Raw genomic sequence first — 561,033 nt, 5'->3', positions numbered from 1 at the left:
TCAATACGTACCTATAATGCACTGCATAGTTCTTAAATTATTAAGGAATAAATTTAAAAAAAGATAGTATGATTTAAATTTTATTTTTTGCAAAAAAAACTTATCTAACTTCAATTGAACAGTGGTAGCTTTCTTCCTTTCCTCCATGATTTTGCGATAACAATCAATTTGCTTATCTAACCCTGAACAAACGTTCATGCTTCTCTCTGCATCTGGATCAATCTCTAGTATGAGTTCTTTTGCTTTTTAAAGTGTATTAAATAGTTCAAGTTTTTTGAATGAAATTTCTTTGGGAGCAAATTGCTTTTCTTCTGCTTCATTTTCGTCTTCTTCCTCGTATGCATGTTGATGCTCAATTTCAAGAAGATCGTCGTTACTTAAGTCTTTTGAATGCGATTCCAATAATTCTCTAACATTTTCTGAATCTACTTCCTCAAAGCCGAGGTCTTTTCCAATTGTAGTAATTTCATCAATAACTTTGTTGACAGGATTAATGAAACCGCAAAAATCATTTGCGCATTCAGGCAAAAGATTCTGCCAGACAGCTCTCATGCAGCTGTTCGTCATTTCTTCCCACGATTTGTGTATGTTCTCAACTGCTTCTTTAATATCATAATATTAAAGAAGTTTAATATTAATAATAAAAGAATAAAAGAATATGAGTTACCAGAGCAAATTTCAATTTCAGAGTGGTATGGGGTGCTGCTGTCGAGCATTTTGGAGTCGATTCCCATTCATTTAAGTTAGAAGACCCTGGTGAGTGCGTATCACGTATTTGCCGCTTTAGGCGCCATTGTGAGTTGCCAAGCATCGCAAGAAAAAAACAGCGCACTAATCAAATTTGATAACGCATATATTAAGGGGATAGTATCAAAAAAATTTTGCGCACTAATTAAAACCGCATTGTTCAAAACCGCATTAATCAAGGGTTTCCTGTATATACAGAGAGAGAGAATTGGATCTAACAGGCAGAAAATTGAGTAGGGGTGCCACAAAATAAAATAAATTACTTAGGAGTGCCGTTATTAAAAAAAGGTCAAAAACCACTGATCTAATAAATGCCAAGAACAATAGGGAAAAAAGCACCAGGCCCTGTAGTACTTCACTCTGGAAATTTATGTAAAATAGCATGTTCCATTAGTTACAAAGACTAAGTCAAATGTTCATTGAAGTCCAAAAACAGTAAATTATATCAGATTTATTTTTTGAATCCAGTTCTTTCATAGCAATCTCATGATAACTTATTAACCCTTCATTACTCATTCTCCTACACAGAACAAATACACTGTCATGGTGTGTAGTGTTATTTGTAATGCGGCTCTGGGGGTTTCCCCCATCTCTGTGCTGGGGAAAACCCCCAGGCAATGTGAAGAATACAAAACTCTGTAAAGGCCAGATTTAAGTAGGTTAGTGAGTGTTTGTGTAGTATAAGTGTAGGGTTGTGTTGTTCATCCATCCTCTTAGCCAAGGGTCCTGTGTTTTCACACAAAATCCTCTAGTTTGCCATCCAGTGCCATGAGGATGCTGGCCAAACAGTAGGGAGTATCATAGCACTGGTGGGACAAACTCTGTGGTAGGAAGAGGCCAATAAAAAAAAAAAAAAAAAAAGTAGCATGTGTACCCTTTATGCATGAAAAATGTTTTATTTTACGTGAAAACATCTATGGCAGCACTAGCGTAAAACCATTTAAATTTTTGAACAGTTTGATCAAAACTTACTTACTTATGCTACCTAGAAAGTTGATGTTGATCAAAATCTTGAGAAGCAGATTTTATTAAAGTCTGCAATTTATTCTTGCATAATATTACTACCCGCTGCTTACTCTACCGAATCAGTGTTAGTGACTGAGTTGCCATCATTTAGGAAGTGACGTCATTTCCATATCTTAGTATGAACTTACTCTACCGAATCAACGTTAGTGACTGAGTTAGCAGCATTAGCGCCATTTAGGAAGTGATGTCATTCGCATCATTTAAAATCAAACAGCCACCTAATAGGAAGTGACGTCAATTGCATCATTTCCTTAAAAAAAATTTCGTTAACAATCAATTGTCATTTCCGTAACAGTAAGAAAATTTTGTTACCGATCGATTTTACTCTAGTGCCGCCATAGATGTTTTCACATAAAAAAAATGTGAAAGCTGAAGATAGTAGTGGGGAGACAGGAAGTAGGGGAGTTAAAGTGGTAGAGAGAAAGAGGGGGGCAGTAGTATGTGTATTTGTGTATCGGGGTAGCTCCTAGGTATTCACCTATCTCCACTTTGATTTCCTGTGATGGTACAGAACATCTGTAAAGCAGGCCTGTAAAAGTGTGTGTAAATATTTTTTGTGTCAGGCCACTTTGCCACCAGGGAGCAGCTAACACTTGGGCAATTACTGCATGGCAAGTCCATTCCTGCAAGACAGAAGACAACATTTTGTGCATTAAGGGCACCGTTCTTGAAAATAGGCAAGTGAAACTGTGAAATTGCACAAATAGTGAACGTGAGTAAGTCGACTGTTCACAATGTCCTTGGCTTTCGAAAGGTGTGCTCAGGTGCCCTGACAATTGTCAGAGGAGGACAAAGCAAAACGCATGAGGATGTGTCTAGAAAACCTGTTGTGATACAGCAACGGAGACGATTTTCTCGCTTGCATAGTCACAGCAGACGAAACGTGGGTTCACCACTTTACCCCGGAGAGCAAAAAAGACTCCATAACTTGGAAACATCCACAGTCTCCTGTGCACAAAAATTTCAAAACTGTTCCCAGTGTCTGAAACATCATGCCACAGTGTTCTGTGATTGCCAAGGCTTTTGTGTTGGTGGATTTCTTGCCGAAGGAAGGAACAATCAATGCACAGCTTTACTGTGCAACATTGAAAGAACTAAAAGCCAACAATTGAAGCAAACGACCAGGACTCCTGACGTGATTTTTACCTTTTTTAGAAATGGCACAGCTGTAATCGTTGGGAAACTCTGTCACCCCCCCCCCTACAGCCCAGACTTAGCACCTTCAGACTTCCATTTTTTTAGACCATCAGAAAAAATACCCTTCAGAAAAGCTTTTCACCATGGATGAGAAAGTTTATCAGTCAATGTTGGTTACTGCGTGTGGGCACGGACTTCTTCAGTACTGGTATTGATAAACTGATCCATCGTTGGGACAAGTGCATCAATAAAACTGGAGACTTTGTGGAGAAGTAGTGCACGTTCACTTATTTCTTGGTGTGTAATTTGAACTTCGTATTATTAAAGATCATCGAGAGAAAAAATGTGTTACCTTACTTTTTGGAAACCCCTCGTACATGGACTGTGTTAAGGTAGCTAAGAAGAGGAACAGGTGCATGTATACTTGTATATACACCAATGCTAGGAGTTTGGTAAATAAATTTGATGAATTTGAGGTGTTGCTGAGATATTGTTGGGATATCAGAGATGTGGTCACACGCATATAAGGAATGCAGAAATGGAATTTGGGGAGTATAGTATGTACAAGAAGGGAGGAGGGGTTATGCTATCAGTTAAGAAACACATAAAATCCAAGGAAGTGCAGCCAGTCGACATGACTGGACAGTGCAGTGTCGAGTCAGTTTGGTGAGCACCGGAAAAGAAAAATTGAGAGTAGGAGTATGTTATAAGCCTAATGACTGATTAGCATAATAAAAAACTGTACAGAGAAATAGAGTGGGCCAGTAAATCAGTGTCTTATAATTTGGGATTTTTCCCAGATATTGACTGGAATTTGTGGGTTCGTCACTCACACACTAGCAAGGCTTTTGTGGATTTATTGGATGATTGTTTTCTACAACAGCATGTTCAGGAGGCAACTAGAGAGTGTAATACTCTTGATCTGATTATCAGTAGTGATTCTTCATGCATTAAGAATCTGCAGATAAAGGAACCACTAGGTGGTAGTGATCAGTGTGCTGAAGTGGGATTTATTCAAAGAGGTAACTACCATCAGGGGTAAAGGGAAGTGATTTTGCTTTCGTAAAAATGACTACAGTGGTCTGAGACCGTATTTAAATTCTATACAGTCGGACCAACTGATGATGTTACCAACAGCAAATTCAAAATGGGAAGCATTCAAAGAATTAATCTTGGAAGCTGCTATGCTTTTCATACCAACTAAGAAATATTGTTCAAGGTTTAGGCCTAAATGGATGACAGATGAACTAATGAGACATGTGGCAGAGAAGAAAAATCACTGGGACCAGAAGCTTACAGCAGATATAAGCTAGTATGTAACCAAGTCACAAAGGAGGTTATGCAGGTAAAGGCAGATTATGAGAAGTCTTTGGCAAAGGATGCAAAGAAAAACAGTAAAGAGTTCTTTTCTAATATAAACTCTAGAAGGAAAGGGATGAATCAGATTGGTCCACTTGATATCGATGGTTAAATGTTGATGATCCTACTCAAGTAGCTAACAAACTAAATGCGTATTTTGCATCTGCATTCACACATGAGGAGTTATTCAGGAAGTAGAATGCCAGAGGCGAATTAAACTCTGGCAGTGAGCTAGATGATTTTGTAATAACTGAGAGCAAAGTGGAGGAGAAATTATTGAAGATAAACATAAGAAAGGCACCTGGAGTGGATGGAATCTATTCAGTTATATTAAAGGAGGCAGCAAAGGAAATAAGCAAACCCTTTAGCCATAATTATGAGAGCTTCCTTGGACTCAGTGAAGGTACTCATGGATTCGAGATGTGCAAATGTGACCCCCAGTTCACAAAGGAGGATCAAAGGGCAGCATAAGTAATTACAGACTTGTTAGTTTAACTTCTGTTCTAGGGAAATTAATGGAGGCACTGGTTAAAGAAGCACTGCAGGATCATCTAGACAAGACTTCAGTTATAACTCATACAGCATAGGTTTGTTAAGGGGAAGTCTTGTCTGATAGTAAATACATAGGATACTATGTATTTATTGATACTGTATTTATTAATGATATTGATGATGGTATATCATGCTTAATGTCCAAGTTTGCAGTTGATACGAAGGTCGGTAGTGTTGCTAATGACACTAATGATAGTGCGCTGCTGCAAAAGGACCTAGAAAAGTTGAGCAGATGGGCTGAGAGGTGGCAACTGAAGTTTAACATTGACAAATGTAAAGTACTGCAAAAGGGAAGCAGTAAACCCAGAGCAATGTATCAACTGTGTGGTACTACACTGGAAGTTATAGAGAATGAAAAGGACCTGGGGGTAATTGTGCAGGCAGATATGAAGTTTTCTGAGTAGTACAGACGATCTGCAGGAGTAGCTCATGGTGTCTTGTCAATGATATACAGGAATTTTTCTAGCAGGGATAAGGAGGTGATTATCCCCTTGTATAAGGCAATGGTCAGGCCACACCTTGAGTACTTATACAGGTCTGGAGGCCTTATTTTAAGAAGGATATAGAGCTGCTGGAGCAAGTACAGAGAAGGGCAACAAGATTAGTGAATGGAACAAAGGGTTGCTCTTATGAAGAAAGGCTTAAGTTTTGCAAATTACGGTGTCTGGAGACTAGGCACCTGCAAGGTGATCTGATAGAGGTGTATAAAGACTTGAATGGTTCGAGCATGCTCAGTGCTGATGGGACTCTTCCTCTTGCTCAGAATAATTGCCTGAGAGGGCATAAATTCAAATTGAGGAAGGAGAGTTATAGGATAGATGTGCCAAAGTTTGCCTTTAGCTAGCGGGTGGTTGATCCTAGAACAAACTTCTATCTATTGTTGTAGAAGTTTATAGCTTAAATAGATTCAAGGCAGAACTAGACAAACATTTGGAGCGTATGGATGGGTGAAACGAGAAGGGTTTTTTCTTTTTTTTTTCTTTGTTTTTTTTTTTTTTTTTTGGCTGATGCTATATATGCTTTCTTGCATCATGTGCCTATGGTAATCCTAATGTTAGTTCATACCCTTACCTAGAAAGGTAAAACTTCACAGGAACTTTAATCCTTTTCTTTGTACTCTCCATGTATAGTAACACATTTCTCCTATCTATGGATCAGTTGTTTAATGCCTTGATCATAGAAGTCATGAAAGGGACCTGGGGGTAATTGTGTAGTTAGATATGAAATTTTCTGAGCAGTGCAGACAGTCTGCATGAGCAGCTCATGGTGGTTTGCCAATGATATAGAGGAATTTCTCTAGCAGTGATAAGGAAGTGATTATCCCCTTGTATAAGGCAATGGTCAGGCCATACCTTGAGTACTATATACAGTGTCTGGAGGTGTCATTTTAGAAATGATATAGAGGTGCTGGAACGAGTACAGAGAAGAGCAACAAGGTTAGTGAATGGAACAGAGGATTGCTCTTACGAAGAAAGACTTAAGATTTGCAAATTTGTGTATGGAGAGTAGGGACCTGCAAGGTGATCTGATTGCGGTGTATAAGGTTTTGAATGGTTTGAGCAAGCTCAGTGCTGGTGGGAGTCGTCCTCTTTCTGAGATTCAAATTCAAATTGTGGTAACACAGTTGTAGAATAGATGTGTGGAAATTTGCCTTTATCCAGCAGGTGGTTGATTGTTGGAACAAACTCCCATTCGTCATTATAGGAGTTCACGGCTTAAATAAATTCAAGGCAGAACACTAGACAAACATTTGGAGCGAATGGATGGGTGATATGGGAAGGGTTTTTTTTTTTTTGGCTGATGCTGTATAAGCTTGCTTTCTTGTACGATACACCGCTGCTAATGCTACTCTGCACATTTTGCCTGAAACCATAATTCCACTTCATTGGTGGCTTCCTGAGACGAATCGAAGCTGCTTCCACGTAGTGGTTTCTTCACTATTACACTAGCATTTGTCATTTGTCACCAACCGATCATAAAAGTTCTCAACATCCGCATTACGCAAATCCAACAGTTGGCGAGAGCATTGCATTCAACTTTGCTTCTGGAAAGGTATCAGCAATCTTGGAACCCATCATGCAGAGACCTTAGACATGTGCAGACAGTCATGTAAAATGCTGTGTCTTGACCTATAACTAATTCCCACTGTATTTGTGATGAAATGAATTTTCATACGTCTGTCACTCAGCACTAGCTGCTCAACCTTTGCAACTGTCTCACTGTCTCTGGATGTTGATGGCCTTCCTTCTCATGGCTCGTTAAAGACACTTGTATGACTACACTGGAACTCCCGTTTCCACTTTTTTACAGTGTCATAGGATGGACATTTCTGCCCATATTCAGCTTTCCTTTCTTCGTCAATTTCCCGAGCTTTCTTTCCCTGTAAATGGAGGAACATGGTCGCTGCTCCACTTTGTCAACAATAGCGTCCTTCCTCAAATTCTGGGCTCCACCTCTAGTGTGTGATCATGTACAGGAATGAAATTTCACATTAGTTATTGTATAGCATTAACATTAGTAGAGGCATATAATGCAAGAAAGCAAGCTTATACAACATCTGCCAAAAAAAAAAAAAAAACTCCCCATTTCACCTATCCATTTGTTGCAAAAGTTTACCCACTTCTTCCTTGAATTTATTTATGCTATCAACTTCCACGACAGATGGAAATTTGTTCCAGCAATCAACTACCCACTGGCTAAAGGCACATCTATTCAACAACTGTCTTTTCTCAATTTCAGTTTATGCCCCCTCAGGTTTGTAATTTGAGCAAGAGGTAGAATCCCATCAGCATTGAGCCTGCTCAATCCATTCAAGGCCTTATACACCTCAATCAGATCACCTCGCAGGTGCCCAGTCTCCAGATGCTTCAATTTGCAGAACTTAAGCCTTTCTTGGTACGAGGACCCCTTCGTTCCCCTCACCAGTCTTGTTGCCCTTCTCTGTGCTTGTTCTAGCAACTCTACATCCTTCCTAAAATGAGGTTTCCAGACCTGTACACAGTACTCAAGACGTGGCCTGACCGTTGCCTTATACAAGGGGATAATCACCTCCTTATCCCTGCTAGCGAGATTCCTATATATCTTTGACAATACCCCATCACCTATTCTGGCAGCCTGTCTGCACTGCTCAGAAAACTTCATATTTGACTGCACAATTACCCTCAGGTCTCTCTCATTCTCTACTACCCTGAGTGTAACACCACCCAGCTGGTACATTTCTCTGGGGTTACTGCTACCAATTGAAGCTTAACATTGACAAATGCAAAATACTTTGCATTTGTCAATGTTAAGCTTCAGTTGCCACTTCTCAGCCCATCTGCCCAATTTTCCAGATTCTGTTGCAGCAGCATACTGGTATTAACAACCCTGCCAACCTTTTCATCATCTGCTAACTTTGCCATTAAGCTTGATATACCTTCATCAAATCATTGATAAACATACAAAACAACAATGGGCCCAACACCGAACGCTGGGGGACACCACTAATAGCATTAGTCCTTGAAGAGCAGTGTCCATTGATTACCACTCTCTGTCTTCCCCCACTCAGCCATCCTTATATCCATTGTAGCAATTTGCCCTTAATGCCGTACTGCCCGAATTTTTTTTTTTTTTTTTTATGAAAACCCCAAACACGAAAGGTATCAAAACCTATAGTACTTAGTACCGTGCATGGGTTGAAGGAGAAGTATGGGAGGAGATGCCGGAAACTTTGCTCTAGAGACTAAACATGGGTTTCACCACTTCAAGCCTCCAATAAGCAAAGCGGTGGTATTTCACCGGTTGATGAAAGTCATCTACCACCTAAAATTTGTACAGTAGTCTTCCATGTGCAACAGTATCAAAAGTTTTCCTGAAATCCAAGTATATGATTTGAAAATTATTTTTTAGTTAGAATTAAATATGTAGACAACTTGTATTAAAAACGGCATCTTCCTACTGATGTTTTATCTAGGTCAGGGTATGAACTTTTTGATACCCCCTCTTACATAAAGGAATATATAGAGGACTTAAGAAAGGATTGTCTATGAAAATGTTAGGTATTACAACTGATATAGCCAATGACATTAAGTATGAGAAGAAGAGAATTTGGAGAGATCTTGTAGCGGTTTGGCAGAATCGTTGGAACGAGAGCAAGTGTGGACTAGTGACTAAACATTTTATGGCAAAGGTAAAGAAAGTCAACATGAGAACAACGAGAAATGTCAGATAACTTACGTGGAAAATTAGTTTCCCGATACGGCACTCTAGCGCTGCTCGCTCAGTAAACAGACAGTAGGTGTTATCAGTCTGGAGCAAAGTCGAGAACAATATATTGATTGACAGGTAGGCATAGCAAATGATGTGCTGATTGGTGCGCGAACACAACACATGATAACATCGGTTTAGTATCATTCAGAAGCATTAATGTTAACCCTAATGAGCGCTTTCCATAATGGTGAAAAAAAATCAGGTTACCTCCACTTAAATCCCATGGGAGCTTTAACACCTCCCGAAGTGGAAAGGATAACCTAACCTTTTTTCTTCAGAATCACATTCATATTTAGAAATACATTCATAAAAAAAATAATTTTTTTATGAATGTATATATAGTATATATATACAGTCATAAATAAATTTATTTTTTTGACTGTATTTTTATTTTCTTGTTCAATAATATTCTGTAATGGTGAAAAAAGGTCAGGTTACCTCCACTTGAATCTCATGGGAGCTTGAACCCCTCCGGAAATGGAGGGGGTAACCTAACCTTTTTTCTTTAGAATCATGGGTGGACTAGCGCATAAGTTTATTAACAAAATATTAATTTTTTATTACTTTTTAAAGACACTCATGCGGATACACACGTATCATAACATCAATCAACACCTCAATAGCTCTTCACTATATATATATAAAATTTTCTTTCTTTTTCTATTATTTCCTAACCTAATGTTTAAGGTTAGGTCATGAAATATAAGGAAACCTTTTCCATTATTTCCTAACCTACCATTTAAGGTCAGGTTACGAAAAATAAAGAAACCTTTTCCTTTTTTCGTAACCAAACCTAAATCAACAATATAGTAAAAATACTCATGAACTCCAAAAATCTGCTTTTAATAATGAGAAAAAACATAATGAAGAACATAAAAATGAATGGAACAAAACTTTTATTAATTTAGTTTTCATCAAAAAATCAACCGACGTTTTATTTTCCTTACAAATTTCTTCCATCTAAAAGATTCATCGCTGCTACTACCTGTTTATTGTTCATCGCAAAACTATTATGCACCATTCTTTACTCATAAATAAACATTATAATGCCAGCCAATAACTACACAGTAGCTTGCCATCTGTCGCCCACCACCATTTCATTGTTAGCCATGCCTACCTGTCAATCAATATATCCTTCTTGATTTTGGCTCCAGACCGATCACACCTACCGCTGTTTACCGAGCAAGCAGCGCTAGAGTCTGGTGTCGGGAAACAGATTTTCCGCGTAAGTTATCTGCGTTTCTCATTGTTCTTGTGTTGGCTTTCTTTACCTTAGCCCATTTTATTCCTAAAGTGAACTTTCTTGGAATTAACAGAGCATGTTCCTGGTTGGTACCTTCTATGACTTCATATCTTCTTATGGAACATGAATCACTTAGAGTCAAGTTATTTGAGTGCCGACTTGAACCAGACCCATACCGTATCTTTGGAGGTTTTGAGACATGGTCTCATGTGCTGCTTGATTATAATCAATCTGATGGAGCTAGTGCAGAGCTGTTGTAAACAGTACCTGTTGACTTATTGAAGGAAAATGTGAATATTTTAGTTGAAAATCCCAGAAATTTTTGGCAGCAGCCTTTACTAAAAGAACTGAGTTAAGGAGTTTATCTTCAAATTAAGGAAGATCACAGGACTGTAGTTCTTTGTGGTTTTAGTATGATGGTTCATCTGTACTTTAATCAGCTGTACCCAGCTTGATGTGTTGGGACCAGTTCTCCAGAGCAACAACCACTATTTATTTTTTTTTTGCGGCTGCACAGGTCAGAGCAGCTTGGGTACAGGATTTTATGATGGAATCTGTCAGTATAGCACTACCTCCAATGGATGTGGGATTTTTTAGCACTAATATGTGTTACAACAGAGATAGTAAACTCAGGTCCAGTTCCACATGCCAGGAATGGACACAATAGGCTGCAGCTGTCCAGGTGTTGGCTGGTCACTGGTGGCAAAGTGGGCCTGACACAAACAATACAACAGAACATATATTAATATTTACACACATACACTTTTACACTTTTTTCAGGCCTGCTTTACAGATGTTCTGTACCATTACAGGAATTCAGAAAATGGGGGGGGGGGGTCAGAATTAGAATAACATTTCAAGACTTAAAATTATTTTAATATTATTTCTCTAATTCTTTTTGAGAAACATTCTAATAATCTTTGTAATAAAAGCAAATAAAAAATCATACAAAATTAAAATTGTAGTGGGTAATTTTATTTGTTTTCCAATATGATTTCAGATTCATTGTATTTTAGATTTATCTTTTATTTGTGGTTTATGTTGCAAAAACTGTATACCTTTACAGTTTCTGCAACATAAATTGTAATAATGTACTGTTCTACTGTAGTATTTTGCTAGCTTGTTATTATATTAATATTATCTGAAGCAGATTTTCTGCCAATAAAATTTAAAAAGTAAGTTTGTTTAAAATTTTAAATATATAGCCAAGTTATAGATTTACTAGAGTAAAACTATAGCTTAACTGTGTGTTTATTTATTGGAGTATTTATTTGTTCTCTTAGAGGTTTTACTCATGCTTGGTTTCATTATTAGTATAGAAAAATAGATTCATAACATATATTAAATTTAGAACAATATGTATAACTGAATTTTCTATAATTTTCATATAATTTTATCAATAACTATTGTAGCTTAATTTAAAACCCTTTTTAAGTAATTTTAACAAACAGATTTTTCTTTTTTCCTCCAGCATTTCTTAAAATAATAACAAAAGTGAAAGAATGGATTTAAACCTCTTCCAGGACAGCATTGAAATAGAAAACATGCAGCTCATCATGTGTGCCATAAATCTTAAAACTATTGCCCTTGAGGGTTTTTTTTTTGTCATGTAGAAATATTTTTCTGTTTGTTTAGATGGAAGATTAGAACTTTAAATATGTAGCTATTGAAAAAATAAAGAACTGTTTCTTAAATCCATTTGTTTTCATAAATTCTGCATTTACTACAGTTGATAAAATGGAGATGTTAGGTGAACGCACAAACATTATAAACCTTTCACATGAATTATTGTGTCATATTATTAGCTATCTTCCTTTGAGGTCAATGTTGTCAATAGCAATGCTATGCAAAAAATTGAGAGATGCAGTAGCCATGCATTTGCATCTTTGCAAACATCTTGACTTTTCAGAAAGAGTTGTATTTGGCTATATGCCTGCTGCAATAACTGATGAGCATATGCATTCCTTATTAAAAAAGTGCCCACATCTTGAAATAGTATATGGCTTACATCCACAAAAAATGGAACGGCGAAGATTACGCAAGCGAGCGGCCTTAACAGTTCCGGGGATTCTTGAAGCCCTCTGTCTCTGTCCTCATCTAAAAGGTGTTGAGACGTGTGATCTACGGCTAATGGAAGCAGTTTTACAACACCTGCCTGAGATAGAAATTATTGGTAATTTTCGTAACAGGGATGGCACTTTTCCCCTTCAGTCTGCCCAAAGACTAAAATTGCAACCATATCCTCGCATTACTTCACTTCATTTGACAGGTAAGTAAAAAAAAATAAATTCATTTCTTTTATTTAAAAAAGAAAAATGAAATATATATATATCAGGGATATAAAACTCAGAACTGTCAAGCCCTCAAGAACCATCAAACTGATGGTTCTTGAGGACTTGTAGGTTATACTGGTGCAAACATAGTGCATATTACTCTGACATTATTAAAAGAAAGGTACTAAATATTTTAATTTGTTAACCCAAGCACAGGATTAGACAATGTATAAAATAGCAACATATATAAAGATTCATATCAGTTATGAAATTTTTATGAAAATTAGCACATTTCTAATTGCCACCATGTACCATTATTTTTGTATAGGTATAAATATGACACCATGAACTTCTAAAAGTTGAAAGATTTGAGTTGCAAAATAAACATATGAAGGTAGTCCACACAGACATTTTGACACTCTCTGATGTATATTGTAATCTGAAAACACAGCACTGAAAATTTCAACATCAACTTATATTTGACTATTTTCTTCAGGTTCTAGGCAGAAATAATCATGTTATAATACACCGACTTTAAAAATAAAACAAGCACTGATTCACTTTCAAAACTGTTCAAACAAATTTCTAAGATAAAATGAGAAATACTAGAATTAAAGGCATATAATTGAAGTTGGAAAAGTAAGTAAACAGAAAATATGTGCATTTCTGCATTGTTTCTTTGGGACACTTTGATTTCTCTAGTGACAGAGATTGACTTTTAGCTGTAGGTCACAATGCCATCATATGCTTATGCTCAAAATGAAATTGTCCTTCGTGACAGTATAGTGGTTTTTGCTACTTGTCATTTATTTGGAGAGGTCTGGATTCAAATCCTTTTGGAGGTGGGAATAATCTTAAGGAGTGACTTGTTCAGTTGGAGCCATGGTTAGCGGCGCCTCCGTAGCCAGGTGGGAAGGAGCAGCAGTGCGTAGCACACGCTTCTTGATGTAAACCGGGGTTCGAGCCCGTCACCACCAAATACGGAGGATGCGGAAAGGTCAGGGAATGACCACCGCATAACCCGGAGCAATATGGCCTTAGTTGCTAATGCTCCTTAAAAAAAAAACCAAACCAAACCATGGTTAGCTTATACCAGGTAGAGGGTATAAAGTTACACCCTTTAAGTTACTCTCAAAATGAGATTTTTTCAGCTTGCACAATATGCAAATCTGCCTTTGAACACATACTTGTATAGATATAAATACGTGGCGCCTCCGTAGCCAGGTGGGCAGGAGCAGCAGTGCGTAGCATACGCTTCTTGATTAGACCGGGCTTCGAGCCCGTGCCCACCAAATACGGAGGATGCGGAAAGGTCAGGGAATGACCACCGCATATCCCCGGAGCAATATGGCCTTAGTTGCTAATGCTCCTAAAAACCAAAATAACAACAACATAAATACGTAGGAATGCAGTATGGCCTAGGATGCTAATGTGCTGTATCAATCATAACAGTCAAAACAAAATTACTGAATTACCCCCTCCCCTCCAAAACAAAAGCACTTTAGCTAAATTGCTTTCGCATACAGTATTACAGTGTTACTCAGCAGAGAGAACATGTTATTATATATGTAGTAGTGCCAGAAAGGCACATTTTGGAAAATTTTGAAACAGCACTTGCAAGTATAGCGTCTATATCTGCAGCAGCTGAATTGATTCAGACATATACACTCAGTGGTCCTTGAAGCTGTCACAGACATTCTCTCAGGTACAGCAGACTGGACTTGCTACTTGGGAGTCTGAAACACTGATGGAGCTAATATTCAGGTGACACTTGTCAAAGTGGAATGAATTTCAGTGAAATTCAGTCATTCTGCGACAACCAAATCCTCTGCTTGCACCTTCACGATGGTGGAACTATTAATAACCCTGAGTATAACTCCCATGTGCAAATCCTGAAATATGGCACCTAGTATACCAGGTGACCACCAAAGTATGAACTATGTAAGAAGGGGATTAAGGTGTGATGTCAGCACTACATGGAAGAATGTTGCCCCCTCTCTGTTACCAGACAATACTAGGCAGTAGATGAAGCTCATCAATCGGTACAATACCACCACTTTGCTTATCAGAAGCCTGAAGTGGTGAAAGCCATGTTTAGCCTCCAGAGCAAAGCTCCAGCAAACCCCCTCCCATCTCTTCCATTATGCAGTATGATTGGTGTCTTTTGAGGTTATGATGGGCATCGTGGTGAGATCCAAACTTCCTTACATTCCGAGGGTAGAGCTCTAAAACGGTGATCTCAGGCTGGCCACTGGATAGTCTCACTGCCTCTGCTCTGCCAGATAATGACAGGAGGGAGTCTGAGTAATGTGTATGCGGAAAGTATTGCCAAGGTCACATTATGTCAAGAAGCTGGGTATATTCTTGCCATGTGTTCACCATATTCAAAAATTTCATTACTTCATACAACATTAACATCCTCACCACCTTTCCTTTTCTTACTACTGAATATATCACTAATAGTCAAACAAATAGAACAAACTCGTTTCGGAAAAGATCCCGAACCTACCAACTGCTTCCTCCTTCATTTCACAAATATTCATGGTCTCAATAAAGTCCATTCCCACAGTCTGCCAAGCCTCACTTACTTTTTTTGACAGAATCCCAGTTATCAGCTGATTCAACCACTACTCATCTTGGTTGTCATGATTATTCGCTATATGACATGTGGGTTCAAGGAATGAACCCACATGAGGAGGGAAGTGCATAATTTGTATTTTATCTATTTCTTATTTTATTTTATTATTATTTTTTTTTTGGCCAGTGTTGCAAAAGCCTGTGGCTCCTTGCACTATGTGACAATACTAATATTAATCTCCTTTGGAGTAGTCTCGTAGACATTGTGTTACACCAATACCAATTCTTCTGGAAGTAGGCTTCTTTTAGAAATGCCATTCTGTTACTCTGGAAATATTTAGAACACGATGCAGGAGTGAGTCATTTTAAATCTGTGTAACAAAAAAAAAATCACAGGGAGCTAAATTTAGTGAGGATAGGGGTTGTTATTTCCAGTTCTCTTAAGCTCACTTTTCCAGCTGTTCACTCTGAACAGCATTGTCTAATTGACATAGAATGGTTTTGTAGTATTCCTGTTTCACTGTCAAAAAATAATTTAAGCGTGATCTCATATTTGATTGAGATTTGCTTTTTTTTTTGGGTCCTTGGAGGAAACAGTCTTCCACGAAGAGGACTGGGCCTTTGTTTCTGGGTCACAGTCATATGCCCACAATTTATTACCAGTAACAGTGGAAGAAGTGTTGGTCAGCAGCAGCAGCATGTTGACAAAGATCCTGACATACAAGAACCAACTGCTTCCTGTGATCAGCAATGTAAGGCACAATTGAAATGAATCACAATTCTAAAATATTTTGTTAAAATTTATTGACTTGTCCCATAAGAAATACCACTTTCACTAACAACTTTGCAGTTTGTTATATGTCGATTGCTTCTGATCAGAACACGAATGAAAGAAATATTGGATTTTGAAGTTGAAGGACAACCTGATTGAGGATTAATTTTGATAGATGAACAGCCCTCTTTAAACTTTGAAAACCACTGACAAATCTTTGAATGACACAGTAGCAGCTCCAAAAGTCGTATTTTAACATTTAATGGGATTCTGTTGTGCTTTTGCCTAATTTAATGCAAACTTTTTGCTCAGTAAAATTTCTCATTTTAAAATGCAGTGAAACACATAAAACACCTTTTCACTGCACACTAATTCAGATTGACTGCAAATAAATGGGTGATTCATGTGTTACTGTATATAGATGAGTCGCCAAACGTGTTGGTTGTACTGTGGTTGCTCACTGTGACTGAAATTTCAAAATAAGAAGTCTAGCTTAGAATTTTTTGTTCACACCTCATAATATCAGCCTGATTATTTAAGAAGATATGCGAACAAGATAATAGCCATTGGCCTCATCGATTTGACAAATTAAATAATTTCCATAATTACTTAAATACCATGATTAATAATACAAAGTAATTTCCATAACAAGTAAACCAAGTAATTTCCATAATTACTTAATTACACTCTCAATCAAAGTGTGAAATTGAAAAGTAAAAAAAAATGACAGTCTACCATATCTTGATTTCTATATCACCAGATACAATTCTGTCCTTATTTAAGGAGGGAATTGTTTCTTTTATGCTAGCAGAACTTTCTGGCCAGTGTAATTAACAATGGAAAACCCAGAGTTTCTCAGTACTAAGGTCTCATATGAAGCAGTATAACATACTCATTATACACTCAGAAACAATTTGAAATAATCAAGCAATCACTAGAAAAGCTGATTGTCAAATTAGGACATGGTGTTGACAATTACTTATTATTTTTTTAGATAGTTAATCATTTGTTATATTTAGTTAGGTAATTATCTGTTAAAAATTAATCAATTAAAATTAATCACTTCCCATTAATTTATGTAAGTTTAATTAATGATGGTTAAATTAAGTTCAAAATGAATTAAAGTAGAATGCATAGTATAAATTACCAACCCATCAGTGTTTACAATCACTGAAGGAGTGTTACAGGAGGTATCACAAAATGTTTGAGAATTAGCATTAGCAAGGGCACATGATGCAAGAAAGCAAGCTTATATAGCATCAGCAAAAAAAAAAAAACACAGACCTTTCTCATTTCACCCATTCACTCGTTTCAATTGTTTGTCTAGTTCTGCCTTGAATATGTTTAAACTATCAACTTCTACAACGAAAGATGGAAGTTTGTTCCATCTAGCAATCAACTACCTGCTGGCTAAAGGCAAACTTCCGCACATCTATCCTACAACTGTCTTTCCTCAATTTGAATTTATGCCCTCTCAGGTGATTATTCTGAGCAAGAGGAAGAATCCCACCAGCATTGAGCATGCTCAAACCATTCAAGGCCTTATACACCTCAATCAGATCACCACACAGGCGCTGCCTAGTCTCCAGACACTGTAATTTGCAAAACTTAAGCCTTTCTTCGTAAGAGCAACCCTTTGTTCCATTCACTAATCTTGTTGCCTTTCTCTGCACTCGTTCCAACAGCTCTACATCCTTCCTAAAATGAGGCCTCCAGACCTGTATACAGTACTCAAGGTGTGGCCTGACCATTGCCTTATACAAGGGGATAATCACCTCCTTATCCCTGCTAGAAAAATTCCTGTATATCATTGACAAGACACCACGAACTACTCTTGCAGACCATCTGCACAATTACCCCCAGGTCCTTTTCACTCTCTACCACTGTCAGTGTAGTACCACACAGTTGATATGTTATTCTGGGGTTGCTGCTTCCCATATGCAGTACTTTACATTTGTCAATGGTAAACATCAGTTGCCACCTCTCAGCCCATCTGCTCAACTTTTCTAGATCCTTTTGCAGCAGCGTACTGTCATTAGTGTCATTAACAAATGAATTATCCATAATTCCCTACGGAAATTAAAGACAAATTTTACTGTATAGGTTGCAGTGTTTAATTTTTCACTTTCCAGCAGATTTGCATCCTTCTTAAAAATAGGCCTCCAGACCTATATGCAGTACTCAAGATGTGCCCTAGCTATTGCTTTGTACAATGGGATAATCACCTCATTATGTCTACTAGCAAAATTCCTGTATATTCCTGAATTCCTGAATTCCTGAATTGTCAAAATAATAGAGCAAGCTTATCTGCGAAAAGATCTAAACCTCCCAAGGACTTCCTAATTCATTTCACAAATATACGTGGTCTCAATTCTAATCTCAACGATGTCCATTTCCACTTGCAGTCTTCCAAACCCCATGTACTTTTTCTGACTGAATCTCAGTTATCAGTTGATTCAACTACTGCTCATCTCAGATGTCCAAATTATTTGCTGTATGATTCCTTTCACCTCAAAGGTGGTACTTGTGCATATGTCCGTTCTGATATTCCCTGTCAGAGACTTGGCAATTTGGAATCTCCTCTCTTTGATCTTCTCTGGCTTAAAATCTCTCTACCTCATTGTGTAAAATTCATCTGTTGTCTCTACCGTTCTCCCAACTCCACTAATCACTTGGAGCTCTTTGACTTCCTCTCTTTGCAAATTGACTTTCTCCAGTCAAACTTTCCTAACAGTGAGGTAATTTTCCTTGGTGATTTTAACGTTCACAACTCCAGCTGGCTTCCGTTTTCTAGTCACACCGACCCAGCAGGTCGAGATGCTGAGGCTTTTGCAATTACCAATGACCTAGCACAGATTGTTCTTTACCTACAAGAATACCGGACAACCCTAATCATACAGCCAATACGCTTGATCTTTTTCTCACAAACAACCCTTCTAAGTACAAGGTTGAAGTGAGAGGTCCTTTAGGCACTTCAGATCACAACTTGGTGATTGCCTCTTCTCCAATGGAACCTTTATCTCATGGCTATTCCCAACCTCGTATTGTTTGGCATTACAAGAATGCAAAATGGGATGACCTGCGAGACTTCTTTTCTTCTTTTCCTTGGTCTGATTACTGTTTCAAAACTTCTGATGTCAATGTTTGCTCAGATCGTGTCAGTGAAATTATTCTTGCAGGAATGGAATCCTTTATCCCACACTCCACTTTAAAATCTCGTCCTTTATCTAAACCTTGGTTTTCCAATAAATGTGCTAAGGCTGTCCAAGAGAAGAACGTTGCATATCGTAATTGGCTTGTTTCTAATTCTTCAGTTTCATTTTCTGCCTACACCAAAGCTCGCAACAATTGTAAAGCAGTTATTAATCAGTCCAAACTAGAGTTTGAACAGGCTAAGAGTAGAAAACTTGCTTCTTGCCCTAATGGTAGCCGAGCATTCTGGTCTCTTGCCAAAGCTATTGGCCGCAACTTTTGCCCATTTCTGCCCCCACCTCTGTCCAAACCAGATGGTTCTGTTGTCACTTCAGCCAAGGATAAAGCTGACCTGCTAGCATCCCATTTTTCTTTGAGCTCATGTATTAATGATCTTGGTAAAACACCTCCCACCATTCCTAACACGCTCCATTCAATGCCTCCTGTGGTCTTCCGTCAAAAGGATATCAGAAGGATTTTGATGAATCTTGATGCTAAGAAAGCTCCAGGTCCTGATGGTATTTCTCCACTTGTTCTCAAAACCTGTGCTCCTGAACTTACTCCTATTCTTTGCCGCCTTTTTTCACTTTCTTATTCCAAAGGTGTTTTTCCTTCTGCTTGGAAATTTGCTCATATCCAGCCAGTTCCTAAAAAGGGTGACAAATCCCTCCCATCCAATTATCGTCCCATTGCAATTACTTCTACTCTTTCTAAAGTAATGGAGAAATCAATTAACCGCCAACTCTTAAACTACCTAGAAACTTTCCGTCTGATCAACGATCGCCAGTATGGATTCCGTCAGTGTCGATCCACTGGTGATATTCTGGCTTATGTTACCCATTTATGGTCTAATTCAATGGAAAGGTTCGGTGAAACACAAGTAGTTGCTCTTGACATCTCAAAGGCTTTTGATCGTGTTTGGCATAAAGGTCTTCTAAACAAGCTTCCATCTTATGGTTTGCCAACTGTTTTTAGTAATTGGTTATCCAGTTTTCTCTCTGATCGCTCACTGAGGGTGATGGTAGATGGCTCTCTGTCTTCTAACTTCTCCACTAATGCCGGTGTCCCCCAAGGTTCAGTTCTTTCCCCCACTCTTTTCCTCTTGTATATCAATGACCTTCTTCCATTGACTGGAAATCCTATCCATAGTTTTGCCGATGATAGCACATTGCATTCAACTTTCCATTTTGAGAAACCTTGTCCAGCTCAATCAGCTTTAAGTTCTCGAAAATCTGCTGCCAATTCCTTAAATGCCGATCTTCAGGTAATTCTCCAGTGGGGCAAAGACAACTTAGTTGATTTCAACCCTTCTAAAACTCAATCTTGTCTTATATCTCGCAAAAAGGATTCTTCTGCTCCTATGCTTATCTTTAGTGATACTCCGATTTCTAGGCAAAATGATATATCTCTTTTGGGGATTACCCTGACTTCTAATCTCTCTTGGCACAAGCACATTACAAATATTGCTTCCTCTGCATCTAAAAAACTTGGTTTTCTCTTTCGCTCTCGGCGTTACTTTTCTCCCAAACAGCTGCTCACTCTGTATAAATCGCAAATCCGCCCTGCCATGGAATATTGTTCCCACATCTGGGGTGGTGCCCCCAAAACCTCTCTCAGGCTTCTTGATTCCATTCAGAAGAGGGCAGTTCGGTTAATTAATGATTCATCTCTAACAGAGTCTCTCCACTCGCTGTCTCATAGACGCACTGTTTCTGCTGCATGCCTCTTCTACAGATACTTCCATGGGCACTGTTCTTCTGAATTGGCTTCTATAATTCCCGCTCTCTCTTTCAAAACAGTCCGAACACGTGCCGCCACCAGCCAACATCCATTTACTGTCCAACTTCAAACCCACAGAACCAACTTTTCATCTTCCTCATTTATTCATTCAACTGCCGTTTTCTGGAACAACCTTCCTTCATACGTATTTCCTGAAAATTACAATCTACAGAAGTTCAAGTCCAATATCAACAAATATCTTCTTTCGTCTTCTCAACCTCCAACCCAAGCACGGTACTAAGTACTATAGGTTTAATACCTCTCGTGTTTGGGGTTCTCATAAAAAAAAAAAAAAAAAATATATTTATCGTGAACAAAACCCCATGAGCTGACCTGCCAGCCTATCTGCACTGCTCAGAGGACTACATATCTGATTTCCTCCATGTCTTTTTTCATTTTTTGCTACTCTGAGTGTAATACCACATGGTACATTAATCTAGGATTGCTGCTACCCAAATGCAGTAACTGAAATTTAGCATTGTTAAACTTCAATTGGCATTTTTTAAGCCCATCTGCCTCATTTTCCAGAATTTGATTACTGTCTGTTAAGCACGGTGCCAAGCTTTGTATTGTCTACAAACTTAGAAATTTTCTCTGATATACCTTCATCAATATCAGAAATACTGTTCAAGGTTTAGGCCTAAATGGTTATCAAATGAACTAATGAGACTCGTAACAGAGAAGAAAAATGCATGGGCGCATATAAATTATCAAGGGACTCAGAAGCCTATGACAGATATAAGCTAGTCTGTATCAGGTCACAAAGGAGGTTAGGCAGGCAAAGGCAGATTACGAGAAATCCTTGGCAAAAGATGCTAAGAAAAACAGCAAGGATTTCTTTACTTATATAAACTCTAAAAGGAAGGGGATGAATCTGATTGGTCCACTTGATATCGACGGATCGACTGTTGATGATCCTGCCCAGATAGCAAACAAACTGAATGAGTATTTTGCATCTACATTCACACACGAGGAGTTATTAAGGTTTGGAAATGGCAGAAAGTTATCAAATTGTAGCAGGATACTTAATGATTTTGTAATAACTGAGAGCAAAGTGGAGGAGAAATTGTTGAAGTTAAACATAAGAAAAGCACCTGGGGTGGATGGGATCTATCCAGTTATATTAAAGGAGGCGGCAAAGCAACTAAGCAAACCCTTGGCCATAATTATGAGAGCATCCTTGGACTCAGGGGAGGTTCCCACGGACTGGAAATGTGCAAATGTATCCCCAATTCACAAAGGGAGATCGAAGGGTGACACGAGTAATTACAGACCAGTTAGTTTAACTTCTGTTCCGGGTAAAATAATGGAGTCACTGGTTAAAGATGCATTTCAGGATCATCTAGACAAGACTGCTGCAATAATTCAGACACAGCATGGGTTTGTTAAGGGAAAGTCTTGTCTGACAAATTTGATAGGATATTATGATGTGGTTACAAAGGAACTGGATGCAAAAAATAATTTTGATATCATCTATTTGGATTTCAGGAAAGCTTTTGACACTGTTGCGCATGAAAGACTATTGTACAAATTGGAGCAGAATGGTATTAAGGGTAAGTTGTTGCTACAATGGATAAAAGGATGGTTGAGTGGGAGAAGACAGAGGGTGGTAATCAATGGGTGCTGCTCTTCATGGACTAATGTTATTAGTGGAGTCCCACAGGGTTCAGTGTTGGGTCCACTGCTGTTTTGTATATTTATCAATGATATTGATGAAGGTATATCAGGCTTAATGTCGAAGTTTGCAGATGATACAAAAGTTGGCAGGGTTGTTAATGACAGTAATGGCAGTGTGCTACTGCAACAGGATCTAGGTAATTTGGGCAGATGGGCTAAGAAATGGCAACTGAAGTTTAACCTTGACAAATGCAAAGTACTGCATATGGGTAGAAGTAACCCCAGAGAAACGTACCAACTGTGTGGTACTACACTTAAGGTGGTAGAAAATGAAAAAGACCTGGGAGTAATTGTGCAGGCAGATATGAAGTTTTCTGAGCAATGCAGACAGGCTGCCAGTGCAGGTCATGGGGTTTTGTCAATGATATATAGGAATTTTGCTAGCAGGGAAAAGGAGGTGATTGTCCCTCTGTATAAGGCAATGGTCAGGCAACGCCTTGAGTACTGCGTACAGGTCTGGAGGCCTCATTTTAAGAAGGATGTAGATTTGCTTGAGCGTGTACAGAGAAGGGCAACAAGATTGGTGAGGGGAATGAAGGGATCCTCTTACCAAGAGAGGCTTAAGTTCTGCAAATTGCAGTGGCTGGAGACTAGGCACCTGCGCGGTGATCTGATTGAGGTATATAAGGCCTTGAATGGGTTGAGCACGCTGAATTCTGATGGGATCCTTTCACTTGTTCAGATTACGAACCTAAGGGGGCATAAATTCAAATTAAGAAAAGACAGATGTAGAATAGATGTGCGGAAATTTTCCTTTAGCCAGCGGGTGGTTAATTGCTGGAACAAACTTCCATCTGTCGTTGTGGAAGTTGATAGGTTGAATAAATTTAAGTAGGAACTGGACAGGCATTTGAAGGGAATGGCGTGATTTTTTTTTTTTTTTGGCTGATGCTGTTAAGCTCATACACATGCTTTCTTGCATCACATGCCACTACTACTACTCTTAAAGATATGAAGCCTTGTTGCATTTAGTTTTACTTTACTAATCTTTATTGTACACAAAAGTGAAATACAATAAACCCTTCACGGTAGCAATGCCAGGAGTTTTACTTCTTTAATCAAAGTTAAAGAAGTAATTCAAGCAGAACAATATTCTGTTCCATTATTTTCTCTGGTCACCCTTTGATCCCCATTTGTGAATTGGGGATACATTTACACATCTCCAGTCCACAGGGATCTCCTCAGAATTCAAAGATGCTCATAATTATGGTATAGGTTTGTGAAGTAGAACAATAGGATTCATTCCCTTCTAGTGTTTATATAATAAAGAAGTCTTTGCTGTTTTCTTTTTCATCCTTTGCCAAATGCTTCTTATAAATCTGCCTTAGTTTGCCTAGACTTGACTGCAGACTAAAACATCTCCTACAGGCTTCTGTCAGTGCCTCCGTAGCCAGGTGGGAAGGAGCAGCAGTGCGTAGCACACGCTTCTTGATTAAACCGGGGTTCGAGCCCGTCACCACCAAATGCGGAGGATGCGGAAAGGTCAGGGAATGACCACCGCATATCCCGGAGCAATATGGCCTTAGTTGCTAATGCTCCTTAAAAAACCAAACAACAAACAAACAGGCTTCTGTATCAACTGATAATTTATATGCATCCCGCATATTTTTCTTCTCTGCGAAGAGTTTCATTAGGTTATTTGGTCTAACCCTTCAGCATTATTTTTTAGTTGGTATGAAAAGTCTAGTAGCTTCTACAATTACTTCTCCGAATACTTTCAATTTAGAATTTGTTGTTGGTAACATCAGTTGGTTCCACTGTATAGAATTTAAGAACTATCTGAGACCACCGTAGTCACTATTATGAAAGCAAACACTTTTCTCTTTACTCTTTCAATGATCTCACTTCATACACTGTGATAACTGAAACTTGCAGGTAAAAGACCCATCTAGTGAGTGTTTTACCTACAGATGATTAATGCCTGAAGAATCACTGCTGGTAATCAGATTAAGAATGTTTCTTCCCCTTGTTGCCTTTCTAACATGTTGCTGTAGAAAAGGGTCATCCAATAAATCCATAAAGTCTTGCTAGTGTGTGAATGAACAATTCCAGATATTGACAAATTCCATTCATTATATGGAAATTTAAAATCACCCATTATAAGACATTCAGATTTACTGGTCCATTCTGTTTCTGTATAATTGTTCATTATACTCATCTACACATCTCCAGTCCACAGGGATCTCCTCAGAATTCAAAGATGCTCATAATTATGGTATAGGTTTGTGAAGTAGAACAATAGGATTCATTCCCTTCTAGTGTTTATATAATAAAGAAGTCTTTGCTGTTTTCTTTTTCATCCTTTGCCAAATGCTTCTTATAAATCTGCCTTAGTTTGCCTAGACTTGACTGCAGACTAAAACATCTCCTACAGGCTTCTGTCAGTGCCTCCGTAGCCAGGTGGGAAGGAGCAGCAGTGCGTAGCACACGCTTCTTGATTAAACCGGGGTTCGAGCCCGTCACCACCAAATGCGGAGGATGCGGAAAGGTCAGGGAATGACCACCGCATATCCCGGAGCAATATGGCCTTAGTTGCTAATGCTCCTTAAAAAACCAAACAACAAACAAACAGGCTTCTGTATCAACTGATAATTTATATGCATCCCGCATATTTTTCTTCTCTGCGAAGAGTTTCATTAGGTTATTTGGTCTAACCCTTCAGCATTATTTTTTAGTTGGTATGAAAAGTCTAGTAGCTTCTACAATTACTTCTCCGAATACTTTCAATTTAGAATTTGTTGTTGGTAACATCAGTTGGTTCCACTGTATAGAATTTAAGAACTATCTGAGACCACCGTAGTCACTATTATGAAAGCAAACACTTTTCTCTTTACTCTTTCAATGATCTCACTTCATACACTGTGATAACTGAAACTTGCAGGTAAAAGACCCATCTAGTGAGTGTTTTACCTACAGATGATTAATGCCTGAAGAATCACTGCTGGTAATCAGATTAAGAATGTTTCTTCCCCTTGTTGCCTTTCTAACATGTTGCTGTAGAAAAGGGTCATCCAATAAATCCATAAAGTCTTGCTAGTGTGTGAATGAACAATTCCAGATATTGACAAATTCCATTCATTATATGGAAATTTAAAATCACCCATTATAAGACATTCAGATTTACTGGTCCATTCTGTTTCTGTATAATTGTTCATTATACTCATCACAGTTGTTAGGCCTATAACATGCCCGTACTACTCTCATTTTTGTTTTCCCAGTGCTTATGTCACTCTGACTGAACATTGTACTGGCCACCTAGTTAACTGGTTGCATTGCCTTAGTTTTAATGAGTTCTTAATTGAGAGCATAACCCCTCCTTCCCCCTCCTGTCTTCTGTCCTTTCTATATACACTGTACTCCCCATATTCAAATTCTGCATTGCTTATATCTGAGTGACACCATGTCTGTGATATCCCTACAATGTCCACATTTGATGACTTAACCCAGTGGTGCATTATACCTTCATGAGACGCAAAGCAAAATGGAATTTGGTGGCCCCCCTCTATACCTTCATGGGGTCCAAGGCAAAATGGAATTTGGGGACCCCATCTAAAGAAAAAACTAATTAATAAAGAACATTTTCAATTTCATTTTATTTGTGACAACAAAACAAACAAATTATATGACATAAGAACTAAATATAAAATTTCATCAAAATCGGTAAAACCATTTTTGAAAAAAACAATTTTCAAATTAACCTTCAAGTAAAGTTCATTGACCTTGGCAGGTAGAAAGTTCAGTTTTCGATAAAAAATCACTTAAAAAATATTAGTAAAAAACAGCAATGAGTTTTTGAAACAGTGATTTTGTGGTCCTCCCCCTCTTATAGTGCCCCTAGGCAGATTTTTTTTTGCCTATGGGATAATGCACCACTGACTTAAACAGTACTTCAAATTCATTTACTATGCTCCTAGCATTAAAGTTCATGCAGGTATACATACATCTGTGCCGACCGGGCTAGCCGGGTGGGTAAAGTACCTACCTAGTAACCCAAAGGTCGCGGGTTCGATTCCCGCCTCGGGCTTGGATCAAAGTACTGCAAAAACCTTTGGAGGTGCATTATGGCCACAGAAGCCTATGCGCCAACAACTACCAAAAAAAAAAAAAAAAAAAAAAACATACATTTGTTCTTACTCTTAGTCACCCTAACACAGCTCATGTATTTGCTTGTTCCTTGAGGACCCTCAGCAGTCCTGAATAGAATAGAATTGTGAAATATGAATAGAATTCACATTTCAGTTATGTAGCATTATTCCATCAATTCTGATTTGCAATTAATAATCAAAGAATAGTCACTTGTTTGCAGAGTTGATTGTTGGTGGCCTTGATTTTATTTTCATATTGTTCTAGTCTCTTGAAATTGATTCTGAGGTCTGAAAATGACACTTTGTGGTGCTCCATGCACTTGAGCCACACCTTGGTATGTTCTGCCAGCCTCCTATGTCTCAAGGGCTCTTCAAACTGGTTTAAGGTGCATCATTCAGTCATATATTTAATGTATTAATTGCTTTGCGGTTAATGAAAAAATGCAGAAAATGAGCCGTGTCTATCTCATACTTCACATGTTAATGTTAATTATTTCAAAGGTGATTTGCATGTTCATGTGCAGATTTTTCACATTCTAATAATTTTTTGCTGTAAACATTTATATAAACATATGAGAATTGTTAAAGTTTTATTTATTATAATAAAGTCAGGATATCCCCTATTGCAATACCTCTTAATTATATTGTGTTACTAGTAACAGTAATTCAGATATTAAGTTGTTAAAACAGTTATTTTATTTCAAATAACAAATCATTTAAATATTTTTAGGAGTAGAAGTTCCTGATTTAACTATTATGCCTGATTTGAAACATTTGTATTTGCAATGGGTACGATTCACAAGGCCACACCCTTTTCGTGTGTTTATGGCACCAAATTTGAAGACATTTGTCATGAGACATTGCATGGGTCCACCAGTAGCGCTCAGGTAGGAAGAATTTGTATTATAATTCCCATAATGTCAGTATGTTGACTTTCAGTTTCCAGTATTTCCTTTGTGAAGGACTGAAAGACTTTTAGTCAGTGTTTGTGAGGTGGGGGTGATGTACAATGTCTATAAATTACTCACCTGATTATGAAACTCAATTAAAATTTTATTGTAATAGATATTGTAAAATGGTTTGTTGCACTTAATAAAGCAAATCAAAGAATTTCTTATCACACAACCAAAATAGGAACTTTTGGTAGCATGCAGGTTGTTAAGATGGTAACCAATTGTAAGGGTTTTAGCATTAGCAGAGGAATACGATGCAAGAAAGTAAGCTTATTCAGCATCAGCCAAAAAAAAAAAAAACAAAAAAAACCCCCTCCCATTTCAACCCTCCATTCGTTCCAAATGCCTATACAGCTCAGACTTAAATTTATTTAGGCTAACGTCTTCCACAACAAAAGATGGAAGTCTGTTCCACCAATCAACCACCCTTTGGCTAAAGGCAAATTTCCGCACATCTATTCTACAACTGTCTTTCCTCAATTTGAATCTATGCCCCATCAGGTTCTTAATCTGAGCAAGAGGAAGAATCCCATCATCATTTAGCTTGCTCAACCCATTCCAGGCCTTATACACCTCAATCAGATCACCTCACAGGTTCCTACTTTCCAGGCGCTGCAATTTGCAGAACTTAAGCCTTTCTTGGTAAGAGCACCCCTTTGTTCCCCTCACCAATCTTGTTGTCCTTCTTTGTACTCATTCTAGCAACTCTACATCCTTTCCTAAAATGAGACCTCCAGACCTGTACGCAGTACTCTAGGTTTGTACCTGATCATTGCCTTGTATAACAGGATAACCACTTCCCTGTCCCTGCTAGCAAAATTCCTATATATCATTGACAAGACTCCATGACCTGCCCTCGCAGCCCATCTGCACTGCTCAGCGAACTTCATATTTGACTGCACAATTACCCTCAGGTCTTTTTCACTTTCCACTTCCTTCAGTGTAGTACCACACAGTTAGTATGTTTCTTTTAAGTTATTGCTACCCATATGCAGTACTTTGCATTTGTCAATGTTAAACTTCAGTTGCTGGCCGACCAGGCTAGCCAGGTAGGTAAAGTGCATGCCTGGCAACCCAAAGGTCGCGGGTTCGATTCCCGCCTCGGGCTTGGATCACAGTAAAATGCAAAAACTTTGGGAGTGCATTATGGCCATAGAAGTTGATGCGCCAACAACTAACAAGAAAAAAAAAAGAAAAAAAAAACTTCAGTTGCCACTTCTCGGCCCATTTGCCCAACTTATCTAGATCCAGTTGGAGTAGCATACTGTTGTTAACAACACTGCCAACCTTTGTATCATCTGCAAACTTGGACATTAATCCTGATATACCTTCATCAATATCATTGATGAATACACAAAACAACAATGGGCCCAGCACCGAACCCTGGGGAACTCCACTAATAACATTTGTCCATGAAGAGCAGTGTCCATTGATTACCACTGTCTGTCATCTCCCACTCAACCATCCCTTTATCCATTGTAGCAACTTACCCTTAATGCCATACCTCTCCAATTTGTACAGCAGTCTTCCATGTGTAACAGTATCAAAAGCTTTCCTGAAATCCAAGTATATGATATCAAAATTATTTTTGACATTAAGTTCCTTTGTGAGTACATCATAGTATCCAATCAAATTGGTCAGATGAGACCTCCCTTTAACAAACACATGCTGGGTCTTAACTGTTACTGCAGTCTTGTGTAGATGATGCTGCAATGCTTCTTTAACCAGTGACTCCATTATTTTCCCCGGAACACAAGTTAAACTAACAGGTCTATAGTTACTTGTGTCACCTTTTGAACCATCTTTGTGAATTGGTGATACATTTGCACACCTCCAGTCCATGGGGACCTCCCCTGAGTCCAAGGAAGCTCTCATAATTATGGCTAAGGGTTTGCTTGCTTATTTTGCTGCCCTCTTTAATATAACTGGATATCTCCCATCCACCCTAGGTGCCTTCCTTATGTTTAACTTCAACAATTTCTCCTCCACTTTGCTCTGTTATTACAAAATCACTTAGCTCTCTTTTAGAGTTTGATAAACCTCTGGCATTCCCCTCATTTAATAACTCCTCATGTGTGAATGTAGATGCAAAATACTTATTCAGTTTATCAGCTACCTGAGCAGGATCATCAACAGTCGAACCATTGATATCAAGTGGACCAATCAGATTCATCCCCTTCCTTTTAGAGTTTATATAAGTAAAGAAATCCTTGCTGTTTTTCTTAGCATCCTTTGCCAAAAGATTTGTCTTAATCTGCCTTTGCCTGCCTAAACTCCTTTGTGACCTGATTACAGACAAGCTTATATCTGCCATAGGCTTCTGAGTCGCTTGATAATTTATATGCATCCCATGCATTTTTCTTCTCTGTCACGAGTCTCATTAGGTCATTTGATAACCATTTAGGCCTAAACCTTGAACAATATTTCTTAATAGGTATGAAAACTTTTAGTAGCTTCCACGATTAATTCCTTGAATGCTTCCCATTTAGAATTTACTGTTGGTAACATCGCCAGTTGATCCCACTGTACAGAATTTAAAAAACTATTAGCATTAGCATTAGTAGAGGCATTTGATGCAAGAAAGCAAGCTTATGCAGCATCAGCCAAAAAAAAAAAAAAAAAAAAAAAAACACCCACTTCCACTTCACCCCTCTGTTCGTTCAAAATACCTGTCCAGCTGAGCCTTAAACTTATTTAGGCTATCAACCTCCACCACAAGGGATGGAAGTCTGTTCCACAAACCAACCAACCGCTGGCTAAAGGCAAATTTCCGCACGTCTATCCTACATCTGTCTTTCCTCAATTTGAATTTATGCCCTCTCAGGTGATTTCTCTGAGCTAGAGGAAGAATCCCATCAGCATTGAGCATGCTTAAACCATTCAAGGCTTTATACACCTCTATCAGATCACCTCGCTGGTGCCTAGTCTCCAGACACTGTAATTTGCAAAACTTAAGCCTTTCTTCGTAAGAGCACCCCTTTGTTCCATTCACTAATCTTGTTGCCCTTCTCTGTACTCGTTCCAGCAGCTCTACATCCTTCTTGAAATGAGGTCTCCAGACCTGTATACAGTACTCTAGGTGTGGCCTGACCATCGCCTTATACAATGAAATAATCACCTCCTTATCCCTGCTGGAAAAATTCCTGTATATCATTGACAATACTCCATGAGCTACTCTTGCAGCCCGTCTGCACTGCTCAGAGAACTTCATATCTGCCTGCACAACCACCCCCAAGTCCCTTTCATTCTCTACCACTGTCAGTGTAGTACCACAGAGTTGATACGTTGCTCTGGGGTTGCTGTTTCCCATGTGTAGTACTTTACATTTATCAATGTTAAACTTCATTTTCCACCTCTCAGCCCATCTGCTCAACCTTTCCAGATCCTGTTGCAGCAGCATAGTGTCAGTAGTGTCCTTGACAACCCTGCCAACCTTTGTATCGTCTGCAAACTTGGACATTAAGCCCGATATACCATCATCAATATCATTTATAAATACAGAAAACAATAATGGACCCAACACTGAGCCCTGAGGGACTCCACTAATAACATCAGTCCACGATGAGCAGTGTCCATTGATTACCACTCTCTGTCTTCTCCCCCTCAACCACCCCTTTATCCATAGCAGCAATTTGCCTCCAATGTCACACTGCTCCAATTTGTGTAGCAGTCTTCCATGTGCAACAGTATCAAAAGCCTTTCTAAGATCCAAGTATATAATATCAAAGTTATTCCCTGCATCCAGTTCTTTTGTGACTGCATCATAGTATCCAATCAAGTTGGTCAGGCAAGACTTCCCCTTAACAAAACCATGCTGTGTCTGAGCTATAACTGAAGTCTTGTCTAAATGATCCTGCAGTGCTTCTTTAACCAGTGCCTCCATTAATTTTCCTGGAACAGAAGTTAAGCTCACAGGTCTATAATTACTTGTGTCAGCCTTTGATCCTCCTTTGTGAATTGGGGTCACATTTGCACATTTCCAGTCTATGGGTACCTCCCCTGAGTCCAAGGAAGCTCTCATAATTATGGCTAAAGGTTTGCTTACTTCCTTTGCTGCCTCCTTTAATATAACTGGATAGATCCCATCCACCCCGGGTGCCTTTCTTGTGTTTATCTTCAACAGTTTCTCCTCAATAACTCCTCATGTGTGAATGTCGATGCAAAATATTCATTTAGTTTGTTAGCTACCTGAGCAGGATCATCAACACTTGACCCATCAATATCAAGTGGACCAATCTGATTCATCCCCTTCCTTCTAGAGTTTACATAAGTAAAGAACTCTTTGCTGTTTTTCTTTGCATCCCTTGCCAAGGATTTCTCGTAATCTGCCTTCGCCTGCCTAACCTCCTTTGTAACTTGGTTGCATATCAACTTGTATCTATCGTAGGCTTCTGTGTCATGTGTTAATTTGTATGTATCCCATCCATTTTTCTTCTCTGCCATATGCCTCATTAGTTCATCTGACATCCATTTTGGCCTAAACCTTGAACAATATTTCTTAGTTGGTATGTAAAGCCTAGTAGCTTCCAAGATAAGTTCTTTGAATGCTTCTCATTTTGAATTTGCTGTTGGTGACATCATCAGTTGGTCCCACTGTATAGAATTTAAATACTGTCTCAGTCCATCGTAGTCGCCTTTACGGAAGCAATAACCCTTCCCTTTACCCCTAATGGTAGTTACCTCTTTGAGTAAATCCCACTTCAGCACACTGTGATCACTGCCACCTAGTGGTTCATTTATCTGCAGATTCTTAATGCATGAAGAATCACTGCTAATAATCAAATCAAGAGTATTACTCCCTCTAGTTGCCTCCCGAACATGCTGATGTAGAAAACAATCATCCAATAAATCCACAAAAGTCCTGCTAGTGTGTGAGTAACCAGCCCCCAAATTCCAGTCAATATCTGGGAAATTAAAATCTCCCATTATAAGACACTCTGATTTACTGGCCCACTCTATTTCCCTGTACAGTTCCTTATTATACTCATCAGAATCATTAGGCCTATAGCACACTCCTACTCTCAATTTTGATCTCCCAATATTTATGTCACACCAAACTGACTCCACACTGCACTGTCCAGCGATGTCGACTGGCTTCACTTCCTTGGTTTTTATGTGTTTCTTAACTAATAACATAACCCCTCCTCCCTTCCTATCCTGTCTATCCTTTCTGTAGACGTTGTACTCCCCAAATTGCAGTTCTGCATCCCTTATATCTGTGTGACACCACGTCTCTGATATCCCAACAATATCTGCCCTCGATGTTTTGAGCAATACCTCAAATTCATCAAATTTATTTACTAAACTCCTAGCATTGGTGTACACGCAAGTATACCTGCACCTGTTTCTATTCTTAGCTACTCTAACACAACCCATGTGTTTACTTGTACCACAATGGCTCCCAGCAGTCTCTGAAATACCATGCATCTTGTTTTTGAGGCTTCTGCTCATTCTAATAGAAGCAGTGCAAGAATCTCTTTCACCTCTGCCAGTGGCTACTGTCAATCTATTGGTCTTTGTCTCCCCCCCAAGCTAGTAGTTTTCCGACCCACCTAACACTGCCTTGATAGCATCAGCAAATATTCTTGCACCCTTTATTTAAGTGTATCCCATCCCTGTAGAAGCAATCTCTCCTGTTAACAAGTACAGTCCAGGCTGAAAAAAATTCTACCCCTTGAGCCTTGCACAATCTTTCCAGGGCCGAATTGATCGACATTTAGAATTTACTGTTGGTAACATCGCCAGTTGATCCCACTGTACAGAATTTAAAAAAACTATCTGAGACCCCTGTAGTTATCTTTACAAAAGCAAAAACCCTTCCCTTTATCCTTGATGGTAGTTATATCTTTAAGCAATTCCCATATCAGTACATTGTGATCATTGTCACTCAGTGGTTCCTTTATCTGCAAATTCTTAATGCATGAATAATCACTGCTAATAATCAGATCAATGGTATTACTCCTACTGGTTGTCTCTCGAACATGCTGCTGTAGAAAACAGGCATCCAGTAAATCCAAAAAAGTTGCTAGTATGCGAGTGACCAATCCACAAGTTCCAGTCAATATCTGGAAAGTTAAAATCCCCCATTATAAGACATTCTGATTTATTGGTCCACTCTATTTCTCTGCACAATTGCTCATTATACTCATCAGATTCATTAGGCCTATAACACACACCTACTCTCATTTTTCCTTTCCCGGTGCTTATGTCACACCAAACACACTCAATCTTGCATTGTCCACCAACATCAATTGGATGCACTTCCTTAGATTTTGCGTTTCTTAACTAACAGCATAACCCCTCCTCCCTTCCTGTCCTGTATGTCCTTTCTGTACACATTGTACTCCCCAAATTGCAATTCTGCACTGCTTATAAAGTTTACTGTTATACTGTGTTGAAGCATCTCTTTAGACATGGAAGCCACTGTCTGTTCAACCCAGTGTTTTAACCACGATGTTGTTAACTTTTTTTTGCATACACCTTGTCCTCTATGTAGCCCCATACAAAGAAATCCATAAGTATGATATCTGAGAAATGAGGAAGTTATGAAATAGAACCATCTCAGCCAATCCATTGGTTAAGAAATTTTATTTTTTGAAGAAATTGCACACATGCAAGCTTCAGTGTGGCCATGCCCCATCTTGCTGATAGAAAACACGTAGCTGCATATCATCTAGCTGAGGTGCTACATATAATAATTCAAGTATATAAAAGTAATTTGTGAAGTTCTAAGTGTTTTTATGGAAGAAAAATGGTCTAATTACCTGCCTGAAGGACAGTGCACTCCAAACATTTACCTTGGGACTGTAATGTCCTTGAACTGAACTGAGTGGGGAATTTCAGATCCCCATATGTGACAATTGTGCCTTTATCAGACAGGTAGAATGGCGCTTTATAACTGAAAATTACATTTTCCACATTCTCATTTTTATCTGTATGATTGAGAACGTGAATTCCTCTTGTTGTGCTTTGTCATGGGGTTTAATTTCCTGGATGATTTGCTCTTTGTAAGAATAATGTTTCAGTCTCGTATGAACCACCCTTTGCAATTTGCTCATGGTATTTGCAACTGCAGGTTTGCTCAAGTGGATAGATTTTACTACACTTCCTGAATTTTCAAACTCTTATCTGCAGATATATTAGACCTTCCTGCTCTTTTCTGGTATGGCACACTGCTAGTTTCTTGAAACTGTTTCAACATTTTAGATGACAAGTAAGAACATTCTTAAATGATTGTTACTGGAATCACTGGATTGGTCCTGGAGGTCCTATTTCTTGGCTTCCATGCTCTCCTGACCTTAACCTGTTGGGTTTTTATGTGTGGGGTAACATGAAACAAATTACGCCACAGAAGTTAACAGTCCAGATGTTGTTAACTTGAAGCTATTGCTGCTATTAAAAACAGCACAGTTGCTGCTTGTACTTGTACTTGTATGGGATTCCTTTTCATACTGTGTTGAAGCCACATGGCACTCATTTCAATCATCTTTTGTGATATTTCTCAGGATCATGTTTCAGTTTGATTGCATTACCAATAAAATTCATTTATTCTGGCTGTAGGACGTTATTGAATTTCTGAGTGCTCTTCAATTCATAGTTAAATTTTAATCAATGAAAATAACTTTATTCAGATACTTAGTAATAATTAAAAAAAAAAAACGTTTTTACATAAATGTTCTAATCAAAATAAGCCTTTTCATAATAATTGCTTTTCATAAATTTACTCTTATACGCAAAATGCCAGAAGTGGAAATGACGTCACTAATGTGTTTAATGCTCTAACTCAAAACCCATTGTCCCTACTTCAAATAAATGGAGTGTGGACTTTTCTTCTTGTATTTTAATGAACCATTCCCTCAATAAATATTGACATTGATTTCAAGACACTCTATATATACCTGTTTTAATAATCAGCTTAAGTTGTTAGAAGCATTCCCTCCATAGTTTCTTGCCATAATTTCCTTAGGTTTTAGGGTGCATCTCTTTATAAAAGTTCACATTATATTATAATAATCTGTTACGAGTCTTAAAGGATACTTGTGGCATCTTGAAAGCAAATTGAATTGTCATAGAAAATCTACAATCTGAGTTTAACCCAGTAGTGGTCATGCAAACCTTATAACAGTTTTAAATTTAAAAAAATAAATTTCTCTAATTGCTTGTTATTTTCAAAAAATCAAAAAAAATATTTATTCTTTGGATAAATTTAAAAACCGTATCATTAAAAAAATATAGACTTGAATCTATTATTTTGATCTACTTTCCAGTTGAAAACATTATTAAATGCATGAAATTTTAAATATGCATATGTATATTTCAGCTTATTTGGTCCATGAGGGTGCTGCAGACATTCTCTCAGATATTCTCAGATAAGCCAAGCTGTGCTTGCTACCTGGGAGTCTGAAATGCTGATAGAACTGATATTCAGGTGACACTCAAGTCAAGTGGACCTAATTTTGGTGAAGTCCGGTTGGTTGTGACAGCCAAATCCCCTGCTTTCACCTTCAGTATGGTGGGACTGTTATTAACCCTGGGTATAATCCCCATGTGCAAGTCCTGAAATACAGCACCTAGCACACTGTGGATGACCACCCAGGTGCGAACCAACGTAAGCAGGGGTCAAGGTGTGATGCCCACACCACACAAGAATGCAACTTCTCTGTGTTACTAGGCAATACTAGGTGGTAGATGACTCTCATCAACTAATGCAATGCCACCACTTTGCTTATTGGAGGCTTGAAGTGGTGGAACCCATGTTTAGTTTCCAGAGCAAAGCCCCAGTAAACCCTCACCTGTCTCTTCCATTATGCAGTATGATCGATGTCTTTTAAAGTTATGATGGGCATTATGGCAAGATCCAATCTTCCTTACATTTCAAGGATACAGCTCTAAAATGGTGTTCGCAGGCCAGCCGCTAGTTAGTACACCAGACCGAACCTATTGGTAACTCTCTGGGAGGCTTCCAGATCAGCTAGTGTATAATCTCACTACCTCTACTCTGCCAGATAATGACTGGAGGGAGTCCAGGTAGTGTATATGTGGGGGGTATTGTCAAATCCATGTTATCAAGGATCTGGGTATAGGGGCTCACATCTGGTGAGTATGGGCTTGGTACACCCAGGGTCCTGAGCTGCATATCATCATTCTTCTCTTTCTTGGAGATTCCTTTCTACTTCTCTTTCTTGGAGATTCCTTTCTACTTCTCTCTCTCTCTCAAAAAAAACTGTTGGTTTGCCAACAGTTTTTTTTGGTCGGTGCAGCGTAAGCTTCAGGCTTCCTTGTACCATATGGATTATAATAATAATAATATTCTTACCATGCGTATGTCATATCCAATAATTTGATTACTTCATACAGCATGTTGTCCCCTCCCCACTTTTTCTTACTACCGAATACACAATGAATTTTCACACTAATAGAGCAAACTTATCTGCACTAATGATCAAAACCTTCCAAACACTTTCTCATTCATTTCAAAAATATACGTGGTCTCAGTTCTGATCTCATTGATGTCCATTTACACTTACAGTCTGCCAGACCCCATGTACTTTTTCTGACAGAATCTCAGTTATTGGTTGATTCAACTACAGCTCATCTCAGATGCCCAAATTTTTCGCTGTATGATTCCTTTTGCCTCAAAGGTGGTACTTGTGCATATGTCTGTTCTGATATTCTCTGTCAGAGACTTAATAATTTGGAATCTCCTTTTCGATGTTCTCTGGCCTAAAATCTTTCTGCCACTTTCTGTCAAATTCGTCTGTTACTTCTATCGTTCTCCCAACTCCACTAATCACTTGGAACTCCTTGACTTTCTCCAGTCCAACTTTCCTAAAAGTGAGGTAATTTTCCTTGGATTTTAATGTTCACAACTCAAGCTGGCATACATTTTCTAGTCACATGGACCCGGCTGATCAAGATGCTGAGGCTTTTGCAATTACTAATGACCTCGCATAGATTGTTCATTTAAATACCAGAATACCAGACAATCCTAACCGCACATCCAGCATGCTTGCTCTTTTTGTCACAAACAACCCTTCTAAGTATTTTCAGCTGTGGTGAGTGTTCCTCTAGGTATCTCTGATCACAACATGGTGATAGTCTCTTCTCCAATGCAGACTTTCTCTCTTGGCCATTCCCAACCTTGTGTTGTTTGGCATTACAAGAATACAAAATTTTCTGCCTACACCAAAGATTGCAACAATTGTAAAGCAGTTATTAATCAGTCCAAACTTGGTTTTTATCAGGCTAAAAGTAGAAAACTTGCTTCTTGTCCAAATGATAGCCGAGCATTCTGGTCTCTTGCCAAAGCTGTTGGCTGCAACTTTTGCCCATCTTTGTTGCTACCACTGTCAAACCAGATGATTCTATTGCCACTTCAGCCAAGGAGAAAGCTGACCATCTTATTTTTGTTTCAACTCATGTATTAAAGATCTTGGTAAACCACCTCCCATAATGCCCAGTATGCTCCATTCAGTGCCTCCTGTGGTCTTCTGTCAAAAGGATGTCAGAAGGATTTTGACGAATCTTGATGCTAAGAAAGCTCCAGGTCTTGATGGTATTTCTCCACTTGTTCTCAAAATCTGTGCTCCTGAACTTACTTCTGTTCAGTGCTGCCTTTTTTCTCTTTCTTATTCCAAAGGTGTTTTTCCTTCTGCTTGGAAATTTCCCTATATCCAACCAGTTCCTAAAAATGGTGACATATCCCTCCCTTCCAATTATCGTCCCATTGCAATTACTTCTACTCTTTCTAAAGTAATGGAGAAATCAATTAACACCAACTGTTATCTATAAACGCCGCTTCCGTAGCCAGGTTGGTAGGAGCAGCAGTGTGTAGCACATGCTTCTTGATTAGACCGGGGTTCGAGCCCATGACCACTAAATACGGAGGATGCGGAAAGGTCAGGGAATGACCACTGCATATCCCCGGAGCAATATGGCCTTACTTGCTAATGCTTCTAAAAACCAAATAACAAACAAACAAAACTTATCTAGAAACCTTCCATCTGATCAACAGTTGCCAACATGGATTCCATCAATATTGATTCACTGGTGATATTCAGGCTTTGTTACCCATATATGGCAATTATTTTGCATGAAGTAATGGGACTATGCTGAAGTTTCACTATTGAATGGGTCAGTACCTTGCACCGTGTTTTGTTCGTAGTGAACTGTCCAAGTCAATAATTGTCATCGTTTTAATTATTCAAAGCAGTGCAATATCTTGGCCACTCATGAAAGTTGATTCAAAGGTTGATTTCACAATATGAGATACAAATAAAATTATGCTAATTATCGACTTTAACAGTTCACTATGAATAAAACATGGTGCAAAGGCACAACCCATTCAATAGTTACTCATCTATGTACAAATTCAATGGAAAAGTTTAGAGAAACACAAACATTTGCTCCTGACATTTCAAAGGCCTTCGATCGTGTTTGACATAAACGTCTAAATAAGCTTCTATCTTATGGTTTGCCAACAGTTTTTTGTAATTGGGTATCCAGTTTTCTCTCTGACCACTCACTGCAGGTGATGGTAGTTGGCTCTCTGTCTTCTAACTTCTCCACTAATACTCGTGTTCCCCAAGGGTCAGTTGTTTCTACCCACTCTTTTCCTCTTGTATATTAATGACCTTCTTCCATTGACTGGAAATCCTATCCATATTTTTGCTGATGATAGCACATTACATTCTACTTTCCATTTTGAGAAACCTTGTCCTGCTCAAACAGCTTCAACTTCTCGAATATCTGCTACTAATTCCTTAAATGCTGATCTACAGGTAATTCTCCAGTGGGGCAGTGATGACTTAGTTCATTTAAATCAATATAAAACTCAGTCCTGTCTTATATCTCACAAAAAGGATTCTTCTGCTCCTATACTTATCTTCTATGACACTCTGATTTATAGGCAAGATCAAAAATCTCCAGAGAAGATCTCTCTTGGCATAAGCACATTACAAATATTGCTTCCTCTGCATCTAAAAAACTTGGTTTCCTCTTTCGCTCTCGGCGTTACTTTTCTTCCAAACAGCTGCTCACTCTGTATAAATCGCAAATCCGCCCTGCCAATGGAATATTGTTCCCACATCTGGGGTGATGCCCCCAAAACCTCTCTCAGGCTTCTTGATTCCATTCAGAAGAGGGAAATTAGGTTAATTAATGATTCATCTCTAACAGAGTCTCTCCACTTGTTGTCTCATAGACGTACTGTTTCTGCTGCATGTCTTTTCTATAGATACTTCCATGGACATTGTTCTTCTGAATTGGCTTCTATAATTCCCGCTCTCTCTTTCAACGTAGTCTGAACACATGCCACCACCAGTCAAGATCCTTTTACTGTCCAGCTTCAAACTCATAGAACCAACTTTTCTTCTTCCTCATTTATTCATTCAACTTCCGTTTTCTGGAACAATCTTTCTTCATATATATTTCCTGAAAATTACAATCTACAAGAGTTTGTCTAATGTTAACAAATATCTTCTTTCATCTTCTCAACCTCCAATCCATTCACTGTATTGAGTACTATAGATTCTAATACCTCTCATGTTTGTGGTTTTCATTAAAAAAAAAATACTTCTAAAAAATTTAAAAATATGTGTTCATATTAGCTACGATTCTAAACTTAAAATTTCATATTTTTCCAAAATTTTATTTCAAATGTGGTACATTTCTTCATAATGCATGATGTGATACCTACTTATCTTGCTTCCTGTAGAGTAGTGCCATTTTGATTGAGTATTGTGTTGGATTTCTGCATCTTTACTATGTGGCAACAATGACAAACTCTCAGAAAAATATTTAAGGACAAAGGCCTCATGCTGCAAGGTAGAATGACTATAGGTTAGTGCAAAAGCATCATTTTAGTTATATCTCATATTGTGAATGCCTTCACAGCGAGTTTCCATGGTATTGTACTACCTTGAATAAGTAACACTTCACCAGTGGAGAAGACTACTGTTATTTATTCTCAGTGGATACCACCACCTAGATGGCACCGTTTCAAAGCTTGTTGGCTTCTCCTCGGTGGGTGGGCAGGTACCCTGATGTTGCAATAGTTATACTTCATAGCTGGTTTGTCACTATTGCAACACCGGGGTACCTGCCCACCCACCAAGGAGAAGCCAACAAGCTTTGTAATGGTGCCATCTGGATGGTGGTATCTACTGAGAATAAATAACAGTAATCTTCTCCACTGGTGAGGTGTTACTTATTCAAGGGAGTACAATACCATGGCAACTCGTTGTGAAGGCATTCACAATATGAGATATAACTAAAACGATGCCAATTTAATTAATTAATTTAACTGCTTTGGTAGATGGCTACGTTAAGATGCTTTTGCACTAAACCTATATGTTAGTCAAACTCTCAGAAATAACTGTGTAACCTTAGATGTTAACTAGTGGGAGTGGACCCGTGGTACATTTTGTACAAATGGAAATGGGGCGCCTCCGTAGCCAGGTGGGAAGGAGCAGAAGTGCGTAGCACATGCTTCTTGATTAGACCGGGGTTCGAGCCCGTCACCACCAAATACGGAGGATGCGGAAAGGTCAGGGAATGACCACCGCATATTCCCGGAGCAATATGGCCTTAGTTGCTAATGCTCCTAAAAACCAAAACAACAACAAATGGAAATTCGTGTTACACTGATGGTAGTGTGACACCTGACAGGTGCTTGCATTAATTACTTTGCAGAAACCATATGAAAAAAATTCAGGAACTAATGATTATATTTAGGAAGCTAGAAATAATTTCCAATCTTTAATCATTAATTAAAGGGTAAAGCAGGAACTTTATTTTTGAAAGGCATCTGTTAGATTCTTCACCCCTACCAGGTTAAGCATGAGGGACAAACTCCAGATTTTTTATAGAACTCCTTTCCTGCTTTACCTGTGGTTTGAATTAGCATTTTAAACAGTTTCAGGGTCACCATATTTAACATTGTAATATATATGAGTCAGGATGATGTGTTTTTACACTTTGTTTCAAAATTCTTATAAATTATTATTATTATTTTCATTATGCTTTTTTCAATTATGCTTTTTTTATTTTCAGAAAAATAATTGAGGTAATTTTTAGTTCCATGCTTTTGTTATTTTGTATCAGTGGAGTGTGATTCTTTCTTGATAACTCTTATCATTCATATAAAGTACCTTTTTTAAACAAAAAAAGCAGTTTGTATAAATGACTTCTGTAACAAAATTCATAGACATTAATTCTGTTATGAGTTCTTTAATGTTAAATACATTCACAAGTTATGTTATGTATATTAATTTTAAACAAATTATATTAAACTTATTTTTTAAATATGATATGCTCATTATTCATATACAATTTTTTAGGTATTTGTCACTTATTGTGGCCCTGAGTGCTGCTCCTTCTTTAGAACGATTAGAATTAGTGCGGGTTCCTATCCTAGGCGGATTGATTCAAAGGGCTGTTGAAGACAGTTGGAAAAATGGTGGTTTTCGAAAACTGCATACCGTTGTTATTACAGGCTGTAAAGTATGTATAAGAAACAGTGATTTATTTAGCTTTTATGAAAATTCAGAAATAAAGTTTATTAATATTCACTGCAAAAAAATCAAAGATTACAATTTAGCATTTTTTTTTACTTAACACTTTCACTGCTTCCTCATGCAAATATACAGCATTGGATTTTTAGTCCACTTGGTGGGGGGAGGGGAAAGAACTTTTTCTTCCAATTTGACAGAAGTCTGGCAACTACATGGCCCACTGGACTGAATCTATTGGCAATTCTCTAGGAGGCATCCAGATCAGATATTGTATAATACCACTACCTCTCTGCCAGATAGTAACCAGAGGGAGTCTGAGTAGTGTGTGTGGGGGGGCATTATTATGTCAAGGAGCTGGATATATTCTTGCTGTGTGTACATAATATAAAAAAATTTATTACTTCATACAGCATATCCCCCACCTTTTGTTTAGTACTGAATACATTGTGAATAGTCAAACAAATAGAACAAACTTATCTGCGAAAAGATCTAAACCTCCCAAATGCTTCCTCATTCATTTCACAAATATACTTGTTCTCAATTCCAATCTCAGTGATGCCCATTCCACTTACAATCTGTCAAGCTCACACTTACTTTTTCATACACAATCCTAATTATCGGTTTATGCAACCACTGTTCTCTCAGTTGTTCTAATTATTCACTGTACAAATCCTTTTTCTTCAAAGGTGGTACTTGTGCATATTTCCATTCTGATATTCCCAGTCAGAACCTTAGTAATTTGGAATCTTCTCTGGCTCAAAATCTCTCTACCTCATTTTGTCAAATTTATATGTTACTTCTATTGATCACCCAATTCCACTAATCATTTGGAACTCTTTGGCTTCCTCTCTTTTTGGCTCGACTTTCTCCAGCCCAACTTTCCTAACAGTGAGGTAATATCGCTTGGTAATTTTAATGTTCACTGCTCCAGTTGGCCTAAATATTTTAGTCATACAGATCCAGCTTGTTGAGATAATGAGGCTTTTGCAATTACTAATTACCTCACACACACTGTCATTTACCCATCAGAATACCAGACAATCCTAATCACATACAACCAACACTCTTGATCTTTTTCTCACAAACAATTCTTCCAAGTACGTGGTTGAGGTGAGTGGTCCTGTAGGCACGCCAGATCATAACTTAGTGATGGTCTCTTCTTTAATGCAGCTTTTCTCTTGTGACCATTTTCAACCTTATGTTGTTTGGCATTACACTGATGAGCCAAAACATTATGACCAGCGAGTCGTTATGCAAACCGGGACACAGTATAAAAAACACCTGATACTGAGTTCCGTTAATCAATGTTACTCTTGTTCTTCAGATGGGAAAGGCAGTGGACTTAAGTGAATTTGACAAAGGCCAAATTGTAATGACCAGATGACTGGGTCTGAGCATATCCGAAACGGCACAGCTGGTGAGGTGCTCACGATCAGCCATGGTTAGTACCTACCGAAATTGGTCCTAGGAGGGAAAACCCACGAATACCGGCGAGGTGTTGAACGACCATGGCTTATTGATGCTCGAGGTGAGCGAAGACTATCCCAGATGGTACGTGGCAACAGAAGGGCGACTGTGGCACAGCTCGCTGGTAATTGGAATGCTGGTGACAGGAGTAATGTGTCACAACACAGTACATCGAACCCTACTGAAAATGGGGCTGCATAGCCGTGGGCCACTCCAAGTGCCCATGCTCAGTTGTTCTAATTAGATATATCATTTTGCAAGCATCGAAACTGGACCTTGAGTGATTGGAAGAGGGTCGTCTGGTCCGATGAATCATGTTTCCTGTTGCACCATGCGAACAGCCGAGTATGTGTGCATCGTTTACCTGGGGAAGTGATGATGCCTGGATGCACTGTGGGACAAAAACAAGTCGGCGACGGCAGTGCCATGCTTTGGGCGATGTTCTGCTGGGATACCCTGGGTCCAGTCATCCTTGTGCTGGGCACTCTGATGTCTACCACCTACCTAAACATCATTGCTGACCAGGTACACCCTTTCATGGCAGTGGTCTTCCCCTCTGGCAGTGCCGTCTTTCAGCAGGATAATGTATTGTGCCACACCACCTGGATTGTTCGAGACTGGTTCGTGGAACATGAGGAAGACTTCCAAGTATTGCCCTGGCCTCCAAATTCCCTAGACATCACTCCCATCGTGCATCTGTGTTTTGTTTTGGAACAGCAACTCCGATCTGCGGTGTCTCAACCACGGACCTTACAGGAGTTAAAGGATCTGCTTGTTATGTGTTGGTTCCAGATATCACAAGATACATTTAGAAATATTATAGCGTCCATGCCTCGCCACGTATAAGCTATTTTGACTGCACATGGAGGACCAACATCGTATTAGGTAGGTGGTCATAATGTTTTGGCTCATCGGTGTATAAGAATGCAAAATGAGATGATCTGCGAGATTTCTGTTCTTCTTTTCCTTTGTTGAATGTTTTAAATCTTCTGATGTCAACATTGCTCATATCATGTCAGCAAAATTCTTGTAGGGATGAAATCCTTAATTCCACACTCCACCTTAAAATTTCGTCCTTTATCCAAACCTTGGTTTTCTAATAAATGCGTTAAGGCTATTCAAGATAAGAATGTTGCATATTTCAATTGGCTTGTATCCAAATCTCCAGGTTCATTTCCTGCTTTGCAACAACTGAAAAGCAGTTATTAATCTGTCCAAACTAGATTTTGAACTAGGAGTAGAAAAGCTAAGCAGAAAACTTGCTTCTTGTCCAAATGGTAGTTGAGCTTTCTGTTTTCGTTGCAAAGCTATTGGCCACAACTTTTGCCCATGTCTACTGGCACCACTGCTAAAACCTGATGATTCTATTGCCGCCTTAGCTAACCTGCTAGCATCCTGCTTTTATTCTAACTCTTGTATTGATGATCTTCGTAAACCATCTCCTATCATTCCCTTTCAGTGCCTCCTGTCGTCTTCTGCCAAAAGGGTATCAGAAGAATTTTGAACAATCTTGATGCCAAGAAAGCTCAAGGTCCTGTTGTATTTCTCAACTTGTCCTTAAAACCTGTACTCCTGAGCTTATCCTATTCTTCATTGCTTGTTTACACTTCCTTATTCTACTGTTGTTTGTCTTTCTGCTTGGAAATTTGCTCATATCCAACCAATTCTTAAAAATTGTGATAAATCCTTCCCATTATACTTTTATTCTTTATAAAGTAATGGAAAAATCCATTAACTGCCAACTCCTAAACTATCTTGAACCTTTCATTTGATCCACTGGAAATATACTGGCTTTTGTTATCCATCTGTGGACAAATTGAATGGAATGGTTCAGTGAAACTCAAGCAGTTGCTCTTGACATTTCAAAGGCTTTTTTTTTTTTTTTATGTAAACTCCAAACACGAGAGTTATTAGAACCTATAGTACTTAGTACCGTGCTTGGGTTGGAGGTTGAGAAGACGAAAGAAGATATTTGTTGACATTGGACTTGAACTTCTGTAGACTATAATTTTCAGGAAATACGTATGAAGGAAGTTTGTTCCAGAAAACGGCAGTTGAATGAATAAACGAGGAAGATGAAAAGTTGGTTCTGTGAGTTTGAAGTTGGACAGTAAATGGCTGGTGGCGGCACGTGTTCGGACTGTTTTGAAAGAGAGAGCGGAAATTATATAAGCCAATTCAGAAGAACAGTGCCCATGGAAGTATCTGTAGAAGAGGCATGCAGCAGAAACAGTACATCTATGAGACAGTGAGTGGAGAGACTCTTAGAGATGATTAATTATTAATTAACCAAACTGCCCTCTTCTGAATGGAATCAAGAAGCCTGAGAGAGGTTTTGGGGGCACCACCCCAGATGTGGGAACAATATTCCATGGCAGGGCGGATTTGCGATTTATACAGAGTGAGCAGCTGTTTGGGAGAAAAGTAACGCCGAGAGCGAAAGAGAAAACCAAGTTTTTTAGATGCAGAGGAAGCAATATTTGTAATGTGCTTGTGCCAAGAGAGATTAGAAGTCAGGGTAATCCCCAAAAGAGATATATCATTTTGCCTAGAAATCGGAGTGTCACCAAAGATAAGCATAGGAGCAGAAGAATCCTTTTTGTGAGATATAAGACAAGACTGAGTTTTAGAAGGGTTGAAATCAACTAAGTTGTCTTTGCCCCACTGGAGAATTACCTGAAGATCGGCATTTAAGGAATTGGTAGCAGATTTTCGAGAAGTTGAAGCTGATTGAACAGGGCAAGGTTTCTTAAAATGGAAAGTGGAATGCAATGTGCTATCATCGGCAAAACTATGGATACGATTTCCAGTCAATGGAAGAAGGTCATTAATATACAAGAGGAAAAGAGTGGGGGAAAGAACTGAACCTTGGGGGACACCAGCATTAGTGGAGAAGTTAGAAGACAGAGAGCCATCTACCATCACCCTCAGTGAGCGATCAGAGAGAAAACTGGATAACGAATTACAAAAAACAGTTGGAAAACCATAAGATGGAAGCTTATTTATAAGACCTTTATGCCACACATGATCGAAAGCCTTTGAGATGTCAAGAGCAACTACTTGTGTTTCACTGAATTTTTCCATTGAATTAGTCCATAAATGGGTAACATAAGCCATATCATCACCAGCGGATCGACGCTGACGGAATCTGTACTGGCGATCATTGATCAGATGGAAGGTTTCTAGGTAGTTGGTGGTTAATTGATTTCTCCATTACTTTAGAAAGAGTAGAAGTAATTGCAATGGAACGATAATTGGATGGGAGGGATTTGTCACCCTTTTTAGGAACTGGCTGGATATGAGCAAATTTCCAAGCAGAAGGAAAAACACCTTTGGAAAAAGAAAGTCAAAAAAGGCGGCAAAGAATAGGAGTAAGTTCAGGAGCACAGGTTTTGAGAACAAGTGGAGATATACCATAGGGACCTGGAGCTTTTTTAGCATCAAGATTCGTCAAAATCCTTCTGACATCCTCTTGATGAAAGACCACAGGAGGCATTGAATGGAGCGTGTTGGGAATGGTGGGAGGTGTTTTACCAAGATCATTAATATATGAGTTGGAAGAAAAATGGGATTCTAGCAGGTCAGCTTTATCCTTGGCTGAAGTGACAACAGAACCATCTGGTTTGGACAGAGGTGGGAGCAGAGATGGGCAAAAGTTGTGGCCAATAGCTTTGGCAAGGGACCAGAATGCTTGGCTACCATTAGGGAAAGAAGCAAGTTTTCTACTCTTAGCCTGTTCAAACTCTAGTTTGGACTGATTAATAACTGCTTTACAATTGTTGCGAGCTTTCGTGTAGGCAGAAAATAAAACTAAAGAATTAGAAACAAGCCAATTACAATATGCAACATTCTTCTCTTGAACAGCCTTAGCACATTTATTGGAAAACCAAGGTTTAGATAAAGGATGAGTTTTTAAATTGGAATGTGGGATAAAGGATTCCATTCCTGCAAGAATAATTTCACTGACACGATCGGAGCAAACATTGACATCAGAAGTTTTGAAACAGTAATCTGACCAAGGAAAAGAAGAAAAGAAGTCTCACAGGTCATCCCATTTTGCATTCTTGTAATGCCAAACAACACGAGTTTGGGAATAGCCATGAGATAAAGGCTCTATTGGAGAAGAGACAATCACCAAGTTGTGATCTGAAGTGCCTAAAGGATCTCTCACTTCGACCGTGTATTTAGAAGGGTTGTTTGTGAGAAAAAGATCAAGCATGTTGGCTGTATGATTAGGATTGTCCGGTATTCTTTATGTAAATGAACAAACTGTGCAAGGTCATTAATAATTGCAAAAGCCTCAGCATCTCGACCAGCTGGGTAGGTGTGACTAGAAAACGGAAGCCAGCTGGAGTTGTGAACATTAAAATCACCAAGGAAAATTATCTCTCTATTTGGAAAGTTGGATTGGAGAAAGTCAAGTTGCAAAGACAGGAAGTCAAAGAGCTCCAAGTGATTAGTGGAGTTGGGAGAATGGTAGAGACAACAGATGAATTTTACACAATGAGGTAGAAAGATTTTAAGCCAGAGAAGATCAAAGAGAGTAGATTCAAATTGCCAAATCTCTGACAGGAAATATTAGAACGGACATATGCACAAGTACCACCTTTGAGGCAAAAGGAATCATACAGCGTATAATTTGGGCAACTGAGATGAGCAGTAGTTGAATCAACCGATAACTGAGATTCTGTCAGAAAAAGTACATGGGGTTTTGGCAGACTGCAAGTGGAAATGGATGTCATTGAGATCAGAATTGAGACCACATATATTTGTGAAATGAATTAGGAAGTGCTTGGGAGGTTTAGATCTTTTCGCAGATAAGCTTGCTCTATTAGTTTGACAATTCATGGTGTATTCAATATTAAGTAAAAGTGGGTGGGACATGCTGTATGAAGTAATGAAATTTTTGGATATGGCGTACACGTGGTGAGAATATACCCAGATCCTTGACATAACGTGACCTCGACAATGCTCCCCGCATACATACTACTCGGACTCCCTCCAGTCACTATCTGGAAAAGTAGAGGTTGGAAGATTATACACTAGCTGATCTGGAAGCCTCCTAGAGAGTTACCAATAGGTTCGGTCCGGTGTACTAACTAGTGGTCGGCCTTGTGAACACCGTTTTAGAGCTGTACCTTCGAAATGTAAGGAATATTGGATCTCGCCACGATGTTCATCATAACCTCAAAAGTCATCAATCATACTGCATGATGGAAGAGATAGGGAAGGGTTGACCGGGACTTAGCTCTAGAGACTAAAGATGGATTCCACCACTTCAATCCTCCAATAAGCAAAGTGGTGGTATTGCACCGGTTGATGAGAGTCATCTACCACCTAGTACTGCCTAGTAACATAGAGGGGCATCATTCCTCACCTCGACCCCTGCTTACATTGGTTCACACCTGGGTGGTCACCCACCTTGTACTTGTGCATGGAGGTTATACCCACAATTACTAACAGTCCCACCATCGTGAAGGTGCAAGCAGAGGATTTGGCTGTCACAGACCGTCCGGACTTCGCCGAAATTGGGTCTTGAGTGTCTCTCTCTCTCTCTCTCTCTCTCTCTCTCTCTCTTCTAAACCAGTTTGAACACATGCTGCAATCACTCAACATCCTTTTACTGTACAGCTTCAAACTCACAGAACCAACTTTTATTCTTCCTCATTTATTCATTCGACTTCCATTTTCTGGAACAACCTTTCTTCATATGTATTTCTTGAAAATTACAATTTACAGTTATTCAAGTCTAATGTCAACCAACAAGTATCTTCTTTCAACTTCTCAACTGTCAACCCACACATGGATTCTAAATACTATAGGTTGTAATACCTTTCATTTCATGTTTGGAGTTTTCATTAAAAAAAAAAAAAAAATCAGTTTGTATAAATATTGATCCCCAGTATCCCATTACTTTAAAGGGAATTTGTCGCTTATTAATGTATATTTAATTTTTTAACTCGTTTGGTAGAATAAATGAATTATAATAATGAATTTTCTTTCAAAGTTGAAACACAGAATGTATTCTATATATTGTATATTATATTATCTAGGTAAATTGCATAACAAAATCCTAGCTGCAGATTTACTTTATTCATAAATCAAAGAGGTTTTTTAGTATCCTATGCCACTGACTGATTATTGACCTCAGATTTACGAAGTATTTTTCAGCTTCCATTGTTTTAAAATATGGAAGGTTGAAATACAGCATAAGGAGTTGTTTTCAACATTTGAGAAGTGGCCAGTATTGATTCAATCCCCCCCCCCATCATATATCTTAATCCAAAAAATCATGTTTTGAAATGCATTTTCTTTTTTTAATTATCCTTAATGATGGCATATTACGTATTATTTTCCTTCCAGCTTATCAACTTCTAATATTTTTGAAGTATGACAAGACACATCAAGTGGATAATGGCATTGAACTATTGTCTGTCAAATCTCACAAACCCAGAAAATTTGATTTTAGTCAAAGTAATCATGTGTTGGAACAAATTTCTTCCTAGCCTTGTGAAGTTAAATCCTATGTATATTAAGGAGGGATTAGATAAAATATAAATCTAATTCCTTGCATCATTGATATTTTAATCCTAATACTATTAAAGTAACTATCAACTCTCCATATTTACAACAGAGACTGTTTTTTTTTTCTTCTTTACCTATTCTATGCTCACTGTCCTAACTAGGTTTTCTCTTTATTTTTCACAAAAAATCTTAAACCTGCAGCTTCAGTTATTAAATTCAGAATAAAAATATATTTATATTGTACGTGGAATTTAAATTCATTGGTCATAAAATATGTGGAATTCACAGAACAAAATATTAGATATACTGTGATGATAAATTATATTTTTTTCATATGTATGGTGTGAAGCTAAATTTGATTTAACAATGCATTAGCATTTTTTAGCATTAGCATTAGCATTAGTAGAGCCATTTGATGCAAGAAAGCAAGCTTATGCAGCATCAGCCAAAAAAAAAAAAAAAAAAAAAAACCCACTTCCACTTCACTCCTCTGTTCGTTCAAAATACCTGTCCAGCTGAGCCTTAAACTTATTTAGGCTATCAACCTCCACCACAAGGGATGGCAGTCTGTTCCACCAACCAACCACCCGCTGGCTAAAGGCAAATTTCCGCACGTCTATCCTACATCTGTCTTTCCTCAATTTGAATTTATGCCCTCTCAGGTGATTTTTCTGAGCTAGAGGAAGAATCCCATCAGCATTGAGAATGCTTAAACCATTCAAGGCTTTATACACCTCTATCAGATCACCTCGCTGGTGCCTAGTCTCCAGACACTGTAATTTGCAAAACTTAAGCCTTTCTTCGTAAGAGCACCCCTTTGTTCCATTCACTAATCTTGTTGCCCTTCTCTGTACTCGTTCCAGCAGCTCTACATCCTTCTTGAAATGAGGCCTCCAGACCTGTATACAGTACTCTAGGTGTGGCCTGACCATTGCCTTATACAATGGAATAATCACCTCCTTATCCCTGCTGGAAAAATTCCTGTATATCATTGACAATACTCCATGAGCTACTCTTGCAGCCCGTCTGCACTGCTAAGAGAACTTCATATCTGCCTGCACAATCACCCCCAAGTCCCTTTCATTCTCTACCACTGTCAGTGTAGTACCACAGAGTTGATACGTTGCTCTGGGGTTGCTGTTTCCCATGTGTAGTACTTTACATTTGTCAATGTTAAACTTCATTTGCCACCTCTCAGCCCATCTGCTCAACCTTTCCAGATCCTGTTGCAGCAGCATAGTGTCAGTAGTGTCCTTGACAACCCTGCCAACCTTTGTGTCATCTGCAAACTTGGACATTAAGCTTGATATACCATCATCAATATCATTTATAAATACAGAAAACAATAATGGACCCAACACTGAGCCCTGAGGGACTCCACTAATAACATTAGTCCATGATGAGCAGTGTCCATTGATTACCACTCTCTGTCTTCTCCCCCTCAACCACCCCTTTATCCATAGCAGCAATTTGCCTCCAGTGTCACACATCTCCAATTTGTGTAGCAGTCTTCCATGTGCAACAGTATCAAAAGCCTTTCTAAGATCCAAGTATATAATATCAAAGTTATTCCCTGCATCCAGTTCTTTTGTGACTGCATCATAGTATCCAATCAAGTTGGTCAGGCAAGACTTCCCCTTAACAAAACCATGCTGTGTCTGAGCTATAACTGAAATGCTCTTTAGTACAATGACAAAGTAATATGATGTGGTGTTTAAGAAGGCATAAACTCAAGATTTTACATGTATTATGAAGTCTGGAAAAGGTAACAAATTTGCTTTGTGTGTTTTTTGTTGATGTGATTTTTCAGTTTCAGGTGACAGGAAATGTGAGATTAGACATTTGCAAACAAAAAACTAAAGATTGGTGAAAACTGCTTGATTAAAAATATATTATACAATAAAATAGCCATTGATGATTAAAAGACTATTTACAAATAAGATAAGATATATATTTAAAATATGTTAAAATAATTATTTTTTTCATTTTTATTTTATATTTTATTCTTCTATTCCTTAATACTATATATAGTAGTAGTAGTAGTGGCATGTGATGCAAGAAAGCAAGTGTATGAGCTTATGCAGCATCAGCCAAAAAAAAACAAAAAAAAAACACACCATTCCCTCCAAATGCCTGTCCAGTTCCTCCTTAAATTTATTTAACCTGTCAACTTCCACAACGACAAATGGAAGTTTGTTCCAGCAATTAACCACCCGCTGGCTAAAGGCAAATTTCCGCACATCTATTCTACATCTGTCTTTTCTTAATTTGAATTTATGCCTAATAGGTTCGTAATCTGAATATGTGGAAGGATCCCATCAGAATTCAGCGTGCTGAACCCATTCAAGGCCTTATACACCTTAATCAGATCACTACGCAGGTGCCTAGTCTCCAGCCACTGCAATTTGCAGAATTTAAGCCTCTTGGTAAGAGGATCCCTTCATTCCCCTCACCAATCTTGTTGCCCTTCTCTGTACACGCTCAAGTAAATCTACATCCTTCCTAAAATGAGGCCTCCAGACCTGTATGCAGTACTCAAGGCGTGGCCTGACCATTGCCTTATACAGAGGGACAATCACCTCCTTTTCCCTGCTAGCAAAATTCCTATATATCATTGACAAAACCCCATGACCTGCCCTTGCAGCCTGTCTGCATTGCTCAGAAAACTTCATATCTGACTGCACAATTACTCCCAGGTCTTTTTCATTTTCCACCACCTTAAGTGTAGTACCACATAGTTGGTACATTTCTCTGGGGTTACTTCTACCCATATGCAGTACTTTGCATTTGTCAAGGTTAAACTTCAGTTGCCACTTCTTAGCCCATCTGCACAAATTATCTAGATCCTGTTCCAGTAGCACACTGCCATTAGTCATTAACAACCCTGCCAACCTTTGTATCATCTGCAAACTTCGACATTAAGACTGATATACCTTCATCAATATCATTGATAAATATACAAAACAGCAGTGGACCCAACACCGAACCCTGTGGATCTCCACTAATAACATTAGTCCACGAAGAGCAGCACCCATTGATTACCACCCTCTGTCTTCTCCCACTTAACCATCCTTTTATCCATTGTAGCAACTTACCCTTAATACCATTCTGCTCCAATTTGTACAATAGTCTTTCATGCAAAACAGTGTCAAAACCTTTCCTGAAATCCAAATATATGATATCAAAATTATTTTTTGCATCCAGTTCCTTTGTAACCACATCATAATATCCTATCAAATTTGTCAAACAAGGCTTTCCCTTAACAAACCCATGCTGTGTCTGAATTATTGCAGCAGTCTTGTCTAGATGATCCTGCAATGCATCTTTAACCGGTGACTCCATTATTTTACCCGGAACAGAAGTTAAACTAACTGGTCTGTAATTACTCTAGTCACCCTTCGATCTCCCTTTGTGAATTGGGGATACATTTGCACATCTCCAGTCCGTGGGAACTTCCCCTGAGTCCAAGGATGCTCTCATAATTATGGCCAAGGGTTTGCTTAGTTGCTTTGCCGCCTCCTTTAATATAACTGGATAGATCCCATCCACCCCAGATGCTTTTCTTATGTTTAACTTCAGCAATTTCTCCTCCACTTTGCTCTCAGTTATTACAAAATCATTAAGCACCCTGCTACAATTTGATAGCCTTCTGCCATTTTAAAACCTTAATAATTCCTCATGTGTGAATGTAGATGCAAAATATTCATTCAGTTTGTTTGCTATCTGAGCAGGATTATCAACAGTCGAACCATCGATGTCAAGTGGACCAATCAGATTCATCCCCTTCCTTTTAGAGTTTATATAAGTAAAGAAATCCTTGCTGTTTTTCTTAGTATCTTTTGCCAAGCATTTCTCGTAATCTGCCTTCGCCTGCCTAACCTCCTTTGTGACCTGATTACAGACTAGCTTATATCTGTCATAGGCTTCTGAGTCGCTTGATAATTTATATGCATCCCATGCATTTTTCTTCTCTGTTAAGAGTCTCATTAGTTCATTAGATAACCATTTAGGCCTAAACCTTGAACAATATTTCTTAATAGGTATGAAACTTTTAGTAGCATCCATGATTAATTCCTTGAATGCTTCCCACTTAGAATATACTGTTTGTAACATCGTCAGTTGATCCCACTGTACAGAATTTAAAAACTGTCGGAGACCACTGTACTACCCCTTACGGAAGCAAAAACCTTTTCCTTTACCCCTGATGGTAATTAAATCTTTAAGTAAATCCCACATCAGTAGACTGTGATCACTGCCACCTAGTGGTTCGTTTATCTGCAAATTCTTAATACACGAATGATCACTGCTGATAACCAGATCAAGAGTATTACTTTCTCTGGTATGTCTGCAGCAGCATGTCTCAAACATGCTGCTGCAGAAAAGAATCATCCAATAAATCCACAAAAGTCTGACTAGTGTGTGAGTGACCGACCCACAAGTTCCAGTCAATATCTGGGAAGTTAAAATCCCCCATTATAAGACATTCCGATTTACTAGCCCACTCTATTTCTCTGTACAATTGTTCATTGTACTCATTCGAGTCATTAGGCCTATAACACACTCCTACTCTTATTTTTGCTTTCGCAGTGCTTATGTCACACCAAACTGACTCAACAGTGCACTGTTCATCTATATCAACTAGATGCACTTCTTTTGATTTTGTTTTTCTTAATTAACAGCATAACACCTCCTCCCTTTCTATCCTGTCTAACCTTTCTGTACACATTGTACTCCCCAAATTCCATTTCAGCATTCCTTATGTCTGTGTGACACCAAGTCTCTGCTATCCCAACAATATCCGCCTTTGATGTCTTGACCAACACTTCAAATTCATCAAATTTATTTACTATACTTCTAGCATTGGTATACATGCAAGCATACATGCTCCTACTCCTATTCCTAGTTACCCTATATTTAAACAATATTAATATATTGTTTATATATTAATATAAATTCTATGTCAATATATAAACAATTTATTAACATAAAATTTTATAATCTTAGTTTAGTGGTAAATGCATACATACTTTTACCAACAAATTAGAAATATATTTTAATTGCTGTTTTAATTAAATTATTAATATTTTAATCTTTATTTTTTTAAAGAACATATTAGAATCAGATGTTGGCCATTTAATGATAGTTGCTAGCAAGACTTTGGAAACAATATCACTTCAGCCTTCATTAACAAAAGATAGCCTCTTTGTCTCTCTCTCTTTTGCACAGTGTGATTTTTGTACCCTGAAGACATTAAACTTGGGTTATGTAGATGATTTTCCTCCCAAAGGTAATTTAAAACTTATAATTCATAGAGAGCATTTTGGTAATTCATCACATGCTTAAATATATATCACGTTGTATGATTTGTCAGTGTAATATAATATATGGGATGTCACTGCTATGAAATATGCATGAAGCTTTCATTAGTCTTATTCAAGGATCGGAACTGATCATTGACACAATCATAAAGGAGGTTAATGTGATAAATGTTTTAGTCAGAGGAACCAGAGGATTCTTTAAAATTGCGAACAGGTTTTGAAGGAATGGTATTACTTTAAAAGCATTTAAGTTAATCCATGTAGCAGTTGTGTCAATCTTCTGTTCCAAAAATAAGGGTAGCAAAGAACATTTTTCCTTCCTTGAACATTAGCAAGAACTTTAACTTAACAGAAAAGTTTGAGCATTCAGCAAAAGAAGCACTCTAGCTTCTTTTGCTGAAAAGCATGAGGCCCAGGATACTTTACATGGTATTCTTTCTTCAGAGAAAGCAATTTTGCAGAGATAAGAAGTTCATCAAAAAAAATACAAAATTTGATTATGATAAAGTGGAAATGGCATATTAATCTGGTTGAAACAAGTGCAAATAATAAATGTTCTGTTACTGATTTTCTTGTTAAAGGCAGTCTTCAGTGGACTGCAGATCATTTTAAAAGCAAATATGAAGTCACGTTTGAAAGGTTTGTAGGGAACAAGCTTCAAGGTTTTGCATTATAATATGTATGTTATATATATATATATATAACATTTTAATAAAGTCTGATTGTTAAATAATTTCTGGGATATGAGGCAATTATCTCTCAAAGTAGTAAAGAGTTAAATTTTTGAACGTTCTTATATTAGTTATGTGCTTAAGATAGCATTAGTAAAGGCACATGATGCAAGAAAGCGAGCTTATATAGCATCAGCCAAAATAAAAAAATAAAAAACACACACACACACCCTTCTCATTTCATCCATCCACTCGCTCCAAATGTTTGTCTAGTTCTGCCTTGAATCTATTTAAGCTATCAACTTCTACGACAGATGGACGTTTGTTCCAGCAATCAACCACCCGCTAGCTAAAATGCAAACTTCCGCACATCTATCCTACAACTGTCTTTCCTCAATTTGAATTTATGCCCTCTCAGGCAATTATTCTGACCAAAAGGAAGAATCCCAACAGCATTGAGCATGCTCAAACCGTTAAACGCTTTATACACCTCAATCAGATCACCTTGCAGGTGCCTAGTCTCCAGACACTGTAATTTCCGTCATTAGACTTATATTCCGTTAGATATCCGTCAATAGACTTACATCATTGCATAGCCTTACCCATCAAGTAGGATGACTGTTTATTAACAATTTCAACAATCAAACCAATCATTTATCCACAATGACACACTGACAGTGGTGTAATGTGGTGAGATAGTGAAGCATGCAGGGATAACACATGAAGTCACATTAAAACATGCAGGGATACACTGCTGAAACAGCACAATGGAATATTAAGTGCATAACCTCTATTATGTCCCATTTACCAGTAAAACTGTGAACAATTTGATAAATAAATTGAAAAATTTTGAGATCACAGGTTGCAAATAAAATAGGCCATGTAAAGGATAACCTTGTTCCAGTGTATAAACGTTTGCAGAAACCTTTGCTGTAGCAGAGGATCAGATATCCACTAGTTGATATGCTGTTTCTCATTAAATGGAGTTGGGTGAGGCTCTTTGTAAAACACAGCATATATCCATACAAGAGTCCATACATAGGTCCTTGTGGTTGTAACAGACATTCTCTCAGATATGCCAGACAAGCTGTACTTGCTACCTGGGAGTCTAAAATGCTGATGGAACTGATATTCGGGTGAGATTCAAGTCAAGTGGACTCAATTTCGATGAAGTCCGGACGGTCTGTGACAGCCAAATCCTCTGCTTGCCCCTTCACGATTGTGCGACTGTTAGTAATCCTGGGTATAACCTCCATGCACAAGCACACTGTGGGTGACCACTCAGGTGTGAACCAACATAAGCAGGGGTCAAGGTGTGGTACATACACCACATGGAGGAATGTCGCCCCTCTGTGTTACCAGGCAATACTAGGTGGTAGATGACTCTCATCAACCGGTGCAATATCACAACTTTGCTTATTGGAGGCTTGAAGTGGTGGAGCCCATGTTTAGTCTCCAGAGCTAAGTTCTGGTCAACCCTTCCCCACCTCTTCCATCATGCAATATGAGTGATGACTTTTGAGGTTATGATGAACATCATGGCCAGATCCAATCTTCCTTACATTTCGAGGGTACAGCTCTAAAACGGTGTTTATAGTTAGTACACCGGACCGAACCTATTGGTAACTCTTTAGGAGGCTTCCTGATCAGCTAGTATATAATCTTGCTACCTCTACTCTGTCAGATAGTGACTGGAGGGAGTCCGAGTAGTGTGTACACGGGGGGGGGGGCATTGTTGAGGCCACGTTATGTCAAAGATCTGGGTATATTCTTACCATGTGTACGCCATATCCAAAAATTTCATTACTTCATACAGCATGTTCCCCCCCACATTTTCTTATTATTGAATACACCATGAATTGTCAAACTAATAGAGTAAGCTTATTTGCGAAAAGATCTAAACCTCCCAAACACTTCCTAGTTCATTTCACAAATATACATGGTCTCAATTTTGATCTCAATGACGTCCAGTTCCACTTGCAGTCTGCCAAACCCCATGTACTTTTTCTGACAGAATCTCGGTTATCGGTTGATTCAACTACTGCTCATCTCAGTTGCCCAAATTATTCGCTGTATGATTCCTTTCGCCTCAAAGGTGGTACTTGTGCATATGTCCATTCCGATTTTCCGTGTCAGAGACTTGGTAATTTGGAATCTCCTCTTTTCGATCTCCTTTGGCTTAAAATCTCTCTACCTCATTGCGTCAAATTCGTCTGTTGTCTCTACCATTTTCCCAACTCCACTAATCACTTGGGGATCTTTGACTTCCTGTCTTTGCAACTTGACTTTCTCCAATCCAACTTTCCAAATAGAGAGATAATTTTCCTTGGTGATTTTAATGTTCACAACTCCAGCTGGCTTCTGTTTTCTAGTCGACTGACCCAGCTGGTCGATATGCTGACGCTTTTGCAATTACTAATGACCTTGTACAGATTGTTCATTTACCTACAAGGATACTGGACAGTCCTAATCATACAGCCAACACGCTTGATCTTTTTCTCACAAACAACCCTTCTAAGTACACGGTAGAAGTGAGTGGTCCTTTAGGCACCTCAGACCACAACTTGGTGATTGTGTCTTCTCCAATTTAGCCATTATCTTGTGGCTATTCTCAACCTCATAATGTTTGGCATTACATGAATGCAAAATGGGATGACCTTCGAGATTTCTTTTCTTCTTTTCCTTGGTCGGATTACTGTTTCGAAACTTCTGATGTCAATGTTTGCTCAGATCGTGTCAGTGAAATTATTCTTGTAGGAATGGAATCCTTTTTTCCACACTCCACTTTAAAATCTCGTCCTTTATCTAAACCTTGGTTTTCCAATAAATATGCTAAGGCTGTTCAAGAGAAGCACGTTGCTTATCGTAATTGGCTTGTTTCCAATTCTTCAGTTTCATTTTCTGCCTACACCAAAGCTCACAACAATTGTAAAGCAGTTATTAATCAGTCCAAACTAGAGTTTGAACAGACGAAGAGTAGAAAACTTGCTTCTTGCCCTAATGGTAGCCTAGCATTCTGGTCCCTTGCCAAAGCTATTGGCCACAACCTTTGCCCATCTCTGCTCCCACCTCTGTCCAAACCAGATGGTTCTGTTGTCACTTCAGCCAAGGATAAAGCTGACCTGCTAGCATCCCATTTTTCTTCCAACTCATGTATTAATGATCTTGGTAAAACACCTCCCACCATTCCCAATACGCTCCATTTAATGCCTCCTGTGGTCTTCCGTCAGAAGGATTTTGATGAATCTTGATGCAAAGAAAGCTCCAAGTCCTGATGGTATTTCTCCACTTGTTCTGAAAACCTGTGCTCCCGAACTTACTCCTGTTTTTGCCGCCTTTTTTCACTTTCTTATTTCAAAGGTGTTTTTCCTTCTGCTTGGAAATTTGCTCATATCCAGCCAGTTCCTAAAAAGGGTGACAAATCCCTCCCATCCAGTTATCGTCCTGTTGCAATTACTTCTACTCTTTCTAAAGTAATGGAGAAATCAATTAACTGCCAACTCTTAAACTATCTAGAAACCTTCCATCTGATCAACGATTGCCAGTATGGATTCTGTCAGTGTCAATCCACTAGTGATATTTTGCCGTATGTTACTCATTTATGGACAAATTCAATGGAAAAGTTTGGTGAAACATAAGCAGTTGCTCTTGACATCTCAAAGCCTCGTGTTTGTCATAAAGGTCTTCTAAACAAGCTTCCACCTTATGGTTTGCCAACTGCTTTTTGTAATTGGTTATCCAGTTTTCTCTCTGATCTCTCACTGAGGGTGATGGTAGATGGCTTTCTGTCTTCTAACCTCTCACTAATGCTGGTGTCCCCCAAGGTTCAGTTCTTTCTTCCACTCTTTTACTCTTGTATATTAATGACCTTCTTCCATTGACTGGAAATCCTATACATAGTTTTGCTGATGATAGCTCATTGCATTCCACTTTCCATTTTGAGAAACCTTGCCCTGTTCAATCAGCTTCAACTTCTCGAATATCCACTAAAAAATTCCTTAAATACTGATCTCCAGGTAATTCTCCAGTGGGGCAAAGACAACTTAGTTGATTTCAGTCCTTCCGAAATTCAGTCTTGTCTTAAATCTCGCAAAAAGGATTTTTCTGCTCCTATGCTTATCTTTGCTGACACTCCGATTTCTAGGCAAAATGATATTTCCCTTTTGGGGATTACTCTGACTTGTAATCTCTCTTGGCACAAGTACATTACAAATACAAAGGGTACTAGGAGAGTTTTGCAATATGACGCAACAATGAATCACAGGAAGCTGCTTGTTGCTGCATGTTGAGACATGTTCATACGTGCATAGTAACCGCCACGCCAAGTCGATGGGCTCAGTTATTCATTAGTAGTGAGAGTGTAAAGTGCTTGCGATGGCATCGTGGTCACGAAATGAGATAAGGACAGTTTTGCGGTATAATTTCGTGCGTGGTTTAACCATAGACCAGTGCTTAGAAGAAATGACTCTTGCACTAGATGATGATTGTCCACATCGTACAACGATATTCAGGTGGTATAGAGAATTCCAAAGGGGAAATTTCACTCTGGAGGATTCTGAGAGGCCGGGAAGGCCACGAACGTCAGTTACGGAGGAAAACGTTACTGCTGTGAGGAAAATGCTTGACGAAAACAGGCAAGTGACCTACCAACAGATAGAGGATACTTTGGGCCTAAATTCACCAGCAATTCGTTCGATTCTGCAAGATCATTTGCACGTGAAGAAACTTTGTTCTCTCTGGGTGCCGCATCAACTGACTGAAGAGCAGATGACACGACGTGTGACTTGGTGCCGGGAGATGTTAAAAAAGTTTGATAAGGGACAATCTCGGTATGTGAACAACGTCGTGACAGGTGACGAGACTTGGCTGTACTATTACGATCTGCCGACCAAGGCTCAAAACAAAGTTTGGGTCTTTGATGATGACGACACACCCGTAATTGTCAGAAAATCCCGATCTGTAAAGAAGAAAATGATAGCTGTATTTTTCAAATCGAGTGGAATTGTGGAACGTGTCGTTTTGGACACGCAGAAGACAGTCACAGCTAAGTGGTATACTGAACAATGCCTGCCTAAAGTCATTGGATCTATGAAGAACCTGCGGCCAAAGTCAAGAATGGACACCTGGTACCTCCATCACGATAATGCTGCAGCTCACCGCGCCAAAGCCTGCACCGAATATTTGACCACAACAGGACTGAAACTTCTCGAGCACCCTCCCTACATCCAGACCTTGCTCCCTGCGACTTTGCACTGTTCCCGCGTGTGAAAATGAAGCTAAAAGGGAGGCAGTTTTCCAGTGATGAGGACCTTCTACGGGCTTGGGACAACGAGTGTGCTTTACTCCCTAGTGAAACTTGGCAGAACTGGTTTAAAGATTGGTTTCGGAGGATGGAGGGGTGTATTGAATGTAGAGGAAATTACTTTGAAAAAATTAAATAAACAAAGCTGTATTGCTTCCTCTGCGTCTAAAAAACTTGGTTTTCCCTTTCGTTCTCGGCATTACTTTTCTTCCAAACAGCTGTTCACTCTGTACAAATTGCAAATCCGCCCTACCATGGAATATTGTTCCCACATCTGGGGCAGTGCCCCCAAAACCTCTCTCAGGCTTCTAGATTCCATTTAAAAGAGGCCAGTTAAGTTAATTAATGACTCCTCTCTAACAGAGTCTCTCTACTCACTGTCTCATAGACTTACTGTTTCTGCTGCATGCCTTTTCTACAGATACTTCCATGGGCACTGTTCTTCTGAATTGGCTTCTATAATTCTCGCTCTCTCTTTCAAAACAGTCCGAACATGTGCCACCACCAGCCAACATCCATTTACTGTCCAACTTCAAACTCACAGAATGAACTTTTCTTCTTCCTCGTTTATTCATTCAACTGCTGTTTTCTGGAACAACCTTCCTTCATACATATTTCCTGAAAATTACAGTCTACAGAAGTTCAAGTCTAATGTCAATTAATATCTTCTTTCGTCTTCTCAACCTCCAACCCAAGCACGGTACTAAGTACTATATGTTCTAATACCTCTCGTGTTTGGGGTTTTCATTTAAAAAAAAAAAGATCTAGGTTCAAGCTCTTCGAAAAGTGGCGTGCATCTTGACTTTGCACTACAGTTTCTTGCCAAGTTGGAAAAAGATGATTAACATCTCATTTACATCCTGTGGACAGATGAAGCACACTTTTTTCTGCTGAGTGTTGTGTGCATACATGTGAAATTGCATCAGCTTATAGAATAAACTCACATTTCACATCAAATTCTACTTCATGACATGAAAGCAGCCCTTCAGACGAATTCAGCTTATCTCATTCTTGTCCAGACTTTTTTTTTTTGAAGAACTAACAGCACAAGGAGAAAAAAGGTGTGAGAAACAATCATTTATGCCATCACAAAAGCATAGTTCTACAAGTTGTCTAACCAATAATACCCGTTCTGCAAGAGCTACAGGCAATAGGAAAGATTGTCTTCATGCAAGATCCTACACATTTGCAGAAAATTGAGACTCATTTTCCTAGTAGAGTAATTTCAATCACTTTCCATGAATGTGGCCTCTGAAAATGAAAATAGGTTAACAACAGTGGATATTGAAGTCCAGAACTTATACATGAGGTTCCCAAACAGCTTTAATTAATGAGATAACTATCATTTTGAGCAAAATGAGAACAGATCATGGGATTTTGTCAATGATATACAGGAACTTTGCTAGCAGGGATAAGGAGGTGATTATCCTATTGTACAAGGCAATGGTTAGGTCACATCTTGAGTACTGCATACAGGTTTGGAGCCTCATTTTAGGAAGAATGTAGATCTATTGGAATGGATGCAGAGAAGAGCACTAAGATTAATGAAGGGAACAAAAGGATGGTCTTACTAAGAAAGGCTTTATTTCTGCAAATTGCAGCGTCTGGAGACTAGGCATCTGTGATATGATCTGATTAAGGTGTTTTATGGCTTTGAATGGATTGAGCAAGCTCAATACTGATAGTATTCTTCCTCTTGGTGAGACTACACACCCACACATGAGGTGGCATACATTCAAATTGAGGAAGGATGGTTGCAGGATAGATGTGTATAAGTTTGCCTTCAGCCAGCAGGTGGTCAGTTGTTGGAAAATTCCATCTGTTGTTGTGGAGATTGGTAGCTTGAATAAATAATAAATTCAAGGAAGAACAATACTAATTATTGGAGGAGGAGATGGACAGGTGATGTGGGAAGGATGGTTCTTTTTTTTTTTTTTTTCCTCCCCTTTTGGCTGATGCTTTATAAGCTTGCTTTCTTGCATTATTTGCCACTGCTGATACTAATACCAAAATTCTTTCACCAGCTGTGTGGTGATCAGTCATATACAGGATGTTGTAGATTAGTCGTGGTCATATCAAAGGAATGTTGTAAAGTTTATAACAGTAATAAAGTATTCTTACAATAGTGCCAGTCTACATTGAATATCTCTTTAAGTTGTGTATTTATATTTAAAAATTCCAGATATTTTGAAAACATTAAATCCACTCGAAAATAGGATGCTACTTTGAAAGCATGAATGATATCAGGGCACTGATTGGAGGTGCTGTACAACAATAGAACAGATTTTTTTCATTAGAAAAGAATGGATGTAATAAGCTATAAAGTCGTCAGCGATTTTATGGCTTATTACATTCTACCTATCTTGAAATCTAATTGAATTATTAATTTTCTAGTAAATATTGCATCTTAAAGTGTGTACATATATACAGTTCTTTACTTCTTTTTGTTACTACTTTTAACTTTACTTCTTTTTGCTTAATTGAACACCAATATAAGGATACCATTTGTGAAAAATTAGCAGTTATCTACTGTATTTAAAAATAAAAAAAAAATTAACCCTATCATCAGAGATTACTGGGGATACCAGAGAGTTTCTTTTATCAGCACCAGGAGATCCCAAAGAAACCTAGACAACTAGTAGCCAGCCGACTGAACCACGCTCCATCCATCAAAATTAAATTCCCTACCATCTTGTGAATATCACAGCATATTCTACACAGACAAGCTAGAGGCAAATAACAAATTTCAGCTTTCTCTTAAGGTTAGAATAGAATTGATGTTAATTGAAATTGCTGAGAGTCTGTGGCTCCTGCAGTCATCTGCACAAGTATAAACTAGTCAGAATCTTTTTTTATTACTTCATTTGGTAATATACATATGTGCAGTGTTTCCTTGCTTCAAAATCTTGGAATCTTGTGTTGAAGGCCATAATGTATGGTATTACCCCCCCACTTGCTTCCTTGTTTACTTTATTTTGTTTTACTTCATCTCAGTTTTGTCTATCTGTATTTAGTTTGTGCTATTATTGTCTTGTTTTTCTTCAAAGAACATCAACTGCTATGCAATAAATTTTGATTTAAATTTACACGGAGTATGGTTCTTTCTGTTACCCTTCCTAAACATGGCAGATTGCCCTTCAACTTCAATATTGTTGTTAGTGGGTAATGTTAATGAATGTTAATATATGTTAATGAATCAAACTATGCTAATAGCTAAGTTACATAAACTATGATGTGACATGTGTGAGATGGAATGAATACTACTTGGAACTTCAAGTAAAGAAATTCGAGCCTTTCACTTGTTCCAATATAACTGCCAGCAAACAACAGCTTTACTACCTCTAGAAGGCTTCATTAAGTTCAATTTCACAAGTAACTCCAAGGCATCATCTTAGAGCCAGTATTTTTTTGTTTTTAAGGTATAACAGGAGCTGAATTTGAATCGGGAGGCTATTAATGGCTATGTAGTCTGGAGAATGAAGTGAAGTTCTAGAGGCAAAATGAAGTAACTATTAACATCAAAGTGAGCAGATTACTGCTTGGATGGTGAAAATAATAGATATCACACACTTCTGCAGTTGAAAATTGACAGTAGCTAAGTAATGATATGTAATATAAACTTAGCACCTGCAGAAAGCAATTAGGCTTAGAAATTAATAAGTGGTCCCTCGATTAATGATTATAATTGGTTCCATGAACACAATCTTAAAATTTAAAGGCTTAAATCTGTTTAGAAATTGCCAGAAGTTGAACTTTTTCAGAGAAAAAAAGTTAAACTTTCAACCAAATACAATACTGGACAATATTTGGGCATTTCATATTAATAAGTAAATATTTATGCCAACATTATTAAATGTGCTTGTTATTTGCATTTTAGGAGCATTAGCAACTAAGGCCATATTGCTCCATGATATGGGGTGGTCATTCCCTGACCTTCCCGCATCCTCCGTATTTGGTGGTGACGGGCTCGAACCCCGGTCTAATCAAGAAGCGTGTGCTACGCACTGCTGCTCCTTCCCACCTGGCTACGGAGGCGCCTACATTATTAAATACACTGAGTGATCACTGAATTATGACCACCTACCTAATACTTCGTAGGTCTTCCTTTTGCCCTCAGTACAGCAGCTGTCCGATGTGGCATTGATTCAACAAGATGTCAGAAGCATTCAGGAGGTATGGCCAACCAAGCTCTATGTAATGCGGTCAGCAATGCAGGTATGGAGGTGATTGGTGTATCCAGATGCCTGATATGCTTTTCCATAGTGTCCCACAAGTGCCCTATGGGATTGATATCAGGGGAATTCGGAGACCAATTGATATGCTGGAAGTCAGAACTGTGTTCCTCAAACCATTCCTGCACAACAAGTGCCTGATTGCTCAGCGCATTGTCATCTTGGAAGACACTTGCCATTCGGGAAAAAGTGTATCATAGCACGGTGTACACAGTCAGCAAGCAGTTGACGATAGCGGAGACCACTGATACATTGTTCCACATGCACCAGGGGTCCAAGTTCCTGCCAGTGAAACATACCCCACACCATACAACCGCCTTCACTGGCCTGCACTTTTGATACCATGCATGATGGATCAAGAGCCTCATGTTGTTGATGCCAAATCTGTACACGATCATCTGTGGTGTGCAGTAAATAACGTGACTCATTCGACCAGCACACCCTCTTCCAGTCTTCTGATGTCCAACTTGCATGTTCTTTGCATCAGGCGAGTCTTTTACGCCTTGGTAGGAGAGGATGCCATACGGGTCATCTGCTGGTTATAGCCCATACATGTGTGCGTGAAATGCATGGTCATGTCAGATATTGTTCCGGATTGGCCCATGTTGTAATGGGTAGTCAACTCTTCAACAGTGCTGCGCCTGTACGAGTCGTCAGATCCAGCGCTCACCTCTAACATCATCCTTTCAATGACCTTTGCAGTTTTGCTGTTGGGTCATTGTTTGACCATTTTGACGCCACTCCTGGTACGCTTTAACTACAGCAGCTCTCAAACACCCCACCAGTTCAGTCGTTTGGGAAATCAAGGCACCAACTTGTTCAAGCACACACAAAATTGTCCTTTATCAAAGTCCAATAAATCCTTCCTTTTATACATCACACTCGGAATTTTACTACCTACTGCACCACTGACACCTTATTTATGCTATGTAGGTTGACTAACTCTGCATTCTTGTACCTCACATGGTCATGAGTCGCATTCAGTTTTTATAGGAGTGGTCATAATTCAGTGATCACTCAATGTATATACATATCATCATCAGCCATTTTCAATCCACTGCAGGATGAAGGCCTCTCCAGCAACTTTCCATTTCCTTCTGTTTTGTGCAATGGCCATCCATTTACTACCCACAAACTCATGAATTTCATCTATCCATCTCTGCCATTGTCTTCCTGGTTTTCTTCTAGCTTCTCTTGGGTACCATTCTTTTATTTTCTTAGTCCATCTGTCATCATGTCTTCGAGCTGTGTGTCCTGCCCAAGACCATTTTAGTTCTTTAGTTTTGATAAGAATGTCCTTTACTTGAGTTTGCTGCCTAATCCATGTGTTTCTCTTCTTATCTAACAGTCTGATTCCCAATGTAATTCGTTGCATTCTTTGCTGTGTAGTTCTCAGCTTCTCTTCCATTCTTTTGGTGAGTGCCCAAGTTTCACTTCCATAAGTCATGGTGGGGAGTATACATTGGTTCATTATTTTACGTTTCAGACAAACTGGGATATTGCTTCTCAGTATGTGACTATATTTCCCGAATGCTATCCATCCAAAATTTATTCTTCTCTTGACTTCCAGCCATTTATCATTATTACAGCTAATAACAGGTGCATGTATACCTGCGTGTACACCAATGCTAGGAGTTTGGTAAATAAATTTGATGAATTTGAGGTATTGCTCAAAACATCAAAGGCAGATATTGTTGGGATATCAGAGACGTGGTGTCACACAGATATAAGTAATGCGGAACTGGAATTTGGGGAATACAATGTGTATAGAAAGGATAGACAGGACAGGAGGGGAGGAGGGGTCATGCTATTAATTAAGAAACACATAAAGTCCAAGGAAGTGAAGCCAGTCGACATCGATGGACAGGGCAGCGTCGAGTCAGTTTGGTGTGACATAAGCATAGGGAAATCAAAATTGAGAGTAGGAGTGTGCTATAGGCCTAATGACTCTGATGAGTATAATAAGATATTGTACAGGGACATAGAGTGGGCCAGTAAATCAGAGAGTCTTATAATGGGGGACTTTAATTTCCCAGATATTGACTGGAATTTGTGGGTTGGTCACTCGCACACTAGCAAGGCTTTTGTGGATTTATTGGATGATTGTTTTCTACATCAGCATGTTCGTGAGGCAACAAGAGGGAGCAATACTCTTGATCTGATTATCAGTAGTGATTCTTCATGCATTAAGAACCTGCAGATAAATGAACCACTAGGTGGCAGTGATCACAGTGTGTTGAAGTGGGATTTACTCAAGGAGGTAACTACCATCAGAGGTAAAGGGAAGGGTTTTTGTTTTCGTAAAGGCGACTATGATGGTCTGAGACAGTATTTAAATTCTATACAGTGGGACCAACTGATGATGTTACCAACAGCAAACTCAAAATGGGAAGCATTCAAGGAACTAATCTTGGAGGCTACCAGGCTTTACATACCAACTAAGAAATATTGTTCAAGGTTTAGGCCTAAATGGTTGTCAGATGAACTAATGAGACATGTGGCAGAGAAGAAAAATGCATGGGATACATACAAATTAATGAGTGACATGGAAGCCTATGATAGATATAAGTTGGTCTGTAACCAAGTCACAAAGGAGATTAGGCAGGCAAAGGCAGACTATGAAAAATCCTTGGCAAAGGATGCAAAGAAAAACAGAAAAGAGTTCTTTACATACTTGAACTCGAAAAGGAAAGGGATGAATCAGATTGGTCCACTGGATATTGATGGTTCAACAGTTGAGGATCCTGCTGAGGTGGCTAACAATCTAAACGAGTATTTTGCATCTACATTCACGCATGAGGAGTTATTCAGGAAGGAGAATGATGTAGGTAAAGTAAACATTGGCAGTGAGCTGGATGATTTTGTAATAACTGAGAGGAAAGTGGAGGAGAGATTGTTGAGGATAAACATAAAAAAGGCACCTGGGGTGGATGGGATCTATCCAGTTATATTAAAGGAGGCAGAAAAGGAAGTAAGCAAACCCTTAGCCATAATTATGAGAGCTTCCTTGGACTCAGGGGAGGTACCTATGGACTGGAGATGTGCAAATGTGACCCCAATTCACAAAGGAGGTTCAAAGGCTGACACAAGTAATTATAGACCTGTTAGTTTAACTTCTGTTCCAGGTAAATTAATGGAGGCACTGGTTAAAGAAGCACTGCAGGATCATCTAGACAAGAATTCAGTTATAGCTCAGACGCAGCATGGTTTTGTTAAGGGCAGGTCTTGCCTGACCAATTTGATTGGATACTATGATGTAGTCACAAAAGAACTGGATGCAGGGAATAACTTTGATATTATATATTTGGATCTTAGAAAGGCTTTTGATACTGTTGCACATGGAAGACTGCTGCACAAATTGGAGCAGTGTGGCATTGGAGGCAAATTGCTGCTATGGGTAAGGGGATGGTTGAGTGGCAGAAGACAGAGAGTGGTAATCAATGGACACTGCTCAACGTGGACTAATGTTATTAGTGGAGTTCCTCAAGGTTCAGTGTTGGGTCCGTTGTTGTTTTCGGTGTTTATGAATGATATTGATGATGGGATATCAAGTTTAATGTCCAAGTTTGCAGATGATACAAAGGTTGGCAGGGTCGTTAAGGACAATACTGACACTATGCTGCTGCAACAGGATCTGGACAGGTTGAACAGATGGGCTGAGAGGTGGCGAATGAGGTTTAACATCGACAAATGTAAAGTGCTGCATATGGGAAACAGTAACCCCAGAGCAACGTATCAACTCTGCGGTACTACACTGACAGTGGTGGAGAATGAAAAGGACCTGGGGGTAATTGTGCAGGCAGATATGAAGTTCTCTGAGCAGTGCAGACGAGCTGCAAGAGTAGCTCATGGTGTCTTGTCAATGATATACAGGAATTTTTCTAGCAGGGATAAGGAGGTGATTATTCCCTTGTATAAGGCAATGGTAAGGCCACATCTTGAGTACTGTATACAGGTCTGGAGGCCTCATTTCAAGAAGGATGTAGAGCTGCTGGAACGGGTACAGAGAAGGGCAACAAGATTAGTAAATGGAACAAAGGGTTGCTCTTACGAAGAAAGGCTTAAGTTTTGCAAATTACAGAGTCTGGAGACTAGGCACCGGCGAGGTGATCTGATAGAGGTGTATAAGGCTTTGAATGGTTTGAGCATGCTCAATGCCAATGGGATTCTTCATCTTTCTCAGAATAATCACCTCAGAGGGCATAAATTCAAATTGAGGAAGGACGAATGTCGGATAGATGTGCGGAAATTTGCCTTTGGCCAGCGGGTGGTTGGTTGGTGGAACCGACTTCCATCACTGCTTGTTGAAGTTGATAGCCTAAACAAATTTAAAGCTCAACTGGACAGGTATTTCGAACGAACGGAGGGGTGAAATGGGAGTGGGTTTTTTTTTTTTTTTTTTTGTTTTTTTTGGCTGATGCTGAATAAGCTTGCTTTCTTGCATCATATGCCTCTGCTAATGCTAATGCTAACTTGTCCCAGATAAGTATATGACTCCACCTTTTCAATTATTGCTCCTTCAATCATTATGTCCCTTTCTGTGGCATACTTGTTCATCATTACTTTTGTTTTAGCCATATTCATCTTTAGTCCAAAATCCTTACTAACTGTGCATAACTGATTAAGATTTTCCTCTAATTCTTTGGGATCGTGGCTTATGACCACAATATCATCTGCAAATCGTAAATGGTTTAGGTACTCTCCATTCACATTGACTCCTTTCTGCGACCAGTCTAATCTTCTGAAAGCTTCCTCAAGGGCAGTAGTAAACAACTTCGGAGATATATTGTGTCTCCTTGTCGAACTCCTTTCTCAATTTTAAATTTAAAAATAATTCTTGTTTTTAGCTAAAAAGATTGTTGCCTAAGGAAGTTGATGGATAAATTTAGTTTTTGGGAGGAGATTCTCCTTCCATAATAATTTGTGAGGTTCAGATGTAGTTGAAGCTGAAGTTACATCTTTTTTCTACAGCCTCCAGGATGTGAACTTTGCCTTCTAAAATTATGAAAATCATGCATTCCATCACCACTTGATGTTGCTTAATGGCATTTCCTAAACACCTATCATGTAGAGTTTCTTGAAGTCGGCTATCACTTGTTGATCCATAGGCTGAATCAAAGAAGTAGTGTTGCCTGGCAAGAACAATACTTTGATTAAATCAAACTTTCATTCCAATGAGGCAGCAAGTGCAGAGACATGACCAGGTGCATTATCCAAAAGCGATAGAGCCTTCAATATCAGCAGGACCAAAGTTTTCAAATTGGGCTTCCACTACAACTCCAATTCACCTCTGATAACCTTCAGCTGCATGAATAGCCTGGGATTTTCCAAGTGATACATAGTTATGAGCTTTAATTTAGTCACCAGAAGCATTCAGCAACAACTTTCCTCAATTTAAGTTTATGCCCCCTTAGGTTCATAATCTGAGCAAAAGGAAGAATCCCATCAGCATTGAGCCTTCTCAAACCATTCAAGTCCTTATACACTTCAATCAGATCATTTCACAGGTGCCTAGTCTCCAAACCATTGATATCAAGTGGACCAATCTAATTCATCCCCTTCCTTCTAGACTTTGCATAAGTAAAGAAGTCTTTGCTGTTTTTCTTTGCATCCCTTGCCAAAGATTTTTTGTAATCTGCCTTTGCCTGCCTTACCTCCTGTGTGACTTGATTACAGACTAGTTTATGTCTACCATAGGCTTCTGTGTCACCTGATAATTTATATGCATCCTATGCATTTTTCTTCCCTACCACTACTTCAACTGCCGACCGGGCTAGCCGTGTGAGTAAAGTACCTGCCTAGCAACCCAAAGGTATGAGGTATATTGAGGGTCTAGCGGCTCCTGGGATTTCTCCCATCTCCACGAATGATCTATGTATTGGTGACAGTACCCTGTCAAAGCCAGAGATTTAGAAGTGTGTGGGTCATGAGTAGTGTTATATGTTGTGCCCATTGTTTATCCGGCCTATTGGCCGCCAGGCCCCTAATGGGACCCGACGTTGCCCATACCTCGCCACGTGGAGGCTAGCCGGGTGTTACCACTGAGTCAATTGTACTCTGGCAGGTCCTGCCACTTACTTTCCTGGGATTTTAGTGGCTAGGACCTAAAATAAAATTGGAACGACCGCGGTTGATTTTAGTTCACTTACATTAAAGCGCTAATATGGGGTTTGACGCTGAAGGCCTGTTTCTGAAGTGCCTAAAAGGTTGGGCGAAATTTTTTTGGTGTATTTTAAATTTGGACGTGTAGGGCTATACACTGTGCAAGAGAAAGTTCTTGGAGGGGAGAGTGAAGGCTGGGGGATGAAATAGGAAGAAGAGGGTCGATAGGGTAGGTGACCCCCAATTATTCAGTGAGGCATGCCCATGCCCCACCAGAGGGAAGGAATGGTGTGGCAGGAAAGAGAGGAGACAGCAAGCCGCCACCTCCCTCCCCTGCCGGGTGTGGGAGTAAAAGAATTGCACTGCACAAGAGAGTGCAGAGCCTTGAGCCAATATGGCTCCGTCAAGGCAGCAACTTGGAGTTTCTATATCTTCGTCGGTCTTCTCTGTCATTGGTAGCCTTTGGTATCCAGATTTGTCCTCAGCTATGAACACTGGTTAGGTCCGTTGTTAGTCTGTTATCAATGGCTGTGGTTCTCTTCATCATGGGAAGATCCGCATCTCCATGGGGTTATTCTTGCAATCGCTGGTTTTAGATGATTAGTAGTGAGCAGGTTCCTGAGGGGGGTTCTCCTTGAGTCCTCTCCACGTGTGTTCTGTGTCTCTTTTTATTTATTTATTTATTTTATTTTATTATTTTTTTTAATTTTTATCTTCTTCTTTAGATGGCTATCAGTGTTTTACGCCTACCAAATAGTTTTTGTGCATATTCCTTTAGCTCCCTGTATTCCTCTAGTGAGTCCAATAGATGTGATTCCAAGTTCTTGGGGAGGTAGTGTATTGCAGTGATCAGTCTGCACCTGAGGTCCTCATAATGGGTGCAATCGTACATAATGTGCTCCCAGCACTCAAGCTCCCCACAGGCACAGCTCGGATCCACCTCAATCCCCAGCACTGTCAGCTTGGCTTTAAAGGCCCCTTGACCAGTCAGTAAATAGGTGGTGTATAAGCCAGGTTGAAACCAAGTTGGGGGACTGGGGTACATCCTGTTGATGTTCGGAATGAATTTCCTGGTGATATTTCCCTTATTTGAGTTGGCCCAGCGCTCCTGCCAAACTTGCATCAGGTGTTTTTGCAGTCTTATCTTTTCATTTTTTTGTGGTGCATTAACGTCCACAGTATAGCCATGGTATGTACAAGGTATTCCTTTCTCTATGTGGTAATTCATTCCCCTGTGCGTGATCTCTAAGTCAAGGGGGAGAGCTCCGGCCAAGACCTGCAGTGCGTGTGTACTGGTTGTCCTACAAGCACGTGTAACTGTCAATAGGATGGTTCTTTGCTTTGCATCAAGGCTGCGTCGATTTACTACAGTTGCTGTTTTGGGAAACCATATTACTGAGGCGTAAGTGATGATCGGTAAAAAGGTTGTTTTATAAAACAGTGACAGGGTGTGTTGGTTTAACCCCCAGTCCCGCCTGGCGATCCTAGCCACCAATCCAGAGTATCTTTTAATTTTGGCTCTGATATAAGTTAGATGGTGTTTAAAGGTAAGATTACCATCCTGTATAACCCCTAAATATTTTCACTGGGTCACTAATTTTATTGTGGTAGGTCCCACCTTTATTTGTGGCGGTCTCCGTATATCAAGCTTGCCTTTTAGCAGGATGGAGGACGTCTTTGTTGTTGATATCGTCAGGCAGTGGGTTCTGGTCCAGTTTTGCAATATCAGCATTGCCTGATTGGCCTTTTCCTCTAGCTGGGTCCTGCTATCTTTAGCATTAGCATTAGTAGAGGCATATGATGCAAGAAAGCAAGCTTATTCAGCATCAGCCAAAAAAAAAAAAAAAAAAAAAAAAAAAACACACACCACTCCCATTTCACCCCTCCGTTCGTTCGAAATACCTGTCCAGTTGAGCTTTAAATTTGTTTAGGCTATCAACTTCAACAACAAGTGATGGAAGTCGGTTCCACCAACCAACCACCCGCTGGCCAAAGGCAAATTTCCGCACATCTATCCGACATCCGTCCTTCCTCAATTTGAATTTATGCCCTCTGAGGTGATTATTCTGAGCAAGATGAAGAATCCCATTGGCATTGAGCATGCTCAAACCATTCAAAGCCTTATACACCTCTATCAGATCACCTCTCTGGTGCCTAGTCTCCAGACTCTGTAATTTGCAAAACTTAAGCCTTTCTTCGTAAGAGCAACCCTTTGTTCCATTCACTAATTTTGTTGCCCTTCTCTGTACCCGTTCCAGCAGCTCCACATCCTTCCTGAAATGAGGCCTCCAGACCTGTATACAGTACTCAAGATGTGGCCTAACCATTGCCTTATACAAGGGAATAATCACCTCCTTATCCCTGCTAGAAAAATTCCTCTTTATCATTGACAAGACACCATGAGCTACTCTTGCAGCTCGTCTGCACTGCTCAGAGAACTTCATATCTGCAGCAATGGTGAGGACCAAATCATCAGCAAAGGCCTGGGAGCGCACATCACCGAGGTGCAAAGCCAAGAACCCGTCCAGAACCATATTCCACAGGAGCGGCCCCAGAACAGAACCCTGGGGACAGCCCCTGCGGACATCACGATTCACTCTACCATAAGGTGCTTCCACGATGATGTGTCTCTCTGAGAGATATGACCTAATTATGGAGTATAAGTTGATCGGCACTTGTGCCTGCCTTAGTCTTGCCAGTACGCTCGGCCACCAAATGGTGTCAAACGCGCTAGCGAAGTCAACGGCGATGACTAGTAGATATTTATTATTGCAGTTTGCTGCTGATTCCAATAGGCTACGCAAGGCTTCCACAGTAGACGAACCCCGCTTGAATCCGTATTGCGATGTCTCTGTGAGTTCCGCTGCCTGGTAATGCTGATTTATCCTTGTTCAGAGTAGTCTTTCTAGCAGTTTGCTTGCAACCGGCAGTAGAGCTATTGGCCGATAGGAGTTTGGCAGGTGGGGTGGTTTGTTCGAATTTTTGGCAATTAATTTTACCTTTGCTGTCTTCCATTTTTTGGGGAAGATGCCCTTAGCCAAGCAGCTGTTATATAGGTATAAGAAGAGGTCTGGAACGATCTCCACGGTCTTCTTAATAATTTCGGGTTCTAAGTAGTCCAGGCCTGGACATTTATTGTTTCTTATCTGGGTTGCCATTTGTTGTAGTTCATCCCATGTGAAGGGTGTCTCCTGAGTGTCTGTTGAGTAAGCTTCATTATCTTGATAGATGATAAGTTGCTCTGGCAGTGTTGGCTCAAATGGTTCCGGGAAGATGGCATCCAATATATTGCTTATAGATTGTTGCCACGTGGTGGTATAATCACCTTGTGGTGTCTGAGTGGTTGAAATGACTTCCCCCCTGGGAAGTTTATTCGTCACTATCTTGTATACCACTCCCCAGGGTTCGGTGTTCCCTGTTGTGCTAACAAAAGTCTCCCAGGCCTTGCGTTTGCTCTTAACGATCGCATTTGTTTAGCTGTTTCTGGCTTCTCTATATCTTTCCCTTAAAGCTTCAACCTCATGGGCCGCCCATGTGTGCCTTGCCCGTTGGAATTGTTTTCTTCTTTTAATTGTTTCCCGTCTGAGCTGTTGAATTTCCAGGGTCCACCAGGGGACAGCCCCCTGGATCGGGCTTCTTCTTTTTATTGCTGCATTGCTGGCTTCTGTTATTATCTTGGTTACTTTAGTTTGGGTTTTATTGGGTTCCTCGAGCTGATTTGTCTCAGTTAGATGTTGGGCCGTTGCTGGTATTAGGATTTCCTTAAAACGTTCCCAATTTGCTTTGCGAATGGCATAGCGGCTTTGTATTTGCTTGGATATTGGGGCTCTGTCAAGTGACCTTGCTGTCTGATAGGTAATCACTCTGTGATCGGACATTGTCCACAAATCCCGAACAAGCCAATCCTTTATATAGCCTGCGACGTTCCTAGTGGACAGCGTGACGTCGGTCGTGGCCTCCCGCGGTGTGTTACAGAACGTGGGCAGTTGGTGCGGCCTATTTAGTACCACGATCGGGGAGTTGGAAAGGTATTCGTCTAGTATTTGCCCATTCCGAGTTCTGCTTCTGTCCGGAGTCGGGCTGTGCCAGGTGGGGGATCGGCAATTGGCATCTCCCCCTATGATTATTTTCTGGTCCGGGAGCATGTCTACTAAAGCTTGAAGGTATTGTGTAGCTGGGGTAATGTCCTCCCCCGGTCTACAGTACAGTGTTACTAAGTAGAACTGGCCTAGCGGCGTCAATACATGGGCACAAGCTGCCCATGACGAGCATAGTTGTTTAACTTCGTGACTGTGTAGTCTGGGTTGCGTACCACTACCGCCGCCCAAGGGGTATCTTCCTCTTCGTGTACTATCTTATATGTGATTGGGTATCCACACACCCGTTGGCGCCTCCGTAGCCAGGTGGGAAGGAGCAGCAGTGCGTAGCACACGCTTCTTGATTAGACCGGGGTTCGAGCCCGTCACCACCAAATACGGAGGATGCGGAAAGGTCAGGGAATGACCACCGCATATCCCGGAGCAATATGGCCTTAGTTGCTAATGCTCCAAATAACAAAAACAATGAAGCAATGAAACACACCCGTTTAGAGTGGGTGTACAGCTTCTGGAGTATGAGAATGTCTGCATTGATTTCGTCAGCTTTTATCCTTAACTGTTCTGCTACTGCTCTGGCTCTTTGTGCATTTTATTGGATAATCTCTGTTTTGGATGTATTATATTTCTTATTGTTTGTTTCCATAGTCGGTTCTCTTTTGGTATTGACCCTTTGCTTTGATATAGACCGGGCAGTTTGGATCTCTGATCGAATGTGTGTATTCCATTTTGGCTGCTTTACAATTGGCACAGGTTGGATCCTGTTCCCTGTTGGGGCAAGTTTTGTACTCATGGCCCTTGCCAGAGCAGTGGCCGCAGGTAGGCGTTGTCTGAGTACAGGTGTGGGTTGTGTGTCCGAACTTGCAGCACCGAAAGCATTTCGGCACTGCTGCATGCTCCCGGAACCGGTGGGATCCCCATTCTATATATATTCTGTTGCAGTTTTTCAGCTGTTGCCATGCAGATGGGTCTAGTTCAACTACCCAATTCCTATTGGTTCCCAATCTGGTACTGTTTGAATACCTTGGTGTTACCGTGCATTTTTTTTGTGCTTTCTGGGCTAAATTCCTTAGATTTCTGGTGACAATTTCAGTTGCTAGTTGTTCAGGCATTACGTCTTTGTCTATATTAAATATTATAATTGAAGGCCCACGCTTTTTTGGCGGCTCCGTTGTTAGCCCTAACTTGACAAGTTTTGTGTTTTCCATTATTGCCTGTATATCGTCCTTATTTTCTGTTTCTATTATTAGTCCTGTGCTTCTTGTGTTTCTTATTGCTTTAATTCTAGTAGTCCTCAAGTCATCTTTCATCTCTTTCATAAATTTAACCTTTAGTTCTTCGCTGGATTGGACATTTTCAGTGTTTTCCAGGGTTGTCGGTCTGAGAACCACCAAGTTTGGTGTTTTCAAGAGTGGTGGCCTTTTTTCTTATTGCCCTTCTTCGTTTGGTTGTAACTGGTTTGAGCCATTCCTTAGCACCTGGGCATATGTGGGGGCACGCTGTTGCATTTGATTTGCCCCACATTGTTCGTAGATTTGTATCTTCACGTTTGCCTTTTCATTTTCTAGAAAGGTTTCTATCAGCATGGCTTCCATCTTACTGAAAATGTTTGCAATCTGCGATCTAATACCTGTTGTAATTCTGTTTGATGGTTCTTTGAAAATATTCTCTAATGCCGTCTTCAAGGCTAGAGATTTTTCATACACTGTGCCTTCAGGCAAGGTAGGATCCAAGGGAACTTCTGGTGGCTTCTCTTCTCCGGTGTCCTTTGTAGATGGCATACTCTCTGGTTGGTCCCTTGCTTCAGTTTGGGAATGTGTTCCCCGCTCTATTTTTGTACCAGTGCAACCCAATGGTCGCGGGTTCGAATCTCGCCTCGGGCTTGGATCAAAATACTGCAAAAACCTTGGAAGGTGCATTATGGCCACAGAAGCCGATGCGCCAACAACTACCAAAAAAAAAAAAAAAACTACTTCAACTGACATCCATTTAGGTCTAAACCCTGAACAGTATTTCTTAGATGGTATGAAAAACCTTGTAGCTTCCAAGATTACTTCCTTGAATGCTTCCCATTTAGAATTTGCTTTTGGTAACATCATCAGTTGCTGACCGGGCCAGCCAGGTGGGTAAAGTGCCTGCCTGGCAACCCAAAGGTCGAGGGTTTGAATCCTGCCTCGGGCTTGGATCAGAGTAAAAAGCAAAAAAAAAAAAAGCTTTGGGAGGTGCATTATGGCCACAGAAGCCGATGCGCCAACTAACAAAAAAAAAAAAAAAAACATCATCAGTTGGTCCCACAGTATAGAATTTAAAAACTGTCTGAGCCTACCATAATCACATTTACGAAAGAAAAACCCCTTCCCTTTACCCCCTGATCATAGTTACATCTTTAAGTAAACCCCACATTAGTACACTGTGATCACTACCACTTAGTGGTTTCTTTATCTGCAGATTCTTAATGCATGAATAATCACTGCTTATAATCGGATTAAGAGTATTATTCCACAAAAGGCTTGCTAGTGTACAAGTGACCAACCCACAAGTTTCAGTCAATATCTGGAAAGTTAAAATCCCCCCATTATAAGATATTCTGATTTACTGGCCCACTCTATTTCTCTGTACAGTTGTTCATTATAATCATCACAGTCATTAGGTATATAACACACTCCTACTCTCATTTTTGCTTTCCTGGTGCATACCAAACAGACTCCATGTTGCACTGGCCACCCATGTCAACTGGATGCACTGCCTTAGATTTTATGTTTCCTAACTGACAGCATAACCTCTCCTCCCTTTCTATACTGTCTGTCATTTCTGTACACATTGTACTCCCCAAATCAAACTTTGCCTTCCTTATATCTGTGTGGCATGTTTAAAGTCATCATGAATGGCTTTAGTCCTAACACAAATAAATTGAGCACGCACAACATTCACCTTTCATTTGTTTTTACATTTTTACAATGAATTTGCTCCTTTAAAACTCTAGTAGAAGCATCCTTCACTTTCACTGTTCTAAATGTATCCTTTTATTTTATAATATTTAAAACTATGGATTGCTTGAGGCCATATTCTCTTACAAGTGCACTTAGTTTAACACTGTTTTTGTGTTTGAATAATTTGTTGTTTAATTTGCGCAGAAATTTATTTCCTACTTTTCTTTTCTTTCACACTCACTTTTGGGGGATTGTTACTTTAGTCTAGTAAAATTCCACAAATGTATGAAAATCAGAGAGAGAAAGATGATTGCACAATCACAAAAAATTATGAAAATCACAAAAGTGTTTACTCTGCAAAGGCAGAATACAAAAAGAGAGATGAACTCCACATACAGATAAATGTGACTGCATGACTTTAGAGCAGGGGTTCTTAACCTTCTTAGTTCCACGGACCCCTTTGCCAGTCAGGTGAATGCCATGGACCCCCTTCTCAGAATAATGTTTTTAAATGCATACAATAAAATTACAAAAAAACCAGTTTAATGAAATAGTTACCAAAATTTAAAAAAAAAACATTATACAGTAATATATGTTTCTTTCTTAACACATTTAATAATAATACAATACATTTAAAATATAGGAAAGTTGAAGTTAAATTTTATTTTTTAAGGACATATCAGTGTGAAGACTTGTTGTTTATCTTGAATAAGAACATTAAACTGTGGTGTGGTATTTGACAAGGCAACACGCATGTCATGTTGGACATCTAATCGATTTCGATTTTTTGTTTTCATTGTTACAAGTGCTGAAAATCCCGATTCGCACAGATATATTGTTGCAAATGGTATCAAAGCTTCCATAGCTCACTTTACAAGATGAGGATAGGCTTCTCTCAGGGAACGCCAGAATTCTCCAAGGCTTTTTGAGGTAAACTCCAATTGTAGTAAATTTTTTGACCTAAGATCAATGAGTTCATCTTTGGTTAAGTCAACATCTTCGATACAGTTTATATCAGAAAGAAAAGGATTTCGGATCCATGGTTCAATTTTCATGCCATCAAGATAGAAATAACTTTTAAAAGAGTTCTGTAATGTTTCCAAGTGTTCGCAGATATCTCTTTTCAAAAAAATTGAGAGAGAAGTTTGCATTTCAACTACATCTTGGTAAAGCACTTCCTGCAACAGTGGAAAGTTTGCAAGAATGTCGGTCTCTACTCTCTTCTTCCATATTGGTAACTTAGTCAAGAAAGCTTGTAATATTTCAGTTGCATCCATAATGGTGACTTCATGACCTTGAATGGAAAGATTTATCTCATTCATATGGTGAAAAATATCTGCCAGGTAAGCCAACCCATGGATAAAATCCTTCCTTGCAAAATGTTCCAAGAGTGGGTTTTCTCTTTCTTCCAGAAAAAGTGAAACTTCTGCCCTTAGTTCGAACAAGCGCTTCAAGACTTGTCCTCTTGAAAGCCAGCGCACTTCTGTGTGGTAGAGGAGCACTTCATTTTCTGCTCCCATTTCTTGACAAAATCTTTTAAAAATACGATGATTCAGAGAACTTCTTTTGATAAAGTTAATAACTTTTATGGCTTTTGACAATACTTCTTTCAGGGTTGTTGGAAGAGTCTTTGTTGCCAGTGCATGTCTGTGTAAAAAGCAATGAGTGACGACGACTTGAGGAGCTTCTTTTTTCACTAAAGTAGCAAAACCAGATGTATTACCAAGTATCGCAGGAGCTCCATCAGTGCAAAGAGAATGAAATTTTCCTTTCCATTCAAAGTTTCGTTTGTAAAAAAAACTTTTTACCATTTCGAAAACGTCGATGGCCTTTGTAGTTTCCGAAAGAGACTCGCAAAATAAGAATTCTTCTTTGATGGTGTCAGCATGCACATAGCGAACAAAAACAAGGAGCTGGCTACATTGAGAAATGTCTGTAGTTTCATCCAATTACATATACTGAAGGGGAATGGCGAGGCTACCATTTCCTCGATGACCTGCTTCAAAATATTAAAAGACATATCAACTATTCTAGAATGTATTACATCATTTGATAAGGGAACAGCTTCCAGTTTTTTTCTGTTCCAGTCCACAGACCAGTTCGACCATTTCCAGTGCACATGGCTTTATTAAAGTCTCTCCAATAGTGTGGGGCTTCTTTTGCTTGGCAATCCGGTAAGCAACTTTATAGGATGCTTCAAGAAAAAGTTTTCGTGAAATGGCAAATCCAAGTTTTGGAAGTGTCCCTGCTTTTTCGAATTGAGATTTTTTTCGCACGAAAAAAACCAGCATCTTTAGATACATTTTCAGCGTGGACAGACTTGAGATGGTCTTTCAGTTTTGCTGGCTTCATACTTCCGTTCGCAAGAATTTTTCCGCACAAAAAACACTGCGGTATTTGAGTCCCGTCAAGTTCATTAATGCAAGCGAAACCAAATAATACATAGTTTTCATCATACTTCCTTTTATTTGACATTTCAACTTAAATTTGGTCTGTAACAAATGTTAAATAATTAATGTAAAAATAATTAATGCAATATTAGCAACTAAGAAAGACATATACGAATACTGTATCCATCAACAGACACACGGTGGGCGTGCATACATGCCTGTAGCACTGCAGGGGCCTCCACTGTTGGACCGGTATACACGCACATAGCAGCGAAAAGGTTAAATTACACACTTCAACTGTTATCTAAACCGTAGGACGTGTTTGAACATACCTGGTTTACACTCATAGCCAGCATGTCTATTCGTGTTAAAAGTGGCCAACTAGGCTGATTTGCTGGATAGTTTGCCAACTACGTCGTACGATAGTGTGTCCACAGCAGGACTGCAATCAAGTGCGATCTAGCAGCAGGTCTAATAACTGCCGTAATTTTAAAGTAACGATGAGTGTAAGCGATTTTTCGAGATATGCAATAACTATAATATGATATGAAAATATCTGTTATTTCTATTGATGACTATAGATACAGCTAATACAATTGTAATTTATTACATACATTCATAAGTGAAGGAAATTAATGAGTTGATTTTTTTCCCATCCAAGCTCATAGACCCCCTGAAATCCTTCCACGGACCCCTTGGTTAAGAAACCCTGCTTTAGAGGTATGTGAATGGCTGAAAATGAATGCAGGACTTTAGAGTGCATTGAGTGCCCAAAAATGCTGCCTGAATGTTATTGAACTGGCATTATTAATCAAATGCATGGGTTCCTGTGTATCATAAACCAAATTATTGTTAATTGAGGTACTGCTGTATTATGAGTGCAAGACCTGGCAGTAAAATGCATGAGCAGTACTAGAATCCCTCCTATTGCTGTTTATTTATTTTTTTTTTTTGTGTAATTTATACATTCTGTGTTTTGGAAGGTGAAGTTTCGCAGAATTTTTAGTTGCATTTCTAATTACATAGTATCATGAAGGTTGCTTCCAGTAAGATGGTGTAAATATGCTATTCCTCATACGATGTAGTATGAAATTTCCATAGTGTTTGAATTTCATGTTATTTCAAAAGACTTCTCCTCTTCTCTTTTGTGGTCTCCTTGATCTCATGATATGGTTTTCTGTTTTCCACTCAATTTATCTGATGTAAACAATTGGACTTTCCTCCTCTCTATTTTGTCACCCTTTTTATAAAAATATGTCCTCCCTTAAAAAAAGTTACATCTGAGGTATTGTCTCATTTATTGCCACACCCTTGACTTTGTATGGTGTTTCTGGCAGTGCAAGGTGTTTTCAGAATGCATTTAAGGCAAAGATTAATTTAACTTGCCAAATTTTTCATCATGCCCTCTTCAAAGTATCCCTTGGAAATTAATACACTGATCCCAGTTATTCTACCATCATTGGGATTGTGTCTGAAATTCATTATTTCATATTACTGTCACGTATCTGCTGCAGGCTTTGTTGAATCTTGAAGGCATCGTTTTTGAAGCTGTTTTTGCTAAGCTTGAAATAAAACTTGCAACTCTTTGTCCTTTTAAAGCACTCACTTCAAAAAAAATACCTTAGCACATTTGCACAAAACATCTTTACATGTGTGACACAAAAATATATTATAAGGTAACCAACTGCAAAACTATACTCACTCACCACCTAGATGATAAATTCATTGTTATCAGTATTGTTGTTATGCAGCCATTCTCCTAACTTTTGGTAGCACCTTGCCTGCATTGTAACATGACTATGCTTGTGACAGATGCTGAAGATGCTGCTGGCCACAGCTGTTTTTAACAGAAGTTGTGACTAATCTTTCTTGCATGAGTTATATTTCTTTCATGAACTATGTTTCTCATTTTGAAATGCAAGCTGCCATATCCTAGTTTGGGCTTTCTTTACTACATTTGCAAAGGCAGTCAGGAACACTGCATTGATTATATGACCATTGATTTTTATGTGAAAGAACATTTACTAAAAAAAATTAATCATTAACTGAGCACCATAAATTTGCATATTATTAAATTTTGTAAGTTTCAGAACAGTCTAAATTTATATAGCCTTTGGAATTGAAGACTATTTCTCAGGTTGTCAGTATAATATTTATTAATGTTTCTACAGGAGAATGGTCTAATGATTTCTTGCTGACTATGGGATTAGCAGATGTGCCAGATATTCCATCACCTATTACAGACAGTGGGATGAAAGTTGTGAGCCGACTTTTTCCAAACTTGAAAAGCATATCTGTCAGTAACTGTCCACATTTAATGACACCAAATCTTTGGGCAGTAGAAGGTAAGAAATAATTTTGTAGTGCATTAAATTATCTGTATAATATTGTTTCTACATTTCCTCTCCCCAAGGATAAATATAAGCTACAGCCATATAAAGTAATTATATACACTGTCTGGCTACCTTGAAGTATACAGTGCTGTGTGACCAACTAGTGCACAAATCAGTTCATGGGCAGTGAACAGCAGACTTCCAAAGAGGTATAAGTGTTGGTGTGTATTTAGGTGGTACTAGCTGTGCTTGTCAAGTGTTCAAAGACTAGCATCATATGACTCTTTTAAGCATATGCCAGGTGCATTATAGCCATAGTAGCTTATGTGCCATTAAACTCCCATAACAACATAAGCATATACCTCTTCATGGTGTAGGCCTAAATGGATGTCAGATGAACTTATGAAACTCGTGGCAGAGAAGAAAAGTGTACAGGATGCATATAAATTATTGGATTATACAGAAGCCTATGGTAGATATAAACTAGTCTGTAATCAAGTCCAAAGGAGGTCAGGCAAGCAAAAGCAGATTACAAAGAAATCTTTGGCAAAGGATGCAAAGAAAAACAGCAAAGGTGTGATTACATATGTAAACACCAGAAGGAAGTAATTCAATCAAACTGGTCTACTCAATATCAATGGTTTGACTGTTGATGATCCTGCTCAAGTTGCTGACAAACTGAATGGGTATTTTATATCTAAATTCATGACTTATGGAAGTTTCACTTCCAGTCATGGTGGAGAGTATACATTGGTTCATTATTTTACGTTTCAGACAAACTGGGATATTGCTCTTCAGTATGTGACTATATTTCCTGAATGCTATCCATCCAAAATTTATTCTTCTCTTGACTTCCAGCCATTTATCATTATTACAGCTAATAACTTGTCCCAGATAAGTATATGACTCCACCTTTTCAATTACTGCTCCTTCAATCATTATTTCCCTTTCTGTGGCATACTTGTTCATCATTACTTTTGTTATAGCCATATTCATCTTTAGTCCAAAATCCTTACTAGCTGTGCATAACTGATTAAGATTTTCCTCTAATTCTTTGGGATCGTGGCTTATGACCACAATGTCATCTGCAAATCGTAAATGGTTTAGGTACTCTCTGTTCACATTGACTCCTTTCTGCGACCAGTCTAATCTTCTGAAAGCTTCCTCAAGGGCAGCAGTAAAGAGCTTCGGAGATATTGTGTCTCCTTGTTGAACTCCTTTCTCAATTTTAAATTTGCTACTGTCTTTGTCTAGTCTAATAAAGGAGGTAGCACTCTCATATATTTTCTTCAAAATCATAATATATGGGGTATCAATGCCTTTTCTTTGCAGTGCCCGAAATATTGCCTTATGCTGTATGGAGTCAAATGCCTTTTCATAATCCACAAATGCCAGGCATAATGGTGTTTTATATTCATTTGCTTTCTCCATTAGCTGTGATATTACATGAAGATGATCCATAGTTGAGAATCCTGTCCTAAAGCCAGCCTGCTCTTTCGGTTGATTTTCATCAAGTATTCTTTCTAATCTGTTAGTAATGACCCTTGTGAACAACTTGTAGATATGGGATAACAAGCTAATTGGTCTATAATTTCCAATTTCTGATTCATCTCCTTTTTTATGCAGCAAAAACTATATTGCATTATTCCACTGCTTAGGTGTCACACCTTTTCTAATGCACTTTGTGAAGAGCCTTGCCAGTTTTTGTGTTATGTCTCTTCCTCCCAATTTTACCAACTCTACAGTAACTTCATCTTCCCCCGGGGCTTTCTGATTCTTCATTTTCTCCAATGCATGTTCTACCTCATCAGGAAGAATATCAGGTATGTCGTTGTGTTGCTAATTTGCAATCCATCTTCCCCACTGCTGGCATCATTCCCTCGCTCCTTGTATAATTGTCTATAGTAGTCTTCTGCTATTTGAATTATGCCTTCTCTGTTGTTTATAAGTACACCATCGCTATTCTTCAGTATCATTTGTCTTTCTGTATTACTGCTCGTGGCTGCTGATTTAAATCCTTATGTCCTCTCTGAGTCTCTTTCTAATGGCTTTGCATAACTTAGTATACTCAATATTCTCCTTGTCAGTGTTTATCTTGCTCTTCATTTTTCGCCTTTGGTTCATCATAACAAGTGTTTCTTGACTAATTTTTTCTTCTTTGGATTTCTTTTTCCTTATAGGTTTCTTGGGCTTTATCACTTTCAGAAAGTTGTAATATTCCTTGTTGATATCTTGTCCTGAGCAGTCTGAAGAAGCTCAAACTTGTTCTTAAGTTCCAGTACATACTGCTTTTTCTCCTCTTCTGTTATCTCAAAGACCTTTGTATTATTTACTCGAGTCAGTTTTTTCCTTTCCTTTCCTACATCTATATCAAGTGTACATCTTACCATTCTGTGATCACTTCCAACATTTACCTTATTCAGGACGGTAACATCATTCACAATATATCTTCTGTTAGTGAGGATGAAGTCGATTTCATTAGTTGTTAATCCATTTGGACTCTTCCATGTCCGCATTCTGTTCACCCTTTTCTTGAAAAAAGTGTTCATTACTGACAATCCTTGAGATTCTGCAAATTCCACAAGTCTTTCACCTCTTTCATTTCTTTCACCAATTCCAAAATTTCCTATAGTTCCCCTTTCTGCGCTGTTTGTCTTTTTCCAACCTTAGCATTGAAGTCACCCATAATAATAGTGTAGTGGGTTTTCTGCTCATCTAGAAGACTCTTGTACATTTCTTCAATCTCTTCATCATCATGGCTCGATGTTGATGCATAAATCATTATAACCTTTAGTTTGTACCTCTTAGAAATCCTAAGTATTAGTCTTGACACTCTTGGTGATGTACTTTTGAATTCCAAAATGTTGTTTTTTAAATCTTTATGGCCAGAAACCCAACTCCACCTTCACTCCTTTCACTGTTTCCATTGGTGTACAGCAGATTTCCACTTGATAAACTTAAGTGATTCATTTCCTCTTCTTGTTTCAGCCAAACCGATGATATTCCAATTCATATTTTCTAATTCCTTTTCCAGCTCTAATATCCTATCTTCACCGATGAGTGATCTTACGTTGTAAAAGGCCAAGTTTAGTTTCTGTGCATGGCAGCCTGGTAGTACCCAGAGATTCTTAGCACCTTCTGCTTCCACTCTGATCCTCTCGTTGCCGTAAGAGTGAGAGTGAAAGCCACTGGGGACTGAGGGCCATTTGTTTTGTTGTGCTGTAATATGCTGGAGGGTTTGGTCTTTTCCTCTTCACGCTGACCAGGCATCTTGAAGAGAACCACTCTACACGTTTGTTGCCACCTAAGTGACGTAACAGGGCTTACCATTGAGAAGGTGTGCATGAGTGGATTTTAGGGAGGCAGGCCAACCGGACTTCTCTTAAATCTTCTGTAATAGAAAGATATTGGATCCATCAGTGTTTTAGACTGAATGTCTGATAACACACAGGATACCTTGTTCCCCTCTAAGCCCCTAGATGCTTAGATTAAAAGATATTAAATGATTGAAAAGTTTTGAGATGTGGTTATGGAGGAGGATGGAAAAGATAAGATTGGTGGATGAAGTAAAAAATGAAAGGTTTCGAGAAGGGTGAGTAAAAAGAAATGTTTGACTGAAATAATCAGAAGGCAGAAAAGAAATTGGATTGGATCTGTATTGCAAAGTAAAGATGAAAGATGAAGGGGAAAAGTTTAGGGGAGGAGTCTCAGAGAGAGAGAGACTGAGAAAACTATGATAGACAAATCGGTGATGGTGGACACTGAAGGTAGATGGAAAGGAGGACTATGGATAGGGAAGTATGGAGAATTGGTTGTTAAGTGTATGCTTGGATCAGTTCATTTCTGTAAAAAAAAAATAAAATAATAATGATAATTGGCATTAAGATTTAGAGAGGGAAATTCCACTCATTACAGTAGCACTAAAGAAAAGGTTTAGGCCTGCAATGGCTGGATATGAGAGCAATGGCTAATAGAGCAATGAACAGGGACATGGAATTTTCATGGTTGTGAATACAAAGAAGAAGAAAATGAATCAGATCTGATCTCTATGTAATGGGTGGGGAAAAGGAGAGGCTTTGTGAATGAAGCTTAACAGTTCGAAATTGGCAATATGGAAATTGCAGATTTGTATTAAAAAAGCTTTCAAGCCTAAAGGCAAGTAAGACTCCTGGAATTGATGGTACATGCCCTATAATTTTGAGGGATATGGCAAGAGAGTACATTGAACCATTGGGGTTAATTATGAGGGGCATCATTGGACCCGGCAGAGATTCTTTTGGATTGGAGAAGTGCCAGTGTATCACCATTACATAAAGGCAGTTTTAAGAGTGAAGTGGGTAACTACAGAGTGGTCAGTCTGACTTCAGTGTTATTGAATTATAGAGGAAATGATAAAGAGTACATTTAGATAGAAATGGAATTATGAATGCTAACAACACAGTTTTGTTAAAGAAAAATCATGTTTAGCTAACTTGGTTACCAATTTTTAGACAGTTACTCATGAGGTGGATGTCAGAAATAATTTTGACATATTTATTTAGATTTTAGCAAAGCACTTGAATCACTCCATCATGAGAGATTGCTGTATACGCTGGAATATGTTGGGATCACAGGGCAGGTTGGCAGATGGTTGTCTTTAATAGTTATTCTTCAGATTTGCCTAACATTAGGAGTGGCGTCCTCCCAGGAATGGTTCTACAACCACTGTTGCTGTTGTTTCTGATTTTCATAAATGAAATAAATGAAGAAATGATATCAAAATTTGCAGATGATGTGAAGGTTAGGAAAGTGGTTAATGAACAGTGCCAAGCACTGCATCTTCAGGATGACTTGGATAGGCTTCAAGGATGGTCAGGAAAGTGGCAGCTGTTTTTATGCAGCAAAATATAAGGTCTTATGCTTAGGGAATAGCAGCCCCAAAATAGCTTATACACTTGGTGAAGTTGAATTAAGAAAATAGAGGAAGAAAATGATTTAGGAATTAGGATATGGGTGAACATGATGTACTCTGAGCAGTGTAGATGGGTGGCAAAGAAGATTTGTGGTCTTTTATTGTTGAGTAATTGAACATTTGCTGTAGAGATAGAGAGGCCATTATCTCTGACAATTGCAGGAGTGCTTTAGGAATTTTGTGTCCAAATATGGAGACTGCACATAAAAAAAGACATTGAGCTTCTTGAAAGGGTCCAAAGTTGGGAAACTCACTTGGAGAGATCTCCAAACAGTGCCCATATGAGGCAAGTCTTCAAATATGTGGGCTGCAGAGCTTGGCAACCAAGCATCTTAGAGTTGAACTAATTGAAACCTAAAGTCGCTTAGAAAGGATAAATTAGAATAGTAAAATGAAATGAAGATGAAATTTTCACTTTTATAAATGATTTCACAACTAGAGGCTTTAAATTCAATTTGTGGAGAAAAAGGATTTATACTGGACTGTAGGAAGTTTTCTTTTAGCCAGTGAGTCTTTAATTACTAGAATAAGTTATCTCTGTGAATGGTTGAGGCTGACAGCTTGGGTAAATTGGGCCAGCCAGATAGTCACCTATGCAAGGAGGGAAACACATAGGTAATTTATTTCAATGTTTTATTTTTCATTTTATATATTTTATTGTCATAATTATTTTTATTGTTTACTTTTTATTTTTTTAATTATTATTTATTTATTTTTTGGCTGCTGTAGCAAAAGACTGTGGCTTTCTTGTACCTTATGGCTAACACATAACCAGCCATCTACAGAGCATTTTTGATTGATATCTGCAAAATATGAGACTGAGGCATGTAAGATGTCCTGCCACTAACAGGTTCTATCAGTTTTGCAAACAAGACAAAATCAAAGGGACTTATGTCCTGGAGTATGATGGATGCCCCAGTATTTCCTAGTGCCTTCAGTTGAAAAGTCTCGTGATAGGCACAACCCTATGAAATCATGCATCATAAAATGAGACAGTGGGCAAAGTATCTCAACAAACGTTTTTTGCTTGCAATGCAATTTATATCACAGATATTACTACAAGCAAGCAGTGGTACTATGTGTTCTCCATAAAAGTTTAAAATCACAGATAGTACCGAAGGAACAAGCAGTGGTACTATGCATCTGCCACAATGACATATGTAAATAAATTGCATAAGATTAATAGTATTAGCAAAAGCCTCACTATCTCTGCCAGCTGGAGTTGGCAAACATCACTAAGTTTAAATCATCTAAGAAAATTACTTCACTGTTACGAAAGTGAAATCTCTGCCTTCTGGAATTGGCAAACATCATCTAAGTTTAAATCTATGAAAATTTCCTTCACTGTTAGGAAAGTGAAATTGGAGAAAGTTGAGTTTCAAAGAAAGAAATACAAAATTAGAGAGATTGAGGCAACAAAGTTCCTCTTTAGCCCAAAATCTCATTACCTAATGCTGTCAAATGAGAGAACAAGCTAAAGAGATTTTGTGCCAAAAGGGATCATAAAGAGTATATTTCAGATTAGAAATCTCTGATGTGTGCAAAAGTACTACCTTTAAAATGGAATTGTGGAGCAAATAATTGGAACAAAAAGATGATGGGAGTCAATCGAGACAACTGTTTCAAAACAGTCCGAACATGTGCCGCCACCAGCCAACATCCATTTACTGTCCAACTTCAAACTCACAGAACCAACTTTTCATCTTCCTTGTTTATTCATTCAACTGACGTTTTCTGGAACAACCTTCCTTCATACGTATTTCCTGAAAATTACAGTCTACAGAAGTTCAAGTCCAATGTCAACAAATATCTTCTTTCGTCTTCTCAACCTCCAACCCAAGCACGGTACTAAGTACTATAGGTTCTAATACCTCTTGTGCTTGGGGTTTACATTAAAAAAAAAAAAAAAAACTGATTATTGAGATTCTGTCAGAAAAAGTGGAGCTCAGAAGGTATAAATAGACATTATTGAGATTAGAACTGAGACCATTTACATTTTGGAAATGAATAAGGGCATTTTTGGGAGGCTTAGATCTTTTTTGCAATTAAGTTTATCCCATTAGTTTGACTATTCATGATACATTGATGTAGATGAGCTAAAATTTGGAGGTTCTTATAGATCAGTTCCAGATGGCTGCAAAATAAAAAGATTTTATTTTGTATTATGCAGATCAGTACCATTTGCATGGTCTGGAGATTTTTTTTTAACCACTTCACCCTGCTGATCTAGGTACTAGTCATTTCCATTTAAGAGGGCACTATCTGGAGGTAAATAGAGTATGAAACTATACTCTATTTTCATGTTCAGATTCAAATTCAAATTAGGTGTGGCATGTACTGCAAAATTAGCCACTGATCAGTTGTTTGTCCTAACTGGAAAAAAGACAGTTGTCTTAACATATTCACAGAAAATTCTTTTTGGTGTTCAAATTTTAATTTATGCATTAATATCCCCTACAGTTGTATCTTATTGAGGTGTTTGCAATAACTTCTTTATGCATTTTTAAATTATATGCCAGCAGAAGAGTTAAAATTGTCTTGGTAAACATGTTATCTTGGTGCATCATTGCTTTTCAGAATAACAAAGACATTTGTAACATATACATGAAACTAAAAAAGATAAGACGTTTCTTCATTTGCTGTCTTAAAGTGAAATACTTTAAAGAAGTTGCAATAGCCTTTTCACAATTTTTTAGGAAAGCCACACTAAACGTTTGTTCATATCATGCAATATGACATAAATAGATGTTTAGTCTTTTGAGGTTATGATGGGTGGATCCAATATTCATGATGACATATGATGGGTGGATCCAATATTGGCAGGATCCAATATTCCTTTAAATTTCAAGGGTATAGCTTTAAAATCAGAAAAACACAGAAAGACCCTAAATAATCTACTGGACCAAACCTGTTTGGTACTGCTTTTGGAGGGATCTAGATAGTGAGTATTTAATCTTGCTACCTCCACTCTACCAGCTGTGACTGTGGGGAGTCTGAGAGTAGTGTGCATAGGGAAAAAGTGCTGACAAGCCACATTATATTAAGGAACTTAACATACCTTGCTCAGTTGCCTTAGCAAGTATAAGTGACACTTCACAGAATGCTTTACAAATTTTTTCATAATAAGAAAGAGTGACCAATGACAATAATAAGAAAAGTGTGACTAATGACAATCCTGGTATTTGTTGACACTTCAGCTCTGTATTATGTTGAATTTGTTTTAATAAAAATTTTGTTAATCATTTTGGCCTTTTTACAAGCTTTAAATAGTTGAAGGGTTTTTATATATATATATATATATATATATATATATTTTTTTTTTTTTTTTTTTTTTTTTCATAATGGAAAAAGGTCTCGGAATGCAAGCATTTTCAAAGTCAATACGATGTTGAACAAAATGAAAAAATAATAAATAAAATATTACTGAAGCAAATAACTTTAAAATATTGCATTTTATAACATGCATAATTTCTCATTGTGTTATGTGGTATTTAATGTATTTAGTTATATTGTCATGAATTAATGCATTGAAGTTATAAGGTATGCAGTTATTATTATTAATTTGTAATACAGATTCATCTTTCAGAGAGGGATGAACGATAGACCCTACTTCTAGTAGAATTTGTGTTTAATTTTTATACTTTTGCATTGGAGAGATGGAAATTATGAGGATGGCAACAGTTGTAGTGTGAAGAATACAAATTGCTGTTTAGTGCTTATACAATTATAGATCAGAATATTATTTTCCATTTCAGTAATTTTATTTTATTGTTTTTGTCAAAAAATAGGAATGCAACTAGGACAGCAAGCTTGGAAAAGCTTGACAGATTTAACTTTACGTCGTTGCCATTGCTTACTTCTCCCATCATTTGCACTGTTTCTTGCCTTGTTACCATCTGTAGAAATTGTGATTTTGGAAGACATGTTTCGAGAACCTCCTAAAGGCTGCAGTCACGTTGGTCTTAGTGCAGGAACTGGCCTGGGAATGTCATCAGCTGTTGTGAGTAATCAAGAAGAGCAGGTTGCTGTTCAAGGACAGCCACAACAACATGAAGAAGCTGCAGAACATTTACAAGATCAACAAAATGATAACGTTGAAAATGATAATTTTGATCCAGAATTGATGGATGCACATCAAGAACATCATGCTCTTGGAGATGAGCAGCCACAGCAGCATAATGAGGAGTTCTTAGGTGAGATGCCAGATCGCGATCCACAGCTTCAGCAGGTTAATGAGCAGCTGGGAAGAAATGCTTTTGAGGAAGAAAATCACGTAGAACATCCAAAAAATGAAGAAAGTAATGAAAGAGATGCAAATGAGAATTGTCAACACTTTTCTTTAAAGGGTCCAGAGCAAAATGAAAGTGCAAGACATTTGATGAATGAAAACAATGCTATGCTAGATGAGGAAGATTTATTGAGAAATCAAGTATGTATCCACTGCAGTAGGGGCTCCCAGCTATTATTAGTGAAGAATGGGCATAATAAAGGGACAAATCCTGCAAGTATTTGTGAATACAGGCACTTAAAACACAACAAAGAAGTGAGTGAAAATGAAGATTTTAATTTATCACAACCTTCTACCTCATATTCAAATAACCAAAATAGGTGCAAAAACACTGGATTATCATCAAAAAATGAAAGTTGTAATATAGAACAGCCTAGCTGTAGTTGGATGCAAGGACAAATTCCAAGGTTACCCAAACGAGATAATTGTAATGATTGTGCATTAAATAAAGATATGCAGAAACATGGCTTACCCAGTTTCAGTGAAGAGGAAGAAGATGACGATGATGAAGAAGTTAGCTGCGTACACTTAAACAAGTTAGAAAAAAAGAAAAGAGTTGGAGAAAGTCTTTCAAGTAAAAAGTTATGTACTTCTAGAAAATGCTGGAGTAGATTACAAGAAGATTCAGATATATCCGATATATGTCAGTGTAGCTGTGGAAAAGCAAATATCAGAAAAGGTTTGCAGACACCATTATATTGTAACAGTTATGTAAGTAATCATCAAAATCCTCAACCTTCGACTTCCTCAGGCTTATCTTCTTCAACTTCATCTCCAACTATAAACCCTGGTAATTCAACCGAACTCATAAATAGCTCCTTAAGTGAATCTCAAGAATCTTCTCCATCAGATGTAATATATAAAGGACCACTGACTAGGCAGAGGAAACGTATGCTTTCTTCACAACATACACATGCACCAAAATTTGTTAGTCATGGAACCCAAGCGACTAGTGAAGATATTCGAAGGTCACTTGGTCGACAACGATCAGCACAAGTATCAGATGGTAGGTCATCCCAGAATCTTCTACAGCCATCTTCTCACAATGCTGTAAATAGCAGAGAATTCCGAAGTAGGTAAGTTTTAAATTTTTTAATCAGTCTGTAAAAGAGGAAAACCTAAACTAAACTGTAATTAAGTTGTGTTCATATTTATTTTTCATAAAAATAAAATAATTCAGTACTATTGGTTTTTAAGAAATGGGGAATAAGTGAATTCTGGAACTGTGTCATTCATAAGCACTATTTTATTGTATCATTGGCATATTATTGAACTATATACTGAGATGGTTCAATAACTGTACACTTTGCATTAGCTATATTCCAAACTGTGACTCTATATATTGTGCTTGCAACTACCACTACTAGCACACTGCCTCTATATAAGAGCAGAACCTAGCACTACAGCATTTGTTAAGCCAGTATTCCACACAAAGAATGAGCTGGTACTGAGTTGGATTCCTTATATCACACAGATATAAGGAATTCAGAACTGGAATTTGGGGAGTACAATGTGTACAGAAGGGATAGACAGGATAGGAAGGGAGGAGGGGTTATGCTATTAGTTAAGAACCACACAAAATCCAAGGAAGTGAAGCCAGTCGACATCGCTGGACAGTGCAGTGTCGAGTCAGTTTGGTGTGACATAAGCATTGGGAGATCAAAATTGAGAGTAGGAGTGTACTATAGGCCTAATGACTCTGATGAGTATAATAAGAAACTGTACAGAGTGGGCCAGTAAATCAGAGAGTCTTATAATGGGGAATTTTAATTTCCCAGATATTGACTGGAATTTGTGGGTTGGTCACTCACACACTAGCAAGGCTTTTGTGGATTTATTGGATGATTGTTGTTTTCTACATCAACATGTTTGGGATGCAACTAGAGGGAGTAATACTCTTGATTTGATTATCAGTAGTGATTCTTCATTCATTAAGAATCTGCAGATAAAGGAACCACTAGGTGGCAGTGATTACAGTGTGCTGAAGTGGGATTTACTCAAAGAGGTGACTACCATCAGGGGTAAAGGGAAGGGTTTTTGCTTTCGTAAAGGCGACTACGATGGTCTGATACAGTATTTAAATTCTATACAGTGGGATCAACTGATGATGTTACCAACAGAAAATTCAAAATGGGAAGCATTCAAAAAACTTATCTTGGAAGCTACTAGGCTTTACATACCAACTAAGAAATATTGTTCAAGGTTTAGGCCTAAATGGATGTCAGATGAACTAATGAGATATATGGCAGAGAAGAAAAATGCATGGGATACATATAAATTAACATGTGACACAGAAGCCTATGACAGATATAAGTTGATCTGTAACCAAGTTACAAAGGAGGTTAGGCAGGCGAAGGCAGATTACGAGAAATCTTTGGCAAAGGATGCAAAGAAAAACAGCAAAGAGTTCTTTACTTAAGTAAACTCTAGAAGGAAGGGGATGAATCAGATAGGTCCACTTGATATCGATGGTTCAACTGTTGATGATCCTGCTCAGGTAGCTAACAAACTAAATGAATATTTTGCATCGACATTCACACATGGGGAGTTATTCAGCGAGGGGAATGCAAGGGGTGTATTCAACTCTGGCAGTAAGCTAGATAATCTGGTAATAACTGAGAGTAAAGTGGAGGAGAAATTGTTGAAGATAAACACAACAACAGCACCTGGGCTGGATGGAATTTATCCAGTTATATTAAAGGAGGGAGCAAAGGAAGTAAGCAAACCCTTAGCCATAATTATGAGAGCTTCCTTGGACTCAGGGGAGGTACCCGTAGACTGGAGATGTGCAAATGTAACCCCAATTCACAAAGGAGGATCAAAGGCTGACACAAGTAATTATAGACCTGTGAGTTTAACTTCTGTTCCAGGAAAATTAATGGAGGCACTGGTTAAAGAAGCACTGCAGGATCATCTAGACAAGACTTCAGTTATAGCTCAGACACAGCATGGTTTTGTTAAGGGAAAGTCTTGCCTAACCAATTTGATTGGATACTGTGATGCAGTCACAAAAGAACTGGATGCAGGGCATAACTTTGATATTATATACTTGGATCTTAGAAAGGGTTTTGATACTGTTGCACATGGAAGACTGCTGCACAAATTGGAGCAGTGTGGCATTGGAGGCAAATTGCTGCTATGGATAAAGGGATGGTTGAGTGGGAGAAGACAGAGAGTGGTAATCAATGGACACTGCTCATCGTGGACTAATGTTATTAGTGGAGTCCCTCAGGGTTCAGTGTTGGGTCCATTGTTGTTTTCTGTATTTATAAATGATATTGATGATGGTATATCAAGCTTAATGTCCAAGTTTGCAAAAATTACGAAAGTCAGCAGGGTTGTTAATGATGGCATGCTGCTGCAACAGGATCTTGAAAAGTTGAGCAGATGGGCTTAGAGGTGGCAAATGAAGTTTAACATTGACAAATGTAAAGTACTACATATAGGAAGCAGTAACCCCAGAGTGACTTATCAACTCTGTGGTACTACACTGACAGTGGTAGAGAATGAAAAGGACCCGGGAGTAATTGTGCAGGCAGATATGAATTTTTCTGAGCAGTGCAGACGGTCTGCAAGAGTAACTCATAGTGTCTTGTCAATGATATACAGCAATTTTTCTAGCAGGGATAAGGAGGTGATTATCCCCTTGTTTAAGGCAATGGTCAGGCCACACCTTGAGTACTGTATACAGGTCTGGAGGCCTCATTTTAAGAAGGATGTAGAGCTTTTGGAACGAGTACAGAGAAGGGCAACATGATTAGTGAATGGAACAAAGGGTTGCTCTTACGAAGAAAGGCTTAAGTTTTGCAAATTACGGTGTCTGGAGACTAGGCACCTGCGAGGTGATCTGATTGAGGTGTATAAAGCCTTGAATGGTTTGCGCATGCTCAATGCTGATGTGATCCTTCCTCTTGCTCAGAATAATTACCTGAAAGGGCATAAATTCAAATTGAAGAAAGATAGATGTAGGATAGATGTGCAGAAGTTTGCCTTTAGCCAGCGGGTAGTTGGCTGGTGGAACAGACTTCCATCCTTTGTTGTGGAAGTTGATAGCCTAAATAAATTTAAGGCTGAGCTGGAGAGGTATTTGGAATGAATGGAGGGGTGAAATGGGAGCGTTGTTTTTGGCTGATGCTACATAAGCTTACTTTCTTGCATCATATGCCACTACTAATGCTAATCCTAAATGCTAATAATAGTTGTGCAAAGTACGGTGCCATCTGCATAGCAAAGGTTGTTAATCACTCTACTATTGACAGATATTCCTGACACCTTTTTATAGTCATCCACAAATATACAGTTTCTGTTTTTTGGTTACCACAACATATGGATGGGTTATGGATATGACAATGTAAATACACTTGCTCAAGTAACCGATACTTTAATGATCATGCAGCTGGGCGAACAAGGGCAGACTTCAGTACCCCTGATGTCACTTTTGATGTAATGTGAACAGTAAATACAGCATTTTCCAACTTTCTAAAAAAAAATTTGCCAATCAAATTAATATTTTGTGTAAACTGTTGCTTTGTTAAACATTACTATATTTATTTAATGCATTTTTGTAATGTTTGATTATTTAATTTACAGTCTCTTTCACTAGGTAGGTGGGCTGATTAACTGTGCTTTCTTTAATACAGTATATAGTTTTGTAAATGTACAAGTTGCGTGATCTTTCCATGGATGGATGCTGGATTCTTACTTACTCTTCTAGTAGTAGTGATATTTGCTTGAAAGCACAACACTTTATAGGTTCTTCCAATCTATTTTTACTTCTGTATAATCTGCAAACAACTGTTATTAAAAATGAAGCAGTGCAAATTAAAAATCAAGTGCTGACCTTAACTGACAAATATTTTTAGAGTAAATTAAGAATCTGTGACACTAATGTCAAGCTAGAAATTTTTAATGAAAAGAGATAGTATTACTAAGTATTCCATTAGCGAAAAGTATGTTTTAAATTTTCAAAACATACTTTTAAATTTTCAGTACTGTACAGCCACTCCCTGGCTTACGTAATACTCTACTTATGGAAATTCGACTTTACGTCGTACGTGTTTGCCAGCTGGTGCAAACTTAAAAAAATCATGGAAATGTATTTTGCATCCCATAGGAATAAATGGAGGTATCGTGAAAATATCGTAATTTGAACCCAGTAACACATTGTTTTTTTTAGTAATTCGTTCCAACACCTTGGAAGTTGAAATTTTTGCTATATAACTAAGCTATTTATCTCCCTAAAAGGTCATTTTTATAATGGAAATTGCACTACACTTTCATCATTATCATATGTTCCGTTATAAGGATCAATTTTGAATACCTTTGTGATATTTTTCTAAAACACATTTTTGGAGGTCGCTACCATAAAACAATAAAAACAATTTGCACTTTCCTGTTTATTTTCTGTTAGCACAATCTATTATAAACCCCCAGGGGCTCACATCTGGTGAGTATGGGCTTGACACACCCAGGGTCCTGAGCTGGATATCATCATCCTTCTCTTTCTTGATGATTCCTCTCTACTTCTGTCTCTCTCTCTCTCTCTCTCTCTCTTTCTCTTTTTCAGGGTAACTGGGGAATTTTTTTTGGCTGGTGCAGCATAACCCTCAGGCTTCCTTGCACCATATGGCTAATAATAATAATAATAAACGGGGAAACTCAATCTTATTGCATTTGCAATAATACTGATAACTGGAATTGTGTGGGTTTTTACGTTACAGTATTACGGTGAAATGAGTTTCCCTTCACTGAAATCTTCAATCATATAAAAAACATAAATTTTCAGAATCTTCTCTTCATTCCTATTTACTTATTACAATAGTCAAGGGAAAGGGACCAACGGAAAGTACAAGTGCTTGCAGTGCTAGCAAACGAAACAAAATTGTTTTAAAAAATGAAGATGATTAATTAAGAAGTATGAAGTAGGACAAAATTTGTCATCTATTGCACAGAATTAGGTCTTGCTGCTTCAACAGTGAATACTATTTTAAGGGACAGTGCGCATATAAAAGAACATGTTAAAGGATCAATGCAATAAATCCACAAAAGCAAGACTTTTGTGGATTTATTGGATGATTGTTTTCTGCAGCAGCATGTTCGAGAGGCAACCAGAGAGGGTAATACTCTTGATCTTGTTATCAGCAGTGATCATTTGTGTATTACGAATTTGCAGATAAACGAACCACTAGGTGGCAGTGATCACAGTGTACTGATGTGGGATTTACTTAAAGATATAATTACTATCAGGGGTAAAGGAAAGGGTTTTTGCTTCCGTAAAGGTGAGTACAGTGGTCTCGGACAGTTTTTAAATTCTGTACAGTGGGATCAACTGACTATGTTACCAACAGTAAATTCTAAGTGGGAAGCATTCCAGGAAATAATCGTGGATGCTACTAAAAGTTTCATACCTATTAAGAAATATAGTTCAAGGTTTAGGCCTAAATGGTTATCAAATGAGCTAATGAGATTCGTGACAGAGAAGAAAAATGCATGGGATGCATATAAATTATCAAGCGACTCAGAAGCCTATGGCATATATAAGCTAGTCTGTAATCAGGTCACAAAGGAGGTTAGGCAGGCAAAGGCAGATTACGAGAAATCTTTGGTAAAAGATGCTAAGAAAAACAGCAAGGATTTCTTTACTTCTATAAACTCTAAAAGGAAGGGGATGAATCTGATTGGTCCACTTGATATAGATGGTTCAACTGTTGATGATCCTGCTCAGATAGCAAACAAACTGAATGAGTATTTTGCACCTACATTCACACATGAGGAGTTATTAAAGTTTGAAAATGGCAGAAGGTTATCAAATTGTAACAGAGTGCTTAATGATTTTGTAATAACTGAGAGCAAAGTGGAGGAGAAATTGTTGAAGTTAAACATAAGAAAGGCACCTGGGGTGGATGGGATCTATCCAGTTATATTAAAGGAGGCGGCAAAGCAACTAAGCAAACCCTTAGCCATAATTATCAGAGCATCCTTGGACTCAGGGGAGGTCCCCACAGACTGGAGATGTGCAAATGTATCCCCAATTCACAAAGGGGGGATCGAAGGGTGACACGAGTAATTACCGACAAGTTAGTTTAACTTCTGTTCCGGGTAAAATAATGGAGTCACTGAAGATGCATTGAAGATTAAAGATGCATTGCAGGATCATCTAGACAAGACTGCAGCAATAATTCAGTCACAGCATGGGTTAGGCCCCTCCGTAGCCAGGTGGGAAGGAGCAGCAGTGCGTAGCACACGCTTCTTGATTAGACCGGGGTTCGAGCCCGTCACCACCAAATACGGAGGATGCGGAAAGGTCAGGGAATGACCACCGCATATTACCTGAGCAATATGGCCTTAGTTGCTAATGCTCCTAAAAACCAAAACAACAACAACAACAGCATGGATTTGTTAAGGGAAAGTCTTGTTTGACAAATTTGATAGGATATTATGATGTGGTTACAAAGGAACTGGATGCAAAAAATAATTTTGATATCATATATTTGGATTTCAGGAAAGCTTTTGACACTGTTGCGAATGAAAGACTATTTTATAAATTGGAGCAGAATGGTATTAAGGGTAAGTTGCTACAATGGATAAAAGGATGGTTGAGCGGGAGAAGACAGAGGGTTATAATTAATGGGTGCTGTTTTTCGTGGACTAATGTTATTAGTGGAGTCCCACAGGGTTCGGTGTTGGGTCCTCTGTTGTTTTCTATATTTATCAATGATATTGATGAAGGTATATCAGGCTTAATGTCGAAGTTTGCAGATGATACAAAGGTTGGCAGGGTTGTTAATGACAGTAATGGCAATGTGCTACTGAAACAGGATCTAGATAATTTGGGCAGATGGGCTAAGAAGTGGCAACTGAAGTTTAACCTTGATAAATGCAAAGTACTGCATATGTGTAAAAATAACCCCAGAGAAACGTACCAACTGTGTGGTACTACACTTAAGGTGGTAGAAAATGAAAAAGACCTGGAGTAATTGTGCAGTCAGATATGAAGTTTTCTGAGCAATGCAGACAGGCTGCCAGGGCAGGTCATGGGGTTTTGTCAATGATATATAGGAATTTTGCTAGCAGGGAAAAGGAGGTGATTGTCCCTCTGTATAAGGCAATGGTCAGGCCACGCCTTGAGTACTGCGTGCAGGTCTGGAGGCCTCATTTTAGGAAGGATGTAGATTTGCTTGAGCGTGTACAGAGAAGGGCAACAAGATTGGTGAAGGAAATGAAGGGATCTTCTTACCAAGAGAGGCTTAAGTTCTGCAAATTGCAGTGGCTGGAGACTAGGCACCTGCGCAGTGATGTGATTGAGGTGTATAAGGCCTTGAATGGGTTGAGCACGCTGAATTCTGATGGGATCCTTTCACTTGTTCAGATTACGAACCTAAGTGGACATAAATTCAAATTTAGAAAAGGCAGATGTAGAATAGATGTGCAGAAATTTGCCTTTAGCCAGCGGGTGATTAATTGCTGGAACTAACTTCCATCTGTCGTTGTGGAAGTTGATAGGTTAAATAAATTTAAGGAGCAACTGGACAGGCATTTGGAGGGAATGGTGTGATTTTTTTTTTTTTTTGGCTGATTCTGCATAAGCTCATACACTTGCTTTCTTGCATAACATGCCACTACTACTACTACTTAAGATCAACAGGGATCACAAAACAGTGTTCAGGTGCTATATCGAAGATGGAAAAGCTATTAATAATATGGATGGAAAATCAGATTCGGAAGCAAGTGCCCCTGAGTCCAGTGGCCATTCAAAAAAAGCAAGAAGTATTTATGAAGATATTAAGGATAAGTACTGCAAACCCCAAGCCAAGTTCGTGGCAAGCAATGGGTGGTTTAATAGGTTCAAACATTGCACCGGTTTCCAAAACATTAAAGTATGCAGTGAAGTCACCAGTGCCCATTCTGCAGCTGCAGAGTAATTTTGTGGTGTTAGAAAAAACCCCTTATAAATCTCCACAACTGGAGAGTTAATTCTGACAATGGTGCTCGAAAGGTAAAACTTGCTGACGTTATGCCTGTCTCCTCTCTCTTTTTGTAATTTTATAATTTTAAAATTTTTGTAATTTTATACACTTTTGTAATTTTTCCTTCACATGAGATAAAAAAAATTGAATAAATAATTCTATTTACATGTTCGTCGAACATTTCTTTTTTGCTTCAATCAAATTTACGAGCACTGCATAAACATTTAGGGAAATTCCGACTTACACGAGTTCCGCAGAACACAACCCTTACATAAGTCGGGGAGTGGCTGTACCTGAAATAAATTTTTCCAGATAATCTGCAGAATGAATTAAAAATGCATAAATGTCTCAAAAGCATAAATTTATTTACAAATATAATCATATTTATAAAAGTATACTACATCATATATTATTGGAAACTCTAACAGTCAATTTATCTCTTAAGTTTTAACTAACATAGATGTGGTTTGTTTATCTCATTGTACAATATCATTAAGTTGGAATTTTATCATCCTTTCATATTTATTGATGAGTAAACCCATGTTTTTTTTTTATTTTTTATCCCCATTAGAAAGAATAACACATTTCCATTTTAATGGAATTTATTTGTATCCATCCATTTTATTCATTTTTTTTTATCCATCTTAGTCTTCTGCAGGCTGTGGAGACCACCAGTTGATATCTGTTAGAAGAATTAAGAAGAGATAAAAGGAGGATAAATAACTCTAGAAAAATTGAACAAAATAAGAGGAACATTCCACTATGCATAATTACCATACAAATTTATTAAAATTTTTGAAACTTAAACAATTACAGTAAGAAACAAAACCATATGTTTTGAAGTCTTTCTCAAGATATTCAAACTGTGGTAAGAAAATGAAGAATTAGAAACAATTAACTCACATGACTATAGTCCTTTTTAAGTGTATTAGCATATATGCATAATGTGCCCATTCCTGTTGTCTTCGCCATTTCTATCTGTCTGCATGTAATAACGTAACTCTTAGTTGAATGGATTTTCATGAAATTTTATATTTGGGCTTTTAAAATGATTTGTCAAGCCTTCCCAAATTTCATTAAAATCAGACCAATAGAAATTTGTCAATTATTATTTCTTTGTCTGTTCACGTATAATAACTCTACTCCTAATGGATGGATTTTCATAAAATTTTATATTTCACTCTTTTAGAAAAATTTGTCAGGGCATCCCAAATTTCATTAAAATCAAACCTATAGAAATCACTATTGCTATTGGTTGGATTTTATTTTTTTAAAATTTATTTCTTTATCTTTCCATCCACATGTAATAGTTTGACTCCCAGTGGATGGATTTTCATGAAATTTTATATATTTTGCTGTGTTAGAACAATTTGTTGAGCCTTCCCAAATATCATTAAAATCAGACCAGTAATCAGGCAATTATTTTATTTTTTTATTTACACACACACACACACAATTCATATACCATAGATTGTAACTGAAACACTGAATATTGTTTGTTGCCATGCCTTATGTGAAACAGAAATATTCAGACCTTATTTCCCCTTAAATGTTCCATTGTCATACTTTACAGTTCACACCTTCCAAGTCATTCTTCATATGTGCATTAATCTGGTTGTCCTTTTTTGAACCCTCTTCAAAAGTTCTGTCTTGTTAAGGGGCTGTCTCTACACTTGAATATGGAGTTGGAAGATATTAATATGTAACCATGAATTGAATAAAATAAATTTTTGCAACATTGGCCGAACTTTTTGATCTAACCTTGTATTAAAGTCTTTGCTGATTTGATATTTCATTTTTCGTCTTGTTTCTTAAATGTCTGCAAAATTTTATACATATTCTTTGTAATAATTTCACATACTCAATGTTCATTTTAAGTAAATCTTGTGTACTGTATTAATTTCTGTGGTGAATTTATTTTTATTTTGATTAAGTATTATTAATCAACTAATTGGACTGGTGTTAACTGAATGATGTCAGAATTCAAATTTTCCCCCTCTCCTCCCTCATTAAGAAGAGATACAAGAAGAAAAAAGAACTCTGGAAAAAGTGGATGTAAGAATCCTAATGTTAGTGATAAGACAACAAGTACAAGTGATCCATTATTGGAGGATGATCCTGTTCAGGTTGGTTCACCCTTCTCTTTCTCTCTCTTTGAATGACTAGTGCACCAATTATTTATTTATTTTTTGTTAAGCAATACACATAAATAAAAAAAAAAATTGGAAGGAAACAGAAATATTCAGTTTATCAAAATTAACAATCATTCTCTACATAACCATTTTATAAGATCATAATGATTAGGCTGTAGTATTCTACTTCTGTTATTACTGATATAATATAGAGAAATATATATTTTGTTTTGTTAACAAGATTTAATTTTATTACGAATGTAAATGGAATTAATAAAATTGTAATTGTTATAATACAAGGTAGAATAAGGAAGTTCCAGGACTGAATTTGTTAAAAATATCTAAATATCATATGAGAAAATCTTTTTATTTTATTTTGTAATCAGAATGTCAGAAATTTTTCAGTATCTAGGGTTTTGTTTCCCACATACAATGGCTTATTTTTATCAGTCACTGACAGTAAATAATTTTATACTTTTTGAACAAAGGTCTGCAAAATTTTATCTTTTACAGGAAAGATTGACTTCAAATATTATAGATGTGACATACAATGAAAAAGCTTTTTTAAGAGATGAAATATTTAAATAATAGTAAAAGCAATTCATTGATGGATATGATATCATTGAGAATGACGCTAGATGTGGGAGGCCTAGCACATTCACAAATGGCAGACTTGTGTTTGTGTTAGAAGCACTATTTTTGGCCAATTGTCAAATAAGAATTTGAAGACAGTCTCTTAAGTTGGAATATCATATAATAGTTGCCAAACCATCATAACTGATATTTTAAACATGAAAAGATTATGCAACTTCTTCACCACAGGTTTGTAGCAGCAGATCAGTCCATCTTATCTGCTGTTACAAAGTTCATGAAATTCACAAGCCAAGCTTTCAGAAGAACTCATTGCAATTTGGATTGTGATCAAGAAATTTTGAAAAGCAACAGGAGATGAAACATTGTGTTGTTGTTTCAGCCTGCAGACAAAATACGTCCTTTGATTAGAAATCTCCCATGTCTTCCAAGAATAAAAAAATTTGGATTGATAGGTCTATGATAAAGTTATATTAGAATTATATTTTGACTATAAAGTCATAATTATTTACGAATTTGTACCAGGAGGTCATACTGTTAATAAGACTGCAGTTGAAAATCACTAGGTACTTGAGAGGTGTAGTTACATGATGAAAAAAATGCTCTTTATTATGCAACTGTATTTCTGAATACCTTCCCAAACATTCTATAACTGTCTTATAACATCTTCCTTATTCACCCGAACTTGTGCTTTGTATTTTTATTTTGTTTATAAACTAAAGAACTTGTTAAAGGAAAGGGAACTTTCTGGCAAAGTAGAAGTTATTAGTAGCTAAGACAAACACAATCAATTCAATAAAATGATTCAAAGGTTTTTTCCAGTTATATGTATAATCCAGTGTTTCTCAAACTTACAATAATCGCATACCCCTTTTGAGAGTTTAGTCTTACCAGCATACCCCTTCTTGGGCAGAGATAATTTGGGAGTAGTTTTAAAAATAATATTTTATCTAAACTAGAGCAAATACAGTACAATGTATGGTATTCATTTATTAATATATAATAAAAGTTATTATTAAATTAACTCAATTACTGTTTATAGATACAACTCAGTAAAATTCATTTGCAGAAAGTGGAGACAACAAGCAGTAAACCAACAGAATATTTATCAAACAATTACTTCTCACAGATGTGTTGTAAAATGTTGCTTGAGTCACTACATGTAAATAACACACATTGAGCTAATATGCATATACAGGAGCACTTAAGAGTGTAGTTCAATAAAATTATATGAAAGGAGGGGGGAAAAAGAAAAAACAAAAAATCACAGATTATATAGCTCTATCATCTTTTATGATTCAATAAAGTGGCTGATTCAATTAACCAGTGATTCCTATAAACAGAACCCACTGTATTAAATTTTAATGAATTATTTTCTGCAGCTAAAAAAAACTATGATAGTGTAAAATAAAAAAAATTCTGCCATGTATCCTTTAAAACCCTTTCACGTACTCCTGGAGGTATGCGTTCCACACTTTAGGAAACAATGATATAATCTATGATATAGCCAAAGATATAGCCAAAGTCATTATTTTGAAATGTTCAATATATAATTAATTATCTGTAAATATTATATTTGTTTAAATAAAAAAAGTGATTTGAACCTTGAGTTAGCTTCATATTATATAGTTACAATATATTATGAAATTGTAATTACAATTTATAATTATTGGAATAAAAATATGAGAAATGATAAGAATTAGCATTACTTGAAATATATAGTTTTTTGTTGGAGCAGTGCTTTTTATTGAAAGTGCATAGTACAAACCGAAGTAGCTCATGGTCAAGGGCCTCTGTAATATGAAATCAATACACTTAGTAGAAAATTTAGTTTGTTCAATGCTGTGTACAGACTGAGGCTAATGCCATCTTGTACTATTATGTTTTACAGCTTTCTTAGCATGAGGCCTTTTCCCAAAATTTGTTAGGCTGAAATAATTAATTAAATTATTATTATTATGTAAGGGCTGAAATGAGCAACGCTGAATATTTTCATCAAAGAAAAACAGTGGTGCTGTGTCCTGAGAAACCTTCCAAGAAATTGTAACACAAAATTATGTGCAATTATCAAAGGGCCAAAATAATTATTCTGTTGTTTATTAATACATTCAGATCTAGTAGGCAGTGGATACAAATGTAGAAGATAACCTCAGCCGACTGGGCTAGCCGGGTGGGTAAAGTGCCTGCCTGGCAACCCAAAGGTCGCGGGTTCGATTCCCGCCTCGGGCTTGGATCAAAGTACTGCAAAAATCTTGGGAGGTGCATTATGGCCACAGAAGCCTATGCACCAACAACTACCAAAAAAAAAAAAAGATAACCTCTTTTCTCTTTTATATTTGATTTCTATGTAATTATATTAATAACATAACTGAAGATACAGACTTTAGGAATTTCTGGGACTGCAGATAGAAATCTCTTATTTTTTGATTGTTCACATAACTGGAGTATGTAAATAAGTGACTAACTGTCTTATAACATAACATATATATATATATATGTTTTTTTTTTTTTTTAATATTTACCACTGATTAGTAAGCCTTTAAGATATTTGACATTTATACAGGGTGTCTCAAAAATATCGGTACAAACGTTTTGTTTGTTGTTTTGTTTGTTATTTGGTTTTTAGGAGCATTAGCAACTAAGGCCATATTGCTCCGGGATATGCGGTGGTCATTCCCTGACCTTTCCGCATTCTCCGTATTTGGTGGTGACGGGCTCGAACCCCGGTCTAATCAAGAAGCGTGTGCTATGCACTGCTGCTCCTTCCCACCTGGCTACGGAGGCGCCACAAACGTTTTGGGGAGGTAGGTAACATCTAAAGGAATGTGAATCGCATAGGAACCCATAACCGGAAACGTCACGGGAAAGTAGTAGCAGAGGTACAAGAAGCAGAAATGACACAAGACAGTAATTAGTGGCAAACATTTATTTGACATAATATTAACAATAGAGTACGAGATGGATGCATTTCATGATGTTACAACAGATGCTCGAAGGTTCCACCATGAGACACGATGCATGCCTGACACCGATGCAGCATGGATTGGCGGACACGATCTTTGACAGTAGCAGCAGCGCAGATGAGTCTCGCCACAAGATCCATTTCCGTCTCCACAGCCAATTCATACACGATAGATTTGAGGGGCCCCCCCCCACAGAAAGAAATAAAGGCTCGATAAATCAGGTGAGCATGGGGGCCAGGCAACGGGTCCACCCTGGCCAATCCATCAACGCCCAAAACGCCTGTTCAAATGGTCACAAACACACCTTCCATAATGGGCAGGTGCCCCGTCATGTTGAAACCAAATGTTGCGTCTCACATTTTCTGGAACATCGTCAAGTAACCCTGGTAGAACTTGTTCAAGAAAGATCCAATATTTAGTGGAGTTCATGCGGGATGGTAACAGGTATGGACCGACTAAGCAGTCACCGACCATACCTGCCCACACATTTATTGCGAAGCGATTTGTGCTGCATGGGGGCACACACTGTGTGGGCCCTCTGCTAATCCATACACTAGGTGCATGTCTGCCACCTCACAGTTCGTATATCGATGCGTGCTCTTTGTGTGGCGACTACTGCTTGAATGAGTAAACCAGAAATTTTCCCTCTCGCGAACTGATGAACAGCACCATGTACCGACTTCCAGTGACGTTTCCAGTTATGGGTTCCTATGCGATTCACATTCCTTTAGATGTTACCTACCTCCCCTAAACGTTTGTACCAATATTTTTGAGACACCCTGTATAACTATTTTAAATTTAATGAAAATTTTAAATAATTTCATTAATAATATTTATTTTCAGTTAGGTATAAAATAAACTTAACATTGTAGACTAATATTCAGTAATTAATAAAAATCTTGGAGAATGAGAATGTTGGCCAACAAAAAAAAAAAGGTTATCCATACATCTGGAGCTAAAGTTGTAGATTCTAATGGAAATTGAATCTCTGATTCCAAAAATACTAAAATTGTGTCCGTATCACAACTCCACTGAAAGATATACTGAAATTTTAGTAACTTCATGAATGACCAATTTCAAATGTTATACAGTATGCCACCTTAAAAATGAATCTTATTCAATTTAAAATACTTTAAGCAAACATGTAATGTACTACATATATCTAGTTTCCCTGAAATGTTTGTCACCAAAAGAGTTTTGCTTAAAATCCATTTTTCTTTCCATCTTAAGCAACCAGCAGTAATATCCCATCATGGCGGTATTTTGGTACCATTTTTCCATCATGGATATGTTCTGATGAAAGCATTCCCCTGACTCATAACTTACATCTTCCAAATTTTGAGGAAAAGAACTGAGATGGAATAAAGAAAATGAATTTTCAAAGACATTTAGTGGCAGCCCACATCTTTATAATATTGTATTAAAGTTGACACCAGAGGTTCATAATTATCTTCTTTGCTTCCAAAAAATTCTTGCAGAACTGCTCTAAATAACCACTAAGCTGCTAGTTTGGTATCATCCTGTAGCTTTGTTTCAGGTACACCATCTTTGAGGCCTAGTGAAAATTCTTTCTTTCCATTTTTCAACTGTTAAATTGAGAAATACTTCCCTTAGGTAGCAGGATCCACTTCCTTCTTTATTCAGGGACTGAACAAAATTCTTCATTGATCCAAGCTTTATTTCCAAAGATAGATGGCAGAAGAACCTTTTTTTTTTTGGTTCAATCAGTAAAACCATTATCTTACTTCTCCCTGGTAAAAGTAAAAATTCTCCCTGGTGTTGTGAAACTTTCCTACTGACCAGTGAGTAATCCAATTACCCTAAGATCACCACAGATAGCCTAAGCAAAGTCATGGTACTTTATCACACTTAGGATCTTGGACTTTCTTTCATATGTTTCTTTCAAACCAACAGCATGAAGTAGAGGAATTGATGGCGTCTCCGTAGCCGGGTGGGCAGGAGCAGCAGTGCATAGCATACACTTCTTGATTAGACCGGGGTTTGAGCCCGTGACCACCAAATACGGAGGATACGGAAAGGTTATGCGGTGGTCAGGGAACGACCACCGCATATCCCAGAACAATATGGCCTTAGTTGCTAATGCTCCTAAAAAAAAGAGGAATTGATGGGAATGCATTTCCACTCTGCAGCAAAACTGCTTTTAAACTTAATTTTCAGGCATCAGTAAATTTACACTCTTCATTAGGATTGTGTTCAGTGCATTCAGTCAGAAGACCACTAATATCTTTGCAGAAACATATACCATCTTCCATAAAGAAATATTTTGAAAACACTTAGTTTTTTGATATCTGTAATTTTAGTTTCTTCTTCAAGTAATTTCCACTGTTGTTGTTGTAGCCTAGAACCAAGGAATTCCACTTGCTCTAAATGTAGCTAAGTTTAAATCATGAGTTAAGTCATTCTGAGCTAATCATCCTCATCTCCAGCAAAGTTTAGTTATAAAGAATTTGTGAAAGGATAAAGGATGCCACTGATAAATTGTAATTGCTCTGACCTAATCCTTTATGCTTATTGTATTTATTCGCCAGATAAAATCAGTTAAATAAATATAATGAGCAGTTAGACACAGAATGAAAAAATGGATTTATACGTGAAATATCTGTGTTATCCTGATATTGTTGATATGTGAAATATCTTAGGGATTCGTTCATTCCTTCTGGATACCGAAGAGATGCCATCTTTTTGCTCCATACCTAAGGAGGTATGGAATGAAAGACAGCATTAAGAATCTCTATTGGCCTGTATAATAATGATAATATATACTAGGCAATAGCAAATTGATCATTCCTGCTGGGTTTTTTTTGAAAATTTTGAACTAATATAAATAAAAGCACTAATAATCTATGATAATTATAAATTGATTAATATTAATTTCCTTCTATATTAATGTTCTCAATGGCCATAAAATATTTTTCAGGTCTTTCGTGTTGTGTCAGAAACATTAATTACCCTCTCTGTTATTTCCTGTGGTGTGTCAGATATTATTATTGACCATTGTCATAGCCTAGTTCATGTGGAAGGTATGTATATATGATGTAGAAATCATCTGTTTCTACATGTATTTTTGATATTATTATTAAGTAATTTAATAAAGATGAATTCCCATTCTGTTCTTGTGCGTGTTTGTTACATTAGTATTTATTTATTTATTATTTTTTTTTTAACTTGAAGTAGGAAAGAGATTACATATAGTTACATCTATTATAGCAATTATATATTTAAGGAAAAAGATTACATATAGTTGCATCTATTATAGCAATTATATATTTAAGCTGTAAACAGATTTAAATGTCATTAGTCTAATCATTTCAGAAGACATCAAGTGGAAGTGATACAGTAAGATGAAGAAATGCAGTTATCTGGTAACTTTTGATAAGTTATCTAAAACCAGATAACTTATCAAAAGTTATCTGGTTTTATTGCTGTCTATTAATTATTCAGCCCTCAAAGTAAATCACTGTCAAAGGCATGACATAAACTCTTTCATTAGGGATAAAGTTTGAGTGATTACGAAATACATGCTATTGTTCCTGTTCTAGTAGTTTAGTTTCTGACTTCCTTGTATTCTACCTAACAATAATAGTAGTAGTAGCAGTAGTAGTAGCAGTGGCATGTGATGCAAGAAAGCAAGTGTATGAGCTTATGCAGCATCAGCCTAAAAAAAAAAAAAATCACACCATTCCCCCCCCCAAGTGCCTGTCCAGTTCCTCCTTAAATTTATTCAACCTATCAACTTCCACAACGACAGATGGAAGTTTGTTCCAGCAATTAACCACCCACTGGCTAAAGGCAAATTTCCGCACATCTATTCTACATCTGTCTTTTCTTAATTTGAATTTATGCCCCCTTAGGTTCGTAATCTGAACAAGTGGAAGGATCCCATCAGAATTCAGCGTGCTCAACCCATTCAAGGCCTTATATACCTCAATCAGATCACCGCGCAGGTGCCTAGTCTCCAGCCACTGCAATTTGCAGAATTTAAGCCTCTCTTGGTAAGAAGATCCCTTCATTCCCCTCACCAATCTTGTTGCCCTTCTCTGTACACGCTCAAGTAAATCTACATCCTTCCTAAAATGAGGCCTCCAGACCTGTACGCAGTACTCAAGGCGTGGCCTGACCATTGCCTTATACAGAGGGATAATCACCTCCTTTTCCCTGCTAGCAAAATTCCTATATATCATTGACAAAACCCCATGACCTGCCCTGGCAGCCTGTCTGCATTGCTCAGAAAACTTCATATCTGACTGCACAATTACTCCCAGGTCTTTTTCATTTTCTACCACCTTAAGTGTAGTACCACACAGTTGGTAAGTTTCTCTGGGGTTACTTCTACCCATATGCAGTACTTTGCATTTGTCAAGGTTAAACTTCAGTTGCCACTTCTTAGCCCATCTGTCCAAATTATCTAGATCCTGTTGCAGTAGCACACTGCCATTACTGTCATTAACAACCCTGCCAACTTTTGTATCATCTGCAAACTTCGACATTAAGCCTGATATACCTTCATCAATATCATTGATAAATATACAAAACAACAGTGGTCCCAACACCGAACCCTATGGGACTCCACTAATAACATTAGTCCAAGAAGAGCAGCACCCATTGATTACCACCCTCTGTCTTCTCCCACTTAACTATCCTTTTATCCATTGTAGCAACTTACCCTTAATACCATTCTGCTCCAATTTGCACAATAGTCTTCCATGCGCAACAGTGTCAAAACCTTTCCTGAAATCCAAATATATGATATCAAAATTATTTTTTGCATCCAGTTCCTTTGTAACCACATCATAATATCCTATCAAATTTGTCAGACAAGACTTTCCCTTAACAAACCCGTGCTGTGTCTGAATTATTGCTGCAGTCTTGTCTAGATGATCCTGCAATGCATTTTTAACCAGTGACTCCATTATTTTACCCGGAACAGAAGTTATACTAACTGGTCTGTAATTACTCGTGTCACCCTTCGATCCCCCCTTTGTGAATTGGGGATACATTTGCACATCTCCAGTCCGTGGGAACCTCCCCTGAGTCCAAGGACGCTCTCATAATTATGGCTAAGGGTTTGCTTAGTTGCTTTGCAGCCTCCTTTAATATAACTGGATAGATCCCATCCACCCCAGGTGCTTTTCTTATGTTTAACTTCAACAATTTCTCCTCCACTTTGCTTTCAGTTATTCCAAAATCATTAATGATTTTGGAATAACTGAAATAATGATTGGAACTGAGTGTTACAATTAGATATCGTTGATATACTCCACTGATTAATTATAATTCTTCATATTCATTATTTTTATTTGATTAATTTAATTAGCCATTTGATACATTTTGTCTTTTGTCATTTGAATGAGTCTTTATTCTAGTTGACACTCAGACTTCCACCCATATGCAACTAGTTCTTGGCTGTGAGTTATATCTCAAACCTTTTTCTAAGGTTTGTAAGTTATTAAGAAAATAACGATACAGCAAAATATTCAACACAAGTCAATAGGTTGCTCTATCTAGCAAACAGGTCTGCATGAATACACACTTTTAACATACTTGACAAATCTGTCAAATAAAGTAAAGTCATTACAGAGCTTCACTACCATGAGCTGTGTGAGAGCGTGCATTCCTCCCTCCAGCCTTTTTCTTTTTCTGGCTGATGCTGTATAAACTTGCTTTCTTGCATTATATGCCTCTATTAATGCTAATGTTAACAGAAATATGTTTCTAACGAAAATGTACTCCGACTAACAGAAATGTGTTTCTAAGTTGTCGTGTAAGGCAAAAATCTATTGTGGAAATAATTTTTCCAAAGAAAATATTTCAGTAAAGGTAGACTTTATTCAGGAGCAGTAAGTTATTATACAAAAATGGATGTCATTATTCTTGACCTGGATATAGACACACTTTTAGCCTATAACATAAATATTCACAATTAAAAACAACAGCTAGATTAAGTAAAAGCACTAATTAAGCACTTTTACTTAATCTAGATGTTCAGTTTTTAAATATGAATATTTCTTCTGTAAGCATTTCTTGCATATAGAGGGAGGAATGACATCCTGTATGAAAATAGTTGGTTTTCTTCTGCAATGTAGGAAAGACTTCTGTCTTTTCTTTTGCAAGCTTTAGTGTTCTAGTAGCTTATTTTTGTGAAAAATGGGCTTGCATCTATTTTTTAAAGGATGCAATTGATCTAGATTTAATGAATTTCACAAAATGATAACTCTTCTAAGCTGATTCTAAGTTAGAATAGATGTGTAGAAGTTTGCCTTTAGCCAGTGTTTGGTTGATTGCTGGAACAAGCTTCCATCTGTTGTTGTAGAAGTTGACAGCTTAAATAAATTCAAGGCAAACATTTGGATTGAATGGATGGGTGAAATGGGAAGGGATTTTTTTTTTTTTTTTGGCTGATGCTGTATAAGCTTGCTTTCTTGCATCATATGCCTCTACTAATGCTAATGATTCTTTTAAATTATGATATCTCATCCCATCAGTCTCAAACATTTCATCAGTGAAACACCTGTTTATATCAACATACTGGGACAATTCATTGAAATTGCCTTACAACATGAGCAAGCAGTGTCATTTGAAGAAACTTTCATCTTTTCTCTAAAAAACTAAAGTTTTTTAGTGTGCTAGTAATCCATTTTGTACAAAATGGATACAAATTGTGTTGCCTAGCTTCCATGAGTGAGCCGACCATGCTGCAAAGACTGCAGTAAAATTTCTCCATTGCCTATTCAGGATTTCATACACAGACCACAACAAGTTTATGGTAAAAAACCATAAACAAATTTGTCTGTTAGATCCATGCATTTTACAGGAAACCAGAGTTTACTTTGAGGTATTGTAACTGTCAGATACTTTTAAATAAAGCTTGGTTTTTTTTTTTTTTTTTTTTTTTGTCTATAACAATCTTGTTTCCGCTATATTTGAGCAACCCTCATATTATGTTGAAACCTGGGGGCAAAATTTGTTATCTTCACAGGCAAATAATGGAGTATCTCTCCATTATTTGCCTGTGATTCTCCATTATTATCACTAATATCATTTATTGATTTTAATGTTAATATCACTAGAAATTACATTTTCATTGTTGGCTATGCTGCCTTTTTTTGCATGCCTAAGATTTTGTATTGTATCTGCAGCCAACGTGAATGTGAAAACTAAACTTTATGTTTAGGCTTCAGTTTGATATGTCCAAGGGTTATCATTCGTTTAAATACAATTAAAATAAAATCAATTTATCAATTAAAAGAGCAAAAAAAAAAAAAAAAAAGAAAAGAAAAGCAGTTTACCAAATTGCTTTTTTGTTATCATTCATTTAATTGCTTTTTGGTTATCATATCAAATTTGAAGTTTTACTTTTCTAAATCTAAAATAATCCAAAATAAAACTGATGTAAAATATTCTGCAACTAAGGTAAAGTGAATTTTTTAATGAAAATATGAAATTTTAATTTTATTATGTTTCAGTTCAAGCTTGTCGTATACTCAAGAAAATCCTCTTGCACCATTGTCCATATTTAGTCAGATTAAGCATTACTCAGTGCCCAAAGTTGGACTTTACTTCTTTAGTATCTGAGGTTTTATCTTTGCCAAGTAGACGTGGGCGACTTGTTTTTTTAGAGCCCTGTAGTGGGGTAAGTTTTAAAAACTTCTGTTGATATCTAAAATTTATAATATTAGACAATGAATAGGACAGGTAAACTAGAGAACTTGAAATGAGAAATGGAATGAAATAAAATGAATATTGTAAGGTTGTGTGAAAAAAGATGGAAAGAGAAAGGGGACTTTAGAAGTGATGGGATAAAGGTTTTATATTCTGGTAGTAATGAGTGTAAGAGTGAAATAAGAGTGGTTTGAGTAAGTGGATATCTGAAAGTGTGGAAGAGGTGAAATACATTAGTGATAATCTTTTTTTAATGGGTTCAGAGATGCACAACAAGATAAATCAGGGACGCAAAAAGGCACTCATACCAAGAAAGACTTCAGTTCTGTAAATTGCCATGCCCTGAAAATAGCACTCGCAAGGAGACGTGACTGAAGTGTTTAATGCTTTAAATGGATTGAGTAAGCTAAATGCTGATGGCATCTTTACCCTTTCTTAGAGGTGCCTCCATAGCCAGGTGGGCAGGAGCAGCAGTGCGTATCACACGCTTCTTGATTAGACCAGGGTTCGAGCCCGTGACCATCACATATCCCCGGAGCAATATGGCCTTAGTTGCTAATGCTCCTAAAAAAAAACTAAATAACAAAATAACCTTTCTTAGACAATGCACATAAGGGGACATAAATTTAAACTGAAAAAGTACGGTTGTCAAATATATCTGCAAACACTTCTTTCCGCTAGAAAGCAAATTTTTGTACATCAGATTTATTGACCCTCAAAACAAACTTCTGTCCATTATGTAAACATGTAGTTCAAGTAAATTTAAAGAAGGAATAGATAAATTATTAGAGGGGATGGACAGATGGTATGGTGGTGTTTTTTTTTTTTTTGCCAATGCTGTATAAGTTTGCTTTCTTGCATCATTTGTCAATACTAATACTAATACAGGAACTCCACGACTTACATAATACTCGACTTTATGTAAGTTTTTGCTGGCAGATGCAAACTGAAAGACATATGGAAATGTATTTTGCATCTGTAGGGATAAATGGAAGTATTGTGAAAAAGCATAATGTGAACCCAAAAACAATTTTTTTTTTTTTTTTTTTGTAATTCGTTCCAAGTCTTTGGAAATTTAAAATTTCACTATACAATATTACTAAGCTATTTATCTCTGTAAAAGGTCATTTTTATAATGGAAATTGTACTACACTTTCATTGTTATTGTATGTTCCATTATAAGAATCAATTTTGAATGCCTTTGTGATGTTTTTCTAAAACACATTTCTGGAAGTCACTGCCATAAAATAATAAAAACAATTTGCACTCTCCGGTTTATTGGGCTTTTCTGTTAGCACAATCTATTATAAGCGGGTAGTAAACTCGATCTTATTGTATTTGCGATAATACTGATAACTGCAATTGTGTGGGTTTTTACATTATGGTGAAATGAGTTCCCCTTCACTGAAATCTTCAATCATATAAAAAACAAATTTTCAGAAACTTCTCTTCATTCCTATTTACTTATTACAATGGTGAAGGGAAAGGGACCAATGGAAAGTGCAAGTTGCTGGCAGTATAGCAAACAAAACAAAATTGTTTTAAAAAATGAAGATGATTAATTAAGTACGAAACAGGACAAAGTTTGTCATCTATTGCATGGAATTAGGTCTCGCTGCTTCAATAGTGAATACTATTTTAAGGGACAGTGTGCGTATAAAAGAACATGTTAAGGATCAACGCATTTTAGATCAACAGTGATCACAAAATAGCATTCAGGTGCTATATCGAAGATGGAAAAGCTGTTAATAATATAGATGGAAAATCAGATTCAGAAGCGAGTGCCCCTGAGTCTAATGATCATTCAAGCAAAAGCAGCAAGTATTTATGAAGATATTAAGGATAAGTACGGCAAACCCCAAGCCAAGTTCATGGCAAGCAGCATTTAGTTTAATAGGTTCCAGCATCGCTCTGGTTTGCACAACATTAAAATATGCGATGAAGTCGCCAGTGCCGATTCTGCAGCTGCAGGGAAATTTTGTGATGTACTGGAAAAAATTATTGATGAAGGTAGCTATTCAATGCAGCAAATTTTTAACGTTGATGAGACTGCTCTGTATTGTAAAAAAATGCCGGATCAAACATACATTGCCAAAGAGAGAAAGACAATGCCAGGTTTCAAAGTTTCAAAAGATAGGGCCATGCTCTTGCTTGGGGCTAATGCAGCAGGAGATTACAGATTAAAACCACTGCTTGTGTACCATTCTGGAAATCCTTGTGCATTTCCAGTCGAACCAGAGAGCATGGAAAACAATATTTCTCTTTGAGGATTGATTTAAATTCTGCTTCATTCCTGAGATTGAAAAATATTGTAAAGACAATGACATTCCTTTCAAGATTTTGCTTCTATTATATAATGCTCCTGACATCCTATACATCTAGATGATTTCATTTTGAACGTGAGATTCATATTTCTACCACCAAACATGACTTCACTCATCTAACCTATGGATCAGGGTGTTATTTCGAATTTAAAAGCATACTATTTACGCACAGCATTTGATCAGGCATTGTCTGCAGTAGATGGTGAGAAACATTTTACGTTAAGAGACTTTTGGAATCTTACAATATTTGCATGCCATCTTAAACGTTAATAAGGCCTGGGCAGAAATTACTAAAAGTTGTTTGAATGGCACATGGAAGAAAATATGCCCATGGCACGTAAAAGACTTTGAAGAATTTGGAAAAGATGAATCATATGAAGAGGTTACAGATAAGATTGTAAAGGTTGCAGAGCTACTTCAGTTTGAAGGAATTAATAGAGGAAGAAGAGAAGGAATTATCTAACAAAGAACTTATTGACTTGCAGGCAGTGATAGTAAAAGAAGAAAATGCCGACGAAGCTCAAGATGAACCAAATGAGGAGCTGAGACACTTCATCACAAGAGAGATGGCAATGGCATTTCGTGAAATTGCATCGGCAATGGCGAGGATTGAGAAGATGGATCCTGACAGCAAACGATTCTTGAAAGTTAACAGAAGAGTGAATGATATGCTTGCTTGCTACAAAGAAATCTACAATGAAAAGAAAAAAGCTACCATCCAGTCATCCATTAATATGTTCTTTCGTAAGGTTGAGTGGCCGACCTCTTCTAAATCTTCACAGCCCTCAACCTCCGCAGCAGCGTACTTATCAGCTGAAGACATCGATTCTGGCAAAGTTGCTCAAGAGGTAAAACTTACTGACGTTATGCCTGTCTCCTCTCTTTTTTTAAAATTTTATAATTTTTAAATTTTTTAAATTGCACGCTTTTGTAATTTTTCCTGCGCATGAGATATTGAATAAATACAATAAATAATTCTATTTACATGTTCGTCGAACATTTCTTTTTTGATTCAATCAATTCAGTGAGCATAGTTGCGAGTGCTGCACAAGCATGAGAGAAATTCCAACTTAGAATTCCACGGAACGCAACCCTTACATAATTCAGGGAGTGGCTGTATACTATAGCAATATTATGGAAGCAGGCCTTGTCAGTATCATCACAACAACAACACTCCATCTCATGTAGCAAGGATTATACAGGACTAGTTTATGAGCAGCTGTAAACCTTGACTAGTAAGCCGGTCTCAGGTGAAACTGCAGAATTCTTAACATTCTTAATATTCCTGGTGTTTTTTTTTTTTTTTTTGTAATCACACTTTCATCTGCATTATACCTTTTACAGAGATGTTGATACACACAGACTTTCTTGCTGCTGTAACTGTTTTATGGTGCATTTGACTACTTCAATCATAGTGCACCAATTTGTATGGTATGTTATGTTATTTCTTGTGATCTTTATTTTATATTGTATTATGTCTGAACTTTTGTATGTCTGTACTTTTGGAGCCCCACTTCCTTTATCTGACAACTGCAGCCCCAGTTGAAGAGGCTTTTAAGAATTCCTCCAGTCACCAACACAATTTGAACCGAAACATTTCAAATGAGTGACAAGTGGTGAATCTTATAATGTTAGAGAGGAGACACAGGCATACTTTTTACTCCTGTGTCAGGGCATACAAGTATAAATCTTGTAACTCTGCCTATGCCTCTGCAATACATTAGAATAAGTAAGGTCAGAATTTATAGACTTTCAGTGCGGGATTATGGTTAGATGCTACATCAGTAACTTTTCTGTGGTATTTGATGTTATTTTATTCAAAGATGGTAAGACTATGGTACAGTGCTTCTACAATCATATTTTCCCTTCAATTTTCTATATATAATATAATTTCCTATAATTTTCAAATATAAATTTTAATCTTAATTAAAATATATAATAAATATACACTGAGTGATCACTGAATTATGACCACCCCCTATGAAAACTGAATGCGGCCCGTTGACCACGTGAGGTATGAGAGTGCAGAGTTAGTTGACCTATGTAGCATAGATAAGGTGTCAGTGGTTCAGTAGGTAGTAAAATTCCGAGCATGATGGGTAAAAGGTAGGATTTATCAGACTTTGATAAAGGACAGATTGTCGGTGCTCAACGAGCTGGTGCCTTGATTTCCCAAACGGCTGAATTGGTGGGGCGTTCGAGAGCCGCTGTAGTTAAAGTGTACCAGGACTGGCATCAAAATGGTTAAGCCACAACCCGACGGCAAAACTTCAAAGGTCAGTAAAAGATTGATGTTAGAAGTGAGTGCCGGATCCAACAACTTGTACAAGCAAACAGGTGCAGCACTGTTGAAGAGTTGACTACCCAATACAACACGGGCCAATCAGGAACAATATCTGGCATGACCATGCGTCACAAGCTTGCACATATGGGCTATACCAGCAGACAACCCCTACGGCATCCTCTCCTAACCAAGGTTCATTGGCATAAAAGACTCGCCTGGTGCAAAGAGCATGCAAGTTGGACATTAGAAGACTGGAAGGTGTGCTGGTCGGATGAGTCATGTTATTTACTCCACACCATGGATGGTCATGTACTGATTTGGCATCTGCATTACACACAGCTTGGTTGGCCATACTTCCCAAATGCTTCCAACATCTTGTTGAATCAGTGCCACATTGGATAGCTGCTGTACTGAAGGCAAAAGGAGGACCCACGAAGTATTAGGTAGGTGGTCATACTTCAGTGATCACTCAGTGTATATACATTTTAATCTTAATTAATTGGCACAGTATAATTGTAATTAATACAGTAGCATATTTGCCTATTGCATGATTTTTTAAAAAGTATTTGCTTATTAGATGACATTTGTTTGGCCTCTGTTTCAATCAAATATATTTGTTTGACACAGAGGCCAAATATATGTATTTTTTTCTATATATTTGTATACTGAGTAATTGTGCACTCTTATATGAAGTTCTCTGAGCAGTGCAGACAGGCTGCCAGGAGAACTCATGGGGTTTCATCAATGATATAAAGGAATTTTGCTAACCGGGATGAGGAGAGGTGATTATCCCATTATATAAGGCAATGGTCAGGCCAAATCTTGAGTAGTGCATACAGGTCTGGAGGATTCATTTTGGGAAGGACGTAGATCTGCTGGAACTGGTGCAGAGAAGTGCAATGAGATTGGTGAGGGGAACAAAAGGATGGTCTTCCAAGAAAGGCTTAACCTCTGTGAATTGCAGCATTTTGACACTAGGCACTGTAAAGTGATCTCACTGAGGTGTTTAAGGCTTCAAATGGCTTGAGCAAACTCAATGCTGATGGGATTCTTCCTCTTGGTCAGACTATGCACATGAGGGTGCATAAATTCAAATTGAGGAAGGATGGTGGCATGGCAAAATAGATGTGTGGAAGTGTGCTTTTAACCAAGGTAGTTGATTGTTGGAATAAGCTTCAATCTGTTGTTGGAAGTGGACAAATTCAAGGAAGAACTAGACAGTGTTGGAAGGGTCGAATAGATGAAATGGAAATTCTTTTTTTGACTGATGCTGTGTAAGCTTGCTTTCTTGCATCATTTGTCAATATTAATATTAATACTGCTTTTGTACAATGGTTTGCCTTGTTTTTATTTGTAATGCTGGTAAATACACTGGCAATGCTTCAACAAAAAAAGGTCTGCATGGCCTTACAAACTTGTTTAGTGGATTATAAAGAGGATAGTTCTTGTCTTACTCATGAGCTGCAGACAACATCATCATGGAGCAGGTACAAGATACCATCAGAACATCTGTCAGTATGTCAACCATCCCTAAAGTGCTGCATTGTAAAACAGCACTTGGAGTGGTGTCATTCCTAATGTACATGAGCTCCAGAATGACAGATTTTATGTGGCAACAGATAAAATTTTGGCAGAAGGCTAATTTTGCAGTGTGACATTTCATTCTGATGGATACGTTTGGGCATGGAGATTGCCTGGCAGAGAACTTTCTATTGGATTGTGTAGTCTTGACCATGAAATTTGAAGGAGGCAGTCTGGTCTGATGGTATAGATTGTTTCAGCTGGTTTGCACTTGATTCATTGGTAGTAGTACTACTGCAATAGTGAAGTTTGTAACTTTCTTGGACATTTTGAATAGTTATGTGCTACCTGCACTGTGGAATCAGTATTAGACAATACTCCATATCATACAGTGAGGGTCATACAGGGCCAGTTTGTGGGTAATGGCATCAAAATGTTGGACTGCCTGGCCTGCAGTCTGGACCTCAACTCCATTAGACTTCAGTGTAATGGGGATTGAGGTTCAGTATTTGATAAATTGGGGTGCTAAATTAAACCAAATGGCTTTCTTCCAAATGGGTTCCGATGGCTGCTTTTCAAGAAGAATGAGGTGAGTTACAGGAAACCTTCTGAAAGTGTGTAGAAAGTATACCCAGGAAGGTTGAAGCAGTCATTCAGGCAAAAGATGGCCTTACTGTATATTAGTTTTTTGGATTAGAATCCTTTTTACAACTACCTGTGTTTGTCTGACTACTTTTGATCATATAATGTATAGCACTGTGGTGGCAAAATAAATAAAATAAATTCAGAATGTGTAATGAATTTATTTTACATTTGCTGAGGTGGAGTTTTGTAAACAAGGAAATCCTCTAAATGTTAATGTTTTTAATAAGTGCACTTAATTTAATTTTAACATTTGAGCTAATTAAATTTAATTAAACTTAACTTTTTAAAGTAAATAAATTAAATTTTAAACTATACTTTTAGCATTTGCCAAATATTTAAGCACTCGGTTTCCTTTTGCAGAGGTATGATTCTCTAGAAATGGAAAAGGTTGTGTTAAGAAATGCTGAACCCAACCATGATGTGTTCTTGTTACATGACCACAGTTCTGATCGGGATGACAGAGGAATTTATAGAGAAAAAGTACTTAGTTGGCTTCGGTTTTTCAGCCGAAAGTGTAGAATTCCCATGTAAGTAATTGAAATATAACGTTAGAAAGCTTTTCATTTTATGCTTGTAATTAAGAGAATTCCAGATTTCAAGAAAGAAATTCACTCATTCATTGCCAATTTTTTTAAAGCTTGTGTGTTTGCATGCATGAACACACGTGCGTGCACACACACACCCACATCCATACACAGGGCCTAAATTACATGTACAGGGCGCCTCATAATTCTTGGGGACCATTGGGACCCGAACACCATATGTTCAATATGTGCACTGTTTGCATGAAGACAATGCAAACCTTTTTACCACTCCAAGAGAACAGCATTATTTGTTTGAGGTGTGATCTCACTGCATGCAGTGGCAATTTGTTCTTTAATATGCTCACATTAAGTATTTTCACAGCATACACCTTGGCATTGAAACCACCTCCACAGGTAAAAGTCAGGGAACACTGGCAAGTCTCAGTGTTCCCTGACCTCACTTTTCAATCCAGCTTTGAGGGAACCATTTGTAGACAGCTGTAACGAGCAAAGATGAGATGTAACGAGCAAGCACATCAGCTTGCTGGAACCATTCCAGATATTTGCCTGTTAATTGAGAATGCTGAGAAAAGCTTTGCTTGGCTACATACAAGATGCACCTCTCCTGTCATTGTTTTAGAAGAACGGGCCAATTATTTGGTCCTTCCAGTGACCATACCATATAACACAGCAACCACTTTCCCCTTAGATGGGCTAATCCTATTAGGATTACTTTTGGATCATTAATGTGTTTTACTGACTAACCTCATCCAACACATAAAAATTAGCCTCATCAATATAACCAGATTTTTTTGCTCTGATGCAATGTTCATTCACAGAACTATACGCATTGATCAGGATTATAATCTGATAATTATTGTCATGCAGTGCCTAAAGAATTTAAAGTTTGTAAAGATGCCACTCATTTCTCTTCATGATGCAACAAATAGTGAATTTTGACATCCCAAGTTTCCATGGACACATAGTACATTTGTTCAGGCTGAATGGAGACCTTCTGAGCACTACTATCATTGTTACTCCACCAGAAACTCTCCACAAAGGTCCACTACTTTTTTTTTCCAACACTGACCCCATTTCTTGAATTTTTCCAGTAACTTATATGCATAGGAATGGGTAATTGGGAGCTGTTCTGGGTTAAATGTATTGTATGTACTTACAACTTCTCACTGATTGTGCCCACCACATAACAGAATTACTTTCTAGGAGGCTTCCGGATCAGCTAGTGTATAATCTTGCAACCTCTACTCTGCCAGATAGTGACTGGAGGGAGTCCGAGTAGTGTGTATGCGGAGAGCATTGTCGAGGCCACGTTATGTCTAGGATCTGGGTATATTCTTACCTTGTGTACGCCATATCCAAAAATTTCATTACTTCATACAGCATGTCCCACCCACTTTTTCTTACTATTGAATACACCATGAATTGTCAAACTAATAGAGCAAGCTTATCTGCGAAAAGATCTAAACCTCCCAAGGACTTCCTAATTCATTTCACAAATATACGTGGTCTCAATTCTAATCTCAACGATGTCCATTTCCACTTGCAGTCTGCCAAACCCCATGTACTTTTTCTGACAGAATCTCAGTTATCGGTTGATTCAACTACTGCTCATCTCAGATGCCGAAATTATTCGCTGTATGATTCCTTTCACCTCAAAGGTGGTACTTGTGCATATGTCCGTTCTGATATTCCCTGTCAGAGACTTGGCAATTTGGAATCTCCTCTCTTTGATCTTCTCTGGCTTAAAATCTCTCTACCTCATTGTGTCAAATTCATCTGTTGTCTCTACCGTTCTCCCAACTCCACTAATCACTTGGAGCTCTTTGACTTCCTCTCTTTGCAACTTGACTTTCTCCAGTCCAACTTTCCTAACAGTGAGGTAATTTTCCTTGGTGATTTTAATGTTCACAACGCCAGCTGGCTTCCGTTTTCTAGTCACACCGACCCAGCAGGTCGAGATGCCGAGGCTTTTGCAATTACTAAAGACCTAGCACAGATTGTTCATTTACCTACAAGAATACCGGACAATCCTAATCATACAGTCAATACGCTTGATCTTTTTCTCACAAACAACCCTTCTAAGTACACGGTTGAAGTGAGAGATCCTCTAGGCACTTCAGATCACAGCTTGGTGATTGTCTCTTCTCCAATGGAACCTTTATCTCATGGCTATTCCCAATCTCGTGTTGTTTGGCATTACAAGAATGCAAAATGGGATGACCTGCGAGACTTCTTTTCTTCTTTTCCTTGGTTGGATTACTGTTTCAAAACTTCTGATGTCAATGTTTGCTCAGATCGTGTCAGTGAAATTATTCTTGCAGGAATGGAATCCTTTATCCCACACTCCACTTTAAAATCTCGTCCTTTATCTAAACCTTGGTTTTCCAATAAATGTGCTAAGGCTGTCCAAGAGAAGAATGTTGCATATCGTAATTGGCTTGTTTCTAATTCTTCAGTTTCTTTTTCTGCCTACACCAAAGCTCGCAACAATTGTAAAGCAGTTATTAATCAGTCCAAACTAGAGTTTGAACAGGCTAAGAGTAGAAAACTTGCTTCTTGCCCTAATGGTAGCCGAGCATTCTGGTCTCTTGCCAAAGCTATTGGCTGCAACTTTTGCCCATCTCTGCTCCCGCCTCTGTCCAAACCAGATGGTTCTGTTGCCACTTCAGCCAAGGATAAAGCTGACCTGCTAGCATCCCATTTTTCTTCCAGCTCATGTATTAATGATCTTGGTAAAACGCCTCCCACCATTCCCAACACGCTCCATTCAATGCCTCCTGTGGTCTTCCGTCAAAAGGATATCAGAAGGATTTTGATGAATCTTGATGCTAAGAAAGCTCCAGGTCCTGATGGTATTTCTCCACTTGTTCTCAAAACCTGTGCTACTGAACTTACCGCCTTTTTTCACTTTTTCCGCTTTTTTGCCGCCTTTTTTCACTTTCTTATTCCAAAGGTGTTTTTCCTTCTGCTTGGAAATTTGCTCATATCCAGCCAGTTCCTAAAAAGGGTGACAAATCCCTCCCATCCAATTATTGTCCCATTGCAATTACTTCTACTCTTTCTAAAGTAATGGAGAAATCTAACCACCAACTCTTAAACTACCTAGAAACCTTCCGTCTGATCAATGATCGCCAGTATGGATTCCGTCAGTGTCGATCCACTGGTGATATTCTGGCTTAGTTACCCATTTATGGACTAATTCAATGGAAAGGTTCGGTGAAACACAAGTAGTTGCTCTTGACATCTCAAAGGCTTTTGATTGTGTTTGGCATAAAGGTCTTCTCAACAAGCTTCCATCTTATGGTTTGCCATCTGTTTTTAGTAATTGGTTATCCAGTTTTCTCTCTGATCGCTTACTGAGGGTAATGGTAGATGGCTCTCTGTCTTCTAACTTCTCCACTAATGCCGGTGTCCCCCAAGGTTCAGTTCTTTCCCCCACTCTTTTCCTCTTGTATATTAATGACCTTGTTCCATTGACTGGAAATCCTATCCATAGTTTTGCCGATGATAGCACATTGCATTCAACTTTCCATTTTGAGAAACCTTGTCCTGCTCAATCAGCTTCAACTTCTCGAAAATCTGCTACCAATTCCTTAAATGCCGATCTTGAGGTAATTCTCCAGTGGGGTCAAAGACAACTTAGTTGATTTTAACCCTTCTAAAACTCAGTCTTGTGTTATATCTCGCAAAAAGGATTCTTCTGCTCCTATGCTTATCTTTAGTGACACTCCGATTTCTAGGCAAAATGATATATCTCTTTTGGGGATTACCCTGACTTCTAATCTCTCTTGGCACAAGCACATTACAAATATTGCTTCCTCTGCATCTAAAAAACTTGGTTTTCTCTTTCGCTCTCGGCGTTACTTTTCTTCCAAACAGCTGCTCACTCTGTATAAATCGCAAATCCGCCCTGCCATGGAATATTGTTCCCACAACTGGGGTGGTGCCCCCAAAACTTCTCTCAGGCTTCTTGATTCCATTCAGAAGAGGGCAGTTAGGTTAATTAATGATTCATCTCTAACAGAGTCTCTCCACTCGCTTTCTCATAGACGCACTGTTTCTGCTGCATGCCTCTTCTACAGATACTTCCAATGGCACTGTTCTTCTGAATTGGCTTCTATAATTCCCGCTCTCTCTTTCAAAACAGTCCGAACACGTGCCGCCACCAACCAGCATCCATTTACTGTCTGACTTCAAACCCACAGAACCAACTTTTCATCTTCCTCATTTATTCATTCAACTGGCGTTTTCTGGAACAACCTTCCTTCATACGTATTTCCTGAAAATTACAGTCTACAGAAGTTCAAGTGCAATGTCAACAAATATCTTCTTTCGTCTTCTCAACCTCCAACCCAAGCATGGTACTAAGTACTATAGGTTCTAATACCTCTCGTGTTTGGGGTTCACATAAAAAAAAACTTTTGTTTGCTTATTCAGTGCTATCAGTCACAACTGAAACAAAAAGAAAAATTTCTAAGCAAACCTATGGGTCCAGACTTAAAGGTCACTCTGTAGATCCTTGAACAATAGTTGATGGTGGAGGTGCTATATTAAATACCCTTCAGGGCATGAAGATTGTCCAGTTCTTCCACCACCTGAATACTTTGTACCAGTCATAAGTTTTCAATATGCATGATGCAGATTTAGCTATTGTTTGTGGTAATGAGAGAAGTTGTAAACAGTATTGGCCTTTCCACTTGAAAGGGCAGAATAATTTAATTTCCTGTAACATTGCCAAAGTTATCAGTGATGTTACATGTAAATAAATTATTCAATGATGTTTCAGTGTCAGTGATGTTATAGGAATGAGGTTTGAGGTTTTTGCTTTTGTACTCATGACAGTTGTAGTTTTCATCATTGCAAAGCTGCATGTTTTTTTCTCCCCTTAACTGCTTCTAGATACTCACTGACTAAAAGATTACTCTGGTGCAGAGTGACTAAAACAGTGACATGCCACTTTTTTAAATAAATAAATAACTTGAACCTGCAATTCAAGTTATTTATTTATTTCACCAATCCTTTCGGAAATGTTATCATTCTGGGATGGATTAAAAAAATATATACATCATAATTTAGATCAGGGGTTGGCAACCTTTTCCCTTGTGAGTGCTATTTTTGTTTATTACAATTTAAAACCTTTGTGTAAGCTACTTGGACAGGTGTATGAACACAGAAATAAGCAATTCAAATAAGTATCAATTTATGGCAGAAAATCTTTCCACCTGCCAGCACGTGTACTGAGAGTTGCTGATGCTTGCTGTAGAGTATGATAAATTTTTATTTATTTTATGTATATATATTTTTAATGGTAATTCCAAACACAAAAGGTTATTTGAACCTATATTACTTTAGTACTGGTTTTGGGTTTTGAAGATAGAAGATACTTGCTGACATTGAATGTGAATTTCTGTAGAGTTCAGTTTTTAGGAAATACATATGAAGGAATGTTATTCCAAAGAACTAAAGTAGAAGGGATAAATGCAGAAGAGAAATGTTGGTGAGTTTGGAGCTGAATTGTGAATAGATGTTGATTAGATGATATGCATGCTAAGTGGTCACTTTATTAGGTATACTCACTAGTAGCATAGTTCCCCCCTTCAGTCCTGAGAACAGCCAGGATTCATCCATGGCATAGACTGATCCTTACGGCAAACCTTTGATTCAACATCAAAAGTGTACCATAAGGATGTTAGTCCACATTGACTCAATTGCTTCCCACAGTTGTTACAAATTAGATGGTGCAGATCACTGCTAGAGATCTGCAACCATTGACAAGAGTTCATTCCTCCTCATCCCACAAGTGCCGAATTGTGAATTAAGATCTGGTAACTGAAAAGACCAATACAGTGGACTGAATTCAGTCACATGTTCCTGGAACACGTTCTGTACAATTTTTGATCTTGTAACATGTTACATGTTGGAAGAACCCATTCACAGATAAATAACTGCATCCAATGGAAGTGCATGTTGTTAGAAAAAATTTTCAAATAACATGTGTCACCTGGATGTTGCTACACTAGTATTAAGGAGTACTACAATACTAGTACTACAATATGCACTGCCACCAGCCTGCAATGTTGGCACCTACCAGGGTAGATACATGGATGCATACAGTTTTTGCCATATTTTGGTCCTCCCATTAGCATGAAAAAAAAGAGCACGAACCTAGGATTTGTCACACCAGGCATTGTTTTGCCATTCCTCCAGTCTTGGTGTTCCTGAGACCAGTGTAGCCACAGCTTGCTGTTAATTTTCATTTTGAAATGGTAGTACACAGATGCAATATGACAAACTTAAATAAAACCAACATATGATACTCGGTATTCAATGTCTGGCTTTCAAGTTACACACTGCCCATAAGGATTGCATCATTATACTTCATTGCACCTACATGTGATGCACTACATTCTTCTTTCCATGCAGTAGTCACAGTATAGAGAGTATTTCTAGTAAAAAATTAAGGACATAATAATCGTGCACAGAATTGTATGCTGTACATACACTTTTCTGTTTACTCTGTCCAAAATAAGCAGACTACCAGTTTAGTGATGTCTTGCATCTACATTTTAAACTTTATTTCAAACTGCATTTTGATATTGAATTATATATATATATCCATACCTTTTGCTTTATTTTTTTATTTTTATTCTCTTCACTATCATAATAGAGAGAGAGAGAGATAATCTTTAATGCCCTTCACCGCCAAAAAGCCAGGGGTTTACATTTGTACAACTTCCCGAAACTTCCGGGAAAATAGAACAATTAATTTACAAAAACAGGTAATTTTACAAAAGAAAACATATTTTATACAAAGGAGAGAACTCCTTACTAGAGTTAGGTCTGATTGAGCTGACTTAACATCGAGATAAGAGCACCAGCTCAATCAGACAGGAACAGATGCAAGGTACACATGTCAATGCAGATTAGTCCTACTAGACATAATTTTTTTCCTGTAAGTCCGGTCAATAGCGAATTTGTTCAGGTCGGCGTCAAGTGCCTGGGTTTGCTTGAACATCTGCTGAGGGAGGAACCTGTCCGAGAGATGGAGTCGCGCTGAATGCGAGTAGAGCTCGGGATTGGCCCTAAGGGCAGCAGGGGGGATCCTCCAGCCACAGGTATCCCAGAATGAAGGTGTTGCGATTATGCCTGTTATCATCTTGACTGTTGCTAGGAGGCGTTGGTCTTCGACTAAGGTGGGAAGCCGTGGAATCCCGAGAGACTGTGTGTGAATGCAAATCTTAGCTAAATAAACTTAGGATGAAGGACGCTGATCTCTAATTTGCAATAGTATTTCATATTAATAGGATTCTAAACATCTTCAAAATTTTAATATTATCCTTTTCAGTGTCTTATTTATAGAAAAAAAATATTTATAAGGGAAAATAGTTACTGCCCAATCAATAACTTTGATTTTTGGTAAAATAACCAAATTTTAATGAAAATGAGTACTGTTTAGTAATAATGTCCACATAGTGATAGACAGACTTATTACATACATAATTTGCAGTTTTTTAATTATTCTTAAAATTTTCTTTTTTAAATAGGGTTCTATCAGTAAAACAAGGTCATACATCACAAATAAAGAAATGCCACTGTAGTGTAGAAACTTATCCATGGGGTAATCATCTCACCAAAATTAAAGGTAATATCTTATTTTTATGAATATCGATTATTATTTTATTTTATTTTATTATTTTTTTTTCCTAATGGGTTTTTTTCTCATCCCATGATGGTTACTGGTACCAAGTGTGTGCGGTGGTTGTTATGTCTGATTACTATTATTGCTCGAGGAACTCTCTGACTATCCTATAGGTGTTCAGGATCACGGCTTTCTGGAGTTTCATATAAATGTTCTCTATGAGGCCTATTGCTCTGCTAGGTTCTTATGAAGGCTCTTTGTCACTTGCTGGTAGTTGACACGATGATTGGGATGGTCATTACTTGTTCCTTATGCCACATTTCTTTGACTTCCTGTCTTAGGTCTGTGTACTTCCTGATCTTCTCTGCACAGATTTTCTGGATGTTGCCGGTGTTGGGCACCACTTTGTCAAACAGGTAAGTATCCATTTCCTTCTTGTCAATGAGGGGTTATGCCTGGTCTGTTGTGCAGGATCATCTTGTCAGTATGCCACGGTCCCAGTATAGTTTGAGTAGGGGTCTCAAGTATGGCCTATGGATCGTACCTGTAATACAGATACTTTCTTTGATAAACTGGTATTTTGTGCTAGCTTCTGATGTGTGTCCTGGCAACCTGATCATCTACAAATGTACAGGTGATCACCCTGCATCCCATGGTGATGTGTTGGATTGTTTCTGGGTCAGGTGGTGTCATTGAGAGGTGTCATCTGTCACTTCATGGTCCTTGGTGATGTACTTCCTGTAGTTCTTGGTATTGATTACTTGGTTTTGGATGGCAAGCAAGAATCCTTCTGTCTTGAGGAAGAGCCTTCTGCTCATGAGCCGTGCATTGGAAGCCATCTTATCTATGTAGTCTTGATGGATGCCATTGTGGTGTCTGCCATGGAATGCCTTCTTCGCCCATCTTTCTGTCTTTGTTTCTCCTCTCTGTGTGAATGGGGTTTTCTTGTTAAGGTTGAGTGTTGTGTGCCATTTGTCTGTTTTCCTTATGGTTGATAGATTGGTGCTGTATTTTACTGTAAGTAATCCTCAGGTTCTTAATTGCCTTCTTTTGTTGTTCAGTGAGGTCTATCAAACCCCTCATCTCATCCTTTCTAGGATATGATAAGTCTCTCAACAGCCAACTTCAGGTGGTGAGATTCTGATCGATCTCATAATCTCCTTCAGTTCAGTGTTAATCCAATCTGTGATCCTTAAGGAGTATGTTAGTACTGGGACTGTGTAGGTGTTTCTGGATGTAAACATGTTCCCACCACTCAGCTTTGATTTTAGTGGACTTCTCAGTCTCTGATGGTATTTCTCAGTCAGGCAGACTTTGATTTTGTGTTCTAGCTGTTGAGCCTGCATCTTGATATTTGTAGGTCTCCCTCTCTGTTATTACTTCAACTTCTTTGCTGGTCTTCAGCTGGTAGATTTGGCTGACTGGTCTTCCCTGGTATAATCCATGGGTCTTGCATTTGTCTAGGCCAAATTGCATTCTGATGACAGTGCTAAACACGGATGCTTGATGTCATCCATGTGCAGGTGAAAGAGGATGTACAGGTTCTTCCTCCCTTCTTTTAGAGTATATCCTTGCTGGCTGTTGTTGAGCATGGTGGATAGTGGGTTAATTGTTAGGCAGAACAACATTTAGCTCAGGGCATCTCCCTGGAAGACTCCTCTTCTGGTGGCGATCGGTCTGGTCTTGATGTTCTCGACCTTGATGGTGGTCCTCCATTTCATCATGGTTGCTTCTAGGAAGTGTGTCTGTGTCAGGTTGACTTTGTAGATCTTGTGTCTCTATCAGCCAGCTATGGGGCACAGAGTCGAAGGCCTTGTGGTAGTCAATGCAGGCCATGTACAGGTTTCAGTGCTTCTTGTAGGCTTGCTCCACAAGTGCCTCATCAGTCAGTCGCTACTTGCATCCTTTGCTCATCAGCTTACTTCCCTTCTGCTGCTTGGCTATGATGTTCTGGCTCTCCAAGAGGTCTGATATCTTCTTTGTTGTGCAGTTGGTCATTTTCTTGTACATTGTTGGGAGACAAGTGATGAGTCTGTACTTTGCTGGGTTTGTGGTGTCTTATTATTTTTATTTATGACTATTATTATTGTTGTTCTTATATTATTTCTCCCTGATGGGGTTTCCACTCTGTGACTGGTACTAGTACGAAGTGCACAGGGTGGTTATGTTTTGTGTTACTGTTGGTTGAGGAACTCTCTGACTATCCTATAGGTGTTCAGGATTGTGACTTTCTGGAGTTCCTTGTATGTGTTCTCTGAGAAACCTATTGCTGCTAGTTTGTTATGTGGGATCTTTGGCACCATGCTGGTGTTTGACACAGTGATCGGGTTGGTCATTAATTGTTGCATATGCCACATCTCCATGATCTCCTCTCTTCTCCCATCCCCATGCTCTCCTGTCTTAGATCCGTATATATGTCCTGATCTGTTCCTCGTGGGTTTTCTGGAGGTTGCAATTGTTGGGCACTGCTATTTCAATCAGATAGGTAGTCTTTTCCTTCTTGTCGACGAGGATTATGTCCAGTCTGGTGTGTGGAACTGCTTTGTCTATTATTATGGCAGTCTCCCAGTACAGCTTGTAGTCTCTAGTATGACTTGGGGTTTGTATTTATAATACGGTACACTTTCTTTGATCAATTGGTATTTCCTCACTAGCTTCTGATGTATTATCCTGGCCACATGGTCGTGTCTACGAATATACTCTGGGTGATCACCTTGCATCCTGCAGTGATGTGTTGGATTGTTCCTGAGGCCAAGTGGCATCGTTGATACAAATCATCTGACACTCAGGGCTCCTTTGTAATGTATTTGTTGTAATTGCTGGTGCTGATTACCTGGTCTTGGATGGCAAGCATGAATCCTTCAGTCTTGGAGGAAGAGCATCCCGCTCATGGGCCATGCATTGGAAGCCATTTTATCTATGTGGTCTTGATGGATATGCTACATTAGTCTACCTTGGGGTAACTTTGCCCATCTTTCTAGCTTTGTTTGCTCCATCTGGGTGGGAGGGGACTCCTCCTTGGGTTGAGTGGGGTATGTCGCTTGCCTGTCATCCTTATAGCCTGGTAGAGTGTTGCTCTACGAGATCTATCAGGCCCCTTCCTCCTCCTTTACAAGCTATTGTCAGTCTCTCCACAGCTGAGGCGCCTCCGTAGCCAGGTGGGAAGGAGCAGCAGTGCGTAGCACACGCTTCTTGATTAGACCGGGGTTCGAGCCCGTCACCACCAAATATGGAGGATGCGGAAAGGTCAGGGAATGACCACCGCATATCCCGGAGCAATATGGCCTTAGTTGCTAATGCTCCTAAAAAAAAAACCAAACCAAACCAACCAATCCACAGCTGACTTTGGGTGGTGTTGGCAGCTCTTGGTCATCATTGTTCTTGCCTTTCTCATGATATCCTCCAGCTCGGTGTTAGTCCAATCTATGATTCTGATTGTAGAGTAAATGCATTGTAGATTGTAGAGTTGATTTAGAGTAAATGCAGGCTCAGCATTTACTCTAAATGCTGAGCCTGCATCATACCCAGGTATTTGTATGTCTCTCCCCTGTCATGGCTTCGATTTCTTTACCAGTCTGTAGCTGGTAGTTTTGGTCAACTAATTTCCCCTGATACAATCTGCTGGTCCTGCATTTGTCTAGACCAAATTCCATCCCGATATCATTGCTGAATTCTTCTGTGATCCAAAGTAGTTGTTGTAGTTGCTCCTCGATTGCCGCGTAGATTGCCATGTACATTAGATGTAAGAGGGTGTACAGATTTTTCCTTCCTTCCATGAGATTATCCATAGCTGAGTGGTCAAGCGCATGGGTGCATAAGTACACGTGCCTTGAGTGACCGGAGTTCAAACCCATGACCGCTGAATATGGTGCTGTTTCTTGTATTCTGTCCATCTTGTGAACTCCTCTGACCGTTTGGTCATCCTGGAGTATAAACAGAAGATTTATTTTATTTTACTTGCTGTTTTTGAGCATGGTGGATAGCAGGTTGAGTGCTAGACAGACCACATGGGCTTAGGGCATATCATTGAAAGATTACTCTCATGATGGGGATCAGCCTGATTGTGATATTCTCAACCTTGATGGTGTACTCCATTTCACCATGGATGCTTCTAGGAAGTTTGTCACTGTCAGATTGACTTTGTACATCTTCAGCCTGTTAGCCAGCTATGAGGTTGAGTTGAAGGCCTTACGGTTATCAATGAGGGCACGTATGTGTTGTACTGCTTCATGTAGAATTCTTTACAATCTTGCCCTATAACTGTGGCACAATGGTTAATTGCTCCTTGCATCCTTTATGCTGTTCAGCCATGATGTTCTGGTCTCCAAGTGGTCTGCTATATTCTTGGTTATTCAGCTAGTCAGAATATTGTACATCATTGGAAGACAGGTAATCGGCTGTATTTTGCCAGGTTTCTTGTATCGTGAACTTTAGCCTTCAGGTATGTGATTCCTTGAGTAAGATACTCTGAGATTGCGTCTGGATGATTTATCATTTGAGTGAACTGCTCTGCTAGTTGCTTTTGTGTTCAAGTGAGCTTCTTGTACCAGTAATTGTGGACATTATGTATTCCTGGGGTTCACCAGTTGTGAGACTTCTTGATCAATTGTTTTACTTCTTCCTCCTGAATCTCCGATTCTCTCTCTCTCTGTCATCTCTTGTACATCCTTGGTTTTCTTTCATTCTAGTTGTCTAGGGGGCTTGGCTGTTACATCTCACTTCACTGCTCTATACGTTGTCCCAGAACTCCTCGATCATCTTCTGCTTGGGTGGTACACTTCTATCTTGTCCACTACTCCTGTAGAAGGCTCTTTGGTTTTCATCAACGATTCGGTTGTTTATTTTCCTCTGGGCTCTCTTTGTATTGGCATAGTCTCTTGCTGAGTGCAAGGAAGTTCTGCTTCAGTGTGTCTAACTATTCTCCTGTTCTCTGATTTCTGGTTTTGTGTTTGCTGTATACATTGTTTCTCTTGAGGATACTCTTCACTTTTCCAATCAATTTCTTACTCCTATTACCCCATGGTACTGGGTAAATTGGCCTATCTTGACTCATAATTCTTCTATCTTCTGCTGAAGTCTTCTTTCTCAAGCCGGCAGTTCCTCTTTTTTTTTTTTTTTTTTTCCAGTTCTTCTGTTGCTGGTCTTTCGTTTCTCTTCTATTAATCATAGTGGCTGCTGTGGCAGCACAGTACACAACTGTGTGGATGGCCTCCAGTGTTTCACTGTTGTTGTCAAAGAAATGTGGTATTACAAAAGGTACTAGGAAAGTTTTGCAATATGACGCAACAATGAATCACAGGAAGCTGCTTGTTGCTGCATGTTGAGACATGTTCATACGTGCATAGTAGCCGCCGCACCAAGTCGATGGGCTCAGTTATTCATTAGTAGTGAGAGTGTAAAGTGCTTGCGATGGCATCGTGGTCACGAAATGAGATAAGGACAGTTTTGCGGTATAATTTCGTGCGTGGTTTAACCATAGACCAGTGCTTAGAAGAAATGACTCTTGCACTAGATGATGATTGTCCACATCGTACAACGATATTCAGGTGGTATAGAGAATTCCAAAGGGGAAATTTCACTCTGGAGGATTCTGAGAGGCCGGGAAGGCCACGAACGTCAGTTACGGAGGAAAACGTTACTGCTGTGAGGAAAATGCTTGACGAAAACAGGCGAGTGACCTACCAACAGATAGAGGATACTTTGGGCCTAAATGCACCAGCAATTCGTTCGATTCTGCAAGATCATTTGCACGTGAAGAAACTTTGTTCTCTCTGGGTGCCACATCAACTGACTGAAGAGCAGATGACACGACGTATGACTTGGTGCCGGGAGATGTTAAAAAAGTTTGATAAGGGACAATCTCGGTATGTGAACAACATCGTGACAGGTGACGAGACTTGGCTGTACTATTACGATCTGCCGACCAAGGCTCAAAACAAAGTTTGGGTCTTTGATGATGACGACACACCCGTAATTGTCAGAAAATCCTGATCTGTAAAGAAGAAAATGATAGCTGTATTTTTCAAATCGAGTGGAATTGTGGAACGTGTCATTTTGGACACGCAGAAGACAGTCACAGCTAAGTGGTATACTGAACAATGCCTGCCTAAAGTCATTGGATCTATGAAGAACCTGCGGCCAAAGTCAAGAATGGACACCTGGTACCTCCATCACGAAAATGCTCCAGCTCACCGCGCCAAAGCCTGCACCGAATATTTGACCACGACAGGACTGAAACTTCTCGAGCACCCTCCCTACATCCAGACCTTGCTCCCTGCGACTTTGCACTGTTCCCGCGTGTGAAAATGAAGCTAAAAGGGAGGCGGTTTTCCAGTGATGAGGACCTTCTACGGGCTTGGGACAACGAGTGTGCTTTACTCCCTAGTGAAGCTTGGCAGAACTGGTTTAAAGATTGGTTTCGGAGGATGGAGAGGTGTATTGAATGTAGAGGAAATTACTTTGAAAAAATTAAATAAACAAAGCTGTATTGCAAAACTTTCTAGTACCCTTTGTATTTGCCGATTTAAGTGGTCTGTGACTCTCCACAGAATACTGTTTGGTCTCTGCTTCGGTATCACATGGGTGTTTGTGGGGTTTTAAAGCCCACAAACTAACAGAATTAAGGCTGTAACAGAATTAAATTCTGTTAGGGCCTTGTTCCACTCATCTTCTATTCTGGATATCATGATGTCTCTTTCCACTTCAGCTGCTCTGGATTGTATATCTTCTTGCTCTTCCTCCTCTGGTCTCGTGTTGTTGATATTCTTTGTTATGTGTAATGGGACACTCACATCCTGCTTGATATTTTCCAAACTTGCTGGTGCTATCAGGTTCTTCATGACGATGGTCCTTCTCTGGTCTGCTATTTGCTGTTTGGTGACCTGAATATCCAGGAATTGTTCCAACCACTTGGTATGTAGTCTCAGACTGTACATTGTCATATCGATCTCTAGCTTGATTATTTCATAGTATGTTTGCATGATGTACATATTTATTTTGATACTCCACTTCGTGCATTGTCGTTTTCTTCCTTCCTGTTTGGTCACTAGCGCAGTTGTACAGGAAGCACTTCCAGTTGTTTGGGCTGGAAGTGGGTTGGTCTTGCCCTTTCCTTGTGGTTGCCATATGGGGGACAGCACCCCTTGCTCCACTGTCTTAATTGGGAGACTGTCTTTGACTTTTCAAACTGACCCCTCTGCCTAAGACCGGAATGCGAATGGCTTTATCCTGCACCACACTCAATGCAGTATGATTATTACTTCTTTTCGACATGATTCATCTCTGGAGGTGGACCTGTTTGGCTTCAGCTTACATCAATTGGTAGAATTAGTTCTTGGGAGCAGCACCAGATGGTGCCACTATCTGCATCACCTGTCACTTTGATCTTGGGGGAGGTAGGCCTGCTGGAACAACTTTCACAATGGGTTTTTTTTTTTTATTATTGTAATTGATTACTACTATTATTATTATACCAGTCTCCCAGCATGATGGAGACATGTTTGCTTCTGCCAAAGTTCCGCCAACTCGAACCCAGGTCCATCAGGCTGGTAGTCCAGTGTCGTAACCATTGGGCCCATCATGTCCCTTATTATTAGTAATAATAGGGATGAATGATGCAAGAAAGCTGCTTATGCGACATCAGCCATACAAAAAAACCAACACTTCCTGTTTCAATTGTCTATCCCCTCTAACAGTTTATCTACAAGTTAACTTTTTTTTTTGTTTGTTTGTTTGTTGTATTTAGTCTTGTTCTTTCCAAGGAGATATTGTTTCTACTAAAAATAGTAGAAACAATATTGTTTCTACTATTTTTAGTCACATAATGAGCTAGTTTGATAACTACCTGCCATTTATAACACTTTCTATGTCAAAATGCATTCCAAGTTCTGAGACAGTTGATATACAAGTTAGCTGTTGTAACATGAATTGTAATTTGGAAACTTCCTGTAATTATAAAACACAGCATACTGAAGCAACGTTGGCTGACAGCAAACTAGCTTTGATAAACTAGCCTACTGTCTGCCAGTGTGTATCTCATAATCTGTATTTCATGGTAGGACATTCGGATACAACTCAAATTAGATTATTTCATTTTCCAGACCATCAGATTTAAGAGTATTGGACCTTTACCATATTTTCTTTTTTGTTTCCTTTTATTTTATGTGAAATCAATTTATCAAGATGAAATTGATAAAGAATTTTAGGAGTACATAAAAATTATTTAAAACACCAACTTAACAGAGAAATAAAATAGAAATTTAATATAAAATAAACATAAAAATATAAAATTAAATATAAAAATAAAAAAATATATAAAAGCAGTATAGCAATTTTTTGGTGGTAAATGCTGCCCTCTTCAGTCAAAAATTCTCAAACTCTATGGTGAGAATATAACAAGAGCAGTGAAGAATGGTTGAAACTCCTTCATGTGGAGGCCACACATTTAAGATGTAAGATACATCCCCCCACCCTTTCCAGATATGATATTGTCATAAGGATGTTGTTTAACAATCTGCTCGACATATTACCCCCCCACACACACACACACAATTGGCTGGAATGTAGAGTAATGGTTTCTAATGGATTCTATTACTGTTATTTTTATTAATCTTTGGTCTATTTCGTTTTATGGGCATAGCTTCCAATTAATAGTGATATTACTATTGAAGAGACTCTCAATAATTTGATAAAATATGTAAATATTTTATTCAAGTTGAATTGTTTAATAGTACATGTGCTTTTATATTTTTTCTTACTTTTTTTATTTTTGTGTACCTGTATTACAGAAATCAAATAAAGTTGATTACTTTTTTATGGAATTAAAAAAAAATAGGCATTCACCGTTTCCAGATACGATATTATCATATCTGGAATAATTATCATAATGTCATATTAAAGTTCTGTTATCTGTCTAGTCAGTGTTTTAAAGAATGTTTATGTATCTTAATCTTGACTTCAAAAATGTTTTTAAAGCATCATGTTTTATTATTGCATCGACCTTTGAGAGCTTGATGTGTAGGGTAAATGCCCTCAAAGAAATTAATATGAGGGGCCCATCAAGCTCTCAGCTGCCCAGCTCAATGACAGAGCTCACTCCTGTGCATCAAGCAACACAGCGGCAGTCTTCAAGGCAGAATGTGCTGGTCCCAAAGGCTAGTTATTGTTGGTGACTATTGTCAGGGAGACAGGGAATATACTATGCAAGAAGGATAGGTGTAACAGGACCGGGGTATGTTTGCCAGGGGCAAAAGTTGATGACGTTGTAGAGCAGATATCATCTTTTAAGGGCACAAAAGGTGATATTGTTGTACACATTTGAACTAATGACATTAAGAGTAAGACATCTGCAGATTTACTCAACAAGTACAGGTCAATGTTGAAAAAAAGTTGCGAGTTAGGGTTGAATGTGAAAGTGTCTGCAATTCTGCCCAGACATGATAGGAAAGAGTATATGATGAGAGCCTTGTCGATCAATTTGGCTCTGGAGAGATTGTACAAGGCTCAAGGGATAGAATTTTTTTCAGCCTGGTCTGTGCTTGTTGACAGGAGAGATTGCTTCTACAGGGATGGGGTACACTTAAATAGAAAGGGTGCAAGAATATTTGCTGATGCTATCGAGGCAGTTTTAGGTGGGTCAGAAAACTGCTAGCGTGGGCAGATGCACAGACTAAAAGGTTAACAGTGACTGCAGGCAGAGGCAAAATTAATTCTTGCACTGCTTCTATTAGAATGAGCAGCAGCCTGGAAAACAAGGTAATGGAGATTTCCAGGACTGCTAGGAGTCATAGTGGAACAAGTCAATACATGGGCTGTGTTAGGGTAACTAAGAGTAGGAACAGGTGCATGTACACCAATGCTAGGATTATAGTTAATAAATTTGATGAGCTTTATTTAAGTGCTAGTCAAGACATCAAAGGCAGATATTGTTGGGATATCAGGGAGGTGGTGTCACACAGATATAAGCAGTGCAGAATTGGAATTTGGGGAGTACAATGTGTAGAGGAAGGATGGACAGGACAAGAAGGGAGGATGGGTTATGCTGTTAGTTAAGAAACACACAGAATCTAAGGAAGTGCATCCAATTGATGTTGGTGGACAATGCAATGTTGAGTCTGTTTGGTGTGACATAAGCACTGGGAAATGAAAAATGAGAGGTGGTGAGCTGTGACTATTTTAACAGTGGGCTCGCAGTTTTGCCGATTTTTTGATGTGAAACATCCTTGGGGATTCCTGCTGCAGATGACGTCATCCGTGGTAGACTTCTGCCAGAGGCGCTTCCCACGTTCACACTACTAGTCTGCCCTGAGCACTCACTAGCAGTGTGATTAGAATTCGTGATGCATTTTTCGTGACTGGTATGATATCTTGAGTCAGCCTGGTCATCATCCCCCCCCACCTCACACCCCTCTTTACGATGATACCTGGATACAATAGTATCTTGAGTTCTAACTTTTTAGAATTTTTTAATAGTATAACATTACAGTCATACTTCCTGAAGTAAGTATGACTGCAACAATACAAATATTTGTCAACAATTTATTTTTTCGTCTCGCATTTTCGTAACATTCTATTGTTAGGTGCCCCGAACAGCTACGTATGTCATTTCAACTACAAGGTCTGTACTTCTATCAAAGCTGTTTTCTAACCACAATTATGAGAGCTTCCTTTGACTCAGGGGAGGTCCCCGTGGACTGGAGGTGTGCAAATGTATCACCAATTCACAAAGAGGGTTCAAAAGGTGACACAAGTAACTATAGACCTGTTAGTTTAACTTGTGTTCCGGGGAAAATAATGTAGTCACTGGTTAAAGAAGCATTGCAAGATCATCTAGACAAGACTGCAGTAATAGTTAAGACACAGCATGGATTTGTTAAAGGGAAGTCTTGTCTGACCAATTTGATTGAATACTGTGATGTGGTCACATAGGAACTGAATGGCAAAAATAATTTTGATATCATATACTTGGATTTCAGGAAAGCTTTTGATACTGTGGCGCATGAAAGACATACAAATTGGAGAGGTATGGCATTAAGAGTAAGTTGCTACAATGGATAATGGATTGATTGAGTGGGAGACGACAGAGAGTGGTAATCAATGGACACTGCTCTTCATGGACAAATGTTATTAGTTGAGTTCCCTGGGGTTTGGTGTTGGGCCCATTGTTGTTTTTTATATTTATCAATGATATTGATGAAGGTATATCAGGTTTAATGTCCACGTTTGCAGATGATAAGGTGGGGTTGGTGGGGTTGTTAACAACAGTAAAGACAGTATGCTACTCCAACTGGATCTAGATAAGTTGGGCAAATGGGCTAAGTGGCAACTGAAGTTTAACATTGACAAATACAAAGTACTGCATATGGGTAGCAATCACCAAAGAGAAACGTACCAACCGTGTGGTACTACACTGAGGGAAGTAGAAAGTGAAAAAGACCTGGGGGTAATTGTGCAGTCAAATATGAATTTTGCTGAGCAGTGCAGATGGGCTGCCAGGACAGGGAAGTGATTATCCTGTTATACAAGGCAATGGTCAGGCCACACCTAGAGTACTGTGTGCAGGTCTGGAGGTTTCATTTTAGGAAGGATGTAGAGTTGCTATAACAAGTACAAAGAAGGGCAACAAGATTTGTGAGGGGAACAGAGGGGTGCTGTTACCAAGAAAGGCTTAAGTTCTGCAAATTGCAATGCCTGGAGAGTAGAGTTGAGGTGTATAATGCCTTGAATGGGTTGAGCAAGCTGAATGCTGATGGGATTCTTCCTCTTGCTCAGACTAAGAACCTGAGGGGCGCCAGTTTCAAATTGAGGAAAGACAGTTGTAGAATAGATGTGCAAAAACTTGCCTTTAGCCAACGGGTAGTTGATTGGTGGAACAGACTTCCATCTTTTGTTGTGGAAGTTGATAGCCTAAATAAATTTAAGGCTGAGCTGGACAGGTATTTGGAACGAATGGGGGAGGGGGGATTTTGGCTAATGCTGCATAAGCTTGCTTTCTTGCATCATATGCCTCTACTAATGCTAATTATGAGCATTGGTGTTGATCAGAATCAGATAGTGAAATTAGTTTAGAGAGTTATGAAGAAAAGTCTGATGCTTGACAATGAAAAAGCATTAGAAAAATCACAGGCTTGAACCTAAAATACATTGAGGTTTTTTTGTATAATATTTGTATTATGAAAACATTAATTTTGATAGCAGCTAACAAAATGCCAAGCTGTTGGAATAATTTGTAATGTACGCAAAATAAGTTACGTACCCGAGTTACGTAACTTCAGACTTATATAAATTTTTTTTAACTCAATTCTTTTTTTTTTTTTAGGATTGTAAAATTTAAAACAGTAAAAAAAAAAAAAAAAAAAAATAAGCAATCATTAATGATTGAACACAGCATGCACAAATTGCACAAGTGAGATACCAAGTGAGTAACAAGTTTATGAAGCTTAATAAAACAGGAATGAAGAGAAGATTCTGAATATTTATGTTTTTTTTTTTTTTATATGACTGAAGATTTCAGTGAAGGGGACACACATTTTGCCATAATACAGTAACGTAAAAACTCACAGAATTCCAGCTATTGGTATTATCACAAATGCAGTAAAATCGAGGTTACTACCCATTTATAATAGATTGCAGTAACAGAAAAGCCCAATAAACCAGAAAGTGCAAATTGTTTTTATTGTGCTATGGTCACGACCTCCATAAATGTGTTTGTAAAATGTGAACTCACGTGAGGTGATAATAGTGTGTTTCTGCCTTAATCCCATGAAGTTCTTTACTGAAAATTTCATTTTGACTGTTATCATGTTGCCGACTAAGAGAATAGGTGACAACAGTCCTAGTAGATCTATCAAGAAAAGGAAAGCGATCGATTTGGATCAGTAAATTAAAATAATAAGGATGTGTGTTTGAATGGGCAATCATTAACAAGTATTGTGCGGAATTTAGATTTGTCAGTGTCAACAGTGAACACAATAATAAAGATCAAAGACAGAATACAGGAAACAATGATGGTATCGGCACCAATGAAGTCAACTATAATAACCAAGGCTACAAAATACATATCAGTTTTTACAGTACAATAACATCCATTTTTCCTTCCTTTTATGTTTTCTTTTCTTATGTGTCACTCCGGCTACTTCACTGCTGTTCCCAGATAAAGTTTTTAATTGAACTAATTAAAAAATATATAACTATTTTTCTTTGTTCTTCTGAGGATATTATGTGGTATTTGTAATTTTGACATATCAGGGATATAGTAGCAATATTTTATTAGTCATTCCCGAGTTACGTAAAACTCGACTTATGTAAGAAATCCTAGAACGTATCTCTTACATACGTTGAGTACTTACTGCATAGTGGTATTAAATCTTTGTTTTATTTTTTGTTCTGTTTTCTGATGGCCCTTTTTTATTTTCAGGACAGTTTCCTGATGGTCGCTATGAGTTAATAACAAATAACCCATTCTTAAAAGAAGTATGGTGGTTGCATGATGGTAATCCACTTAAACCTGATACATGTAAGTGATAATTCATAATGCTGTGCATAGAATAAAATTATTGTGGCTTTTTAGTTTTGTGTGCACAATTTATAATGCAAAATATATTGTGTACCTGTATTACAGAAATCAAATAAAGTTGATTACTTTTTAATGGAATTTAAAAAAAGGCACTCGTCCTTTCCAGATATAATATTATCATATGGATGTCATTTAACATAACCTGCTCACCATATTACCCCCAACCCTCCTGAAAAGAATATCTAAAGACTTACATAACATTGCTCTCTCCTTGTTATTATACAAAATAAATGTTATCTACCCTTGCATATGCTTCTTAGTCATTACCATATGCTGCTTATCAAATAATGGAAATAGAGCAAATTCAAAAAAAAAGGTACTGCATTATTTTAAAGGTATTTATTGACTGTGGAACAAAATCTTGTACCGATTGGTGTGAAACTTTTACATTAAAACAGTTACAATGCAGAAAAAATAAAATTGATCTAATGTATCTTAAACAAGTTAACAAGGGGGGGGGCCTTGATTGAGGTCATAAGGCTCTGAGAGGGAATAGTAAAATGATTGAAGATGAAATTTTCATGTTATAAATTATATCAGAAACAGAGGCCATCCAATCAACAAAGAGATTTAGACTGGATTGTAGGAGGTTTTCTTTTAACCAGCAAGTTGTTAATTACTGGAATAGATTCCCTCCAGCTTAGAGAAATTCAAAAATCAACTGGTTAGTTACCTAGGTGAGGAAGGAAACTACAGTTTTTTGCATTTTCTTTTTTTATTTTTTTTATATATTTATTTTATTCTCCCTTTTTGATCAGTGCAGCAAAAACTTGCACTATATGGCTAATACTGATACTAAACAGCAAATTAAATGGCTCATATCTAATCTCAGGAATAATCTTCAATGCTCATTCAAAAAAGTATGAGATTCCTTTCCATTTTCAACATTGTTCACCACAACCAACTATAGTTACTGTGACTACTGTAATAAAAGTAATAAACTACAATAAGACTAATAAAAAAAAAACTGACTGAATATCTTTGATCATACGAAACATTTCAAGATAAAACTAAGATCAGTTAAAACAGATGATGCAATACTTAACCTTAAGACACCATCAGGATTAACAGTGTGCTAAAATAAACTAACTCATCATATTGTCTCATAGTTATAAGTATTGTATCAGATAGTTATGAATGCTCCGCAGTGCATTTTTACTCAAAAATGTGCAAAAATGCTTAATTTTATTATTAAAAATGAATTTATGACTGTAGGTGAGGAATATAATTTTGTGTGATAATGCTATGTACCAAATTATGTGATAGCTGTTCTGTGACTAATAAAGAATTAGAAGTGGACTGAGCATTATGCAGCTTTGAACATGTATTATTGTTATTATTATTAGCCATATGGTGCAAGGAAGCCTGTGGCTTATGCTGCACCAGCTAAAAAAAAAAATTCTGAATTACCCTGAGAGAGAGAGAGAGAGAGAGAGAGAGAGAGAGAGAGAGAGAGAGAGAGAGAGAGAGAGAGAGTGTGTGTGTGTGTGTGTGTGTGTGTGTGTGTGTGTGTGTGTGTGTGTGTGTGTGTGTGTGTGTGTGTGTGTGTGTGTGTGTCAGAAGTAGAAGGGAATCACCAAGAAAGAGAAGAATGATGATATCCAGCTCAGGACCCTGGGTGTGCCAAGCCCATACTCACCAGATGTGAGCCCAACATGCAAAGCCCTGTGCCTGTATCCTATAAATTCAGTTGTATATAGTTTGAAAGATAATGTGCCTCAATTTTCTTGAATAATAATCACAGAACCATGACTACTCAAAATTTGCATATTTAGCAATGAATATAATTATCCTTGCCAGCTATATAACTTTCGCAACGAGTTCCCTGGATGTCTACAAAGTTATTGATAATGCCACGTCTTAATGAATGGCACTCCTACTAGAGCAGATCTTAATATGTGTAGAATTCTATGAGGAAGTTAATATCTTCCTCAGTTTGACTCTCTAAAAACATTTTCAATTGGATTCAGGAGTGGCAAGCCCCATCTCCTGAATGTTATGTGTTATTCTCAAGTAAATTTATGAAAATGTTATACATAGAATATATTACTTCCAAGTACTAACCTGAATGAGCATTTCACGACTCAACTGAATCCATCATTAGGCACAGAGAGCTGCATGGATGTGACCAGCTTGAAGAAACATAAAAGAACATCCTCACTTTGAAAGAATTTATCAACCAGCTGAACCATTTGTTTGCTTCAAAGGATAAAAAGGATAGCAAAAAACTAATTGTAGATGACAACAGATACTCATACAGAAAGAGATCCAGTTTCTAGTTTTCCAAGTTGCAATCTGAGGTGCTTAAAAGACCACTAACATTGACTATGTACTCTGAAGGGCTGCTTGTGAGAAAAAGATAAAGAACATTAGATATGTGTGTGGTTAAAAACCCCAGCATCTCAACCAGCTGGTTTCATGTAGCCAGAAAACAAAGCTAGCTGGAGTGGTGAACATTAACATCATTAAGAGAAATTACCTCACTGGTAGAAAAGTTCACTGGAAAAACTTGAGTTTCAAAGAAAGGAAGTCAAACAGTTCAGTGTGATTAGTAGAGTTGGGAAATCAATAAGAGACAGCACATGAATTTTTATAGATTGGGTTAGAGGGATTTTATACCAAAGGAGATAAAAAAGAGGAGATTCCAAATTAGGAAGTTTCTGACAAGCAATATCAGAGTGTACATATACCCAAGGTTGTGTCAGGATAACTAAGAGTAAGAACAGTTGCTTTTATATTTCCATATTCACCAATGCTAGAAGCATAGTAAATAAATTAGGTGGTAGATGACTCTCATCAACTGCTGAAATACCACCACTTTGCTTATTGGAGGCTTGAAGTGGTGGAACCCATGTTTAGTCTCTAGAGCTAAGTTCCGGTCAACCCTTCCATATATCTTCCTTCATGCAGTATGATTGATGACTTTTGAGGGTATGATGAACATTGTGGCGAGATCCAATATTCCTTACATTTCGAGGGTACAGCTCTAAAACAGTGTTCGCAGGCCGGCTGCTAGTTAGTACACCGGACCGAACCTATTGGTAACTATCTAGGAGGCTTCCAGATCAGCTAGTGTATAATCTTGCTACCTCTACTCTGCAGATAGTGACTGGAGGGAGTCCGAGTAGTGTGTATGCAGGGACCATTGTCGAGGCCACGTTATGTCAAGGATCTGGGTATATTCTTACAATGTGTACACCATATCCAAAAATTTCATTACTTCATACAGCATGTCCCGTTCACTTTTTCTTACTATTGAATACACCATGAATTGTCAAACTAATAGAGCAAGCTTATCTGCGAAAAGATCTAAACCTCCCAAGCACTTCCTAATTCATTTCACAAATATACGTGGTCTCAATTCTAATCTCAACGATGTCCATTTCCACTGGCAGTCTGCCAAATCCCATGTACTTTTTTTGACAGAATTTCAGTTATCGGTTGATTCAACTAGTGCTCATCTCAGATGCCCAAATTATTCGCTGTATGATTCCTTTCGCCTCAAAGGTGGTACTTGTGCATATGTCCATTCTGATATTCCCTGTCAGAGACTTGGCAATTTGGAATCTCCTCTCTTTGATCTTCTCTGGCTTATAATCTCTCTACCTCATTGTGTCAAATTCATCTGTTGTCTCTACCATTATCCCAACTCCACTGATCACTTGTAGCTCTATGACTTCCTCTCTTTGCAACTTGACTTTCTCCAGTCCAACTTTCCTAACAGTGAGGTAATTTTCCTTGGTGATTTTAACTTTCACAACTCCAGCTGGCTTCCGTTTTCTAGTCACACCGACCCAGCTGGTCGAGATGCTGCGGCTTTTGCAATTACTAATGACCTTGCACAGATTGTTCATTTACCTACAAGGAATACCGGACAATCCTAATCACACAGCCAACATGCTTGATCTTTTTCTCACAAACAACCCTTCTAAGTACACGGTCGAAGTGAGAGGCCTTTTAGGCACTTCAGATCACAACTTGGTGCCTTTATCTCATGGCTGTTCACAACCACGTGTTGTTTGGCATTACAAGAACGCAAAATGGGATGAACTGCGAGATTTCTTTTCTTCTTTTCCTTGGTCGGATTACTGTTTTAAAACTTCTGATGTCAACGTTTGCTCAGATCAAGTCAGTGAAATTATTCTTACAGGAATGGAATCCTTTATCCCACACTCCACTTTAAAATCTCGCCCTTTATCTAAACCTTGGTTTTCCAATAAATGTGCTAAGGCTGTTCAAGAGAAGAATGTTGCATATCGTAATTGGCTTGTTTCTAATTCTTCAGTTTCATTTTTTGTCTACACCAAAGCTCGCAACAATTCTAAAGCAGTTATTAATCAGTCCAAACTAGAGTTCGAACAGTCTAAGAGTTGAAAACTTGCTTCTTGCCCTAATGGTAGCCAGACATTCTAGTCTCTTGCCAAAGCTATTGGCCACAACTTTTGCCCATCTCTGCTCCCACCTCTGTCCAAACCAGATGGTACTGTTATCACTTCAGCCAAGGATAAAGCTGACCTGCTAGCATCCCATTTTTCTTCCAACTCATGTATTAATCATCTTGGTAACACACATCCCACCATTCCCAAAACGCTCCATTCAATGCCTCTTGTGGTCTTCGGTCAAAAGGATGTCAGGATTTTGACGAATCTTGATGCTAAGAAAGCTCCAGGTCCCAATGGTATTTCTCCACTTGTTCTCAAAACCTGTGCTCCTGATCTTACTCCTATTCTTTGCCGCCTTTTTTCACTTTCTTATTCTAAAGGTGTTTTCCCTTCTGCTTGGAAATTTGATTATATCCAGCCAGTTCTTAAAAAGGGTGACAAATCCCTCCCATCCAATTATCGTCCCATTGCAATTACTTCTACTCTTTCTAAAGTAATGGAGAAATCAATTAACTGCCAACTCTTAAACTACCTAGAAACCTTCCATCTGATCAACAATCGCCAGTATGGATTCCGTCAGTGTCGATCCACTGGTGATATTCTGGCTTATTTTATCCATTTATGGACTAATTCAGTGGAAAGGTTCGGTGAAACACAAACAGTTTCTCTTGACATCTCAAAGGCTTTCGATCAGTGTATGGCATAAAGGTCTTATAAACAAGCTTCCATCTTATGGTTTGCCAACTGTTTTTAGTAATTGGTTATCCAGTTTTCTCTCTGATCGCTCACTGAGGGTGATGGTAGATGGCTCTCTGTCTTCTAACTTCTCCATTAATGCTGGTGTCCCCCAAGGTTCAATTCTTTCCCCCACTCTTTTCCTCTTGTATATTAATGACCTTCTTCCATTGACTGGAAATCCTATCCATAGTTTTTCCGAGGATAGCACATTGCATTCTACTTTCCATTTTGAGAAACCTTGCCCTGCTCAATCAGCTTCAACTTCTCAAAAATCTGCTACCAATTCCTTAAATGCCGACCTTCAGGTAATTCTCCAATGGAGCAAAGACAACTTAGTTGATTTCAACCCTTCTAAAACTCCGTCTTATCTTATATCTCGCAAAAAGGATTCTTCTGCTCCTATGCTTATCTGTAGTGACACTCTGATTTCTAGGCAAAATGATATATCTCTTTTGGGGATTACCCTGACTTCTAATCTCTCTTGGCACAAGCACATTACAAATATTGCTTCCTCTGCATCTAAAAAACTTGGTTTTCTCTTTCGCTCTCAACGTTACTTTTCTTCCAAACAGCTGCTCACTCTGTATAAATCGCAAATCCACCCTGCCAATGGAATATTGTTCCCACATCTGGGGTGGTGCCCCCAAAACCTCCCTCAGGCTTCTTGATTCCATTCAGAAGAGGGAAATTAGGTTAATTAATGATTCATCTCTAACAGAGTCTCTCCACTCTCTGTCTCATAGACGTACTGTTTCTGCTGCTTGCCTCATCTACAGATACTTCCATGGGCGCTGTTCTTCTGAATTGGCTTCTATAATTCCCACTCTCTCTTTCAAAATAGTCTGAACATGTGCCGCCACCAGCCAACATCCATTTACTGTCCAACTTCAAACTCACAGAACGAACTTTTAATCTTCCTCGTTTATTTATTCAACTGCCATTTTCTGGAACAGCCTTCCTTCATACGTATTTCATGAAAATTACAGTCTACAGAAGTTCAAGTCCCGTGTCAACAAATATCTTCTTTCGTCTTCTCAACCTCCAACCCAAGCACGGTACCAAGTACTATAGGTTCTGATAACTCTCGTGTTTGGGGTTTACATAAAAAAAAAAAATTTATGAATTGGAAGTGCTGTTGAAGTCATCAAATGAAGATATTGTAGGGATATCAGAGACATGGTGTCACAGATATAAGGAATGCAGAATTGGAACTTGGGAAGTACAATGTGTACAGAAAGGATAGGTTAGGTTACAAGATTGGAGGGGAGAGGTTGTGTTCTTAGTCAAGAAGCACATAAAATCTATGGCATTGCATCCAGTTAAGTGCCACCTCCGTAGCCAGGTGGGAAGGAGCGGCAGTGCGTAGCATGCGCTTCTTGATTAGACTGGGGTTCGAGCCCGTCACCACCAAATACGGAGGATACGGAAAGGTCAGGGAATGACCACCGCATTTCCTGGAGCAATATGGCCTTAGTTGCCAATGCTCCTAAAAACCAAATAACAAACAAAAAGCATCCAGTTAAAATGGGTGGCCAGTGCAAAATGTTGAGTCAGTCTGTTGTGACATAAGCACTGGGAAAGCAAAAATGAGAGTAGGAGTGTGTTATAGGCCAAATGACTCTGATGTGTGCAATGATCAGCTGTGCAGAGAAATACAGTTAGCCAGTGAATCAGAATATCTTGTAATGGGTGATTTTAACTTTCTAGATATTGACTGGAACTTGTGGGTTGATCTCTGACACATTAGGAAGACTTATTATTATTAGCCATATGGTGGTGCAAGGAAGCCTGAGGCTTTTACTGCACCAACCAAAAACAAATTTCTGAGTTACCGTGTGTGTGTATGTGTGTGAATGAGTGAGAGGGAGAGAAAAAACAAGAGTCAGAAGTAGAAGAGAATCACCAAGAAAGAGAAGAATGATATCGAGCACAGGACCCGGGTGATTTTAACTTTCTAGATATTGACTGGAACTTGTGGGTTGATCTCTGACACATTAGGAAGACTTATTATTATTAGCCATATGGTGGTGCAAGGAAGCCTGAGGCTTTTGCTGCACCAACCAAAAACAAATTTCTGAGTTACCGTGTGTGTGTATGTGTGTGAATGAGTGAGAGGGAGAGAAAAAACAAGAGTCAGAAGTAGAAGAGAATCACCAAGAAAGAGAAGAATGATATCGAGCACAGGACCCTGGGTGTTCCATGCTCCATATGTGAGCCCCTGACTTTTATGGATTTATTGGATGATTGTTTTATGTAGCAGCATGTTAGAGAGGCAACAAGAGAGAGTAATACTCTTGATCCGATTATCAACAGTGATTATTCATGCATTAAGAATCTACAGATAAAAGAACCACTAGATGACAGTGATCACAGTATATTCATGTGACATTTACTTGAAGATGTAACTACCATCAAGGATAAAGGGAAGGGTTTTTCTTTTGTAAAGGTTATTACAATGGTCTCAATTTGTTTCTAAATGCTATACAGCGGGGCCATTTAGAATCTGCTGATGATATTACCATCAGAGAATTCTAGGCGCCTCCGTAGCGAGGTGGGAAGGAGCAGCTGTGCGTAGCACACGCTTCTTGATTAGACCGGGGTTCGAGCCCATCACCACCAAATACGGAGGATGCGGAAATGTCAGGGAATGACCACCGCATATCCCAGAGCAATATGGCCTTAGTTGCTAATGCTCCTAAAAACTAAATAACAAACAGAGAATTCTAAATGGGAAGCATTCAAGGAAATAATCATGGTAGCTACTAGACTTTTCATGCCAACTAAGAAATACCATTGAAGGCTTAGATGGTTAAATGGATGTCAGATGAACTAATGAAACTCATTACAGAGAAGAAAGGACACACATGAATTATCAGATGATACATAAGCCTATAGTAGATATAAACTAGTCTGCAATCAAGTCACAAAGGATGTTAGTTAAGCTAAGGCAGATTATGAGAAATCTTTGGCAAAGATACTAAGAAAAATAGTAAAGACTTTTCTTATGTAAACACTAGAAGGAAGGGAATGAATCACATAGGTCCACTAGATATCAGTGGTTTAACTGTTGATGATCCTGCTCAAGTGGCTGAAAAGCTGAATAAGTAGTTTGCATCTACATTCACACATGGGGAATTCTTTAGAGGAGTGGATGCCAGAAGTTTTTCAAACTCTACTAGGGATCTAAATGATTTCCTAATAACTGAGAGAAAAGTTAAAGAAATATTACCAAAGTTATATGTAAGAAAGACACCTGGAGTGGATGTGATCTATTCATTTATATTAAGGGAGGCAACAAATGAGGTAAGCAAACCCTTAGCCATAATTATGAGAGCATCCTTGGATTCAGGGGAAGTCCTGTGGACTGGAAAATTATGAATATATCTCCAATTCACAAAAGGGGATCAAAGAGTGATATGAGTAATTACAGACCTGTTAGCTTAACTTATGTTCCAGAGAAAATAGTGGAGTCACTGGGTAAAGAAGTAATGGAGGACCATATAGACAGGAGTGCAATTATACTTGTCACAGCCTGGGTTTGTCAAGGGGTGATCTTGTCTGATTGGATACTGTGATGCAGTAACAAAGGAACTGGGTGCAAACAGTAATTTTGATATCATATACTTGGATTTCAGGAAATATTTTGATACTGTTACACCTAATATGCTACTATACATATTGGAGCAGTCTGGAATTAAGGGAAAGTTACTGCTTTATCCTTATATAAAGGGATGGGAGAAGACAGAGAGTTGTTATCAATTGACATTGCTCTTCATGTGCTAATGTTATCAGTGGAGTCCCCAGAATTTTGTGCTGGGCTTGTTGTTTTTTTGAATTTATTAATGATATTGATGAAGGTGTATATCAGGCTTAATGAAGTTTTCAGATGATATTAAGGTTAGTGGAGTGGTTAATGAGAGTAATGACAGTACTGCAACAAGATGTAGAAAAATTAGGCAATTGGGCTGAGAAGTGGAAATTGAGGTTTAACATTGACAAAAGCAAATTACTGCATATGGGTAGCAGTAAATCCCAGATTAATGTACCAAGAAAAGGCTTCATTTCTTCAAATTGCAGCATCTGGAGACTAGACACCTGTGAAGCAATTTGATCAGGATGTTTAAGGCTTTGAATGGATTGAGTAAGCTCAATGCTGATCGGATTCTTCCTCTTGCTTAGTCTATGCACGTGAGGGGGGCATTACTTGAGATTGAGGAAAGATGATTGTGGAATGGATATATGGAAGTTTGCCTTCAGCCAATGGGTGATTGATTCTTGGAAAAAACTTCCATCTGTTTTTGTGGAAGTCGGTAGTGTGAATAAATTTGAGGAAGAACTAGGCAGTCCTTTATAGAATGGATGAGGTGTGTAGTTTTTTTTTTTTTTTTGGTTGATGCTCTATAAGCTTGCTTTATTTCATCATTTCTTTTGCTAATACTAATAATAAGAGTGAATAATTAGGGCAGCTGGAGTGTGTAGTGGTTGAGTCAACTGATACAGTGGGGTGTACACTGTAGGTGGTGGATGGACATCATTGAGATTGTAACTGAGTTTTTTTTTTTTTTTTTAACTGAAAAATTTTATAAAATCATTTAAGCCTTTCCCCAGAAACTTGAATTCAGCCACAATATGAAAAAAATCAGACAAAATTCTACCATTCTGGTTAGTAAATATTTCTCATCTTTATCCAACAAGAGGAATCAAACCCAGTCCTTTTCTGCATTTTGTGGGAAAGCAACAACACTGTTGCTGCTGTATCTGTGAGGACTGGTAGATCATGAAAGGCATGTGTTTCTTTTTTCTTTTTTTTCTTTTTAAATGTAATAGTGAGTGCTATTTTCCCCAAATTATGAATTCTTTTATCAGATTTCATTTCATTTTAAATATAAGTTCTGCTTAGTTACTAAGCAGAACTTATACATATTGACAATATACGACATATTGACCAAACCTGTTTAAAAGTTCTACCATTACATACAAGAGATGTTGGAGTCCAAGGTGATGCCATTATGACATCAAAAACATCTCATACTCCATAGTTATAGGGATAGCAAAAAACTATAAAGGTTTCACTGAAGAGAGAAGATATATTATTTGTTAAAACAAAAACAAAGAAGGAATTGAATAATCTGGTTGTATATACAAGAATTGTTATCTAGTAGTTAGAAATAGTTATAATAATTGTAATAATAATATTTATATAACCTGAGTCATATTTAAAGTCAATTTAAACTTAAAAATAAAATTTGCAAAAAGTGCAGCATAATAATTCACAATTTTACATCTCTTTTCTTCATTACTTTTTTTTTCCCCTTCATTAGCATTAGCATTAGCATTAGTAGAGGCATTTGATGCAAGAAAGCAAGCTTATGCAGCATCAGCCAAAAAAAAAAAAAAAAAGTAACATAAATAAATAAAAATAACCACTTCCACTTCACCCCTCTGTTCGTTCGAAATACCTGTCCAGCTGAGCCTTAAACTTATTTAGGCTATCAACTTCCACGACAAGGGATGGAAGTCTGTTCCACCCACCAACCACCCGCTGGCTAAAGGCAAATTTCCGCACATCTATCCTACATCTGTCTTTCCTCAATTTGAATTTATGCCCTCTCAGGTGATTTTTCTGAGCTAGAGGAAGAATCCCATCAGCATTGAGCATGCTCAAACCATTCAAGGCTTTGTACACCTCTATCAGATCACCCCGCTGGTGCCTAGTTTCCAGACACTGTAATTTGCAAAACTTAAGCCTTTCTTCGTAAGAGAACCCCTTTGTCCCATTCACCAATCTAGTTGCCCTTCTCTGTACTCGTTCCAGCAGCTCTACATCCTTCCTGAAATGAGGCCTCCAGGCCTGTATACAGTACTCTAGGTGTGGCCTGACCATTGCCTTATACAAGGGAATAATCACCTCCTTATCCCTGCTAGAAAAATTCCTATATATCATTGACAATACACCATGAGCTACTCTTGCAGCTCGTCTGCACTGCTCAGAGAACTTCATATCTGCCTGCACCACCACCCCCAGGTCCCTTTCATTCTCTACCACTGTCAGTGTAGTACCACAGAGTTGATACGTTGCTCTGGGGTTGCTGTTTCCCATATGTAGTACTTTACATTTGTCAATGTTAAACTTCATTTGCCACCTCGAAGCCCATCTGCTCAACCTTTCCAAATCCTGTTGCAGCAGCAGCATAGTGTCAGTAGTGTCCTTGACAACCCTGCCAACCTTCGTATCGTCTGCAAACTTGGACATTAAGCCTGATATACCATCATCAATATCATTTATAAATACAGAAAACAATAAAGGCCCCAATACTGAACCCTGAGGGACTCCACTAATAACATTAGTCCACGATGAGCAGTGTCCATTGATTACCACTCTCTGTCTTCTCCCCCTCAACCACCCCTTTATCCATAGCAGCAACTTGCCTCCAATGCCACACTGCTCCAATTTGTGCAGCAGTCTTCCATGTGCAACAGTATCAAAAGCCTTTCTAAGATCCAAGTATATAATATCAAAGTTATTCCCTGCATCCAGTTCTTTTGTGACTGCATCATAGTATCCAATCAAATTGGTCAGGCAAGACTTCCCCTTAACAAAACCATGCTGTGTCCTAGCTATAACTGAAGTCTTGTCTAGATGATCCTGCAGTGCTTCTTTCACCAGTGCCTCCATTAATTTTCCGGGAACAGAAGTTAAACTCACAGGTCTATAATTACTTGTGTCAGCCTTTGATCCCCCTTTGTGAATTGGGGTCACATTTGCACATCTCCAGTCAATGGGTACCTCCCCTGAGTCCAAGGAAGCTCTCATAATTATGGCTAAGGGTTTGCTTACCTCCTTTGCTGCCTCCTTTAATATAACTGGATAGATCCCATCCACCCCAGGTGCCTTTCTTGTGTTTATCTTCAACAATTTTTCCTCCACTTTGCTGTCAGTTATTACAAGATTCTCTAGCTTACTGCTAGAGTTGAATACACCTCTGGCATTCCCCTCGCTGAATAACTCCTCATGTGTGAATGTCGATGCAAAATATTCATTTAGTTTGTTAGCTACCCGAGCAGGGTCATCAACAGTTGACCCATCGATCTCAAGTGGACCAATCTGATTCATCCCCTTCCTTCTAGAGTTTACATAAGTAAAGAACTCTTTGCTGTTTTTCTTCGCATCCCTTGCCAAGGATCTCTCGTAATCTGCCTTCGCCTGCCTAACCTCCTTTGTAACTTGGTTACAGATCAACTTGTATCTATCATAGGCGTCCGTGTCACGTGTTAATTTGTATGTATCCCATGCATTTTTCTTCTCTGCCATATGCCTCATTAGTTCATCTGACAACCATTTAGGCCTAAACCTTGAACAATATTTCTTAGTTGGTATGTAAAGCCTAGTAGCTTCCACGATAAGTTCTTTGAATGCTTCCCATTTTGAATTTGCTGTTGGCAGTATCATCAGTTGATCCCACTGTATAGAATTTAAATACTGTCTCAGTCCATTGTAGTCGCCTTTACGAAAGCAATACCCCTTCCCTTTACCCCTAATGGTAGTTACCTCTTTGAGTAACTCCCACTTCAGCACACTGTGATCACTGCCACCAAGTGGTTCATTTATCTGCAGATTCTTAATGCATGAAGAATCACTACTGATAATCAAATCAAGAGTATTACTCCCTCTAGTTGCCTCCCGAACATGCTGATGTAGAAAACAATCATCCAATAAATCCACAAAAGCCTTGCTACTGTGTGAGTGACCAGCCCCCAAATTCCAGTCAATATCTGGGAAATTAAAATCCCCCATTATAAGACTCTCTGATTTACTGGCCCACTCTATTTCTCCGAACAGTTTCTTATTATACTCATCAGAGTCATTAGGCCTATAGCACACTCCTACTCTCAATTTTGATCTCCCAATGCTTATGTCACACCAAACTGACTCGACACTGCACTGTCCAGCGATGTCGACTGGCTTCACTTCCTTGGATTTTATGTGTTTTTTAACTAATAGCATAACCCCTCCTCCCTTCCTATCCTGTCTATCCTTTCTGTAGACATTGTACTCCCCAAATTCCAGTTCTGCATTTCTTATATCTGTGTGACACCACGTCTCTGAAATCCCCACAATATCTGCCTTTGATGTTTTGAGCAATACCTCAAATTCATCAAATTTATTTACTAAACTCCTAGCATTGGTGTACACACAAGTATACATGCACCTGTTCTTTTTCTTAGCTACCCTAACACAACCCATGTGTTTACTTGTACCCCAATGATTCCCAGCAGTCTCTGAAATATCCTGCATCTTATTTTCCAGGCTGCGGCTCATTCCAATAGAAGCAGTGCAAGAATCACTTTCACCTCTGCCAGTGGCTACTGTTAATCTATTAATCCTTGTATCCCCCCAATCTAGCAGTTTTCCGACCCACCTAACATTGCCTCGATAGCATCAGCAAACATTCTTGCACCCTTTCTATTTAAGTGTATCCCATCCCTGTAGAAGCAGTCTCTCCTGTTAACAAGTACAGACCAGGCTGAAAAAAAATTCTACCCCTTGAGCCCTGCACAATCTTTCCAGGGCCGAATTGATTGACAGGGCTCTCATCATATACTCCCTCCTATCGTGTCTGGGCAGAATTGCAGACACTTTCAATTTCAACCCTAATTCACGGCTTTTTTTCATCAGTGACCTGTACTTGTCAAGTAATTCCGCCGGTCTCCTACTCTTAATGTCATTAGTGCCAACGTGTACAACTATATCACCTTTTGTGCCCTTAAAAGATGATATCCGCTCTACAATGTCATCAACTTTTGCCCCTGGCAGACATACCCTGGTCCTATTCCACCTATCCTTTTTACAAAGCATGTTTCCCGTTTCCCTGACAATAGAGTCACCAACAACTACTAGTTCCTTTGGGACCAGCGCATTCTGCCTTGGGGGTTGCCGCTGTGTTCCGCGATGACCAAGTGCAAGCTCTGGCATTGGTGTGGGCAGCTGAGAGCTTGATGGGCCCCTCACTTGTAATCCTTCGAGGGCATCCACCCTATCCTTCAAGCTCTCATATAGGCCCATAACAACGCTGAGTTGTCGCCTTATCTCCTTACACTCCTTGCATCGCACACACACAAAGACATCCCCCATGGCAGTATCATGTCCCATACTTGACTGCTCCGCAAACATCAAGCAAATAGTGCATCTTACAAGGCTGTGATTCAGAGGACAACTGCCCCCCTCAGTTCTCCCCTGGGTCACAGCATTCCCATTAGCTTGAGCCCTTTGCTTTGCTGCTCTGGTTTGAGTCATGATTTAGATTTACTTTCAATAAAATTTCAATTTCTGTACAAAATTAAATCCTAAACTTGTATCCAAACACAGTTATAACGCTATATTTATTTTTCAGTAACGAGTGTTATCTACGGAATATTTACGTTTCAGTAACGAGTGTTATCTACGAAATATTTACGTTTCAGTAACGAGTGTTATCTGCGAAATCCCTTTATATAACTTTCGTATCAAGTTATGTATTAATTATTTGTTTTTACTAATTATTTATGTTACGTAACCTAAGTGGTTATATGTATAATTAATTATGTTAAATAAAATTAATTATATTACGTTTGTAATCTAAGTCGTTATATGTATTTATTTAAACGTACAATTTAACTGCTAACGAAGTTCAACTAACGCTATCTAGTACGGTATATCGTATCACAAAGGCGGGAAAATTACGAACGGTTAGCGGAGTTGAAACACGTGGAAACCTTTACCGATACTTTTATGCAATTACAAGGCCGAGTAAAGAATAAATACACCAAATTAATTCAGAAAATCACAAAATAATGTTATACTACTAAATTTAAATCAAAAGTTTTAGAAAAACAATAATTTCAAATCAGTAAATAAGAAAAATCCACTTAGCGGCTTTGAAAACGACCGTCTCTGACGGTCATATTTTAATAATGATTTTTTTAATGTTTTTACAGGTTTTCCTAGTCCTGAATCATGTGGTTTCAATACACCTTCACAATTTGTGTCTGTTCTTGCTGATGCAGTTGCAGAATGGAAAGAAATGGAACACATCATGCATACAAGACATGTTGGATTTTATGTTCATGTTATAGATGACAGTTAATAATGCAAAAACTTCTCATTTTCAAAATGCTAATTATATGGTACCCTCTGAAGATTGTACAGAACACCTCTACATAATTTATATGGAAAATTTAATTTTGCTTATTCACTTAAAAGTGGTATATTTATGAATATGTTGTTTTTGATGTTTTCATATTAATAAACAGTACTGTTATTACACCAGCTATTAACATTTAATAATTTTTAATGCTATATATACTTAATTTATACCAGTCAATATTAAATATTTTTTTCAGTGAAGAAGGATTTGTAAAGGAGGCGTCATTTAAAAATTAAAAAAAAAAAATATATATATATATATATATATATAGATTATTGCACGTTGTAACGAACATTACGCATTAGTATTATTATTAATATTAATGGCAGCAAATGATGCAAGAAAGCAAGCTTATACAGCATCAGCCAAAAAAAAAAAATCCCATTTCACCTATCCATCCACTCCAATAGTTTGTCTAGTTCTTCCTTGAATTTTTTCAATATACCCATGCCACAACAATGGATGGAAGCTTGTTCCAGTAATCAACCACTTGTTGGCTGAAGGCAAACTTCCACACATCTATTCTGCAACCATCTTCCTTGATTTGAATTTATATCCACTCATGTGCATAGTCTGAGCAAGAGAAAGAATCCCATTATCATTCTGTTTGCTCAAGCCATTCAAAGCATTAAACATATCAGTCAGATCACCTTGCAGGTGCCTAGTCTCCAGATGCAGCAATTTGCAGAGCTGAAGCTTTTCTTGGTAAGAGCACCCATTTGTTCCCCTCACCAATCTTGTTGCCCTTCTCTGTACCCATTCCAGTAGCTCTACATCCTTCCTAAAATGAGGCCTCCAGACCTGTATGCAATACTCAAGATGTGGCCTTATCATTGCCTTATACAATATGATAATCACCTTCTTATCTCTGCTCACCACCAAATACGGAGGATGTGGAAAGGTTAAGGAATGACCGCCGCATATCCTGGAGCAATATGGCCTTAGTTGCTAATGCTCCTAAAAAAAAACCAAAACAAAACCAAAAACAACATCTTATCTCTGCTAGCAAAATTTCTGTATCTCATTGACAAAACCCTGTGAGTTGCCATGGTAGCCTGTCTGCATTGCTCTGAGAACTTCATTAGCATTAGTAGAGGCATATGATGCAAGAAAACAAGCTTATACAGCTTGAAGAAACATAAAATATAACCCCAAGTTGCATTTTTGTTCTTTGAGCTTATGTATGTAATGTAATGAGAAGATGTCTTTGATGCATTATCATTACATTTTTCATTTAATACATACATTGCACACTTTAATTTATGTATGCATTACTATAAATATATGTATGTTACAGAGTGGGGCAAAAAAAAAGTAGTTATATAGTTGCCATTTTATTTTTTATAGGTTTATGGAAGAATGCTATATATCTTTTGACAGATACAACTATTCTTAAAAATGTATCTTAAAACAACTATATCTTAAAAATGTTAATTTTTCTATTATTAATAATTATCATCATGAATTGTTGCATCAACCTATAAAAATATAAATAGGCCACTGTATACTTACTTTTCCTCCCACCCTGTCTATATCATAGTAAAACAAACTTATTTTGTGGGCATTTGTTCATATTGTGGCTGAGCTCACTGTTATGGGAAGAGGCTCGGCTGGTTTTCTAAAATTTTTCAGTCCACAAAACTAGCAGCTTAGTTCCAATCTCAGTGATTTCCATTTCCACCTACAGTGTATCAAATCACACTTACTTTTTCTGATAGGGTCCCAAATGTTGGTTGATTCAACCACTACTCAGCTCAACTGAATTAAATACAGCATTATGCATTACTGCACCTTAAATATGAAATGCAATGTAACAAACAATTGATAAGGTTTTATTTTGAAATCTGGAAATGGTCTGACCTTTTGTAAATTCTAGGAAAAACATTTTCTATATAGATTAACAATGAAATAAAATACTGTGATACAGCACTAATATATGAAAAAAAAAATTGCACTGAATTGTACTATACAATACAATATTAGATATATATATATATATATATATATATATATCCTTTCTTTTCGTTCGATTGTTTATTTGGGTTATTTTTATGTTTATTTTTATGTTAATTTTCGCTCTACAGTTTTTGCCATACTACTGGCTTATGTTTTATTTAATTTAAAATAATGGATGTATTTCAGCTTCATATGGAGGAATTGCATGTCGCTGCCTCTAATGAATGCTTAATTATTTCTTCATTTTATTATAATTTAACTTTATTTAATATATTTCAATGATAGTATATATATATATATATATATATACTACACATACTCTGCCTGCCATACCAATAAATGGTTCACATTTAGTTGAATTGATGTGATGGCATGAATTCAACTTGGTGTGCTTGATTGGTTATGTTCTTTTTTATGTTGCTCTCTTGTCATGTGAATCATCACAGATAGAATAAGAAACACTCTTAAGAGAAGCATAGTTTTACTTATTAGTAGTGTAGAGTTACTTCCCAGGTGACTCCATGTACTTTTTTTTGTACCTCATTAGTTAGTGGGAGCATTGGCACCCATCAGTGCAGAATCTACCTATTGTAGCTCTTTGCATATAGCATTAGCATTAGTAGAGGCACACGATGCAAGGAAGCAGCTTATCCAAAAAGCTTGTTTTCTTGCATCATGTGCCTCTACTAATGCTAATGCTATATGCAAAGAGCTACAATAGGTAGATTCTGCACTGATGGGTGCCAATGCTCCCACTAACTAATGAGGTGCCAAAAAAATACATGGAGTCACCTGGGTTTACTATCTAACAGACATGAAGCTTATGTCCTAAATTGTGTATAAAGAACTTGCATATGTGAATTTACTTACAATTACAATACCTGTTGGTATTTATCATAATCGTAAGTAAACAACTGTGTTGTAAGGTTCAGTACTTGTAGATGCCTATCCTACCACTGGCAAGGTGAAAATAAGTACTGAAACTGTCATCTGGGAGATGGTACTACATTACATGGACTAATAGATTAGCAGTAGCCGCTGGCAGAGGAAAAAGTGATTCTTGCACTGCTTCTATTGAAATGCAATTGAGCAGCAGCCTGGAAAGCAAGGTAATGGGGATTTCCAGGACTGCTGGGGGCCATAGTGGAACGAGTAAATACATTGGCTGTGTTAGGGTAACTAAGAGTAGAAACAAGTGCATGTATACTTGCATGTACACCAATGCTAGGAGAATAGTTAATAAATTTGATGAGCTTGAAGTGCTAGTCAAGACATCAAAGGCAGATATTGTTGGGATATCAGACATGGTGTCACACGGACATAAGCAGTGCAGAATTGGAATTTGGGGAGTACAATGTGTACAGAAAGATAGACAGGAAGGGAAGAGGGGTTATGCTGTTAGTTAAGAAACGCATGAAATATAAGGAAGTGCATCCAGTTGATGTTGGTGGACAATGCAATGTTGAGTCTGTTTTGTGGGACATAAGCACTGGGAAAGAAAAATGAGAGTAGGTGTGTGTGTTATAGGCCTGATGAATATAATGAGCAATTGTGCAGAGAAATAGAGTGGGCCAGTAAATCAGAGTGTCTTATAATGGGATATTAATTTCCCAGAGATTGACTGGAATATGTGGGTTGGTCACTCACACACGCAAGGCTTTTGTCGATTTATTGGATGATTGTTTTCTACAGCAGCATGTTCAAGAGGCTACTAGAGGGAGTAATATTTTTGATCTGATTATCATAGTGATTCTTCATACATTAAGAATCTGCAGATAAAGGAACCACTATGTGGCAGGGATCACAGTATGCTGAAGTAGGATTTACTCAAAGAGGTAGCTGCCATCAGGGTTAAAGGGAAGGGTTTTTGCTTTCGAAAAGGTGACTACAGTGGTCTGAGAAAGTATTTAAATTCTATACAGTGAGACCAATTGATGATGTTATCAACAGCAAATTCAAAATGGAAAGCATTCAATGAAATAATCTTGGAAGCTACTAGGCTTTTCATACCAACTAAGAAATATTGTTCGAGATTTAGGCCTAAATGGATGTCAGATAAAATAATTAGACGCGGCCGAGAAGAAAAATGCATGGGATACATAAATTAGCAGGTGACACAGAAGCGTATGATAGATATAAGCTGGTCAGTAACCAAGTCGAAAAGCAGGCAAAGGCAGATTACCAGAAATCTTTCACAAAAGAATGCAAATAAAAACAGCAAAAAAGTTCTTTACTTATGTAAACTCTAGAAGGAAGGGGATGAATCAGATTGGTCCACTTGATATCGATAGTTCAACTGTCGATGATCCTGCTTAGGTAGCTAACAAACTAAATGAATATTTTGCATCTACATTCACACATAAGGAGTTATTCAGGGAGAGGAATGCCAGAGGTGTATTAAACTCTGGCAGTAAGCTAGATAATATTGTAATAACTCAGAGTAAAGTGGAGGAGAAATTGTTGAAGATAAACATCACAAAGGCATCTCGGGTGGATGGAATCTATCCAGTTATATTACAGGAGGCAGCAAAGGAAGTAAGCAAACCCTTAGCCTTAATTATGAGAGCTTCCTTGGACTCAGGGGAAGTACCCATGGACTGCAAATGTAACCCAAACAAAGGTGGATCAAAGGGAGACAGGTAATTACAGACCTGTTAGTTTAACTTTTGTTCCAGTGAAATTAATGGAGGCACTGTTAAAGAAGCATTGCAGAATCATCGAGATAAGACTTCAGTTATAGCTCGGACACAGCATGGGTTTGTTAAGGGGAGGTCTTGTCTGACTAAATTGATTGGATAATATGATGTAGTCACAAAGGAACTGGATGCAAAGAATAATTTTGATATCATATATTTGGATCTTAGAAAGGCTTTTGATACTGTTGCACATGGAAGACTGCCACGCAAATTGGAGCAGTGTGGCATTGGAGGCAAATTGCTGCTATGGATAAAGGGGTGGTTGAGGGGGAGAAGACAGAGTGGTAATCAATGGACACTGCTCATCATGGACTAATGTTATTATTGGAGTCCCTCAGGGTTCAGTGTTGGGTCCATTGTTGTTTTCTGTGTTCATTAATGATATTGATGATGGTATATCGGGCTTAATGTCCAAGTTTGCAGACGATGCAAATGTCGGCAGGGTTGTTAATGACACTAATGACTGCACTGCTGCAACAGGATCTAGAAAAGTTGAGTAGATGGGCTGAGAGGTGGCAACTGAAGTATAACATTGACAAGTTTAAAGTACTGCATATGGGAAGCAGTAACCCCAGACTAACGATTCTTGATTAGAACAGGATTCGAGCCCGTGACAACCAAATACGGAGGATGCAGAAAAGTCAGGGAATGACCACCGCATATCCCCAGAGCAATATGGCCTTAGTTGCTAATGCTCCTAAAAACCAAATAACAAACAAACGAACCAGAGTAACATAGCAACTGTGTGGTACTACACTGACAGCGGTAGTGAGTGAAAAGGATCTGGGTGTAATTGTGCAGGCAGATATGAAGTTTTCTGAGCAGTGCAGACAGTCTGCAAGAGTAGCTCGTGGTGTCTTGTCAATGACATTCAGGAATTTTTCTATCAGGGATAAGGAGGTGATTATGCCCTTGTATAAGACAATGTTCAGGCCACACCTTGAGTACTGTATACAGGTCTGGAAGCCTTATTTCAAGAAGGATGTAGAGCCGCTGGAACGAGTACAGAGAAGATCAACAAGATTAGTGAATGGAACAAAGGGTTGCTCTTACGAAGGACTTTGTAAGAGTAGGCACATGCAAGGTGATCTGATTGTGGTGTATAAAGCCTTGAATGGTTTGAGCATGCTCAATGCTGATGGGATTCTTCCTCTTGCTCAGAATAATCGCCTGAGTGGGCATAAATTCAAATTGAGGAAAGACGGTTTCCTGATATATGTGTGGAAGTTTGCCTTTAGCCAGCGGGTAGTTGATTACTGGAAAAAACTTCCATTTGTCGTAGAAGTTGATAGTTTAAGCAGATTCAAGGCAGAACTAGACAAACATTTGGAGTGAGTGGATGGGTGAAATGAGAAGGGGGTGTGTTTTCTTTTTTGGCTGATGCTTGCTTTCTTGCATCATATGCCCTTGCTAATGCTAATTACCAATCAGTAGCAACGTTCTTCCCTACGTTGTTTAGTGTTAGTATAAGCAATGGTCATGGTGCAAGGAAGCCTATTGCTTATGCTGTACCAGCCAAAAAGTAAATAAAATAAAATAAGAAAATTTTCAAAATAAATAAATAATAAGAGAAAAGGAAATAGACAACCTTGCATTTCTCTCCTCCCATAAGTAATTAACCAGCTGCCCTTTGAATTTTCCCAAACTGCCAGCCTCTACCACCCATGTAGGTAACTTATTCTAGTAATTTATAACTTGCTCGCTAAAATACTGCAATCCAGTCTAAACATCTCCCCCCCCCCCCATAACTTGAAATTATGGCCTCTAGTTCTAGAATCATTTATAACCGTGAAAATTTTGCCCTCATTCATTTTACTTGTGCTTCTCAGAGTCTTACATACCTCAATGAAGTCTCCACTAAAGTGCCTAGTTTCCAAGCTCTGCAACCCACATATTCGAAGTCTTTCCTCGTGTGGATGTACTTTTGCCAATCACCAGTCGCGTTACCCGTCTTTTGACTCTTTCAAGAAGCATGATGTCTTCCGTTATTAGCATTAGCATTAGTAGAGGCATATGATGCAAGAAAGCAAGCTTACGCAGCATCAGCCAAAAAAAAAAAAAAAAAACTACTGTACTTCCATTTCACCCCTCCATTCGAAATACCTGTCCGGCTGAGCCTTAAATTTATTTCGGCTATCAACTTTCACAACAAGGGATAGAAGTCTTTTCAACCAACGAACTACCCGCTGGCCAAAGGCAAATTTCCGCACATCTATCCTACATCTGTCTTTCCTCAATCTGAATTTATGCCCTCTCAGGTGATTATTCTGAGCAAGAGGAAGACTAGAGGAAGATTAGATCACCTCGCAGGTGCCTAGTCTCCAGCCACTGTAATTGGCAAAATTTAAGCCTTTTTTCATAAGAGCAACCCTTTGTTCCATTCACTAATCTTGATGCCGTTCTCTGTACTCGTTCCAGCAGCTCTACATCCTTCATGAAATTAGGCCTCCAAACCTGTATACAGTACTCAAGGTGTGGCCTGACCATTGCCTTATACAATAGAATATTCACCTCCTTATCCCTGCTAGAAAAATTCCTGTATATCGTTGACAAAACACCATGAACTACCCTTGCAGCCCGTCTGCACTGCTCAGAGAATTTCATATCTGCCTACATAATTACCCCCAGGTCCTCATTCTCTACCACTGTCAGTGTAGTACCACAGAGTTGATACGTTGCTCTGGGGTTGCTCCTTCCCATATGTAGTACTTTACATTTGTCGATGTTAAACAAACTTCATTTGCCACCTCTCAGCCCATCTGCTCAAACTTTCCAGATCCTGTTGCAGCAGCATAGCGTCAGTAGTGTCTTTAACAACCCTGCCAACCTTTGTATCGTCTGCAAACTTGGACATTAAGCTTGATATACCATCATCAATATCATTTATAAATTCAGAAAACAACAATGGACTCAACACTGAACCCTGAGGGACTCCACTAATAACATTAGTCATGATGAGCAGTGTCCATTGATTACCACTCTCTGTCTTCTCCCTCTCAACCATCCCTTCATCCATAGCAGCAATTTGCCTCCAATGCCACACTGCTCCAATTTGTGCAGCAGCCTTCCATGTGCAACAGTATCAAAAGCCTTTCTAAGATCCAAATATATAATATCAAAGTTATTCCCTGCATCCAGTTCTTTTGTGACTGCATCATAGTATCCAATCAAATTGGTCAGGCAAGACTTTCCCTTAACAAAACCATGCTGTGTATGAGCCATAACTGAAGTCTTGTCTAGATGATCTTGCAGTGCTTCTTTAACCAGCGCCTCCATTAATTTTCCTAGAACAGAAGTTAAACTCACAGGTCTGTAATTACTTGTGTCAGCCTTTGGTCCTCTTTTGTGAATTGGGGTCACATTTGCACATCTCCAGTCTATGGGTACCTCCCCTGAGTTCAAGGAAGCTGTCATAATTATGGCTAAGGGTTTGCTTAGTTGCTTTGCTGCCTCCTTTAATATAACTGGATAGATCCCATCCAGCCCAGGTGCTGTTCTTGTGTTTATCTTCAACAATTTCTCCTCCACTTTCCTCTCAGTTATTACAAAATCACCTAGCTTACTGCCAGAGTTTAATACACCTCTGGCATTCCTCTCCCTGAATAACTCCTTATGTGTGAATGTAGATGCAAAATATTCATTTAGTTTGTTAGCTACCTGAGCAGGATCATCGACAGTTGAACCATTGATATCAAGTGGACCAATCTGATTCATCCCCTTCCTTCAAGAGTTGACATAAGTGAAGAACTTTTTTGCTGGTTTTTTTTTTTTTTTTTTTGCATTCTTTGCCAAAGATTTCTCGTAATCTGCCTTTGCCTGCTTTGCGATTTGGTTACAGACCAGCTTATATCAATCATAGGCTTCTGTGTCACCTGCTAATTTATGTATCCCATGCATTTTTCTTCTTTGCCATATAATGGGATTAGACGTTCTTATCTCTACTAGCAATTGTTCGATAAATCATCGATAGGACAACATGAGCCTTTCTTGCAACCTGTCTGCAATGCTCGGGGAACTTCGTGTCTGTCTGTATCATAATGCCGAAGTCTTTCCTCCAGTTCTGGCTTTAGTTCAATTCCACCAAGTGTATAAGTTATTTTGGTGTTACTGTTCCACAGGTGTAATAACTTACACTTTGCTGGGTTAAAGCATAGCTGTCATTTTTCTGACCCTCCCTGAAGTCTACCTAGGTCATCCTGAAGAAGCTCTGCTTGGTGGTGATCATTAACCACTCTACCAATCTTTACATCATCTGCAAATTTAGACATCAAGCACTCTATATATCCCTTCATCGATGTCATTTGTGAAAATCAAAAACAACAGTGGTCCCAATACAGATCCTTGAGAAACCCCACTTACAACAACCGAATCTGAGGAATAACCATTTATCACAACCCTCTGCCTCCTGCGCTCAAGCCAACTATCGATCTAAGAAATTTTCCCTGTGATTCCAATCTGTTCTAGCTTATAAAGTAACTGCTCATGTGGGACTGAGTCAAATGCGTTTCTGAAATCCGAATGAACAATGTTGAAATTATTCCGTAAGTCCAGCTCTTGAGTGACCCTGTAAAAATAGCTAATCAGATTAGTTAAACATGATTTTCCCTTTACAAAACCATGATGAGTATCCTTCAGAATTCCATTTCTATCGAAATATATCCTGAATTCCACCCTTGATCATTGCCTCCATGATTTTCCCTCCTACTGAAGTTAGCCTGACCAGCCGGTCATATTACACTTCACTCTTAGAACCGCCTTTATATATTGGAGATACGTTGGCACTTTTTCAATCCAGCGGAATCACTCCCGAGTCCAGTGATGCTCACATAAATAGCCTCGATAGGTAACGTGTTACTCACGTTACTTATGTTACAATCATCCCCCTTCTGTGTAGCACAGAAGGCGGATCATTGTAACCACCTCACGTTATGAGGGATTAATCATGAAATTATTCTATATATTGCATCCTTATCTCAGTGAATAGCATATCCAGTTATCAAAGTTTTATTCCTTATTTGAAATCAAAAATCACCTAGCATAGTTGCCATTTTGCTAAACTCAGTAGTGGTGTTTCCTGTCTTTGGACTGTTAGCATTAGCATTAGCATTAGCATTAGTAGAGGCATATGATGCAAGAAAGCAAGCTTATTCAGCATCAGCCAAAAAAAAAAAAAAAAACACACACACCACTCCCATTTCACTGCTCCGTTCGTTCGAAATACCTGTCCAGTTGAGCTTTAAATTTGTTTAGGCTATCAACTTCAACAACAAGTGATGGAAGTCGGTTCCACCAACCAACCACCCGCTGGCCAAAGGCAAATTTCCGCACATCTATCCGACATCCGTCCTTCCTCAATTTGAATTTATGCCCTGTAAAAACTTAACCCTGTTTCACAGGGTTAAGTTTTTCATATGTGGCTTTACAGGGATGTGGTGTTCCAAGTGCTGTCTCACAATTGCCTTATGTAGTGGAATTATAACCTCTCTTTATCTCTACAAATCATTGCACATTTGCCCCCCTCCAGGTCTCCGCGGACTGGAGGTATGCAAATGTATTACCAATTCACAAAGGAGGTTCAAAAGGTGACACAAGTAACTACAGACCTGTTAGTTTAAATTGTGTTCCGGGGAAAATAATGGAATCAATGGTTAAAGAAACTTTCCAGGATCGTCTAGGCAAGACTGCAGTAATAGTTAAGACACAGCATCGGTTTGTCAAAGGGAGGTCTTCTCTGACCAATTTAATTTGTTACTATGATATGGTCACAAAGGAACTGAATGCCAAAAACAATTTTGATATCATATACTTGGATTTCAGGAAAGCTTTTGATACTGTGGCATGTGGAAAATGTACAAATTGGAGAGGTATGGCATTAAGGGTAAGTTGCTACAATGGATAATGGGTTGATTGAGTGGGAGACGACAGAGAGTGGTAATCAATGGATACTGCTCTTCGTGGAAAAATTTTATTAGTGGAGTTCCCCAGGGTTCAGTGCTAGACCCATTATTGTTTTGCATATTTACCAATGATATTAATGAAGGTATATCAGATTTAATGTCCAAATTTGCAGATGATACAAAGGTTGGCAGGGTTATTAATTTCAACCGGATCTAGATAACGAATGGAGTGGCTGAGAAGTGGCAACTGGAATTTAACATTGACAAATGCAAAGTATTGCATTTAGGTAGCAATAACCGAAGAAAAACATACCAACTGGTGGTACTACACTCAGGGAAATGGAAAGTGAAAAAGACCTGGGAGTAATTGAGCAGTCAAATATGAAGTTCGCTGAGCAGTGCAGACAGGCTGCCAGAGCAGGGCATGGAGTCTTGTCAATGATATATAGGAATTTTGCTAGCAGGGACAGGGAGATGATAATCCCGTTATACAAGGCAATGATCAGGCCACACCTAGAGTACTGTGTACAGGTCTGGAGGCCTCATTTTAGGAAAAATGTAGAGTTGCTAGAACGAGTACAACTAAGGGCAACAAGATTGGTGAGGGGAACAAAGGGATGCTCTTACCAAGAAAGGCTTAAGTTCTGAAAATTGCAGCACCTGGAGAGTAGCCACCTGCGAGGTGATCTGGTTGAGGTGTATAAGGCCTTGAATGGGTTGAGCAAGCTGAATGTTGATGGGATTCTTCGTTTTTGTCAGACTAAGAACCTGAGAGGGCACAGTTTCAAATTGAGGAAAGATAGTTGTAGAATAGATGTGCGAAAATTTTCCTTTAGCCAGTGAGTAGTTGATTGGTGGAACAGGCTTCCATCTTTTGGTGTGGAAGCTAATAGCCTGAATAAATTTAAGGCTGAGCGGGAAAGGCATTTGGAACGAATGGAGTGATGAAATGGTTTTTTTTTTTTTTTTTTTTCGCTGATGCTGCATATTCTTGCTTTCTTGCATCGTATGCCTCTACTACTAATGCTAATTGCTCCCCAGATAATTGACACGCTACCATGGCAGGATACCTGCTTCTTACCTGCACACTGCACAGAGAATTTCATGTCTACCTGAATGATGTCCCTAAATCCCTTTTCCTCTTACTGTGGCATTTTATAATTCAGCTCCTCCAAGTTTATAATTTACAAAATAAAACTTTGAAAATATTGCAGCATTAAAACATAATCGTTGCTTATCAAACCATCCAAATTGCCGTATGCTGCTTGATGGTCATTAACTAGGGTTACCATCTTCTGCACTCATAAAAAGAGGACATTTACATGTTTTGGGGCGAATAAAAGAGGACAAAAGGTTCATCTTGGATTAAAAAAGAGGACAAAGATATTATGCAAATAATAAAATAAAGACAATGTAAACCACATTTACTGATGTTTAGGATTATTACATTCATATTTGTCATGGATTAAAAAAGAGGACAAAGATATTATGCAAATAACAAAATAAAGACAATGTAAACCACATTTACTGATGTTTAGGATTATTACATTCATATTTGTCTTGAGAAATTATTTCTTTCAATAGCTCTGGATTGCCTCTCAAATATGTTTAAAAATCAACGCATGACATATGTTTGAAATTGTACTGCAAAAATAAAATACCTTTTACAGAATTGACATTTAACCTATTCCTTTCTTTCGTCCACTGACTTTGCATTAGAGAGAATACTCTCTCTACATTTGCATTGTGAGGAGGAATTGCAAAGAAAAATTGGGCAATTTTCAACATTTCTGAATGGAATTAAATATTTTTTGAATTACTAAAATATTTGGCCCACTTTTCATATTTAAGCATGTTTTTAAAGTCTTTATTATTCATTTGACACTCAAAAAATTTCTTCAAATTGTTAAATTGGTCAAAACACTTAATATCATCAATTGTTACCCCTTGTTAATCAAGTAGGAAATAAAACATTCTACATCGTTCCAGCTTGGTACTGCATCCATTTTCATCCATATAAAACAGGAAATTGATTCCATATGGTGAAGCCACTTATCTAAATATTCCATCCAATTTCTATACAGATTTTTTGTATCACTAGAAAATTTTTCACATTCAAGTACAAGTCCTTCATCATGTTTTTTTGTATAGCATTTCCTTTACTCTTAATGGCATGAAGTTATGATCCATCCGTTTCGAGATAATTTCTTTCACTGAGACTAAGACATCTAGCACTTCTGCAGCTGAGTTACTTTCCCTTTCAATTCGTTGTATGTGTGTATGGAATACACTCATAAGTGATTGCATGAACCAAAGATAAATCTCACTAAATCCATTTTCAAAGAACCTTTTAATCACAATGGGAGGTTTTTCTTGGAACAGAAAATAAGCCTGTAAAGCTGGAAACATATCTATAATCCTTGTGATGCTTGGAAATAATGAAAGCCATCTCTTGCTGTGAGAAAGGAGCTGTCTATATTCAATCTCAACAAACTCACAGTATTCCTTAAGCTCTGCAGTCCGGACTGTATAATTATGAAAATACTGGTAAATTTTATAAACAATGTTCTCAACATCAATTTCCCAAAGTTCTGCGGCATTCTGAAGACAATTGTTCAAAATACGTGCAGGGCAGCCCACTCCAATCAAAGTCTTGTTATGCAACAATTTCTTTAATTTTGCAAAGACATTATTCCCTTCTTTATTTCGTCTCAGTCCTCCAAATATTGTATTGTAATTGTCCCCAGTGAATGCAATACATTTTTCACACAAATCTTTTTTTTTTTCAAGAGTTTCTTTAACATACTTAGAAATGGTATCTGCAGTCTCGTTAGGCATCTTCTGTAATTCAATTAATTTTGTTTGTAACCCTCCTTCATTTACATCAAAACACTGAATAATTAATGGGAAGAATTTTTTCAGAACCATGATTACTTCCATCAGTTGAGGCCCCACAGTATGCAATTTTATTTTCTTTTAAAGTTTTTACAGTAACATTAAGAGAATGATTTGCAAGTACAAAGTTTACAATGGCTTCTGTCTTGGTTCTAGCGCAGGAAAATCGTTTTGCGCTCTCAGAATCAAAAAATACATTTTTTAACATGACAGTTGTGCAATCCATTGATTTGTAACTACTATGATGTTTAACAGTGTGAAAAGCAAAGGTACCCTCTGCAGCAGCCAGATCGTATTCTACATTACCGACAGCGTTCACAAACAAATCTAACCTTTCCCGAAGAGGCCTCACCTTGAACTGCTGTCTTGTGCTTCTCAGTTTCAATGTGATGCTTCAAATCACCAACCCCTTTATTGGCTACTGAAACATATGTCCCCATTCTGCAAACTTTACATTCAGCTTCCCATTCCTCTCAGCCAGATACAAAACATGGAAATTTGTTTTTCATCTCTTCTGTAAACACGCACTTCCTTTTAGGCATTTTAGGGGAAGTATAGTCTTTATAATATTAATTTTTATAATAGAAATAATAATAAATATTCTTTATTGTAAGTAGTGAAGCATACATTTTATTAAGGTTACGTTATGTTACATTCACAACTAAACTAACCTAATTGCAGAAAAGTACATACAGGTATAAAGATGGATAATAAATATTTTTTGTAATTAAAGTGAAAAACAGTATTTTAAAAAAAAGGTAAACTTTGGTATTAAATAAACTAGTGTTTGCCTATTCATTAAATCGTTGATAAGTATACCAAATTTAGTCGACAGTACGCAACTTTCGATCAATTTGGTGTGCACACAGCTCAAATCCACGTTTCAATATGATGCAATCAATTTCTAGAGAAAACAGTCCCTCTAAATGTCAATATTTATTTGACATGCTGGAATTCCTGTAATTTATATATCTTTTTCTAGCACACCATCTGATCTTCACGCGTTATCTACTCTCTAAACCAAAATATTGAATTGCTAGACTATATAAAATTTATATGTGCATAAATTCTGAAGCAGGCGTGGGTTGGTAACAATCTCAATGCACTAAATTGAGCGTCGTTGGGGTCTTCCGCCTATTTGTCAACACGGAAATTCGAATTGAAGAATCGTCTCCTATTCCGAAAAAGATTCTGTATAATGTAACTCGGTAGTTTTCGTCGAGCTTGCATAAAAAAATGGCGTATAATATAAAAACCGGACATTTAGACAAATTTATAAAAATTCACCCAGACAAAAATTTTAGACAAAAAATCCGGACCAATCCGGTTAAAAGAGGACGGATGGTAACTCTATCATTAACCCCTCTCCTAATTTTGCATTACCTGCAAGTTTTGATGCACCCTGTATCATTTTATCAATCTGAGTATTAATGCAAAATACCAATTCAGTTCATCAGCTGATTTGTCATTGACTTCTCTGCATCATTAGGTTAAGTCTAATCTAATTTTATTCATATTTCTCTATTACCTATATGCTTTTTGAATCAGCCTTTGCAGACTGTTATTGTTATTTGGTTTTTAGGAGCTTTAGCAACTAAGGACATATTGCTCCGGGGATATGCGGTGGTCATTCTCTGACCTTTCCGCATCCTCCGTATTTGGTGGTTACGGGCTCGAACCCCGGTCTAATCAAGAAGCGTGTGCTAAGCACTGCTGCTCCTGCGCACCTGGCTACGGAGGCGCCGACTTTGCAAGCATAAATATTTCTAGGGTATGCTACTATTGAAGTACTACAACAGATCAACTTATAACTATTGTATGCTTCAGAAATTCGCATTCTGTTTTTAATTGTCCAATGTTTTTTTTTTTTTTTTGAACTATTAAGCTAGCCAATTTCTTATCCATATTGTGTTAACTCCTCTTGTCATACTTAATGCTGTATATGCATCTGGCTTGCTTAAGAGTGGCTTTAAGTTATTCAGTAATTCTTCTGTGTGCAGTCCCACCTCCCAGCAACTTAGTCGGCGCAATACATTGCCATCTGCCGCTTGTTTGGAGATGTCTAGGTTCAAATCCTGGCAAACAAAGAGGTAACAAAAGCGTGTGAGACTAAAAACTACAGCTATTAGATAACTTTGGCACAATCTTTACATTCTTCGATAGTGATGCTTCATTTCCAAAGCATCACATCACTATGCACAAATGGAGATTATTTGCTGTAAATAACAAAGCCACTATCAAAGTGGCATGTTGCTTCATTCTGATAACTTTTGAATATGAGTATAACAGTCATTTATAATGCTAGTTATAAACACAAAAGCACATTATAGCCAAAGTAGCTTTTGCAACAAAATTTTCCAAACAAAAAAAAAAAAAAAAATACATACATATACAGGGTGTTTCAGTTAAACGTTTCAGAACTTCTAAGAGGGGTAGGGTACATCCTGACAACTCGAAATCATATAGCAATGTGGGGTCGGAAATGCTTTCCTGAAGCGGTATTGTACACAGAAGTCGTCGTGCGACGTCGTGCAGCACAGATTCGATTTTCGGTCAATGTATAGGCCGGTATTATGGGAGCTCACCTCATCGGACCTTACCTGTTACCGTGTCGTCTAACCGGACCTATCTACTTGATCTTTCTTCAGCAAGTATTGCCACAACTTTTGAGAGATGAACAGATTTCTGCATCGACGCAACAGACAATGTGGTTCCAACACGATGGAGCCCCTGCCCATTATAGCGGAGATGTTCGTAACTACCTGGATGTCACATTTGGTCAACAGTGGATCGGACGTGGTGGTCCCGTGCGTTGGCCTGCTCGGTCACCCGACCTATCATGTCTTGATTTTTATTTCTGGGGTCATACGAAATCGCTAGTTTATGACACCCCTGTTGACAATGCTGAGGAGCTGGTTGCAAGAATCGCAGTAGCTGCCGAAGAAATTCGAAGGCAGATTACGAGAAATCGTTGGCAAGGGATGCAAAGAAAAACAGCAAAGAGTTCTTTACTTATGTAAACTCTAGAAGGAAGGGGATGAATCAGATTGGTCCACTTGATATTGATGGGTCAACTGTTGATGATCCTGCTCAGGTAGCTAACAAACTAAATGAATATTTTGCATCGACATTCACACATGAGGAGTTATTCAGCAAGGGGAATGCCAGAGGTGTATTCAACTCTAGCAGTAAGCTACAGAATCTTGAAATAACTGGGAGTAAAGTGGAGGAGAAACTGTTGAAGATAAAAACAAGAAAGGCACCCGGGGTGGATGGGATCTATCCAGTTATATTAAAGGAGGCAGCAAAGGAAGTAAGCAAACCCTTAGCCATAATTATGAGAGCTTCCTTGGACTCAGGGGAGGTACCCATAAACTGGAAATGTGCAAATGTGACCCCAATTCACAAAGGAGGATCAAAGGCTGGCACAAGTAACTATAGACCTGTGAGCTTAACTTCTGTTCCAGGAAAATTAATGGAGGCACTGGTTAAAGAAGCACTGCAGGATCATTTAGACAAGACTTCAGTTATAGCTCAGACACAGCATGGTTTTGTTATGGGGAAGTCTTGCCTGACCAACTTGATTGGATACTATGATGCAGTCACAAAAGAACTGGATGCAGGGAATAACTTTGATATTATATACTTGGATCTTAGAAAGGCTTTTGATACTGTTGCACATGGAAGACTGCTACAGAAATTGGAGCAGTGTGACATTGGAGGCAAATTGCTGCTATGGATAAAGGGGTGGTTGAGTGGGAGAAGACAGAGAGTGGTAATCAATGGACACTGCTCATCGTGGACTAATGTTATTAGTGGAGTCCCTCAGGGCTCAGTGTTGGGTCCATTATTGTTTTCTGTATTTATAAATGATATTGATGATGGTATATCAAGCTTAATGTCCAAGTTTGCAGATGATACAAAGGTTGGCAGGGTTGTCAAGGACACTACTGACACTACACTGCTGCAACAGGATCTGGAAAGGTTGAGCAGATGGGCTGAGAGGTGGCAAATGAAGTGTAACATTGACAAATGTAAAGTACTACACATGGGAAACAGCAACCCCAGGGCAAGGTATCAACTCTGTGGTACTACACTGACAGAGGTAGAGAATGAAAGGGACTTGGGGGTGATTGTGCAGGCAGATATGAAGTTCTCTGAGCAGTGCAGATGGGCTGCAAGAGTAGCTCATGGAGTATTGTCAATGATATACAGGAATTTTTCCAGCAGGGATAAGGAGGTGATTATTCCATTGTACAAGGCAATGGTCAGGCCACACCTAGAGTACTGTATACAGGTCTGGAGGCCTCATTTCAAGAAGGATGTAGAGCTGCTGGAACGAGTACAGAGAAGGGCAACAAGATTAGCGAATGGAACAAAGAGGTGCTCTTACGAGGAAAGGCTTAAGTTTTGCAAATTACAGTGTCTGGAGACTAGGCACCAGCGAGGTGATCTGATAGAGGTGTATAAAGCCTTGAATGGTTTAAGCATGCTCAATGCTGATGGGATTCTTCCTCTAGCTCAGAAAAATCACCTGAGAGGGCATAAATTCAAATTGAGGAAAGACAGATGTAGGATAGACGTGCGGAAATTTGCCTTCAGCCAGCGGGTGGTTGGTTGGTGGAACAGACTGCCATCCCTTGTGGTGGAGGTTGATAGCCTAAATAAGTTTAAGGCTCAGCTGGACAGGTATTTTGAACGAACAGAGGGGTGAAGTGGAAGTGGGTTTTTTTTTTTTTTTTTTTTTTGGCTGATGCTGCATAAGCTTGCTTTCTTGCATCAAATGCCTCTACTAATGCTAATGCTAATGCTAACACGATGGAGCCCCTGCCCATTATAGCGGAGATGTTCGTAACTACCTGGATGTCACATTTGGTCAACAGTGGATCGGACGTGGTGGTCCCGTGCGTTGGCCTGCTCGGTCACCCGACCTATCATGTCTTGATTTTTATTTCTGGGGTCATACGAAATCGCTAGTTTATGACACCCCTGTTGACAATGCTGAGGAGCTGGTTGCAAGAATCGCAGTAGCTGCCGAAGAAATTCGAAATTCGCCTGGAGTATTCCAGAATGTTCGGATGTCCATGCGTCGGAGATGTGAGGCGTGCATTGTAGCCCGTGGAAGAAACTTCGAACACTTACTTTAATCCATGTACCTTTTGCTTCTTTTCATGTATTATTAAAACGATTTCTCACTTACGGTCTCTTTTCTTTATGGTGCTTCTGTGTACAACACCGCTTCAGGAAAGCATTTCCGACCCCACATTGCTATATTATTTCGAGTTGTCAGGATGTACCCTACCCCTCTTAGAAGTTCTGAAACGTTTAACTGAAACACCCTGTATACAAATTAGTAATAAACAAAATAAATCTGTAATAAATACATGTGTATACTGTTATTTTTTTCACTGTTATTGTGGCAGTGTCATGGCTCAATGCTACTTTAAACGTCGGTCATCCCTACTGTAAATGTTTGCCTCCTTTGATCAGTTTTTAGGTTTGCAGTAGATATAACTTTTTAATCTGCAGTCGAGTCCAACTAACTTGGCAAAGTGAAAAATCCAATAATATTTCCTGGCATCATTAATGGCATTCTGGTTGCTGGATGGGAAGCTATGTTGTGGTATTCATCAATTGAGAAATTACATGAAATGAAATAACTGTTCATGTACTTATGACCAAATGTTAACCAAAACATGGTTAACATCCCAACAAGCATCAGCTGTGATTTTTAGTCAATTGTTGTGGATAAGAATGTGTACTGCAAGATTGAGCCATGCATTGCCAGAAAATGCTCAGTTAAGGTTTGCAGCTCAAAATGGTTTCAGTTTTCTACTTACCTGAATCCAGATGGTCGAAGTACCAAGGCTTTTGTGACTGTTAATGATCTTACAGAACTTTGTTTACCTAGTTTGGGAATACTAGACAGTCCTAACTACACACCCCACTCTTTTGATCTTTTCCTCACCATCAACTGTTCAGAGTACACAGTGTTACTGGTATGTCTCATAGTCTTTCTCAGCCTTCTGTCATCTGACTTTTAAAAGAATGCTATATGTAGTGTTCTAGTTTTCTTTTCCATGGATTTCCATTTTCAATAATTCATCTGTGATGCTACTATACCTAAAGAATAGGACAGACCTAAGTGGTGAAGACGTTTGTGAAGGTGTTAGTTTATGCTTATCTAGTACCACCGTGTTGTTTCAAAATGTTATGTGCTAGTAGTGGATCTGCTGGTATATAACATTAGTGCAGTTATAGCCAATTTAGCCATGGAAGAGTTCGAAGACAGGATGTTGGAGAACTCTAGTCCACCCTCATTACAGGCGTGGAAGAGGTATGTCGATGACACGTTCACGGTAATACAAAGAGGATATGAAAGAGAAATACTTAATGGGTTGAATAACGGTTCGCCCTATATCCAGTTTATCTAGGAAGTTGAACAGGGAGGGGCTCTTCCATTCCTAGATGTGTGTGTATACGGAGAAGGCCGACACTTGAAAACTAAGGTTTACAGAAAACCAATGTGTCGTGGCCAATACACGCACTTTAAAACTGCTCAGGCTGTTGCAACAAAAATAGTGTAGTTAAAGTCTTAATGGAAAGGGTGGGGTCCCGCTGCTCTTCATATGAGGAGATGGGCGACGAGATTAACGGGTTATGGCTAACCTAGTAACGTGCGGTTCCCCCAGAGCACTATTGAGGGGTGTTCAAAAGATATGAGTTGCAGTCGCACGGATGCTTTTACGCCTGCTGCCACCGCATACATTACCTTCTATCAAAGGATTTCAGAACCCATTTCCCATATTTTACGTTCGTGTAAGATATGCTGTGTGCAACTCCCGGGTTGGAACCTGCACACAGTAGAATCCGCAATCAAAGATCCTATTTTTATTTTGGGTAATGACACTAGTGTGGTCGTATATGAAATCAAGTGTCCGCATTGTAGGGAATGTTATGTGGGGGAAGCGAAACGCAGGGTGCGTGATCGCCTGGGGAACATGATAGGGCCCTCAAGACAGCCAATTACCTGGGTTCAGCCGTACCTGAACATGCCTGGGAAACTGGGCATGGCATTATAGCTAAAGATGCCGTGATCGTGGATAGAGCGCATGGCTTTTTGAATCGGAAATGGCTAGAGAGTTTAAAGATATATGTTCATCTGGACACTATAGTCTTAATAGGAATAAGGGCTGTCGTATTCATCTACTCTTTGAAGCCCTTATCCTAAGGAGAGACGAACGGTTTAGAGTAGTTCGTTCAATTTTCGGTTCCAACGCACGAGAAGTGGACCGTGCGCAGCTGCCATTGTTCGTGTCGCGGACTGCTGGGGCGTATGTGTACATATATAGATTGTAGGATAACTTGCAACCATTATTGCTGATGAAGGCGGCTGCTGCTGCCGAAAGTGGCTTTAGTGGTTTTATCACTAAAATCACTAAAAACCACTAAAACAGTTTCCTGTTTTAGTGGTTTTTAGTGATTTTAAAAATCTTTCTAGCGCTTTTAATTTTATATTTTATCGCATTCTATTCTTGTTATATGACGCGAGGAACTTTAATGGGCTTTTTTCACTCCGTGGCTGAGTTAGTCGGTCTCAGGCGTAGATAGCAAGGCTTTTCTCCCCAGTAACTGGGGTTTTTTCGTCCAGTAAAACAGGCAATCGACCATAGAACATACGCAATTTACAGACACAAAGACGGGTTAATGTATTTAATTACGGGAAATTAATTTTTATTAAAAATTAATAAATTATTATATTAAAATAATAATTTATTAATTTATTCTTGTTATATGCCATCTTATTTTATTTTATTATTATTTCAATTTACAGTTTATACAATCAGTACGTGTATTTTTTTTAATAAAGGCATTTTATCGATTTGAGTCAGTGTTTCAATAGCATCATAGATGAATCATTCTCTTTCTCTGCACAATTGCTCATTTCTCTCATCGTATTCATTAGGCCTACAACTCACACGTATTTTCATTTTTCCTTTACCCGTGCTTATGTCACACCAAACACACTCAACATTGCATTATCCACCAACATTAATTGGATGCACTTCCATAGATTTTATGTTTCTTAACTAACAGTATAACCCCTCCTCCCTTCCTGTCCTGTCTATACTTTCTGTACACATTGTACTCCCTAAATTCCAATTCTGCACTATAGTCCACTACTTCTACCTATACCTCCATGACAGTAACGACCTGAGAGTTATTATGACTATTGGACGCTTCAGAAATTCTTGTTCTGTGACTAACTGTCCCTTTTTTTTATGATGGGTCAGAAAACTGATAGATGGGGGAATTCACAGACTAACCGATTAACAGGAGCCGCAGGCAGAGGTGAAAGTGATATTTGCACTGCATCCATTGGATGAGCAGTAGCCTGGAAAGCAAGATGCTGGAGATTTCAAGGACAGCAGGGAATCATCATGGAACAAATAAATACATGGACTGTGCTAGGGTAACTAAGAGTTACAACAGGTGCATGTACACCAAATCTACGAGTAAATAAACAAAGTACAGGAAATAAACTTTATGAATTTGAAGTGCTGGTGAAGATATCAAAGGTAAATATTGTTGTGATATCGAAAACGTGGTGGAATGCAGAATTGGAATTTAGGGAGTACAGAAAGAATAGAAAGGGAGGAGAGCCTATGCTGGTAGTTAAGAAACAAAATCTAAGGACATGCATCCATTTGACATGGGTGGACAATACAATGTTGAGTCTGTTTGGTGTGACATAAGCGCTTGGAAAGCCAAATTGAGAGTAGGAGTGTTATTGGCCTAATCACTCCGATGAGTGCAACAAACGACTGTACAGAGAACTACATGAGGTGGATGGGATCTATCCAGTTATATTAAAGGAGGCGGCAAAGCAACTAAGCAAACCGTTAGTCATAATTATGAGAGCATCCTTGGACTCAGGGGAGGTCCCCACGGACTGGAGATGTGCAAATGTGTGCCCAATTCACAAAGGGGGATGGAAGGGTGACACGAGTAATTACAGACCAGTTAGTTTAACTTCTGTTCCGGGTAAAATAATGGAGTCACTGTTTAAAGATGCATTGCAGGGTCATCTGGACAAAACCGCAGCAATAATTCAGACACAGCATGGGTTTGTTAAGGGAAAGTCTTGTCTGACAAATTTGATAGGACATTATGATGTGGTTACAAAGGAACTGTATGCAAAAAATAATTTTGATATCATATATTTGGATTTCAGGAAAGCTTTTGACACTGTTGCGCATGGAAGACTTTTGTACAAATTGGAGCAGAATGGTATTAAGAGTAAGTTGCTACAATGGATAAAAGAATGGTTGAGTGGGAAAAGACAGAGGACGGTAATCAATGGGTGCTGTTCTTCGTGGACTAATGTTATTAGTGGAGTCCCACAAGGTTTGGTGTTAGGTCCTCTGTTATTTTGTATATTTATCAATGATATTGATGAAGGTATATCAGGCTTAGCGTTGAAGTTTGCAGATGATACAAAGGTTGGCACGGTTGTTAATGACAGTAATGGCAGTGTGCTACCGCAACAGGATCTAGATAATTTGGGCAGATGAGCTAAGAAGTACCAACTGAAGTTTAACCTTGAGAAATGCAAAGTACTGCATATGGGTAGAAGTAACCCCAGAGAAACGTACCAACTGTGTGGTACTACCCTTAAGGTGGTAGAAAATGAAAAAGACCTGGGAGTAATTGTGCAGTCAGATATGACGTTTTCTGAGCAATGCAGACAGGCTGCCAGGGCAGGTCAATGGGTTTTGTCGATGATATATAGAAATTTTGCTAGCAGGAAAAAGGAGGTGATTGTCCCTCTGTAAAAGGCAATGATCAGGCCACGCCTTGAGTACTGCGGTCAGGTCTGGAGGGCTTATCTTAATAAGGATTTAGATTTGTTGAGCGTGTACAGAGAAGGGCAACAAGATTGGTGAGGGAAATGAAGGGATCCTCTTACCAAGCGAGGCTTAAGTTCTGCAAATTGCAGTGGCTGGAGACTAGGCACCGGTGTGGTGATCTGTTTGAGCTGTATAAGGCTTTGAATGGGTTGAGCACGCTGAATTATGATGGGATTCTTCCACTTGTTCAGATTAAAATTCTAAGGGAGCATAAATTCAAATTAAGAAAAGACAGATGCAGAATAGATGTGAGGAAATTTGCCTTTAGCCAGCGGGTGGTTAATTGCTGGAACAAACTTCCATCTCTCGTTGTGGAAGTTGATAGGTTGGATAAATTTAAGGAGGAACTGCACAGGCATTTGGAGGGAATGGTGTAATTTTTTTTTTTTTTATTATTATTTTTTTTTTTTTGGCTGATGCTGCATAAGCTCATACACTTGCTTTCTTGCATCATATGCCACTATTACTACTATAGTGCGCCAGTAAATCAGAATGTATCATAATTCGGGGATTTTAACTTCCCAGATATTGATTGGAACTCGCGAATTGGTCACTCACATACCGAGACATTTGTGGATTAATTGGATGATTGTTTTCTACAGCAGCATGTTCGAAATGCAACCAGAGTGAGTAATAATCTTGATCTGATTATCCGCAGTGATTATTCATGCATTAAGAATCTGCAGATAAAGGAACAACTAGGTGGCAGTGACACAGTGTACTGATGTGTGATTTACTCAATGATGTTACTACCATCAGGGGTAAAGGGAAGGGTTTTTGCTTTTGTAAATGTGACTACAATTATGTCAGACAGTTTTTATATTCTATTCAAAGAGACCAAGTGGTGATATCACCAAATTCTAAATTCAAAGCTTTCAAGGAATTTTGTGGTAGCTACTAAGCTTTTCATGCCGATTAAGAAATTCTGTTCAAGGTTTATGCTTAAACGGATGTCAGATGAACTAATGAGACTCGTGCAGGGAAGAAAAATGCATGAGATGCATATAAATTATCAGGTGACACAGAAGAATGTTTAGATAAAAACTGTTGGAAATCAAGTCAGGAGGTCAGGCAAGTGAAGGAAAATTACAAGAAATCTGGCAAATAGTGTTAAGAAAACAACAATGATTTTTATACTTATATAAACTTTAGAAGGAAGGGGATGAATCAGATTGGTCCACTTCACATCGTTAGTTCAACTATTGATGATCCTGCTCAGATAGCTCAGATACCGAATGAATATTTTGCATTTACATTCAGACATGAGTTATTAAGGGACGGGAATGCCAGACGTTTATCAAACTAAAAGGGACCTCAATGATTTTGTGATAACTGAGTGCAAAATGGAGGAGAAATTGTTCAAGTTAAACATAAAGACACCTGGGTTAATGGGATCTATCCAGTTATATGAAAGGTGGCAGAAAAGGATGTAAGCAATCCCTTAGCTATAATTATTAAAGTATCCTTCGGCTCAAGGGAGGTCTATGTGGATTGGAGATGTGGTAATGTATCCCCAATTCACAAAGCGGAACAAAGATTGACACGTCTAATTACAGGCCTTTTAACTTAACTTCTGTTCCAGAAAAAATAAAGGAGTCGCTGGTTAAAGAAGCATTGTAGGATAATCTAGACAGGACCACAGTTATAGATCAGACACATCTTGGGTTTGTTAAGGGGCAATCTTGTCTTACCAATTTAATTGGATACCCTGACTTGGTCACAAAAGAACTGGATATCATATACTTTATCATTACAATATTTTGATATCATATACTTGGAAATTAAGACAGTTATGATGAAATTTTACTCTGTCTGGCCATACCAAGTATAAATCTAAATTTATTAAATTTATTTATATTCTTCTCCCACTACAGTAACATGAAAAATGCACTGTACTGCAATAATATGTGCAATTACATTTGAATAAATAAGTATTGAATATCAATTCAGTGAGAAATGAACTCATAGAGCGGTTATTACACTTGGTAATGACCTTCACTATTATTTTCAATAAATTGCAACTAAAAAGAATTAGCAACCAACAAGCAGAAAAAAGCAATATACAGTATATTTAATATTGGGCGTTAATTAAGCTCCATCTTTCGCAACAGGTTATTTTTGAAAACGTAATATGTTGTTGGGGTTGCGCTTTCGATGTTTTATAATGCGATTGATTTGAAATGTTATGGAAGTTGTGATTCTGTGGTACTTGCTTCGTAATTGTGTAGTATTTTTGGAATGTGAATAGTTTATGTACTGTGAGTAGTGGAGGATGTAGAAACATTTGTTTATTTTTTTTTTAACTTTGAAAATTACTGGCAGCTCCTTATTCGTGCGAAGGTATGTTGTATTGCACTCAGCTTGCGTTTTTTCCCGAAAGCCATCTGTCACAGATATGAATCTCAGGTAAGGAATCTCAGGTATTTAGTACCCAGATTTAGTATTCTTGAGAGTTAATTACTTCAAAAGTTAATGCTACACACGGAAGGAAAGTCAAAAAAAAATTTTTTTTTTTTGTAATGTCTTATAGTTACAAATGTTGCATTATGGTATGTATCACTTTATTTCATTTGCTGCTAAAGGATAAGGCAAGCGGAGTCAGAGTACTGTTGAACACGTTAGGAAAATTATTGAATCGTGTGCTAGCAGATGAACAGGTCTGTGCTAAGAGCTATTCAGTTCCCAGTTATAGAATAACAAGAGAACTTACGAAACTTAAATAATAAATAAACAACATTACATGAGATACCATAAGCTAACTTTATAAATCTTATGTTACTAATGTTGAGGAAATCTGGTCAAACATGAAAAAATCAATTCTGGGAGCTGCTGAAGAAAGTCTTGGATATAAACCTATAAAAAATAAAAACTGGCTAAGAACTTGGAATGAAGAATTGAGACAAACAATCAATGAGAAAAAAAAGACCTATAAACTTTTCCTACAAACTGAAGACCTACATCTACACATAAAATATAAAAAACTTCGAGCAGAAGTCAGAAAACTAACCAGAAGAATCTGACGAGATGACTGGAATAAATTTGTTAAATCTTTAGAATGTGATATCACGGGCCCACAGAGAAGAGGTTTTAAAATTTTTAAGAAATTACAACTAGACACAAATGATCAAATAAAAACCAACTCCATCTCCCAAGCAGAATGGAAGCAACACTATTCCAAACTATGGTATAACCCAGGCACTAGGGAATTGGAAGATGAATCTGTGATAACCAAAGATGACGAAAATATAACAATGGAAGAACTAGAGTTAATATTACAAAAATCAAAAAACTGAAAAAGCCCAGGCATAGACCATTTGAATGTAGAACTATTTAAATATGGGGGCACCTTACTAAAAAACGCACTACTAAAATTATTTAACATCATAAGGCATAAGCAACAGATACCCAAAGATTGGGAAACAGGAATAGTAATCAATTTACACAAAAAAGGCTCCAGAAATAAACCTAACAACTACAGAGGGATAACACTGCTGTCAACTGCTGCAAAGCTATACTCTAATATACTAAAGAATAAACAATAAATACAGTGAACAATTCTTAGAAGAAGAACAATGTGGGTTCAGAAGGGGAGAAGCACAATAGATGCCATTTTCTCACTACAGCAAATTTTGGAGAAAAGAAGAGAATTCAATCTACCAACATTTCTGCTCTTCATTGATTATGAAAAAGCATATGATAATGTAAACCGGGAAAAACTTTGGCAGATTCTATGTGAAGAAAATATTCCAACCCAACTCCGGAAAGCGATCCAAAGCCTATATAAAAACTCAAAAGTCTGTATAAAATATTCTAATGGCCAACTATCAGACCCAATTAACACCAATAAAGGAGTGAAACAAGGATGTGGACTATCACCAAATTTATTTAATATCTACATCAATAAAATTCTTAAAGAATGGAAACAAACAATTAACAATGGAATACAGTTGAACAACAGGAATAAAATCCAAACTATATTATATGCTGATGATCAAGTTATAATGGCAAAATCCGAAGATGAACTACAGATAGCAGCACATGAACTTAATAAAATAGGTAAAAAGTACGAGATGAAAATCTCCACCTCAAAAACAAAATCAATGGGATTATGTGGAAAAAACATACAAAGAGTCAAAATTGTTATTGATGATAAAATAATAGAACAAATATCTGACTTCACCTATTTAAATAAATAAATAAATTTTCTGTTTATACTCTGGCACGACAACCAAGTCAGTAGAGTTTACAATAAATCATCAATACAAATATTTATCGTATTTAGTAGTCACGGGCTTGAACCCCGGTCCACTCAAGGAACGCGTGCTATGCACTCTCGCTCCTGACCACTGGGCTACGTGAGAAGTTTAATATCAAATGAAGGGAAAGACATCCATATTAAACTACAAAAATATAATAAAATGAATGGGACGATTAAATGCCACTTCGGAAAACAAATGACAACTGAAACAAAATTATGACTGCACAACATCACTTCAAAACCAGCCCTCTTCTACAGCTGTGAGACTTGGGTCATAAATAAGAAAGATGCACACAAACTAGAAGCAGCACAAATGAAATTTTTAAGACCATTATTAGGCTTTACAAGACTAGACCACCAAAGAAATATAGATATCCGCAAAAAATAAAAGTAGATAACATAGTAAATGACATAAAACGGTATCAGGAAAAATGGATCAGCCACGTAGAAAGAATGAACCCAGACCGGATCCCAAAATTAGCCTTTAACTACAAACCTACAGGCAAGAGAGATGTTGGTCGACCAAGACAACGATGGCGAGATCAAGACCACCTCCAAGAGCTACAACGGAACAGGTCTTAAAAGACCTAAGCCGGACCAAGTTCATGATGATGATGATGTTACTACCAGTGATTTTTACACATTTTGATCAAAATTAAAACAAGATATGAACATCAAGCACAACAAAGTAAAAATGATTGAATACAACCTTTGATTTAGCAAAAATGTAAATCATTCAACCAAGTTTGAGAATTATCAGTGAAGCTAAGTAAACGTCAGGTAGTAAATGTTGAAGTTATATTTCAATGTAGACATTAAAATAACTTGAGAAGTATATGTTCCCTCTACGTTTGACTTGAGACTGGAAGGACCAAAGCATTTCCCAGATGCTTTGGCCCCTCCAGTGCCTGAGAGATGGACTTTCAGATTTCTCTTCTTAGGCTTACATTCATTAGAAATGGCATTGTTATCCAAAAATCAACTTACGAGTATGCTGCAAAATTCGCTAAAAAAGATGAACCTACTACATTTATGATTCAAGGCAATGTAGTAATAGACTTTCTCAAGACATTGATTTTTCATAAGATGATAGGCTTCTATTAGTAAATTTCCAAACCATGAATAACACATTGAGTCAAGCAAGCAGTCAAGGGGTATAGAGAAGAAAAACTGGTAAATCTCCAGTTTATGGGGGCAACTCTGTACTTTGGCAAGAAATGATTGGTAGGTGAAGGCACCTCTCACTCACTGCTATCCCACTTTCCTCCTCGCCCACGTGTTTCAGGTGGATGTCACGTGACATCACATTATGTTGGAGCTGAAATGAAGAAAAATAAATGGCAATAGGGAGCAAAATATAGGCTAATATAAATCCCCTTTTTTTAAAGTGAGTAGCAAAAATTAACACCAGACAACCACTGATATAGACCCTTTCAAATGCATTAGCAATGAGAACTGCTCGTGCGCATATACAAAAATACTTTTTTTGGGCGGGGGTGGGTTCAGGCTACAAACCCCCACTCTTGTGGCCACACATTACTAGATGATTCCACATGCAATTAACAATGAGAATTGCTCATGCATGTCTACAAAAATGCTCTTTTTATTTTTCTGGGGATGGTATCCCCAGAACCCTGCTTCTGTGGGGGCTGCTGCCCCTATATCCCCGCTGCCATCAAGAGAATCTTATACTAACAACTAATACAATAACTGCAAAAACAATCAAATCGTCAAAAAACTACTTGAATACAAAGAAAACTCATCTCATCAGGCCTGGCATGCCAGCTTCACAACTTATTCCATTGGGATTGAACAAGGATTAACAAATAGAAAAATATCTGAGAACAGCATGATGGCGATGACTAAACAGTAACCAAGAGCATGATAATGACCAAACTACATGACAAAACAAACCACAAAAATCACATTTACCGTTAAAAAAAAACACGAAATAACAAAAAAAACAGCAGCAGAGAAAAATATCTCAGAGCAGCACGATGGCGATGACTAAAGAATAACCAAGCACAACGATGAAACGAACTGCCAAAATCACATTTACCGCTGAAATCAGAAGCAGATTTGCATCGAATCAAACAATTGGAAAGGTAAATTATTCATTCACAGTAATCAGTTAACTGCAGAACTCGACAGGACAATCACTGTTCTTTGGTCACGCCTGCAACACAGTGGTGACAAGGTGCCCCCATAAAATGGAGATCAGCCATTATTAGAATTGTCAAAACAAATAATAAGGTGAATCTGCTGCTTATTTAAACATTGTCACTAATGCATTAGAGGTTAAAAGCATATAAACATACAACCATTTCTGTATATCTAATGAAGTTTTTTGGCTGAACTCCATTTTATAGGGGCTCCTTGTCGCCGTGTTCCGGGCATGGCCGAAGAATGGAATGGTTGTACTATTGAGTTCTGTGATTGGCTGATTACTATGAATGCGTAATTTGCCTTTCTGATTGTTTGACTGGATGCAAATCCGCTTCTGATTTTAGCAGTTTGTTTTGTCGTTATTGTGCTCTCAGTTATTGTTTAGTCATCAGCATCGTTCTGCTCTCAGATATTTTTCTCTGCTGCAGTGTTTTTTTACTTGTAAATCCCAGTGGAGTAATTCATGAAGTATAACAGCAGGCATGCCAGAACTGATTAGGTGAGTTTTCTTTGTATTCAAGTCATTTTTTGATGATTTTATTGTTTTCACAGTTATTGTATTAGTTGTTAGTATAAGACGCTCTTGATGGTAGCGGGGATATGGGGGTAGCAGCCCCAACAGAAGATGGGTTCTGGGATTGCCCCCTCCCCATAAAAATTAAAGCATTTTCATTGTTACTGTACATGTAATTGTCTAGCAATGTGTGGCCACAAAAGCAAGGGTTTGGGGTCAGCAGCAAAAAGGTGTTTTGGGTGGATGGGATCCACCCAATTAGCATTAGTAGAGGCATATGATGCAAGAAAGCAAATTTATACGGCATCAGCCAAAAAAAAAAAAAAATCCTTCCCGTTTCAGCCATCCATTCGTTACAAACATTTGTCTAGTTATGCCTTGAATTTATTTAAGCTGTCAACTTCTACAATTACAGATGCAAGTTTGTTCCAGCAATCAACTACCCACGGCACTGGCATCTTACTTCTGTGTTTCCTGTACAACAGGGCGAAGTTTTTATGGTTCCGGCTAATAGAGAAGTTTTTCTTAAATTTTTGCTGTTTTATTGACTTAAATTGGCATATTAATTTATTTTCTAGAAGTAGATTTATATTTCTAGTTACTATACTTAGTTTAATTTGAACTTAGAGAATTTGTTGGTTATTACTTAGTATTGGTAAGGACATCCAATCCACATGTTAGACGAGTTTTTGCAGCTCCAGCAAACGCTAAGTTTTTAATTATATTTAGCTGTTTTATTGACTTAATTGTTATATTAAATTATTTTCTATAAGTAGCTTATAGACCTAGTCAAGCTCCTTGATTTATTTTGAATTTAGATAGTGTGATTTTGAAAGTTAAGTAATACTTAGTGTCTGTAGATTTACTGTTTTTAACTTACCGCCATTGTTATACGATACACTATATATCCTGAAATAGATAGCATAAGGTTTAACGTAAAACTAGATAGCAAAAGACATTGCACTGCATTAGAAATCTGTTAGCTTAGGATAGTATTATCAATTAATCAGTAAAATTTATTAATCTTAAACTTCATTGTCAATTAAATTGTACTTTTTAAACTAAATACATATAATGACTTAGATTTTACAAATGTAACATTATTAATTAATACCTATAACTTGATAAGAGATATGTAAGTCATATAATGTAACTCGGAGATAATACTTGATACTGAAATATATAAACAGGTAGCCCTCGATTTGTGCCGATCACTAACCACAACGGCATTTTTATTTTTTTATTTTTGCAAATTTTTTTTTTTTTTTGCAATTTTTTTAAAAATTAAAAGTTTTTAAAATCATCAGACAGAATTTATCGGCATCATACTGTGCTATGTATCATGCACTATTCACGTGATTTAGGACAATCTGAGCCAATCAGCAATTAGCGCATTCATATCAGAGATGAGAAAGATTCCTGCCCTCAAAGTAGCCACTCGTGGATGCGGGTGTTAAATGCGGTGAAGCATTCAGTTGGTGGTTGTTTACGCTATTTACACATGTTGGAAATTTTTTTTATTAATTGTGCTATTAACGAATTAAATAATAATAATAATAGTGATAGCCGTGTGCAATTTTTTCCAATCCTGTTATAAAGTTTTTAATTTAATAGAATAAAGACATGCCATGTCTAGTAAAAGTAGTAAATTGAATCCTAGTGCAATGTTCGGAGGATAGAATCTGATGGAAGCTGCCCTAATGTGTATAGGGCTATGAATATGCCTCCGTTGACTATTACAACTATGAAGAATGCTATTAAAATAAAACAATTGATGCAAAGTGGTAGGTAAAATTTTTGGTGCTCAGAACATAACCCTTTGATTTCTGGTTGACTCCATTATATAAAGGGTTCCATTTGCACCTGTCCCCCCAGGAACCTAACCCCGATGTAAATTGAAGGCTACATATATATATAGTGTTATAACTGCATTGTGATATAAGTTTAGGGTTATAATTTTGTATTGAAATTGAATTGGAATCATGATGCAGACCAGAGCAGCAAAGCAAAAGGCTCAAACTAATGTGAGTGCTATGGCTCAGGGGAGAACTGAGGAGGGGGGCCAGTTGGCCTCTGAATCACAGCCTTTTGAAGTGTGCTGCTTGTTTGATGTTTGTGAACCAATCAGGGACGGGACATGATATTGCCAAGAGGAATGTCTTTGTGTGTGTATGATGTAAGGAGTGTGAGGAAATCAGGCACAAACTCAGTTGTTATAGGCCTATATGAGAGCTCGAAGGATTTAAATTGAGGGGCCCATCAAGCTCTCAACTGCGCACATCAATGCCAGAGCTTGCAATTGAATATCAGACAAAACAGTGGAAATCCCCAAGGCAGAATGTGCTGGTCCCACAGGAACTAGTTGTTGTCAGGGAAATGGGGAATTTTTTGTACAAAAAGGATAGGTGGAACGGAACCAGGGTATGTCTGCCCAGGGCGAAAGTTGATGACGTACAGCAGATATCATCTTTAAGGGCACAAAAGGTGATATTGTTGTGCATATTTGCATTAATGATATAAGAGTAGGATACCGGCAGAATTACTTAACAAGTACAGGTTAATGTTGAAAAAAGCCGTGAGTTAGGGTTGAATTTGAAAGTGTCTGCAATTCTGCCCAGACACAATAGGAGGGAGTATATGATGAGAGCCTTGTCAATCAATTCGGCCCTGGAGAGATCGTGCAAGGCCCAGTGGGTAGAATTTTTCTCAGCCTGGTCTGTGCTTGTTAACAGGAGAGACTGCTTCTGCATGGAATGGGATACACTTAAATAGAAAGGGTGCAAGAATATTTGCTGATGCTATCGAGGCAGTGTTAGGTGGGTCGGAAAACTGCTAGCTTGGGGGGGGATACACGGGCTACTAGATTCACAGTAGCCGCTGGCAGAGGTGAAAGTGATCCTTAACCTGCTATTTGAATGAGCAGCAGCCTGGAAAACAAGATGCAGGGGATTTCACAGACTGCTTGGAGTCATTGCGGAACATGTATATACGTGAGCTGTGTTAGGGTAGCTAAGAATAGGACCAGGTGCATGCATACTTGTGTGTGTGTACACCAATACTAGGAGCTTGGTAAATAAATTTGATGAATTTGAGGTGTTGGTGAAAACATCAAAGGCAGATATTCTTGGGATATCAGAGACGTGGAGTCACACAGATATATGGAATGCAGAAATGGAATTTGGGGGGTACAATGTGTAGAGGAAGGATAGACAGAATAGAAAGGGAGGAGGGGTTATGCTATTAGTTAAGAAACAGATAAAATCCAAGGAAGTACAGCCAGTCGACATGGCTGGACAGTGCAGTGTTGAATCAGTTTGGTGTGACATAAGCACTAGAAAAGTTGAGGAGTGTGTTATTGGACTAATGACCCTTATTAAGCATAAAAAACAACTGTACAGGAAATGGAGTGGAGCAGTAAATCAGTGTGTCTTGTAATGGGGGATTTTAATTTCCCAGATATTGACTGGAATTTGTGAGTTGGTCACTCACACACTAACAAGGCTTTTGTGGATTTATTGGATGATTGTTTTCTACAGCAGCATGTTCGAGGAAGCAACTAGAGGGAGTAGTACTCTCGATCTGATTATCAGTAGTGATTCTTCATGCATTAAGAATCTGCAGATAAAGGAACCACTAGGTGGCAGTGATCACAGTGTCCTGAAGTGGGATTTACTCAGAGGTAACTACCATCCGGGGTAAAGGGAATGGTTTTTGCTTTCATAAAGGTGACTATGGAGGTCTGAGACAGTTTTAAAATTCTATACAGTGGGACCAACTGATGATGTTATCGACAGCAAATTCAAAATGGGAAGCATTCAAAGAATTAATCTTGGAAACTACTAGGTTTTTCATACCAGCTAAGAAATATTGTTCAAGGTTTAGAACTAAATGGATGTCAGATGAATTAATGAGACATGTAGCAGAGAAGAAATATGCATGGGATACAAATAAATTAACAGGTGACATGGAAGCCTATGATAAGCTGGTCTGTAGCTAAGTCACAAAGGAGGTTAGGCAGGTAAAGGCAGATTACTAGAAATCTTTGGCAAAGGATGCAAAGAAAAACAGCAGAGTTCTTTACTTATGTAAACTCTAGAAGGAAGGGGATGAATCAGATTGGTACACTTGATATCAATGGTTCAACTGTTGATCCTGCTCAGGTAGCTAACAAACTAAATGAGTATTTTGCCTCTACATTCACACATGAGGAGTTATTCACGGAGGGGAATGCCAGAGGTGAATTAAACTCTGGCAGTGAGCTAGATGATTTTGTAATAACTGAGAGCAAAGTGGGGGAGAAATTGTTGAAGATAAATATAAGAAAGGCACCTGGGGTGGATGGGATCTCTCCAGTTATATTAAAGGAGGCAGCAAAGGAAGTAAGCAAGACCCTTAGCTATAATTATGAGATCTTCCTTGGACTCAGGGGAGGTGCTCATGGATTGGATATGTGCAAATGTGACCCCAATTCACAAAGGAGGATCAAAGAGCAACACAAGTAATTACAGACCTGTTAGTTTTACTTCAGTTCCAGGGAAATTAATGGAGGCACTGGTTAAAGAAGCACTGTAGGATCATCTAGACAAGACTTCAGTTATAGCTTGGGCAGAGCATGGGTTTGTTTGTTAGGGTGAAGTCTTGTCTGACCAATTTGATTTGATACTATGATGTGCTCAGAAGGGAACTGGATGCAGGGATAATTTTGATATCATATATTTGGACATTAGAAAGGCTTTTGATACTGTTGCATATGGAAGACTGCTGCACAAATTGAACAGTGTGGCATTGGAGGCCAATTGCTGCTATGGGTAAAGGGATGGTTGAGTGGGAGAAGACAGAGTGGTAATCAGTGGACACTGCTGTTCGGGTACTAATGTTATTATTGGTGTTCCCCAGACTTCAGTGTTTGGTCCATTGTTGTTTTATGTACCGTATTTATTAGTGATATTGATGGTGGTATATCAGGCTTGGGCTTGGCACACCCAGGGTCCTGAGCTGGATATCATCATTCTTCTCTTTCTTGGTGATTCCTTTCTTCTTCTTCTTCTCTCTCTCTCTTGGGGTAGTAAAGAATTTTTTTTTTTTTTTTTTGTCTGGTGCAGCATAAGCCTCAGGCTTCCTTGCACCATATAGCTAATAATAATAATTAATGTCCAAGTTTGTTGATGATACGAAGGTCGGGGGGTTTGTAATTGACAGTATGCTGCTGCTGAAGTAGGATCTAGAAAAGTTGAGCAGATGGGCTGAGAGGTGGCAACTGAAGCTTTATATTAACAAATGTAAAGTACTGCATATGGTAAGCAGTAACCCCAGAGTAATGTATCAACTTTGTTATTATTATTATTTTTTTTTTTTAGGAGTATTAGCAACTAAGGCCATATTGCTCCGGGATATGTGGTGGCCATTCCCTGACCTTTCTGCATCCTCCGTATTTGGGGGTCACAGGCTCGAACCCCGGTCTAATCAAGAACCGTGTGCTATGCACTCCTGCCCACCTGGCTGTGGAGGCGCCTAACGTATCAATCGTGTGGTACTACACTGACAGTGGTAGAGAATGAAAAGGACCTCTGGTAATTGTGCAGGCAGATATGAAGTTTTCTGAGCAGTGCCGTGCCCTGCTAGAGTACTCATGTTGTTTTGTCAATGATAAACAGGAATTTTTCTAGCAGGGATAAGGAGGCGATTATACCCATGTATGAGGTAATGGTCAGGCCATGCCTTGAGTACTGCGTACAGGTCTGGAGGCCTCATTTTAAGGATGTACAGCTGCTGGAATGAGTACAGAGAAGGGCAACAAGATTAGTGAATGGAACAAAGGATTGCTCTTGCGAAGAAAGGCTTAATTTTGCAAATTACAGTGTCTGGATACGAGGCACCTTGCGAGGTGATCTGATTGAGGTGTATAAAGCCTTGAATGGTTTCAGCATGCTCAATGCTGATGGGATTGTTCCTCTTGCTAAGAATAATTGCCTGAGAGGGCATAAATTCAAATTGAGGAAAGACATTTTAGGATATATGTGTGGAAGTTTGCCTTTAGCCAGAGGGTGATTGATTGCTGGAACAAACTTCCATCTGTCATTGTAGACGTTGATAGCTTAAATAGATTCAAGGCAGAACTATACAAACATTAGGAGCAAGTGGATGGGTGAAATGAGGTGGCTTTTTTTTTTTTTTGGCTGATGCTATATAAGCTTGCTTTCTTTCATGATATGCCTTTACTAATGCTAACGGCAAATTTCCACACAACTGTTCTAAACTGTCCTTCCTCATTTTCAGCTTATGTTCCCTCAGGTGATTAATCTGGGCAAGAGGAAGGATCCCACCAACATTGAGCTTGTGCAAACCATTCAAGGTCTTATACACCTCAATCAGATCACCTCGCTGGTGCCTAGTCTCCAGACACTAATTTTCAAAACTTGGAGCCTTTCTTCATAAGAGTGACCCTTTGTTCCATTCACTAATATTGTTGCCCTTCTCTGTACTCATTCCAGCAGCTTTGCATCCTTCCTAAAATGAAGCCTCCTCTCCTGTATACAGTACTCAAGGTGTTGCCTGACCATTGCGTTATACAAAGGGAAAATCAACTCCTTATCCCTGCTAGAAAAATTCCTGTGACAAGACACAATGAGCTACTCTTTCAGACCTGCTGCAATGCTCAGAAAACTTCATATCTGACTGCACAATTAACCCCAAGTCACTTTCGTTCTGTACCATCCTGAGTGTAGTATCACACAGTTGATACTTTACTCTGGGGGTTACTGCTACCTATATGCACTACTTTACATTTGTCAATGTTATACTTCATTTGCCACCTCTCAGCCCATCTGCTCAACTTTTCTAGATCCTGCTGCAGTAGCGTACTGTTATTACTGTCATTAACAACCCTACCAGCCTTCGTATTGTCTGCAAACTGACATTAAGCCTGATATACCTTCATCAATATTATTAGCATTAGTAGAGACATATGATGCAAGAAAGCAAGCTTATGCAGCATCAGCCAAAAAAAAAAAAAAACCCCTCCTATTAAATCCCTCCATTCGTTCCAATTGCCTGTCCAGTTCAGCTTTAAATTTATTTAGGCTATCAGCTTCCACAACAGATGGAAGCCTGTTCCACCAATCAACTACCTGCTGGCTAAAGGCAAATTTCCGCACATCTATTCTACAACTATCTTTCCTCAATTTGAAACTGTGTCCCCTCAGGTTCTTAGTCTGAGTGTCACACAGATATAAGGAATGCAGAACTGGAATTTGGGGAGTACAATGTCTACAGAAAGGATAGACAGGATAGGAAGGGAGGAGGGGTTATGCTATTAGTTAAGAAATAAAATTTAAGGAAGTGAAGCCAGTCGACATTGCTGGACAGTGCAGTGTCGAGTCAGTTTGGTGTGACATAAGCATTGGGAGATCAAAATTGAGAGTAGGAGTGTGCTATAGGCCTAATGACTCTGATGAGTATAATAAGAAACTGTACGGGGAAATAGAGTGGGCCAGTAAATTAGAGAGTCTTATAATGGGGGATTTTAATTTCCCAGATATTGACTGGAATTTGGGGGCTGGTCATTCACACACTAGCAAGGCTTTTGTGGATTTATTGAATGATTGTTTTCTACATCAGCATGTTCGGGAGGCAACTAGAGGGAGTAATACTCTTGATTTGATTATCAGTAGTGATTCTTCATGCATTAAGAATCTGCAGGTAACTGAACCACTAGGTGGCAGTGATCACAGTGTGCTGAAGTAGGATTTACTTAAAGAGGTAACTACCATTAGGGGTAAAGGGAAGGGTTATTGCTTTCGTAAAGGCGACTATGATGGACTGAGACAGTATTTAAATTCTATACAGTGGGACCAACTGATGATGTTACCAACAGCAAATTCAAAATGGGAAGCATTCAAAGAACTTATCTTGGAAGCTACTAGGCTTTACATACCAACTAAGAAATATTGTTCAAGGTTTAGGCCTAAGTGGATGTCAGATGAACTAATGAGACATATGGCAGAGAAGAAAAATGCATGGGATACATAAAAATTAACACGTGACACAGAAGCCTTGATAGATACAAGTTGATCTGTAACCAAGTTACAAAGGAAGTTAGGCAGGCAAAGGCAGATTATGAGAAATCTTTGGCAAAGGATGCAAAGAAAAACAGCAAGGAGTTCTTTACTTATGTAAATTCTAGAAGGAAGGGGATGAATCAGATTGGTCCACTTGATATCGATGGGTCAACTGTTGATGATCCTGCTCAGGTAGCTAACAAACTGAATGAATATTTTGCATCGACATTCACACATGAGGAGTTATTCAGCGAGGGGAATGCCATCTGAATAGAGCTGTATTCTACTCTGGCAGTAAGCTAGAGAATCTTGTAATAACTGAGAGTAAAGTGGAGGAGAAATTGTTGGAAGATAAATACAAGAAAGGCACCTGGGGTGGATGGGATCTATCCAGTTATATTAAAGGAGGCAGCAAAGGAAGTAAGCAAACCCTTAGCCATAATTATGAGAGCTTCCTTGGACTCAGGGGAAGTACCCATGGACTGGAGATGTGCAAATGTGACCCCAATTCACAAAGGAGGATCAAAGGGCGACACAAGTAATTATAGACCTGTTAGTTTAACTTCTGTTCCTGGAAAATTAATGGAGGCACTGGTTAAAGAAGCACTGCAGGATCATCTAGACAAGACTTCAGTTATAGCTCAGACACAGCATGGTTTTGTTAAGGGGAAGTCTTGCCTGACCAATTTGATTGGATACTATGATGCAGTCACAAAAGAACTGGATGCAGGGAATAACTTTGATATTCTATACTTGGATCTTAGAAAGGCTTCTGATACTGTTGCACATGGAAGACTGCTGCACAAATTGGAGCAGTGTGGCATTGGAGGCAAATTGCTGCTATGGATAAAGGGGTGGTTGAGGGGGAGAAGACAGAGAGTGGTAATCAATGGACACTGCTTATCGTGGACTAATGTTATTAGTGGAGTCTCTCAGGGTTCAGTATTGGGTCCATTATTGTTTTCTGTATTTATAAATGATATTGAAGATGGTATATCAAGCTTAATGTCCAAGTTTGCAGACGATAGGAAGGTTGGCAGGGTTTCAAGGACACTACTGACACTATGCTACTGTAACAGGATCTGGAAAGGTTGAGCAGATGGGCTGAGAGGTGGCAAATGAAGTTTAACATTGACAAATGTAAAGTACTGCATATGGGAAACAGCAACCCCAGAGCAACGTATCAACTCTGTGGTACTACACTGACAGTGGTAGAGAATGAAAGGGACCTGGGGGTGGTTGTGCAGGCAGATATGAAGTTTTCTGAGCAGTGCAGACGGGCTGCAAGAGTAGCTCATGGTGTATTGTCGATGATATATAGGAATTTTTCTAGCAGGGATAAGGAGGTGATTATTCCCTTGTATAAGGCAATGGTCAGGCCACACCTAGAGTACTGTATACAGGTCTGGAGGCCTCATTTCAAGAGGGATGTAGAGATGCTGTAACGAGTACAGAGAAGGGCAACAAGATTAGTGAATGGAACAAAGGGGTGCTCTTACGAAGAAAGGCTTAAGTTTTGCAAATTACAGTGTCTGGGGACTAGGCACCAGCGAGGTGATCTGATAGAGGTGTATAAAGCCTTGAATGGTTTGAGCATGCTCAGTGCTGATGGGATTCTTCCTCTTGCTCAGAATAATCACCTGAGAGGGCATAAATTCAAATTGATAAAAGACAGATGTAGGATAGATGTGTGGAAATTTGCCTTTAGCCAGCAGGTGGTTGGTTGGTGGAATAGACTTCCATCACTTTCGTGGAAGTTGATAGCCTAAATAAGTTTAAGGCTCAGCTGGACAGGTATTTCGAACGAACAGAGGGGTGAAGTGGAAGTGGTTATTTTTTATTTATTTATTTTTTATTTATATATATATTTTTTTGGCTGATGCTGCATAAGCTTGCTTTCTTGCATCAAATGCCTCTACTAATGCTAATGCTAAAGACGAAGAATCCCATCAGCATTCAGCTTGCTCAACCCATTCAAGGCCTTATACACCTCAGTTAGGTCACTTCGCAGGTGCCTACTCTCCAGGTGCTGCAATTTGCAGAACTTAAGCCTTTCTTGGTAAGAGCACCCTTTTTTCCCCCTCACCAATCTTGTTGCCCTTCTTTGTACTCGTTTTAGCAACTCTACATCCTTCCTAAAATGAGGCTTCTAGGCTTCTGCACAATACTCTAGGTGTGGTCTGACCATTTCCTTGTATGATGGGATTATCACCTCCCTGTCCCTGCTAGAAAAATTCCTATATATCATTGACAAGACTCCATGACCTGCCCTGGCCACCCATCTGCACTGCTCAGCAAACTTCATATTTGGCTGCATAATTACCCCCAGGTCTTTTTCTCTTTCCACTTCCCTGAGTGTAGTACCACCCAGTTGGTACGTTTCTCCTCGGTTATTGCTACCCATATGCAGTACTTTGCATTTGTCAGTGTTAAACTCCAGTTGCCACTTCTCAGCCCATTTTTCCAACTTATCTAGATCCAGTTGGAGTAGCATACTGTCATTACTGTCTTTAAGAACCATGCCAACCTTTGTATCATCTGCAAACTTGGACATTAAACCTGATATACCTTCATCAATATCATTGGTAAATATACAAAACAACAATGGGCCCAACACCGAACGTGAGGAACTTCACTAATAACATTTGTCCACGAAGAGCAGTGTCCATTGATTACCACTCTCAACCATCCCTTTATCCATTGTAGCAGCTTACCCTTGATGCCATATCTCTCCAATTTGTACAGCAGTCTTCCATGTGCAACAGTATCAAAAGCTTTCCTGAAATCCAAGTATATGACATCAAAATTATTTTTGGCATTCAGTTTCTTTGTGACCACATCATAGTAAGCAATCAAATTAGTCAAGACAAGACCTCCCTTTGACAAACCAATGCCGTGTCTTAACTGTGTCTTAACAACCCCAGGGCAACGTATCAACTCTGTGGTACTACACTGACAGTGGTAGAGAATGAAAGGGACCTGGGGGTGGTTGTGCAGGTAGATATGAAGTTCTCTGAGCAGTGCAGACGGGCTGCAAGAGTAGCTCATGGTGTATTGTCAATGATATATAGGAATTTTTCTAGCAGGGATAAGGAGGTGATTATTCCCTTGTATAAGGCAATGGTCAGGCCACACCTAGAGTACTGTATACAGGTCTGGAGGCCTCATTTCAAGAAGGATGTAGAGCTGCTGGAACGAGTACAGAGAAGGGAAACAAGATTAGTGAATGGAACAAAGGGGTGCTCTTAAGAAGAAAGGCTTAAGTTTTGCAAATTACAGTGTCTGGAGACTAGGCACCAGCGAGGTGATCTGATAGAGGTGTACAAAGCCTTGAATGGTTTGAGCATGCTCAGTGCTGATGGGATTCTTCCTCTCGCTCAGAATAATCACCTGAGAGGGCATAAATTCAAATTGAGGAAAGACAGATGTAGGATAGACGTGCGGAAATTTGCCTTTAGCCAGCGGGTGGTTGGTTGGTGGAACAGACTTCCATCCCTTGTCGTGGAAGTTGATAGCCTAAATAAGTTTTAAGGCTCAGCTGGACAGGTATTTCGAACGAACGGAGATGCGAAGTGGAAGTGGGTTTTTTTTTTTTTTTTTTTTGGCCGATGCTGCATAAGCTTGCTTTCTTGCATCAAATGCCTCTGCTAATGCTAATGCTATTACTGCAGTCTTGTCTAGATGATCCTGCAATGCTTCTTTAACCAGTGATTCCATTATATTCCCCGGAACAGAAGTTAAACTAACAGGTCTGTAGTTACTTTTGTCACCTTTTGAACCTCCTTTGTGAATTGGTGATACATTTGCACTTCCAGTCGATGGGGACCTCTCCTGAATCCAAGGAGGCTCTCATAATTATGGCTAAGGGTTTGCTTACTTCCCTTGCTGCCTCCTTTAATATAACTGGATAGATCCCCACTACAGGTGCCTTCCTTATGTTTAACTTCAACAATTTCTCCTCCACCTTGCTCACAGTTATTATAAAATCACTTAGCTCCCTGTTAGCGTTTGATGAATTTCTGGCACTCCCCTCATTGAATAACTCCTCATGTTTGAATGTAGATGCAAAATACTCATTCAGTTTATCAGCTACCTGAGCATGATCATCAACAGTCAACCCATCTATGTTAAGTGGTCCAATCTGATTCATCCCTTTCCTTCTAGAGTTTACATAAGTAAAGAACTCCTTGCTGTTTTTCTGTGCATCCTTTGTCAAAGATTTCCCATAATCTGCCTTTGCCCTCCTAACCTCCTTTGTGACTTGATTACGGACTAGTTTATACCTGCCATAGGCTTCTGTATTGCCTGATACTTTATATGCATCCCATACATTCTTCTTATTCTCTGCCACTAGCCTCATTAATACATATTACATCCATTTAGGCCTAAACCTTGAACAGTATTTCTTAGTTGAAATGAAAAGCCTAGTAGTCTCCAAAATTAAGTCCCTGAAGGCTCCCCATTTAGAATTCACTGTTGGTTTGTTTGTTTGTTATTTGGTTTTTAGGAGCATTAGCAACTAAGGCCATATTGCTCCGGGAATATGCGGTGGTCATTCCCTTGACCTTTCTGCATCCTCCGTATTTGATGGTGACAGGCTTGAACCCCGGTCTAATCAAGAAGCGTGTGCTACGCTCTGCTGCTCCTTCCCACCTGGCTACGGAGGCGCCCAACACTGTTGGTACATCATCAGTTGATCCCACTGTACAGAATTTAAAAACTGTCTGAGACCTCTATAGTCACCTTTAAGAAAGCAAAAGCCCTTCCCTTTAGCCTTGATGGTAGTTATATCTTTAAATAAATCTCACATCAGTACACTGTGATCACTGTCGCCTAGTGGTTCCTTTATCTGCAGATTCTTAATGCATGAAGAATGACTACTGATAATCAGATCAAGAGTATTATTCCCTCTGGTTGCCTCTCTAACATGTTGCTGTAGAAAACAGTCATCCAATAAATCCACAAATGTCTTTCTAGTGTGCGAGTGACCAAACCACAAGTTCCAGTCAATATCTGGAATGTTAAAATCTCCCATTATAAGACATTCTGATTTACTGGCCCACTGTATTTCTGTGCCCAATTGCTCATTATACTCATCAGATTCATTAGGCCTATAACACACACCTACTCATTTTTCTTTTCCGACTGCTTATTTCACACCAAACAGACTCAACACTATTGTCCACCAACATCAATTTGATGCACTTCCTTAGATTTTATGTGTTTCTTAACAGGATAACCCCTCCACCCTTCCTGCCCTGTTTATCCTTCCTATACACATTATACTTCCCAAATTCCAACTCTGCTCTGCCTATATCTGTGTGACACCATGTCTCTGATATCCCAACAATATCTGAATTTGATGTCTTTACTAGCACTTCAAGCTCATCAAATTTATTAACTATACTCCTAGCATTGGTGTACATGCAAGTATACATGCACCTGTTCCTACTCCTAGCCACCCTAACACAATCCATGTATTTACTTGTTCCACTATGGCTCCCAGTAGTCCTGGAAATCTCCATTATCTTGCTCTCCAGTCTGCTGCCCATTCTAATAGAAGCAGTGCAAGAATCACTTTTGCCTCTTCCACTGTTAACCTTTTAGTCTGTGTATCCCCCACACTAGCAGTTTTCTGACCCACCTAACACTGCCTCGATAGCATCAGCAAATATTATTGCACCTTTTCTATTTAAGTGTGTCCCATCCCTGTAGAAGCAGTCTCTCCTGTCAACAAGCACTGACCAGGCTGAAAAAAATTCTACCCCTTGAGCCTTGCACAATCTCTCCAGGTCCGAATTGATTGACAAGGCTCTCATCATATACTCCCTCCTATCGTGTCTGGGCAGAATTGCAGACACTTTCACATTCAACCCTAACTCGCGACTTTTTTTCAACATTGACCTGTACTTGTTTATTAAATCTGTAGATCTCCTACTCTTAATGTCATTGGTGTCAACGTGTGCAACAATATCACCTTTTGTGCCCTGAAAAGATATCTGCTCCACAACATCATCAACTTTTGCCCTTGGCAGACATACCCTGGTCCTCTTCCACCTATCCTATCCTTCTTACATAGTATATTCCCCGTCTCCCTAGCAATAGCGTAACCAACAATAACTAGTTCCTTTGGGACCAGCGCATTCTGCCTTGGAGATTGCCTCTGTGTTTGCTTGATGCACAGGAGTGAACTCTGTCGTTGAGCTGGGCAGCTGAGAGCCTGATGGGCCCCTCATATTAATTTTTTCGAGGGCATTTACCCTACACCTCAAGCTCTCATAGACACCCATCAGAACACTGAATTGGCACCTAATTTCTTGACACTCCAGACACCTAGCACACACAAAGGCATCCTCCTTGGCTAGATCATGTCCTGTTTTAGAAAGGTTGGCAAACATTTCAAATTTCGCACATTTTTTGAGACTGTGATGCGTTGGAGAATCGCCCCCTTCATTTCTCCCCCGAGCCACAGCACTCTCGCTAGTCTGTGATCTTTGCTTCGCAGCTCTAGTCTGGGTCATGATTTCTGTTTAAATACAATTTAATTAACAATGAAATTTAATAAGATTAATAATATTTTTTATTAATTGATAATACTATAATAAGCTAACAAATTCCTAATACAGTGCTTCGTATTACACTATCTAGTTTAACTTTATACCTTGCGCTATCAGTTCGAGATATATATACGTTAAGCTATTTCTTATCGAGTACAATATTGTGGCTAGTTCAACAATATTGGCGCCAACACCGGGAATCGTAACTTCCAAAAATCTCTGGTTAAATTCAAAATAAGAAGCTAACGAACTCTACCGAACCTATTTAATATCTTCGTAAAACACGAAGTACTATGTTAAATAACGAAGAATACGTTAAAAATTAAAAAATACTTATCCCTTTACAGCAGCCAAAAATCCACCGTCCTTACTGTTCTGCGATCCCAGCATCCATATCAATCCCAGTGCGTTCACATCAATGGGCACGGAGATTAAACACCACTTGGAAATGGTCCTTTATGTTTTAGAATACTCGGCCAGATTTACCATTTGGTCTCACCACTATACCCGAATGAGGCAAATTAATATATATATATAAAACGCTTAGGTATGCTGCCCAAGTTTTCCAACTGTGATTTGTTGCCAGCACCCGTTCGTGCTGTTCACCTCGCATGACCACCATACCGGGTATTGTTTATTAATTTTTGTACTAACGTTTTTTGACTGAAGAAAGGCAACCTATGCCTGAAAGCTATTGATGTATGTTTATTTTAACTGTCTAAGTTTTAAGAAGTGTAAAAATAGCTGAACGGTGTAAGAACTTTGAGAAAATAAATGATAATGAAACATTAGAGGAGAGATGTAAGAGACTGAAACAAGACTCTACTACTACGAAGACAGACAGAAAACATTGAAGAAAGAGAAGCAAGAATGGAAATGAGAAGATGGGTGAAACACTGTAGGACTAATCGAATAGAAGTACTGGATGCGAATAATCAACAAACTGTAATTAATGTGGATGAGCATGACATTGGAAATATGTGTTACAACTGTGAGTATTGCAAAGCAAGATATTGGGGACATGAGTTAAACACATTGAATAAATACACTAAATACTTCATGATGGAAAGGTTTCGCTTGACTCACTGTCTGAGACACCTACTCTATTACGTGAGCTGCTTGCAGGGGATACATGTGAAGCAAATAACTGCAGAGAACATACGAGAGTACAACTCAGTAGTGGCGTTCGCATCAATGGGCACGGAGATTAAATCACCACTTGGAAATGGTCCTTTATGTTTTAGAATACACGACCAGATTTACCATTTGGTCTCACCACTATACCTGAATGAGGCAAATAAGCCAAGATATGGACAACTTTATATTTTTGATTCTGCTGAAGCAGTGACAAAACGGCTTGAAAAACAATCAAACCAAGGGTGTGTGGCCAAAATAATACAACAATTGGACAAGATGCTGCGACAAGTTAACCCATTTGCCGAGTCATATAAAGAAATGCATCAAATAACCCAGGCCAATCCAGCAATGAATGTGCACATGGTATTTATAGAAGAACTGGGCTTAGATAACAGACGATATAATGCACCTATATCCAAAACAGAGGTTGCTGCAATATTTGTTAATTTGTTGGAGAAGACGGGCAACCACCTGCAAATAGAGACATGTGCATGAATCCTGCAGGTGACAGCTATAGAATTATATCCCACTAAACAAGAATGGTGAATACTGAAGGATCTAGATTAAACTATTTACGTCATAATCAGAAAGATGACTTATGTTACGCCAGGTACAACTAATAAATACAGAAAACATCATGGTCTCAATACTGAACCACTAATAACATTAGTCCACGAAGAGCAATGTCCATTGATTACCACTCTCTGTCTTCTCCCACTCAACCATCCCTTTATTGTTAGCAGCAATTTGCCCTTAATGCCATACTGCTCCAATTTGTGCAGTAGTCTTCCATGTGCAACATTATCAAAAGTTTTCCTAAGATCCAAGTATATGATATCAAAATTATTTTTTGCATCCAGTTTGTTTGTGACCACATCATAGTATCCAATCAAATTGGTCAGACAAGACTTCACCTTAACAAACCCATGCTGAATCCGAACTATAACTAAAGTCTTGTTTAGATGATCCTGCAGTGCTTCTTTAGTCAGTGACTCAATTAAATTCCCCAGAACATAAGTTAAACTAACAGGTCTATAATTACTTGTCACCCTTTGATCCTCCTTTGTGAATTGGGGTCACATTTGCACATCTCCAGTCCATGGGTACCTTCCCTGAATCCAAGGAAGCTCTCATAATTATGGCTAAGGGTTTGTGAATTCCCTTTGCTGCCTCCTTTAATATAACTGGATAGATCTCACCCACCCAGGTGCCTTTCTTATTTTTATCTTCAACAATTTCTCCTCCACTTTGCTCTCAGTTATTACAAAAGCATTTTATCTCACTGCTAGAGTTAAATACACTTCTGGCATTCCCCTCCCTGAATAACTCCTCATATGTAAACGTAGTTGCAAAATACTCATTGTTTGTTAGCTATCTGAGCAGGATCATCAACAGTTGAACCATCGATATCAAGTGGACCAATCTGATTCATCCCCTTCCTCCTAGAGGTTACATAAGTAAAGAACTCTGCTGTTTTTCTTTGCATCCTTTGCCAAAGATTTCACGTAATCTGCCTTCGCCCTCCTAACCTCCTTTGTGACTTGATTACAGACTAGTTTATACCTGCTATAGACTTCTGTATTGCCTGATACTTTATATGCATCCCATACATTCTTCTTCTCTGCCACATGTCTCATTAGTTCATCTGGCGTCCATTTAGGCCTAAACCTTGAACAATATTTATTAGTTGGTTTAAAAAGCTTAGTAGCTTCCAAGCTTAATTATTTGAATGCTTCCCATTTAGGATTTGATGTTGGTAACATCATCAGTTGGTCCCACTGTATAGAATTTTAAAACTGTCTCAGACCTCCATAGTCACCTTTATGAAAGCAGAAACAATTCCCTTTACCCCTGATGGTAGTTACCTTTGAGTAAATCCCACTTCAGCACACTGTGATCACTGCCTCCTAGTGGTTCCTTTATCTGTAGATCCTTAATGCATGAAGAATCACTACTGATAATCAGATCAAGAGTATTACTCCCACTGGTTGCCTCCCAACATGCTGTTGTAGAAAACAATCATCCAATAAATCACAAAATCCTTGCTAATGTGCGAGTGACCAAACCACTAGTTCCAGTCAATATCTGGGAAATTAAAACCCCCCATTATAAGACAATCTGATTTACTAGCCACTCTATTTCTCTGTACAGTTGTTTAATGAACAACTGTACAGAGAAATAGAGTCAGCATCATTAGTCCTATAGCACACTACTACTCTCAATTTTTCTTTTCCAGTGCTTATGTCACACCAGTCTGACTCAACACTGCACTGTCCACCCATATCAACTGTGGATGCACTTCCTTAGATTTTGTGTTTCCTAAGTAATAGCATAACGCCTCATCCCTTCCTATCCTGTCTATCCTTTCTGTACACATTGTACTCCCTAAATTCCGATTCTGCATTCCTTATCTCTGTGTGACATCACGTCTCTGATATCCCAACAATATCTACCTTTGATGTTTTGACCAACACCTCAAATTCATCAAATTTATTTATTAAACTCCTAGCATTGGTGTACACTCAAGTATACATGCACCTGTTCTTATTCTTACTACCCTAACACAGCCCATGTATTTTCTTGTTCCGTGATGACTCCCTGCAGTCTCTGAAATTCCCCACACTTGGTTTTCCAGGCTGCTGCTCATTCGAATAGAAGCAGTGCCAGGATCACTTTCACCTCTTCCAGCGGCTACTGTTAATCTATTAGTCCCGTGTATTCCCTCAAGCTACAAGTTTTTCGAACCACCTAACACTGCCTCGATAGCATCAGCAAATATTCTTGCAACCTTTCTATTAAGTGTATCCCATCCCTGTAGAAGCAGTCTCTCCTATTAACAAGCACAGACCAGGCTGAGAAAAATTCTACCCAGTGAGCCTTGCACAATCTCTCCAGGACCGAACCGATTGACAAGGCTCTCATCATATACTCCCTCCTATCGTGTCTGGACAAAATTGCAGACAATTTCAAATTTAACCCTAACTCATGGCTCTTTTTCAACATTGAACTGTACTTGTTAAGTAAATCCACTGTTCTCCTATTCTTAATATCATTGATGCCAATGTGTACAACAATATCACCTTTTTGCCCTTAAAAAATGATATCTGCTCTACAACATCATCAACTTTTGATCCGGGCAGACATACCCTGGCCGTTCCACCTATCCTTTTTGTACAAAATATTCCCCGTTTCCCCTACAATAGAGCCACTGACAACAACTAGTTCCTGTGGGACCAGCGCATTCTGACTTGGGTATTGCCACTGTTTTGTCTGATATTCATTTGCAAGCTCTGGCTTTGATGTGGGCAGCTGAGAGCTTGATGGACCCCTCAATTTAAATCGGTCGAGGGCATCTACCATGTTCTTCAATCTCTCAAATTAAGGTAGGTAGCAAAGGAGGTAAGAAAACAACCTTAGCCATAATTATGGGAGCATCTTGGGATTCAGGAGATTCCCTATGGACTGGAACAGTGTAAATGCATCCACATTTCATGAAGGGAGATCAAAAGGTGACATAAGTAATTTCAGACCTGTTAGTTTAACCTCTGTTACGGGTAAAATAATGAGTCACTGGATAAAGATGTAATACAGGAAGGCAATTATACTTCAGTCACAGCATGGACTTAAGGGGTGATCTTGTCTGACACATCTCATTAGTTATTTTGATTCAGTAATAAAGGAACTAAATGCAAAAAATAATTTTGATATCATATACAGTCAATTCTGCTATAACGCACATTTTGGCAAAGTGACTGATATATTAGGGAACAATGTGAGTATAACATGATTTTCGTGTTGGCTGATGCACGATTTTGTCTGTGAGTAACACCAGGTGAATGCAGAATTTGGCACCAAGCTGAATTATTTTTTGTAGTTGTGTTGGTCAGAGATACACTGTTGTCATTTGCTGTATTAACGAGATAATTGGTGATATTGTAGGCCGACTTATGTTTTCGGGAGCTCACATTTTTCTCTTTGAACAGAAATTTTGCAAGGCATGATAGCGTGAGCAGAGGAGCACATTTCTGGAGGTCACTACAATAAAATAATAAAAACAATTTGCAGTTCCTGTTTTATTGGGCTTTTCTATTAGGGCAATTCTATTATTAACGGGTAGTAAACTCGATCTTATTGCATTTGTGATAATACCGATAGCTGGAATTCTGTGGTTTTTTACGTTATTATGGTGAAATGCATTTCCCCTTCAATGAAATCTTTAATCACATAAAAAAAATTAAATAAATTTTCAGAATCTTCTCTTCATTCCTATTTTTTAAGCTTCATAAACTTGTTACTCTGTATCTCACTTGTGCAATTTGTGCGTGCCATGTTCGTCGTTATTGATTGCTTATCTTTTTTTTTACTGTTTTAAATTTTACAATCCAAAAAAAAAAAAAAAAGGTCAGTGAACAGAAATATCAATTAGTATGTATATATTACAGTGCTATACTTACTCTAATATTTATTTATTAGAGAATTTAAGATGTTTAAACCTGTGTTAGAAATTTTATTGGGTTTCTAATTCTTTATAGTGTTTAAGGCCATTTTCTTTCTTTCAAATTTTCTTTTGAGTGCTCTACTCTTATCCCTATTTTTCCCATAAGCCCTGTTGTTTTTAATACGTGAAATACCATAATGCAGAGATTTTTAGGAACACATGTACCATGTTATAGCACAACTGACTGTACTTGGAATTCAGGAAAGCTTTTGATACTGTTGCACATAAAAGACTGCTGTATAAATTGGAGCAGCATGGGATTGAGAGCAAGTTACTGCCATGGATAAAGGGATAGTTGAGTGGGTTATTAATTAGCACTGCGCCATTATTGACTAATGCTATTAGTGAAGTCCCTCATGGTTCTATGCTGGGCTCATTGTTGTTGTTTTCTATATTTATTAATGATATTGATCAGGGTATATCAGTCTTAATGTCTGAAGTTTGCAGGTTGATACAAAGGTTGGTAGGGTGGTTGATGACAATAATCAAAGTATTAAAAAAAAAAATGTTATTGTTTATATACTCCGGCACAACCACCAGGTTAGTGGAGTTTACAATAAATCAATACAGATGTTAATCGTATTTAGTAGTCACAGGCTTGAATGAACCCCAGTCCATTCAAAGAGCATGTGCTACTGCACTCGGCTACATCATTAAGTAGTATAATAATTTGATTGCTGTCAACTAGTGCCAAATAATGCAAGGAAGACAGGCTTTTGATGCACTAGCCAGAAAAAGAAGAAAAAAAAAAATTATGGGCTTCTTTCTTGTTGTAGGTAACTATTCAGTTGACCTTTTAAGTTTCTTCAAACTCTCAGCCTCAACTACTTATGAAGGCAGCTGATTCCAGTAATCAATGACCTGCTGGCTAATAGAAAACTTTCTATATTCTAGTCTAAACCTCTTCCCCTATAATTTGAATTTATAATAAATTAGGCCTCCAGACCTGTATGTATGTTGAATTTATAGTAAACCTAAGTCTGGTCCCCTCTTAGTTGCCTTTTTGTCTGTAGCCCACGAAATCGGTCTTTCCTTGTAAGGTCGGCCCTTTTGCCAATCTCAACATATGAGTTGCCTGTCTTTGGATACAGTATTCCAAATGCAATCTTACAATTGCCTTATGCAGTGAGTATGACCTCCCTATCTCTATATGATAATATTCGATAATTTATCGCTAGGAGTATTAGTAGTATTATGCTACTGCAACAAGATTTAGAAAAATTATGCAAAGGGTTGAGAAATGGCAGTTTAAGTTTAACATTGACAAATGCAAGGTACTGCAATGTGAGTAGCAGTAATTCCAGATTAACGTACTGTGTGGTGCTACACTCAGGGTAGTGGAAAATGAAAAAGACCCAGGGGTAATTGTGCAGTCAGATATGAAATTCTCTGAGCAATGCAAACAGGCTGCCAGGAAAGCTCATGGGGTTTTTTTTTATCAATGATATACAGGAACTTTCCTAGCTGGAATAAGGAGGTAACTATCCCATTGTACAAGGCAGTGGTTAGACCACATCTTGAGTACTGCTTACAGGTCTGGAGGCCTGATTTTAGGAAGGATGTTGATCTGCTGGAACTGGTGCTGAAAAGGACAAGGTTGATGAAGGGAACAAATGGGGTTGTCTTACCAAGAAAAGCTTCAGTTCTGCAAGTTATAGCATCTAGAGACTAAGCACCTGCAACGGGATCTGATTGAGTTGTTTCAGGCTTCGAATCAATTGAGTAAGCTGAATGCTGATGCCATTCCCTTGCTCAGACTACACATGAGGGGGCATAAATTCAGATTGAGGAAAGATGGTCGTAGGATAGGTGTGCCTTTAGCCATGGGTGGTTGATTGTTGGAACAAACACCCATCTGTTGTTGTGGAAGTGATTAGCTTAAATAAATTCAAAGAAGAACTAGACAACTTATTGAAGTGGTCGGACAGGTGCTCTTTTTATTTATTTATTATTTTTTTGGCTGATTCTTTATAAGCTCACTTTCTTGTATCATATGCCTCTACTAATACTTATAATTTAATTTAACAATATTATTAATTTAATTTAAGTTTTGCTAATAGTGGCCACCTCTCATCTGATGGAAGACTACTAAGCTTTATAATCTGGCATGATGTTGTTGCCTTGTGGTTTAAATAAATAGCAGATTTACCATTTTGGTGACCGATGGTATTTATATTAAAATGATATTAGCAATTTAAGTTGACTAATGTTTAATGGAGTCATCTCTGATATGAGCATAAGCCCAGACCTTGAAAACCAAAAGTATCCATATCCTGGAAGAACTAAAGTGTCCCCAAAACACAAATCAAATGCAGTGATCCATAGAATTTGCAAATTTTGTAAATGCTACTTTAGCCACTTAAATTATTTTTAATTAACAATTATAACTGAAATAAATTGTCTAACAGTATTATGCTGTAAAATGGATATAGTTTAAGGTTTCAGCCATTAGGGTAGTTTACATTATTGGTTCAAAGATAGATTTAAAGAAGCTCCAACATAAAAACTAATATTCAATAGCTGATACATTGTAGTTTAATAATGCAACCTCAGACAAATAAGGGAGATATGTAGTTTAAGCCATTGCAACATTAAGCCAGTTTGTTGCAACATAAGACCTTGAAAAACAAAAACGAAAGTAGAAATGCATTATATGCCAAATGACTGTGACGATTAAAGTTAAGAGCTATACAGACAAATGGAATGAGCTAGTAAATCAGGTCTTATAATGGGGGATTTTAACCTTCCAGATAGTTGCCAGAACTTTTTGGTTTGGTCACTTGCACAGTAGTAAGACTTTTGTGAATTTATTCAATGACTGTTTTCTACAGCACCTTGTTAAGAGAGGCAATGAGAGAAAGAAATACTCGTGATCTTATTATCAGCAAATAAATTAACCACTAGGTGGCAGCGATCATGGTGTATTGATGTGGGATTTACTTAAAGACATAATTACTCTCAAAGGTAATGGGAAAGGCTTTTGGTTTTGTTCAAGTGATTATGGTGGTCTCAGACAGTTCTCGAATTCTATACAGTTGGTCACTTGCACAGTAGTAAGACTTTTATGAATTTATTCAATGACTGTTTTCTACAACACCTTGCTAAGAGAGAGAAAGCAATGAGAGAAAGAAATACTCGTGATCTTATTAGCAGCAAATAAATTAACCACTAGGTGGCAGTGATCATGGTGTATTGATGTGGGATTTACTTAGACATAATTACTCTCAAGGGTAATAGGAAGGGCTTTTGGTTTTGTTCAGGTGATTATGGTGGTCTCAGACAGTTCTTGAATTCTATACAGTTGGACCAATAGCAAATTCTAAATGGGAAGCATTTGGGGAAGTAATCAAGGCTTATATCTAAATGGATATCAGATGACATAAGATTTGTGACAGGAAGGAAAATACATATGGTGCATATAAATAATCAGGTGAGTGATACAGAAGCCTACTCTAGTTTAAGCAAATAGTCCAAGCAGATAGCAAATAGTCTGCATTTAAATTACAGAGGAAATTAGTCAAGATTACAAGATATCCCTGGAAAAGAATGCAAAAAAAAAAAGCAAAGATTATTTATGTGGACACCAGAAGTAAGTGAATGAATTACATAGATCTGCTAGATTGAATGGTTTAACCTGAAGATCATTTTCTGAATATCAAATTATTGATTGCACATTGTTATCGGATGACATATTGTTTTGTCTCCTTTATTAATGCTCATCAGTAAAACTTATCTAGCAAAGAATTTTGGACATTTCCTGTATTAATTTTGGCTGATATTGAAGTGTCAGAGAAATATATTCTGAAATATTAGTTTCAGATTTCTTCCTAAACTTTGTAGGTCTGTGTAGTGAGAATGATATGGATTCTTTAAGTAATTATAAATTTCTGGCAGACTCATTCTTTTGGGTAATTCTTATAGGTAATAGTTTTTCATACTTAAATCATTCACTTTTGAAAGAATTTCCTTAACTTTATAATATAATTTAATCTCTTGTAATTTATTATTATAAATTTGCCTTAACTCTTCTAAAATATTTTGTGGACTTAATGATATTCTTTTGAAAATAAATAGTGAGTTCATTCATTAAATATAAAAATTTTTAAAAGGTATGCATAAGTAATATAAATATATTATTTTCAGATGGATTTGTTAAAGAAGGAAGAATTTAAACGTGTTAAGAAACCAAGCCTACCTTATGGATGGCAGGTGCACATATCAAAAAACTATCCAGAGAGAGTGTTTTATTATAATAAGAAGTCAAAAACTTCAAGCTGGAAATGCCCTGTTCCACCCCAAAAAGTAATTTTTTTAAGCCTTTAGTGTTTTTCATGTAATATATGTTTAACCCAGCAGTGCTTTCACCCCCTAATTGTAGCAAAAAAACCATTATAGACAAAATAATGGTCTTTGAACTTTTTTTTTAGCAAAACCATTTACTAATGGGTTGCATTACTTTTAAATGTAATTTTTTTTAATGAAATTTTTGAATATTTAAAATGTATCATTTTACACATTTAGAATGAAACAAAACTTATTAATTCTATTGAAAAAAACCATTATAGACAAAATATAAACCCATTTTGAAGTTTGTAAAACTGTTAAGTGAAATTGTACACATCCACATTTTTTTATTATTTGTATAAATATAGAAAAGCATGCACAAACACACTGATTTCTCAGTTTGTCTTGTATAGTACGAGGACTGGTACGAAAGTAATTGCTCCTAATTTATTGCTTTCAAATGTGGTGCCATAGCTCATTTTGCTTGTCACTGAGTAGTCACTTGTCACTTGAGGTCTCTAGTTTCACCATACTGAGTGGTGCTGTAATCTGTCTCGTGAGTGGAGCACATAGAAAGTTCAGAATGGTGGATGTTACAGATATATATATTAAGCAAAGAGTAGTGATTGAATTTATTACCAAGGAAGAAGTGATGCCTATCAAAATCCATACGCCTCTCAAAAATGTTTATAGTAACAATACTGTAGATGTGAGTATGGTTAGACGTTGGGTAAGACACTTTAAGAGTGCAGAAAGTGATATTTCAATTTATTTCTCTACCTCTTGTAGTATAATGCTATCTGAGCCTTTGGCTCATCCATGTTACAGTCCTTGTTTATAAATATACACAAAATCAAAACAAAAAAAAAAAAAAAAAACCATTCACATGGCCCAATAAGCCATATTTACAACATTCAAGTAAGGTTATCATGTTAAAAATTTCATCTTAAAAAAAAATAATAATAAATAAATAACTCTTAAACAAATATATAAATTCCATAAAGCATCGTGTGTACTGTATAATAAAACAATCATATATACTTATTCACAATCTCCTAAAAGAATACATTCTATTGTAAACCTATGCACCTAAAATTTAAATCTTCAAAATAAATTAAAACCATGCATCTCAAAAAAATGTATACACACTTTGAATATTTATTAATACAGTTTCAATTCAGATACATCCAAGATTTATAATTCAAATTAAAGAGGACAGATGTGTAATTATTTTGAGCTATCGCAAGTGTTCAAACTGGTAGCCATTCTGGTGCAGACACTGATGACAACATAGTTCTACAGAGTTGCAAACATCATGAAACAGTTCATCTGGTATATGGGTGCATTCTCTTTCAATGGCTGCTTTCATTTCGTTGATTGTTGCTGGTTTTGCATGATAAACATTATCTTTTAGGTGTCCCCATAAGAAAAAGTCCAATGGTGTGAGGTCTGGTGAACGAGGGGGATATTCAGTGCTACCTCTTCGCCCAATCCATCTGTTCGTCAAATTTTCATCAAGAAAGGCCCTTATATCACGATGGTAGTGGGGAGGGGCTCCATCCTGCTGGAAATAAGTCTTCATCCACAAACATCTCGCGAATGCGTGTCATGATGGAATCCTGCAGCAGGCTCAAATAAATGGTACCAGTTACAGTGTTGTCAAAAAAGAATGGTCCAATTAGGCCCAACGCTGAAAATCCACACCACAATGTAACCCCTGGTAAGTTCACATTGCATGTCTCCATAATATACGGGTTCTCAGTTGCCCAGTAGCTGCAATTGTGGCATTTAATTGAGCTGTTTAACTTAAATGTAGAATCTTGTTTGGAAACTGTGAGGTCCTTTCACATTTTGATAGATACCACTCACAGAATCCAACTCTTCAGTCCGGATCGTCTTCATTGAGGGCATGGGCCAATGTTGGAATATAACTTTTCCATTGTCTGCGCTTCAAAATGCGATGAACGCTATCTTTTGAAATGCCTATCTCACGAGCCGCTTGCCGAACAGAGGAGAACTTTGGTATGTTTCCATTACCGTTTCTTCTCTTTTTGGCCTTGTGGAAGTCTTGAACAGTTCCTTCTGCTTTAAACTTATCTCTAATGTGAGCGATGGTGAGCCGCATTGGTAGATCTCTTTCAAACTCTCTTCTCTCTTCTGAAACATCTTTGCACTTCTCGAACTGTTCCATCTTTGCACTTCCACTACGTTCTCGCACTTCCAGTAGCACTTTAGGATGAATTTCCTTTCTTCAAAGTTTAGTTTCGTTTCAGCCATAATTTTTAATTGGTTACAGCTAAAAAAGGAAAATATTATAATAATAATAATATTTTTTATTATAATTAAAATATTATAATAAAAATAATAAATGTGGGCTGTAAAAGTGTGTATACATTTTTTTGAGATGCTCTGTATACAGCTTATTTACATATATACAACAATCATGATATTTGCATATTTATAATCATATTTACATATTACATATTACAATCTCTTAAAAGAATATATATATATTTATAAATCTAAAACTTAAAATTCAAGAAAAATTAATTAAAACCATATTGTTTAAATTCCATACAATATTTCCATAAGAAGACAGTGTACTTTTACACACACTTATACATTACAATTTTTCATAAGAAATACATGCTGTATAAACCACATGTTGTACCAAAAATCATAAGATATTCACATATTTATATTAATTTCCTGATCCCCCATAATTTTTAATATAAAAAAGCCTTTTTTCACAAAGATCTTAAAAATTTTATAGGAATGAATGCTTGCAAATACTTCGCATGGCTGCAGAAACTGCACTTCTAATTATTCGTACATTTTCCTACGGGCTATCTGATAATATCTACGGTGCCACAGTATGTGTTCTGAAGTTTCCAATTCCCCACAGAGACATAAACCAGAAGGTACTAATCCCAGTTCACTTAATCTAGCTCTTAGCCCATGACCAGTTACTACCATGGTCTTGTGCAAACCCATATCTGGCCATTCTTTGCATTGTTTCATGATAGTTATACAAGGCAAAAATCCATAGGTAACCCTTCCCTTGCTTGGAACTGTTCCATCGTTCCTTCCTGCCATTTAATCTCTAATTCCTTACCAATTCTTTTTCTTTCTGTTTTTAAATCTTTTTTGCCATATTCTTTCCCTTCAATAGGGAATGACTGAATTCCCATTATTTCTATAGGATAATTCCTGACCATAGCATGATCATATTCAAGATATTTCCATATTATGATTAAATCTGCAGGTTCTTTACCTGAAAGTACCTTGAAACAGTCTGGCAGGCTCGGGTTGTTGCTAGAAGAGCTTGCCTCTGAGCTGATATTAATTTTTTTAATTAAGCTATGCTCTGCTTTGTACCCCCAGGCACCAGCAGCATATGTAATAATCGGCACAAAAATGCAATTATGTAGCAAGTTAAGGTTTTAACTTTTTAAAACTGTTTCTAAGTGATTTAAGATGAGTGTACTCCTATTCACAATGAACTTTTCACTTTTTGGAAGACTGTGGACGTGGTAGTTAACACTCAGTTGGTTATAGTGTTCTCTCAAGATAACGCCCCCTTCTTCAGGCCTACGTTTTTATCTGTGGAGTATTTACAGGATTAGAGCCATACTTTTTTTTGTCTTCAGTGAACTTTTGTTTACTTTGGAAGATGTTGGAGATAATTTATGGAAACCAGTGCTACAATCGACTGTAGATTCTATTTTAAGAAGAATAATGTGTTAAACTTGGAATTGTTCTTGTGAGCTGCTGGACATTTTTATCTTTCAAGAACTTTCATGAAGTTGTTAGAATGTATATTCCTTTCATAAACTTTCTTTCACGAACTTTCATCCTGGAAGATGTTGGGAGAAATACTACTTTCATGTATATATGTCTTATGTGTACCTGTTCTCACCCAGTTACTTGAGTGATCCCCTTTCCTAAATGAACTCTCACATTCTCGAAGACATTTGGAATGTTTTGATGAGATAGAATACTGAAGAAATACTGAGCTTGCATGCTGTGCATATACTGTGTAAATATGAGCTTAGTGCTATAAGATTATTCAATATGTAAATATCTGCTGATGTATATAATGATTGTGTTGCTTCACTTATGGAAAATGAATTGTTCTGCTCGATGTAATCTACATTGAGGAACTCTTCCCTGATCCTGAAGATTTAGGATTGTATCAAAGATTTGTGTTTGAAGAGCAGGAAGCACTTTCCTATTTATTCTTTATTCTATATTCTTATTTGCTGCTTCTCCTCTCTTCTTTTTATAGGGTGGATCCCTTCATCTGATACTCCTATCTATCTATTTCCATTCTAAGTTTCCATACTCTTCCTTTTTTACTCCTAACTTCATTTTTTCTTTAAATCACTCTTTCTTGGGACTTTATTCTGGGAAAGAGCAGCATGAGATAGTAGATCCTGGCCGCCTCAGTGTGACAGGTGTGGGACGTGGTGACCAGGTGTTGTCACTTCCCATATGCTAAGAGTCAGGTACTGGCCAACAAAATAACAGAACACATAACATTTACACTCCTAACACACTACATACAAATGGCTGGTTTTGGCATAAGCTTCAACACAAGAAGTACAATAGTGGCTAATAAGGGAAACCCTGGGGTCCGTCACAACAACACATGAATATCTCTGAATATAATAATATCCCTGTACTTTATACTGAGTGGGGATTACTGCCTTGGGTGGTTGTGTGTTTTGAGTGTAAAGTATTGGATTATAATGGTTTTGGGCATCGGCGATGGTTTTGGGAAGCTGAAAAGTGTCATCAGGTGACCTTTTGTCAATTTTGAAATAGTATTCTTCAAGATATCAGAGTTTTAATATTTGTATATATATAACGCTATGGCTACAATGTTGCTGTTGCCATAGCAATCATATAGGGTAATTGCTCGCTCTGATTTGCTGTAATTATATGCTTGTTTGCATTAATAATTAGCGGTGCCTTGCTCTTCGATGTTTTTATTATCACTGCTGGTAATTATTATTGTTCAATTATGTTATTTTTCTCTGTTGAACTTATCGCAATGTCAGTTCTCTTGATTGCAAACAATGGTGCTGCTATCTTGGAACCAATCTTGGTTTAAGTTTTTTGACAGCGATTTCTTTAAATTCAGGACTGCTTTTTTTGAATTTTAACTACACACAGCCCTTAAATTTACTTATCACAACCTCTACACACCAGTTTTATTAATTATGACCATGGATTTTCTGTGTTTTTACTCATTTTTCGTAGTGTCACGTGATGTGCATATATGAAGTTACTTATGTTGCAAATAGTATTCTGTATGTGTATTTTGATGTGTTGAATCTACGTAACATACACATGCACAATGTATTGTACCATACAGGAATCCTTCCCCTCCGCTGTACTATAGTTTCCTGCAATTTTTAAATTGTTATCCTAATGGAAATGTTTTTGTTTGATGCCTTCCCTTGGCCTATTATGTCAGGCAGATAGGATATGTTTCGTCCCCCGATACAGCCAATTTCTGTCTAATTAACATCTAATTAATGTCTGACTGGTTTTGACCAGCAAGATGGCATTTAATAATTTCATCCTCATGAAATTAACAATAATGTACCAGAAATGATGCCCTGCCATTCTGTACCTTCAAACTTTTTATTCTGGCCCTTACTTTTTTCCTGTTTTTTGAGTGCCCTGGACCAGGTATCCCCTGGTTCAGGATGCTTCCCCCCTTTCTCCTGACACCTCTACCACCCTATTATTCCTCCTTAAAATTCTATGGGCCAGAAGGTGCTTTCTCTTTTCTCTCACTTGCCCATTTTTCTACGACAGGGTAATCAGTTACAACAGCTAATTACACCAGACACAAACAAACTGCATCAATAGAATTGTCTTGCCCCCGCTTCTTTTAAGCCATCCTCCATCCCATAATTAGGAGTAGATTAAAAGTTATTCTCCCTCAACTGTGCTATCTGGTGCCCTGCCATAAGTGGCCACTATGACACACTATTCTTGCCATAACTTCTTTTCTATCACTCCTAGGGCCATGGGACCGATATTTTCAGAATCAGGGCCCTTGCTTTATTCAAAACAATTACTTTCCTGCTTCCGTTAACTTACTTTACATTCTATTGGCTAGAATACTTACTTCCGCTTCCTGCCCCTTCCCCCCCATGTTATTCATGTAGCAGGGTTACCAATCGCATAACTTTTCCCCCTTAATTAAACTAGACACAAACTACATCAATAAATTTGTCTTGGCCCCCACTCCTTCTTAGCCATCCCCCATAACATAATTCTAAATAGTTAAAATTATACTCCCCTCAATTGTACCACTTTGTGCCCTGCCATACACAGAATCCATGCCATTGCTTCATTCATTCCTCTTTCCTCCTCCTCCTTCCCTGTTACTTAATTGGGGACCAGGCACCAATTATGTATTTAGAAAAAAAAAAAAAAAAAAAATGTGTGCGAGTTGTCCAGTGCTCTTTGGTAAATTACACTGTATTAAACTGTCGGTGCAGTAGTATGATAAGATGTTGATAGGAGGTACTTAGAGTCATGAGACCTTCAGATAGTGCCTGAGTGTTGACACATGGAAATGTAATATTATTTTCTACAATTTCTGAAAAGGGAGATAGAGTACCCATATGGAAGTGGGTATAACAGTAGCACCACATTAATGAGGTCTACATCTTTGGAGCCACAGCAGAAGTGTAAATTTGTTTTTACATATACCTTATGTTATCTTTTTATCTTACTTATTTATTATCTTATTTTCCTGTATGTGTCCCCTGGTATATTTTCATGTGCACTTGTGTCTAGTCACCTAACTGGACTTCTTGCTGCCGTATGTCTGCACTCTCTTCTGCTGCTTGTTCACTTAACTGTACCACCCTTTTGTCCAATGACCTTTGGACCCGAACTGAATTATTCCGTCTATGTACTGATAAACAGTGACTGTTACCATGTCAGCACACAAGAAACCAGAATTTTCTGGAACCTTGTGACTCCTACCACCACTCACATGGAGACCCCCAACCACATAGTGGACATAGTGTTTTTTGTTATGCGGTTCCCGTAGTTTCCCACAAATCCGCGTTAAATACTCTGTTAACATAGCAAAGCCAGTCAGTGTGGGTTATGTGTGAGTAGTGTGTTGTTTGTGTTGTTTGACTGGCCTCTTCGTTACTGGGAGGCGCGATCACCAGGAAGGAGCCTCCCAGCATCCGTCCACTGGCACGAGGAGCCGGACCAGGGAGTAAAAGACATCTGACAGGCCGTCCACACTCTTGCAGGAGCGAGAGTGGGGAGGGCCAAGGAAAGAGCAGAGAAGAGACAGGAAAGTGTAACACAGACAAGATAGTTTGGTTTTGTTTTTTTTTTTTTTTTTTTAGGAGCATTAGCAGCTTAGGCTATATTGCTCCGGGATATGCGGTGGTCATTCCCTGACCTTTCCGCATCATCTGTATTTGGTGGTGACGGGCTCGAACCCCGGTCTAATCAAGAAGCGTGTGCTACGCACTGCTGCTCCTTCCCACCTGGCTACGGAGGCGCCCAGACAAGATAGCGAGGATGACAGAGCGTAGGCATCCTCCCAGGCGAAACGGAGCAGGAAGAGTGCTAGGTGCAGTTGTGGGAGTCCTGGAGAAAGACTGTGGGTAGGAAGAAGACAATGGGTAAAGTTCAAATTAAAGAGTCCAGGATCGTCACAATGGAGAATCACGGAGTGGCGTCGACAGGGCTGTCCGCCATTTGCAGTTTCATGTCTGGAAGTTTCCGGTGCTGGGTGTCAGTTGCTGTCTAGAGGAGGTTATCCAGGAGTAGTGTTCGGGCGTTGCAGGTGATGCCAGCGACGACGAAAGACCTCGTTGGCATAACTGGTCAGTGCACGGAAGGCATCATTAGATTCCAATAACTTGGTTTCTGGCCGAAGTGATGTAGTGTGGAGGTCTAGGAGTAGTTGGTTTCTTAGATCTAAGTATACATTGCATGAGTGCATCACGTGATCCCAGTCTTCAGGTTCTCCGCAGGTACAGAGGGCATCCTCGACTAGGCCGAACTCTAGAAGGCGTCTCTTGAAGGACCCGTGGCCAGTTAATAGGAAGGAAGCATAGACGTTAGGGAAGAACCAAGTGGAATGTTGCTTGTTGATGTAGGTTACCGCAGGAAGGAAAAGTTTAGTAGTTGCACCAGTTGTGGAGTTATTCCAGCGGGTTTGCCATAAGTTTACGAATTGTAGCCACACACGTTTATGTTCCTGTTTGATGTCGGTATCGGTACGGGTTTGAATAGTGAGAAATTCAGCTTCCTTATTCTTCTTGATGGCATGAGAGAGTCCGATAAAAGCGACGTGGAGGTCCAAAGGGAGGCGGCCTGTTAGTAGCTGTAGGGTGGCAGTTGATGTCGTTCTACATGCGCGGGTCATTTGTAGTAGCATAAGTCATTGAATTTGCTGAATTTTACGTTGAGCATGCACTAAAGTCATTCGGTGGTACCATACTGCAAAGTACAAAGTACAAAGTATGTTGAGGGTCAAACGGCACCAGGAATTTCTCCCATCTCCGCGAGTGTTCGCTGTATCGAGGGACAGTACTCTGTCAAGACCAGAGATTTAAAAGTGTGTGGATCATGTGTTGTGTAGTATGTTGTGCCCATTGTTCTTCTGGCCTATTGGCCGTCGAGCCCCTGATGAGACCCGACGTTGTCCGTACTATGCCAACGAGGAGGCTGGCCAGGTGTACCTTGAAATTTATTATACTCTGGCAGGTCCCGCCGCCTAATTTCCTGGGATTTCAGCGGCTGGGTCCTATAGAAAAAAAAAAAAAAAAAAGATAGATAATCGCGGTGGTATAATTGCAAAATCGCTATTAAGTTGGTATGTGGGGTTTGTTCCCCGAAATTACCATGGGATTGTACGCTAAAATGACAAGTTCTAGAGGCCTAATGGGGCGGGCAATAATTTTGGTGCTAATTTAAATTTGGATGCGTGGGGCTTTCGCGGTGAATAGTCAAAGAGAAGGGTAGGGAGACTGAAGGCTGGGGGGAAGAAAGAGAAGTAAGGGGCCGATAGGGTAGATGGCCCCTACAGTCAGTGGGGCATGCCCATGCCCCACCAGAGGGAAAGGGGGATGGCAGGAGGAGGAGAAGACAGCGAGCCATCTCCCCCCCCTGCCAAGGAATAGGAGTGAAAGCAGGCTGGTCAAGGTTGCCAGCCCAGATCGCCATATGGCTAGGTGGCAGCAATGTGCTGCAATCATTTCTCTGAGCCCTTGCATGGTAGTATCTGGGAAGGTTTCCGTGGTTGTGTAGACATTCTGCTGGCCTGCACGGCATGGTTGTTTACTGCAGTGGTTGAGGCTGTGGGAGCGTCCTTCTCCTTGTGAAGAGGTCCTGGGCCAGCTGCGCGAATGCCTTGTATGTGTCAACTTCAGTTATGGCGAGGTCTTCTTGATTACGGAGGTTAAGCTGTGTTCTAGTAATGAACCTGCAATAGAGGTCCTCATATAGTGGGCAACTGTACATTAGGTGCTCCCACGTTTCACGTTCACCACAGAGGCAGAACGGTGTATCACTCAGTCCAAATCCTTGTAGTTTGTCTCTAATGGCCCCGTGTCCCGTCAGCAGGTAGGTGGTGTAGAGTCCTGGTGAGAGCCACGGTGGATAATTCGGGTATACCAGCCGTATGTTGGGTAGAAATTTTCTAGTTATTGCACCTTTGCTGGAGGTCTCCCAGCGGGCCTGCCAAGTTTGTTGGAGGTAAGCGGAGAGACGGCTCCTTTCTACTTTGGGATCATTTGACAGATCTATGGTGTAGTCGAGGCATGTTGCCGTTCTGCCTTTGGTCAGTTGATAGAGTAGCCCATGCTTAACAATCTCCAGGTCCAGAGGGAGGGATCCCGTTAGAGCCTGGAGTGCGTGGGTACTTACAGTGTTACATGCTCTCGAGATGGTTAAGAGTATGTGTCGCTGTGTAGTCTCCAATTTTTTCCGGTTCACTGCAGTGGTAGCCTTGCGATACCATATTCCAGAAGCATATGTAATCGCTGGCAGGAAAATAGCTTTATAGTAGAGGCTGAGGGTTTTCCGCCTCAAACCCCATTCCTTGCGTGTGATTCGCGCAAAAAGTGCGGAGTATCCTCTAATTTTCTTCCGTAAGTGCACTATATGTGGTGTAAAGCTCAGGTTTTTGTCTAGTACGACTCCAAGGTGCTTTAATTCGGTGGTAAGCTTGATTGTGTTACCTTGTATCTTGATTTGAGGGGGTCGTCTGGTGTCTAGGGCTCCTTTTAATAATATAGATCTTGTCTTCGAGGATGAGATGTTCAAGTTATTGTTGTTAGCCCAGTCCTCTAGAGTTTCTATTGCTCTGTTGGCGGTGTTCTCCAGTTGCGCCCTAGATCCCCCAGGCAGCATCAGAACCACATCATCCGCATAGGCTAGGGGAACGACGTCGCCGAGTTCCAGGTTCAAAAAGCCATCTAGAACCAAGTTCCATAGGAGTGGGCCCAGGATTGAGCCCTGTGGGCATCCTCTGAATACTTCTCTTGTTACTGAACAATATGGTGCTCTGACTGTCACGAACCTATTCGACAGGTAGGATTTGATGACTTGATACAGATTTGATGGTAGGTTGGCTTTCCGGAGTCGGGCCAGGACGCTTGGCCACCATAAAGTGTCAAACGCCCCAGCAAAGTCTATTGCTATGACCAGAAAGTATTTCTGATCTGAGGTAGTTGCAGCATTTGTAATATTTTCCAGGACATCCAAGGTTGAGCATCCCTTCCTAAATCCATATTGTCGGGGTGACTGCAAGCCGGCTGCAGTGTAGTGGATCCCTATTCTGTTTCTTAATAAGTGCTCAAAGAGCTTGCTCAGGACTGATAACAGTGCTATGGGTCTGTATGACCCCGGAAGGTCCAGTTGTTTGTTGGGACTTTTGGGAATGAGGCACAAGTTTGCAGTTTTCCAGGCCTGGGGGAACAGGCCTTCTTTGAGGCAGTGGTTGTATAGATTAAGAAGCACCTCTGGAATGGTTTCGACGGCTTTCTTGACAATCTCTGGCTCCAAAAGATCAGAACCAGGAGACTTCTTGTTTCTAATCCTCATGGCAGCTGTTTCCAGTTCAAGTTTGGTGAAAGGTTCTTCTGTTGCAGTCGTGTAGTAGGTTTCATTGTCTGCACAGAGGGTTATCTGCTCTGGGGTAGAGGGGGCAAGATGGTCTTGAAACATGGTATCCATGATGTTAATAATTGTTTCCTGCCAGGTCCGGGTATAAGTACCCTGCCGTGTCCTCGTCGCTGGTATGGTCTCACCCCTGGGGAGTTTGTTTGTGGTTACTCTGTATACCACACCCCAGGGGTTATCATTCCCAGTGGTAGAAACAAGGTGTTCCCAACTGCGCATCTTACGCTGGCGAATGGTTGCCGTGTATAGGTTCCTTGCATCTCGGAAGTTCTGTCTCAGTGCCTCCACTTCCGCTGCCGGCTGGGAGCGCCTTGCCCGCTGGAAGAGTTTCCTTCTCCTGTGCACCTCCTGCCTAAGCCTCTGTAGCTCTGGAGACCACCAGGGTACAGCCCCCGGGGTTGGGTTTTTCTTTTTGATAGAGGTGTTGGCAGCTTCAGTGATGAGACCAGCGACCGTCATCTGATGCTGATCCGGGCTGAGTCCAATGATGTTCAACGATTGGGCTGCTGTGGTCAGTGTGGCTTGGAAGAGTGGCCAATCCGCCTTCTCTATGGCATATCTTGGCTGTGCCTGCCTCACTGCTTGGTGTCGACTAAGGGAGCGCTGGAGCTCAAACGTGATGGCCCTGTGGTCCGACGTGGTCCAGCTTTCTTGGACGGTCCACGATGTTAGGTGGCCAGCGAGGGATCTGGTAGCCAGAGAGACATCGATTGTGGCCTCCCCCATCGAACTAGAGAACGTTGCCAGATTGTTTGGCCGGTTGAGGACTGTGTACGGACTATTTGCTAAGTAGTCTTCAAGTTGTTGCCCGTTCTGTACTCCACGTCTATCCATGGTCTCGCTGAACCACGCTGGGGACCTGCAATTCACATCCGCTCCCACGACAATTTTACTGTTTGGGAAGTCTGTCTGGAGGCTCCTCAGATATCTGGTTACTGGTAGTATATCTTCACCTGGGTGACAGTATAGCGATACCGCATAAAATTCACCCAGGGGCGTGATAATATGGGCACATGCAGCCCAGGATGTGCAGTAGTTGGTTAGTTTTGTTGCCGTTATATTTGGATTCCGAATCAATATGCAGGCCCAGGGTGTTTCTCTGTTATCCTGCACTATCTTATAGGCCAGGGGGTAACCCCTGACCTCCTTGCGATATGCATATGGCTCCTGGAGGAGGAATATGTCGAGATTTGCCTCGTTCACCTTCTTTGTGAGCTGCGCCGCTACTATTTTGGACCGTTGTGCGTTCAGTTGTATGAATTTAACCCTGTTGATGTTATAGGATTTAGGGCGTGTGGCCATAATCTAGTCTCATTTGGAAAGTGCTCTTTGCTTTACAGTACACTGGACATTCGTTATCCCTAACTGAGTGCTCTGCTGGTAGTTTATGGAATTTGCAATTTACACAGGTCGGCGGCTTGTCTTTATTCGGACACGTGTTGAAGTCGTGGCCACGTTCTGCACAGTGGCCACAAGTGGGTTGGGTTTGGGCACAGGTATGAGTGGTATGCCCAAACCGGCAACATCTGAAACACTTAGGGACAGCAACGTGTTCCCTAAAGCGGTGACTGCCCCAGTTTATAAACACTCTGTCGGTCTGGCTAAGCGTGACCCAGGCCGCTGGTGACAACTCGACGACCCAGTGGCAAGCATTTCCTGTTCTGGCTTTCGTCTTGAACTTGGGAATAATCAAGTTGGCGGGTTCTTCTTCCGGATGTGCGTGCTGGAGGTTTCTGTAATACAGTTCCTCCTGGAGAGCAGTTGGTGTCAGATCATTGTCGAGGTTATATATTCTGATGCTAGGTCCTTTGCGTCTAGGGTGTAGGGCTTCAAGTCCGAGTGTTTGAATCTTCTCATTTTGTAGGATTTTTGTTGCGTCCTCTTTTGTTTGAGTCTCGATGATAATCCCTACGTTTCGGGTCTTCCTTACCGATTTTATTTTGGTATCTCTGAAGTCGTCTGCCAACTTTGTGACCACTAGATTTTTGACCTGTTCGCTGCTACTGTTTTCGTCTGTGGAGGTCGGGCGCAGTATTACCAAATGTCGTGTTGGCAGGAGGGTCCTGCGTTTCATCGCTGTAGTCGCAGTTGCAGTTGGGTCAGCAGTCGGTCGGGTCCTCAGCGCTTGCGCATACGAGGGAGCGCGCTGTGACATTTGGTCTGCTCCCACGGATTGGAAGGCCTCCAGTTTCGCTTTAGCTGTTTCACACTCTAGGTTGGTTTGTAGTAGGACTGTCTCCAGCTTTGTCCAGATGGACACTATTTTTCCTCGAAGTCCAGTAGTTATTCTGTTGCTGGTATCTTTCAGAAGGTTCTCTAACGTTGTTCTGAGGGCGAGGGTCTTTTCCAGTACCGTCCCCTCTGGGAGAGTCGGATCTAGCGACTCGCTATTTTCGTCCTCCTTTACATTGTTGGTATTTTCTGCTTGAGAGCAGAGGATGTTCTGACTTCCTCTTGTTCCTTGCTGGCTTCTTGTCTCTCTGTCACTCTGTTCGACGACCTGTTTTTTATTATTTTTCCGCTTGGGTGCGGAGTTCGTTTCCTCTGTATACTCAAGCTGCGCAGTTTCCAATAGAGTACTGCCTGCTGTTTCCTGCGGAGCAGTGTTTATTTGGGCGGTGTTGCTATCAGTTTCTTGTGGCATCTTGAACCAAACTTCGGATTACCGAGCTATTCCAGATAAACGAATGTAATGCGTATCGTTGTGAAAAGTGATTCACAAGATTGCAAATAGCGTTGACTACAAGTTCGTAGCACAAGTCCAAGCCGAGATATGGCGTGTCAAAGTTTCAGCTAACCCCCGCAGGTCACTGAGGAGGGGGGGATAACACCAGGGAGCTGGGACTACCTTTAGTAGGTTTTGGGTCAACAAGTACAACGGTGGTGTTAATTCTGTCTATGGTGCATGGTTATCAATCGTGTCTTTAACATTTTAGGTTCCACGTGGGGTGGGTGGTGGGGGAAGCACATTAGAAATTTAGAAATCATTGTTCAGTAGTGGTAGTGAACTTCTTCCGTTCGATGACTACAGGAGAAAGTATGCAGCAGTGGGTGGGAGTGGGGGAGAAACAATCACTAACCCTGTCGCCACCTGACCTTGCCAGGAGCTTAAGTGACGTGTTGCCTAAAGCAGAATATCACTGGGTTCGGCTGCGTTGAATGAACATTAAGCTTGCTGTTGGTTTCGACTGTTAATTAACTGGAATATACGAATGCTTAAAATTTAGATTAAACATATTTTCCTTAGCAGACACTACAGGTTCTAGTTCTCAAAAGCTTTCTGTTAAATTGTGATTCAATATATAACACAGGGGGTCACCCTCCCCAGTCAAGAGTGCAGTTCAACCGCGGTGGCAGGGAAATAAGTGGAATGCCACTCTCTCCAACGCTAGAACAATGCCGCCGTGGTGAGCTGACACATTGTTGCCAGCGTTGAATCAAAAACGAGTTGAAATGCACTATCTCACCCAATAAAACTGAAAACAAATCTCACCACTGTGATCCACTGATGTAGATAAATCCTTCAGTACACAATTTAATTACCATATTAAACTTAAAACGCATAATCCAGACACATTTTCACGGAGCGATGAACAGCACGTGTGAGTAAGAAGGCGGCCATTTTGGCGATCCGTACCATACTGCAGTGGGTTTGGAGAAGCTGGCAGACAAGGACTATCCACAGCTTAGTGGAAAGGAGAAAGGGGATTCCTCAACCTCCGTCTCACCTAGCCACCGCTCTCCTGCCTGACCACTCATTTTTCTGTTTTTGCATCTCAGCTGCTGTATGTTCTGTGAAAATCTGGCAGTTTGCCTTTTTAAGGTTATACCTTTTGATATCCAACAAGGATTGTTTGTATGACACAAATGAAGGAGAATCTGAAGGAAATCAGAATAAAAAGTATACAACATATTAGAAACAATGGCGGGCTGATAGAAACAGCCATCTGCCAGGTGGGCAGGAGCAGCAGTGCGTAGCACACGCTTCTTGATTAGACCGGGTTTCAAGCCCGTGCCCACCAAATACAGAGGATGCAGAAAGGTCAGGGAATAACCACCTCATATCCCTGGAGCAATATGGCCTTAGTTGCTAATGCTCCTAAAAACCAAATAACAAACAAACAGCCATCTCCCATGAAGTGGACAAGATAAAGACATTATCCAAACTAAAAGACCTCAATCTGAACTTGGGAGTTGCAAAAAGACTGGGTCCAACCATGATAATTTGACATTCCTAAAGACCTGATCAAGCATGACATCCTAGATGAGATATACAACAAAAACCTGAGGAGCCTTGACATGATCCCACAGGAGGCACAGAACACCATTAAATTCAGATTTCCTACCAAGTCGAAGAACAAAGGTCTGATGAACTGGGTGATCGAAGTAACTGGGTCCATAAATCCAAAACAACAGAATTTTCCTCCAATGGTCGATGCACAAGACCAAAGATTTCACGGTGGTGTCTAGGATATAGCCATTCAGCAAAAACCTGCTGACAGGAAGCCAACACCTGTGGACACAGTGCCTCCACAGGACACGTATACTCAGAATACCCTAACAAAGATAGCCCCCCCCTCAGTGCCCCAGCTGCAAGCTTCATAAGAGGGACTCCAACCACTCATTTAAAGACCCTGGATGTCCAGAGTACCCGAGAACCAAGGAATCTGTTAAATCCGAAACCAACCATTGATAACGAAGATAACAAAACAACTGGCAAAGCAGTCCTACTCTCAGAGTGATGCAACTAAACTGTCAAAGATCTCTCACAGTTATGAATCAGGTCTTCAAGATTCTGGAAAAAAGAAAATACAAATTCTATTGCTACAAGAACCATACACATATAGAGAATCCATTAAGCACCTGCCCACTGGTGACAGGGTGCTGTCATCCACTGCTACAACCACTGGCCAAGGAGAAAACATGGTTACGTGCTGCTGGGCCGCAATTGCTATCTTTGATCCAAATATCATAGTTACCAAATTAATGTAGCTGCACACCCCTCACGCTGTAGCAGCTTCGATCGAAGGTCCCATTGGAAACTCCATGCTATTGCTGTGCACATGCAGTGCTCCCAGCACATGCAACCAATCGACCCATTTGTGCACTGCCTGGACAGCTCAATCAACAATCTACAACAACATAAAATCCTAATAGCAGCAGATGCAAATGCTCACTCCCAGCTATGGAACAGTTCTTTTACAGACCGTAAAGGGGGAACTTCTAGAAGAAATCATCCTTTCTAATGACCTGCAAATCTACAACGTTCCCGGCCACCCCCTACATGCGTGACCCGTCTTGGCAGCTCATACATAGATGTAACACTCACTAATAACAAACTCCGTAACTCCATCAAAAATTTGCGGAATACCTTCTGGACAACTAGCGATCACAACATGATCACCGTCACAGTCAAACTTACCACCAATATCAGACAGTGATCTCAATACGAAGCTAGTACATTCAACACCAAGAGAGCAGGCTGGCACACTTTTGAAAAATATATCAAGGATTTTACAACTCCAGATAATCTGGAAAGAATGAGCAGACTTCCAGCAGAAGAACAAGCCATCGCTTTCCAATGTATGCTGTTTTTGGCCTGCATCACCTTTATATCCCAATGCAAGAAGAAACCTTGGCACATTGCATATCTTGTTGGACTGCAAATCTCACCAACCTTAGGAACATGATGAGAACAGCCAAGAGACAATTCCAACAGGCCAGAAGGGATAGAAGAATGGCTGGAGATGTGGAAATATTACAGAAAGTATATAAAGAGGCCAGAAGAGTTTTCCATACAGCCATTTACCATGAGAAGCAGAAATCGTGGGAAAAATTTATTGAGCAAATTGGAAATTAGGACCCATGGGATCTGATCTACAAACTCGTGATGAACAAAATTATACTGAGATGTACACTACTCTACCAGGCTTGCCAATGACCTGGGCAGAATCTGTAGAAGCCCTCCTTCACACCATAGTCCAACAAGATACCTCTGCACAAGAGAACACTTTCCAGACCAGCCCGACTTGACCACCTGGCTCATAAGAGCACACCACATTGGGGAGGCCATCCAGTCAAACAAATCTGGAAAATATCCCGACCTAGACATGCTCAAAGCTGTGGTCATAAAAAGGATATGGACCGCGAGACCAGAGGTCATAGAGCACCTACTAAATGCTTGCATTTTTGATGATTTTCGAGATAATCATCAAAAACCCAGAAAAATCACCAAAATAACCAGACTTGTATAGGCCGATTTCCCTTCTACCCATTATAAGTAAAGTACTGGAAAAGGTCACAGCTAGAAGATTCCTTGCACTCTATCATTCAAAGGGCCCCCCACTCAGACCAATAATACTGCTTCATGAAAGAAAAACATACTGAAGATGCCATTTGGGCCATGATGCTAGCCAGTAGCACTGATTTTTCACTGCTAGCCAGTAAAAAATATGCCCCTGGCCTCTTTGTGGATTTCAGTGGAGCCCTTTGACACCCTGTAGTGGCAAAGCATCCTGGAGAGATTCCAAGAGGCCAGGGTGTCTGCACCAATGTATCGCCTAGTGTCCAGTTACCCGAACAACTGCCATTTTGTGGTCAAAAACACCTACTGAGGAAGTTACTAGACTAACAACCAGGGGTTGCCTGCAAGGATCCATACTGGGCCCTCTTGCGTAGAATCAAAACACCACCCTAACATTACAAAAGTATCCTATGCCGATGATTTGGCCATGGTCTTGCAAGGGGATTCCAGGCAACAACTGGAAGAAACAGCCAACAATGTTCTAGATCTCTCAGTGGTGTGAAAACCACAAGCTGTGTAAACCACAGTCTCAGCTGTAAAAACTCAACAGATGCTCCTCAAAGGACACCTGAACCCAACCAAGTTCTCCCCATATTAAATATCTTGGAGTTCTGCTGGATGAGAATCGGTCCTTCAGAGAACATGCAAACTACATCAAGGAGAGGATTAAGAAGTACTCCGGCAAGCTCCTGGGGGTACCAGAAAGAACTGGGGACTTGAGGGGGGCAAACCTTAAAGCTCTACTATGAGTGCATATTCCTCCCAATAGCCACCTATGGGGCTAGCACCTGAAGCCATAGAGCTGACCACACAGCAGTAAAATGACAACTAGCCCAAGCACAATGCATCATTCTCCTTATGACCTCCAGTGCCTGCAGAACAGTTTATACTCTGCTGCAGGTCCTATCTGGCAAGTTATCACTTCACCTCGAGGTGGCATACCATTATTTAATATACCACAAAAGACTGAACCTCCCGTGCAGCAGTAACAACATAATTCTGGACTTGAACAGTGCTATCCAAGAAGAGAAGAAAAGAATCAGATGTGAAATGATCTCCATCTGGCAGACTGCCTGAAGCACCAAACTGCTGGGTAGAACCACCCATAATTACATGCCTACAGTACAGGAACACCCAAAACAGCTTAACAGATGGTTCATACTAAGTCTATTTTTGACTTTTCTACTAACTGGATATGGAATCCTGAATGCTCCACGCAAAGTCCATGCATTGGAGCTAGCACAAACCCCTGACTGCACCTGTGGAATGCTGGAGACAGCCCACCACATTACTTTTACCTATCCAAGCTACCAGAACCTGCAAACGCCTCCCCAAATTCTCATGGAGGTATATGCACAGGAACAAGCAACACTACTTATACAAACAAAGGAAAACTCTGTAGCTTTCAGTGACTTCACAGAATGTGTTTTCAAGTGACGATGACGATGACGATGTCTGCTGGTTCACCGAACCGGGACTCTACCCGGACATGACCTGTGGACTCCATCTATATCTTAGTGGAACTCCAAACAGAATGAACCCACAGATAATGACAACTAAACTTGGAAGACACTCCAGATCATGACTGTTGACCTCATGATGGGGTGGAATTACATAAGCTGACTCAGCCAAGCTAAGTGGGAATCAGGCCTCTGCTTAGTAGGTTCCCTACCAGGAACCACTTGCTGACCCTTTGAGGGTAGGATTCAGCCCCTCTGGGGATCCACCATGAGGTGGACCTGCCGACCCCTTTTCGGGATGGGATCAACTCACTGCCCTAAAATCTTTTGTCTGGCTTTCACAGCTTCTCTCTTCCTGTTCCAGGGATGACTCTTACTTTGCCTACAGGTACTTTCCGTGGACTGGGGATGGGAGTCGGGGGTGCCCGACCATGTGTTGGGTGCCCACCTGGCTGCTAAATGCCTGCTTGGCAGCCTACAACAGAAGAACACTTCCAAACATTACACTTTCACAAATCTACACTACACTACACTACACTATACTACACACACACACATGGCTAGCTTCAGCCCAGTACAGAAGACTCAGTGGCATATGGGGGGAACCCTGGAGACCACCACACAAAAACTCAGACACATTTGACTTTGTACTTGCATACTGTGAAATGGATACAGTAATTGTTTGTGTAAAGTCCTCCATACATTTGCAGATGAAACATTTACATGACCCGAAAACCTTTTACTCGTAATGGGAGATATTTGAACAACACAAAGTATGTGCCCTTTGACGTTTTGAGTTTGTCAATCTCTCTCTACCAGTGTTTACTCATGGTTTCAGCATACCTATTTCTCTAAATCATCTCTCCATAACTGCAAATGTTTTATGATTTGGTACTCGAAGTTGGTAATTCTTTGGTGTATCTGCAAACAGTAGCTACAAAATTCTTATAAATGTCGCCATAAATCATAATCAAATCTGCTAACTCAGCAAAAGTAAAGAGATATATAGTCTCCTATAATATCAGTTTAGCAATTGCCATACTGGGCAGTTGTGGAACCTGAAACTCAAATAACAAACACATTGCCACTGCTAATATGTACTTTTCTACACTGATTACTCTCAACTGAGTAATTGGTGTGATTCATATAGTAGAACAACACTATTCGTGTCAATATTAGTATGATTTTACTGTTTAAAACCATTTTACAGAGTCATATTTTTATGACATAAATTTGGCTCATCATATTTTGACATAAATTTGAATATAAAATGTTTTGCAGTTTTATATGGTTTTATAATTTGATTAATGTTTAATACCTTGGAAATGAAGACTTTTTTTTTTTATCTGTAGAATATGGAAAGCTTGAGTGTAACAGATAAAATAAATAAATTTTCTGTTTGGGATGATCTCACAGTCAGAGGAGTTCACAAGATAGAGAGAATACAAGAAAGCACCGTATTTAGCAGTCACGGGCTCAAGCCCATGACTGCCAAATACCCAGTCACTAGCACATGTACTACACCCTCGTGCATAATCACTCGGCTATGACAGTGATATATACAACATACAGCTAGGCCTCACATAATGCGAGTTTGTTTAACACGTTTTTCAGTTACTGCTATTTGAAAAAATTATACCACTGTTTACCTTACGTGATGCAAATTTCCAGTTAACGCGATCCTTTTTTTTATGTGATAGTTGAAAAAGATTCGAATTGCGTGCTAAGCGCCTGACGGCCAATAAACAAGCATTTGCCCGCTGTCTGCCTCAGTGTGTTCCATCAACCATCAGAAGCAGACATGTTACTTGTTTGTCTCCTGCTAATAAAGTCACGTGTGGACACATTTAAAAATTCTAATTTTCTACCCCTGTTAATTATGGATAAAAGAAAGAGTGAAAAACAATGTGATTGCAATAAAAAAAATGTAAAGTTTTACTTTAGCTGAAAAACTTATGTTATTAAAAAACATGAAAGTGGTGCAAACCATGAGAAAATCGTAAGATACAGTGAGTATATGGTACGTACTATCTTGAGCCATAAGGATGAATATAAAGAGAAAGGTAAAGTTTCATCAATTTCTTTTGTTTTACAAAATACCAGAAACAGAACTCCAATAATGATTTAAATGGAGTCTTTTATCAATTTGGATAGAAGATTGCAATCAAAAAAGAATTCCACTATCTAGGGCCAATCAATATTCAGAGCAAAGCTATTAATATTTTTACTAAGCTCAGAGAAACAAATTATCAAGGGGAGACTGAAACGTTTGTTGCTAGTTCAGGGTGGTTTGAATGTTTCAAATATTGAGCAGGACTGCATAACGTTAAACTAACGGGAAGCTGCTAGTGCTGATGAAGATGCTGCAGCCAAATTTCCTGCAGAATTGCAAAAAATCATTTAGGATGGTGAATACGATGATTGGCAAATATTTAATGTAGACGAAATGGGCCTATTTTGGAAACAGATGCCAACTAAAACTTATTTGGCTGCAAATGAAGCATCACAACCTGGGTATAAAGTCTCAAAAGATTGACTAACACTTTTATTAGGAGGTAATACTGAAGGTGATTTTAAATTAAAGCCTATGCTTATGCACCGTACACAAAATCCTAGGGCTTTAAAAGGATACAGTCGTCGAACTCTTCTAGTCATTTTGCGTTAAATAAAAAACCTTGGATGACCCAAAACCCTATTTGAAGACTGCTTTACGTCTTATTTCTGTCCAACAGTTGGAGCCTATTGCAAGAAAAATAATCTTACATTTAAAGCTCTGTTGCTTTTAGATAATGCACCTGGACATCTTTCTGCACTTGGCAACTTAAATGAAAATGTGAAATTTGATTTTTTACTAGTGAATACAACTTCGTTATTGCAACCTATGGACCAAGGGACAATTGCCACTTTCAAGGCTTGCTATCTCCGTAGAACATTTGCACAACCACTTCAAGCTACAACAGGAGACAACGCAATTTCTGTTCCAGAATTTTGGAAAAAATATAACATATGAGTGGCCATTAAAACATTCATGCAGCATGGGAACTCATGCAGAAGGGCCATATTTGACTTATTTCATAAAAAATGAAACAAGTCAAAGTAAGATAAACTAATTTAGACTTACTAGGTCTGATATGTGCACCAACATCGAGCCATGATGATGAAGAGGTTGAAGAAATGTATACAGAAATGGAGAGTCTTCTAGATGAGCAGAAAACCCACTACACTATTATTATGGGAGACTTCAATGCTAAGGTTGGAAAAAGACAAAACAGCGCAGAAAGGGGAACTATAGGAAATTTTGGAATTGGTGAAAGAAATGAAAGAGGTGAAAGACTTGTGGAATTTGCAGAATCTCAAGGATTGTCAGTAATGAACACTTTTTTCAAGAAAAGGGTGAACAGAAAGTGGACATGGAAGAGTCCAAATGGATTAACTACTAATGAAATCGACTTCATCCTCACTAACAGAAGATATATTATGAATGATGTTACTGTCCTGAATAAGGTAAATGTTGGAAGTGATCACAGAATGGTAAGATGTACACTTGATATAGATGTAGGAAAGGAAAGGAAAAAACTGACCCGAGTAAATAATACAAAGGTCTTTGAGATAACAGAAGAGGAGAAAAAGCAGTATGTACTGGAACTTAAGAACAAGTATGAGCTTCTGCAGACTGCTGAGGACCAAGATATCGATGAGGAATATTACAACTTTTTGAAAGTGATAAAGCCCAAGAAACCTATAGGGAAAAAGAAATCCAGAGAAGAAAAAATTAGTCAAGAAACACTTGTCATGATGAACCGAAGACGACAAATGAAAAGCAAGAAAAACACTGACAGGGAGAAAATTGAGTATACTGACTTATGCAAAGCCATTAGAAAGAGACTCAGAGAGGACATAAGAAGATTTAACACAAGAAAAGTAGAACAAGCATTAAGGGAAAACAAAGGAATTAAATCAGCAGCCATGAGCAGTAATACAGAAAGACAAATGATACTGAAACTGAAGAATAGCGGTGGTGTACTTATAAACAGCAGAGAAGGCATAATTCAAATAGCAGAAGACTACTATAGAGAATTATACAAGGAGCAGGGGAATGATGCCAGCAGTGGGGAAGATGGATTGCAAAGTAGCAACACATACGACATACCCAATATTCTTCCTGATGAGGTAGAACATGCATTGAAGAAAATGAAGAATCAGAAAGCCCCGGGGGAAGATGAAGTTACTGTGGAGTTGTTAAAATTGGGAGGAAGAGACATAACACAAAAACTGGCAAGGCTCTTCACAAAGTGCATTAGAAAAGGTGTGACACCTAAGCAGTGGAATAATGCAATCATAGTTTTGCTGCATAAGAAAGGAGATAAATCAGAAATTGGAAATTATAGACCAATTAGCTTGCTATCCCACATCTACAAGTTGTTCACAAGGGTCATTACTAACAGATTAGACAGAATACTTGATGAGAATCAACCGAAAGAGCAAGCTGGCTTTAGGACAGGATTCTCAACTATGGATCACCTTCATGTAATATCACAGCTAATGGAGAAAGCAAATGAATATAAAACACCATTATGCCTGGCATTTGTGGATTATGAAAAGGCATTTGACTCCATACAGCATAAGGCAATGTTTCGGGCACTGGAAAGACAAGGCATTGATACCCCATATATTATGATTTTGAAGAAAATATATGAGAGTGCTACCTCCTTTATTAGACTAGACAAAGACAGTAGGAAATTTAAAATTGAGAAAGGAGTTCGACAAGGAGACACAATATCTCCGAAGCTGTTTACTGCTGCCCTTGAGGAAGCTTTCAGAAGATTAGACTTGTCGCAGAAAGGAGTCAATGTGAACGGAGAGTACCTAAACCATTTACGATTTGCAGATGACATTGTGGTCATTAGCCACGATCCCAACGAATTAGAGGAAAATCTTAATCAGTTATGCACAGCTAGTAAGGATTTTGGACTAAAGATGAATATGGCTAAAACAAAAGTAATGATGAACAAGTATGCCACAGAAAGGGAAATAAAGATTGAAGGAGCAGTAATTGAAAAGGTGGAGTCATATACTTATCTGGGACAAGTCATTAGCTGTAATAATGATAAATGGCTGGAAGTCAAGAGAAGAATAAATTTTGGATGGATAGCATTCAGGAAATATAGTCACAAACTGAAGAGCAATATCCCAGTTTGTCTGAAACGTAAAATAATGAACCAATGTATACTCCCCACCATGACTTATGGAAGTGAAACTTGGGCACTCACCAAAAGAATGGAAGAGAAGCTGAGAACTACACAGTGAAGAATGGAACGAATCATATTGGGAATCAGACAGTTAGATAAGAAGAGAAACACATGGATTAGGCAACAAACTCAAGTAAAGGACATTCTTATCAAAACTAAAGAACTAAAATGGTCTTGGGCAGGACACATAGCTCGAAGATATGATGACAGATGGACTAAGAAAATAACAGAATGGTACCCAAGAGGAGCTAGAAGAAAACCTGGAAGACAAAGGCGGAGATGGATAGATGAAATTCATGTGTTTGTGGGTAGTAAATGGATGGCCAGTGCTCAAAACAGAAGGAACTGGAAAGTTGCTGGAGAGGCCTTCATCCTGCAGTGGATTGAAAATGGCTGATGATGATGATGATGAGGTCTGATATGCTTGGGAAATGCTAACTATTGCGAAGTCCAAAAGCAGACAACATTGAACTTTAATAATAAGAATAAAAAGTTCTTGTGACAGCCAGCAATATGAGAGCAGTTTGGAAGCATCTTTTATCCCATTGCACAAACGATTTTATGCAATCGTTCAAAAAAGTTATTGAAGACATAACTAATTTTGGTATTGACCTTGGTTTCAAATACTTGGATATGGCTAACTTTCGAGAATCACTGAATTCGCATTCAGAACAGCTAAGTGACAACAATCTCCTTCAAATAGAGGAACAGCATGCGTATGAAGAAGCTGAAGAAAAAGATTGTGAGCCAGATGAAAATGTTACCACAAAGAAGATAATGGTAAAAGAACGAGGCAAATCTTTCGTATCGCAGAGAACCTCAAACAAAAGGTAATGGATATTGATCCTAACATCGAAAGAAGCATGTTATTTTGCCAGGGTCTAGAGAAGCTTGTTGTTGGCTATCAGAAATTGTATGGTGAAAAAAAGAAAGCCAAAACTGTTCAAACAACTGTGTTCAAATATTTCCGTAGCAAATAGTTAGTTTAGTTTCTTCATTATGTATTTTATGCAATAAACATTTAATTCTAGATCGTAGATATAGTTATATAATTATTTTTATTATCTTTTACATGGTATACAGTAAAAAGTTATTTAAAAGATATTTTTAAAATTCTTTATGGACATTCACGAAGGTCACGGACTAATCATAATTTTTTCTATTGATTATTACATTCGATTAACGTGTTTCCAATTTGTGCAATACGCTCACTGGACGAATTATTTGCGTTAATCGAGGCCAGTCTGTATATGTGTTTCTGTGAAGGGCCATATTGCAATTGCAGTATGGCCTTTCATAGCCATGGGGGCCTTATTAATATATATTAATAATTATATAATTTATAACATGTTAACCACTTATATAAGTGGTTAACATGTTATAAATGTGTCTTATACAATGGTTGTAGATTTTTGTTTACTTGCATTTCCTGCTTTTTCGCGCTTGTTGTCTTTGCGCTCATTGTTTCGCACTTGTTACCGGTATATTAGGTTACATTTTGCCACGTTCTGCCCAGAAATGGCTCAAATGTTGTTATTTGGTGTTTTAGGAGCATTAGCAACTAAGGCCATATTGCTCCGGGGATATGCAGTGGTCATTCCCTGACCTTTCTGCATCCTCCGTATTTGGTGGATCACGGGCTCGAACCTCGGTCTAATCAAGAAGCGTGTGCTATGCACTGCTGCTCCTGCCCACCTGGCTATGGAGGCGCTGGCTCAGAAAAAATTTTCGTACAGTGCTGAATTCAAGTTAAAAGAATGGAAATCGTGCTGCTGAACGTAAGTTTGGTCCTCCTCCAACTGAGAAAACAATCCGAGACTGGCTACGGGAAGAAGAAACCCTACTGAAAACGCCATGGCAGAAGAAGGCCATTAGAGGCAAGTCAGCAAAATGACCTGATTTAGAGAGGGAATTGAAGATATGGATTGAGGAGCAAAGGACAATTGGAATTGCTGATGAAAAAGAAGTTACTGATTTCAAAGGAGGACACAATTGGTGCTTCAGGTTCATGAAACTGAATGGACTAAGCATGCGTACATGCACCAGACTTGCCCAAAAGATGCCTGAAAGCTATGAGCAGAAGGTCCTTGAATTTCATCGTTTTGTCATTCAATGTCGGAAGACATCAGTTTGAGTTGGGACAGATTGCAAATATGGACAAAGTCCCCCTTCAATTTTATGTCCCAAGTAACAGAACTGTTGATAAGAAGGGGGTGAAAACTGTAACTGTGAAGACAAGTGGACACGAAAAGAGCCATTATACAGTTGTTCTAGCTTGTTGTGCCGACGGAACCAAGCTGCCTGCCTCCTATGCTGATTTTCAAATGCAAAACAATGCCAAAAGAAGACATTCCTCGAGGAGTGATTGTCCGCGTTCATGACAAGGGTTGGATGGATCAGGATAGGATGAAGGTCTGGTTTGAGAAAGTTTGGAGCAGGAGACCAGGTGGACTCTTACGCAAACCTGCCCTATTGGTGCTTGATCAGTTCAGGGCACACATAAAAAATACAAGAAGATTGCTGCAGAGAAAAAAACAAAACTTGCCATCATACCTTGAGGCTTGACATCCCAGCTCCAACCACTTGATGTCAGCATTAACAAACCCTTTAAAGCTGCCATGAGAGACGAATGGAACCAATGGATGAAGTCTTCTGGGGACAATTTGACACCAGCAGGAAGAGTGAAGAAACCAACTGTAGGAGAAGTTTGTACCTGGGTGAAAAGGTCCTGGGATAATATCAAGATTGAGATCGTTGTCAAGTCATTTAAAAAGTGTGGCATTTCAAATGCCATAGATGGAACTGAGGACGAGGCAATATATGAAGACAGTGATTCGTCATCAGACACAGATGAGGACAAGCTAATGGATGGGAGTTTTGACAGTGATGAGTTGTATGAATTTTATGATGAATAAAACTTCAATTCAATAACTTTATGTAATACATTTTTTTTTTCAAATTTCGGGCCCCAAAATTAAGGTGCGTCTTATACATGGGGAAATACAGTAGATAGGGGCATACCATGTCAGATGGAGAGGAAGTAGGAAGTGAATATTTATATAAATAATATTATATAGAATATAAATATAAAAAATGATTAAATTAGACTAAAAAGGAAATTAAACCCTAGGAATTATAATGTATATAAAACATTATATTGAGGATGATTTAAGCCCAAAGGTAAAATATCTCACTCACTAATAACTGATGCCTTTGCATCAGTTATCAGTGAGTGAGAAAAGCAAGAGCATAAAGAATTCTCGGATTAGTGAGCTTACTCATGGTGATTGAAGAATTTGTGTTGCAAATAAGTTTCGGAATGGGTGTAACAATGTTCAAGTCAGAGGTATCAATTAGCAGCCATCCTCTAAACATCTGTGGTGACCATCACTGGTCACCACAGATGTTTCTGGATTCACTGGTAGTGTGATAGTGCATTCACCAAATCATTGGTGTATTGGAGAAGTAAGGTTGTCCTTATGGGCAGGTGATACCAGGCTCGGAGGGTTGGATAATCACCACTGTCACAAATTTTTTTTTTAAGTCTGCATCAACAATTTCAACCTGGGAGAGCATCTAGAAAGATGTAAGTGGTTGAGTTGGGGGTAGAGTGAAGGAGTTAATCTGAGGGCTGCTTGCAGGATTCTCCAGCAGCATATCTGAAAAAGAGTGCAGAAATTTTGCCTGACATTAATTGATGAATTGTCGTGACTAAGTGGTGAACATTATTTGAGCAGGAAGCCTCTTTATGTTGAGTGACTTGGCTATTGCTGCTCTCCTATTCTTGGAGGTGGGGGAGCTTATGCTTATTGGTAGCCCACTTTAGAATCCAGAATTTGGCAGCAAATGGTGATTTTTATTGTGTTGGAAGCAGCTGATGTCCATACTTTACAGCATATAGAAGTGGAGAGTAAACAGAGTACTGATATATTTTAAATTTGGGTATTTTAAATTGGTTGTACATCTTATCTAAATCAGTCAGGTTCTGTTTTGTAAGACTGCTACCAGTCCAACCAAGAGGAAGAAGGTAAAACGGCTTTGAAATGTCAGCTAAACACCTTCTCCTCTTTTAACTTAACTTTTTATTATTATCATTAACATATAACTTTTAGACAATAAACATTCTAATGTAACCATACACAGTGGTGTGTGCGTGCACGTGCTCATTCATAATATGCCCTTAAATAAGTTCTGTGTGATCAATAAACAAAAATTTGCAAGAATACTTATGCTGCACCTCACCTGTTTTTGTGCAGTTACTTTATCCACAAAATTTCCCTTCAGACATTGCTCTAGCAAAACTGCCTATATTTAGGAAGATATAGAAAGTGTCGTTAATCTTGAACAAACAATATTTTTTGCATTGTGCCTGATAGCTGCTATGCCAGCACTCTTGAGTTAAGACAAAAGTACTGATACACAGCAAAAAATGTTTGCCTCATTAAAATATTTAACTCACTTTGCCTTGTTATGAGTAAATTTAAGTTCTGCTTTTTTCAGATATTTATCTCTTATAATTTTCTGCTTTGATATTAATGCTCAGGTCTCTCAACTATAAAACTGTATCAACAGATCTAACTAATTTCAAGTGAATGATACTATTGATAGCGATTTATGGTTGGTGGCCATCTTTTGCTTTTTTTATTTATTAGAAATATAATATGCAAGCTAATTTAGGAAGGCATTTTCTCTTGTGACCATACAAGACAGTACAAAAGTAGATTGTTGGTCTTAAAATAGTATTAGTAATACACACAGCTTAAGCTTTGAATCTAGAATGTGAATATAGATATCCTTGTAGTTTTAAGCCACAGGAGAAAGATTTTGGAAAGCTTTCACTCTCATACTAAAAACAGCAAAGACATTCCCTTTTCCTTAGAACTGGAGGATAACCCATAACATTCGAATCCTAGATATAAGGACAGATGACCAGATTCCTTGACACTGTCCAAGGAACACCAGATATAGCTTCCATTTCTCCCCAACCACCAAATCAACATGAAGGTAAGAATTGTGAAATTCACGAGGCACTCATTCTTAAACAGAATGAGTAACCACAGCATTTCTTTGAAAAAGTCATATTAAGAGAGTTCAAGGCCTTCCCTTTGAATTTCAAGAAAAGCTTGATAAGCAAACTGTAATAATAGTTAACCTCTCATGAACAGGCACTAAAGTAAACATATCTTAAGAACTAAAAATTGCAAGACCTATTAAATAGTTAAGTTTATCACTAGAGAGAAAGAGCATAAAAATAAAACCCAAGGAAATATTCTTTAAAAATTAATGGGGGGAGATAACAAAATACAGTCATTCCCATATAGCTACAGAGGGGAAGGGGGAAGCAAGAAAATTGCTAGCAGTGACTTGTTTTAAAAAAAAATAGCAAATCCTTCAAACTATCCAAAAATATTATCTGCAAACTAGGTTAATAAAAATTTAATAAAACATCTAATAAAAATTAATAATAAAAAATGAAATAAGTCAAAGTAAGATAGACTAACTAGATCTGATATGATTGGGAAATGCCAGCTATTGCCAAGTCCAAAAGCAGACAACTTTGAACTTTAATAATAATAATAAAAAGTTCTTGTTTACACTCCTGAATGACCTCTAGATCAAAAGAGTTTACAATAATTATTTTAAAAACGAATACAATCATTAACCATATTTAGCAGCCATGCAGGCTCGAATCATAGTCTATTCAAAGTGCATGTACTTCTGCAACTTTGCGATGACGACTCTGGCTGTCTATTAATCTAAAAAAGTTTTAGATATTAATATATTACTCAGACAACAAAAGAAAAAAAATTTAAAATAATTAACTAAATTTTAATGGACTGTAAAAAAAAAACAACAGCTTATGATAATATATTTTTTAAAAAATTTAAGTCAAATCATAATTTCAATTTGCTTGTTACAGATAAACACTAGAGCATCTGTAACCTAAGTGTGTTGTATGTCAGATGTTTTTGTGGACTTGATAACAAAGACAAGTATAAAAAAGAAAATTATAGTAGCGAGCTAATGGTTCCGAAATGTAGCTTACTGGTTTCCAACAATGTTCCATGCAGTGCATGTACATCACACACAGATGATAAATAGATTAATACCCCGTAATGAACATCATTCACAAAAAATGCCTATGAGGAAGTTAGAACATTTACTTATTATCAGAATTGCTGACAGTTTCAGGAAGTTATTGATAATGGCAGCATTGGGCTATCACTGTATGAAAGTCAGTATGGTAGGCAGAAAACATTATCTGGGTCTGGACGTACAGACTAATCAAAAACAAAAAGGTAGTGTAACTTTTTATAGGAATGAGCCCCACATCTGTAATGTGAAAGATGGTCAGCAATATCCTCTTGTATATGATGAATTAATTATGGTGAATAATTAATATGCACTATGGGAAATCATTATTTACTTAAAATGTGTCTTGTGCCGTTTAGCAACCACTTTCCTGGGAAAGGGGGACATGCCCTCAGTTGAGAACACTGCCCTAGACTATATGCTAAATAAATTGAAGCTTGTATGCATTAACAATTACCAGTATGCTATTTTATTACTGTTACTCAAACTTAGACTTGATTCTACAGCCTAAAGAAAATTCCTTATCATTGCTGGTAGAACTTTGTGAAGAAGGATATTAATTGAATTGTGGATAGAAAACTGCCTTGAGTACCTCTTACTGTATCCAAATAATCAAGATATATTGGAGATAGGGAAAGAAATACTATGTGATTGATGGTCATATGGTTTGACAAAAGTAGACTTTTCAGATTAGTTGAGATAATAATTTAGTACAGTAAATCCTCAATTTAATGGATCTTGGAAATAACAGACAGCATCCACCAAACATACTTTTTATCTGTATGGAGTTAAAATATTTTAATTAACTATAAAACAAATTTGCCTAAAAAATTAAAGTTGAAATGGTGTATTTTAGTCATGTTTACATTTCCTGCTTTTATGAAAAACCTAAATAAAAACAAATTTATATGTCCTGTGCCCTTTACAAGATGATTCACATTGTAGACATTGCAAGGGAGCCAAGATTTTCCTCATTTTGCATCAGCCTGATGAGCATGCCAGGCATCAATTGGTATCATGCGAACCTCTAGTTGAGAGTGCTTGAGAGCTTTTCAGATACATGCCAAATTTTCAATATCTTCTTTTCCACACAGTAAATTAATTACTGTAAAATACAGTATTACAAAAGTAAATGTTCTTTTTTTTTTTTTATAGTACAGCACTTTTTCATAACGTACTTGCAGCATCAACAACTAAATGCATTTCTTTCAATTTTAATTGACAAGCTTTCCATACCTCATATAGTCTGTTAAGTCAAGGTTTTAGTGTATATTTTTATTTATAGACTGAATACTAATAATAACTCAGTTGTTTAATTAAAAAAATGTAATATTAATAAAAAATTATTTTTTAAGTTGTATATTTTTTTTGATTTCAGATTTCAAAGAAAGAAAAGAAGAAAGAAGTGTCCGACTCTTTATGGATTAGCAAGAAAGAGGGTGCTGTATTAGAACGGAACCTTAAGAATGCTAAGACAGAAGAAAACACTCCATCTGATAACAGAGTAGTATTTGAAAAAGGGCGTAGTGTACTAAAAGGTGTAACTGGTTCTCTACCAAAGGATATTATTGTTTCTTTGCAGAGGAAAACTGAATTAAATTCTAAAAGAAAACGCATAATCAGAAAAGAAGTTTCAGAAGACAATAACGTAATTTTAAAGAAAACTTCCAATAAGTTATCATTTAAAATACCGAACAAAAAATTAAACAGAAACTTCAGTCCTAATAAAAATGTTTTAGCAAATCAAAAAAATAAAGAAATTGTCAAAGGTAATATTTTTTATAAATATTTATAAAATACTGCCATCTTATATTCTGCTTGGGTTGTGATATTAAAATGTGCATAGTGATGGTTTTTTCATTAGCCATAGGCTTTTTTTTTTTTTAATATACTTAATATATGGTCTTCAAGTCACAACACTGAAAACCTTGGAACTTGGAGACTGCCAATTTTTCATTTTTTTCCCTTTCCCCCACTTTTGCAGGGGAAAGGATGACAAAGGATGATGATTCAAAAAATGACAAGTATACTAATGCAAACTTTGAAATGCAAGTATATGAAAATTTAATAACCATTAACTGTTCTTGTAACGTTATGAAAATTTAACTGTTTTTCAAATGTATGGTCTTCAAGTCACAACACTGAAAACCTTGGAACTTGGAGACTGCCAATTTTTTTTTTTTTTCCCTTTCCCCCACTTTTGGAGGGGAAAGGATGACAAAATAAGATTAAAAAAATGACAAGTCTGCGACAGCCAAAATTCAATTGCATTTCCATCTTTCATATCTGTAGACCTCTCCTTCAGCTCAACATACCCACCAGACTATCAAATCATGCAACATATTTGTTCTCCTTTTCATCTTATCATAACTTTTCTTTTAATAACATTTTTTAAAAATTTAAGAATGCCAAGACAGCCACAAGTAGACCTGTCCAATCCTGTTTTTCTTTCTTTTCCTTGTAGACTTTATCAAACTGTAATTTTATTCGACTCTTCTCATTTCTTACTTTATCTCTCTATTAGAACTTTTTTGGCCTCCTCCACACCCACGGCACCTCCGTAGCCAGGTGGGCAAGAGCAGCAGTGTGTAGAACATGCTTCTTGATTAGGCCGGGGTTCGAGCCCTTGACCACCAAATACAGAGGATGCGGAAAGGTCAGGGAATGACCACCGCATATCCCCGGAGCAATATGGCCTTAGTTGCTAATGCTCCTAAAAACCAAATAACAACAACAACTCCACACCCACAACTCAAAAGCTTCAATTCTGCTAATAACGTCTTTCCTTTTTATTGTCCATGTCTTAGGCTCAGAGAGTATGTTTTGTACAAAACAGCTAAGTAATCTTTTCTTTAACTTGATATCCATTCCTCCTGTGACTATCTGCTTCCTCTTCTCAAATGCTGTCTTATCCATTTCAATTCTGTTCTGATTTCCTTATTACTGCTCCCATCACTTAGCATTAGTAGGGCATATGATGCAAGAAAGCAAGCTTATAGCATCAGCCAAAAAAAAAAAAAACACCCTTCCCATTTCGCCCATCCGTTCACTCCAAATGTTTGTCTAGTTCTGCTTTGAATTTATTTAAGTTGCTAACCTCCACTACATCAGATGGAAGTTTGTTCCAACTATCAAACACCCGCTGGCTAAAGGCGAATTTTCTCACATTTGTTCTACAGTTGTCTTTCCTCAATTTCAATTTATGTCCCCTCGGGTGAGTAATCTGAGCAAAAGGAAGAATTGCATTAGCATTTAGCTTCCTCAATCCATTCAAGGTCTTATACACCTCAATCAGGTCACCTCGCAGTTGCCTAGTCTCCAGAAGCTGCAATTTGCAGAACTTAAGCATCTCTTGGTAACACCAACCTTTTGTTCCACTCACCAATCTCATTACCCTTCTCTGTACTCATTCCAGCAGCTCTACATCCTTCCTGAAATGAGATTGGTGAGTGGAACAAAAGGTTGGTATACAGGTCTGTAGGCCTCGAGGTGTGGCCTGACCATTGCCTATACAAGGGGACACTCATCCCTTATCCCTTCTGGCAAAATTCCTGTATATCATTGACAAGACACCATGAGTTACTCTTGCAGTCTTTTTGCACTGTTCAGAAAACTTCATATCTGACTGCACAATTACCCTCAGATCCTTTTCATTCTCTGCTACCCTGAGTGTAGTACCACCCAGTTGATACGGTACTCTGCGGTTACTGCTACCCATATGCTGTACTTTGCATCTGTTAATGTTAAACTTCAGTTGCCACCTCTCAGCCCATCTGCTCAACTTTTCCAGATCCTGTTGCAGTAGCATACTATCATTACTGTCATTAACAATCTTGCCAACCTTCGTATCGTCTGCAAACTTAGACATGAACCCGGATATACCTTCATTAATATCATTGATAAATACCAAAAACAACAATGGGCCCATCACTGAACCCCGAGGGACTCCACTAATAACACCAGTCCACGAAGAGCAGTATCCATTGATAACTACTCCCTGTTTTCCCCCATTCAACCATCCTTTTATCCTTTGTAGCAATTTGCCCTTAATACCATGCTTCTCCAATTTGTACAGTAGTCTTCCACATGCCACGGTATCAAAAGCTTTCCTAAAATCCAAGTATATGATATCAAAATTATTCATTGCATCCAATTCCTTTTTTAGTATACAATCAAATTTGTCAGACAAGACTTCCCCTTAACAAACCCATGCTGTGTCTGAACTATACCTGCAGTCTTGTCTAGATGATCCTGCATCGCTTCCTTAACCAGTGTCTCCATTATTTTCCCTGGAACAGAAGTCAAACTAACAGGTCTGTAATAACTCTTGTAAACCTTTGATCCCCCTTTGTGAATTGGGGACACATTTGAACATCTCCAGTCAATGGGAACCTCCCCAGTGTCCAAGGAAGCTTTCATAATTATGGCTAAGGGTTTGCTTACTTCCTATGCAGCCTCTTTTAATACAACTGGAGAGATCCCATCCACCCAAGTGGTGACTTCCTTATGTTTAACTTCAACAATTTCTTTCCCACTTTGCTCTCAGGCATTACAAAAGCATGTAGCTTCCTGTTAGAGTTTGATAAACTTCTTGCATTCCCCTCCTTGAATAACTGATGTGTGAATGTAGATGCAAAATACTCATTCAGTTTATCAGCTACTTAAGCTTGATCATCAATAGTAGAACCATCTATGTTAAGTGAACTTAGCTGATTCATCTCTTTCCTTCTAGTGTTTACATAAATAAAGAACTCTTTGCTGTTTTTCTTTGCATCCTTTGCCAAAGATTTCTTGCAATCTGCCTTCGCTTGTCTAATCTCCTTTATGATTTATTTAATTACAGACTAGCTTATAAACAGGTTGCAAGGAAGGCGCATGGTGTCCTATCGATGATCTATTGAACTTTTGCAAGTAGAGATAGGGACGTGATAATCCCATTATACAAGGCTTTTGCTAGACCACACTTGGAATACTGTGTTCAAGTATGGAGACCGCACCTAAAGAAAGACATCGAGCTTCTTGAAAGGGTGCAAAGACGGGTAACTCGCCTGGTGAGACCGTCAATTTTTTATGAAATAACAGTAGAAAATGAAATACTTTGGTTTTTAAAATCTGTACTAGAAGCTGAGATACATATAGCGATTTAAAACGTAAACATGACACCAATGCGAGTTACACCGTGGCTGCACTGTGGGGATACCGATTGCGTCATGCTTCGCTGTACGTACGGCACTGTCACTCGTGCCTGGTACAATTGTGGGGCGATGAATCATTTCGTGGCGATTTTTTTTTCACTCCAGACACAAGTTACTCCTTGTATCTGGAGTTTCACTTCAAAAAGCAAGTGCCATCCTATTCAAGGTACTGCGTTGAGTGAGATGTATTAAGCGGTGAATGAATGAGGATGACCTGTAAGTGTTAAACGTTGTAATCCAAACTGCATTTGTACCCTGTATGGACAAAATATCTTTGCATTTTCATTACCAATCAGTTTTTTTTTTTTTTTTTTTTATGTAAACCCCAAACACGAGAGGTATTAGAACCTATAGTACTTAGTGCCGTGCTTGGGTTGGCGGTTGAGAAGACGAAAGAAGATATTTGTTGACATTGGACTTGAACTTCTGTAGACTGTAATTTTTAGGAAATACGTATGAAGGAAGGTTGTTCCAGAAAACGGCAGTTGAATGAGTAAACAAGGAAGATGAAAAGTTGGTTCTGTGAGTTTGAAGTTGGACAGTAAATGGATGTTGGCTGGTGGCGGCATGTGTTCAGACTGTTTTGAAAGAGAGAGCAGGAATTATAGAAGCCAATTCAGAAGAACAGTGTCCATGGAAGTATCTGTAGAAGAGGCATGCAGCAGAAACAGCACGTCTATGAGACAGTGAGTGGACGGAGTCTGTTAGAGATGAATCATTAATTAACCTAACTGTCCTCTTCTGAATGGAATCAAGCAGCCTGAGAGAGGTTTTGGGGGCACCACTCCAGATATGGGAACAATATTCCATGGCAGGGTGGATTTGCGATTTATACAGAGTGAGCAGCTGTTTGGAAGAAAAGTAACGCCGAGAGCGAAAGAGAAAACCAAGTTTTTTAGATGCAGAAGAAGCAATATTTGTAATGTGTTTGTGACAAGTGAGATTAGAAGTCAGGGTAATCTCCAAAAGAGATATATCATTTTGCCTAGAAATCGGAGTGTCACTAAATATAAGCATAGGAGCAGAAGAATCCTTTTTGCGAGATATAAGACAAGACTGAGTTTTAGAAGGGTTGAAATCAACTAAGTTGTCTTTGCCCCACTGGAGAATTACCTAAAGATCGGCATTTAAGGAATTGGTAGCATAATTTTGATAAGTTGAAGCTGATTGAGCAGGACAAGGTTTCTCAAAATAGAAAGTGGAATGCAATGTGCTATCATCAGATTTTCGAGAAGTTGAAGCTGATTGAGCAGGACAAGTTTTCTCAAAATGGAAAGTGGAATGCAATGTGCTATCATCAGCAAAACTATGGATAGGATTTCCAGTCAATGGAAGAAGGTCATTAATATACAAGAGGAAAAGAGTGGGGAAAAGAACTGAACCTTGCGAGACACTGGCATTAGTGGAGAAGTTGGAAGACAGAGAGCCATCTACCATCACCCTCAGTGAGCGATCAGAGAGAAAACCGGATAACCAATTACTAAAAACAGTTGGCAAGCCATGAGATGGAAGCTTGTTTAGAAGACCTTTATGCCAAACACGATCGGAAGCCTTTGAGATGTCAAGAGCAACTACTTGTGTTTCACCGAACCTTTCCATTGAATTAGTCCATAAATGGGTAACGTAAGCCAGAATATCACCAGTGGATCGACACTGACGGAATCCATACTGGCGATCGTTGATCAGATGGAAGGTTTCTAGGTAGTTTAAGAGTTGCTGGTTAATTGATTTCTCCATTACTTTAGAAAGAGTGGAAGTAATTGCAATAGGACAATAATTGGATGGGAGAGATTTGTCACCCTTTTTAGGAACTGGCTGGATATGAGCAAATTTCCAAGCAGAAGGAAAAACACCTTTGGAATAAGAAAGCGAAAAAAGGCGGCAAAGAATAGGAGTAAGTTCAGGAGCACAGGTTTTGAGAACAAGTGGAGAAATACCATCGGGACCTGGAGCTTTCTTAGCATCAAGATTCGTCAAAATCCTTTTGACATCCTTTTGACGGAAGACAACAGGAGGCATTGAATGGAGCGTGTTGGGAATTGTGGGAGGTGTTTTACCAAGATCATTAATACATGAGTTGGAAGAAAAATGGGATGCTAGCAGATCAGTTTTATCCTTGGCTGAAGTGACAACAGAACCATCTGGTTTGGACAGAGGTGGGGGCAGAGATGGGCAAAAGTTGCGGCCAATAGCTTTGGCAAGGGACCAGAATGCTCGGCTACCATTAGGGCAAGAAGAAAGTTTTCAACTCTTAGCCTGTTCAAACTCTAGTTTCGACTGATTAATAACTGCTTTACAATTGTTGCGAGCTTTGGTGTAGGCAGAAAATGAAACTGAAAAATTGGAAACAAGCCAATTACAATATGCAACATTCTTCTCTTGAACAGCCTTAGCACATTTATTGGAAAACCAAGGTTTAGGTAAAGGACGAGATTTTAAAGTGGAGTGTGGGATAAAGGATTCCATTCCTGCAAGAATAATTTCACTAACACGATCTGAGCAAACATTGACAGCAGTTTTTAAACAGTAATCCCACCAAGGAAAAGAAGAAAAGAAGTCTCGCAGGTCATCCCATTTTGCATTCTTGTAATGCCAAACAACACGAGGTTGGGAATAGCCATGAGATAAAGGTTCCATTGGAGAAGAGACAATCACCAAGTTGTGATCTGAAGTGCCTAAAGGACCTCTCACTTCGATTGTGTACGTAGAAGGGTTTTTTGTGAGAAAAAGATCAAGCGTGTTGGCTGTATGATTAGGATTGTCCGGTATTCTTTTAGGTAAATGAACAATCTGTGCAAGGTCATTAGTAATTGCAAAAGCCTCAACATTTCGACCAGGTGAGTCAGTGTGACTAGAAAACGGAAGCCAGCTGGCGTTGTGAACATTAAAATCACCAAGGAAAATTACCTCACTGTTAGGAAAGTTGGACTGGAGAAAGTCAAGCTGCAAAGAGAGGAAGTTAAAGAGCTCAAAGTGATTAGTGGAGTTGGGAGAACGGTAGAGACAACAGATGAATTTGACACAATGAGGTAGAGAGATTTTAAGCCAGAGAAGATCAAAGAGAGGAGATTCCAAATTGCCAAGTCTCTGACAGGGAATATCAGAACGGACATATGCACCAGTACCACCTTTGAGGCGAAAGAAATCATACAGCGAATAATTTGGGCATCTGAGATGAGCAGTAGTTGAATCAACCGATAACTGAGATTCTGTCAGAAAAGGTACATGGGGTTTGGCAGACTGCAAGTGGATATGGACATCGTTGAGATTAGAATTGAGACCACGTATATTTGTGAAATTAATTAGGAAGTGCTTGGGAGGTTTAGATCTTTTCGCAGATAAGCTTGCTCTATCAGTTTGACAATTCATGGTGTATTCAATAGTAAGAAAAAGTGGGTGGGACATGCTATATGAAGTAATTAAATTTTTGGATATGGCATATACATTGTAAGAATACACCCAGATCCTTGACATAATGTGGCCTCAACAATGACCCCCCCCCCCACATAAACACTACTTGGACTCCCTCCAGTCACTATCTGGCAGAGTAGAGGTAGCAAGATTATACACTAGCTGATCCGGAAGCCACCTAGAGAGTTACCAATAGGTTCGGTCCGGTGTACTAACTAGCGGCTGGCCTGCGAACACCATTTTAGAGCTGTACCCTCGAAATGTAAGGAATATTGGATCTCGCCACGATGTTCATCATAACCTCAAAAGTCATCAATCATACTGCATGATGGAAGAGGTAGGGAAGCGTTGACCGGAACTTAGCTCTAGAGACTAAACATGGGTTCCACCACTTCAAGTCTCCAATAAACAAAGTGGTGGTATTGCACCGGTTTATGAGAGTCATCTACCACCTAGTACTGCCTGGTAACATAGAGGGGCGGCGTTCCTCCATGTGGTGTGGGCGCCACACCTTGACCCCTGCTTACGTTGGTTCACACCTGGGTGGTCACCCATCATGTATTTGTGCGTGGAGATTATACCCAGGATTACTAACAGTCCCACCATCGTGAAGATGCAAGCAGAGGATTTGGCTGTCACAGACCATCCGGACTTCGCCGAAATTGGGTCCACTTCACTTGAGTGTCACCCGAATGTCAGTTCCATCAGCGGTTTAGACTCCCAGGTAGCAAGTACAGCTTGTCTGGCATATCTGAGAGAATGTCTGTGACAACCTCAAGGGTTACTATTTCAAAACTCCTGATGTCAATGTTTGCTCAGATCGTGTCAGTGAAATTATTCTTGCATGAATGGAAAATTTGCAAATCAGCCCTACCATGGAATACTGTCCCGACATCTGGGGTGGTGCCCTAAAAACCTCTCTCAGGCTTCTAGATTCCATTCAGAAGAGGGCAGTTAGGTTAATTAATGACTCCTCTCTAATAGAGTCTCTCCACTCGCTGTCTCATGCACGTACTGTTTCTTCTGCATGCCTTTTCTACAGATACTTCCATGGACACTGTTCTTCTGAATTGGCTTCTATAATTCCCGCTTTCTCTTTCAAAACAGTCCGAACACGTGCCGCCACCAGCCAACATCCATTTACTGTCCAACTTCAAACTCACAGAACTAACTTTTCATCTTCCTCGTTTATTCATTCAACTGCCGTTTTCTGGAAGAACCTTCCTTCATACATATTTCCTGAAAATTACAGTCTAAAGAAGTTCAGGTCTAATGTCAACAAATATCTTCTTTTGTCTTCTCAACCTCCAACCCAAGCACGGTACTAAGTACTATAAGTTCTGATACCTCTCATGGTGCACTATAACCTTGCTGTTTTTTGCACCACAAAAATCAAAATCAAATCAAATCAAATCTGATACCTCTTGTGTTTGGGGTTTTCATAAAAAAAAAATGTGTGCATGTATATATGTGCGTTCTCAGTTCTAATCTCAGTGATGTCCATTTCCACTTACAGTCTGCCAAACCCCATATACTTCTTCTGACTGAATCTCAGTTGTCGGTTGATTCAAACACTGCTCATCTCAGTTGCCCAAATTATTCACTGTATGATTCCTTTTGCCTCCTCTTTTTGTAGGCGCCTCCGTAGCCAGGTGGGAAGGAGCAGCAGCGCCTAGCACACGCTTCTTGATTAGACCGGGGTTTGAGCCCGTCACCACCAAATACGGAGGATGCGGGAAGGTCAGGGAATGACCACCGCATATCCCGGAGCAATATGGCCTTAGTTGCTAATGCTCCTAAAATCCAAATAACTAACAAACAATCCTCTTTTTGATCTTCTCTGGCTGAAAATCTCTCTACCTCATTCTGTCAAATTCATCTGTCGTCTCTACCATTCTCCCAACTCCACTAATCACATGGAACTCTTTGACTTCCTCTCTTTCCAACTTGACTTTCTCCAGTCAAGCTTTCCTAACAGTAAGGTAATTTTCCTCGGTGATTTTAATGTTCACAACACCAGCTGGCTTCCGTTTTCTAGTCACACAGACACAGCTGTTCGTGATGTTGAAGCTTTTGCAATTACTAATGACCTTGCTCAGATTGTTCATTTACCTACCAGAAACAGCCAGTACCCTTGATCTTTTTCTCACAGCCGACCGGGCTAGCCGAGTGGGTAAAGTACCTGCCCAGCAACCCAAAGGTCGCGGGTTCGATTCCCGCCTCGGGCTTGGATCAAAGTACTGCAAAAACCTTGGGAGGTGCAATATGGCCACAGAAGCCGATGCGCCAACAACTACCAAATCAAAATCAAATCAAAATCTTTTTCTCACAAACAACTCTTCTAAGTACACGGTTGAAGTGAGTGGTCCTTTAGGCACCTCGGATCACAACTTGGTGAATATCTCTTCTCCAATGGACCTTTATCTCATGGCTATTCCCAACCTTATGTTGTTTGGCATTACAAGAATGCAAAGTGGGATGACCTGCTAGATTTATTTTCTTCTTTTCCTTGGTTGGATTACTGTTTCAAAACTCCTGATGTCAATGTTTGCTCAGATTGTGTCAGTGAAATTATTCTTGCAGGAATGGAATCCTTTATCCCACACTCCACCTTGAAATCTCATCCTTTATCTAAACCTTGGTTTTTCAATAAATGTGCAAAGGCTGTTCAAGAAAAGAATGTTGCATATCGTAATTGGCTTGTTTCCAATTCTTCAGTTTCATTTTCTGTCTACACCAAAGTTTGCAACAATTCTAAAGCAGTTATTAATCAGTCCAAACTAGATTTTGAACAGGCTAAAAGTAGAAAACTTGCTTCTTGCCCTAATCGTAGCCCAGCATTATGGTCTCTTGCCAAAGCTATTGGCCTCAACTTTTGCCCATCTCTGCTCCAACCTCTGTCAAAATCAGATGGTTCTGTTGTCACTTCAACCAAGGATAAAGCTGACCTGCTAGCATCCCATTTTTCTTCCAACTCATATATTAAAATCTTGGTAAAACGCCCACCATGCTCCATTCAATGCCTCCTGGGGTCTTCTGTCAATAGGATGTCAGAAGGATTTCAGTGAATCTTGAAGTTAAGAAAGCTCCAGATCCTGATGGTATTTCTCCACTTGTTCTCAAAACTTGCACTCCTGATCTTACTCCAGTTCTTTGCTGCCTTTTTTCACTTTCTTATTCCAAAGCTGCTTTTCCTTTTGCTTGGAAATTTGCTCATATCCACCCAGTTCCAATAAAGAGTGACAAATACCTCCCATCCAATTATTGTTCCATTACAATTACTTCTATTCTTTCTAAAGTAATGGAGAAATCAATTAACCACCAACTCTTAAACTACCTAGAAACCTTCCGTCTGATCAATGATCACCAGTATGGATTCCACCAGTGTCGATCCACTGGTGATATTCTGGCTTATGTTACCCATTTATGGACAAATTCAATGGGAAAGTTCAGTGAAACACAAACAGTTGCTCTTGAGATATTAAAGGCTTTCGATTGTCATAAAGGTTTTCTAAACAAGTTTCCATCTTATGGTTTCCCAACTGTTTTTTGTAATTGGTTATCCAGTTTTCTCTCTGACTGCTCACTGAGAGTGATGGTAGATGGCTCTCTGTCTTCTAATGTCTCTACTAATGCTGGTGTCTCCCAAGGTTCAGTTCTTTCCCCCTCCCGTTTTCCTCTTGTATATTAAGGACCTTCTTCAATTGACTGGAAATCTTTTCCGTAGTTTTGCTGAGTTTCTAGTTTGAGAAACCTTGCCCTGCTCATTCAGCTTCAATTTCTCGAATATCCGCTACCAATTCCTTAAATGCCGCACTCTCCAGGTAATTCTACAATGGGGCAAAGACAACTTAGTTGATTTCAATCCTTCTAGAACTCAGTCCTGTCTTATATCTCGCAAAAATGATTCTTCTGCTCCTATGCTTATCTTTGGTGACATTCCAATTTCTAGGCAAGATGATATATCTATTTTGGGGATTATCCTGACTTCTAATCTCTCTTGGCACAAGCACCTTACAAATATTGCTTCCTCTGCATCTATAAAACTTGGTTTTATCTTTCCTTCTTGGCTTACTTTTCTTCCAAACAGCTGTACACGCTGTACAAATTGCAAATCCGACCTGTCATGGAATATTGTTACCACATCTGGGGTGGTGCCCCCAAAACTTCTCAGGCTTCTAGATTCCATTCAGAAGAGGGCAGTTTGGTTAATTAATGACTCATCACTAACAGAGGCCCTCCACTTTCTGTCTCATAGATGTTCTGTTTCTGCTGCATGCCTTTTCTACAGATACTTCCATAGGCACAATTCTTCTGAATTGGCTTCTATAATTACTGCTCTCTCTTTCAAATTAGTCCGAACATGTGCCACCTCCAGCCAGCCAACATCCATTTACTGTCTAACTTCAAACTCACAGAACCAACTTTTCATCTTCCTCGTTTATTCCTTCTACCGCCGTTTTCTGGAACAACTTTCCTTCATACGTATTTCCTGGAAATTTACTGTCTTGAGAAGTTCAAGTCTAATGTCAACAATTACCTTCTTTGATATTCTCAACCTCCAACCCATGCACCGTACTAAGTACTATAAGTTGTGATACCTCTCTTGTTTGGTATTTTCGTAAAAAAAAAACTAAACTTATTTACATCTGCAAACATTTAAATGACAGAAAGGGAATTCTAGTGGTTAATATGTGAATAATGTTAAGTTTGACTTGTTAAATATAAATAAATTATGTTAAAGTCAACAAATGTCATGTACTGTAATGCCAATTTTAATTACATGCTTAGTACACTGTTAGACAGAATATCAATGGAATATATGAATAATTCTTGACTGCTCTGACCAGCTTTCAGGTTATTTATATATTGTTAAAAAATGTATGATAAAATATTACTATAAAATGTTTAAAATATACTGAATTAAAAGCGTTAAAACTATAATGAAATAAAATCTAAAACACTGCATCTTTCAGGCATCTGTATGTTGTCTTTCTCTGTTAACGTTTGCAGGAAGGCAGCAAGTATAATACATGGAGAGTGAGGGGTAAAAAAAAGGAAGGAAAAGAAAGAGTAAATCCGGCTGTTCTGAGGTTAGGTAACTGCTATTCCCTCGCTAATAGTTTCATGTGATGCAAGAAAGCAAGCTTATACAGCATCAGCCATAAAAAAAAAAAAATCCCTCCTGTTTGCTCCAAAAGTTTGTCTAGTTCTGCTTTGAATTTATTTATGTTGTCAACTTCCATGACAGATGGAAGATTGTTCCAACAATCAACTGCTTGCTGGCTAAAGGCAAATTTTTGTACATGTATTCTGCAACAGTCTTGCCTCGATTTGAATTTGTGTTCCCTTGAGTGCATAATCTGAGCAAGAGGAAGAATCCCATCCGCAATGAGCTTGCTCAAACCATTCAAAGCCTTATACACTTCAGTAAGATCACTTGCAGATGGCTAGTCTTGAGATGCTACAATTTGTAGAACTTAAGCCTTTCTTGGTAAGAGCACCCTTTGTTCCCCTCACCAATCTCATTACCCTTCTCTGTACTTGTTCCAGCACCTCTACATCCTTCCTAAAATGAGGCCTCCAGACCTGTATGCGGTACTCAAGATTTGGCCTGACCATTGCCTTATAGAAAGGGATAATCACTTCCTTGTCACTGCTAGCAAAGTTCCTATATATCATTGACAAGATCCCATGAGCTGCTCTGGCAGCCTGTCTGCACTGCTCTGAAAACTTCATCTGACTGCACAATTACCCCCAGGTCTTTTTCATCTTCCACTACCCAGAGTGTAGTACCTCATAGTTGGTGCATTATTCTGGGGGTTATGCTACCCATGTGCAGTACTTGGTATTTGTCAATGTTAAATTTCAGTTGTCATCTCTCGTCCCATCTCCCCAACTTTTCTAGATCTGTTGCAGCAGCGTACTGTCATTAACCACCCTGCCAACCTTTGTATCATTTGCAAACTTGAACATTAAGCCTGATATACCTTCATCAGTATCATTGATAAATATTGAATACAACAATGGTCCTAACACCGAACCCTGGGGGGCTTTACTAATAACATTAGTCCACAGAACAACAGTCTGTTAATTAACACTCTGTCTTCTCTCACTCAACCATCCTTTTATTCATAGCAGCAAATTGCCTTTAATGCCATACTGCTCCAATTTGTATAGCAGTCTTTTATGTGGAACAGTATCAAAAGTTTTCCTGAAATCCAAGTATGTGATTTCAAAATAATTCCTTGCATTCAGTTCTTTTGTGAACACATTGTAATATTCAACAAAATTGCTTAGACAAGATTTACCCTTAACAAACCTATACTGTGTCTGATCTATAACTGCAGTCTTGTCTAGATGACCCTGCATTGTTTCTTTCACCAGTGACTTCATTATTTTCCCGAAGAACAGAAGTTAAACTACGAGGTCTGTAATTACTCGTGTCACCCTTTGTGAATACATTTGCACATCTCCAATCTGTGGGGATCTCCCCTGAATCTAAGGATGCTCTCATAATTATGGCAAAGAGTTTGCTTACTTCCGTTGCTGTCACCCTTAATATAACTGGTTAGATCCATTCAAAGTGTGTGTAGTGCTGCATATGCAGGAAGATTCCAATCAGCAATGGACATTGAAATCTTGTGCACTCTCAATAATTTGAACATCATTTTGCCATGTCTATCCTTGCCTATAATGCATGGCTATCACTGATTGATTAAAATCAGCACTCTCAGTGGAAGTAACATGGTCTTTCAATTGGTCCTTCAGATGATGAATAGCTTCACTGATATAGCTCATGTTTCTACATGTTGTACTGTAACCTATACTTCATTGCATAACTGGTATAGGGATTTTTAAAAGGGATGCACATTTTGTAGTTTCTTATAAGGAACCTGTGCAGTGTTAATATTTAACTGCACAAAACCTAGCAATATCCTGAGATATCCCTGAGTATAAAGGAGTGCGAGCCATACTGGAAGTGCGCTTCGACACATCCCACAGCACCAAGGTGTGACGTCACTGGCACATCATATATAGTGATGGCACAGGTAATGCATATCAGTTCATCGGTATGAAACCAGTGGAATGGAGAATATTTGATGGAGTTTGAACAGGAAATGATTTGCAGTACTAGGAAGGTGGGGGGCAGCATCTCAGCAATTACGGTCATTATTGGCTGTTGGGGGCTGCCATAGCGAAGGTGTGATGAGAATGAGCCAAAGAGGGGCAAACAACCACCCAATGGGATGGGAAGACCACCACTGTTTGATACTCAACATGAATAGCAGTTGGCATGGGCTCTCTTGGACAACAAAAGCAGATACAACCAGGGTGCGCAGAGAAATGTTTCTGAGCACACCATCCAACTGACGCCCTCTTGCAGATAGACCTGCAAAGTAGGTGACCTGTTCATGTGCACATGTTGACCGACTGCCATTGATATCTCTACCTGCAGTGGGTAGAGGAACACCAGTCCTGGACATTAGACAACTGGAAAAGGCTTCCTGGTCTGATGAATCCAGGTTCCAGTTTCATCATGCCATTGTATGATGTAAATGCAAGATAGTAAGCAGGTGTATAACTGCAACCAGACTGCATGGTTGGACTAAAACAGGACAACAGTAGTTTGTGGATGTTTTCGTGGGAATCTCTTTCCCCTCATCCCAGCTGAACACACCCTCACTGCCAGAATCTACCTCGGCAGTTTCTGACTAAGTTTTCCCCTATGTGAAGTTCTTCACTCTTTCAACAAGAAAATACCCAATGTCACAAGGTCTGCATTGTGTAAGAATGGTTTGATCATGTCCAAGCATTTTGTGTGCTCTCCTGGCCCCCAAATTCCCCTGATATTAATACCATTGAACATTTGTGGGATGTATTGGAACACAGCTTTTGCCAGTGCCTCACTCTGAGGACACCTTCCACAGTCTTGTGGAGTTGATTCTAAAGGTGGCCCAACACACTATTAGTAGGTAAGTTTATATCATATCTTTTTATTATATCTTATTATATATATTATTATGTTGCTTTTTATTATGTGAGGGGGCTGCAAAGTTTTTAGCCCAATATAGATTGCAAAGATTTCACGAAAGACCATATTGCCAATCTGTGTTGTGACTCTTCTTGTCTGTTCACAGAAAATTTCAGATTTGTTACTATATTCTTCTCCTTTACAGAGGGCATTGAATTGATGAAAGTGAATGAAGATGGCAACTGTTGAGACAATTAAGTATGCTGCCATTGAGTACCTTCATTTAAAGGGAATGTTGTTGAAAGAAATTTATGGACTTTTTTAATGAAAACCCCAAACACAAAAGGTATTAGAACCTATAGTACTTAGTACCATGCATGGGGTGAAGGTTAAGGACATGAAAGAAGATAGTTGTTGACATTAGATTTGAATTTCTGCAGATTGTAATTTTCAGGAAATGTGTGTGAAGAGAGGTTATTCTAGAAAATGGAAGTTGAAGGAATAAATGAGGAAGAAGAAAATTTGGTTCTGTGAGTTTGACAGTAAAAGGATGCTGATTGGTTGCAGCATGTGTTCAGACTGGTTTGGATGGGGGGGAATTATAGAAACCAATTCAGAAGGACAGTGTCCAGGAAATATCTTTAGAAAAGGCATGCAACAGAAACAGAACATCTGTGAGATAGTCGAGAGGCTTTGTAAGGGATGGGCCATTAATTAACCTAACTGAGCTCTTTTGAGTGTAATCTAGAAGCCTGAGAGTGGTTATGGGGCACTGCCCCAGATGTGGGAACAATATTCCATGGTTGGACAGATTTGAGATTTGTACAGAGTGAGCATCTGTTTAGAAGAAAATTAACACTGAGAGCAAAAGTGAAAACCCAGTTTTTTTTTAGGTACAGAGGAAGCAATATTTGTGATATGCTTATGCAGAGAGAGAGAGAGAGATTAAAAGTCAAGGTTATCCCTAATAGAGATTTGAGATCTTGTCTAAAAATCTTAATGTTGTCAAAGGTTAAACATAGGAGCAGAAGAATCCTGTTTTGTGAGATATAAGACAGGACTGAGTTTTTGAAGAATTGAGATTAAGTTATCTTTTTCACACTGGAAAATTACTTGGAGATCAGCATTTAAGGAATTGGTAGTGGATAGAGAAATAGAAGCTGTTTATGTAGGGCAAGTTTTCTCAAACTGGAAGGTGAAATGTAATGTGCTATTATCAGCAAAACTATGGATAGGATTTCCCTGCCAATGGAAGAAGGTTGTTAATATAAAAGAGAAAAATAGTGGGGGAACACTAGCATTAGCAAAGAAGACAGAAGAGCCGTCTACTATCGCCTGATTTGTTTCTGAGAGGAATTGAAATTCAAGAGGTGTGGAAAATTGGCCAAAGGAATTATCTTGCATCAAGACAATGCACACAACATTTGTGACTCAGGCAACATTACTCAACTCTGGGTTTGAGCTATTACAGCATTTGCCATACTCACTGGATTGGCTCCGTCGAGCTGTTTTCTTTTTCCAAATCTCAAAAAGGACTTGAAAGAACAGAAATTCAACAGTGATAATGCTGTGATGGGTGCAGTCAACAACTGGTTTGTCAAAATCTGAATTTTATTTGTGTAGATTATGAAAGCTAGTGGATTGTACCAGAAAGTATGTTGACACGGGGGGAATTATGTTAAAATTTAAATGGGTTTTCACAACTTTCCAGCATTCCTTCTATGAGAGGCTAGAAACTTTTAAACCTCCCCTTATATCATATTATGTATATCTTTTTATTATATTTTGTATTTGAGTGGCCCACCAGAGATGACTTTCTGAACAAAAGTTCAGTAATTTAAGTGTCAGTTACTCTTGCAAATTTAAGAGTTCATATGGTTCATCTGCCATTCTTGATTGCTTTTGAAAAAATGCTTAGGCAGCTTGCCTGGAACACACTCTTCATTCACTAGCTAGACAAGATCTATCAGGCTACTTTCAGTGTATAAAAAATTAGCACACTTTGGACACAAAATAAGAACCTGGCAGTTTAAGTTTAATCCTTGTCCATACAGAATATCCACCTGTATGGAAATAAATATTTAAGATCTAGTAAATGAGATCTAATAAACAGTGCATCACAATATATGCATCTTTGATATTAGGATTCAAATGGCACCATATTGCCATATCAGAAGAAATGTATTACATTGTGAAAGAGGAAGAATGAAAAAGTTATAAACTTTTTTTTTATTTCTTTTTTATATCTATATCTCTTTTTTACATCTCTCTTTGGTATTAGGATTCAAATGGCTCCATATTGCCACATCAAAAGAAATGTATTACATTGTGAAAGAGGAAGAATGGAAAAATGAAAAAAGTTTACTAATTAAAAAAAATTTTTTTTTCTTTTTTGCTTTTCAATATAGAGAAAGGCACTAATGGAGATGAATCTCAAATTACAGAAATGGAATTTATGTCTTTTGACAATGAATCATCCGATGCAGAAATGCTTGATGTAAGTTTATGGGTTTGTGCAATTGCCATAATAGTTTTATTCTTTTACTAATTGATTGAAATTTTACAAATTTGGAACATTGATTACGAAATGTAGCCATTGGATACACTCCTGCTTCAACTAACATGAGTAGTTTGTCCTTGGAAATTAAAAAAATAGTTGGTTTACTAATTTTTTAAAAATAGATAGTTTAATAGTTATTAAAAAAAAAGTTGCAAGCATTGGCAGTTTTTATGTAATAAATTTAAGTCAATTGATTGGGGAAACTGGTGCTATGATTGCTATAAAACATAAGTGGTGGCAAAAGCCATTTTTTAGGTGCATTAGTATATAAAAACTAGAATATAAAAATTAGTATATAAAAACATGGTGAAAATAATAGGCACTTATTACATAAGTGCCTATTATTTTCACCATGTCCATCCTTCCATGTAAAACAACTAGTAGACAGATTTTCGTGAAATTTTGTATTTAGTTTACATAAGAAAGTTTGTTGGGCCACCCTAAATTTTATTAAAATCGGACAAATTAAATTCATCGATTAAATGTAGTTCTAATGCAGTATCATTAGCTTTAGACAGTCTGTATGCTTCGTGTGTATTTTTTGATATGTCTGTGGAATATATATATATAGATATCTATCTCTCTCTCTCTATATATATATATATATATATAAAGAGAGAGAGAGACTGGCTTTAAAAACCAAGTGTGTACCCTGTACGCATGAAAGATGTTTTATGTGAAAACATCTTTGACGAAAATCAGACCGTTGTTTTAAAATTGAACAGCTAGAACTGAAGTCATGAACGATATAACGTTTTTTGTTTACACCTGCTACTTACTCTACCGAATCAACGTTAGCGTCATACTTCAGTCTGAAATATTTAGTATGAATGATGTAATGTTTTATGCACACGTTCGCTACTTACTCTACCGTTTGGAAGAGGTTAGCGAAATCCAAACCTGTAGCCTAATTACCCATTTGTTGAATAGTATGGTGGCAAAAATACAAGTATTTGTATTGTTGCAATCCGCATTTTCGTTACATTCCATTGTTAAGTACCGCTATGGATGTTTTCACATCAAAATTTTCTGATTAGTGAAAGGGGTCGAATGCCACACTGCTAGAGCTGAGTGTTCAACGGTGCCGAAGTCAAATGGCAGAGAGTTGTGGAGAATAATGAGCAAGCCAACGTAAGAAAATAAAGGCAGGGATAGCAATGAGTACGCGAGAACAAAAAAAGCGATCGAGATCGCGTAAAAGACAAGCTAAAATTCAAGCATTGGATCTAGCAGTGCCTTCAACCAGCAATGCCACTCCATTTAACAATGTACCCAACGTGAGTATTAATTATGTACAACGAAACATTTCTCAAATTGCAGAGAAGATGGGTTTAAATGATCAAACGCCTTTTCTTTACTCGCGCGATGTGCATTTTTATTTATATAAAAATGCGAATCGCGATAGACCAGTCATTCTTTGATGACAGTCACATGGAAATTAATTTGGCTAAAGACGACATAAGCAAAGTGGTTCCGATCTAGGAGAGTCTCATCGCCCAACAGCAACGGTTGTTGTGGAGCGACGATAAATATCTTAGAATCATCTCAAGAGAAATTAACGTACCGCAGAGCTTACTGTTTGACGAGCACGCAGAGGAACTGTCCTTTCCCATCTTGGACAATTCAGAACGTTCAGAGAGAATTTACACGTGATTCCGTTCATGATGGCAACAGCGAGCTCGGACGATCTGACCGACGCGCCGTTACTCCGTATCATCTCCTTTACAATATCTCATTGAAGATATTGAGAACGAGATATTGAGATCGAAAACAATTTGGCCTTCCTAAAGACAATTCCAAACTCAACTTGGGCTCAATGTAAGTGCGATCTGTTCATTATGATTAAACCTACAGTGTTCTCGACTCTGAGTGCCAATGAAATCGGTTGACCGTGCTTCAGCTGTTGTACAAGTTGCAGAATAAGGGGCGCGATGTTAGTGAGGATGATGCGAGCGACATGGACTTCATGCAGAAGGCGACGCTAGTGAACGTAGACCCTGCAAATTGTGCCATATACTTCAAGAAGATTATGGGTGTAATTATGAATATATTGTAGTCAAAACATTATAGCCCGTTTGGTCAACTTTTTCAACATCGCGGTGGTCCACCTGCACACATTTTGCTTTGGCTAAATAATGAACAAAAAAGACACCATCCTAATGAATGACAAGTTAGTGTCTGTTTCTGCTAGGGAGGCTTCGGGAGCTTAAAACTCGCAACATATATTCACGTGTTACAAGAAAATAACGCCGGATAAACGACTGGTGTGTCGATTTGAGGCACCATTCATGTCTTGTTGCATGAAGTGGTGCTTCAAATCGACAAAATCGTGGTGCAAACTCATTACCGGTTTGGCGATTAAATCGACAAACCAGAAATAGCGTCATTTCTGTATCGTAAAATCGTGACAAATTGGTTTTACTTCAGTCCAAAATTTAGTAGGTGCCGCCAAAGATGTTTTCACATCAAAAATATATGAGAGTAGAGTAGTTATTCAGTTGTAATTAAACTGAATGGCTAAAGTGTGAAACTATATTGTGTTCTATAAAGTTATATTCTTAGTAAATAATTGATTAAAAGATAATTGCATTTACTTTTCACTTCAGTTAATCACAGAAAAAGAAAAAAAAAAAAAATAGAATGCACCTGAAATGTAACACACTACATATATTTAATAACTTGTTTTTGCCATTGAGCAAACTAAATTTGCTACTTAGTGCACAGATCTCATCTTATGAAGGCACCTTCCCCGAGTTTCTTTGGTATTGCACTACTTTGAATAAAATGCATTGCTCCAGTGGAGAAGTATATTGCTGTTTATTTGTTTGCCACTGTGCAGACTCATGCTTCGACTCTGTTTGGAGTCTCACTGGTGAGCAAGTTGACAATGTGAAGACCTTAGCAAACCAGTGATGAGAAGTATCCACAATGTATGGATATGAGATGGTGCACAAAAGTAAAAATAAGTAAATTAGTTGGCAAACTTAGATTGCTCAATAGTGTGTAAGAAAACAGCTTTAGCTACCACTTACAGAACCTATAGTAATGCTGTCAGTAGACATTTCTATTTGGAAATGTTTTTATCCATTCATGTACTCCTTCAGTAGAGATGCTGTAACAATCCCATTTTCAAAAATTTGTTCAGATAAAAGTAAATGGTAATCATAAGCAGTTTTATATCCATAGCATTTTAAAACCATGCATATGGATGGTGAAAGTAACTCAGTCCACAGCAGTTATTAGGCACAGTGGTGGGTGACTATTGAGAGAAGTTCTATACAGATGTAGAAAATTAACAAATGAGCAGTAATAGACAGTTTTATATTATTCTGCACCATGATGAGACATTAGAAAATAAAACAAATCAACCAAGATTTTATGAATTGGTCAGTCACCACTAGTGATTGACAGTTTTTAAAAATTTATATATACAGGTGACCCCCGCTTAACGCTGATAATTCGTTCCGTAAAAACAGAGCGCTAAGTGAATCCGCGCTAAGCGAGCGCCGCCTTACCATAAGGTAACATATGCATTTGTAAGTTGCGGTCGGTGCCATAGGATATTTCCTAATCAGTAATAAACGGTAGTGAAAAGATGCACAAATGTCGGTCAAAATATTTAATATTCAAATATTTATACATTTAAAATATTCTGCATTACATACGTATATAATTATGTGGTAACTACTTACGTATCAAAATTAAACTTAAAATTCTAATTAAAATCATGAATTTAATTGAACTAAATCGATTTAATTTAAATGATGAATTTAATCAAAAAAAGTGTCGATTTTGGGTTGGCCCTCTTTGAAATAAACTAAAAGGGGTATTAATTTTAAATCCCCCGCAGCGTTACTACCCAACAATAAAGTCACCCGATCCTTCGCCGCTTTGAAACCTGGCATGTTTTTTTTCTTCTTTCAATATAAAACTTCTTTTAGACATTCGTTTCCACAAAAGTCCTGCTTCATCTATGTTATAAACTTGTTGAGAAGTATAACTCATAATACCTCTCTTCAATAATTTTAACAAGTTCTTTACTGAAAGTTTTTGTTCCTTGATCTGCACTTGCGGCTTCTCCCCAGATTTTAAATCTATTCAACCAGCCCTTACCAGTTTTAAATGGGTCCACATTTTTTTTTTTTTTTTTTTTTTAGGTGAGTTTTCTTCAGATCATCATATTGGCTAATCTCTCTCTCTCTCTTTTTTTTTTTTTTTTGTAATATTTAACTGAATTCTGCATTGGATATTATCTTCAATAAAATTAGTTAACGTCTTTCCATTTCAATCCTAATAGTCGGCCTAGCACTAGTTGCTTGCAGTGGAACAGCAATCTTTCCCGCCGCTAAAATGAATTCTTTATTTTTTTATAATTGTTCTTACAGTTAAACTCGCAAGTCCTAAATTATGGCACACATCCGCTTGTCGTTGACCGGAATCGATTCGCTTCAAAATGTCTAATTTAATTTTCAAATTCAGTCTTTTTCTTACATTTATAGTCTTCGTACTGCGCTCAGACGTTGTTGCTTTTTCATTCTTATCGGCCATTATTAACTCTTCGAAAATGTAACTGCGTTGGTTGCATTAATTATGATACAATGTTCAAGTAAACTGTCCGTTACGCACGATGTCTAATACTGTTCTGAGTGATGACTAGACTTCGGATAAATGCATATAACGCAAATATTACAAGCAATATACTCGATCATTTTTTTAAAATGTTGATCTCGGAACTACATAACAACTCACTGTACTGCAATTAAATTAGCGTGCGAGAAAATTTAACTGAGCGTGGGAAAATTTCTCAAGTCGGCGTGGGAAACGTTTTAATGCTGTTTTGCTATTCATTTTCAAGTTATCGACTCCATCAAATGAAACGATTTCGTTAAATATGCAAAAATGCAATCTGTAAAAGAGCGTTATAGTGATCTGTGACAGCGTTATAGTCAGATACGGATTATAATATAAGAACAGCGTTATAGAGAACCGCGTTATAACGAGGGCCGGCTGTATATAGTTTAGAGAATGAATGGAATCCTTTATTCCACACTCCTATTTAAATCGTCCTTTATCTAAATCTTGGTTTTTCAATAAAGGTGCTACGGCTGTTCAAGGGAAGAACATTGCATATCGTAATTGGCTTGTTTCCAATTCTTCAGTTTCATTTTTTGCCTGCACCAAAGCTCACTACAATTGTAAAGCAGACATTAATCGGTCCAAACTAGATTTTGAACAGGCTGAGAGTAGTAAACTTGCTTCTTGCCCTAATGGTAGCCGAGCTGGTCTCTTGCCAAAGCTATTGGCTGCAAATTTTGCCCATCTCTGCTCCCACCTCTGTCAAAACCAGATGGTTCTGTTATCACTTCAGCCAAGGATAAAGCTGACCTGTTAGCATCCCATTTTTCTTCCAACTCGTATATTAATGGTCTTGGTAAAACACTTCCCACCATTCCCAACGTGTTTCATTCAGTGCCTCCTGTGGTTTTCCGTCAGAAGGATCTTGACGAATCTTGATGCTAAGAAAGCTCAAGGTCCTGATGGTATTTCTCCACTTGTTCTCAAAACCTGTGCTCCTGGACTTACTCCTGTTCTTTGCCGCCTTTTTTCATTTTCTTATTCCAAAGGTGTTTTTCCTTCTGCTTGGAAATTTGCTCATATCCAGCCAGTTCCTAAAAAGGGTGACAAATCTCTCCCATCCAATTACTTCTACTCTTTCTAAAGTAATGGAGAAATCAATTAATTTTCAACTCTTAAACTACATAGAAACCTTCCGTCTGATCAACAATCGCCAGTATGGATTCCATCAGTGTTGATCCACTGGTGATATTCTGGCTTATGTTACCCATTTATGGACAAATTCAATGGAAAAGTTCGGTGAAACACAAACAGTTGCTCTTGACATCTCAAAGGCTTGTGTTTGTAATAAAGATCTTCTAAACAAGCTTCCATCTTATGGTTTGCCAACTGCTTTTTGTAATTGGTTATCCAGTTTTCTCTCTGATCGCTCACTTAGGGTGATGGTAGATGGCTCTGTCTTCTAACTTCTCGACTAATGCTGGTGTCCTCCAAGGTTCAGTTCTTTCGCCCACTCTTTTCCTCTTGTTTTAATGACCATCTTCCATTGACTGGAAATCCTATCCATAGTTTTGCTGATGATAGCACATTGTATTCCACTTTCCATTTTGAGAAACCTTGTCCTGCTCAGTCAGCTTCAACTTCTCGAATATCCGCTACCAATTCCTTAAATGCCGATCTCCAGGTAATTCTCCAGTGGAGCAAAGACAATTTAGTTGATTTCAATCCTTCTAAAACTCAGTCTTGTCTTATATCTCACAAAAAGGATTCTTCTGCTCTTATGCTTATCTTTGGTGACACTCCGATTTCTAGGCAAGATGATATATCTCTTTTGGGGATTATCCTGACTTCTGATCTCTCTTGGCACAAGCACATTAGAAATATTGCTTCCTCTGCATCTAAAAAACTTGGTTTTCTCTTTCGCTCTCGCCATTACTTTTCTTCCAAACAGCTGCTCTGTACAAATCGCAAATTGACCCTACCACGGAATATTGTTCTCACATTTGGAGCGGTGTGCCCAAAACCTCTCTCAGGCTTCTAGATTCCATTCAAAAGAGGGCAGTTAGGTCAATTAATGACTTCTCTCTAACAGAGTCTCTCCACTCTCTGTCTCATAGACTTACTGTTTCTGCTGCATGCCTTTTCTACAGATGCCATGGGCACTGTTCTTCTGAATTGGCTTGTATAATTCCAGCTCTCTCTTTCAAAACAGTCCAGACACGTGCCGTCACCAGCCAACATCCATTTACTGTCCAACTTCAAACTCACAGAACCAACTTTTCATCTTCCTCATTTATTCATTCCACTGCTGTTTTCTGGAACAACCTTCCTTCGTACGTTTTTCCTGAAAATTACAGTCTACAGAAGTTCAAGTCTAATGGCAACATATATCTTCTTTTGTCTTCTCAACCTCCAACCCAAGCATGGTACTAAGTACTGTAGGTTCTAATGCCTCTCGTGCTGGGCCCCTCCGTAGCCAGGTGGGCAGGAGCAGAAGTGCGTAGCACACGCTTCTTGATCAGACCAGGGTTCGAGCCCGTGACCACCAAATACAGAGGATGCGGAAAGGTCAGGGAATGACCACCGCATATCCCCGGAGCAATATGGCCTTAGTTGCTAATGCTCCTAAAAACCAACAACAACACAAGCCTCTCGTGCTTGGGGTTTTCATAAAAAAAAATACATTTAAAATAAAACTTTCTAGATAAGGAAAAGATCGAAATAATGGCACCTTGAATCCTCAAAGTTGCCATTATTTTGAAAGTCTACTGTAGCATTGCTGGTTTTTGAGAAAAATGTCTAAAATTCTGTAAAGCACTGAAACTTGTATTTCTGAATAAAGCAATTTCTTTTGTTTTTGAATACATTAAGAACTAATTCACAAATTTATGGACAGAAAGTGTGCTCTCTTCTTTACTTCAATATTTAGTGTTATCGTCACATGGGTTTATTTACAAACCCACTGAAATGCTGACTGACAAAAAATATTTGTTTTTTGTTTTGAAAAATACAAATAAAATTGCTTTTCATCCAAAAAACAGGGGTCAGTGCTTTATTCTTCTGTACTTAAATCCAATTACTTGTATGTTACTCCATTCAAAGACTTGATATCTTCAATATTTCTAAAGATCTCAAGAGATTTATCAAGCTTGGAAGTTCTTCATGAGTCTATGCAGATCGATTCCTTAAATAAAACAAAGGTAAGAAATTGCATTTTTAAATTCATGTACTTAGTTTTTAATGATTTCAGATTTTTTCCCCAAAACTCTGTTTATTAAGGTAATTTCACAAGATATACAGATGTTAACAACATTTATTATACTTCCTCATGTTTTCAAACCATTTCTGGCATAATTAATTTATTTGAGAATTTTTTGAATGATCACTGTCTCGTTTCTATGAATGATATCTTATGATAAATAGGGATAGAAATCCATTGATTCGTATTGTGTACTCTTTGTATTAAAGGAGACTATTACAGAACTGTGAAGCATGTGTTAGAGAAGATCAAATATATTCAGTATCTATGGATTTTCAAAGTTGCTGTGAATAGCATAATAGAAGAATTTGGAGCTCTTCGAATCGGATAGGTTTTTTGAAAAATTTTACCATGTCTTACTTAACTAACATAGCAATTCGTGTTCAGTGTATAGTTTTAATAGGTCTTGTCTTGTTTGTTAAATTATTTTAAAATTTAACTTGGGATTTAGTATGAGTTACGATCGAGTGGGCAGGAGCGGGAGTGCAGTAGCACACGCTCTTTGAGTAGACCGGGGTTCAAGCCCCTGACTGCTGAATACGGTCGATCTGCCAACCCGCACTGGACCAGCGTGGCAGATTATGGTCCATTTCCCTCAGCATGAATTGTTGAGGAGGCTTCCACCCTGCAGTGGGTTGATAATGGCTGCACCTTACTTTACTTACCTTACTTACGATTTAATATTCCTAGAGCCTTTGTTATCAGTGATTCAGCATGAATATCGTAGCTGGTAACCAGTAGTGCAGTGCTTGTAGTGGTAACCATAGTACATAAGTTGGTTTGTTTTTGCTAAGAAATTAGACACTAGTGTTATTTTAGAAATTTAATAGTGTATCACATACTACATAACAGAATCTGATAATAGTGTAAGTTGTTATATTCCTGCCCCTTAGTTTGTGCAGTAATTTTAAATTAAATTTAATTTTTAAATTTCGATAAGCTTAAAACATAATTCTTAACTAGAAAATGAGCTTTATGCTTCTAAAAGCCATGAAAGTACACAAATAGCCATAAAAATTCATCTCAAGGAGGAACTAATATGTTGATTTAACAAAAGCTGAATAAAATTAAAAGAAGAAATATGAACTCAAAAGTTTAATTATCAGGATTGTTAGTTAAATTGTGATTATCAGCTAATCTTTTTTTTTTTGTTCAAACATTGTTTTTGCATAATTCTAAAAATTTGGTTTCCTGGCCAATTTGGATGGTTCCTGTTATTTGGAAAAGTTAATTCTAAAATTATCATAAAATTCACAAGAATATAATGTGTTACCATTCTTCTGATTGACCACATAGTAGACACTAAGCAGAGGGTGACAAATTAAAATAAGCTAACTTAAAGGAGCTATGCTTTTGTTAAAATATAATTTGTGTATAAACTGGGTGTGACCCGTTTAATAGTGTTGTTTACAAATGTAATTGAAGGTACAAATTTCTTGGTAACTGCACCTTTAACAGAGGTCTGCCCTCTAGCTTTTAGGATCTCAAGACATCTTAGTTTTTCCTCTTTGTGAGAGGCATTAATATTAATATTTATTCCATCAAAATTAACTATTAGACATTTTCTGATATAATAAGACAGAGTAGACAAGTTGCAGATCTAGTGGTACGAAGTCAGATAGTACCTGGAGAGCAGGGGTTGAGACAGTTTTCCGTGCCTTCAAGGGAATTAAAAGGAAACTGTGTTGAATTAAGGTGCCTGACATGAAAAGAACCATGCTCCTGCAGCAGAGTTTACTATAGGAATTGCAGCAGCTTTGTAGAGAATGTGCAGTGTGTAATGTTTCAGGCCCCAGTCCATACGAGTGATGAAAATGATCTGGAAAGAGAATTTTTTAACTTTTCCTACTAGTTGTGATACATATGGTAGGAAGTTTAGTCTATTGTCAATAAGAATGACAAGGTATTTTAAAGAGGTAACAAAGGGAGCAGAGACTCCATTAATTTTAACAAGTGGCAGATGAGTTTGAGACAAAGTTCCTTTAAAGACCATCATTGGGGTTAGATGCAAAGATGGTTAATTTATTTTCAATTGAAATTATTTTAACATGTTATTAGCTGTATGTTCTAATTGCCGTCTTGAGTTACCGTGAAAAAACAAAACCAAATCACTAATGTAAGCTAGGGAAAAATAGTTTGGAAAATCCTTGAGTAACCATTTATTTAAGACACGGTATGGACCCTTGATCTGGAATCCTCAGGCTTTTTGTAGATGTCAGGTTTTTGACAGCATGTAAATTAGAAGCAGTAATTATAAAATTATCTGAAAAATAGTGACACATAAGCTTAAAGAGGTTGTAAGGAAAATTTAGGGACCTTAAGACCTCAAGGGTGCTTTCCACCAAGGAATCAAAAGTGCTCATGAAGTTAACTAACACAGTAAAACATATTTGGTAGAAGCATTTTGTATAAGTCGAAAAGGATGAACAACCTTCAAAATCCAAATTGATTTGATGCATAGACAATGTTTGCTAAAAGTAAATCATTATTCTAAAAGATATAAGCCTTTAAAGTGCTTTACCAAAGTTTGCCAATAAAACTATTGTTCTGCGTGAACATGGATGATTTATAGGTTTTCCAGGTTTGATGATAATTTTCAAGAGAGTCCTTTTTCAAATGGAGCGAAAGATAGAGTAATGTAAACATTTGTTGAAAAGTTTAATCAGTACATTTGGACATTTTTTTTTTTTTTTTTTTTTAATGAAAACCACAAACACGAGAGGTATTAGAACCTATAGTACTTAGTACCCTGCTTGGGTTGCAGGTTGAGAAGACTAGAGAAGATATTTGCTGACATTAGTCTTGAACTTCTGTAGACTGTAATTTTCAGGAAAGACATATGAAGGAAGGTTGTTCCAGTAAACAGCAGTTGAATGAATAAATGAGGAAGATGAAAAGTTGGTTCTGTGAGTTTGAAGTTGGACAGTAAATGGATGTTGACTGATGGCGGCACGTGTTCAGACTGTTTTGAAAGAGAGAGCGGAAATTATACAAGACAATTCAGAAGAACAGTGCCCATGGAAGTATCTGTAGAAAAGACATGCAGCAGAAACAGCACGACTATGAGACAGTGAGTGGAGGGAGTCTGTTAGAGATGAGTCATTAATTAACCTAACTGCCCTTTTCTGAATGGAATCTAGAAGCCTGAGAGAGGTTTGGGGGTCACCATCCCAGTTGTGGGAACAATATTCCATAGTTGGGCGGATTTGCGATTTGTACAGAATCAACAGCTGTTTGGAAGAAAAGTAATGCCAAGAGTGTAATAGAAAACTAAGTTTTTTTAGATGCAGAGGAAGCATATTTATAATGTGTTTGTGCCAAGAGAGATTAGAAGTCAGGGTAATCCCCAAAAGAGATATATAATCTTGGCCTAGAAATCGGAGTGTCACCAAAGATAAACATAGGAGAAGAAGAATCCTTTTTGCGAGATATAAGACAAGACTGAGTTTTAGAAGGATTGCAATCAACTAAGTTGTCTTTGCCCCACTGTAGAATTAATTTTAGATTGGCATTTAAGGAATTGGTAGTGGATAATCAAGAAGTCGAAGCTGATTGAGCAGGACAAGGTTTCTCAAAACGGAAAGTGGAATGCAATATGCTATGATTGGTAAAACTATGGATAGGATTTACAGTCAGTGGAAGAAGATCATTAATATACAAGAGGAAAAGAGTGGGGGAAAGAACTGAACCTTGGGGGACACCAGCATTAGTGGAGAAGTTAGAAGACAGAGAGCCATCTACCATCACCCTCAGTGAGCGATCAGAGAGAAAACTGGATAACCAATTACAAAAAACAGTTGGCAGACCATAAGTTGGAAGCTTTTTTAAAAGACCTTTATGCGAAACACGATCAAAAGCCTTTCAGATGTAAAGAGCAGCTGCTTGTGTTTCACTGAAATTTTCCATTGTATGGAAAAGTTCAGTGAAAAGATCAATGATGGAACTTTTCCATCGTTGATCAGATGGAAGGTTTCTAGGTAGTTTAAGAGTTGGCGGTTAATTGAGTTCTCCATTACTTTAGAAAGAGTAGAAGTAATTGCAATAGGACGATAATTGGATGGGAGAGATTTGTCACCCTTTTTAGGAATTGGCTGGATATGAGCAAATTTCCAAGCAGAAGGAAAAACACCTTTGGAATAAGAAAGTGAAAAAAGGCGGCAAAGAATAGCAGTAAGTTTAGGAGCACAGGTTTTGAGAACAAGTGGAGAAATTCCATCGGGACCTTGAGCTTTCTTAGCATTGAGATTCGTAAAAATCCTTTTGACGGAAGACCACTGGAGACATTGAATGGAGCGTGTTGGGAATGGTGGGAGGTGTTTTACCAAGATCATTAATACATTAGTTGGAAGAAAAAAGGGATGTTAGCAGGTCAGCTTTTACCTTGGCTGAAGTGACAACAGAACCATCTGGTTTTGACACAGGCGGGAGCAGAGATGGCGAAAAGTTGTGGCCAGTAGCTTTGGTAAGAGATCAGCTCGGCTACCATTGAGGCAAGAAGCAAGTTTTCTACTCTTAACCTGTTCAAAATCTAGTTTGAACTGATTAATAACTGCTTTACGATTGTTGCCAGCTTTGGTGTAGGCAAAAAATGAGACTGAAGAATTGGAAACAAGCCAATTACGATATGCAACATTCTTCTCCTGAACGGCATTAGCACATTTATTGGAAAACCAAGGTTTAGATAAAGGATGAGATTTTAAAGTGGAGTGCGGAATAAAGAATTTCATTCCTACAAGAATAATTTCACTGGCGCAATCTGAGCAAACGTTGACATTAGAACTTTTGAAACAGTAATCCGACCAGGGGAAAGAAAAGAAGAAAAGAAATCTCACAGGTCATTCCATTTTGTATTCTTGTAATGCCAAACAACACGAGATTGGGAATAGCCATGAGATGAAGGCTCGATTGGAGAAGAGACAATTACCAAGTTGTGATCTGAGGTGCTTAAAGGACCACTCACTTCGACGGTGCAATTAGAAGGGTTGTTTGTGAGAAAAAATCGGGCGTGTCGACTATATGGTTAGGATTCTCCGGTATTCTTGTAGGTAAATGAACAATCTGTGCAGGGTCATTAGCAATTGCAAAAGCCTCAGCATCTCAACCAGCTGGGTCAGTGTGACTAGAAAACGGAAGCTAGCTGGAGTTGTGAACATATAATCACCAAGGAAAATTACCTCACTGTTAGGAAAGTTGGACTGGAGAAAGTCAAGTTGCAAAGAGAGAAAGTCAAAGAGCTCCAAGTGATTAGTGGAGTGGAAGAATGGTAGAGACAACAGATGAATTTGACACAATGAGGTAGAGAGATTTTAAGCCAGAGAAGATCGAAAAGAGTAGATTCCAAATTGCCAAGTCTCTGACAGGGAATATCGGAACAGACATATGCACAAGTACGATTCCTTTGAGGCAAAAGGAATCGTACAGCGAATAATTTGGGCAACTGAGGTGAGCAGTATTTGAATCAACCGATAACTGAGATTCTGTCAGAAAAAGGTACATGGGGTTTGGCAGACTGCAAGTGGAAATGGACGTTGTTGAGATTAGAATCGAGACCACGTATATTTGTGAAATTAACTAGGAAGTGTTTGGGAGGTTTAGACCTTTTCGCAGATAAGCTTACTTTATTAGTAAGCTTATGTGTGAAAGCGAATTGAGTGCACCATGAGTTTGACAATTCATGGTGTATTCAATAGTAAGTAAAAGTGGGAGGGACATGCTGTATGAAGTAATGAAATTTTTGGATATGGCTTACACATGGTAAGAATATACCCAGAAACTTGACGTAATGTGGCCTCGACAATGCTGACCCACATACACACTACTCGGACTCCCTCCAGCCACTATCTGGCAGAGTAGAGGTAGCAAGATTATACACTAGCTGATCCGGAAGCCTCCTAAAGAGTTACTAATAGGTTCAGTCCAGTGTACTAACTAGTGGCGGCCTGTCGAACACCATGTTAGTGTGCAGCTTAGATATGAAAGCTCACTCCGTAAGGTCACAACCAGTATTTTTATTTTGATGGAATCTTACAGTAATGTTATTAAACTTCTTCAGGAGTTTAATAACATTAAAAAGGAGGATCATTAAGAATAGAGGAATAATCTGAGTTTAATTGTCTAAGAACCGGATGGACTGACAAATCAGATTGAACATCATCTGGTAAGAATAAAGCATTAGTCGTGGGTTCTACAGTAATTGCCAAGGTAGAGATTAAGAATTATAAATAACCTGAGAGTGTAATTTGTCACATGCTGTTTTGTGTAATTCTGGTATAATACCCCAAGGGTCTTTGTTTCCAGCATAAGAAACAAATCTTTTCCATGTTTCAGTTTTACATTTTAAAATTAACTTATCATATTGTTTTTTATTCTGAAGATGTATATTATGTAATTTACTAATGTCATGTAAGGGCCATGTTCTATATCTTTGATGATATATATCTTTCTAGCTTTAAAAACTTCACATGATATCCAACAATTAATTCGTGACATCACCAAGTCTTAATTTTGTTGGCCCTAACCTTTTTCTTTTTTGATTTATCTGCTGCTATTTAAAATGGCAGATTTCACCAATAGCATACAATCAAAAGGTGTTAAATTCTCAGAAACAACTTCAATATTAGAAAGGTCATTATTTATACTTTCTAAAATTCCATTCCATTCCATTTAATTTTCTGAAAAGAATAACTGGTTTATATGTTGTCCATAAATTAATTTACTGCAGATTATTAGACACCTTGTGTGAACTAGAAATTTTACTACAATAGCGATGTTGTAAAATAAACTGATTAACTAGATGTCCACTGTTATCAGTAAATGAGCTAAAGGGGATTTTGTATTAAGGTCACTGCCTAAATGCAAAATATTACTTTTGGAAGAGTCAACAGGTAGAAGGTAGCTACATAGAGAAGGATGAAGTTGCTAGCTAAGATTCAAATTCATAACTGAAATATTTCTAGGTGAAGGAAAATACTTATTGACAGACTCTTGTATTAGATTGTAAAATTTTTTTACTAGATTATGTTAATTTAATTGTAGATAGAAGAAAATATGATTTGTGAATTCTACAGAAGTTTGAAAGTGTGCAAAAATTGAAAATGGGGATTTAATTGTTACAGATTGAATGGTTATTTCATTAACATAACTATACTAGAATGTGTTCTTAGTGATTTTTAAAATTATATAATTCAATATATTTATGCACTTTATTATATTATATATTTTCAGTGTTATTACATCGTAGTGGATACAAATATCTTAATATGGGAGCTGAAATTTTTGGGTCAGTTATTAGAATTACCATTAAAAGGCAAGTTACTTCATAAACATTTTTTTATCCTTTCTGTTTTCATATATTGTATGTATAAATGGGTTTTTTTTTTTTTTTTTTTTTTTGCACAAGTGATCCTAATCTGGTGTTTCAGAGACAAGTTGTGCCCTACCATTAGATTTAAATGGGAAAAGTTGCTAAAATCTGTGATGTATCAGTTGTGTTATTGTAAAGAACCTGTGCTGACTGGTGAAAGAGGCAATGGAGAGTGGCAAAATTAGCTAAAAATTATAAATTCAGTTTACTGATTTTACTGACCTCATGGGTTGATGCATTGAATAGATGCCAGTTGCCATTGTTAGAATGTGATACCTTTGACTGGCAGAGCTTTCCTTTTTTTCTCCAAACAGTATGTTCTGTAATGCTGAAGTTAGTTTTTATGTTTATTGAACTTGGTAAGTGGATGGATATTGTTGAAAGTGGTATGGTGAGGCTAAATAGGCAGTATTTAAGCCCTGCACAAAATGAAGTTGAAAGTGCATTAGATTGTTCAGCTAGCCAGTGACTAGTTAATTTATGAATACAATATGATGGAATTATGTTAATCAAAGAGAAGGAATATAAAAGGTGGCTGGATGTTGGTGGGGTTGATAACTGCTGGTAGCCATAGGTCAACTGGATTGAGTATGATTTTGATGGTTGTTAATAGATGTTGAGATGAATAGAGTCGATGTTCTGTGGAGCTCTGTCTTTCAATATGCTTAGAATAGGTTTTGGTTGCATTTCCTGGTGCTAATGTGAAAGTTTGCAGCCTATCATGATGTCAGATGTTTTCAATTTCATCAATGGTCAATTATGTACATTTCATCTCTTTCGCAAAGTTTGATGGTATCCTCTTTTCGCAAAAATGAGGATACCATCGTTATATACATGGTAGTCAATTTATGTCAATTAAGTTTAACTCAGTTTGCAATTTTGTCACTAGTGAATTAACAGCCAGTCTAACTTGCAGCCAGTTCCACCAGTTTTTATTATTTTTATTATATTTCATCTGTCTGTAATTTCACTGATAAAATTACTATATAATTGCTTGTTGGCCTTTAATATCTTATTCTGTATTTGTCAGTTTTTTGTGCCACATAAGAAAAGCATATGTGGCTTTGTAAGTGTTACAAATTGTACTCACCATCAGCATCAAATTGTTATCAACAGACATTGGGGTATATGTATTTGCATGTGTGTATGTGCAAATGAATATTACTAGTAACACTAAATATTTCCATTAATTTGATCAGTTTTTCTGAGATTAAACTCAGACATGTGATTTTAATCTCTGACAATATCATAACCATTGAAAACATTAGAATATTATAATAACAGTGGGGAAAACATTTTAATTAGGGCAGAAAAAAAATATCAATAGCATTTTTCTTTAATTTTCTTGCCAACAATGATGTTGGATAAATTAACAGAATTCAGTTAAAAGTTACAGAATAGGCAGTTGGAGCATTTTGTTCCAAATGCCAAAATCAAATCTGCTGCTAAACTTATGAAATCATTGATTGTCAATTACCGAAAAGATTTTACTGCAGATGGTAGTACAGGCTGGCCTCGATTAATGCGATTAATTCGTCCCGCGAGCGCATCGCGCAAAACGGAAATGCGTTAATCGAATATAATAATCAATAGGAAAAATTATAATTGGTCCTTGACCTTCTGGAATGTCCATAAAGAATTTTAAAAATACCTTTTAAATAACTTTTTAACTGTATACAATGTAAAAGATAATAAAAATAATTATGGAATTAAATGTTTATTGCATAAAACAGCGGTTCCCAAACTGTGCGCCATGGAATATTTTAAATTTTCGAGGGAAACACAGCGATACTCGACATCTGTCAGACATCACGCGAACTACTAGCTCGAGGTAGTTCACAATTTCAGCATTTCTTATTAAGTTGTTTGGACCTAGCTACTAAACAGAACTGTTAGGTATTTCTTTTGGTCTGGGTGCGCCTTGAAAAAATTACTGAGACACTAAGGATGCCGTGAACCGAGAAAGTTTGGGAACCTCTGACATAAAATACACAATGAAGAAATGACTGTTGCGGAAATATTTGAACAGTGTTGACTTTCTCTTTTCATCAATCAATTTCCGATAGCCGACAACAATCTTCTCTGGGCCCTGGCGAAATAAATATCGCAGAGAACCTCAAACCTTTTGTTTGAGGTTCTATGCAATACGAAAGATTATCTAATTCTTTTACCATTATCTCCTTCGCGGTAACATTTTCATCTGGCTCATTTAAAAATTTGAATTTTTATGCAACTGTACATTGACTTTATTAGCAGGAGACAAACAAGTAACACGTCTTCTTCTGATGGTTGATGGAACACACCGAGGTGGGCAGCAGGCAAATGTTTGTTTATTGCCTGTACGACTCACGGTAAGCTTAACGCGCGATTCAAATCTTTTTCAACTATCGCATAAAAAAAAAAAAAAAAGATCACGTTAACTGGAAATTTGCATTGTGTAAAGTGAAAAGCTAATTTTTCAAATAGCGTTAACTGAAAATCGTGTTAATCGAACTCACGTTATGCGAGGCCTGGCTGTATTGTCTTTTGGATTATTTGTGAAAAGAATGTTCCAGGCAGGAAATAAATTCCAATGTGTGAAAATAACATCATATACTGTTGCAAAAAAAAAAAAAAGAAGAGAAAGAGAGAGATTTTCAGCTTCCAGTTGAGTCTCTTTAACCGAAGTGAACATGTACCTCATCAGACACAGACAAGAAAAGTATCTTTTCAAAGGATTTGTGTTGCCATGGTAAACAGCAATATCCCTTTCAGTAAATTAAGCAATCCAGTTTTCAAATTATTTTTGAAAAAATATTGTAAAAATCAAAACATTCCAGCTGAATCTACTTTGAAGAATTATCTTAATGCTATTTAATTAATGATATAAATAAATAATATTAAGCTCTTCGCTTCCATTGATGTGGAAAGATCATTCTCTGCTTTTAAAATGATTTCGGACAATAATACACCAAACATTTAAAATGAACCACATTGAACATTGTTTACTGTAACAAAGTTTATTTTGCATGAAAGTTGTGAAATTTTAAAAGTTTATCACAATTAAATGAGGCGCCTCCGTAGCCAGATGTGAAGGAGCAGCAGTCCGTAGCACACGCTTCTTGATTAGACCGCGGTTCGAGCCCGTCACCACCAAATACGGAGGATGCGTAAAGGTCAAGGAATGACCACCGCATATTCTCGGAGCAATATGGCCTTAGTTGCTAATGCTCCTAAAAACCAAATAACAACAACAACAACAATTAAATGAATTAATTGTAATTTTAATTCACTTAATTGTGATAAGCTGGGGATAAATATAAAAATTCTATTGCATATGATAGTAGTACAAATTTTTGTATATTTCATTGCATATTTTTATGTATTTTGCCTGTTCTTAATACATGTTATCTGATATAAGTTATTAGTGTGTTATTATTTATTTATTTATTCATTCATTCATTCATTTTATATTCAGATTGTGGACAGCCGAATATTTTTATTCCATGGGTTGTTATTCAAGAATTGGATTCCTTGAAGTCCAATAAGCATTCTGTAAGTATTAGTGTTACTTGTTTTGTATGCTACTCATCTGGGCATTTTTTGTTAAACTATCACTTAATTTTATACGATGCAAATTTTCTTTTTCATATTCTTGTTGATGTCAACCAAACAGGAACTGAAGCTCAAAAATTTAAAGAAATCAAATAAAGTCTGCATGTAATATAAATCACATAGAATGATTGGAAGGGAAACACCAAAAAAAAAAAGTGAAACAGTAGTATGTCTTTTTGCACAGAATGAAGCAAATAGAATTTTTACTTCTGAAATTTCCTTTAAGTCATTCTGTTTGCATCTGTCTATGAAAACCTTAAACCTAAAAAGAGATATACGGTGTGATAATTGGAAAATGAAACTAATGGTAGAATAAAATAATGATCCCATGTTTAAGTAAACTAACCTTGCTTTATTCAAAGTAACTTCCTCTTGCATCTACACACTGTGCGCAACGATCACAAAGCAACTGGAACAATTTGTGAAAGGCCGTGACTGGTGGTATACAGTTTGATGTTCTCAGCACAGCTATTTGCATAGTGTCAACATCATTAAAATAACAGCCTTTCAGTGGTGCCTTGAGCTTTTCAAAACAAAAAGAAGTTACATGGAGCTAAGTCTGGTGAATATGGTGGGTATGTCAGTATGCAGATTTTTTGCTAGCCAAAAACTCCCAAACAACAAGAGCCTTGTGGCTTGGTGCATTATTGTGCAAGAGAAGCCAACTGCCGGTTTTCTACATACTAAAGCCACACATAACAGATTCCCTAAACAAATGTTTCAAAACGTCCAGATAGTAGGCAGTAGTAACACTTCGGTTATTGGGCACAAGCTCTTTGTGCATATTTTTACTTCGTGAGTTAGGGTTAAATTTGAAAGTGTCTGCAATTCTGCCCAGACACAATAGGAAGGAGTACATGATGAGAGCCTTGTCAATCAGTTCGGCCCTGGAGGGAATGTGCAAGGCTCAAGGGGTAGAATTTTTTTCAGCGTGGTCTGTGCTTGTTAACAGAAGAGACTGCTTCTACAGGGATGGCATACACTTAAATAGAAAGGGTGCAAGAATGTTTGCTGATGCTATCAAGGCAGTGTTAGGTGGGTTGGAAAACTGCTAGCTTGGGGGGATTCACAGACTAAAAGGTTAAAAGTAGCCGCAGGCATAGGTGAAGGTGATTCTTGCACAACTTCTATTAGAATAAGTAGCGACCTGGAGTGAGGGGTGCTGGGGGTTTCAGGGACTGATGGCAGTCATCGTGAAACAGATGAGTATATGGGATGTGTCAGGGTGAATAGGAATAGGTGCCTGAATGCTTGCATGTATACCAGTGCTAGAAGTATAGTAAATAAATTTGATGAATTTGAAATGTTGGTCAAGACATCAAAGGCGGATATTGTTGGGATATAAGAGACGTGGTGTCACACAGGTATTAGGAATGCAGAATTGGAATTTGGGGAGTACAATGTGTACAGAAAGGATAGGAAGGGAGGAGGTGTCATGCTGTTAATTAAGAAAAACATAAAATCAAAAGAAGTGCATCCAGTTGATATAGATGAACAGTGCAGTGTTGAATCAGTGTGGTGTGACATAAGCACTGCGAAAGCAAAAATAAGAGTAGTAGTGTGTTATAGGCCGATTGACTTGAATGAGTACAATGAACAATTGTACAGAGAAATAGATTGGGCTGGTAAATCAGAATGTCTTATAATGGGGGATTTTAACTTCCCAGATATTGACTGGAACTTGTGGGTTGGTCACTCACACACTAGTAAGACTTTTATGGATTTATTGGATGATTGTTTTCTGCAGCAGCATGTTCGAGAGGCAACCAGAGAGGGTAATACTCTTGATCTGGTTATCAGCAGTGATCATTCGTGTATTAAGAATTTGCAGATAAAGGAACCACTAGGTGGCAGTGATCACAGTGTACTGAAGTGGGATTTACTTAAAGATATAATTACCATCAAGGGTAAAGAAGAGGGTTTTTGCTTCCGTAAAGGTGAGTACAGTGGTCTCAGACAGTTTTTAAATTCTGTATAGTGGGATCAACTGACGATGTTACCAACAGTAAATTCTAAGTGGGAAGCATTCAAGGAATTAATCGTGGAAGCTACTAAAAGTTTTATACCTATTAAGAAATATTGTTCAAGGTTTAGGCCTAAATGGTTATCAAATGAACTAATGAGACTCATGACAGAGAAGAAAAATGCATGGGAAGCATATAAATTATCAAGCGACTCAGAAGCCTATGGCAGATATAAGCTAGTCTGTAATCAGGTCACAAAGGAGGTTAGGCAGGCAAAGGCAGATTACGAGAAATCTTTGGCAAAATATTCTAATAAAAACAGCAAGGATTTCTTTACTTATATAAACTCTAAAAGGAAGGGGCTGAATCTGATTGGTCCACTTGATATCGATGGTTTGACTGTTGATGATCCTGCTCAGATAGCAAACAAACTGAATGAGTATTTTGCATCTACATTCACACATGAGTTATTAAGGTTTGAAAATGGCAGAAGGTTATCAAATTGTAGCAGGGTGCTTAATGATTTTGTAATAACTGAGAGCAAAGTGGAGGAGAAATTGTTGAAGTTAAACATAAGAAAGGCACCTGGGGTGGATGGGATCTATCCAATTATATTAAAGGAGGCGGCAAAGCAACTAAGCAAACCCTTAGACATAATTATGAGAGCATCCTTGGACTCAGGGGAGGTTCCCATGGACTGAAGGGTTGTTGTTATTTGGAGCATTAGCAACTAAAGCCATATTGCTCCGGGGATATGTGATGGTCATTCCCTGACCTTTCCGCATCCTCCGTATTTGGTGGTCACGGGCTCGAACCCCGGTCTAATCAAGAAGCGTGTGCTACGCACTGCTGCTCCTACTCACCTGGCTATGGAGGGGCGCCCCCATGGACTGAAGATGTGCAAATGTATCCCCAATTCACAAAGGGGGATGCTATGCCTTTGAGATAATTGCAAGTTAAGGGAAATAATAGACGTTGACAAAATTGTTTTACCAGAAATACCAGACACTAGTGATACCACCTTATATAATTTAGTCACAACTCATATGGTGCATAATCCTTGTGGTTCTCACTCCAGTTTCTGTTTGTATGAAGGATGGCAAGTGCAAAAAAGAATTTCCAAAGGAATTTATCGCAGAAACAAAACAGAATGTAAATGGTTATCCCCTTTATCAAAGAAGGAACAACTGCAGGACTATTACCAAATGTATTCATGATATTAGAGTTGACATTGACAATCGCTTTATTGTTCCTTATGATCCCCTTCCATTGTATTTTCAGGCTCATATTAACATTGCAGTTTGTGCAAGTCTGCACTGCATGAAATACTTTCATAAATATGTCTGTAAAGGGCATGACTGCACCAATTTGCAAGTGACAACAGAAAATGGCATCACTTCATCATCATGAAATATCTGCTTTTTTAAATACCAGATATGTCTGGCCAAATGAAGCTGCATGTAGAATATTTGCTTATAGTATGCACGAACAATTCTGTACTATGGTTCACTTGCCTGTTCATTTGCTCGATGAAGAGTATTTTACAAATGGTAATGCTTCTGAAGCATTAATTTGAGCACAATTAAGAAGCATGGAACTGATTGCATGGTTTAATTTGAATAAGAATTCTGCAACAAAAAGTCCATACATTTTTATCCAGAATCACCAGTTCATTACATATGGGAAAGAAGCCAATGTCGTTGGAAGAAATGCATAAAATTTATAATTGTAATTGGCAGAATGTACAATGTTGCTCCCTCGGAATCAGAAAGATATCTTTGCTTGCTTTTCCTTCATGTAGTAGGTGCCACCAGTTTTGAAGATATTAAAACGTACCAAAGTGTTACCTATTCTACATTTCAGGAAGCAGTAATTCAACATGGGTTACTTCTGGATGATTCCGAATGGCATCATTGTTTATATGAAGTGAGAGTTTTTCAGATACCATTCCAATTACGACAGTTGTTTTCTTATATTTGCATATTTCAGCAACCATAAAACACAGTTCAGTTGTGGGATGTTTTTAAAGATTCACTGTGTGAAGATTACCTTCACCTTCACAGTTGTGATGTAGCATATCAATTGGCTGTCAAGGATATTCATGAAACACTGAAACTACATGGTTTTCTCTCTCAACTTTTAATTTACCAGTGATCTGCCCACAATTGTAAGTGTAGATTCTTTGATATTTTCTAACATTAAATCTTACCTGTATGAGGCAACGTGCAAATGAAGAACAACAGTTAATCATTGATGAAATTATTAATTTAGTGCGACAAAATAATACAAATGTAAGTAACACATTTTATAGATAGTCCAAACAGTACTGGAAAAACATTTATGTACCAGTGTCTTATATACAATTGCACAAATTTAGGGTTTGAAGTAATCTCTGTAACATGGTACATAGTTATTTTAAATTATCCTTAAAATTAAACAAAACTACTCTGTCGGCTCTAAAAATAAATAGCAAGGAGGTCAGCAGGTTTGTTATATGGGATGAAGTGCCCATGGCCAATGTATATACATTAATGTGTGTTAACAGACTGTTAAGACATTATGGGTAATGTCTTAACAGTGGGAGGAGGGGAATAATTGTTCTGGGAGGAGGAGATTTTAGGCAGGTAGTTGCATATGCTTCCAGACAAACAATTTTTCAAAATTGCATTAAATTCTTACCTCTTTGGTCAACATTTGTAATATTTAAATTGATTAAAAACATGCTTGCAAAGCCAGAGAAATTAGAATTTGCTGTTTTTTTTTTTTTTTTATGTATATTTTTTTATTACCCTTCTGTAAATGGTGAACCGTTATGTGTTATTGAATTATCATCCACTGTAATTGCAGAAAAAGACATTATTTTTGAAACTGATGTAGAAAAGTGTGCGTCACCAGATGATATGAATTTCTCTAAAGTCCCCATTCTTTCACTAAAAAATGAACATTGTGACGAAATCAATTCAAAAATAATTAATCTCATACCTGGAATGCTAAGAATATATGTTACTGTTAATAATTTGATTACTGAAGATGAAATTGAAATTATTCTATTTCCAATAGAATTTCTGAATAGTTTAGAATTAAGTGGATTACCTCCACATATCTTAAAATTGAAACTTGGAGCAATTGTGATGTCATTAAGAAATTTAGATGTTTCCCAGTACTACTAAATGGAACAAGATTAATTGTTCATAATATGTATATAACAACTGTTTAGGTTTGGAAATTATTACTGGCCAAAGTATTGGGCAGAGGGTTTTACTTCCTCAGATTGACTTAACATCATCTGACACAACTCCTCCATTTTCTTTTAGAAGTTGACAATTTCCTATTCGTCTTGCATTCTGCATGACAATCAACAAAGTGGAAGGGCAAACCCTGGATCATGTTGGTCTCTATTTACTACAGCCTGTGTTTAGCCTTGGCCAATTAAATGTGGAAATGTCCTGAGTGCATATTCATTACAACATTTAAAGGTTCAAATAATACAAAAAAGTCACAAAACTATAAATGTGGTATTTAAAGAGGTGCTGTTTTTCTTTTAGAAGTTGACAATTTCCTATTCGTCTTGCATTCTGCATGACAATCAACAAAGTGGAAGGGCAAACCCTGGATCATGTTGGTCTCTATTTACTACAGCCTGTGTTTAGCCTTGGCCAATTAAATGTAGAAATGTCCTGAGTGCATATTCATTACAACATTTAAAGGTTCAAATAATACAAAAAAGTCACAAAACTATAAATGTGGTATTTAAAGAGGTGCTGTAATGTTTTCCCGTCATGTTTTGACGGTTTCCAACTAGCGTACATTTAATGATCATAAAACATACAAATTTGTATATTATTATTGTGGGTTTTATGTTCCTGCTAACGTTTAGGTCATTTTTTTTTAAAAATTTCTACTATTTTACCCAAGATTTGTTTAAAAGGCATAGTTGCATTAAAAGTTACATTTTGACATTTTATCATATTTCCTGTATATTCAGTTTTTTAAATATATGTGCCCACTTATTGTTTTATCCAAAACTAGCTTTCAGGAGACTACCGTAGTAAAGCAGCAGAAGCTATACGATTTTTATATTGGAGATTGACTAGTCGTCACCCGAGGATCAGAGGACAGACAGTATCAGAGGTGATTTTGTTTCTATATTATGTAGTATGCTGTTTACCTGTTAATGAAATGCAACCTGTTATACAGTTGTTCTCTTGCTTAGTCTCTTAATTAATTTATTACATGAAAACAGTGTAATAAATGAATTTGCACTGGGCAGCATAACTTTTTTCAAAGGAAGTACTGTAATGACTATTACTGATTGCCCCAACTAGTGCTACTGACAAATTTTAAGGCATGATCTCTCTGTATAAAATGCAGAACTTTTTAAATCAGTACTTATTAGTAGTGAAAGCTATGGGTGAATCATTCAAGCAAATTTTACTTAATATCTTCATAAAAATTCATTGCCTTCTTGAAATACTGTAGAACTCAAGGGAATTTCACACTGTGCCATTGTCCTCTGTAGACCAGATTTAATAATATCAGCCAGAACTGAAAGTCTAGACTTTTTTTTTTTTTCCCTTGATTATGATTCTCTTCGTAGATTCCATTCAATGAAACCTTTTTCAAGGGTCAACTTAGTACTCTCCCAAACTCAATCTTCTTTAAGAATATATAGTTTTATTTCTAGTAACTTTTTTGATATTAAAAGTATTCTGTGTTGTGTGTGATCTTTTTAATTAAATTAAAAATATCACACAACATAGACTTCATATAAGAAATAAGTTATAAATCTGAATGAAACACAGCATGGTTTTGCAGGCCAGTGCACAATATACAGACGGGAGGAAATTTCTACCAAGCATTAAAAACCTCCTGGCGGCCATACACTACAGTTTGACAGAAGGTCTGCTCTTTGAGGAAAACTTGGCCACTCCAGAGACAAGACACACACAGAATTGTAAAGGTAGCCATAGTTTAAATATAAACCTTCCAGCAAACTTGCTATGGTTTGCTTGAAGGTTTATGTTTGGACAGGTGGGCATACTTTCTGGCAGTCTCTAGCATGTGTGGATAAGTAAGCTGGAAGGCTTGGCTGGAAAAGAAACCTGAATGAAATCCGCACTGATTTTATTGTTTGTTGATAGGCATTAAGCATGTAGCTTATGAGGTGGTGTGAGGAAAAAAGAGATTTACAAATAATTTTTCAAGCCATACAGAGTACATAGAATGTCCACTTTTTACAACTAATTTCAAAATATGAGCTTGTTGCTCATATTCACACTGTGTAGAAGTGTGTGTGTGTTCACGGACTGCATTGCATTTGTGTAGGCTGAAATAGTGCCTCAAGATAACTAAGAGGGAAGGAAACTCTCCACCTGATATTGGCTAACTACAGCCTCCATTGAAGAGCACTGTAGAAATTTCTTGTGGTCATTGATGGGAATTAATCTAGACCTCTCCAAATGAGGAAGACTGCATTTGTTCAATCAGATGGTACAAGTTTTCAGGAATAAAATGTGTGGCCCCTTTATTTGGAAATAGTGTGTTGTTACAATGCAGCACTCAAATGTTCCAGTTGCTGACAATACACATGAGCTTTGATCATCTATTGAGTTTATTTGGTTTCATTTCAAAATAAATTATATCCAGTATTATCCCATCAAATGTACATTAACCACTTGATCGGGTGCAGTTCTGTTGGCCGTAATGCGGTGAAATCCTCAATTAATCCATTGCTGATGATATTTAATGTTATGGTAAAGCAACCAGTTTTTGTCCCTGTTAACAATTCATTGTAGAAACAGTGCTTGAATGTAGTAGTAATAGTAGTAAAATAAAATAAATTTTCTGTTTATACTCCGGGACGACCAAACGGTCAGAGGAGTTCACAAGATAGACAGAATACAAGAAACAGCACCGTATTCAACAGTCAGGGGCTTGAACTCCAGTCACTCAAGGCACGTGTACTTATGCACCTGCACGCCTGACCACTACGGTGGCAGCGGCATGTGATGCAAGAAAGCAAGCTTATGTAAGCAAGCTCTTGTTGCTCTTCTCTGTACTCGCTCAAGCAACTCTCCATTCTTCCTAAAATGAAGCCTCCAGACCTGTATGCAATACTCAAGGCGTGGCCTGACCATTGCCTTATACAATGGGATAATCACCTCCTTTTCCCTACTAATAAAATTATCGTTAAAAATACCCCATGACTTGCTCTGGCAGCTTGTCTGCACTGCTCAGAAAACTTTATCTGACTGCACAACTACTCCCAGATCTTTTTTAATTTTCTACCACCCTAAGTGTTGTACCACACAGTTGGTATGTTTCTCTGGGATTACTTCTACCCATATGCAGTACTTTGCCTTTGTCAATGTTAAACTTCAGTTGCCATTTTTCAGTCCATCTGTCCAACCTTTCTAGATCCTTGTGCAGTAGCACACTGCCATTAATATCATTAACACCCTTGCAACCTTTGTATCATCTGCATACTTGGACTTTAAGCCTGATATACTTGCTTCATCAATATCATTGATAAATATGTGATTGGAATGTGGTGAAATGCAAGTATCTACTCGAGGAGACAATTCACAGGGACATGTAATCAATGGAGAAGAGGTACCAAGGAAAGTGGGATGAAGCTACGTTTGGTTTCTATATCTGGTTATTGGTTCAGGATGATCACACTGACCACAAAAGACAAAGATGTTCAAGTGTACATTTTAAGGAAATTTTTCAATTAAACAAGGAGAGTTTCTACTTTTTTAATTTGGATTGATTTTTTTTTAGCTTGTTGCTTTATCACTGTTATTAATAAATTCGATATTAGGATTAATGCATATTTACTTTTTTTTTTTTTTTTTTCTTCTTTTTTTTTTCATTCTGGGCAAACCATTGATGCTGTGCAAAAACTAAGTTCATATTCAGAATCAGTATACTCACTTTCATAAAGAAACACTAAAAAATACTGGTAAATAGAACCTTTTTGAAAATTTGGTACATGGTGTTATTCACAGATGGCACGTGTTTATTAATTTTGGTCACCATTGTCTAATGGGAGACCAGTATGTCTCAGCAGCTTTCATGATGATATTCTGATCCTTGATAAATAAGGATCAGAATATCATCATGCACAAGGCCATGTTCTGAGTTTTAGAGAAATAGTAGCTTCATCTTTTTGGGTGATGCTACTTGTATTAAACCGTATTGGCAGTTTGGGAAGATTCATGTATAATGTGAGAATAGGCTATAGTCATGATGGTTAAAAGTCATTCTCTGTCACTGGAGGGACTAAAGAAGCACTTCCCAAGAGTGAATGCAGAGATGAGTTCCATTTTTAAATTATTTCAATTTTTAACTCTACAACCCTATATTATTTTATCATTCACATCTAATATAGCCAGTGATCAGTCTTCCACTCATTATTTTTCTTTCATCCTGTCATATTTGCTAATACATCTTTAACCCTACCCAGATTGTTCTTTTCCTCTAACGTTTGCTTGACACCATCCTGTTGGCTTATTACTTGCTTTGAGTGACTATGGTTATTTCCTACATGACTACTAAATACAGTAAATTTCTTGTATTCTGTCTGTCTTGTGAACTCCTGATATTATGTGCTCATAAGGTCGGAGGATAGAAAATTTATTTGTCCAATTTTGCTTTCAGTATTTGCCTTTTAATCTATCTAAACTTCCTTTTCTTAGTCTTTCTACATGCACATACCATCTTCAGTTGCTTCACTTACCTTTGATTAAATGTTAGTTACCCTAGAGGAAAATGCACAGGACAACCTGTGCATTTCCTTTGAGGTAACTAACATCTAATAGAGTGACACTTGAAACTTACTTTGTAAACTAGACAATCTCTAGAAAGTGAAAACTGTCAATACTCTGAGAGGGAAAGAAAAAAAAAAAACTGAGTTTTTCTTTATTGCTGTACGTTAATTTTTTCATAATAAAATTTTCTAGAACATCATTTGTAACCACTTGTTTGAGTGACATTATTATAAAACTGTCTGATAAAAGTAGTGCAGAAATTAACATTATTTTCTTTTGAACCAAATATCAAAATAAATGTTTAAATATTTATATAGTTGATAAGGGGCTTAGAGGGGAACAGGTATCCTGTGTGTTATCAGACACTCAGCCTAAAACACTGATGGATCCAATATCTTTCTATTACAGAAGATTTAGGAGAAGTCCGGTTGGCCTGCCTCCCTAAAATCCACTCATGCACACCTTCTCGATGGTAAGCCCTGTTACGTCACTTAGGTGGCAACGAACGTGTAGAGTGGTTCTCTTCAAGATGCCTGGTCAGCATGAAGAGGAAAAGACCAACCCCTCCAGCAATATGAAAGCACGACGAAACAAATGGCCCTCAGTCCCCAGCAGCTTTCACTCTCCCTCTTACGGCAGCGAGAGGATTAGAGTGGAAGCAGAGGGTGCTAAGAATCTCTGGGTACGACCAGGCTGCCATGCACGGAAACTGAACTTGGCCTGTTATAACGTAAGAACACTCATCGGTGAAGACAGGATATTAGAGCTGGAAAAGGAATTAGAAAATGTGAATTGGAATATCATCGGTTTGGCTGAAACAAGAAGAAGAAATGAATCACTTATAAGTTTATCAAGTGGAAATCTGCTGTACACCAATGGAAACAGTGAAAGGAGTGAAGGTGGAATTGGGTTTCTGGTCCATAAAGATTTTAAAAACAACATTTTGGAATTCAAAAGTACATCACCAAGAGTGTCAAGACTAATACTCAAGATTTCTAAGAGATACAAGCTAAAGATTATAATGATTTATGCACCAACATCGAGCCATGATGATGAAGAGGTTGAAGAAATGTACACTGAAATTGAGTCTTCTAGATGAGCAGAAAACCCACTACACTATTATTATGGGAGACTTCAATGCTAAGGTTGGAAAAAGACAAAACAGCACAGAAAGGGGAACTATAGGAAATTTTGGAATTGGTGAAAGAAATGAAAGAGGTGAAAGACTTGTGGAATTTGCAGAATCTCAAGGACTGTCAGTAATGAACACTTTTTTCAAGAAAAGGGTGAACAGAAAGTGGACATGGAAGAGTCCAAATGGATTAACTACTAATGAAATCGACTTCATCCTCACTAACAGAAGATATATTGTGAATGATGTTACCGTCCTGAATAAGGTAAATGTTGGAAGTGATCACAGAATGGTAAGATGTACACTTGATATAGATGTAGGAAAGGAAAGGAAAAAACTGACTCGAGTAAATAATACAAAGGTCTTTGAAATAACAGAGGAGGAGAAAAAGCAGTATGTACTGGAAATTAAGAACAAGTTTGAGCTTCTGCAGACTGCTCAGGACCAAGATATCGACGAGGAATATTACAACTTTCTGAAAGTGATAAAGCCCAAGAAACCTATAGGGAAACAGAAATCCAAAGAAGAAAAAATTAGTCAAGAAACACTTGTCATGATGAACCAAAGACGACAAATGAAGAGCAAGAAAAACACTGACAGGGAGAAAATTGAGTATACTGAGTTATGCAAAGCCATTAGAAAGAGACTCAGAGAGGACATAAGAAGATTTAACACAAGAAAAGTAGAACAAACATTAAGGGAAAACAAAGGATTTAAATCAGCAGCCATGAGCAGTAATACAGAAAGACAAATGATACTGAAACTGAAGAATAGTGATGGTGTACTTATAAACAGCAGAGAAGGCATAATTCAAATAGCAGAAGACTACTATAGAGAATTATACAAGGAGCAGGGGAATGATGCCAGCAGTGGGGAAGATGGATTGCAACGTAGCAACACATACGACATACACAATATTCTTCCTGATGAGGTAGAGCATGCATTGAAGAAAATGAAGAATCAGAAAGCCCCGGGGGAAGATGAAGTTACTGTAGAGTTGTTAAAATTGGGAGGAAGAGACATAACACAAAAACTGGCAAGGCTCTTCACAAAGTGCATTAGAAAAGGTGTGACGCCTAAGCAGTGGAATGATGCAATCATAGTTTTGCTGCATAAGAAAGGAGTTAAATCAGAAATTGGAAATTATAGACCAATTAGCTTGTTATCCCACATCTACAAGTTGTTCACAAGGGTCATTACTAACAGATTAGAAAGAATACTGGATGAGAATCAACCGAAAGAGCAAGCTGGCTTTAGGACAGGATTCTCAACTATGGATCACCTTCATGTAATATCACAGCTAATGGAGAAAGCAAATGAATATAAAACACCATTATGCCTGGCATTTGTGGATTATGAAAAGGCATTTGACTCCATACAGCATAAGGCAATGTTTCGGGCACTGGAAAGACAAGGCATTGATACCCCATATATTATGATTTTGAAGAAAATATACAAGAGTGCTACCTCCTTTATTAGACTAGACAAAGACTGTAGGAAATTTAAAATTGAGAAAGGAGTTCGACAAGGAGACACAATATCTCCGAAGCTGTTTACTGCTGCCCTTGAGGAATCTTTCAGAAGATTAGACTGGTCGCAGAAAGGAGTCAATGTGAATGGAGAGTACCTAAACCATTTACGATTTGCAGATGACATTGTGGTCATAAGCCATGATCCCAAAGAATTAGAGGAAAATCTTAATCAGTTATGCACAGCTAGTAAGGATTTTGGACTAAAGATGAATATGGCTAAAACAAAAGTAATGATGAACAAGTATGCCACAGAAAGGGAAATAATGATTGAAGGAGCAGTAATTGAAAAGGTGGAGTCATATACTTATCTGGGACAAGTTATTAGCTGTAATAATGATAAATGGCTGGAAGTCAAGAGAAGAATAAATTTTGGATGGATAGCATTCAGGAAATATAGTCACATACTGAAGAGCAATATCCCAGTTTGTCTGAAACGTAAAATAATGGACCAATGTATACTCCCCATCATGACTTATGGAAGTGAAACTTGGGCACTCACCAAAAGAATGGAAGAGAAGCTGAGAACTACACAGCGAAGAATGGAACGAATCATATTGGGAATAAGACTGTTAGATAAGAAGAGAAACACATGGATTAGGCAACAAACTCAAGTAAAGGACATTCTTATCAAAACTAAAGAACTAAAATGGTCTTGGGCAGGACACATAGCTCGAAGACATGATGACAGATGGACTAAGAAAATAACAGAATGGTATCCAAGAGGAGCTAGAAGAAAACCTGGAAGACAAAGGCGGAGATGGATAGATGAAATTCATGAGTTTGTGGGTAGTAAATGGATGTCCAGTGCTCAAAACAGAAGGAACTGGAAAGTTGCTGGAGAGGCCTTCATCCTGCAGTGGATTGAAAATGGCTGATGATGATGATGATGATAGTTGATAAATTATTTTAATTTTTGAAACCCAAATAAGTTTGCAGCAAGTCATCCAGACCTTTTTCTTCACAGTATGAGATTGTGTGCATTTTGTAGAAAACTTAGTTTTGCCATGCAGCTTTTGCCAGCTCCTCTGCAGTTATATTTCTTTTTGTGAAAAATGTATATAATAATATCTGTTTCCTTTTATTAATATAAGGCTTTTATTATATTTTATTTCTTAGTTTTTTTATAGTAAGTTTACTTTTTTCCCCCTTTTAGGTATAGTATTTTTTAATTAATCATTTGTTATTTATATTAAAAATTGAAAAGGTTGTCCTTTATAGTACAGTTTTGTATTACTAGTAATAATCTAATAAATTGTATTTTATCTTCTTATAGGCAAGAGAACAGGAAAAGAATTTGAATGCTGAATGCAATGATGATAAGATACTTCATTGCTGTATGCAGCTACAAAAACATGGTAAATTGAACTTTGAGGATTGTTTTATAAATTGTGGAAGGCATATCTGTTTTTTGTAGAATGTGCTTAGTTGCATTTGGTACTTTAGTTATTTAGAAGAACCAGTCAAAAGCAAAATATAATTCATGTTTGATTTTTTACTGTTATATATTACATAACAGAATTTATAGTTCACTAAGTACACAAAATGCTAATTGATAATTTTTATTTTATAAATAGTTGAGGAAAAGACTAAGTCTAAACTGCTTACCATGCCCTAAGGACTAGGCCCTTATTGTTAGGACTCTGGTACAGCTATACTGTTTGGCTCTGTATAATGTGTCATGTTTACAGTGAACTGTCTTTGTTTTGAACTACAATTAAATAATATACCACTCATTACTCATAATTGCCATTTATTTATAAGGCAGTACCAATATTATCTTGACAACTGTTTTGAGAATGGTTTTGCCATCTATCCTTAGTTAGAATCTAATAGTCAGGAAGGCAACCAGACATCTTCTAACAGTCATGAAGTTTGAAATATGGGAATTTGTTTACTTTTGGGAATTTTTTTTTTCATTTATTGACAGTTTTCATCCTACATTTAATTTTTTGTGCTTTACAAGTTGGTTCTTTTGAAAATAATTTATTACTGTAACTTGGCTAGGGGTTTCTTGTTTAAATGGAGTTTCCTTGTTCTGTCATTGATCACCAAATACGGAGGATGCAGAAAGGTCAGGGAATGACCACCACATATCCCTGGAGCAATATGGCCTTAGTTGCTAATGTTCCTAAAAACCAAAATAACAAATAACAATAGCTCTGTCATTTTACTAGAAGTAATAGATGTTATTTTGTCTTTGATTTTTTTTAATCAAAACAAATTTCCTTCAAGTTTTGATTCTTATAAAGTTTGGTCAGTTATATGACTAATTTCTTGTTTATTACTTGTGGTGTTGAAGCTGTGTTTCATTTATCCACACATATAGCATTGCAATTTATGATATTTTGCAGGATATCTGCACATTTTATTTTTTTTATATGATACAAATATATATATGCATCTCTCTCTCTCTCTCTCTCTCTTTCTCTTTCCCCCCCATTCTCTTTTGTCTATTCTTTTCACTCCTTTGGAGAGGCCTAGATTTGAATGTGATCAGAGAAATTTTTAAAGGTCTCTTCAGCCAAATTTAGCTAGCCAACCTCAGGTGGAGAGAGCAAGATCCCCCCCCCATACACCTTTCCCCAGTTATTCCAAATTTTTCATCCACATAACATGCAAATAGTCCGTGAAGAAACACTGACGAAGACATACTTTAAAAAAATATGAAGAAAACTGCATTAATTAAATTAGCACATTATGTTCTGAGTAGCCAGTATGCCAAAAATTAGCATTAGCATTAGTAGAGGCATACGATGCAAGAAAGCAAACTTGGGTAGCATCGGCCAAAAAAACCCTCCCATTTCACCCCTCCATTCGTTCCAAATGCCTGTCCAGCTCAGCTTTAAATTTATTTAGGCTATCAACTTTCACAACAAAAGATTGAAGTCTGTTCTACCAATCAACTACCCGCTGGCTAAAGGCAAATTTCTGCACATCTATTAAACAACTGTCTTTTTTAGACAGTTCTCAAAGACAAGGTTTGTTTATGAAATCACATTAATCATTTTGGCCTTTTTGCACACTGTTTGCAGGGCTTTATGTATTATTTATTACTTCTTAAATTAGCATGATTGAATTTTGTGTGTATGTGTACATATGCATTCCTTAAATTTATTCAATCTACCTACTTCCACACAGGATTATCAAAAAAAACAAAAATAAAACAGTTTTGAATGCCGATATGTTTTGACACGTTGCACTGACATTGATGGTGTCATTAAATGTGTAAGAGATTATTGTTTAAGCAAAAACATGTTCGATATGTGATTTCATTTTATCCAAGACTATTTCAAGATGTCTAACTGGTTTGTGTTTCTTTGGAGATACCGTTCACAGCAATTGTGATTTCACCCTTAAATTTTTTATGAGGATATGGATTAATCCTGTAGATATTGTTCTTCAGGAATATCCATAGGAAATAATCCACAAGGATTCAGATCCAGCGAGTATATGGTGGTCAAGACCATACAATCCATATCATCCACAATATCGATTAGAGATGATCCTATCATTAAAATGTTCCTTCAGGAAATGAACTGAATTCACTAGTATGCCTGTTCACGTGAGGCTGTTGTTTACTCCATCTTGTTGGAACAACGTCTTGATGGAGCTTTTAGCATACTGCATTATCCTTCCTCAAGTTTATTCAAATTGCCCACTTCCACAACACCAGATGGAAGTTTGTTCCAACAGTCAATTATTCTCTAGCTGAAAGAAAATTTTTGCACATCCTGTCATGCAACCATTCTTTTTTAGTTTAAGTTTATGCCCCCTTATGTGTGTTGTCTGAGAAAGAGCAAGGATAAGGATGCCATCAGCATTTAGTTTTCCCAGTCCATTTAAAGCCTTAAGTACTTCAGTCAGGTCTCCTTGTAGGTGCCTAGTTTACAAGTGCTGCAGTTTATAGAATTAAGGTAAATGCATGTTTTCTGAATATTGATGAAACAAATCACAACAGATGAATCATTTTTCTTTGTCAGCATCAGTCGGGAATTGTTGCGTCTGCATTTTTTTTTTTTTTTATAAGAAACAGTTTAAGGGTTGTGCTTAAGGTAAATGTTTGTCTTAAACACAGCTGTTATGATAGTTATTTCACAGATAACCATAGCCACACTTCTTATTGTCTATCACAGAACCAGACTGTTCAATCTTCTTTGCTAATCCTCAAAATTGTGGATCTTTCTGGACCTTTTTTGCAACCAAGTCTCACTTTAAATTATGTTAAACTGTAACAATATTGCCAGTTTGAGAAAACCTTTTCACACAAAAAGACTGCTCAGTAATGTTCTGTCTTATGGAATTTTCCCACTTTAAGCATTGTATAGAAGGGGTGCATCCTCTGACAATATAGCAGTTTCACTACTTGTGAATTCATTTGTAGAAGTCTGGGTTTGGATTCTGTCGTTGACTAGAGTGAGTTCTTAAGGGCCTCTTCAATTCAGGCTGTAGTTATTCAGTCGTGGGTGGAGAAGTTTGATTTTCACTGTTATTCTTGGGTTTTTTGACCTGTACAGCACATAGATTTTCCTGTGAATACACACTTGTACAGACATAGTACACAAAATGCAAATGGCCTTAGTTGCTAATGAGCTATATAAATCATAATAACTTACTATGGTGCTTCATTAACTGATAAAAAAAAAAAAATTCCATTCTTAACTCATCAGTGCCAGCATAATGCATAAAAAAATGTAAGCAGTCAAAACTCTTTTTGATGGCCCTGTAATAATGAAAATAAGTCCCAGAACTTAAAATTATCTGCAGCCAGTATTTTCTATGCCTCTACTCCTTTGACTTTTCTTTGGTCTCTGGGTCATTAATGATAACAATTTGAACAAAAGAAATCATTGGCACCTTGCTCAAATGGTAATTGTTCAGTGCTTTGAAGTGGCAGTTGAAGATAGGTTATGGCTTTTGATCAGCATTTAGCCATTTGGGGACCCATTTGGCAGAAAGCTCCCACATGTCCAAAATGTCATGAATAACATATTCAACATGTTCCCTGGACACATCTACCGTCTCAGCTATCCATTCAGCAGAAATTTATCTATTAAACAGTATCATGATGCGTGTGGTATCACAATACTGTTTATTGTACGTTTTCAGCGACTGTCACAGAAACTGGTCTTCCTGTTCTCTCTGCATCCTCAGTGTCAAACAAACCCATTTTAAATTTTGCAACCCAAAAAAGGTATTCTTCCATAAACTAGATGCAGGACCATCTAGACAGGAGTGCAGTTACACTTCAGTCACAGCATGGGTTTGTCAAGAAGAAATCTTGTCTGACGAATTTATTGGCTATTATGATGCAGTAACAAAGAAACTGGATGTAAAAAATAATTTTGATATCATATACTTTGATTTCAGGAAAGCTTTTGATACTGTTGCACATAATAGACTACTGTACAAATTGGAGCAGTGTGGCATTAAGGGCAAGTTACTGCTATGAATAAAGGGATGGTTAAGTGGGAGAAGACAGTTGTTATCAGTAGTCCACGAGGAGCAGTGTCCAATCAGTGGAGTCCACAGAGTTTAGTGTTGGGCCTGTTGTTGTTTTCTGCATTTATTAACGATATTGATGAAAGTATATTAGGCTTGATTTCTAAGTTTGCAGATGATATGATATGAAGGTTGGCAGGATGGTTAATAAAGTAACGATGGTATGCTACTGCAGCAAGATCTAGAAAAATTAGTTAGTTGGACAGTCGAGGTTTAACATTGACAAAAAATGTGGTGCCTCTGTAGCCAGGTGGGAAGGAGCAGCAGTGTGCAGCACACGCTTCTTGATTAGACTGGGGTTCGAGCCTGTGATCACCAAATACGGAGGATGTGGAAAGGTCAGGGAATGACCACCGCATATCCCCGGAGCAATATGGTCTTAGTTGCTAATGCTCCTAAAAACCAATAACATAACAAAAAATGTAGAGTAATGTACATGGGTAGCAGTAATCCTGGATTAACATACTATCTGTGTGGCACTACACTCAGGGTAGTCGAAAATGAAAAAGACCTGGGGTAATTGTTCAGTCAGATATGAAGTTCTCTGAGCAGTGCAAACAGGCTGCCAGGACAGGACATGGGGGTTTTGTAAATGATATACAGGAATTTTGCTAGCAGGGATAAGGAGGATATTCCATTAGTCAGACCACATCTTGAGTACTGCATACAGGTCTGGAGGCCTCATTTTAGGAGAGATGTAGAGCTGCTGGAGCAGATACAGAGAAGGGCAATGAGATTGGTGAAGTGAACAAATGGATGCTCTTACCCAAAAAGGCTTCAGCTCTGCAAATTGCTGTATCTTGGGACAAGGCACTTGCAAGGTGATCCTATTGAGTGTTTAAGGCTTTGCATGGATTGAGCAAGCTCAGTGCTCATGGGATTCTTCGTCTTGCTCAGACTATGCACATGAAGGGGCATAAATTCAAATTGAGGAAGGATAGTTGCAGAATAGATATGCAGAAGTTTGCCTTTAGCCAACGGGTGCTTGATTGCTGGAATGCACTTCTGTCTGATGTGGAAGTGGACAGCATGAATAAGTTCAAGGAAGAACCAGACAAACTGTTGGGGGGGAGGATGGATAGGTGAAATGGGAAGGGATTTTTTTTGGCTGATCCTGTATAAACTTGTATCATTTGCCACTACTAATACTAATAATTTGACACTTTGTCAAAAAATAAAAAAAAAATAAAAATTGGAAATGGGCAGGATGTGAAAGTGGAGCGTTTGCTATATAGAACACTTATAAAGGAATATTAGCAGTTAGCAGAAATTCCTATACACATTTTATGTGGCAGGGATACAAACAGGGCCATACTTACACTTCTTGGGGCCTGAGGCACTAAGCTCCTGTGGGGGTCCCCTTTGAAGATTCCAGAGGCCAAAAAAAAAAAAAAAAAAAAAACAATTTTCGCATATATAAATATGATCAGAAGGAAAAAACTATTGTTTTTACGAATCTGTTTAAACAAACATAATATTGCGAAATTTAAAGAGTGCTGAACTAGACTGTGTCACAACAGCCTGTGAGGGTATGATGACTAGCCACGCGGCTTTGAAGGGTCATCACGTGGTCAGTGAATTGACTTCCATCACCCTGTTTCGTGACCAGCATCTGCTGCCCTTTCACGAGTTGCTCCTCATTTCACATCATGGTGCTGGGTGAACACCATAAATTTGTAACCCCACTGGAATCGAACCCGGGCTGCCTGACCATCAGAACCCAGCTATGGGGGAGCTCAACAACAATAAAGTATAATACACAAATAAGTACAACAAATTAGTGTAATTACTAATTTTACACTTCAACCGATTGAAACTGTGTAGTCGGTTCCTACCTGCCCAGGCACTCCCCAAAATTCAGGCACTGCTCTATCTTGGAGTCGACCTTCAGAAATTAGCTACCGACTACAAATACCGTCACATGCTCCTCGAGTGGATTACATCTGTGGAACTGGGATAATTTCCTCCATATGACATTTAGTCCTCATTTTATCATTATTATAATTTACATGTTTGTAACTCATAATTTCCATGTAACGGTAATTTTTTCCTTATTGCCAATTAATTTCATTTATAATGTAAAACTCCTGGCCATGTTGCTGTGTTGAGTATTATTGTCTCTAGTACATGTCCTGTACTTATTAGCAATAAAGAATTTATTTATTTATTACAAAACAATATCAAAAATTGTGTTACAAAAATATAAAAACATTCATATCGTTTTGTTTTTCATCAGTAAATAATACCAGGTACATTATAAAATAGCCATGCAACAGCTAAATTGAGTTCATATAATTTATTTGCATAAATATTTTTTCCTTGGTTTTATCTTGGCAAAAATATCTATTAAATCATTGTAATTAATGCTATTTACTAGTTCAGATTCAATAAATAACAATGACAAATTGCTCATTTCATCTTGAATTTAACTATTTCTCAATGAGAAATTTTAGTTAAAGAACAGAAAATTACCGTTCCCCACTTGAATTGTTAAAAATATTTTTAATATTGTTTCAACATTGGCAAATGTAGATCTTAGTCCATTATTAATGTTATTATACATTTCATTCATATTGTTGCCAATGTTTTCTCCTTTAATAAACAGTAAATATTGGATAACTTCATCTTTAAACTTTTCTGAGTCAGTGTCATTTTTATATATATATATATATATATATATATATATATATATTTTTTTTTTTTTTTTTTTTTTTTTTATGTAAACCCCAAACACGAGAGGTATTAGAACCTATAGTACTTAGTACCATGCTTGGGTCGGAAGTTGAGACGACAAAAGAAGATATTTGCTGACATTGGACTTGAACTTCTGTAGACTGTAATTTTCAGGAAATACGTATGAAGGAAGGTTGTTCCAGAAAACGGCAATTGAATGAGTAAACAAGGAAGATGAAAAGTTGGTTCTGTGAGTTTGAAGTTGGACAGTAAATGGATGTTGGCTTGTGGCGGCACGTGTTCGGACTGTTTTGAAAGAGAGAGCGGGAATCATAGAAGCCAATTCAGAACAGTGCCCATGGAAGTATCTGTAGATGAGGCATGCAGCAGAAACAGTACGTCTATGAGACAGCGAGTGGAGAGACTCTGTCAGAGATGAATCATTAATTAACCTAACTGCCCTCTTCTGACCCCTCGACGTGGGCACCTGTACGTGGTGAGGGGACCTCCCAGTGACGCTGCTGGACTTCCAGACTAGCATCACTGGGATCCAACGCCCACAGCCTAGGTTCCGGGCTTACATCAATGGAATCCGGCGTGTTTGCTGTGCGCTGCGACCCGTGGAAATTCGGAAAGGGGGATCCTGGTGGTTGAGGGGCCCAGCTTCAATACACCACTTTGGCCCCTGCTTCGACAAGACGGGTGGTCCTGGAAGGCCCGGCTAGGATCAATCGGCTAGTAGGTTCGCCTGCGAGGGTCAACCGTGTCAATGCCACGCCCCTACCCTCATGGTCCGAGGGACAGGATTCAGGCTGGCGGCGGTGCGGGTATAGTGTCTGGGTAGCCCTGGCGTCCCACTCCCGAGCGCATTTATTGCATGCCGGGTAGTGGGCGTCCCTTTGGGCTCCGTGGTGGGTGGGGAGCCCGGGCACTGAACACTTTAATAAACTCCATGAATCCTGATAAACTCATTTCTTCAGGGGCCCCAACCCGGTCCCTATCTGAAAACACAGACACTGACAGCAATATTGCTTCAAAGAGGCAGCGGACTGAATTACCATCCGGTCCTATCCCGCGGTTTTTAATCATGCACTCCACCAATGAAAAACCGATTGGAAAAATGTCACCTTTCTTTATACAGAAAGTGTTAGATGGGTTAGTAGGTTCACCCAAATCAGTTAAGAGGCTCCGCTCTGGAGACCTCTTAATTGAAACTACAAATGACAGGCAATCTGAACACCTACTCCGAACAACATCAATCGGAGGAATCCCTATAACAGTGACACCACACAGAACACTCAATTCATCTAGAGGTGTCATTTCGGAGTGGGACCTTCTCGACGTATACGAGGAGGAAATCTGCTCCGAATTAAAACCACAGGGAGTCATTGCCGTCAAGAGAATCACTGCGCGAAGGGATGGAAAAATAGTTAAAACCAGGAGCGTTATCCTGACTTTTAACACTCCTAAACCTCCTGATGAGATTAAAGCTGGATACATCAACTGTTCAGTGCGTCCATACATTCCGAACCCTTTACGGTGTTTCAAATGCCAGAAGTATGGACATTCTCAAATGGCCTGCCGTGGAGTCCTTGCATGCACTCGATGCGGTGCAAAGGACCACGAAACAACAGCATGTTCAGCCGCAAAACCCACCTGTATTAACTGTGAAGGCGAACACCCGGCCTATTCACGAGCATGCCAGAGGTGGAAAGAAGAAAAAGAGATTCAACAGCTGAAGGCAGAGCTTAACATATCATACCAGGAGGCAAGGAAATCGGTCAAACCCCTGAATACCAACAGACCTACCTACGCCCAGAAGGTAGCAGGGAGATGTTCCGTCGGAACTCAGACGGACATGACCATTCCTCCAAAGGAGTCTTTCACTCCCATCGCGCGGTATCTTTTAAGTTCGCAAAAACCTACACAGAAGGACCAATCAGCTGCCACTCCTATATCGGTACCTCCTAATGCTCCACAAGTAACAAAGACAATTATGAAAGAAAAGAATAAGAAAGGGGAAGTCCCCCCTAGTACCCAAGAAAAGATGGATGTGGAGCAGAAGGAGGTACCCGAAGAGTCAGTCTTGGAACTCTTCGTGGAGGAGGAAATGGACACGGGACAGCGTCCATTCTTCCCCAAAAAGGACAAATCCAAGACTGATAAAAGTAAGCCCTCAGCACCTCGGAAGCCGCCTGATGGACCCACCAAGCCAAAATAATGGCTAAATTCCTACAATGGAATTGTCGTGGATTCCGGCGAAACATTGATGACATCAAGGCCCTCCTGCAAAAGCACGAGCCAGTTTGCTTTTGCTTGCAGGAGACATACCTAAAGGCAAATGATGATCCCACGATGCATAACACCACAATTTTTCGAAAGGATAGAATTGCGGATGGCTCTGTACACGGGGGAGTGGCTATCCTTGTGGGTAACCAGACCCCAGTGCAGCCCTTGCTAATTACAACCAGCATAGAGGCTGTCGCAATTCGCCTTTCAGTGGGATTTTTATTAACTGTGTGCTCCATTTATTTGCCGCCTGGAACTGACATCTCCCAGGCAGACCTTGATGATCTTCTAACGCAGCTGCCTCCCCCTTTCTTACTTCTCGGGGATTTTAACGGACACAATACCGTGTGGGGTAGTGCAAACATCAACGGAAGGGGACGAGTCATTGAGCGTATGCTCAATGACAATGACCTTTCCCTTCTAAATACTGGAAAAAACACCTTCTTCCACATGCCTACCCGTACTTTTTCTGCTATTGATCTCTCTATCTGCTCCCCTTCTCTACTCCCTTCACTCACTTGGGAAGTGGAGGAGAATCCATACGGAAGCGATCACTTCCCCGTGATAACCTTGTTACACAGTGGGAGACCCTGTCTTCCCTTCAGGTTACCACGGTGGAAGATTGATCAGGCTGACTGGACTGCCTTCCAACATCAGGCAAATTTTGATCTTGGCACAGTCAGTCAAGAGCCTATCAATGATGCAGTTAAGTACATCACAGAAAATATTGTCCAAGCAGCTGCGAATACAGTTCCAAAAACATCTGCCCGGTTTCCACCATTTCCCAAACCTTGGTGGAATTCACAATGCACAGCAGCAAAAAAGGCTCCAAACAAAGCGTGGGGGATATTCCGCCGATATCCTACCACGACCAACCTTATAGCCTTTAAACGTGCACGAGCCAAGGCACGTTACATCCGTCGTCAGAGTCAAAAGGAATCGTGGATCCGTTTTACATCATCTATTACCCAGTCTACCAACTCTAAGGTAGTCTGGGATAAAATCCGGAAAATGAAGGGAAAATATACATCCCACCCTTCTTCAATCCTAGATTATAATGGATGCGCTATTGCAGATCCAACTGCAATAGCCAATGCTCTTGGGGAAACATTCTCTAACATCTCCGCAACATCCTCGTACTCCCCAGAGTTCCTGGTCCTGAAATATAAAATCGAAAAACAGGCACTTAACTTTAAATCTAAGAGTATTTATCCCTACAACGGGGATTTCACTATTCAAGAACTGGAAAGAGCCCTCGCTCTTTCCAAAGCAAGTGCCGTTGGACCAGATGGCATCCATTATGAAATGCTTAAAAATCTTCCACCAAAATCTATGGATTGTCTGCTCCTTCTGTATAACAGAATCTTTACTGAAGGGCAGTTTCCGGACTCCTGGCGAAAGGCAATCGTTCTTGCCTTTCCTAAGCCAGGAAAGGATCCAAAAGTCACCACCAATTATCGTCCTATTGCTCTGACTAGCTGTTTGTGCAAAATCCTGGAGAGAATGGTCAATTCTCGTTTAATATGGTATTTAGAATCAAATGACCTTCTCTCCAACATCCAGTGCGGCTTCCGACGGAACCGGTCCACTTTGGACCATCTTATTAGATTGGAAGCATCCATCCGGGATGCTTTCCTAAAACGCGAACACTTGGTGTCGGTGTTCTTCGACATGGAAAAAGCGTATGACACAACTTGGAGATTTGGCATTTTAAAAGATTTACATAACCTTGGCCTTAGAGGGCATCTCCCCCTTTTTATTCAAATGTTTTTAGCCAATCGATCTTTCCAAGTTCGTGTGGGATCCTCACTCTCTCGCTCCTTTAGCCAAGAGGAGGGAGTACCACAAGGATCAGTATTAAGTGTCACGCTTTTTGCCATCAAAATAAATTCCATCACAGAACAACTTCCTCCAACTGTAAACAGTGCCCTCTATGTTGATGACTTTAGCATTTTTTGCCAGTCGTGCAACATGAGGGTTATTGAAAGACAACTGCAGAAAGCCATTGATAACCTGAATGTCTGGGCACTTGCTAATGGCTTCAGGTTCTCGCCGGAGAAGACCGTTTGCGTACACTTTTGTCGCAAGCGTAATCTTCATCCTGAACCTGAATTAAGGCTCGGACAAAATGCAATTCCGGTAGCAGCGAACACAAAATTCTTGGGACTCATATTCGATAAAAAACTGACCTTCTTGGATCATATTCGTCAACTCCGCACAAAGTGCACACGCGGGCTTAATATTCTCCGCTTGCTCTCCTCTACATCTTGGGGAGCCGATAGATGCACCCTTCTTCTGCTTTACCGTGCACTTGTGCGATCCAAAATAGACTATGGGTCCCAGGTATACTCCTCAGCCCGAGACAGTGCCCTTCGATGGTTGGACCCTGTCCACCATCAGGCTATTCGTATCGCTACTGGAGCATTTCGAACATCTCCTGTCCAGAGCTTATACGTCGAAGCAAACGAACCATCGTTATCGCTTCGACGTAAGCAGTTGTCTCTAAAGTATGCTTTAAAACTGAAATCCCTGCCAGACCACCCAACGTGGCCCTTCGTTTTTGAGCCACGATGGGAAAACTTGTACAATACCCGTAAGACTGCCAATCGTCCTTTTGGTATTCGTCTCCAAGGGCTACTCAATGAACTTAATATCAAGGTAGACAAGGTTGCCCAAACATCACAGCAACCCTTTCCACCCTGGCATGCTCGTGTTCCGGCATGCGACTTGTCGCTTAGAATCTGGGCAAAGTCGGACACTCCATCATGTGTCTACCTGCAGCTTCATTCAGCACACCGAACTGAATATTCCGACTTCGCGCCAGTCTACACAGACGGTTCGAAGTCAGAATCATATGTGGGATCTGCTGCTGTCTTTACAGACAGGACTATATCAGAGCAGATTCCCTCTGAATGCAGCATATTTACTGCAGAGCTGCACGCTGTAGAGTTAGCCTTGGATCACATTAGTGAATGCCAATATCAACGGTTCATTTTATATACCAACTCTCTTAGCATGTTACAGGCTTTAATATCCTTGAGATATAATCCTCATCCAGTTCTGTCTAGCATTCAGCAGAAGATTCACGTTCTCCATGAACGCGAATATGACATCCGCTTCTGCTGGATTCCGAGCCACATTGGGATTAGGGGAAATGATTTGGCTGACGCCGCAGCCAAATCAGCAATTCCCAATAATAATCGCTGCCTGTTAGTCCCCTATACAGACTACAGGCAAATAATACACGAGAAAATACATTCCCAATGGCAGGATTCGTGGAATAGACAGACTGCGAATAAATTATATCAAATAAAGCCTGTAATTGAACCGTGGCAGTCTAGTCTGCGCAGGAATCGCAAGGAGGAAGTTGTTCTAGCTCGTCTCCGCATAGGACACGGTCATCTTACACATTCTTTTTTGCTGAGGGCAGATGACTGTCCTATGTGCGAGAACTGTGGCACAGTTTTATCCATGAGACACATTTTAATTGATTGTCCACATTTTAGAAATATCCGTTTTACCGCTTTTAATTATCTGACTGAGCCATGTACACTCAGTCAGATTTTATCCGACAATGGCAATGTGACTGCAGTTTTTAGGTTTTTAAAATCAATAAATATTTTTAATCGAATATAAAATTTACATTTTCCCTTTATATATTTGTTATACCTTTGGACATAGTGACCTAGTAATTAGGTTACTGAAAGTTTAAATTTTTTTATAACTGACATGGTCTTGGCGCATTATAGCCATAGAAGCTAATGCGGCAAAAAAAAAACCAAAACCAAACCAAGCCCTCTTCTGAATGGAATCAAGAAGCCTGAGAGAGGTTTTGGGGACACCACCCCAGATGTGGGAACAATATTCCATGGCAGGGTGCATTTGTGATTTATACAGAATGAGAAGCTGTTTGGAAGAAAAGTAATGCCGAGAGCAAAAGAGAAAACCAAGTTTTTTAGATGCAGAGGAAGCAATATTTGTAATGTGTTTGTGCAAAGTGAGATTAGAAGTCAGGGTAATCCCCAAAAGAGATATATCATTTTGCCTAGAAATCGGAGTGTCACCAAAGATAAGCATAGGAGCAGAAGAATCCTTTTTGCGAGATATAAGACAAGATTGAGTTCTAGAAGGGTTGAAATCAACTAAGTTGTCTTTGCCCCACTGGAGAATTACCTGAAGATCGGCATTTAAGGAATTGGTAGCAGATTTTCGAGCAGTTGAAGCTGATTGAACAGGGCAAGGTTTCTCAAAATGGAAAGTGGAATGCAATGTGCTATCATCGGCAAAACTTTGGATAGGATTTCCAGTCAATGGAAGAAGGTCATTAATATACAAGAGGAAAATTGTGGGGGAAAGAACTGAACCTTGGGGGGACACCGGCATTAGTGGAAAAGTTAGAAGACAGAGAGCCATCTACCATCACCCTCAGTGAGCGATCAGAGAGAAAACTGGATAACCAATTACTAAAAACAGTTGGCAAACCATAAGATGGAAACTTGTTTAGAAGACCTTTATGCCAAACACGATCGAAAGCCTTTGAGATGTCAAGAGCAACTACTTGTGTTTCACCGAACCTTTCCATTGAATTAGTCCATAACGTAAGGTAACGTAAAGCCAGAACATCGCCAGTGGATCAACATTGACGGAATCCATACTGGCGATCGTTGATCAGATGGAAGGTTTCTAGGTAGTTTAAGAGTTGGCGGTTAATTGATTTCTCCATTACTTTAGAAAGAGTAGAAGTAATTGCAATGGGATGATAATTGGATGGGAGGGATTTGTCACCCTTTTTAGGAACTGGCTGGATATGAGCAAATTTCCAAGCAGAAGGAAAAACACCTTTGGAATATGAAAGTCAAAAAAGGCGGCAAAGGAAAGGAGTAAGTTCAGGAGCACAGGTTTTGAGAACAAGTGGAGAAATACCATCGGGACCTGGAGCTTTCTTAGCTTCAAGATTCGTCAAAGTCCTTCTGACATCCTTTTGATGGAAGACCACAGGAGGCATCGAATGGAGCGTGTTGGGAATGGTGGGAGGTGTTTTACCAAGATCATTAATATATGAGTTGGAAGAAAAATGGGATGCTAGCAGGTCAGCTTTATCCTTGGCTGAAGTGACAACAGAACCATCTGGTTTTGACAGAGGTGGGCAAAAGTTGCGGAAAATAGCTTTGGCAAGAGACCAGAATGCTAGGCTACCATTAGGGCAAGAAGCAAGTTTTCTACTCTTCGTCTGTACAAAATATAGTTTGGAATGATTAATAACTGCTTTACAATTGTTGCGAGCTTTGGTGTAGGCAGAAAATGAAACTGAAGAATTAGAAACACGCCAATTACAATATGCAACATTCTTCTCTTGAACAGCCTTAGCACATTTATTGGAAAACCAAGGTTTAGATAAAGGACGAGATTTTAAAGTGGAGTGTAGGATAAAGGATTCCATTCCTGCAAGAATAATTTCACTGACACGATCTGAGCAAATGTTGACATCAGAAGTTTTGAAACAGTAATTCCACCAAGGAAAAGAAGAAAAGAAATCTCGCAGGTCATCCCATTTTGCATCTTGTAATGCCAAACAACACGAGGTTGGGAATAGCCATGAGATAAAGGCTCCATTGGAAAGGTGACAATCACCAAGTTGTGATCTGAAGTGCCTAAAGGACCTCTCACTTCGCCCGTGTACTTAGAAAAGTTGTTTGTGAGAAAAAGATCAAGCATGTTGGCTGTATGATTAGGATTATCTGGTATTCTTGTAGGTAAATGAACAATCTGTGCAAGGTCATTAGTAATTGCAAAAGCCTCAGCATCTCGACCTGCTGGGTCGGTGTGACTAGAAAACGGAAGCCAGCTGGAATTGTGAACATTAAAATCACCAAGGAAAATTACCTCACTGTTAGGAAAGTTGGACTGGAGAAAGTCAAGTAGCAAAGAGAGGAAGTCAAAAAGCTCCAAGTGATTAGTGAAGTTGGGAGAATGGTAGAGACAACAGATGAATTTTACACAATGAGGTACAGAGATTTTAAGCCAGAGAAGATCAAAGAGAGTAGATTCCAAATTGCCAAGTCTCTGACAGGGAATATCAGAACGGACATATGCACAAGTACCACCTTTAAGGCGAAAGGAATCATACCGCGAATAATTTGGGCATCTGAGATGAGCAGTAGTTGAATCAACCGATAACTGAGATTCTGTCAGAAAAAGTACATGGGGTTTGGCAGACTGCAAGTGGAAATGGACATCGTTAAGATTAGAATTGAGACCATGTATATTTGTGAAATGAATTAGGAAGTGCTTGGGAGGTTTAGTATTTTTTCCTTGGTTTTTATCTTGGCAAAAATATCTATTAAATCATCGTAATTAATGCTATTTACTAGTTCATATTCAATAAATAACAATGACAAATTGCTCATTTCATCTTGAATTTAACTATTTCTCAATGAGAAATTTTAGTTTGAGAACAGAAAATGAACATTCCCCGCTTGAATTATTAAAAATATTTTTAATATTGTTTCAACATTGGCAAATGTAGATCTTAGTCCATTATTAATGTTATTATACATTTCATTCATATTGTTGCCAATGTTTTCTCCTTTAATAAACAGTAAATATTGGATAACTTCATCTTTAAACTTTTCTGAGTTAATGTCATTTTTATATATACTTATTAATTTATCAATATTAGTGTTTAATTCAGTTTCATCTAAATCAAGATTTATAAATATTTTAAAAGTATCTAAAACATTGGTGTATGCTTCTGTTCGTCTGTTTATTTCAGCAATTAATCTATTACAAACAACATTGAATGTATTGATAATAAATATTTCTTTCCCTTCTAAAATTACTTCATTATCTCTCGTTTCTTCGCACAGTTTTTCTTTTCTTTGTTCAACTTTTTTTGTCTCTATTGCCATTCGTCAGTTAATAATTTACCTTCTCTTTCAATAATATTAAAATTGTTTCTAATATGGAAAATATATCCGTGTAATGATTTCAACCAGTCGGAACCGTACAGTAAATTTATTGCAGGATCTTGTAATGATTTACTTGTTTTATTTAAGATATTTAATATTTTATCCCAGATAACAGTGAGTACTGCAGTTTTATACTCAACAATATTTTTTATTAATTTTGTACATTTTAGATGCCCTACTGATCTTTCATATTCGCTTGTTGATAAATTTAGGTTTCTTTTGTTAATTTATAACCATTTTAAAGAGCTGACAGCATCAAAGAGCATCAGCTCTAGCAGACCATCTTGTATCGCTTAAATTTTTCAGTGTTAGTGAATTTCTTCCTAAATATAGATTTAAGACATTTTGATCTTCTTGGGGCAGCAGAAAAAAAATTATATAAATTTTGTATAAAGTGAAAAAAATGCGCTACAGTAGAACATGATTCAGCTGCATTAGTTTCAATTAAATTTAGAGAATGACTAGTGCACAGTATATGTTGCTTCGATCTGGCTTGGACTCCTGAATACTTTCCTGCCATATTTGAAGCATTACCGTAACTTTGTCCTCTGCAGTTTGTAATATCAATTGATAAATCTTCTAATATTTTTAAAATAGTTTTTTCTATATATTGTTTCAACATTGGCAAATGTAGATCTTAGTCATTGTGATGTTCTGTAGGAAGGAAACCTAAAAATCGCTCTTTGATAATACCATTTTGTTAATGTGTGCTAATGTCAAGGGTTGAATCAACAATAATAGAAAAATATTGTGTTCTCGAATTTCAGAAACCTTCAACTTTTTCCGTCATCAATTCTATAAATTCATCACAAGTTTTATGTGAAAGGTAATTGATTTTGCCTGGTCCACAATTAGCATACATCTCTATGTGATTTCTTAAAAAATTATCAAATTTACTCACATATTCTAGGCAATTTAAGTAATTACCACTACATTCCGTATGAATTTTGTCATTACAACCCTTAAATCCTAAACCAAGTTTACTCAAAAGCTGAACAGTAGCAATAATTCTTTTTAAAATATCTCACTGTAATTTTCATTAATTCTGTGTCTATACAACCCAAAATTGAACTTCTCTTAAAATAAACACACATAGCACTAATGTGATCTGATGAAAGAGACTGTTCGCCACTTGCATTTGTCACAGGCATTGTGAGAAATATTTTCAGAATTGTTTTAATATTTGAAAATGTCGATCTACGTCCATCATTAATAATATTGTACATATACTCAATATTTGAAACATTTTCTTCTTAGTTGTTGCTATTATGATTAATGCCTTTTAAATATTAATATATCATTGTTTTAATTACTGCTTCATTTAATTTGTTGTTTATTGACAATATTTTTAATTCAAATGAGATTATAGTAACATAGCTTAAGAATAATATAGCTGATAATGGTATTAATGCAATATATAAAATTAACACTTGAATCGCTTCATATTTTAAGAGTGAGAAAAAAAAAAAACTTTCAATGAGGGAAACGTATGCCACAGTCACAATAGATAACGAAACATTACATAGATACAAGGCCGAGTTGGCTTGAAAATTGCCAAAATTAGAACGTATACTTTTGATATCGAACACAGGATGTTATTTAAAAATGTAATATTTATGTTATACTCACTTTCAATAATATATTGTTTTTAACTTTAGGAGATAAGGAAATAACAAACAGGGCCTGCAAGTAATTCGTGAACAGGGGCCGCTGCAAATTTTGGGGCTGGCACTGCTTGATACATTTAAATTTTCTATTACAACAGAATCAAAATTTATTAAACTCAACACAGCTTTCAGAGAGATAGATGCATACCTATATTTACTTCAGCATGTGCACTCCTACATATCACACTTTAACTTGGCACATCAGCAATTAAACTAAATGTTACAATTTTCAGGTCTCGGCTTGTATAGATTCTCAAATCCATGGGTGGTCCAATTAAAACAGTTTCTGTAGAATGAATAAAATTTCTATATAATGAACAGATTTCGAGAGACCTGGGTATGCATTGTTCGCACCTCTGGCCTTTAGGCAATAGAGTTTCTGCTGCTGCTGCTGTAGAAAGCATGAATTAAGAGTTAAAAGGATTAACATTCCACAATTTAGTGGCGTTCGTAACTCATTTACAACTGCCTCTCCCACATACTGTACCAAGAAGTCGTTCTGGTCAACTGCTTTCTTGTGTTCATAGTCAGTGGAAAAGGTTAAGGCATATTCCTGACGCAGGTAATGTGCCATGGTCAACCTGTTCTACTGTTACACCTTATTAGAGAATTAGGAGAGAGTGATTTTCCTTTATTCTGGAAATTAATCTGTTCTTTTGGAGAAAACACACTTTCAGTAAATTTTACCTGTCTCTGTTTGGTAGTTACAAGTGGGCCCTAATTAAGATCAGGACGTTAAAAAAGAAATCACTTTAAAAATTTGAGATTACAGAGGTCTCGTGAGGCCCCCTCTATTGTGAGGCCCGACGCGAGCGCCTCATGTGGCTATATATAAGTATGGCCCTGCATACAAATGATTTTGCCGGAAATTTTTCCAATATATGGCTGAGGGACTCCAATGTGTGCTTTTGGTGCCTTAGATGCACAGTTGCTTGGATCATTGTTCACATGGTTAAAAGTCCTATTTCATACTTGCTTCATTCACAGTATATGAATGGAATATATCAGTATATGAGCATAATGATTTGCTCTGAGGAACTTGTGTGTCAGATGAAATGCTATGCTGTCTCCATTACATCACCTTGACATTGTTCAAAGAGCAGATATATTAATATACTGTTCAGATGTGTAACTCATAGTTTGTTATGCTTACTCGGAGGTTTGCTTCATATTAAGCAGATCATTATGATGGGAAAACCAACCAAGTAGATAAGAAAACACAAATTATATACTACCCTCCTTACACAAGTAACTGTCCGGTAGACCTTTGAATTTATTCAAAAAAGTAGTAGTTGGAATTCATTTCAGCTGATGAACCACACATTTTATTATTATTATTAGCCATATAGTGCAAGGAAGCCAGAGGCTTATGCTGCACCAGCCAAAAAAAAAAAAAAAAATTCTGAGTTGCCCTGAGAGAGAGAGAGAAAGTGAGGAATCACCAAGAAAGAGAATGATGATATCCAGCTCAGGACCCTGGGTGTACCAAGCCCATACTCACCAGATGTGAGCCCCAGGGGTTATATGGACCTGTTGTGCAAAAATAAATACATCCATTTCAATATACTTACTATTGCTGATATGACGGTGCTTATTTTTCTCATTTAAAAATGCACCAAAATGACCAATTTCCTAATATACACGAAATATTTGCACAGTAATGAGGAATCTGTTTAGACACACAGAAATCAACAGTAAATCCTTGCAAATCACACAGAGTGTTATTACAAGAACATGGCACTTTTTATTAACTATTTATCTTACACAACAGTGTTAACATACATACATGCATACACACATACAAGAGCATCACTTCAGAAACATTTCCACAGTGTGAGCAAAGACTACATAAAAAGTGCTTACTAAGAAACATTGCTTTTGAATCTCATGGAATGGTTTGATAACAACTGATTAATGGTGACTAGCATATTTATACTTGATGGAATGTCATGTAGTCAATGCTATTTAAAGTACTGTGGTTTGGATACTAATTTACCCCAAAACAGTCCTCAGATCCTGTTTAAATGTCCTATAATGTTAGTGTTCTGCCTCCTCTGTATCTGAAATATTTAATGTGAGTTGATAAAAAGAAAATTTAACAGCATCGATTTGTTACAGTTGTGTTTACGTATAAATAAAATTACTTTGTTTGATAGCACATTGGTAAATGAATCTATGATTTGTTAAGTAGCATCCACGTAAGCTTATGATGACTAAGTATGTGAAATATATCTATTTGATAAAAAGCATAACTTCCTAGCTGCAATTTGTTAAGATTAGACATAACAATAAACGTTATATAAACCTGCTTTGACAGTATTGGCAAATAAATATCTATAAGTAGCAATGATTCAACCTATAGCTGCCCTAACAGATCTCAAATATGTACATCGCAAAAATAGGCAATGTAGAAATTCTAGTACCAATAAGGTACAACACACCACTGAGATCATCATATAGTTCTGCATCGTTCAAACTTAATAGAAACATATTCCAGAAAACCACATGTGTTTACAGGTAAAACAAAGGTGATCCAGTGCAGCAAAAAAGCTAATACTACTCAAGCTCTAGTAGTAAGTATAAGGGCCACGATAAGTCCGTAAAGACCCAATACTTCTGCAAAAATCAGAATCAGGATCATTCCAACAAACAGCCTAGGTTGCTGTGCTGTTCCTCTGACGCCAGCATCTCCAACTATTCCAATTGCAAATCCTGCAGCCAGACCACTCAAGCCTACACTTAAGCCAGCTCCAAGATGCAAGAAACCCATGTATAGTTTATAACCATCAGTTGGTGACTTGATGTTGTTAGCAATCAATACTGCAACAACTAATCCATAAATGGCAATGATGCCTACCATTACAACAGGAATAATAGATTTCATAATAAGCTCAGGCCTCATCACAGACATAGCTGCAATACCTGTTCCAGATTTAGCTGTCCCATAAGCTGCACCCAGTGCACTAAATACCATAGCTGCTGCTGATCCCATTACACCAAAAAATGGCCCGTAGATAGGAGAATCTTCTGGGAAACTAGACATTTCGATAAATAAATGGAAACTGTTTAAGAACGATGGCAATACTACAGGCGAACTCACACACCGCAACAAAATCATTATAGTCCGTTTTAATTATAAATTTTCACTTTGTATTTGTCCTTAAAGGTCATTTCCCAAAGGAATGTAATTAAGAAGAATCATTCTCTGTGCTGTGGAGTGATAATTTATTTATTATATATAGTATCGGTGTAAATACACCATAGTTAACCCATAAATTTAAACTATGTAAGTAGTATAGAAGGCATCGTTTTAATTGTATCTCATATTGTGATTGCCTTCACAATGAGATAGCGGTATTGCACTACTTCAAATAAATAATGCTTCTCTAGTAGAGAAGACTACTGTTATTTATTTTCAGGCGGTATCCTCTTAAAAAAAATAACAGTAGTCTTCTCTACTAGAGAAGCATTATTTATTTGAAGTAGTGCAATACCGCTATCTCATTGTGAAGGCAACAACAATATGAGATACAATTAAAACGATGCCTTCTACACTACTTACATAGTTCAAATTTATGGGTTAACTATGGTGTATATACACCGATACTATATAGTTAATTACCAAAACCCATAAGAATTATGCCTTGTGCATTTCATTTTCAAATTACATATATATATATATATATTTATTTATTTTTATTTTTTCTTACAGTTCCTAGTGATCATATTGTGTTGTTGACTAATGACAAAAACTTATGCAATAAAGCACTTATAAATAGCATTATTGCACACACAAGTGAATCTTTGCTTCAGCATATTAAAGTTGATTTTAGGCAGTACTCTAATACAAGTTCAAGTAAGTAATATAGCTTTATTTACTTTCTGTATTTCATATTAATTAAAGTGAACATGCTAAAACAATATTCACTATTTATTTTGTGATATACGAAATAGATTTTATAAGGTAGTTAGTAGTTATTACAGTGCAAATAACATTCATTATTCTTAGAGTAGGATGGTATAATTACATTGCTCCATGGTCTCTGTTTCATTATCATTGAGGATGCATATTACAAGTTAAACATATAAAAATTAAACCTCTAGTGAGTATGTCAATGAAATCTTACATGTAATGCATTATAACACATTTCCTCCAGATAACACATTAGTTATCTGGAGGATAAAGCCAAGAAATAGTTTAATGGTGCACTTTAATGTGTCTTGATTCTAATACTATTGGATAATAAGAACGAAATACAGGAAACCCTTGATTAATGCGGTTTTGAACAATGCGGTTTTAATTAGTGCGCAAAATTTTTTTGATACTATCCCCTTAATATATGCGTTATCAAATTTGATTAGTGCGCTGTTTTTTTCTTGCGGTGCTTGGCAACTCACAACGGCGCCTAAAGCGGCAAATACGTGACACGCACTCACCAGGGTCTTCTAACTTAAATGAATGGGAATCGACTCCAAAATGCTCGACAGCAGCACCCCATACCACTCTAAAATTGAAATTTGCTCTGGTAACTCATATTCTTTTATTATTAATATTAAACTTCTTTAATATTATGATATTAAAGAAGCAGTTGAGAACATACACAAATCGTGGGAAGAAATGATGAACAGCTGCATGAGAGCTGTCTGGCAGAATCTTTTGCCTGAATGCGCAAATGATTTTTGCGGTTTCATTAATCCTGTCAACAAAGTTATTGATGAAATTACTACAATTGGAAAAGACCTCGGCTTTGAGGAAGTAGATTCAGAAAACGTTAGAGAATTATTGGAATCGCATTCAAAAGACTTAAGTAAACGACGATCTTCTTGAAATTGAGCATCAACATGCATACGAGGAAGAAGACGAAAATGAAGCAGAAGAAAAGCAATTTGCTACCAAAGAAATTTCATTCAAAAAACTTGAACTATTTAATCCACTTTAAAAAGCAAAAGAACTCATACTAGAGATTGATCCAGATGCAGAGAGAAGCATGAACGTTCGTTGAGGGTTAGATAAGCAAATTGATTGTTATCGCAAAATCATGGAGGAAAGGAAGAAAGCCACCACTGTTCAATTGAAGTTAGATAAGTTTTTTTTGCAAAAAATAATATTTAAATCATACTATCTTTTTTTAAATTTATTCCTTAATAATTTAAGAACTATGCAGTGCATTATAGGTACGTATTGAGTAAGAAAAAATATATTTTTACAATTTCATAATTTTCAAGGATTCATTATAATTATTCCCATTGTTTCTTAAGTTTGATTAGTGCGGTTTTAATATGTGCGGTATATTTCAAGGATTCATTAACCGCACTAATCAAGGGTTTCCTGTATATGTTTAGTAACAGTAGTCTTAGTATAGTTTTAACCATCTTATGGCTATAAAACAGGTGAAATCAAAGCTGTAACCAGAACTATGTGGAAAATTCTGTATGCCACATTTTTTGCATGAATATGCAGCAGTGAAGAAGTTTCTGCAGCTATATTTCTCCAATTAAAAAATAATCAGTGATGTAGATTGAAAATGAAGAGTTTCTCAAAACTTGAGGAATACTAAAATTCATGCTAATGAATTTTTAATTGCTGGCTGCAGATTATTTTTTGGTATAGGTCAGTGTTGTCCGCTGGGCACATGCCTTCTCAAACAGCTATCTGTTAACCCTCTCTGCTCTGGACTTTCACACTGAATTTCACTTCTGATTTTGTTTCTAAAAATTCTACCATTTGCATTTATGTAGTCATATACTTGTGCATGCCACTCAGAGCCTAATTCACACATATAACACAATTTTGATGTGATTTTTCGCTTATCTTCACTGTTAACATTAATAAGGATCTTTGAGGGATCTGAGGAAGGAGGATTAAACCATTTACAACATTATGGAGAAAAAAAAGTTTATACAGTCAGTCCTCATATAACGCGTGTTTACACTACACGAATTGGATCATACACGATTTATAAATAGGGGAACAATATCGTATATAACACGAACCGAATTCGCTTATGCATGATTCACATTTGTGTTTACAAGAAATGGCAGTCGGACGCGGAATAACCTCAACTGAACGTAACACGATAGGAATGAAGAGAAGATTCTGAAAATGTATTTGTTTTTTATATCAGTGAAGGGGAAACACATTATTACGGTGAAACACATTTCACCATAATAACGTAAAATTAGATCAAGTTTACTACCAGTTTATAACAGATTCCACTAGCAGGAACGCAACTGGAAATTGTTTTTATTGTTTTATCATAGTAACCCCCAGAAATGTGCTTTAGTAAAATGTGAGCTAGTGAGGTGTTCATAGTGTGTCTGTGCCTTCGGTGTTTTTTATTCAGTTGCTACACGTGCGCAGCTTTGTTTATGTGTATCAAGCGTGCCTCCTTATTTTGTAATTGGGCTTTATTCCCTAAAAATGAGTAAAATACTTAAAAGGTGTGAAAAGGAAGTGTCCTGGTGAAGACACTACAGATTCAGAGAGAAAAAGAAAAGCAATATCAATAAACAGAGGGGGACTGGGTCAAAAATTCTTACCTGGGAAAATTGTTGTTGTTTGTTATTTAGTTTTTAGGAGCATTAGCAACTAAGGCCATATTGCTCCGGTAATATGCAGTGATCATTCCCTGACCTTTCCGCATCCTCTGTATTTGGTGGTGACGGGCTCAAACCCCGGTCTAATCAAGAAGCATGTGCTATGCACTGCTGCTTCTTCCCACCTGGCTACGGAGGCGCCTTGGGAAAATTGTAGTGGCCTCACACTAGCGTTTATGGCCAAAATCACACCGGCCTCCGGCTCACCGGAGTTTCCCCAGTAAGGCTTATGGGCAGTCTTCCTCTGTTGATAGAGAAAAATGTGAAATTGTGAAACGCTTTGAACGAAATGAAAGACCATGTGATATTGCACGTGCTATAGGCCTAAATGAGGCAACACCGAAAATTAAGAAGAATGCAGAGAAAATAAAAACAACTTTCATAGCAGGAATAACTCAAAGTGTAATTAAAATCCATTAGATTAAGACACAAAGAATTGGAAGAGATGGAATGGCTGTCATCTGTTTGGATAGAAAATCAAATGAAAAACAAGTTTGCTTACGTAGAAGCAAAAGCATTAGCAATATTTTATTATGTAATAGTCGTAATAAAATACGTGAGTATTTTATTACCACTATTATAAAATACGTAAATATTTTATTACAATAATTTATTGTGTTTGGTAATGTTTTGGTTACAAATGTCTGTTCAATCTTGGGTGGTTGGCACCTAACCCTACTTTTCCCATAGGGCCTGTTGTTTATATTGCACGATTTTGCATTGCACGAGGATTTCTAGGAACACATCTATCGTGCTGTACGAGGACTGACTGTATTTACAATTAGCCTGTTAAGGAGTATTTTAGGTAATTTATATTTTGCATGTATGGGCTCTTGGGATTACTTATGTAACTTTACTTTTTTCTAGGTCATTTAACTTATCATTCGAATAAAACATCTGCTAAACATAAATTATATCTGCAAAAAGGCCTCTAAGGTTGGGGTTATACATACCACAAGTTTAGACAAAAACACCAACCGTTTAAATAAACTGATTTAATGATAAAATAATACTGAATAGTATATTGAAATGATACAATAAAAACTGTAAAATAATAATTATCAAAAACATATTTAAAATTTAAAACAAATAAAAATGAATTGATGAATTTAAAATACATTGAAAATTATAAATTTAAAAGCGATAAAACACCATTGAAGCTTTCGGGGGCATCCGCCTCCTTTCTCAACAATAATGAAGTTCAAGTGACACAACCTTAAATATCAGGCTCACAGCACACGTGTCTGACCAGGCACATGTTCAACACTGCCTTCACATGTGCTGGAACTGGAAATGGTCTGGGAGCATGGCAAAGTAAAACGTTTGTCTCTGGAGGACCACAGCCTCCAAAATGGGGTGGAGACGAACTCCCCTATCTCTATTCATACTATTGTTACCAGATGACCCAATCCACAAACTCTCCAGCCACTTGCGGTCTCAGAATCTATGCGCCCAGTCAAGGATGACAGCATTCTCATGGGATACCTGGGGTTGTTTTTCCCAATAGTGCTCGGCAATGGCAGACTTATTGAGTTCTGTGGTCTGTATAGCTCTCGTATGTTCCCCCAGACGGTCCTTAAGTCGTCGCCCTGTCTCCCCCACATACCATTCCCCACAATCCAGGCATTTGATCTCATATACGACCCCACTACTAGAGTCCCTAGTAATGGGGTCTTTGACCTGTGACACCACTGTGTGCAATCTCCGACCCGGGAGCTGCACACAGTGTGTCTGAAAGTCGTGAAGCATCCTTGCAATGCTATCTGACAAGCCTGGATAGTAGGGAATATAAACTGTGGTAAGCGGTGCAGGCGGAACTACCTGATTATGCTCCACTTCTCTATTATATTTATCAATGACCCTCTGGGGGTAACCACATTTCATAAGATCCATCATAACTTGCCTAATTTCTCTCTCTCTCTCTCCCCTCAGAGGTACTACAATGTGTCCTCACCCTACCCATAAGTGCCCTAGCCACACTATTTTTATGTTGGGCAGTCTGAGCCGACTTATAGTGTGTGTACTGGCCCCTACACATTGATTTCCTATAGACCTTGGTTCTAAGCCTGGGGCCTTCCTTCCCTGTACACCGTTATACCCTACCATTTCTGGATATATACCGGGTGCATAGATTCTGGGACCGCAAGTGGCTGGAGAGTTTGTGGATTGGGTCATCTGGTAACAATAGTATGAATAGAGATAGGGGAGTTCGGCTCCACCCCCTTTTGGAGGCTGTGGTCCTTGCCAGAGACAAACGTTTTAATTTTCCGTGTGCCATGAGCCTGATATTTAAGGTTGTGTCGCTTGAACTTCATTATTGTTGAGAAAGGAGGCGGATGCCCCTGAAAGCTTCAATGGTGTTTTATTGCTTTTAAATTTATAATTTTTAATGTATTTTAAATTCATCAATTCATTTTTATTTGTTTTAAATTTTAAATATGTTTTTGATAATTATTATTTTACAGTTTTTATTGTATCATTTCAGTATACTATTCAGTATTATTTTATCATTAAATCAGTTTATTTAAATGGTTGGTGTATTTTTCTAAACTTGTGGTAAACATAAATTGTTTTAAAAAGGCCCACTTTGTTGATGCCAGTATATGTAATGCGATAGAACATAATGCAGAGTTTTAAAACTTTGCATTGTTCTGGATGTGGCTGAAATAAATTACACTAGCTTTGAATTGTACAATGTATAAATTACATTAGCTTTGAATGCAGACATGCTTTAGGCCTCTGGCCCCTACACATTGATTTCGTATAGAACTTAGCTATGGAAAAATTAGAGAATAGGATTTTTGCGAGGTTGGAGTTCCCTATGCATAAGTGGAAACGATATGTGGATGACACGTTTACTATAGTAATAAAAGGGAGAGAGGAAGATGTGGTTAGTTTTCTCACTGGTTTCTCTCCTTTCATGCCATCTACTTCTACTTCTGAGATAAATTGTATGAAAGGAGAGAAACCAGTGAGAAAACTAACCACATCTTCCTCTCTTCCCTTTATTACTATAGTGAACGTGTCATCCACATATCGTTTCCACTTATGCATAGGGAACTCCAACCTCGCAAAAATCCTATTCTCTAATTTTTCCATAGCTAAGTTCTATACGAAATCAATGTGTAGGGGCCAGTACACACACAACGTCCACTCAGACTGCCCAACATAAAAATAGTGTGGCTAGGGCACTTATGTGTAGGGTGAGGACACATTGTAGTACCTTTGAGGAGAGAGAGAAAGAAATTAGGCAAGTTATGACGAATCTTATGAAATGTGGTTACCCCCAGAGGGTCATTGATAAATATAATAGAGAAGTGGAGCATAATCAGGTAGTTCCGCCTGCACCGCTTACCACAGTTTATATTCCCTACTATCCAGGCTTGTCAGATCGCATTGCAAGGATGCTTCGCGAATTTCAGACACGCTGTGTGCAGCTCCTGGGTCGGAGATTGCACACAGTGGTGTCACAGGTCAAAGACCCCATTACTAGGGACTCTAGTAGTGGGGTCGTATATGAGATCAAATGCCCGGATTGTGGGGAACGGTATGTGGGGGAGACAGGGCGATGACTTAAGGACTGTCTGAGGGAACATACGAGAGCTATACAGACCACAGAACTCAATAAGTCTGCCATTGCCGAGCACTGTTGGGAAAAATAACACCAGGTATCCCCCTGAGAATGCTGTCGTCCTTGACCGGGTGCATAGATTCTGGGACCGCAAGTGGCTGGAGAGTTTGTGGATTGGGTCATCTGGTAACAATAGTATGAATAGAGATAGGGGAGTTCGGCTCCACCCCCTTTTTGAGGCTGTGGTCCTAGCCAGAGACGAACGTTTTAATTTTCCACGTTCCCAGACCATTTCTGGTTCCAGCACATGTGAAGGGAGTGTTGAACATGTGGCCTGGTCAGACTCATGTGCCATGAGTATGATATTTAAGGTTGTGTTGCTTGAACTTCATTATTGTTGAGAAAGGAGGCCGATGCCCCCGAAAGCTTCACTGGTGTTTTATTGCTTTTAAATTTATAATTTTTAATGTATTTTAAATTCATCAATTTATTTTTATTTGTTTTAAATTTTAAATCAGTTTTTGATAATTACTATTTTACTATTTTTATTGTATCATTTCAGTATTATTTTATCATTAAATCAGTTTATTTAAACGGTTGGTGTATTTGTCTAAACTTGTGGTAAACATAAATTGCTTTAAAAAGGCCCCCTTTGTTGATGCCAGTATATGTAATGCGATAGAACATAATGCAGAGTTTTAAAACTTTGCATTGTTCTGGATGTGGCTGAAATAAATTACACTAGCTTTGAATTGTACAATGTATAAATTACATTAGCTTTGAATGCAGACATGCTTTAGGCCTCTGTCGCATTTGTAATGGATACAAAAGCAGAACATCTGTATGAATCAATTTTTGAAACACAGAAAAAATGGAGTGGAAATTATCCATGTTAATAATTGCATTTTGTGATGCATGTGTCCAAGTATACATGCATGTGCATGTATACTTGCATGTATACCAATGCTAAAAGTATAGTAAATAAATTTGATGAATTTGAAATGTTGGTCAAGACATCAAAGGCAGATATTGTTGGAATAGCAGAGACACGGTGTCACACAGATATAAAGAATGTAGAACTGGAATTTGGGGAGTAGAATGTGTACAGAAAGGATGGATAGGAAGGGAGGAAGTGTTATGCTGCTAATTAAGAAAAACAAAATCAAAAGAAGTGCATCCAGTTGATATAGATGAACAGTGCACTGTTGAGTCAGTTTGGTGTGACATAAGCACTGCGAAAGCAAAAATAAGAGTAGGAGTGTGTTATAAGCCTAATGACTTGAATGAGTACAATGAACAATTGTACAGAGAAATAGATTGGGCTAGTAAATCAGAATGTCTTATAATAGGGGATGTTAACTTCCCAGATAGTGACTGGAACTTGTGGGTTGGTCACTCACACACTAGTAAGACTTTTGTGGATTTGTTGAATGATTGTTTTCTGCAGTAACATGTTCGAGAGGCAACCAGAAAGGTTAATACTCTTGATCTGGTTATCAGCAGTGATCATTCGTGTATTAAGAATTTGCAGATAAAGGAACCACTAGGTGGCAGTGATCACAGTGTACTGATGTTGGATTTACTTAAAGATATAATTACCATCAGGGGTAAAGGAAAGGGTTTTTGCTTCTGTAAAGGTGAGTACAGTGGTCTCAGACAGTTTTTAAATTCTGTACAGTGGGATCAACTGACAATGTTACCAACAGTAAATTCTAAGTGGAAAGCATTCAAGGAATTAATTGTGGATGCTACTAAAAGTTTCATACCTATTAAGAAATATTGTTCAAGGCTTAGGCCTAAATGGTTATCAAATGAACTAATGAGACTCTTGACAGAGAAGAAAAATGCTTGGGATGCATATAAATTATCAAGCGACTCAGAAGCCTATGGCAGATATAAGCTAGTCTGTAATCAGGTCACAAAGGAGGTTAGGCAGGCAAAGGCAGATTACGAGAACTCTTTGGCAAAAGATGCTAAGAAAAACAGCAGGGATTTCTTTACTTATATAAACTCTAAAAGGAAGGGGAAGAATCTCATTGGTCCACTTGATATTGATGTTTCGACCGTTGATGATCCTGCTCAGATAGCAAACAAACCGAATGAGTATTTTGCATCTACATTCACACATGAGGAATTATTAAGGTTTGAAAATGGCAGAAGGTTATCAAATTGTAGCAGGGTGCTTAATGATTTTGTAATAACTGAGAGCAAAGTGGAGGAGAAATTGTTCAAGTTAAACATAAGAAAGGCACCTGGGGTGGATGGAATCTATCCAGTTATATTAAAGGAGGCGGCAAAGCAACTAAGCAAACCCTTAGCCATAATTATGAGAGCATCCTTGGAGTCAGAGGAGGTCCCCGTGGACTGGAGATGTGCAAATGTATCCCTAATTCACAAAGGGGGATCGAAAGGTGACATGAGTAATTACAGACCAGTTAATTTAACTTCTATTCCGGGTAAAATAATGGAGTCACTGGTTAAAGAAGCGTTGCAGGATCATCTAGAAAAGGCTGCAGTAATACTTCATACACAGTATATATTTGTTAAGGGGAAGTCTTGTCTGACCAGTTTGATTGGATACTATGATGTAGTCACAGAGGAAGTGAATGCAAAAAAATAATTTTGATATCATATACTTGGATTTCAGGAAAGCTTTTGATACTGTTGCACATGGAAGACTTCTGTACAAATTGGAGTGGTATGGCATTAAAAGCAAGTTGCTACAATGGATAAAAGAATAGTTGAATGGGAGAAGACAGTGAGTTGTAATCAATGGACACTGCTCTTCGTGTACTAATGTTATTAGTGGAGTCCCACAGGGTTCAGTGTTGGGTCCTCTGTTGTTTTGTATATTTATCAATGATATTGATGAAGGTATATCAGGCTTAATGTTGAAGTTTGCAGATGATACAAAGGTTGGCAGGGTTGTTAATGACAGTAATGGCAGTGTGCTACTGCAACAGGATTTTGAAAAGTTGGGCAGGTGTGCTGTGCTGAGAAGTGGCAACTGAAGTTTAATATTGACAAATGCGAAGTACTGCATATGGGTTGCAGTAAACCCAGAGAAACGTACGAATTGTGTGGTACTACGCTCAGGGTTGTAGAAAATGAAAAAGACCTGGGAGTAATTGTGCAGTCAGATATGAAGTTTTCTGAGCAATGCAGTCAGGCTGCCAGGGCAGGTCATGGGGTTTTGTCAATGATATATAGGAATTTTGCTAGCAGGGAAAAGGAGGTGATTGTCCCTCTGTATAAGGCAATGGTCAGGCCACGCCTTGAGTACTGCATACAGGTCTGTAGGCCTCATTTTAGGAAGGATATAGATTTGCTTGAGCATGTACAGAGAAGGGCAACTAGATTGGTGAGGGGAATGAAGGGATCCTCTTACTAAGAGAGTCTTAAGTTCTGCAAATTGCAGTGGCTGGAGACTAGGCACCTGCGCAGTGATGTGATTGAGGTGTATAAGGCCTTGAATGCGTTGAGCACGCTGAATTCTGATGGGATCCTTCCACTTGTTCAGATTACGAACGTAAGGGGGCAAAAATTCAAATTAAGAAAAGACAGATGTAGAATAGACGTGTGAAAATTTGCCTTTAGCCAGCGGGTGGTTAATTGCTGGAACAAACTTCCATCTGTCGTTGTGGAAGTTAATAGGTTAAATAAATTTAAGGATCAACTGGACAAGCATTTGGAGGGAATGGTAGTGATTTTTTTTTTTTTTTTTTTGGCTGATGCTGCATAAGCTCATACACTTGCTTTCTTGCATCACATGCCACTACTACTACTAGTTTTCAGGTTAACAGTTGCCTTCAAGCAGTGATGATATGTATGCTAATGTATATGAAAAAGTTGTTTTTGATCAGTATTTAACCATCTCAGAAATTGCTGATAAACATGATATGTCTTTTGGACCATGCTAGGCAATTTAATCAGAAATTGCCTAGTCATATGTCAAGTCAGCAAAATTTGTTACAGATTGTTGAATTATGACTGAACAGTTCACTGTTGAATTATGCAAATATCTAAAAGAAGGGTAGAAATGGACCCTAATTTCATTTGTTATTGTTAACTGACAGGGGCACCCATAGCAGTGTACCGCCCTCAACCTATGCCTCTCTAGCAGCATCTTCACCTTTGAAGACTCACTCTACAAACAAGTACATGGCACTGCTATGGGTGCTCCTGTCAGTTCCGTAGTAGCTAACATCGCCATGGAAGATCTGGAGAAGCAGATACACCAGAACCCACCTACACCTATTACAACGTGGTGTAGATACGTCGACGATATTTTTACCATAATACCACGTGGTTCTGAAACGGTACTACTAGAATACCTCAACTCTCTATCCAATTTCATCAAGTTTACCGTAGAATCAGAGGTGGACGGTTCGCTCCCGTTTCTGGACGTGCTAGTGCATCGCGTAGGCCCACATCTAGAGACCTCAGTATACCGCAAACCCATGTGGTGCGGTCAATTCACCAACTACGGGTCCGGCCACGCTCCAAGCCATCTCAATAGCACTGCCCGCACCCTGTTCTCCAGGGCCTGGAGCCATTCCAGCACCGACACAATTAGACGTAACGAGATCTCCCGTGTGAAGGCGGACCTAACCAGATGCGGTTATCCATCCCATGTACTAAACAGATGCTTGTTACAGGCACAAGAACTTACTTCCAACCCAAGACCTCCGAAGCAAGTCGGCATATCATCCGCCTACATTCCGTAGTATCCAGGAGTGTCAGGACGTATCTCGAAGATCCTGAGAAGTTACAACATCAAATGTGTGCAGTTACCAGGTAGGAACCTACGTTCACTTGTCTCCAGTGTGAAGACCCCTGTCACACCTGTCTTACGCAGCAATGTAGTGTACCGTATCACCTGTAGGGCCTGTAACAGTTGCTACGTAGGTGAGACATCGAGACGTCTCCAGGATCGCCTCACGGAACACGACAGAGCAATCCGGCTTGCCGAAACTGACCAGTCCGCGCTTGCAGAACATTTTTGGGCTACCAACCACGATCTTGACCCCAAGCGCGACTTTGAGGTAGTGGACCACGCGCGACACTTTCGCCACCGCCTATGGCTAGAGTCACTAAACATAATAAACAACCCTAAGGCATTAAATCGCCAGAAAGGCATGCGTATACATCCAATCCTGGATACAACCGTTTTATTGATGGATGATCACTGGCGCAAGGCAGCACACGTCCGTGCTACAACAATGACGAATGAGTAACGTGCCACACTTTGCTTGTAATGTATTCAAATTTGTCAGTTGATAAAGGGACACGAGTTCCGAAAGCTACTGAACTGAAATTGTACTTATATTTCATTTTATACTGGGTATACAATAAATATCTATTTGTTAAATATTTGGGTTCTTTTTGACATTAGGGTACCATTTATTATGAACACTCACATAGTAAACCAGGCCTATTATAAAGAGGTTCTAATTCACTTGGGGGCAGAAGTTAGGAGAAAACAGCAGCTGTTTGAAAATGGTTCATGGTGTCTTCACCATGGCAATGCATTGTCACTTAATCCTTCCTTAAATTTATTCAAACTACCCTAATTCCACAACACTAGTTGGAAGTTTGCTCCAACAATCAGTTAATCCTTGTCTGAAAGAGAATTTTGATACATCTATCCTGCAACCATCCTTTTTCAATTTAAATTTAAATTCCCTTAATCCCCTTATATGAAGATGACATCAGAATTTAGTGTACCATTCTGTAAACCTTTAAATACAAATACTTCAATCAGACCTCTTTGTAGATGCCAGTTTCAGGATGCTGCAATTTACACAACTCAAGTCTTTCTTGATAAGAGTATTCTTTTGTGCCCCTAACTAATCTTATTGCTCTTCTCTATGCTCATTTCATTGTATCCACATTCTTCCTAAAATGAGAGTTCCAGGCCTGTATGCAGTATTCATGATATGGCTTAATCATTGCCTTATACAGCAGGATAATAACATTCTTGTCCCTGCTGGCAAAGTTATTGTGTATCATTGACAAAATGTCGATCAATTCGGCCCTGGAAAGATTGTGCAAGGCTCAAGGGGTAGAATTTTTTTCAGCCTGGACTGTACTTGTTAACAGGAGAGATTGCTTCTACAGGGATGGGATACACTTAAATAGAAAGGGTGCAAGAATATTTGCTGATGCTATCGAGGCAGTGTTAGGTGGGTCGGAAAACTGCTAGCTTGGGGGGAGACAAAGACCAATAGATTGACAGTAGCCACTGGCAGAGGTGAAAGAGATTCTTGCACTGCTTCTATTAGAATGAGCAGAAGCCTGAAAAACAAGATGCATGGTATTTCAGAGACTGCTGGGAGCCATTGCGGCACAAGTAAACACATGGGTTGTATTAGGGTAGCTAAGAATAGAAACAGGTGCACGTATACTTGCGTGTACACCAATGCTAGGAGTTTAGTAAATAAATTTGATGAATTTGAGGTATTGCTCAAAACATCGAAGGCAGATATTGTTGGGATATCAGAGACGTGGTGTCACACAGATATAAGGGATGCGGAACTGCAATTTGGGGAGTACAACGTCTACAGAAAGGATAGACAGGATAGGAAGGGGGGAGGTGTTATGCTATTAGTTAAGAAACACATAAAAACCAAGGAAGTGAAGCCAGTCGACATCGCTGGACAGTGCAGTGTGGAGTCAGTTTGGTGTGACATAAACATTGGGAGATCAAAATTGAGAGTAGGAGTGTGCTATAGGCCTAATGACTCTGATGAGTATAATAAGGAACTGTACAGGGAAATAGAGTGGGCCAGTAAATCAGAGTGTCTTATAATGGGAGATTTTAATTTCCCAGATATTGACTGGATTTTGGGGGCTGGTTACTCACACACTAGCAGGGCTTTTGTGGATTTATTGGATGATTGTTTTCTACATCAGCATGTTCGGGAGGCAACTAGAGGGAGTAATACTCTTGATTTGATTATCAGCAGTGATTCTTCATGCATTAAGAATCTGCAGATAAATGAACCACTAGGTGGCAGTGATCACAGTGTGCTGAAGTGGGATTTACTCAAAGAGGTAACTACCATTAGGAGTAAAGGGAAGGGTTATTGCTTCCGTAAAGGCGACTACGATGGACTGAGACAGTATTTAAATTCTATACAGTGGGACCAACTGATGATGTTACCAACAGCAAATTCAAAATGGGAAGCATTCAAAGAACTTATCTTGGAAGCTACTAGGCTTTACATACCAACTAAGAAATATTGTTCAAGGTTTAGGCCAAAATGGATGTCAGATGAACTAATGAGGCATATGGCAGAGAAGAAAAATGCATGGGATACATACAAATTAACACATGACACAGAAGCCTATGATAGATACAAGTTGATATGCAACCAAGTTACAAAGGAGGTTAGGCAGGCGAAGGCAGATTACGAGAAATCCTTGGCAAGGGATGCAAAGAAAAACAGCAAAGAGTTCTTTACTTATGTAAACTCTAGAAGGAAGGGGATGAATCAGATTGGTCCACTTGATATTGATGGGTCAAGTGTTGATGATCCTGCTCAGGTAGCTAACAAACTAAATGAATATTTTGCATCGACATTCACACATGAGGAGTTATTCAGCGAGGGGAATGCCAGAGGTGTATTCAACTCTAGCAGTAAGCTACAGAATCTTGAAATAACTGGGAGTAAAGTGGAGGAGAAACTGTTGAAGATAAACACAAGAAAGGCACCCGGGGTGGATGGGATCTATCCAGTTATATTAAAGGAGGCAGCAAAGGAAGTAAGCAAACCCTTAGCCATAATTATGAGAGCTTCCTTGGACTCAGGGGAGGTACCCATAGACTGGAAATGTGCAAATGTGACCCCAATTCACAAAGGAGGATCAAAGGCTGACACAAGTAATTATAGACCTGTGAGCTTAACTTCTGTTCCAGGAAAATTAATGGAGGCACTGGTTAAAGAAGCACTGCAGGATCATTTAGACAAGACTTCAGTTATAGCTCAGACACAGCATGGTTTTGTTAAGGGGAAGTCTTGCCTGACCAACTTGATTGGATACTATGATGCAGTCACAAAAGAACTGGATGCAGGGAATAACTTTGATATTATATACTTGGATCTTAGAAAGGCTTTTGATACTGTTGCACATGGAAGACTGCTACACAAATTGGAGCAGTGTGACATTGGAGGCAAATTGCTGCTATGGATAAAGGGGTGGTTGAGGGGGAGAAGACAGAGAGTGGTAATCAATGGACACTGCTCATCGTGGACTGATGTTATTAGTGGAGTCCCTCAGGGCTCAGTGTTGGGTCCATTATTGTTTTCTGTATTTATAAATGATATTGATGATGGTATATCGGGCTTAATGTCCAAGTTTGCAGACGATACAAAGGTTGGCAGGGTTGTCAAGGACACTACTGACACTATGCTGCTGCAACAGGATCTGGAAAGGTTGAGCAGATGGGCTGAGAGGTGGCAAATGAAGTTTAACATTGACAAATGTAAAGTACTACACATGGGAAACAGCAACCCCAGAGCAACGTATCAACTCTGTGGTACAACACTGACAGTGGTAGAGAATGAAAGGGACTTGGGGGTGGTTGTGCAGGCAGATATGAAGTTCTCTGAGCAGTGCAGACGGGCTGCAAGAGTAGCTCATGGAGTATTGTCAATGATATACAGGAATTTTTCCAGCAGGGATAAGGAGGTGATTATTCCATTGTATAAGGCGATGGTCAGGCCACACCTAGAGTACTGTATACAGGTCTGGAGGCCTCATTTCAAGAAGGATGTAGAGCTGCTGGAACGAGTACAGAGAAGGGCAACAAGATTAGTGAATGGAACAAAGGGGTGCTCTTACGAAGAAAGGCTTAAGTTTTGCAAATTACAGTGTCTGGAGACTAGGCACCAGCGAGGTGATCTGATAGAGGTGTATAAAGCCTTGAATGGTTTAAGCATGCTCAATGCTGATGGGATTCTTCCTCTAGCTCAGAAAAATCACCTGAGAGGGCATAAATTCAAATTGAGGAAAGACAGATGTAGGATAGACGTGCGGAAATTTGCCTTTAGCCAGCGCGTGGTTGGTTGGTGGAACAGACTTCCATCCCTTGTGGTGGAGGTTGATAGCCTAAATAAGTTTAAGGCTCAGCTGGACAGGTATTTTGAACTTACAGAGGAGTGAAGTGGAAGTGGTTTTTTTTTTTTTTTTTTTTGGCTGATGCTGCATAAGCTTGCTTTCTTGCATCAAATGCCTCTACTAATGCTAAAACCCCTATAAAACTGCCTTAGCAGCTCTTCTGCACTGCTCAGAGAACTTCACATCAGACAGTATTACCCCCAAGTCTTTTTTGTTTTCCACAACCTTGAGTGTTGGCGCACCTAATTGTTATGTTATTTTGGGGATTACTTCTACCCAAATGTAGCAGGTTACATTTATCAATATTAAACCTCAGTCATGACTTCTCAACCCATCTGCTTAGGAATTCTCTAGATCTTATTGCAGTACCCAGATTCCTATCATTAACGAGCCTTCAACCTTTTCATCATGTATACTTGCATGTACAACAATGCTAGGAGTATAGTAAATAAATTTGATGAATTTGAAGTGTTGGTCAAGACATCAAAGGCAGATATTATTGGGATATTAGAGACGTGGTGTCGCACAGATATAAGCAGTGCAGAATTGGAATTTGGTGAATACAATGTGTAAAGAAAAGATACACAGGATAGGATTGGAGGAAGAGTTATGCTGTTAGTTAAGAAACATAAAATCTAAGGAAGTGCATCCAGTTCGTATAGATGGACAGTGCAATGTTGAGTGTGTTATAGGCCTAATAATTCTGATGAGTACAACCAATAAATGTACAGAGAAATAGTGGGCCAGTAAATCAGAATGTCTTATAATGGGGGATTTTACTACTAGCAAGACTTTTGCTGATTTATTGGATGACTGTTTTCTACATCAGTATGTTCAAGAGGCAACCAGAGGGAGAATACTCTTGATCTGATTATCAACAGTGGTGACTACAGTGGTCTCAGCCAGTTATTAAATTTTATACAGTGAGACCAACTGGTGATGTTATTAACAGCAAATTCTAAATGGGAAGCATTCAAGGAGTCAATGTTGGAAGTTACTAAGCTTTTCACACCAACTAAGAAATACTTTTCAATATTTAGGCCTAAATGGGTGTCAGATGAAGTAATGAGACTTGTGGCAGAGAAGAAAAATGCATGCAATGCATATAAATTATCAGGAGGCACTGAAGCCTATGGTAGATATAAGCTAGTCTGTAATCAAGTCACAAAGGAGGCTAGGAAAGTGAAGGCAGATTACGAGAAATCTTTGGAAAATGATGCAAAGAAAAACAGCAAAGACTGCTTTACTTATATAAACTTTAGAAGGAAGGGGATCAAACAAGTTGATCCACTTCATATTGTTAGTTTGACTATTGATGATCCTGCTCAGATAACTGACATACTGAATGAGCATTTTGCCTCTACATTCACACATGAGGAATTCTGTGGGGAAGTGGAGGACAGAAGCTTATTAACCTCTAACAGAGAGTTAAATGATTTTGTAATAACTGAGAGCAAAGTGGAGGAGAAATTATTGAAGTTAAACATAAGAAAGGCACCTGAGGTGGATGAGATCTATCCAGTTATATTAAAGGAGGCTGCAAAGGAAGTAAGCAAACCCTTAGCCATAATTATCAGAGCATCCTTGGACTCAGAGGCGGTCCCCACAGACTGGAGATATGCAAATGTGCCCCCAATTCATAAACAAGAATCAAAGGACGACACGATTAATTACAGACCTATTTGTTTAACTTCTGTTCCTGGAAAAATAATGGAGTCACTGGTTAAAGAAGCATAGCAGGATCATCTAGAAAAGGCTGCAGTAATACTTCAGACACAGTATGGATTTGTTAAGGGGAAGTCTTGTCTGACCAATTTGATTGGATACTATGATGTAGGCCGACCGGGCTAGCCGAGTGGGTAAAGTGCCTGCCTGGCAACCCAAAGGTCATGGGTTCGATTCCTGACTCGGGCTTGGATCAAAGTACTGCAAAAACCTTGGGAGGTGCATTATGGCCACAGAAGCCTATGCGCCAACAAACTACCAAAAAAAAAAAAAAAACTATGTAGTCACAGAGGAACTGAATGCAAAAAATAATTTTGATATCATATACTTGGATTTCAGGAAAGCTTTTGATATTGTTGCACATGGAAGACTTCTGTACAAATTGGAGTGGTATGGCATTAAAAGCAAGTTGCTACAATGGATAAAAGAATAGTTGAATGGGAGAAGACAGTGAGTTGTAATCAATGGACACTGCTTTTCCTGTACTAATGTTATTAGTGGAGATCCCCAGAATTCAGTTCTGGGCCCATTGTTGTTTTGTATATTTATCAATGATATTGATGGAGGTATATCAAGCTTAATATCCAGTTTGCAGATTATACAAAGGTTTGCAGGGTTGTTAATGATAGTGATGACAGTATGCTACTGCAACAGGATTTTGAAAAGTTGGGCAGGTGTGCTGTGCTGAGAAGTGGCAACTGAAGTTTAATATTGACAAATGCGAAGTACTGCATATGGGTTGCAGTAAACCCAGAGAAACGTACGAATTGTGTGGTACTACGCTCAGGGTTGTAGAGAATGAAAAAGACCTGGGGTAATCATGCAGTCAGATATGAAGTTTTCTAAGCAGTACAGACAGTCTGCCAGAGTAGGTTATGGGATCTTATCAATGATATACAGGAATTTTGCTATTAGGGAAGAGGATGTGATTTGTATAAGGCAGTGGTCACGCCACACCTTGAGTACTGTGTACAGGTCTGGTGGCTCATTTTAGGAAGGACATAGAGTTGCTAGAATGAGTACCGAGAAGGGAAACAAAGGGATCTTCTTACCAAGAAAGGCAAATTGTAGTGTCTGGAGACTAAAGCACCTGCAAGGTGATCTGATTGAGATGTATAAGGCCTTGAATGTTTTGAGAAGGCTCAATGCTGATGGGATTCTTCCTCTTGCTCAGATTACGAAGCTGAGGAGGCATAAACTTAAATTGAGGAAAGTCAGTTGTAGAACAGATGTGCAGAAATTTGTCTTTAACCAGTGATTTCTGGAACAAACTTCCATCTGCCGTTGTGGAAGTTGATAGCTTAAATAAATTCAAGGAAGAAGTGGACAAACTTTTGGAGCAAATCAATGTGTTAAATGGGAAGGGGTTTTCTTTGGCTGATGCTATATAAACTTGCTTTCTTGCATCATATGCCTTTGCTAATCATCAGTAAAATCAGGCCTTAAACTTGATATGTTTTCATTAGTAAGGGGACTAGCAATGAACCACGAAGGACTTCACTAATACAGTTAGTCCATGAAGAGCAGTGGCCATTGATCCCACCATTATTTTTCATGGGGTAGAAGCCAAGCTTACAGTTATGTAATTACAATTATGTAATTAACTTTGATCCCTTTGTGAATAGGAGAGATAGTTGATCATTTTAAATCTTTAGGGACCTCCCCTAAATCAAAGGATAATACTCTCATAATTGCTGCTGCTTTAAATATAATTGGATAGAATTCCTCTGCCTCAGGTGTCTTATTTACTTTTAGCTTCATTGATTTTTCTTTCTGTTTCTTCTTAGTTCATAGGGCGCCTCCGTAGCCAGGTGGGAAGGAGCAGCAGTGCGTAGCACATGCTTCTTGATTAGACTGGGGTTCGAGCCCGTCACCACCAAATACGGAGTATGCGGAAAGGTCGAGGAATGACCACCGCATATCCCGGAGCAATATGGCCTTAGTTGCTAATGCTCCTTAAAAAAAAAAAAAAAAAAAACCACATCTTAGTTCATATAGAATCATTTAGTTCCCAGTTAAAATTTGATATGCTACTGTATTTCCATTCCTAAAAACTTTGTGCATGAATGTAGTTGCAATATATTTGTTTGGTTTGTCAGAAGCTTAAACAGGATCATTGATAGATTGTCCATTCATATCTAGTGGACCAATGCAGTTCATCTCTTTCCTTCTAGTATTAACATAAAAAAAAAAAATTCTTTGTTACTTTTTTTTGCATTCTTAGGTCAAATACCTCTTGTAATCTGCCTTAGCTTGCCTAACCCCTATTAGTGACTTGATTACAAACTACTTTTGTACTTACTATAGGATTCTGTTTTCCCTCATAATTTATAATCATTCCATGTACAGTTGGTCGTCGACTTACGACCGACTTCTGTTCTGACTGACAGGTCGTAAGTCGATCTGGTCGTATGTCGGCCATATATTTATTAACAGTATTTTTTAACCTTTCTAATCTTTTTATCATCTTTATAATTTATTTTTATAATCTTTTAAATTTTTATCATCTTTTATTTTTCATTTTAAATACAGTAATGTTTTCATCTTTTATTTAGATACTGTACATACCTTCGTTTCTACGCCTAGGCTATCTCTCTCTCTCTGAGGTTAAATTCAAACGTTCTTTACATTTTAATTGGTTTATTATTCATACTGTTTATAAAAAAAACAAAACTACAATCTATAATTATATTGTGCATAATGTGAAAAATAATACTGTACATAATGTACTGTAAACACAAAAATACAATCTAAAATTAATGTAAAAATTAATACAAATGAAATTTACAAAATCAATTTTTAATCTTTGCTTGTGCTGGGTTGTGCATCGTCAGGGTCATGTTCTTGGGTTGAGGTAGGAGTTGTTTATTTATAAGAGACATTATGCAAAGCAAATCTTTTTTTAAAACGCTTAAACCACCCAGTACTAGCCTGAAAATCTTCTGCGTAATCGTCTCCGGCGCATGATTTTAAATTCTGAAACAAACTTCTAGCCTTTGCTTGCACTGTGTGAAGACTCATGGGTGTATTTTTTGTATTAAATCTTCCATCCACACAAACAACAATTTCTCCATTTCATGGATGGGTTCCTGTCGTTGTTTGGTTAAAATTGTAGACTTAATAGGTGCAGAACCTTTCACAGCTTCCCGAATTCTTTCTTTGTCCTTAAGTATCGTCGATACCGTGGAATGTGATAACTTCAAGTCACGTGCTGTCGTATTCACTTTCTTTTCACCTTCATACTGCTGGATAATTTTCATTTTACACTCTAAATCAATAGTTTTCCTTGACTTCTTAGCTGGCGTATATGTAGATGAAGGCATTTTCCTTTTACTAAACATTTTATGCGTATTTCAGTAGAATTTTAATTAATACACCACACACAACAGATGCTTGAAAGCGACTGGGTGTATGTGAGAGAGAGCGACTGAGTGTATGTGCCTGGTGCTGTCCTCAGGCCTCCCGTCATCGATGTGCCTCCTCACCTGGGTTATGGGTGTCCTCAGTAGTGACTTCCTGATTTATTATTAATTTATTTATTATTATTATTATTATTTTTTTGTGGTCGTAAGTGCGGCCGGTCGTAAGTCGACGACCAAGTGTATTTTCTTCTCTGCCATTAGTCTCATCAGTTCATCTGACATCCACTTAAGTGTGAACCTTGAACACTCCAACTTTGTTGTTATAAAAGCGTAGAGGCTTCTACAGTTACTCTTTGAAACTTCCCATTTAAAATTTACAGTTATTAACATCATCTGTTGGCAGCACTGAAAAGAATTTAAAAAGACCATTATAGTCATCTTTATGCAAGCAAAATCCCTTCTCTTTACCCTTGACAGTAGTTATACCTTTATGGAAATTCCACATAAATACACTGGGATCACAGCCACCTAGTGGTTCTATCTGGAGATTCTTAATGCATGAAAGAGTCACTGCTGATAATCAGATCAAGAGCATTGTTTTCTCTTGTTACCTCTCTAACATGCAGGTGCAAAAAGCAGTCATCCAATAAATCCAGACCAGTTCTGCTACTGTATTGGTAGTGCATTACCTAATAGATCACTAGATAATTGAATTCTTGATGGGGTCCTATTTAAGTTATTTTAATTTCTCTCGAGAGCACCTATTCCTTCAGTGACTTAGTTTCATAGTGAGGTGCACCAGATTTTAGTTTAAGGTTGGTACACTCATTACATGTTATTCAGTAAGTTATATGTATATATATAATTTTATCACTTTTCTTTTTAGCAAAACTAACAATAAAATTATCGACTCCAAAACCTGAAGTTGATGAGGAGCTGAGAGAGGTAATGCTTTCTGTACTTTTAATTTCTTCTATTTAAAAAAGCATTGTTTCTGATTAGCTTCTAAAAAAAAATTGTTTGGAAAAAAGTTTGAAAATAATTTAAGTTGTAACTTACATTATTTTATAAGTAGTTTGGAAAAAAGTTACTTTGTTTACTGAATGAATTTAATGGATGGATTTACTTTCAAGAAACCTCTTGAAAGTAAATTCATCCATTACAAAAAAAAAAAATAATAATAAAAAATAAGTAATAATAATAATAAAACTTTGGTTTATCTTAGCAAAAATTTCTTATTAGTTAAATGTAGTCAGAATTTTTTGGATATGCAAAGTCATTTCTGTATAAAATATTTTCTTAAGTTAATAATTGTGTGGAATCCACAAACAAAGCATATCCTCTATCTAAGATGTTTATTTTTTGTTTTTTAATACCTAAAATAAATCAATTAAAAATTTTCCTTATATTACAATTATGAGAAACATTACTAATCAAGAAAAACTCTTAAAGCTAATTGAAGGATTTGAGATTGTATTCAACCATCATCTTGTATTGAGCACATTAAAGATTTTTTTAAAAAACTGATAATGAGACCAAAAATAAGAATATAAAAATTAAAAAAAAAAAAATGCTGAAAACAAAAACTGAAAAGCTCAGGCTTTGTCAATAGCCATTAAATATGAAAACCTTGATTACTCAAAAATTAAATGACATTTTGGATATTGACATGACTTTAGATGAAGAATGGCAAAAGTTTTAAGAAAACCTTAGTGGAAGCTACAAAAGAAGTATGCAGCGAGAAGGCTTCTTAAAAAGATGGGAAATTTAGCATGTCATGTTGAACCAAGGAAGTTAAAGGGGCAATTGAAGAAAACAAAAACAAAAAAATAGAAATTTTGGACAAAGCAGTGTAAAGTCATATTGCAATATAAATAAAAGTATAAAACAGCTAGATATGTGCGAAAGAGGCTAAAGAAAAATCTTTGAGAAAGATACGGAAAATAAATGGTAGGAAAGTGGAAAAATGTTTTTGCATTTAGCTAAAATTCTTAGAACCGGCAGAAAAGCAGTAACACAAGTAGTCAAAAATGAAATGGGTGAGGTTAAAACAGAAGAAATTGATATTTTGGAATGTGCAAATACTTTCATTTCCTAATTGAAGCTGAAAACACCATTGGAGAGGAGAAAAAGATTTAAATGGAAGGAAGTTTGGATATTCTTTGTGTTGTTGAGGTAGAAAAGGCCATGGAAAATATCAAATATGGAAAGGTACAGATATAGACACAATTCGACCAGAAATACTGAAAGCAGGTAGTAGTAGTGGCATGTGATGCAAGAAAGCAAGTGTATGAGCTTATGCAGCATCAGCCAAAAAAAAAAATAATAATAATTTAAAAAAAAAAAAAAAAAATTTTACACAACAATTAACTCTAAATGTTTGTCCAGTTCCTACTTAAATTTATTTAACCTATCAACTTCCACAATGACAGATGGAAGTTTGTTTCAGCAATTAACCACCCGCTGGCTAAAGGCAAATTTCCACACATCTATTCTACATCTGTCTTTCCTCAATTTGAATTTATGCCCCCTTAGGTTCGTAATCTGAACAAGTGGAAGAATCCCATCAGAATTCAGCGTGCTCAACCCATTCAAGGCCTTATACACCTCAATCAGATCAGGTGGGGGAAATAGGATCATAACAGTTGCATTGCATTATTCAGAGGTCATTTTCTTGAAGGACAAGTTCCAGAAGATTGGTGCAAGATTTATAATATATTTGAAATAAAGCATAAATATGCATTTGTTACAGAATGGTTAAACCTGTAACTAAAAGTATATAGGCCCCCCCCATACTGATTCAGAAAACGTATTATTCTGAAAAAATGTATGGATTAAATTGCAGCATCTTCACTGCATAATAAACCCCAAAGAGTGATGTTAAATTAGATTATACATTTGGATTCTGTATAAGTACAACTTTTCAGATTCTGTGTGAATATTTTGACACTGGTAAGATTAATATAGACTAGACATTGTTTCAAAGGTAGGTGTTATTTGGAATTATCCTTGTTATTCTGTACTTTAAAATGTGACTCTCTCTTGTAGGAATTGGATAATATAATAACTCAAACAAAGACTCATCTAAAAGATATCCTTGAACCCATTCTAAAGCAGGAAATGATAAATGCATTTGAAGATATGTGGTAATGTTGATTTTACATTTTTTTTAATGTAATTATTATTTGCTGCTAAATTACTTTTTAATGTTTTATATATTTCTTTAACATTAGTGTGTGTGTATAAAAATTTGTTTGTAAACAAAATAATACTTCTTTTATTGAAACAGTGTTCAACATATCAGGGGCCAGAGTTATTTAAAATCAAAATTTTACATGCTTTATCTGCATTCAGTTTTGTCATATCTGTAACAGATATATCTATGTAGTCAGATCTCTGTATAACAAAATCGATCATTTGCTTTAAAAAAATTCATTAAACAGAAATTTCATTATGAAGAAATGTGGTCTTTTTGAACAATGCAAAATAAATCAGAATAAGTGGGAATGAATAAATTTTCTAACTTTTTAAAATGATTAATTTATTAAAAGACACACATTAAGAAATGACTACTTACATGATGCACACAATATATTATTACACTTAAGAATTATTTTGTAAAATATTTGGTTATTTTTTGTTGTACACTGGATTTGGCTGTACATCTTTCATAAAAATGTTCGCATTTGTTTAAACACTCAAATATGTTCTCTTTGCATTGAAGGAAACAATGTTTGGAAGGCTTAATATTGTTCTCATTTTCATCCAACTCATTGTCGATATTGTCACTAGTTCTTTGAATAGTCTTCAAAATGTTGGAGTCACTCAGATATTCAGCTACTTTGACATCATTATCAACTCTTAAAAATTTGTCAAGAACAATTTCTCCACTGATCAAACCCCTCGCTTCGAGTTCTTCCCAAGATTGCTCAATGTCTTGTAGCAGTTCATCTCTCTCATTGCTTTTAATTGGTATTTTAGAAAAACCTGCTTTAGTGAAACAATTCTTAATCATTGTTTCTATCACATCTTGACTCCACACTTTCGCCAACTCTGATATGTAAATCCGCATATCTATAACAGAATCTATAGGTTGGTTGGTTTCTATTCTCACTATAATTTTTTTCAGTATGCATCTGCGGTAGTGAATTTTCAAATTTGTGATAATGCCTTGGTCTTGTGGCTGCAGTTTAGATAAGGTAATTGGAGGGAAGAAAACAAACTTCATACTTGTAAGTTTTGAAATTACAGAGTGAAGTGAGCAGGGCAGTTGTCGACAATCAGTGTGATTTTTCTGTTTTCTTTCATCATCTTTCTGTTAAAATTTAAAATCCCCTGTTCAAAAATTTCACTTGTCATCCAAACTTTTTTGTTGTAGTTGTAGTCCAACTCTAATGACTTTGCGATGACTCGTAGTCCTCCATAATTTTTTTTTTTTTTTTTTTTCAAAACTGTTTCTTTCTAATGGGTACAGTCTTCGATTACAGCACCACTTTCTCCAAAAATAACTTTTTGAGTGAGCCATGGCAGTTTTTAAATTTGTCCAGCCAACCATAACTGGCTTGAAATGTTTTACATTCCAGAAAAGATGCATACTCCATAGCCTTTTTTTTTTTTTTTTTTTTTTTAATTAATGTCCCTGATATCGGCAAGTTTTGTTCTCGAATCAACTTCACGCCTCATCTGCATCTTCATACAGGCATAATTTTGCACACTTCTGACTAGGGCCCCATTTCCTCAAAGAGTTTGAGAATCGAAACACGGTTTTTCAGATTTTTTTTTTTTTTTTTTTTTATGAAAACCCCAAATACGAGAGGTATTAGAACCTATAGTACTGTGTATTGGTTGGAGGAGGTTGAAAAGATGAAAAAAGTTTTAGGAAATGCATATGAAGAAAGATTGTTACAGAAAATGAAAGTTGAATGGATAAATTAGGAAGAGGAAAAGTTGTTCTGTGAGTTTGAAGTTGGACAATAAAAGGATGTTGACTAGTTGCGGCTCTTGTTTGGACTGTTTTGAAAGAGTGAGAGCAGGAATTATAGAAGCCAATTCAAACAAATTGGCTTTTTTAATTCCTGTCCATGGAAGTATTTATTGAAAAGGCATGCAGCAGAAACAGAACATCTACGAGACTGAGTGGAGAGACTTTGTAAGAGGTTGGTCATTAATTAACATAGTTGTCCTCTTTTGAATGGAGTCTATTAGCCAGTGAGAAGTTATGTGGCACCATCCCAGATGTGGGAAAAATATTCCATGGTAGGAGCAGGTTTGAGATTTGTACATAGTGAATAGCTGTTTAAGCAATATCATGATGTGATTATGCCAAGAGAGATTAGAAATCAGGGAAATCCCTAATAGAGATATATGATCTTGCCTAGAAATCAAAGTGTTATCAAATATAAGAAAAGGAGCAGAACATCATTTTTGTAAGATACAAGGCAGGACTGGGTTTTAGAAGGATTGAAATCAACTAAGTTATCTTTGTCCCACTGGATAATTAACAGGAGATCAGCATTTAAGGAATCGGAAGTGGATATTTGAGTAGTTGAAGCTGTTTGAGCAGGGCGCGGTTTCTCAAACTGGAAGGTGGAATGCAATGTGCTATCATCAGCAAAATTACGGATAGGATTTCCTATCAATGGAAGAAGGTCGTTAATATACAAGAGGAAAAGAGTGGGAGAAAGAACTGAACCTTGGGGAACGCTAGCTTTAGTTGAGAATTTAGGAGACAGTACCATCTACCATCATCCATAGTGAGTCGTGAGAGAGAAAACTGGATACCCAGTTACAAAACATAATTGACAAACCATAAGATGGAAGCTTATTAAGAAGACCTTTATGCCAAACATGATCAAAAAAGGCTTTGAAATGTCAAGAGCAACTGCTTGAGTTCCGCCAAACTTTTCCATTGAATTTGACTATGGATGGGCAACAAGCCAGAATATCACCAGTGGATAGACTGTGACATAATCCATACTGGCTATAGTTGATCATATGGAAGGTTTCTATATAGGTTTGAGAGTTGGCGGTTAATTGATTTCTCCATTACTTTAGAAAGAGTAGAAGTAATTTCAATGGGATGATAATTGGATGGGAGGGATTTATCACCCTTTGAAACTGGGTTTAGGAAGGAAAAACACCTTTGGAATAAGAAAGCGAAAAAAGGTGACAACAGCAGGAGTAGGTTCAAGAGCACAGGTTTTGAGAACAAGTGGAGAAATACCATTCAGGATCTGGAGCTTTCTTAGCATCAAGATTCGCCGAAATCCTTTCGATGGAAGACCACAGGAGGCATTAAATGGAACGAATTGGGAATAGTGGGAGGTGGTTTACCAAGATCATCAATACACGAGTTGGAAGAAAAATAGGACGCTAAAAGGGTCAGCTTTATCCTTGACGGAAGTGGCAATAGAACCATCTGGTTTAGACAGAGGTGGGCAAAAGTTGCAGCCAATAGCTTTGGCAAGAGACCAGAATGCTCAGCTACCATTAGGGCAAGAAGCAAGTTTTCTACTCTTAGTCTATTCGAAATCTAGTTTGGACTGATTAATAACTGCTTTATAATTGTCGCGAGTTTTGGTGTACGCAGAAAATGAAACTGAAGAATTGGAAACAAGCCATTTACGATAAGCAACATTCTTCTCTTGAACAGCCTTAGCACATTTATTGGAATACCAAGGTTTAGATAAAGGACAAGATTTTAAACTGGAGTGTGGAATAAAGGATTCCATTCCTACAAGAATAATTTCACTGACACGATCTGAGTAAATGTTGACATCAGCAGATCTGAAACAGTAATCAGAACAAGGAAAAGAAAAAAAATCTTGTAGATCATCCCATTTTGCATTCTTGTAATGTCAAACAACATGAGGTGGGGAATAGTAGTAGTAGTGGCATGTGATGCAAGAAAGCAAGTGTATGAGCTTAAGCAGCATCAGCCAAAAAAAAAAAAAAAAAAAAAATTCACACAACCATTCCCTCTAAATGTTTGTCCAGTTCCTCCTTAAATTTATTTAACCTATCAACTTCCACAATGACAGATGGAGGTTTGTTCCAGCAATTAACCACCCGCTGGCTAAAGGCAAATTTCCACACATCTATTCTACATCTGTCTTTCCTTAATTTGAATTTATGCCTAAAGGTTCATAATCTGAATAAGTGGAAGGATCCCATCAGAATTCAGCATGCTCAACCCATTCAAGGCCTTATACACCTCAATCAGATCACCTCACAGGTGCCTAGTCTCCAGCCATTGCAATTTGCAGAACTTAAGCCTCTCTTGGTAAGAGGATCCCTTCATTCTCCTCACCAATCTTGTTGCCCTTCTCTGTACATGCTCAAGCAAATCTACATCCTTCCTAAAATGAGTCCTCCAGACCTGTAAGCAGTACTCAAGGTGTGACCTGACCCTTGCCTTATACAGAAAGACAATCACCTCCTTTTCCCTGCTGTAAAATTCTGTTATATCACTGACAAAACCCCATTACCTGCCCTAGCAGCTTGTCTACATTGCTCTGAAAACTTCATATCTGACTGCACAATTACTCCCAGGTCTTTTTCATTTTCTACCACCTTAAGTGTAGTACCACACAGTTGGTACTTTTCTCTCGGGTTACTTCTACCCATATGCAGTACTTTGCATTTGTCAAGGTTAAACTTCAGTTGCCACTTCTTAGCCCATCTGCCAAAATTTTCTAGATCCTGTTGCAGTAGCACACTGCCATTACTGTCATTAACAACCCTGCCAACCTTTGTATCATCTGCATACTTCGACACTAAGCCTGATTGATATACCTTCATCAATGTCATTGATAAATATACAAAACAACAGTGGATCCAACACCGAACCCTGTGGGATTCCATTAATAACATTAGTCCATGAAGAGCAGCACCTATTGATTACCACCATCTGTCTTCTCCCACTGAAACATCCTTTTATCCATTGTAGCAATTTACCCGTAATACCATTCTGCTCCAAGTTGTACGGTAGTCTTCCATGCACAACAGTGTCAAAAGCTTTCCTGAAATCCAAGTATATGATATCAAAATTATTTTTTGCATTCAATTCCTTTGTAACCACATCATAATAACCAATCAAATTTGTCAAACAAGACTGTCCCTTAACAAACCCATGCTGTGTCTGAATTATTGCTGCAGTCTTGTCTAGATGATCCTGCAATGCATCTTTAACCAGTTACTCCATTATTTTACCTGAAACAGAAGTTAAACTAACTGGTCTGTAATTACTCGTGTCACCCTTCGATCCCCCTTTGTGAATTGGGGATGCATTTTCACATCTCCAGTCCGCGGGGACCTCCCCTGATTCCAGCGATGCTCTCATAATTATGGCTAAGGGTTTGCTTACTTCCTTTGCCGCCTCCTTTAATATAACTGGATAGATCTCATACACCCCGGGTGCCTTTCTTATATTTAACCCCAGCACCCCTCGCTCCAGGCCACTGCTTATTCTAATAGAAGTTGTGCAAGAATTGCCTTCACCTCTGCCTGCAGCTACCTTTTAATCTGTGAATCCTCACCCCAAACTAGCAGTTTTCCAATCCACCTAACACTGCCCCGATAGCATCAGCAAATATTCTTGCACCCTTTCTATTTTTAAGTGTATTCCATGCCTGTAGAAGCAGTCTCTCCTGTTAACAAATGGCGATGAAAGTTTCTAGTGGAGAAGAGACCATCACCAAGTTGTGATCTGAGGTGCCTAGCGGTCCACTCGCCTTGATCCTGTACTTAGAAGTTTGTGAGAAAAAGATAAAGCATGTTTGCTGTGTGGTTTGGATTGTCCAGTATTCTGGTAGTTAAATGAACAATCTGTGCAAAGTCATTAGTAATTGCAAAAGCCTCAGCATCTTGATCAGCTTGGTCCATGTGACTAGAAAACAGAAGCCAGCTTCAGTTGAACATTAAAATCACCAAGGAAATTTACCTCACTGTTAGGAAAGTTGGACTGGAGAAAGTCAAGTTTCAAAGAGAGGAAGTCAAAGAGTTCCAAGTGATAGAGAACGATAAAGGCAACAGATGGATTTGACAGAATGTGGTAGAGAGATTTTGATCCAAAGATGATTGAAAAGAAGTGATTCAGTTAGCAAACAAACCTTTGCACTTTTTAGTCGTTACTTTCAAGTCTTTCATATTTAAAAAAAAAAACAGTGCTAGGGGTTGACTGTTTCATTTCATCTATTTGTTTCTTTTTAACAATTTTAATAAGGCATTTTAACTGTAAAATTGAAAGGGAATCTATCTTTTCTGTTTCAAGATATTTAAATCCAGTTTGCAAACCAGCAAGTGCCTCTGCGATACAAGTCAACAGTTGAACAAGTCATTTATTTTGTTCTTACGGAAATCAAAAGATAATGCATATTGCAGATTTGTGTTAAACTGAAAATATCACCACGTGTTCACAAGGAATCCAAAATGTTGATCTTCAGTGACTAAAAACATGTTTCAACTGACGAAAAATGTGAACCGTGCTTGCATTGCATTATAAGTGGAATGAATCACATTTTAACAAGTTTCATCTGTATCAGAACAGACATATGCACAAGTACCACCTTGGAAGTGAAAGGAATCATATAGCAAATAATTTGGGCAGCTGAGATGAGCAGTGGTTGAATCAACCAATAACTGGGATTCTGTCAGAAAAAGTACATGGGGTTTAGCAGACTAAATGGAAATGGACATCATTGAGATTAGAACTGAGAACATGAAAATTTGTGAAATGAAAGAGGAAGTGTTTGATAGGTTTAGGTCTTTTCACAGATAAGTTTGCTCTATTAGTTTGACAATTTGTGGTGTATACAGTAGTAAGAAAAAGTGGCAGGAGGAGGACATGCTGTTTGAAGTAATGAAAATTTTTTTGATATGGTGCTCACATGGTAAGAATATACCCAACTCCTTGACATTGCCCCCCCACATACACACTATTTGGCAGAGTAGAGGTGGCGAGATTATACACTAGCTGATCCAAAAAACTCCTGTAGGGTTACCCATAGGTTTAGTCCAGTGTACTAAATAACGGCTGACTTGCAAACACTGTTTTCGAGCTCTACCCTCGAAATGAAAAGAAGGTTGGATCTCTCTTATGTTCATCATAACCTCAAAAGTCATCACTAATACTGCATGATGGAAGAGATGGAGGAGAGTTTTCTGGAGCTTTTCCCTGGAGACTAATCATGGGATCCACCACTTCAACCTTCCAATAAGCAAAGTGGTGGTATTGCATCGGTTGATGAGAATCATCTGCCACTTAGTAATGTGTGATAACACAGGGGCAGCATTCCTCTGTGTGGTGTAGGAATGCTGCCCTATGAAACAACAAATACAGCACCTAGCACACTGTGGTTACCCACAATGTGCTAGGTGCTGTATTTCAGGACTTGCATGATGGTGGGACTGTTGGTAACCCTGGGTATACCCCGGGTTACTAATAGTCCCACCCTCATTAAGGAGCAAGCAGAGGGTTTGGCTGTCACAGACCAACTGGACTTCACCAAAATTAGGTCCACTTGACTTGAGTGTCATCCAAATATCAGTTCCATCAGCGTTTAAACTCCCAGGTAGCTTGGCATGTCTGAGAGAATGTCTGTGACACCTTCAAGGACCAAATTTTGAAGCAATTTCTGTATTTTTAAGGCTCGATCTATACTATTATGCAACTCCACTTTTTCCGCTACACTCAAGGATTTCCTCTTAGATATTGTAAGGTTACTTGCACAGCAGCTAAAACAAAACTGATTTAGGGATCACTTGTACATACCATGTAAACAAAGACAGATGAAATTTAGTGAAAGTGTGGATGACTCATTTCTGTGAAATAACAAATGAATTTCCGGATAAAGGAAAATTACTTGCTCCTATTTCTCTAATAGGATATTTACAGTATAAACCAGGTTTACCAGAGCAATGTTCACATCAGGAATATGACTTAATCTTTGCCAATGGCTGTGGACACTTAGATAGCAGTTGATCAGCGCGACTTCTTGGTATGGTAAATGCAGTTGTATAGGTTTTATGGGCACTACTAAATTGTGGAATGTTTTAGCTCTTAATTTGTGCTCTTAAGAATTAAACCCTTTAGCTCTTAAAAGCTTAAAGTGATTCATTTTTAATCCTTTTAGCTCTTAATTCGTGATTTATATAGCATCAGCTATATTGTCTAAAGGCGTGAGGTGTGAACAATACATACACTGTTCTCTTGAAATCAAATTGTTATATGGAAACTATTTTCGATGTAATGACCAAGGGGAAATCGAAAAAAATTTGTTATATAGAAGTTCGTTAAAGAGAGGTCCGACTGTATATGCTCTTACTGAACACAGAGAGCTATGTATTTGACCTTATGAGGTAAGATACGTACCTTATTAATTTTGGGCTTATGTTCAATTTAGAGATAAATACCTCTTTACCCAAGATTCTGCCCAAGTTGCTAATATATTTTTAAATTTTATAGCATCATATGAAAATATGAATCGGCTATCTGTTTAAAATTTTGAGACAGCTGTGTTGAAACTTACTGGCTTCCCATCAGCTGACAGGTAGCCTCTGTTAGCTGATGTATGCCAAGCATCAGCATGGTAATTCAAAAATTACACTTGACCATTGTAGCCCAAGAGACATTTATTAAGGTATGATATACTGTGCAGTAAAAAGCACATACCTTGCACTACTTTTCCACATAGTCACTGAGTTGGTGTAAACACTTCTTGGAACAGGTGACTAAACGTTCGATTCCCTGGTGATAGAAATCCACTCCTTGATCATTCAGCCACCGTCAAACTGCTGTTTGCACCTGTTCATTGTTTGCAAATCGTTGTCCCCCTAGATGTTCTTTTAGCTTGCCGAAGATGTGATAGTCACAAGTCTAAAGATCGGGACTGTACAGCGGATGTTGCCATACCTCCCATCCAAAACTTTGGAGCAAGTGTTATGTTGTCTGTGCATTGTGTGGCTTGGCGTTGTCCTGAATGAGAACAACACCTTTGCTTAACTTTCCAAGCCTCTTGTTTTTCATGGCTGTTCACAAAGACCGTAATGTTTGGCAGTATGGGGCAGCATTAATTTTTTTTTATGAAAACCCCAAACACGAGAGGTATTAGAACCTATAGTAATTGTTGTGCCTTTTGCCATAAATTCCGTGTAAACAACTCCTTCACAGTCGAAAAACAAAAACACGGTGGCCATGACCTTTCCTGCTGATGGTGCACACACGTTTCATTGCCAGTGATGATGTGGCGTAAGAAGTCATGGCCTTCCACAGAATAGCATTGAAGGAAGGCTAAAGAAGACAAACATTGACCTTTGTGTTTCTGTCAGTGAACGAGGTATCCATTGTGCACACAATTTGCGATAGTCAAGATGTTCACGGACGATGGAATGAACACTGCCTATCAAAATATCCAACTCCTTTGCCATTTCTGCGACTGTCAGTTTTTGATTATTGCAAATCATTTCATCAACCTGCATCATGTTGTCTGCAGTAGTCGAAGTTGATGCCCTTCCTTTTCGATCAGCATCTGTCAATTCTGTGCGACCACTTTCATACTGCTGGCACCACTTCACTGTGGCTGGACGCGACACTGCATTTTCCCCATACACCACCATTATTTCACAATGAACAATTCAGACATTTTGCCCACAAAAATCGTACTGTTCTGCTACCTCAAACATGGAGAATTCTAGCTGATGTGTCATTATGAATGCTTTCTCCTACACAACTGTTACTGCTATGTCAGCGAAACTCACCTACCAGGGGCACATGATATGAACACCATTCCGCACAGGCACCACATTTGTTGCGCAATTATACCAAGAGACGGCAGCAGGTGTAACTTATTTTTTGAATTCCCCTCGTATATTTTGTCTAAGTGAACAGTTAAGCAGTGTGCCGAAGTAAAGCTTTCGTTTATAAACATAACAATTATGTACACCCCTAGAATTGGGTCATGTTTTCTCTATATATTGCAAAGCTATACTCAGTTTTCATTGAGAGAAGAATGTGTCTCCATGAGCGAAATGCAAAGCAGGTATTACATACGAATTTTGATTTGATTTCAACTGCTGCAATGAAATATCTGTGTTATTCTATAGTTGATTTAATTTCATTTAGCTTAAAATTCAGTTGAATCAGTTAATTGAACAGTTAATTTTTACATAACACAATTTTTATATGAAACTGGACAAAAAGATTATAATGATGAATGTAATTATAGTAGACAGTGCCAACTGTAGATTTTCGTAGTAATTTCATCAACATTAAAAAAAAAATTTTTTTTTCAATTAGCAATGTTAAACTATAAGTTTAATATTATAAACTTATATAATATTTTAATTATGCATTCCATTAGTAAATCAAACATAAATTGCAAACAGCTGCAAATTATATTCTTTCATTCTCTGCCTTGTACACTCCTGATTCTATATTGTCCTTGTGTAGCATAAACCAGATGGTTGGAGCAAAATGCATTTTTGTCGCTTGTACAAAGTGTACTTTGTACATTTGCTATGTACAAACTACAAAAGTGGTGGAAAAAAATCAATATATCTGTTAGTTAATTTAAAGTTATGGTAGAATTTTTATGATATCAACAGTACTCATTTCATTACTTATTTCTCTAAGCAGTTTCTCTCAAATATTTGGCAACGACACACCATATCATTGCAAGTTAGCACACATCCAGAGCACTTGTCTATCATAACATTTCCCTCACCCATAAAGAATATGCAAATGCACTGTATTCTGTGAATAGGAGAAAAACAATGATTCATAAATTTTTTAACTTAAATTATTTTATTTATTACGTGTCATATAATACTTATTTGTTCATTAATATAACTGATAATGCTAATTGGATGATAATGATTTGTTTCATAGAGAGAGTGGTGATAATTTATTTCTTGGCAATGATATTATTTGAAACCTTTCACCAGGATATCTATATCTGGCTTGATGGTGGACATCTCGAGCCATAGGTGAGGGTCTACATACATTGTTTCTTTTCTTACTTTTGATTTCTACTAAATTAGTAAATCCAGACTCACAATTGTAGGTCATCAGAAATAACAGCAAATGTTTGGTGGGTCTGTCAGATAGCTCTGGATATCCGGGCCAAACATGGACTAGATTTTCTGGAGAGTATTTCTCACTGAAGACTAATTACAATGCTCCATGAAATGTTAAGTCAACAAGTATATCACACTCATGAGTTGGAAGATTGATATTTCAACTTAGAGATGGCAACAAGTGGAGTCCCACTCTTTGGTTGTATCAAGTTCTGAAAAGTGTTCCTTCCTGTTCTGTTGCAGCATTTGGATATGTTTTTTAAATGTTCCCAATAATGCTGAGGCACCATATATTGTCCATTGTGTATTGTGTTTACTTTAATTTTTTGCCAATAATGAATTATATACAAAGGGTACTAGGAAAGTTTTGCAATATGACGCAACAATGAATCACAGGAAGCTGCTTGTTGCTGCATGTTGAGACATGTTCATACGTGCATAGTAGCCGCCGCGCCAAGTCGATGGTCTCAGTTATTCATTAGTAGTGAGAGTGTAAAGTGCTTGCGATGGCATCGTGGTCACGAAATGAGATAAGGACAGTTTTGCGGTATAATTTCGTGCGTGGTTTAACCATAGACCAGTGCTTTGAAGAAATGACTCTTGCACTAGATGATGATTGTCCACATCGTACAACGATATTCAGGTGGTATAGAGAATTCCAAAGGGGAAATTTCACTCTGGAGGATTCTGAGAGGCCGGGAAGGCCACGAACGTCAGTTACGGAGGAAAACGTTACTGCTGTGAGGAAAATGCTTGGCGAAAACAGGCGAGTGACCTACCAACAGACAGAGGATACTTTGGGCCTAAATGCACCAGCAATTCGTTCGATTCTGCAAGATCATTTGCACGTGAAGAAACTTTGTTCTCTCTGGGTGCCGCATCAACTGACTGAAGAGCAGATGACACGACGTGTGACTTGGTGCCGGGAGATGTTAAGAAAGTTTGATAAGGGACAATCTCGGTATGTGAACAACATCGTGACAGGTGACGAGACTTGGCTGTACTATTACGATCTGCCGACCAAGGCTCAAAACAAAGTTTGGGTCTTTTATGATGACAACACACCCGTAATTGTCAGAAAATCCCGATCTGTAAAGAAGAAAATGATAGCTGTATTTTTCAAATCGAGTGGAATTGTGGAACGTGTCGTTTTGGACACGCAGAAGACAGTCACAGCTAAGTGGTATACTGAACAATGCCTGCCTAAAGTCATTGGATCTATGAAGAACCTGCGGCCAAAGTCAAGAATGGACACCTGGTACCTCCATCACGATAATGCTCGAGCTCACCGCGCCAAAGCCTGCACCGAATATTTGACCACGACAGGACTGAAACCTCTCAAGCACCCTCCCTACAGTCCAGACCTTGCTCCCTGCGACTTTGCACTGTTCCCGCATGTGAAAATGAAGCTAAAAGGGAGGCGGTTTTCCAGTGATGAGGACCTTCTACGGGCTTGGGACAACGAGTGTGCTTTACTCCCTAGGGAAACTTGGCAGAACTGGTTTAAAGATTGGTTTCGGAGGATGGAGAGGTGTATTGAATGTAGAGGAAATTACTTTGAAAAAATTAAATAAACAAAGCTGTATTGCAAAACTTTCCTAGTACCCTTTGTATATATATATATATACAGGTTGAACATCCCTAAACCGAAAATTTTTGAGCACCGACATGATGCCACAAGTGGAAAATTCCACACCTGATCTCTTGTGATGGGTTGCAGTCAAAATGCTGACGCACAGCAGACAGTTTATTCAGCGTCCCCAAGGGTAAAAAGACCCTCCCAGCCCACTTCAGCTGCAATATATCTTTTCTGCGCATGCCCAGATTCCCCCACACAAACACGTCCACAAAGGGTAATAAAATTGCACATGTGCATTCAGGACACGCCAACGGCAGGTTCCACATGGGGCCAAGACCTATGTGCATTACTCACTGTGTTTTTTGCTTATTCTCTGCTCTGTGGTGTAAAAACACATTGTTGAAAATATCAAAAAGGCTTGCAGATACCCTTATGGGTAACAGTGATAAGAAAAAGAGGAAGCATTTATGTTTATCTATAGCATAGAAAGTCAAGCTGTTTGAGAAACTGGACAGTGGTGTAAGTGTGAAACGTCTTACAGAAGAGTATGGTGTTGGAATGACCACCATATATGACCTGAAGAAACAGAAGAATAAACTGTTGAAGTTCTGTGCCGAAAGTGATGAACAGAAGTTAGTGAAAAATAGAAAAACACTGCATAAAGCTAAAAATGAAGCTCTCAATTGTGTATTGAACACATGCCACTTAATGGTATGCTGATCATGAAACAAGCAAAGATCTATCACGATGAACTGAAAATTGAACAGAACTGTGAATATTCAACAGGCTGGTTGCAGAAATTTAAGAAAACACACGGCATTTTAAATTTTTAAAGATTTGTGGTGATGAAGCAGTGGAGAAATTCATTGACAAGTTTGCCAAGATCACTGATGAAAATCTGATGCTAGAACAAGTCTATAAGGCTGATGAAACATCAGCCTTATAGACTTGTTTTGGTGTTAATGCCCCAGAAAGACACTGACTACAGCTGATGAGACAGCCCCTACAGTAATTAAGGATGCCAAGGACAGAATAACTGTGCTGGGATGTGTTAATGCAACAGGCATGCATAAGTGTAAACTTGCTGTGATAGGCAAAAGCTTGCATCCTTGCTATTTTAAAAGAGTGAGTTTCTTACTGGTCTTTTATTATGCTAACAAAAGGGCATGGATCACCAGGGACATCTTTTCTGATTGGTTTCACAAACATATTGTACCAGCTGCTCGTGCTCACTGCAGGGAAGCTGGACTTAATGATGACTGCAAGATTTTGTTATTCCTTGATAACTGTTCTGCTCATCCTCCAGCTGAAATTCTCATCAAAAATAATGTTCATGCTATGTACTTTCCCCCAAATGTGACTTCATTAATTCAGCCATGTGACCAGAGTATCCTTAGATCAATTATCTTGAACAGCATGCTAGCAGCAGTGAACAGAAGCGTGGGTGCGGAAGGTTCTCAAAAGGAGTTTAGCATGAAGGATGCCGTATTATGCTGTTGCCAATGCTTGGAACACAGTGGCTAAAGACACAGTTGTGCATGCCTGGCACAACCTGTGACTACGTTCAGTGGTGATGATGAACAAGGTGGTGTCAAGTGAGAAAAAAATGTCTGACCTCCTTACACATGCAAAAAATATACTTTCAGAATCCGTCAGTAAGCTTGGAGAAGTGGATATTGAAGAAGTTTTTAACATCGATAATGAGGCTCCAGTTCATTCATTGATCAGTGGTGAAATAGCCAAAACGGTTGTGAATCAAGGTGATCGTGATAATAGTGACAATGAAGATGACGTCGTTAACACTGCAGAAAAAGTGCCTATAGACGACATGGTGAAAATGTGTGATGGGCTTATAGAAAGACTAGAGCAGCGGGCATTCATAACTGAACAAGAAATCATATCAGTTTATAAAATTAAAGAGACTTCTTCTAAGACAAAAACCGTTGTTAATGAGGCAGATCACTCTGGAGGAAACATTTAAAAAAGCCATCCAGCAGAATGCCTCCTCATCCCTAGAGGACCCACTTTCTGGTCCCTCAACGGCTTCACCTTTTAATCAAAACAGCGTCGTAGATGGAGACTGAAAGCCTGCCGTTGTTTGTTGTTGCTGTTGTTTAATAGCTGATACAAGTATTCTGTTGATGCCACTGTGCTGCTTGTTTACCCTGAACACATTATTTTTTCACTGTATTAATGGTATATCTTATTTTTTACTGTTAAGTACTTATGTGTGGTAAGTGTAAGAAAATGAGTGCTTATTGGTAGCATATAAATTCAGTCAGGAATGATGGTGATGCCAAACAACCACAGATTGTCCACATGGGTGGCTGAGACAGTGACACCTCTGCTTTCTGATGGTTCAATGTGCACAAACTTTGTTTCATGCACAAAATTATTAAAACTATTGTATAAAATTACCTTCAGGCTATGTATATAAGGTGTATATGAAATATAAATGAATTTTGTGTTTAGACTCTGGTCCCATCCCCAAGATATCTCATTTTGTATATGCAAATATTCCAAAATCCGAAACACCTCTGGTCTCAAGCATTTCGGATAAGGGATACTTAACCTGTATAAAATATAAATAAATAAAACGGATATCAGCAGCATGACAAACCAGCAGAGCGAATAGTAAATTAAACCCATACATAATAAAATAGGGGGGGGGGGTGGATTTGAAGATAAGGATATTGTAGAAGGAAAGCTCCAAAATAATTTAGAAAAGGCCGAAAATTTTGGAAATGCCAATTCAAAGGAATTTAGTGGCGCACAGACTGCACCTGGTCCAAATTATGTGAAATATCACTTTACTGAAGCGAAAACCAAACTACAACATATGACCAACTAAAAATAAACAGTATAAAATAGACTGACTGTTATGCCCCATCTTGACAGAGGACCACAAGGCCAATAATGGTCAGAGAATCACTGCATTTCAAACATTAGACAAATTCAAGCATTATCGAACCTAAAATGCTATGGATTTGAATAATGGTGGCCCTTATGCAGTGAAAAATCATAATAGAACAGATCCTAGCACTCCTTTGGCAACACCACACCACTGACAAAACCACTGTTGAAATAGAATATATAAAAAAACGGGAAAAAAACCAGGATATAGATGGCAGTATGAGCGCTGCATTAGAATAACATCTCACTACTGACATGTAAAATAAGTTAAAAACTTCAACCAAATATATAGCAAGATAGAATAGAAAAATGGAAAAAAAAAAAAAAAATAGAAAAATTAGTATAGGAATCATTAGTGGCTGCAATGCATTATCCACAAATGCACCTGACTACACAAAACAGTAACAAAGGATACAAAAGTTTATATATGTGAAGTAGAATTAAGACGTCTGTTAAAAAGTTCAAAGATGGATGTGTAAATTATACAAAATGCCATAACTAATAGGAGAAGGATATTAGATGTTGTAGGTATGAGAAAGAGAGCATGTGAATATCCTATATAATTTTTTATTGTTTTTTTTTTTTTTTTTTTTTTTGTTTTTGTTTTTGTTAGTTGTTGCCGCATCTGCTTTTGTTGCCATAATGCACCTTTCAAAGTTTTTGCCCTACTCTGATCCAATCCCGAGGCTGGATTCGAACCCGTGACCTTTGGGTTGCCAGGCAGATACTTTACCCACCCAGTCAGCCCTATATGATGTAATGAATTAAGCAAAATTATAGGCTGAATTGAAAAGCCAATTAGACAGAAGGGAACTGTAAAGCAATAAATGATTAAATTAAAATAAGGAGTAATAGCCAGCATCAGATATGAGTGGGTAATTTAGGTTATAAGTCCAAAAAAGGGGTAGAGCAAATATAAAATTAAAATCTGACATTAGCTAAAAGTAAATATTGATACATAATCAGGTATATCATCAGGGGCTAACCTGATCATGTATCAAGGGCTGTGTTTCTAAACTTGTTCATACCTGTGGAAGAAAAGCAAATTTAAGAATAAAACCGAGGAAGATCAAATAGGGGGTAATCCCCCCCTCCTTTATTTTATTATGTATGGGTTTAATTTACTATTCACTCTACTGGTTTGCCATGCTGCTGGCATCCGCTTTATTCATTTATATTTTATTATAAGCAGCATGTAGTGGATAATGCACTGCAGCCACTAATGCTTGCTATACTAATTTTTTTTTCTTTCTATTTTTTTATTCTTTTATCTTGCTATATATTTGGTTGAAGTTTTTAATTTATTTTACATGTCAGTAGTGTGATGTTATGCTAATGCAGCACTCATACTGCCATCTATATCCTGGTTTTTTTCTTATATCTAATTTAAGTGGTTTTGACAGTGGTGTGGTGGTGTTGCCAAAAGAGTGCTAGGATCTGTTCTATTATGATTTTTCACTGCATAAGGGCCACCATTATTCAAATCCATCGCATTTTAGGTTCGATAATGCTTGGATTTGTCTAATGTTTGAAATGCAGTGATTCCCTGACCATTATTGACCTTGTCTGTCGAGATAGGGCATAACAGTCAGTCTATTTTATATTTTTAGTTGGTCATATGTTGTAGTTTGGTTTTCGCTTCAGTAAAGTGATATTTCATGTAACTCAGACCAGGTGCAGCTATTCGCTCTACTGGTTTGCCATGCTGCTGACATCCGCTTTATTTATTTATATTTTATTTATAAGCATCATGTAGTGCAGGGGTGGCCAAAAAATCAATCGCAGCTTTAATTTCGGTCAATCATGACGAATTTTGAACATATATAAAAAATAGATTAGTCAAAATCTATATGTTATTATTATGCACCCCACTGCATATGCTTATTACAAATCCGTTGAACCACATGACTACTCTTGTTGCCGCGTAGCAGCTAGGCTTGTCTGGTGCACAGAGTACTGCTCTGTGGTCTAGTGAAAATTCATGAAGTTATGTTGTGGAGAGCATAGTGTATGTGTCGAATTCTTATTTAGCTTACTTAATATTAATAACTGGACAGTACTTATACGTTAATTTAATATCCCTTGATTTAAAACAAATACTATGAAAAAGAGTAAAACATATCGTTTTCATCAAGAGTGGGAACTAGAATAGTTTTTTGTAATGATAAAAAAAAATGTTTGATTTGCAATGCTTCCGTGGCTAGACTCAAAAAAGGAAATTTAGAAAAGCACTTCAACGCACTCCATGTTGGGCCTCCTTACCGTTTTCAATATTTATTAAAGATATTAATATCTTTATGGTAAATACCAATCGGATTTTCCGCCTAATAGTGACCTTAGAAAAAATAAATTAAAAGAACTTAAATCCAGATTATTCGTGCAACAAAATTTCTTCATGACACTTAATTTACAATATAAAGCAGTAACTATAGCATAATTTAAAGTGAGTTATCTCCTTGTAAAAAAATGCAAACTATTTTCTGATGGTCAATTCATCAAAGACGCATTTTTAGAAATAACAGATTCTCTTTTTGAAAATTTTAAGAACAAAAATGAAATTAAAAGTGCTCTTCAAGATCTGCAATTATCTCGAAATACTTTGATGCAAAGCATCGAAAAAATGAGTGAAAGTGTGAGCGAACAATTGCGTGATCATATGGCTAGCAGTGTGTCCTTTTCTTTACAACTGGATGAATCTACAGACTTCAGTGATACAGCTCGATTTTATTCGAATGGTTTTCGATGATTCTGCCACTAGAGAAGAACTGCTGGGTATGGTTTCGTTAAAAGAAAGAACTAGAGGTCTTGATACATTTAACTCATTCAAAAATTTTATTGAAAAAATTAAATTTCCACTATTTAAGCTTGTATCAATAACAACAGATGGAGCCAAAGCAATGACTGGGCATGTTAACAGATTCATCGCATTATGCCAAAAGGACGGTGAATTCCCAGATTTTTTGAGTTACCACCGTATCATCCACCAACAAGTGTTAGCCAACAAAAGATTAAATTCTAAGAGTTACGGACATAGCTTTCAAAATCGTGAATTCCATCAGAGGACAATCTCTTCAAAGGAGACTTTTCAAAATGCAACTTGATGAAAATGAACCGGGTCTGATATTACACACAAATGTGAGGTGGTTGAGTTGGAGTAAGTTTCTACAGAGATTTCGAAATATGCTGAATGAAATTTTTAAAAAATTGTTAATCAAAGGGGAGATGATTATCAGCAGCTACAAGATACAGAGTGGTTGTGTGGTCTGGCTTTTTTGGCAGATTTTACTGCTAAATTAAGTGATCTGAATTTGGAATTACAGTACAAAGAAAAAATAAAAATGTGGGTGGCATGATTAGTAATATTTCTGCATATAAATATCAATTTTTGGCAATTGCTAAGGATCTCAAAGAAAAAAAATTCTATCATTTTGCAAATATGCAAGTTCATTTGCAAAAATATCCTGTTTTTGAATTTAATAGTGAGAAATATGTTTCTGAAATTGAGGAAGTTGTTTTTTTTTTTTTTTTTTTTTTTTTTTGATTTGGTAGTTGTTGGCGCATCGGCTTCTGTGGCCATATTGCACCTCCCAAGGTTTTTGCAGTACTTTGATCCAAGCCCGAGGCGGGAATCGAACCCGCGACCTTTGGGTTGCCGGGTAGGTACTTAACCCACTCGGCTAGCCCGGTCGGCTGAGGAAGTTGTGGATGACTTTGAAACAATTGAAGACATTGTTCAATATGTTTCTTATCTGTTTCATTTGCAAATGAAATTATTACATTGCGAAACGATATCTTTCTAAAAGCCAGATCATCAGAAAAAGCCTTTTGGAAATATGTTTGCCGAGAAAAGTACCCGAGTGTAAAAAAATGCAGTGAACTTTTAAATTCCTGTTTTGGTTCCACATATCTATGTGAATCGGCCTTTTCGTATTTGGGAGAAAAAAAACGGAGAATTGCTCTATTCTTACGGACTTGCATACAGAAGGTTCTTTACAGTTCGCCTTATCACAGTATATTCCCGATTTTGAAAGCTTAGCAGATGACATGAAGACACAAACTTCGCATAAATTAAAAATTTAAATACGTATGAATTTAAAATAAGAATTCTGAATTTTATTTAAATTTAAAAATGTTTTTCAATATGTATTGATTAACCTTTTAACCATGTGCAATGAAATTCTTGAGATGGTAGATCGCGGCACATTTTGAAGAAAAAAAGTAGATTGCACCAGAAATTAAGTTGGTCACCCCTGATGTAGTGGATAATGCTTGCTATACTAATTATTTATTTTTTTTTCCTGTTCTTTTGTAGTCTTGTTATATATTTGGTTGAAGTTTTAATTTATATATATATATATATATATATATATATAACTGATATTAAATATTAAATCAAAACTAATGCCAGTAGCATGGCAAAACTGTTGAGTGAAAATAATAAATTAAACATAATGATTAATCAACAGGGAGGGAGAAGAAAAGGTAAAAAGACCAAAAATTGTAGCAGAAAATCTCCAAATAATTTAAGAAATCCAATTGAAAATAATAAATCAATTTTAAACTTTAGAGCCAATTACATAAGAATTTAACACCCACCCCCTTGTAAGGTGGCATTTCCAAATTACGTGAAATATCACAAATAGAGACTAAACTAACTACAATAAAATAAAACCAAAATAACAAAAATAGACTGACCTTTGTGCCCCATATCAGTGGAGGACCACAAGGCCAATAATGGTCAGGGAATCACTGCATTTCAATCGTTAGACAAATCACCGCAAAGGTGAACCGATCGAAGGGCCAGACTACCAATGCAGAGGATTTGTATTGGGGTGATTTATATTTATTTTCTTAATTTTCGTATTATATTTTTTACTATTTTTCTAGGTGTCTCCGTAGCCAGGTGAGAAGGAGCAGCAGTGCATAGCACACGCTTCTTGATTAGACCGAGGTTCGAGCCCGTCACCACCAAATGCGGAGAAAGGTCAGGGAATGACCACCGCATATTCCCGGAGCAATATAGCCTTAGTTGCTAATGCTCCTAAAAAAAAACCAAAACCAAAAATAGCTATTTTTCTTAACTACCTCGTTATGCTTGTGCTGCAGCCACTGTCAATCCACTGCAGGATGTGGAGGCCTCCACAACAAGTCATGTTGAGGCAAATCTGCCATGCTGGTCCAGCGTGGGTTGGCAGGTCAACCATATTTGTTCGAGCAATATTAAAGATAGTGAGTAATCTCTCGCTATCTTTGTCTTTTTTTTATCTATACTTTTGTCCCTTCTCTATCCTCAGTTCACTCCCCCCTCTCTCTCTCTCTCTCTCTATATATATATATATATATATATATATATCTGATAATTAAAATAAATATGATATTTAAAATAAAAACGTCAGCCAGTTTATTTTAATTATCAGATATAATTAGGCATCATGTGGAGGATGTGCATTTGCTGCCTCTAATGATAGCTACATAGCCATATCTATTTATTTTTATTACTTTTGCCTAATTTTTACCTCACATAATATATATATATATATATATATATATATATATATATATATATAGAGAGAGAGAGAGAGAGAGAGAGAGGGAGAGAGAGAGAGAGAGAGAAAAGAAATATATATATATATATATAGAGAGAGAGAGAGAGAGAGAGAGAGAGAGAGAGAGAGAGCTTTGCAAAATATAATTAACGAACTGTATTTGTGATCACACTAAAAGGTTCAATAAGTAATATTTGCAATTTTAATTATAAAATAATAGTTACTAATGATAATGAAGTACATTTGAAAAATTATTTTTACAGGTGTATGTGTATTGTCATTCAGCCACCTTGGACCCTTCTGGATATTCTTATGTGCATCAAGAAGTAAGTATTTCTAATATGTTAAACCTGTATGTGAATAGCACAGGATAGTTGCAAATTAACTGAGTCTCAAATATTTGTATTGCCTTTGTTTTCATCAATTTGAAGTTGTATTCACTTCCACCAGAGGTGCTGATGTATGAAAAACAGAATGTACTGGTTTTCATACATCAGCTCGCTATAGGGATGGGTTGAAAAAATATTTTTTTGATTTATAAATAACTAGTTCCGATTTTATTGTCTTTGATAATTTTATAAAGCAGTTTTGGGCGGTTAATGCTGACTGTCAAGATTTAAATTGTGTTCATTGGTTCCATCTGTTTAAATTTATTTCAGTTCCTTATATGATAAAGAAGTCATTTTGACAAGTTAGAATGAAAATTAGATATAATAGCTTAAATGACATACATATGCTTACCTGATAATTATTCTGAATGTGAATAAGATGTAAATGGTTGAAATACTTCACAAATATGCATATATGCACCTACCAACTTTTATGACTTTCCTGTAAGATTTGTGATAAACAGCATCTTTTACACAGAGTTTATCAGTAGAGTGGATAAGGGTTCATAAAGTGAAATTTTATATCTTCTTTGCCCATGGATATTAAAATTCAAATATAAGTAATAGGTAATACTTAATAATTCTGCCACTTATATTTTAACAAATTATATGTTAGGAGGAAATATTGATATATTTTATTGTTTTAAAAAATAAATCAAAACTGTGAGGTGCATTTAGGAAAGAAATTTACACTACATTTTGGAAATCATGTGGTTTGTAAAAACAGGTTAGGAATATTGGTGATGAAGTATTGCCAGTAAACAGCGTTTTAAAAAAGGAAGATATTTTTTTAAAATCATGTATATTAAAAATACATATCCAAAAATACACCATAGGCTTTCTGGACCATCTTATTAAGAAGACAAACATGCTAACTTATCTACTAAGCTCTTCTTTGAACAGCCCATGAAAATTCCTTTATTGAACTCTGCTTCCACTGGAATCTGCTATCAACAGCTACAATCCTTACTTTCAAGAAACAATGGAGTAACTGTCCATTCTTTTGCATGCTCACACACAGAGGGCATTTGCTTTCACTTTTTTGAAATGCAGTATCAAATAATTTTGTGCTGAATGAAGTTGGGAAAAGCTTCCTAGGAAACTCATGATGGGCTACCCAGTTCCAGTTGTAAAATATCCATGTTGCAAAAATTTTTACTGTTTTTGTTTGTTTAATATATGTTTGCTTAAAATTAGGTTTTTTTTTTTTTTTTTGCTTATAGTTGTACTAATGAATTATATATTTTGGACTTTATATTAAGACACTGGATAGCTGTGTTTGGATTTGTCTTCAACAAGAATATGCAGACCTTAATTGAAGGCTTACTGAAGCAATTAAAGGCTTGCAATGGTAAGAAAAGAATTTATAATGAATTTGAATAGTATTTGTACATATGAATTCTAGCCATTATTCAGGCCCTTTCTTAAATTGGGAATTTCTGTAGGAATTTTGGATTTAGCTTTACAGCTCATCCTGCTATAATGCAGGACATAGTTTCCAAAAAAAAACAGCATGTAGCAGAAATGCACATTTTCGTAGAACATTTAGGGATGGATTCCATAAAAGCTATAAATTGTCAACACTTACTGCATTTTCAGATTTATTTTTATCAATACATACAGTGGAACTTCTCTATTACAAACTTCTATTTAATGAATTTCTCTATATTAAGATTTTTTTCACAAAACATTGCACCTTGAAATGAAATTATATGTTGAAATTAACCCTATATAGTATTAGCAAAAGCGTTTTTAAAAATTTTCAAGCATTTACTGCTAAATAGCCACTCAAATATAATACGGCTTCCTCCCCTCCGAAATTGCCCACTAGCATCTGGAATTAACCATCCTTTTAGTGAACACTTGTGGCCATTGATGCCCATAGGAGGGTCTTTGTTTCATTTTTGTTACAGGGATAAAACTGAATAGGTTTTCTTAAAAGTGATCATAAACTTTGCAGTAAAAAGGGTAGATTTGTAAATTGACGTTGGCTAGGGTAAAAACAAAATTCTCTGGGGAAACCTTTAGCACACTGCAGCGGCAATACATAGAATTCTTCAGTGGTCAGTTTTTAGTAACGCCTACTGAGTGATATTCTCTTCTCACCTCAACCATACCACGTGACCTTCCTGTGAATCATTATTCATATGATAGTTTTCATCTAACTGGACTCCCGGTAGATGGTTTTCATGAAATTTTTTAGATTTCGTTCTTTTAGGATGGTTTGTCCTCAGTCACGTGGGCCAGAGGTCGGCCTATTTTGATGAAGAGCCATTTTTGATCTAATTTTAAAAAAAAGTGAGAATCTGAAGAGTCGCACTTCAGCTCAAGCTGGGGGGAGTTTTTTAAGAAATGGAATAGAATGGGAAGGCGGTTCATTAAAAAAATATATTTTTTGAAATATTATTTATTAATAATACAGTAAACCCCTGTTATTTGCGGTCGCTGATTTAATATAAAATTAAACCTAAAAAAATGTGAATTTTAAAGCGCCGTGAATATTTTTCACCATAAAAACACATGGGTGTGGCTAAAATCATCTTTCCCGGTCAAAACAGCACTCGGTGGGTGGGGGGGGTGACAAAATTGCGAGCATGGATGTTTCTCGCTAATCCTTGTTCAGTATTTGCTATGCACTTGTCATGGAAGGTTTCGTCGTTTGCTTTTAATGTATATGCTTATAAATTGAATAAATTTATCAATTTATAAATTGATATGCTTACAAAAGTGAAAAATCTACCGTTTTGCAGTGTGTTAGTGAAAACGGACTTTTTCGAGTGTGTTAATGAAAGAAAGTGACTTTATTGTGGACAAGCTCTTTTCTAACCCCTACAAAAATATGGCTACGAATAACAAGGGAATTGTGAAAAGATCAAAGGTGATGACATTAGCGAGTAAAATTCAGTTATTAGACAAAATTTCTAATGGTGAAAGTGTCTCGTCAGTCGCAAAACATTATAAAATCAATAAGTCAATGGTACGATCAATCAAGAAATCGGAAGACAAAATCCGCCGTAAAAAAAAGTGTCCGTGAAAACTCCTAATTGCTTCAAAAATTTGATCTGTAACTCGTGATGTTAAATTAGAAAAAATGGAAAAGGCTTTAAATCTGTGGATAGAAGACCGAACTCAAAATAAAATTCCATTAAGTTCATCATTCGTGAAAAGGCAAAACACCTTTATCAACACTTTAGCGAAACTGGCAGGATGAGTTTTTTAGCTATAGCAAAGGCGCTGGATTGAAAGATTTGTGTGAAATTTCTAATAAATATTACATTTAATATTAAATTGTTTCTTATTTTCATTTCGATGCCTTATGCTTGCATTTCACTATATACTGTCTATGTACATAGTCATATTATGAAGGTACATATAATATATACATAGACAAAATTTTAGACTAGTTTTTCTTATATATTTCATACTTTGGAACGGAACCCCTTTATTACTATGGGAGCCATAACTTAGTATTCGCGTTTTCAGTATTTGCGGCATTTGTCAGGAACGTAACCCCTGCGAATAGCGGGGGTTTACTTCCTCAGCAGTAACAAAACTTCCTGCAACACTTCCTTATATAACAGGCTCACGGTACTTATACACTGAACTTCAGTGTATAAGTACTGTACAGATCCTACATCCTTATCCTTCCGAGATAAAGCTATACATGCGATATGCTGATGATATACTCATAATAGGAAATAAAACTATAATTGATAACCTTTTCACAAAATTTAATTCAATTCACGACAGACTAAAATACACACTTGAAATAGAAACTAATAAACAGTTAACTTCCTCAATCTCACCATATATAAAACAGGTACTAAACTAGGAACTAAGATTTTTAGAAAACATACACATACATGGAAATTCCTACACTTTACATCACACTACCCTCTTAACGTAAAAAAGTCTGTTCTCTATAACCAAATCCACAATACCATTAAATACAGTACCTCACAAGACGACCTATCCAACGAGTTACAATACCTCACAAAAAAACTAATAGCCAGAAGCTGCCCACAACATTTAATTCAACACACTATTTCCATCGTAAAAAATAATATTAATAACCCTATAAAACGCATTACAAATAACAAAACACTTCTCGTTCTCCCTTACCATAGTAATCTTGCAGGACAGTTTCGGCGAATATTTGCAGGCACGGACATTACACTTATTTTTTCTACCTACAATAAGCTTGGATCACTTTTCAATAAATATAAAGAAACACATAAATATCCAACAAGCGAAATGAATAATATTATTTACTTAATTAAATGTCAACAAAATTGTAACGCCTGTTACATTGGCAGTACTACAACCAAATTCGGTTCAACCCAGTCATCTAATACAAGAGCTTATTATCACTACAATAGCTTCAGAACGGGACAATCCAGCACTGAACTTACTTTACACATACGCTCCAACAACCATACCCCCTTAGTTGATTCAGCTATCACCATATTAAAATTAAAAAACAATTACAAAATCTTGCAATACGAAGCCCTCATTATATAATGGTTCCGTCACCACTCCGATCTAAAACATTTTAAATGCGAAACTCCCCTTCAATCTTTCTCCGGTTTGGAATCTCACCAATTTGAGATTCCCGCAAGTGGCAAAGTGCATCACGGGATTACAAAATTCTTCTTAAATACAGTACGCATTCCCTTTCACTTAATTTGCCAACCGAAGAAGTTTTAACGAAAGTCCACCGTTACGACTATTGGCTTATTCACTATTTAGAATTTCAACTTTAATCAACTTCATGACAACCAAGGACGGAGTTAGTGCACTTCTACTTCCTTGCGCATATTTTAATCCCGTTTCCATCGTAATTACCACTTATTCATCCCCTTAATTTTTTAATAAACCAATCACCTTAAAGTTAGCCAATCTCTTATTATTCAAACCATAACAATTGCAGATCAATCAAAGGTGAGTACTGGAAATTTAATCTTTTGCTATTTTTGAATTTAGTCCAATAAAACAGTACTTTAAGACATACTATAACCTCTAAATGTTAAGCTATGTGTGTAAGAGTAAATTTATTTGTATTTTGCTAACTGGAAAATATTCTTTCGATTTTCACATATCATTTAAATTTGTTAATTGGTAAGGTAATAAAGTTAAATTTGTACTTTATATCTTTAAAGCGGGGGTCAACTGTATTTTGTTGGGAGATCCCTGGGTTAGGTTCTGTGCTATTGAACTTGTGCTTGTTTGAGACCATAAAAAAATTGTGACTTTCAAAGAGAGCAGAAGGTACATGAAATCTAAATGCTGCAGAAGAGATTGTGTTTAGTAGCGATGAAGAGGAAGAAAATTAAATGAACATACATCATCTGACATATAAGTATCACAGTTTGTTAGGTATGACATTTGTTCAGTTATTACTACTATAAAAAATAAGCTTCCGATAGTTATAAAAAAAAAATGGTGTATTTTTGTTAGCTTTTGGAATGTAACCCCCCTTTTTGTACTGTTTCTTAGTCCCGTATAACATGGTTTTGCATTACACGAGATTTTGTAGGAACCAAACTACCGTGTTATACAAGGGTCACCTGTATGTAACAAATCAAAATATGCAACATTTTTGATTTGTTATATAAGCAAGTGCTCACATAGGTTTACATTTTTGTGTGTGAGGATGGACAGGGTGTCATATAAATATGTATGTGTAACTTAAATGCACATTATGAGATGGTACATTATAGCAGGATGAGCTGTGTTAATATGAATTTGATTTGAAGGTGCATTGGCGCCTCCGTAGCCAGGTGGGAAGGAGCAGCAGTGCATAGTACACGCTTCTTGATTAGACCGGGGTTCGAGCCCGTCACCACCAAATACGGAGGATGTGGAAAGGTCAGGGAATGACCACCGCATATCCCGGAGCAATATGGCCTTAGTTGCTAATGCTCCTAAAAACCAAAATAACTAACTAACTAACTAACTGAAGGTGCATTCTTTTTCCTGTATCCTACAAAAGTGGCATTTTATTTAATGCTTGAATCTTGAATCTGCATAATCTCTCTACCAACTTTCTCCATTTAAAAAAGAATAAAATAAAAAAATAAGTACTTCAGGACTTAAAAAATCTGATTTCAAAGCTGCTATAGCACCTAAAAATTTGAGTACCAGTACTCAGCGGTTTGAAAAAAAAAAAAAAAAAAAAGTAACTGAAATGATGGAACATTAATAGAAGTGGTTTGTAGAGAAATTTTCTGTTATGTTTTATTGAGTTAATGTGTATTTCTTTGTTTGTCCACAGTAGGTGAGTCAGAATGCTACATTATCCAACAAATGAATATGCTTGGACAGTATAGTTCTATTTTAGAAGCTAACGGACCATTATTCTAAAGTATAAAAAGCAAGTTTTGAGAATAAGTTCTGCTACCAACCACCACTGAATAAAAACAATTTTGCTGTAGATTGAAATGTTCAAGAAGGCAGGCTCTATGAAGAAACGTAAAGGGAATTCTGGAAACCCATACATACTAATATGGGCAAGGTGTTTGACAAGGTGTTGTGTCACTTAAGAAAAAAGTAAACACCGCTTATCAAAGGAACTTAATGTCCACTACTATATGCAATACGTGAAAATTTTCTTCCATTTTGGTGCCCTTTTTGTTTAAATTACTTTTTTTTAAAATTACCCTGTATTTTGGATGATTACTTCATTCAATAACAGTTCAGTCTTGCAAAAGTGAAGCTGAATACCAAATTCTTTCCTTTCGTAGAGTGGCTTCTGGATATTCCATCAGACTGAACCTATTTCTAACTCTCTAGGAGGTATCTGGATCAGCTAATGTATAATCTCTCTGCCAGCTATTGAGTGGAATGAGTAAGTAATGTGTGTGGGAGGCATTATCAGGATCACATTTTGAGAAGGAGCTGAGTACATTCTTGCAATGTGCTGCATGCTATATCCAAAAATTTCTTTAATTCGTACATGTCCCCCTCTCTCTGTTTTTACTTTATCTACTAAGTGCATCATGAATAGTCAAGCTAATAGAATAAACTTATCTAGGAAAAGATCTAAACCAGCATTTCCCAACTGTGTTCCGTAAAAACAGAACAAGTGTTCCGTGAAAAATCGTAATTAATAATTAAAAAAAAGTCAAAGTGAGGATGAAGAATCGCAGCCTTTTATTCTCCGAAAATCCGAAGTGAAAAAACAGGAACCAACTGATAAAACACCAAAACAAAAGTGTGATGACAGTTATTGGAATTTCAGCTTTACATGTGTTGGAAATAAAGATGCTCCTGATGCATAGTGCATCATATGTAATAAAATATTTGCAAACAGTTCTTTGCCTTCTGCTAAACTTGTGTTTTGTAAGCGTTCTGTGAATATGTTATGAGATAGTGTTCCATGACTAAAAAAAGTTTGGGAAATGCTGATCTAAACCATCCAAAAACTTACTTCCTCATTCATTTCACAAATATACATGTTCTTAGTTCCAATTTCAACAAGTCTTTTAAACAAGCTTCCATTTCCACCTAGTCTTCCAAGCCCCACTTACTTTTTCTAACAAATGTCAGTTATCGGTTGCCTCAACTGCTGCTCATCAGTTTCCCTAATTATTCACTCTATGATGCCTTTCACTTCAAAGGTGATATTTGCTCATATACAGGGTGATTCACTACCAGTGCGACAAACTTGCAGGAGGTGTAGGGGGCACAAAGACAAATCGGAATCACATAGCATTGCAGGGTCCGAAATGCCTTCGTCATGCGGTAGAGGACGTTGAACGGGTGGTCGCGTGAACAGCGATCCTGCTGGAAGTCAGCATTTGCGAACCGGTTCCCGAGGCAATAGGATGGACGAGTATTCAAACGTTAAACTGGCCGATATGCACCTCACGTATGGAGCTGCGGACTTTAATGGGCGCGCCGCTCTGCGCTTGTACCAGGAACGTTTCTCGCACAGGCGTGCTCCTCATCATACGATTTTCGCACGTGTGCACAGCAGGTTACGTGAGACTGGTTGTTTCACGAGAGGTACCATGAATCGAGATCAAACGACGAGGACGCCAGACAATGAGGAGAATGTCCTACGTCTTGCAGAAGGGAGTACGAGTACTCGAGCGATAGGCCAACGATTGGGTATTTCCCAATCCACTGTATGGAGGATACTGTCAACAAACCAAATGAGTTCATACCATCTGCAACGCGTCCAATCATTGGAGTCTGCGGATTATCCACTCCAGAGGACCTTTGCTACTTGGTTTCTTCAACAGAAACGGTTCGCAAATGCTGACTTCCAGCGGGATCGCTGTTCACGCGACCTCCCATTCAACGTCCTCTACCACATGACGAAGGCATTTCGGACCCTGCAATGCTATGTGATTCCGATTTGTCCTGCAAGTTTGTCGCACTGGTAGTGAATCACCCTGTATACATTCTGATATCCCTTGTCAGAGACCTCTTAATTTAGAATCTCCTGTTTTTGACCTCCTCTGGCTTAAAATCGCTTTGCTACATCTTCAAGCTCATGTGTTGCTTCTATCATTCTCCTATCACCACTAATCACTTGAAACTGTGATACCCTTTCTTTGAAACTCTACTTTCTCCAATCTAAACTTCCTTCTTAACAGTGAAGTAATTTTCCTTGGTGGTTTTGATGTTTACAACTCCATCTGGCTTCAGTTTTCTAATTACAAGGAGCTAGCTGGTCAAGATACCATGGTTTTGCTATTCCTAATGATCTCACTCTGTATCATTTACCTATCAGATATCAAATAATCCTAACCACACACCCAACATTCTTGATTTTATTCTCACAAACAACCCTTCAGAGTGGACTGTCAACATTATGGTCCTATGGGCATGTCAGATCACAACCTAGTAATGGTCTCTTCTCCAGTGTAGTCTCTCTGTCATTGCCTTTTGGCTTTACAAATATCTAGCTTAATTTTCTGCTTATACCAAACTCATTGCAGTTGTAAAGCAAGTATTAAGTATTAATCAATACAAACTTGATTTTGAACAGGATAAGAGTAAAAAAAAAACTTGCTTCTTGTCCAAATGGCAGTTGAGCACTCTAGTCCCTTGTCAAAGCTATTAGCCACAACTTCTCTCCATCCTCTGTTAAAACCTGATGGTTCTATAGTGTCCTCAGCTAAAGATAAGACTGATGACCTTGATAAATAACTTCCTATCTTATCCAATACATTGCCTCCTGTGGTCTTCCAACAGAAGGATGTTAGCAGAATTCTGAACATTCTTGATGGTCAAGTAGAGAAATGCCATCAGGTCCTGATGGCATTTCTCTACTTGTTCTCAAAACTTGTGCTACTGAGCTTGCCAACGTATGTATTCTATGCCACCTCTTCACTTTACACTTTCTTATTCCACTGGTTTTCCCTTTTTCATGTAAATTTGTTCTTATCCAGCCAGTTCTTAAAAAGTGTGACAAATCCCTCCCATCCAGTTATTGCTCTATTACACTTACCTCTACTCTTTTCAAAGTAGTAGAGAAATCCATCAACTGCCATTTCTTAAACTACCTCAAAATCTATCATCTAATCAATGATTGGCAATATGGATTCTATTAGTGTCAGTCTACTGCTGATATATTGGCTTATTTTGCCCATCTTGGGACAAATTCAATAGAAAAGTTTCAGCAGTCAAACAGCAGTTGCTCTTGACATTTCTAAAGCTTTTGATCATGTTTGACATAGTCTTTTAAACAAGCTCCCATCCTTATGGATGCTAACTTTTTTTTCTAATTTTACTGCAGTCGTAGAGAAGATTGTTTTCTCGCTTCTGGTGAAGGTAGATTTCTATGTCTTTTAAACTTTACACAAATGCTGATGTTCCACAAGATTCATTTCTTTCTCCAATGCTTTTCCTCTATGTTTGAGATGACTTGCCTTGTATGAATGCTAAATTGGTGATAGATATTCAAAATTGCTTGAATAAATGTTCCTTAAATGCTAATCTCCAAGTAATTTTCCAGTGGGGCAAAGAAAACTTAGTTAACTTCAATCCTTCTAAAATGCAGTCTTGCCTTATTTCTTTCAGAAATAAGCACAGTGTTCCTATGCCCATCTTCACTGACACTCAGGTTTATAAACAAAATCATATATATCTCTATTAGAGATTACACTCACTTCTAATCTCTCTTCACAAAGTACATCACAAATATTGCTTCCTCTACATAAAAAAAACACTGGGTTTTTCTTTTTTCATCCTCTGTGTTACTTTTATCCTAAACATTTACTTGCTCTGTACTGATCTTAAATCTGCCATACCAAAAAATATTGTTTCCACATCTATAACCTCTTGCAAGCTTCTAGGCTCCATTGAAAAGAGGGCAGTTAGGTAAATTAATGACCCATCTCTTACAGAGTCTCTCCACTCTGTCTCATGGATGTTTAGTTTCTACTGCATGCCCTTTTCTTTTATGGATAATTCCATGAAACAAATAAATAGTCTTGCTATTTATTGTCTTGCCATTTATACATGGGCTGTGTTAGGGTAACTAAGAATAAAAATAGGTGCAAGTATACTTGCATGTACACCAATGCTAGAAGTATAGTAAATAAATTTGAAGAATTTGAAGTGCTGGTCAAGACATCAAAGGCGGATACTGTTGGGATATCAGAGATGTGGTGTCACACAGATATTAGGAATGCAGAATTGGAATTTGGGGAGTACAATGTGTACAGAAAGGATAGGAAGGGAGGAGGAAGTTATGCTGTTAATTAAGAAAAACAAAATCTAAGGAAGTGCATCTGGTTCACATAGATGGACAGTGCAATGTTGAGTCAGTTTAGCATGACATAAGCACTGGGAAAGCAAAAATGAGAGTAGGAGTGTGTTATAGGCCTAATGACTCTAATGAGTACAACGAACAGCTGTACAGAGAAAGAGAATGTGGCAGTAAATCAGGTGTTGTAATGGGGGATTTTAACTTCCCAGATAGCGACTGGAACTTTTGTGTTGGTCACTCGCAGACTAGCAAGATTATTGGATGGTTGTTTTCTGCAGCAGCTTATTCGAGAGGCAACCAGAGAGGGTAATACTCTTGATCTGGTTATCAGCAGTGATCATTCGTGTATTAAGAATTTGCAGATAAAGGAACCACTAGGTGGCAGTGATCGCAGTGTACTGATGTGGGATTTGCTTAAAGATATAATTACCATCAGGGGTAAAGAAAGAGTTTTTGCTTCCGTAAAGGTGAGTACAGTGGTCTCAGACAGTTTTTAAATTCTGTACAGTGGGATCAACTGACGATGTTACCAACAGTAAATTCTAAGTGAGAAACATTCAGGCTTTTCATACAGATTAAGAAATATTGTTTTAAGTTTAGGCCTAAATAGATGGCAGATGAACTAATGAGACTTGTAGCAGAGAAGAAAAATGTGTGGGATGCATATAAATTATCAGGCAATACAGAAGTCTATGGCAGATATAAGCTAGTCTGTAATCAAGTCACAAAGGAGATTAGGCAAGCGAAGGCAGATTATGAGAAATTTTTGGCAAAGGATGCTAAGAAAAACAGCAGGGACTTCTTTACTTTTATAAATTCTAAAAGGAAAGGGATGAATCAGATTGGTCCACTTGATATCGATGGTTTGACTGTTCATGATCCTGCTCAAATAGCTGATAATCTGAGTGAGTATTTTGCATCTACATTCACACATGAGTTATTAAGGGAAGAAAATGCCAGAAGTTTATCAAATTCTAACAGGGTCCTTAATAATTTTGTAATAGCTGAGAACAAAGTGGGGGAGAAATTGTTTGAGTTAAACATAAGAAGGGCATCTGGGGCAGATGGGATCTATCCAGTTATATTAAAGGAGTTAGCAAAGAAACTAAGCAAACTCTTAGCCATAATTATGAGAGCATCCTTAGACTCAGGGGAGGTTCCCACAGACTGGAGCTGTGCAAATGTATCCCCAGTTCACAAAGGGGGATCTAAGGGTAATACGAGTAATTACAGACCAGTAAGTTTAACTTCTGTTCCGCGTAAAATAATGGAGTCACCGCTTAAAGATGCATTGCAGGATCATCTAGCAAGATTGCAGCAATAATTCAGACACAGCATGGATTTGTTAAGGGAAAGTCTTGTCTGACAAATTTGATTGGATACTATGATGTGGTTACAAAGGAACCAGATGCAAAAAATAATTTTGATATCATATACTTGTATTTCAGGAAAGCTTTTGATGCTGTTGCACATGGAAGTTTACTGTACAAATTGGAGCAGTATGGTATAAGGATAAGTTGCTACAATGGATAAAAGGTTGGTTGAGTGGGAGAAGCGTCCATTTACTACCACAGAGAGTGTTAATCAATGGATGCTGCTCTTCTTGGACTAATGTTATTAGTGGAGTCCTGCAGGGTTCGGTGTTGTACCCACTGTTGTTTTGTATATTTATCAATGATATCGATGAAGGTAATATCATGCTTAGTGTCAAAATTTGCAGATGATACAAAGGTTGGCAGGGTTGTTAATGACAGTGTGCTACTGTAACAGGATCTAGAAAATTTGGGCAGATGGGCTGAGAAGTGGCAACTGAAGTTTAACATCGACAAATGCAAAGTACTGAATATGGGTAGAAGTAACCACAGAGGAATATACCAACTGCGTGGTACTACACTAAGGGTGGTAAATAAATGAAAAAGACCCGAGTAATTGTGATTGTGCAGTGAGATATGAAGTTTTCTGAGCAATGCAGACAGGCTGCCATAGCAGGTCATGGGGTATTGTCAATGATATATAGGAATTTTGCTAGCAAGGAAAAGGAGGTGATTATCCCTTTGTATAAAGCAATGGTCATGCCATGCCTTGAGTACTACGTACAGGTCTGGAGTTCTCATTTTAGGAAGGATGTAGAGTTGCTTGAGCATGTACAGAGAAGAGCAACAAGATTGGTGAGTGGAAAGGGGGGTCCTCTTACCAAGAAAGGCTTAAGTTCTGCAAATTGCAGTGGCTGGAGACTAGACACCTGCGAGGTGATCTGATTGAGGTGTATGGGGCCTTGAATGGGTTGAACACTCTGAATTCTGATTAGACTCTTCCACTCAGATTACAAACCTGAGGGGGCATAAATTCAAATAGCGGAAAGACAGTCGGAAATTTGGCTTTAGCCAGCGGGTGGTTAATTGCTGGAACAAACCTCCATCTGTCGTGGAAGTTTGATAGCTTAAATGAATTCAAGGAGAAACTGGACAAATTTTTAGAGGGAATGGTTGTGTGAATTTTTTTTTTTTTTTTTTTTTTTTTTGGCTGATGTTCATATGCTTGCTTTCTTGCATAACATACCTCTGTTACTACTTTTCTTTTTAATTCGTATCTATAATTCTCCCACTCACTTCCAAACCAGTCTGAACCCAACCACAACTGGTCAGCATTCATTTACTGTCCAACTTTAAACATGTAGCAACAACTTTTTCTCTTCCTCATTTATCTATCTCTTCTAAGGAAGGGGATGAATCTGATTGGTCCACTTGACATCGATGGTTCGACTGTTGATGATCCTGCTCAGATAGCAAACAAACTGAATGAGTATTTTGCATCTACATTCACATGTGAGGAATTATTAAGGTTTGAAAATGGCAGAAGGTTATCAAATTGTAGCAGGGTGCTTAATGATCTTGTAATAACTGAGAGCAAAGTGGAAGAGAAATTGTTGAAGTTAAACGTAAGAAAAGCACCTGGGGTGGATGGGATCTATCTAGTTATATTAAAGGAGGCGGCAAAGCAACTAAGCAAACCCTTAGCCGTAATTATGACAGCATCCTTGGACTCAGGGGAGGTTCCCACGGACTGGAGATGTGCAAATGTATCCCCAATTCACAAAGGGGGATCGAAGGGTGACACGAGTAATTACAGGCCAGTTAGTTTAACTTCTGTTCCGGGTAAAATAATGGAGTCACTGGTTAAAAATGCATTGCAGGATCATCTAGACAAGACTGCAGCAATAATTCAGACACAGCATGGGTTTGTTAAGGGAAAGTCTTGTCTGACAAATTTGATAGGATATTATGATGTGGTTACAAAGGAACTGGATGCAAAAAATAATTTTCATATCATATATTTGGATTTCACGAAAGCTTTTGACACTGTTGCGCATGGAAGACTATTGTACAAATTGGAGCAGAATGGTATTAAGGGCAAGTTGCTACAATGGATAAAAGGATGGTTAAGTGCGAGAAGACAGAGGGTGGTAATCAATGGGTGCTGCTCTTCTTGGACTAATGTTATTAGTGGAGTCCCACAGGGTTCGGTGTTAGGTCCACTGTTGTTTTGTATATTTATCAATGATATTGATGAAGGTATATCAGGCTTAATGTCGAAGTTTGCAGATGATACAAAGGTTGGCAGGGTTGTTAATGACAGTAATGGCAGTGTGCTACTGCAACAGGATCTAGATAATTTGGGCAGATGGGCTAAGAAGTGGCAACTGAAGTTTAACCTTGAAAAAATGCAAAGTACTGCATATGGGTAGAAGTAACCCCAGAGAAACGTACCAACTGTGTGGTACTACACTTAAGGTGGTAGAAAATGAAAAAGACCTAGGAGTAATTGTGCAGGCAGATATGAAGTTCTCTGAGCAATGCAGACAGGCTGCCAGGGCAGGTCATGGGGTTTTGTCAATGATATATAGGAATTTTGCTAGCAGGGAAAAGGAGGTGATTATCCCTCTGTATAAGGCAATGGTCAGACCACGCCTTGAGTACTGCGTACATATCTGGAGGCCTCATTTTAGGAAGGATGTAGATTTACTTGAGCGTGTACAGAGAAGGGCAACAAGGTTGGTGAGGGGAATGAAGGGATCCTCTTACCAAGAGAGGCTTAAGTTCTGCAAATTGCAGTGGCTGGAGACTAGGCACCTGCGCTGTGATCTGATTGAAGTATATAAGGCCTTGAATGGGTTGAGCATGCTGAATTCTGATGGGATCCTTCCACTTGTTCAGATTACGAACCTAAGGGGGCATAAATTCAAATTAAGAAAAGACAGAGGTAGAATAGATGTGCGGAAATTTGCCTTTAGCCAGCGGGTGGTTAATTGCCGGAACAAACTTCCATCTGTCGTTGTGGAAGTTGATAGGTTGAATAAATTTAAGGAGGAACTGGATAGGCATTTGGAGGGAATGGTGTGATTTTTTTTTTTTTTTTTTTTGGCTGATGCTGCATAAGCTCATACATTTGCTTTCTTGCATCACATGCCACTACTACTACTAACTCTGCTTTCTGGGAAACCAGAATTCACACAATTCCTGAAAATTATAATCTTTCGAAATTCGAGGCTAATGTCTGCAAATATCTTTTCTTCTCAATCTTCTAAATGTTGCATTGCACAGCTAAGTATTATAGACTAATACCTTCATGTGTGGGATTTGAAGAAAACCTTTTCATTTAAGCTATATTAAAACATATTATTTAAAGAAAATATGTTGTAATCTTTGAGAATATCTAATAATTTGCTATTGTAAATTAATTTTAATTTATTAAACTATTTTTAATTTTAATGTCAAGTTAAGAATGGATGGAAGGTTTGGAAGTAGTTTAAGCGTTAGCAGTTTATAGTGCTCCATTTTTTTGGAAAGAGTAAAGGTAAGTGGAATTGAGCAATAATTGAAGGGAAGGATTTATCACTCTTTTTTTGGAAGGCTCACATCTATCTTTGCTGGATGTGAGCAAATTTCCAAGCAGAAGGAAAAACACCAGTGGAATAAGAAAGTGTAAAAAGGGGACAAAGAACACAAGCACAGGTTAAGAACGATACCATCAGGACCTGGAGCTTTCTTGGTATCAAGATAGTTCAGAATTCTAATATCCTTCTGTCAGAAGACCCTGGAAGACAGAGTAGTGTGTATTGGGTATTATAGGAGGTGGTTTACCAACATCAATACAAGAGTTAGAAGAAACAGGATGCTAGTAAGTTATCTTTGTCTTTAGCTGAGGATGTAATAGCACCATCAGGGTGTAACAGAGGTGGACAGATGTTACGGCAAATAGCTTTCGCAAGGGACCAGAATGCTTGATTACCATTTGGACGAGAAGCAAGTTTTCTACTCTTAGCATGTTCAAAATCAAGTTTGGATTAATTAAGTCCTGTTTTACAATTGTTGTGGGCTTTTATGTAGGCAGAAAATGAAGCTGGAGATTTGGATGCTATCCAATTGTGAAAAAGCAACATTCTTATCTTGAACAGCCTTAGCACATTTATTGGAAAACCAAAGCTTAGATAAAGGATAAGATTTTAAAGTGTAATGTAGAATAAAGGACTTCATCTGTACAAGAATAATTTCACTGACACAATCAGAGCAAACATTGGGATTAGAATATTTAAAACAGTAATCTAACTAAGGAAAATATAGAAATCTTGCAGTTCATTCCATTTCGTATTCTTGTGATGTCAAATGACATGAAGCTGGGAATGGCATGAAAGTGTGGCTCCATTGGAGAAGAGACCAGCACCAAGTTGTGATATGATGTGCCTAGACTATCACTAATACTGATGGTGTACTAGAAGGGTTGTTGATGAGAAAAAGATCAAGAGTGTTGTTAGGAATACCTGTTATTCTTGTATCTGGTGATATTCTGTGGTTAGGAATTTTTGTAATGTTGACTTAATCTTAAAGTTAAAAAAATAAGGCAGACCTAATTTGATTCTTCTTCATAAAATGGGTAATTAGGAGTAATCTGCAGTATGACATTTTAATTATGATTAATTGAATATGTAATCTGCTGTATTGACAGTGTGAATTGCAAAATTACATAAAGGTATCACTCTTTGTCCAGTAGTTTCAAAAAAAAAAAAAAAACAGCTTTTCATCTGTTTTTATATAATTACTTATATAATTCTGTGAATCAACTGTTCATTAACTACATAATTCTGTTAATCCTTCCTTTTGTGGGCAATAAATTTAAGAACAACTTGCTGTTCATTTTGGGGCAGACTCATGTTGCACTCTACTGGCCTCAAGCTTTTCTCCAACACTCCATAACAACATGAAAACTTATTTTATTTATCTGGAAATGTTCCTAAATGAGTATAAAGACCTACATTACTTTATGTACAAATTTGGCATTTGCACAAACAGCCACATAAATCACAAATTTACAAGGTATAATTAATTTGTTTGAGAAACAAATTAATTACACCTTGTAAATTTATGTAATGTGTGAGTATTCAAAGCACACGAAATCTTCCTAGGCTGTGTGGAATACAGGATGCTAGTCTGTTGTTTTTCTTGATTGCAGTACAGTCAAGAACTGGTGTTTGTCCTATACTTTTACATTATTGATTTTTTATAAAAAAAAAATAAAGCAGCCAACTAATTAACTAACTAATCAACCATCCAACAAACAAACCTTTATATTATTAAACTTTTGTATTATCTAGTTGATTATTAGAAACTCACAGGCTTACAATGGTTATTAGTTCTAGCTAATTATATATAATCTTTATAATATCGGTGTTTAAATACACCATAGATAACTCTTAATAAACTACAAAGTAGTTGTTGTAGGCATCATTTGCTCTTTCTCATATTGTGCTCTGCCTTCACGACGAGTTGCCATGATATTGCACTACTTCGAATAAGTAACTCTTCACTAATAGAGAAGGCTATTGTTACTTATTCTCAGTTGAGTACCACCACCCAGACAGCACTGTTTCACGGCTTTTGGCCGATCATCAGTGGGTGGGCAGGTACCCTGGTAATGCAGACATGACGACCCAGTTGTGAAGTTAATCACACAATATGAGAGATGCCAAGAGGTGTAGATGTCAATATTTAAAATAAATAAATGCACAAGGCATAATACTTTAAGAGTTTGGTATCTATATAATATCGGTGTTTAAATACACCATAGATAACTCTTAATAAACTACAAAGTAGTTGTTGTAGGCATCATTTGCTCTTTCTCATATTGTGCTCTGCCTTCACGACGAGTTGCCATGATATTGCACTACTTCGAATAAGTAACTCTTCACTAATAGAGAAGGCTATTGTTACTTATTCTCAGTTGAGTACCACCACCCAGACAGCACTGTTTCACGGCTTTTGGCCGATCATCAGTGGGTGGGCAGGTACCCTGGTAATGCAGACATGGCATCTCTCATATTGTGTGATTAACTTCACAACTGGGTCTTTTCATGTCTGCATTACCAGGGTACCTGCCCACCCACTGATGATCGGCCAAAAGCCGTGAAACAGTGCTGTCTGGGTGGTGGTACTCAACTGAGAATAAGTAACAATAGCCTTCTCTATTAGTGAAGAGTTACTTATTCGAAGTAGTGCAATATCATGGCAACTCGTCGTGAAGGCAGAGCACAATATGAGAAAGAGCAAATGATGCCTACAACAACTACTTTGTAGTTTATTAAGAGTTATCTATGGTGTATTTAAACACCGATATTATATAGATACCAAACTCTTAAAGTATTATGCCTTGTGCATTTATTTATTTTAAATATAATCTTTAATAATTGGTGCACTGAGTTCAGAAATAACATTCATATTTCCCCAGCTCATGTAGATTTCTTGAAAACTTTGTACTTGTTTTTTATTTAATAAAATGCACAAAAATGATATTGCCTTTTTTTTTATTATTATTAAATTATTGGCTACTACTAGCCATAGCTTTTTCTGGTGTGATCATGAAAATACTCCAGAAGTGTTCAAAATATTCTCTATACTAAACAGTATAGAGAAAGCCATTCCCTATGCTGTTCTAGTTTGCATAAAACAAGCTAAATAAAAGAATGTTTATTTCTCTGTTTCTGTGCTATACTGCACTACAAAAGTTGTGTAGTACAGTATAGTAGCAAGTGGTTGCCTGAATAAATGATGCATTTTTATACATTTATGGTAATTTTATTGTAAAAAGGTGTGTTGTGCATTTTTTCCCTTTTAAATTTTGCATGTAAGGTAAACTGTAAGCTCTGCACAGTTTGCCCTATGTGTTGAACAGTTGAAGAAATAGAACCAAAATCTCTACGTTTTGCTATTCTTGTGATCTTGTATGAATTCATATCCGATTATTAAAGTGCAAGGATATATACTAAAAATAAAATAAGCAGATGGTTAAGATTGAAATTTCTTTAGATCATTATTTCAAATACAGTCAAAGCCCTTGCAAATGTGAAGAGCAACTGCTTGAGTTTCCAAACTTTTCCACAAAATTTATACACAATGGAGTGACACAGCTAAAGTATTACTGGGCAATTATTAATCAGACAGAAGGTTTCCAGACAGTATAAGAATTAATGATCAATGGATTTCTCCATTACTTTGAGAAAAACTTGGAGAGCAATGGAATGATAATTGGAAGGGAAAGCATTTTTCACACTTTTTTTAGGAATTGGCTGGTTATGTGCAAATTTCCTTGCAGTGAAAAACATCAGTGGAATAAGGAAGTGTAAAAAAATGTGACAAAACGAAGTGACCTCTGGAGCACTGTTTTTAACAAATGGAAAAATGCCATCAGGATCTGGAGTCTTCTTAGCTTTAGAATTTATTTAATTTTCTTTAGTTTATTTATATATTTAACTTATTAAATATATAATTTACTTATAATATAACATTTTCCTGTTATTTATCAATGACAGAGCCAATGAGCTTTAAAACATTTTATCTGTTGATTACATCAACAGATAAAATGTTTTAAATGTTCAAACTTCAGCACAGTTTATAGGTGTTCTTTTTTAAATATAAAGATAGAGCCTTCTACATGTCATTAAAAGTATGTTCATCTATATATTGAGAAGGGAGATTATCGTAGTAAATAATAATAATGATGAAATTTTGTTTATTTTTTATAAAGCTTAAACTTGCAGTGCAGCATTTAATAATCTTGTTTTTTGCTATGAAGGTTATACAGCTGATAAGAACCAGGCTTCCAATTTTCTAAACTTAGCTGTTGAAGTGTGTAATGAAGTTCAGGTGAAATTTGGGAATATTGAGGATACCCTTCAGAAAGTGAAAAATCTGCACAAGCTCTGTAATATGATGCTTAAATATAAAGTGACTGATTCAAGGTATTATATGAAAATATATATACAGGAGCATATTTAATGAATAGTTAGATATTCTCATTTCTTTACTTAGCATTTTCTCTATTTTTTAAATCTCAATCATCAAATTTTTTTGACCAAGTTTTAATTTGTTAGTTTTATCTGAAGTAAACAAATTTATAGTGTTAGTACTTGAGAAATGTTTGGAATTTAATAGGAATATTCAGTATTTTAATCTATAGAAAATTCTCTAGATTAAAATACTGAATAGAATAAAAGTTATTAATCATTGCTTCTGTAAATTGGCATCTACTGGGAGAACTCAACTCAGTGACTCAAACAACTGCCATGTATGGTAATATTCACTTATTCCACTTACAAAACTTGTGTTATGAATTTTCACTGTAACACCTTTCCTTTTTGTTTTACTTTTTTTTTTTTTTTTTTAATATATATTACAAGGATTACATCAGTACTGGACATATATCAAATGAGCCTATCATTCCATTTAATATCACATTTTGTTTTATTCGTTGTGTTATGTCATTCTCGATATTTTTCAATGAATATCTTTAGTCCTATTTTATGGGAATGTGGGAATATCTTTAGTCCCATTTTCATTTGAATATCTTTAGATGGCTTCCAAATGTAATGTTTCTTCAAACAACAGCAACTAGAAGCTGAAAACATTTATCAGTAGACATACAACTGGACATTATTTAACCTTTGTAAGAACCAAATTATTTTTTGGTATAGAGAAAAAAATATTTTTTTGTTTACTATTATTTAAAACTGTTGGAGGTTTTAATGGTTTTAAAATAATTTAAGTATATCCATGATGATCGTGTACACCTAGGCCTGACATAGCCCAGTGGTCAGGAGCGAGAGTGCATAGCACGCGTTTCTTGAGTGCACCGGGGTTCAAGCCCGTGACTACTAAATACGATAAATATTTGTATTGACGATTTATTGTAAACTCTGCTGACTTGGTTGTCGTGGCGGAGTATAAACAGAAAATTTATTTATTTAAATTTTAAAAACACAACTATTTAAATTTTTTTGTTTTGGTGCTAAAACAACTATGACCACAAGTCATCAGTGTAGCTCACAGCTATAATTATATGTACTCCCTGGTTGGTTTGTCTGTTTCTTGATGAAAATGAAAGTTTCTGTGGGGGTTAGGGGAGGACTGTACAGGGCCTTCTAGGAGTGACCAGCTGAGCAGTGGTACTGAAAAATGCCTGTAAAAGCCTTTCATCTTGAGAGGATTAACCTCAAAACTTTTCTGTATGTTATTCAAGAACAGAAGTCATAAACACTATTAGTAATAGTAGTCATATACCCTGCTCTTCCATCATGCAATATGATCGATGTCTTATGAGGATATGATGGACATCATGGTAAAATCCAATCTTCCTTACATTTTGAGGGTACAGCTCTAAAACAGCGTTCACAGGCTGGCCGCTAGATAGTCCACAGGACCAAATCTATTGGTAATTCTCTAGGATGCTTCCAGATCAGCTATTGTATAATCTGTCGCCTCCGTAGCCAGGTGGGCAAGAGCAGCAGTGCATAGCACGGGGTTCGAGCCCTTGACCACCAAATACAGAGGATGTGGAAAGGTCAGGGAATGACCACCGCATATCTCCAGAGCAATATGGCCTTAGTTGCCAATGCTCCTAAAAAACCAAATAACAACAATAATAGTGTATAATCTCATCTCTACTCTGCCAGATAGTGACGTGACTGGAGAGAGTTCGAATAGTGTTTATGCATGAGGCATTTTCGAGGCCACATTATGCCAAGGAGCTGGGTATATTCCTTCCATGTGTACGCCATATCCAAAAATTTCATTACTTCATACAGCATGTCCTGGCCACCTTTTCTTATTTTGAATACATCACGAATTGTCAAATTAATGAAACAAACTTATCTGCATCATCAGCCATTTTCAATCCACTGCAGGATGAAGGCTTCTCCAGCAACTTTCCAGTTCCTTCTGTTTTGTGCAAGGGCCATCCATTTACTACATACAAACTCATAAATTTTATCTGTCCATCTCTGTTGTTGTCTTCCAGGTTTTCTTCTAGCTCCTCTTGGGTACCATTCTGTTATTTTCTTAGTCCATCTGTCATCATGTCTTCGAGCTATGTGTCCTGCCCAAGACCATTTTAGTTCTTTAGTTTTGATAAGAATGTCCTTTATTTGAGTTTGCTGCCTAATCCATGTGTTTCTCTTCTTATCTAACAGCCTGATTCCCAATGTAATTCGTTCCATTCTTCGCTGTGTAGTTCTCAGCTTCTCTTCCATTCTTTTGGTGAGTGCCCACATTTCACTTCCATGTCATGGTGGAGAGTATACATTGGTTCATTATTTTATGTTTCAAAAAATTGGGATATTGCTCCTCAGTATGTGACTATATTTCCTGAATGCTATCCATCCAAAATTTATTCTTCTCTTGACTTCCAGCCATTTATCATTATTACAGCTAATGACTTGTCCCAGATAAGTATATGACTCCACCTTTTCAATTACTGCTCCTTCAATCATTATATCCCTTTTTGTGGCATACTTGTTCATCATTACTTTTGTTTTAGCCATATTCATTTTTAGTCCAAAATCCTTACAAACTCTGCATAACTGATTAAGATTTTCCTCTAATTCTTTGGGATCGTGGCTTATGACCACAATGTAATCTGCAAATCGTAAATGGTTTAGATACTCTCCATTCACATTGACTCCTTTCTGCGACCAGTCTAATCTTCTGAAAGCTTCCTCAATGGCAGCAGTAAACAACTTTGGAAATATTGTGTCTCCTTGTTGAACACCTTTCTCAATTTTAAATTTGCTGTCTTTGTCTAGTTTAATAAAGGAGGTAGCATTCTCATATATTTTCTTCAAAATCATAATATATGGGGTATCAATGCCTTGTCTTTCCAGTGCTCGAAACATTTCCTTATGCTGTATGGAGTCAAATACCTTTTCATAATCCACAAATGCCAGGCATAATGGTGTTTTATTTTTCATTTGCTTTCTCCATTAGCTGTGACATTACATGAAGGTGATCCATAGTTGAGAATCCTGTCCTAGAAGCAGCTTGCTCTTTTTCTGTTGATTATCATCAAGTATTCTTTCTAATCTGTTAGTAATGACCCCTGTGAACAACTTGTAGATGTGAGATAACAAGCTAATTGGTCTATAATTTCCAATATCTGATTTATCTCCTTTCTTATGCAGCAGATCTATGATTGCATTATTCCACTCCTTAGGCATCACACTTTTTCTAATGCATTTTGTGAAGGGTCTTGCCAGTTTTTGTGCCATGTCTCTTCCTCCCAATTTTAACAACTCTACAGTAACTTCATCTTCCCCCGGGGCTTTCTGATTCTTCATTTTCTTCAACGCATGTTCTACCTCATCAGGAAGGATATCAGGTATGTTATGTGTTACTAATTTGCGATCCATCTTCCCCACTGCTAGCATTATTCCCTCGCTCCTTGTATAACTCTTTATAGTAGTTTTCTGATATTTGAATTATGCCTTCTCTGCTATTTATAAGTACACCATCACTATTCTTCAGTTTCAGTATCATTTGTCTTTCTGTATTACTGCTCATGGCTGCTGATTTAAATCCATTGTTTTCCCTTAATGCTTGTTCTACTTTTCTTGTGTTAAATTTTCTTATGTCCTCTCTGAGTCTCTTTCTAATGGCTTTTTATAACTCAGTATACTCAATTTTTTCCTTGCTCTTCATTTGTCGTCTTCGGTTCATCATGACAAGTATTTCTTGACTAATTTTTTCTTCTTTGGATTTCTTTTTACCTATAGGTTTCTTGGGCTTTATCACTCTCAGAAAGTTGTAATATTCCTCGTCGATATCTTGGTCCTGAGCAGTCTGCAGAAGCTCAAACTTGTTCTTAAGTTCCAGTACATACTGCTTTTTCTCCTCTTCTGTTATCTCAAAGATTTTTTTCACTCTCCTATTCCAAATGTGTGATATTCTGGCTTATGTTACCCATCTATGAGTAAATTCAGGGAAAAGGTTTGGTGAAACTCAAGCTGTTTTTTGCTCTTGTCATTTCAAAGGCTTTTGATTGTGTTTGGCTGGCATAACGGTCTTCTAAAAAAGCTTCCATCTTATGGTTTGCCAACTGTTTTTTGTAATTGGGTATCCAGTTTTCTCTCTGACTGCTCATTGCAAGTGATGGTAGATGACTCTCTATCTTCTAACTTCTCCAGTAATGCTGGTGTTTCCCAAGCAAGGTCAGTTCTTTCCCCCACTCTTTTCCTCCTGTATATTGATGCTCTTCTTACATTTGACTTGAAATTCTATCTATAGTTTTGCTGATGATAGCACATTGCATTCTACCTTCCAGTTTGAGAAACCTTGCCTTACACAAACAGCTTCTTCTTGAATATCCCCAACCAAAGCTATTGGTCATAACCATTTCATTAGATGCTTATCTCCAGGTATATCTCCAGTGGGGAAAAGATAACTTACTTAATTTCAATGATTCTGAAACTCAGTCCTGTCTCATATCTCACAGACAGGATTCTTCTGTTCCTATCACTTTTCTTCAGTGATACTTAGATTTCTAGACTAGTTTATATATCTCTATTAGGGATTTCCTTTACATCTTAAAAAACTGGGTTTGTTCTCTGCATTACTTTTCTTTTAAACATCTATCACTCTGTACAAATATCAAATCCATCCTACCATGGAATATTGTTCCTACATCTTTGGTGGTGCCCCATAATCTCCCTCAGTCATCTAGACTCCATTAAAAAGAGGCAGTTAAGTTAATTAATGACTCATCTCTAACAGAGTCTCTCCACTCACTCACACACACTCTCTCTCTCATTGACGTTCTGTTTCTGCTTCTGTATGCCTTTTCTGTAGATACTTCCATGGGCACCACTTCTTCTGAAGTGGATTCTATATTTCCCACTCTCTCTTCAGCAGTCTGAACACATGCGTAAACCAAATACAGAGGATGCGGAAAGGTCAGGGAATGACCACCGCATATTCCCGGAGCAATATGGCCTTAGTTGCTAATGCTCCTAAAAACCAAAACAACAAATAACAACAACAAACGAACACATGCTGCAACCAGTCAACATCCTTTTACTGTAACTGGACATGGATCATTTTTTGCTAAACTGCACAGTCTTGGAATCATAGAAAGATGCAACTATACATGTGGCGATCTAGAAACATGGGAACATGTTATATTTGATTGTTTGGAATATGCTGATTTATGTCTGGAATTACTAGATAATGTTGTTGATGTTACTTGTTTGGTAGATGGGATTATGCCATTACTTATAAAACAAGGGAAAATTTTATTGCCTTTCAAAATTTTGCAGATTCAGTTTTTGCAAGACAATATTCTTTTGTAGTTGGAAGAGTTCGGATTACATAATGGGTGAATTGGTGGACTTTACCCTTTTATTTATCTGGAACAGTATGTTATTTTTTTATATAGAAACAGAGAAATTTCTTTGCAGATGTGGAAAGGTGTCAGTACTCTTTCCTTCATGGATGGGTGTCCTCTTCTGCTCCTGCCAACATTGTTGGCAAGAAGCCTTAGTTGTTTTTTTTTTTTTCTTGGGTTTGATCATGCAGTAACACTTTCCAGCTTGGTTTTGCTGGTTAATATGGGTAACTTCTGTTGAGCTCTCTGACTGCTGGTGGATTGCTGTTCCTTGAACTGTTTATCTTTTTGGAGATTACTGTGGGCTCCTGCAATGTGTTATAGCAATGCAATGATTGATCTCTAGGATGTGATACTCATCTGTGGACAGTGTCTCTTCAGCAGTTTCTGTTCTAGCCTGCTTGTCCAGCTCATTGTGCTGTAGCTGAGTTCGAGATGACCATTGCAGAGTATAGTTGGTTTGTCATGTGCTAATTGAATTAATTGATGATGTACAATGTTTTCGTCTATATAAGATATTGTTAATAGTAGTAGTAGTAGTAGTGGCATGTGATGCAAGAAAGCAAGTGTATGAGCTTATGCAGCATCAGCCAAAAAAAAAAAAAAAATCACACCATTCCCTCCAAATGCCTGTCCAGTTCCTTCTTAAATTTATTCAACCTATCAACTTCCACAACGACAGATGGAACTTTATTCCAGCAATTAACCACCCGCTGGCTAAAGGCAAATTTCCGCACATCTATTCTACATCTGTCCTTTCTTAATTTGAATTTATTCCCCCTTAGGTTCGTAATCTGAACAAGTGGAAGGATCCCATCAAGGCCTTATACACCTCAATCAAATCACCGCTCAGGTGCCTAGTCTCCAGCCACTGCAATTTGCAGAAATTAAGCCTCTCTTGGTAAGAGGATCCCTTCATTCCCCTACAATATACAAATATATAATATTTGTATATTGTACCATGTCTATAATGTATAGCAGATTTGCCAGATTTTTTTGGCTAGTGGCTGCTTTACTCAATAAATGGAGAAAAAAATGTCTTAAAACTCAGAACCAACTTTTCTGCTTGTTTGTTTATTCATTCAACTTCTGTTTTCTGAAACAGCCTTCCTTCTTTCGTATGTATTTCCTGAAAATTGAGGTCTGCAGAAATTTTAATGTCAACAAGTATCTTCTTTCATCTTCTCAACCTTTAGCCCATGCATGGTACTAAGTACTATAGGTCCTAATACCTTGTGTGTTTGGAATTTTCATTAAAAAAGAAAAAGTCACAGAGGAAAGAAAGCTTATACAGTATCAGAAAAAAAAAAAAAAACTACCCATCGATTTGCCCAATCTTTTAAATTTATTCAAACAAGCCACTTCCACAACTCCGCAGTTTGTTCCATCAAACAATTACTCACTGGTCAAAACAAATTTCCATCCTGCAACCATTATTTCCAATTTAATTTATCTTCCCTTGAGTATATCATCTGAGAAAGTAAGAACACCATCAACTTTTAGTTCACTCACCCCCACAAACACTTCGGTCAGGTCTCCTCATGCATGATCAAGTGCTGTAATTTAATTTACATTTCTTGCAGTATAAAGACCTCAACTTTTTCTTGATAAGAGTACCCTTTTGTGTGCCCTTGACAAATATTGGTACTCTTCTTTCACCCATTCCAATAGATCTGTGTCCTTCCTAATGTGAGGCTTCTAAATCTGTATGCAGTACTCAAGATGTAGTCTTTTCTTATGCAACAGTTTTTATCTGTGTATCCCTATAGAAAGCCTGTGGAAGAAGAGAAAAATCTTTATAAAAGATGTCTATTAAATATTGATTAAGATGTAATTAAAGAAGTTATATTTTACTAATTTTCCCCTTTATTTTTTTATTTAATATTACTCTTTTGTTACAAAGCAATGAATAACTATACAACTTCTGTAAATAAATTTGTGAACTCTGAACAGTTTTATCATTATAATATACACTCTTTGTCCAATTTTAGTGTTTAGGGTGGAAACATTAATGGTTCAAATGATAGAAATAAAAAAAATCTCTGTTAATCTGAAAAAGATAGAAAGTTCATAAATTTTTCTAGCATTTAAAAGTTGAATTCTGATTGTTTGTGTGCATCTAACTGTGCTGTGCTTAAAATTCAATGAGCTGCTGCTTGCATCGCATTATCTGTATTAAATTTTAAAGATATTTAATAAACATGAAGAAAAAACTCATTTTGGCTGGGTCCTTATGTAGTCATGTAACTTTACTAATTGCTACATGTTTTTGTCTCTAATTGAATGATGATTATAAAATTTCTTGTAATTTTTTAATTACTATTTTAGGAAAAAATCTACATCTCAGGATGAGTCTGATAGTAGTAGCCTCTACTGGAAACAAAAAAATGTGTATGCTACATTCCAGTACATATGGGATTTGATAAATCAAATTTGGTAAGTATATTTATTTATGATTGTTGTAATATTTTATATATATATATATATATATATATATATATATATTTTTTTTTTTTTTTTATTTTTTTTTTTTTTAATTATGATTTAGAATTTTTTTGAAATCATGACATGTCTCTTAAATATAATAGATATAAACATGGAAACAAACTCATGAAGCACTGATGGAAATTCAGATTCTTTGATTTCCCATCAACATTGGTTATAACTAATGCAGTATCTCTTGCTATGGTATAATATATTGTGCAGAGAAAGTGTAAAAACAAGGTTAATTTAATGCTTCAAGTATTTAGGTTGGCCATTGGGCTCCTAGCCTTCCAAATTTCATAAAGTACATTATTCTTCTCCTTATTGATATTAGATCACTCAGTGAAATTAGCAGTAAAATTTGTTATAGACATAAAGATACAGATAAACAGTAATCCTTTCCTCTCTTGGTTTAGTTCCCTTTGCAAATGGGAAGAATTCTTTGTAAGGTTTTTTAAGCACATTTGCATGTACCTAAAGTTCATATTGTCTTCATCATGTCTGTCTGCATGTAACAATTGAACGTCAAGTCCCATTGGGTGGATTTTTATATTCAGATCTTATAAATTTGTCTAGCCATCCCAAATTTTGGAAAATTTGATGTGTTTTTTCATCATATTTTCAGCTATCGACGGCAATTTTTTGATATATGTTCTTTTAATTCTTTAGGTTTTAGGAATCAATTGTGATTCAGTACTCTATTAGTGTTGGACATAAAGCATTACTCAAGAAGGGAAACCCAGATTGCACCAAATTTTCAGCATATGTTTTACTGATTTCTAGGAAGCTTTTAGGATCAGTTGCTATTTTGGAGTTTCTTAGTGCATTGTCCCCTAGTTCTGGCTAATTCTTAACTTAAGCATTGCTAGTTAGATTTATTATTCCTTACATTTATTTCTTTTTAAAATAAACCTTTATTGATAGTTTTTTATTCATTATTATATTACTAAAATCTTTATTGTTCTCTAAACTGAGATATGGTATCTCCCCAGTGTGTTATTTGCATTGCTCTGGAAATAGTAGTAGTAAAGGCGTGATGCAAGAAAGCAAGCGTATGAGCTTATGTAGCATTAGCCAAAAAAAAAATTCACACATCTATTCCCTCTAAAGGTGTGTCCAGTTCCTCCTTTAATTTATTTAAGCTATCAACTTCCACAACAACAGATGGAAGTTTATTCCAGCAATCATCTACCTGCTGGCTAAAGGCAAATTTCTGCACATCTATTCTACAACTGTCTTTCCTCAATTTGAATTTATGTCCTGTCAGGTTTGTAATCTGAGCAAGCGGAGGACCCCATCAGAATTGAGCCTGCTCAGCCCATTCAAGGTCTTATACACCTCAATCAGTTGTCTAGTTTCCAGATGCTGCAATTTGCAGAACTTAAGCCTTTCTTGGTAAGAGGACCCCTTTGTTCCCCTTACGAATCTTGTTGCCCTTCTCTGTGCTCGCTCAAGCAACTCTACATCCTTCCTAAAATGAGGCCTCCAGCCCTGTATGCAGTACTCAAGGCGTGGCCTAACCATTGCCTTATACAAAGGTATAATCATAGAACAAAATTTGCTCGATAGCAGCAAGTTTTTGCTAGTGCCTATTACAGCCATGTTTATTACTTATGCCTTTTTTAATTACATATTGTATAGTTGTTTTCTTTACCAAATTAATCAGTAAATTAAAAAATTATTAAAGATACTTGAACACAGCTATAGATAATTTCATCTGCAATTTGATGAACTTGATGAGTATAATGAGCAATTGTGTAGAGAAATAGTAGGCCAGCAAATCAGAATGTTTTATAATGGGAGATTTTAACTTTCCAGATGTAGTAGTAGTAGTAGTAGTGGCATGTGATGCAAGAAAGCAAATGTATGAGCTTATGCAGCATCAGCCAAAAAAAATCACACCATTCCCTCCAAATGCCTGTCCAGTTCCTCCTTAAATTTATTCAACCTATCAACTTCCACAATGACAGATGGAAGTTTGTTCCAGCAATTAACCACCCGCTGGCTAAAGGCAAATTTCTGCACATCTATTCTACATCTGTCTTTTCTTAATTTGAATTTATGCCCCCTTAGATTCGTAATCTGAACAAGTGGAAGGATCCCATCAGAATTCAGCGTGCTCACCCATTCAAGGCCTTATATACCTCAATCAGATCACCGCGCAGGTGCCTAGTCTCCAGTCACTGCAATTTGCAGAACTTAAGCCTCTCTTGGTAAGAGGTTCCCTTCATTCCCCTCACCAATCTTGTTTCCCTTCTCTGTACACGCTCAAGTAAATCTACATCCTTCCTAAAATGAGGCCTCCAGACCTGTACGCAGTACTCAAGCCGTGGCCTGACCATTGCCTTATACAGAGGGATAATCACCTCCTTTCCCTGCTAGCAAAATTCCTATATACCATTGATAAAACCCCATGACCTGCCCTGGCAGCCTGTCTGCATTGCTCAGAAAACTTCATATCTGCCTGCACAATTACTCCCAGGTCTTTTTCATTTTCTACCACCTTAAGTGTAGTACCACACAGTTGGTACGTTTCTCTGGGGTTACTTCTACCCATATGTAGTACTTTGCATTTGTCAAGGTTAAACTTCAGTTGCCACTTCTTAGCCCATATGCCCAAAATATCTAGATCCTGTTGCAGTAGCACACTGCCATTACTGTCATTAACAACCCTGCCAACCTTTGTATCATCTGCAAACTTCGACATTAAGCCTGATATACCTTCATCAATATCATTGATTAATACACAAAACAACAGTGGACCTAACACCGAACCCTGTGGGACTCCACTAATAACATTAGTCCAAGAAGAGCAGCACCCATTGATTACCACTCTCTGTCTTCTAGCACTTAACCATCCTTTTATCCATTGTAGCAACTTACCCTTAATACCATTCTGCTCCAATTTGTACAATAGTCTTCCATGCGCAACAGTGTCAAAAGCTTTCCTGAAATCCAAATATATGATATCAAAATTATTTTTTGCATCCAGTTCCTTTGTAACCACATCATAATATCCTATCAAATTTGTCAGACAAGACTTTCCCTTAACAAACCCATGCTGTGTCTGAATTATTGCTGCAGTCTTGTCTAGATGATCCTGCAATGCATCTTTAACCAGCGACTCCATTATTTTACCTGGAACAGAAGTTAAACTAACTGGTCTGTAATTACTCGTGTCACCCTTCGATCCCCCTTTGTGAATTGGGGATACATTTGCACATCTCCAGTCCGTGGGAACCTCCTCTGAGTCCAAGGATGCTCTCATAATTATGGCTAAGGGTTTGCTTAGTTGCTTTGCCGCCTCCTTTAATATAACTGGATAGATCCCATCCACCCCAGGTGCTTTTCTTACGTTTAACTTCAACAATTTCTCTTCCACTTTGCTCTCAGTTATTACAAAATCATTAAGTATCTTGCTACAATTTGATAACCTTCTGCCATTTTCAAACCTTAATAATTCCTCACGTGTGAATGTAGATGCAAAATACTCATTCAGTTTGTTTGCTATCTGAGCAGGATCATCAACAGTCGAACCATCGATGTCAAGTGGACCAATCAGATTCATCCCCTTCCTTTTAGAGTTTATATAAATAAAGAAATCCTTTCTGTTTTTCTTAGCATCTTTTGCCAAGGATTTCTCGTAATCTGCCTTCGCCTGCCTAACCTCCTTTGTGACCTGATTACAGATTAACTTAAATCTGCCATATTGACTGGAACTTGTGGTTTGGTCACTCGCACACTAGCAAGACTTTTGTGGATTTATTGGATGACTGTTTTCTACAGCAGCACATTCAAGATGCAACCAGAGGGAGTAATACTCCTGATCTGATTATCAGCAGTGATTCTTGATGCGTTAAGAATCTGCAGATAAAGGAGCCACTAGGTGGCAGTGATCACAGTGTACTGATGTGGGATTTACTTAAAGATGTAACTACCATCGGGGGTGTGGGGAAGGGGTTTTTTCTTTCATAAAGGTGACTACAGTGGTCTCAGAGAATTTTTAAATTTTATACGGTGGGATCAGCTGATGATGTTACCAACAGTGAATTCTAAATGAGAAGCCTTCAGGGACTTAATCTTGGAGGGTACCAGGCTTTTCATACCAACCAAGAAATACTGTTCAAGGTTTAGGCCTAAATGGATGTCAGATGAATTAATGAGGCTTGTGGCAGAGAAGAGAAATGCATGGGATGGATATAAATTATCATGCAACACAGAAGTCTATGGCAGATATAAGCTAATCTGCAATCAAGTCACAAAGCAAGTTAGGCAGGCGAAGGCAGATTATGAGAAATCTTCGGCAGTGGATGCAAAGAAAAACAGCTAAGAGTTCTTTACTTATGTAAACTCTCCAAGGAAAGGGATGAATCAGATTGATTCACTTAACATAGATGGTTTAGATGGTTTGACTATTGATGATCATAATCAGATAGCTGATAAACTGAATTAGTATTTTGCATTTACATTCACACATGAGTTATTCAAGGAGGGGAATGCCAGGCGTTTATCAAACTGTAATAGGGAGCTAAGCGATTTTGTAATAACTGAGAGCAAAGTGGAGGAGAAATTGTTGAAGTTAAACATAAGGAAGGCACCTGGGGTGGGGTGGAACTGTCCAGTTATATTAAAGGAAGTAAGCAAACCCTTAGCCATAATTATAAAAGCTTCCTTGTATTCAGGTGAAGTCCCCATCCACTAGAGATGTGCAAATGTGTCTCCTATTCACAAAGGGGGAATTGAAGGGTGACACGAGTAATTACAGACCTGTGTTAGTCTAACTTCTATTCCAGGGAAAGCCGACCGGGCTAGCCGAGTGGGTAAAGTACCTGCCCGGCAACCCAAAGGTCGCGGGTTCGATTCCCGCCTCGGGCTTGGATCAAAGTACTGCAAAAACCTTGGGAGGTGCAATATGGCCACAGAAGCCGATGCGCCAACAACTACCAAATCAAAAAAAAAAAAAAAAAAAATTCCAGGGAAAATAATGGAGTCACTGGTTAAGGAATTGATGTAGGATCATCTAGACAAGATTGCAGTTATAGTTCAGACACAGCATGGGTTTGTTAAGGGGGAAGTCTTGTCTGACAAATTTGATTGGATACTGTGATGTTTTCACAAAGGAACTGGATGCAAAGAATACTTTTGATATCATATACTTCGATTTTAGGAAAGCTCTTGATACTGTGGCACATGGAAGACTACTGTAAAAATTGGAGCAGTATGGCATTAGGGGCAAGTTGCTACAATGGATAAAAGGATAGTTGAGTGGGAGAAGACAGAGAGTGGTTATCGATGTATGCCGCTGTTTATAGATTAATGTTATTAGTGGAGTCCCACAGGGTCAGGTGTTGGACCCATTGTTGTTTTCGGTATTTATCAATGATATTGAAGAAAGTATATCAGGGTTAATGTCTAAGTTTGCAGATGATATGAAGGTTGGCAGGCTTGTTAATGACAGTAATGATATTACGCTACTGCAAAATGATCTGGAAAAGTTGAGCAGATGTGCTGAGAGGGCAACTGAAGTTTAACATTGACAAATGTAAAGTACTACATATGGGTAGCAGTAACTCCAGAGTAACCTACCAACTGGGTGATACTACACTCAGGGTTGTGGAGAATGAAAAGGACCTGGGGTAATTGAGCAGTCAGGTATGAAGTTCTTTGAGCAGTGCAGACAGGCTACAAGAGTAGCTCATGGTGTCTTGTCAATGATATACAGAAATTTTGCTAGCAGGGATAAGGGGGTGATTGTCCCCTTGTATAAGGCAATGGTCAGGCCACACCTTTTGTAATGCGTAAGGGTCTGGAGACCTCATTTTACAAAGGATGTAGAGCTGCTGTTATCAAGAAAGGATTAAGTTCTGCCAATTGTAGCATCTGGAGAGTAGCCACCTGTGAGGTGATATAATTGAGGTGTATAAGGCCTTGAATGGTTTGGGCAAGCTCAGTGCTGATGGGATTCTTTCCCTTGCTCAGATTACTCACCTGAAGGTGACATGAATTCAAATCGAGGAAAGACGATTGTAAAATAGATGTGCGGAAATTTGCCTTTAGCCAGTGGGTGGTTGATAGTTGGAACAAACTTCCATCTGTTGTAGTGGAGGTCAACAACTTAAATAAGTTCAAGGCAGAACTAGACAAACATTTGGAGTGAATGGATGTGTGAAATGGGAAGGGTTTTTTTTTTTTTTGGCTGAACGTATATAAGCTTGCTTTCTTTCATCATATGCCTCTACTAATGCTAATTTTCACCACTGCCATCTTGAGAGCGCATCTGGCCAATGTTATGGTACAGGGTACTGTATTGTTCAAAAAACTGACTTGTTTTGTGTCTCCAGCTTTCAGGATAAATTGTTTGACACCTGCATTATACTGATTTTGATTCAGATCCACACTATAAATAAAACATATCCGTAACGTGAAAATAAAATATTTTTTAATGTTTTCGCTCTCTAGAATGAGTTTCTCCCCCCTCCTTTCATATTGTAGGGTAGTTGGTGTTAGACTGCTATCAGAGCATTTACCCTGTGGCTACCAAAGCAGCAGAAAAGTGTTCTATGTTAATTATGGGAGAGGGGAATCTAAAAGCTTTTGCATTTATTCCTCTATGGGGGCTGTATTGTCTTCAGCTGTTATAAAAAAATATTATGCTCTTACTTCATTTCTGCTCTTTTTTTTTTTTTTTCTCTTCATTATTATTATTTTTTTAATATAATATTACTGAAGAGATTTTTACGTAATTGCTTTTGTAACTTCATGGTGCTAAGTTTCTGATTTTTCTACTTTTGATCAATTTCCCAAGAAATAAAGGAATAAGAATAAAATAACACACTTAATAAAAATAAGTTAATGTAGAAAAATTATCAAAAAGTAGATGGCCGCATTGCAAACGCATTCTTCCTTTGTGTGCTGAATTGTGTTGAATTTTGACATTACATGATTGGTTGTTTGGTTTTAGAAGCATTAGCAACTAAGGCCATATTGCTGCACATGATTGGTTAAATTTATTTTGCAAAAAAAGAGAAAAAAACCTGGTAATCTCCATGTCCCAAGGTTGCTGGATTTTGCACATTACACCAGCATTGGAAATTGAAAGCTGAAATCTCTTATTTAAGACTTGTGATGAGAGCAACTGAAGTCTATAAATAGTAGTGGAAATGTAAAAAGTGGGCTTCAGAAGGACACTTGTATTCACAGATGGATAGGCCAAGTTTCAATTCGTCATAATGGCTAGTTTCCTTCTTTCTTTCTTCCCCCCCCCCCCATAAATCCAAATAACAGAAATTAGGTTTTTTAAATTAAATTTTGACAGGTAAAATGGATAAAGTAATAACATTTCACTATTTTAAAAAGTAATACGATGAAAATTTATGCTTCCTAAAGAATTTATTGATGGTCTTTGATTTGGGATTTACATAAAGATGTAACTACAATCAAGGTTAAAGGAAGGGATTTTTGCTTTTGTACAGGTGACTACTGTAGTCTAAGATAGTAATTAATTCTATACAGAGGGAACAACTGATAATGTTATCATCAGCAAATTCTAAATAGGAAGCATTCAGGGAAATAATTGTAAAAGCTACTGGCTTTCCATACCAAATAAGAAATACTGTTTAAGGCATAGACCTAAATGGATGTGAGATGAACTTTAACATTAGTAGAGGCATATGATGCAAGAAAGCAAGCTTATGCAGCATCAGCCAAAAAAAAACTCCCACTTCACCCCACCGTTCGTTCGAAATACCTGTCCAGCTGAGCCTTAAATTTATTTAGGCTATAAACTTCCACAACAAGGGATGGAAGTCTGTTCCACCAACCAACTACCCGCTGGATAAAGGCAAATTTCCACACATCTATCCTACATCTGTCTTTCCTCAATTTGAATGTATGCTCTCTCAGGTGATTATTCTGAGCAAGAGGAAGAATCCCATCAGCATTGAGCATGCTCAAACCATTCAAGACTTTATACACCTCTATTAGATCACCTCGCTGGTGCCTAGTCTCCAGACACTGTAATTTGCAAAACTTAAGCCTTTCTTCGTAAGAGCACCCCTTTGTTCCATTCACTACTCTTGTTGCCCTTCTCTGTACTCGTTCCAGCAGCTCTACATCCTTCTTGAAATGAGGATGTAGAGCTGCTGTATACAGTACTTTGGGTGTGGCCTGACCCATCCAGGCCTGTATACAGTACTTTGGGTGTGGCCTGACCATTGCCTTATACAAGGGAATAATCACCTCCTTATCCCTGCTAGAAAAATTCCTATATATCATTGACAATACACCATGAGCTACTCTTGCAGCCCATCTGCACTGATCAGAAAACTTCATATCTGCCTGCACAATTACCCCCAGGTCCGTTTCATTCTCTACCACTGTCAGTGTAGTACCACAAAGTTGATACGTTGCTTTGGGGTTGCTGTTTCCCATATGTAGTACTTTACATTTGTCAATGTTAAACTTCATTTGCCACCTCTCAGCCCATCTGCTCAACCTTTCCAGATCCTGTTGCAGCAGCATAGCGTCAGTAGTCTCCTTAACAACCCTGCCAACCTTTGTATCGTCTGCAAACTTAGACATTAAGCTTGATATACCATCATCAGTATTATTTATAAATACAGAAAACAATAATGGACCCAACACTGAACCCTGAGGGACTCCACTAATAACATTAGTCCATGATGAGCATTGTCCATTGATTACCACTCTCTGTCTTCTCCCCCTCAACCATCCCTCCGATACCACACTGCTCCAATTTGTGCAACAGTATCAAAAGCCTTTCTAAGATCAAAGTTATTCCCCGCATCCAGTTCTTTTGTGACTGCATCATAGTATCCAATCAAATTGGTCAGGCAAGACTTCCCCTTAACAAAACCATGCTGTGTCCGAGCTATAACTGAATTCTTGTCTAGATGATCCTGCCGTGCTTCTTTAACCAGTGCCCCCCGTTAATTTTCCTGGAACAGAAGTTAAACTCACAGGTCTATAATTACTTGTGTCAGCCTTTGATCCTCCTTTGTGAATTGGGGTCACATTTGCACATCTCCAGTCTATGGGCACCTCCCCTGAGTCCAAGGAAGCTCTCATAATTATGGTTAAGGGTTTGCTTACTTCCTTTGCTGCCTCCTTTAATATAACTGGATAGATACCATCCACCCCAGGTACCTTTCTTGTGTTTATCTTCAACAATTTCTCTTCCACTTTACTCTGAGTTATTACAAGATTATCTAGCTTACTGCCAGAGTTGAATACACCTCTGGCATTCTCCTCGCTGAAAACTCCTCATGTGTGAATGTCGATGCAAAATATTCATTTAGTTTGTTAGCTACCTGAGCAGGATCATCACCAGTTGAACCATCGATATCAAGTGGACCAATCTGATTCATCCCCTTCCTTCTAGAGTTTACATAAGTAAAGAACTCTTTGCTGTTTTTCTTGGCATCCTTTGCCAAAGATTTCTCATAATTTGCCTTTTCCTGCCTAACCTCCTTTGTGACTTGGTTACAGACCAGCTTATATCTATCATAGGCTTCTGTGTCACGTGTTAATTTATATGTATCCCATGCATTTTTCTTCTCTGCCATGTGTCTCATTAGTTCATCTGACATCCATTTAAGCCTAAACCTCGAACAATATTTCTTAGTTGGTATGTAAACCTAGTAGCTTCCAAGATAAGTTCTTTGAATGCTTTCCATTTTGAATTTGCTGTTGGTACGTTATAACGTACGATCACTCATCGGTGAAGACAGGATATTAGAGCTGGAAAAGGAATTAGAAAATGTGAATTGGAATATCATTGGTTTGGCTGAAACAAGAAGAAGAAATGAATCACTTATAAGTTTATCAAGTGGAAATCTGCTGTACACCAATGGAAACAGTGAAAGGAGTGAAGGTGGAGTTGGGTTTCTGGTCCATAAAGATTTTAAAAACAACATTTTGGAATTCAAAAGTACATCACCAAGGGTGTCAAGACTAATACTCAAGATTTCTAAGAGGTACAAGCTAAAGATTATAATGATTTATGCACCAACATCGAGCCATGATGATGAAGAGGTTGAAGAAATGTACACCGAAATTGAGAGTCTTCTAGATGAGCAGAAAACCCACTACACTATTATTATGGGGGACTTCAATGCTAAGGTTGGAAAAAGGCAAAACAGCACAGAAAGAGGAACTATAGGAAATTTTGGAATTGGTGAAAGAAATAAAAGAGGTGAAAGACTTGTGGAATTTGCAGAATCTCAAGGAATGTCAGTAATGAACACTTTTTTCAAGAAAGGGGTGAACAGAAAGTGGACATGGAAGAGTCCAAATGGATTAACAACTAATGAAATCGACTTCATCCTCACTAACAGAAGATATATTGTGAATGATGTTACCGTCCTGAATAAGGTAAATGTTGGAAGTGATCACAGAATGGTAAGATGTACACTTGATATAGATGTAGGAAAGGAAAGGAAAAAACTGACTCGAGTAAATAATACAAAGGTCTTTGAAATAACAGAGGAGGAGAAAAAGCAGTATGTACTGGAACTTAAGAACAAGTTTGAGCTTCTGCAGACTGCTCAGGACCAAGATATTGATGAGGAATATTACAACTTTCTGAAAGTGATAAAGCCCAAGAAACCTATAGGGAAACAGAAATCCAAAGAAGAAAAAATTAGTCAAGAAACACTTGTCATGATGAACCAAAGACGACAAATGAAGAGCAAGAAAAACACTGACAGGGAGAAAATTGAGTATACTGAGTTATGCAAAGCCATTAGAAAGAGACTCAGAGGACATAAGAAGATTTAACACAAGAAAAGTAGAACAAGCATTAAGGGAAAACAAAGGATTTAAATCAGCAGCCATGAGCAGTAATACCGAAAGACAAATGATACTGAAACTGAAGAATAGCGATGGTGTACTTATAAACAGCAGAGAAGGCATAATTCAAATAGCAGAAGACTACTATAGAGAACTATACAAGGAGCGAGGGAATGATAACAGCAGTGGGGAAGATGGATTGCAAAGTAGCAACACATACGACATACCCGATATTCTTCCTGATGAGGTAGAACATGCATTGAAGAAAATGAAGAATCGGAAAGCCCCGGGGGAAGATGAAGTTACTGTAGAGTTGTTAAAATTGGGAGGAAGAGACATAACACAAAAACTGGCAAGGCTCTTCACAAAGTGCATTAGAAAAGGTGTGATGCCTAAGCAGTGGAATAATGCAATCATAGTTTTGCTGCATAAGAAAGGAGATAAATCAGAAATTGGCAATTATAGACCAATTAGCTTGTTATCCCATATCTACAAGTTGTTCACAAGGGTCATTACTAACAGATTAGAAAGAATACTTGATGAGAATCAACCGAAAGAGCAAGCTGGCTTTAGGACGGGATTCTCAACTATGGATCACCTTCACGTAATATCACAGCTAATGGAGAAAGCAAATGAATATAAAACACCATTATGCCTGGCATTTGTGGATTATGAAAAGGCATTTGACTCAATACAGCATAAGGCAATGTTTCGGGCACTGGAAAGACAAGGCATACATACTCCATATATTATGATTTTGAAGAAAATATATGAGAGTGCTACATCCTTTATTAGACTAGACAAAGACAGTAGCAAATTTAAAATCGAGAAAGGAGTTCGACAAGGAGACACAATATCTCCGAAGCTGTTTACTGCTGCCCTTGAGGAAGCTTTCAGAAGATTAGACTGGTCGCAGAAAGGAGTCAATGTGAACGGAGAGTACCTAAACCATTTACGATTTGCAGATGACATTGTGGTCATAAGCCACGATCCCAAAGAATTAGAGGAAAATCTTAATCAGTTATGCACAGTTAGTAAGGATTTTGGACTAAAGATGAATATGGCTAAAACAAAAGTAATGATGAACAAGTATGCCACGGAAAGGGAAATAATGATTGATGGAGCAGTAATTGAAAAGGTGGAGTCATATACTTATCTGGGACAAGTTATTAGCTGTAATAATGATAAATGGCTGGAAGCCAAGAGAAGAATAAATTTTGGATGGATAGCATTCAGGAAATATAGTCACATACTGAAGAGCAATATCCCAGTTTGTCTAAAACGTAAAATAATGAATCAATGTATACTCCCCACCATGACTTATGGAAGTGAAACTTGGGCACTCACCAAAAGAATGGAAGAGAAGCTAAGAACTACACAGCGAAGAATGGAACGAATTATATTGGGAATCAGACTGTTAGATAAGAAGAGAAACACATGGATTAGGCAGCAAACTCAAGTAAAGGACATTCTTATCAAAACTAAAGAACTAAAATGGTCTTGGGCAGGACACATAGCTCGAAGACATGATGACAGATGGACTAAGAAAATAACAGAATGGTACCCAAGAGGAGCTAGAAGAAAACCTGGAAGACAACAACAGAGATGGACAGATAAAATTTATGAGTTTGTATGTAGTAAATGGATGGCCCTTGCACAAAACAGAAGGAACTGGAAAGTTGCTGGAGAGGCCTTCATCCTGCAGTGGATTGAAAATGGCTGATGATGATGATGATGATGAACATCATCAGTTGGTCCCACTGTATTGAATTTAAATACTGTCTCAGACCATTGTAGTCGCCTTTACGAAAGCAATAACCCTTTCCTTTACCCCTGATGGTAGTTACCTCTTTGAGTAAATCCCACATCAGCACACTGTGATCACTGCCACCTAGTGGTTCCTTTATCTGCAGATTCTTAATAAGATTTTTTGCAGAGAAGAAAAATGGATGGGACCCATATAAATTATCAGGTGATACAGAAGCCTATGGTAGATATAAACTAGTTTGCAATAAAGTCACAAAGGATCTTAGGCAAGTTAAGACAGATCATTAGAAATTTTTTGCAATGGATGCAAAGGAAAATTGCAAAGATTTCTTTTTTTATGTAAATACTAGAAGGAAGGGATTGAATCATGTTAGTCTGCTTGATATTGATGGTTCTACTATTGATGATCCTGCTCAGATAGCTGACTTGCCGAATAAGTATTTTGTGTCTACATTTGCACATGAGGAATTCTTTAGGGAAGTGGATATTAAAGTTACCAGGGGAGCTTAATGATTTTGTAATAGCTGAGAGGGAAGTGGAAGAGAAATTGCCGAAGTTAAATGTAAAAAAGGCACTTGTGGATGGTATCTATTCAATCATATTAAGGGAGGCAGCAAAGGAGGGAATTATGAGAGCATCCTTGGATTCCGGGGAAGTCCATGTGGACTGGAGATGTGCAAAAGTATCCCCAATTCACATGAGGTGATCAAACAGTGACATGAGTAATTACAAACATGTTAGCTTAACTTTTGTTTCAGGGGAAATAATGGAGTCACTGGTTAAAGAAGTAATGCATGACCATCTAGACAGGAGTGCAGTTATATTTTAGTCACATGAATTTGTCAAAGGGCAATCTTGTCTGACCAGCTTAATTGGATACTGTGATGCAATAACAAAGGAACTGGATGCAAAAAGTAATTTTGATATCATATACTTGGATTTCAGGAAAGCTTTTCATACTGTTGCACATAATAACCTACTGTACAAATCGGAGCAGTGTGGCATTAAAGGCAAGTTACTGCCATGGATAAAGGGATGGTTGAATGGGAGAAGACAGAATTGTTATTAGTGGACACTGTTATTCGTGAACTAATGTTATCAGTGGAGTTCCCAGGGTTCATTAATGGGACCATTGTTGTTTTCTGTATTTATTAATGATATTGATGAAGGTACATTGAGCCTGATATACGAATGTTGGCAGGGTGATTAATGACAGTGTGCTATTCCAACAAGCTCTAGAAAAATTAGGCAGTTGGGCAATTGAGGTTTAACATTGACAGATGCAAAGTACTGCATATGGGTAACAGTAATTCTAGATTAACTTAAAAACTGTGATACTACACTCAGGGTAGTGGAAAATGAAAAATACTTGAGGATAATTGTGCTATCAAATATGAAATTCTCTGAGCAGTGCAGAGAAGCTGCCAGAATAGCCCATGGTATTTTTTCAATGATGTGTAGGAATAAAGTGCTGAATATTCACCTACCAGTAGGTGAATGTTTTTGGCTGCTGCAGCAGCCAAAAATAAAAAAAAAAACTTCGACTTCCTTACACTGTGTGGCTAATACTATCTCACGTATTTCGTTATATTCATTTAAAACTTATCTTTATTGTATTCTTGAAAGTCTGAATATTATAAGGCTAAATTTTCATATTTACATTTATTATGCTATTATCTGAAAATATGGTTTTATAATTTTAGTGGTTTGACACTGGATGTTTTAAATCATTCACATAATCTGAGTTACATCCATCCACTAGTGATGCCTTCAAGAGAAGAAATCTTACAGCTGTTGCCTAAATTTTATCCTCAGATTCAACAACTAAACCAAAATATGCATAGGTGAGTTTCTGTAATTTTAAAGTGTGCAGTTGGTTTTTGCTGATTTTAACATATGTATAATTATTATAATTTGTCATTCTACTCTATAACACCCTGTTTATGCTATAACATTTTCATCACACAAAAACAGAATATAAAAAAATATTGAATAAATATAAAAATAAATGTAAATGTAAATAATTATTTAATGGGCATTTAATTCTTATATTTATTAGAAATAATTATTGAAAAATTATGAGGATAAAACCATTAATTATGAGTGATATTCTCCATACATCTTTTCCAGTATATAAACCAAGTGAGTGTAGATTATTTATTGAGACTTCCAAAACTAGCCTGAAAGTTTTCTCCAAGGTATAAGGAGAATTCCCCTCCCCCTGTTCCAAGTGAATATTTGGTTCACTTAAAGGAGATATATGAAACCTCACTTTGTGCTGATCTTAGATCTTTGATCAACGATCAGATTACACTAAAATAAAAAAAGACAGAGAAGCAATGGACACAGAGGGAGGGAGGAAGGGGGGGGGAGAGAGAGAGAGAGAGTGTTAATGAAGGCTTTAGATAAAGATGCCAGATATTTTAAGTATCTTTGCAATCAATTTTTAAGTTTAACCAATTTTTCAAAGGCATTTTTGCTGTGCCCTAAATAAGCAAATTAACTTTGAATGAAAAATTTAAAGGAATGATGACCACAGTTGAAAAAGAAAGGATAAATTCTTTCAGAAATGTTTACAGCTTCTTAGGGAACAAAAAAAAAAAATGTAATTTATTAAATTATTTTGAAAATAAATTAGAATGTAGGAGATAAAAGGTTGATTTCTTGCACTCCCACATCACAAAAGAGGTGACTCCACTATTCAGTTAAAAGCAAATATTGCCATTACTCTGCAGTACTTACTGTTCTCTCATCAGATGGCCTCACTTAGCTACTACATGTGGAAATTTGAATAATGTATTGAGCATAACTACTACATGTGGAAATTTGAATAATGTATTGAGCATAAATAATCAGCCGAGCTGTTGTTGTTGTTATTTGGATTTTTAGGAGCATTAGCAACTAAGGCCATATTGCTCCGGGATATGCGGTGGTCATTCCCTGACCTTTCCGCATCCTCCGTATTTGGTGGTGGCGGGCTCGAACCCCGGTCTAATCAAGAAGCGTGTGCTATGCACTGCTGCTCCTTCCCACCTGGCTACGGAGGCGCCGAACCAAGCTGTGTGTGGGGAAAAAACTTCTGACTGAATTCATAATGAAAGCTACAAAGTATATTTTAACCCAGAGTACTGGGCTGCCTTTATTCATTGCAGCAAATTAGTAAAAGTGGTATTTTATTTCAGTATGAAAACAGATGCTATCCTATTCTGTCTGAGGAAGCATCCTCCTCACTGACAGTGGCAGGCTTGATTTGCTCATGTAGAAATGACACTATTATCCACAAGTCAACTTAAATGTACTAATTTCATTTCTTAAATCAAATGGAATCACCAAAGAGGTGAATACACCATTCATTTTAAAACAGAAACTACCAAAAATGAAATTAATAACTTAAAGTTGACATATGAATAATAACATTTCAAATGTGAACATAAATAAGTCCATGCCTCCCACTGTTGATGGCTGGCAACAAAGAAAGGAAAAAAGGTAGAATGCAGAACAATGTCTATTATCATATGTTAATGTTATTTGTTATTTTGATTTTTAAGAGCATTAGCAACTAAGGCCATATTGCTCTGGGAATATGCGGTGGTCATTCCCTGACTTTTTCCGCATCCTCCGTATTTGGTGGTGACTGGCTCGAACCCTGGTCTAATCAAGAAGCATGTGCTACACACTGCTGCTCCTTCCCACCTGGCTACAGAGGCGTCCATATGTTAATGATTAAAATATAATATTTTTAATGTGTTTTAATGATGATTATTGTTTGTATAGGTAAATAATCTTTTGTTTGGTTTTTCTTGTTTTACCATATGTAATTTTCATTATTATTATTTTATTTATTTATTTTTTATTATTATTATTTTTATTTTTTTTTTTTTTTGCAAAATTATATCAGTATGTGATTTATAGGTAGAGTATGAAAAATTTCTTCAAGTTTGAGTTGGCTGTTCTATAATATCTAGACAGGAACATACTCCTTTTTTTTTTTTTTTTTTTCCTAAAAAAAATTCTGTTTTTACTCTGGCATGACCACTACATCAGAGGAGTTCACACTTAATCATTTTGACAGTGAATACGATTGTTAACCATATACCGCAGTTACATGGGCATGAACCTTAGTTCACCAGGTGCATGTGATGTGCACTCTCATGTTTTACCATTTGGCTACATTGTCTACTTGATTTAACTTCTGACTCCTTAGCTCAAGCAAATCACAAATATTGTTTCTTTTGTGTAGAGTTCCTCTTTCATTCCATATAATTTCCTTTTGAGCACCTGTTAAGTGTACATGTATGAAATCTGCCTTTCCATAATGTTGTTCCCAAATTTGAGAAGAAAGATGCAAAACCTTTAAAACCTCTAAAAATAAGTTCACTACAAAAGTTAGCTTTTTAAGTTAATCAATGATCCCTTTGTCACACAGATTCCGTTTACTTTCTATTGCACAGTTCTTTATGTTTGGTTTTTTTTTTTTTTTTTTTTTTTAATAAGTTCAAACATAAAAAGTATGAGAACCTGTGGTACTGTGATACTTGGTGACATTATATTTGAATTTCTGTAATTTTAATTTTTGTGAAATACATATGAAGGAAGATTGTTCCAAAGAACAGAAGGAAGGATAGATGAGAAATATTAAAAAGTTAGTTTGGAGTCAAGGTATATGTTTGAATTGATTTGAAAGAGAAAAGTGAAATTACAGTTGATCTTTCAGAAGAATCTCATGGTAATATCTGTAGAAAAGACATGCAGCTGAAACTTCATCAGTTTGGCAGAGAATGGTGAGAGTTTGTAAGAGGTGGGTCATTAATTAACCTGATTGGCCTCTTTTGAATAGGGTCTAGGCGCATGAGAGAAGTTTTGGGGGGAACCATCCTAGATGTGGGAATAATATTTTATGACAGGGAAGATTTAATATTTGTGCAGAGTCAGTAGAGCTTTCCGAAGAAAAATAACTCTGAGAGCAAAAAAGAAAAACCCTGTGTGCATATGCAGAGGAAGCAATATATTTGTGATATGCTTATATCCAAAATAGAAAAAAAATCAGGATAATCCCAATAAAGATTTTTAATCTGTCTAGAAATCTGAATGTTATTAAAAGGTGACCATAGGAGCAAAAATTTTTATTTTTTTGCAAGGAATAACACTGGACTGAGCCTTAGAAGGGTTGATTTGTCTCTTTTGAAGAATTATCTGAAGACTGATATATATAGAATTGGCAGTGGATATTTGAGAAGTTGAATTTGAAGCTATTTGGTGCAGAGCAAGGTTTTCTTAAACTGGAAAGTGAATTGCACTGTGTTTGTTTTTTGGTTTTTAGGAACATTAGCAACTAAGGCCATATTGCTCCGGGGATATGCAGTGGTCATTCCCTGACCTTTCTGCATCCTCCATATTTGGTGGGCACGGGCTCGAAACATGGTCTAATCAAGAAGTGTGTGCTACGCACTGCTGCTCCTGCCCACCTGGCTACGGAGGCACCTGAATTGCACTGTACTATCTTAGGCAAAAGCTGTAGATATAACTTTCAATCAGTGGAAGAAAAAGGAACACCAGCATCAGCTGGGAAGTTAGCAAACAGAGGGTCATCTGCCTTCACTGGCAGTGAGCATTTGAGAGAAAACTGGCTACCCAATTACTAAAAGCAGAGGGCAAACCATAAGAAAGAAACTTGTTTAGAAAATCTTTATGCTAAAACATTAAAAAGCTTTGGTAATCTCAAGCAACTGCTTAAGTTTAATTAAACTTTTCCATTAAATCTGCCCAAAGATGAGTAATGAAGCCATGATGTCATCAGTGCATCGAGACCTTCAGAATCTGTATTGACAATCATCAGATGGAAGGTTTTGAGGTTTAGTATAAAATTTGCAAGTCCTTTTTACAGACATACCCATGGGAACTAATTTTTTTAATTGGTATCTCTAATCCTACTTTGTCTAAACTAATCCAAACACATGTATTAACCGGCCAGCAACAATTTTTCTTCAACTAAATTAACTTGTTTATCGAAAAAACCTTTTCGTGTTTCCTGAAAATTGCAATCTACAGGAATTGAAGTCCAGTGTCAAATTTCTTCACTTGTCAATGCTCAACCCATTGCTGTAATTAAAGCACCATGAATCAGTGCCATCCTTGTCAGCCTTTCATGTTTAGAATTGACATTTAAAACAGATAAACAAACATTGAGCATTATGCAAACTTTGCATGAAATATATTATATAAGGCTAGTCACTAAAAAGTGATTGTTTTCTAGTCTCTCACTAGAAAACAATTTCACGGGCATCACTTCATCTATATTTGAAATTTTTGCCTACTACTGATTAGCTTTGTATGATATGGCATGGTGTCCTTCTCCCTGGCTTGTTGTGGATTTTGCATGCACCTTTCTGCAGCAATATATAAAATTTTTATTATAGTTTGTATCTCAGAAGCTGTCTGCTGTTTTTGTTGTCTATTGTATTCTTGCAGCTAGCATAGTGTTGCTCTTTTCTCTCACATCTCCTAATTCAAAATGTATGGAGGATTGGATTTAATTCCCATTGTTGGATGAAGTAGAGAATTTCTAGTTGAAAAAAAAAAAAAAAAAAAAAAAAAAAAAAAAAGAAATTTTAAGCTTTTTTTTTTTTTTTTTTTTTTGCACTGTAGTCAAGCAAGTCCCAGGTGAAGGATGCTTGAACTTTACTCTCAGAAAATGCTTTTGCATTCAGCATGCATGCAATTTAAAGTCACAATATATTTAGTTGCCTTTGATGCAAATTATAAATATACCAACTTGATACAATTATGGCTTGTTGTGCTACAATTGATACCATCATCAGATTTTTGTAACCCAGATCAGTGTTTCTCAACCTTTATATGACACACACCCATATCTTTTTCATATAAATACCCTTCCTTTTGGAAATTTTGAAAATATGGAATTTGATCGTACATTCTCTTTAATTAGATATTGTAGTCCCCCCTTCCCAATAAAAGATGTTTAATTATGTATGGGCCATACTTTCAGGATAAATGCAAGACCTAAAAACAATGAAAAAAAGTGTATATAAACATATGCCTGAAATTTCTTTGTTTCTGAATTACAGCCCACTTTGTGTTCCAACAGTTATCCTCTTACTTCTAAAGGAAGCTCAAGGTGACTGCATTGTACTTGAATACATGCCTGAACACATCTCATAATGGACTTGCTGACATTCTTTTTCTACAGATTGTACAAACCTATCCATATATCAAGGAAATGCTCATCCAAATAGTCTCCAGCTACTTAATTAAAATGTGGTGGAGTGTCATCATGAATGAACCACATATGACAACAGACAGCAAGAGGAATTCCATCTAGTGAATTACATAATTCATTCCTTAAAAACTCAGAACAGGATTGGCCAGTTAATCTTACATAATTTCTGCTTAGTCATGAGTGTTGTGAAAGTTGATCATACCATTTCTTGCAAAGCCATCCTCATCAGAAAACAACATGCTCTGATATTTATTCTTGTACAATGTTGGAGGAACCAAGTACAAATAAAAAAGGATAAAGCTGTTTTCAAAAAATTCCCCACACTTACATATCTTATGCCCTCTGCAGCTGTATCCTTTGGGCACAGTCACCAGAATTTTCCTCTACATGATTCAGGACTCACTCATAACAGTTCCTTTGATGATTGGTCTACTGTCACCCAAAACTTTTTTTTTTTTGTTAATTCTGTATCTTCAAAATGCTCATTCTGTGAAAGGTCATCTTATCTGGCAGACAATGATTCAGAACACTGTTTACATTTCTGATTGGCAACACTATTCCTGCAGATTTCCAAATACTAATAATGGTGTATATTTTATTTATTCATCTACAAAGAAATTTTTACCATTCGTTGAAAAACATCTTCCTAACTTTAAACATTAATTGTTGTTATTCTGATCTTATGTGATGCCAACAAATTTAACTTTTTACTTTTTAGGATTGTAATCTTGCCTTGTGAAAATTTGAATGATTTTAAAACTGCAATAGCAGACCTGTACCATTCTTTAAAAACATTTGTGCCTAGCTTGGAACTAAAGGTAATTTTTTAAAAAATTAATAAATATAAATTAATCATAATGGTTTCTGAGTTTATTAATATTTAAACAGGTAATTAACATGTCTTTATCAAATATGCAAAAACAGAAAGTTTACTGAAAAATATTACTATAGACATGGTGTAGTTGCTCCACATTTAATATTCGTAATTCTCATAATAGCTAGTGTAGATAGACTTATTACTGTCAGTTTCATGTGTTGTAATTTCTGTGGCAGTGAAGACCACAAGATTGTGCATTCTAAGTTGTGTGTGTACATGGGAATAGAGTTTTTCAGGAGAAAACGCTATACCAAAAAAAGCCTTTTATACAGAATTCCTGTTGTTTGTGATGAGAATTAAACTTCGAATTTTTCAAATGGATAGCAAATCAGCATATATCTTAGGCTACAATGGAGGCCACACTTTGAACACAAATGTATTATAACTTACAAAGCAATTATTAATTGCTTTGTAAGTTAGCATACACAATAATTGCAAAGCATAAATCAAAACAAATGCCAGCATCTCTTCTGCCTATACACTTTCACAATAACGATGTGTTTGATATCATTTTTATTTCTTATTATAATATTGTTTAATTATATTAATTAAATATAAAAATTAATTTTATTAAAATAAAATATTCATATAAATGAAGTTATAACAGATATTGACTATATGTAGATACAAATTTTTGTAATAGTCATAACTTGTAAATACGATTTTTACATGAATTTTATTAACTCCTAATTTATTAATTAAAACCACTGCTCATTTCAGTTTTCATAATTATTCGCTGTATGATTCCTTTCACTTCAAAGGCAGTATTAGTGCACATGACCGCCCTGATATTCCTGTCAGAAACTTAGTAATTTGGACCCACCACTTTTCAGTCTTCTCTGGCTTAAAATCGCCTCTCTACCCCATTCTGTCAGATTCACCTGTTACCTCTGTCATTCTCCCAACTGCACTAATCACTTGGAACTCTTTGAAACTTGACTTTCTCCAATCCAGCTTTTCTAACAGTGAGATAATTTTCCTTGATGATTTTAACGTTCAACTGCAGCTGACTTCTGTTTTCTAGTCACATGGACCAAGCTGATCAAGATGCTGAGGCTTTTGCAATTACTAATGCCCTTACACACATTCTTTGTTTACTTGCCAGAATACCAGACAGAATTCCGTTGAGACCTATAGTATCATTTGTGGGTAGTCCCACTTATGCTTTATCTGGATTTTTAGCTGGAGTCATCTCTCCTATAGTGGGACGCTCCAGTTTAGTAATCAGAAACAGCAAGGAATTTGTGAACTTTATAAGAAGCCAATCTATAGGTGAAGACGAACTCATGATTTCGTTTGATGTGGTATCCTTGTTCACATGTATCCCCATTGAACATGGGGTGCATTGTGTAAGATCGGCCTTGGAACGAGATGATTGCTTTAGTGCTAGATCTTTACTAAGCATTGATGATATTTGTAAAGGTGTGGAATTTTGCCTCGCAAGCACTACCATGGTGTTTCAAAAAGTTATGTATAAGCAGGTCCATGGCACGGCCATGGGTTCCCCCATCAGTGCCATTGTGGCCAATTTGGCAATGGAGGAACTGGAAACTAGGGTGTTTCATCAGTTGAATTTCCCCATGCGCGAGTGGAGGAGATATGTGGACGATACCTTCACTATTTTAAAAAAGGGAAAGGAAGATGAGGTGCTCAATATGCTCAACAGCTTTTCCACATTTATACAATTTACCTCGGAGGTGGAAGAAGCTGGGTCCCTCCCGTTTCTGGATGTCTTGGTGAGCAGAGATGGATCTAGATTAAAAACAACGATCTATAGAAAGCCTATGTGCCGTGGCCAATTTGTTCATTATAGCTCAGCACAGGCTTGTCATCATAAGAACAGTGTAGCCAGGGCATTGTTGAATAGGGTGGGGACCCACTGTAGTACCCCTGAAGAAAAGGAAATAGAAATTTGCAAAGTCACGGCAGACCTCAGGAAATGTGGATACCCCCAGAGGGTCTTGGACAAATATATTCATAGGGTTGAGTCCAATCGTAGGGAGTGGCCTGCCCCTGTGGCTACTGCATACATTCCTTACTATCCGGGCCTTTCAGAACGTATTGTACGGGCATTGCGGGAGTGCCAGACTCGCTGTGTGCAACTTCCGGGTCGGAGGTTGCACACAGTGATATCCCAAGTTAAAGATCCCGTAGCCCAGGACCATACTAGCAATGTGGTCTACGAGATTAAGTGCCCGGATTGTGAGGAGTGTTATGTGGGGGAAACGGGCCGACGTTTAAAGGACCGTCTGGGGGAACACACGACCGCTATCAAGACTGCTAACTATGCGAGGTCTGCTGTGGCAGAGCATTTCTGGGAAAAGCAGCATCGGATCTCCCCTGAAGACGCGGTCATTACCGACCGCGCCCATGGATTTTGGGAACGCAAGTGGCTCGAGAGCTTGCGAATCGGTTCATCCAGTCACAATACTATTAATAGGGACAGGGGGATCCGTTTACACCCCCTGTTTGAGGCAGTTGTCCTCAGAAGGGATGACCGTTTCTGTTTGACACGCTCCCGAGCCACTTCCATTTCCGATACGCGCATGGAGAATGTAGATCATGTGTCTGATGATCACGTGCATGAGTGCCATGGACCGGCTACTTAAGGATGTGTTGTAGCACTGGTAGTATGCTGAAGAAGGAGACGGCAGTTCTCCGAAAGCTCCAGATTGTATGTTTTATCGCTTTTAACCTAGTTTATTTTAATTAATTTTATTGTTTTTAACTATATTTTAACTATAATTTAATCAGTGTTTTATTTTATTTGCATCATATTTCATTGTATATTATTTCATTGTATAGTAAATTTTTAGTTTAATTCCTGGCTGGTGTCTATCATTAATTATTATAGTAATCCTAACCACACAGCCAACTCTCTTTATCTTTTTCTCACAACCCTTCCAAGTACATGGTCAAGGTGAATGTTTGCTCAGATCATGTCAGTGAAATTATTCTTGTAAGGATGAAATCCTTCACTACACGCTCCACCTTAAAATCTCATCCTTTATCTAAACTTTGGTTTTCCAATAAATGTGCTAAGGCTGTTCAAGAGAAGAATGTTGCATATTGCAGTTTGCTTGCATCCAACTCTTTAGGTTCATTTTCTGTCTTCATCAAAGCTTGCAACAATTATAAAGCAGTTATTAATCAGTCCAAACTAGATTTTGAACAGGCTAAGAGCAGAAAGCTTGCTTCTTGTCCAAATGGTAGTTGAGCATTCTAGTCTCTTGCCAAAACGATTGGCTGCAACTTTTATCCATCTGTTGTTGTTGTTATTTGGTTTTTAGGAGCATTAGCAACTAAGGCCATATTGCTCCGGGGATATGTGGTGGTCATTCCCTGATCTTTCCACATCCTGTGTATTTGGTGGTCACGGGCTCGAACCCCGGTCTAATCAAGAAGCGTGTGCTACGCACTGCCACTCCTGCTCACCTGGCTATGGAGGTGCCTATCCATCTGTATTCCCACCTCTGTTAAAACTGGGTGGTTCTATTGCCTCTTCAGCAAGATAAAGCCAGCCTGCTAGCATCCTACTTTTCTTCTAACTTTTATATTGATGATCTTGGTAAATGACCACCTACCATTCCCAGTACACTCTGTTCAGTGCCTCCTGTGGTCTTTTGCCAAAAGAAGTTAGAAGAATTTTGAACAGTGTTGATGCTTACTCTTGCTTCTGTGTTGTGTTTTTACACTTTTTATTCCATTGGTATTTTTCCTTCTACTTGAAAATTTGCACATATCCAGCCAGTTCCTAAATGTTTAGGAACTGGCTGGATATGTGTGCACAACAAAAAGGAAAGCATACCCTTTTTTTAATTTTTTTTTTCATTACTAACCAAACACAATTTAACCACCGCTTGTTTGCCTTGTAAAGCCAACCCCTGTGATTGAAAGGAGCCAGACATCAATCAGGAAAGTTTTTTCCACCTCTTGAGCCTGACATGTCTTCCTCAAAAATTTTCAAAAGTGACTATAACATCTCATCCCAAAAAAATTAAGAACAGAAAGTATTCCAAAAGAAATCTTGTCTTTTCTCATGATCCATTCTCAAGCAGTTCAGTCTGTGCATATTATCTCATATCTTTACAGAAATGCCTTGAAAATATATCTAGACTTCAAGACTATGAAGTTTGAAATACAGTCAGACCTCTCTTAAACGAACTTCCATATAGCAAAATTTTCTATGTAGTGAACTTTTTTTTATTTTGCCTTGGTCATTACATTGAAAATAGTTTCCATATAACAAACTGATTTTGAGATAACTGGGTATACAGTGGATCCCCGCTTTACGATATTAATTCGTTCCAGAGACACCTGGAGCATTATCCAAAATTAACAGTGCCTTTAAATGAAGTTTTTTTTTTTCTTAAGTAACCTTTGACTGAAGGACAAAACACTTCAAATATCCATTCATTGAAGAGGTCTCATTGTCAGCCAGGCCTTGTTACACTGCCAGAAGACACCCAGCCTGCTTTTGATGACCTTTTGCTGTTTAAACACTCTGGGAGTTTCTGAGTGGTAAACCAACATTGGCTTAAGTTTAAAATCACCACAGGCATTGGACCCTAATAGCAGAGTAAGCCTATTCTTCATAGGCTTACTATGAGGCCAGGAAATGAGGCCTCTTCTTTTGTGATCTATGTTCGCCTAGGCATCCTTTTCCAAAAGAGGCCTGTTTCGTCTGTATTAAAGACATGTTGAGGAAGGTATCCCTCCTTCTCAGTGAGCTCTTAAAACTCCACCTTAAAAGTTTTCAGCTGCTTCGGATCAGCACTGCAAGCCTCTCCATGCCTTATAACACTTTTAATATCGGACCTTTTTCTAAAACAGTCGAACCAACCTTTGCTGGCTTTAAAGTCCCCATATCGCGTATCATTAGCTGAAGGTGTTTTAGTCTTTAAGTCCTCAAAAATCTGCTTTGCACATTCACAAATGTATTGTCCAGGAACTGTATCATCCTTCATTTGTTTTTCTTTTATCCACAGCAACAAAAGCCTTTCCATTTCTACAATCAGTTCTCTGCCTTTTTGGACTGTGTTAGATTCATCACTTTAACTTTTTTAAGGTTTTCTTTTTGTTTCACTGTGGTAGAAATGGTTGACTGTAAAAAACCATATTCGCACATCAATGAACCAATTTTAGCACCATAATGTTTTTTCGCTATTTCTTGTTTAATTGTTAATTGAAATTTTCTTCTTACTGCACTCTTTAGGGCCCATATTATGCAATGTTGTACGTTCAAGAATGCAATACAGTAGATTTATGGAAAGTAAGCACAAAAAAAATCACTTGAACTAAAGGATACGAAAACAAAACACATGCCCAACACGTTTACAAATGCTGCTATTGGCTGAGACAAAGGACCACATGGTCCGGTCGGAGACAATCGTAAGCCATCATAGAGCGAAACAAGTAGGCACCAGTGATCACTGGTTAGTAGAATCAGTTGCTCAAATTATTAAAATGCACTACACTTTCATCGTTTATTGCTATGTTTTGTTATAAGAATGAATTTTGAATGCATTTGTGATATTTTTTTAAAGCCCGTTTCTGGAGGTCACTACCATAAAACAGTAAAAACAATTTGCACTTTCCAGTTTATTGGGCTTTTCTTTTAGTGCAAGCTATTATAAACGGGTAGTAAACTCGATCTTATTGCATTTGCAATAATACCGATAACTGGAATTCTGTGGGTTTTTACCTTACAGTATTATGGTGAAATATGTTTCCCCTTCACTGAAATCATATAAAAAACAAAAATCAATTTTCAGAATCTTCTCTTCATTCCTATTTTTTAAGCTCCGTTTAATAGAATTAATTAATTAAAATAGAATTAAAATTCAATTTCCAAACGTGGTGACAATATCCCGTGCTTACTACGTATCATATAGTGAAAGGTATTTTATTATGGAGAGTCCATTGTAAAGTGATTTGATCGTATAGTGAACCCATCGTAAAGCGGAGGTCCACTGTACATTGTTCGCACCTCTGGCCTTTAGGCAATAAAGCTTGATGCTATAGAAAGTACGAATTAAGAGCTAATAGGATTAAGCATTAATCCCTTTAGCTTTTAATAGCTAAAGGCATTAATTCCATGAATTAAGAGCTAAAAAATTTTACAATTTAATGGTGCCTATAAAACCCTGCAGTGGGAAACTGGCAGAGGCCTTTGCCCAGCAGTGGGTCAGCAATGGCTAAAAAGAAGTAAAACCTATACAACTTATACACTACTATGCTGAGAAGTCCCGACATGGGCATTTGGCTCTGGTCAGCCTATTTTCTACCGTAAGCAGCCTATTAGAGGATTAGGAGAGAGTGATTTTCCTTTATCTCGGAAATTCATGTTGTTTCAAAGAAATTAATCATCCACACTTTCACTAAATATCACCTGTCTCTGTTTGCATGGTAGCTACATGTAGTCCCTAAATCAGTTTTCTTTTAGCTATAGCTGCTGTGCAAGTAATCTTGAGTGTCTAAGAGGAAACATTGAGTGTAGTGTGGAAAAGTAGAAAGTGCTTAACAGTGTAGATCGGGGCGTTTAAAAAAAAAAAAAAAAAAATATGGCTTAAAATTTGGCATTCCTGCCAGTAATGTGTTAACCATTCTGAAAAACTATTTCGATTTTCAAAATGTTTGAGGAAATGCGACCCAGTTGGAAGCATGTGAAATTATGCCTTTGGGAAGATGTAGATGAAGCAGTATTTTTTTTTTTTATGAAAACCCCAACACGAAAGGTATCAAAACCTATAGTACTTAGTACCGTGCATGGGTTGAAGGAGAAGTATGGGGGGAGGGGGGTACTGGAAACTTTGCTCTAGAGACTAAACATAGGTTTCACCACTTCAAGCCTCCAATAAGCAAAGTGGTGGTATTTCACCGGTTGATGAAAGTCATCTACCACCTACGGATTTAAGTGGATGAAGTTGATTCGAGACCAAAACATGCCGATATCAGGGCTATTAATAAAAGAAAAGGCTATGGAGTACGCATCTTTTCTGGGGCATAACATTCCAAGCCAGTTCTGGTTGGCTGCACAAATTTAAAGAGCGTTGTGGCTTACTCTAAAAAGTTATTTCTGATGAAAGTGGAGTTGCAATCGAAGAAGACTATGACCATTGGAAAGAAACAGTGAAAAAAAAATTATAGGGGACTAAGAGTCCAAAGACATATTTAACGTTGATGAAACAGGTCTATTTTTTAAATGTTTGCTGAAAAAGACACTGACTTTTAAAGGTGATAAATGTGTAGATGGTAAAAATAGTAGGGATAAAATTACACTCTTGGTTGCAAATATGGCTAATAATGAAAGACTGGAGCTTTTGGTAACAGGCAAAAGTAAACAACCCCGATGTTTCAAAGGAGTAAAGTCATTAGGACTACAACAAAAAAATCTTGAATCACAAGGGAAATTTTTAAGCAGTGGATTTTAAATTTCGATAGAAAGATGACCAAAGAAAACAGAAAAATTGCGTTGATTGTCGACAACTGCCCTGCCCGCCTTACTCGGTAATTTTGAAACTTACAAGTGAATAATTCGTCTTAACTGCAGCCAGTGGCAGATTTTACATATAAGCTAATCAAGCTACAGCTTAGGGCCTCACGTTCCAAAGGGCCTCACTCCATCTTAAAAAATCCTTTTTTAATATTGTCATAGGTGAACAGTAAGGGAGAAGGGCCTCATACAAGTTATAGCTTAGAGCCACTACAAGTTTAAATCTGGCCATGACTGCAGCCAATGGACCAAGACATTAGCATTAGTAGAGGCATTTGATGCAAGAAAGCAAGCTTATGCAGCATCAGCCAAAAAAAAAAAATAAAATAAATAAAAAATAACCACTTCCACTTCACCCCTCTGTTCGTTCAAAATACCTGTCCAGCTGAGCCTTAAACTTATTTAGGCTATCAACTTTCACGACAAGGGATGGAAGTCTGTTCCACCAACCAACCACCCGCTGGCTAAAGGCAAAAATCCGCACGTCTATCCTACATCTGTCTTTCCTCAATTTGAATTTATGCCCTCTCGGGTGATTATTCTGAACAAGAGGAAGAATCCCATCAGCATTGAGCATGCTCAAACCATTCAAGGCTTTATACACCTCTATTAGATCACCTCGCTGGTGCCTAGTCTCCAGACACTGTAATTTGCAAAACTTGAGCCTTTCTTCGTAAGAGCACCCCTTTGTTCCATTCACTACTCTTGTTACCCTTCTCTGTACTCGTTCCAGCAGCTCTACATCCTTCTTGAAATGAGGCCTCCAGGCCTGTATACAGTACTCTAGGTGTGGTCTGACCATTGCCTTATACAAGGGAATAATCACCTCCTTATCCCTGCTAGAAAAATTCCTATATATCATTGACAATACACCATGAGCTACTCTTGCAGCCCGTCTGCACTGCTCAGAGAACTCTCGTTCTCAAAACATTATCAAGAATTTAAAAATGCACTACCAAAGGCTCATACTAAAAAAAATTATACTGAGAATAGAAACCAATCAGCCTATAGATTCTGTTATAGATTTGCGGATGCGCATATCACAGTTGGTGAAAGTGAGGAGTCAAGATATCACGGAAACAACGATTAACAATAGTTTCACAAAAGCAGGTTTAGCTAAAATGCTAAGTAACAGAGATGGGAGGGATGAACTACTAGAAGACATTGAGCAATGTTGGGAAGAGTTTCAGGCGAGGTTTAATCAGTGGAGAAATTGTTCTTGATGGATTTTTAGGAGTTGATAATGATGTTATAGTAGTTGAATATCCGAGTGACTCCAACATTTTGGAGTGTATTTAAAGTGACAATATCGATGATGAGTTGGATGAAAATAAGGGCAATATTGCCCTTCATTTCTTAATTGCCTTCCAAATTTTATTGTCTTCAAACAAATGTTGGCAGCATTTGAAACTTTGCATCAAGGCCATCAGTGGGAAGAAAACGTAAGAGAAAATATATCTGAGTGGTTAAATTATAAACAAATTCGAACATTTTTATGAACGGTGTACAGTAGAATCCAGTGTACAACAAAAAATAACCAAATATTTTACGACATAATTCTTAAAAGTGTACTAATATATTTTGTAGATCATGTAAGTAGTAATTTCTTAATATGTTATGTATTAATAAATTGTTTTTTAAAATGTTAAAAAATTTATTCATTCCCACTTACTTCTGATTTATTTCCCATCTTTTACTATATTTCTGAATTTACAGTATTTTTCATTGTTGAAAAGGTTACATTTCTTTATAACGAAATTTCTTTATAATGAATTTTTTCAAGGGAACAATCGATTTCATTATATAGAGGTACGACTGTATATGCAAAGTTTGAGACTTTTGAATATATTTCTGTCAGAATTCTCTCTTCCCCCTCCATGCCACTCCTCAAATACTCCAAAATGCCTATTCAAATCGGGCTGAAAAGCATTTCCAAAGAACTAGTCAAAAAAATTACAAAAACAGAAAATTTTATAGACTGAGAAAATTCAAATCAGGAAAGCTAAAATTTTGTACCTGAACTTCAAGTAACGGTTACAGCAGAATACCTCAATTACAATATACACTGGTGTTCAAAGAAAGTGCATCACCTAGGAATTTCACATTTCAATCCATTTTTCTCGATGGTTTTGGTAAACACAACAGTAAAGCTGAAATGTTATCAGAAGCGCTCAATTTGCTTAAATTTATCATTTTAAATGGAAAACAAAATGAAAAGTTCACCGGGTGCAAACTAATATTTAGTTGAACCGCCTCTGGCCCTGATGAAACCAGAACACTGTCGAGGCATTGACAAGATCAATTTCTGAAGATAATCAACTGATGTTTGTGGTTCCAAACACGAATTATAACATCCTGAAGTTCATAAATGTTCTTTGATTTCTTTCTGGCAACTGCAGGTTCCACACAATGCCAACAGTTCTCTGTAGGATTCAGGTCCAGGCTGTTTCCTGCACAGCTAAGCCTTTTTCCGACCATTTTTTTCACCTGAAAAAAATGTGAATGCATTACTGTAAAACTTCTAATGCACAAATGAAGCTAACGTAACTACAGAAGTGCCTACTTACACTTTTCGCCAGATGACAAGGAGTAGAGTTGTCCTGAAAGATGTAGTTACTTGGCAGGTTGAAATGGTCTCTAATGGTTGGCAGCAATTTGCCTTCCAATATAGCCAGGTATCCATTGGCATTTACGGAACCTTTTATAAACTGCAGGTGACCTATTCCGTGATACAAAATACATCCCCATACCATTTGGCTGGTAGGGAATTTCACTGTAGACACTATACAGTCTGGATTGTATTCTTCACCACATCTACGGCATATCATTTGTCTTCCATCAGAGCTATGCAGATTGAATTTCTTCTCATCCAAGAAAATAACTGACTTCCACTGCTCGGGGGTCCATTTGATATGCTCCTTACACCAAATTAATCGCACCTTTTTCATTTTTGTGTGGGGAAGCTTCTTAGGACGAAGGCCAAAAGTCCATTTTTGAAGAGGCGTCTTCTGACTGTTACTGCACTTGATACCACTCCTGTATGTTCTTCCCATTCTCTTTTCCGCTCAGACGAAGAAACTTTACGGTTTTTAAGGCATAAGCGCTTCAAAACGTGGTCCTGTTTCGGCGTAGAGACTCGTTTGCATCCGGTTCCTTTTTTCCTATCAGCAGAACCAGTATTCTTGAGTTTGGAAAGAAATCTACTCACTGTCGACTGATTACAAGATGCTCTATAAGCAATATGACAAGAGGACCATACTTCCTCACATAAAGCAACAATAGCACTCTTTCTTTGTGGTGTTAACTGCACATAACTCCCCATCCTGACACAAATGAGGAATTACTGCAACTCTTGCAGAACGTGCTTATATAGCTGAAAGTAAAAACTGATGCAATATTACATCATCACCTCATCATCATCATCAGCCATTTTCAATCCACTGCAGGATGAAGGCCTCCCCAGCAACTTTCCAGTTCCTTCTGTTTTGAGCACTGGCCATCCATTTACTACCCAACAACTCATGAATTTCATCTATCCATCTCCGCCTTTGTCTTCCAGGTTTTCTTCTAGCTCCTCTTGGGTACCATTCTGTTATTTTCTTAGTCCATCTGTCATCATGTGTCCTGCCCAAGACCATTTTAGTTCTTTAGTTTTGATAAGTATGTCCTTTACTTGAGTTTGCTGCCTAATCCATGTGTTTCTCTTCTTATCTAACAGTCTGATTCCCAATATAATTCGTTCCATTCTTCGCTGTGTAGTTCTCAGCTTCTCTTCCATTCTTTTGGTGAGTGCTCAAGTTTCACTTCCATAAGGTCATGGTGGGGAGTATACATTGATTCATTATTTTACAGTTTCAGACAAACTGGGATATTGCTCTTCAGTATGTGACTATATTTCCTGAATGCTATCCATCCAAAATTTATTCTTCTCTTGACTTCCAGCCATTTATCATTATTACAGCTAATAACTTGTCCCAGATAAGTATATGACTCCACATTTTCAATTACTGCTCCTTCAATCATTATTTCCCTTTCCGTGGCATACTTGTTCATCATTACTTTTGTTTTAGCCATATTCATCTTTAGTCCAAAATCCTTACTAACTGTGCATAACTGATTAAGATTTTCCTCTAATTCTTTGGGATTGTGGCTTATAACCACAATGTCATCTGCAAATCATAAATGGTTTAGGTACTCTCCGTTCACATTGACTCCTTTCTGCAACTGTCTAATCTTCTGAAAGCTTCCTCAAGGGCAGCAGTAAACAGCTTCGGAGATATTGTGTCTCCTTGTCGAACTCCTTTCTCGATTTTAAATTTGCTACTGTCTTTATCTAGTCTAATAAAGGAAGTAGCACTCTCATATATTTTCTGCAAAATCATAATATATGGGGTATCTATGCCTTGTCTTTCCAGTGCCCGAAACGTTGCCTTGTGCTGTATGGAGTCAAATGCCTTTTCATAATCCACAAATGCCAGGCATAATGGTGTTTTATATTCATTTGCTTTCTCCATTATCTGTGATATTACGTGAAGGAGATCCATAGTTGAGAATCCTGTCCTAAATCAAGCTTGCTTCAAGTATTCTTTCTAATCAGTTAGTAATGACCCTTGTGAACAACTTGTAGATGTGGGATAACAAGCTAATTGGTCTATAATTTCCAATTTCTGATTTATCTCCTTTCTTATGCAGCAAAACTATGATTGCATTATTCCACTGCTTAGGCATCACACCTTTTCTAATGCACTTTGTGAAGAGCCTTGCCAGTTTTTGTGTTATGTCTCTTCCTCCCAATTTTAACAACTCTACAGTAACTTCATCTTCCCCCGGGGCTTTCCGATTCTTCATTTTCTTCAATGCATGTTCTACCTCATCAGGAAGAATATCGGGTATGTTGTATGTGTTGCTACTTTGCAATCCATCTTCCCCACTGCTGGTATGATTCCCTCGCTCCTTGTATAATTCTCTATAGTAGTCTTCTGCTATTTGAATTATGCCTTCTCTGCTATTTATAAGTACACCATCACTATTCTTCAGTTTCAGTATCATTTGTCTTTTTGTATTACTGCTCATGGCTGCTGATTTAAATCCATTGTTTTCCCTTAATGCTTGTTCTACTTTTCTTGTGTTAAATCTTCTTATGTCCTCTCTGAGTCTCTTTCTAATGGCTTTGCATAAGTCAGTATACTCAATTTTCTCCCTGTCAGTGTTTTTCTTGCTCTTCATTTGTCGTCTTTGGTTCATCACGACAAGTGTTTCTTGACTAATTTTTTCTTCTTTGGATTTCTGTTTCTTGGGCTTTATCACTTTCAGAAAGTTGTAATATTCCTCGTCGATATCTTGGTCCTGAGCAGTCTGCAGAAGCTCAAACTTGTTCTTAAGTTCCAGTACATACTGCTTTTTCTCCTCCTCTGTTATCTCAAAGACCTTTGTATTATTTACTCGAGTCAGTTTTTTCCTTTCCTACATCTATATCAAATGTACATCTTACCATTCTGTGATCACTTCCAACATTTACCTTATTCAGGATGGTAACATCATTCACAATATATCATCACCTATGCATGTCAATCTTATTTGATGCAATATGTAAGAAATGTCATATACTTATGTTATTCGGATGACAATTACAATTTTAAGGGGTGATGCACTTTCCTTGAACACCAGTGTATAATCTTGTATCCCTAATGTTAGTGAATACATCGATTGTAAAAATTTGATCATGCTCAAATGTTGGGGAACTCTGTGGGCCCAAGAAATGCAACACACAAGTGGACTGCACAGTGTCATCCAGAAATACCAATAGTTAGCCACAAAATGGAAGTATCTGTTTCCACCCCCAAACAATTCCATTTCTGATTGTACTTGGATTTTCCTTAACACCACAGAAATTTTTTAAATAATTTGTAATAGATCAAGCCAGTAACATTCTGGTTATATTACCAAAAACTTCTATTTCCCATCCAGAAACTGATCTCAAAGGGATCTAACTCAATGAAAATTATGCAATCTTGTTACTAGAAACCTTGATCTACCCTTTTTAGAGATACGTGAAGAAGATAATATAGGCACTGCATGGATCAATCACCATAATCTAGTCATAATCTAAAAAAGCAATTAGAACATTCTTTAAAAGCCAATAATGCATCAACTCACATAGTAGACATGTGGCAATATTGATGGTGTCCATAACTTGATTAACCACTGTAGTCCAGTATTCTACTTACAAGAAACAAACTTCATATGTGTCCCTCTCGGTGAAAAGCTACACACTTTTGTAGGCAACTAGTATCTGAACTGAGTTTTACAGGCGCCTCCGTAGCCAGGTGGGCAGGAGCAGCAGTGCGTAGCACACGCTTCTTGATTGTACCGGGATTCAAGCCCGTGACCACCAAATATGGAGAGTGCAGAAAGGTCAGGAAATGACCACCGCATATCCCCGGAGCAATATGGCCTTAGTTGCTAATGCTCCTAAAAACCAAACAACAAACAAACTGGGTGTTACAAAGGAAATTTCTGTAACTCAGTATTTTGGTTTTCCCTTTTCCTTGCTGTTCTGACCAACTTACTCTTTATTAAAAAATAGTGTAACATCTGATTAAAATTGTTCATTATGTGTATTGCCTTTTGCAGTATATATGTATATTGAACAATAGCAAAAGTTAGTTAATGTATGCTGTGCATTACAATTTAGGCACATTAGCAAATAGTAATAATATCTGATTTTATAATTTAAAAAAAAAATAAAATAAAATAAAACAGTGACTGATCAAAAAGTGTGAACAAAGAGCATTCCATTTCTGTACATCTGCCATATAGCCCGTTTGTTCTTCCAGCTAGTGTATGGTAACAAACAATATCCAGTGCTTTAGCTACAATATGTGGTACATGGATAATAGCTCACCAAATCTTTCAAAAAGATTTGGTGAGCTTTTCCAGATTTCTATTGGTTCAATTTTAATGAAATGTGGAGTGGCTTGACAATTGTTTTTGAAAAGTCCAAAAAGAAAATTTCATGGAAGTCTGCTCACTGGAAGTCAAGTTGTTACATGCAGATGGACAGACAGACTGACATCAATTCAATAGGTGCCTTATGCATAAAAGCTAATGCCTAGCAAGACTAACAGAATAACATTGACGTATTGATTTTCATGAAAAAATTGACATTCACCTCACTATGCAATTGGATACCTTCACTTTATACAGCAATTCTTGCAGCTTTCATTTTTTATTTCTCTCAGCATATGATTAAACAGTTTTGCTTCAACTGACATGTAGTTAAATTCTTTCTTTATTCTTTACAGCAATAACTTTAAAAATTACTTATTTTACAGGTGCTATACTGTCACACTCATTTTGTGATATAAATATAATTTAAATATGCTTATCGAGCTCCTGATGTACAGACTCTACTACAGTTCCATGTGTGAATGTATTATTAAACTGTTAAGTTCTTATTAAACATATCCCACTGAAAAACTCTTTAGAAGCAGTTGCAGTTAAATTCAGACTAACTCTCACTCCGGTGTCCATATATATTTCACAGAATCAGTCATGCTCACTGGCTAATCTAGACTATCTTGCCTTACAGCTTTTAATTGCTGGGTGATATTATATGTCCATCCAAAATATATAATAAGCCATTACTTGACAAACACAACCTTGCACTGATAAACACAAGCTTTCGTACCTGTTTTCCTACAAGTTCAACTTCAGTTATTAACTTGTTGATGTGTCTCTGCATATTCTAGATTTTGACTGGAAGGTTTTAGATGATCTGCTAAATAGTGATCACTGTCCTGTAATTTGTAAACTCTGCACAAGGGGAAACTTCAGTGGTATGTCATCAACCATCAAGTGAGTATATTGATGGTTGCTTCAGTAACGTATTTAGTATCAAGTCCTGGTTCCCTAACAGGTGCAACAGGAACTTTGTTGACCTCTGTTTGTCTGGTGTTACAATTGATGATTTACAAAGGTGCAACCTGAAAGTTTCTGGACTGGCTGCATAGAGCACTAACCACATGTAGTACAGCAGTGCTCCATCATATACCACTGAACTAATTCATTTTAAGTTAGTGTGGTGAGTTTCATGACAATAAGATGTGCATTTGCTCAGTTGATTTAGGTGTGTTTCTGTTGAATGTATCTTGCAATTTTGGTAGTTGAGTAAGGTGATGAGAATCAACCAAAAGAGCAAGCTGGCTTTACGACAGGATTCTCAACTATGGATCACCTTCACATAATATCACAGCTAATGGAAAAAGCAAATGAATATAAAACACCATTATGCCTGGCATTTGTGGATTATGAAAAGGTATTTGACTCCATACAGCATAAGGCAATATTTCGGGCACTGGAAAGACAAGGCATAGATACTCCATATATTATGATTTTGAAGAAAATATACGAGAGTGCTACATCCTTTATTAGACTAGACAAAGACAGTAGCAAATTTAAAATCGAGAAAGGAGTTTGACAAGGAGACACAATATCTCCGAAGCTGTTTACTGCTGCCCTTGAGGAAGCTTTCAGAAGATTAGGTTGGTCTCAGAAAGGAGAGTACCTAAACCATTTACGATTTGCAGATGACATTGTGGTCATAAGCCAAGATCCCAAAGAATTAGAGGAAAATCTTAATCAGTTATGCAGAGTTTGTAAGGATTTTGGACTAAAAATGAATATGGCTAAAACAAAAGTAATGATGAACAAGTATGCCACAGAAAGGGATATAATGATTGAAGGAGCAGTAGTTGAAAAGGTGGAGTCTGATTGAGGTGCATAAGGCACTTTGAGGGGTGACATGTATGAACTATTGGAGAAAATTAATAGGGTGGACCTCAGTTTGTTTGGTTAGCATATTGCCAACCACTGGAATAAACTGCTTTACTGGGTGGTTTGAGGTCAGCGGTCATTTAAGGGTTAACTGGATCAGTACCTGCTGATCCAGTTACCCATAGAATTGGGAAGACTATGATACCTGGAGTTGGGGAAGAGTATAAAAGAAGAGATTGCAAGTTATTACAGACAAATATTCTTTCTTTCTTCCCCCCTCCCCCGACATCTTATGACCTATATTGATACTAAATAATTCAATTCATTTAAAATTCTTTAAAAACTTAATTCATTTAAAAGAAAGGAAGAAAGTTATTTTTAAAAAATCAGTAAATTATAAAATTACTTTTAACTGCTATTTCTTTATTTTATAATTTTTATGTAAAATATACATATTTTGAATACATTGTTTTGTTTTGGCAGATTGAAGGTCCACCACTCATTGAGATTACTGTGTCAATGTTGGAAGAATTTTGTGGAAATGTGAATAATAAGTAAGTTGATTTCACTGTCTTTAATTTGTTTATCTTATTTATTCCATCTTTAATCAGAACGATTTTGTTATTAGTATACATTTTGCCACAAACACCAATTTATGTAGATTACAGAGGAATTATATAATAAAGTTAATTTAATCTCAGAGTCTTTGTAACAATTAAGAACAAAGCCCATAATTACTGGATTTCTTCATTTGCTAGGGCCATCTTTAATTGTTATAATAAAAATGTAATAAAAGTATAAATTAATTTCAAAATGCCAGAAATCATTTTATGAAGCAAAGAACCTTAGAATCATTAATTTGTATAATGCTCTAGACTCATTCATTTGCATCTATGAGATGGTAGGATCTGTATGTCTGGTTCAACAAGAAGAAAATGCATGTTTTAAAGTAATATGCTATTATCTAGTATAGGTCTAAGATTAATCAAATTATAATCACTCACTCACTTATTCATCATTTTTAAAATTCATAATGGCAGACAGTTACTAACTTAAGTGTCATCATCATCAGCCATTTTCAATCCACTGCAGGATGAAGGCCTCTCCAGCAACTTTCCAGTTCCTTCTGTCTTGTGCAATGGCCATCCATTTGCTACCCACAAATTTTTGAATTTCATCTGTTTATCTCTGTCATTGCAGATGACATTGTGGTCATAAGCCAAGATCCCAAAGAATTAGAGGAAAATCTTAATCAGTTATGCAGAGTTTGTAAGGATTTTGGACTAAAAATGAATATGGCTAAAACAAAAGTAATGATGAACAAGTATGCCACAGAAAGGGATATAATGATTGAAGGAGCAGTAGTTGAAAAGGTGGAGTCTGATTGAGGTGCAAACGTACCAACTGTGTGGTACTACACTTAAGGTGGTAGAAAATGAAAAAGACCTGGGAGTAATTGTGCAGTCAGATATGAAGTTTTCTGAGCAATGTAGACAGGCTGCTAGGGCAGGTCATGGGGTTTTGTCAATGATATATAGGAATTTTGCTAGCAGGGAAAAGGAGGTGATTGTCCCTCTGTATAAGGCAATGGTCAGGCCACGCCTTGAGTACTGCGTACAGGTCTGGAGGCCTCATTTTAGGAAGGATGTAGATTTGCTTGAGCGTGTACAGAGAAGAGCAACACGATTGGTGAGGGGAATGAAGGGATCCTCTTACCAAGAGAGGCTTAAGTTCTGCAAATTGCAGTGGCTGGAGACTAGGCACCTGCGCGGTGATCTGATTGAGGTCTATAAGGCCTTGAATGGGTTGAGCATGCTGAATTCTGATGGGATCCTCCCACTTGTTCAGAATACGAACCTACGGGGACATAAGTTCAAATTAAGAAAGGATAGATGTAGAATAGATGTGCAGAAATTTGCCTTTAGCCAGCGGGTGGTTAATTGCTGGAACAAACTTCCATCTGTCGTTGTGGAAGTTGATAGGTTAAATAAATTTAAGGAGGAACTGGACAGGCAATTGGAGGGTATGGTGTGATTTTTTTTTTTTTTTTTTTTTTTTTTGGCTGATGCTGCATAAGCTCCTACACTTGCTTTCTTGCATCAAGTGCCACTACTACTACTACTACTACTATTGTCTTCCAGGTTTTCTAGCTCCTCTTGGGTACCATTCAGTTATTTTCTTAGTCCATCTGTCATCTTGTCTTTGTGCTATATGTCCTGCCTAAGATCATTTTAGTTCTTTAGTTTTGATAAGAATGTCCTTTACTTGAGCTTGCTGCCTAATCCATGTGTTTCTCTTCTTATCTAACAGTCTGATTCCCAATATAATTTGTTCCATTCTTTGCTGTGCAGTTCTCAGCTTCTGTTCCATTCTTTTGGTGAGTTACCATGTTTCACTTCCATAAGTCATGGTGGGGAATATAAATTGGTTCATTATTTTACGTTTTTGAAAAACTGGGATATTGCTCCTCAGTATGTGACTATATTTTCTGAATGCTATCCGTCCAAAATTTATTCTTCTCTTGACTTCCAGCCATTTATCATTATTACAGCTAATGACTTGTCCCAGATAGGTATATGACTCCACCTTTTCAATTACTGCTCCTTCAATCATTATATCCCTTTCTGTGGCATACTTGTTCATCATTACTTTTGTTTTAGCCATATTCATTTTTAGTCCAAAATCCTTACGAACTCTGCATAACTGATTACGATTTTCCTCTAATTCTTTGGGATCTTGGCTTATGACCACAATGTCATCTGCAAATCGTAAATGGTTTAGGTACCCTCCTTTCTGAGACCAACCTAATCTTCTGAAAGCTTCCTCAAGGGCAGCAGTAAACAACTTCGGAGATATTGTCTCCTTGTCGAACTCCTTTCCCAATTTTAAATTTGCTACTGTTTTTGTCTAGTCTAATAGAGAAGGTAGCATTCTCATATATTTTCTTCAAAATCATAATATTTGGGGTATCTATGCCTTGTCTTTTCAGTGCCCGAAACATTGCCTTATGCTGTATGGAGTCAAATGCCTTTTTCATAATCTACAAATGCCAGGCATAATAGTATTTTATATTCATTTGCTTTCTCCATTAGCTGTGATATTACGTGAAGGTGATCCATAGTTGAGAATCCTGTCCTAGAGCCAGCTTGCTCTTTCGGTTGATTCTCATCAAGTATTCTTTCTAATCTGTTAGTAAGGACCCCTGTGAACAACCTGTAGATGTGGGATAACAAGCTAATTGGTCTATAGTTTCCAATTTCTGATTTATCTCCTTTCTTATGCAGCAGATCTATGATTGCATTATTCCACTCCTTAGGCGTCACACCTTTTTCTAATGCATTTTGTGAAGAGTCTTGCCAGTTTTTGTGTCATATCTCTTACTCCCAATTTTAACAACTCTACAGTAACTTCATCTTCCCCCGGGGCTTTCTGATTCTTCATTTTCTTCAACACATGTTCTACCTCATCAGGAAGGATATCGGGTATGTCGTATGTGTTACTAATTAGCGATCCATCTTCCCCACTGCTGGCATCATCTCCTCGCTCCTTGTATAATTCTCTATAGTAGTCTTCTGCTATTTGAATTATGCCTTCTCTGCTATTTATAAGTGTACCACTGCTATTCTTCAGTTTCAGTATCATTTGTCTTTCTGTATTACTGCTCAATACTGCTGATTTTAAGTCCTTTGTTTTCCCTTAATGCTTGTTCTACTTTTCTTGTGTTAAATCTTATGTCCTCTCTGAGTCCCTTTCCAATTGCTTTGCATAACTTAGTATACTCAATTTTCTTCTTGTCAGTGTTTATCTTGCTCTTCATTTGTTGTCTTTGGATTTCTTTTTATCTATAGATTTCTTGGGCTTTATCACTTTCAGAAAGTTGTAATATTCCTCGTCAATATCTTGGTCCTGAGCAGTCTGCAGAAGCTCAAACTTGTTAAGTTCCAGTACATACTGCTTTTTCTTCTCTTCTGTTATCTCAAAGACCTTTGTATTATTTACTCGAGTCAGTTTTTTCCTTTCTTTTGTGTGCATCTTACCATTCTGTGATCACTTCCAACATTTACATTGTTCAGGATGGTAACATTATTCATGATATATCTTTCTGTTAGTGAGAATGATGTCGATTTCATTAGTTGTTAATCCATTTGAGCTCTTCCGTGTTCATTTTCTGTTCACCCTTTTCTTAAAAAAAAAGTGTTCATTACTGACAATCCTCGCGATTGTGCAAATTCCACAAGTCTTTCACCTCTTTCATTTCTTTCACCAATTTCAAAATTTCCTATAGTTCCCCTTTCTCTCTGTTTTTTCTCTTTACAACCTTAGCATTGAAGTCCCCCATAATGATAGTGTAGTGAGTTTTCTGCTCATCTAGAAGACTCAATTTCAGTGTACATTTCTTCAACCTCTTCATCATTGTGGGTCGATCTTGACACCCTTGGTGATGTACTTTTGAATTCCAAAATGTTGTTTTTTATGTCTTTATGGACCAGAAAGCCAACTCCACCTTTGCTTCTTTCAGTTTCCATTGGTGTACAGCAGATTTCCACTTGATACACTTATTGATTCATTTCTTCTTCTTCTTTGAGCCAAACCGATGATATTCCAATTCACATTTTCTAATTCCTTTTGCAGCTGTAATATCCTGTCTTCACTGATGAGCGATCTTACGTTGTAACAGGCCAAGTTCAGTTTCTGTGCATGGCAGCCTGGTCATACCCAGAGATTCTTAGCACCCTCTGCTTCCATTCTGATCCTCTCGCTGCCGTAAGAAGGGGAGTGAAAGCTGCTGGGAACTGGGGCCATTTGTTTCATCGTGCTGTCATGTGCTGGAGGGTTTAGTCTTTTCCTCTTCATACTGACCAGGCGTCTTGAAGAGAACCACTCTACATGTTCGTTGCAACTAGGTGACGTAACAGGGCTTACCATGGAGAAGGTGTGCATGAGTGGATTTTAGCGAGGCAGGCCAACTGTACTTCTCCTAAATCTTCTGAAATAGAAAGATATTGGGTCCATCAGTGTTTTAGACTGAGTATCTGTTCCCCTCTAAGCCCCCTACTTAAGTGTCACCAGTCCTAAACTGACCTAATTCACCCATTAAGCAAGCGAATATGGGTGAATTAGGTCAGTTTAGGACATTAAGCAAGCGAATTTGCTGTTTTGCCATTCTTTCCTGAGTATTTACAGAATAGCAAATATCAGTTGCTACACATGAACAGCCAGTCATTGGTATCAGTGACAAGTTGGATTCTGTAATTAGACAGCAGGATGTTAATACATCTGTGTTAACCCACAAGGAAATGTCTGTTCTAAAAGTCATTTAGCTTTCTCTTGATCTAAGAAAAATGACCTCACTGTTTGAGAAGTAGGTTGATTGGATGTAATCAAGATTCAAGGAGAGAAGAATGAAAAACATGGTTTATAGAGCTGGGAGTGAAGGTCAGTAGATGAATTTTAGAGATGAACATAAAGAAATTGAGAAAGAGAAGAGCCTACATTAGAAACTATCTTACAACAGATTTTAGAGTGGCTCTTTGTCATCATTGTCCTGATTCTTCTCATGATCTCCAAGGGCACTTATAAAAGCTATATACTTGATTCACAGTTTCATGTGATCTTTGGTTATGTTGAAGTTATTTTATCTACTTTAGTATTTTCCACAAGAAGAAAAGGCATAATTTCTTTTGAAGATTATGCTTGCTGAATTTTAATTCTTTAGTTTGTGAAAAACAAAACATTATCCTTAGTGTATGTTTACTGATGAAAATTTGGCAGAAAAGGTTTTTCTAAAATTTTACCCTAAAGGGTTGTTATAACGGATCCACAGCCTGGATCATCAGGACTGAAAAAGAATAGGGATGCAGAGTATGTTGAAGCTGATAACATTGAATCAGCTCTTTATAATATGTCATCTGATACTTGAAATAGAATTCTATTCAAGTGAAGCAGGTTTGAAATCTTATTCAAATGCTGTTGATGTTAAAATTCTATAAACAACATGATGATTCTTCACAGATGAAATCTATTTACTAAAAAGCAGTGCCTACTTGTTCCAGTGCCCCCAAGGCACAAAGAAAGGACCCTCACAAATATAAGTAGGCAGCAGACGTGTTACAGAGTTTTCAGGTACTTGTTTTTGCCTATATGCCATTTATATTTTTAAGAACATTTTTTGAAATATCTGGGGCATTTCAAATTATTATGAATTTGTATTCACTTTGTATATGTTAAAGGATTTTTAAACTATGCAAACTGTACTGCACATAGTCAAATAAAACTGCACAAATTATTTTTATAATTGCATATTTGTATAGAAGTATGCTTTAAAAACATGTCCTGCCCTACATCTCCATGTGATCAGCCATGCACACCCAAAGTAGTGTGCATTTGTCAAAGTAATGCAGTGCTTAATATGTATTCTTATTCATGAGTTTTAAGCACTAACAATCCTAAATATTGTAACCATTCTTGTTGAAAGTAGAACTGTTATTTTTGCACAATCAATTATTAATGTATTTAATACAGTAATACAATATGAAATGATTTTTTTTTTTATATAAATGCGATCACATTCTACTTTAAAGAGATGTTAAACCAAATCTCTCTTTAAAGTCTAAAGAGTAAAGGAAAGTAATCAAACACTTAGAAGAAAAATCACCTTCTGTTAATTTCTTTTTGTTCATTAACAAGACTAATCACAAATGTGCCAACTACCAGCTGCTTGGTCACTAGCTAGCATTGCTCCTGCCTTCCTGTGGTGAGGCCAGTAACCTGGGAAGAAAGTGCACTCTTGGGGCAAAAAAGGAGCAATCATGGAACAATTAAACCCGGCTCAAGCTGGTCTCTCTGATTTGGACTCCACAGACAGAAAACAAGATAACAACTTGTTTTATCTGTGCAGTGGTTTTATCGTATGGTTCATGTAATAACAAAAATTATATGAAAGCAGTGATTTTTTTTTTTTTTTTTTTTTTCATTACTTTGCTCATACAGACAACAGGCAGCTATGTAACTAAAAAACACAACAAAATGCACACTAATGTTGTGTTGGCCCACCCCTTGCTTTGTCGACTGCTGCACATTGTTGTGGCATTGATTGGATAAGGTTCTGAATGTAATCCTGGGAAATCTCTTGGTATCAAACATGGGTTGATGTCCCCTAAAGCTCTCCAAGATCTGAGGTTTTTTTGCTTTACATGGCATGTAAGGTAAAAGTGTAATTTTTCCCAGGCCATGTTATTTTGCAAATTTATTTATCCTTCAACCATTTTTTGCATCTGTGAACAGTAAATACAGTGAAATAAATTATTTAAGCAAGAGTGTGACATTTCATAAAATTAAAACTTTTGCTGATTTTATGAAGTAGTATTTACAGTTTTGGCTCTGTGGGACGGAGCACAGTCATCCTGAAAAATGCAATTGGCAACATCCCCATAGTGATCTCTAAATTTGGAAGTAATTTCATCTCAAGAATGTCCTTGTACACCTCAGCATTCACTATACCCTTCATAACTTCAATACGACCAGCTCCTCTATGTAAAATACAGTCCCATATCATTTGGAAACAATACAGTCAGAATGAAGTTCTTTTCTTCTTTGTCTAACAGTCTGCTGGCTGTCTGAACCATGCAAGCTGAATTTTGATTCATCATAGAAAATAACATTTCCATTGATTCTCAGACCAACTTAGCATGCTGTTTTGCCCACTTTAGATGTTGGGCTTTTAATTTTTTGCATCAAAAGTGGCTTTTTTCTTGGGTGACCTGCTATTAATCCCAATGAAAAAAGGCATCTGCATACTGGCGATACTTTCCTTCACTCCTGTATCCTCCTCCTCCCATGCTGTTTTGAGATCTGTCAATGAGGATCTTCTGTTTCAGACACACAGATGGACCATAAATCTGTCCCACACTGCAGAAGATATTCATGGACATCCACATCCTTTCTGTTTAGACTGCCAGTTTCTGATAATTTTCGTAATAAACATGCCACTGTTGACTGATTACAGTGAATCCTTTTAGCATGTTTCGTGCATAGAATGTCCCTCTGCGTTTGATGCAACAGCAACACTTTTCCTACATGGTGTTTATTGTGAAAACTGGGCTCGCAGCATATACACTGTATTTATACTGCTGCTGGGGTGATGCAATCATGAATGGCACATGATATCATCCAGAAGAGCTTACTAGAGATGAATGATGCAATAAGACAATGCTATTACAAATATATGATGTATTGCCAAATTTCAGAAAAATTCAATGAATTTTGCAATTTTTTGAGCATTGCTGTATCATACAGCTCCCAAAATATAGGTTCAGTTGAAAGGCAACTATAAGATTCAATAAATAAAATACAACTATGGGCCTCAAAAAAAAAAGTACCATCTACTTAAAAGCCTTAAATATCTTCTGAGCAATATCTGCAGTTATATGGGGAGCAGACTGTTACATTCTGCTAAATTTATGTCGGGCTATGATACGATCAAGACTGTATTATGGGTCGCCAGTTTACAACTCTGCATGGAAAAGCGTCCTGAAATGGCTGGATTTCATACACCACAGTGTCTTGAGTGAGAGTAGCTACAGGAGTCTTTCGCACATAACAAGTGTAAAGTTTGTATATGGAGGCCTATGAACCACCTCTCCATTTATGTAGACAAAGACTTTTATTGAATTATGGCATAAAAATTTCTAGTCTCGCAAGTCATCCAGAATGGAGATGTCTTCGCTAACCAAAGTGGGAAACTTTGTATAATCAAAAACCAGCGGTCATTAAGCCAGTAAGAATAAAACATCTGCAAAACCTGCTTGCAGAATGACAGATCGATCTGGACAATGTTGCAGAAGAGGACAAATGAAAAAAGACAAACTGACCTCTGTCTCTGAATATAAGAAATATTTTCAGCAATTGGGGAAAAAATACCATTCCAAATCAAAGCATCTAACAATTACGTGCTGCTAATGTAGAAAACTACAGTTTATCAGCACATCTATACCAATGGATCAAAATCAGACATGCCTTTGAGTGTAATTATTGCAGTATGCCTTGTAGGCATGGCAGTAGTTCATATAGACACTTATTTCCCAAAAGCTTCCAATTGAATCTAGTGTGTATACTGCAGAACTGACTGTAATTCGAATAACATTAGAGTATATTTTATAACACTTTGTGAAAAACATTATCTTTTTAGACTCCCTAATAACAATCGATACAATTCAGCCCTTAGATTCTGTTAACAGTTCACAGATAAGCAAATCCATGCCTGGTTAGCATACATCAGGAGAAAGAAACTAACATGAAGCTACGTTGGATGCCAAGATATACAGGGATTTTAAACAATGAATTAGCAGACTGAATGGCACAAAATCCAGCATCAAGGTCAGCATCACAACATCGGGTCCTGTATCACAATTATATTTCTTTCATTCAAAAGCTGATAATGAAAGATGGGCACTCTGGAAATATCAAATGGATAATAAATTATTGCAAATAAAACAAGCACATCAACCCTGGAAATCAAGCTTCCAGAAAGACAAGACACAAAAAAGATATTCTTGCAAGCCTGCATATTGGGCATGCACACACACACACTGCAGACAAGCATATTTACTTAGAAAAGAAGATGTGAAGTTTACCTCACTGACAGCATGTACTGTTGAACTGCCCACTTAATTAAACACATAGAGATCAAACTATTTTGGTTGACAAAATTAACAGAACATGTAGAAAATGTTGCATAACTCATGCAGCTTGCAATGAATATGGACAAAATTTAGTGTGCTGGTGTACCATAGAATAATGATGAAATGAGGAGACAGTGAGAAACTTCAGGCAGGTGTATAGTAGTAGTAGTGGTGGTGGCGGCACGTGAGGCAAGAAAGCAAGTGTATGAGCTTAAGCAGCATCAGCCAAAAAAAAAAAAAAAAAATCACACCATTCCCTCCAAATGCCTGTCCAGTTCCTCCTTAAATTTATTCAACCTATCATCATCAACTTCCACAACGACAGATGGAAGTTTGTTCTAGCAATTAACCACCCACTGTCTAAAGGCAAATTTCCGCACATCTATTCTACATTTGTCTTTTCTTAATTTGAATTTATGCCCCATTAGGTTCATAATCTGAACAAGTGGAAGGATCCCATCAGAATTCAGTGTGCTTAACCCATTCAAGGCCTTATATGCCTCAGTCAGATCACCGCGCAGGTGCCTAGTCTCCAGCCACTGCAATTTGCAGAACTTAAGCCTCTCTTGGTAAGAGGATCCCTTCATTCCCCTCACCAATCTTGTTGCCCTTCTCTGTACACTCTCAAGCAAATCTACATCCTTCCTAAAATGAGGCCTCCAGACCTGTACGCAGTACTCAAGCCGTGGCCTGACCATTGCCTTATACAGAGGGATAATCACCTCCTTTTCCCTGCTAGCAAAATTCCTATATATCATTGATAAAACCCCATGACCTGCCCTGGCAGCCTGTCTGCATTGCTCAGAAAACTTCATATCTGACTGCACAATTACTCCCAGGTCTTTTTCATTTTCTACCACCTTAAGTGTAGTACCACACAGTTGGTACGTTTCTCTGGGGTTACTTCTACCCATATGCAGTACTTTGTATTTGTCAAGGTTACACTTCAGTTGCCACTTCTTAGCCCATCTGCCCAAATTATCTAGATCCTGTTGCAGTAGCATGCTGCCATTACTGTCATTAACGACCCTGCCAACTTTTGTATCATCTGCAAACTTCGACACTAAGCCTGATATACCTTCATCAATATCATTGATAAATATACAAAACAACAGAGGACCCAACACCGAACCTTGTGGGACTCCACTAACAACATTAGTCCACGAAGAGTAGCACCCATTGATTACCACCCTCTGTCTTCTCCCACTCAACCATTCTTTTATCCATTATAGCAACTTCCCCTTAATACCATTCTACTCCAATTTGTGCAATAGTCTTCCATGTACAACAGTGTCAAAAGCTTTCCTGAAATCCAAATATATGATATCAAAATAATTTTTTGCATCCAGTTCCTTTCTAACCACATCATAATATCCTATCAAATTTGTCAGACAAGACTTTCCCTTAACAAACCCATGCTGTGTCTGAATTATTGCTGCAGTCTTGTCTAGATGATCCTGCAATGCATCTTTAACCAGTGACTCCATTATTTTACCCGGAACAGAAGTTAAACTAACTGGTCTGTAATTACTGGTGTCACCCTTCGATCCCCCTTTGTGAATTGGGGATAGATTTGCACATCTTCAGTCTGTGGGGACCTCCCCTGAGTTCAAGGATGCTCTCATAATTATGGGGGCATCATTTTCTTAGTTGCTTTGCCGCCTCCTTTAATATAACTGAATAGATCCCATCCACCCCAGGTGCCTTTCTTATGTTTAACTTAAACAATTTCTCCTCCACTTTTCTCAGTTATTACAAAATCATTAAGCACCCTGCTACAATTTGATAACCTTCTACCATTTTCAAACCTTAATAACTCCTGATGTGTGAATGTAGATGCAAAATACTCATTCCGTTTGTTTGCTATCTGAGCAGGATTATCAACGGTCGAACCATCAATATCAAGTGGACCAATCAGATTCATCCCTTTCCTTTTAGAGTTTATGTAAGTAAAGAAATCCTTGCTGTTTTTCTTAGCATCTTTTGCCAAGGATTTCTCGTAATCTGCCTTCGCCTGCCTAACCTCCTTTGTGAACTGATTACAGACTAGCTTATATCTGCCATAAGCTTCTGAGTCGCTTGATAATTTATATGTATCCCATGCATTTTTCTTCTCTGTCACGAGTCTCATTAGTTCATTTGATAACCATTTAGGCCTAAACCTTGAATAATATTTCTTAATAGGTATGAAACTTTTAGTAGCTTCCACGATTAATTCCTTGAATGCTTCCCACTTAGAATTTACTGTTGGTAACATCGTCAGTTGATCCCACTGTACAGAATTTAAAAACTGTTTGAGACCACTGTACTTACCTTTACGGAAGCAAAAACCCTTTTCTTTACCCCTGATGGTAATATCTTTAAGTAAATCCCACATCAGTACACTGTGATCACTGCCACCTAGTGGTTCCTTTATCTGCAAATTCTTAATACACGAATGATCACTGCTGATAACCAGATCAAGAGTATTACCCTCTCTGGTTGCCTCTCGAACATGCTGCTGCAGAAAACAGTCATCCAATAAATCCACAAAAGTCTTACTACTGTGTGAGTGACCAACCCACAAGTTCCAGTCAATATCTGGGAAGTTAAAATCCTCCATTATAAGACATTCTGATTTACTAGCCCACTCTATTTCTCTGTACAATTGTTCATTGTACTCATTCGAGTCATTAGGCCTATAAAACTCCTACTATTATTTTTGCTTTCCCAGTGCTTATGTCACACAAAACTGACTCAACAGTGCACTATTCATCTATATCAACTGGATGCACTTCTTTTGATTTTATGTTTTTCTTAATTAACAGCATGACACTTCCTCCCTTCCTATCCTTTCTGTACACATTGTACTCCCCAAATTCCAGTTCTGCATTCCTAATATCTGTTTGACACCACGTCTCTGATATCCCAACAATATCCGCCTTTGATGTCTTGACCAACACTTCAAATTCATCAAATTTATTTACTATACTTCTAGCATTGGTATACATGCACCTATTCCTAGTTACCCTGACACATCCCATATACCCACCTGTTTCACGATGACTGCCATCAGTCCCTGAAACCCCTCGCACCAGGTCGCTACTTATTCTAATAGAAGTTGTGCAAGAATCACCTTCACCTCTGCCTGCGGCTACTTTTAACCTTTTAGTCTGTGAATCCCCCCCCCAAGCTAGCAGTTTTCAGACCCACCTAACACTGCCTCGATAGCATCAGCAAATATTCTTGCACCCTTTCTATTTAAGTGAATCCCATCCCTGTAGAAGCAGTCTCTCCTGTTAACAGGCACAGACCACGCTGAAAAAAAATTCTACCCCTTGAGCCTTGCACATTCCCTCCAAGGCCGAATTGATTGACAAGGCTCTCATCAGAATTGTAGACACTTTCAAATTTAACCCTAACTCATGACTTTTTTGCAACATTGACCTGTACTTGTTAAATAAATCTGCAGATCTCCTACTCTTAATGTCGTTGGTGCCAACATGTACAACAATATCACCTTTTTTGCCCTTAAAAGATGATATATGCTTTACAGCGTCATCAACTTTTGCCCCTGGTCCTGTTCCATCTGTCCTTTTTACACAATATATTCCCCATCTTTCTGACAATAGAGTCACCAACAATAACTAGTTCCTTTGGGACCAGCGCATTCTGCCTTGGAGATTGCCTCTGTGTTGCCTGATACCTAGGAGTGAGCTCTGGCATTGAGTTGGGCAGCTGAGAGCTTGACGGGCCCCTCATATTAATTTCTTTGAGGGCATCTACCCTACACCTCAAGCTCTCATAGACGCCCGGTAGAATGCTGAGTTGATGCCTAATTTCTAGACACTCTCTGCACCTGGCACACACAAAGACATCCTCCTTTGCTAGATCATGTTCTGTTCCAGAGAGTTCGGCAAACATTTCACTAGTTGCACATTTTTTTAGGCTGTGATGCGTTGGAGAATCGCCTCCCTCAGTTCTCCCCCGAGTCACAGCACTCCTGCCACTTTGCGCCCGTCACTTTGCTGCTCTAGTCTGGTGCATGATATTTTAAATTAATAAGATCAATAAATTTAATTAATTGTCAATACTATGCTATCTAATAGAATCCTAAATGCAGTGATGCGTATTACGCTATATAATTATACGTTAGAGCTACCTAATTACCACAATTAAAAATTTCAATTCCCTACAACTCTATACAAAAACAATGGCTGCAAGATTCAAACGAAATAACAGTTTTATGTATATTAAATAGTAATCTACAAAAACTCTTTATATAAATTAAAAATAAAAATAACCAGCATAACAAATAACTATAAGACTACGTATAAAGTACAATATAAAATAACAATTAGGTAAATAAAAATTCAAACACTTATTGCTTTTTCGGAGCCTGTAATTCACAGCTGTAATTTTTAAAGAGAGTCAGTGCCCTCTGGGTGGAGACTCTCTTTAACGGACATTTATGGGGATTGTATAAGAATTACCAAAAAGATTACATTACAGAAATTGATACAAGATGCTCAAAAATATGGTCATGTGACATCAGTACAGCACATGATCGCCTCCAGCGGCTAAGAAAAGTGACCTCACTGTCATTGCTACTAAATTGATAAAATTCTAATGTAGCGTCTCATTTATGACAGCAATAAACAGGCCTGACTTGCGGTGAACCATGCTTGAACCATGACAGAAGTGGAAAAGTCTGATAGTAGTTAACCATGTGTGATATAAAGGTTCTATAAGATTATGTGGCAACAAATCTCATTCTTCCACCAGTGCAGACCTTAGCTCACCAAGTGACTGAGGAGTTGTCTGTCAGCATGCAATGTGATGACCAGGGTGTCCAACACATGTTTGATTGGATTTAAGTCTGGTGATTGTGCTGGCCATGGCAGTCATTGGATATCTTCTATTTCAAGATATTCCTCCACCACCTTAGCTCTGTGTGAAGTGGAACTGTCATGCAGGAAAAGAAAATCTGAGACAACCACACCCCTAAAAGGTTGTACATAGGGTTCAAGGATCTGTTCTTGGTACCTCTGCACAGTTATGGTACCCCTATCAAAAACATGAAAAGGGGTGGGACCATTGATCATTCCACCCCACGCAAAAACACCACCTCCACCATAAGTGTCCCTTTCTCTGATGTTTGAGGGATGGTACCACATTCTTTGTCTCCAATGAAATAATGTCTAGAATCTGTTTGTAGGCTAAAATGGGACTCATCAGAGAACAGAGGGCGCCTCCGTAGCCAGATGGGCAGGAGCAACAGTGCGTAGCACACGCTTCTTGATTAGACCGGGGTTCGAGCCCGTGCCCACCAAATACGGAGGATGCAGAAAGGTCAGGGAATGACCACCGCATATCCCGGAGCAATATGGCCTTAGTTGCTAATGCTCCTAAAAACCAAAAAAAAAAAAAAAAACAGAGAACAGAACTGTACCCCACTTGTCCGTGTCCCAAGTAACATGTTCATTGCACCAGTTTCGATGAGCTCTGTGGTGGTTTCGTACTAATGTGATACAAACCACTGGCTTCTTTGCATAGAGTCCACTTTGATTGAGCCTTCTTAACACGGTCTGGTTGGAAATGTTTTCACGTGTGTCTACATCAACCTCAAGAGACAGTAGATGACACGACTTAGATGAATTCTGTCTTGCTGTTAGAGTCATATGGTGGTCTGTTTTGGAAGTAGCCCTCCTGCAACCTTAGACAACTCTTCTTGTAATGGTTCCTGTCCCTGAAACTGCTTCCATACTGCCGAGACTACACTGCATGCCACATTAAGGCAATGTGCCAGCTCAAAGAATCATCTAAATGACTATGACTTGCCATCCTCAGTACTGGCAATGTGGCTGTCCCACTGAGCAAGTCAAAAAAATGAGAATGAAGTGATATAGTCGCAATCCATGTTTTTATAGATACGAATAATTTGCATAATGTGCATCTCTGTAAGGTGGTAGATTGATTTCTTTTGGATACTCAGAATTTGCATGCCAGGATGCCTATTATATCAAATATTTGGCTTCAGTGACACTCTTCACAATAAAATATTCATGAAAAATGCGTTTTGTTCTGTTAATTTTGTTGAGCAGTGTATATTTAAAAATACCCAGAGCACAACATGGTCTCTAATGGATATCTTTGGAGATGATGTAAGCCTTGATAATCTGTTAGCATATTTAAAACCGATAAAATTCTCTCACCAAATATAATACACCATTTCAAGTTTAAAAATTTTAACTAACAGCACATAGTGCAAATGTGAAAAGCATAGTATAGCCAAAATGAAACCTACACAACAACAGCAACCCAGCTTTATTACATTATTTCATATGGGAAAATGATTTCAGAGAAATGCATTTTTTTGCTGCATGGCATTTTCCAAGACTCCACTGTGTTACCTGAATATTGGCTTTAATAAATAAATTACTTAAATTTGTAAATAGTGTGTATATATTTATAATAAGTAAATAATGCACTTTTTTGTAACAATTCTCTACTTCAAAATAGTCATCTTAAGTTAACAAGTTCATTGCTTCAATATGTGGCTCTTCATTTTTAATCCACTTGGAGGGAAAACTACCCTACCTTTAGAACTTACTTCCAACTTGACAGGGAAAAAAAACAAAAAAAAAACAGATATTTTTCTCAAGCAGCTTTCATCGTAGGACAATTAATTTAGTCATAGAAGAAAGCCCATAATGTCTCTGCCCTTTTAATACAGATTGACTCAAGTCTTCTGGTTTTCAATCCCAGCTCCATAAGGTCCTCAAAAAATTTGGCAGTGAAAGTGTTAATGGACTTTTGTATTGTGATTTGTAAATGTGGAATGAAAATAACATTGATCTGAATTGTAATTGTTTCAATAATTCCCTCCTTTACTTTTAAAGAGACAATTTTCAGTTATTTTAATAAATAGCAATATTATTTCTTCTAAAATGTAATGATAAAAATGTGTTTCTATAAAAAAAAAGCAGTATAATATTCGATTCCATTTATAATTAATTTTTTGTAAAAAAAAATTATTAAAATTATTCATTGATTTAAATTAGTAAATAATTTTGTATATTTAATATTTCAGGGAACTCTTACAAAATGGTTATCTTCAGTTAACAGAGTTCTGTAGTGCGATCCATAAATGTTTAATGGAAGTAACACAAGTTTGAATCCTAAATTGCTCCAGTTTTTTTCGTCCCTCCCTTCACCACTTGTAAAGAAGCAAGACAGTTTTGTTAAGTTTGTATATATTAATAAATGGAAACCATTTATTTGTACTAAATTGTTAAAATTCCAATGTAATGTCTCATTTATGATATGATTTTTATAAGTCATTAACAAAGTCATATTCAGAAAACATATTATTCTGAATTACAATATTTTTTTTTTTTTTTTTTTTTTTTTTTTTATAATTCATACTCCCTAAAAAAAAAAAAAAAGCAGGAAACCACTTTTCAGAAGGTTCTTGGGTGACATTTTTTACAGAAGATATTTGGTTAAAAGTTATAGAATCATATTTAAAAATAGTTTCCATAAGGTTTAATAATAATAATTAAAAAGATTATTTGAAAATATCCATATACTTATATTTCAAATATAATAGAAAGACAAAAAGTATGTTATGAATGTAGCTGAAAGATTATAATAGAAAAAATGAATTACAATAGAAAGACAAAGTATGTTATGAATGTAGCTGAAAGATTATAATAGAAAAAATGAATTACAATAGAAAGACAAAAAGTATGTTATGAACTTAGCTGAAAGTAGACACATTGCAGTCTTATTTGGAACACGGCTAAACTGCAATAATATGGCCCACATTGTGACTATGCTGAAGAATATTATCATGCTGAACTATATTCTCAAAACTGTGCATTGTATAGCATGAATCAGAACAGTGGTTTGCCTGTGATGTGGCTGCACTGCTCTATAATTTCACTTATCTAGCATTACTCATCACAGAAACATGCACCTGAAGTACTTTTAAATTTATTATCATTCATGTCCTATCTAACAGTGCCTCGTACATTTGTCTAACAAATGTTACTCTTTGAAGTTTAGATAGATATCTGTTGCTTTATATTGATCATATAATAAATAGATACAATTTAGCTATTAATGTTTTGGAAAACAGAATTATGATTTCTTCAATTTTACTTTTTCTTAATCCCTTAAAAAATTGTGAAATCAAAGTTTCACTATGTATGCATTTAAAAAAAACAGATGGAGGAGTGTTGAAACAGACTAAAACTTTATTACATTCTGCAACTGATTTGTACTGTTACTCATTGTTGCAGTCATTGGGGGGGGGGGTATCTTCTCCCATGCTACTTCATGTATTAAATATGGACCAGGCACATGGCTTCAGTTACTGTTACACCAGTAAACTACATCAATTTTAAATACAGAATGAATTACTTTTTAATTTTTCAACTATGATTGACTATTATTGTATAATGGCCAAAAACACTAAATGTAGTCGGCCATTCTCACAAATTTGCATTTATCTGATCTCGGTGAATTGTGTGCATCCAGGTATAGTTATTCGTATTCAAGAATAATTAGTGGGGTTGGTGAGACAATAAGAAAATATGATGATATCACAACACAAAATGCAGTTGTTTTTGATTATCTTTTCCTGCTACTTTCTTTGACCAGGATTTTCAGGTGGTAATACATTTAGAAATTCTATCATTGTAATTTTTTCTGCTCTCTTATTTTGGTGGGCACTTGAGCCTCTGGTACATAATACCAAGTCTATCTGTGTGTGTTTTATTTCATTACTTAATTTGCTCAATGTTATAATGAGATTGTCTTAGCAATTTCTTGTATTTATTCTTAATTTTATACACTGAAAATATTCTTAAGAATAATCTAGAAAAATCATCTGGATAAAATATTCATCTGATGATAACCCTATCAGTTGGATAAAATATCCATCTTGGTTGGACACTAGATACATAAAAATAGAATAATGATGGTTTAATTTTTAAAAAATGCTATAGTAATAAAATAAATTAAGACTGCAAAGCACAAAACACAAACTGTATGACATAAGAGTGATAAAAGTCTATGTAAAACTCCAGAATACCCATTCAACTGAAGTGATGTCAGTGATATGTTCTCTTTTTCAAAAGTAGCTGTGATGTTTGCATTGACAATACACCAGTGTTCATCACATCCTAATTATTACTTTTAAAACTGTGAATTATTCCATACTGTACATTGCATTGTACAGTATGAATTGTGCACTGTATTGTATTGTGTTAATTTGGAATAATTTAATAAACTAAAAGAAAATTTAAATACAAGCCAAATACTTCAACACTCTGTTACTCCCCTCATAATGTCTATAATATGTACAAAGAACTTAATTATTATTAACAAGAAACCCAAAAACAGGTGAACAAACTAGAGGAGAAACTATTTGAAAAAATTGTGTGGGTTTTCTTTCTGGCAGAATGTGTTGGTATTTCAACGGTAATCAAGTTTTCTCTGTATTATTGCCACTGAAGAAGACCCATAGAGCTCTGACATGTTTGATGTATATTTTGGTTAATTTATTAAATTATTCAAAATTAATGAAGAATATGTAGTAGAGAACTTGCTGTTCAGAGTATTAATTTGTGTAGTCATATAACTGCTGTCAAAACTTCAAATTATGACAGATTAGCAATAATCAAAATAGTTTTGTTATTAGATGGATACGAACTGGGCTATTTGAAGACATGGATAGCACATGAAATATAGTGCAATGCATTGTACATAAAACATAAAATAGATTGGATAAGGGTATTAAAATACATCAGTTTTAGAATTGATAATTGTCAATGACATAATACCACACAGTCATTGGAACCATTTTTGCAACAGAGAATACATTTTTGGCATGTTGCTGCATGTGAATATGCATTGTTTCAGCCAATGATGAAAAGCTTAGGCAGTTTTAGAATTGTGTATATTTTAATCAGCTTATTTTTATTGTTTTTATACCATATAATTTGTTTTTATCTTTGCAGTCTATTTTATTACTGTGGGTAGTTTATTCTTTTATAGTATTTTGCACATTGTGCAAATATAGTTTTTGCTTAAATTTGTAGTGAGGAGGAAAGGAGAAAGGAAACTATTAAATTTCAGTTAGTTTCCTTTGGAATGATCAGCTTTATATATGTATCCTTACTTTTGTGCTATTTGTATCTATGAGAGATGGTTGAAATATGCTAAATTTGTTCATCATATTTTGTGTTACTGTCATGTTTTGCATATCTTAATGATAGTATTCCTTATACACCTGGAATGAGATTCACTATCTTTAGCATTTGGAATAATTAAACTTTTTGCCACAACATTTTTCATGTATTGCATAGTATACAAAAACAAAAAATAAATAAATAAAATAAAAGATTTTAATCCTTTATTGAAGAATTTGTCTAAATGCAGTAAGCAAGCTACATATAACTGTTTAACTTGATTTTCTTCTTAACTTTTGTTACCAAGAAGTCAATTGGCAACAAGGTAAAATTTCTTGCATTATTTTCCTCTTATATTGAGAAAGATGTTGGCAATCAAAGTCAGTTCTTCCTTTCATCCTTTTCTGACTAATTTACATTTCCAGAGGATGTTATTGCATGAAATCATAAAGATACAAATGCTCTGGATAATTACCTCTCTGATCTGTAATATATAGTGAAAGAATTCATGAAGATAAGTTATTTGAACTACATGTACCTACTGTAATATATATTTTGTTATTAATTTTTTGATAATGGAAATAATAAAAATTTCACATTTTATAAAAGGCTAGTTTCAATTCTTTATTTTAATCCTGTACTGTGAAGCATTTTGCTACATTGAAAAACATTTGTACTGCCATAAAAGATCATTAGAAGGTCAGTGTCCTTAATTAAATAAGATTTTATAAAACAAACTGGATGTCTTAAATCAATATTGATTGAGAGGTTAGCAAGGGCGAATGTCTTCCATGGAGAGAGAGAGTCTTGATTGTTGATATTGCTAAGACATTGGATAGCACATGCAACATAAAACAGAGTTCTCCATTTGCTTCTGGTGGCTGGCCAGCTGGATAGTACTGTCTGAAACCCTTTGGGTTTTTAGTCTTTGCACCACTCACAGACCTGTTCTCTAAAAAGTGTTTATCACCATTGATGCCATCATTCCCTGATGGAGATTTGCTGGTTTGTGTCACCTTCAGCTACAAAAAAACTGAACTCCTTGTAATAATAGTTACTCAAAATAGAGCTGTGCCCCCATATCCACCGATTCAGTTACCCGCGGTTAATCATGGAAAAAAAAACTAAAAAACTTAACACATACCACTCGCATGTCCAATGTGATACTTCCCCTTATTTTTCACAATGTGGATTTTAAATCTAATAGCTTCCCTTTATTTTTACCTGTTGCATATGGTTTGGTCACCAACATTATAATGATTCTTTAGAGATTTAACGGATGCACTGTTCTCAAACTTTTGAATAACTCTTGCATTTGCCTATCATTTTTGTGATTTCTAAACAAAAAAAAAATATAGTTACTATAATAAAAAAAATTCACACATCCCTGACATAAATAACAAAACAAAATTTCTCCTTTTATGGTGCAACGTAACATGGCAATCGACGCGATGCACTAAATCAAACTAAATATTTGGGGGGGGTTAAGCAGTAGGTGTGAAGCCAGCAGGGGTTGCAAGATAATAGGTACGCTAATCTCCCAATGACTTATAATGGCAGTTCTTGTCACTCATTTACGACTTGCAAAATATCTGTTTATACTAGTCTATATGTCTGTCTATTCTAGTTATTACTTGAATTTTATGATTTCTGTTAGATTTATTTTTTATTTTTTTTTTTTATTTGTAGTTTTGAAGTGACCCAGTTAATCCAATCCTAGTAAATTGAGAGTGCTGTACTTTATTATTACTGTATTTAATGTTGGTAATGTGTTTAATTTATCAATTAAACTTTATTATACATATGTATGTACAAGAAAATCACGTTATATGTGGGGTCAGCAGGTGTTCGCTTATATCTGCGGTTTTAGCCGTCCATGGTAGATCTTGGAACGTATCCCCTGCAGATATGGGAGGGTCTTACTGTAGAGTTATGGTGTAATGAATATATGCAGCCAGTCTCATCCCCTTCAATTTATTACAGAAGTTTTATCAAAATGTTTTTAAAAAATTCTGATTTAAATATATTTTATAGTAAAACATTTTTAATTTGTTTCACTCTCAATTGCACGTTTCAGATTTTTGGTATAATTCCATATTTGAGCATGCAGAACAGGGATGTAAAACTTTTGAGATGCTGGTAGGCTGCACCATTGGTTCTTGTGGGGGAGCGGGAGTTGTACCAACAGCTTTTGGAGGCTCGTGAGCTGCTCTAGTGGACACAGCACACCTGTTACTGAAAAAATATTTTCACACATTTCCATATTTTTGCTTGCACAAAAATATGAGCTGATGACCAGCAACATTTAAATAAAATTCATAAATAAGATGACATTTAAATAAAGAGCATTTATAGGTTTAATATAGCAAGCTTGTGAAAGTTGACAACACTTGTGGGCTCTAGAGGGTTTGTGTGGGCCATGCACAGCCCACAAGTATTGTGGGCTGTATGAAGCCCACACATTGCATAATAATTATGCAACATGCAAATGCATGACTTAGTGCTTTACTTCAAATTTAAGTAAATCCAAATGAATTAATTTATTATTAAGAGAAGTAATCTAGAGAATGAAGTGAAATATTTATTAAATTTTAGTAGAACCTCAAAAATCCAGAACTTTTTCTCCAGGGTCAGGTGACCGTATAAGGGCAGAGAATAAAGACTGGTCAGACTTAAAAAAAAAAAAAAAAAACCTGCTGGTTCACCTAAAGTACTTAATATTACAGTAGTGCAGATTTAGTTCTTAAGGGAATTTGGTTGCTGAATTCATTTACACTATTTATACTTCATGTTAAAAAATATTGTACATTTGAACACACATACCAGAGACAGAATTCAAATTTTTTTATTTTTTAGACAAGTATGCTACCCACTGGAAAAATCTGGCAGTACATACAGGTTAACATTTCAGCTTAATACTGGTGATTGGAAATTATAGGGATCAAATCTACTGTAGGTAATAAAAAATTACAAATGACTTCTGAATGCTTAGACAATATGTACAGCCTTCAAAAACTTAATTTTTTAAAAATGTGGAATGTATTATGTCCCTGAGTATGTGTTGGATTTATGAGGTTCTACTGTATATAATTACCTTCCTACTCCATTTTGTGTAATTTCTTTCTTTGGAGTTTAACCTTCATTTGTGTATTGATGACTTGATGCAGGAATAGAAGCAATAAGGCCTGTGTAATAAACTGCATAAGATTCCAGAATTGTAGCTCTGGGAGAAAATTTTAAAGATATAAACTATTACACATTATTGATATACAAGTCAAACTTGTTTTGAGAAATTACAATGTATAAGATTACTTTAAATAAAGAAAAAAGTATCCATATATCGCATACAATATATGCTAATATTATGAGGATTTTGGTGGATATTTAACACAAGTTAAATACAAGCAAATGTTAAGCTCATTACTGCACAAGTCCATTCCCAACAAAGATCATTTAAGGGAGAATATAAGTCTAAAGTTGTTGGTGATAAGAGAATGTTCCCTATAATCAGACTAATTCAGTATTGCACTTAGTGTCTGCTTGTATTTATTTATACAATATACACTATATATATATAGAGAGAGAGAAAGAGAGAGAATGCTCCTGTTTTATTTTAATGTTTGCATTTGAATTTATATTTGAGCCTAACCGTATTGCCTGGAAATTTGGTGTGCTAGCAGGTGCTGGTTCGCCTAAAGGTCTGTGTTATGAATTTAAATTAAACTAATCTAAATTGGGGAAAAAACCAAAGGAATATAAGAGGAGTATAAAATGGAAAATTTTATACTCTTATGGAAAATAATATGAAATGGAAAATTTTATAATAATGATTAGAAAAGGAATATATTAACTATTAAAAGTTAGAGGAGAAGGAAATTAGGAAAGAATTGCATTCATTTACTTGGCCATCTCTCTGTTACTTTGTTAGGGACTTTGAGCAGACAGATAGCTATGCATATCCATTTCTGTAGTCCCAATAAGTTTTATTAAGTTTCATTAACTATTTTTAGATATTCTTTATATAATAAAATGTGCCTAAATGCTAAATTATTTTTATTTTAGATTGGCATTTACAGTAAACTGGGATTGGGACCCAAAATCCAACACATATGCATCAGTATAAAGTACATAGTGTATTTACTTTATACACAATCCATAATGATATGGACAGTAGTTGGTATAAGAAAGACCATAAGACTACTCAGTTGCTGAATTTATTGGTAGCTGGGGCGGTAATCATAATTATAATTGATAATCAGTTATAATGATAATTAACATGATAAATAGACCAGATGGTGCCCCAGCTACCAATAAATTCAGCAACTGTGAGTGGCTTTATGGTCTTTCTTATATTGACCACTGTCCATAATGATTACAGGTAAATACCTATGTACTTTATGCTGATGCATGTGCTTTAGGTCCCAATCCTGGTAAATGCAGCAGAATATGCATTTGAATTGACTGTGGCCCATAAGACTTAAATATGGTTAACAATTGTACTCTCATCAAGGTGATAAATTATAAACTCAATTGTGTCTCATTTTTCTCCAAAAAAAAAAGTCTGTTCCCATGCTTCTTTGGTTGATGATACTTGAATTTTGAGACACGTTTACGTGTCTATTAGGCATTACTCTGACTTCTAATCTCTCTCCACAAAAGCACATCATAAATATTTCTTCCTATGCATAAAAAAAAAAATTATCTCTTTTGCTCTCAGTGCTACTATTCTAAACAACTGCTGTACTCTCTGTAAAAACTTAACTTCTAGACTATTCAAAACAGGGTAACCAGTGCCAATCTCTTACAATCTCTCCACACTATCTCATAGATGTTAAGTTTCTGCTGCATACCTTTTCTATAAATACTTCTGTTATGGGCACTGTTGTTTTAAATTGACATCTACAGTTCCCCTGCTCTCTTCTAAGCCAATCTAAACACATGCCACAATCATTCAGCTTCCATTTACTGTGTGACTCCAAACTCAGAGAACCAACTTTTCTCAATTTAACCTTTGTGCTTCTGTTTTTTGGAACAAACCATACTAAATGTATGGTTTGTTCCAAAAAAAAAAAAATGAGCATCATGTATGATACTATACTCTTTAAAATTTATTTAAAAACGTACATTATCTTCAATTGAAGAAAAAAATTCATGTTTTATACTGTTTCATCTATTATGTTAAAATGAACAGCATTTTAAAATATTTCTTACAAATTTGAGTTGATATTTCAGTAAGGAAGATTAAGAGAAATTCGAATGAAATTTACTTTAACATCCCCATTTCTTATCTGAAAATTCTATACAATATATACACCAATGAGCCAAAACATTATGACCAGTGAGTCGTTATGCAAATTGAAGCAACTGCAGGTGAAGTACAGCACAGCACAGGTCGGGACACAGTATAAAAAACACCTCATACTGAGCTCTGTTAATCAGTGTTACTCTTGTTCTTCTGGTGGGAAAGGCAGCGGACTTAAGCGAGTTTAACAAAGGCCAAATTGTAATGACCAGACAACTGGGTCAGAGCATATCCAAAATGGCACGGCTGGTGCAATGCTCATGGTCAGCCATGATTAGTACCTACCCAAAGTGGTCCAAGGAAGGAAACCCATGAACCGCTGGCGAGGTGTTGGACGACCATTCCTCATCGATGCGTGAGATGAGAGAAGGCTCTCCCAGGTGGTACGTGGCAACTGGTGCAACTTACCGGTAATTGGAATGCTAATGACGGGAGTAATGTGTCACAACACACAGTACCTCAAACCCTGCTGAAAATGGGGCTGCATAGCCACACTAAGTGCCCATACTAGCCACAGTTCACCAGCGACAGCACCTACAATCAGCACCCAAGCATTGAAACTGGACCTTGAGTGATTGGAAGAAAGTCGTCTGGTCCGATGAATCATGTTTCCTGTTGCACCATGTGGACAGCCGGGTACATATGTGTCATTTACCTGTGGAAGTTGTTGCACCTGGATGCATCATGGGACGAAAACAAGCTGGTGGCGGTGGTTTCACGCTTTGGGTGCAACCCAAAGGTCGCGGGTTCGAATCCCGCCTCGGGCTTGGATCAAATCAAAGTACTGCAAAAAAACCCTTGCGAGGTGCATTATGGCCACAGAAGCCAATGCGCCAACAACTACAAAAAAATGCTTTGGGCAATGTTCTGCTGGGATAATGGGTCTAGTCATCCATGTGCTGGGCACTCTGATGTCTACCACCTACCTAAACTTCATTGCTGACCAGTGCAGCCTTTCATAGCAATGGGCTTCCCCTCTGGCGGTGTCTTTCAGCAGGATAATGAGCCATGTCACACTGCCCGGATTGTTTGAGACTGGTTTGCAGAACATGAAGACTTCCAGGTATTGCCCTGGCCTCCAAATTCCTCAGACATCAATCCCATCGAGCATCTGTGGTTTGTGTTGGAACAGCAACTCCGATCTGCAGCATCTTGACCATGGACTTTGCAGGAGTTAAAGGATCTGCAGGTTGCGTGTTGGTTCCAGATACCACAAGACATTTAGAAATCTTGTAGCGCCCATGCCTCGCCGGGTACAAGTTGTTTTGGCTGCATGTGGAGGACTATGTATACATATATATACATACAGTAATATATAATATATACAGGGTGTTTCAGTTAAACGTTTCAGAACTTCTAAGAGGGGTAGGGTACATCCTGACAACTCAAAATCATATAGCAACGTGGGGTCGGAAATGCTTTCCTGAAGCGGTGTTGTACACAGAAGCACCATAAAGAAAAGAGACCGTAAGTGAGAAATCGTTTTAATAATACATGAAAAGAAGCAAAAGGTACATGGATTAAAGTAAGTGTTCGAAGTTTCTTCCACGGGCTACAATGCACGCCTCACATCTCCGACGCATGGACATCCGAACATTCTGGAATACTCCAGGCAAATTTCGAATTTCTTCGGCAGCTACTGCGATTCTTGCAACCAGCTCCTCAGCATTGTCAACAGGGGTGTCATAAACTAGCGATTTCATATGACCCCAGAAATAAAAATCAAGACATGATAGGTCGGGTGACCGAGCAGGCCAACGCACGGGACCACCACGTCCGATCCACTGTTGACCAAATGTGACATCCAGGTAGTTACGAACATCTCCGCTATAATGGGCAGGGGCTCCATCGTGTTGGAACCACATTGTCTGTTGCGTCGATGCAAAAATCTCTCAAAAGTTGTGGCAATACTTGCTGCAGAAAGATCAAGTAGATAGGTCCGGTTAGACGACACGGTAACAGGTAAGGTCCGATGAGGTGATCTCCCATAATACCGGCCCATACATTGACCGAAAATCGAATCTGTGCTGCACAACGTCCTATTGCATGCGCGTTCTCGACCGCCCAGATATGGTCGTTATGCGTGTTGAAAATTCCTTCCCTTGTGAAGGATGCCTCATCGGAAAACAACACTTCAGCAGGAAAAAGGGGATTTGTAGCACATTTTCCAAGGTACCACTGTGCGAAAGCAATACGAGGTGCATAATCCTCCGGTTGCTGTGTCTGGACACGCTGCACGTGTAACGGATGCATGTCTTGTTCTCGGAGAATCCTCCAGACGCTGCAATGGGAAACCCCGACTGCATTTGCTAGACTTCGTGTACTCGTTCTTGGATTCCCCTGTACATGCTGCAGCACATTCTGTTCGACGGCTGGAGTCCGTGCTGTTCTTACCCTGTCCCTGTCAGCTCTTTCAAATGAACCTCTCTCAGCTAACCTCTGGTGCAGTCTTGCAAAGAAATTATGACTGGGAATACGCCTCGTCGGATATCGTTCCGCGTACAAATGCTGTGCGGTTGGCCCACTACGATTTGCAGCCCCGTACGCCAAATGCATATCGGCTAACTCTGCGTTTGTGTAATCATCCATCCTACTAACTTGGCATTCTTGTTCAAGAAATTCGAAATTCGCCTGGAGTATTCCAGAATGTTCGGATGTCCATGCGTCGGAGATGTGAGGCGTGCATTGTAGCCCGTGGAAGAAACTTCGAACACTTACTTTAATCCATGTACCTTTTGCTTCTTTTCATGTATTATTAAAACGATTTCTCACTTACGGTCTCTTTTCTTTATGGTGCTTCTGTGTACAACACCGCTTCAGGAAAGCATTTCCGACCCCACATTGCTATATGATTTCGAGTTGTCAGGATGTACCCTACCCCTCTTAGAAGTTCTGAAGCGTTTAACTGAAACACCCTGTATACATATAGTATATATACAGGGTGTCTCAAAAATATTGGTACAAACGTTTAGGGGAGGTAGGTAACATCTAAAGGAATGTGAATCGCATAGGAACCCATAACCGAAAACATCACTGTAAGTCGGAACACGGCACTGTTCATCAGTTCGCGAGAGGGAAAATTTCTGGTTTACTCATTCAAGCAGTAGTCGCCGCACGAAGATTGTTTGTTTGTTTCGGGATTTATTGGGCGCATTGGCAACTATGACCATAGTGCGCCAAACCGCCGCACGAAGAGCATGCATCGATATACAAACTGTGAGCTGGCCGACATGCACCAATGGACGAGCTACCCAACGAATTTATGGAGAACGCTTCCCAAACAGACATGTACCGGACCACCGTTTGTTTGCGCATGCATCAAAATTTGTGCGATTATGGGTCATTTAGAGGTAACAGGAGTAGTGCGGACAGACCACATTCGACGCGAACTCCCGCCATGGAAGAAAGTGTGTTGAATGCCATTGAGAATAAACGTACTACCAGCACACATGCCATTGCCTCTGCCTTAGGAGTGTCTTGTTGCAGTGCACAGCGTGTTTGGCACAACGATTCCTTACACCCCTTTCATCTCCAAAGGGTTCAGTTACTGCTTCCCCAAGATCATCCTGCACGTGTGGGTTTTGCGCAGTGGTTTCTCCAAGAAAGTGTTCAAGACTTGAATTTTCCAGCCTATCTTTTGTTCACAGATGAGGCTTATTTCACTTGGGAAGGCTTATTCAATCAGCACAATGTGTGGGCTCATGACAACCCACACGGTGTGCACCGCCATGCAGCACAACATCGCTTGGAAAGAAATGTGTGGGAAGGTATGGTCGGTGACTGCTTAGTTGGCCCATACCTGTTGCCATCCCGCATGAACTCCGCTAAATATCGGATCTTTCTTGAACAAGTTCTACTAGGGTTACTTGACGTTCCAGCAAATGTGAGACGCAACATTTGGTTTCAATATGACGGGGCGCCTGCCCATTATGGAAGGTGTGTTCATGACCATTTGAACAGGCGTTTTGGGCATCGATGGATTGGCTGTGGTGAACCCGTTGCCTGGCCCCCACGCTCACCTGATTTATCAAGGGGAGGGCCCCACCACAGAAAGAAATCACCTTGATTTCTTTCTGTGGTGGGGCCCTCAAATCTATTGTGTATGAATTGCCTGTGGAGACAGAAATGGATCTCGGGGCAAGACTTGTCTGCGCTGCTGCTACTGTCAAAGAAACTCCAGGTGTGTTTGACCGTGTCCGCCAATCAATGCTGCGTCGGTGTCACGCATGCATCACGTCTCATATCATGAAATGCATCCATCTCATACTCCATTGTTAATATTATGTCAAATGTTTGCCACTAATTACTGTCTTGTGTCATTTCTGCTTCTTGTGCCTCTGCTGCTACTTTCCCGTGACGTTTCCGGTTATGGGTTCCTATGCGATTCACATTCCTTTAGATGTTGCCTACCCCCCCCCCAAACGTTTGTACCAATATTTTTGAGACACCTTGTATCTATTAAACGGACACCAATATAATGAACTTCGGATTTAACAGACCAGACAAATAATAGTACAGTAATGTACATATTAATTTTGACCATATCATTTTTTTTAGGTTATACAAAACTTCAGTGTTATTATTAATTAAAAATTAATAATAATTATTTTCCATTATTATTTTGATAATTACCTACTTTTATTTTTATAATCAAATTCAGGAAATTGTTTTTCATTCTTTCTGAAAACGTGTTCAAATAGCTGTTTTCCCAGATAACAGATAAGAGCAAGCGGTGATTTGCAAGCTGAACGTGACTTGGGACTGCAAGTCTACCGACTCTCTTTGTTTCGGTCTCAGTCTGCCTCAAGCTACGTGTGGTCAGGTTGCATACAGAGTGTTTCTGTGATTTCTGAATTGTGACTTTATTTATTAAATAATTTTGAAATCCTTACAATTTAAAATAGCATCGTGATAGAGGAGTTAAAAGAAAGCATGTGAACTTAAATGTGGCACAGAAATTAGAGCTAATTGAGAAATTAGAACAAGGCATCTCAGTAGCACGTATTTGTGAAATTTAAGACGTAAAAAAACAAACTGTTTCTGATATCCGTAAATCAAAGGCCAAATTGCAACATTTTCTTTAAAATACTGTGTTGATAGCTCTAAATGTGGTTCTACAGAGGGGAGTATAAAACACATGAAAGGTGCGCAAGATAAAAACTTATTATTATATTACATATTCTTTGTTATAATTTAATAATTTTATACCGTATGGTACTGTATATTGTATTAAAGCTTTTTTTTACATTAAGAACAAAAAATTCCCCCTTCCAGGTTACATTCGATTTAACGGACACCTCTTCTCCCCTATTAGTCGGTTAAATCGAGGGTTTACTGTATATATATTTTTTTTTCTTCCATTCTGCATGTGATAGCTAGCAATACATTTGAAAAACAATCAGCTGAAATATTGCAAAATATTCTGCTTTATAACCTTCAACTTTATTCTTAAAAACAAAATAAATTTCAAAAATGAAAAATGTACCTACAAGAAAATTACCATTCCAGCTTTGTCAGGTGGTGGATGCCATATTAAAGTAGCACGTATTTTAGGTACTGGATCAGCGTGGGTTACTGCTGAGCAGGTGGGAATATTATGAATTGCCTTGATTTTGTCCCAAGTGCCAATCCTTTCATTTGTATCAGGATCAACAGCAACTAGGAAAAATCCCTTGAAAGGTTTTCCACTAATCCTTACTGTTAAAAAAATAAATAAATACAAGTAATAATTTCGTAAACCAGTTCAATAGTGTCTACATGGTAAAATTCAAGTGGGATAACAAGAATGTCGAGGATGATATGAATGATTAAATAGCAAATTTTAATTAGAACTACCGATTAAAATATTGCTTTTAAATGGAAGTACTCGTATATGAAAATACTTCCATTTAATAATTATACTCATGTATGATGTTTGTTGTTTTTGTACCAAAGCAACTGAGGCATCAGTATATTATGTTTGTAAATTTTGTACATTTAATATTTTTTTTATTTATAATATTAATTAAATAAAAAAAGGAAGCCTTTTCTGTATTAGACAAAAAAAAACTAAACTACATCCCTGTGTTTTCTTCATCCTATATGTACTGATCGAAATTTGGCCTTTGGATTTCCCCCATGGCTCACCTGACCATAGAGGCAAATTATTCTAATAATTAAAAACTGTGTATAAAAAGCAAAAATCCACAATTTAGCTTATAATTGTAACCTCTTAGTTTTAATTGATGCTTCTTGTTTTTTCAATACATGAAAATGTTATGTTGGCTTTATTCAATTTTGTAGCCCACATATTCAATTTCACCTGACATGGGTGCCGTTTTGCCCATCTTGCAAGATGTGCTCCCGACCTTGGATTGTTCCACGAAGCTAGTTTTTTTGTGTGAGGCCTCCATCCTTGGATGTAGTGCAGCCACACAATTTCCTTGTATAGTGAAATTATAACTTCCCTATCTCTACAAACCATTGCGCCATAAATCATCAGCAGGATGTTATGGGTTTAGCCTTGCCACCTGTCTACACTTGCATAGAAAACTTTGTGTTCACCTGGATCTTAATTCCAAGATTTATTTCTTCTGGTATTTTTAATTCAAACCCCCTCCAAGTGTGTAATTTACTTTGGGGCTTTTATTTTACAAGTGTAAAATGTATTTTACAACATTAAAACAGCTGCTACTAGATGCTAGTCATTAAATACTCCCTAATCTTGAATTGTCTGCATGTTTTGATATCATGCTCTGTATTAGTAAGTGTCCAGCTAGATTTGATTTCTTTGGTCCGTTAGCTAGTGATTTCTCTGAGTCAGCATTTGCTAGCCTAACCGTTTTGGGATACACTATAACAGATCAACTATACATATATATGTGTATGTACACTGGTGTTCAAAGAAAGCGCTTCACCTAGGAATTTTACATTTCTAACCCTTTTTCGCGATGGTATGTTACATTAATGACTAGCATCACAAATAGAAATATAAACAAAAGATATTTATTAATGGTTAAGGCCAAACTAAGTAATATTTGACAGGTGCTCTCAAAATATTCCAAAATGAGCATTTGCAACCTCTATACAACAGTTTTGGTAAACAAATGAAATGTTATCAGAAGCCCTCAATTTGCTTCAATTTATCATTTTAAATAGAAAACAAAATGAAAAGTTCACCAGGTGCAAACTAATATTTAGTTGAACCGCCTCTGGCCCTGATGACAGCAGCACACCGTTGAGGTATTGACAACATCAATTTCTGAAGATAATCAACTGATAGTTCGTCGTTCCAAACACGATTTATGGCTTCCTGAAGTTCACAAGGGGTCTTTGGTTTCTTTCTGGCAACTGCAGATTTCACATGATGCCAACAGTTCTCTATAGGATTCAGGTCCAGGCTGTTTTCCTGGCCAGTTAACAGTTGTAATGGACCGTTCTTCCAACCAATTTTTCACCTGTAACAAATGTAAATACTTTACTGTCGAACCTCTAATGCAGAAATGAAGCTAAAGTAACTATAAAAGTGCCTACTTACACTTTTCGCCCAATGACAAGGAGTAGAGTCGTCCTGAAAGATGCAGTTACTTGGCAGGTTGAAATAGTCTCTTAATGGTTGACAGCAATTTGCCTTCCAATGTAGCCAGGTATCCATCGGCATTTATGGAACCGTTTATAAACTGCAGGTGACCTACTCCGCGATACGAAATGCCTCCCCATATCATTTGGTTGGTAGGGAATTTCACTGTAGACGCCATACAGTCCGGATGGTATTTTTTACCACATCTACGGCGAATCGTTTGTCTCCCATCAGAGCCATGAAGGTTGAATTTCTCATCCGAGAAAAAAACTGACTTCCACTGCTCGGGGTCCATTTGATATGCTCCTTACACCAAATTAATCGCGCCTTTTTCATTTTTTTGTGTGGAGAGGCTTCTTAGGACCAAGGGCTACAAGTCCATTTTTGAAGAGGCGTCTTCTGACTGTTACTGCACTTGCTACCACTCCTGTATGTTCTTCCCATTTCTCTTTTCAGCTCAGAGGAAGAAACTTTACTGTTTTTAAGGCATAAGCGCTTCAAAACGTGGTCCTGTTTCGGCGTAGAGACTCGTTTGCATCCGGTTCCTTTTTTCCCATCAGCAGAACCAGTATTCTTGAGTTTGGAAAGAAATCTACTCACTGTCGACTGATTACAAGACACTCTATAAGCAATATGACTGGAAGAACATCCTTCCTCACATAAAGCAACAATAGCACTCTTTCTTCGTGGCTTCAACAGCACGTAACTCGCCATCCTGACACAAGCAAGGAATGACTGCAACTCTTGCAGTCATTCCTTATATAGCTGAAGTTAATAGCTGATACAATATTACGTCATTATCTACCCGTGTCAATCTTATATGATGCAGTCTGTAAGAAATATTGCCATATACTTAAGTTATTCGGACGAAAATTACAATTTTAAGGGGTGATGCACTTTCTTTGAACACCAGTGTGTATATATATATACACTGAGTGATCACTGAATTATGACCCCCCCCCCCTATGAAAACTGAATGCGACCCGTTGACTACGTGAGGTACGAGAGTGCCGAGTTAATCGAACTATGTAGCATAGATAAGGTGTCAGTGGTTCAGCAGGAAGTAAAATTCCAGTTGATTGCTGGAACAAATTTCCATCTGTTATTATGGAAGTGGGTAGTTTGAATAAATTCAGAACTAGACAAATTATTTAAGGGGATGGATAGTTAATTTTTTTTTTTTTTTTTTTTGCCGATGCTTTGTAAATTTGCCTTTTTGCATCCTTTGCCGCAACTATTATTTATTATTTTTTTTTATCAAAACGATGAAATCTATTTATCAAGAATTTTTTTAATCCCAAAACAATTTATGAGTCATTTAACATGTTCATGCTAACAATTTAGGAAGTGTTCTGTTGAGGGATATACATACATAAATTCAGGGCTCTGAATGGATCGGTTCACATAAGAAAACAGTTCCAATTCATCGCACCATTGGTAATATCATACGTAACTGATTATTAAAAAATAAGATCTATTAACAATATTTCTATTTACTAAAATTTTCCATTTCGACGCCTATAACTTGAGAAGACCTATCGGGTCTAGCTCTACCATGTTTGTTATAAGTTATGGGTTAGGCCAGCCGCGCTCAATGCTTGTACTTCCACAATCTCGTGAGAATTGTATTCGTTTGGTATGAAACATTTCTCGCGTCTTTTTTTGCTAGCTGTTTCCCTTACTTTCCGCTTAGCCTTGAAGTGATACATTGCTGTTTATGCAAAACAATACGAAAACGTAATTTACTCTGACCCTTCGAGTGGGATTTTACTTTGAGGAACAAAATAATCAGCAAGTGTGCAAAATCTGATGAGTTGGGGATAGTAAAGCACTGAAACACCATGCAAGAAACTGCTTGACAATGATCGCGTTGTGTGAAGGTGCATTGTCGTGTAGCAAGAGCACTCGTAATTTGGCCACGTTTGGCTTATCGCAGAATTTTTTTCAACGCATTTACATCTTTTTTTTTTTTACATTTTATTTACATGCCTTTTTATTTCATAGATACAAACACTTTCTATTTACAATTATCGGATTCTGTGAAAAAACACTGAATTATAAAGCTTCACTTGCAAACTATGAAAAGCAATAAACCATATACCATGTTTGTTATTTGGTTTTTAGGAGCATTAGCAGCTAAGGCCATATTGCTCCGGGGATATGCGGTGGTCATTCCCTGACCTTTCCGCATCCTCCATATTTGGTGGTCATGGGCTCGAACCCAGGTCTAATCAAGAAGCGTGTGCTGCGCACTGCTGCTCCTGCCCACCTGGCTGCGGAGGCGCCAACCATATACCGTTTATGTACGAGTACTTGTTTTGAGTGGCGCCTAGACATTAGTCGAACTCCACCTTGGAAAATCTGTTGAAAACAGTAACACTGTCTACAGGCCTAAATATATTGTTTCTGTGATGTGTAAGTGGAGGTTTATGTTGTTAAGTTGTTTCAGGCCTTTTTGCCACCAGTGAGCTATCAACACCCGCCTGTCTATCACTGTTTGTCTCTAGGCACAAGGAGTTATACCTGATTCTGCAGCAATTTGTTCTCCAGTTGAAGGAATGTAATACCAAAGGACAACAGCCCTCAGGCTGCCCAATCTGAGAATAAAAAATAGTCATTAAAATTCTTGTCCCAAACCTAGGGACCTGTACTGGTCTTCAAATCTCAAAAGAAATTATATAGGGTCGATCAATTCATCCACAACTCTACCAAGCAATACAGTTAGGCAAACGATCTGATTTATAATCACACCTTATGATATATTCATTGTGACAAGCTGTGGCCTGTAACCAATTAGTTATAGAAGCAATCAAGGAAGTTAACAACTTAAATCTTAGTGATTGATCTCCAGAATCTTCGATCTCCTAAGCACTACAGGAAAATTAATTTACAATATTTACAATACATAGAATTTCTTCAATTCGTATTTCATAACTAGGAGCCACAGTGATTTAACAAGGCCCTAAGAAGTTAACCTTGAGCGCGAAATCGAACACTGAAACTATATTGATTTAACATGTAGTTTTACACATCTTGTTAAATCAGTTTTATGTCTGGGAAAGTTTACCTATGTATACCTACTTTAATTCCCAAAAATGTAATATCCTAAACATTTAAAAAATACAATTTCTATATACTAATTATTTAGCAGGAATATAATTGCATGTCCCTAGATTTCCATTTAAGCTTCAACCTTCGATAAATATTAAAGTTTCAAAATAATTATGCGCAACTGTAAATTTTATAATTAAATTTGCTCTAAAATCTTGATATACATTTTAAATTGCTTTTATTTGGTAATTTCTGTCTTAAAAGACAGAAATTACAAATTTTGATATTCGTGGCCATTTAAGTAAATCATCCACGATTTCTTTCCCATGTGTTTCTAGCAAAAGCCTTGACCTGCTTGGAATGAATAACATTAAATCGTCACCATGCGCTATTTTATTGCAAATTTGACTTTCTTTTAACCATTGGTCTAAAACAGAATTTCAGAGGAGAGTGCCAGTTCTTTTCAACAGTCTTCCATCACTCCTTCGAAAAATTCACAGTTGTCTATCTGTCCTTTTGGTACAAATTCTTTGTGCACAACTCCTTGCCAGCTACCATTGCTGAGATGTCAGGTGAAGGTGCGTAAGAATGTGCTTTGAGTTATTGGGTTCTAGCCCATGACCTGCTAAATACGATGCTGTTTCTTGTATTCTTTGTATCTTCTGAACTCCTCTGACCATGTGGTCATCCGGGAGTATAAATAGGAAATTTATTAATTTTATAATTTTTTTTAAATCAACAACATCGTTTTGGTTCAAGAATTTTATAAATGGAGTTTCTTTGGCCTCGGCGAATTCTCTAAACCCATGCAGCTGACTGTTTTTTGTTTCAGGTTCGTATGCAAAACATCAGGATTCATCACCGGTTATGATTTTTTTAAAAAGTCTGGATTACTGTCTGCATTTCAATCAAATCTCGACACGCAGCAACTCATCAATGAAGTGCGAGCAAACTTTCCATTTTTTCAAATATATATATAATCTTTATTGTGTACAAAAGGATGTATACAATGTATACATCCTTTTGTACAATGTATACATCCTTTTGTACACAAATCTTCGACAACAATCGAACGTGCAGTATCCTTGTTGATGTGAAGCTGGTCTGCTATCATTCGGAGGGAGAGGCGACGATCTTTGTGTGTGTGAGCGAGCTATTTCCAATGAACAGGGTGACAAAATATATATATATATACACTTCACAATGACTGAATTATTTTATTCATTTTTTCCTCACACTAAAGAAAACACAAAAGGTAATATTCATTTGAGATAGAGAGTTAGCAACATTTAAATTCAACGTGCCATGAAGCACACAAAATTTCTTATAAATTTTCAAAAATATATTGAACGTGGAAAGTAATAGTGGCTGATATACAGTGCAAGGATAGGATTCGGGGGATACATGGTTCCTGGGCAACGCGACGATGTCACACCTCTCGCTAGTGGACGAAACCACTTCTTGGCAGGTATATAGGTACACTGCATCAGTGCATCCACGTAGACGGTAATTCGATATCACTATGGATAAACGTCGTGAGTTAACCGACTTTAAAGAGGGATGATAGTAGATGGCATGTGTCCCTCTATTGTAGAGGTGGTACAGAAATTGCACTGTCCCCGTTCGACAGTATCAAGGGTGTATCGGGAAAGGTGTTGGACGTATCGAGAAAAGTGTTGGATGAACGTGGCCGTCGACGTCTGTCTCGCATTGTTTCAGCCAACACGACAGTGGCACAAATCACCGCCGACTTCAACGAGGGAGGTGCCAGAAACGTCTCCACCAAGACCATCAGGCGATCATTAGCCACAATAGGTTATGGGAGCCGCCGACCCACCAGAGTCCCATTGCTAACACCGCGAAACAGGACTCTACGTCTCACTGGGCGAAAGAACATCGGCACTGGACCTTCGATGATTGGAGACGGATCTCCTGGTCCGATGTGTCTCGTTTCCAGTTATTTCGAGCGGACGGGAGGGTGCGTATCTGCGAGAAATGCACGGAGCTATGCACCCGTCATGTCAACAAGGAACTGTTCAGGCAAGTGAACTGTCAGTAATGGTCTGGGGCGTGTTCAACTGGCACACGTTGGGACCTCTGATAAGTTTGGACGCATCTCTGAACGGTCTAGGTTATGTGCCCATCCTTGCAGACCATCTGCATCCCTTCATGGTCACCGTGCACCCACAGGACAATGTGCCTCCCCACAGAACCGTGGTGACTAAAACATGGTTCGAAGAGCATTCCGCATATTTTTCCACCATGGAATGGCCTCCCCTTCACTAAGTCGGTATCCCATGATTTCTGTCCTCTCAGTATATATATATATATATATATATATATATATATTTTTTTTAACTGTGCATATAACTAAATATATATTTATGTTATATAAATATATATATATATTTTTTTTTAAACTGCACATAATTAGCAGAAATATATGCGCATGCCCAGGTTAAAATTTTGCATGTTTAACGAGTTTTTTAAATCGGAAAATTGAAGACTAACGTTTCGTCTTTGTGTTTCATGGCTCTAACATTACTTTTTAATTTTCTTTACAATTAATATATTTTTTGAAAATAAAAGATAAAAAAATACTACTTTTTTTAAATATCACATTTTTTATTAAAATCTAAAAAAGTGAATACTTTTTTAGATTTTAATTGAAAAGTTGAATATTCATATATTCCAAGCAGAATTCAAAAAAAAACATAAATTTTTTTCAAAATATTAAAAAGGAAGTTTACACCTGTCAGGGTGTGCGCTAGTAGGGTTAACAGCATTTATTTTTTAATTTTCTCTAAAACAAGAAATTAAATTTTTAAAATTGTTTATTTTTATTTTTAACATTTTATAAGTAAATCCAGGAACGAACACCAGGAATAGAACAATTTAGAACAGCGTGAAGTAATGTAAAAGAAGAAAAGGGAAAACAAACAGCAAAGAGGAAATTTAAACACTGGATTAAATAAATACATAAATTTTTAATTGAAGAATTTAAGAGCCGCAACATGATGGGCGTTTTAACTGGTATTGAAAACAATACCGGAATATTAAACTGAAAAGAAAAGCAGTCAAGGTAGACCAGTTCAACTAATAAAGAAGAACAATATCATTACGACCCACATGTCATAGAGCTTGCCTAATTTAAAAAATAAAAATAAAGTTGGCACACGTTTACTAAATGGTGTTTACTTAATACACAGATGTATAAAAATCATGTGCATTTTTATAAACACAATTTGAAAATATTCAAGGAGTTAATATAAAGATTGTAAGTGGAAGTGTGATCGAAAAGATCTGGGACTGACTAATAAATGATTAAGCTTTTTTGGTGAGTCTTCTTCGAAGCAATCTCTTTGGCTGTTTTCTGTAATTTCCTCATTCCTTGCAAATCTGTGACATTTCAAGGTAGCTTTTAGCTTGGGGGGGAAAAAATAAAATAAAAAAAAATAATACAGGGTGATAATGGAGTTAAAAGAAAACGCTGAGTGTGCAAGGACATTGTCATGATGCAAGTGTCAATTCTGGTTATTTTATATGAACAGCGTTACGCAATTGCTTGTAGAACTCTTGTAGCATTGCTGGTTCACATTTGATCATGTTAGGCAAATACATAATGAAAATTGCCCCGTGAGAAAAAAAAAAATATATAATAAGCGTCATCTTTATGCAGTGATGAAGATCTGAAGATTGAGATTGGCTTACTTGTTTGGGGGTACTTGGAAAAGCCTGAGGAGTCATTGATTCAGAAGATTAGTCCTTTGTTTCCGAATCATAGCCCACGATTCGTCGTTAGTAGTGATGAAGATCCTGATGAGAATTTGTTGCTCTCTGTGATCATCAGTGAGAATGTCAGGCACAAACTAGACTGAAATGCGTCGCATTTCCAAATATTGTGGTCCCATAAGAAATAATAACTTCACTGGCGACTTTTTGGGAATAGTTAAACGTCTATCATTCGGAATAGTTTAGGGCTAAAGCCTCAGGTTACATTGGGAGTTAACCTACAAGTTAGTGCAATTGCATCATTTCTGTACGTAGCCAACTACTTAAGTAGTTATAAACTTCTTTCTTGCATCATATGCCTCTACCAAAAAAAAAAGTAAAGTGCAGCCATTATCAATCCACTGCAGGATGGAAGCCTCCTCAACAATTCATGCTGAGGGAAAATGGACCATAATCTGCCACGCTGGTCCAGTGCGGGTTGGCAGATCGACCGTATTCAGCAGTCAGGGGCTTGAACCCCGGTCTACTCAAAGAGTAGCGTGCTCCTGCCCACTCGGCTACGGAGGCCTCTACTAATGCTAATAAAATTTTTACTTTTTTTATTTATCTGCTTTTTAGTAGGCCGTTACATGTTTTTTTATTTATATTATATTATAACTTATAACAAAGAAGTGTTTACTGGTCCCAGCATTGTAGATTCGCAATGGCAGCCTAAAATCGCTGCCTGGAGGAATGACCTCAAAGCCACACCCTGTATAAGATTTCAGTCACTTACAAAAAAAAAATTATGATACATAAATTACTTTTCACCATTTCAAGAAAGATAAAAAAAATTCGTGAATCATTGAAGCCTTCAGATATGATCAAAAGGAGATGTGGGCTCTACCAGTATAATTTGCTACTCTATAATTGCCTTCATTCGGATACTACAGGAAGGTAATTAATAATGATATGAATTACTTAGTTGCATGTAATTTACTGTAATTAGTTGCATGTTTACTAAAGATTTTGCTGACGTCAAGGGAATGAATGAAGGGAATATAATTCCTTCCCACCCAAATCTTAATAAGATTATCAACACCATTTAATGATTCCTAATGGAGGAGTCATTAAATGCTTCTAGCATTTGAAAAATTAAAGATTTTGTTTGTCTCAGGGACAACTGCTTTTTTGTACTTCATTCTTCAAATAGTTACTTACGATTGAAACAGGCTTCTCAATTTAACTTCTTGCAGTAGCATTTGTGAAAATAATCATCTGTTTAATAAAAACCCTCCGGTTAAATCCAACAGTTACGAATATCATTCTTCCACACCATACAGAAAGAGCTGTCTAGAAATCTGTCGATACGATACGAATCTAAACCAACTCCAGAATGTTGTGGGGAAGAATTTTCAAATGTCTTTTTTTAGTCCAGGTGAGGGTTGTGTTTTTTATCGTGCGGAAACTCTGGTTTTGAGTCTAGCAAACAGGCAATTTGACCGAAGAATTTGCAATTACAGACACAAACTATGAATGTACAGATTAAGAATTTGCAATTACAGACAGCGTATGAATATGCAGAGAAAGCATAACTTTAATTGCCTTGGCATTTCACACATTTACTCCTTTGTGATGCACTTTAATACACTTTCGTTTAATGTGCAAAAGTGATTTGCACATTAAACGAAACCTTTGCAAATGTTTAACATGTGACAAATAGTTTCCAGTTATTTTGGGACATCTATATCCTCGATTTTCATGAAATTCTTCTCGGATATATGGGATTGCATTGCACTGATTTTGAATTATTTTTCGCGTTGTCAATACTCTTGTTCCAACGTTAGAGTTAGATAAAGATTATTTCCAACACCGGTCAAATAGGAAATGTAGCTGAAAATTTTTAAAATAGTAAAATGAAGTCTGCCCATATAGAGAAAAAACATTAAAAATGAATAAGAGAAAAATAAGGAAAAATGCCAAAAACCAGTGAACGTATTCTTTGCAGGTTTAGAATTTCCAGAAATGGAAAACTATCTTCAGAAATGGAAGGCATTTTTTCTTTTCTTCGCATGTGAAAACTCCAGAACGCAAGGCCTGTGAGACGATATGTCTCGACTAGCGAAAGCTGTCGCAATTTTACTGAAATAAAATTTTGAGAGAATAAATCAAATAAAGTGAAGGTCACCTAACGAATAAATGAAAATACCTTAAAAGGAGAGTCTACTGGGTGGACGTCCTGGCGAAAAACATCCATCCGCTTGATTGTATACAGCGGCAGGACTTTCGTAGGAGCTTTCTTTGTTTGAGGACCACACTTGATGACAACGGCGGACCGCGATCACAAAGTAAGCATTGAAGATAGCAAGGCAAGTGATTTTCATTGTAATTATTATTTGAAATATGGATGCTTTTGCCGACCGGGCTAGCCAGGTAGGTAAAGTGCCTGCGTGGCAACCCAAAGGTCGCAGTTCGAATCCCGCCTCGGGCTTGGATCAGAGTAAAATACAAAAACTTTGCATTTTACTCTGATCACAGAAGTAACAGACTACTGTGATCAGAGTAAAATAACTAACAAAAAAATAACTATCAGAGCCAACTAACAAAAAAATGGATGCTTTTTATACACTAAATGCAGGAAAATAAGTTATTTAAATTTAGATTAATACTCTCTATCTTTATTTAGTGACTAGCCAAATCTGAGCACTTGGAATTTCTAGACTTGGGCAATGGCATTATCGGCAACGACCGCCCTTACTGTCATATATGAGGCCTTTGATTTGTAAAAGGGATTGCCTGCCATGCCCACGTTTTTCTGTAGCTCAATGAAGATTATAGCATAGAAATTGTTATCAATAAAACCTGCTGTAATTTGTGCAAGAGCACAAAACTTAGTGAGATGTCTGTAATAGGATATGTACACGCGAGATTCGATATCGGAAGGTGATTCTACCCCATTTGTTGAACTTTATATTCATTTACAACAACTAACTGAATTGGGACCTTCTATTCTAACTAACTAACTTGGGACCTTCTATTCTATCAGTTACCGTACAATCATTAGCCCCAGTGTCTATTGAAACTAGTGAATTAGGACATAAAACCTTTTACAATCATAAGTTTCAGGTACAAAAGCGATCGATTATGACTGAAAAAATGTCTACCGATTCTGAGCCTGAACTACAGGATCTAAACCCTGTTGTTAAGTTAAAACTTTCAAATACCAAGGACAAGCAAGCAGAGTAAAATTCAGAGGGACAGGACAGCAAGCTTCTAGCAAAACAAAAAGGTTTAACACAAGATCGAGAACAGAGTCCCTCCCAAACTGAGGAAACTCAAGAAATAATTGAAGACACAACAGATGACAATGATACCACTCCCCAAGCAGAGTCCCCGTGGGTAGAACAGTTGGTATAATCATCGTCTTCTTCGCACTGGGTGGAAAACACCTTGGTTCAAATCTCGTCAATATCGCGAGGAATTTTTATCAGCATTTTCCACAACGTGGCTAGTTAATCGGTCTCAGGCGAGGTTAGGTGGTTTTTTCTCGCCGAAACTCGAGTTTTTCATCCAGCAAACAGAAAATCGATCGCAGAACATATGCAATTTTCAAACAGTATACATGGCCTTAGTCGCTGATAGCCTTAGCCTTAGTCGCTGTCACTGTCACCCTTCACGCTAGTGGACGAACCCACCGCTTGGCAGCTATATAGGTACACTATATCATTGCATTCACGTAGGCTGTAATTCAATGTCAGTATGGATAAACGTCGTGAGTTAATCGACTTTGAAAGAGGGATGATAGTGGGTACCCGACTCATGGGTCACTCTATCATATAGTTGGTACAGAAATTGCACTATCGCCGTTCGACAGTATCAAGAGTGTATTGGGAATACGCTATTTCCGGAATAACATATCATCGTGGACGTGGCCGTCGACATCCGTCTCGCATTGTTTCAGCCAACCGGAGAGCGACAGTGGCACAAATCACCGCCGACTTCAACGAGAGAGATACCAGAAACGTCTCCACCAAGACCATCAGGCGATCATTAGCCATAACAGGTTATGGGAGCCGCCGACCCACCAGAGTCCCATAGCTAACACCACGACACAGGACTCTACGCCTCACTGGGCGAAAGAACATCGTCACTGGATCTTCGATGATTGGAGACGGATCTCATGGTCCGATGAGTCCCGTTTCCAGTTATTTCTAGCGGACGGGAGGGTGCGTATCTGCCGGAAACGCACGAAGCTATGCACCCGTCGTGTCAACAAGGAACTGTTCAGGCAAGTGGACTGTCGGTAATGGTCTGTGGCGTGTTCAATTGGCACACGTTGGGACCTATGGGATGTTTGGACGCATCTCTGAACGGTCTAGGTTATGTGTCCATCCATGCAGACCATCTGCATCCCTTCATGGTAATCGTGCACTCACAGGACAATGTACTCTTGCAGCAGCACAATGTGCCTCCCCACAGAACCGTGGTGACTAGAACATGGTTCGAAGAGCATTCCGCAGATTTTGCCACCATAGAATGGCCTCCCCGTTCATCGGACATGAACCCTGTGATGCTGTGGAAAGGCCAGTTCGAGCTTTGGAACCTCCACCCAGGAATGTGACGGAATTATGGAGAGCGGTGTAGCAAGCATGGATGGAAATACCTGTAGAACGCTTTTGTAAACTAGTGGATTCAATGCCTCACAGTGTGACTGCACTTATCCGAGCGAAAGATGGCCCTACCCGTTACTAGGTAGGTATATCATGATTTCTGTCCACTCAGCGTATGTGAGTGGGTAAACGTGACTTCACGCATGTAAGTTTGAATGTACTGTTGAGTGCATGTATATATAATATCTTTATTGCAGTCATTGAAGAGTTACGTGGATGCCTGATGCAATACCCATAACAACGATAATGCTAGAGGTTTAACATAAAAATTGACCAATACAGAAAAAATTACATAAAACAAATTATTAACACGGGAAATGAAAGAAATTTTTTTTTTCATAGTACACACAGCGCGGTGAAAATACGATGCCAGTCACTCAGCTGAAGACGAAAGCTGTTCGCCCATGAGAATCTTCTGTAGGATTTGTCCTCTATGAACTTTTTGTAGTCGACATCCATCTCCCGGACATTGTGGAGCATCTCCATGAGCAGGAATCTGTCGCCTAGCCTGAGCCTCCACGCCACAAACTGCAGAGAGGGGATGGCTCTTAATGGTTTCGGGTGGGGGGATCTTGCAATTGCACATCTGTCAAAAACTTGTTCTTCAAATGAGTGTCAGATGTGCAAGTTATGTTGCCACGGATGGGTAAAAAGGGACACTTGATCAAAACGATGAAAGCAAAAGCTCAATAATTTTCTCAGCTCAAAATAGCGAGTCTGATCACAGCCCCATTTACAAAGTTTTGCCACTAATATCCAGACACACCAAGTCACGCACTTCAAATTCTGGAAAATCTATGGGGTGACCATGTCGATTGCTGTGAAATATTATCCTTCATACCTGTAATGAGGCTTATTTTTTAATACTTTCCCTTTCAGTATTTCGTACTTAAAGACCAGTAAGCCACAGGGTCAAGCTGCAGCTTTTTCCAAGGAGACTAAGGTCACCATTACAAGGATATCGCAGCGTTCAAAAAATAACTGATTTCTTGGAACGTATCGAACTAAGACCAACTCAAGGTCCCTCAGAAAATATTAATCTTTTTTCGTTTAATATTCCAAAAATTTCAACAACAACAACAATAATAAATAAAACTATTTATTTAAATAATAATAATAATATAATTTATTTCGATAATCTACTTTAACATTAGGCTGCGTGATAAATAAATAACAATCAGATTTCTTTTTTTTTGCCTTTCTTTCTTCTTTATTTTTGTTTTTCCTCTTTCTTATATTATTCACATTACAAAATTTTCTCTTACCTATTATGTCACTCTTTCTATCTGGATAATACCGACTCGCTGAAGCAGTAAAACTGTAAGAGGATTTGTTAGAGGGCGCTGGTTTAGTTTTGATATGACGTGGAAGAAGAGTTTCACATGCTTCAATTGGACCTCCAGTAGGAAAGTCTGTTACAGGACGACACTCAAAAGTTAGCACTACAGCAATAAACATGAAAATTGAATCCATTCCTTAAGATTTTTACACAACGAGCTGAAATTACTTCAAGAAGTCTTCTAAATGAAAACTTTTGACGCTGTTTACTTCCAATTTAAAACTAGAGCTCTTGCGTATTCAATAATCATCAAATAACTGAACTAGCTCAACAGGTTGGTTCGTTTTCTTTTAATCGTTTTATATTATTACTACTGCAACCCAAGGTTTTTCTTTAATCTGGGGATATACGAATACTTTTGAATCCGCATCATAACTTAGCAAGTTAGTTTACCGTCGCGAAAGGTTCCGACACCTGTTTATTGTAGTTTTTCCTGTGTTGGTGAATTAAAAATGACTTTCTTCTTAATTAATATTCATCTATTGGTTCCATGGTTTTCCTAGAGGGCGTGTAATAGCCGTTTTACCTTTCAAATAACAAAAATAAGAGTCGTAACGGCCTTTTGTTATCCAAGGGCAGGCGTGTACCATCGAGCAGAAGTAGGTCATATATTTAACTCCGCGAATATGACCAAAAAAATAGAGAATGATCTTGGCAAATCACACCTGAAAGGAAAAACGTCCCAATTAGAATGCCCCAGGCCGAAATAACTTTTAACTACTAGTTTCCTATTACCAACTGATTAAATGATAGAATTACAGTCGCATATAATTTTTTTTCCTTTTCTTTTTGTAGTTTACTTTTAAACTTCTCATTTAAAAGAAATGAATAATATCTATTTATAAATAATTAAGTTCTGGTATTATATCAAAAAATATATACACTACCCTCTAAAAAATCTTGACACGCGGGTTTCACATTGACGTCATGCCACTCACTTCAGTAGCGATCCCCTTTGTCAGTTATGACACACTCTACCCTCCTGGTTACTGTATTAGTATTAATATTAACCATATAGTACAACGAAGCTACAGGCTTTTAATGAAGCAACAAAAAATAAAAAATAAAAGAAATAAAGTATATAAAAAAAAAACTGTCAAATCCCCTCCTCGCGTAGGTAACTATCGAACTGACCTTAGAATATTTCAAAACTGTCAGCCTCAACTACCAGAGGAGGTAACTTATTCCAGCAATCAACAATTGGTTGGCTAAGAGAAACTTTCTACAATCCAACTTTTTTCCCGCAATTTGTTTTGTCTTGGAATCAATTATAATTCAAAATTTCGGCTTCATTCATTTTACTGTCCTCAGAGCCTCATGATCTCAATCATGGATTCTCTACGGTGCCTGGTTGCCGAGATCTGTGGCCCACACATTCGTCATATGGACTTCGTTTTGTACAGTTTACTAAAAAACTCCATGTGTTTTTCAGTTGCGCTCTCCATACCTGGAGACTGTACCTAAAATGATCAAGTACAACTGCACCCTCGTGGTTATAAGCACCATCCTTTTTCACATGGTGGAAAAGGGCTGTTTGATTCCCACAATGATGCTAAGATTGGATGCTAATTTTATGGGCTTTTTCACAACATTGTTCAGTTAGCAGATCGCAGGCAGGGGTCTCGGAAACTCGTGTTTTTCATCCAGAAGACAACAAACCGACTGAAAAATACACGCAATTACAGACGCCTCACACCCTTAGTTGCTTTAGCGCTGAACCCATATCTACTACTATTCTTACAGTAGATTCCTCTTTTTAAAGGAATCTACTATGAGAAGCAAAAGTTATTCGGTTTTGGATTTAGTAAATTGTGGTTAACCATAAATCTGAAATACAGAATTACAGAACAAGTTTTATCGCATTAGTTCAATGACAGTGAAGAAAATCTTGAACAAGTTGAAATTGAAAATCAAATTGCAGAACTTAAACAAATGGCGCCCGTGTGTTATCTTCGCCAATTATAAAAGTAAACATCTCAGTAAATTTGAGTTCCGTAATGACAGTAGACAGGTATTTTTAATACGTGAATACCGGATTCTAAGAGGCCAAAGTAAGCGTCAAAAAAAAGAAGAAGATAAGTTTGAAACTTCTCACAGAAAATGCACCGACCAGATTTATCATTGCATACAGACTCTCTTCTAAGAGAGCATCTTACGGGACCAATGAGCACAATGTTCTCCAAAGAATCGTTACAGTTATCGGTTTTAACAGAACGTGGATTGACATTTCCTGTTAGCCAGATTTCTCGCTTGCAACGAATTGCGAACTTTTCAACCAGTAGAGATTTGAAGGCAATCTTACTGAAATTAGGAATTTTAAATTAAAACATTAAGATCTTTAATAATCAAAACCTCTTGAAAATGACGATAATCAAAAAAGCAGAAATACATCAGAAGCCAAACTCTTCTCTTCCTTAGAGACAATGTTCTTGCTTGAAATGTGAAATGATTTACTATAGAACGTCAACAAGACCAGTCGGTGACTTCAGAAAACTAGCCTGGAACAGCTGTAGAACTAATGACGTTTCTGCAAAGTACTTGAATTGGCAAGGACTCTAATCATTGTCGTTATTTCAAAAGTTAGCATTAGCAGAGGCATATGACGCAAGAAAGCAAGCTTATGGAGTATTAGCCAAAAAAAAAAAAAAAAAAAAAACCCTTCCCGTTTCACCCATCCATTTACTCCAAACGTTTGTCTAGTTCTGCCTTGAATTTATTTAAGCTGTCAACGTCCACAACGACAGATGGAATCTTGTTCCAGCAATCAACTTCCCGCTGGCTAACTAAAGGCAAATTTCCACGCATCTATTCTACAATTATCTTTCCTCAATTTAAGTTTATGTCCCTTCAGATACGGAATCTGAGCAGGAGGAAGAATCCCATCAGCATTGAGCCTGCTCAAACAATTCCAGGCCTCATACACCTCAATCAGATCACCTCGCAGGTGCCTAGTTCTGGCTCGATGGGTAATATAACCCATCTATGCACAAATTCAATGGAAAAGTATGGTGAAACTCAAGCAGTGGCTGTTGACATTTTAAATACTTTTGACCATATTTGGCACAAATCAAATTATTATATTAGGGCCTCCCATTATTTCTAATATATCCTATATGTATTTTGTCTGTAAATTGCGTATGTTCTCTGGTCGATTTGCCTGTTTTGCTGGACGAAAAAAAACCCCAGTTTTTTTCGTCCAGCAAAACAGGTATCTATCTACGCCTGAGACCGACTAACTCAGCCACGGAGTGAAAAAAGCCCATTAAAGTTCCTCGCGTCATCAACGGGATTTGAACCCGGGCCTTTTCCACCCGGTGTGGGGAGGACGGTGACGATACCACTGTGCTACGCGCGCAGACCATATGTGGCACAGAGGTATATTTGATTCTAAATACGCTTCCATCTTATCCTTTACCAACTGTTTTTTCTAATTGGGTATCCAGTTTTCTCTCTGACCGCTCAATGATGGTGATGGTAGATGGCTCTCTGTCTTCTAATTTTTCCATTAATGCTGGTGTTCCTCAAGATTCTTTCCCTCACTCTTTTCCTCTTGTATATTAATGACCTTCCACTGACCGGAAATCCTCTACATAGTTTTGCTGATGATATCACATTGCATTCCACTTTCCAGTTTGAGAAAGTTGTCCTGCTCAATCAGCTTCAACTTCTCGAAAATCTGCTATCAATTCCTTAAATGCCGATCTTCAGGTAATTCTACAGTGGGACAAAGACAACTTAGTTGATTTCAACCCTTCTAAAACTCAGTCTTGTCTTATATCTCGCAAAAAGGATTCTTCTGCTCCTATGCTTATCTTTGGTGACACTCCGATTTCTAAGCAAAATGATATATCTCTTTTGGGTATTACCCTGACTTCTAATCTCTCTTGCACAAGCACATTACAAATATTGCTTCTTCTGCATCTGAAAAACTTGGTTTTCTCTTTCGCTCTCGGCGTTACTTTTCTTCCAAACAGCTGCTCACTCTGTACAAATCAGAAATCCGACCTACCATGGAATATTGTTTCCAAATCTGGGCAGTGTCCTTAAAACCTCTCTCAGCCTTCTAGATTCTATTCAAAAGAAAGGTAATCAGGTTAATTTATGACTCATCTCTAACACATTCTCTCCACTCTCTCTCTCGAAGACATTTTGTTTCTGCTGCATGCCTTTTCTACATACAGTAAACCCTCGAAATAACGGACCTCGATATAACCGATTTCGGATTTAACGGACTGGACCTCGACCATATTATTTTTTTTAGGTTATACAAAACTTTAGTGTTATCATTAATTAAAAATTAATAATAATTACCTACTTTTATGTTTATAATCAAATTCAGGAAATTGTTTTTTATACAGAGTGTTTCTGTGATTTCTGAATTGTGACTTTATTTATTAAATAATTTTGCAATCTTTACAATTTAAAATGGCATCAAGTGATAGAGGAGTTAAAATAAAGCGTGTGAACTTAAATGTGGCACAAAGATTATTTTGTTATTTTCGTTTTTAGGAGCATTAGCAACTAAGGCCATATTGCTCCGGTCATTCCGTGACCTTTCCGCATCTGGTGGTGACGAGTTCGAACCCCGGTCTAATCAAGACGCGTGTGCTACGCACTGCTGCTCCTTCCCACCTGGCTACGGAGGCGCCACACAAAGATTAGAGCTAATTGAGAAATTAGAACAAGGCGTCTCAGTAGCACGTCAGTGCTGGTGTCAGGAGATAATTCCAGACGATTCAGGTTAGATTAACCTTCTCCCCTATTAGTCCGTTAAATCGAGGGTTTACTGTACTTCCATGGGCAATGTTCGTCTGAATTGGCTTCAATAATGCCAGTTCTCTCTTCCAAAGCAGTCGGAACACATGCCACAACCAGTCGATATTCTTTTATTTTTACTTTCAAACTCCCAGAACCAACTGTTCATCTTTCTCATTTATTCGTTTCAACTTCCATTTTCTGGAACAACCTTCCTTCATATTTTCTGAAACTTAGGCCATAATGTGCAATGTCGAAGGAGAAAAAATAACGAGAATTTAGATTTGAACACAAGGCTGGAAAATGAAGGTGGGTGAATTTTCAGTGGATGCAGTCCCCATTGTGGGCCATTGTAGCTTTGGCCGATTGAGCAATCTGCATAAATTAAACAGTATCATCCAGCGTGGATATGACATTTTAGGCAATGTAGTTTTATCCGGTTTTCTAAACTAAATTCCAACGGGAGAGTGGTAATTCTTTGCATCCCACCAAGCAAAAGAGTTTTTCGCATCCCCATTTGTTGTCCAATAAAGAACATATATGCACCTGGAAACTTTTGAAGCTGTTAGCACAACTGACCAAAACATTTTTGTAAAATTAATTATATTTGAATATGTTTTTTGTTTAATTATTTATTTTTTATTTTTATGTATAAAAAATTAATATTACTGATTGATTTATTTTAGTTTAAAGCTAACTATTGCATTATTACTGACATGCAGAAAATTTAATACACATTTTCTTAACACGAAATTGAATTTTAAATTAATTATTTATATTTTCTCCCGGTTGCGAATCGGGTTGCAGGGACAAACAGTGGGTTCGGTTCCAGTCTAATACAGTGGACCAACTGTATTAGATTTATCTATCTATATATATGTGTGTGTGTGTGTGTGTGTGTGTGTGTGTGTGTGTAACAAATGGGAGCCCCAAAACCTTAATCCGGAACTCAAATATTTGAAAGAATTCAGTTTTCCAGATAAAATAAACCATCCTGAACACACCCACTGAAAACTGGAAAGAAAAATAGCAATTATCAATGATTACAGATACCTCGTTGGTGGTACTTAATATTTTATGTTATCTGTGTGCGATGTAACTGCTATCTTTCTTTTTCTTCTCTTCTTTCTCTAGTATTTACCGTAGCCAACGTTGACCTACTTCTACTCGTTGATATGAAGCTGCCCTTGAACAGCAAAAGCTCATTCTGACCGCTTGTATGTTGTAATCTAAAAAGGAACTATGTCCAGAAACTATCTGTAAAGGCAGAATGTAACCACAACTTTTTATCACAAGAAATATTTAAAATCTAAGCAAAATAATAAGAGAAAAGTTTTATTAAGTTAATTCACATAAATACCTAATCCAATACGTTTTTGTAGTTCTCACTTATGATTAATTTTAATGGTCGCACTTGGCTGACATTATTTTATTAAAAATTTATTTTACTAAATTACCTACCTAATATTATGTTGGTCCTCCACGTGCAGCCAAAACAGCTCTTACCCGGCGAGGCATGGACGCTACAAGATTTCTGAATGCGTCTTGTGGTATCTGGTGCCAACACGTAACCAGCAGATCCTTTAACTCCTGTAAGGTCCGTGGTTGAGACGCCGCAGATCGGAGTTGCTGTTCCAACACAAACCACAGATGCTCAATGGGATTGATGTCTTGGAATTTGGAGGTCAGGGCAATACCTTGAAGTCTTCCTCATGTTCCGCGAACCAGTCTGGGACAATCCGGGCGCTGTGGCATGGCGCATTATTATCCTGTTGAAAGACGGCACTGCCAGAGAGGAAGACCGTTGACATGAAAGGGTGTACCTGGTCAGCAATGATGTTTAGGTAAAGTGTAATTAGTGTCAAGCGGCACCAGGGGTTTCCCCCATCTCTGCATAGCTTTCGTTGTGGGTGTACCAATTCGCTGGAAATTCCAGAAATTTAAAAGTGTATGGATATTGTACATGTGTAGTGTACAATATCGTGTACCGTTGATCTTCTGGTCATTTAGCCACTGGATCCCTGCTGAGGCCCAACGTTGCCCCCTTTTCACCCCGTGGAGGCAGACCAGGAACCCAGTAGACTTAGATTTACTCTGGCAGGTCCAGTCGCTTAATTTCCTGAGATTTCGGCGGCTAGGACCTAAATGCCGGTGTCCCACAAGGTTCAGTTCTTTCCCCCACTATTTTCCTCTTTTATATTAATGACCTTCTTCCATTGACTGAAAATCCTATCCATAGTTTTGCCGATGATAGCACATTGCATTCCACTTTCCATTTTGAGAAACCTTGCCCTGCTCAATCAGCTTGAACTTCTCGAAAATCTACTACCAATTCCTTAAATGCTGATCTTCAGGTAATTCTCCAGTGGGGCAAAGACAACTTAGTTGATTTCAACCCTTGTAAAACGTAGTCTTGTCTTATATCTCGCAAAAAGGATTCTTCTGCTACTATGCTTATCTTTGGTGACACTCCGATTTCTTGGCAAAATGATCTATCTTTTTTGGGTATTACCCTCACTTCTAATCTCTCTTGGCACAAGCACATTACAAATATTGCTTCCTCTGCATCTAAAAAACTTGGTTTTCTCTTTCGCTCTCGGCGTTACTTTTCTTCCAAACAGCTGCTCACTCTGTATAAATCGCAAATCCGCCTTGCCATGGAATATTGTTCCCACATCTGGGGTGGTGCCCCCAAAACCTCTCTCAGGCTTCTTGATTCCATTCAGAAGAGGGCACTTAGGTTAATTACTGATTCATCTCTAACAGAGTCTCTCCACTCGCTGTCTCATAGACGTACTGTTTCTGCTGCATGCCTCTTCTACAGATACTTCCATGGGCACTGTTCTTCTGAATTGGCTTCTATAATTCCCGCTCTCTTTTTCAAAACAGTCCAAACACTCTTTGGGCCACTACTCTTTGCTGTATATATTAATGACATACAGGATTGTATGCAACATGATGACATCAAAGTGCTCTCCTATGCAGACGACTTGAAAATATACAAAACCATCAAAACAACTCAAGACTGTGAATCACTGGAAATTGGACTAGACAGCATCACCCGATGGATCACAAACAATGGGCTAACACTAAACTTAAACAAATGCTGCACCATGTCTGTCACAGACTATCATAAAAAACACAAGATTATTTATCCCTATAAAGCTAATAATCATGAGCTATCGAGAATACATGAGGTCTCAAATTTGGGAGTATGGTTTTCTGAGAAGGGAAACTTCAACACACATGTAAATAAAACTACAGCTAAGGCCTCCAAATCCCTTGGACTGGTTAAAAGAATCTGCTTTGATTTCACTAATGTACAGCTCATAAAAACAGCTTGCATAATGATCATCAACCCAATTCTAGAATATGCCTCTCAAATCTGGAATCCTCACACCAAAATTCTTATAAAACAACTGGAACGTATTCAGAAATCCATAGTCAGATTCCTGGTGTACAAATCTAGGTTGGAATTGAACACAAAATCCTACAATGAATGGTGCATTCACTTTGGGATTGTACCACTCTACCAAAGGAGAGCTGCGGCAGACTGCAAATTCCTAATGCATCTAGTGGCTGGCAAGCTCGATGCCCCCGAGCTGCTCTACCTCATCAACTTCAGCTGTCCTCCAAGAGTCTTGAGAAGACGAAATATGCTGGCACAAGAGCCATTCAGAACTGATCAACTCAGATTCCACTACTTCAACAGAACTGTAAAACTGCTGAACGACTCCAACATTGATATACTATATGAAAACATTAATATCAAAAAAGAACTACAAAGGTTTTTCAATCAAACTAATAGAGAATAAAAATAAATGATTAATTTAATAATAACAACAATAATAATACTATAAAGATAGGTATACCTAGCCTTAACAAAAAAAAAAAAAAGAAAAAAAAAAAAAAGAAAAGGAAAAAAGTAAAAAAAAAAAAAAAAAATCCTTTTTTTTTTTTTTTTTTTTTTTTTGTTTACTTTTTCTTCAAGGAACTAAGTTAAGTAATAACAATTGTATAAAAAAAAAAAAAAAAAAAATTTTGGTATAACAATTAAGATTAATAACACAGCAATTAATTCAACTAATTAATGTGAACAATCAAGAAAAGAAAACAACATAATGCTTAGAAATACTAATTTCTCTGTTACCACTGCTTTGCTAAAATGCAAATGGTCTGTAACGCATGATATGCATTGTATATGTTGTAAATTGACTTTGTATATTTGAAATTGTATATTGATACCTGACATTGTGTATAGATTGTAAATAGAAGGATTCTATATTTCTACGGTCAAATTCCTCCTCTGTAAGGCTTCGGCTGTTTTGGAGTAATAAAAAAAAAAAAAAAAAAAAACACGCGCAGCCACCAGCCAACATCCATTTACTGTCCAACTTCAAACCCACAGAACCAACTTTTCATCTTCATCGTTTATTCATGCAATTGCCGTTTTCTGGAACAACCTTCCTTCATACGTATTTCCTGAAAATTACAGTCTACAGAAGTTCAAGTCCAATGTCAACAAATATCTTCTTTCGTCTTCTCAACCTCCAACCCAAGCACTGTACTAAGTACTATCGGTTCTAATACCTCTCGTGTTTAGGGTTTACATAAATAAATAAATAAAATAAAAATAAAAAAAAAAAGGTGGATCATGAGGTGTGTTTTTTTTCTGTCTTCATGTCGCTCGTCTGTGCTGCTGTATATCCCAGGAAGGCGATGGTGATTCTCTGCTTGAGATTGTAGTTGAGCCCACGTCTGATGATCTCCAGATCCCGCAAAAATTGGAGTGCCTCAGTGCTGATAGTGCTACATGCTCTCGTTATTGTTAAGAGGGTTGTTCGGTGGATTGAGTCAACTGTTCTCTTGTTTGCGGCAATCCTAGTCCTGTGATATCAGACAGCGGCCGCAAACGTGACCTCAGGGATGAACATGGTTTTGTAATATAGAGAGAGGGTTCGCTTTTTTTAATCCTCAGTCCTTTCGCGCGATCATTGCAAAATATCTCTTGATTTTGTTCCGAAGTTGTTGTAGATGGGAATGGAAGGTAAGTTTGCTGTCGAATACAACACCGAGGTATCTCATTTCCGTGTCTAATTTAATTGTAGTTCGGTATGATTTTATTTGTGGTCGCCTCCTGTGATCCAGGGAGCCTTTTAGCAGGATCGACGTGGTTTTGTCTGAAGATATTTGGAGGTAGTTGTCTTCAGCCCACCTTTGCAGGATGGTCAGGGCGTTATCAGCGCGTCTCGAGTTGGGCTCTTGAGTCACCCGCAACCAGCAAGACAACATCATCCGTGAAGGCTTGGGTATGAACTTCTCCAAGGTCAGTACGCCGTAGTTCATCCAAGACGATATTCCATAGTAGGGAACCTAAAACGGACCGCTGTGGTCATCCTCTGTAGACTCTTCTTGTGATTCTCTGATATAGTACTGCGACTTCAATTTTTCAATCTGAGAGGTGTGTCTTTATATTATTGTATAGGTTAGCCGGGATCTGGGCGTGGCGAATCCTTGCCAGGATACTCGGCCACCAAAGGGAGTCGAATGCCCCAGCAAAGTCTACGGCGATGATGATGAGGAAGTACTTTCTTTGACAGTCGTTTGCCAATATCAGGAGGTGGCTCATGGCGTCAACAGCAGAGTAGCCAGATTTGCCGCCAATTAGTGTTGTCTTATTCTGCTTTGCAAGAGTCTTTCGTAGAAGACTATGGGTCGGTATGATGTTAGTAGTTCTGGCTTCTTACTCGGATTTTTTAGTATCAATTTTACGTTTGCTATTCTCCAATCCTTGGGGAAGTACCCTAGTTTTAGGCATTGACTGTACAAGTGTAGCAAGGGGTTTGGTTGGAGCCGGGCTACATGTTTAATAATCTCGGGCTCCAGCATGTCCTTCCCCGGACATTTTTTATTTGTTATCAGTTCTGCTGCTCCTTGCAACTCATCCAATGTGAACGGCTTGGGTTTCGGTTTCATAGTCTTGCCGACAGAGCCTCTGCTGGTATTTAGTGAGTGGCAGCGCCATTTGTTTGAATACAGTGTCGAGAACGTTATTGACTGTTCCCACATTGTTGTCATTAGGCCTTGTGGGGTTTTGGTAGTAGTGAGGACCTCTCTCCTGGGAACTTTGTAGGTGGAAACTTTATACCATCCCCCAGGGATTTTCGTTTCCTGAGGTCGAAACTAGCTACTCCCAGACTTTCTTTTTACTTTTCTTAATCAGATTTGTGTAACAGTTTCTTGTTGCTTTGTACCGCTGTCTCGTCTCTTCCACTTCGTTTGCTGGCCAAGTTCTGCGGGCGCGTTGGAATTCCTTTCATTGCGCCGGGGATGGGGTTTTACTGCCCAATTGCGGCTCCAGCTACGTTCAGTATCATCTCAGTAACGTTCCGTTGTAAAGCATCAGTTTTTCGTTTTCCGTTTGCTGTTAATTGCTTCTTACAATGGAGTCTAAGAAGTTTTCAAAGGCTTCCCAATCTGCTTTTTTGAGGGTGTACCTGTTTTTAATTTGTCTGAAAATTGGAGTCCTGATCAGTGTCCTTGAGATTTTGAACGAGATGACCCAATGGTTAGATGTTTTCCACGAGTTTTCAACCGTCCGGTCAATGATGTGCGCAGCCATGTGGGAGTGGCGAGTGAGACATCAATTGTCACCTCCCATAGGATGTTGCAGAATGTTCGCAATTGGTTCCGCAGGTTTAAGATTGTGAGTCGCATACCAGCTATGTAGTTCTCAAGAACTTAGCCGTTGTGTGTTCCGCTTCTGCCATGCATGGCGCTATGCTATGCAGGCGAGCGACAGTTCACGTATGCTCCAATTATTATTTTCTGATTCGGGAGGGCTTCTAAGAGGCGCTGTAGGTAACTTGTGGCGAAGATGATATCCCGGCCAGGGTTACAACATAGGACACCACATAGAATGAGCCAATTGGGAAAATTATGTGTGCGCAGGCCGCCAATGATGTGCAGTATTCAGTTATTTTCTTAACTGTTAGATTAGGATTTCGGACTAAGACTGCGGCCCAAGGTTTTTCATTGCCTACTTGGATCAGCTTATATGTCAGGGGGTAACCTCGCACTTGCCCGGCAAGGGCGTACGGCTAACTCCTGGATCAGGAGGATATCCGCACCTTCTTCATCTGCCCTGACATGGAGCTACTCAACTATCGCTCTGCATTGTGTTGGAAAATTCTGACCTCTGAGGTGCTGTACTTTTAAGCCGTATAACCATAGTTCATTCTGACTTGGTAGATACTCTTTGCCTTGATGTATAATGGACATTTCACATCCCTGAGTGAATGGTTCGATTCCATTCTCATAGCTTTGCAGTTTGCACATACTGGATTTTGGCTTTTATTCGAGCAATTGTTGTATTGATGACCTTTTCCAGAGCAGTGACCACAGGTGACTTCCGTCTGGTTGCAGGTATAGGTGGTGTGGCCAAACCTGCAACACCTAAAGCATTTCGGCACTATCACTTGCTCCCTAAATCGGTGGCAGCTGCAATGTACATAGAATCTAGTCTGGGTCTTCACTGCCTGCCAGGCGGCTGTGGTAAACTACACTGTCCAGTTACATGTGTTTTTATTCCTGGTCTTGGTGGAGTATCTTGGGTTTATCAGGCTCCTTGGATCTTGATCGAGTTGTGCTTGTCTGAGATTTCTTTGATAAATTTCGTCCACCAATTGCTGTGGGGTAATCCAGGTCAAAGATTTTGACCGTTGGGCTTCTTGTTTTCGGGGGCTCAGCAGTTAGGCCGAGGGTGGTAATCTTAGGGTTGTCTATAATCCCCTGGACCTCATCACTTGACTCCATTTTGATAGCAATTCCAGTGCTTCGCATCTTCCTGATCGATCTAATTCTCGTTCTTCCAAGATCTTCTTTCATTGTGTCCATGATTTTGGTCTTTATCTCTTCGCTTGTCATTTTTGTTTCATTTTCTTTAGGGGGCAAGATTACAAGGTTTGGCTGTTTAATTAAAGTTTTCCTTTTGTCTTGTTCCGCACTAGCTGCGGTAGTGGTAGTGGTGTCCTCAGCACTTGTCCATATGTGGGGGAGAGAGAGAGAGAGAGAGAGAGAGAGAGAGAGAGAGAAAGAAAGAAAATCTTTATTGTACACTATAGATACAATAATGTGCCCGCCACAGCTAGGAGGCCAGGGGCTTGACAAAGATATAGGGTAATATAAAAATATGTACAGTATAACAAAAAAATAACATAACATTAAATTAACTTAAAACATAGCATTAACCATTCAATAGATATGAGTATAAGGCAGATATACACCAAGATATGTACAAAGCACATATTTCAGAATATTCACACAAGTCAGATTATTTCACAGTGCCAAATTAATGTTCGGTATAGCATTTTCTTGTGAAACAGTTCATCGATTTGCCTGTGACATGCCGTTCTGCACCTCATAGGAGATAGCAAGTGGAGATATCAGTAACAGTCGACATCAGGGGCAAAACAAAAGGGGAACAAGTTCGGGCAACGAGCGCCTGTAATTGCGATCCGAAGCGAATTTCAGGAGATCAACTCCAATCGTTAGCAGGGCTTGTATTGTAGGAAGTACTTGGCCAGGTAGGAATCTGTCACTGATCTTCAGCCTGTTCCGTTGTAGCTGAAGAATAGGGGCGGCTCGTAAGGAAGGAAGTGGAACATGCCACTGACATATATCCCAGAAGTCAGGGAAGTTGATTTTGCCAACTAGTTTTTGACTGCGGTCACAGTTCTCCTCATGCCGATTATTTGAGGCAGCCGCGGGATTTGAAGTTGGTCGGCCATGCTGGTGGTCCTCTGTTGGGGGGGGGGAGTCGATGTTTGCGGGTTGCCCACTTCAGTATCCAGTATTCACTGGCTAGGATGGGCTTCATGAGAGAAGGTACTGCGGAGGCCCATATTTCAGAGGCATACAGAAAGGTAGGATACACAATGGTTTCCAGATATCTGATTGTGGTTCTTGCGTCTGAATTATGAAGAAAATGTTGACGGGCAATCCAGCGCATTCGGCTGATCTTGCGTAGAACACATTCAATGTGACAGTTGAACCTAAGGTTTGGGTCAAAGGTTACACCGAGATCTTTGTGTTTAATTACACTTGGAATAACTGCACCCTCCAGTGAGGGTTGTATGAATGTGGGACACTTCTTGAGAGAAAAAACCATAATAACGGATTTTTGAGGGTTCAGTTTAAGACCGAAATGGTTGAGATGGCTACAGAAAGCTGTGATCTTATTACAGATTTCCGAGGTGATCACTCCTCTGTCGGCTGATGGTGGTATTTCTGTTAGGAACTTTATATCGTCGGCGTAGATAATAACATCATCTCTGTTACACACAAACGGAATAAGGAGGGCGGTAAAAAGTAACCCCGATAAAACGCCACCTTGTGGCACATCTGCATTGATGGATCGGGTATAGGAGAGGTTGCGATGATTGAGGTACGCTGTTCTATTCCAGAGGAGGGAGTGCAGAAAAGTGAAAACGTCACCTTTGATCTGAAAGTAATTGGTTAGGAGATTCAGAAGGGCTGAGATGTTTAGGCTATCAAAGGCAGCTTCGATATCGGCATAAACAACTGCCATTTCTGATCTGGCCTCAAAAGCATTTAGAATTTCCGTTTGGACTGCCAGAAGGTTGGAGACAGTTGATCTATTAGGGAGAACATAATGGAGTTGCTTTGATGGTTGTGGAAGAAGATGGCGTGTTATATGCGGAAGGACTTTTTCCAGTAGCTTTAGGAGCGTGGATGCAGTGGATATCGGTCTATAGTGCTTCGGCTGGCTTGGTAGTTGAACTTTAGGTAGTGGGGCGAGAGCGTATTTGTTCCAGGATGCAGGAAACACTCTATAAGAGAGGATGGAGTTGAACAAGTAGAGCAGAGGATCAAGGATATATGGACTTAGGCACTTACGATGAAATGCGGGACTTTATCGACACCAGCGGTGCATGACGGACGCAGCGAGTTGATGACTTGAAGGAGCTGCTGTCGATCGATTTGAATGGAAAACAGCTCATCATCTGGACCAGAAATGGGGTCTGGTTGGTAATCATATGGTGGTGTGATGTTGTCTTGGAATCTGGCAACATAGTTGATCCATTCAACTGGATTGAAGTTGGAACCTGGTTCAGAGTTACGGGTACATGGCACTTTGCCTTTGGATAAGGTCTTGTCGGTATATTTTTTAATGGCTTGAGATTTCAGTCTGTTAAACAGTGCTCTAGCTTTGGAGTACTGAGTTCGGTCATATGCTGTACCAGACTGTTTCCATTGTTTATGGAGGGACTGTTTGCACTTTGTAATTTAGCTCCGAAGACCACCAAGCATTAGTTCTAGCAGAGATACTGACCTGTTTAGCTGCTGAGAACATGGTAACAGTGTGCAACCATCTAGTTAGTATGTCTAGAGCCAGTTCCGGATCTCCTGATTCAAGAACTTCCCAGGGAATTAATCTTGATGCATAAAGGCATCTGTTCGGTTGTAGGAAGGTGGGAGAGATGATGATCTTCCTTTTGACGTTGTGGGAGACATTAAAATTGGGCGTTGGGAGCTGCAATAGGACTACGATGGGTTCAATCGGATTCAAAGTGAGTTTCAGGTTTAATGTCGACGCTACAGGAACCAGACGATAATATGAGATCGAGGCGATGAGGACCTCTAGTTGGGCCTTCATTTATGATCCTGAGGCCACTAGGGGTGCAATTTTAGCTATATGTGACTCATGAAGATGTTGGAGACTTGGTGGTAAGTTAAAGTCTCCGCAGATGAGGTGGACGGCAAATGTGTGGAGCGTATTTATTACCCAGGATGCAATATCATTGATTATCTGAGCATCGGGGGTTGGGGGTATATATATTGCACCGAGATCTAATAAGCATGAGTTGATTTTGACCGTTACTATCAATGCTTCGAATAGATTGGATTTGCTGGAGACTACATGTACGAACTCAAGTCTGTTGGCATTTTATGATAAGAGCAACACCCCCACCACAGGTGTGAGATCGGGAGGTGAAAAAAGATTTGTAACCGGCAGCTTGGGCGGAAGCAATTGATTCTTGTTGTGGTTCCAGCCAGGTTTCAGACATGCAGATGACATCACCCATTTGAGACAGGAGTATCTGCTTAAGTGTCTCGAGCTACTACGAACATTTTGATAAAAAATCTTGAGTGTAAGGTGACACAAGACCTTCAGGAGTGCTGATTCAAGGACAGGATTTATTTTATTCGTTGGCTTTTTAGCACGGTTGGTTACAATAGTTGGTGGAAGCCGACCGGGCTAGCCGGGTGGGTAAAGTGCCTGCCTGGCAACCCAAAGGTCGAGGGTTCGATTCCCGCCTCGGGCTTGGATCAAAGTACTGCAAAAACCTTGGGAGGTGCATTATGGCCACAGAAGCCTATGCGCCAACAACTACCAAAAAAAAAAACAAAAAAAAAAACAATAGTTGGTATCAGCTGAGGGTGGATTTCATTGGAGCTGTGGTATTGCAGAGATTGATCAGAGGTTTTGTCATCAGGGTATGTATAGGGCTCATCATTGTGTGACCCTGATTCCTGGTTTTGGGGCTTCTGAGAATAGGAAAGTCTATCATGGCGTCATTCTTGGGAGTAGTCTTGGTGGGATAGCGCATTAGCCATGGGTAGACGTGGGGTGATATTGGATTTAGGTTCGTAGTATGGCCTGAGTAGTGATCCAGACGGCCAGAGAGCAGTCGCTGATATGGAGCTGAAATGTTGTGCATCGCACTCAACTTTGAACGATGTATGCAGGGGTGCTTTCTTAAGAAGTGTGACGGACACAGTAAGGTGCAGCTCATGCATTATGTATGACTCGATATCATCTGGGGTTGTATTTGGGGCCAGTCGGGAAACGAATAGACTTAGTCGAAGACGGACAGTTGGCGGATGCATCGCCTGCAGCTTGGACGTGGCCGAGGTGCCCATTTTAAATGATCGCCTTCTCTTTAGTACATTTGGGATTCCCAATTTACCCACTTCAGGGTGGCGAGGCTTACTACAGTAACTCTGGGCCACAAGTGTAGGAGGAGGTGCAGCTACAACTTCCGCCCAGGATGGTTGCAATGTTTTGCAGTGAGGGGCCACAATTGTGGATTTCAGGTTTCTTCGGCATTGTAGGTTGATACACTCAGCTTGAGTACGAGTAAGGTTCGACGATAGTTTCAAGATTGGGTTTCCATTGCAATTTGGTAGATGGCTTCTGTGATTTGTGGAGTGGGACACTAAGTGGTTTATCTGAATTAGCTGATTCTACCGTAGGATTGGCAGGGTTTCTGGTCTGGTTTTTCTGGTAAGGAAGTTCTTCGGCTATTTGGATCTCAGGGAAATTTAGTGTTTGGCCTGAATTCAGTACATTAGTGCTGTAGGATAAGTTATAATGAGCCTGATTAGTAGCGCAGGTCTGAGTCGTAGCGCATTTAATAGCTGGACCACCATCATTACATCTACACAAACTTAGGTCTTGAGAAAGGGTATCAGCTATGGAGGATACGTAGTTATTAGTAGTGCAGAGCATGCGATGGCTGTGGCATTTGGTTTCTCCCACATTCCTTGTATGCTTGTAATTTGGCGGTTGCCCTTTCATTTTCCAGATAGGTGTCGGAGAGAAGGGTTTCCATTTTATTAAAGAATGTTACGATTTGAGCTCGTAATCCTGTAGAGACTCGGACAGAAAGTTCGTATTCGTTGTAGAAGTACTGTGACATACGGATTGTCGATAATATTTTCAGTTTATTGTGATCAAACGGGTTCTAATTTTGAGTGATTTGACTGTGGAAGAATTTCCTTAGGTGTGATTAATAGTTTCGAGGTGAAACTATTAATATTAAGCTTTTGTGATACAAATACAGCTATCTGGTTAAGTGAGTGTGGTTTACCACATTGGCAGAGCCAATATGGCTGCCATGTGGTAACGATCGGCGGATCCGTAGTTTTGGCGAGAAACGTAAATCACGTTTCTTATTATTTTATTTTATTTTTTTTGCTGATAGATCAAGAAAGTTACTGTAAGTACAAATAATATTGTTTGTACAATATTTACAAACAAATAATATTGTTTGTAAATAATCCACGCAATTTAATAATTGCGTGGATTATTTAGAGTATGTGTTGCTCATTTTAAGACCTAAACAAGTGATTATTTCGACAGACGCTAACGCAAAGTCTCCGTTGTGGTATAGTGCAACATCTGACATGAGAGGTTTATTGCTGGAAGAGTTTTTATCGAGCCATAATTTATTTGTAATGAACAAGTCAAATCAACTGTCTACTTTCTGTGGACCAATGGGTGAATCTAATATTGATTTAACTATAACAACTTCTGGTATTAGACATTGTATTTGTAACTGGAAGGTAATGCCTGATTGGACATCAAGTGATCATCGAGCCATATTGTTTTATGTGAAGAATGTGCCGGATTTAACTGGTACTCAAGATCGGATACCGCACATTGTACGGTTTTCATTGAAATCGTTTGATTGGTCCATGTATGAAGCTTCTGTTCTTCCGGACTTTTCCTCGGATAAACAACAACAGATAGTTCGTGAATCTGCAATATATTTAGCTAATACTATAGAGGATTCAATAGTAAGAGCGGCATATAAGTCAGGTAGGAAGAAGGTAATTAAACAAAAATCCTGCCCATGGTGGACAAACGAACTGACTGTCTTACGACGGGCTGTATATCGAGCTAGGAGACAGTACCAGCGGCATCGGAACTGGGGTCATTCTGAGGTAGTTAGATTGCATGAAAATTATGTATCTCTTAAGAATAATTACAAGAGAACCATGGCAACTCGGAAGAGAGAAACCTGGCGATTGTTTGTAAAAGAATCGGGGAGAAATGATCCCTGGGGTTTGCTATATAAGTTGTCAAGAGATAAACTGAGAAGTTTGGAGGTATTTAATACAATTCAAGAGGATTCTACTGAGACTATTGGCTGGGAGGATTCAGTAAATGCAATATTAACTAGGCTGTTCCCGGTTGACGATCCCATCTTAGACTCACAGTGCCAATCCGAACTGCGGAGAAAAAATCAGTATTATGTAGCTAGAGGTAATACCATGGCGTTTACAATAGATGAACTGGCAGGGGTGTTAAAGAAACTTAATTTTGCAAAATGTCCAGGAATAGATTTGATTGAGAATGCATTTATAGTGAGGTTTTTTAAGTTGATACCTAACATGTTACTTTTGTTATATAATAAGTGCTTAGAGGAAGGACTGTTTCCATTGAAATGGAAGATTGCTTTATTGAGGCTAATTAGGAAGCCTGGGAAACCTTTAATTGAGCCTAAGTCCTACCGTCCAATTGCTTTGTTGGCTAATCTGGGGAAAGTGTTAGAGAGGATAATGGCAATACGTTTACAAGAATTGCTAGAACGCCATGACATGATTACACCTAATCAGTATGGTTTTACACCGGGGAAATCGTGCGAGGATGCTCTTCTGGACTTTCATACATACATTTCAAACTCTGATTCAAAATATCAACTTGCTATATATATAGATTTTGAAGGTGCGTTAGACTCAGTATGGTGGGAGGCAGCTCTTTCTCAACTGTGTCGTGCTGAGTGTTCTAAGCAGTTATACAGTCTGTTCAGGAGTTATTTTTCTGAGAGATATGTGACTGTAAGGTCTAAACATTTTCTCCTTCAAAGACAAATCACGCGAGGTTGCCCTCAGGGCTCTGTATTAGGTCCTTCAATTTGAAATTTGGTGCTACAGAACTGGCTGGTTCGACCACAAGTAAATTGTCACGTGATAGCTTTTGCTGATGATGTCACATTAATTGTGGCAGGTCGATCACGACACGATTTGGAGCAAAATGCAAACCGTGTAATAAATGATATTAATACCTGGGCACAAGGATTTAAGCTTACCATTAGCCCCCAAAAGACCAAAATCATGCTTTTTAAAACAAAACTTGATTTGGGACGACCGCCGCAAATAAAATTAAATGGGAGACAGTTGACTATGGTTTCTGAAACTAAATACTTGGGGCTCCTTATTGATCACAAGTTGTCTTATTATGCGCATATAACACATCTACATAGCAAGATCAGGAAATTTGCCGGTTATATTATAAGAGTATCAAGAGGAGATTGGGGAGTGTCCAATAAAACTTTATTTTTATATTATAAGGTGGTGTTTCTGCCTATGGTTACATATGCAGCGGGAGTTTGGTCTCACAGAGTGGCTCTTGTTAGATTTCAGGCTAAATTAAACTCACTACAAAGAACAATGCTTCTCAGTATATTAAGGGTATGTAGAACTGTAGCTACGACTGCACTTCAAGTGATGGCTGGGGCAGTCCCCTTGGATTTGTTCGTGGCTTATCGAGGGCTGTGCTATGGCATTAAGAAGAAAATATCTACTAGACTTGTTGGTATAGAAGTTGACATAAATTCTGACATTAAGAGGGAGAAGAGAAGATGTTTAAACGAGATTGTTAACTTGTGGCAAACAAGATGGGACACTGTATCTTCTGGTCGAGTGACAAAGAAATTTATTCCTGATGTTACCTTTTTAAGTGACAGAACAGTTCGAAGTTGGTTTACACCAAGTTTACAAACATCATTTTTAGTAACAGGTCACGGCTCGATGAAAGCGAAATTATTTCAGTTGGGACTTTCGGATACAGATCTCTGTTTTTGTGGTGAGGTTGAAAGTTGGCACCATATATTATATGTGTGTACAATTTATGATAATGTCAAGGAAATAATCAGGGAAATCATTGCTGAAAATGAGTTAGGTCGGGAAGAGGTGTTCTTATCTAATAGGAGTGTATTTCAATTATTCCAGGAGTTTGCAAAGGGAGCCTTTGAACTGAGGAAACGCCTGTTAAACACTTGAACCAAAATAATGTGTTGAAAACATTACCGAAGTGTGTCCAGAATGCCCAAGAAACTAATGGTGATGATGAGGAGGATTTTTTATTATTATTATTATTATTATTTATTTATTTTTTTTTTTTTATTTTTTATTTTATTTTATTTATTTATTTATTTATTATTTTTTTAAATTTTATTTATTTATTATTATTTTTTATTATTATTATTTTTTATTATTATTATTATTTTTTTAAATTTAATTTTATTTATTTTATTATTATTATTATTATTTTTTTTTTTATTATTTTTTTTTTCTTTTTATTTATTTATTTATTTATATATATGTATATATATGTGTGCATATATATATATATATATTTTTTTTTTTTTTTTTTTTTTCTAGCTCTGGATTGGGCCCCCAGAGGTTTTTTTTTTTTTTTTTTTTTTTTAAAGTGTTGTTGTCTCATAACCTGAGACCTTATGCGTCCCATCTACTGGAACTGGCCCACCTTCCCGTGGTGTGGACGAGTATCTAGAAGCAGCCTTCCTGGTGATAGCTGCTTCTGGGTAGCCAAGAGGTCAGCATAACACAACAACATAACATGCATTAAACTACACGAACATTGCACTATATTACACGCTGGCCTGTTTTGCAGAGTCTGTTCAACCTACAAAGAAACGAGGTGGATTTGAACGGACGTTCTAGGAGCCACCCTACCTATACACACACATGTCCACATGTCCACATGTTGCTTTGAACCTAAAAGGAACAGTTCAAGAACACAGGATTTAGAAGTTGGAATTATTGAAATACTGTAGTTGTTATTACTAATACATTTGGAAGTTGCTTATTTAATACTACTAATATTAATCTATTTGTGAGTTTTTGATGTTAAAGAATTATGGAAGATAGAAATCCTAATGGTAAACGATCTTTAGACAGATCCAGCGGGGAGGGAGAGGATACTTCACCCCTACTCCCACCTAAAATTCCTCAATCTCATGGCGATATACGAAGGTTAGGTGAGTTCGTATATTCTAAAAGTATTGGTCACGAGCAGTTAAGACCCGCGGCTCAGTTGGTACGAGAGCAGAGCACAGGTGGTGAGTTAATTGAAGTGGAGCGGGTTGGGTCTATTCCCACCCCTATTTTGAATACTGATTCAAGTACAATGACTGACGAATGTGAAAATTATGCGAGTATAATAACTGATGAGTGCGATAATATTCAAGATGCGTCCTCTGTATACGCGGTCATTTCTAAAATGCGAAAAGATATCACAAGTTTTCTTTTCGGAGAATCTAATAAGGTGACTAAAAAAAATGGGGATATCATTATGGACAAATGGTGTAATTTGGAGACTGTAACAACTGCATTATTGATAGAAAATGAGAGATTAAAAGCCATTAATGAGGAAATTGATAAAAGAGCCCAATTACTACAAACAGTGTTAAAAACTTTATCTGTGGTCTCTGGTAAACACATTGAACAGGATGAAGGGAAGAACATACAAAAGTCAGATGTAGATACAGATGAGTTTCTGACGGATAGGTTACATACACAAGAGCCTGTGCGTACCTATGCTGATACTGTGAGGGGTACTATTGAGAAGGGTGTTTCTTCTAGTGATATTATTAAATCATCTAATAATGTTCTAATAATTAGAGCTTCAGATACTAGTGACTTGAAAACAAGTTCTGATGTGAAAAATGTAGTTACTACAACTCTTAAAAATGATTTGAAGAATGTAAAAGTGAAATCTTAGCGACTTGTTCGCAATCGAGGAGTGGTTGTGGAAACAGCTACGAAATCAGATTTGGACTGCTTAACTTCTACGGCGGCGTTTTCCGAAGCTGGAGTGATCACTGGCGTTCTTCGTAAAGGTAATCCATCAGTCATAATTTATGATGTCCCACGGGATCTTTCAAAGGACGATATTGTGGATAATCTCTATAACAAGAACTTGATAGATTACGGTTTCACATTGGAAGAAGTGAAGCAACAAACAGTTTTTCGATTTACTACTGAGGCCAGGTCGTCATCGCTAGTTCATTGGGTTGTTAGCTTCTCACCTAAAATTTATAAATATGTGTCCTCCCTGGACAGGTTGTTTTTGACTTGGAGTTCTCATAAGCACCGTCCTTATACGATAGTCACTAAATGTTTTCTGTGTCTTGGGTATGGACATACTACCCAATATTGTTCGCATGAGTCCCCGTCTTGTGGACATTGTGCTCGAAGTGGGCACGTATTTAATGAGTGTCCATTTAAGAAAGAGCCACCTAGTTGTATCAACTGTAAGAGACGTAGGAAGGAATATCAGCACTCGGTTAGGGATGGCACATGTCCCGAGTACTTACGGGCATTACAGACGGCACGATTAAGGACCGCCAATGAATAATAGTTATAATAAAAGTTTTATTCCCGGAGGTGGACCTGTTATTGGAGATAATGATGTTCTTGCTGATTCTCCTGCGTCTTTGCTTGCTGATATTAGGATTATGCAGATTAACGGTCAGCGTTCTAGAGCAGTATCGGACGAAATTCGAGTGTCTGCTGAGCAAAATGCTATTAATATTATTGCAATTCAAGAGCCTTATACTGTTAAAGTGCAACCTGGATATACTCCAAAGGTAACGGGATTTCCACTCACTGCCCGTATAATTCAACCGGTCTCTGAGGAACTTAAAACATGTATTGTGGTGTTAAATAATCAGCTTGATATCACTATAATCAATGGTTTATGCAATAGAACAGCTACTTGTATTTTGGTTACATATTTGAATTTGAATTTTTATTTAATTTCTCTATATTGTCCTCCCTCAGAAGATTTTAATTTATCCTTGAATTATCTAGAAACAACTTTAAATTTCTTGGGTCCACAGAATGTCATAATAACTTCTGACGTAAATGCTAAATCTCCACTCTGGTTCAGTAATGGAAGCGATCGTCGTGGTCATATGTTGGAGGAATTTATTATTAATAACAGCTTAAATGTCATAAACCTACCTCAAGTAGTAAAAACTTTTTCCAGCTCTGTTGGAGAATCAAATATTGATGTGACATTAACTAATTTTCATTTTAAAGCAGTTGTTCGTGATTGGGTGGTGTTTACTGATTGGACAACAAGTGATCATCGGGTTCTATTTTTTGTTGTTACTGATTTTTCTAAACCTGGAGATCAATTTCTACTACAGCTAGCTTTAGTCAGATTTTCCATAAATCATATAAACTGGGAATTATTTGACTCCTCCATTTCTGCAGATTTCCCTGAACAAGACTTTTCGTCTCTTCACTCTTTTACGGCTGCTGGAATTGCTTCCTTATTACGCCAGTCATTACTTAAGGCCTCATACAAATCGGCCAGCAAGAAAAAGATTAGATTAAAGATCTGTTCCTGGTGGACCTCAGAATTGTCTACTTTAAGGAAAAAGGTACATCAAGCCCGTCGAAAATATCAGCGTCGACGTAGGGATTGGCACTCTGATGAAGTAGCTTATTTTTACTCTCAATATATTTCACTCAAACAACGTTATGTAAAGGCTATTGCCACACGTAAGCGGGAAACATGGAAGGAGTTTGTTCACACTGCTAGTAATGATAATCCTTGGGGTCTTATTTATAAGATAGCTCGTAATAAGATTCACTCTAGATGTATACGGCACTGTGAAAGAAGATTTTCTGGAGACCACTGATTGGATGAATACAGTTAATGTTATTCTTGACAGACTATTCCCGGTGGATGATATAATTACTGATTTTGTTGTACATTCAGATATTCGAGTTGCAAATTCGCTTTATACCACCAATATTCAGACAGAAGAATTTACCATTGATGAGTTAACCGCTGTTGCTAAAAAGATTAATATTAAGAAATGTCCAGGGATAGACCTGGTTGAAAATACATTTATTTTGCGATTTTTCAAATTGCGTCCACAAGTACTGCTTTTACTTTTTAACAAATGTCTCCAAGAAGGTCTCTTTCCTGATATGTGGAAAATTGCGCTTTTAAAACTGATTAAAAAACCAGATAAACCAGCATTAAATCCCAGATCTTCTAGGCCTATTGCACTTTTGCCAAATCTTGGAAAGTTTGTAGAACGTCTAATGACTCTGCTGTTACTGATCTTCTTCAGGCGAAAAATATGGTGTCCTCTAATCAATACGGGTTCTGTGTAGGGAAGTCCTGTGAAGATGCACTTGTTGAATTTGCTGGCAGCATTGAGAGTTCAACATCAAAGTACACATTAGCTACCTTTGTTGATTTCGAGGGCGCTTTTGACTCTCTATGGTGGCAGAGTGCTCCCGAACGGTTACGATCAGCTGGATGCTCTCAGCAACTATACCACCTATTTACAAGCTATTTCAGTAATCGTCACATTTTAGTGAAATCTAAATTTCAGGAGGTGTCTAGAGAAGTTTCACGAGGGTGTCCCCAGGGGTCTATCCTAGAGCCTCTTATATGGAATATGGTATTGCAGGATTGGATTTCCCGTAGTTTCAGTGGTACCAAAATCATCGCTTATGCCGACAATCCTACTATCTTAATTCATGGTTCATCTAGATCTGCTATCGAAAGTAATGCCAATGATGTCTTACAAAATTTATTCCAATGGACAGTGGATAATAAATTGACAATAAGTTCGTCCAAGACTAAAATGATGATCTTTGGATCACATTTAAACCCTCAACGACCCCCTTTAGTGAAGATTAATAATAACAGGATTCCACTTGTCTCTGAAACTAAATTACTTGGGATTACAATCGACTCAAAGCTTAATTTTGTCTCTCATTTAAATAATGTAACAACAAAGATCAGAAGATTCACTGGTGCTATTGTAAAAATTTCTCGTTCAGACTGGGGACTTTCTAGACGTACCATGAGAATCTATTATAACGCCGTATTCCTTCCTATGGCTACTTATGCTGCAGGTGTATGGTTTCACAGGCTTAGAACTGTTAAATTTCTATTGAAGTTGGCTACTATGCAACGCACAATATTATTATGTATGTTAAGAGCTTGTCGAACTGTTTCAACTTCTGCAATGCAGGTTCTTGCAGGTGTATTGCCATTGGACCTTCACGTAGCTTACAGAGGTCTTTGTTATAGGTTAAAAAACCAACTATCAACTGAATTTATGGGTTTGGTTCTGAATATTAATTCAGATATTAAGCAAGAACGTAATCGTTTGTGGAATGAAATGATAAATCTGTGGCAGACCCGCTGGGATACGTCATCTGTCGGATCTGTTACTAGGACTTTTTTCCCTGAGGTGACCTTTTATGTAAAGCAGAAACCTGCTTGGTTCTCTTTAGACTTATATACATCCTTCCTCTTAACGGGACATGGATCTCTTAACGAAAAACTATGTCGTTTTGGTCTTTCTAGAACGGAAGCTTGTCAATGCGGGGAAAATGAAAATTGGAGCCACATTTTATTTGAATGTCCGCTGTATAATGACGTTAGAGATGTTCTTCGTTCATCAGTTTCTACACTCTCTCATGGGCATGAAACTTTGCTGGTGGGAGACAAGAATTCTTATGTTGCTCTTCAGCAGTTTGCATCTGATGTTTTCACAAGAAGAAGAATTAGTTATACGGCTACGAATAATTCTGCTCCTTTGTCTGGTGGAGCTGCTCAATAGGGAGCAACATTGCCTAAATTTTTTTATTTATTTATTTTTATTATTATTTTATATTATTTTATTTATTATTTATTATTATTATTATTATTTTATATTATTTTATTTATTATTTATTATTATTATTATTATTTTATATTATTTTATTTATTATTATTTATTTATTTATATTATTGTTATTTATTTATTATTTTTTTATTATTTATTTATTTATTTATTATATTTTTTTATATATATATGTATATATATATATATATATATATATATTTTTTTTTTTTTTTTTTTTTTTTTTAACACCACGGGGAAATTTTTTTTTTTTTTTTTTTTTTTTTCTCTCCTCTGGAGTGGGCCCCCAGAGGAATCTGGCCCATCTTTTGCCAACATCAGGTGGGTCAGAGTCTCGAATTGAGACAGTGCGAGCTCCATTGAGACTGGCCCACCTTCCCGTGGTGTGGACGAGAATCATCTCGAAGAATCATCTGTCCAGGTGACTGATGATTCTGGGTAGCCAAGCGGTCAGACACAACAACAGAACACACACAGAATACACACAAACATACACTACTTATTTCTGGCCCTTCTACAGTGGTACTGTTCTTCACAGAGATACGAGGCGGAGATGAACTGACGTTCTAGGTGCCGCCCATTTAATAAGATTATGGAAGGATCAAGTGGAACAGTTAGGAAGCATACAGTGGGATCTGATACAGGGGAGGACGGTTCCCCCCTACTTCCACCTAAAATGCCACAGTCGCGGGAAGAGTTTATAAAATATGGGGAGTTTGTATACTCTCGAGGACGTAGTCAGGATCAGTTTAGAGCTTATGGGAATACGGATATTCAGTTAGCGCATGAAGAGGAAGTTAGTGAACAAGTAGCTGCGAATACTGAGGTGCAACTTATACCAAGTCAGGATGTTGAAACTATGACTGATGAGCTATACAATGTACAAGATGTATCGTCAATGTGTGAGGGGATCTCTCAAATGAGGAAAGACATTAGGAGCTTCCTCTTGGCAGAAGTTAATAAGGTTACGAAGAAGGCAGGAGACATAATTATGGACAAATGGGCTAAATTAGAAACAGCGACTACGGCTGTATTAATAGAAAATGAAAAACTTAGAGCTTTAAATGCTGAGATCAATAAACGGGCGAATTTATTAGAACATTTAATTCACACATTTTCGTCTGAGCCTTATAGTAAGACTGAGGCCCATGAAGAAGTAGTGAGTGAAGGGAAGGGTATAATAGGTAGTCAAGATCATGTGCAAGTGCAGGGGGTGGAAGTAAAGCGTACTTATGCGGAGATAGCGAGTGGTACTCGTCCTAAGGAAGGAATACCCAGGTCTGGGGAAAATCTTATGATCCTTCGAGCTTCTGATAGTATTGAGCTTAAATCGAGTTCTGAAGTGAAAACTGCTGTGGCAAATGCTTTAAAAAATGAATTTAAGTCAGTGAAAGTCCGAGCTCTACGGTTGGTGCGAAATAAAGGTGTGTTATTAGAAACAGCTATAAAGACGGATTTGGTGAATATAGCTGCATCGGATTCTTTGGCGTCTGTTGGAATAACAACGGGTGTTCCCAAAAAGGGCAACCCATCCATGATTATATATGATAATCCTAAGGAGTTAAGTCAGGAAGATATCATTGAAGAATTATACTGTAAGAATTTGGAAGAAAACGGGATCACGTTCGAGGAAGTTAAGAAAGACATAAGTTTTAGTTTTACGACCAAGTCTAGAAGTACAGCTTTTGTACACTGGGTTATTACTCTCTCCCCAAGGTTATATAAGCTTATATCCACATTGGATCGTTTATACTTGGCAGTAAGTGCGCATAAGCACCGCCCCTTTACTATAGTCTCCAGATGCTTTTTATGTCTTGGATATGGACACGTTACGAAATATTGTACTCACAGTTCCCCTACTTGTGTTCATTGTGCAAAAGGGGGGGGGGCATGTATACGCTGAATGCCCAAACAAATATCAGGAGCCAAGCTGTGCTAACTGCAAGCGCCGTAAGCGGGATTTTTGCCATTCAGTAAGGGACGTTAGATGTCCAGAATATCAAAGAGCACTGGAAATGGTACGAACTCGGACTGCTAATGAATAGTTGTAATGAACGAAGAGAGAGGGGGTTGGAAGAAGATCCTGAGTTAACTGAAGTTTTTTATTCTACAGGAATTAAAATAATGCAGATTAATGGACAACGATCGAGATTGGTAGCGGACGAGATTAAGAAGATTAGTGAGGATTTTCAAATTGATTTGGTGGCAATACAGGAACCTTATTGGGCTAGAGTTCCAGGTGAGCAAACATCTAGAATATTTGGTTATCCCTTAACGTCACGAATAATACAACCGGTGCAGGAAGAGCCTAAAACTGGAATTGTGGTCAATAATAGAGATCTAGACGCAGTGGTTGTTCATAGGTTATGCAACCAGTTCGCTACATGTGTTATGGTGGCCTCGGCAAATGTTCAATTCTATTTTATATCTCTGTGTCGTGCTCCTTCAATGGACTTTAACAATTGCGTGGATTATTTAGAGTATGTGTTGCTCATTTTAAGACCTAAACAAATGATTATTTCGACAGATGCTAATACGAAGTCTCCATTGTGGTACAGTGCAACATCTGATATGAGAGGTTTATTGCTGGAAGAGTTTATATCGAGTAATAATCTATTTGTAATGAACAAATCAAATCAACTGTCTACATTCTGTGGTCCAATGGGTGAATCTAATATTGATTTAACTATAACAACTTCTGGTATTAGACATTGGCAGGTAATGACTGATTGGACATCAAGTGATAATCGAGCCATATTGTTTTAAGTGAAGAATGTGCCGGATTTAACTGGTACTCAGGATCGGATACCGCACGTTGTTCGGTTTTCATTGAAATCATTTGATTGGTCCATGTATGAAGCATCTGTTCTTCGGGACTTTCCTTTGGATAAACAATAACAGATAGTCCGCGAATTTGCAATATATTTAGCTAATACTATAGAGCAGGGGTGGCCAACAAATCGATCGCGGCTTTAATTTCGGTCGATCACTACGAATTTTAAATATATATATAAAAAATAGATTAGTCAAAATCTAAATGTTATTATTATTATGCCCCCTGCTGCATCCGCTTATTACAAATCCGTTGAATCTCAAGGCCACTCTTATCGCCGCGCAACCGCTAGGCTTGTCTATTGAAAATTCATGCAGTCACGTTGAGGAGAACATAGCGTACGTGTCAAATTCTTCTTTGGCTTACTTAATATTAATAACTGCACAGTGCTTATACGTTAATTTAATACCCTTTGATTTAAAATGAATACTACGAAAAAGAGTAAAACGTCTAATTTTCTTCAAGAGTGGGAACTATAACACTTTTTTGTAATGATAAAAACCACCAACAAGTGTTAGCCAGCAAAAGATTAAATACTAAAAGTGCTATGGGCATGGCTTTCAAAATCGTGAATTCCATCAGAGGACAATCTCTTCAAAGGAGACTTTTCAACATGCAACTCGATGAAAAAGAACCAGATCTGTTATTACACACAGATGTGAGGTGGCTGAGTCGGAGTAAGTTTCTACAGAGATTTAGAAATTTGCTGAATGAAATTAAAAAATTTGTTGATCAAAGAGATGATTATCAGCAGCTACAAGAGTGGTTGTGTGATCTGGCTTTTTTGGCAGATTTTATCAGTAAATTAAGTGATCTGAATTTGGAATTACAAGGAAAAAATAAATATGTGAGCGACATGATTAGTAGTATTTCTGCATATAAATATCAATTTTTGACAATGGCTAAAGATCTCAAACACAAAAAAATTCGACCATTTTGCAAATATGCAAGATCATTTGCAAAAATATCCTGTTTTTGAATTCAATAGTATAGTTAGAAATACGTTTTTGAAATTGAGAATGTTGTGGACGATTTTGAAACCAGATTCAGTGATTTTAAAACAACTGAAGACATTGTTCAATATATTTCTTATCCATTTAATATCGACTGAGATACGAAACAAATTTCAGAAAAAATCGCTGTGATTTTTCACATGGAGAAAATATCACTTGAAAATGAAATTATTACATTGCGAAACGATATTTTCCTAAAACCCAGGTCATCAGAAAAAGACTTTTCGAAATATGTTTGCCGAGAAAAGTACTGTAAAAAAATGCAGCGAATTTTTAAATTCCCGTTTCGGTTCCACATATTTATGTGAATCGGCCATTTCGTATTTGAAACGAAAAAAAAAAAAGACGAAGAATCGCTCCACCCTTACGGACTTGCATACAGAAGATTCTTTACAGTTGGCATTAAGACACAAACTTCACATAAATTAAAAATTTAAATACGTATGAATTTAAAATAAGAATTCTCAATTGTATTGAATTTTAAAATAACATTTTTCAATATGTGTCGATTAACTTTTTTAACCATGTGCAATGATATTCTTGAGATGGTAGATCGCGGCACATTTTGAAGGAAAAATGTAGATCGCATCACAAATTAAGTTGGCCACCAATACAGGATTCAATAGTAAGAGCGGCATATAAGTCAGGTAGGAAGAAGGCTATTAAGCTAAAATCCTGCCCAGGGTGGACAAAAAAACAGACTGTCCTACGACGGGATGTATAGCGGGCTATGAGACAGTACCAGCGACATCGGAATTGGGCTCCTTCTGAGGTAGCTATATTGCATGGCAATTATATATCTCTTAAAAATAATTACAAGAGAACCATGGCGACTCGGAAGACAGAAACCTGGCGATTGTTTGTAAAAGAATCGGGAGAAATTATCCCTGGGGTTTGTTATATAAGTTGTCAAGAGATAAACCGAGAGGTTTGGAGGTATTTAATACAATTCAAGAGGATTCCACTGAGACTATTGGCTGGGAGGATTCATTAGATGCAATATTGACCAGGCTGTTCTCGGATGACGATCTCATCTTGGACTCACAGTGCCAATCCAAACTGCGGAGAAAAAATCAGTTTTATGTAACTAGAAACAATACCATGGCGTTTACAACAGATGAACTGGCAGGGGTGTTAAAGAACCTTAAATTTGAAAAATGTCCAGTAATAGATTTGATTGAGAATGCATTTATAGTGAGATTTTTCAAGTTGATACCTAACATGTTGCTTCTGTTATATAATAAGTGTTTAGAGGAAGGGCTATTCCCATTGAAATGGAAGATTACTTTATTGAGGCTAATTATGAAGTCTGGGAAACCTTCATTTGAGCCTAAGTCGTACCGTCCAATTACTTTCTTGGCTAATCTGAGGAAAGTGTTAGAGGTTAATGGCAATACGTTTACAGGAATCGTTAGAACGCCATGACATGATTTCACCTAATCAGTATAGTTTTACACCAGGAAAATCGTGCGGGGATGCTCTCCTGGATTTTCAAACATACATTTCAAACTCCGATTCAAAATATGAACTTGCTATATATATAGATTTTGAAGGTGCGTTAGACTCAGTATGGTGGGAGGCAGCTCTTTCTCAACTGTGTCGTGCTGAGTGTTCTAAGCAGTTATACATTCTGTTTAGGAGTTATTTTTCTGAAAGATATGTGACTCTAAGGTCTAAAAATTTTCACCTTCAAAGACAGATTACGCGTGGTTACCCTCAGGGCTTTGTATTAGGTCCTTCCATTTGGAATCTGGTTCTACAGAACTGGCTGGTTCGACCACTGGCGTGATAGCTTTTGCTGATGATGTCACATTAATTGTGGCAGGTCGATCACGACAGAATTTGGAGCAAAATGCAAACTGTGCAATAAATGATATTAATACCTGGGCACAAGAATTTAAGCTTGCCATTAGCCCCCAAAAGACCAAAATGATGCTTTTTAAAACAAAACTTGATTTGGGACGACCGGCGCAAATAAAATTAAATGGGAGATAGTTGACTATGGTTTCTGAAACTAAATACTTAGGGCTCATTATTTATCACAAGTTGTTTTATTATGCGCATATAACACATCTACATAGCAAGATGAGGAAATTTTCCGGTTATTTTATGAGAATCAAGAGCAGATTGGGGTGTGTCTAATAAAATTTTGTTTATATATTATAAAGTGGTGTTTCTGCCTATAGTTACGTATGCAGCGGGAGTTTGGTTCCACAGAGTGGCTCTTGTTAGATTTCAGGCTAAATTAAACTCACTGCAAAGAACTATGCTTCTCAGTATATTAAGGGTCCCCTTGGATTTGTTCGTGGCTTATCGAGGGCTGTGCTATGGGATCAAGAAGAAAATACCTACTAGACTTTTGGCATAGAAGTTGATACAAATTCTGACATTAAGAGGGAGAAGAGAAGATGTTTAAATGAGATTGTTAACTTGTGGCAAACAGGATGGGACACTGTATCTTCTGCTCGAGTGACAACGAAATTTATTCCGGATGTCACCTTTTTAAGTGATAGAACAGTTCGAAGCTGGTTTACACGAAGGTTACAGACATCGTTTTTAATAAGTCACGGCTTGATGAAAGCGAAGTTATTTCAGTTGGAACTTTCGGATACAGCTCTCTGTTTTTGTGGCGAGGTTGAAAGTTGGTCCCATATATTATATGTGTGTACAATTTATGATAGTGTCGGAAATAGAGTAATCATTGCTGAGAATGAGTTAGGTCAAGAAGAGATATTCTTATCTAATAGGGGTGTATTTCAATTATCCCAGGGTTTTGCAAAGGGAGCCTTTGAATTGAGGAAACGCCTGTTAAACAGTTGAACTAGAATAGTGTGTTGGAAAGATTACTTAAGTGTGTCCAGAATGCTCAAGAGACTAATGGTGGTGATGAGGAGGAGTTTTTTTTTTTACTGATATATATTTTATTGTATGTATGCGTATATATACTGTATATAATTTCTTTTTAAACTTTGGAGTGGACCCCCAAAAGGTTTTTTTTTTTTTTTTTTTTTTTTTGTCTCATAACCTGAGTCCTTATGTGTTCCATCTACTGGAACTGGCCCACCTTTCCGTGGTGTGGACGAGTATCTAGAAGCAGCCTTCCTGGTGATAGCTGCTTCTAGGTAGCTAATAGGTCAGCATAACACATGCCGCATTAACTACATGAACATTACACTATTACACGCTGGCCTGTTTTGCAGTCTGTTCAATTTACAAAGAAACGAGGTGGATTTGAACGGACGTTCTAGGAGCCACCTTACCTATTCACACACATCCATGTCTAGAGACTGTTTTTCTGCGCGGTAGCACAGTGGTATAGTTACCGTCCTCCCCACACCGGGTGGAAAAGGCCCGGGTTCGAATCCCGTCGATGGCGCGAGGAACTTTAGTGGGCTTCTTTGACTCCGTGGCTGAGTTAGTCAGTCTGAGGCGTAGATAGCCAAGTTTTCCCCCCCAGAAACTGGGAGTTTTCGTCCAGCAAAACAGGCAAATCGACCATAGAACACACCCAATTAACAGAAATAAGACATACAGCACGGCAGATGAATTTAATTATTCGGGGGCTTAAAAATAATAGTTTAGTGTTTAATACTTTAAATGGATTACGGAAGTGGCCAGTTTGAATATGAGGAACTAGACAAATTATTAAAGGTGTGTCCAAATTATTTAAGGTGATGTGGAACGAATTTTTCTTGGTTGATGCTCAAGTTTTCTTCCTTTTCCGTGTCTGATTAAAATTATTATTATTATTATCAGCCACTTTAAAAATAAAAATTATCTTAATAAAAATAAGAAAATACCAACAAAAATTACTAAGAAATTAAAAATACATTTGTTGGAAGATGAAAGCATTAAATTCCTGTATGAAAGTCGATTGAAAGATAAAATCAATTCAGATGAAAGTGATAATGTTGAGGAAATCTGGTCAAACATAAAAAAAATCAATTCTGGGAGCTGCTGAAGAAAGTCTTGGATATAAACCTATAAAAAATAAAAACTGGCTAAGAACTTGAATGAAGAATTGAAACAATCAATCTTAAAAAAAAAAAAAAAAGGCCTATAAACTGTTTCTACAAACTAAAGACCTACATCTACAAATAAAATATAAAAAACTTAGAGCAGAAGTCAGAAAACTAACCAGAATAATCCGACGAGATGACTGGATAAATTTGTTAAATCTTTAGAACGCGATGTCACGGGCCCACAGAGAAGAGGTTTTAAAATTTTTAACGAATTACAACTAGACACAAATGATCCAATAAAAACCAACTCCATCTCTCAAGCAGAATGGAGGCAACACTATTCCAAACTATGGTATAGCCCTGGCACTAGGGAATTGGAAGATGAATCTGTGGTAACCGAAGATGAAGAAAATATAACAACGGAAGAACTAGAGTTAATATTACAAAATTAAAAAAGCCCAGGCATAGACAATTTGAATGGATAACTATTTAAATATGGTGGCACCTTACTAAAAAACACACTACTCAAATTATTTAACATCATATGGCATAAGAAACAGATACCCAGAAATAACCCTAACTACTACAGAGAGATAACACTGCTATCAACTGCTTCAAAGCTATACTCTAATATACTAAAGAATAAACTTAATACAGTGAGCAATTCTTAGAAGAAGAACAATGTGAGTTCAGAAAAGGGAGAAGCACAATAGATGCCATTTTCTCATTACAACAAATTTTGGAGAAAAGAAGAGAATTCAATCTACTAACATTTTTGCTGTTTATTGATTATGAAAAAGCATATGACAATGTAAACCGAAGGCGCCTCCGTAGCCAGGTGGGAAGGAGCAGCAGTGCGTAGCACACGCTTCTTGATTAGACCGGGGTTCGAGCCCGTCACCACCAAATACGGAGGATGCGGAAACGTCAGGGAATGACCACCGCATATCATGGAGCAATATGGTCTTAGTTGCTAATGCTCCTAAAAACCCAATAACAACAACAATGTAAACCGAGAAAAACTTTGGCAGATTCTACGTGAAGAAAATGTCCCAACCCAAATCCGGAAAGCGATGACCCGATTAACACCAATAAAGGAGTGAAACAAGGATGTGGACTATCACCAATTATTTAATATTTACATCAATAAAATTATTAAAGAATGGAAACAAACAATTAACAACGTAATACAGTTGAACAACAGGAATAAAATCCAAATTATATTATATGCTGATGACCAAGTTATAATTGCAAAATCCGAAGATGAACTACAGATAGCAGTAAATGAACTGAATAAAATAGGTAAAAGGTACGAGATCAAAATCTCCACCTCAAAAAGAAAATCAATGGGATTATGTGGAAAAAACATACAAAGAGTCAAAATTGTTATTGATGACAAAATAATAGAACAAAATCTGACTTCACCTATTTGGGAAATTTAATATCAAATGAAGGGAAAGACATCCATACTAAACTACAAAAATATAATAAAATGAATGAAACGATTAAACGCCACTTCGGAAAACAAATGACAACTGAAACAAAATAACGACTGCACAACATCACTTCAAAATAAGCCTTCTTCTACAGCTGTGAGACTTGGGTCATAAATAAGAAAGATGCACGCAAACTAAAAGCAGAACAAACGAGATTTTTAAGACCATTATTAGGCTTTACAAAACTAGACAAACAAAGAAATTTAGATATCCGCGAGAAATTAAAAGTAAATAACATAAAACGGTATCAGAAAAAATGGATCAGCCACCTAGAAAGAATGAATCCAAACCGGATCCCAAAATTAGCCTTTAACTACAAGCCTACAGGCAAGAGAGATGTGGGTCGATCAAGACAACCTCCAAGAGCTACAACGGAACAGGTCTTAAAAGACCTAAGCCGGACCAAGTTCATGATGATCAGCCATATGGTGCAAGGAAGCCTGTGGCTTATGCTGCAGCAACCACAAAAAAATTGAGTTACCCAGAGAGAGAGAGAGAAGTAGAATGGAATCACAAAGAAAGAGCAGAATGATGATATCCAGCTAAGGGCTCTGGTGTGCCAAGCCCATACTCACCAGATGTGGCCTCACTTTGCTTTGAAATGACTTAGTTCAGTTGCACAAATGGCACCAATTACTTAATAGGAGGAGCGGTCGTTTAATTTGCGGAATTGGTGCAAGATCTTACCTTGTCATCATCTGAATCTTCTGTGGATTTTTCCTTCTCTAAATACTCTCCATTGAACTTTACACACTTTTTCCACCGTCGTATCCACGCATAAAATGCTCCTTGAAAGCCATTTTTCGGAAGACTGCGAAGTGCTTCCGTTGTGGCTGTGTGAGCATCGTTTCCGGACGGGAAACGCTTGCCTTTGAGCTTTCTTCAGACATAGAAACAGGAAGAAATCACACGGGGCTAAGTCAGTAAATAAGGTGGATGTGGCAGAACCTCAGCACCTATGATAGTGATCACTGCCTGCACAATATTAGCAGCACTGGTAGGGCATTCTATTAATGGAAAAAGACTTCACACTGAAAAATGGCCATCCTACCAAAGCACTCATTACCATAGGCTCCATTAATTTGTTTCCGATGTATTTAAACCCCATCTGACACAACAACGAATCACATTTCGCTGTTCAGTCTGTATGTCCATCATGATATTTGCTTAAAAATGATTGTGACACGCGGCTAAAAAAATAAACTCTTCTCGCAACACTAGCTCGACAAGTACTGGCATGCACAGTCTGCTCAGTAGCTATCAGGGAGAGCGCCTCTAGCAGCAGTTACGGAAAGCTCGCGCGGTAAACACAATTTTACCCCAGTACGCGAATTAAATAACTCCCTTTTATTACAATCATTACTGAATATTATAATGCTTATAAAGGCAAGGGTTTGGCACGAGATTATCGAGGAGTTATGGTAGTGGAATCAAGTGGTACAGGATGAAAAGCTGAATATGAAATTTTCCTTGCAGTATAAACAAGTAGCCAGGAAGGCAATTAGTATCCTTTGTCTGATACACAGGACCTTCCTAATGAACAGGATGCCACTGTCTTTAGGAAACTAATGACCTGGAGGCTACTTTACTCTATACGGTTTTTTCAAGGAAAAAACCGTATAGAGTAAAATGAACATTGGTGAGGAGGCACTACATGATGCCCTTAAGAAGAAAGGCTTATATATGGCATGCATAGTTTAGCCACTAGTCATCCCGAGGTGAGGCTGATATAGGGTCATAAAGCCCTGAAGACAATCAGTAAAATGAACGAGGGATGTAGTATATTATCACCTAGATGAAATCAAGGGAGCACAACCTACCTAATTTTGTTGAGCAAAAGGCCCTATCTTTTGTTTACTTTGGGTTTTGCTTCTTAGTGCCACTGCCAATGCTAAACCGGTTAGCCACTTTTTTTAGGGAAAGTATGAAAGAGAACTTCTCTCCCTTGCCTTTCTTTTGGCAGATGCAGAAAGTCTGCTTTTAATATTACTTTATGCAATCCTTTCTTGAATTTTATTCCAAATATGCACTTGGTGAAAGAGATTCTTGCACTGCTTCTATTGGAATGAGCAGAAGCCTGAAAAACAAGATGCAGGATATTTCAGAGACTGCTGGAAGTCATTGCGGTACAAGTAAACACATGGGTTGTGTTAGGGTAGCTAAGAATAGAAACAGGTGCATGTATACTTGCGTGTACACTAATGCTAGGAGTTTAGTAAATAAATTTGATGAATTTGAGGTATTACTCAAAACATCAAAGGCAGATATTGTTGGGATATCAGAGACGTGGTGTCACACAGATATAAGGAATGCAGAACTGGAATTTGGGGAGTACAACGTCTACAGAAAGGATAGACAGGATAGGAAGGGAGGAGGGGTTATGCTATTAGTTAAAAAACACATAAAATCCAAGGAAGTGAAGCCAGTTGACATCGCTGGACAGTGCAGTGTTGAGTCAGTTTGGTGTGACATAAGCATAGGTAAATCAAAATTGAGAGTAGGAGTGTGCTATAGGCCTAATGACTCTGATGAGTATAATAAGATACTGTACAGGGAAATAGAATGGGCCAGTAAATCAGAGAGTCTTATAATGGGGGATTTTAATTTCCCAGATATTGACTGGAATTTGTGGGTTGGTTACTCACACACTAGCAAGGCTTTTGTGGGTTGGTTACTCACACACTAGCAAGGCTTTTGTGGGTTGGTTACTCACACACTAGCAAGGCTTTTGTGGATTTATTGGATGATTGTTTTCTACACCAGCATGTTCGGGAGGCAACTAGAGGGAGTAATACTCTTGATCTGATTATCAGTAGTGATTCTTCATGCATTAGGAATCTGCAGATAAATGAACCACTGGGTGGCAGTGATCACAGTGTGCTGAAGTGGGATTTACTCAAGGAGGTAACTACCATCAGAGGTAAAGGGAAGGGTTTTTGCTTTCGTAAAGGCGACTATGCTGGTCTGAGACAGTATTTAAAATTCTATACAGTGGGACCAACTGATGATGTTACCAACAGCAAATTCAAAATGGGAAGCATTCAAGGAACTAATCTTGGAAGCTACCAGGCTTTACATACCAACCAAGAAATATTGTTCAAGGTTCAGGCCTAAATGGTTGTCAGATGAACTAATGAGACATATGGCAGAGAAGAAAAATGCATGGGATACATACAAATTAATGGGTGACATGGAAGCCTATGATAGATATAAGTTGGTCTGTAACCAAGTCACAAAGGAGATTAGGCAGGCAAAGGCAGATTATGAGAAATCCTTGGCAAAGGATGAAAGAAAAACAGAAAAGAGTTCTTTACCTATTTAAACTCAAGAAGGAAAGGGATGAATCAGATTGGTCCACTGGATGTTGATGGTTGAACAGTTGAGGATCCAGCTCAGGTGGCTAACAATCTAAACGAGTATTTTGCATCTACATTCACACATGAGGAGTTATTCAGGAAGGGGAATGTCGTAGGTGAAGTAAACATTGGCAGTGAGCTAGATGATTTTCTAATAACTGAGAGGAAAGTGGAGGAGAAATTGTTGAGGATAAACATAAAAAAGGCACCCGGGGTGGATGGGATCTATCCAGTTATATTAAAGGAGGCAGCAAAGGAAGTAAGCAAACCCCTAGCCATAATTATGAGAGCTTCTTTGGACTCAGGGGAGGTACCCATGGACTGGAGATGTGCAAATGTAACCCCAATTCACAAAGGAGGATCAAAGGCTGACACAAGTAATTATAGACCTGTTAGTTTAACTTCGGTTCCAGGAAAATTAATGGAGGCACTGGTTAAAGAAGCACTGCAGGATCATCTGGACAAGAATTCAGTTATAGCTCAGACACAGCATGGGTTTGTTAAGGGCAGGTCTTGTCTGACCAATTTGATTGGATACTATGATGTAGTCACAAAAGAACTGGATGCAGGGAATAACTTTGATATTATATATTTGGATATATTTAGATGTAGAAGACGAAAGAAGATATTTGTTGACATTGGACTTGAACTTCTGTAGACTGTAATTATATCAGGCAATACGTACGAAAGTTCCAGAAAACGGCAGTTGAATGAATAAACGAGGAAGATGAAAAGTTGGTTGTGAGTTTGGAGTTGGACAGTAAGTGGATGTTGGCTGGTGGCAGCACGTGTTCGGACTGTTTTGAAAGAGAGAGAGCGGGAATTACAGAAAACAATTCAGAAGAATAATGCCGATGGAAGTATATGTGAACCATCACCCTCAGTGAGCGATCAGAGAAAACTGGATAACAAATTACTAAAAACAGTTGGCAAACCATAAGATGGAAGCTTGTTTAGACCTTTACACCATACATGATCGAAAACCTTGGAGATGTCAAGAGCAACTACCTGTGTTTCACCGAACCTTTCCATTGAATTAGTCCATAAGTATCTGTAGAAGAGACATGCAGCAGAAACAGTACGTCTATAAGACAGCCAGTGGAGAGACTCCGTTAGAGATGAATAATTAACTTAACTGCCCTCTTCTGAATGGAATCAAGAAGCCTGAGCGAGGTTTTGGGGGCACCACCCCAGATGTGGGAACAACATTCCATGGCAGGGCGGATTTGCGATTTATACAGAGTGAGCAGCTGTTTTGGAAGAAAAGTAACGCCCAGAGCAAAAGAGAAAACGAAGTGTTTTTAGATGCAGGGGAAGCAATATTTATAATGTGCTTGTGCCAAGAGAGATTAGAAGTCAGGGTAATCCCCAAAAAGAATATATCATTTTGCCTAGAAATCGGAGTGTCAATAAGCATAGGAGCAGAAGAATCCTTTTAGTGAGATTTAAGACAAGACGGAGTTTTAGAACGGTTGAAATCAACTAAGTTGTCTTTGCCCCATTGGAGAATTACCTGAAGATCGGCATTTAAGGAATTGGTAGCAGACTTTAGAGAAGTTGAAGCTGATTGAGCAGGGCAAGGTCTCCCAAAATGGAAAGTCATTAATATACAAGAGGAAAAGAGTTGGGGGTTAAGAAATGAACCTTCAGTGACACCAGCATTAATGGAGAAGTTAGAAGACAGAGAGCCATCTACCATCACTCTCAGTGAGCAATCACAGAGAAAACTGGATAACAAATTACTAAAAACAGTTGGCAAACCATAAGATGGAAGCTTGTTTAGAAGACCTTTACGCCATACATGATCGAAAGCCTTTGAGATGTCAAGAGCAACTACCTGTGTTTCACTGAACCTTCCCATTGAATTAGTCCATAAATGGGTAACATAAGCAAAAATATCACCAGTGGATAGACACTGACGGAATCCATACTGGCGATCGTTGATCAGACGGAAGGATTCTAGGTACTTTAAGGGTTGACGGTTAATTGATTTCTCCATTACTTTAGAAAGAGTAGAAGTAATTGCAATGGGATAATTGGATGTGAGGGATTTCTCACCCTTTTTAGGAACTGGCTGGATATGAGCAAATTTCCAAGGAAAAACACCTTTGGAATAAGAAAGTGAAAAAAAGGCAGCAAAGAATACGGGTAAGTTCAGGAGCACAGGCAATTGAGAACAAGTGGAGAAATACCATCGGGACCTGGAGCTTTCTTAGCATCAAGATTTGTCAAAATCCTTCTGACGTCCTTTTGACAGAAGACCACAGGAGGCATTGAACGGAGTGTGTTGGGAATGGTGAGAGGGGTTTTACCAAGATCATTAATACATGAGTGGGAAGAAAAATGGGATGCTAGAAGGTCAACTTTATCCTTGGCTGAAGTGACAACAGAACCATCTGGTTTGGATAGAGGTGGGCAAAAGACGGCTAATAGCTTTGGCAAGAGACCAGAATGCTCGGCTACCATTAGGACAAGAAGCAAGTTTCTCTTAGCCGGTTCAAACTCTAGTTTGGACTAGTTAATAACTGCTTTACAATTGTTGCAAGCTTTGGTGTGGGCAGAAAATGAAACGAGAATTAGAAACAAGCCAATTACGATATGCAACATTCTTCTCTTGAACAGCCTTAGCACATTTATCGGAAAACAAAAGTTAAGATGAAGGACGAGATTTTAAAGTGGAGTGTGGGGTAAAGGATTCCACTGACACGATCTGAGCAAACTTTGACTTCAGAAGTTTTGAACCAATAATGCGACCAAGAAAAAGAAGAATAGAAGTCTCGCAGGTCATCCCGTTTTGCATTCTTGTAATGCTAAACACGAGGTTGGGAATAGCCATGAGATAAAGGTCCCATTGAAGAAGAGAATCACCAAGTTGTCATCTGAAGTGCGTAAAGGACCTCTCACTTCAATCGTGTACTTAGAAGGGTTGTTTGTGAGAAAAAGATCAAGCGTATTGGCTGTATGATTAGGATTGTCCAGTATTCTTGTAGGTAAATAAATTCTTGTAGGTGAGAAAAAGATCAAGCGTATTGGCTGTATGATTAGGATTGTCCAGTATTCTTGTAGGTAAATGAACAATCTGTGTAAGGTCATTAATAATTGCAAAAGCCTCAGCATCTCGACGAGCTGGGTCTGTGTGACTAGAAAACGCAAGCCAGCTGGAATTGCAAACTTTAAAATCACCAAGGAAAATTACCTCGCTGTTAGGAAAGTTGGACTGGAGAAAGTCGAATTGCAAAGAGAGGAAGTAAAAGAGTTCCAAGTGATTAGTGGAGTTGGGGGAACAGTAGAGACAACAGATGAATTTAACACAAGGTAGATTTTAAGCCAGAGAAGATTCCAAATTGCCAAGTCTCTGACGGGAATATCAGAACGGACATATGCACAAGTACCACATTTGAGGCAAAAGGAGCAAACTTCAGTCCCGATCATTTAGTATGAATGATGTAACGTTTTTATGATCGTGCCCATTACTTACTCTAGACGCATTAGTGACCGCGTTAGCGGCATTTAGGAAGTGATGCCATTTCTATCTGTCCCTAATTATTTAAAAAAATAATAAAATGTGTACTGTACTTGTGTAACTATAAGCATGTCGGGTGTGCAGTTGAGTTTAGTACGTGCTATTGTAGCAGGCCTCTTCACTCTACCCTACCCTGCCTTGCTGATATGCTCTCCACTGGACACAATGTGGGATTTGCTGACACTGACTGCAGCGTTTGGGATCATAAAACAGAGCACTCCCCCCAACACAGGGTGCCCTCACCCTATGACAATGCTCTTCTGCAATCCCCGTTTACCTTCCTCTGCTCCCATCCCGACTATTTCACCTTGTAGACCCTACCACCACAAAAATTCAATATTTACACACACACACAGGGGCCCCTCACAGGCAAGCTCAGGAATAAATTGCAACAACTCTTGTCATTTCAGCTTATTACTTATGACTATTTTTTTTGCATCTGATAAAGATAATGCAAGTAAATCTGTCCCCAAATTAGTCTGTGTGCACAGGTGCTGCTTATCCAGCGATCATAATTTTGGTTCTTTGTACAACTCTGTATACTTTCCAAATTTTTCCTTCTCAAGCTAGATTTGAATGGACAAAAAGCTGGGAATTGAGGGGTGTGATAAAAAAATAGTATGCAGCACACAATTGTAAAACTAAAAGCAGAATAAATATTAAAACCATTTACAAAACAACACAACTGATAGATCAGTTTTGAAAATGAACAAATTAAAAATAATATTAAGAGTTGATTTTGCTGCCTTCAATTACTCCATGTAAAAGATGTTTTTTGGATTGACAGTATTCTAATACCTCGTGTGGGTTGAGAAGACACTATACTTGGCACACATAACCAAATTTGAGATATGTTTTTCCAAAAGGATGTTGCTGGCTGATACATCTGGCAGATGAGTAATTGCAGGTGCCAATTTTTTTAGAAGTGGCCAGAGAATATTTAGATATTTTCCAAGAGCCTTTCTAAAATGTTTGATCTCTGCTATAGCAGGAACAAAACATTTCTATGACAGGATGTGCAGTGAGTTTGTAAGAGGCAAAAGAGTACTTGTGATTACCCTGACTTTGTAGATTTGGATAATCTAGAAAGCTCCAACATAACTTTTGACACCTTGCCACAGGAAGGAACAATATTCCGTGTATGTCTTTCCCCCCACCCCTTATGATCAAGCACTCAGAAACTGCTGAGATGCAAGTGTACCAACATTAAAAGAGCCTCAAGATTCTAAGTATTGGGGTTGATTATCATGTTATAACAGCCCCTGATTCCACAGTAAGGCAATTATAAGTTATTCCACAGTCTAGAAATCTGAATATCCTTTAAGGAGATAATTGGAGCAACGTTCTTTAAAAAAATTTTTTGTAAGAAATAATTTTTCTTTTCATTGCTGTATGTTATAATTTAAGGCACTATGGGTGGATAGTATGTTGTAACTTGCGATGAAATAGCACAATTGCGAATGGCAGGATGTTTCTAACTACGAAGAACAATAAAAGCCTATTATCAGAAAACAATGGGCAAAAAAAAAAAAAAAAAAAAAAAAACCACCACAGAGGAGATTCCATTAGCTGAGGAGTCAAAACTATTTACCCCACACATGCAAACTATTTATCATGTTAAACTTGAAGAATGAATGATTGTCTCAGGGCGACAACTAGCATTACACCACATTGCTAATTTTGATTGCTCTGCCCTTACTGAACATTAATGGAGTGAAAACAGTTCTGAGTCTTGGGAATGTTGAAGGAAGTTAACAACTACTCACATGGCTTCCACCAATGCTTGCAGCTTGAAGCAAGTGATATTTGAACAGTGGTTCCCATTATGAATTACAATAAAGGTATTCTCGTATATCTGATTATAGTCTGCAATCTGGCAATGTGATGACTGTGCATTTCAAGGGCTGGATTAGCCTCTTCCTGCTCTTCCATTCTTTACCAAATTCTTACTGAGCCCAGTCAGTTGTCATGGAGCCTCCTACTTAAGCTACTATATGCCATTCACTCTTCTAGAGTTTTGTCTTGTTTTTTAATGCTTTTATCTATCAATTTTGTCACTTTTTAGTTACTTTTATTCTAGTGTTTTACTTGTTTTTGTATTTTAGTGTTTTACAGTGAAGGTGGCCTTTGCACTGGGTGTGGCTACCATTTCATCTGCTTGCTGCAAAGTTTTATGTAAAAATCGTATTGTAGAATCCCAGTGGATTCCTCTGAAATTACATAAAAGTTTTTAGATAAAATAAAAGTGACCAGGTTAGATATTGATATCAGCTGTGATGTGACAAGATTCCACCATCCCTTTTAAGGTTCATATTTATAAGGTATGCACCACATGGTATTTTTATCAAATATAGACACAGATATGATAAAAACATTAGGGTTTGCTCAATTCCCTTCATTTGGCCAATCTTCCTTGATTATGGAAATACTATTTATATAATGAAATATATCCAAATTCCTTATATTGGATAAAGGAATACCAGCAAGTTTTAAAAAAAAAAAAAAAAAAAAAAATGAAGTAAATACATCTGACCTTAAATGAAATACTTTGAAACCCCATTCCAACACTGTCCAGAAGGCATGCTCAGATTTTTCTTCCAAATTAATGATAGCCAATTAACGCATTTCATTCATTGCAGCACTTAAATTGCACGTGACATTGTGAAATGCAATAAAACTGTAAAAGTTCTTTTCTTTGATTCCTTATATATTTTTTGATTCTGTTTGGATAAATACTATTTTCTAATGCAAAATCTAAGCTCCACAGCATGGTTCAATTTGTCATTTCCTGTGTACAACCATGCCAACTTACATATTTCGACTACCACAGCAGTTATATCATTCAATAAATTTTCATAAATGATATATCAAAACTAAACCTTCTTTAGCACATTGCAATACACAACACAGAAAACACTATCAACAACCAGTAAACAATGAAAAAAATTAATATACTACAGAAGTCATGATAGTAACTCTATCTTTCAATGGATTATGCAATTGCTGCAGAAGAATATTGTGTATGATGGTAATTGTGGCAATTTGTGTCTCCACTGCCTGTGAACTTCACATTTATTCTTAGATTTCCAGTACCACCTTAAAATTGCTTTATGTTGGTTAAATGTCATTTGTATACCTGAAATGTTGTTTGTGCTTTATTATGGCTGTTAGTACTTAATATTATTTATTTATTTTTTTAAATCAGAAAAACATACTAATCAGAGAAGGAAAAAATATAAGGTCAACTATAATATGTGATTAAATAGTCATGATGAAAAATGTGCATGCACACATACATCTATTTGACACAACTGCTTCACTTAATTTCTACATAAAGGCAAATTCGTTTTTTTTTTTTTTTTTTTACTATTCCAAATAGGTATTGGATCTGCACACCATTACAAATTCATGGTTCAACTTTAATTTGGTATTATATACTTCTTAATGTATGCCTTTCTGGAGTATATGTAAATACATCAACAGCAGTTACTTTTTTTTAAATTTTTATACAGATAATTCCTCATGAATCATCTGCTATTCCTTTGGATACAGTAGTATGCATTAATGCACTTTGTAATTTCACTTATACAATTGCCTACATTGGTTCTGAGCCTAATTATTTAAATATAATCAGTAAGTTCACCATTAAATTACTCAATAAGGTCAGTGATCAAAATTTTTTCTTGCTTTATTAAACATATCTTTGGATTTGAAATAAATATGAACAGATGACTCTCAACGTTAGAGGAAATATAAAAAGTAGTCCTGAATCCAACATTAAACAGAGCTAGCGTGCATAAACAATCCCACCTCTTAAACAAACAGCTTCCCAAGCTAAGTGATAACTGCACTGATATTTGTTTTAAATTCTGGATAACTGTAGAATCTCTACTTCTCAAATTTAACCCTGTTTGTTTGTTCAGAATAAAATGGGCACTCTTCAATGTTAAAATAAAAATAATGGAGAAGTAACCATCAATCTTGCGTAGAATTACTTTATTTCAGAATGATAATTACAACACTGAATGAACTTAAATCTTGGATGTAAATTATTTTTTGAAAATCATAAGGCGAACTTCTCGTAAGTGTCAGTTTAGAATATGATATATAAGTGTGAATTACCATTTATGAGAGATACTTGTCTTCTACCTGTTCTTGTACCTTGGTGGAGGATACAGTTGATGACAGTCAGAGGAAACTGCTTCATCTTAAATTAAATAGCCAAGGTGATTAGTCACTCTAATTAGATATCAATAATCTAGTTATGCATCAAACTGACCATCAGATATTTTCTGAGATGTTCTATGCTTCTGCTGGATTCCATTTAAAGAAATCATTCAATTTCTTTTGTTGCTCGATTGTGATCATGACTAAAAAATGTGTCTTAGACAATAAATTTTCACATAATAATAAGATATGTAATATTTACTTGGAAAGGGGGGGTTAAACTAATATTATTTTATATACAATTTTTTGATTTTTTTTAAAAAATAAATGCACTAAAATTTTTTTGCAAAATTCTGAAACTCGTGAGGACAAACCAAGTGCACTTGAACTCGCACATGCACTCATATGAAAAATAAAATGCCAAATCAATTTAACATAATATAAAAAAATTACTGAAATTATATTTCAATCATCATTCTACATAATACCAAGTCCTCTTCAATGAATTCCAAATAATGAAATCATGTGTTACTGATCTTTAAAACTTCTTGGTAATAAAGTAAAATCATGCAGTTGGTATTTCAATAATTCAGATTAAACAGCAGATTAGAGATTGTACCTAACACAGCACATGTTCCAACTATATCTTATGTATCTTATATTTTATTTGTCACTTCACACATTATTCACTGGCAATTAATAATGTTACTGGTAAATAATTGACTTAATGCTATGCATAATTATAAGCAACTGCAATGGTACTGCTTTCTGTAACTTTTTGACAATAGGATGATACCTCATAAGTGCTCCAAATGTTGATAACTGCATTTAAATGTCGATTCTTCAACATCTGCACACCTCCCTTCAAGAAAATACTAATTAAAAATCCTAAAGGTTAACCAGCCGGATAATTTAAGTCATTTGGATTTAAGGGAAAAACGGAACAAATGAACTTGAACGTGGCATATGTATAAATCTTTAGGAATTCTGCTTTCTGAGGATTCAACTGATTAGGAACTATGAAAGTGATTTAATAAGCTTATATTTTACAGCATCTTGAACACAGTAAACTAAGGGTCAGGGCTAATTACAGCTCTCACCCACAATGGCTAGAATTTTTATTTTTCACCTCAGCTAACATTTTTATGTTTGCACTGATTAAAAATAAGGATTTTACACTATGTGCTATAACTAATATTTTGATAGTTTAATATTGAATGTTATTAAAAATTTGAGTTTAAAATAGGTACAAGCTTTGTTTGTTATTTGGTTTTTAGGAGCATTAGCAACTAAGGCCATATTGCTCCGGGATATGCGGTGGTCATTCCCTGACCTTTCCGCATCCTCCGTATTTGGTGGTGACGGGCTCGAACCCAGGTCTAATCAAGAAGCGTGTACTACGCACTGCTGCTCCTTCCCACCTGGCTACGGAGGCGCCAGCACAGATACAAGCAAAATGTCACCAAAACTTTTTATTTTAAGGTACTGTGGAAAAAGTGGACCAAAGTATCATTAGAGAACCAACTAAGAGGATCTCAACCAACAAACTTTCTCAGTACCGGAATATAAAATGGCCCCTCTTTTAAGATGAGACATGAAACAACTGCGACTAAATTCATTTCAATAATAATTAGCATGCTTATGGGCATTTTTTATAATTAGAATTGTTAAATATAATACATATTTCTTTTTTCCACCTGCCATACATAAAAATGCAAAAAAAGAGAAGATATTCACTATATTTGAGAGAGGGGGGAGGGGAGGGGGTGAAAAAAAACAATAACCACAACACACATCAAATTGATTCTTCCAATACACAAACAATCTATTTAGGTGTCTAGCACAAATTTAATTTTCCTGTAAATTGAGTAGAGTCCCCCCCCCCCCAGTATTATCTTAATCATTAAATTCAAGAAAGCAGTTAGCCACACATTTTGATCTACAACAGTTTCAGCAGGAAGTGGGGGACATGTCAAGAAATCTGGAGCAAGCATTATGTAAAATAAAGAAATACTTTGTTAGGTGCTATATGGGTAAATTTAATTTATCTGATTTGTATGGATTTCATCTTTCTTCCTGCCAAATAAATAAACAGTTAAGTAAATACAGTAATGAATACACAGCTTTTTTTTTAACGTATTCATATTAAAAAAAAAGAGAGAGATAACTGACAAGTATTTCAAAAAAAAAAATAAGTTTGAATTTTTATATAACATAAAGAAACTATATACTTAATATGTATATATAAATATATATACCAATACGAAGAGAACCCTTAGGCTTACATCTGTAATATTTATGAAACTGGCACATATTCTTGAGCATATAACAAGAAACTGTCAGAGAGAACATAAATAATGTTATTCTTAATTATGTTTGTGTACATTAAATGCCCAAATATTTATATATATATTAAGCACCACACTCAAAATGCTTCAGAAGTAAAAGTAAGGTTAATTTTTTTCCTCCTCTTAAATAAAACATCAATCAGAAGAGTTAAATTCAAAGTATGCATTCTGAACTACCACTCATTTAATGATATAGGAATTGCTAAATAAAATGTGAAATGAATGAATCAGTCAATCTCAATACAACTGTTTTAATACATAACAAGCATTTAAAACAATCTTTGGTCAAAAATATAGAAGGACTAACCTCTGATATGTGAGAAATAATCACATTCTGTACACATAATGAAGAGGTAGGGAGGGAGGGGAGGAACTGTGTTGTAAGTTTCATTGATGTAGTATCTGCTTAATTGTTACAAAATCTTATAAAATAAAGATCTGAGTTATTCTCAGTTATGTAGCAGTTGTCTTTAGGAACTCATAATCTACTGATATACAAGTATTCAAATGTTTGCCATCTACTATACCATATTAATTTCTGATCCCTGCCAATATAAACAAAATCATGTAAACACTCAAGAAAAATCACAAGCGCTGAGCATTCAAATCAAATCATTCTTTCTGCATACAAGTACTGTTAATCGCACAGTTTAAATGTACTAACAAGTGAACACATGATAACCATGTGTGCTATTGTTTATTTTTCTTTGTATCCTTTCATGATTCCTATAGTTTATCCCCTTTCAATAGACTATAGAAATAAAGGATAATATAAATCAGTAATTTGGAAATACCTATATGCTGATTATAAGCTTGTTATGCCTTGATCACTGAAATAAATTTCATAGCTGAGATACACTTTCCAAATAATCCACTCTCATATTTCATCCAACAGATCATTCATGTAGTGCTAGCATATTATTTTCTCTTTATTACTAAATCAAACTCATACCATGGAGCCAAATTTACTTCACATATAGCAAAACAACTTTAAATATATATACACACACAGATGATTAAGAACTATTACTAAAAAAAATATAAAGTGAATGGCATTGGAACTTAACTTTTAGGTTATATTTCATAAATTATGATAATGAAAAAAGAAATTTTCTTTCAGTCTACTCGAGAGATGAATGTAAAAGCACACTAGTATAGCATGCAAATTAAAAAAATAAATAGAAAATGTTTTGATTTAGTTTGAAGGAAACAAAGGGAGATAAAACTCACTTTAATTTTAAAAACATTTAGTAATAATACTTAACATACGAGTAATTTCGATATCAATTCTATTAGATGTTCAAGCGTCTGGCAGCATAATGGACCAATCCATCAGCAATGATGTTACCTGATGTTGGTCTAACACATTATTAAATACCTCCAATACACTTTTCTGTGTCAAATTCTTAACTAGTATGGCAAAGGACAATAAAATCAGTTATCCTTCTTGATCAGTCTTGAACCAAGATTGTTTTATTCAGAAAACAGAGTGCCACTAGTTACACACAGGGTGATTATACAATTAGAATGTGTCACTTTGAAAGGCAATAGGTGGAAGGAAGCAGAAATACAGAATTTGGGGGGAAGGGGGTAAAGTACCATGAGAGGGTTTTCATTTTATGCATATCAACATCTTAGACTACACTGTGCCAGTGTATTATGTTAATACATGTCATGCTATGTCCTGAACATATATGTTCAGGACCTATCTGCATTTTGTGCAGACTGGAAAACTAGAATTAAGAAAGGAAGAAATGGCACTGTACACTAGGTCCGAGTGAAGTGAAATTTATTCAGATAAAAAGGACAGAACCACAATGACAATTTTTTCTCATAATTCATTCTGAACATGACTTGTTAGCTGCACACATCAACCAGGATTTTAACATTGTTCAAATAACCCCACAATTAAGGTGCATATACCAAGGCTGCATAAATGAGATGGCTAAGCAATGGGAAGAGATTATCCAGTCTTGGGAAATGTGTCATGAAGGGGCAGTGGCACTACGAAAACAAGCAATAAGACCTGAGGTGTATTTTTCATGAAAAACATTGTTCAAACCTGTTCAAAACAAGATGGGCCCTATAACGAATGTAACCATGAAACCACACCACATAATATACATGGGGAAATGCAGCAAAATTTCACTGGCAACATATGGATGTGATGTTCCCCATAATCAACAATTCTGGTTGTTGACATTATCACCAGATGGAAGTGTGCCTCATCAGTCTGAAAATGTTACAAGACCAAAAATGTGTAGTATCCATCTCTACCCTAGCCAGAAACTGAGGACCTTAAGCAACAAAGCACAAGTGAACATATCATCCATCTAATTCAGTAGTTGCACCATTAGTAGTTTATATGCATACCAGCATAGCATGTTTCTCAGGACCTCATGGACCTATGAAAGGTTCAACTATGTAGCAATTCCTTTGCCCTGCCAGTGACAAAGGAATGCAAATTAGAAGGCTAATGCCTCAATCTTTTCTTTCAGTAGTATTTGTGGAGAATAGCTAAGTAACTGTTTTGGTAAAGAGCTTAATCAACAAAGCACAACCCTTCAATATAACTCTCATGAAAAACACTGCAAGCAGACCCTGATTTCTTCTTAGCTTTTCCATAATGTAATGAGAGTATATTTTGTATGATTCTTTTATAAAATACCATTCTCACCTTCCACCCTAAATAACAGCTTTGTGCAATTTGCCAATTTCTGCCTATAGGCATTTGAAGGATTGAAGTTTAATTATCATCTCTGTGTGAATTTACTCTCTCTCTCTCTCTCTCTCTCTCTCTCTCTCTCTCTGTGAATTTACAAATGTTGTTGATGTCACTGTGATATAAATTTAAAGGACCATTCAAGAAGTACTGAACTATCTCAATAACATATTTATAAAAACAAATATGTTGGTATAACGCAAGGATGGGCAAGCTGCTCTGCACAATCTTTCTATTCCCTACGCAATTGAACTGAAACATCATGATTTTGCAAAACTGTCGAAGTATCTTTGGTGTTGGTGGAATTTCCAACAATTTATATTAGTTATTTTCACCTTCCTTAAAATGGCACGTATGCAACACAGGATAAGATCAAGTTCAAGATTTTAAAAAATATATATTTTTTTAAATAATAATGACCTTGGCTAATACAGATTTTTTTTCATCAGTTATTTAATTGAAGCCTATTTCTGAAAGTTCCTTGATAGCATTTATTCTGTGCCCACAATTTCTATTTTATCAGAATATTACTATCCCTTTAATGAGTTGTTTAGTTTTGGGGAGAAAAAAATAAATAAAAATAATAAAAATCACACAGTACAAGGAAGATGTCATAAGGCAGCAATATAGTGTTTGCAGGGATATTGAGAAAACACAGTTACTCCATGATAACGAACAGAGAATTATCATGGATTAACTTATAATTCTCCAGTGATCATATTTAACTTCACTGCATCTCTCGTCCTCTCTCTTAAGTATCTAGTTTTATTAACAGAATGATCTCCTTGTATAAATTCATAATATATTATATCTTTTCAGTTAAAAAACTAATTAGAGCATAATTTTATCTATAATCCCATCAAGCTGAATTTTTTATTCTATGAAATATGTTATATTTCTACTGAGAATACTGGTATTCTATCTCCAGGACAAAGATGACACCATATTTTATTTCCTGCCACTAATGTTTTTATAACTCCCACATCAGTCAAATTTCAGAACAAAGATGTTGCATAATTTTGTCATGTTTAAAATATCAGAAATTATTGCTTGACAATTAACCCCACGTGAAGACCAAGTCTTCATTTCTTGTTTGACAAATGCTTCTAACACAGGAGAAAAGTTCATATTTTTTGACATTCAAGGTCTCCTACATTATGCAACATTCTCAATTTTATTGTATCCATCTTTGAAGCACTCATACCATTAGAATATTCTGCATCTTCACTGTATGCTTCAATAACATAATGTAACAAATTTTCAAAGAGCTGTTTATCTGCACTTCTTGATGTTTCTTTATAAAATTTGGCTATGCTGATTCTGAATATAACCTTAGATTTTTGCACAGCACCAAATGGTTTTATCCAGTAATGAAAGGGAAGTAAATATGCAAAAAAAACTGTTCAGATTTATTAACAATGATTTAACTTCTGTATAGAATAGAATATTAATCTTTGCCACAAGTACAAAACTATTAAAAAATCACAAATTAAAAAGAAACCCTCTTCCAAATAATCAAAATAAAAAATTTCCTTAAAATGCATATTCAAACACCTGTCTTTTGTGGTCAACATGATCATCCAGAACCAGATACAGTCACACATCATTGCTTTCTTTATCCTACTCTCCTTGTTACCTCTTCTCCATCGGTAGTATGTCCTGGTGGAATCCCTTCCCTGCTCTTCACAAACAATGCCCAGATTTTGTCTGAAAAAAAAAATCCAGGTGAGAGTGCAAGTCTCACAGGCGCCTCCGTAGCCAGGTGGGCAGGAGTGGCAGTGCCTAGCACACACTTCTTGATTAGACCGGGGTTCGAGACCGTGACCACCAAATGCGGAAAGGTCTGGGAATGACCACCGCATATTCCTGGAGCAATATGGCCTTAGTTGCTAATGCTCCTAAAAACCAAACAACAAACAAACAAGCAAGCAAGTCTCACCTGGAATTTTTTTGGAGCTTGATTGACATTCTACATCCCATTTTTTCATAATTTTCAATCAACTCCTTTACTTTGTAATTTTCACTCTTTAATGTTTTTATTATTTTTTTAAATTATTGTATTATGTGGTACCAGCCAGCTTTCTCAGTAACCCATTTGAGCAATGTTGATGAACAATTATCTCGGATTCCCTCGAAGGCCAGTCTGCTTTCAATGTCATATTGTTTTCAACGTCCATATCACGATGCAATACCATGAAGGTATTTGACATTATAAAGTCCCAACATAAGGCTGTGATGATCTCCGAGGATCAAACTGACTCTTGTAGGTGCACCACAAAGATTCAAAATGAGTCCAAACTAGAAATTGCAGTCACAATGAAGAAGTCAACTTTCCTCAAACGTGAACAGTCCCAACAGTAAACAATGCTAATAATGGCTAAAGGGAAATACCTCAATCAGTCTTCATGTAGTGACTGGAAACACAACAATCCCACAGCATTACATGTTATCCATTGGAGAAGCAACCACAACTCAGTCCAAAAGGCTCATTGTGGTGGTCTACCCATCCACTGGAGCCCCAATTTTTGTCCGATACAAGCTTGTCTGAAAAGTGTCAGTGGTCTCTGCAACAACTGCTCTGAATCACTCGTTAGTGGAAGAGGCATCTGGAGGATATATCACAATGTTCTTTAGAAGCCATAGTGTTTACAGGGCAGACTCCCACCTATAATCAGAATGGTACCACTCATCCTGTGTCCACCCTGACTACTATCAAGAAAGCCATTTTGCACAAGATACAACTACTGCCATCCATATCACTCAGCAGTCATTTTGTTTTCCAGTTCTTGTGAAGCTAATGTCTGCTTAACTTGGGGAATAATAAATATGCTGCTTTTCAATTTTTTGTCAGAAAATAATATTGAACATACAAAACCTATATGTTTGAAGGTGTTCCTCGAAACAAAGGGACTGTTCACTTCATTATGTGCGCATGGCTGCAACTCAATTCTGGAAAACCATTCATTTTTCACGAAGTGCAGTTCTAGTAACCTGCTGTCCCAGAGGCAGAGAACTACTTTGCTAACCACAGCGTCTTGAAGTTACCACAAACATCACGTTTGCTATAGCTCTTTAATATGAACAGAGAATGTAATATTTCCACCGTGAAGCAACACAGCTTTCAAGGTTTTATTGAAATTGTCTATGAAAAGATGCAATTTTTCTGGATTGTGACTAAAACCAATTTCTTTATAAAGACAAATGAAAATAATAGCAATTCTGCAACAGTGTAAAACTATGTATATCAGTGGCATCTTTTTTTTTTTTTTCAGTAGATCCTTTTTTAAACTTTCACTTTTTTAAAAAACAAGACAGCAGGAGCACTACGTTGGATCTGATTATACCGAAGTCATTAAATTCTTGCTGATTAGGAAATTTGGCACTTTACTTAAACAGGCTTTTGAAGTGTAAACGAGATTATCCTGTCCATCAGATTTATCATTCAATTCTAAAGACTCTTCTATGTAAAGTGGATTAGGAGTTGGTATTCATCCTACCTTCCTTGTTATGCTTAAAAGTTCCTGGTGGAACTTTTCTCTGTACTGTTCACCAACACTGCCTGGATTTGGTTTGTTCAAAAAAATTCAAGATGAGATTTTTTGGTGCGTCCCATTGAAAATTATGATTCAACCAACCTGTCAAGTTGGCACTCTTAATGTTACTAAGAAAGTCATTCATTACAATGCAATATACTGACTCAGTGTGGCACTGGACAATACAGGGTAGTGTGCTAGGACACACTACAGCTTTTTGATTCACAGAGTTTTCAAACTTTTGATATATCCACTATAAATAGGCAGTCATCAATGTGATGGATTCTGGGCTCTCTCTCCACATTTGGAGTATAGCAAAAACTATCCCTCTAATGTTGACCTGTAACTATCACAGCAGAAACGAGGTCCCCACAATGTTTTGATTACTCACAGGCATTCCAAAATGGGACTATATAATATCCACAAACAGAAGAAAGAATCAGGAGATAACACCTGCATTTGGCAGCCATAACGAACTGGGGAAAAAAAAAAAAAAAACCCACACCTCATTGGAAGAATACTACAAGCTGTGATACTTGTATCACAGTATTGGTATGCACTTATGTAACACATAAATGTTGCAAAAACACAATACCTTTAATTGCCACCAAAATACTGAGGCCAGAGGAAAACCAATGACATCAACGTATCCACACAAAATATCTATAAGAAATGGTTAGATATGAGGCAACCTTTTTTTTTTATGTAGTTATATAGTGTAACAATTTCTAATGTCTGAAGCTGTTCTCTTGAACATGGAACAAAATTTTATTGATCTCAGTTCAAAAACCTAATTTAAAATAACATAAAATTACCATCAACAACATATAAATCTTTGCCTATGTGCAACTGAAACAACACCCACTGTAAAATATTCCAGACATTCCAGGTTACAAAATAAGTTTTTTTTTTTTTTTAAATTATTTTTTTTTATTTAACAGGCATGTTTTTAACAGTCTCATTCCTAGAACATTTTGATCCTACCATGTAAACAGTATGGTTTTAATGAACCAACAAAACTCAAAACTGTTCACCTGACACAGAGAAGGGGTGGACTGGGTTTGCATGAAGGAAACCCGGATGAGGCAGTGTAGGCTGGTTTCCTTTTGTAGAATGAAAATAATTCCAGGAAGAATCAGTAGGTATCCCACATCACTGCTGGAGATCAGCTAACTCAAATATGCCAGAATAAATTGCTTGAGTGAGTGAATGGCATGATGGGGAATGGATACATGGGAAACTATTTTGAGCATTATTTTCCCTTATCCTCATAGTTTAAGAAACAGTAGATGACTTCATTAAATCATTTACCCTTTGTGAGTTGTTTTAGAGTGATATGCAGTTAAAATAACTGACACAGTTGAAAATTATGACAATAAACAATGTCATTTATTCAATTGAGCGCATGTGTGTATATGAGACATTTAATACACAGAAAACTCAGACACAGGAACTCAACTTTACATCTACCCATAACATTTTATTACTTCATTTACATATTAAAACTCATAAGCAAAAAAGGGAAAATGAAATTATATTTTGTGTTGATCTTAATGTGAAAACGTGATAGTAGTCTATATATGTTTAGCGACAATTTTTCTTACCAGAATATTAGTAATCTTTATATGTATTAACTGTTCAAAGATTTTTAAGTGAAAAATGTTGAATGAAATTGTATTACACAGAATTCAGTGTCATAATAGTGCATGCATTTGTCTGAAATAACTCTAAAGTTTAGAAACGATCCTCGTAAATTATATACACCAAAACTTTAAAAATATATAATACCCAATCAGAAAGCAATTTAAGTTGTGTATAAGATTTTAAATAATGTCAAAAATTGCATTTTGGCAGCTACTTTATTTCTTCCCTTTTTTTTTTTTTTTTTCTCTCCTTGCCTTTTTCTTTCTTTCTTCTTTTTTTTTTTAATTTTCCTTTGATATACAAAACTTGAAGCAAACAAATACATATTGACCTAAGTATCTATAGAGAAACAAGTGCAGACAATTATATAAGATTTCAACTTTACTTAAAAGTCGAAACTATCAAGCTGGAAGCCTTATTCTGAGCATGCACTTTGCTCTAAATGCTGTTCTTAGTTATTAAAATAATAATCAACTTTAATTTATGGCAATTCACAAATGCAATGAACTTAAACCTGCCCTAACATGTATAAATACTGGAATAATTCCAATTTGTTCTTCTAATGAACTGATGGAGTACAAGATGTGAAGATCATACTTATCACTAGAAATTTGAATTGTGTTAGGTATAGGTATAAAAATGCTAAAATTCACTTTAAATATAAGTGTTAACAGCTGATAATATTTACATTCATTTTTAATGAAATCAATCCTGATGAACATGTCTACTCATCATAGAAGACGGGCAAAACACCAAAGCCTGGATGTACAAACGTCATGTAATAATGGGCTTGGGGGAAAAAAAAAAAAAAATACTGGTAAAATGCACACATTACATATGGGAGCAGTCTAAGAAAATCAAAATTAATGAATTTCAACCAGAAGAAGGTAATAATTTACTTTTCAAAGTTACAGGCCTATGGTGTCACAAATACAAATATGCAAATTAAGTCTGAATTTCTTAAAACCTACAGGCTTGTCCTGTAAGAAATTACAACACAGATTTAAGAATTAAACACAGAGAATGTAGTTCACTTCAAATTAGAAGTAATTTGAAGCACCCTTCCGAAATTTAGTCAACACATTAGACATCCAAACATATAAACTCTCCCCCATCTCCACACGCACACACTCTCATTCACATGCACATTAAAAAATTTCTATAAAATTATGGGAGCTAAAAGATCAACTGCAAATAATAATAATTTAAAAAAAAAAAAAAAAACCCCACCATGAGTGATTTGGTCACTATCTCTGTAACATCAGTTTTTAATTTTTTTATTTTTTACAAAGTGCAACTTAAAATACCTTTTAATAAACCATTAAATATCAGTCATGGTTCTCTTTGATGCTTCCGCTGGCTCCCTTCATGCTTCATTGACACAGTCCTAAAATACAAGCTTCGTGGCAAATTCGATGAATTTGCATTTGCATTTTTGTAATCTCAAACCAAAGGAATGTTTTAACTAAATTTACACCATGAACCCAATTCTGTTTGGTTTTAATACCAATTATGATGACAGTATCAAATGATTCCATGTCATAGATGTTATCTTGTCCATATATTAAAACACATGACAAATGGGTCAACGTACTGGTAAGTCACCATCAGAAGACAAATTTCAATCTGTTCAGCATGGGATGTCTGTAAAAAACACAACAAACAAACAAACATATTTCATAAATCATAAAAGAATTAAGCAAACTGAACCTGGAAGAAAGATTAACCTAAAATTACTATGCATATTCCTGTATGTAGCATACTTACTTTCACTTACCTGCACATGAGGCAAGCTGGGGCTTTTAGAAGGCCCAAGGAGAGATATGGCACTGAGTCTATCGTTGTCACCTACTTACTGAGTGGGAGGTATACCACCATCCTGCTAATGGTTAGTGATCATCTGTAGCAGGTAACACCAAACAGTTAGGTACCATGATTTCAATTTAATTTGATACCAGAAGGTATACATACATATATATAGAAATATATATATATAAAATTCAGCCAAATAATTATCACAATTCATACAATATATAAAAATATGCATACCTACACATGGTGGAATACTACAGATGATCCATCAACCTAACAGTACAGTAGGCACTCTTGACTAATAATTATTACTCTTATATACATACCTTTTTCACAAAAAAAAAAAAAAAAATTATATATATATATATATATGATTCAGTGGCTATTGAATCTTACCTCACCAAATTCTGTTTTATTAAATATAAATTTTTGTACATGAATCAAAGCAAGAATGAAAGAAAAGAAGTGGGGAAAAAAGAAGAAAAACAAGAAAAAGCACCTTCTTACCTTACTGAGTAGTTCCTGCTGCATACTGCTGTCCAGCATAAGCGGCATAGTTATAGCCAACATACGGAGCTTGCTGGCTGTAAGGATTTTGCTGAGTGTATGCTCCAGGAACCCACTGCCCCTGTGGAACTGCAGGGTTAGGATATGGTTGAGCCTGTGCTGGAGCTGGAGCACCAGGTGCAGGAGAAGGCTGTGCAGCAGCCTGTGGGGCTGCAGTTTGTTGAGGTTGCCCTTGAGGAGCTGCTGACGGAACAGGTTGGGCTACAGCAGGAGCAGCTCCTGGTGGTCCTCCTGCTACACCAGGTTGTGTCTGTGGTGTGTATGGCTGAGCAGTCTGATGAGAGAAAAATGTATACTATAAGATTCTTTGAAATTAATGCAATATTACACACAACTGAATCTGTAAAAGGCTCAATATTCAGAGCTAAAATGTACTCAATGCACAAACAATTGTAGATAATTAATGCCAAATAATAATGTGTATTTTATTCAAATGCAAAAGCTGGATATGCACATTTTTAATGCCCTATATACAAAGAACTTATGAGGCAGGTACACAGGAAGTGCTTATGAAACTTGCAAACACTGCAAGTGGTCAACTTCATTGTTATGGATGCTAAACACGGTGCTGTTTAACAATAGGAGAAGCATTTCTTATGGCAGCATGTGAATTTCCATGTATGAGTATGTATCAAAACAAATGCTACTAGGGGAATACAAACACTACCAGTATGTCCTCTTATCAACTACTAGCTAAAGAAATTACATTTTATTAGGATCATGGCTGATGAAACATCAGGTAACAAATCTAGTGGCTGTTGGAGCTATCAATGTTGCAGGTACTTTTAATACCAGATAAAGAAAAACAAAGCCATTACCTTCAAGTAACCATTATTTTAATACCTTTCTCATAAGCCTTTGACAAGAAAGTTATGACTTATAACATTCATAATACTGTTATAGCTATTGGAATATTAGACAAAACTGTTCTTTTTATCCTTTCACTTATATCTTAATTTGCCATCGAGGGTAATATTCTGGGTAGATACTTAAATCTCCCAATACAACTCTGAATATTTCCGCACCTACAAACCTTCTGGGAGTTTAAAGCATTCTTCTCGTGTCACAGTTTAAATACTCTGCTCTCCTTCTGAGACTGATTTGTTTTCGACTGATTCTGTGCGTGTGTGCTTCCATCACCTTAAAAATAACACCTAGAACCTACAGTGGCTAATTTTATTTTCAATTTTGCATGCATGATAATACTGAGCACGAGTGTCCTCCTTTATTCATGCCACATATTTGTTTTCTTTCCAATGCTAACTCATCTGAAAGTAGATAACTCCTGATAAAAGAACTAGTGACTATGGGATAGGATTGAAACTTATATTTAAAGATTTCAGTACTGCTGAGTCAGACCAGTAGTATAAAAATTTTGTGTCATTCATTTCTTTGTATACCCCAACATAAATCCAAAATTAATGAAAGCTGGATGACCCTGTTTTAAAAAAGGATCATGGTTTAGCCCCACTACAACGGTTAATTCTTTTCAAAAATTATTAAATATCTTTTATTCTTTTCTTATAGAAATCCGAACGGTTTCAATTTAACACAGAATCGCTTAACACCTCTCTTCTTCTCTTGATAATTCAGTTCAATTTTTGTTATATACACATCAAACAAAATCTGAAACTAGTAATACATCCTGTTTCTAAATACTGGAAATTCTTGGAGAGTTTGATGAACATTTTCAGGGATAAAATAAAATCACTGACTCCTATTAATAGCAAGTGTCTTCCAAAAGCTCACCAAAACAGTAAAATATTTCATTAAGTTCTCTCTTCGCCTTTCTATGTTAGCTATTGGGACTATAGTTAACTTAGTCCCTATTTAAACAAGTTTAATGAAAGAATGAAATGAAACAAGAAACATTACATTTCAGGCACATTAGCAAATAGTAATAATTCTTGATTTATAACAAAATAAGTCAACCCATTGATATGACATTTTTGTTACAAAGATTCCCAAAAGTATTAGGCATCAAAATTTTGAAATGGATCAGAGCATTTGTTCCATATTTATAGTAATATTTCTGTAGAGAAAGTGGAGGAGAGGGAATGCCATGAAACTGGAACTAAATTTAGAACCACCCAGGGGGCCAACTGAAATATGAAATGGAAGCAATCTGCATTTTTCTTATTGGTTAATGCAAAATTGTAACTGGCCTTAAAATTTTCCCAAGGCCTAATAGAACATGTGCTGAAACTTTAGCCCTGATCTTACTTTTCTTTCTAGAGTAATGTGCATAATATATTTTCATTTATATGAATAGACTTAATTCAAAAAATAGCAAGGGCTTAATTATTCAGTACTCACCTTGATCGATCTGCAATTGTTATGGTTTGAATGGCAAGAGGTGACTAGCTTTAAGGTGATTGGTTCTTAAATTAAGGGGTGGGTAAATAGTAATTATAATGGAAACGGGATTAAAATATGCGCAAGGAAGTAGAAGTGCACTAACTCCATCCTTGGTTGTCATTAAATTAGGTTGAATCCCAATTCAACCCAATTGCAGATCGATCAAGGTGAGTGCTGAAAAATTAAGCCCTTGCTATTTTTTTGAATTTAGTCCCAAAAAAAAAAAACAGTACTTTAAGACATACTATAACTTCTAAGTATGAATAGACTTTTGTGGTGGGGGGGAATGATGATGATTATTGACCTTGAAAGCTTCCAGGGACCAATGAAAATGATACTGACTGAACTTTATGTCTAAACATCTGATAACATACTTCTCTTATGAGCTATGTAATATGCACAGTGCATGATCTATTTTCTTCTTAAAATTAATTGAATTGTTATTTCTTTTTCTGGGATTCACTGAAGTGAAAAGAAAATATCTTCTTATCAATTACTAATATTATAACTTCAAAGAACGCTTAATAAAACACTATTTTTACATTCTCTAAACAGCCATTCACTTTAATTACAACTGTATAATGTTTCTCTTCTTCTGTATACTTTTTCTTTCTATACAAGTATTTTTTCACAAGTGACACCATGTTCAGGATCTTACATAACAATACATGCAAAGTGTGCACAGACTGTCTAAAGTTAACAATACTGCATTAAAACTACATTTTTATATACAAATTATATGAAAAAAATAATAATAATAAATAAATAAAAAATAATAATTGTTGGATTTATATTTGTCCAATTTAGATAAAACTTAGAATATCTCCACAAGTCTTTCTATGTGAAGAAAAAAAAAAAATCATGACAATCCATCCACTGGGAGCAGAGTTGTTACATGCAGATGGACAGATGTGCTTATGCATATATGCTGTGTCTAAAAAAAATTATTCATATTATGAATGCATTTAATTATAGTTCAAATTATAATTTGAACCAAAGTTGCACTGCAAATTTTTGGACAGCTTTATAATACAAATTTTTATTATGCATGTGTTTTTATCTGTTTAATTTAACAAATAAAATGCGAGTAGCCAAATTTAGGCCATCAAAAACAAAGAATGCAATGTGGCCGATGTACACAAACGAACAAAATCACACCAAAATATGTAGATTGAATGTAGCAACAGTACTATATCTTAGAGTCATTTTTAACTGAATTATCCATTTTCAAAGTAAATTGCTTAAGGTGTAAAAGACACGTATGATGAGTAGTGACAGCACACTATGTCATGCTGCTCATATATACAATACAGAAAACCAACCGAATTCATCTGAGATAAGAATAGAAACAAATATTTTGTTTCTATTTTGGTTTGTAAAATACAATGGTTCTCACTCTCTCTCTCATGCAACAAAGGAATATATTTATCTGGAGAACAACAAAAAAATCACTTAAATTGGAGTTATTTTAATATGTAATAGTGCAGACCTCTGACTGATATCAATTGTGCACCACTGGGCTAAATTATCATAAACTTCCACATTGCTGATAAAACACTTACCTGCTGAGCAACTTGAGCCTGTTGATTTGCACGTGCCTGTTGTTCAATCATCTCTGCTTCCCTGTGCATTCCAAGAGAACGATAATATTCTGCCCAAGCAGCACTATAATCTGGTTGTCCGGCAACTGTAGCGGCTGGTGCTGCAGTTGCTGGGCTAGGTCCCTGTGGGGCTGGAGCTTGTGCAGGCCCTGGTGTTGTGGTAGCTAGATTAAATAAAATACACCCAAGATTAAAACAAATCAGATCATCTTAAAGTAGATGGATGAACATGTGTTTCTCTACACATTTCAATTTCAATTCAAAAACAAACATTAAATTACAAATAAAAGAGCTAGACCTAACTTTCTTCAACCAGAGTAAATAAATTAAAAAAAAAAAAAAAAAAAAAACCAGTAATTAAACTATATTCCCTTTAACTACTTAAGTGGGATATTATTCGGTCTGGTGCCACCAATAAAAATTTGAATTCAATCTTAAGGCCAATTAAGAACCAATTACATGATATACTTTTGTATGCTATTTATATTGGATTAAAACTCATTAAACAGGACTGAATTTTTTAAAATAATGACTGTGGCTATTTATGTTTTTTTGCCCATTACTAATATAACTGCAGAAAAGTTCTTTGAAGACACCCCCCCCTCCTCCTTTTTGAAAGCTCTGTATTTGTCACTGTTGCCATAACTTCTGCTTCACTGAAAACTGTCACCTCTTTTGAGTTCTTCAATTTGGGTGAGTGCGAGAACACACATGCATGCACCTGCTTTATATGCACTAATATTCTTATTGGAATTCCTCAGGGTTCAGTGCTTACCAACTTCACTCTTAGAACACCGCCTTTATGTATTGGTGATATGCTGGCATTTTTCCAATCCAAAAGAATCTCTTATGAGCCCAAGATTCCCTCATAATTAACCTCAATGGTTCAATACACACCCTGGCAGTCTCCCTCAAAATTACTGGGAAATGCCAAGACTCTGGAAGCCTTACTTGACTTCATGCTCAAAGTATTTTCTAATAAATGGTATCTGTAATTTCAAAATCACTAATTTCGTGTGGCTCAACCTCTTTTCAGCACAAAGGGTCTTTTGCCAGTAATGAACAAGCCAGACTCAAAAATATAAGCATGACATAAGTAAGGCATGGCCACAGCCTTCTATTTAAAGATAAAAAATATAAAAAAAAAACAAAATGCAAACATACAGAATTAATTTCATTCCTATCACTTTTTTAATTGTACATTTCTTTTGTCCTATTCCTTTCATTTTGTATGTTTATGACCATCTCTTAATATATGCTAAAGTTTCACTAGTGATATACAATAAGAATAAATTGGTGATTTTTTATAACAGTAAATAATAGTTACCAGCTTGTGGTTGTTGTTGTGGTTGCTGTTGGGTAGGCTGTTCTTGCTGAGGTTGGGGTTGGAGTTGTCCGGCTTGGGGAGGAGGAGGCTGACCACCTGGCTGCTGTGCTGGTTGCATCTGAGGAGCCTGCTGTCCATAATACTGTGCATAGTATGCTGCCCATGCAGCTGCATTAGCATCTGCTACAGCTTTTGCTGGGAGCAAAAGAAAAAAAATATTACAATTAAGCTGTGTAAAGAATCACAGATTAAAAATACTTTCTAACTTGCAAAAATAACACCGTAAAAGATATGTATAGTTGCAAACCTGACTACTGGAAAGCAGCAGATTTTTTAAAAATCCAGACTGTGCCTTGAAATTAAATTTCCCTGATAACATATTTTACTTTACATTATATACAGCCATAGGAATGTTTATCAGTACAGTATGCTTTTGAACTTTACAGCTAGCACAGGAATTTTCTTTTTTGTTCTGTTAGACGACATCAACTGATCATCACTGTTTTAAAAGAAACTGCTGTACGGAATTTGTCCTGTTCATAAATGTTGTGCCAAAGTTTTGTTTTGATGCTGCTGTCCAACTGAGTAATATTTTGAAACTTACACCTGTGAAGCTTGTTTTTTTTTCCCTTCTGAATAGATTCGTCTTAACAGCAGCCAATGGATCAAGGCGTATACTGAAAGAAAATTCTACTGTGAATAGAAATCAACCAACCTATAGATTCTGTTATCGATTTGTGGATATGCATATCAGAGTTGGCGAAAGTGTGGAGTCAAGATGTGATGGAAACAACGATTAAGAATTATTTCGCAAAAGCAGGTTTTTGCTAAAATGCTAATTAACAGAGATGAGAGGGAGGAACTACTAGAAGACATTGAGCAACCTTGGGAAGAGTTCCAAGCAAGGTTTGATCAGTGGAGAAATTGTTCTTGACGAATTTTTAGGAGTTGATAGTGATGTCATAGTAGCTGAATATCCAAGTGCCTCCAACATTTGTTTGGATGAAAACCATCCAAACAAATGTTGGCAGCATTTGAAACTTTGCATCGAGGCCTTCAGTATAAGAAAATGTAACAGAAAATATATCTCAATGGTTAAAGTAAAATTTGAACATTTTTATGAACGGTGTACAGCAGAATCCAGTGTACAACAAAAAATAACCAAATATTTTACGACATAATTCTTAAAAGTGCACTAATAAATTGTAGGCATTATGTAAGTAGTCATTTCTTAATATGTATGCATTAATAAATTGTTTTAAAATGTTAGAATATTTATTCATTGCCACTTCATTCCCATCTTTTACTATATTTCTGAATTTATAGTATTTTTCATTGTTGAAAAGGTCATTTCTTTATAACAAAATTTCAAGGGAACAATCGATTTCGTTATATAGAGGTTCGACTGTACTTAGTCACTGAATAAAATTCTCTCCCCATGTTTTAGGTTCTCTACAACCTTGGCAGTAGAGCTGCCTACGACTAAGTCAGTATTATTGCACTGACTTAATCAGTTATAGCAGGGGAGGCCAACCTATGGTGCATGCACCAAACGTGACACTTTGGAAGATTACAAGTGGCGCATTTCATCATAAAATTTCTCAAGTACCTAAAGCCCATATTGCCGATTCTTTGGTTCTATTTCCTTTCATTTCGGGTCCTTCTGCATATGGCTTAAGACACCCACCACCTTCTTTCCACTTACACGCACATAAACGTGTCAATTCCCTCAATTTAGCAAAAGAAATAAATTAAATAGGCTTTAAAAAAATGCATTTCTGAATTTTGACCGTAAATAATCTATGGCCATGAAAATATATCGAGCACTTAGTCATCCATTCTTTTGTACGGCCGTTGCCTCTGGCACCCGACTCTATGCACAAGTGGGAAAATAAATGCAATACGTGACTTTTTCAGGGGACTGAGAATATACAAATAGATCCTTTGTCGGAAGTCTTTCAAGTTAAAAGGAAACAATGAAATGATAAATTTGAGGTATTTTCATCTACGAGAAATTTCCATCAATCGCATTTCCAAATCTTATTTTGCTAACTCAAGAAATAGTAGGGGGTGGGGGAGCTTCTTTGTTATTGTAGTTAATGTAGTACAACGAATCTATAGTACGCCCCTTCTTCATAATCTCCAGTGATTCATCACAGACATGGTCTATTAAACTTTCAGATCAGCTTTAGCAGCTTTCAGGTGTCCCAAGTAATGCTGCAGACCTTGTTATTTTTACATTGTTGGCACTGTATGTAGATAACAATGAAATGCTGCAGGACAAAAATATCAACTATACATTGGAGAAAAGGGATGGTTTCAACCTTAGTCTGAATACATGAAGCATTTTTTTTTTGTTCATAATGATAAACGTACTTCCAGATGAGATTTAACATTATTGTTACTGAATTAACAAAAGATAGATTTTTCTATTAAAAATGAATTCACTGGGCACACACACTTTCTCTCTCTCTCAGAAAACATACAAGATTATATATCACTCTAATCACACTCATGAAGCATATTATGTACTTAAAAAATACAATGATTTTGTTATTACTGGATTATTTCGTGTTAATTATCTTGAAAATATACGAATATTTCAATGCCTTACTTGGATCATTTGGTGCAGCTGGCTGGTTCTGCCAATGCTGGTACGCATTTCCCCATCCTTGTGGGGCAAATGGTTGAGGTGGTGGTGGTGGCTGCTGGCTAAATTAAGAAAAACAAATTATATTCCATCAGTTGCTTATTCTAAAAGGGTTAAAATGGAAACTGATAAAGGGCATAAAATGGAAAGCTGTTGCAAGGAGCATAGAAATCAGAAACCATACAATTCAGAGAACATGCATATTTCACAATTAATCTTATTATTTTAAAATATAGTTTTCTTCAGCATTCCTTACTCCAGATTTTGAAGGCGTTCACTTTCTCTCCATCAGAATATTGAAATAGCAAGGGTATTTTTGTCTATTAAAAAATTCGCCATAACTGGAAAAGTGAGTCGCAGCCAAAAGCTGTGGATGTGGGGGTTCAATCATGTCATAAAAGAATCAAAATAGAAACCTCTCTACCTGTTTCGACTTATAAAGTAAAATAATAAGCCAAATATATTTAGCCACTATACTCACTGATAACTAACCCCCCTCTTTAGTTCATTATGTATTCAAAGTACATACACATAATAATATAATGATGTAACTGGTTGGGTAAAATCTCTCTGACCGACAATATTAGAACGCAATAATAATGTGGCTGTGTTTATATCATAATAACAATAATATGAAATACTATAATATATTATCTTCTTCTTCTTCTTTTTTTTTTTTTTAATGAAAACCCCAACCGCGAGAGATATTAGAACCTATAGTGCTTAGTACTGTGCTTGGGGTGGAGGTTGAGAAGACGAAAGAAGATATTTGTGCACATTACACTTGAACTTATGTAGACTGTAATTTTCAAGAAATATGTATGTATGAAGGAAGGTTGTTGCAGAAAATGGCAGTTGAATGAATAAAAGAGGAAGATGAAAAGTTGGTTCTGTGAGTTTGAAGTTGGACAGTAAATGGATGATGGCTGGTGGCAGTACGTGTTCGGACTGTTTTGAAAGAGAGTGGGAATTATAGAAGCCAATTCAGAAGAGCAGTGCCCATGGAAGTATTTGTAGAATAATGCATGCAGCAGAAACAGTACGTCTATGAGACAGCAAGTGGAGAGACTCTGTTAGAGAGGAGTCATTAATTAACCTAACTGCCCTCTTCTGAATGGAAGCTAGAAGCATTAAAGAGGTTTTGGGGGCACTGCCCCAGATGTGGGAACAATATTCCATGGTAAGGCAGATTTGCAATTTGTACAGAGCTGTTTGGAAGAAAAGTAACGCTGAGAGCAAAAGAGAAAACCAAGTTTTTTTAAATGCGGAGGAAGCAATATTTGTAATGTGCTTGTGCCAAGAGAGGTTAGAAGTCAGGGTGAGCCCCAAAACAGATATATAATTTTGCCTAGAAATGGGAGTGTCACCAAAGATAAGCATAGGAGCAGAAGAATCCCTTTTTAGGGGTTTATAAGACAAGACTGAGTTTTAGAAGGATTGAGATCAACTGAGTTGCCTTTGCCCCACTGCAGAATTACCTGAAGATCGGCATTTAAGGAATTGGTAGCAGATTTTCGAAAAGTTGAAGTTGATTGAGCAGGGCAAGGTTTCTCAAAATGGAAAGTGGAATGCAAAGTGCTATCATCGGCAAAATTATGGATAGGATTTCCAGTCAATGGAAGGTCATTAATATACAAGAGGAAAAGAGTGGGGGAAAGAACTGAACCATGGGTAGACACCAGTATTAGTGGAAAAGTTAGAAGACAGAGAGCCATCTACCATCACCCTCAGTAAGTGATCAGAAAGAAAACTGGATAACAATTCAAGAAAAAGTTGGCAAACCATAAGATAGAAGCTTGTTTAGGAGATCTTTATGCCAGACACGATCGAAAGCCTTTGAGATGTCAAGAGCAACTGCTGGTGTTTCACCGAACTTTTCCATTGAATTTGTCCATAAATGGGTAACATAAGCTAGAATATCACCAGTGGATCGACAATGGCAGAATCCATACTGGCGATCGTTGATCAGACGGAAGGTTTCTAGGTAGATTAAGAGTTGGCGGTTAATTGATTTCTCCATTACTTTAGAAAGAGTAGAAGTAATTCCAATGGGACGATAATTGGATGGGAGAGATTTGTCGCCCTTTTTAGGAACTGGCTGGATATGAGCAAATTTCCAAGCAGAAGGAAAAACACCTTTGGAAAAAGAAAGTGAAAAAAAGGTGGCAAAAAACAGGAGCAAGTTCAGGAGCACAGGTTTTGAGAACAAGTGGAGAAATACCATCAGAACCTGGAGCTTCTTAGCATCAAGATTCATCAAAATCCTTCTGGCTGTCTCATAGACGTACTGTTTCTGCTGATTGCCTCTTCTACAGATACTTCCATGGGCACTGTTCTTCTGAATTGGCGGCTATAATTCCCGCTCTCTTTCAAAACAGTCCGAACACGTGCCGCCACCAGCCAACATCCATTTACTGTCCAACTTCAAACTCACAGAACCAACTTTTCATCTTCCTCGTTTATTCATTCAACTGCCGTTTTCTGGAACGGAGCAACTTTCCTTCATACATATTTCCTGAAAATTACAGTCTACAGAAGTTCAATTCCAATGTCAACAAATATCTTCTTTCGTCTTCCCAACCTCCAACCCAAGCACGGTAGTAAGTACTATAGGTTCTAATACAGTCTGTCCTCGTATAGCACGATAGTTGCGTTCCTAGAAACCCTCGTGCAATGCGAAATCGTGCAATATAAACAACAGGCCCTATGGGAAAAGTAGGGTTAGGTGCCGACCACCCAAGATTGAACACACATTTGGAACCAAAACATTACCAAACAATAAATAATCGGGTAATTTTCATCGTTATAAAATACGTTAAGTATTTTATAACGATTAAAATACGTAATAAAAATATTATAATAAAGTATTTTTAGTATTTTTTAATACTAAAAAAGTATTTTTTACAAATAAAATACGTATTTTATTCGTAAAAAATTTATTATATTAAATAAAATAGTCGTAATAAAATACTTACGTATTTTATAATACGTAAGTATAAATTATAATACGTAAGTCGTAATAAAATATTGCTAATGCTTTTGCTTCTATCGTAAGCAAACTTGCTTTTTGTTTGATTTTCTATCCAAACAGATGACAGCCGTTCCATCTCTTCCAATTCTTGTGTCTTAATCTAATGGATTTTAATTACACTGAGTTGTTCCTGCTATGAAAGTTGTTTTTATTTTCTCTGCATTCTTTGTAATTATCGGCGTTGCCTGATTTAGGTCTATAGCACGTGAAATATCACATGGCCTTTCATTTCGCTCAAAGCGTTTCACAATTTCATATTTTTTCTCTATCGACAGAGGCGGACAGAAGCCTTACGGGGGAAACCACGGTGGGCCGGAGGCCGGTGTGATTTTGGCCATAAACCGTAGTATGAGGCGACTATAAATTTTCCCGGTTAAGAATTTTTGATCCAGTCCGCCTCTGTTTATCGATATTGCTTTTTTTTTTTTTTTCCCCTCTGAATCTGCAGTGTCTTAGCCAGAACGCTTCCTTTTCATACCTTTTTAAGTATTTTACTCATTTTTAGGGAATAAAGCACAATTACAAAACGAGGAGGCACCCTTGATACACATAAACAAAGCTGCGCGCGTGTAGCAACTGAATAAACAACACCGTAAAGGCCGAGATACACTATTAACACCTCACATTTTACTAAAGCACATTTCTGGGGGTTACTACCATAAAACAATAAAAACAATTTCCAGTTGCGTTTCTGCTAGTGGAATCTGTTATAAACTGGTAGTAAACTCCATCTAATTGCATTTGCGATTATATCGATAACTGGAATTGTGTTGGTTTTTACGTTATTATGGTGAAATGTGTTTCCCCTTCACTGATATAAAACACATAAATACATTTTCAGAATCTTCATTCCTATCGTGTTGCGTTCAGTTGGGGTGATTCCGCGTTCGACTGCCATTTCTTGTAAACACAAAGGCGAATCGTGTATAAGCGAATTCGGTTCGTGTTATATAAGATAACGTTCCCCTATTTATAAATCGTGTATGATCGAATTCGTGTAATGTAAACACGTGTTATACGAGGACCGACTGTACCTCTCGTGTTTGGGGTTTACATAAAAAAAAAAAAAAAAAAGAAAAGAAAAAGAACTGTTGTCAATGCTTACATAAATTTTGGTTTAAAGCTGTAATAGTTATTTTAACCCCTCTCCATCAAATCATTATTTTTTATAAAAATTCGTTTACCATGCACTCATGGTATCCCTTCTGGAGGCTGACTTTATTTAATACAAATGAATAAACACTTCCTTGCTTTTGCTTTTTTACGGTAATTATTCTGCTTCTTTGAAAAGATCAATCATGTGGGGGGGGGGGGGGGAAACTATGCACAGAGATAAAACCAAGTCTCTCTATTCATTGACAAATAATGGTTGCGTAAGTGTGCACCGTCGATATTTTTTTTGACAGTACCAAAGTGAAGTGCTAACTGCAAAAAACAGCAGGGTGGAAAGATCAAATTATATATTATTAGTTACAATGTTCTAGATTGAATTATAAAATTCATACAGTAAAAACTAATTTTATATCTTTTGCATGTGTAAAAAAAAAAAATCCATAGTACATCACCGTCACAGTTATGATATATACTTGGTTCCTATTAATAACTTAATTATATTGACCATGTACATGTATTTTTAAGAAATAATAAAATAAAAAAAATAAAAAAAGTAACTGTTGGTTCAGTTGTAATTGAAATTTATGCACAATATATAAACTAGCAAAAATAAAACTTACTATGGTTGTGGATACTGTGTAGGAAAAGGTGGGGGAGGACACTGACCATTCTGACCAGGAGGCTTGAAATGAAAAAATAAGAATCAAGAGCATATTATTAAATTTTTAATTTATTTTATTAACATTTGAAAATAATAAAGGACATTTCTACATGCAAAATTTAAAAACATCAGAACATAGAAAAAATTTTTTTAATAAACATCAGTCTACACCAGAACAGTGCTGCAGAATGTTAGTTCCAAATTAACAATACTGGTATTGAGCCTCATATTATATTTTCTCCTCTGTAAAAAAGACAGAGAATTTCACCCAAACACAGAGCTTTCTGCTTTCCTGTTGAGACAGTGAAGTTGGGTATTTAAAGTATTGCAAGATCAAGTTAACTTAATGTGAAGGTGAGTGCACTGTAAGAGAGATTGTGCCAGTCATGCAAGGATTTGGATTTAAAAAAGGGGTGGGGGGAACCACCCTTGGCATTCTAATTTTTAAAACTATATGTGGTGGTGTTTGTTAGGATAACTGAAATATAAATTATGAAAATTACCTATGTACATTTATTATTTAGAACATATGTTTATATTTGACTAAGAACAAAGCTTTTCCCTTTTTAGTATATTCTACCTAATAATCCTTCTTGCTTGGCTATGTGAATACTGTGTTGTGGTCACATGGTCAGGCAGGAAGCAATTTTGATTTCATAATCCTTTCGTGCACTTGCATTTCTTTAATTTTGGTTCCTTCTCACTGTGGTAAATATGACAATTAACTGAATTGTATAAGGGGTTTCTTGTTAAGTGCACTTGTTCAACAAAAACTACAATAAAACACAATTAAATTAGACTAGATTAATTGAATTAGCTTCTGAGGCTCAAAATTCAACAATAACAACAATAATAATAAATCTTAACCAAACATTCAATACACAGAGAATTAATAATTTTTCTATAATTCAGTATCGTTCATGATATTTACCTACTGTGCGACATTCTGTCACTACTTCAGATATGTCAACTTGCATTGGAGCATTATATGAGAGTGTGGCTTCAAACTGTTTCTACAGGTATTGTTATTCTTCTGGAATTATATTTTAGAATGGCATTACAGATGAAGAACATCTGAATTTTCTGTTTTGAAACCTCCACGATTTCACAGAATTCTAGGTAATTCGGCATTAATTTTGTCTTTTCGCTCTTGTCTTGCCATACTGCTGGCATTATTTTATTTTAAGCCTTATTCTAATTTATACGGTTATATTTCAAGCATCATGTAGAGGAATATGCAAAAGTCTGAAATGAAATGCTGTGTTTCGTTAAGTTTTAGACATCTGAACAGTATTAAAAACTTTTTGCAACTGTATACACATAAAATTGCAAATCATTTCAGACAGTTTATAGGTCTTGAAGTCTCATTTCAGGACTTGAAAGAATATTCAGAGAACTGTAAACACTAGTTGTGTCATTTTAATTAAGCTCTTAACACTGTTTAGGTCTTAGTAAATAAGAATAAATATTATAAATGCAATACCCACTACGTCTAATACCCAAAATTTCATGCAAGTAATGACTGAACTGGTCAATATGAAGATGGAATTCGTATTGCAATTCTTGATATGTCAAAGCATTAAACTTTTAATGTATCCAGTTTAGTGTGCATTCATTTACTGTTAGTAATATCAACTATTGATGCAAAGCGATACTCAAAGAAATACTCCAATATGCTGCAAAGTTTGGAGGCACTGACAGGAAGATATGATTGGAGGGCACATTTTCTAAGATGATGGCAACAAGAGCACAGTTAATAGAAGAATGATAAGTATTGAATGAATATAAAAAAATTAGCCTTTAGTTGATGAACGATCAACCATTGGAACAAGTTATGGCCTTGTAGAGGTTAAAATGTTTCAATCTTCCCTTTGAAGATTATATTAACTTAAAAAAGGGCAATAGATTTAAAGAGGTTCAAAACTTTGAGGTTTATATAAAACATGTATGGCAATAGATATTTTGCACATGCATCACTCAACCAGCTAAAAACTTTCTATGTACACGTTCACAGCATACTCTAATAATCTTTAATAACTGGATCAAACTGGAGATCCGATTTGAATCCAAGAAACATATATCAAGGTTGAAATTAGTTTTTGTGGTTAATAGTTTTAACCAAATTATCCATATATATATATACATATATATATATATATATATATATTTTTTTTTTTTTCATCTGTTTCATTTTCAGTTTCTCTTAAAATTTCACAACCAGTAGATCACATATTAGGCCAACTTATTTTAATCCAAAGGTGGTCAACCTGCAGCACTCATGCTTCCTGCGCACCTTTCGTTATTGGCACACTTCCTGATGTGGAAAATGTAAGGTAAAAAATTATATAACCAGTTTTTAAATCAGACATGAAGTTAAACACATACAGCAGAGAAGCAAGTATGTGTTGCTTCATGTTCCAAAGGGTTTCGCATATTTTGGCATTATATAAACATTGTTTTCACTCTCTTATTTTCTTTCATTGCATATATTGATATAATTTATTGATTAATACATAAGTTTATATTTATTCACTTCAGGCGGTTAATAAACTCTGGTCACATTCTCCCCACTCCCCGTTTCCATGTTTCTAGCTCGATTAAAGATAAGGAATAAAAGGGGTGAGGTACTGAATAATAACAAAATTCTAACTGAGGGTGTCAAATTATTTTTGGCATATGCATAGCGTGTCAGCATCAGAAAAGTTTGGAAAGCACTCATTCAGTTCAAATTTCACTTTTATTACCAAAACTATGATCCAGGTTTCAGTACAATAGGAAGCTTATTTACCAACTTGCTTCTGTTTTAATTTAGCACATAAGTAGGAATATTAGTCAGCTTTCCACAGCATTAATTTTGTAAATATGAACATTTATTTGTTAACCTATATTAAATTCATTTCATAAATGAAAATTTTTTATTACAAGCTCTTAGTTTGAAATTCCTTTACATAGTTAGTAAAAACATTTGATAGATTCAAACACTGATCAGTTGGAATACTGATTCCAGTAACTCTTGGACCAGCCCAATGGTGCATGATGCATTTTCAATAATACAGGTGACCCCTGCTTAACGCTGATAAATTGTTCTGGAAAAACAGTGCGCCCACGCTGTGGGCGCACTGTGAACCCACGCTAAGCAAGTGCCGCATTCCCATAGGATATTTCCTAATCAATAATAAACAGTAGTGAAAAGATGCACAAATGTCGGTCAAAATATTCTGCATTACGTACGTGTATAATTATGTGGTAACTACTTACGTATCAAAATTAAACTTAAAATTCCAATTAAAATCATAAATTAAATTGATTTAATTTAATTGATGAATTTAATCATGAAAAATGTGTTGATTTTGGGTTGTACTTTGGCCCTCTTCCTGGTAAACTAAAAGGGTTTTTAATTTAAAATCCCCTGCAGCATTACCACCTAACAATAAAGTCGACTGATCCTTACCCGCTTTGAAACCTGGCATGTTTTTTTTTTTCTTTTTTCAATATGAAACTTCTTTTAGGCATTCGTTTCCAAAAAAGTCCTGTTTCATCTATGTTAAAAACTTGTTGAGAAGTATAACACAATACCCCTCTTCAATAATTTTAACAAGTTCTTTTTTGAAAGTTTTGGCTCCTTGATCTGCACTTGCAACTTCTCCCTGGATTTTAAATCTATTCAACCAGCAGCCCTTACTAGTTTTAAATGGTTCTGCTTTTTTTTTTTTTTTAGGTGAGCTTTCTTCAGATCATCATAAAGGCTAATCTCTCTTTTTATTATGTTTTTTTAAAATAATATTAAACTTAACTGAATTCTGCATTGGATATTATCTTCAATAAAATTAGTTAAGGTCTCTCCATTTCAATCCTGATAGCCGGCTTAGCCCTAGTTGCATTGATTATGATTCCATGTTCAAGTAAACTGTCCGCTACGCACAATGTCTAATACTGTACTGGGTGATGACTAGACTTTGGATAAATGCATAAAATGCAAATATTACAAGCAATATACTTGATCATTTTTTAAAATGTCGATCTCTGAACTATGTAACAAGTCACTGTACTGCAATTAAATTAGAGTGTGAGAAAATTCCTCAAGCTGGCGTGGGAAACATTTTAATGCTGTTTTGCTATTCATTTTCAAGTTATCAACTCTATCAGATGAAACATTTTCATTAAATATGCCAAAAATGCAATCTGTACACTGGTAAAAGGGCGTTATAGTGAATCAGCGTAAAGCAAACCATGTTATAACGAGGGGCTGCTGTATACGGAGCACTGCAGGAAAAGGTTAGCCACCCATTTTATTTTACTGAACACTATGTTTCATACTGGGTTATAAAAAAAGGCAAACATTGTACATTTTGTAATGAGAGATGAAATACTGAAAGTTAAATGAACTTACTGGAGAATTTAGGTTTTTACCGTTATCATAATATTAACAAGTAAATAATGAGTATTAACACAGAGTGTTGGAGGAGTCACATAATCCAAAAGTTTAGGAACTGTGTGCATTAAAATGCTGTAGCTTGCCTTTTTGCCAATAAATGGCATCAGATGGATGTGGTGCATATCACTGTCACAAAACAAAACAAAACAGCATTAAATACCATGACTATGCTGTTTTACTATTCATTTTAAAGTTAGACTCCATCAGATGAAATGTTTTCGTTAAATATGCCAAAAATGCAATCTGTACGCTGGTAAGATCGTTATAGTGATTTGTGACAGCGTTATAGTCAGATACAGGTTTTTAATATAAGAACAGCGTTACAGCTGATCAGCATAAAGTGAATCATGTTATGCTGATTCACTATAATGATATGTCTCTTCAACACTGTTACAAATAATAATGAGGTAGTCAAGTATTCAGTGGAATTTTTCAATGCTGAAGTGGAAGCTCAAGATTGGCACTCCCAATATATGTACTCAATGTATACAGTGGGTGAACCAACAGATTCAGATTCTCGTAAAGGAAAATCTAAAACACCAGCACTCTTCCATTAAACATGATTGGGTCTTAGGAAGCTATTATACAGGTCAGTGAATTCACACTATGACCAACATGCTGCAGGTCAGAATGTATTCATTCCATACATTCCAGTCATTCTTGCTGATCTGCCATTTCAATTTAAGTGGCTGGTTCCTTGTCTACCTATATATTGCCATGACTAACTCTACATTGACAAAGCATGCAACTTATCTAAGTATAATAATAAATATACAGTTTGGTTCTTAAGTGTTAAATACATTTAAATGTTTAACTTTCATAACTTTTTAGTTTGATCAATAGCACATGATTAATCTGTTTGAGTCACAGCTGTATTACAAGCAAAATAAAATAATTATTTTGATAATCACTCTTGCGAAGCTGGGTACTTCAGCTTGTGTGTGTGTGTGTGTGTATATATATATATATATATATATAAGCAAAATAAAAAAAATCTTACCATGCCAACTCTTTCACCAATCAACTGCTGTGCATGTTCAATTTGTTGTGGATTACCCCTAATAATAAATATCTTTTCATGTGGATTTGGAGGTGGACCCCTAGACAGTTCTACATGTGCTCCAGATTGCTGATTAATGCCTTTAATTGTTTCACCACCTTGAATTGAGAAAAAAAAATTGCCATTACAGTCTGGTAAAACACACACACGCACGCACACACACGCACAGACAGACAGACAGACAGACAGACAGACAGACAGACAGACAGAGAGAGAGAGAGAGAGATCAATGCTGCTGTTTATATTAAGCTAGAATATTCACACAATACAACAGGAAAAAAAAAACTTTTTTTTTCTTTCTTGAAAATATTTATACTTAACTAATTACATAAAAAAAATGTTAGTTTCAAATAAAGTTGAGAGAGGAATAACTACATCCATACTACAACACACGCTACTGAAAAATGTTGGTGAGGGTAGAAATTGATGCTGCTATTTATTGGTTTTGATAGTGTAACTGCCTATGGTATTTTTACTGATTTCAAGTCACAGCATATAGGAATTGGGGATGGGGAAGAACACAACCAATTCTGAATTCTGTTAAGGATGCTAGGCATAGGAAAGAAATACCATTCTCCCTGCTATAAGTAAATACAACACAAATACCTTACCATAAGTAAATACAAAAATGACCGCCTAACAATTAGTTATAACGGATATGTATCAATTTTGACAGCCAGACATAGCGATAGTATTTGTCTAGCGAAAGTTACGTGGGTAGTAGTGTTTTCCTCTATGCTCTTATTTAAAAGCCAAGAGCTGTGATTCACTTTTATAACCTTATACGTTTCCTAGGCAACCTATGAGAATACCCCCCCCCCGTTATTTCATGCTTTGCAGCATTCTGTGCAATTCTTGGATTGTGCACTTTGTTGGTAACATATATGTATAATAATATATATTTTGCCGCCATAGACAAAAGCACCTCACTAATATTGCTCTTCAAGATCTAAAAACACAGGCTTTCTCTTTTGCTCTAGGCGTTACTTTTCTTCCAAACAGCTGTTCACTTTGTACAAATCGCAAATACACCCTGCCATGGAATATTGTTACCACATCTGGGACAGTACCTCCAAAACCAGGGGGTTCTCATAGCGCGCACGCACAAGATATATTACGATAATAATAGCAAGTTAAAACCAAGAAAGGTGAAGAGATAAAAATAAAAATAAATAAATTGGATATGGAAATACACCAAAGCGCGCAAAGCAGCAGCAAAGGATGTAAATGTACGCATACACTGAGTGTATCACTGAATTATGACCACCTACCTAATACTTCGTAGGCCCTCCTTATGTCCCAGTACAGCAGCTATCTGACATGGCATTGATTCAACAAGATGGCGGAAGCGTTCAGGAGGTATAGCCAACCAAGCTGTGTGTAATGCGGTCAGCATTGCAGGTATGGAGGTAACTGGTGTATCCAGATGCCTGATATGCCTTTCCATAGTGTCCCACAAGTGCTCTATGGGATTGATATCAGCGGAGAGTAGAGGCCAATTGATATGCTGGGTCAGAACTGTGTTCCTCAAACTATTCCTGCACATCAAGTGCCTGATGGCCTGGCGCACTGTCATCTTGGAAGACACCATCGCCATTCGGGAAAAAGTGTAACCTAGCGGGGTGTACACAGTCAGCAAGCAGTTGGCGATAGCAGAGACCAGTGATACGTTGTTCCACATGCACCAGGGGACCTCCACTGGCCTGCACTTTTGATACCATGCATGATGGATCAACAGCCTCACGTTGTTGATGCCAAATCCATACATGATCATCCACGGTGTGCAGTAAATAATGTGACTCATCCGACCAGCACACCTTCTTCCAGTCTTCTAAAGTCCAACTGGCATGCTCTTTGCATCAGGCGAGTCTTTTATGCCGACGAACCTTGTTTAGGATGCAATGCATGGTCATGCCAGATATTATTCTGGGTTGGCCCATTTTGTATTGGGTAGTCAACTCTTCAACAGTGCTACGCCTGTTCACCTGTCAAAGCCCTCGGACCCGGTGCTCACCTCTAACAACCTTTCGCTGGCCTTTGCAGTCTGCCGTCGGGTCGTCATTTCACCACTTTGACGCCAGTCCTGGTACACTTTATCAACGGCGGCTCTCGAACACCACACCAGTTCAGCCATTTGGGAAATCGAGGCACTAGCTCGTTGAGCACCCACAATCTGTCCTTTATCAAAGTCCGATAAATCCTTCCTTTTACCCACCACGCCCAAAATTTTACTACCTACTGAACCACCGACACCTTATCCATGCTACGTAGGTTGACCACCTCTGCACTCTCGTACCTCATGTGGTTTCATAGGGATGATCATAATTCATAATATTTTATATAAATATAATGATGGAAGTGTAAGTTACATAGAATGCCCAAACCTGAAAGAAAAAGAATAAGTAATTAAAAAGTAACCTGTAATATAAAAAATAAAAGTAACGGTAGCTAGCATCAGATAAGGGTGGGTAAATTTGGCTATAGATCAAGAAGGGGAACAAAGCAATTATGCAAATAAATCTGATATCAGCAAAATAATCCATCATTATATTTATATTTATTAAAAATATTATATATATATATAATTCTAATTAAATCCAAATGAATCGATTATTAGACAGCAGAAATAAGTGCAAAATTAAGTGAAAATAAAAAAATAAGGATAGTAGAGCAGACATCAGTGGATGGTAGCAATTATGCAAAAACCACATTTTGCGTGTATTTAACTCTAATACGATGTTTCAATAAAAGGAAATGGAAGTATGCCAGTAGCATGGCAAACCAGTAGAGTGAAGAATTTAACATGCAAAATTAAGAATAATAGAGTACCATTATTAACATTATTACAGAGAAACATTATTAAGTAATTTAGAAAATAGTCCAAATTAAAGGAAAATTTAGCAGTATCCCTCACTCTGCTAAGCACCAGTTTCCAAATTGTGTGAAATATTACTATAAGCCAACATTACAGAAATAAGTAAAAATAGAGAAAAAAATAAAAATAAAAAGTAGAACATACCATAATTACAGTATGTTCTTTCTACTTTTTATTTTGACTTATTTCTGTATTGTTGGCTTGTTACATTTACATATAGTGATATTTCACACAATTCAGAAACTGGTGCTTAGCAGGGGGGGGGGGGGGGGCTGCTAAATTTTCCTTTAATTTGGACTCTTTTCTAAATTACTTAAAAATGTTTCCCCAACGGTACTCTATTCTTAATCTTGCATGTTAAATTCTTCTTCGTTCTACTGGTTTGCCATGCTACTGGCATACTTTCATTTCTTTTTATTGAAACATAATATTACAGTTATATATATATCATTGACCTCCTTGTTAAAAAAAACAAAAAGGAACTTTTATAAAACAAAAGTGCCCACTGGAAAGGTGTACTTTACAGTTAGAAATTATTATGATGGAAAGTGATGTATGGTTTTATCTCCCACAAACTTTGGAATTTTGGAGAGCCATGCAAAAGCAGACAGATCTGCAGGCCTCAATTTAGGAAGGTTGTAGATCTGCTCAAATTGGTGGTCTTACCTAGAAAGGCTTCAGTTCTGCAAGTTGCAGTATCTCAAGACCAGGCACCCATGGGGAGATCTGATTGAGGTGTTTAAAGCCTTGACTGGATTGAGTAGGCTGAATGTCAATGGTATTCTTCCACTTGCGGGAACTACACACGAGGGGGCATAAATTCAAATTGAGGAAGGATGGTTGCAGGATAGATGTGAGGAAGTTTGTCTTCAGCCAGCAGGTGGCTGATTGTTGGAACAGGTTTCCATCTGTGTCGTGAAAGTGGATGGGTGAACTGTTTTTTTTTTTTTTTTTTTTTTTTTAGTTGATGCTATATAAGCTTGCCTTCTTGCATCATTTGCAATTACTACTATTACGGGCACTCCCCGGCTTACATAATACTCGACTTATGGAAATTCAACTTTGTTTTTGACGGCCGGTGCAAACTTAAAAAATCGTGGAAACGTATTTTGCATCCCGTAGGTATCGTGAAAATATTGTAATGTAAACCCAATAACACATTGTTCTTTTTGAAAATTCTTTCAAAGATATCAGAAGTTGAAATTTTCACTATACAACTAAGATATTTATCTCATTTTTCTAAAACACATTTCTGGAGGTCACTACCATAAAACAGTAAAAACAATATGCACTTTCTGGTTTATTTGGCTTTTCTGTTAGCGCACTCTATTATTAACCGTTAGCATTTTTGCTGTTATGTCAGGCATGCATGTAAAAGCTACTTATTTTCACTGATTGCAATAAAGATATTATATTATAAACGGATAGTAAACTCTATCTTATTGCATTTGCAACAATACAGATAACTGGAATTCTGTGGGTTTTTATGTTACGGTATTATGGTGAAATTAGTTCCCCTTCACTAAAATCTTGAATTATATATATATATATATATATATATATATAGAGAGAGAGAGAGAGAGAGAGAGAGAGAGAGAGAGAGAGAGAGACAAAAGTAGAAGGGAATCACCAAGAAAGAGAAGAATGATGATATCCAGCTCAGGACCCTGGATGTGCCAAGTCCATATGCTGAATGTATATGTACTTGAAGAATTTTGAGCTCCTGGGAACTGATAAGCTTTTGAAAAATATAAGCCTCTGGGGTTGATTGATGGTATATATAAGCCTTTGAATCTTTGAATCTACAGTATACACGAGATATTAATAAAATAAACATCAAAATTTTGTTAGTTCTTGATATTTAGTTTATTATTTTCTTGTGTATACCGCAGATTCAAAAGCAACACCCTTCTCCTATACACTTTCAATATATTACAATTTATACATTATGGTTGTAGGATTCATTTGCCTAAGCAGCACCTGGTTCATAATACAGTAGACTTTTGAAATAACTCCTTCGGGGATTCAGGATGCCGTTACAGGTAGGGCTCGCATAACGCGAGTTTGATTAACGCATTTTTCAGTTACCGCTATTTGAAAAATTATACCACTTTTCACTTTACACGATGCAAATTTCCAGTTAATGTGATTTTTTTTTTTTTTAAATACGATAGTTTAAAAAAGATTTGAATCGAGCGTTAAGCTTACCGCGCGTCGGACGGGCAATAAACAAGCATTTGCCTGCTGCCCGCCTCAGTGTGTTCCATCAACTATCGGAAGAAGATTGGTTACTTGTTTGTCTCCCGCTAATAAAGTCAATGCAGACTTGCATTTAAAAATTCTAATTTTTAAATGAGCCAGATGAAAATGTTACAGCGAAGGAGATAATGGTAAAAGAACTAGATGAAATCTTTCATCGCAGAGAAACCTCAAACAAAAGTTTTGGGGTTCTCTGCGATATTTATTTCGCCAGGGTCCAGAGAAGATTGTTGTCGGCTATCGGAAATTGATTGATGAAAAGAGAGTCAACACTGTTCAAATATTTCTGCAGTCATTTCTTCATTGTGTATTCTATGTCAGAGGTTCCCAAACTTTCTCAGTTCACGGCACCCTTAGTGTCTCAATAATTTTTTCATGGCACATCCATGACCAGTTCCGTTTAGTAGTTAGGTCCAAATAACTTGATAAGAAATGTTGGAACTGTGAACTACCTCGAGCTAGTAGTTCGTGCGGTGTCTGACAGATGTCGAGTATCGCTGTGTTTCCCTCTAAAATTTAAAATATTCTGCAGCACACAGTTTGGGAACTGCTGTTTTATGCAATAAACATTTAATTCCATAATTATTTTCATTATTTTTTACATTGTATACAGTTAAAAAGTTATTTAAAAGGTATTTTCAAAATTCTTTATTAAGGTCTAGAAGGTCAAGACCAATTGAGAAAGTCAAGGACCAATTATAATTTTTCCTATTGATTATTATATTATGGCGCCTCCATAGCCAGGTGGAAAGGAGCAGCAGAGTGTAGCACATGCTTCTTGATTAGACCGGGGTTTGAGCCCATCACCACCAAATACGGAAAGGTCAGGGAATGACCACCACATATCCCGGAGCAATTTGGCCTTGGTTGCTAATGCTCCTAAAAAAAAAAAAAAAAAAAAAAAAAAAAACAATATTGATTATTATATTCGATTAACGTGTTTCTGTTTTGCACGATGCACTTGCAGAACGAATTAATCGTGTTAATCGGGGGCAGCCTGTATTTGGATTTTTCTGTTATCTAGAAAGTTTTATTTGTAATGTATTTAATGCATAAATAATGAGGACAAAGAAGAAGAAATAGAGATTAAGAATGCAATTTTATTAACTGCACATAAAAAAACAAACATGTAGACGGTACAATGTTATATTCTGCCATTAATACATTGCTTACGGCCTTATATACCTCAATCAGATTACCTCGCAGGTGCCTAGTCTCCAGCTGCTGAAATTTGTAGAACTTAAGCTTCTCTTGGTAAGAAGATCCCTTCATTTCTCTCACCAATCTTGTTGCCTTTCTTTGTACACGCTCAAGCAAATCTACATCCTTTCTAAAATGAGGCCTCCACACCTGTACGCAGTACTCAAGGCATGGCCTGACCATTGCCTTATACAAAGGGATAATCACCTCCTTTTCCTGCTAGCAAAATTCATGTATATCACTGACAAAACGCCATGACCTGCTCTTTCAGCCTATCTGTATTGCTCAGAAAACTTCATACCTGACTGCACAATTACTCCCAGGTCTTTTTCATTTTCTACCACCTAAGTTTAGTACCACACAGTTGGTACATTTCTCTGGAGTTACTTCTACCCATATGCAGTACTTTGCATTTGTCAATGTTAATTTTAGTTGCCACTTCTCAGCCCATCTGCACAAATTTTCTAGATCCTGTTGCAGCAGCATACTGCCATTACTGTCATTAACAACCCTGCAAACCTTTGTATCTTCTGCACCAAGCCTCCATCACTTCCATAGATTCGGGATCAATATTTTTCCAAAATCCACTGTTAATGATTTTGACGTAATGAGTTTTAACCCCTTCCAGGAACATTTTCCCCCTGAAAATGTGCCATAACGGATCGACTTTTTTTATTTTATAGATTAAAATTATGCATCATGCAAATACTCTTTGTATAGTTTTTTTTGTGTTTTTTTATAAATTTTTTAGTAGAAATACATGGGAGTAATTAGCCCATTTGGGCTATCCCAAGTTATCTTGTGTATGCCAAAAAGTGTGCAAATTATACAGATTTTTTTTTAAAATTAATTAGCGCTTGAGCTAAAGAAAGGAACAGAAAAACTCTTCACTACTCATTATATAAATAAATTTAAAAAATCAAGTTTAACGCACAATCAGTAACCTCAGTAACAAGCTGCAAGTGGATAGGCGAGGTAAGTGGCACTTATGGGCTGTAGTTCAAGAGGATGGCGAAATATTTTTCGACATTGTTTTCTAATTGGTTAAACGCTTATCGGTATTCAGCATTTAGGAGGGCAAATTTTATTCTGCTTACTGGTGGCACATAGAAATGCACGCTACTGTTCTGACATTGCTGTATAATATGTAAATATAAGTAAAATGAAAGCCAGTTGCCTGCTGCCAGGTGTAAGAAAATCCCGAGAAATCTCGGGATTTATCTAGCTAATGCAAAATTAACCAGATAAATGCACGAGAAAATACGTTTCAATTTGGAGGTATTATTGTATCCCGAGATATTTCATATAGTTCCAAATAACTTTTAAAACCAAAAACGAGATATCTCGGGGTGATTCTTGAAGGGATTAAAGGTAGATATAATGCCTTGATCTAATGGCTGAATTAAAGAAGTTGTATTAGGTGGTAGGAACATTACTTCTTGGAGGACATCAATCTTTTGAACGGCCTGGTGTGTTATCCAACAGTAATAAAACTGAAATTTTTCTGCTTTAAATAGTTTTCCACAGCTGGCACAAAACAATTTAGAAACCATTCTTTAAATAAATCGGCAGTTACCCAAATTATGCCTAAGTTCCTTAGGCATAATTTAGAGCTGGAATTTAATTCACAAAGAAATTATTCCAATACAGTTCTTAAGAACTAAACTTGTTGATTTACCTACTAGAATAGCGGACACTCTTAACTATACACCTAGAAAAATTATAAACGATCAAATAAAAACCAAAATATCCTTACAAACACCTTAAAAGTCACAATTTTTTATGGTCTCGAACAAGCAAAAATTCAATAGCACAGAACCTAAACTCAGGGATTTCCCAACAAAATAAAATACTGGAATTTCTCAATAATTTTTATTTATTTTTTGCATAACAACTAGCAAGTCAACAGCAGGGATTAACAAAAAAGAATGGAAAAGAGCATGGTTTTTCCATGCGAAATCTCAAAAATACCATGTTATGAGAGGTTTGCTGCAATTCTCTAACCATGTTAGAGCGAAACCGCCTTCATATAAGTATCGTGTTGTGCGAGGATTGCCTCAATTTATCAATCATGTTAGGGCAAAACCATGTGTTGTAGAAGTACTGTGTTATATGGGAGTTGCCTGTACTAGCATGGTGTATGGGGAACCACATTCAATGGAACTGAAAGAGTCGAGAAATTCCATGAATTAATAAACCAAGAGACTCAAAGCCTAAGAGAGACAAAGGAAAATCAGGAATTAAGCAAGGGTGGAGGGGAAGAAAAGGAAAGTGATATACATATATAAGTAGAATGGCACAGAATTAAAGAAGTCTTTTTTTCTTTTTGTAGAGGTGTCGTGGTATATAGAGGAGTTGAGTGTAGAGATTTTTGCTGAGTAATGGTGTTAAGTGCGAAGAAAGAAGAATCGCTAGTTGGTAAGTAGTGCCGAAAGCTGCTCAAGAAAGGGTTTCAAGGAGAATGGCATGAAATTCGGATCCTGCAGCGTCAGAAGTGAGCTGTGGGCACCTAGAAGTCCAGGATGGACAAAATAAACCAGTAGGAAACGTTTAAGCAGGCCGGACTGGAAAGTAAGTTACCATTTTTCCTTATTGTAACGAATGGGGCTGGTGTACTGGGGTCCAGTACACCAGGCACTTATCCGTTGTATTTAAATTCAGTTGAAAAAGAGACTCGTTAGTCTTGAAAGCTACTGCCTGCTACTTATTATTATATATTTTATTATATTACATTAAACTGGGTTATCATTGTACGTATCTATTTTTCCTTATAATGTTCCCCGCTCAAAAATTTATAGACGAGCAAGATTAGTATCAACTAAAACTTCCTGAAGGCATTCAGTGTTCCTGAGAAGTAATATGTGTTCCTTATAGACTATTGTAAGAGATAAAATTTTAGAACTTGGGAGAGAGGTGTTTGAATATCGAGATTGCAGGAGCTTTTCCTGAAGAAGGAATATGTAGTTTGGAATTTATTTGATGTGTACAAGTAAATTTCAATAATTGTGAATACCCCTTTTGTAAAGTGTGAGAGAATAATTTATACGTATAATTAATGCCTAAGAATATTATATTAAAATATTTTTTGATATTAATGTGCATCTGGATTAAAATTGTTTCCACAAGGACATGGAATCTTTTCAGCAGTCAGAGGCCCTAACAGAATTAAAATAAAGTAGGACAGTAAACACCAAACGGTAGTACTTGTGTGAATTGTTATAGGTAAACCTCAAGTTGGCTTTAACCAGCCAGCACCAAACACCTACACTGTGATATCAGTACACAATTCACCCCGAAAATGGCAAATATAAACAAATGCAGTAATCACGTGACTTGCAGTTTTCTTTTTCCCGGCACTGCAAGACATCTCCCCTATATATATACATCTGATCGCAATGTGCCATTATTGACAGTACTGTACCAACTTGATTTCTCTTTCACTCTATCCCACTCTATTTCCCTTTATTTTCTTAAAGTCATCATGTCACAATCTATGATATAATAATGTGTATAATTTAGAGTAGTAATCTTAATAATGTAAGGAAATATTTTTTTACTCTATTTCCTTTTATTTTCTTAAAGTCATCATGTCACAACCTATGGTATAATTTAAGGAAACTGCATTTCATAAGCAATTATAATTTCTTTTCTGGTATCACAGTAAGTACAAAGCACATTCAAGAGCAGAGTGAATTACAGCAAAATTGAGTTTAATGCGGTTTAATCATAGGTAATATAAGATTAATCATAATTTTGGGCTTTTTTCTTGCTATGGCTTAATTAACCAGTCTTTGGTGAAGATTGCTTAAAAACATTGTTTTCCTTCTGTCAAATTGGAAGAAAATTGTTCTTAAAGTTTTTCATCCAAGTTAATTAAAAACCCCTTCACACACATCTTACCATGCATTCACATGTTTAGAATTCAATTCAACCCCCCCCAGTCCCTTGAGTAGTAGTAGGTCAGTTGAATTTCAACATATTGGACTTGACAACGATCTACAAAGATGAACTGAAACAATGTTAACGCAAGGTATACAGCTGAAAGTTGGCATAATTTATGTAATACATGATTAAACCTCAAACTCAGTTTTTCTCTACTTCACATGGAAGTCAAGTATCTGTTTAACTAATATTTAAGAGTTAATTTATACCATGTATGTCTTTCATACAATTCATAATGAATATTTTCAAGCTTGTGATGTTATAGGAATATTTTTAAGTCATATTCATAATCAAGGAGAAAAAAAGTGCTTTAACAAAATATTTTATTTTGCCAGAAAGAATATGTTTAACACTGTAAGCAGAGGCTGTTCTTGACACTCAACATAGAAGTATGGTTCACTACAAAATAGAAGGGTTGCTATACTTAACTCAGCTGCAAAAAAATTAATAGGGCAATATCAGTCACTAGTTAGAGATAAAATAAACTCTGTGTGTGTGTGTGTGTTAGGGAAGGGGGAATTTATAATGTCACAGATTAGACTATTTAAC

The 561,033-nt window shown here is 37.6% G+C and overlaps 4 protein-coding genes and 1 pseudogene across 8 annotated transcripts in view; 2 read left to right on the top strand and 3 right to left on the bottom strand.

The window, feature by feature from the left end:
* The first annotated feature begins 11,936 nt into the window (after positions 1-11,936).
* Positions 11,937-158,897, top strand: LOC150087838 (F-box only protein 38-like). Of its 2 annotated transcripts, none has more exons than XM_090369226.1 (13): positions 11,937-12,581; positions 27,398-27,554; positions 41,960-42,122; positions 55,232-55,412; positions 83,336-83,509; positions 92,237-93,812; positions 103,720-103,828; positions 110,327-110,429; positions 114,873-115,039; positions 122,203-122,369; positions 129,932-130,029; positions 143,441-143,539; positions 158,695-158,897. In XM_090369226.1, the coding sequence occupies exons 1-13, from the start codon at positions 12,050-12,052 to the stop codon at positions 158,841-158,843; spliced, it is 3,675 nt and encodes a 1,224-aa protein (XP_090225352.1). In that variant the 5' UTR covers positions 11,937-12,049; the 3' UTR covers positions 158,844-158,897. The 2 variants fall into 2 exon arrangements, with proteins under 2 accessions (XP_090225352.1, XP_090225351.1); XM_090369225.1 differs by having other exon boundaries at positions 103,717-103,828.
* Positions 158,898-184,521: 25,624 nt separating this feature from the next.
* Positions 184,522-444,129, top strand: Swt1 (Swt1 RNA endoribonuclease). Its single transcript, XM_090370461.1, has 20 exons — positions 184,522-184,664; positions 213,589-213,747; positions 245,398-245,788; positions 263,009-263,097; positions 270,864-270,935; positions 278,219-278,300; positions 281,815-281,891; positions 287,945-288,046; positions 295,625-295,706; positions 317,160-317,303; positions 338,712-338,770; positions 340,874-340,971; positions 362,200-362,262; positions 363,588-363,676; positions 382,172-382,337; positions 390,077-390,184; positions 404,512-404,652; positions 410,764-410,863; positions 427,676-427,746; positions 443,945-444,129. The coding sequence occupies exons 2-20, from the start codon at positions 213,589-213,591 to the stop codon at positions 444,027-444,029; spliced, it is 2,178 nt and encodes a 725-aa protein (XP_090226587.1). The 5' UTR covers positions 184,522-184,664; the 3' UTR covers positions 444,030-444,129.
* Positions 315,993-316,556, bottom strand: LOC150087837 (V-type proton ATPase 16 kDa proteolipid subunit c pseudogene; annotated as a pseudogene).
* Positions 444,130-447,373: 3,244 nt separating the features above from the next.
* On the bottom strand, positions 447,374-472,869 carry LOC150087835 (putative defense protein 3). Of its 2 annotated transcripts, XM_090370459.1 has the most exons (4): positions 472,608-472,869; positions 457,842-458,049; positions 450,145-450,273; positions 447,374-447,534 (listed from the first exon to the last, which is right to left on the bottom strand). In XM_090370459.1, the coding sequence occupies exons 1-3, from the start codon at positions 472,813-472,815 to the stop codon at positions 450,183-450,185; spliced, it is 507 nt and encodes a 168-aa protein (XP_090226585.1). In that variant the 5' UTR covers positions 472,816-472,869; the 3' UTR covers positions 447,374-447,534; positions 450,145-450,182. The 2 variants fall into 2 exon arrangements, with proteins under 2 accessions (XP_090226585.1, XP_090226586.1); XM_090370460.1 differs by lacking the exon at positions 447,374-447,534 and having other exon boundaries at positions 450,215-450,273; positions 457,838-458,049.
* A 57,094-nt stretch (positions 472,870-529,963) lies between these two features.
* The window catches only part of LOC150087834 (far upstream element-binding protein 1-like), a 250,614-nt gene continuing 219,544 nt past the window's right edge, over positions 529,964-561,033 (bottom strand). The window contains exons 13-19 of one of the 3 annotated variants that reach the window (XM_090369223.1): positions 550,149-550,306; positions 544,673-544,734; positions 539,873-539,970; positions 537,259-537,453; positions 535,893-536,095; positions 531,913-532,246; positions 529,964-530,382 (exon numbers count right to left, since the gene is read on the bottom strand). In XM_090369223.1, the coding sequence (XP_090225349.1) occupies positions 531,914-532,246; positions 535,893-536,095; positions 537,259-537,453; positions 539,873-539,970; positions 544,673-544,734; positions 550,149-550,306 (1,049 nt within the window). In that variant the 3' untranslated portion in view covers positions 529,964-530,382; position 531,913. Of the gene's footprint in view, positions 530,383-530,862; positions 531,238-531,912; positions 532,247-535,892; positions 536,096-537,258; positions 537,454-539,872; positions 539,971-544,672; positions 544,735-550,148; positions 550,307-561,033 lie in introns of those variants that run through there. The other 2 variants (XM_090369222.1, XM_090369224.1) reach the window with 2 other exon arrangements.

Source organism: Mastigoproctus giganteus, chromosome 3, assembly GCF_048544385.1.
Source record: "Mastigoproctus giganteus isolate SK-2022 chromosome 3, ASM4854438v1, whole genome shotgun sequence".
NCBI lineage: Eukaryota > Metazoa > Arthropoda > Arachnida > Uropygi > Thelyphonidae > Mastigoproctus > Mastigoproctus giganteus.
This window is presented reverse-complemented; position numbering and strand designations above follow the sequence as displayed.

What these genes read in the sequence shown, in the direction of transcription:
- LOC150087838 (XM_090369225.1), top strand. Translation starts at nt 12,050, where the DNA reads ATGGAGATGTTAGGTGAACGCACAAACATTATAAACCTTTCACATGAA. An exon ending in TAGCCTAGTTCATGTGGAAG is followed by an intron (nt 110,430 to 114,872) that starts GTATGTATATAT and finishes ATTATGTTTCAG; the next exon opens with TTCAAGCTTGTCGTATACTC. An exon ending in TTTTAGAGCCCTGTAGTGGG is followed by an intron (nt 115,040 to 122,202) that starts GTAAGTTTTAAA and finishes TTCCTTTTGCAG; the next exon opens with AGGTATGATTCTCTAGAAAT.
- Swt1 (XM_090370461.1), top strand. Translation starts at nt 213,589, where the DNA reads ATGGATTTGTTAAAGAAGGAAGAATTTAAACGTGTTAAGAAACCAAGC. An exon ending in ATTCTTATGTGCATCAAGAA is followed by an intron (nt 362,263 to 363,587) that starts GTAAGTATTTCT and finishes CTTTATATTAAG; the next exon opens with ACACTGGATAGCTGTGTTTG. An exon ending in TGCCTAGCTTGGAACTAAAG is followed by an intron (nt 410,864 to 427,675) that starts GTAATTTTTTAA and finishes TTGTTTTGGCAG; the next exon opens with ATTGAAGGTCCACCACTCAT.
- LOC150087835 (XM_090370459.1), bottom strand. Translation starts at nt 472,815, where the DNA reads ATGGATTCAATTTTCATGTTTATTGCTGTAGTGCTAACTTTTGAGTGT. An exon ending in TAGAAAGAGTGACATAATAG is followed by an intron (nt 458,050 to 472,607) that starts GTAAGAGAAAAT and finishes TTTTTTTAACAG; the next exon opens with TAAGGATTAGTGGAAAACCT. An exon ending in GCTGGAATGGTAATTTTCTT is followed by an intron (nt 450,274 to 457,841) that starts GTAGGTACATTT and finishes ATTTTCTCCCAG; the next exon opens with AGCTACAATTCTGGAATCTT.